Below are 546,656 nucleotides of genomic sequence, written 5' to 3' on the forward strand. Positions count from 1 at the left end.
GGCAGACATGGGCGGGCAGGGCAAGGCTGGGCAGCAGAGGCTCAGCCTGCACTGGGTGAGCAGTCCTGAGGTCTCCCAGCTGGCGGTGGTGCATTACTGCCAGGATGTTTACTGAGAATCTATGTGATGCTCTCTCAAATGTGTCCCTCTTTTTACTGTTTACAGAAACAACCAGCTCCTCAGTCTCATTTGAGCCTTAGACAGTTCTGCCTCTAACGGTCATTTCTGATACCTGCTTTGGGCACAAGAGCCCTGGTGGTGCAACGGCTAAGTACTTGGCTGCTATAGGAAAGGGTGGCCGTTGGAACCCACCCAGCTGCTCCGCAGGAGAAAGACCTGGGATCTGCTCCCTTCCCCCGTAGATTATAGCCTAGAAAACTCTACGTGGCAGTTCTAGTGTCATATGGGGCGGCTGTGAGTTAAGATCAACTTGGCAGCATCTAACAACCCTGGGTACACAGGGCCATCGCAGAGATCCCAGGTGACCAAGACAGACACAGGTTCAAGTTACAAAACCCTGGGATCCATGCTCTGCCTCATTCACCCCTCCCCCCAACAGACACACACACACACACACACACACACACACACACAGCATGAGCACCTACTGTGTGCCACTAAAGGGGTTAGGCAGGGGTGTAGGCAGAGGAGAAGGCAATGTACTGGCAGGTTTCTGGCAGCAAGGAGCTGGCCCTGAAGTCAGCAAGCTCCGGAAACGTCTGTTGCATGAGCAAAGGGTTACATATAGCACGTAGGGTAACCTGGGAGTCTCCTCGCATCACAGTAATAAAGGGTGGCTGAGCCCCTCGCTCATGTGGAAAACCAGTGATGCTGGCTTCTTTGAGGAGTATGGTGTTCTCTGTAAGTGAATAAAACAAAAATGTGTGTGTAATTTTTGAGAAAAGAGTTTGCCCTTAAAGCATCAAAACTTCTTTTAACCATTTTGTAACACACTTCCTTAAAACATTTTATGCATTTTTTTAAATCAAACTACAATTATTTCTTTTTCTGATGACTGAAAATTCAGCTGAATGTGTTCAGTTGGCTGTTTTATGAATTTTTGATATGTATTTGCTATATACTGTAGAAACCCTTGTGCCAGGATTTTGAGGAGATGGCAGGGTGGGAGCCGTTCTGCTACATACGAAACCCTCACCAGAATCAGGCTACCCTTAAACGGCTCGGCCTCAAGTTCCTCACAAACAGGCAGAGAGTGACAGGTGAGGGTCTCCTTTCCTGCCATGCTCTGAACCCCAAAGCAGACAGGTTTTGAAAAATGAATACAGTTTGCTACTAGGACAAAAGGAGACTCTGTCCGAGCCCAATGGAACACCTGAGCAGGGCTGACTTCACCGTACAGAGGAGCACGGGGGCTCAGAGGAAGTCAGGGCATTGCCAGGGCCCACACCACTGGGGTCTCAACACCCCTGACTTGCTGCATTGCCCTGTGGTGTGCTCCTTGCTGAAGATCCCTGACTGCTTCCTGCCTGAGTTCTTCTGTCTGCTTCTAAGAGTCATGCTCTCGTTGTTTCTGCCGACCCCCACCCTCCATCCCATTCTAATGTGCAGCTTCTAATTTAATAGGGACTGAGAGAAGCTCGTTAGAACTGTGTTTTGTACACAACGGCCAAACAGATCTGAGCCTGCCACTCTCCCCTTGGCAGTTTTGTGCCTGGGCTTGGCCACGGCTATTTCACCAAGTGGTTGCCTTTTTCGTTTATATCTAGATTTGTGATCACTCTTTTTCTGCATTGCTGACATTGGCCTCTCATAAGCGTGGAATTATTTTATAGACATGCATTTTTTTAATTCATTTAAAATCCACAGGTCTGAGTCGTCTACTTACAAAACTGTAATTAGATGTGTTGGGGCGGGGGCGGCGGGGGGGGGGGGGAGCGGAGAAAGCCTCTAGCTACTCTGAGCAAAATCAAGAGTTCTGGGCACCAATTCAGCATTCGGTGAGGAGCCAGAAGCTGGGTTAGGGCATATTTACAGATGAGGTAGGCCTAAATAAGCTCGTCAGGTGGGTGCTAAAAAACATGAAAATCAAGCTAATTAGGCTTATAGGCCGTTTCTCAGCACCATGTTCAGGCCACCCACCACCAAGACACCTAGAAGCAGCTCACGTTTGTTTAGAGTTTATTTTTCCAAAAGACCTGTTTCAGCTCTGGTACACATTCTCAATACGTACTGAATGAATATTTGCGTTTCAGTGATCCCACCAAAGCCTGATACACACCACTTGAGAAATCCTCGTTGAAGGACTAGCTCCTCCTGACGTGCATGGTGCTTCATAAAGATCATTAAGGGCTTTAACTAAAGTGTTTATCTCTTCTAACCCTCTCTTCAACCCTGGAGTTTGTACAACCCTGGGAGGTGGGGGGGCGGGGGGATTATCCCTACTTTGCAGATTAGAAGCCAGATTCAGAGAGGTTAAGTGGCTTTGCCTGAGTGAAAGCACAGGAAGCCTGATAACAAGTCTCAGGCAGCTTTCCCACAACCACGCAGCGGCCTCCCACAGGAAGAAAGGGGGCCAACGCTGACCGAGCACCAGCCACATTACAGGCCCCATACAAACATATCTGGCAGGGCAGCATCCTCTCCAATTCTTTACAGATTAAGAAATGGAGGTTCTTAAAGAGTCAATTATTTGACCAGGGTCATAGCTCCAAAGTGGCCACGTGTAGAGAGGTGGACGGTTGCCACAGGCATTCAGAACCAGGCTTCTGAAGAATGGGTGCCAGCTGCACCCTGGCACTGTGTACTGCCCGGTAAAAATCCAGTTTGCTATTCAGTATTTATATGGAAAACAGATTAAACAGACTCAAGCAAGTATCATTAGAGGCTGCGGTCATATTCAGATCTAACCTGCTTTAAAACCTCGAAAGAGTGTTTATCAGTTGCTCACTGCATGACCCCAAATCCCTTTACCTGGCACCTAAAGTCTTTCCCCATCAGCCTGCAACTAATTCCTCCTTTCACTTTTCTTCATATCCACTCAGGCTCTAAGCACAACAAACTCCTTGCTGATTTCTAAACACACAGTAGGCTCTGCGTTGCTTCCGGGGCCTTTGCCCATGCTGCTCCCTCCCTCTATAATGCGAAACCTTATACCCTTACCAGGTGTATTATCTTCATGAACCTTCCCCATCTCTCAGTCAGAATTACTATTTTCTTTGCTCCCTAGCATGGCTGTACATCTCTCATCACAGAATTTATCACACCAAACTATAATTAATTGTTAATATAGCTGTATGTTCACTAGATAATGTGGCAGAGGTCATGGCTTATTAATCTTTGTATTAACCTTGTTCACCCCAGTTACTGGCACACAGAGAGAGCTCAATAAGTGCTGAATGGTTGGCTGATTGTTTAAGGATGAGGTTTTCATAGTGAACTGGGCTTCAATATGAAATTCAAAACAATGAAGGCAGGACTCAAACATAGCAGGGAAATAACATACACTTTTAACTCTCAAAATAAATACTAATCAATTTTATTTTATAAATACAGATGCTGAGTTTTTTTCCAATTACCAACAGATCAGTTTCACATGCCATTTATTATTGGTGGTGGTTTAAAAAATTATTTAAATAACCGGTTAGGTCAGGATAAATGGGCATCATCAGGACTGCTATAAAAATATAGCTGGATACAATCTTCCAAAACTAATATTCTGAGGGAAAAAAAAAAAAATCTCTGGAATTTCTAAGGCGGGTAAGGGGAAATGGAAAGAGAAAACACAATCAAATACTCATTTGATAATATCTGCCGGCTGGTAAGTATCTCAGCTACGCGAAAACTGAAAGGGCTCTTAGCAGTTCAGGAATGGATAGTAGTGTGGGCTCCCATTTCAATTTATATCTTCAAAGCAAAAAATAAAATAAAATAACCTTTTTTTGGTGACTTACAAGATTAAAAAGATGAGTAGGAGATAATAACTCATCCCACATTTTCCACTTTAAGCAGAGGCAAAACTAGTGCCACAGCTTTGGAAAATGAACGGTTATTCCTGGAGACACGTAATACTGTAGGTTCTAGATAGATGGTGGCAGAAACTGCAGGAATCAAACAAACTGGGATGAAAAGCCAAAACCCAAACTAAACAAACCCAAACCTAAGCAGTGTTTTGAGGCACACATTGCTGGCCACAGTGTGAATCAAGCAAACGTGGAAGTGACTATTAATCAGTTCAGGGCAATCTGATCACATCCAATGGCAGAGCTCCAAGCTGTGGAGGTGAAAAGCTGTGAACCCCAAAATCAGGGAGTCCACCAAGGGGAGACTGATGGATGGAAGCCCAGAGCTCCAGGCTCCATCTGGTTGTGCAGAACCTGAGATCAACACTGTAACCACAAGGACCCTGGACATGTTCCTCCCGCTTGGCAGTGGGGAGCCAGGCTGGAGGGCCTGCAATTGAATGAACCCTGTCTTTGAGTTTCACACGAAGTTTAAAAGTCCACTCTTGTGCCTGGGGAAATCACAAACCACATGCAATTCACCTTCCACTTTTCGATACTAACACAGTCCTTCAGAATTCCCCATTTTGTAGATGTCGCTTCACTGGAGGACCCCTGCAGCCCAGTCTGACTGATGTCTATCCAAGACTGTGTTCACCCTCTTTGACTTGAAAATGAACGATGGTACACTGCAAAGAGGCCATAACCTTACAGATGGCTTCGCTCTAGATGTGGAGTAACACCAGCTCTTTATCTGGAACGAGATGGACTTCATCAGATGAAGTTAAAGCTTTCAGTTGCCGGAGGGTGGGGTCTATCTGCTATGCAGTAATTCTGAGTTCTCCTTGCATAGACAATAACAATATGAACTACTGCATTCAACAATGTAGCTATAAATTAAAGTGGAGCCTAAGAATGCTTGGGCAGAATATGAAAATGATGATGAGACTTGTACGTTAAGTTGTTTGCTAGGAGAAGTGCAGCTGTTGGAGAGCACGCCTGTGGAGGTGTCTGTGTTGCTATGCGTAGTATGTAAGCTCCGATGAAGCTAACAACGTTAGCTTAGATACAGCCATGGCCGTTGTTCAGGCTAGTCCTGACATGATGCGGCATGTGGAGATGCAGGTTCAAGAGGAAGTACAAAGCTGGAAAAAAATCAGGTCGGGTGAAGTAAACTCAAATTTTATTCTTCTATATAATACATGGATATATGGGTAAATTTTCCTTAAAGAGCTTGCAACCCTGAGGCGATGTCCTTTATGTCCTTGGGTACATAAAATATAAAGCAACAGCAAATGAAATCTGAGCTCCAGGAATGACAAGCAGACTTCAAAAACATAATTTAATATTTACGCAATTGCACACATACCAATAGTATTCTATGCCTCATTTAGTCTCTTATTCCAACTATCTCAACTGCCTTGCAGTTTGTACAGTGGACGACATGACTCTCTACATATATTTCATCATATACAATGCCTTCCTTCAGACTGAAATTTAATAAATTAATGTGGGATTTACAAATAGGGATTTTGTCTGGTGAATGCACTGTCAGAAAGCATGCTGAGTTTTTGACCACAGCGTCTGCCCACATAAAAACATTAGGCCCCAAAGTGAATTGGATGCTATCTAACTATAGTAACCCTGGGGTCCTGAAGATTCCCTAGAATCCATCAGAGATGAGGTTTTTTATCCAATTTTTGAGGGCTACATCAAGGGTATGGCTATTTAGAGGTGGCAGAAGGTCATGGCTACTGGGATACAAAAAAAGAAAAAAGAAAAAACAAAAACAAATGGTGAATCTCATATCCTGTTTTCAAGATGTATAACCCACCCATTGTGAAGGTGATGGCAATAGTGGGGCCTACAGCTTGACTGTGGTGCTGGGTGGGGGGGGGGGAAACGGCAGTGGAAGACAGGACTGGGTATCAGGAGGGCCACTGTGCTTACTCATCAACCTGATGGATGGCCACAGACCCTTCAGTAAATGGTGGAGACCTATTTCTGAATATTCAATGTTCCAGTTTCATAAACTCTGGGGCAAATGCTTACGAGAAACTAAAGGTGAGTTCATTATATTATTTATATATATTATCATCTTCCCTCTGAGGATAACATAGAAGTGTAAATAAACAGCAGACAAGTACGAGAAGGTGATGAGCTACAAGCTCTTCAAACTAGAGAGTGACTTCTGCCTTAAAACAACTGTCAAGCCTGAAAAGCAAATATTGAAAGCAAAATCTAACTTTGTCTGGCCCACTGATACACAATGATCCTGAGTCTTTCCTCAATTCCCAAAATTTGTTTTTTCGAGGAATATCCTCCATTAATATTCATTTTGTTCCATAATTATTACAAAGGGTAAGTGCAGCTTTATTCTCATTTTAAGCAGCGACTCTGTCCTGGTCCTATTGAGTACCTCTGTCTGCTCACTTATCAGAACTCCTCCGTGGCCGGCGGAAGGTGGATACATTTTCATTCAGTGCATAGATCCTTCGGGAGAACTCTTCAAATTCTCCCAGAACTTGTTCGTCACACTCCACTGCCACGGCACTGTCCACTGGGATGCAGTTGAATGCTTCCAGTTGATTGCCTGAGGTGAAACCTGTGGCCTCCAGCCCGATGATTTCTTCTGCTTGCTCCACAGTACAGCAGAGTTGAGCTTCTGAAACTGGGTGAAACTCGCCTGGGAGCTGGACGTTTGTGGTGCCAGCCTGCTCACTGGGTAGGAGAGTGCCATTTACCGTGGCAGGATGCCCAGAGGGGGCTTCCTCTCCTGGTTCCTGGCTAGTATTCATACTTACATGGCCTCTATTTAAGCTGTTATCCAAATCTACTCCTTTTTTGTTTTCTTTGGAGAAGTCTAAGGAAGTATCCAAGGAGGAGGACAGAGAGGTTGTCTTTCTCTTGGACTCTTCCATGGAAGGGATGGTGGTCACAGGCTGGGCTAATGCTGAGTTGTAACTGGGAGGAGGCGTTTTGTACTGGAGTCTTTCATTCTCTGAGTTGGCCCGTTTTCGGTGTCCTTTGTCTGGTGAAGGAATCCCCCCAGAGAAGCCTAGATCTGCACCCCCAAATATGGAGCTTTGTCTCTTTGGAACAGGGATTGCACTGGAGGTGTGATGTCTGTCACTAGAAGACAAAAATGAGACATTATTTTTACTTCAGAACTCAGTTTAAGCCTTCTGCATTCGAGACATAAAACTGCATATTTAGGTTTGCTACAATAAAAATAGATAATTATCAATCTTAGACATTAATTGCAGTGTTCAGATGCAAGAAACAACACGAGGCATGCTGTGTTCAATTTTGGGAACTTCATTCAAGAAGGATACAAGCGTAATGAAATGTGTTCAGAGGAGAAGTTCCAGGGTAGGGATGGGGGATAGAAACCAAATAACATGGAAAAGAGTTGAAGAAACTGGAGGAGCTGGGTCTGCAAGAAAAGTGCATGAAGGATATAATCTATTTCCTATGTCTGAAGGACTATGTTTTTATTCTTGCTATTAATATTCAATTCTTATTTTATCTTCATAAAGCAGTCACCCCCATGTGGCAGAGAAATTAAATGACTGGCCCCTGATAATTCAGTGAAGCAGTGGCAGGGCTAGGACTAGAACCCGTGACACATGTCGCGATGATCAACAGCCTTTCCAACATTCAATGCTAATCATCTTGCATTAGAGAACCGGCAGAGAAAGGACCAAATGCACTTTAAAAACAAAAAATTAACTAGGGGAATGATGTCTCTTTTATAAGGCTAGTCACACACCTTTTTACAACACTTGGTCTTCAATGCCTTCTTTTGGGCCTGAGTTACTTTTCAGGAAGATACATTTGGGCCAGCAATAATAATCGCTGTTCAACTATACAAAAGTTTACAGTTTCTAAAGTAATTTCATATCCATCATTTCACTTGGTCCTCACAAAAACTCTGTCAAGAAAGCAGGGTATTAAGTCTGAAATAATAAATACTAATCCGTTAATCCCCCACGTGTCTGTCAGTTTGTCATACTGTGGGATTTGTGTGTTGCTGTGATGCTTGAAGCTATGCCACCGGTATTCAGATACCAGTAGGGTCACCCGTGGAGGAAAGGTTTCAGCTGAGCTTCCAGACTAAGACAGACTAGGAAGAAGGACCTAGCAGTCTACTTCTGAAAAGCATTAGCCAGTGAAAACCTTATGAATAGCAGCGGAACATAGTCTGATATAGTGCTGGAAGATGATCCCCCCTAGGTTGGAAGGCACTCAAAAGATGACTGGGGAAGAGCTGCCTCCTCAAAGTAGAGTCGACCTTAATGACGTGGATGGAGTAAAGCTTTGGGGACCTTCATTTGCTGATGTAGCATGGCTCAAAATGAGAAGAAACAGCTGCAAACATCCATTAATAATCGGAACCTGGAATGTACGAAGTATGAACCTAGGAAAATTGGAAATTGTCAAAAGTGAAATGGAATGCATAAACATTGATATTCTAGGCATTAGTGAGCTGAAATGGACTGGTATTGGCCATTTTGAATTGGACAATCATATAGTCTACTATGCTGGGAACGACAAGTCGAAGAGGAATGGTGTTGCATTCATCGTCAAAAAGAACGTTTCAAGATCTATCCTGAAGTACAACACTGTCAGTGATAGGATAACATCCATATGCCTACACGGAAGACCAGTTAATACGACTATTATTCAAATTTGCACACCAACCACTAGGGCCAAAGATGAAGAAACAGAAGATTTTTATCAGCTGCTGCAGTCTGAAATTGATCGAACATGCAATCAAGATGCGTTGATAACTACTGGTGATTGGAATGCAAAAGTTGGAAACAAAGAAGGATCAGTAGTTGGAAAATATGGCCTTGGTGACAGAAACAATGCTGGAGATCGAATGATAGAATTTTGCAAGACCAACGACTTCTTCATTGCAGATACCTTCTTTCACCAACATAAACGGCGACTATTTTTTATACACATGGACCTCGCCAGATGGAACACGCAGAAATCAAATTGACTACATCTGTGGAAAGAGACGATAGAAAAGCTCAATATCATCAGTCAGAACAAGGCCAGGGGCCGACTGTGGAAGAGACCATCAATTGCTCATATGCAAGTTCAAGCTGAAACTAAAGAAAATCAGAGTAAGTCCACGAGAGCCAAAATATGACCTTGAGTATATCCCACCTGAATTTAGAGACCATCTGAAGAATAGATTTGATGCATTGAACACTAGTGACCGAAGACCAGACGAGTTGTGGAATGACATCAAGGACATCATTCATGAAGAAAGCAAGAGGTCACTGAAAAGTCAGGAAAGAAAGAAAAGACCAAGATGGGTGTCAGAGGAGACTCTGAAACTTGCTCTTGAGCATCAAGCAGCTAAAGGAAAAGGAAGAATTGATGAAGTAAAAGAACTGAACAGAAGATTTCAAAGGGCCTCTCGAGAAGACAAAGTAAAGTATTATAATGACATGTGCAAAGAGCTGGAGATAGAAAACCAAAAGGGAAGAACACGCTTGGCGTTTCTCAAGCTGAAAGAACTGAAGAAAAAAATTCAAGCCCCGAGTTGCAATAGTGAAGGATTCTATGGGGAAAATATTAAACGACATGGGAAGCATCAAAAGAAGATGGAAGGAGTACACAGAGTCATTATACCAAAAAGAATTAGTCGATATCCAACCATTTCAAGAGGTGGCATATGATCAGGAACCAATGGTACTGAAGGAAGACATCCAAGCTGCTCTGAAGGCACTGGCAAAAAACAAAGCTCCAGGAATTGATGGAATATCAACTGAGATGTTTCAACAAACAGATGCAGCACTGGAGGTGCTCACTCATCTATGCCAAGAAATATGGAAGACATCTTCCTGGCCAACTGACTGGAAAAGATCCATATTTATGCCCATTTCCAAGAAAGGTGATCCAACTGAATGTGGAAATTATAGAACAGTATCATTACTATCACACGCAAGCAAAATTTTGCTGAAGATCATTCAAAAATGGCTGCAGCAGTAAATCGACAGGGAACTGCCAGAAATTCAGGCCGGTGTCAGAAGAGGACGTGGAACCAGGGATATCATTGCTGATGTCAGATGGATCCTGGCTGAAAGCAGAGAATACCAGAAGGGATGTTTACCTGTGTTTTATTGACTATTCAAAGGCATCTGACTGCGTGGATCATAACAAACTATGGATAACACTGCGAAGAATGGGAATTCCAGAACACTTAATTGTGCTCATGAGGAGCCTTTACATAGATCAAGAGGCAGTTGTTCGGACAGAACAAGGGAATACTGATTGGTTTAAAGTCAGGAAAGGTGTGCGTCAGGGTTGTATTCTTTTACCATACCTATTTAATCTGTATGCTGAACAAATAATATGAGAAGCTGGACTATATGAAGAAGAACGGGGCATCAGGATTGGAGGAAGACTCATTAACAACCTGCATTATGCAGATGACACAACCTTGCTTGCTGAAAGTGAAGAGGACTTGAAGCACTTACTAATGAAGATCAAAGATCACAGCCTTCAATATGGATTACACCTCAACATAAACAAAAATCCTCAGAACTGGACCAATGAGCAACATCATGATAAATGGAGAAAAGATTGAAGTTGTCCAGGATTTCATTTTACTTGGATCCACAATCAACAGCCATGGAAGCAGCAGTCAAGAAACGAAAAGACGCATTGCAATGGGGAAATCTGCTGCAAAGGACCTCTTCAAAGTGTTGAAGAGCAAAGATGTCACCCTGAAGACTAAGGTGTGCCTGACCCAAGCCATAGTATTTTCAATCACATCTATGCATGTGAAAGCTGGACAATGAATAAGGAAGACTGAAGAAGAGCTGACGTCTTTGAATTGTGGTGTTGGCGAAGGATATTGAATATACCATGGACTGCCAAAAGAATGAACAGATCTGTCTTGGAAGAAGTGCAGCCTGATTGCTCCTTAGAAGCAAGGATGGCGAGACTGCATCTTACATACTTTGGACATGGTGTCAGGAGGGATCAGTCCCTGGAGAAGGACATCATGCTTGGCAGAGTACAGGGTCAGCGGAAAAGAGGAAGACCCTCAACAAGGTGGATTGACACAGTGGCTGCAACAATGGGCTCAAGCATAACAACGATTGTAAGGACGGCGCAGGACTGGGCAGTGTTTAGTTCTGTTGTGCACAGGGTCGCTATGAGTCGGAACCGACGTGACGGCATCTAACAACAACAATCCGTTAATGGAAAGAGAGTATCCAGACTCTGGAAATGATAGCCACGTTATACACTGTGGTAGTCAAGCCACTCCTGGAGCACTGAGCATAGTTCTAGGTATTATACTTGGATGAAGCCAGTCAGCTTCAATGTAACCACATGAACAGAATGGGTCCAGAGACAGAGAGGCACAAACACAAGATCCACCTGACTTCAGTTCTTCAGATGAGGAACACACACGGTGAAGTTAAGTGGCATGTAAAAGGGTAACTACTAGGCAGGAGTTGAGGCAAGACCTGAACCTATACACTTACTCAACAAATGACTACTATATATGCCAGGCCTCGGGGAGAGGATGCAAGAAAGACAAGGCCCTGCCTCTGAGGAGCTTCCAATTGTGTAGAAGAAAGACATACATAATTATTCAAATAATATATTTTCAAATTACAATTGTGGTAAAAAAAAAAAAAAACCCTGAAAAAGAAGGGATCTAGGCCCCTTCTGCCTGTGTCCACAGCCACGGGTCCTGGACCCAGCACCCTCCTCTCTCTTTTCCCATTCTTGGGATTTCTCTTAGATTTTTTCTGATGCTGGATTATGCCTATGGTCTCAGACACCTAAACAAGGGTTATTCTCCTTTATAAAAGGCATCCAAAAGGCCTCTAATCCATAAGCCTGTCACACTCCCTTGTCTGGCTGTAAGTGTTCGTGCCAGGAGAATTCATAATTAGGGGTGGCCACTGGGGCGTATGCAGAACCAGGCAAACACACCAGTAAATTACTGTTTTTACTGCTCAAGAAAAACAAAACAAAACACAGAAAAACCTGCTGGTCTTAATCTGGGTTTTCAGGTAATATGTTGGCAAAGCTCACAGTCATTTGGTAAGATAGACATTTTTGCCAACCTTGTTGTTTTTACTCTACCACTTGCTGACAGTGTCCCCCTCTGAATGATTTTCCAGGGCAGCTAGGTAATCAAACCAAAACAGTGTGTCAGCACCACCCACAGCTCTGTGCAGGCAAGCCAAGCTTTCAGTTACCACCCCAACCTAGGAGACCTCCATTTAAGCTGTTATCCAAATCTGCACTGAAGGCCGTGTCTGGAACACTGAGGTGATGTTGTTGGCTGTACGACTACAGGCCAGGTGCTTCACCACCCATAGCTGTGATGGGTGAACAGCCTGACGCAGAGCTGGCCTGATAAAAGGCAGAGCTGAAGAACAGGCCTGGTTACACCAAGCACTGCTATGACACAAAAGGAAGGGGGATTTTGTAGCTCTCCTTCATTTTGAGACTCCCTAAAAGCTTTCTTCAACTTTGCAAAACAGAAGAGGAATGAAGCATGACTCTCCTCCCTCCCACCTACAAGGGGAAGAGAACTACCATTTTCCTGAGCATCTATAATGTTCCAAACTCTGTGCAAGGTACTTTGCACACTCAGGACCCTAACATCTACCTAGTGTGAAAGACAGGCAGAGGGGTGGGTAATGTGGTTCGTTTGAGGCTGCAGAGACGGCACCTGAACTAGATTTGGTCTGCCCCAGAGCCCATGCTGTCTGTTGCATCCTACATTCAGACTCAGCTAACATCTACCCAGTGTCAATGACAAGCTAAATGTCATTATACAGGCCTTCTCATTTCACCCACCCTATCAGAATCGACTTGGTGTTTTGGGTTTATCTTATCTATCTAAGCTATGGGATGTTATACTTATTTAAATGGATGGATACTAAGACTTTGGAAGGTGGAGACTTTGGTATTTTCTGACAACCTGATTTTGTGATAATGACTCTTTGGTTCCCTTGGATTCTTCTGAGAACTTAGGTAACGGCAGTATCAGACGCAATTTGGAAAACTCAAGTAACAATACAATGTTCCCTCTCAGGAACTGTAAGAATATTAGTTATTCTGGATAGACAAGAAATACATATCTAAGGTCTAGCCTTTGATCACATATTTTGGCTTTTTTTTTTTTTTTGCTTTTCTTTCATTTTTATGGCCATGTGAGATGAAAGCTTTCAAAATTTTTTATTAAGGCCTTTCTTACAATCTCAAACAAAATGAATTGAACAAAAAAGGCATTTTCTTGATAACTTTGGGTCATCAGTGTGAGCATGTATTAGTGAGCTGTGAAACAGTAAAGAGAGGACAGAATTTTCACTGACATCTGTTTCTGAGGGCGTGAGTCGGACAGTCCCTAAGGCTGTACTTGGCGATTTTCTGCGTCCCTGCTAGCTGCCAGGGTGTCAGTGCAGCTGTGTCACTGCTCCTGCCTGCAGTGGCTTCTCTTCTGCTCTCTTTTTAATGTTTTGTTTCTAATTTGCTGTGTTTTCATAAAGCAGATGTCCAAAACATTGTGTGCAAAGTAAGAGTAAACAGGATTTGAGCGATGGGCCAGGATGTCCTGGGCATAACATGCTCTATTATATGAGTTTTGTAGTAGTTTTGGCTGTTCAGAATTAATTTTTTTATTACTTCCAAGATCTGAGCTATGTTCCATATTTTTAAAACAGCTGAGGTCCAAACAGCTTATATGTTAAATGATTACATTAAAAATATATACAAACACACACATGCATTTTTAATTACTGTCATAATTTATACTCACTGGAAAATTAAAAAAAATAAATAAAAATAAAAGTCAGGATTCTGTCACCCATCAAATAACCACTATTAATTTGGGATACTTTCCTTTGAAGACTCTGATTTTACATATGCATGCTTAAATAAAACAAACCTAAAGTTGTGTTTGTGGTATACATATACAATTCTGTCTCCTGCTTTTGGATGGTATTAAAACCTCCTGGTAAATATAATTTTAAATGGCTGCTTTATTGAGTAGAATACCATAATTTATTTAATTGTTCCCTTATTTTTGTAGATTTAAGATGTTTCTGAAATTTTAGTACTAAAAAATAAACTGCTGTGAGCAGTTTTTTTTGTCTGATTATAGTCTGAATTCATGACTTTGAGAGGAAGATATAATCTTACAGATTCACTAATCATATCATCCAGTTTTAAAGGCTGTTGACAATTTACTCACCAAATGAAATCAATACATTCTTTAAGCTGTGAAAAATAACTTATATGGAGTGTCTACTCTTAAAAAACAATCAAAAGAGTAAATGTGGGTGTTCTGGGGTGGAGTGGCTACAGCAGGAAATATGGCCGTTTTTCTTTATTCTCCACCCCACCGAGGGTCCCTGTGTGTTGTAAGGCCCTAGACACGGAGGCGTAGAGCCCGAGATCCAAGCCACTGACTGAGGCCGCCAGCTCACTACACACATCATGAACTTCGTCAGCCTTGACTACGTGTCTCTTTCAGCTCGGCTCAGGTCCAGGCTGGAAACCTGCAAGCATGACATCTGGGCTGGGGTTTAGTGCTGCAATTAAAAGGAATTTGTTAAAAAACAACAACCCAAAGATAGAGTCATTGCAAATTTACTAGGCTGTGGTTTTGTGAAACATGGCATAGATGTTGAATAACTGAGCCATAATGGGGACTGGTAAGTTATTTAATAATAAACCTTTTGCTATGAGCAAGAAAGGGTTTTCCTAGGGTCACAGGCTATAGCACAATGAGGAAAAAGCCAAGTGCCCTGGAGTTTAGAGGTCAAGGAGGATAGTTTGGTTTAAATTTGGCTTTTTTTAAGTTTAAGTCTTCTCTGATCTCACTAAATTGAGATTAACTTCTTTTTCATTCTGTGAGTCCTTATTTATTGCAGTCAGTTACCTTTTCTTGTCTCTTCAGTTGTATCTGAAGGTGGTGGTGGTACTGAGAAAGGACGTTCAAAGACTTGGATTCTACTCCTAAGTCTGCCATTGTGATCCTGTCTATTTGGAGCTACAACTTAAGGTTGAGTTCACCACTTGTTGGTTATATCACTTTTGGCAGTGACTTATCCTCTCTGTGCTTACAAAGTTTTAGACTATGGTGAGGATTAAATGAAACAATGGATTAAAAACCCTTGACATGTACACTGATGGCAACAGTAGCTATAATTGTGGTTGCTGTCATTACTATTAACTTCTGTGGGCTTCGAATTCCAAAAGTATTATCCCCATTTTACAGAAGGAACAACTGAGGCTCAAAGACATGAATGTCTTACACAGGGATACAGGGTAACAGGTATCAGAGGAAGGACCAGAATCCAGATCCTTCCTTTTACTGTTTCCTCCTACATACAGAATACTCTCAAAGGCAGCAGCAGAGCTCTTCCCACCCACCCCATCTCCACTCTGCACATCGGGGAGCGAGCTGCAAGAAGCAGATAAAGAATTAAAGTAAGCACAAACGAGTTTTAGAGAAAAGGTACTAAATCAAACCAAAGGTTTATTCTGCCCAAAGTGAAACAACATTCCACTTAAAAAAAAAAAATTTTTTTTGGCGGGGGGGGTGGAGTAGGGGGCTGGGGTGGGGAAGGCTTTGAATAAAATACAAATGCATAAACTCCCTCTATTTACATGATCTGCCAAGTGCTTAGGGACTACAAGAACTTCTCCAAATCCTCTGAGGTACATTCCGATTGTCCCCAAACCCCTGATGTATCATTTTTCTATACGAATTTAGCCCCAGAGAGGGAGAATTTTTGTAACAGGGAGAACTTCTCTATTTCCCCAGCCTAAACGAGGAGGACCATACTCAGCACTTTTATAACTGTCATATGAACACCTTGTGGTGGCGCCCAGTTCACTCCACTCCACCATCCTTTGTCCCCACCATTCCCCCTCTTCCTCTTTCTGTTGGTTCTGCTGCTTTTAAGGAAAAGGGACCAGGAGAGAGAAAACAAGGTGAGAAAGCACCGGTTGACAATGTGATTCCCGTTTCTAGCTCCCATATGTAATATTCTAGACCGCCACATCGAGCTCCACCGTTATAAAATGTGCAACATCGGTGAAGCACTTTACTACCCTGAACCTATGTTTTCTCTTCTGTAAAATGGGTAGATCCACCTAACAGTTACTGTATTAAGGATTAAATAAGAAACACAAGTAAAATTCATAGTGTAATGAGTAGGGACTCAATAAATTATTATTAATAATAAAATAGCAACTAACATTTATGAAGTGCTAGGGGCTTTTTTTTTTTTTTATTTAGGGGCTAAGCACCCTGTTAACAAATTTAACATTGTCTCATTTAATCCTCACAACATCTCTGTAAAGTATTATGAATGTCATCTTCATGAAGCACAGAAGGTAAGTAACTTGGCCAAGGTCACAAAGCCACTAGGTAGAAAAATGAGAATTAACCAGGCAGTCTGACTAAATGAATGCTAGTTCTGTTCTTTCTCCCATTCCCCAGGAGCTTAAAGTTTTTTGTTGCCACCAAAATGCCTATATTTGATCTGTACTTCTATCTGAGGGAGGGGTGAGAGCCAGAAGAGTAAGTTTTAGGTGAAGTGGATTGGTACCTTCTCCTCTTCCTACCTTCTATAAATTTGTGATTTTTTTGGGGGGGGGGGCTTCCTAGGACTTGTTATTCTAGTAGGCATCCTAAGAATCAATTATGAACAGAAATGAATTCTGCCACAAAATGACATAAATGTGAAAACTTAAGGAAAAATGAAATACAGAAAAAATGTAGAGATTTACCACATCAAGAGTGTTCTTGGAGCGGGGATGTTTTCATCTATTTGAATGTAATTTTTCCTTCCCCCTACTGTCTTTCAGATTCACTTCTGCTTGTTTTATCTGTCTACAACCAGGTCTGGCAGTAGAAAGCAAAGGGTACAATTCAGTCTCAAAGATGTGTCTTTTCCTCCCTATAAAATGCTTCCTCTGAGGCGTACCACTAGATCACAGCTGGTCAAAATACCAAATCTTGATTGTCTGGGTCTTGGCCCAAAACTACAGCTACAACTCGGTAGAATAAGAATACTTAAAAGGAAAGAAAGAAAAAACAAAAAACAAAATTGAAATAGTATTGATCTTCTTCTTTCTCCCCCCTTGTAGCAAGCTATGACCTCATGGCAGTAAGACCTCTCCATGGAGGTGTTTGAGTTGGTTTACGGCCACTAGGAATGTTTGAAGCTCTAGGTGCTGCTCTGCGCCAGTATCATGTCAACTGTGCTAAAATGCAATAATAGTTTCTCACCTTCTCTTAAAGATTACTGCTCAAATAATGCAGGGCAATGACACGGCTGCACAGAGTGCCAAAAACGGGTTGCCAAGGCGAAGCTGAGGTAGAATTACGTCTTTTGGCAGCTAAGAAATTATGACATAAACTTAGTTTCTTTTTTTTTTTTTTTAAACAACCTCCATAAATTGGGCTACTATCCTTTTTTCAAAATTCAGCAAAGTTTGGGATTTATCTTCCTCCTTTCCCTCTCTCAGATCAAGCAGGAGCACAGAACCTCCTTTTGGAAAAGCCAAATTTAACAGTTAGATCTTATCTCCCAGGAGGTAACTGGAGTTAATAGTTTTAAGTATGCAGTCTGCTGGCCACAGGCAAGCAATCTAAAGGCCTCTTGCCATTACCAGATAAGTTTAAGTGCTTACTCTTTGCCCTGGATGTTAACAAAAACATGAAACAAAATATAAATGGAAACAATCTTGGGCCAAAAGGATAGGCTAAAATCTGTACCAGTGGTCACTCTTCCCCTGGGCTCAGTTTGGAAAGTTTCCTGCCAAAGTCTGACTAAATCAAAACAGAGTGTAAAAAGGTATAACCGAACGAGGGAACCTTTAGATTTTATTTAAACTGAGTGTGATGGAAAGATGAATACGTGAAAGAAAAAGTTCCGCAGGCAAAGGACAAAATAAGCCGGCTGAGAAAATCCAGTTCTCCAGGCTGTGAGATGTGGGGGCTGGGCCACCAGTGCTCCATAGCCCTGGGCAACTGGGTCCAGCTGGGAAAGTGGGGGGGGGAGGGGGGTGCCCAGGAAAGGCCAGTGGATAGAGGGTGCAGGTGAGCCAACAGCCTAGAGCCCAACTGGAAGGCAGCCTGGGCTCAAGGGTGAGCAACCTGGGTTTGGGGAATACAGAATGGTCCTTCAGAGAGGTCCTGGAAGGGGTCAAGTCAACCACTTCACCCATCAACTTGCACCTTAAGAAATCATTATACAAATTAATGTACTGAAAACCACAGTCAGGCAGCAAACATTACGAGGACTGTAAAATGGTCTGTAGAAACAGACATAGCTCATCTTGATGTCATTTATATACAGTAAAAGTAACATTCTACACAGGAACATGCAAAGAACAGGAAAGAGATGCCAGGGAGGATACCTAGGGACCCCTTGGAGTGTCTGAACAGCACTTGAGACTTGGGACTAATAACATGCTTATGCCAAAAACTAGAAAAAAAATACTGATGCATCAACTGTACCTTTGCTGGGGGAACCAGAGGAATGGCAATCTCACAGAGCCCAGCCTCCAGAGAGAACTCAATAAGGAAATTAAAACCCTGGTCAGAGAACGCTTTCAGGATTTTTAAACTAGGCTTGTAAGGGAGTCAAAGGAAGCTTTGGACCCCTGAGGCCAATGACAGAACCTGTGAAATTAAGTCTTTGAAATATACTGCTAAAGCTGAACTACCAGCAAATTTCTATTTAACTCTCAGAGGAACCGAACCATGGGCTTTGGTTGTTATTTCAAAAGAAAAACAGAAAGCTCCACTACCATTTTCAGACATGGTAGAGACTTTTGGCAGAAGTACTTAAGTTACAGTGAGCCGCAACTGAATCACTGCTTAGAAAGTGACTATGGTATGCCAAGAATAACCACCCAGGAAACTTACCTTTTGTAGTTCTCTGAACTACTAAAATAGGTGTACTACAAAACTATATGGATATTAACAGATTATATGAATAAATTGATTTGCTCACCTATTCAAATATATATTGTGTCTACTATGTACTAAGGAGCCCTGGTGGCACAATGGTTAAGCGCTCAGTTGCAAACTGAAAGGTCGTGGTTCAAACCCACCAGCCTTTCCTCGAGAGAAAAGACCTGGAGGTCTGCTCCTATAAAGATTACAGCCTATGAAACCCTGTGAGGCAGTTCTGCTCTCCATCCGACAGGGTTGCTATGAGTAGGAATCGACTCGACAGCACAAACAACAACTATGTACTGGGCATGTAGTACTGTTTTTTTACGCAAGTAACATGCACCTTCTACATTTGCTTGCTGACCGCTCCCTCCTTCCTGGAGAGGTATTTTCATAAGCATTGCTTTGATAATTTTTTTTTACATGTTGCTGTAAAAAAGAATTAGCACAGTGTGCTTACGAAAATACCTTGCCAGGGGAGGCAGTGGTTGGCAAACAAAGTGGGCAAACATAGAATGTGTGTGTTATCTGCGTAAAAATACGGTATTATCTAGGGAATACAGTGATGATAGGAAGAAAGCTACGGTCCTTGTTTTTGTGGAGTTTACAGTCTAGTGAGGGGGGTGATGGCAGATATTTATCAAAGAATCACAGACATAAATGTAAAATGACAACCTTTGACATGTGCTACCCAGAAGAGAGGAAACCCTGCTGGTGCAGTGGTTAAGAGCTACGGCTGCTAACTAAAATGTCAGCAGTTCGAATCCACCAGGCGCTCCTTGGAAACTCTATGGGCAGGTCTGCTCTGTTCTATAGGTTCGTTATGAGTCAGAATTGACTCGGTGGCAATGGATTTTTTTTTTGTTTGTTTGTTTTATGCAGGGGAAAACATGGGCTAAGAGAGCTTGTAACAGAGAACTGACCCAGAAAAAGCCAAGATTCAAAGGGCTAGTAAAGTCAACCAGATGAAAAATGGGTTGGTAGGCCAGTGGGTGAGAGTATCTTGCAGGCAGAAGCAGTAGCATGTACCATGGCCTTATGTCAAGAGGGAGGACAACCAACAGGTCAGTGAGTGAAGACAGAGCTAGCAGGAAAGGTCTAGACCACACGGAAGCCCATAGACCATATTTAGAATTTTCGTCTTTGTCTTTAAGTCATTAAAGTGTTTTAGTCAAGTGTGTGTGTGTTACAGTGAGATCTGTATTTTGGAAAGTGTACTCTGGCTGCAGTTGAACAAAAGACTGGAAGGGGGCTGAAGCGATGCTGGGGGATCATAGCAGTAGCACAGGTGAGGGATGATGGAGGTTTGGACCTGAAGAGAACTATACAGATAGAGATAAACAGATTAGGGAAAATTGGCAAGAGCAGTGTAGGTGGGATATGGGGATAACAGGGAACAGGAGGAATAAGGATTATGCTTGGCTTCCTGGCTTGTGTAAAAGGATGAACAGAGATTCCATTTGCTGAAAACAAAGCACCGAAAGACCATGAGGCTTACGGTGGTTGGGGTAGAAGACAGAAAAAGACATGGGCACACACACACTGTGCTGTGAAGATGTCTAGGAGGCAATATGAATACAGGTCTGATATCAGAAAAGAAATCTGGAAGGAAGATTTCCATTTGTGCTTCATTTCAATGTGGGTGATAATCAAAATGATGGTTGTAGATAAGAGTCTCAGGATGAAGACTAAAGTGAGAGAAAAGGGGAGCTAGAACTGAGCCTTGAGGAGCTCCGGCATTTTACATGAGGTGGAGGAAAAGGAGTCAAGGAGCAGTCAGAGAGGAATGAAGAAAACCAGGAATGGGCTTAATAATAGGATTCTTTTTCTGGAACCACCAGAGGCTAAATGATCTTATGTGTAAAACACTGTATTTTTAAACTGTGTAGTGGTTAAAGCAATGGGCCTGGGTTCAAATCCTAGTTCGTCCACATGCTGGCTGTGTCACTGTTAAGTAATTTTAATCTCTCAGTGCCTCAGTTTCCTCATTTGTAAAATGGGAGAGGACAATGAGTCTTAATTTGCAGTACTGTTATAAGAATTATATGAATTAACTAAACAATATATTCAAACTGCTTGGAAGAGTGCCTCGGTCACAATAACAGCCATTTAATTCTAGCTTTTTATAATGATACCGGAGGCCTGGTGGTGCAGTGGTTAAGAGTTCAGCTGCTAATCAAAAGGTCAGCAGTTCAAATTCACCAGCTGCTCCTTGGAAACCCTATGGCGCAGCTTTACCCTGTTCTGTAGGGTTGCTATGAGTCAGAATTGAAGCAACAACAACAGGTATAATGACATTAAAAAACCCATTGCCATCGAGTCGAATCCGATTCACAGTGGCCCTATAGGACAGAGTAGGACTGCCCCATAGGGTTTCCAAGGCTGTAAATCTTTACGGAAGCAGAGTGCTACATCTTTTTCCAACGGAGCAGCTGGTGGGTTAGAACCGCCGACCTTTCAGTTAGCAGCTGAGCATTTAATCACTTTGCAATCAGGGCTCCTTATAATGGTATTACTTACTATTACACACCTTCTCCTCACTTATCAACTGCCTCATTATCTGACATTTTGCATTTATGACAATAAAAAAAAAATCCACCATCCGACTATTTTGCTCATTAACAACATACGTCTGGCAGAAACAAACTCTGAGGTGTGAGACGAACATAACACTGGCTGTGATGGTTAAGGTTATGAGTGAACTTGGCTGGGTCATGATTCTCAGTGGTTTGGCAGTTATGTAGTAATGTAATTCGGCAGTTACGTAATGATGTAGTCACCCTCCACTCTGTGATCTGATGTGATCCATTTTTGCATAATAACCTGGTCTTTGGAACCTAACCGTATTGATAAGTGAGGAGAGGGTGTACATTTTTATCTATTAGCAGAAGAATCACTGAACAAGCATCATGTAAAATGATCTTTAACAACTCCAAAACTGAAACACAAGCAATTATATCCGAATTGAGGTTAAATTCAAAGCTTATACTGAAGCAGCCAGTGATCATTTCTAACGTTGCAAACACTTGTCAACTTTTGATGGGCAAGAACCATCTCTCTACAGCCTTCTTGAAACTTAGTACAGTGCTTCAGATCTAGAAGGACGGTTTATCTGCTGATACTTATTAGCACATGCTAAAGAATTCCTCCTGAAAAAAATTAACTTCTTAGGACAGAATATATAAGTAGCTTTTATGCTAACTCCCCCCGCCCCCGCCCCATTCAAGTACACACATCTTCCAAGGCCCAATTCAAGTCCTACCTTCTTCATTAAGCTTTCTTCAACCATGCTAACCTAAAGTGATCTCTTTGAATTCTGAACATCTACAGTACTTATTTTACCAACCACCCGACACTTAATATGATCACTTGGTATTTCAACACATATTTCAGTAGATATTACTGAAATCAACACTCACTGCCTGGCAGTCTGCTAGGGCCTGGGAATAAAGAGATGTATAAAATAAAGTTTCTATCATTAAGGAGAAGCCCTGATGGCTTAGTGGTTAAGATCTGGCTGCTAACCAAAAGGCTGGCAGTTCGAATCTACCAGCTACTCCTTGGAAACCCTACGGGGCAGTCCTGCTCTGTCCTACAAGGTCGCTATGTGTTGGAATCGACTCAATGGCAACGTGTGTGTGTGTGTGTGTGTGTGTATATCATCAAGGAGTTACCACTGTAGCAGAGGGGATAGAGAGTAAGCCAATACCCAGAATAACACGGATGCTTTGCATATAATATACAATTTGTATGTTGCAATGAAGGAGGGAGCCAGTAATTAGCTGGAGGGCTCACCAAAGAAGGATATATTTGATTGGTGCACTGAAGGAAAAGTAGGCACTAACCAGGCAGTGTTGTATAAGACAGAGAGAGAGAGAGAGACAGAATGTGCAGCAGGGGGTGAAGAGGAGGGAGGATGGGTAGAGAAGAAGTGAAGGGAAGGGCATTTAAGGCAGGATAAAATACAAGATATGTGCCATTTCACTGTGGAGGCAAGTCTTGTCAACACTGTATGGGAGGGACCTTGCCTTCTATTTCTTGAAGTCCACTCCTCCACTTCTCTAATATAAGTTAAAAAGTTAGTACACCCAAAACCAAAAAACCAAACCCACTGCTGTCGAGTCGATTCCGACTCATAGCGACCCTATAGGACAGAGTAGAACTGCTCCGTAGAGTTTCCAAGGAGTGCCTGGCGGATTTGAACTGCCGGTCTCTTGGTTAACAGCCATAGCACTTACCCACTACGCCACCAGGGTTTCTAAGTTAGTACACAGTAGATACTAAATGAGTATTTGTCTTATGAATGAATGGATTTAATTAGCTACACATTCAAAAGGAATAATTTTTGTTTTCTATTGGCAATGTGTTGGGAAACAGTCAGTTAATATAAAAAAAAAAAAAAGAACACTACAGGATTACTTACAACAGGAAAAACACAAAATCGTCTATATATACATTTATGATAAATCTGAATGATGAAATACTATGTAGTCAGTAGTCAAGATTTTAAAATGTTTAAAAAGTTCTTAATGGTACTGGTAAAACGCTTAAGATGAGATATTATTTTAAAAAAAGGCATACAATCGTAAGGGCTATGCTATCTAATACTGTACCCACGAGTCACTGGTTACTGGACACTTCAACGTGGCTAGTCCTATTTCAGATGTGCTGTGAGTATAAAACATACACTGGATTTAGAAGACCTGGAAACCCTGGTGGCGTAGTGGTTAAGAGCTATGGCTGCAAACCAAGAGGTCAGCAGTTCGAATTCACCAGTTGTTCCTTGGAAACCGTAACAGGCAGTTCTACTCTGTCCTATAGGGTCGCTATGAGTCAGAATTGACTTGACGTCAGCGGGTTTGGTTTTGGCTTGGTTTTAGAAGACTTAGTATGAAAAAGGAATGTAAAATATTTTATCAATAACTTTAAAATACTGATTACATGTTGAAAATATTCTAGATTTATCTTTTTTAGATTTTATTTGGGTTAAATAAAATATATTATTAAAGTTAATTTACCTGTTTCTTTTTACCTTCTTTAAATGTAGTGACCAGAAAATGTAAATTTATACATGTGGCTCATGCTATATTTCTACTGGACATAGCTAGTATAAAAAACCCAAAAAACCAAACCCAGTGCCGTTGAGTCGATGCCAACTCATAGCAACCCTATAGGACAGAGCACAACTGCCCATAGAGTTTCCAAGGAGCGCCTGGTGGATTCAAACTGCTGACGTTTTGGTTAGCAGCGTAGCACTTAACCACTACACCAGCAGGGTTTCCTCTCTTCTGGACAGCACATGTCAAAGGTTGTCATTTTACATTTATGTCTGTGATTCTTTGATAGTATAGATGATATCATCTCAACTGTGTAAGAAATAAGGAGCCCTGGTGGTACAATGGTCAAATACTGGGATTTTGCTGAAAGGTTGGCAGTCTGAATCCACCAGCGGTTCCGTGGGAAAATAGAACCGGTGATTGCTCCTGTAAGGATTACAGCCTAGGAAACTTTATGGGGCAGTTTTACTCTGACACATAGGGTCGCTCTGAGTTGGAGCAAACTCAACAGTGTACAACAACATAAGAAACACATAGAAACCCGACTAAGTTAACAGTGGTTTTTGTCCCTAGGTTGTGGGGTTATTATTACCCTCTGCTTCTGTATATTTTTATATTTTCCAAATTTTAATCAAAAGGCATAAATAAAAAAAAATGACACACAAACAAAAACAAAGAGAAAAAGATCTCCATTTGGTTCACAGAATCGCCTGCTGGAGTTAGAGAAGGAAGCCTTGGGGATACCCAAATGACTTTCTGTCACTGGTGAAGGGTTTGTGCACAAAGGATGTTGGCCAGCTGTTCTCTATCCTGACTGGAGACAGAAAAAAGCGGAAATGGGTGTTAACCGCAGGAGGGGGTCTGTAAGTTAAATATAGGGAAGAATTTCCTGAAGCCAGGGTGTTTAAATGCTGCAATGAGTTATGGAAGAAGCCTGGTCCCCCAAGGTCTTTTAAAATACTACAGATACCCATATGCCTTGTGTGTTCCTGTCTAGAGGCAAGGGGATGACTTGTCAAGGCTCCTTCTAAAACAGCCATCTTAGAGTAAATAACTCCAATAAAGCTTTCTTTTTCATTTATTTTTGACTAGGCTTCACTTTTCATATTAGGTATGCCAGTCTTCAAGAAATACTCCAAAAGGCAAACCCATCTGATTCAGCTACCTTAAGTAGACCTCTTGAGACTTCAAAGACAATGTCATTTGATCTAAGATTAAAAACCAACATCAGCTAGACAACATGTTTCTTAAGTCCAACTGGGGTTACCTGCCAGAATTCAGTTCTGAATTTAGCATAAGCATGATGAAGAGAGGAGAAGAGGGCAGATTTGTTTTTTAAAAGTCAGAGTTTTTCAAGATTTTAAAACTGAATAAAGTTTCTTTTTCAAAAGTAAATGGTTTGGCTTAAAAGTAGAACTATTATTACCCTCTGATTTCAAAGTAGAATGGCTCACTTGTTCTAGATTTTCATTACTATCAGTTTATTAAGAAAATTTTTTCCTAAAATGTGCCAAAATTCTTGCTTACTTACTTAAAAAAACAAAAACAAACTGTTGAACTTCATTCTCTATATTTACAAAAAGGAATGAACACTAGGTCAGAAATGGGTCAGCAGAAGCACTACCGAGAAATTTTACCACTGAAGTGAGACGCTCTCATATAAAGCCACCATTTGCTTCTTGTTATGGATTGAATTGTATCCCTCAAAAATATGTGTTGAACTCCTGACACTTACACCTGTAGATGTGATCCTGTCTGAAAACAGGGTTTTTCTTTTGTTATATTAATACCAGCATAGGGTGTATACTAAACCTAATCACTTCTGAGTTACATAAAGACCAGAACAGACACAGAGACATACACATGGAAGGAGACAGACGCCATGTGAGGTTCATCTACAAGCCAAAGAACACCAAGGAACCAAAAAATGACGGAAGCTACCAATATGGAGGAAATCAACAAGGCCAAGATCCTGATTTGGATTTGTAGCCTGCAGAACTGTGAGAAAATAAATTTCTGTTCTTTTAAGCCACCCATTTGTGGTATTTCTATTATATCAGCACTAGTAACTAAAACATTTCTGTTAAGGTCACATCATTAAACACTAGAAGGAATCTGGTGAAATATTCTAGCATATTGCAAATATCTAAGGATACTTCTCCTTAGTGTACTCTCTTTACTAAGGTCACTCAGGTTAATGCAGTTTCTTTAAAAATGGCCCACCTGGATCCTAAAACATAAGTTCAAGGTTAACCATCATCATTGCAGCAGGCCGCCCACCAAAGTTTGGTCTTAGGCTCTAAGCACCATATGACAGTGAGAGTGAACAATGCATAGAATATTTTTGCAAGTCATTTCTAAAATATTTCATTTGTCTCATCTACTCATTTAGGTTATAAACTAAACAACTGTCAACTACGTAAAGACAAGGGCAAATCTTACACTTCTGAATCTTTGTTGGTCTCTTGAATAGGGCTATATATAAAGAAGACACTTAATGAGTTGTCAAATGCATAAATAATACTTCGCATAGTGCTTTTTGGTTTATACAACACTTAGACAGACATTATCTCATTTGCTCCACACAACTATGCTTGGGGAAAAGGGTTAGTACTATTCACTCCATTTAAAACACTGATAAGTCAAAAACAATTTATGAAAATTAAGTGACAGAGCTAAAATTGGGACCCACTTTCCCAAATCCAATGCTCCTTCCGTTGTATCATACTGCCTTGCATGAAGCTGCCAGACAGTTTAAGCTTTATAACTGGGAAAAATTAAGCTTAGAATGAAAAATTCCCTGAATAGAACAGGACAGATGGTTTAAAATTCTACTTCTACCATGAAAATCCCCATGTGTCTGTCAGTTTGTCCTACCGTGAGGTCTTGTGTGTTGCTGTGATGCTGGAAGCTATGCCACCAGTATTCAAATATCAGCAGGGTCACCCATGGTGGACACGTTTCAGCTGAGCTTCCAGGCTAGGGCAGACTAGGAAGAAGGACCCGGCTGTCTACTTCTGAAATAAATGTGCCAGTGGAAACCTTATGAATAGCAGTGGAACACTGCGATACAGTGCTGGAAGATAAGCCCCTCAGGTTGGAAGGCACTCAAAAGATGACTGGGGAAGGGCTGCCTCCTCAAAGTAGAGTCGACCTTACTGATGTGGATGGGGTCAAGCTTTCAGGACCTTCATTTACTGATGTGGCACGGCTCCAAATGAGAAGAAATAACTGCAAACATCCATTAATAATCGAAACATGGAATGTACGAAGTATGAATCTAAGAAAACTGGAAATCGTCAAAAATGAAATAGAATGTATAAACATCGATATCCTAGACATTAGTGAACTAAAATGGACTGGTATTGGCCATTCTGAATTGTATGATCATATGGTCTACTATGCGGAGAATGACAAATTGAAGAGGAATGGCATTGCATTCATTGTCAAAAAGAACATTTCAAGATCTATCCTGATGCACAAGGCTGCCAGTGATAGGATAATACCCATATGCCTACAAAGAAGATCAGTTAATACAACTATTATTCAAATTTATGCATTAACCAGTAAGGCCAAAGATGAAGAAACTGAAGATTTTTACCAACTTCTGCAGTATGAAATTGATCGGCCATACAATCAGGATGCATTGCTAATTACTGGTGATTGAAATTCAATAGTTGGAAACAAAGAAGAAGGATCAATAGTCAGAAAATACAGCCCTGGTGATAAAAACAATGCCGAAGATTAACTGCAAATACCTTTTCTCAACATGAATGGTGACTATACACATGGATCTTGCCAGATGGAATACACAGGAGTCAAATCTACTACAACTGTGGAAAGAGACAATGGAAAAGTTCAACATCTTCAGTTAGAACAAGGCCAGAGGCCAACTGTAGAACAGACCATCAATTGTTCATCTACAAGTTCAAGATGAAGCTGAAGAAAATTGGAACAAATCCACAAGAGCCAAAGTATGACCTTGAGTACATCCCACTTGAATTCAGAGACCAAATGAAGACTAGATCTGATGCACTAAACACTAATGACTGACGACCATGAGTTGTGGAAGGACATCATACGTGAAGAGAGCAAGAGGTCACTGAAAGGTCAAGAAAGAAAGAAAAGACCAAAATGGATGCCAGAAGAGACTCTGAAACTTGCTCATGAACGTCAAGCAGCTACAGTGAATGGAAGAAATGGTGAAGTCAAAGAGCTGAACAGATTTCAAAAGGTGTCTCGAGAAGACAAAGTAAAGTATTAAAGCGACACATGCAAAGTCCTGGAGCTAGAAAACCAAAAGGGAAAAACATGCTCAGCATTTCTCAAGCTGAAAGAACTGAAGAAAAAATTCAAGCCTGAAGTTGCAATAATGAAGGATTCCATGGGCCAAATACTGAATGACACAGGGAGCATCAAAAGAAGATGGAAGGAATACATACTCAATTTACCAAAAAGAGTTGGTAGATGTTCAACCATTTCAGGAGGTAGCATATGATTAAGAACTGATGGTAGTGAAGGAAGAAGTCTAAGCTACCTTGAAAACACTGGTGAAAAACAAGGCTCCAGGAATTGACGGAATATCAATTGACATGTTTCAACAAACAGATGCAGAGCTAGAAGTGCTCACTCATCGATGCCAGGAAATTTGGAAGACAGCTACCTGGCTAACTAACTGGAAGAGATCCATATTTATGCCTAGTCCCAAGAAAAGTGATCCAACTGAATGTGGAAATTATCAAACAATATCATTAATATAACACGCAAACGAAATTTTGAAGACTATTCAAAACCAGTTGCTGCAGTACATCGACAGGAAACTGCAATAAATTCAGGCTGGATTCAAAAGAGGATATGGAATGAGGGATATCATTGCTGATGTCAGATGGACCCTGGCTGAAAGTAGAGAATACCAGTGTTTTATTGACTATGCAAAGGCATTCGACTGTGTGGATCGTAAGAAATTATGCTTAACATTGAGAAGAATGGGAATTCCAGAACACTTAATTGTGCTCATGAGGAACCTGTACATAGATCAAGAGGCAGTCGTCTGAACAGAACAGAGGGATACTGCATGGTTTAAACTCAGGAAAGGCATGTGTTAGGGTTGTATCCTTTCACCATACTTATTCAATCTGTGTGCTGAGCAACTAATCCAAGAAGCTGGACTATATGAACAACAACGGGGCATCATGATTGGAAGGAGACTCATCAACAACCTGCAATATGCAGATGACACAATCTTCCTTGCTGAAAGCAGACAGGACTTGAAGCATTTATTGATGAAGATCAAAGATTACAGCTTTCAGTATTGACTGCACCTCAACATAGAGAAAACAAAAATTCTCACAACTGGACCAATAAGCAACATTATTATAAACGGAGAAAAGATTGAAGCTGTCAAGGATTTCATTTTATTTGCATTCGCAATCAACATCTACGGAAGCAGCAGTCAAGAAATCAAACAATGCATTACATTGGGCAAATCTGCTGCAAAATACGTCTTTGAAGTGTTCAAAAACAAAGACGTCACTTTGAGGACTAAGGTGAGCCTGACCCAAGCCATGGTGTTTTCAATCTCCTCATATGCATGCAAAAGCTGGAAAACAAATAAGTAAGACCAAAGAAGAACTGAGGTGATTGAGTTGTGGTATCGGCAAAGGATAATGAATATACCACGTACTGCTAAAAAAAGGAACAAATCTGTCTTGGAAGATGTAGAGCCAGAATGCTCTGTAGAAGTGAGGATGGGGAGACTTTTTCTCACCTACTTTGGACATGTTATCAGAAGGAACCAGTCCCTGGGGAAGGACATCATGCTTGGTAAAGTGGAGGCTCAGTGAAAAAGAGGAAGACCGTCAACAAGATGGACTGACACAGTGGCTGCAATGATGGGCTCAAGGATAATAACGATCTTGAGGACGGTGCAGGACTAGGCGGTGTTTCGTTCTGTCGTACACAGGGTCACTGTGGGTCAGAATGGACTCAATGGCATCTAACAACAACAACAACCATTAAAAAGAACATACAATTCAAGGAAGACAAACACGGGGGCAAATCAATGTTCCTTGTTTAATTGTATGCCACTCGTCCATCCCATGTTCTTTCTTCAGTTTTCTTGTTCCTTAACCAATTTGACTGAAATATATACACATTTGTTTCTTCTGATGCTAAAATTCTTCAATTTTTCACAATAACAGCCACCATTACTAGTATTAATATGTGCCAAGCAGTATGCTAAATACATTACATATTTAATTCTCATGGCAAGTCTACTAGGCAGACATGATTATCCTCATTTTATACATAAAGTGATTGAGGTCGAGAGCTTAAATTTGTTGAGATTACAGAGGCAGTAAGTGGTGGAGCGTGTATTCAAACCCACAGTCTATGTTCTTTCTACTCAACTATGCTGTTTCCTTATCTCTGGGCAACTGTTTCCTTAATCTTTTCTGTCCTATCTCCAATCTTCACATGCTCAAATCCTTAAGATCCAGGTTCACTCAAATGCTATCTCCTTAGTGAATCAAGGCTTGTCCAATTCTCACCCATACCCCACTCCAAGAAGCAAAGGCCTTCCTCTGAATTTTCCAAGTAATTTATTTTTCTTACAGCACTTTGTACTTTCTATTTTATATTACATATTGTTTGCTTCTATTTCATCACCTTGATTAGACTTTAAGCTCCATGAATACAAGTTCAGGTAGCAGGTTTTATGAATAGAACAGGACAGATGGCTTATTCATTCACTCACATGCTCACCACTTACCAAGCGCTGTCAGGCTGGGACCACAGGGAAGCGTAAGAAGTGGCCCCCAGCCCCAAGCTGCTCAATAGCCTAATGGGTAAGACTTGGTAGGAGATGTGAGCCTAAGGTACTGAGGGGACATATATTTCTCTCCGCATCCACTATTGTTCCTGCTGAGTGAGGGAGTGAATGAATGAGGTAGGATATGAGCTGGATCTTGAAGTGAAAGCAAAATTTGGCTAGGCGCAGAGGCAGGGACAGGCTATTCCAGGTAGTGGGAACTTGTCTGAGAAAAGAACTGAGGTCATAAATGAGTGTGGTATGTCTGGGGATCAGCTGAGAAGGGTGGGAGAGTGGTGGAGGGACATAATTGAGGCCCTGCTCCAGGACTTGGTTGCTGGGGCCTCATCACACAGCTCGTTCACAACAACCACAGCACGTAATCTCTTCAATTCGGTCCTAAACTTATCATCTTACTGGCAGCCATCAACCAGCAGCTTGCCTGCACATTCTTCCCTGACCATAACTCAGCAACTAGCATCAGCTGTGCATGTGCACGTCAATTTAAGTCTTGGAAGTCAGTAGTAAAAGAAAGAAAAACGGACTGTTTAAGTGGCATTCTGGTGGCTTTTAACCAAAGTATTCATGAGTACAGCCTCTGAACTGAAATTTTGCTTTTCAAGATTGTGTTGCTTGGCAGTTACAACTGGGTTAGTGGTCCTACGAAGAGAAAATGGGACTTCCTTTGGAAAGAGCTGGCATAAAACACTGAGGACTGGGCCCCATGCAACTGTGTCCATGAGGAAAAGGGATTAGTTTTAGGATTAGTCAGGTAGATGCATCTGATATTAGCTAAAATTTTATAATGTGCAAGCACATATCACCTCATTAAAATAATTTCTATTACAGTGTCTTTTGTTAAAACACAAAACAAAACAAGACAGACTGTCACAACTTCGAAGCTTGCCATAGGAGGAATTCAGTGAATGCACTGATCCTCAGCCAGTTTGAAATCTTTGACACCAAAAGAACATACAGCAATCTGCGTCCGCTGGGACCGATCTGTGAATGGTAACAACCACACAGGAAATGGAAATGTTTTCTTCTACAAAAGATATAAGAGCTTCCCTTAGGAACATGAGTTTTTTTACCCTTTGCCCTAAGGGGCACAAGCTTGGGAGTAACTCCTCAATCCATAGTTGCTCTCGGAAATTCTTAGATTTCCTCTGAGGTTACAAGTGCTGGTTCCAGCTTGTTTAGATTAGTAACTTCTAGCCTGGCTTCTTGCAGTAGTGGGCTTGGAACCACTAAGTAGCATTCATTTTGCAATACTCTGTATCTACTTTAGTTGCCTATTTTTCATTAGAGCACCACAGAGTGGTATTTCACTGTTCATTCAGTGTTAATGAACTTGACACAGAGGGGCACTATATAAATGTGTAAGTTTGGGGTTTAATGGACTTAGTATATCAGTGCCAACAGACCTAGATTCTAAGTTTTTTTTTGTACAGGTTCATGGTTCAATCGTGCTTGGAAAATCATTTAATTTTGTTGTACCTCAGAACTGCAGAACTGAGAGCTGGTAGAAATTGAAGTATTCTATAGGGTTGCTATGAGTAGGAATCGACTCGGCGGCAGTGGGTTTGGTTTTCTGGTTTTGAGGAGGGGAAGGGCAGTAGGCTGTGATGAGGAAACATTTCTATGTAAGCATTTTGGGTAAATTGCCTAAAGAGATCTCAGAAGAAAGGGACTTAATCTCTAAGATTCTAGTAATTTGTTGTGATTTTGTTTCTTACTCTAAATATTTACTTTTATATCTAATTTTGCATTTGTAACTCCGTGTTCTTTTTCTTAAAAAGAGCTCCTAAAATATATAAGCTCTAGGCACCACGAAACCTGGATTCTCCCTACTTTAGCCAAGGGGGTCTGTTTGGCAATAAAGCTGCTGTGCTCTTCCTTAAACTGTTTCCTCTGTCTGAGGGGATAGAGTGAGGATGGTGGTGGGAGAAAAGGAACAGAGAGAGCACATTCTAGACAGAGGGAACAGTGAGTGCTGATGAGTCCGAGGCAGCAAAGAGCTTTTCACACAACTAGAATGAGGCCAGTATAGCGACTTTATATGAGAGTTGTGAAACGTGGTATCAGATGAGGGAGGGGGAGAGGCAAGGGCCAAGTAACCAAACAAAACCAAACCCATTGCTGTCGAGTCAATTCCGACTCATAGCGACCCCCTATAGGACAGAGTAGAACTGCCCTATAGGGTTTCCAAGGAGTGCACCTGGTGGATTTGAACTGCTGACCTTTTTGGTTAGCAGCCATAGCTCTTAACCACTATGCCACCAGGGTTTTCAGGGTCAGGTAAGACCATGGTAAAGAGCCTGGATTTTGATATAATTACATGATTAAGATATAGTTAAATTTTAAAAAGACTACTCCGGCTACTGTGGAAAATGAAATGTGGTGGAGCAAGAGTGAAATCAGAGAGACAATTAACTACTGCAGTTGGGTGGCAGCTTAGACTGGGGTGGTAGTAGTAGAGATGGTGGGAAGTGGTAAGATTTGATATATATATTTTGTAGGTAGACATGACAGAATTGGCTAATCAATTAGATTGAATGTGGTAGAAGTGAAGAAAAGAAGGGAGTCAAAGATGAGTCCCTGGTAGATAGGGTACTACTTGCTGACTTAAACAACTGTGTAGACAGGGTACTACTTGCTGAATGTAAAACTGGTGGAGGACAGTTTTAGATATGTTGAGGATGAGATGCCTATGACACTATAAGGGGAGGTGTCAAGTAGGTCTGTGGCTAATCAGTTCGCAGGAGAAGTTTATGTTGAAAATATAACTTTGGGAGTCATAAACATATAGTTACTTTTCAAAACAACAGGATAGATGAGATCACATAAGAAGACAGTAGAGACAGAAAATGAGAGGTTGGCCTAAGATTGGTCCATGGAGAACGCCATCCAACACTGAAAGGTCAAGTAGAGGAGGAGAGGAAATATGCAAAACAGAGAGAAAGCAGCCAGAAGGAGGAAAACCAGGAGAGGGCTGTGCCTTGAAAGCCAAGAAAGAAGACTGCTTCAAGAAGGTAGTAATGGTCAGCAAAGCCAAATGCCACTGAGACACTGAACAGGATAAAGGCAGAAAAGTGACCTGTGGGTTTGGCAACATACTTCAGTAGGTACCTAGATAGATAAAAGGAATTTTAGTTGACTGATGGAAATGGAAACAAGACTGGAGTGAATTAATGAGGGACTGGAAAAATGAACATAAACAGACCTATAATCATTACAGAAATAAACCAGCAGTTAAAAATCTATACTCTCCACATCAACAGCAACAACAAAACAAAAAACACATGGGTTCTGGAAAGGTCTATCAGATCTTCAAGATATAACAATTTCTGTCTTGTACAAACTGTTCCAGAGAATACCCAAAAAACCCACCCCACTGATGTCAAGTCAGTTCCGACTCACAGTGACCCTACAGATCAGAGCAGAGTGGCCCCATAGGGCTTCCAAGGCTGTGATCTCTATGGGAGCAGACTGTCACGTCTTTCTCCTGCGGAGCAGCTGGTGGATTCAAACTACTGACGTTTCAATTAGCAGCCGAGTACTTAATCCCTGAGCCACCAGGGCCCCTTATTCCAGAGAACAGAAAGGAAAAAGCCTCAATTTATTTATGACCAAAATCAAGGATATAGAATGAAAAAAAAAAACTGTAGGCCAGTCTCATCTCAGTTCTTAGATGAAAACATTCTTTAAAAAAATAGCAAATAAAATCTAATAATGTACAAAAATAATACATTATGACTATGCAGAGTTTATCCCAGGAGGCAAAGGTGGCTTAACATTAGAGAATTTATTAACACACTAACACATTAAAGAAAAAAAAAAAGTAGTATTATTTCAGTAGATCCAGGATAAGCATTTGATAAAATTCAAAATATCCACATTCTTAGTAAGCTGGGAATAGAAAGAAACTTCCTTTTGCTGACAATGGATATCTACCAAAATCTGCAATAAGTATAATATTTAATGGTGAAGGCATTCTCTTTAATGTCAGAACCAAGGGAAGGATACCTATTATCATTGCTTCTGTTCCATAATAACGGTAGACAACAAAATGTGATAAAAGTTGTAAAAATAGAAAGGCAGAAACGCCATTATTCACTAAAAATACGATTGTATATGCAGAAAATCCAAGAGAATCTAAGACAAATTATTGTAACTAACATGTCTAACAAGGCTGTTGGATACAATCTCAAAACACAAAAATCAGTGGTATTCCTATATCCCATCCATAAAAAAAAAAGGATATTGTAACAAAAATTTACAACAACAACCGAAACTGTAAATTACCTAGGTCTAATTTTTTTTTTTTAAGTATCTAATAAAAGATGTGTAAGACTTTTATGAGGAAATTTATAAAACTTAACTGGGTTATGTTAAAAAAAAAAAAACAAAAAAACAAAGAGATACCATAGTCCACGAACAGGAAGATTCAACATCATAAAGCTGTGAAATCACTCAGATAAGATTCCTAAGTCATGAAAACCCAAACTGGTTTTTAAGAAGACCTTAAGTGTGGCGGAATCTCATTCTACCAGATATCAAGAAAGTTGGGGGCATCTTCTTCTTCCCTTTCTGTGAAGGAACATGACTTGGGAATAACACTTCTGACCTCTCTCCATCCTCTCACTCACTTTCCCTCAGAGGAGGAGGGACTGTTCTGATTGGTGAATTTAGACAGAAAAACAAAAACCGACTCTTCTTGCCTTAGTTTTATCTGGGTTCCTGCAGAAGAGTCATTTGATTGCTCTCAACCATGCAGTCAAGGTCAGAAAAAGAGCTGGGGTCAGAATCCAGTGTTCCTTACAAGAGACCATGCTACTCCCAGTTGTCTAACTCTAGAGCCCTGGTTTCCATCCACATGATGTTGCAAATCATTGCCCAAGGATTCAAGCTTTAAGAATCACTTGGTGGTTAGAATCAGTAGCTTTCCATTTATTTCAGTCAAGCAAATCAATCTAATGCCTTCTTTGTATCAGGCTCCCTGCCCACTCCCTCCTTGGCCTCCCCCTTTATAAAGGGTCATGTCTATCCTAACAAAGTATTTTTAAGTAGCAGCTTGCTCTCTTCTTTGTACAACAGGCATTGATACCAAATATAAGGAACATTCTAGTATGTGCCTCCTGGTATCAGACTAGGTCCTGATCATCTGTCTACCTGACCCTCTCCCTGTCTCCTTTCTTTCCTTAACTTCCATAGCCACCGACCCTGATGCTTATTCCACAGTTGTGTACTTCTCTTCTTCTTTGGAAAAGTCCAGGGGCTCCTTTTACGAATGAAGTGCTGTCGTCCAGTCTCTGCCTCAGCAACGCAATCAAGGATTCCTTGCCCAGCCAACAACCAAATGTTCAAATGACATCCCCCCACCTCCAAGGGTGTTTCACCCTCCTAAGCCAGACTGGAACTTAGACCTACATAAGTGTGACACTGCCTTTTCTTTTCTCCAGGTATCTCATTACAGAAGAAACCCTGGAAGGCAAGTGTGGAGCAACGTGGGAGTCAGGAAAACTGTCTCAGGGTCACTATCCACATTACAGCTTCTGTTATCAAAGGTAAAGGTACTCACCACCTGACCATTAGTCCATGCTCCATGAAGTTTTTCAGGTTAGGAAGGGTTTGTCTCAAGTCTGGAGTTCCCAGTCCATGTTGATATCTTAGCTGTAAAGGTAGAAAACATAGAATTAAAAGAAATTCTGGAACATACTAGGCAATGCTTCAGAAAAATGGTCCACTCAGCAAGTTATTTTTTTCAACTCTGAAAGAGGAAAAGTGAATGTGTGATCTTGATGTCATCAACCACAATGTTGAAATGATATTCATAAGTAAAGTAGCCTCTTCATCTACTGGAGTCCCTGGGGGGTACAAATGGTTAATGCACTTGGCTACTGATCAAAAGGCTGGGGGTTCAAGTCCACCCAGAAGTGCCTCAGAAGAAAGGGCTGGTGAGCTACTTCTGAAAAAAAAAATCAGCTATTGAAAACCCTATGGAGCGCAGTTCTACTCTGACACACACGGGGTTGCCATAAGTCAAAACCGACTCGATGGTAGCTGGAACTGGCACTCGTTTTTCATCTACTGTTCTACTGTCCCCTAAACTTGGGGAAGACTAAGAGGGACCAATTGTAGTATCAGGATATTTAAAAGAGCTTTTTATCTAGCCTTCTCTTTGACTCCCTGACCCCTCCCTTTGCATATCAAGGGTAAGGACCTTGTTATATTAATCTCTGAATTTCCAATAGCATCTGACAGTACGGTGCTCAGTCAGTGCTTAGCAAACAAATAAATAGCGAGTCACTTTTGACAAACCAAACCAAACCAAAACCCAACCCCTTGCTGTTGAGTTGATTCCGACTCATAGCAACCCTATAGGAGAGAGAAGAACTGCCCCATAGGGTTTCCAAGGAGTGGCTGGTGGATTTGAATTGCTGACCTTTCGGTTAGCAGCCGAGCTCTTTAATCATTGTGCCACCTTGGCCCCAATTTTGACAAAGGCTGTGCTTTATACTTTTCTTATACCTTAAACTGTCCTCTTTGTCCAAAACCAGAGCCCATGGCTGAGGAATTAGTATGGTTGTGCCCTTAGTATAACTCATTTCTACCAGAGATGAGTTTTCTAAAATAAAGACTTCTTATGTACGTTGGATAACTTGCTAAGTGTTTGTTTGTCATCTCTCTGTTCCTTGCCTCCTCTCACTCTGTCTCTGGATACCATTTGCTTCCTTAACTGCCTATAACAATATAAAAGTGAGGTAAGTATATGTGTATATGCATACATATGCTCACACACATAACATCAAACATATAGTAGGGGTTCAACACAGTCTTCTATAAAAGTATTTTTCAAATGAGATAAAGTGTTTTTTAAATGTATAAAACAAACAAAAAAAAACCCAAACCTTTGCCACTGAGTCAATTCTGACTCATAAACACCCTGTGGGACAGAGGAGAACTGCTGCACAGAGTTTCCAAGGCTGTAATCTTTATGAGAGCAGACTGCCACATCTTTCTCCCTTGGAGTGGCTGGTGGGTTCGAATCGCCGACTTTCTGGTTAGCAGCCAAGTGCTTAACCCCTATGCTACCAGGGCTCCTTTTTAAATGTATACTGGTTTATAAATGTGAAGGGCCATCAGTCTTAAGGTTTTACTTTTCCAGCACTTAAATATCAAAGTGGCTAAGTCAAACTTAAATGATCAAACAAAAAAAACATTTTCCTCTCTTTTAAAAATAAAACCAACAACAAAAAAAATCAAAGTAAGTTTTCTTTGTGAGTAGTGCTCTATTGATTTTTCCCTATGGGTGAGGGACACATAACAGAGAAAAGAGCTCACTCTCACAGACACTGAGCTTTTTAAGAAAAACTCCAAACCCACTGGACCTCTTGAATAGTCTGAGCACATACATGAAGTAAGGACACAGAAATATAGAATGTTAAAGCTAAAAAGTATCCTGAATATTATTTAAGCCAATCTTTCCCTTTGCAGATGGGGAAACTGAAGGCCAGAAAGAAGCACTAAATTCTACGGGATGACATGGTTTGGCGGCAAAGATATTATTAGCCAGGGTCTCCTTTTCACAAACCATGCTATTCCACCATCTACCTCAAAGTCTGAGAAAAAATTGGTAAGAATGCTCAAGAAAACAGAGGGAAAACATTCTTTTCCTTTTCCAAAGCTAGCTAGGGTGACCTAAATCACCTCCTGAAATTTACTGACCTTGAATTATAAGATCTACCCCATATTAAATGACATCATTTCTTGTATTAATATAAAAGCATTTTTTTCATACATTGATAAAAGCAAAATGGCTGCTATCCCAATATGACATTCCTGAATTCATTGTTTCAATAAAAAAGTAAAATTGTTTACACATGGGCATGGAAATTTCACCTGTGATTCATACTGAAAAATATTAACTATCAAAAAAATCATACTGAAATAACACCAAGCTATGTGTCTCTGAGCCAGTACATAGCCAACTGTCTGCCCTGGGATCCAAAATGGAAGGTGGGTGTTGAATTCTTTTCAGAGACCACGACAAAAATCTCTCTCCAAGTCTCATTTCAACCAAAAGAGGAAAATGTGGGAATTTCAAGCCTCCACTCAGGTCTTAATTCTTCGTTTGCTGCATAGCACCGTTATTTTTACCACAGAATCTTAAGCTATTATAGCTTAAAGAGACCCTCAAGAGCATCTTTTCCAATCTCCTCCCATTCACAAATGGAGAAACTAAGCCTCAGTACGGCACAAATGTCCTGCTCAAGGTCACACAGCTGATAAGGGACAAAATCTAGGCTAGAACCTCTTGATAACACCTCTAAGTTCTCTCATATCACTATTTTAATTTTCAACACAGAATTTAAAAAATCACATATCAATAAAGAACAGTGATGAATCCATGAAACATTTCATCACATGGAGAAATCTGGAAGATATTATGCTGAGTGAAATTAGTCAGCTGCAAAAGGACAAATACTGTATAAGACCACTATTATAAGAACTGGAGAAAGTTTAAACGGAGAAGAAAATATTCTTTGATGGTTACAGGAGGGGGGAGGGAGGAAAAGAAGGAGAGGGGTTTTCACTAATTAGATAGTAGATAAGTTTTATTTTAGGTGAAGGGAAAGACACAATACAGGAGAGGTCAACACAACTGGACTAAACCAAAAGCAGAGAAGTTTCCTGAATAAACTGAATGCTTCGAAGGCCATTGAAGCAGGGGCAGGGGTTTGGGGACCACGGCTTCAGGGGACATCTAAGTCAATTGGCATAATAAAATGTATTAAGAAAACATCCTGCATCCCACTTTGGAGAGTGGCGTCTGGGTCTTAAACGCTAGCAAGCGGCCATCTAAGATGCATCAACTGGTCTCAACCCACCTGGAGCAGGGAAGAATAAAGAACAACAAAGACACAAGGTAACTATGAGCCTAAGAGACAGAAAGGACCACATAAACCAGAGACTACATCAGCCTGAGACGAGAGTAAGATCGTGCCCGGCCACAACTAATGGCTGCCCTGACAGGGAACACAACAGAGAACCCTGGAGAGAGCAGGAAAGCAGTGGGATGCAGACCTCAAATTCTCATAAAAAGACCAGAATTAATGGTCAGACTGGGACTAGAAGGATCTCAGAGGTCATGGTCCCCAGACCTTCTGTTAGCCCAAGACAGGAACCATTCCTGGGGTCAACTCTTCAGACAGGGATTGGACTGGAATATGGGATGGAAAATGATACTGGTGAAGAATGGGCTTCTTGGATCAAGTAGACACATGAGACTGTGTTGGCATCTCCTGTCTGGCAGGGAGATGAGGGAGCAGAGGGGCCAGAAGCTGCCTGAATGGACATGAGGAGAGAGAGAGTGGGGGTAAGGAGTGTGCTGTCTCATTAGGGGGAGAGCAATTAGGAGTGTATAGCAAGGTGTGTATAAATTTTTATATGAGAGACTGACTTGATTTGTAAGCTTTCACTTAAAGCACAATAAAAATTAATTTAAAAAATCACATATAATACACATACATACTAATTTAATTTTTATTAATAAAGTACATGTAAAAAAAAAAGAGTCCAAAAAGCTTATAATAATAAACAGCAGTTCTTTGCTATTTAGTGGCAACCACTTTTAGCTGTTTCTTGTTTATCTTCATATTTCCAAATAATAAAAACCAAAACCAAACCTGTAGCTGTCGAGTTGATTCTGACTCATCATGACTCTATAGGACAGAGTAGAACTGCCCCATAGAGTTTCCAAGGAGCACCTGGTGGATTAAAACTGGGGACTTCTTTTTTCAAAAATTTTTATCATGTTCCTACTATGTGTGGGAACACAATAATATTAAATTTTTATAGTGTTCCTACTATGAAAGATGAGAATTTAGCTCTCTTGTATCTCTCTCACATATTTTCTCTTCTCCCGTACGTTACATATTGACTTTTTATTAAAGAATATGAAGACTTAACTCTCTGCCCTCCCACACATACTTCCCCTCCTCATCCTCTCAATATATTCAACATCACATTTGTTATTATACCTACATAAACAATGTTCACTGCTGAGCCATGTAGTGTACTATTCTTTTCTTCTACTTTTTTCCTGAAGTGATAACTGCCATTTTTTTTTTGCATTTGCTTAGATTTTTAATGTACCTATTGCTAGATCCTTCCCAAATTCTCTGACAAAACATTAAAACTCTGTCAATATGATTAAATACACCATGTAACCTATCAAGTCCATTTTCCCCTTGGAAATACATATCCTGAAGCCCCCCACCCACGCTCCAATCTCAACTGGCTGATTTCTAGGCCTGGGACATTGCTATCTTCCTAGAACTTTCCTTCAGCATCATCTTGGAATTTTGTTTATTTCTCTCCAACAACAGTTGGAGCTGCTGTTCCCTGGATCTTGTGTCTTCTTCCCTGATTTACTGCCTGATATTGGTGGAGCATATCCTACAACAGCTTTCTGGGAAAGAGTAGCATGGAAGGTATCTTTCTTGATACCTCGGATATATGAAAATACCTTTGTTCCATTCTTACACTTGAATGATAGCTTGCTTGGGTATAGAATTATGGGTTGAAAATAATTTTTCTTTGGAATTTCCAAAACACTACTTCACTGTCTTTTAACTTTGCATATGGCAATTAAGAAACCTAATAACATTCTGAATCCTGGACCTTTGTTATGTGAGTTGATTCTTCCCTCTGGAAGTTTTAGAATTTTCCTATTTAGTCCCGGTATCTGAAATTTCACACTGAAAAGCTTTCACTGGGGTCTTTTTTTCATTCATTGTGTTGGGCACTTAGAGAGTCCTTTCAATATAAAAACTCTTACCCCCTAATTCTGGTCATTTTCTTGTCGTATTATTTTTTTCCTTTCTTCCTTCTCCTTCTTGTCCACCACCAGCACTAGCACCACCACCCTACTTCTCCTTCCTCTTCATTTTCTGTTACCTGTGGGTTTCTTTTGTTCTGTTTGGCTTAGGACTCCCTCAACCCCTCCTACCCCTCCCATACTAGAGGCTTTTCTTTAATTCTAGTAATCTTGGTTGTCAGCTAACCTTTACAAATGAGATTCTAAAAAGTTGATTATGAAGTCTATGTGCTGGCCATGCTTGTTGACTGGGGGATCTTCCTGTTTCACTGTAGAATGAGTAGATGGAGAACCAGCCCTTCCTGTGAGGGACATGTCAGCCCCAGTAGCTCTCATTGCCAGAACTATTTTTTTTTTCCCAGAAGAAGTCCTCCAATCTTCTGTTTGGGGTATAATCTGGATCCCATTTTGGGAGTTAAGTAGGAAAAGGGTGTTGGGGAACTCATTGTTGGTATATCGGACTTCCATTTAATCTTGTTTTTAGTAAGGTACCTTGCTTCCTGCCCCAGTGCACCAGGCACAGTACCTTTGAATTTAGAGCTTCTCGGGTTCCATTTTTTCAGAAAGTAAAGCTCCATTCTCCCACTGGGGTGTGTGAGGGTAGGTGCTTGGTTATGCAGGGTAGGGAAAAAAATCTATGGATTCTTTCTTCTCTTTTTATAGATTTTCAATTAATCCTCCTCCTTTTAGCAGTATTTTCCTCACCTCTATACTCCAGGAGATACTCAACCGTTGCCCAAACCCACTGCTGTCAAGTTGATTCCGACTCATAGCAACCCTATGAGACAGAGTAGAACTGCCCCACAGGGTTTCAAAGAAGTGGCTGGTAGATTCAAGCTGCCTACCTTTTGGTTAGCAGCCAAGCTCTTAACCACCGTGCCACCAGGGCCCCCTATGAGATACCTGTTGTTGTGACTGGTAGGTGCCACTGAGTTGGTTCTGACTCACAGCAACCCTATATACAACAGAACGAAACACTGCCGGGTCCTGCACCATCCCCATGATCACCGCTACGCTTGAGCCCATTGTTGCAGCCACTGTGTTAAACCATCTCCTTCAGGGTTTTCCTCTTTTTTGCTGACCCTCCACTTTACCAAACATGATGTCCTTCTCCAGGGACTGAGCCCTCCTGACAACATGTCCAAAGTGTGTGAAATGAAGTCTCGTCATCCTTGCCTCCAAGGAGCATTCTGGCTGTACTTCTTCCAAGACAAATTTGTTCATTCTTTTGGCAGTCAATGGTATATTCAATATTCTTCGCCAACACAACTCAAGGTGTCAATTCTTCTTCAGTCTTCCTTATTCACTGTCCAACTTTTGTACGCGTATGAGGCGATTGAGAACACCATGGCTTGGCTCAGGCGCACCTCAGTCCTCAAAGTGACATCTTTGCTTTTTAACACTTTAAAGATGTCTTTTGCAGCAGATCTGCCCGATGCAATTTGTCTTTTGACTTCTTGACTGCTGCTTCCATGGATGTCGATTGTGGATACAAGTAAAATGAAATCCTTGACAACTTCAATCTTTTCTCCATTTATCATGATGTTATTTACTGGTCCAGGTGTGAGGATTTTTGTTCTCTTTTTGTTGAAGTTTAATCCATACTGAAGGCTATAGTCTTTAATCTTCATCAGTAAGTGCTTCAAGTCCTCTTCACTTTCAGCAAGTAAGGTTGTGTCATCTACATGCGCAGGCTGTTAATGAGTCTTCCTCCATTCCTGATGCTCCATTCTTCTTCATATAGTCCAGCTTCTCCGATTATTTGCTCAGCATACAGATTGAATAATTATGGTGAAAGGATACAACCCTGATGCACACCTTTCCTGACTTTAAACCATGCAGTATCCCCTTGTTCTGTTCCAGTGAATGCCTCCTGATCTATGTACAGGTTCCTCATGAGCACAATTAAGTGTTCTGGAATTCCCATTCTTTGCAATGTTATCCATAATTTGTTATGATCCATGTAGTTGAATGCCTTTGCATAGTCAATAAAACACAGATAAACACCTTTCTGGTATTCTTTGCTTTCAGCCAGGGTCCATCTGACTTCAGTACTGATATCCCTCATTCTACATCCTTTTCTGAATCTGGCTTGAATTTATGGTGGTTCCTGCAGATGTACTGCTACAGCCTCTTTTGAATGATCTTCAGCAAAATTTTACTTGCAGGTGATATTAATGATATTGTTCGTTAATTTCCACATTCGGTTGGATCACCTTTCTTGGGAATAGGCATAAATATGTATCTCTTCCAGTCAGTTGGCCAGGTAGCTGTCTTCCAAATTTCTTGGCTTAGATGAGCGAGCACTTCCAGCACTGTATCTGTTTGTTGAAACATCTCAACTGGTATTCCGTCAATTCCTGGAGACTTGTTTTTCACCAAAAGCCTTCAGTACAGCTTGGACTTCTTCCTGCAGTGCCATAGGTTCCTGATCATATGTTACCTCCTGAAATGGCTGAACATCAGCCAATTCTTTTTGGTACAGTAACTCAGTGTATTCCTTCCATTTTCTTTTGATGCTTCCTGCTTTGTTCAGAATTTTGCCCACAGAACCCTTCACTATTGCAACTCAAGGCTTGAATTTCTTCTTCAGTTCTTTTAGCTTGAGAAATGTGGAGCATGTTCTTCCCTTTTGGTTTTCTACCTCCAGGTCTCTGCACATGTCATTATAATATTTTACTTTGTCTTCTTGAAATGCCCTTTGATATCTTCTTTTCATTTCTGTGACTTCATCATTTCTTCCATTCGCTTTAGTTACTAGACATTCAAGAGCAAGTTTCAGAGTCTCTTCTGACATCTACTGTGATCTTTCTTTCTTTCCTGTCCTTTTAATGTGCTCTTGCTTTCTTCATGTATGATATCCTTGATGTCATTTCACAACTCGTCTGGTCTTCGGTCATTAGTGTACAATGCGTCAAATCTATTCTTGAGATGGCCTCTAAATTCAGGTGGGATGTACTCAAGGTCATACTTCGGCTCTCGTGGACTTGTTCTAATTTTCTTCAGTTTCAACTTGAACTTGCATAGGAACAATTGATGGTCTGTTCCGCAATCAGCCTGGCCTTGTTGTCACTGATGATATTGAGCTTTTCCATTGTCTCTTTCCACAGATGTAGTCTATTTGATTCCTGTATATTCCATCTGGTGAGGTCCACCTGTATAGTCGCTGTTAATGTTGTTGAAAAAACATATTTGCAATTAAGAAGTCGTTGGTCTTGCAAAATTCTATCATGCATTCTCCGGCATGATTTCTAAATCCTAAGCCCTTCTGGAGTTTTATGGTTTGAATCATTGCTTCTTGAAGCCTTTAGGTTTCAGTTTTCTCCATACTGCCAAGCTAGTTTATCACTGCCAAGCTAGTTTATCACTCATTTACTTACCTGCAATTTTCTCAAAAGTTGTCAGCTCTATCACTCGACAGTATCTCTTACAATCTTTTTATCCTTGTGAGTTTACACTTTTTACATTACATTATTAGTAGCATTTCAGTAGAGAACTGATATACATAAGTATATGCAATTTGTTTATCATGAAGATAGATACACACATACCCAGCTTCTGAATACTGGTTAATCACCCTCCCTACAGCCTTTTACATACTTCTCACCGCTCCAGCAGAGAGCTCTCTTTCCTGTCTCCAAGTGGCTTTCTACATCTGGTTACATTCTATTCATTCTTAAAGAGCCAACCATGTTCCATTTCCTAAGGGAAGCTCCCTCTGATTGCTCCAGGATAAAGTGGTATTTTACTCCTTTCCCCAAATCCCTTCCTACACTGCCTTTCCATTTGCTCTCTTTGGAAAGTCTTAACTATTCGAATAAGTACTTGATGAATAGTTGTTAAATTAATAAGTAGATGAACGCAGTGTGGTAGGGAATGAGGAGCATCATGTTGCAGTGGAACGAGAATGTGCTGAGATGCAGAATGAAAGAACACAGGAAGCGTCAGGCAGGAAACGTCTCAACTTCTCATCTTAGTTTGCTCTCCCACTTCTCTTTCTATACACACATGCCTCCTAAAAATCTATCTGGATCCTTATTCGTCCAAGGCCAATCCTACTACCTGTATTCTGGATTTTATGCCTTCCAGCCTCAACAGGGCCTTGTGCCATCAATTATTACGATCTATTTTTTTTTTTTTCCCTTAAGTTTCACCCTTTCTATTAGCTCTTCTTCCTCAACTCTCCTTTATCTTTAAGAAAAAACAAACAAACCCAAACTTTCTTCCTCAGTTTTACATATATAGCCTTTCTAACTTCTGTCCAATCTTTACTTCTTCACTTGAGGGGTAGGTTTGACGGAAGGGTTTACAGAAGCTACTTCTCTGGCCACCTCTGGGGAAGTGAATAGGAATGGAGGGAGCGCGCCAGGATTTAGTCTTATGCAATACCCTGTCAGACAGAGCTGACCCACTATTAAAATGTAAATTCTTCAAGAAAGGAACAAATCACATTTTTAAAGTAATTTTTAAACAAGTTAACTTTCTGGTAAGGTATTAGTAACACTAGGAAGGAAAAAAAGGAACCAAACCAAGGAAGAAAGGACAAGAATAGGCAAAGAGAAAGAACTACATTTACGAAGTTCCTACATGTCCTACACAAGGAGCCTTTGTGGTGCAGTGGGTAAAGTGATCAAGTGCTAACCGAAAGGTCGGCAGTTTGAAATCACCAGTGGCTCCGCAGGAGAAAGATGCAGCAGTCTTCTTCCATAGAGATTTATAGCCTTGGAAACCCTATGGGGTTGCTATGAGTCGGAATTGACTTGATAGCAGTGGGTATATGTCCTATTCACTCAAGCAACAAATGCTTATTGAATGTTCACTAGGCTAACCAAAACTCATTGCCGCCGAGTCGATTTCGACTCATAGCAACCCAATATGAGTTCACTAGGCTAGGCACTGTGAATCAGCTCTCTGTCTTTGGAATGACAGGCCTATTCTCACCATATACTTACTGTATGTAACCTTGAGCAAGTTACATAACCAGTTTGTGCTTGTCTATAAAACAGGACCAATAATATTGTTTCTTAAGATTTTTGTAAGAGTTCAGTTAGAATTTTTATAGAGAATGAAAGTTCCTGAGGCCTGACCTTTAGAGGGTATTCATTAAAACTGTTGAGGGTCTCAAGTGCTAGAGTTCCAACTTTCTCTTGTCAGCAGTAAGAATCTACTGCATGACCTTCAGAAGGAGAGTGAATGCGGAAAACAACTTCAGAGACAGCTGTGAAGGGTAGGTTAAAAGATGGAAGTACTTTTTTTCTATGAAATTTCACTTCGCATTCCATCAAATCTGCCCTCACCAACTACTATCCATATCACACTTCCCTAAACCACACAGCTCCTTCTGCTCGCACTTCTGATTGAGGATGGTAGATGCCAAGAAACCCAGGCAAATAAAATATTGCTTAGGGTCTAACTCTCTCAGTTTAGTCCCTGAAATAAACACCTTTGTAACAACTTCCCACAGCACCACCACCCAAAGAGTTTAAGCAGTTTTTAAGTGGAATTTTGGTTTCAATTAACTTGAATTTCAGCTTTACTGATTGGTTTAGGACTCCATGGGAGCAATTAAATTTTCATTCAACTCTATGACTAATAGGTAACTAAATGGAAAACTATACATTGATGAGAAATTAGACAGGAAGTGGGAAGAAGCATGTTCAGTGGTTTCCTTGGAAAATTTTTTTTTTATTGTCTACAAACAAAAAACAAAAACCTATATTAAAATAACCAAGGAGACCTGGCTAGAATAAGCAAAAAGAAAGAAAACCAGAACAAAGAATGCATTTAGACTGTAATTCAGACAACGATAGCTGTTCCATTAACTACCTCTTCCCTCTGTTTTCCTCTCCCATACCCCCTTTTTGAATAAAAATATAATATTTTTCCAAAACCACATGTTGGTTTCACCCCAAAGTACTGCACATTCACTGTGAGCCCAATGAGATCAACTATGATTTTAAAGCCCTTGCAGTTGGAATAAACTAGTTCATATAGCTTGATAAATCCTGCTCCCCATTGACTAGGTAAGACCATTTGCAGCTCTGGAGATCATATTTTAAAATAAAGTATGATTGTGCTGATGAGAAGCAAATGCTGAGCTCTTGTACTCAGTGAACATCCTCCTACTGAGCAAAGAGGTCTAATTTAATATCAAAGTGCTACATTTTATTTTTATTTTTTAAACACAATTTTTCCAGAGGGTTTAGGAATCATTTTGTCATTTAGGTTTTTGGCAGAGAAGAAATTCAGTTCAGACAACACACACACGCGTATGCGCGCACACACACGCATCCTTCCAAACTACATTCATCTATACAAGGCCACTTATTGCGTGGCTTATTAGTTCCATATGGGGCTTGAGCTAAGCTGCATGCTATGTTTGATACAAACCGTCTGTTGCTGTGAGGGAATGTGGATTAATACAATGCTTCAATAAAAGTTACTAAAAGATCAACACTTTCGTGATGGGATTACAATGAATTTGAGTACAAAGAGAACTGGTCTAGAGGAGCTGAAAAATAACAAATTAAAAATGCACATATGCATCAAAGACTTTAGAGTTTTGGTTTGTGTAGTCAAAAATCTCTGTAGGATTAGTTATCAATATTTCAATTCATTTTTAAATGCTAACATTTCACTGACATGAAAAGAGCTAGATTAAGAACTTTTTTTTTTAAAAAAAGAGCAACACCATGTCAAAAATAATAACTCTTTCCTAGAAGAAAATGCAACTCTTTCAAATACATGGAAAAGCTACTTAGAAAATATTTAATATGAGCAATAATATTGTTTCTTACAGTGAGTCATTGCAATACATACCTCTAAGGGAAAGTATAAAAACTCGATTATGGGCCTCTGGTTGTAAGAACAACCTAAGTACTTTTCCATCCCCATCTACAAACGATGCCAGTCTTTTCCAAAATAGATATGTTATAATGTAAACACTGGACACAGCTGAGGTCTACAGCCTAAATCAAGTCTAAAAGCTTTGAAGTCTAAGAAATGAAAAAGCTTCCTCCATTCTTCCTCTCAATCATAGGATCAGCTTCTCTCAGAATCGTGGAATTAATATTAGAGTCGAGTGGCAACTATGGGAGCATCCAGCCCACTTCCTTCACTTAACCCGCAAGAAAAGTGAGAGAGGTTAAACGTCCTACCTAAGGTTGAACAGGTTAAGTTCAGGGACTAGAATCTAAGTTTGCTGAGTTCTAACCACAGGCTATTTTCTTTGTTGCTTTGTTGTATTTATGAGGCATAGGTGATATGTGAGCCGAACTGATCATTACAAAATCTGTCATATTAAAAACACTTCAATTAAAATGGTCCTTTGCTTCAGACTCTTATGTTGGCCTGAAAACAACTAAAAGCCCTATTAAACTGAGGCAACTCTGGAGCCAACCCCATCTTTAAGTGTGGTCCCTTATCACTGCCAATCCTGAGTTGCTGAAGAGAGTAAAACATACTGCAAATGGAGAAGCAAACTAGAGCTGGAAATTTGTCAAAGGCGAATCATCTCCTTGCCAGCAACTGCAATCGGCTTTAATTAATGATCATCAAAGAGCACTTACGTCCTCTGGAAGCTAAAGACTACATGGATAGATAGTCTCATGGAACATCTCCAGTAGAGCAGATATTCATGCTGTCAGGTCCAGCAGGCTGACCCTGGCCGTCTGCCCTCCTGATAGTCCTATGCTCCCTCACCTACCTCAAACTACCTTGTATTGACCCATTCTGGATTTCTTGTGGAGCTAGACTTTACCCCCTAAATTACTTAAACTCAGTACTTTTGCTTCTAGTTGCATCTTAGCTTTGTCTGTACCCTAGGTTTATTGCAATCTCAGTGTCAAAAACTGTACACTTTGATCAAGACAACAGTCTAATAGGATAGAGACCGTTTTTGCAAATGTTGTATAAATAAGATCATACATGTATAGACACTTGTGTCTGGTTTCTTTCACTTATGTTTTTGAGATTTATCCATGTTGTTGCATATATAAATAGGTTGTTCTTTTTTATGGCTGAGTAGTATTCCATTGTATGAATGCACCACAAATTCTTTATGTAATATACCAGTTAGTGAACATTTGTGTTGTTTCCAGTTTGGGCTACTATGAATTACGGTGCTCTAAACATTTTGGCACAGATTTTTTTTTTGAAATTGTGTTTTTTACTTCTCTTGGACAAACACCTAGGAGTGGAATTGCTGGGCTGAATAGGAAACACATGTTTAACTTTATAAAAAAAGTCAAACTGTTTTCCAAAGTGGTTATACAATTTAGCATTCCCACCAAGCATGTATGAATGTTTCTCCTGCTCTGCAACATTGTCAGTACTTGATACTGTCAGTCTCAAAAATTTTAGCCATTTTAGTAGGTGTATAGTAGTATCACCCTGTGGTTTTAATTTATATTTCCCTAATGACTAACGGGAAACCCTGGTGGCATAGTGGTTAAGTGCTACGGCTGCTAACCAAAGGGTCGGCAGTTTGAATCCACCAGGCGTTCCTTGGAAAATCTATGGGGCACTTCTGCTCTGTCCTATGGGGTCGCTATGAGTCAGAATCAATTCGGTGGCACTGTTTTTTTTTAATGACTAACGATATTGAGAATCTTTTCACATGCTTATTTGCCATCTGTAGCTTTTTTTCTGGCCCTCCTGGAGTTTCTGTGAGCCACCTAATGTTTCCTTATGAATACCTACTCCCTGTGACTAATCCTAATACTTTCTAATTAATAACCCTCTAATTACTGCCATTTCTGTTTGATCTAGTTAGAGTAGATTTTGTTTACTGCAACAATACAACACTATATGCAATTAGGAGCCACAGAGAATTCCTAAGTGTGGAAAAAAAAAAAATGAAAGTGCTATTAGTAAGCGCAAGGATTCTTTCATAGAAATTCAGGCAAATCTAAGTATTGGAATTTTATTAAAATGGCAATGTACTTAAATCTGTTGCCACAAATATGACTATATAAGGAACACAGAAACCCATCCTGGCATCTCCCCAGGAATGTGTAGTGTCCAGAAATACCTGACCTGACATGACCATTGGTACAAATTACTTAGCTCAACAATTATTGAACAGTTCTTCTGTGTGTGTGTGATAGCAATGGTGGAAATGGAGATATGTGTATAGCCTTATAATGGGGAAACTGGGAAATTATTTGAATATACAAGGGTAAGTCAAAAAGTATTGCAACAAAATCATAATAAGCTTTATTGAACAAAAATACCAAAACGTGAAGCTATTGTTTCTCGACATATCCTTCATCTAGGTCTATATACTTCTGAAGGTGGTGTTTCCACCCCTCTAACCCTTCCCCTGAAGAATTCTGTGCTCTTCGATTTATACCATGTTGAAACGGCAGTTTTGGCATCCTCAAGGGACTCAAGTCGTGTTCCTTGTAAATGTTCTTTGAGTTTTGGGGAAAAAAGAAGTGTGAAGGGGCAAGATCAGGGCTGTAGGGCGGATGGGGTAAGGCTTCCCAATGAAATTCTCGTAGAACAGCCCTTGCTACCCCCAAAGTATGAACAGGTGCAATGTTGTGATGGAAAAAATCCCTTGGTGCAACTTTCCTGGCCTTTTCCTCGTCAATGGAGTTTTCAATTTTCTTGAAGTTTTCTCATAATAAGACCCTGTGATTGTCCTGTGTCCTTTAAAAAAATCTATCAAGATGACTCCTTTGGAATCCCAAAAAAGCAGTCACCATAACCTTCGGAGCAGTTTTCCCTCTCTTGGCTCATCTTTGAGGTCTTCTCAATCGTTCTTAAAATGCCTGATCCATCTAAAAACTGTAGTTTTATGTGGAGTGGCATTCCTATTGTTGCACAGCTTCAGTGATTTGGGAAGATGCCTACCTCGGTTTTGTTAAAAATTTGATATGAGCCCTGACCTCAAAATCATTTTTTTCCACGGCACAAACTTTTTTTTGAAGGTGCCCTAACAAGACTAAGACAAGCATATAACTGAGAGAACTTGTCTGCAGCCATCCACTGATCACAGAGACATGTTTAAACGTGTTTTGTTTGGAATAAACCCATGTATGTGCGAACTGGAACCCCAGTAGCAATATTTTTTGACTTACCCTCATATACTATGTTTTTGGCCAGGCTCTATGGCAAAATGACAATGGTGTTAATGATAATACTGATAATAAAAATAATGCTATAGTTGCGAATGTATTTACGGGGTTATTAATTATGTGCCAGGAATTATGCTAAACATTTTTTATTGTATTATTTCATTCATTATAACCCTCTTAGGGTTGAAAAACTAAGAAAAAGATATATAGAGTGAATTACACACGGTGACAAAGTTAATCAACGGTCGAGTTAGAATCTGCACACTAAGTTTATCTGGCCCTACGACTGTGAACTCTTAGCCACCTAAGGACGATGATGATAATGGTAATATCAATAAAAAATAGCAGCTACTATATTTTTCAACCTGCAATCTGTGCCAGGCACAGAACCGGACTGTCTACATATGTCATCTCACTTAATCTTCTATACATGACAAAACTCAAAAAGGTTAAAGGAGTTGACTGAAATTTCACAGCAAGTAGAGGAGCTGGGATTTGGATTCAAGTTTGACCCCTTACATTACAATATAAAAACTACTTACGAGGTTGTTAGCAAAGATCGTGTTTTCTCATTCTTCACTTAATTGCAATATTCAGAAAGTGATCCTCAATTCTTTTCATCAGAGAAACACACTCCTCTCTTGATACAAGGCATTTGCCAATACTGCTGTTCCGTCTCTACTCAGCTGTTGTTCAGCCATGCTGCACATATTTAGTCTTTTAATATCTTTGCTTGTAAATTAATCTCTACAGCCTCTTCATCATTCTTTAAGTCTCTGAACTCCCTCCAGTTTCCTTTAAATTATCTGGTAACGAGATGCCCTAAATGGAACACAGTTTCTCAGAATGTACTTTTCTCTCATTAATGATTATATTTTTCCTTCAAATATTATTTTTACTACAATATCGACTTCATGCCTTTTAAGCTTTTTGTGGAATTCCTGTGACCTCACTTGAAGTGCAACAAAGTCCAAGCCCATGTGTCCATTGTTTAGTCTCTCTGGTTGACCAAAAATAAATGTAGCTTCAAAAAGAAAAGACCCAGCAGTGAGCTATGCAGTCAGTGCACATTGCTCCTCCAACTGCACACACGCTCTTACAATTTGCTTTGGGAGATTTTTAATCATCTTTTGACCTCATAAAACCGAAAACCAAACCCTTGCTGTCAAGTTGATTCTGACTCATATAGCAACCCTATAGGAGACAATAGAACTGCCCCATAGAGTTTCCAAGGAGCGTGTAGTGGATTCGAACTGTCAACCCTTTGGTTAGCAGCCGTAGCTCTTAACCTCTAAACCACCAGGGTTTCCTTTGACCTCATAATTCATTTAAATAAAAGCAATTCGTTCCTTAGATACGTACTGAATACCTAGTATTTGCAAGGTGAGAAAGGTTATCACAAAATGACTCAGTCATGGATGCTGCCCTGAGGGAGGTTACCTCTTAGAGTGATGTCTAAGAGAATCTATAAGAAAAGCATAACCTTCTACAATACCCTTCTTTGAATCGTGGCGTAACAGGCAGATTTTAAGATGGTCCCCATGACCTTCACCCCCTGGTGTTACTCCCTTAATTACGTTACATTCTATGGCACAGGGAGATTATCTGGGCAAGCCTAATCTAATCACACCAGCCCTTAAAAAGCAGAGTTTTCTCTACCTGGTTGTAGAAGAGAAAATTAGAGAGATATGAAGTGTGAGAAGACTCAATGGAACATGGCTGGTCTGAAGATGGAGGGGCCATGTAAGAAGGAACACAGGTGACCTCTAGGAGCAGAGAGTGTCCGTTAGCTGACAGTCAGCAAGTAAGCAAGCACCTCAGACCTAGAGCTTCAAGGAACTGGATTCTACCAACAATCTGAATGAGCCTGGAAGAGGACTCTTCCTCGGATCCTCCAGATGACAGCCCTGCATGGCTGGCACCTTGATTTCAGCCTTATAAGACCCTGAGTAGAGAAATTGGGGGAGCCACCCAGACCTCTCACCTACAGAACACTGAGATAATAAACCGGTGTTGTTTTAAGTTGCTAAGTTTGTGGAAATTTGTTATGAAGCAATAGAAAACTAATACAGGAGGAAAGATTACTTTTACCTTTTACCTGAAGATATAAGGGATGATTCAAGGGGAGCTGTTCCTTGATGGATAGATAGTAGTTAGATGTAGGAAGGCTAGGGTGAGAGCATTCCTGGGAACTTAATTCAGTACTTCCAGTACCTATTTTTGTGTATTTACTATGTATGAGGCACAAAAGGGGATAGCTCGTAGCATAAGGCAAGTGAGGCTGGGAAGGATTTTGACATAGTCACCGCAGCTAAAATAAAGCTGACGTTCTCAGATATTGCAGCATTCAGGGAGACAGAGACAAAACAAAGGTTCAGTGAGGAATCAAGAGTCCCGTCTCTGTTGAAGCTTACTTAATATGGCTTTTTGTCAACATAAGCTGAGATAAAAATGCAATGAAAGTTACTGATAAACCTGAAAAATGTATGTTAAATGTGTAATTCTTCAGACAATTTAAAAACATATGTAAAGAATATGTCCCAGGGAACGAGATAGCCATCTTCATACTTGCAAGGTTGTCAGGGGGAAGGAGGAGTAAAATTACTTGCCGAGCTAATGGGCTAAGTTAATACAAATAGGCAGAAGTCAGAAAGGGGAAATTTCTAGCTTGCATGAGAAATAAAAATTTTTAAACACACAGAAGTGTCCAAAAACAGAATGGAAAGTCTGGGGATGAAGTAAACGTCTTATCATCATGGATGATACAGAATCTTTTTCTCTCTTCTTCAGATAGAATAATTTCTATTGCTCTATAGGTTTATTGTCATCTCTATTCTGGTGCTAATGTATCCAGAGATTTTGCTTTTTATTTAGATGTGCTTTTCATTTCTAGTATTTCTACGTTGTTCTTTTTTTTTTTTTCTTAGTTTCTCTTTCTCTGCAGAGATTTCCTACCTTTGCATTCATGAAAGTGAATCATCAATGAAATAATTCAAAGCTATTTCTCAGAACTTAATGAATTAAGTTTTAGATTAAAAGGATGCACTGAGTGTCCAGGACAATGGATAGAAATAAACCCACACCACGGGCCATCAGTCTGAAATTTTAGAACACTGGGAATAAAATCAGTTCCCACAAATTTCCAAGACGAAAAAAATGCAAAACAAAATATGTAAACCCACAGGTCACATAAAAAAAAAAAAAAGAATCAAATGCCTTTACATTTCCTAAAAGTAACTCTGGAAGCTAAACTACAATAAAGCAATGACCTCGAAATTCTTAAGGAAAAATTATTTCCAGCCTAAAATTCCATATCCTGCCAAAGGAGAATAAAGATATTTTCAGATTTACAAAATTTACCTCCAAGTTCTCTTTTTTTTTTTTTTATAATAACTTTTATTAAGCTTCAAGTGAACGTTTACAAATCCAATCAGTCTGTCACATATAAGTTTACATACATCTCACTCCCTACTCCCACTTACTCTCCCCGTCTTGAGTCAGCCCTTTCAGTCTCTCCTTTCTTGACAATTTTGCCGGCTTCCCTCTCTCTCTATCCTCCCATCCCCCCTCCAGACAAGAGTTGCCAACACAATCTCAAGTGTACACCTGATATAATTAGCTCACTCTTCATCAGCGTCTCTCTCCCACCCGCTGACCAGTCCCTTTCATGTCTGATGAGTTGTCTTCAGGGATGGTTCCTGTCCTGTGTCAACAGAAGGTCTGGAGAGCATGACCGCCGGGATTCCTCCAGTCTCAGTCAGACCATTAAGTTTGGTCTTCTTATGAGAATTTGGGGTCTGCATCCCACTGCTCTCCTGCTCCCTCAGGGGTCCTCTGCTGAGCTCCCTGTCAGGGCAGTCATCGATTGTGGCCGGGCACCAACTAGTTCTTCTGGTCTCAGGATGATGTAGGTCTCTGGTTCATGTGGCCCTTTCTGTCTCTTGGGCTCTTAGTTGTCATGTGGGCTTGGTGTTCTTCATTTTCCTTTGCTCCAGGTGGGTTGAGACCAATTGCTGCATCTTAGATGGCTGCTTGTTAGCCTCAAGTTCTCTTTTTTAAGGAAGCTATTTATAGGAGGATAGCTGGAGCCCTCGTGGTGCAATGGTAAGCCCTCAGCTTCTAACCGAAAGGTCGGTGGTTTGAACCCACCAGCCTCTCTGCGGGAGAAAGATGTGGCAGTCTGCTTCCGTAAAGATTACAGGCTTGGATACCCTATGGGGCAGTTCTACTCTCCTACAGAGTCTCCACGAGTTGGAACTGACTTGACAGCAACGCATTTGATTTTTTGGGTATAGGAGGATATGCTCCAATAAATCAAGGGTGTATGATGGCTCTGACAGGAATCACTATAGAAGGTCCTAGACAGAGTGGGAGAAAATGTAGAACAAAATTCAAAATTCACAAAAACATACAGACTTACTGGTCTGACAGAGACTGGGGAACCCCTGAGACTACGGCCCCTGGATACCCTGCTAACTCAGAACTGAAGCCACTCCCAAAGTCCACCTTTCAGCCAGAGATTAGACCAAAAAAACAAAAAAAACAAAAAAAACTAGACAGGCCTATAAAATAAACAATAACACACGTGAGGAACGCGCTTCTTAGTTCAATCAACTACATGAGACCAAATGGACAACACCTGCCCAAAGGCAAAGATGAGAAGGCAGGAAGGGACAGGAAAACTGGAAAAATGGACACAGAGAACCCAGGTATAAAGGGAAAGAGGGAGAGTGCTAACATATTTTGGGGATTGCAACCAATGTCAAAATAATTTGCGTATAAATTTTTGAATAAGAAACTAATTTGCACTGTAAACTTTCACCTAAATCACAACAAAATTAAAATCAGACAAACATACAAACAAAGGGTATAAGCTGAGAAAGATGAACAAATGGGGTCCATCCAGGACATAGGAATTTCAAAACCAGAGAGGTGATGGGAATCCATAGGATTATGGTAAAGGCATAGACAACAGACAGATTGGAGCAGGTCAGAAGGGTCCAGGAGAAATTTATTTCGCAGATGAAACTGACTGAATACCAACATGTAACTGACTGCATACCTGATATACCCGAACATCTTGAGAGGAGATTTACATAACTGATGGAGACTTTGAACTTGCATTAGTTATAAGCACATTGAAAATGAATCAAAGGAAAAACAAATCATAAACTCCAAGGAAAACAAAAAACATTAGGAAAGAAAGTCATCAAAACATTATGGCTTATCTGTGAGCGGGATTTACATAGATACAGTAATTTAAATACTAACCTATATTGGTAGAATAGGGGAACAGAAAAGGGGTGTAAATACAGTAAAGAGGTGGTGAAGGAACCACTGATAACCCGAAAACAAAACCCAAGAAATAGCAATGTTATCAGATTATTTAGTGATTTGGAGGCAAATACTAAAATAATCTGCTGAAATTGTTGAAAGTGGTTGCCTTTTGGGAATGAGCTTTAAGGAAATATTTGCCTCTTTAAGAACATGCATAATTTTTATAAAACTAAAAATAAAGTGTTAATGGGTCAGAACTCGAGTTATCTAAAGACGATTCTTCAAATGGCATTGTGTCACGCATCTTTGTGAGTTGGTGACCATCTGTCTCATATTGCCTTTATAAATACACTAGTTGAATTACTTATAGAGCACTAATTCAGTTAGCTCTAAAGTCATTATTGTATCTGAAATAATTTATTTCAGATTGTCAGTGAAAGGAAAACTAATAGAAAATGCCGATAACACTGAAAACATCTGTCAGCTCTCTGATTAGAAGAGAAAAAGGCACTTGATAACATGACAACTTATTCCCAAAGGCGCCATGTTTTGGAGAAAATGCTCACTTAAAGTCTATAATTTTTTCTTGATCTCACCCCACTGCTCAAAGCCCTGCATTATCCTTCTAGACACATGTAAAACCAAGCACATTTGTAAGTAGAGACAGTATATAATTTCATCTGGCCCAAACCTGTACTTCCATCACCTCTCAAATGGCAAGCTGTATCTTTCAGAGTTTCATACTCAGTCCTAGCAGGAGGGCCACTGATTCACTTTATCTTCTATGCACAAACCTTTCCTGAGTCCATTTTATATGCTAGGCACTGCGTTATGTACTGAGGGTAAAGAAATCAGTAAACTTTGGTTAAGCAGCTTATTAGTCTGGTAGGAAAGACAAACACAATAGTCCACAGAAGCGTTAGAACATTGCTGCACGTGACTGTGTTTTTAAAAAGGTCAGTGGGGAGTACAGAAGATTAGGGAAGCCCTCACGGAAGAGAAGATGGCTGAGTTGGAGACTGGAGAATGACTACTCACTTACCACGTGCATGAATGGGGAAGGATATTTCAAGCAAAGACAGTATAAAAGCAAAAGCAGAAGATAGTTCAATTTTCCTGGCAAAAAGGGCCAATGGTGGGGTGAAGGGGCTAAAGGGAAGATGCAGCAGGCAGTGAGGCTGAAAAGGGAGGAAGAAGATAGATTATGTCAAACGTTTTGCCGTGCTAAAGAGTTTTGTTTCACGCTTTTGCTTTTTTTGAGGGAGAAGGGAGTGAACCCAGAGGAGCCTCAGAAGAAAGCCCTGGCAATCTGCATCTGAAGAGTCAGAGCTGTGAAAATCCTACAGAGTGCAGTTATACTCCGCAGCACATGGGGTCACCATGAACTGGAATCGACTCAGCGGCAACTGATGAGAAGGAAGGTAGCCTATGGGAAACTATTAAAGGGTTTTAAGCAGGAGGTTGCCATGGACAAATTCGCGAGGCTTTTTTTTTTTTTTTCCTGCTGCTTTTTCTCCTTATGAAAGTGTTTACTTGAATGCCAAGTATTCAAGCAGGGACTCTACCTTGGAAGCAATGAAGAATCTCTTAGTAACAAAATCAGTCGATAGAAAGCACAGGGGTGCTACAATGATGTGACTGATGCCGTTACCAGCCTAGGAGCTTTCACAGATGCCAAATAATATCAGGGGTCAGGCTCTGGTCCGGGACAGAAGCAGGCTCATGGTAGTGACCATGCATAAGTTACTAACCCTCTTTACTTAGCTCTACAGAAACATTCTTGATAAAGTCTCCTAGTCCTTCGTTTACAAACTATATGACTTTGGGCAAGTTGTTTTATTTCTCGGAGCCTCAAAGTCCTCCTTTTTTCTTTCCTTAAGATAGCGATAATTCCGTGTATCTTAGAGGGTGCCCTGAGGACCGAGTGAGACAGCATATATAAAGTGCCTTGTCTGACACACGGTGTTACCGCTACCTGTAGCAGGACCCTAGCCATTCATACTGGCATACAGGATATCAACTAGTCAGTTATGCAGTTAGTAAATATTCACTGAGGACATGAAGTGTGCTGATTCCTGATTAGTCAGAATCCCCAGGAAAAAATAAACAAAACAGGGTCAAAATCTGTAAAAACTATCATATTGCTCACAATCAGGTCAATCTTAAAACACAGCAACCAGTTTAAAGATTTCTCCAGAATCTCATGCAGGAATTAACGAAGGATATGTTTTGACTTTCTCACTGGCATTCCTATGTACCCACACACATTCACATACACGAGTGTGTGTGCGTGTGCAGAAACATTAAGGCTCACTAAGGAAAAATAAATCTCTCACACTTGAAAATTAAGGAACTGCAGAGGTAGCAAATCTCTGAGTGAAGTTGATGCAGTGGGTTATATAAGCCAATAATTTATGTTAGGGCTTCACAATATGTTAGACACTAGGAAAGGAACCAAAATAAGTCAAATTACATCAATAAAAAGGTATGGCTAGCTTGGGCTGGGATGCTATTTCTTGCTATCGACAGTGATGGCTAGAATTCAGATGACTAACTCAGCACTGCAATAATGAAAACAAAGCATGTTATAATAGCTGTTGCTAGATCCACAACCTTGGGGATCAATGAAATAATGCCTGTTGCCACATATACACAATCTCGCGGGTTTTTGTTTTATTGGAAAAAATAAGTTCAGATCATTTCTAAACTAGCAATTCGTCTGCTGAGGTTTTGTTGAATCTGTTATGGTTATGATAAAATATGATCTTCCATATTAAATCACTTATGACCTTGGTAAAATATTACTTTATATTAACTGACTCTTGGGACACTTTAATTTTATGAAACTTACACTTTAGTTTTAGAAAGTATGAAAGTAAACTAAATATTCCTAGTCCACTACATCAGGCTAATGAGCCATCAAAGATCTAGGAATACCTAGGAAGAAAGTATACCAAATCTCCATCTAATTAGTTTCAAACCTAAAAGGATACATTGCAATTAAAAACAAAATACAGCCAATACTTCAAGTCCTTAAACATACAGGGAATAGGTCTGATTGGTTTCCTGGATTCATGTCTCCCTGCCCAAAGTTAATCCATGGAAGAATGCTACCAAACAAAGTAAAAATTGTGGGAAAATCCAACACCCAGTTTAGGACAGCGGTCAGCAGCTTTACAGATGGACCATGACAAGTATTTCTGGAATACACGGTGAAAAGAACTAAAAAAAGATTCGAGCTCGTGGATTAAGCTAGGGCATCCACAGGTGAAAAATAAGTCTCATACAGTTTCATCAATAGGCCTAAATTTTAAATAACAAATATGCAACTAGGAAGTAAGTTACTTTGTATCACTTAAGCCAAATTATTTTCCTCTTACTGAGGCACTTATCTGCTTAGTGAGGGAACAGGACTTCGGATACTCTGACACTGTGAGGAAAAGTGGACTTTGGTAGGGTATCACAACTTGGGGTCTCAAGGTCGTAAAAGAGCAGCGTCAGAGCTCTGAGCATCAGCAGGCACATAGTATCTGGCATTTGGCAAGAAGAGCTCAATAAACACATGATGAGAAATGAGTTAGGAAGAGGACACACAGAAAAGGACACATAAATACGACAACAAACCTACATATTTTTATATTTGATTACAGGCCCTGATCCTGACAAATGCTCAAGGTGCCATTGGCTGCCACTGACAGAGGTACCATGAATTGCCAATGTCTGGCTTAGAGTGGTTTTTCTTGTAGTAGACAAACAAGAGTAGGTATGAGAAAGTCCTATACACAGTGAATAAGAAAGTTTTAAAAGGATGCTATATTCTGCTTTTTATATTTGCCTAAACCCTAATGCTACTCAAAGTGCTAGTTTGTAACAAATAAGTTGTGCCAGAACATAAATAAATGTACTGCTTCCTTCAATGGGTGGCTATGAGTCGGAATCGACTCGACGGCAGCGGGTTTGGTTTTGGGTTTTCCTTCAATGAGAACGTCTCAATACAAAAAAAAAAAAGCATCTGAACCAAATGGTATGTTTGTTTGGTGACACAGTTGACTAACGTTTGGTGCAAGTTTCTTATGCCGCTGCAGATCGGGAACAAGCAGCTCTGTGGACTGCAGGCTGTTTGCCGGTCTGTGGCCCACACTTTGAGCAGCACTGGTAAGTACCCTGAGGATGTTTTTCTAAAGAAAATAAACTAGCTTTCCTAAAAATCATCACAAGCTAGGAGAAGGGGAGCATTATGTTCCAAGATTTTTACACGCTTTATTTAACTGATAAATAAATCCCTGGTGGCACAGTGGTTAAGTGCTAGAGCTGCTAACCAAAAGGTCGGCAGTTTGAATCCACCAGGCACTCCTTGGAAACTCTATGGGGCAGTTCCACTCTGTCCCGTAGGGTCGCTATGAGTCGGAATCAACTCGACGGCCAACGGGTTTGGTTTTGTTTTTTTCCACTTAACTGCACAATAACCCTCTATTGACAGTATTACCAGTCTGAACTGAGGTTCAGAAGGGTGCTATGCTTATCTGAAGTCATACAACTAGTATGCAAGCCATGAAATGTGCCCCTTAGCTCTCCTGCTGTGGGGAGAAGAGTGACTGATGGCCCCAACTGCTGCCCCTCTGGATCCCTACTGTATTCATGCGAACTTCCTGATGGCTGTGCCCAGCCAATGACTGAGCACAGCAGTGGTGCTAAGGTAGGCCCATTCTGGTGAGACAGAATACTCCTCCAATTGGCAGCTTTGGCTTGAGGACTTCTTATCAACCTGGATGAACCTTTCTTGGAACTGAGTTATAGTCCAAGGTTCTTCCTACTCAATCTTCCTTCTTTCTCTTTCTCCTACACATGTCATATTTGTATTGCAGTCTGAAGGTTCTATCCATCCTCTCTCTCTTCTTCCCCCAATAAATCTCTTGTCATCTAATCCTATCTTTGAATTTCTCGGTGAACCCAAACTAACGCAGCTAGTAAATATGGATGCTGGTATCGAACCATGTGGTTATTTGGGGGTAGAGAAGACTAGTACATAAATTAACCACAGCGAGTCAGAGACATTGTGTTTTACTCACAATAGGGAAGTCTGACACAGAGAGAAAACTAAAAAGGCCGCCACTGTCTAACTTCCTCTTTCTACGCCTGGATAACACAGTGGGAGTAGGGGTCAAAGATCGTGGTAGAGGGGTCAATGATGGTGGTAGAGAAACTAATAGAAGTGTGTGTGCTAGATTTGCAAAATTGCTGTTTTCTGGTATTATTAACTTTATATTGCTAGTTCTGAAAAAGCAGAAACAATGGTAAAACCCCAAAGCAAAACAAAAAGGCACCACACTACCATGTTGCTGCCCAAGTCCCTGAAGGCAGTAATTTATGGATTCCTCAAATGGTAAATCAGATTAGCGATCTTGCCTAAGGTCTCAAATGAATATGATAATGGATGAAATTGAAAAGATATTTACTGAACATCTCTTCTGGCTAAACCAATGTTTTGTGGAATGATTCATCAGTATAATTACTTCCATACACCCGCGGACAATTTAAGTTCATAAATAAGTTCAGATGCAACTTCTTTTGTACTCTCCCAGGGCTTAAAATAGTACATTTGGTTAATACTTTTTGGCTGCTATATCCAAAAGGTACACAAAGCTCTGTATATATTCTTAGTTTCAGATTAAAATTAGAAAACCATGGTAACTTATCAAGTACAGGAAAACTAGGATAATACATTTTGCTGAGACAAAGAAATTACATAAAAGATTTTAATTTTTAAATAAATGAGATTAAGTATATTTTAATGTCTATGTTTAAGGAGGAAAGAGAATAAAAATGACAACGTAATAATGGATGTCTATGTTTTTTACATCTTCTACACCTTACCAGAATAAAAGATCTTAGACCATTACTAAAAGCTCTACATTCTCTTAGACTCTTAAATTCAGATATTAATACTGCCTTTACAGAAATAAATAAAAAAGCACTGATGGAAGATGTAAAGTGCATTAGTGTTCATGTTATCTCTCTTGGTATGAATTTAATGGGTATCTTAATAAGGAGATATAAACCCATGTCACTGATTAGGAAATATATCCACTCACATCATTTAGTGGCCTCCAATGGGGCTTGACGGTGATGTCTGAGTGGAATTACTATAAAGCAAATGATGAATTAGCATCAGGGGCAAAGGGACACATAAATGTGCCTCAGAGATGAAGCAATTACATTCTACACCACAAGCTAAAGGTCAACTCAAAAGACAGTGCCGTCAGTCCTAAAGCAGCGGTAACCAACTTGGCTAAGGCCACTGCTTAGAATTTGCTGAAGCTAAGCTGTTTTGATAGCAGGGCCACAGGCTTCCTCGGTTATAATAACCTGAAAGTAACATTTACGTGCTTTAAGTCTCTTTTAATCTCTTAAATACCACGAAGTGATGTTTATCAGATTTTAAGACATGGGCACATTCCACTCAGATGATTTCATCCTCAGGGGACCTTGTCATTATGAAGGCTTATTAAAAGAAAGGGAAGGTTCACAAGCCTTTAAAAAGAATTCTAAGTGACAGTACAATCTAAATTAAAAAAAAAAAAAAAAAAAATTTTTTTTTTTTTGGCTTGGTGATACAAAGTAATTTCCTTTCTGTGGTTATTTTAGCAGTCATAATTCAGCTAACTTTGGATAGAGTGACCATGACAATTAGTTCATCAAAAATGTAGACATTGTTTCTCTTACTTTCTCCTTTTATTAGGTTTGATTTCAATGCTCAGTGCAAGGCTTGACCTACAAGTGGTAAACCCAGATACCCTCAAATTCACTTACTACTAGGCATTTGGAAAATCTTACACACTTTTAAGCACATTTTTAACAGAAAAAGACATCTATACAAAACTCAGCCTATTCACTGGATTTGTTTAAAAGCTTATTTATATATTACATATTCTTCAAATGGTCACACATGTTGTTTCCAAATTATCTTTCCATAATAGAAAGGAGAAAAAAAAAATCTCCAGGCAGATTTCAGTGATTTCTTTAAAATCCCTCCTCCTCCATGGAGCTAATTAATTGCTCTAAGCCTCAGTTTCCTTATTTGTAAAAATGCGAATAATAATAACCTGAAAGGGTACTATGAATATTAGGGATAAGAAATGTAAAGTGCTATGCATACAGGTAATCAAAAGCAGGTATCCTTACTTGTGAAGCAAAGACAAATAAACGTCTAAGTGTTCTAGTTCAAAATTCTTTTTCTTCTGGTATTTGACAGAGACTATAAGAATTCAATGAAATAGGGTCACCATGCTTTTTAAAACTGTTGTTAGTCCATAGCTTTTTAAATTGCAAGATACAATATATATATAGAAAAGTGCATAAAACACTTATACTGTTTAAAAGATCATTACAAAGCAAATCCATCACCCATCTGTCAGTCTGCTGTGTTGGCTTACGTGTTGCCATGATGCTAGAAGCTATGCCACCAATATTTTAAATACCAGCAGGGTCACTCGTGGTAGACAGGTTTCAACAGAGCTTCCAGACTAAGACAGACTAGAAGGAAAGACTTGATGATGTACTTTTGAAAACTAGCCAATGAAAACCTTATGGATAACAACAGAACATTGTTTGACTTGCTTGCTTTGGACACATCATCAGGAGAAGTCAACCGCTGGAGGAAGGCATGATGTTTGATAAAGCAGATCACCAGTGAGGGCAAGGAGGCCCTTGGTGAGAAGGACTGGCACAAAAGCCCCAAGGATGGACTCTGACATGCTGGTGATCTTGAGGATGACACAGGATTAGCAATGTTTCATTCTGTTGCACATGTGGTCACCACGAGGCAACTCGAAGGCATCTCTCTCTAACTAACAAATACCTATCTAACCACTCAGTCAAGAAAAAGAATGGTGCCGGTGTCCCAAAAGCTCCCCATGAGCCTCTTTCTCATTATAATCCCTTCCCTCTCCCAGATGTAATCACTATCTGTCTTAGTTACCTAGCGCTGCTGTAACAGAAATACCACAAGTAGAATGCCTTTAACAAACAGAAATTTATTCTCTCACAGTTTAGGAGGCCAGGAGACTTAATTCAGGCCCCCACATTCAGGGTACGGCTTTCTCTCTCTGTCAGGTCTGGGGCAACGTCCTGTCATCAGTCTTCCCTTGGTCTAGGAGCTTCTAAGCACAGGCACCCTGGGTCCAAAGGGCACGCTTCACTCCTGGTTCTTCTTGCTTGGTGGTAATGAGGTCCCTTCTCCTCTCTGCTCGATTCTCTCTTTTGTATCTCAAAAGAGACTGACTCAAAATACAACCTAATCCTGTAGACTGAGTCCTACCTCATTAACATAACTGCCTCTAATCCTGCCACATTAACATCATAAAACCAAACCAAACCCAGTGCCCTTGAGTCAATTCCAACTCAGCCACCCTATGACAGAGTAGTAGGACAGAGTAGAGCTGCCCCGCAGAGTTTTCAAAGAGTGCCTGGTAGATTTGAACTGCCGACCCTAAGGGTAAGCAGCCATAGTACTTAACCACTATGCCACCAGGGTTTCCCATTAACATCATACAGGTTAGGATTTACAACACATAGGATAATCACATCAGGTCACAAAATGGTGGACAGCCACACAATACTGGGAATCACACCCTAGCCAATTCGACATACATCTGGGGGGATACAATCCATAACACTATCCTTATTTTACTTTTTTCCTTCTTTTGTATAGTTTTCATCCTAAACAACACAGTTTAATCTTGCCTGTTTTTGAACTATACATAAATAGAACATTATGGAAATTCTGTTTTGCTTATTTTACTCAACATCATGTTTGTGAAATTCATCTCTATCATTGACTATAGCTATGGTTTCATTGCAGCATAGAATTTCAGTGTCGTCGTTGTTGTTAGGAAACCCTGATGGCACAGTGGTTAAGAGCTATGGCTGCTAACCAACACGTCGACTGTTGAAATTCCCCAGGTGCTCCTTGGAGACCCTATGGGGCGGTTCTACTCTGTCCTATGGGACGGCTATGAGTCTGAACCGACTCGATGGCGACGGATTTGGTTTTGCTTTTTGTTGTGCCATAGAGTTGATTTCGACTCACACCAACCCCATATAACAGAGTAGAACTGCCCACAGGCTTTCCGAGGCTATAATCTTTACGGGAGCAGATCAAGAGGTCTTTCTGCCTTGGAGCTGCTGGATGGGTTCGAACCACCAATCTTTTGGTTAGCAGCTAAGTGCTTAACTGTTGTGCCACCATGGCTCCTAGAATTCCAGTACAATGAGATAATACATGTAATTTCCCCAGAACACTGTCTGATACATGTATACACTCAGTAAATGTCGGCTATTTTTTTTTTTTTTGAAAGAAGCCCTGGTGGCTTTTAGCTCAAAGGTTGGTGGTCTTTCTCCACAGGAGAAAAGACCTAGGGATCTGCTCCTATAAAGATTACAGCCTAGGAAACCCTATGGGGCAGTTCTACTCTATCAGCCAGGGTGGCTATGAGTTGAAAATTGATTCAGCGGCAAACAACAACTCTTTTTGGGGGAGAACTTTACTACATGCTAGGTACTCTAAGCATTTGAATTTTTCTTTTTCATTTATTCCTCACAAAAAACCCATGATGTAAGCATTACTGCTCCATTTTATAAATAAGGAAATTGAGGCACAGAGATAAATTTCTTACATAATGCCATGGTTATCAAGGGCAACATCGAACCAGGAACTGAATCCATGTCCATCTGTGCCTGTGTCCCTAATCATATTATACTACCCTAAAACCTACTCAGCCAGGGGAATATCCCCATATTTTAGAAAGTATGAAAAAATAATGCTTTAAATTTTTTTTTTTTTTTTATTAAACCAGGAACTAAAGAATCTCAAAGAGGAGTACACACAATTAAGAAGAAGAAGAAAAAAAAAAATGTAACAAAGCCCTAGATAACCCCTTTAAAGCTGGAATCTGCCTCAGCTGACAAATCCTAGAATTTGATATTAGAGGTCACGAACAGACAGACTAAGAGAAGAAACCTGGTTTCTAGTTCCAGCTTCACAACCAAGCATTTGTACCATCTTGAAGAATGTTAAGAAAACTTACTGGGCCTTAATATTCATCTGAAAAAATTATAAAGGACAACTGTGTGTTTAATAAGAAAATCCCAAGTAAAAAGATAAGTAGAGGAGTATCCAAAGACCTCCTTGCCCCCCCCCCCCCACAAAAAACCCGACATCCTGGTAGTATTTTCACCCTAGGCATAGGGTAATAGCTTGCTTGGTGCTTTTTAAATTTTTATTTTTAATAACTGCAATCATTAAAGTACAATAAAATAAACTCGTTGTCCATGCAATTCTGACTCATAGCAACCCTACAGGACAGAGTAGAACTGCCCCATAGGGTTTCCAAGGAACTCCTAGTGGATTCAAACTACCGACCTTTTGGTTAACCACTACGCCACCAGGGTTTCCACTGTAATCATAAAACCAAAACCAAACCCACTGCTGTCAAGTCGATTAGAACTCATAGTGACCCTATGAGTCAGAGCAGAACTGCCCCACAGAGTTTCCAAGGAGCGCCTGGTGGATTCGAACTGCCGACCTCTTGGTTGGCAGCTGCAGCTCTTAGCCACTGTACCACCAGGGTTTCCACTGTAATCACAGTAGGTGTTTAATCTCATACTCTCCTCCTCCACTAATAACAAATGTATTTCTATGTTATTACCTAATTTTCACAAAAGTTTTAATGGCTGCGGATGTTCCTCAGTTTACTTAACCTATCCCTAAACAGTTATTTTAAGTTATGATAAACATCTTTTAACTGTTTTCATTAAGTCAGAATTATTTCCTTAAGACAGAGTTACTAAGAGGAATTACTGAGTCAAAGGTGAAAATTTTCATTAAATCTTCAGAGAAGGAAGTGTGAAGATCAGTGTATGAACTTACTATTAAAGTCCACATTATATTGGACTTACATTGATCTGTTATTTACCTAGGATGATTCTCCATAAATCTCTGCATATTTTCTATAAACAAAACCACCAACACATAGCATACTACTTGTAAATTCTATCTTAGAGAATCTTTTTGATCACGTTGTAGTGAGTCAAAAAACCTGAAGGTGATTTAAAAAAAAAAAAGGCAATGAACAAAATATGAGTGGTAAAGTTAACAAACACAGACTCAAAGAATTTAAGTGTTGACATGGACCTCAGAGTACATAAAGTTCACTCCTTCTTTAGATGAGGAGACTGATGCCCAGTGGAAAGAAACCCAAGGTATCAGCAAGTTAGCAGAGCTAGAATAAAAAAACCAACCAAACAAAAAACCAAACCCAGTGCCGTCGAGTCGATTCCGACCCATAGCGACCCTATAGGACAGAGTAGAACTGCCCCACAGAGTTTCCAAGGAGCACCTGGTGGATTTGAACTGCCGATCCTTTGGTTAGCAGCTGTAGCACTTAACCACTATGCCACCAGGGTTTCCAGAGATAGAATAAAATAGAACCCCCTAATTTCTAATTACTGGTGCTATGTTCGTTCCATTAAACCATTTTATCCACATTTTTAGTGTCCCTAGATGGCAAAATTTCATTCCTTTCATTGTATCTGTTCAAGCTGTTTAAATGCAAGATGCTAGTCTAAGTTTATAATGTATACATCTTTTAGCTGGCAACATACACAAGTACATACAAAGCTATTGTTCCAAATACAGGACTATGATTTGGGTCTATCCACTGATAACTGTGATTTTGAGTGAGCCTGTTGTTTTCTCTCTGTCTCTGTTTTTAAAAATAAATGCACAAGATATAGTGTCATTAAAGCAATTCCAAAATCTGGACTTTCAAATCTATTGTGCTATCCTCCCCTGAAAGCTAGATTCTGGGTTTTGAACCAGACGATGTAGATTCAGTGTTGGCTTTACCACTTAATGGGTCTCAGTGACCTTGGGAAAGTACACTTCTTCAAAGCTTAGTTTCCCTATTAGCAAAAGGCGACAAGAAGAATTCTGTACCTCATAGGGCTATGGAGAAGCATAGGGAGAAGTGCCCTGTGATTTGTACAATGCTAGGCTATAAGCATATTACCATTACTCATGTAACTAGTATACTAAGCAGTGGGGAAGAGATAAAATTTTAATAAGCAAAGGCCAATGAACCAAGCTTAATTCAGACGAATCAATGCCTGACTCAGGCATAGTTTTCACAGGGATAAACAGAACAAGAGGAGATTTGTTTTTAAAATTTTAATTCCTTGATAAAAAGGCACCAAATTTTTTATACAGTTCTGAAATGGCCACACTTTATTCTATTTTGAGTTTATCATATAAGTATAGCATATCAGCTTATTAATAGCAAAATAGAAAGAATACTGTTAAATTTTTAGGGAAGTGCTAGAATGCAATATTCCATCTGATTCAAAATTGCTCTGTCCACGAAAAGATTATTATGTCCTAGCCTATAAATGCAGATGAGGAGGTAAGGAGAAGGGGACTTTCCTGCCCAGGAACACAGAGTAAGTCACGTTACCAAGAGGCCTCGAGGAGAGACACTGACCAGTCTCAGTGTGTACGCCACCTCCCACCTTTGCTCACACTAGTCCCTCTGCCTGGGAGTCCTTACTTTCCACTCCTGGCTCCATCATCCCCCTCCCAACTTTCTCTCATAGTAAGCCTTGACTTAGCCTTAAAGGCCCAGCTTGAATTTTTCCTCTACAAATACTTGCCACAGAAGTTTCCATGCATCTCTATTTTTAGCACACACTATACTGTAATGTCGCCCTGGCTAGAAGGTGAGTGCCAGGTTTAAGAACCAACTCCTATTCATGCGTGCCTTCCCAGTGGCTAGCCCAGCACCTAAGCGATCAGTGAGTCCTACCTGGAGCCACAGAAACACCAAGAAGTAAACAGAAATTGTCACACTAGTCATAGGACTCAGAGATGAAAGAAAAGAAAGGTTACACAGCAGAGGAAAAGACTAAAGAAACGAGCCAGGCAGTGGGATTTAGGAGTTCAGATACTTCTTCCAAAAGCTGTCTTCAGTCTAGCTTTCTTCCTACTTCCATAGATTGTTTTTATTTTTAATCTTATTTTTTTGTTATTATTGAGAACATACACAGCAAAACGTACACCAATTCAACAGTTGCCACATGCACAATTCAGTGACACTCATAACATTCTTTGAGTTGTGCAACCATTCTCACCCTCCTTTTCTGAGTTGTTCCTCCTCCATTCACATAAACTCGCTGCCCCTTAAGTTTCCTATCTAAGCTTTTGAGTTGCTGTTGTCAATTTGATCCCATATAGATAGAACCTGAAATAGCACAATGTTCAAGGCAGACATTCTTTACCAGTTAAGCTAAACTACTGTTTGGTTTTAAGAAGACTTCAGGGGATATTTTTGGCTTAAGGTTTAAAGATTATATCAGGGCACTATTTTCAGTGGTTTCTATCTAGCTTCCATGGCTCTAGAAAGTCTGGAGTCCATGATAATTTGAAATTGTGCTCTGCATTTCCCCCTTTTGATCAGGATTCTTCTATAGAATCTTTGACCAAAATTTTCAGAACTGGCACCATCCAGTTCTTCTGGACTCATGGCAAAGGAGGCAGTTGGTTCCAGGAGGCAATTAGCTACACGTTAGATTTCCTCCTATTCCTGACTCTCCTTCCTTTGTTGCTCCAGGCAAATAGAGACCAACTGTTGTGCCCTGGATGGCTGCTTGTAAGCTTTTAAGAGCCCAGGCACTATGCAACAAACTAGGAGGTAGAATAGAAGCACTAAACACATTATTAGGCCAATTAACTGGGATGTCCCATGAAACCACAACCCTAAACCTCTAAACCAAGGAACCAAATCCCGTAAGGTATTTGGCTGTACACAAGCAGCCTCGGTAGCTACTCTTTTTTTTGGTCATTTGCTGTATCACACAATTTTTGCCATTTCAACTTTTCACATGTGTATAACTTATTGACAGTAATTGCAATAATCAGCTGTGCAACCCTACCCTGAATCAATGAGATTTTTCTATCACTGTTAATCTCCCTTTCCCCCTCTCTCCTGTCCCTGGTAACCACTAATACTTGCCTTTTCTTGTCTTTTTGTGTAAGTGAGATCATATAATATTTGCCCTTTTGTGATTGACTTATTTCACTCAGCATAATGTCTTCAAGCTCCGTCCATACTGTAGTATGTATCAAGGCTTCATTTCTCCTACTGGCTGAGTAGCATCCCATTGCATGTATTACCACATTTCATTTATGCATCCATCCAGTGACGGGTATTTAAGTTGCTTCCACCTTTTGGCTACTGTGAATAGCACCACAATGAACACTGGTGTATAAGTGTCTGAGTCTCTGCTTTCAAGTCTTCTGGATATATACCTAGGAGTGGAATTGCTGGGTCATATGGTAGTTCTATTTTTAGTTTTCTGAGGAACCACCACACTGTTTTCCACAGCAGCTGTGCTATTTTGCATTTCTACCAGCAATAGATAAGGGTTCCGATTTCCCTACATCCTTGCCAACGCTTGTTATTTTCTGCCCTTTTTTTTTTTTTAATCTTAGCCGTCTTAGTGGGAGCATAGACTGCTTTTATATAACATAGGGACTAACAATGCTAGAGAACACTGGGGGAAAAAAGGAAGTAAAGAGAGAGAAGAAAAGGCTGGCACAAATCTGTAACTTAGCAAATTCTTCACACTTAATCTCAAGGTTAATCCATAGGCCTACGCTTTATTTCCTGAGACTGGGGGTCATTTTGGGGGCTCAAAAGTCTACCTATAATTTTTTAGAAGCCATATTTATCAAAAGTGTATTGCTTATTCACAAAAGAAATTAAAACAGCAAACATATAAAATATATGAACTTAAGCTTCACTAATAATCGAAAAGCTACAAATAAAAACACAGATATTATGTTTCTTTCATATGAAAAATGTTAGTAACACACTGGCAAGAAGGTAAGGAAATAAGTATGTCAAACTGAAAAATGTGCACATTCTTTGACTGAGCAATGTGGTGTTTATATAAAAGAAATAACCAAACACATGTGCAAATATCCAAAGAGAAGGATGTCTATTCATTGCAATGCTGCTCATAATAGGAAAATCTTGGAAACAATCTAAACGTCCATCAACAAGGAAACTGTTAAATATACTACAGTATGTCCACACAACAGAGTATATTCAGTTGCCGTACAGTCAGTTCTGATTCGTGGCCACCCCCCCTGTGTCAGAGTACAACTGCGCTCCACAGGGTTTTCAGTGGCTGATTTTTTCAGAAGTAGACTGCCAGGCCTTTCTTTCGAGGCACCTCTGGGTGGACTCAACTACCAACCTTTCAGTTAGCAGCTGACTGTGTTAACTGTTTGCATGACCCAGGGACTATCTTTCTGTCTACATCTATATCTATATATACTAAAAGCTTCACAGTTATTATTTAATCATCATAACAGCTCTAACAGATAGGTATTATTACTATCTCCATTTTACAAACGAGGAAACTGATGCATAGGAAGGTCGAGTAACTTATCTAAAATCATATAGCTAAAGTGATAGAACTAAGAATTAGAATCCATGCAGTCTGGATCTAGAGTACTTGTTGTTAACTATGTGGCTACGTTGCATTAATTTGATTCATTTTATTCTAGGATTTTAGCCTTTTGCTTGATGAATTTACATTAATTAGGATACTAATTTTATCCTCACTGGAAACCCAAGTCCACAAATTTAAAATGCTCTTCTCTAATTAGTACCACATATAATAATTTTTTTGTGTTCATTTTTCAAATAGCTTATACTGACGCAGTAGTTAAGAGCTCAGCTGCTTACCAAAACGTCAGCAGTTCAAATCTACCAGCTCGTCCTTGGAAACCCTATGGAGTAGCTCTACTCTGTCCTACAGGATCACTATGAGCTGGAATCGGCTTGACGGCAATGGGTTTTAAGCTATGCTGGTCACTTAAAAACCAACTGCAATCAGATCAAATTCATTTTTTATAGAACTCATAATTCATTTCATAAAGTTTGCTCACAAAAAACACAGAGTGTATATCCCACCCTCTCTGAAATAAACACTGTATATTTCATTTCAGTTGAGGTGCATTCTTTAAATATTTGTTTCCCTGCAAAAGATGTCACTCATAGTGGTGCTCTGGAAAACACTAACCTCATTCCTGAATAAGTAATTTATTTCTCTAATTGAAGAAAAGAATCTGACAGCTTAAAATATGAAAATTAAAAGGCTAAGGTAAGCCTTTCAAAATAACTAGGCAAAAGGAAGAGGCAGATGCTACCAAAGATAGAAGCCAAATAAGTTGCTAGATTTATACACAGTTCTTAGGTAGCCATCAAAAAGAAAGAAAAGAAACCTGTTATATAATGCTTATTTCTGTTTGACAAAAAGGAAACTAGTAAGTACGGTCTCCAGAAGTTTCCTTCAGATGATTAGGGTCTGAATTACTTTGGTCATCTAACAGCCATGTGACCATGAGCAAAGAACTTACCCTTCAGAGGCCTAGTTTATCTAAATGTAAAATGGGGAGAAAAATACCAATACCTTTAGGGCTTTTGCAAAGGCAAAAAGAGATAATATATGTGAAAGGGCTCTGGGCCCTAAAAGGAGCTGTATAAAAGTATGTTATAATTGTTATATTTTTCATTTGGAAAAATATTTTGGACATTGGGTTTCTATCTCAGTTTAAAGTGGGAAAAAAAATGTCCAAGTGAGATAAAAAGTTCTCTTATCAATTTTTGACTCTCAGGATTTGAAAAGAACAGTGATCACAACCAATCTAACATTAAAAATGTCTAGTAAATTGGTTAATAGTTGATGATTCTTAAAAAAATGAATATATGAACACATAACCAGTCACACGCAATTACAAAAAGGCAGCATATTATCCCTTTAAATACAGAATGGGATTTTGAAAACAAATATCTATGTCTATATAGTTTTTCTGCCTGAATTAAAGTTTATTTAAATAGACTTAAGATACACTGAAATAGAAATAAGTTAATTAACTCTCAACCATTAGGAGGTAACAACAATCTTCTCATTAACTCATTCATCATTTATTCATTTAATAAATATTTATTGAACACAAGCAACATGCCCTGGGAGCTCACAGAGACCACAGTTAAGTTCAGGAGTAACAAATGGTAAATGTATGGTTCCAGGGTATGGTGGTGGCAGGCCAAAAACATCTTCCTTATTCCCACTATTAAGGTAATTTTCTGCTCCAGTTGGGCTAGTCTAGATATACATTATGCAGTTCTTCCTTTGCAACTTGGCTTCCCACCTCCCACCCCCTCACTAGTCAGACACTTTTCATCCTTGAACTTCCAGTTCAGATGCCATATCCCTATGCTGAAGCATTCCCTCTCCATATCAGCCTCATGGGAATGGTTACAAAAACAATGAAAAATGTCACCTACCATTTATTAAGTACCCTTTCTGTGGCCAAACCCTGTGCCACAAACTGAACATACATTGCTTCTAGTCCCTATAACAATGATATGAGGATTTTCCAATTATTAAGAGATAAGGAAATGGAGGGACAGTGAGATTACAGTACATGCCCACGTTCATCCAGATAGTGGTAGTCAGTGGCTGACTGGACGCTCAACTGCCCACTGGGCTCTCCTTGCTGTTAGTCTTACCTGCATTTTGAATAGAACCTCTCCTTCTACAGTGATCACCATGTGCCGTACACTATAGGTTAACTATGGATGCGCACATTTTTTATCCCCCTCCATGACCAAATATAGCACCAAGAGGGTAAAGTCAGCTTTTCACAGGCCTCGCACAGCTCAAACATACAGGTATTTGTGGAATGATGTATATACTAAAGAAAATAACGTGACTTTTCTACTTTTGTAAGAGAAAAAGTTACATATGGGAATAATTTATCATTTTTCAAAGGGAGGATTTAATAAAAAGTCTGCTTCATCTACTCAAAAAACCCACTGCTGTCGAGTTGATTCCTACTCGTAGTGACCCTATAGTTTCCAAAGAGCACCTGGCAGATCTGAACTGCTGCCCTCTTGGTTAGCAGCTGTAGCACTTAACCACTACGCCACCAGGGTTTCCAACAGCATAAAATTTAAATCTGAATTGATTCAGTGGAAAGTCCATAGGACCCACAGAAAAGGGAAGGTAGAAAAAACACATGGGAGATTATAAAGAGAGCAGCTTTCCCACAGCATAAGAGATAGGGTCCCTGTCATTATGAAGTGCTTTAATATTTATCTTACTATATCTTTTATATCTGTAAAATGCCACTCTATAAAAGCCGAACATTAGTATAATGTGTTTATACACGTACTAATATATACATGTAAATATATATTATTGATCATTAATATGGTCACTTTAGCTTTATTTTTAAGAAACACCTGAAGAACAAATATCCAACGTTAGAGGAATGGTTATAATATACGCACAACAATGAAATATTATGAAAATTATAATGAAATATTGACTAAGAGTTTTTAATGAGTTGGGGAAATGCTTGTGTTCAAGTAAAAACAAAAAGGATATAGAACAGTATATATAATATTATATTTGAAAAAGAGAAAGAAGTTTGAAATATCCAGAAGGTACTTGTAAAAGGTAGGGTTGTGGACAATTAAAAAAATTCGATTTTTTATTGTCTACATCTGTGAAAAGAGACGAAGGAAAAGCTCAAGATCATCAGTCAGAATAAGGCCAGGGGTTAACTGTGGAATAGACCATTAAGTGCTCACATGCAAGTTCAAGGTGAAACTGAAGATAGCCAGAACAAGACCACGAGAGCCAAAGTATGACCTTGAGTATATCCCACCTGAATTTAGAGACCATCTCAAAAATAGATTTGATGTGTTGAACACTAATGGCCGAAGACCAGATGAACTGTGGAATGACATCGAGGACATCAGACATGAAGAAAGCAAGAGGTTATTAAAGAGACAGGGAAGAAAGAGAAGACCAAAATGGATGTCTCTGAAAGTTGCTCTTGAACACTGAGTAGCTAAAGCAAAAGGAAGAAATGATGAAGTCAAAGAGCTGACAGAAAATTTCAAAAGGGTGGCTTAGGAAGACAAAGTATTATAATGACATGTGCAAAGACCTAGAGGTAGAAAACCAAAAGTAAAGAACGCGTTTGGCATTTCCCAAGCTGAAAGAACTGAAGAAAAAATTCAAGCCTCGAGTTGCAATACTGAAGGATTCTATGGGAAAAATATTAAACTACGCGGGAAGCATCAATAGAAGATGGAAGGAGTACACAGAGTCACTATACCAAGAAGAATTGGCTGATGTTCAACCATTTCAGGAGGCAGCATATGATCAGGAACCAATGGTACTGAAGGAAGAAGTCCAAGGTACACGGAAGGAACTGGTGAACAACAAGGCTCCAGGAACTGACGGAATATCAGTTGAGATGTTTCAACAAACTGATGCAGCACTAGAAGTGCTCACCCATCTATGCCAAGAAATTTGGAAGACAGCTATCTGGCTGACTGAATAGAAGAGATCCATATTTATGCCCATTCCCAAGAAAAGTGATCCAACCAAATGCAGAAATTACTGAACAATATCATTAATATCACACACAAGTAAAATTTTGCTGAAGATCATTCAAAAGTGGCTGTAGCAGTATATTGACAGGGAACTGCCAGAAATTCAAGCTGGATTCAGAAGGGGACAGGAAATCAGGGATATCATTGCTGATATCAGATGGATCCCGGCCAAAAGCAGAGAATACCACACAGATGTTTACCTGTGTTTTATTGACTATGCAAAGGCATTTGACTATGTGGATCATAACAAATTATGGATAACATTGTGAACAACGGGAATTCCAGAACACTTTAATTGTGCTCATGAGGAACCTGTACATAAATCAAGAGGCAGTCATTCGAACACAAGGGTATACTCTGTGTTTTAATGTCAAGGAAGGTGTGTGTCAGGGTTGTATCCCTTCACCATACCTATTCAATCTGTATTGCTGAGCAAATAATCCAAGAAGCTGGACTATATGAAGAAGAACAGGGCATCAGGATTGGAGGAAGACTCATTAACAACCTGTGTTATGTAGATGACACAGCCTTGTTTGCTGAGAGTGAAGAGGACTTGAAGCATTTACTGATGAATATCAAAGACGATAGCCTTCAGTAGGGATTTCACCTCAACATAAAACAAAAATCCTCACAACTGGATCAATAAGCAACACCATTACAAATGGAGAAAAGACTGAAGTTATCAAGGATTTCATTTTACTTGGATCCACAATCAACAGCCATGGAAGCAGCAGTCAAGAAATCAAAAGACGCACTGCATTGGGCAAATCAGCTGCAAAAGACCTCTTTAAAGTGTTGAAAAGCAAGGATGTCACCTTGAAGACTAAGGTGCATCTCAGCCAAGCCATGGTGTTTTCAATCGCCTCCTATGCATGCGAAAGCTGGATGATGAATAAGGAAAACCGAAGAAGAATTGATGCCTTTGAATTGTGGTGCTGGAGAAGAATACCGTGGACTGCCAAAATAATGAACAAATCTGTCTTGGAAGAAGTACAAACAGAATGCTCCTTGGAAGCAAGGGTGGCGAGATTACGTCTCACATACTTGGGACATGTTATCAGGAGGGATCAGTCCCTGGAGAAGGACACCATACTCGGTAAAAGTGGAGGCCAGAGAAAAAGAGGAAGACCCTTAACAGATGCACTGACATAGTGGCTGCGACAATAGGCTCAAGCATGACAACAATTGTGGGGATGGCACAGGACCAGGCTTATGAGTTGGAGCTAACTTGACGGCACCTAACAGCAGCAATCTTCTTACAAACTTCAAAATTTCACTGGTATGTATTATTTCATACATTTAGGGTGATAGAGGCATAAGATAGACATAAATTTTATATTGAATATAATTTAGAGTCCAGAAATAAACTCTCACATTTATGGTTAATTAGTTTTTGACAAGGATATCAAACAAATGGTGCTGGGACAAATGAATATTCACACGCAAAAGTATGACTTTGGACCCCTTCCTTACACCATACACGAAAATTAATTCAAAATTGATCTCAGACCTAAATGTAAGAGCTAAACCCATAAAACTCCTAGAAGAAAATCTAAAAGTAAATCCCTGTGACCTTGGGTTAGAATAGACTTTCTTAGATACAACACTAAAAGTACATGCAACAGATGAGAAAATAAATAATTTGAACTTCATCAAAATTTAAAACTTTTGGGCTTCAAAGGCACCATCAAGAAAGTGAAAACACAATCTGCAGTATGGAACAAAATGCTTGCAAATCACATATCTGAGAAGGGACTTGTACCCAGAATATATAAGGAACTCTTACAACTCAATAATAAAGATAAATAATACAATTTAAAATTGGGCAAAGGATCTGAATAAACATTTCTCCAAAAAAGATATACAAATGGCCAAGAAATTAGCCATTACCAAACCAATCCCGTTGCCAGTTCCAACTCACAGCAACCCTATCGGACAGAGTAGAACTGCCCCATAGGGTTTCCAAGGAGCAGCTGGTAAATTTGAACTGCTGACCTTTCAATTAGCAGCCAAGCTCTTACCACAACGAGATACCACTTTACGCCCATTAGGACAGCTGTGATAAAAAAGAGAAAATAGTAACCGTTGAGGAGGACATAGAGAAATGGAAACCCTAATACTTTGCTGGTGGGAATATAAAATAGTATCGCCACTTTAGAAAACAGTCTGGTAGTTTCTCAAAATGTTAAACATAGTTACCATGTTACTGTTGTTAAGTACAGTTGAGGCAATTTTAATTAATAGCGATCCCATATAACAGACAAGAACTGCCTCACAGGGTTTTTTAGGCTATAGTCTTTATGGGAGCAGATCGTCAAGTCTTTTTCCTCCTGCAGAGCCACCGGATGGGTCTGAGCCATCAACCTCCTGGTTATGAAGCTGAGCACTTAACCACTGCACCACCAGGGGTCCTTAGAGTTACCATATGGCCCAACGATTCCACTCCTAGGCATAATATCCAAGAGTAATGAAAACATACGTTCCCACAAAAAGTTATATACAAATGCTCATAGTAGCATTGTTCTTAACTGCTAAAAAGTGGAAACAACCCCAGTGTCCATCAACTGATGAATGGTTAAATAAAATGTGGTATACCCATACAATGGAAAATTATTTGGTAATAAAAAGGAATGAAGTGCTGATACATGCTCCACCACGGATGAACCCTGAAAACATTATATTAACACCAAAAAGCAAGTCATAAAAGACCACATTTTGTACGATTTCATTTGTATGAAATGTGCAGAATAGGAAAATGTATAGAGGCAGAAAGTAGACTGGTGTCTGCCTAGGGTTGCCAGATTGAGGGGAAACGTGAGTGGTTGCTAATAGGAGGTTTCTTCTGGGGGGAGGTGGGCAATGAAAAAGACCTAAAATTAACTGTGGTGATGGTTATACAATTCTGTAAACATACTAGAAAACACTGAACTGTATACTTTAAATGGGTGAATTGTGTAGTATGTAAATTATATCTCAATAATTTTTTTTTTTTTAAAGATACAGGACTCTTTCTAAAGAACTTCCACTCCATTACTGGCAAATTTTGTAGGCAAAGGGGAAAAAGGCATTTTGACTATTAAAACATCCTTGGAATTTGCATTTCCAATTCCAAGAATTAAGAAAATAAAATTACATTTTCTCCCAATGTGTCATATACATGGGACTGTACGGTGAAGAAATAGACATGAATTTAAGTGGCTGGGTGTAAGCTGGCAGTGGTCCCTTCCAAATAGCTGTGCACTGCAGGCCCCAGGAGTAGTCGAGTTTTAGAGAAAGACCATGTACTTGGCAGAAAAGGGGTTCCAACTGTTCTGGAGGGAGAGGCTACTTTTACTTTCCATGAAGTCTTAAAATAACCTGGGAAAGAGAGGTAGTAGGGTAGAAGGGAGGGAGTTCATGAAGTCGCTACATTCTAACCACAGCTGTGCTACTTAACTCATGTTCTCAAGGGTCTCATCTGTAAAATGTGAATAACTTTCTGTGCCCTATCAACCTCACAGGATTGTAAGAAGGCACAAATTAAGAAAAAAAAAAAAAAAAAAGTGAAATACAGCAGGATTTGACCTTCAAAAGATTTGGTCTTGAATTCTGATTTCCATTGAATTGTTTTGTCACTCTCGGTAAGTTAGCATAGCAGAAATGCTATTTCTTATCTCTAAGATAGACCTGGAGCTCTAGTGGCAGAGTGTTCAAGAGCTCAGCTGCCAATAGAAAAGGCTGGCAGTTCGAATCCATTAGCTGTTCCTTGGAAACCCTATGGGGAAGTTTTACTCCATCCTGTAGGGTTGCTATGAGTCAGAATTGACTCGATAGCAACGAGTTAAGACAGACCTGGGTCAATATCCTTCACAGAGTATGAAATGAGATACCAAGGCAAAAGTATACCAAAAGCCATTACATTCAATACAAATGTAAATCATCATTATTATTTGTAAAGTCTATTCTCAAGGTATTTCTATTAACTACCTGAGCTTTGAGGAAAGGAGAGAAAAGCCAAAAGCCAAAGCAAAGAATCCACTAATAGCTGCTGGCCTTGTGACTTGCACTGCACAGCAATTACTAGAATTCAGATTGGTAACTCTATTATATTTCCACACCTGGGGAGCTGATGTATGTATGCGTCTTGGTTCATCAGACTACACGCAACTGAGGGGTTTCATAGGCAATCAGGATGGCCACATTCTCAAGGACAGCAGTTTTCAAACTTTTTGGTCTCAAGATCCCTTTACATTCCTAAGATTACTGAGAATCCCAAAGAGCTTTAGTTTATTTGGATCATATCTATCAACGTCTACCATATTAGAAATTAAAAGTGAGAAAAATTTTAAATATTTATTAATTCATTTAAAAATAACTATGAAAAAAAGCCGTTACTTCTTAAGATAAATAATATTTTTAATGAAAAACAAGTATATTTTCCAAAAAGAAAAATTTAGTGAGATGAGTGCTATTGTTTTACATTTTTGTAAGTCTCTTTAATGTCAGGCTTAACAGAAGACAGCTGGATCCTCATACTTGCTTCTGCATTCAATTTGTTACCAAATGTTATTTTGTAAGAAAATCCAGGCTCACACAGATATGCAGTTGGAAAAGGGAGGAGTATTTTAATAGCCTTTTCAGATAATTGTGGATATTCTTCTTTGATACTACTCTCCAAATGAACAATTAGTAGTTTCTTAAAGGTTATAGCAAGGTAGAATCTGAAACCATATCAATAAGCTTTTCATACTCCGTTACATTAAAATCCACTGGCCTTTTTCACACTTTGAAGGGATCTTTACCCGTGCATCATATGGAAAATATTGGTTCACTGAGTTATACAGATTTTCCAGTGTTAACACATTCCATTATATAATATTCTAAAAATCACATTTGTTAATATCACTACTGACCTCATCAAAATAAGTCTCTAAGGATTGAGAAGTTGTCAATCTCATGGTGGCAAACACAAATTTCCCAAAATTCTAATTTTCTTTCAAAATCTTGGATGTTATCATTAGTTGATTTCCTTTAAGTGACAGCCACACTTTGGTCACTTTTGAGAAAATGTATGCCAAATACCAACACATGAATAACCACAGACTGTCATTTTCCCTTGAACCTAACTCAGAGTATAGCATAGAGTAGATGCTCACCAAATACCCGTTGAATAATCAATTTTAAGCATGTCATTTAACGTTTCTGGATCTCAGTTTCTTATGCTGTGTGATGAGGCTATTATCACTATTAACTCCTTTATTAAACATCTCCAGAGAACATACAATGGCTCAGGCATTGTGCTTGCCAACAGAAATATCACAACGCACAAAACAGTTATCCTCTATGTACTCAAGGAACTTTCAATCTAAAGATTCTTTTCTATCTGGGAATATTGTGTTCTTTGATTCTGTGCACTTTTAGGAAGGAGATACATAGAATGACGAAGTATATGGAAGTAAGGGAAATCTCTGCCAACCTGGTAGATTATGTGATACCACACTGCGATGACAGATGTCAAAAGCCATACTGTCTTCGAATTCATTTAACATTATATGCCTTTTCTCCTTTGCAGGGTGATGGTGAGGATCTAATGGACGTATATGTAAGCACTTCACAAACTATAAATCTCTCCACAAATGTAAGGCCATTTTTATTTTACTACTATTTATGCTCAAGAAACTAGAAGCAAACAACCGTGCTCTACACAAATTCTTATATAATGTACTTATAAACTTCCTGACAATTATGGCAGGACCTGGCTTTTTATTTTTAAATCAATGTTTATTATACTCTACCTGAATTTTGACAGGCTCATTTGTACAGTGTTATATGCTGACCAATGAGGAAGACTATTTCTAGCCAAGGGGGCTGGCACTTGACAAACATTAGTAAATGGTGCTGAAAACAAGGCATTTTGCTTTATTCACTTTCTGTACCCAGAGCGGCACACACACACACACACCTTTAGACAGGAAGAGGGCAAGCAGACCTTACCAATCCTCTCAGCTCTTCAACAACACTTAAGGATTTCTACTTGAAGGCCTGTGTTTCTAAGCTTATACTTTTCAAAACTTGGGCTGGACTGATCCCAAATACTGAAGTAACAAATATTACTAAATTCTGTCATTTCCTCCACCAAAAAAGTGATTTTACTACTACTTCTGGTTGTGATGAAAGGTTCTATTGACTATTCAAATCCTCGAGCACGTTATGGATGTAGTATTAAATGACTTCACTCCTTTTTCTTTGGCACTTTAACACATGCCAGTGCTTTCATCCACCTCCACTAACGTGGCTTATAAATTATTGAGGTGGGGCGATTTTAATAGTATGATTTTTTTCACATCTCTAGAGATGGGGTACAAATGAGACTGGCTGAGAAGACAAGCTCCCCTTTGACAACATATATGCATATAAAAATAAACCTTCAAAAGCTAGAAATACCTTATTGATATAATGCCTGGTTAGGATCCGTAATAATTAATGGTTACAAATCAAATGTGAAAAAGTGATGTTAGTGAGGTCAAAGATAAAACACTTCCCACGAAATACCAAGACATAGAACAGACAGCTTAAGTGAAGAAAATTAATGGTCACACATTTGCTAGAAGCTTCTGTCTAAATATTCAAAGGAAATTTCCTGAATGAACTTTGAAACCTAAGAAAATCTGTGTATAAGTTTATTGCCCTCTCCGTTTAAAATCACCACCTGTAAACCCATTGCTGTCAAGTCCATTCAGGTTCATAGTAGCCCTATAGGACAGAGGCTAGGGTTTTCAAGGCTGTGATCTTCACCGAAGCAGACAGCCACATCTTTCTCCTGTGGAGTGGCTGACCGGTTCAAACCACTGACCTCTCGGTTAGCAGCTGAGCACTTAACTACTGCGCCACCAGGTTGCCTTAAAATCACCACAATAGTAATAAAAGAACACTAGACGGCAAGACAGTTGCTCCCTATGGATTTATAGCAGTTAGTTTATCCAACACACTCACACACAATCTCTAAATTTTCCCAAAAAAGTGCACAAAGTTGGAGAGGTACAAAATTACAAGAAGTAATGCATTTCTTAAACAGATGAATAACAGCAGCTCAGCATACTTGGGGCCTTGGATCAGTTAAGAAATACAGGGTGAACAAAGTCAGTGGCTGCTTTCCTTTCAGGCCACTTGGAAAGTACTCCAAAGTTGGAAGCAAACAGGTGCTAGTGCTAAGAGTCTGGCGTGCAGTGGCTGACCTTCCTAAATTTTCCACTCCGCACAGTCAGCTACCAGCTTGGTTTTGTTCTCAAAGCAGGCTAGGCTTTCTTAGCATCCCTTTAGACCAACCTTTGATATTGTTATTGGGCCTGGAGAAGAAATGGGTGTGTGTGTACATAGGCATGTGAGTGTGTGTGTTTGAAATGGGGATTTATGAGGAAATCCAGGCATTTTGGCCCCAGCCTTAATCAGGAGCAGGTTTCATCTGAAAGCTTCCAACAGACTCCTGAACTTAGATCCTACGTACCCATAGGAAGACACAGAAAATAGGCCAGAAGAGAAGAATCTCTGAACTCAGATGAGAACTTTGGTTTACTCAGTGATGCTAATCTTAATGACATTCTGGTTCCCAGACTATGGACCACTAGTATTTGTGAGCTCTGTCCCACTATGGCTGGCTTCACAGGTGGCACTCTCTAATTTACTTAGACTTCTTTCTTCCTTACTGGACTCTTAGTCTGGGCACTCCTTGACCAGTTCTATGACAGCACTGCCTTTTCCATGGTATGACAAAGCTGCGATCAGTAGAGCATGAGCTAGGTAGCCTCAAAATTAAGAGTCCTGTCTCTTAGGCTGAAATACCTGTCTGCATAAGATAGAGGAAGGGAAAGCATTGTTGTGGAAGAACTGTACATGGAGAGGTAAGTGGGTCAGAGACTGTTAGCAAAGCTACTTGCCTGGAGTGAAGAAAATGAAATGCAACAGAAATAACAATAAAAAGCAGTATGATTGAGAGGACCATGAGTGTGAGGTTGTGAAGCAAATAACTGAGGACTGAAAACTAGAAAACGGTCTATCAGAAAACTATATGAATCTTAATAAAAGTCATATTAAAAAATTTTAAACTGAGGTTTACTGAGGGGAAGAGAGGCAATGATGACACCATATGGAAGAATAATTCTAGATCTATTGGGCATGAATAAGGTAATTGTTCAGCAAGTCTTTAGACTGACATGGATAAAAGGCAATACATGCTCATAAAAAACAAAAGCATCACAAATCTTATTGCTTCTATAAAACTGAAAGGTCTAAGGATATAGCTGATAATGTATTTAAATGACAGCCAAACCTTGGGACCTCATCCATGTGATGTTCCAATTGGAAGGATGTCTAAATAAAAACAAAGCACTAGAGCTAGTCTGCCTTTACAACTAGGAAATTTATGGAATGTCTACTTCCTTGAAGTAGAGCCAAGTGTGCTAAAGAAATGCTGCATATTTCTTTCAGAAAAATGCAAACTCAGGCATCTGATATTCTTTCTATGACATGTGGAAAGGCATTACTTAAGTGGGATACTAACTGGTGTGATGTTGAGAGCGCCACAAAAAAATCCAAGGAGAGTTGGAAGGACCATGTGCTTGGTCTTTCCTTTTTCGCCCAGGATAAAGGCAAGGAGACCATTAAGGACTTGCCAAAGGCACTGAATTTTCACTCCATAAACAACTTCCAATGCAAAATAAGTTCCTAGGACTACTTAGATGTGTGAGAAGAAAGCTGTTACCAGTCAAGCAGCAGGGGCAAGATGTAATAAACCCACACATTCAAGTACTGTCTGCCAGCAAGTAACAACACAGAAACGGGCTTCTGAGGTTGGCAGGAGGATCCTAGTTTGTACCCATTGCTTCTTTGTAGTCATTATAATGGCATGGAATAAGACTGTTACCAAAAAACAACTTTGCACTATCAATCCAACTACTTAAATAAAAGGGTTGACTGCAGTATTTATTTATACAGGAAAGGGTTATTCTTAGCAATCCAAGGAAGCAGATTGGATGTGGGAAGTAGGAGTGAACACGGGCTACTTACCTGTGCTATATTTTTGTTCAGAAGATAGACACCGTAATCAAACTGCAGCTTCTCTCCTCCTTTTGGATATAGTGGAAACCTGAGAAAAGTAAAGAAAGATCAGAAGTTTTTCTAAACTAAGTAAAAATAATCTCCAAGTTGTTGGCAAAGGCTGAAGTTTTTCTAGATAGAGAATAAACATCTGAAGAATTGGACTAAATTATTTCATTATAGTTAGTCACTGTAACCTACTATCTTAACATCTTTATAATATTAGTCATATCAGAACAATGGCTACCCTCTTTCAACGGAACAATAGGTCATGCAACAAGGGACTAATGTAAGAAAGTAAACCACCAACCCTAGGGAGTTGAGGCTACTCTTCTTGTTTACATTTCATAAGGTTGCCACTCTAAGATTAAGATGTAGAAAATGTTTCGTGTAATACCTTAGATCTAACACCTCAACTTCTACTAAATGGGAAAGGAAGATTAAGGAAAACAAATCAAACTTGAGAACGGTACTAAGATTTCTGTTGCTGTTTAAGTGGCTAGTCAAATCAACAGGACCCAGTAAGAGCCAAAATCCATTCATATTGGATGAGGTTGGCTATTTGGATGTTACCTCCCCAAGGCAACATGCCCATGGATAGAGCTCTCAGTCGACTTTCCATTTTAACCTGACTCATTGCAGCAAGAAAGGCATGAGCTCTGTGGATCTTCATAAAGGTGATGAGCTATCTTAGGGAGTAAGTTTCTCTCACTATTTCTCTTTCCCTACCCCTGCAAATTAAGAAGAAAAGGTTAGAATACACCTTATATTCTAATCATTTTTTTTTTTCTGATCTGAAGACCAAGCATAAGTTTGATCCTCTGAAACTAACTGACTTCTGTACAAACAGATCAATCATAGCTCTCAAGAATGAACTAATCTTACTGAAGTAAATGGTAGCTGACAATTATTGGATATTCTTCATTTCCATTGTTTTTAATTGCCTGGAGGAAAGTTATAGTCTGTAAAATTTGGAGGATATTGTTTTCTAGGAAAAGTGAAAGCAAGGAAACAATTTAATAGCTTTATATAAAATTCTCAAGGGGGGCTGTTACACAGTATGAAAAAGGTAAACTGGTTGTGTTGTAAAATTATAGGCATTAGGGAGCAAGCAAGGTCGTGAACTGTATTCTCTACTAAAGGAACACCAAATACTTCACACACTCGTCAAGATACCTCTCTGTATTTAATTGAAGCAGTGAAAAATAAACTAGGACATGTGGTTTGGCCAAAATTGAGATGCATAAAAATGGCAGCAAAGCAAATTCCAATAAGCAAAGTACAACACCAGGTTTTTGCAGGGTGTCTTGGAATCATTCAAATTCACATTGGCTAGCTTGCAAAAGAAACTACCTAATTGCAAAGACATAACAATAGGGACTTTGGAGCAAGCTACCAGAGTATTAAAGCTCTGTACTGTGTAGCTGTTGTTCCATAAAAGCATCACATGTATACCATCTACAGAGCTCTCCAAACCCACAGCTACCTCCATCTTCAAGCTTTAAATACAGAAACTGTTTTGTATGTTGGAAGAGTAACTTGAGGTTAGTATACACTGAAAATCAAGCTTCTACATTCCTGAAAAATGGATCTCACAAAATCAACCTCGTTACTACTTCACCGGGACTTCTTAACACAAAGAGCCTCAAGGTGTGTCTATAATATTAAAATAGAAATCTAATGAGCAATTACAGCCGAAGGCTCAAATAGGGCAATGTTAAGACGGGGCAAATATTAAAAGAGCTCACATTTTATAGTGCTTTCAAATTCTCAGTGGGTCACTTCAAGTTGAACAGTACGAAAGCTTATAACTATTACACATTTATCTTACTTAACAACAGTATGTGGATTCATAGATATATTAAACAATCTAGAAAAATGGAGCCCCTTTTATAGGATAAAACCTATTACCATCAAGACATAAGATACAAATCAAAGGCATTTTATTTCAATATAGATGGAGAATCACATCAGCAAACTGTAAAAGTCAGATAAGAATGCGGCCGTACAAGCACAACCAGGAAAATGTCCTTAACGTCATGAAATAGGACTTACTAAAGGGGAGTATTACAACAAATACCTGGAGGAAGAACTATACATTTCCTATTATTACACTCTTAGATAAAAGGCAATTAGAATGGCCAATATTAAATTAATTTCCAAATATGCATCTGTTTGAAAAATTTACTGGCTCTACCTGATGAGATAGATATTAATGATATTGTTTGATAATTTCCATTCGGTTGGATCACCTTTCTTAGGAACAGGCATAAATATGGATCTCTCCCCGTCAGTTGGTTAGGAAGCTGTCTTCCAAATTTCTTGGCATAGACAAGTGAGCATTTCCAGCACTGCATCCATTTGTTGAAACATCTCAATTGGTATTCCATCAATCCCTGAAGCCTTGTTTTTTGAAAATGCCTTCAAGTGCAGTTTGGATTTCTTTCTTCAGTACCATCGGTTCCCGATCATATGCTACCCTCCTGAAATGGTTGAATGTCGACCAATTCTTTTTGGTAAAGTGACTCTGTCTATTCCTTCCATCTTCTTTTGATGCTCCCTGTGTCTTTCAGTATTTGGCCCATAGAATCCTTCACTATTGCAACTTGAGGCTTGAATTTTTTCTTCAGTTCTTTCAGCTTGAGAAATGCCGAGCATGTTTTTCCCTTTTGGTTTTCTAGCTCCAGGTCTTTGCACATGTCATTGTAATGCTTTACTTTATCTTCTCAAGACACCTTTTGAAATCTGTTCAGCTCTTTGACTTCATCATTTCTTCCATTCACTTTAGCTGCTTAAGGTTCACGAGCAAGTTTCAGAGTCTCTTCTGGTATCCATATTGGTCTTTTCTTTCTTTCCTGCCTTCTCAATGACCTCTTGCTTTCTTCATGTATGATGTCCTTGATGTCATTCCACAACTCGTATGGTCTTCGGTCACTAGTGTTCAATGCATCAAATCTATTCTTGAGATGGTCTCTAAATTCAGGTGGGATATACTCAAGGTTGTATTTTGGCTCTCGTGGACTTGTTCTAATTTTCTTCAGTTTCAACTTGAACTTGCATATGAACAACTGATGGTCTGTTCCACAGTTGGTCCCTGGCCTTGTTCTAACTGATGATATTGAGCTTTTGCACCATCTCTTTCCACAGATATAGTCAATTTGATTCCTGTGTATTCCATCTGGCAAGGTCCACATGTATAGTCGCCATTTATGTTGGTGAAAAAAGGTTATTTGCAATGAAGAAGTCGTTGGTCTTGCAAAATTCTATCACGTGATCTCCAGCATCATTTCTATCACCAAGGCCATATTTTCCAACTACCAATCCTTCTTCTTTGTTTCTAATTTTCACATTCCAATCACCAATAATTATCAATACCAGTAATTAACAACAATACCTGGTGAAAATCAATGAATTAGGAAGCAATACACAAATTATATGTGAAAAAGATTTAGAACTCTTTATTGTTCTTGTGAGGTGCTGTTGAGTTGGTTCTGACTCATAGCAACCCCATGTACAACAGAATGAAAAACTGCACGGTCCTATGCCATTCTCATAATCATTGTTATACTTGGGCCCATCGCTGTAGCCACTGTGTCAATCCATCTTGTTGAGAGTCTTCCTCCTTTTTGCTGACCTTCTAATTTACAAAGCATGATGTTCTTCCAGGGACTGGTCCCTCCTGATAACATATCCAAAGTACCTGAGACAAAGTCCTGCCATCCTCACTTCCGAGGAGCGTTCTGTCTGCACTTCTTCCAAAAGAGATTCATTCATTCTTCTGGCAATCCATGCTGCCTGTATTCAATATTCTTTGCCAATACCATAATTCAAAGGTGTCAGTTATTCTTCGGTCTTCCAGCTTTCACATGCATATGAGGCAAGTGAACATACCATGGCTTGGGTCAGGCGCACCTTAGGCCTCAAAGTGACATCTTTCCTTTTGAACTCTTTAAAGATGTCTTTTGTAGCAGATTTGCCCAGTGCAATACATTGTTTGATTTCCTGATTGCTGCTTCCCTGGGCGTTGATTGTGGGTCCAAGTAAAATGAAGTCCCTGACAACTTCAATATTTTGTTTATCATGATTTTGCTTATTGGCCCAATTGTGAGGACTTCTGTTTTCTTTAAGTTGAGGTGCAATCCATACTGAAGGCTGTTGTCTTTGATCTTAATCAGTAAGTGCTTCAAGTCCTCTTCACTTGCAGCAAGCAAGCGCGTTGTAGGTTGTTAATGAATCTTCCAATCCTGATGCTGCATTCCTCTTCATGTAGTCCAGCTTCTCGGATTATTTGCTCAGCATACAAGTTAAAGCTCCGCTGAAACCCGTCAACCAAGGGTAACCCTGCTGGTATTTGAAATACTGGCGACAAGGCTTCCAGTATCACAGCAACACATAAGCTAAAACAGTACGACAAACTAACAGACATGTTGGAACTCTTTAGAACACAGCAACTTCAATGAGTAAAGAATTATGACATGACTACCAAAAAAGCTAATGTGATTCCAGGTTGTATTAACAGAAGCAGAGCGGCTAAATCGGGAAACATGCTCATGCCAATTACTTTGTACTGGGTCAGGCTATACCTAGAGAACTGCATTCAGTTCTGGGAATCAATATTTCTTGTAAGTACACAGATAAATAATTAGAATCTTATGTATAGGTTATGTTTATAGAGAACTTTTATAATAATCTCATTTGACTATAAAAGCACACACTGAAGTAGAGTGGACCAACATTATTGTTATTTAGAAGAAAATGACTTGCTTTGGTTACCTACTCAGTAAGTGGAAGAAACTTGACTTCAGTACTAGGTCTCCTGATTATAAATTCAATATTCTTTTTCTTGCCACCAAGTCCTTTAGAGGAGCACAACCAGGATAATTGGGGGAATGGAATCCACAGTTTTGAGAGAAATGGTTGAAGGAACTGGAGGTGGTTAGCCTGAAGGATAGAAGTCTCAGAGAGAACAAATGAAGGGCCTTCAGAGGGAAAGGGGATTCAGTTTGTTCTGCATGGTTTTAAGCAGAGAGAACCAAGTTAATGGGTAGAAGTTACAGGAAGATAGATCTCAGCACAGTTATTCAAAATCTAAAATATCTTGGGAAGAAGTGAAATACCCACCACTACAGGCTGCAAAGCAGAGGCTAGGCAACAAATAAATAATGGACATACACTCAGGAGGTGGAGTGGGTTGAAAGGTGGTCCTCAAAAAAATATGCCCACAGCCTAATCCTTGGAACCTGTAAATGGTGACATTATTGGAAAACGGACCTTTGTAGATATAATTAAGGATCTTAAGATGAGATCATCCTGGATTACGGGAGGGCCCTAAATCCAGTAACAAGTGTCCTTATAAGAGACACAGAGAGAAGAAGAAAAGGCTGGTGAAGATGGAGGTAGAGATTGGAGTTATGCAGTCACAAACCAAGGAATGCCTGGAGCCGCTAGAAGCTGGAGGGGACAAGGAAGGATTGTCCCCTAGAGCCTCTGGAGGGAGTGTAGCCCTCCTGCCAACACCTTGATTTTAGACTTGCCTCTAGAACCTTTTTTTTTTTTCCTAGAACCGTGAGATAAAAAATTTCTCCTGTTTTAAGCCACCAAGTTTGCAATGATTTGTTATACCAGGCCTAGAAACTAGTACAAGAGGGTCAAACACTGGATGGGCTAGATGAGCTCTAATATCTCCTCCCACGCTAAGATTCTATAATTCTGAATACAGAAAACTAAACATACTGAAGATAACTTCAGTTTTCATTCAGGAGCCAAGACATCATTCCAAGACCATGATGCCAAAAGGTCATTATGATAAACATCAGCTAAGGCTGTGAGGTAGACCTAACTGAAGTGCTGGCAAATGGAGTGTCAGAAAAACAGCATACACTGAGAGTCATCCATGAATGTGTCACACTCAATCTGGGGAAAAAATAAAATAAAATAAACTGATACTGAGCCCTTCTTATTTAAAAAAGATATAATTATTATCTCACGAACCCAGACAGTTTTACAAAGGGCCCCAAGTTGGTCATAGTTTTTGCCTTCACCTTCAGAGCCCCATATTCAGGTTTGGTCTTTGATAGCAACTGGGGAGGAAGATATGACTTCAGTTAATTAAAAAAAAAAATTATTATGCATATTAACATTACTTTTGTTTCTTGTATTTGTAGAAAATGCAGTAACACATATTCAATATGTTCTGAGGCCATGACTTTGTATCAAACTCAATATACTTTCTCCAGCCCGGAGTAGTTTTCTATGACAGGCTTACAGGGACATTCAATTTTTACCTTGCTTTGTCTTTTATATAAGCAGTCATTCACCAAGTTGCCAAGTCATTTTCTTTCCCAGTCTTATCTCTCCACTCCCACTGCCATTCTCTTAGTCTAAGTCAGGGCTTCTTAACCTTGGCACTATTGACGTGTTGGGCTGGGTAATTCTTCGTTACAGGAGGCTACAGGATGTTTGTCAGTATCTCCGTCCTCTGCCCATAAGGAGCTGGTAGCATCTCACTCCCAGCTGTGACAACAAAAAATGTCTCCAGATATTGCCCAATGTCCCCTTGCTTCCAGTTGAGAAACACTGGTCTAAGTCCATATCTATATGATTATTACAACAGCCAGTGTTGTTAATGCCAATTCATTCTCCATATCATTGACAGATTGACTGGAGGCAGACTGGATTTTTAAAAATTGAATTATGACAGAAAAGACTAAGTTTTCAGTCTCAGCTCCACTGTTTACCAGTTATATGAACTCGGGTAAAACATAGCTTCTCTAACACTCAGTTCTGAAGCTGTAAAATGGAAAAACTTATCTTTCCTGCCTCCTTCACATGTATCCTGTGAGGTTTAAAAAAAAAAAAAAAGATTGGGAAAATACATTGAAAACTGCAAAGCATGATATAAATGTAAGTCATATTTCCTCTCTTAAGACTTTATCATGCTACTTTTCTGGCCTGCTCCCTTACCTACTATTGTTTTAAATTTCAACTTCTCTACCTAACTTTCAAGGTCTAAGCGATCTTACCTGTCTGCCCTATTTATCTGCAACCTTATACAAGTGGTTTCTTCACAGTCGCAGAAACACACCATACTCACTTGTCTTTTTCTGCCTTTGCTCACTTCTCTCTTCTTCCTATCTAAGCACCATTCCATCCTTTACAAGATATAGTTCAAGTCCCCACATTCCTTTTAAAATCCTCGTTGACCACTCCAGGCCTCATTGACTCTCTCTTATCCTTTGTACAACGTATTTAACCCCTGGATATTGGTTGCTAGTTGTTTCCATGCTTGTTATTTCACACCCTAGGGGAGGGGCATTAATTTTTTTATACTTTATAATTCATATGTGTACAATTCTTATTCTTGCTACTTCATGTTTTCTTTGAGAATTACATCAACATTTAAAGCTGTAACCAAAATAAAATTATCTGCCGAAGAATGCAAAATTCAATTTAAAAGACATTTTTCAACAATTATTTTCCCAAAAAGTCATCCTAAAGGTACCACAGTAAATTGTAGGTCAACTCTAGTACATCGGGGTTCAGAATAGGTTATCACATCAATAACTACTGGCTGCCTCCTGTCAGGAAATTTAGAAGACCAGTCTTCACAACTGGTAGGATGGCCTTCTATTAGGAGCAACCAGCTCTTAGTTGCCTTTGCTAAATCTCAAAGCTACATGGACTCCAAAGAAGCAGTAAAAAAAAAAAAAAAAAATCTCACTCAAACCCTCCAAGGGAAAAAAAAATGAAAAATTTTAGAAATGTAAAATGCCACCAGCATGCTATAGTCCTCTAATCTTTTTCCATGATCAAGGAAAAGAATTGACTAGAGTATAGATTCAGACTAACTTAATTAATTTACTTGAAGAAATGGACGAAGTAAAGCACCTGGCACAGTAAAAAGGGCTATACTTTACTTTTTCAAGACTCAAGAATGTAAGAAATAAACTCTCACATTTTTCTGCTAAATTGTGTAATCCTACTGAAGCTTTATATATAACTCGTTGCAAGCTGACTACATGCAGCAAAATCTTATGGCTGGTCACAGCATACTAGATGGGAAATGGCTGCTATGTAACCACTTCACTGTGAAAATATATGAGCACCTGTTTCTATGTTAAAAGGTCACATTTATTAACCAGTCCCTAATGTACTCTTTAAAAAACAAGTCATTTTAAAGAAAATTTCTATTTTTGCTTACTGTTTACCATCCTGGAGCCCTGGTGGTACAGAGGTTAAGAGCTAGGCTGCTAGCCAAAAGGTCAGCAGTTTGAATCCACCAGCCACTCCATGCAAACCCTATGAGGCAGTTCTACTCTGTCCTATAGGTTCGCTATGAGTCGGAATCGACTTGACAGCCATGGGGTTTTTTTTCTTTGGGTATTTACTATATAACTGTATTCACATTTATTTTATTATTATTTTTTTTAAATAATTTTTATTGTGCTTTAAGTGAAAGTTTACAAATCAAGTCAGTCTCTCACACAAAAACCCATATACACCTTGCTACACACTCCCAATTGCTCTCCCCCTAATGAGACAGCCTGCTCTCTCCCTCCACTCTCTCTTCTCGTGTCCTTTTTGCCAGCTTCTAACCCCCTCCACACTCTCATCTCCCCTCCAGGCAGGAGATGCCAACACACTCTCAAGTGTCCACCTGATCCAAGAAGCTCACTCCTCACCAGCATCCCTCTCCAACCCATTGTCCAGTCCAATCCATTCACACTTATTTTTAAGTTTCAGTTCTTCTTTGGTTTAAAAACTTGACTCTATGGGCCATTAAACATCCCCTCCTAAATGATCTTTCATTTTAAGCACCACACTCAATTTAAAGTAACACAGAGAAAGTAATAGATTTCAATTAGTCTGTGCTAAAGTTGTAATCTATGTCCATTAACAAAGAACTTTTTTTTTTCCATTTCCTATAGCAAAGTGATCTTTAAAAACCCAAATCATGGTCCCCATTCCCCTACTTAAAACCATCCAAAGATTTTCTACTGCACTTATAATAAAATTTAAACTCCTTAGAGTGGCCTTTAGGGCTTCACACGATCTAATCCATTGCTATTTCTTTGATGATACCTCATATCATTTTCCCTCTCAGTCACTATGCTCAAGTCATGCTGTCCTTCTTTCTGTTCTTTGGACACACCCAGTTTGATATTGCCCCATCTTTGGGGCTTTGAACTTGCTGCTCCCTGTTTTTTAATGTCCTCTCTGCAAATCTTCACAGAGCTGACTCTTTCTTGCCATTCTGATCTCCTCAGATCATGCTTAGAGACTACTCCAATGCTACTCAATCTAAAATTTCTCCTCAGAAACAATACAATGGATGGATCAGGCCAGGACCTGAACCCACTAATCAATCTCAGCATTAAACAAAAAAAGAAATAGACAGGCATGATATTCTTTCAGATGTGGTACAATAGGAAGCACCAATACTACCTATAAAGTACTCTTGCCAAAAATACACAACCTGAATTTAGTCATCTAAATCTTTATCTCAAGCTAACAGGAAACACAGAGGTAAGAGAAACATGTTAAATGATCACACAGGAAGGCAATCAGCAAAATGTGGGAAACTACCGAGAAACTGTAGAGTAAACCTGATTTATTCAACAAGGAAAAAATAAAAAAGAACGGGAACTTCAGATTAAAGGAGAGTCAAGATGTGATGCCATTATAACTCTCCTACATGGTTGGTGGGGATGTAAAATGCTACAGACACTTTGGAAAAGGTCTGGTGGTTACTCACAAAACTAAACAGACACCCATCCTATAACGTAGCAATTCTATTCCTAGGTATTTATCAAAGAGAAATTACACACAAAAATGTTCACAACAGCTTGACTCATACTAGCAAAAAACTGAAAGCAGCAGGAGAATAGATAAGTAAACTGTGGTGTATTCACAGAATGGCACACTACTCAACAAAAAGAAATGAGCTACTGATACACACAACAACATGGATGAAATCTCCAAACATGCCAAGGACAAGAATTCTAACACAAAAAAGTTCAGACTGAATGCTTCATTTATATGAAGTTCAACAACAGGTAAAACTAATCTATAGTTGACTAATGGCTGCCTGGAGGGCTGAGGGGAGACAGGGATTGGCTGGAAAGGAGATAGAGGAAACTTTCTGGGGAGATTTAATGTGCATCTTGATGGGGGTTTGGATTGTGCTTTCCATTATATATAAATTTTACCTCAAAATAAAAAAAAGAACCATAAATAAATATTGAGCTCTAGTTAATCGTATGCATGATGAAGTATTTTGAGGGAAATATACTGATGTCGGCAACTTACTTTAAGGTGTGCATCAAAATAAACAGACTCATTGATGAACATGTAATAAAGATACATACAATGTTAAGTGCAGAACCCAGGTGGCAGGGATATAGGTGTTCACAAAAAATTCTAAACTTTTCTGTATGTTTGAAAATATAATAAAATCTTGGGGAAAAAACAAATAAAAAGTTTAGTAGTAAATGATAAGAGAAAAATAAAACAGGATATTAAAGAGAAGGGTAGTCTCCAAACTGTTTGATTTCACACCTCTGTCAGTCAAAAATTATGAACACATGCCCTAAAATATATTTAAGTAATAAATATTATATTTTAATAAATTACATACAGGTACTGTTGTACAAATATAAAAGATATACAAAGTATATCTTCTTAAAATGATATAATAAATAGAAATGGAAATGCTTTAAAAAGAACTTAAGAGACATGGTAAGCCAAAGAAATGTGAGAATTTGTTTGGATTCTGATTTGAAGAAACCAGCCGTAAAATAAGTTATGAAACAACTGGAAAAATCTGAATACTGACAAATATTTGATGACATTAAGGAGTTCTTGTTACATTTTAGGTGTATAATGGTACTGTCATTATGTTATAAAAAAAAAAAAAGCTTACCATCTAGAGATACGTACTGAAGTATTTAAGAACAAAATGTTATGGTATCTAGGATTTACTTTAAAACAATCAAGCGATGAAGAGGGTGGAAGGGACACAGATAAAATAAGATTAACAACTGTTCATAATTATTGATGCTGGGTTGGTAGCGTTTGTTACAACATTTTCCCTACTTTTGAATATGCTTAAAATTTTCCATAGTAAAAATCAGAAAAATAATAGCCTCTCAGTCTCTACCATATTATCTGTTCTTCATTTCTTTTGAGACTGTTTCCTTCAACTAGAATGTTAACTCAAAGAGGGCACAGATTTTTATATGTGCTGTTCACTTGTATTTCCAGCATTTAGAACACTGCCTGCCACATTACAGGGACTCAGTAAATGTTGCTGAAGATATGAAAGCCTCAACAGCTATCTGGACCACAATTACCTCCTCTATTACATCACAGCCTTACCTAGCCTTCTCTTAAACATCAAAATTACATTTCTAACCACATGCTGAGTATCTTTTCCCAGGTGTCCCATAGGTATTTCAAATTCTACATGTTCAAAATTAAAAGCATTATCTTATCCTTCAAATCTGCTTTTTTAATGTACCATGGAAATGGTGACCAAAAGATAGCTGGAGAGGCTATTGTATCAACTGTGTTTTTTCTCACTTCATCCACTTATACGCTCAAACTAGAAATCTACGGTTCCTTTTGTCAAGAATGCCCTTTTCTCTACTCTCACTTGGCTAATTCTTTCTCATCCTTAAAAAAAATCACTCCAGTATAACCTATTCCAGGAAGCCTTCTGTGACATTCCCCTATTCTCTGTGAGACTTGAGTTTACTACGCCTATTTAAATTTTGCTACACTGAATGGAGCCACCTTAGATGATTCTTTCTCCTCCCACATCTAATTGGTCAGCAAATCCTGGTTACAAATTTACAAATTAAAAACAATGGCCAGAAACTGAAAAGTAGAGAGAGGGGGTAAGAGGGACCAGCGACAGGTAAGAGTAATCACAGGCAGCTTCCTAGAGGTGGAATATTTAAAACTAGTTTTGAAGAAAGTGAAGATCAGAAATTTGAAAAAGAGAAGACGAAAGATCATTTAAAACTATAATAATTGAGTCAATCAACAACTAATTTACCTACTTTGTACCAGAGACTCTGCTGAGGAGTGAGCAAGTAAGGCAAATATCTTCCTTTCTCATTCACTCAGTTACCAAACAGTGACTGGGTACCTACCATGTAGGAGTCCCTGGGTGGTGCAAATGGTTAAGCACTCGGCTACTAACTGAAAGGTTGGTGGTTGGAGTCCACCCAGAGGCACCTCAGAAGAAAGGCCAGGCGATCTGTTTCCAAAGATCACAGCCATTGAAAATCCTATGGAGCACAGTTTCATAAGGACTTGGTTATGGGTTGAAAACAAAAGGTAATGGAGAGGGAGGGACCATGGACAACTCTTAATATTTTCTTTTGTCCAAGTGAATGCAGAGTTGATCAAACGGTAGAACAACTTGAACAAATACATGTAATAAGATTGCTGAGCACTATAGAGTGGTTATCAATCATAAATTCATAATGATACTATTGTGTGACTTCCAGACATCTGCTTGGGTGCAGGAGGTACAGAGAAAATGGACAGCAGGGTTGTAGAATGATCTAAAGCCTTAAAATAGTTCCTTGAAGACCTGTGTATGAAAATTGTGGAGAAGGCCATTAGCAACAAAATGGAAGGAAATGAACATTTACATTGAAAAAAAGAATAAAATATCAATGAAAAATGCCATGAAAATGACAAAAGATAATCTTACATTGCCAAAATAAACCAAAAGGACAATATTTTTAATGCTTCAATGGTTTTCACCAGGAACTGGATATGTTCTAAAGCAGTAAATAAAAGAATAGTAATGTTCACTATCACTTAGCCAGGGTTCCTGGGGGGGCAAATGGTTTGTGCTTGACTGCTAACCTAAAGGTTGGTGGTTCGAACCCACTTGGGTACCGCACTGGGTTTTGTGGGTTGGGTACTGCCAAAGATAGGCCTGGCGATCTGCTTGCATTAAGATGACAGCCAAGAAAATCCTGTGGAGCACAGTTCTACTCTGACATGGAATCAACTCTATGGCAACTGGTAAACAGGTTCTTCGATCAACTGTGAGTGTATAGAAATCTCCCTATACTGTCTGTTACATAAATAGGAATACATGAAGATCAATTTTGACAAAGTTATTAACAAATCTGCAGAAGTTAAGGCATGAAAACAGAAACTGTAATGTTATTTATGACTGTGCTAGACCAATAGGAATTAAAAAAAAACAAAACATTAAGGTTGTTAAATTTTATCAATCTCTTGCTTTTCCCTTTTGTACTGTAATATGGAGCCCCGGTGACACAGTGGTCAAAGTGTTCAGCTGTTAAATGAAAGGTCATCGGTTCAAACCCAGCAGCCACTCCACAGGAGAAAGATGTGGCCGTCTGCTTCTGTAAAGATTACAGCCTTGGAAACCCTACGGGCAGTTCTACTCTGTTCTACAGGGTCACTAGGAGTCAAAATCAACTAGCCAGTAGTGGATGGGCTTCGTGCTATAATATTCATTTTATTTTTTAAAATTTTTACTGGCATGTACAAAGTTCAATAAAAGAAAATCTCTTCTTTTCTAACAATTATTACTATTTATTTAATTTCATGATCATTAGTCAAAATAATTTTTTCACATAGAGAAGGAGGTGTTAAAAAATGATCTACTCTGGGTATTAACAACATTAGGTACGTGCCGCTGAAACATGGCTTGGAATTGGTATTGGGACGTAATGAGGATTCACCTCCTTTGCACCCAGAGATATAGGCGTTGTAAAACAAGAGCAGTCTCTCCTTGAGAAGGCTCCAGGGCGAGTGGCATTTTCAGGAGAGAGCCAGTTACTTTACTCACATCTAGAAGTCGTATACTACAGTTGTATGCCACAGCTGTATCTACAGTTGTAAAGAGGTTGAGGACTTGGTGTGCATTATAATCATTGAAGAGGGGTTTCAGAATGCACAGAGAAAGATCTAGTTGGGAAGGGAGAAGAGAGACAGCAGATCAGAGGGAAAGCAGCAAATAAAAAACACTATATAATAATTCATAGGCAGAGGGTGACAAAAGTCCTTATAGGAGAAAAAGAAGAACAATTTTTTTCTCCTTTTGGGGGGGAAGAAAGAAGAGAGAGAATATATTAATGGGAGATCATATATTCCCGTCAAAATAGATTAAATTCAACATGGCAGGTAATGAGATGCCACCTCAAGTTCGTAATGGCGAAACCATGTAATGAAAAGATTCACATCAGATTATTCTCTTTCTCTACATCAAATATAGTTCTGTAGACAGAGCTGTACTAAAAGGAGAATGGAATTTCAGAGAAATAGAATTCCAGATAATTTCAGCAAGAAGGTTAAAAATAATCCCCGTCTTTTTTACTTGTTTTTTTTTTTTTTTTTTTTTAAGTTGCAGGGTTGTGGAAATTGTTAAAGAACTCAAGGTCAATTTCCTTGTAGGAACCTTTCAGTTTTTCCACACCTTTTTTTTTTTTTGTAACTGTTGAAAAATTATCTAGAGGCAAATTTTAGTGAGCAGAGCAAAATTAAAGGATGGAAACCATGTCTTTTTTTAATAGGCAATTTGTTAAAAAAAAAAAAAACCTGCCAAATCAAAATCATATTCTATAACATTAACAGCCATCCTATCCTGCACTTGCCAGAGTTTCGTAGCACCTGTTTCCCACAAAATTTCTATAAATGTTAAAAAACTACAGTTAAGCATGCAAGGTGTGTAAACCTACCATACTTAGTGATGCAAGAAGATACTGCCACCTGGAACATGAATTTGAAGGAAAAACCATACACCATTTGAAATTTCTAAAGACAGCCCTTCACAATGTATGCATATAATTGAAAAAAAAAAAGAGGTTTGTTTAAATACCTCAGTACATTTAATGGTATGTTCTCTATAGCCACTTCCTTATATAGCGATGGAAAGATAATAGGTCCTTAATCCTTTATAGCAAAATTATTTAATTGTAAAACCTTGGAATACAGGCCTAGTGATCTGCTTCTGAAAGGTCACAGTCTTGAAAATACTATGGAGCAGTTCTACTCTGCACACACGGGGTCACCACGAGTTGAACCGACTCAACCCAGACCCATAAAAAAAAAAAAAATAGCAACTAACAATTATAAGACCTATTTTGGAGGGGAGAGAGGAAGAGAAGAGCAGAAGGGCGATCTAAGTATAATAAGTCAAGGCTTTAAAATCAGAGAGGCATAGGTGCAGATTCCAGCTTTGCTGATTATTGTAGTATGAACTTTGGCATACTCCTCTAAACCTGTTTCCAAATCTCTAAAACAGGTTTAATAAAACCAACCTTTCAGAATTGCTTTGAGAATTAAACAAGAATATCTAAGACCCAGCACAACTACTGGGATACAGCAGGCATTTGATTATTATTATTATCCTTTCACAAGGGCATGTCCACACCCTATCTATAAGTGCCTCAAGGTGAGATACCATATTTTATTCATTTTTCTTCTTCCCTGAAATCACAAAGCATTCTTATGCACCAGTCACTTTCTACTCTATAGTTTATAAAAATGTCTTACTTCCCCTATCAGAATGTAAGCTCCTTTAGGACATGGACCTTAAACCAGAGACTTACTCAGTGGGTATTCAAATGAATGAGTAAATAAATGAGTGACTAGCATATAGCCCTGTGAATTAAAGAGACAATACTGTTAGAATCATTAAGAAAGGTTTTAAGGTTCAGAAACACTTTTTATCATTCATTCTTTCTTAGCTTTAATACATCTAGACCACTGTGGGGTATGCAACTAATATCTAGACAATTTGGTGTGTGTCATTGCTTCATGGGAGGTAATTTCTAAACCCTTGGAATTCTCCCAGTGGCTAGACTATTTGCTATTCATGGGGGGACTCCAGACCACACCTACCTAACAGGTTATGCCAATGACTCTTGAGTGAGGGCCGACCTTGCCAGAAAGACCCATCACGTGATATTAGCCCAACATCAGGGGAACCAACCCCACCCCAGTGCCGTTGAGTCAATTCTGACTCATAGCGACCCTACACGACAGAGTATAACTGCCCCAAAGAGTTTCCAAGGAGCACCTGGAGGATTTGAACTGCTGACCCTTTGGTTAGCAGCCATAGCACTTAAACCACTATGCCACCAGGGCTTCCACATCAGGGGAGGGGGACTGGATGTTGAGTTCATCCATCTGCACAATAATTCACTCAATCATGCCTACTACATAATGGAGCCCTAATAAAAACTCTGGACTCCGGAGCTTTGAGAGCCTAGTGGTTGGGGAAAGACTTCAGAGCTCGCGTTGAGGACCCTCCCAAATCTCACCTTATGCATCTCTTCATTTGTATCCTTTTTGCTATGATAAAAATGTAGTCCTAAGTATAGCACTTTCCTGAGTTCTATGAGTCATTCAGGGAACTATCAAACACAAGAGGTTAATGGGAATCCCCGAATCTGTAGCCACGGCAGAAATGAGAATGTCTTGGAGATCCTCAAGCTTGTGGCTGGTATCAGAAGTCCTGGGTGGACTTGTAGTCTGGAGAACTGTGCCCTTACCTTGTGAGATTTGACCTAGCTCTGGTGGTTAGGGTCAAAGGGAAAAGTACTTACTGTATTTGCATTTGGTTCCAGAGAGGATATGGAGATTTAAGAAGGTATTTAGGGTTGGCTTTTTCAAAGTAGGCAGAGACACAGACAACCTTTTATAACAACCAACTCTTATTTTCAGAAAATGCTCCGAGTTCTGCATCACAAGCAAAATTCTTTGGTAGGGAGAAAATCCCAAATTATAGAATGGTGTTTGCTGTGGATTAATAGGTGCTGCCACTAGAGTGGGACAGCCTGTGAGCACTGTCAGAATAACAGTAGCAACAATGGTGTTGACGCTGGAATTCATTTACTGATTATCTACTATCTACCAGGCACTGAGCTGGGCCCTTTGAGTACATTATCTATACATTTCTAGCAATTGCCTTATAGGTACCACTATCTCTAACTGACAGAAAAGGAGAAATTAAAGTGCCTTTTATGGTCACACAGTCTTTTCTAACACCCAACCTCAGCCATCAATCCCACTCCACTCTACTATACCCCTGTCCTCAGTTTGGATTAAGAATTTCTCTACTATGTATTCTCACTGAACCTTGTCTGTCCCCCAACACAGTACATTTTACACTGTACAGGCAGTCCCTGACTTAAGACATATTCAAGTTATGGCGAACTGCACTTAAGACAGTTTTAAAAAAAATTTTTATTGCGCTTTAAGTGAAAGTTTACAAATCAAGTCAGTCTCTCATACAAAAGTTTATATACACCTTGCTATATGCTCCTAATTGCTCTCCCTCTAATGAGACAGCACAGTCCTTTCCTCTACTCTCTGTTTTCATGTCCATGTGGCCAGCTTCTGACCCCCTCTGCCGTCTCATATTCTCTCCAGACAGGAGCTGCCCACACAGTCTCATGTGTCTACTTGAGCCAAGAAGCTCACTCTTCACCAGTATCATTTTCTATCCTGTAACCAAAACCAAACCAAACCCAGTGCTGTCAAGTCGATTCCAACTCATAGTGACCCTATAGGACAGAGTAGAACTGCACCATAGAGTTTCCAAGGAGCGCCTGGCAGATTACAACTGCCGACCCTTTGGTTAGCAGCCGTAGCACTTAACCACTACGCCACCAAGGTTTCCTTCTATCCTATAGTTCGGTCCAATCCCTGTCTGAAAAGTTGGCTTTGGTAATGGTTCCTGTCTTGGGCTAACAAGGTCTGGGGACCATGATCTCCGGGGTCCTTCTAGTCTCAGTCAGACCATTAAGTCTGGTCTTTTTACAAGAATTTGAGGTCTGCATCCCGCTGCTCTCCTGCTCCCTCAGGGGTTCTCTGTTGTGCTCCCGGTCAGGGCTGTCATCAGTTGTAGCTGGGCATTTTTTTTTTTTTTTTTGTACATCTTATCATTAGTAATATGTTGAGGTATTTGACTTATATCAGGATCAACTTATGACGGAATCGATGGAACAGAACCCCATCATAAATCAGGGGCTGCCTGTATTGTAATTGCTTGTTTATTCTGTTAAATCTTTCATAAGAATGTAAACTGTCTTTTTTTTTTCCCTCTAATATTTTATTATGCTTTTGGTGAAAGTTTACACAGGAAATTAGGTTGTCATTTAACAATTTCTATGTCAGCAGTTTGAATCCACAATTGCTCCTTGAAAACCCTATGGGGCAGTTCTACTCTGTCGTAGGAACTGTATAGGGTCAGTATAAGTTGGAATTGATTCGATGGCACACCACAAATACATATTGTTCAGGAGCTTTGGTGGCACAGTGGTTGAGAGCTCCACTGCTAACCAAAAGGTCAGCAATTCAAATCCAGCAGCCACTCCTTGGAAACCCAATGGGGCAGTTCTACTCTGTCCTATAGGGTTGCTATAAGTCGGAATTGACATGACAGCAATGGGTTTGGTTTCTTATACATATTGTTCAGTGACACTGGTTACGTTCTTCACAATAAATCAGCATTATTTCCATTTCAGTTGTTTTGGTTCCAACAATCTAGCTTCCCTGTCCCCCTAGTCTTCTCATCTCTGGTCTAGGGTAAATGTTAATCATTTGGTTTCATCTAGACAATTATTTTGAGGTGTAAAATACTCAAGGATGACATTATTTATATTATGGGCCAATCTGTCATTTGGCTGAATGGTGACCCTGGGATTGATTTGAGTTTCAAGTTTAAAAGAGTACCTCAGTCTTGGAGGTTCATTTAGTCTCTACTGGTCCAGTTAAGTCTGGCTTTTTTTTTTAAAAAACAATTTGAGTTTTGTTTTACATTTTTCTCCCATTCTGTCTGGGACCATCTATTGGGTACCCCCCGATCAGAAAGCTTGGTAGTGGCATCTGGGCACCACCTAGTTCTTCTGTTCTCAAGGTAGGTGATGTCGTTTAAACTAAGTTTTATTAATATTGTAGCCCAGTTCCTGGAGCACAGCATCTGGAACACATTTACCTGTGGGATGGAGGGAGGAGTAAATATATGATGGTACAGAGCTGCTAGACCTCCACCCCATACCTGTCTGACTCTTAGGCTTATGCTTCTATTCTATAATAAACTCCCACTCTAGTAATAACCTCATATATTTGTATTATTTTGTGAATTTCATTTTACTCAAGATTTACATAAAAATTTGTGGGATTTCTTCTCCCCACAAATCAGATGTTAATGAACCAAACTATTACCAGATTTATCAACTGATTTGATAAGCTAGCACCTTGAAAACCACCAAATATAGCTTTTGTAACAACTTTTTGGGTTTAGAGCTAAATCGAAAAGACAGAGATTGTCATCACCAATAACTAAAGGCCTCGTTAAAATCCAAAATGTAACTTCTAAAGTCCTAGTAACAATATTACATGTATTATTAATTACAGGACTAATATAAATAAGAGTAAAAGATTTAGAAATAAATCCCCAAGTTTTTGAAAAACCCACTTAATTCTACTCAATCAATGTTTCAATAACTGCATGCATAAATCTGTTAACTAAAGTTTTAAAGGTTAATTTCAGATCATCTATCATGAAGCATAAAAACTTCTAGTCACTTTCTGGATGTCAAAGCTCAAAATTACACACATAAATTAGCTGAAGTCAGTTTTCTAGAACTAATATGCTGCCTAAGAATTCCATATATTCAGAATGCATTTGAGAAAGACATATTTCCACTAAGAAATTAGAAAAGGAATCATGTCAACTTGCTCATCTTACCCAATTTCAAAGCACAAAGACAATTTAGAGGCCCCTAAGTCATTCTGTTTAAGTATGGCCTTCACAGGAGGAGGAAACTCCAAGGATCACCCATCTGACAGCAACCAATGTAAACATCTAGGTTGTCATAATCAATCTGCTTTAATTATCAACAAGTTTTTTCCATTTCTGACCAGGCATTTGGGGCTGACCTCTGACAAGTACTTACAAGTCATCGAAATCTCATTTTATTTTATAGCCTCATATTTGTTATTGGGCTAATCTTTACCTGTTCTACATCACACAACAGCTTAAATATTTGAATGGCCCAGCAATAAATTTCCACGGTCCCTCTGGGTCAGTCAGATGTTAGCTCTTAAGTAAAGCTAAAAGGATCTATGCTTCATAAATTTCCTTCAGGGTCTACGTTTGCTCTTACAGGCTAGGCTTTCAAGCCCAAACATCTTTATAGCTATGTGCAGTGATTTATTAACTCCTCCTTGTTTTTATCCAAAAAGATCAATCACATATGTATCAATAAGCCCGTGTGCTGGCGACTGCTTTTTATTGTACATATAACCACCTGCCTTTAATGCAAACTTGAGTCTGAAGTTTTGTAAGCGCTTGCTGGATTTTAACAACCTTCACCTGTTTCTAATTTGGTATAAAACATATGGTTTAGCTCTGCTATTTAGTTCTAAGCCAGCCTTTCCTCTTATGGACCCAACAATATAAAAGAAAACAAATCCAGAACACAAAAATCTAAATTTAGAGGATGTGACACACACAAACACACACACCACTTACTTGCCCAATTACTTCTGAAAAGCGTTTTAGACAAATAACAGAAGAGTAAATATGTTACAGTTATGAAACTATTAAATTTCTATGCAAAAAAATTATAAGTGATTCTTAAAACTCTCAAGGGTTCTAAGAATTATGTTCAAACTGAGGAAATGACTGTTCAATTTCATGAGCTCAAAAAAGATAATAGTCACATCTAGCTGCCTGTGAGGTCAGGGAAGAGAGTTCCTATCTTTATATTCAGGAATCCACATTTGCCCAGGTAAAACCAAGATTTTTTCCTCCTCCCCTTACCCCTCTCTAAATTAGACCAAAAGTTTAAGAAAGAGGCAGGATGCCAGCAGAGAGAGGAACAGCATCTAACCCAGCATGGTAAAGTCAATAGTAAAATTAAAAGAGTGTCTAGGTGATAGGGCAGGGAGGAGTAAATCCTCAGGAAAAAGTGACTAATAGAAATGTCTAGGAGAGGCGGAGAAGTCAACACAGCCTCCCACAGCTCTACCAGACTTCTTTCCTACACACATCTACTTTTCCAGACATGGTGCAACCTGACGACACTTGCTGTAGCTGGCATTTAATCTACTATTCAAATTCCTCTCATCATTTGAGACCCAACGCAAGCGTTCTATCCTCTCTGAAGCCTTCTCCCCAAAGTCCCAAATCAGAATTGATGGTGCTTCCATCAGGCTTATCGGTATCTACTCATCATCTGGGGGCAGATAATCATATTAGGCTTTGTTTTACAACCATATACTTATGTCTTTTATACAATGTTCTAATATAGCAGGCATTCAATAAATGTTCACACAATTGTATTAAATTGGTTTATAAATTAAAAGGTCTATTAAAAGAAACCACAAAGAGCACACTTAGAAATTAATGTTCATTTTTATCAAAGTAATACATGTTCATGGCTTAAAAAGTCAAATTGTTCCATGAACCTGGTAGTAAACACATTAGTTTACAGGGCAATTAGCTTAAAATCTTTACTTCAATTCCCAGACATCAGGGCCAATCATTCTCAACACTTTAACCTGCTCTTTTTTTTTTCTTCTGATTTTTACCCTACATATTTCCCATGCTTCTGTTTTTTTTTTTTAATTTTAATTTTTTGGTTTTAAACATGATCTATGACAACCTCTTTTTTTAGTTTTTTTTATGACAACCTAGTGGGGAAGATGAGGATTTGGTTCTCTTACACTCTCCCATTTCTTCCCAAAACACCAACAGGTCTCCTTCCTTCCATCCTGTCAACAGAGTCAACACCACAATTTTTAGATAAATTAATATGCAGTGTTACAGTATTAAAAAGTATTATAACTGTGTAATTATTATTTTGAGCTAAACCATATAATAAATAATGTTTATATTCCTTTTCTTTTAAATTTTTGATTTTCCTGGAGTTGTTAACCACCTAGTTTCTTCATTTGCTAAATTTATTTATGTGCCTATTATTAATTCATTCCCAGGCTCCCTAAAAGCAATGCAAATTCCCCCCCCCCCCCAAATAGTCAAATGCATCAGGTAATCTATCAGTTTCACTAAGTTTTTGGAGCCTTTCGTCTTCTTGCTGTTGAGGCTGATCTCCTGGAATTTCCTTTTGCCATCATCCCTGAGATCCTTTTGATCCTCTACTGTGTTGGATTCCTTGTTTCCCTTCAATATTTACCTCTTTCTGGGTGTATTACCTTGTATTAACAGAGTGGGGGCCCTGGGCGGCACAAATGGTTAAGCACTGGATTGTTAACCAAAAGGCTAGTGGTTCTAACCCACCAGAGGCACCTTGGAAGTAAGGCCTAGCGATCTGTGTAGGCTTTCACTTAATTCCACTTTTTTACCACGGTAGTTCTGCCCTCAGTTTTGCCAGGTATCCCTGAGTCCCGGGTTAGACTGGTTTGACCCCTCAGGCATAAATTTCCAGTTTTCTTCTGGTGCAGGGGAGAAGTAATTGCATGAGAGAGGGATTATCAGGGTATACTGACTTCTTACACAGACTTCTAGCCATATCCGCCTCACCTTCAAAGATACCTGGCTTCCAACGCTGAGCTTTTCTTGATTTTTGCAGCATTAAGTCAGCTTGCTTCTTAGCTTTCCCCCTTGCAGGCTCTTAGGTTTTTAGTTTTTCTAGTCTGCTCAGTCAGTTGCTATTCTTCTATGTATTTTCCAGTTTAAACCATTTTCTTGGTACCTCTTTCCTATTGAGGTTGCCTCTCTTGTTCTTTTGTCACTACGGGTTTATGCTTTTTAAATTTTAATCCTTGTACTGTTATTTCAGTGGCATTTAGGAAAGCAAAGATAAACACATTTGTTCAGTACGAAATCTGAAGTTCATCACTAGTGATTAAAATATCAGCTTCCTTTGCCTCTCTCCACGTCAGGCTCTGTGCTCTACCTACATCATCTAATTGTTAAAATAACCTTGTGGTAGATTGCTAAGTGCTCCTCAGCATCCATTCTCCTCTTCTTCTGAAGTTAACGAAACCCCTGAATTTTAGCAGGCCACTGAGAAAAAACCCATTGTAAGTCCTTACAGGAGGGAGGCATACCCATTTTCCTGCTGGGTGCACAATGACTGATACTCCAACAACCATCCTGAACTATGAAGGCTACATCCTAGGGACGGCAGGGCAGAGGGCTTGAAGAAGCCTGGAATCTCCTATGCATTTATGGGACTGTCATCACAGCCTTAGATGACTAATCTCTGGATTTTTATGTGTGACAGCAAAACTTTATCTGTTTAAATAAGTCATGGTTAATTTGATGTTCCCATTACATGCAGACAAACCACAAACAGACACTATTTTGCTGAAACTGAAGCTTGGGGAAGTGACTTGTCCAAGGTTAGGGTGAGAAGGAGGAGAGCTGGGATTCTAACTCAGGTCTTATACCAAGGACCATACTTTTAACCACAAGCTTTATCCAAATTATATATCCTGGAGCTAGATACGCATCCATGTCATAATTTGAGGGCTGAGTATGATTAATATCCCAAGAAAGAATAATAAAAATTTGGAAATCAGAGTTCTCCTCAGTCTTCTAACCAGAGGTAATAATTATTTGTTTCATAAATTTTATTTGACTAAATGATCAGTATAAACATTTTTCTGTGTCATGCAAAAACGGTTAGGTAAGTTTTTTGTTCTTCTTAACCAAATTTATATATAATGCTGTAGATGCTCTAATTTAAATTGTATGTTTTATGATGCATTTAAGACTTACCTTGGGGGTCAGATCAGAAATGTAGCGAACTATCCTCTAGAACCCCCACGTGTCTGTCAGTTTGTTGTACTGTGGGGGCTTGTGTGTCGCTGTGATGCTGTAAGCTATGCCACTGGTGTTCAGATACCAGCAAGGTCACCCATGGAGGACAGGTTTTAGCTGAGCTTCCAGACTGAGACAGATTAGGAAGAAGGACCTGGCAGTCTACTTCTGAAAAGCATTAGCCAGTGAAAACCTTATGAATAGCAGCGGAACATTGTCTGATATAGTGCTGGAAGATGAGCCCCCCAGGTTGGAAGGCACTCAAAAGATGACTGGGGAAGAGCTGCCTCCTCAAAGTAGAGTCGACCTTAATGACGTGGATGGAGTAAAGCTTTCGGGACCTTCATTTGCTGATGTGGCATGGCTCAAAATGAGAAGAAACAGCTGCAAACATCCATTAATAATCGGAACCTGGAATGTACGAAGTATGAATCTAGGAAAATTGGAAATTGTCAAAAATGAAATGGAATGCATAAACATCGATATCCTAGGCATTAGTGAGCTCAAATGGACTGGAATTGGCCATTTTGAATCGCACAATCATATAGTCTACTATGCTGGGAATGACAACTTGAAGAGGAATGGTGTTGCATTCATCGTCAAAAAGAACGTTTCAAGATCTATCCTGAAGTACAACGCTGTCAGTGATAGGATAATATCCATACGCCTACATGGAAGACCAGTTTATACAGCTATTATTCAAATTTACACACCAACACTAGGGCCAAAGATGAAGAAATAGAAGATTTTTATCAGCTGCTGCAGTCTGAAATTGATCGAACATGCAATCAAGATGCATTCATAATTACTGGCAAATGGAATGTGAAAGTTGGAAACAAAGAAGAAGGATCAGTAGCTGGAAAATATGGCCTTGGTGATAGAAACAATGCTGGAGATCGAATGATAGAATTTTGCAAGACCAGCGACTTCTTCATTGCAAATACCTTCTTTCACCAACATAAACGGCGACTATACACATGGACCTCACCAGATGGAACACATAGAAATCAAATTGACTACATCTGCGGAAAGAGACGATGGAAAAGCTCAATATCATCAGTCAGAACAAGGCCAGGGGCCAACTGTGAAACAGACCATCAATTGCTCATATGCAAGTTCAAGTTGAAACTAAAGAAAATCAGAGGAAGTCCACGAGAGCCAAAATATGACCTTGAGTATATCCCACCTGAATTTAGAGACCATCTCAAGAATAGATTTGACACATTGAACACTAGTGACCGAAGACCAGACGAGTTGTGGAATGACATCAAGGACATCATCCATGAAGAAAGCAAGAGGTCACTGAAAAGACAGGAAAGAAAGAAAAGACCAAGATGGATGTCAGAGGAGACTCTGAAACTTGCTCTTGAGCGTCGAGCAGCTAAAGCAAAAGGAAGAATTGATGAAGTAAAAGAACTGAACAGAAGATTTCAAAGGGGTCTCCCAAGAAGACAAAGTAAAGTATTATAATGACATGTGCAAAGAGCTGGAGATGGAAAACCAAAAGGAAAGAACACGTTTGGCGTTTCTCAAGCTGAAAGAACTGAAGAAAAAATTCAAGCCTCGAGTTGCAATAGTGAAGGATTCCATGGGGAAAATATTAAACGACACAGGAAGCATCAAAAGAAGATGGAAGGAATACACAGAGTCATTATACCAAAAAGAATTAGTCGATATTCAACCACTTCAAGAGGTGACATATGATCAGGAACCGGTGGTACTAAAGGAAGAAGTCCAAGCTGCTCTGAAGGCATTGGCAAAAAACAAGGCTCCAGGAATTGATGGAATATCAATTGAGATGTTTCAACAGACAGATGCAGCGCTGGAGGTGCTCACTCGTCTATGCCAAGAAGTATGGAAGACAGCTTCCTGGCCAACTGACTGCAAGAGATCCATATTTATGCCTATTCCCAAGAAAGGTGATCCAACCGAATGTGGAAATTATAGAACAATATCATTAATATCACACACAAGCAAAATTTTGCTGAAGATCATTCAAAAATGGCTGCAGCAGTATATCGACAGGGAACTGCCAGAAATTCAGGCTGGTGTCAGAAGAGGACGTGGAACCAGGGATATCATTGCTGATGTCAGATGGATCCTGGCTGAAAACAGAGAATACCAGAAGGATGTTTACCTGTGTTTTATTGACTATGCAAAGGCATTCGACTGTGTGGATCATAATAAACTATGGATAACACTGCGAAGAACGGGAATTCCAGAACACTTAATTGTGCTCATGAGGAACCTTTACACAGATCAAGAGGCAGTTGTTCGGACAGAACAAGGGAATACTGATTGGTTTAAAGTCAGGAAAGGTGTGCATCAGGGTTGTATTCTTTCACCATACCTATTTAATCTGTATGCTGAACAATAATCCGAGAAGCTGGACTATATGAAGAACGGGACATCAGGACTGGAGGAAGACTCATTAACAACCTGCGTTAGGCAGATGACACAACCTTGCTTGCTGAAAGTGAAGAGGACCTGAAGCACTTACTAATGAAAATCAAAGTCCACAGCCTTCAGTATGGATTACACCTCAACATAAAGAAAACAAAAATCCTCACAATTGGACCAATGAGCAACATCATGATAAACGGAGAAAAGACTGAAGTTGTGGAAGGTTTCATTTTACTTGGATCCACAATCAACAGCCATGGAAGCAGCAGCCAAGAAATCAAAAGACACATTGCAACGGGCAAATCGGCTGCAAAGGACCTCTTCAAAGTGTTGAAGAGCAAAGATGTCACCCTGAAGACTAAGGTGAGCCTGACCCAAGCCATAGTATTTTCAATCACATCATATGCATGTGAAAGCTGGACAATGAATAAGGAAGACCGAAGAAGAGTTGACACCTTTGAATTGTGGTGTTGGCGAAGAATATTGAATACACCATGGACTGCCAAAAGAACGAACAAATCTGTATTGGAAAAAGTGAGGCCAGAATGCTCCTTAGAGGCAAGGATGGTGAGACTGCGTCTTACATACTTTGGACATGTTGTCAGGAGGGATCAGTCCCTGGAGAAGGACATCATGCTTGGCAGAGTACAGGGTCAGCAGAAAAGAGGAAGACCCTCAACAAGGTGGATTGGCACAGTGGCTGCAACAATGAGCTCATGCATAACAAGGATTGTAAGGATGGCACATTCTCAGGAGTACCCAATAGAACTGGCCAGAACTGGGATAGAATTTATGCCTAAACTAATCATTTGATGAGTGGAATGGGATTACCATGATTGGTAAAAAGGCAGTCATGGTTTATTCCCTGGGGCTAGGACTAGAGCCCACCTTCCATAGAGCACATGAGAAGAGTGAATAACTAAAAAAATGGGGTTAGGCTGAGAAAGAGAAAACACGGAATGGTTCTGGGTAGGCAACCAACAGCATCTGCTACTAGTTTTATAAATTTAGGGAATATCTGTGTATATCACTTTTTACGCTTTTAAATACAAGTGTTTCTATGAATAACAATATTGTTTTTTGAGAGCTATTTTTGTTGATATACATACCTAATGCATTCCTTTGAACTCCTAATTAGCATTCTATCTTAGGAATGTTCCACACTTTATTTCTCTACACTCTTGCTGAAGGAGATTTAGGCTGTTTCTATTTTTTTTTTTTCTTTTCACTAATACAAATGAGGTTGCTATGAGGCAGATCGACTTGACAGCAACCAATAAAACCAACGATATAAATAATGATACATTCAACATCTTCATATGCCCCTTTGATCAAGTTTCTCTAGGGGACATGCTTAGAAGCAGTATTTTCAATTTTACTAGATTCTGGCAAATTGTTGCTGCTGCTCACCTTGGAAGTAAAGGTCTTGACTTCTGTGCGACTCAGTTTACACACCAATACAATGAGGATGTAACAATGCTAATCTCATACTGCCTTTGTGACAATTACTGAGTTAATATATATAAAGCACTGAGAAAAGTACCCTAAGCACAGCAAAAGCAACTATAGTTTACTGAGTGATTACTATTGTTGTCATTGATATTTCTATTTTTAAAATATAGTACAAGATCTCTTCATATCTGTTGTGGGTTATGACTGTGTCAACTTGACTAAAGGAACTATTTCCCAGAATTCTATTGCCTGCATGGTTCCAAGTCAGAGGAAAACAAAAGGTAAGTTTGCACGAGGTTTAAAAGACATAAGTGAAGGTCATGGTGATTGGACACAATATGAGACAGACACAAGGCTGCTTGCAGATTCCAACTGATCTTTACACTCCTGGTCCGCATCTAGCTCCTGTTCCTAACTGCTCGCTCTGCTGACAAATAGCAACCTCAGGCCGACCATCAGATGCAGAGGCAACAGCCTTCCAGAGATGTCTACACCTGCTCTCCTTTGGGGTTCCATTCCACAGCTGGATGAACTTGGCTTCCCACTTCCTAGTCTGAGTTGTCCCTGCACACAGTGCTCCAGAATGGCTGGTTAGTATCTTTTCTGTGACCGTCCAACTCCCTCATTTGGACTCTTCATTCTCCAGCTTCTCTCGCAATTGTGAAAGATATTATTCCTATAATAAATCCCTTATCGTATAATAGTCATGGTGATTCTGCTTTTCTGATATAATACCTTTGACAATTTTTCTATTGGGCTGTTTGTTTTTTAATTACTTACCCAAAGGGGTTCTTTATATTTTCTGGATTTTTTTTTTTTTTTTTTGCTATTGTTGTTGTTACTTATGTGCTAAAGCTTTCGCTCACTAACTTATAAAAAGAAACTTTTTATTGAATCCTAGATGGACGAAGGGGTTCTCCCACAATTTTCTGGACAAAAAAAAAATTTCAAAAAAAAAAAAACCCTAGGGATCCTATTACTTTTAAACAAATTCATTCCTGATAAACCTTCATATAATTGTTGGCCAATTTTCCTACAGCTGCAGTAATGCTCATGACATCCTTTTAAATGTCAAATGATTTCCACCAAAAAGACAATGCCGAACATAGTGATGGGCTGAGTTCTGGGAACCCTCTGTTCTTCTAATAATAATGCGTGAAACTCATGACAATGGACTCTAGTATCTCAAATTCAATATTTATAATCTATTATTCCATCTGTTAGTTTTGAGTGATAAACACAACTTATTTACTATATCTCTGCTTCAGTCTTGCCAAACAAATAGGCTCTGATGTTAGCATATTTTTGCAGTGAGTGAGCACCGGGTTATTCAAGCGTACTATTTTCACTTGAAAAACTAAAAAACTAAGATAGATGTTCTGAACAAAGCAATTTTTATGTTGGTCTTAAAACTTTTTAAAGTCCTTCTAGTCAAATACTGAATCTTTATTCTTGCTTTGTCTTTTTTTTTTTCTTAGTAACTTCATTTTTTTTAAATTGTGGTGAAAACACATGTAGCAAAACATTTGCCATTTCAACATTTCTTACATTTTCACATGTACAATTCAGTGACTCAATTACATTCTTTATGTTGTGCAACCACCTCCATTATCCACTTGCAAATTTTTTCATCACCATTAACAGAAACTGTTTCTCCTAGGCCATGACTCCCTCTTTCTCCCTCCCTCCTATCCCTGGTAACCACTAGTAAACTCTGGTCTCTCTACATTTGCCAATTCTAGATATTTCATGTAAGTGGGATCATACAGCACTTATCCTTTTGTGTTGACTGATTTCACTCGACATAATGTTTTCAAGATTCATTCATATTGTAGCGTGTATCAGGACTTCATTTCTATTTATGGCTGAGTAATATTTCACTGCATGTATATACCACATTCCGTTTATCCATTCATCTGTCGATGGACATTTAAGTTGTTTCCTTCTACCTTTTGGCTGCTGTGGCTAGTGGTCCAGGAACATCAGTGTATAAGTATCTGTTTGTGTTCCAGCTTTCAACTCTTTTGGGTATATATCTAAGTGTGAAATTGCTGGGTCATACTGTAACTCAAGGTTTTAACTTTGAGGACCTGCCAAAATGCCAGGTGAAGGAAGCAGTGTTACTGAATAAACATAGGCGTGAAACAAGGTGATTTCTTTACCTCTCAAATTAGATAATGAACTCAAATTACAAAATATGCTCACTTTCTTAGTCTGTATCTGTTTTATAAAAACATCTTGCATTCAGTCTATTCCTATGATAGACACTCAGTAAACAGTATTTACAGAACTGATTTTAAACTGATCATTCTTTTGAAAAGAGAAAACCTTTTCTGTTGTTGTTGTTCATTACTATATTCCCAAGACCTAGAACAATGGTTTTGACACAGCAGGCTAACTAAACATTTGATTAATAAATCAATAGGTGAGCAGGCTCATTTGTGCATTTGTAATTCTAATACCATGAACTATAATTTGAATTAGCATTTAAAAATACAAACTTGAGTTAAAAGTCTATTCCAAGTTGCATACTAGGAAGACGGGGTAGGTTCTGATAAAAATGATACAAAATGGGGAAGGAAATTTCTTTCAGTGAAGTGTGACCAACCTATATTTTCTTAGAAAGGAGCTCAACCTATTATTTTCCCCTAGAAATCTCTGAGGGAAAAAAACACGCTATTTACCAAATTCCTTTTTAACTTACTTATGAACTTCCAATTTCGTAATTTATGCAGAAACCACAAAAAATACAGAAACCAGAAGGTAATAAAAGAAATTCTTCCAACTCTCTCACAGAACCCTATTTAGCAAATTCAGTATTAGAAGGTGACTTCTAAAAAAGCTTTTCCTCTAACAACAAACTTTCTGAAAGCCAGAAATGACAAAATTATGCTATGCACAGTCAAAAATAAATATTCCCTCTACGGAATATCTTACAACAGAAGTTTTCTCCATAAATTCATTCATCTTTACATATTTAAGAGAGTTTAAGAACAGGTGTCAATCAAACTCCAAGAGACCTGCCATTTCTCATTAGCTTACCAGCTTTATATTTATACATATTAAAATAATAAAATACTCCAGTTGCTTATTGGTGTGTTTAATTAACTTGCAGCAGTAAATTCCTATAACCAACTACAGGTAACACTTCTGCTATTTCATTACTAGACTTTCTACATCATGAACCTGGGAGCCGTCATTTATATTAATGGAAATTACTAACAAGCAACGTGGGAAGAATTAATTCTTTTGTAAGCCTTTTAAAAAAGGTTTCCAATAATACAAACGAGTAGCACTCAAAATTCTGGGCATTATTAACGACAACCTTTGCTGAAAAGGAAATATGGAGAATGCTACTATATTTTTAAAACCAATCAAGAAGCAAAAATTGGTATAAGAAAATACACCGATTATGAGACAAGGTAACCACTCACATCAACACTGTGTTAACAATGAGAAAGGAAGGAGAAGCCACATACAGTGAGACATGTATTCTAGTCTTAAAGAGAGGAGGCTTCAAAAAAATTAAAAGTGCTGCGCAGTGATGGAAACTACGGAAGGGCCAATACAAAAGGACAGAACGCTTAAAAAAAAATTAAATACTAGCAATATAACTGTGAATAATTCCAATAAAGGAAAACTGAGGTAACCAAGAGGTAATTTATTTAACTATGTATATACACACAATAAATATTCGTAAAAAGCTTCACTAGTATATAACCAGGAGTGGGGTTATGTCGAGCAGGGTTTGTGTGGATTTAACTGTGTTGTCAAATTGCCCGCTGATACAAATGAATGGTTGAAATTCTCACAAGCAGAGGATGAGAGTTCCTTTTCCTCTACATATTCACCAAATTTGGTTTTAAAAATTCTAATTTTTGCCAGTTTGATGGATATAAAATTGTATCTCCTTCTGGTTTTAATTCACATTTTCCTAACTACTAGTGAGGCTGAGTATCTCATCGGACTTTCAGGGTTTTTTCTTCTTAATGGCTTCTTTATATATTATGTCTTTATTTCTACTGGATTGATTGCTCTTTTCTTATTGATAAGTAAAGGTTATTTGTATATTCTGAATATTAATCCTTGGTTAATGTCTGTGATACAAATCATTTCTCTGGATCTGTAGCTTGCCTTTTTCATTTGCTTTATGTTTTCTTTTGTTATGCAAGTGTTTGTTTTAATGAAGTCAAATTTATGGATTGTTTCTCTTAGGTCAGTAGTTTTTGGTGACTTATTTTAGAAATCCTTCACTAAGCTAAGGACCTTTAGAATTCTAGAAGCCCGGGAGTCTTAATTCTACTGGCATGAAATAAAATCAGTTTAGATAAAAAAAAAAAAAAAAAAAAAATCCTTCACTAAGCTAGAAAAAAAAAGCTAAGGACCTTTAGAATTCTAGAAGCCCATGAGTCTTATTTCTAGGGCATGAAATAAAATCAGTCAAGTTTAGATAGAACTGGAAAAATATTATGTAGTGACTACTAGGAAACCCTGGTGGTATAGTGGTTAAGTGCTACGGCTGCTAACCAAAGGATCAGCAGTTCGAATCCACCAGGCGCTCCTTGGAAACTCTCTGGGGCAGTTCTACTCTGTCCTATAGGGTCCGACTATGAGTCGGAATCGACTTGACGGCACTGGGTTTGGTTTTTTTGGTTAGTGACTACTATGTTCATTTATTCAGTGTACAAATATCTACTGAGTATTATCATTTACATGAATTCTCTCTTTTATTCTTCACATTTCTGTAAAGCTATTATCTTCATTTTTCAGATTAGTGCATTGCGGCTACAGAGATGAAGTAAACTGGTTCAAAGTACGTCTAATGCCAAAGTTCTTTCAGAAGAGTAAATGGGAAAGGGGTTTTCTCCCTTTCTAAGTTAGAATATGCAATTTTCACTACCTAAAAGCCAATCCATTTTATCTGTTAGAAATTATATGTGAAAACAACTACATGTTTATGACAAATTAATCTTTTATTTATTATAACTAATCTGTGATCCAAAACTATTACTATGTGCCGAATAAAGGAATAAATATTAATTACTTGAAGTTAATAATCTTTGAGAGTGATTTTAATTTTTACATAGACTAAAGATTAATATAGAAGCTTACATTATCTTTCTTTTATCTATGCCTAAAAGCGAGCAGCTGAGCAACTTGTAGTGAATTCACTTATCAGGCAGGGTGAGGAACAAGAAGCTCTGGTCAATGGAGAGATGTCATTTCTATTTTGTGCATATGTATAAGAGCTCAGCTACTAACTGAAAGACTGGTAGTTCGAATCTACCCAGAAACACCATGGAAGAAAGGCCTGGAGATCTACTTCCAAAAGATTACAGCCATTAAAAATGCTATGGAGCACAGCTCTGCTATGAAACACTTGGATCGCCATGAGTCGGAATCGACATGAAGGCATAAAAGGCTTTTTTTTTTTTTTTTTAAACATGCCATCGGGTAGATTAGAGCTGGCCCATAGGGTTTCCAAGGCTGTAACCTTTATGGAAGCAGACTGCCACACCTTTCTCCCGTGGAGTGGCTGATGGGTTCAAACTGCCAGCCTCTTGGTTAGCAGTCAAGCACTTAACCACGGTACCACCAGAGCTTCTTTTCCATAGAGACTATCACCAAGAAAACCCTATGGAGCAGTTCTACTCTAACATATGGGGTTGGAATCAACTTGACGACAACGGATTTGGGGTTTTTTTTTTGTTTTGCTTTCTGTTACATCTAGTCTTTGTCTGGATAGCTCCTAATCCTCTTCCATACTCAGGAGCTCAGATGTTTAGGGGCCATCTCCGCAACCATCCCTTTGTTAGCTACCCCCAACCCAATCCTGTGCTGATCTCTAACACAGCCTTATCATGGTAAGTTAAGATTGTCTGCTGACATGCTGTCCATCTTCAATGCCAGCTTAGCAGCTGAGTAATTTTACTTGTGTGGTGCCTAGTATGTACTAGTCCTTAACACATGGCTTGACTTTCTTGTGATATACATAACCTGCTCTGTTGACTCAGGTTATAATTTAACTCTCTTGTAATTTATCTAAGCCCTGATGGTGCAGTGGTTAAGTGCTAGGCTGCTAACTGAAAGTTCAGCAGTTCAAACCTACTAGCTGCTCCATGGGAGAAAGATGTGGCAGCCTGCTTCCATAAAGATTACAGCCTTGGAAACCCTATGGGGCAGCTCTACTCTGTCCTATAGAGTCACTAGGAGTCAAAATTGACTCGATGGCAATGGGTTAGGTTTTTGTTTTGTGACCTAACTATATATGAATTATCCTATCAGTTTTTCATTTTCAAGAAATTAAAGAAGAAAAACACCATTAAAATTACTTTGGTAATTTAATCTGATTCAGGAGTTACTTTTGGTGATCATCCTTATTAACTGTAAATTATCATAGTTGAGAGGTATAAAAATACGGCAGTCAACAGAACTTTCTGGTTAAAAGAGTAACAAATTTATTTTACAATGATACTGTTATCTAAGACATCTATGTTATCCTCAGAAAACTGTCTAGAGAATAATTATAATAAGATGCTTTGGGGAAGTTAATTTCACTTCTACCTAAAAATAGCTTTCTTCCTCATTCACAGTTGTATAAAACCAAAAAAAAAAAAAAAAAACAAAAAACCCATGGCTGTCGAGTCAATTCCAACTCATAGCAACCCTATAAAAAACCCTATAGGGCAGAGTAAACCACCCCACAGGGCTTCCAAGGAGTGGCTGGTGGATTTGAACTGCCAACCTTTTGGTTAGGAGTCGAGCTCTTAACCACTGTGCCAACAGAGCTCCCACAGATATAGCTAGTATTTATTTCTTCATAAAATCAAAACATCCCGTAAACATCTATTCTAAACCCTCTGGCTTGACATAATTATCCTCCTCTCCTCCATTCTTTACCTATGAAAAAATCAAACAATGGAAAATTAAGGGAAAGAATTGTGCTACATTCAATGCAATACCAAAAAAAAGTCATATTTAGTAAAGTAAATGATTAATTTTTATTAGAATCCAAAGCTTCTATGCAGTCGTATGATAAATATTAACAGGTACTACAAAAGGCCAGTTCATGGACTATATGGAAAAGTCACTAATGCTCTGGGGATCTGCAAAGAAACACTGGTCTCACATATTCTAATAATGTAACAATCTTTAACCCATGACAAACCTCCCCACAAAGCATTTCATTGAACTTCTATCCTGATTTGAGTACACTGCAAACCAGAAAAGCAGTAAGTTCAGGTTGGGGTCACATGTCAGAGTCATCTGGTTTTCTTTCTTATCCCACTGTCCCATTACATTACCGTATTTTAATTTAGTTGGTTGCAGAAAGCTGAGATGACAATAATGCTAGAGAAGACTTCCCAGTCCAGATAATAACATCAGCACTATAAAAGCACACTTCATTAAAACAACACACACAACAATGTACTTCCAAGGGTCGGTGATGAAATAGTTGAATTACTCTTGACTCATTTTCCACATTTCCTTTCTCTCAGTGGAATGCCTAATCTTCACAAGGTGTTCATTTCCTGTCTCACCCAGGCATCACCTTCTACATTTTTATTTTAGTGATCTCTCCTGCCTGAATTTCCATGGGAATTCCTCATTTTAAAACATGCTCTTTGCTCTCACCCCTGAACACAACCCCATCAGCACTGCTGCCTGTGCCTGGGATTACAGCACACACGGAAGGTAATAGCTTGCCATGGTCCTTTGGGGCTCTCTGAAATAACTGTCCTGGCCAGAGCATCTAGACTTAAAACTGTGGGCTATGCTATGGAGTGTCAGATTACCTAATAGCATTTGCAAAAACTGAACATCCTTTTTGCTCTGTTCTCTCAATTTATTGAGTGTCTACATAATACATGGCTCTCTGCAAGGCATGGAAGAAAGTTTAAACATGACTAAGATGCAGTTTCTATACTGAAAATATTTCAGACAAGAATAACACAAATAACTAATACACCACCTGTATTGCTGGGCTGTTGTTAAAATTCAATGAATATATATGAAAGCACTTCATTTTTAAGATGCTATGTGTACAGAGTTGTTACTAGGGTTACAAAGGGCTATGAGAATACACTAAACTATCAGGAATCAAGCAAGAGTTTATGAGGAAGTTCTAGATAATAAGGCAAAGGCTTATGTACAACCACAACTATGACTTTAGAAATGAAAAGGGAGAACATTGCAGGTAAACAGAATAGCATGGACAGTGAGTACAGAGGTGGGAAATAACGTGATGTGTTTGGAAGATAGCCAATTGTTGTCTGACTGAAGCACAGGATATGAACAGGGAGGGAACTGGAGATAAGATGGAGAAGGTAAGGAGGAGGCCAGGCTGGGAACTATTTAGTTTAAACATGCTCTATACCTCCTTTTAAGAATAGAGGCTTAAGCATTCACTTACCAACAGTTTCCCAGGATACAGATACTTGTTTGAATCATTAGTGAATATTAGGCAGTAAACTCTTCTGCAGAGTTAAAGTAAAAACTTGCCCCTGCACTCTGGGACACCTCACTAGTCCTAAGCATTTACACCACAAGATGATGTACCTTTTGGTATTATTACAAAAGGAAATACAGCACTATGCCACTGGGTTGGATTGTTAATTTTTACTCATCTTTTATTAGGCCCATCCTTCCTTCTAGCACCTAGAATCAGTAAACCATTTACACAGCTGCCGGGAATTCACGCTGCAAAGCTCAACGTGTGCGTAATAGTAGTTGTAAAGTTTTGTTAAGCATCTTCTGCGTGCCAGGCATGGTGCTTCATTTAATACTCACAATACCCTCGCGGTATTGGGATTATACCTGGAGAATCAAGATTAGGAGAGAACGGCATTTCCACAGACAGACACTCAGCAAGGAGAGGTGAAGCCAACATGACTCCAAAGCCTCAAGTATTTGGAAATAAAAAACAAAAACAAATTCCACTAAGTTTAAACTGAAGCAAGAGAGGAGAAAAGACATTTTACATTGTACTTTTTAGAGAAAAAACAAATGTCAGGTGAACTAACTGATCATTGAGATTCAAATAATTAATATTTTCAATGGAAAAGATCCTGTTTATCATACAGGGTTCACATCATAGTATTTTTCAACTTCCTTAGATCAGAAAAAAGGGTACTTCAACCTCAAAAACAGAGCTATTTTGATAAGCACACTTCTTCCATCTCCTATGAGTTTGTTTATAATTGGCATACCACCTTCTGGGCTTGCCTTTCCTCAGTGGGCCTTATCAAAGTGAAAACTAAGCCAAACCAAACCCGTGGCCTTCGAGTCAATTCCAACTCATAGCAAAGCTGTAGGACAGGGTAGAACTGCTCCTTAGGGTTTTTGAGGCTGTAATCTTTATGGAATCAAACTGCTGCATCTTTCCCCCAAGGAGCGGCTGCTGGGTTTGAACCACTAATCTTTCAGTTAGCTGCCAAGTGCTTCACCACTGCGCCACCAGGTCTCCATTATCAAAGTGAATGCTTAGTTAACTTGTTGTATGACCTTATTTCATCTTTCAAACTGTTTTTCCATTTCTGGAATGACAGATTGAATCAAATGATCTAATACTCTGGCACTATATGGCTGGAAAAAGCCATATAATTCTGCATGGAGACATACTTTCAAAAATCTTTATTTCTGTTCCATAAGGTACCCCCTTACCCAAAAACCAAACCCACTGCCGTTCAGTCGATTTCGAGTCATAGTGACCCTATAGGACAGAGTAGAACTGCCCCATAGAGTTTCCAAGGAGTGCCTGGCAGATTTGTACCACCGACCCTTTGGTTAGCAGTTGTAGCACTTAACAACTACGCCACCAGGGTTCCTCGATGTACCCTTAGGTAATTAAAACGGAGTTGAACTACAGATATATGGGAAAGTTTTCGGATAAATGAAGATTTCTTAACGTAGGTCAAATTCCTATAATCAAGTGGAAAAAAATAGTACTTCATTCAATTTAGTAATAACGTTGTTGTTGTATGCCATCGAGTCGATTCTGACTCATAGCTACCGTACATGACAGAGTAGAACTGCCCCACAGTTTCCCAGGCTGAAATCTTTACAGAAACAGATAACCAGGGCTTTTCTCCCACAGAGCCGCTGGTAGTTTTGAACCACCGACCTTTTGGTTAGCAGCAGAGCGCTTAACCATTGTGCCGCCAGGGCTCCTTTCAATAATATTAGTCACCCTGAGATATATTTGTTTGATTATACCTTTAAGTTGCACAGCAAGGAAAAATAGAAAAGTAAAGCATTTCCTCTACTCTTTCCTACTGCCTCAAGTCATCATGTTCTTTTTCCAATTTAAAGGTTTGAGGTCTGGGTCTACTAAATACTTCAAATGCCAGCATCTGAGCAATAAACTATAACAAGATGAAAAGTTATAAGAAATGTTCTAATTTATAGGATACACAGTAGAAACGTTAAAATAAAAGCCATAGCACTTAAGCCTATAACCACTGAATTTAATTGGACGCCATGAAAGGTAAACAGATGCTAATTTAGTGAAAACAGCAATCATTTCTGAACTTTCTGCCTTAAAACAGCTTGATTAACAAACAGAAGCTGAAATTTTTTTATAGGAAGGGATCTATAATTCTTAATATAAGTTGTTGTCAACAAGTGTATAAGTATGCCTAAAGCAGGTAATAACAGAAATAAGGAGTCAGAACTACAGCAGTCAGAAAACTAGAGCTCTGGAATTTTCATTTATGTTTTTAATATAAGCTTTATACCAAAATCTCAAGTGCCAGTCCCTATTTCTACAGAACATTTACTATTTATTCAAATAATCTTCAAAGTATTCTAATTGTTCAAGGACAGAATTAGAAAAAATTCTCGTTCATTTATTTATTCAACAAGTTAGCGCAGCTAGGCCAAAAAGTAGGCCTCAGGGATACAGAGATAAGGACTCGGTTTGTTCATGACTACTCTGTAAACTCCTTTGTCTCTTCTTGCAGAATGCAACCTACTTACACTGAGGGGAAGCTCAAAAATTCTCTAGATTTGTCTTATGTGGCTGCAAGGAAAAAAAAGACAAGTCACGAGGCTTAGAAGCCTGTCTGGCCAGCCCTTTATACGTAAGAATGCATGACCGCCTTTTGCACCTGGTCACAAAAAAGGTGGTAGATCATTAAAACAGACTGTTTCCATCTCCTGAAAATCAGATGCACATGCAATGACTATGATCTGGGTCCAATATTATCTGATTTTGGACATATCACAATGGTTTTGTACTCTAGAATTTCAGTCTCTAAAACAAATCGGAATCAATCAGATAAAAAAAGGCAATTCCTGGGGTTTTAGTCAGGATCTTCCACAGAAATGCACTTAAGTACACAAAAATCAGGAAAACAGGAAAAGCAGCATTAAGTATTCTAGGTTCCAAAAATTCCATTACAGAAAAATATCTGACCATTTTTTAGAGAATTATAAAAAGCCTTGTCCTGGATAGGCCAAGAAGTTTCAACAGTGCCTGCCAATGACACCATCCCCTATTTCTCCTTCTGAGGAAAAAAAGAAAAAGAAAAACCTCAGACTGCTTTTATGGCTGGAAAAAGCCATATTCTCTGACAAGCTAGGTCCTAGCTCAATGACTGTTTCACTAATCTATTCTGAATGTATTATCTACTAGACAAGTAGCACAGTAACTAACAAACTTCATTTCAAAAATCACTTTAAAACCTACTTTTCAGTCCTCAGTGAAAGCAGCAGCGAGGAGGAAAAGAACATTGCAGCTGAACTCTGGTTACATTCCTTTGTGTTTTGTGGGCTGAGCCTCAAAGTGAAAAGCAAAAAGATTTCAGAGTTTCCCTTTACAGTGTGCAGGTGCACAAGGAATGGCTTAGTCCAGGCATCAGTCCAGACTAGTGTTTCAAACAGAGCAGACAAAGGAAAAAAACAGGGATTTTTTTTTTTTTTTTCCAGCAAAACTGGCCAAATAGGGCTTTGAACTCTAATATCTCACATGCCAGATGAGGCAGGTAATCAGAGAGGGCAGGGGTGGAGGATTCTTAGGGTTATTACACTAAGTATAATTTGTCCAATGAGTCATTCAATTCCCATTTTCCATCTCCCATGAAGAACTGATCCCATCTAATACCCTGAAAAAGTTTACAACAAAACTGACAAGCTCAGGAGAAAAGAAAGCCATGTCTAATCTGCTCTTTCAGTGAACTGAGTGGCTGATTCAAACAACTAGAAAATTAATATATGTGTTTTTATTTATATATTTATTGATGTATCTATGCTGTTCCAAAAAGGATTTGAAGTCCTTTACAAAAACGCAGTCAGATAAGATATTTAATAGTTCATTAAATCTAAGACACCATTTGTTGTGAAATCCATCAATAACTTATGAGTGACTAAGAAAGGATGAATGCGACTGATCGTCATATGACATGCCATTAACTGTAAGCTGCATCTCATTTTTAGCAATATTTAAACGTCAAAAGTGTGCATATCGGAATCAATAAAATACATGTTTCAACAAAAGGGGGTTAGACAGAGATAGAATATAAGGTTAATTCGCAAGAATGCAATTCCCATGGTTCTCCTGGTTGCCAAAGGAAAAAGGGTAACAGACCCACCTAAACCTAGCTGGCCTTCCCAGCTTGCTTGGGGGAATCAATCAACAGGTCACTGACTGCACTCACACTGGGGCATACTACGCAAAGTTGCCCATGTTATACTACTCCTTTACAAATTAAAACTCCCAACTGATTTGGAGAAAGAGTGTTGTTTTGATGGACACTCCCCCTTCAAGTTCCCAAAGCGATTTTCCTACATAGCTAACATTTCACATCAAATCATCACGCAGAGATTTGATAAAAATGCAGACAGACACTAAATTTCATTAATACAGCAGCTAAGACAGGTCAGGGACCATTTTCCAAATCACTACAAGGTGATCTTTCTCAAGTACACATCTAGTCATGGTAATCTCTTTATCCTATATAAGTAAAGCTTTCCATTGCTGAAAAACAAAATAAACTAACTTTAGTGACATCACTGAAAGCTGAGGAGTAGGCAGCACCATAAATCTATCCCTCTACAGAAATATTGAAAAATCAACCAAAAGCTGTGAGAATCAACTTTTCATAACTCTGAAAAAAAAATAGTTAAAATTTTACAGCAACCAAGTGAATGCTGAATCAAGAAAAAGGCAACTTAGAAACATGAGGAAAGCTTTGAAGCTTTTTACTTGCCCTTGACCACCCTGCTTTCCCCGCTTGGTGGAGGTCTTGAAGACTGCGGCCTGAAGTCTCAGTGTGGCAGCGTGATCCTGGTTCTAGAGCAGACCTTGTCCACAAAGGATTATAGTTGTCTGTTCTAACCGGTCTTGGGGGATACCTGAAGAACTGACACAGGTGCTTGCCTTTGTTTCACTTAACTCAGGGAAGAAAAGCAGACACTCAGAGAGCATTTCTTGAAAACACAGTAAGGCAAATGAAGGACCCACTGCTGCCTGGAGCAAAAGGTTACAATTGAGGCAAACAACACAATGCCAAAAGTCTGGAAATAAAGCTAGGGAGAATTTCTTTGGGAAACGAGGGCATTCAAAAGTGTTTGTACATACTGGGGAATTTTAAAAGTCACAAACCAAAACCAAACCCATGGCCGTCGAGTCGATTCCGATTCATAGCGGCCCTATAGGACAGAGTAGAACTGCTCCATAAAGTTTCCAAGGAGCACCTGGCGGATTTGAACTGCCACCTCTTGGTTAGCAGCTATAGCACTTAACCACTACGCCACCAGGGTTTCCAAGCCACACACAAGCTAAGAAAATACCTGAAAAGATCATAAGTGTTCACCTTTGGTGGCTGATCCCTAGACTCTGCACAACCAGAGGTAAAGACTAATGTAGAGCTCTGAACTTCCTGGCTAAGTAGAACTGCAAGAACCCCAAACAGTCAAAACAATTTTGAAAGAGAAAAACAAAGTTGGAAGATGACACAAACTTCCTGATTTCAAAACTTACTACAAAGTTACAGTAGTCAAAACAGTCAAAACTGGCATAAGGACAGACATATAGACCAGTAGAACAGAGAGTCCAAAAATAAGTCCATACATCTATGGTCATTTGATTTTCAACAAGTGTGACATGACCAGTAATGGGGAAAGAAGCCTCTTCAACAGGTAGTGCTGGGGTAACTAGATCTCCATATGCAGCAGAATGAAGTTGGACCCCTATTTCACACTTATCTGACAAAGGTCTAGTATCTATTACTATATAAAGAAATCTTATAACTCAACAACAAAAAGAAGAACCACCCAAACAGCCCAATTAAAACATGGGCAGAGGCCGGCTACCATCAATGACTACCCTGACAGGGAAGACCAACAGAGCCCCTGATGGTGCAGGAGAAAAGCGGAGTGCAGAACTCAAATTCTAGTAAAAAGACCAGACTTAGTGGTCTGGTTGAGTCTGGAGGAACCCCAGAAAACATGGGCCCTGGACACTCTGTTAACCAAGAACTAAAACCATCCCCAAAGCCAACTCTTCAGACAAAGGATAGACTGAACTATAAGACATAAAATGACACTCATGGAGAGTATGCTTCTTAGTTCTAGCAGATACATAAGATTGGGCAGCTCCTGTCTGAAGGCTAGAAGAGAAGGCGGAAAGAGATAAGAGCTGGTTGAATGGACACAGGAAATGCAGAGCGGAAAGGAGGAATGTGAGGTCACATTATAGAGATAGCAACTAGGGTCACGTAACAATGTGTGTATAAATTTTTGTATGAGAAACTAACTAGACCTGTAAACTTCAACCTAAAGCACAGAAAGAAAAAAAAAAAAAAGGGCAAAGGGCTTTCATACACAAGCACATGAAAAGATGCTCAACATCATTAGTCAATAAACCAAAAAATCAAACCTGATGCAGTTGAGTTGATTCAGACTCATAGCAACCCTACAGAACAGAGTAGAATTGCCCTGTAGGGTTTCCAAGGAGTGGCTGGTGGGTTTGAACTTCCGACCTTTGGGTTAGCAGCCAAGCTCTTAACCACTGTGCCACCAGGGCTCCCATTAGTCATTAACCAAACCTGTTGCTGTCAAGGAGATCTCAACTTATCGTGACCCTAGAGGACAGAGCAGAACTGCCCCACAGAGTTTCCAAGGAGCTCCTGGTGGATTCCAACTGCCAACCTTTTGGTTAGTTCCATTAGTCATCAGGGAATTGCAAATCAAAAGAACAATTAGATACCACTTCACCCCTACTGGAGGCCTGCCAAAAGATCAGTGCTGGGCTGGAAAGGGAAACCCTGGTGGCATAATGGTTAAGAGCTACAGCTGCTAACCATAAGGTAAAACCCACCCAGTGCCGTCGAGAAAGGTAGGCAGTTTGAATTTACCAGGGGCTCCTCGGAAACTCTATGGGGTAGTTCTACCCTGTCCTATAGGGTCGCTGTGAGTTGGAAACGACTCCACAGAGACGGGTTTGGTTTTTTGGGGGGCTGGAAGGAAGCAGGGGACTGTGGAAGCTCAGAGAAGGCACCTAACAGCCTGAAGGAAAGTGAGATCAAGGAAGAATTATCTGAGGACCTGAAATAACTCTTTAAAAGACAGAGAGGAATCAGGCTCTGGTGGTAGGGAGTAGGTAAAAGGCATTTCAGGTTGAGAGAACAGTTTGTGCAAAACGCTGGAGGCAAGGGGAAGTAAGGTGCCTTGGGGAGCTGGAGGAAGTTCAGCATGGCTGGAGGGCAGGGTGAAACTGGGAGGGAAGGCAGGAGCCAGACTGCCAAGGGCTATAAGCCAGCCCAGAAACAGGATGGATTTGGAAGCAAGAGAAGCCACTGGCAGGTTTTAATCAGAATGACATGGTCAGGCCTACCTTTGGGAAGACTTTTCTGGCTGCAAACTGGAGGTGGTTTGGGGGATGGCTTAAGACAGACTTGGGATGGAATATGTGGAACCTCACTTCACATGCATGCAAAAGCTGGACGATGAATAAAGAATACCAAAGAAGAATTGATACCTTTGAATTATGGCATTGGTGAAGAATACTGAATATATACCATGGACTGCCAGAAGAATGAACAAATCTGTCTTGGAAGAAGTGCAGCCTGATTGCTCCTTAGATGCAAAGATGGCGAGACTGTATCTCACATACTTTGGACATGTTATCAGGATGGATCAGTCCCTGGAGAAGGACATCACACTTAGTAGAGGGTCAGCGAAAAAGAGGCAGACCCTCAATGACATGGACTGACACATTGGCTGCAACAATGGGCTCAAGTATAACAATGATTTTGAGGATGGCACAGGACTGGGCAGTGTTTTGTTCAGTTGTACATAGTTGTCCCTATGAGTCAGAACTGATCCAATGGCACCTAGCAACAACAACACCCCCACTAGGATGGCTATGATCAGAAAAACAAAAAACAGCCAGTGTTGATGAGGATGTGAAGAAACTGGAAACCTCATCCATTGCTCGGGGGAACGTAAAACGGTGCAGACTCTGTAGAAAACAGTTTGGTGGTTCCTCAAAAAGTTAAACAGAGAATTACCATATAACCCAGCAATTCTACTCCTAAGTATATACCCAAATAACTGAAAACAGGTACTCCAACAAATACTCGTACAAGGATGTTCATGGCAGCACTAGTCATAATAGCGAAGAGGTGGAAACAATTCAAATATCCATCAACAGGTGAATGGATAAACAGGATATGGTATATACATACAATAGAATATTACATAGCCATAAAAAGGAATGAAGTACTGATACATGCTACCATGTAGATGCACCTCAAAAACATACTAAATGTAAGAAACCAGACACAAAGGCTACATATTTATGATTCTATTTATATGAAATAGCCACAAGAGGTAAATCCAGAGACAAAAAGCAGATTGGTGGTTGCCAGAGCCTGGGGTGACTGGAGAGTAGGAAGTGACTTCTTAACAGGTATAAGGTTTTCTTTGGGGGGGGGGTGATGAAACTCTTTTGTGACTTGATAGAGGGGGTGGTTGCCCAACATTGTGATTGTACTAAATGCCACTGACTTGTAACTTTAAAATTATTAAGTTTATGTTATGTGAATTTCATCTCAAAATATAAAATCTATATTCCCTGTTGTCAAACATAAATTTCAGGCTCTGTTTAAATTCCTTTGAATTTGAAAAAAAAAAAAAAACTTGGATTATACATTAATCAATGCTTTTGGAAAAGGCACTGATTTATTTAAACTGTACATGTGCTAGCTGCCTTCACCCCTAAGCTGAGAATAACGGTTCTACCAGATACAATGCTACATTCGTCCACTGCTGCCTACCTCTCCTGCCCTTTCTCTTTCTACACTCCACTTTGCCTCCTGAACTACAGTGATACTGAATTGCTTGCAATTTCCTGAATATGTTGGGGGGTAGTTCATTTATTTACAACCATGAACACAACACTCTCATGACCTAGAACAGTGGTTCACAAACCTGACCGTGTATTAGAATTGCTTGATGAGCTTTTAAGAAAAAACCAATTACTTACCCCTATTTATTTTTCTTTTACTAATGGAATCAGAATCTCTGGAGGAGAGACTAGAAATCTGGGGGCCAGAAACTTATTTTTAAAGGCTCCCATGTTGACTCTAATGTACAGCCATAAAACCTGAAACTTGTTGCTGCCGAGACCATTTCCACTCATAGCGACTGTCATGAATTGAATTGTGCCCCCTTCAAAATATCTGTCAACTTGGTTAGGTCATGATTCCCAGTATTGTATGATTGTCTACCATTTTGTCATCTGATGTGATTTCCCTATGTGTTGTAAATCCTATCACTATGATGTAATGAGATGGATTAGTAGCAGTTATATTGATGAGATATCTACAAGATTAGATAGAGTCTTAAGCCAATCTCTTTTGAAATATAGAAGAGGGAAGTAGGTAGAGACATGAGGACCTCATACCACCAAGAAAGCAGTGCCAGAAGCACAGCCCGTCCTTTGGACCCGGGGTTCCTGTGTGAAGAAGCTCCTAGTCCAGGGGAAGATTGATGAGAAGGACCTTCCTCCAGAGCCAACAGAGAGAGAAAGTCTTCCCCTGAAGCTGATGCCCTGAATTTGTACTTCTACCTTACTAGACTGTGAGAAAATAAATTTCTCTTTGTTTAAGCCATCCATTTGCAGTATTTCTGTTATAGCAGCACTAGATGACTTAGATAGCTACCCTGCAGGACAGAGTAAAACTGCCCCACAGGGTTTCCAAAGCTAATAATCTTTATGGAAGCAGACTGTCACATCTTCCTCCTGCAGAGAGGCTGGTAGGTTCCAACCAGCGACCTTCTGGTTAGCAGCCACACACTTTAACCACTGCACCACCAGTCAGGGTCGAGAATAACTTAACATAGAATACTCTACATCCACTTCCCTTTAGCAAAATGCAGTATTTTGTAAACTCCAATCACTCATGGATCAGTTTTGGAAAGTTTTATTTTCTAGAAGTCTAGCCTGTTCATTTGAATTTTCAAATTTATTAGCATATCTTTTTATAAGTATATATCTGTAGTGAAGGAAGCCCTGGTGGTACAGTGGTTAAAACACTCAGCTGTAAACCAAAAGGTTGGTGGTTTGAACTCACCAGCCCCTCTGTGGCAGAAAGAAAGACCGTTCTGTGGCAGTCTGCTTCTGTAAAGATTTACAGACATGGAAACTCTATGGGGCAGTTCTACTCTGTACTGTAGGGTCGCTGTGAGTCAAAATCAGCTCGACAGTAGTGGGTAGTAGTTTTTTTTATATGTGTAGTGAAGTCTTTTTTTTTTTTCATTCCTCATACTGGTAATTTCTTCTTCTCTCTTCTGTTTCTAAATTAGTCCTCCTACGGGCTTTTTCTAGTTGTTTCAATGACTATGACTTCTACTTTTATTATTTTTTCCATTGTACAGCTCTCCATTTAATGTTTGCTATTATGTTTACTGGAAACCCTGGTGGCATAGTGGTTAAGTGCTGCAGCTGCTAACCAAAATGTCGGCAGTTCAAATCCATCAGTTGCCCCTTGGAAGCTCTATGGGGTAGTTCTACTCTGTTCTATAGAGTCACTATGAGTCAGAATCGACTCAACAGCAACGGGTTTGGTTTGGTTTTGGTATTTTCTTTATTATTTCCTTCCTTCTACTTGCCTAGGGCTTAGCTTACTGTTCTTTTTCTGGTTTCTTCAGATGGACACTTAATTGATTAATTTTTAAATCTTCCTATTATTCCAATATGTGCACTTAAGAAAAACCTGCTGCCGTCGAGTCGATTCTGACTCATAGTGGCCCTATAGGACAGAGTAGAACTGCCACATAGGGTTTCTAAGGAACACCTGGTGGGCTTGAACTGCCGACTTTTTGGTTAGCAGCCACAGCTCTTAACCACTACGCCACCAGCATTTCCAAATATATGCACTTAAGGGTATACACTTCCCTCTGACCACAGATTTAGCTGCACCTCACAAGTTTTGATAACTATATTCTCATTATCATTCAATTAAAAATAATTTTAAATTTACATTATGGTTTCTTCCTTGACCTATAGGTTATAAGTATATTGTTTAATATACACATAGTTGGGGATTTTATTATTGATTTCTAGTAAATTCCACTTCAAGATTGGATTGTGTCTTGAGGCAATCTCTTCAGATATAAAAGAAAGAAGCATGCAGAGACACTGGGGACCTCATACCACCAAGAAAGCAGCACCAGGAGCAGACCAAATCCTTTGGACCTGGGGTCCCTGAGCCTGAGAAGCTCCCCTCGACCAGGGGAAGATTGAGGACAAGGACCTTCCTCCAGAGCTGACAGAGAGAGAAAGCCTTCCCCTGGAGTGGATGCCCTGAATTTGGACTTTTAGCCTACTTTACTGTGAGCAAATAAATTTCTCTTTGTTAATGTCATCCACTTGTAGTATTTCTGTTACGGCAGCACTAGATATCCAAGACAAACCTTTTTCCCATTTCCTGGTTTGTTCACTTGTGGACTAGCAGGTAGCAAGTACTACATGAATATTTGTAGAGTATATGTGTTCCAAAAAGGTGAAAAGAAAGCAAATTAGACTTAAATGAGTCAATTTTGCTATCATGAGTAATTTTTGGAAGCAACGAAGATGAACAACTAAAATCTAAATGAATGACTACATTCTATTTAAAAGAATGTAGCACAAAGGTTAAATAAAATTGCTACAACTTAGGCCATATTTTATATTTTTAATATCTCACGTTTCATATTGGCTTGATGTTAAAAGCATGAAAAAAGATACTTACTCTCTTTCCTTTTCAGTCAGCTTGTCATTAATATTATCTTTGATTGTTGATCTAGATCCCTTATGAACTATAGGATATCTGAGGGGCACTTGTAGGAAAAAGGAAATCATGGAGACCAAATGTGCAGTGTAACCAAGGGCAACAGCAATGCTTCCATCATCTTTTGCTGTAAATTACAAGCAGAGAAGAAAACAATTATTTAACTTATACATGTAACTATGAGATAATAAATTTTAAAAAGAGGTTTTATAAGAAATAAATGGTAAATAAAATATTAATCACTTATCGAATTATATATGAATTTTATACAAATCTAAGCACATTAACAAGCCTTGGAATTGCACCTACTAGATTTCAAAATTATTTCCCAGTAACTAATGTGATGTGATGAACATTTGATATATATCTTAAGAAAAAGTTTCTAGAACGTTTAAATATCTATTTCTTTCTCCTCAGCATTTTTAAAGGGACAAATAATGAGTCTATCACATGATGTGAAAACCAGTTTTGGGGGTTTAAACATAATGCACTATATACGCATTATACATTTTATTCATTAACAGCTTTCTAGGCAATACGGTACAACACTATCAATTCTGAAGTGAAGCGAAATAGCATAACACCTCTTTATGGGGTATGCTCTTGATATTGGTAAAGACAATTTGCATAACTAAGTTTATGAAGTTTGAGAAAGGATAAGAGGAAAAATGTTTCCTATTCATGCAATTTAGGTGGAGGCAACTCTCGGGAAGAATGTATGTACCCTAACAGACAGAACATGCAGCTTCTAAGAAGCCACAGATAATTACACTTCAAAATCCCCATTCAGATTTCTGCCACCACCTACCGGGTGACAAGTGATCATTCAGGTACTCACAATTGTGAGTAATGAGACAAAAAGTTTTCAGCTTTCCCTGGGAGAAAGGAAAAATTAACTGCTTGGTATATACAGTACTCCCAAAATATTCTACAGTGTACGTGCACTTGCGCGCACACACTCACCCACCCACCCCGCCCCCCAACACACACTTTCTCTTTCCTCTCTTGCTCAAAAAAATTTAACATGTGATCTGTAATACCCTAGCTGGACAGAGAAGGGCTGAAATGATCAAGATGACCTTGGCTGGACTATTTCCCGCTTCTGAGGGTAGTATTTTTTAAATTCCTCTTATATATTTGTACCTGCTTGTCTAAGCCCTAACTTTTTATGGCAGGAATATCACTACAGCCATCCCTTCCTCAGTGAATTCTCCATCCTTGACTACTATAGAACACCCTTGATTTCTCTTTGATCATTCTATAAAAGCTGGTAACCTTTAAAACTTTTATTCTGCCAGGAATTGTCCACAGTACTTTATATGTGACAGTTACTAATTCACCAACAGTTACTAAACTGGGCACCTTATATATGCTATTTCATTCATTTTACAGATGAAGAAACTAAGGCTCAAAGAGGTTAAGGAACTTGTCCAAAACAATACAACTAGTAAATAGGTTGGCCCGACGCCAAAGACTCTGTCCTTAACCATTCTACCATACTGTCTCAGAACTTGACTGTGGAATACATAATGTTATAACTTGGGAAACTAGAATGTCTCAAGCATATAACACATGTGTAATACCTTAGTTTCTTTATACTGTTTTAGTAAGGGCAAAGAACATATGACAAAGTCGGTGAGTCCTCTGTGATTTGTAACATGCTTGACAGAGAATAGGCTCTCAACTAATGTCTCCTGTTGGTAAACAGACTACAAACTCATGAAAAATCAAACAGCATTCACTTCAAATAACTGCCGAGTCAGGCCCTAAATGACTAGAGTCCTAATTATCTTTAGAGAACATGTACTCTTGCCCCAAGTTCCACCCAAGTACCTTAAGTACTGCTACAACATTTTATTTCTATTGAAACCTGTAAATTATACTACCTTTGGGACTAAAAGTACTTTACATTAAGATCTCTTATAAATTCATCATCATATAATGTTAAAGCTAAGAGAAACCTTAGAAGTCACTGAATCTGACCCTATAAATTTAGAGATGAGGCAAATGAGATTTAAGGGGGTATAAATGGCTTGGTCAAAGCCACATAAATAGAAATCATGAGTGACAAAACAAGCGGGAGAATTATGTCTACAACCCAGCTCCCTATCTATCCCTGGAGTCACAGCTGGGACTGTTACTTCCTTCAGAGGTTGCTGAATCCTGCCTCCTGCTTTCTGTAAAGAATAGGGCTTATCAAATTCAAAATATTCCTAACAGTAAAAGGACTTAGTCTTCAAGAACTTTCGTTTGAGGGGAGAGGGAAGATGGAGAGGTGCTTACAGTTTGTACCTCCTGTATGTGCTTTATACTAAGCTTCTCCTTTCCTATATGACCTGACAGAAAAGGATTTGAAAACTTCCAGAAAGCAGCAACAGGCCTCATAATTAGCATTCCAAACGGGTCAAATGCGAGCTATATTTTTAAAAATCTTTCTAATGCTAAGCACTCACACATCTACCTTTTTCTCCATATTACTAAAGAAGTGATACTATAAAACTATATTTGCTTATTTTGATGATACATCCACATCTCTATTTCAAAGAGCAAAAATTGGTCTTCTAACATCACCTCCCCCAATGATCAAAACAATTTTATTTTGATTTAAAGATAAAAATGCATCTCTGAAAGAAGCCTGCACATGGAAATCAGAAACCAAAAAGAAATAGCAAAAAACTGAAAATTGGATAATATTGGAGTTCAGCTTTGATTCAGGTTATTCACAGTCAACATAAGACTCCCTGCTCCACCAATTAAAAATCCTAGATAGTTTCCCACTCTAGGCCACAGTGCTCAGTCATAGCCTCACTATTAAACACGGTGGTGTTGGATTTCCAATATTGAGGCTTTATATTAAAAAGCATTTTAAAAGGACCACGGGTGAAACATTACAGGGCCCAAGGGTATTCCAACACCCTCAAAAGGAAAACCACCTCCTGGTAGGGAAGTCACTTTCATCACCCCAAGACCACTGAACCTCCAGTGGGAAAATGTGAGCTCATGTGGTTAATTATGGCTATTGCTGGCCATGCAACCTCACATGTCACATTCTGTTGCCAATCACTTTAGCTAAAAAGCCAAAAGGTTTAAGGTTTCCAGCATTCTGAGATCTGAAAGACTTTTTACCTGCCAAAGCCAAAACCTGGCTCTCTGGGGTGTGCTTTTCCAGTAAGCATTGATGACGTTCCTAACACCTAATTTTTTTTTTTTTTTTTTTTTTTTTTTTTAATGCAGAGCAGGGGTTTGTGTTCCTTATGCTACTCTGGGGGTTAAAAGGTCACAGATAATTTTGTTGGCGAGAAGAAGTTGGGGGGGGTGGGAAGGGGCAGGGAAAAACACGAATGAACTATAAGACTCAGGTAAGTGAAAAAGATCCTACTTCTAACAATGTTTTAAGAAGTTTAAAGACAAAACAAAAACCCAAAGTTTCCTCATAATAAATATTTTTTTAATTTATGTTTTGAATATAGGTTGCCACTCAGGGCTGCAGCTTTTGTGTAATTTTTATGACAATAAATCCCACAAACACACAATGGCCATTTAAAACACCATAAATTAATTCAAATGTCCCTTTGATTTGTATGTTGGAAAACTATTAATATTCAAATGCATCCAAGTACAATAAGTGATCTAAAAGCTCTTACCATCCTGCCTTCCCAATCACTGAGGCAGCTGATTTGATAAGGAACCAAGCACCCACTGATCCAGACAGGACAAAATATTTAAGATTCTAATCACTGCCACAGCATCTATGGATTGAATCATTCCTTGTTCTCAATGAGACACTGTTTGACATATGGGCTCTCCTTTCCAAGAAATCATGCCTGCATAAAGGGATACAGACACAGAAGGAAATCTGGGTCTCATTACCACAAAAGGCTCTCATGTTATGGATTACTTAAAAATACACACGCATACACTTTTTTTTTTTTAAGCCAAATGTGTCGGTCAATGAACTTGGAAGAATATTCTTCACTGGACAACTTTCTCTGGTTGCGTCCAGGTATCCTTGGCATACTCTAACAATAACTTACCCATTTAGAAAAGGACAAGAAAAGTTGGACCACTATGGTGAAGTTTGCCAAACATGGAATATAAAGACTATGCCAGCAAAGTATCGTGAATATTATAGAATAACCAGAATGCAGCTGCTACAGAACACTAAAAAGTTGTCAGAAGTTTGGTAGAGGGCATTCAAAACAAGGAAAAAAACTGGGATATGACAGTCATAATATGGATCTCAGAATCAAACAGACAAAGGATGATTTTAGCTCTGCCGCGACTGATATGCCTCTGGAAAACTTAACTAATCTGAGTCTCAGTTTCCTTGTTTTTTAAAAAAAATAAAGTAATAAATGTGACAGGATTGTGCATGATAGTTCATGTTTCTTTATTTCTGATCACCCAACCTAAAATGTCCTCTTGCCCTTCTTTAGTCAGGGGAAAACTATTTCATCTTGAAAGACCGTTCAGGTACCATCTTCTCTATAAAGTCTTCTGATTCTATCCAAATAGAACTGATGATCCCCACTTCTTTGAGTTAAACTTCTAAGTCCTTAACACATAGCATGAATTCAATAAATATTTCTTGATCGACTTGATTACGAGTCTGATGCCCTCAAATGGACTGTAATCTCATTGAGGTAGGATCAATGTCTTAATCATCTTTGTATATCCTCAGCACCTGGCACAGTAGAGGACATATGGAGAGCAGGCAATACATTTAGTAAATGGAAGTGCCTTGCAGAATGCTAACGTAAGATTTTAAAGTCTAATACTACCATACGTGCTTTCAAAAATTTCTGATTCCTAGGAGCCGTGGGGAGTGAACAGGGCCTGTTATGGACTGAATTGTGCCCCCTACCCCCGAAAAGATATGTTGAAGTCCTAACCCCAAGTACCTGTGAATGTGACCTTATTTGGAAATTTGCTGATGTAATCAAGTTAGTATGAAGTCATTAGGGTGGACCCTAATCCAATATGACTGGTGTCCTTACAAGAAGAGAAGAGACACAGACACACAGGGAGAATGTCATGTGAAGACGAAGCCAGAGGCTGGAATGATATATTTATAACCAAGGATTGCCCGCAACCACCAGAAACTAGGAAGAGTCAAGGGAGGATACTTCCCTAGAGCCTTTAAAGAGAGCAGGGACTGCTGGTATCTTGATTTTGGACTGCCAGCTCCCAGTATTGTGAGAGAGTAAAATTCTGCGGTTTTTAAACCACTCAATTTGTGGTGACTTGTTTTAGCAGCCTGGAAACTAACACATGGCCCTGAAGTAAAGTTAAACATTTATTTCATTTTATCTCCAATTTTAATTTTCAGCAACTGCATTAAAAAGCTACAGTAACTTAATAAATGGTAGGGTGAATGTATTCAGCTTGTTGGGAATGCCAAGTGCAGAGAGCTATGAAAGCTATGACAACTAGGAAACACGCACTCCAAAGAAACCATAAATAGAATCAAGAAACACCACAGACCAGCACTCACTGATATTCCTACTTCCCTAATGCCTCCCTTCAAATCAATAAATCACCTCCTGTCACACCTCCCCCCCCCCTTCCTGAAGCCCTTTGGGGGTTTCTCACTCCACTTAGAATAAAATATAAGCTTCCTTCTATAGCCTCAAGGTCCTGGCTGACCTCTCCCACCTCCTCTGATACAGCTCTTCCCCTTGCTCGCTATGCTCCAGCCACACAGGTCTGGTTTTTTTTTTTTTTTTTTGCTTCCTTCCTTCCATCTTTTCTTCCTTCTTCCCTCCTTCTCTTGCAACTGATTTCAATTACAGGGAAACCTGTGAGACCCACAAATAGGACTGCCTTCTTTGTTTTTCCAGGTCTCACAAGTTTTCCGCTTCAACAGCGTACAGTTTTACCACTTTTCTATCACTCGTTTTAGTAAAAAATATTTGCATTCTCCTTCTCTGACAGGTTTCAGCCTCACACACGTTCTGGCTTTCATGAGTTTTACGGGTATATTTATCAAGCTTACTACATGAAAAGTTCTTTCAAATATTATCTCATTCAATTATCAAATGAATTGGAGATGTAGATATAATCTCATTTTACATGTGAAGAAATTGAGCTCTGAGAGATTCAATGATTTACTCAAAAAATGCAGGTCTTTTCTCCCATATCCCCACCCTCAGTTTCTTTAGATCCGCCAAACTCATTCTTCCATCGTGGCCTTTGTACTTGCTGCTCCCTTTTCTAGGAATGTTCCTCCCCCAACTGTAGCAAGGCTGGCTCCTTTACAGCCTTCAAATCTAATGTTAAGTGTTTCTCAGAGAGGTCTCCTTTGATTGCTTTATCTAGGGCGTTGTTAGCTGCCATGGAGTCAATCCCAAGTAGGTTACCACTATTCTCTATGACAGCATATTCCTTTATTAAATACGTGTTTTCCTGTTTATTGACTGTCTTCCTCAATCAGCTATAAGCTCCATGAAGGGAGAGAACATGTTTGCTTTGTTCGTTGTAATATCCTCAAAACCCAGCACGGGCATACAGATGTTCAATAAATATTTTTTGAATGAATAAATGTTCTGTATCTCCAAAACCTGGCACAGGGCTCAAGGTATATAATTTGTGTTTGTTAAATGAATGAATGAGGAAAAAGATGAGTCATGAGCTTCAAGATACCACAATTTTGCCTAAAATTGGCATCAACACACGTTTTAAACCTTACAAAGTTGGATGAAGCATTGTGCAATGAAAACCAGACAAATCCCAGCTAGATCATTATCTAGCTTTGTAACCTCAAATAAGTCACTGAATAGCTTTATCTCTCAATTTACACATTAAAAAATGAAGATTGTACCACCTTCCTTATTGGTTTCCTTTGTTTTTGTGAGGATTAGGGATAAGGCATATAATGTACTCTCAGGGTCCAGTAAAAAGCACGAGCCTAATAAATGGTAAAAAAAAAAAAAAAAATTTTTTTTTTTTTTTTTTTTACTGGGTCTACATTACAGCTCTGGTGGAGCAGTGGTTAAGAGCTTGGGCTGCTAATCAAAAGGTCAGCAGTTCGAATCCACTGGCTGCTCCTTGGAAGCCCTATGGGGCAATTCTACTCTGTCCTACAGGGTTGCTATGAGTCAGAACTGACTCGGCAGCAATGGGTTTAGTTTGGTTTGGTATTGGTTCTACAAAGCAAATGGAAGACAGGATATGATGGTACAACGTGGAGTGGAGGTAAGGTAACGTCAGTTCTAAGGCTCTACTACCTACAACCACCACTCGTGTCTGTCAGTGTGTCATACTGTGGTGGTTTCCATGTTGCTGTGATGCTGGAAGATACGCCACCGGTATTTCAAATACCAGCAAGGTGGGTTTCAGTGGAGCCTTCAGACTAAGACAGGTAGGAAGAAGGACCTGATGATCTACTTCTTAAAAAAAAATTGGCCAGTGAAAACCTTATGAATAGCAGCAGAACACTGATACAGTGGCAGAAGATAAGCTCCTCAGGTTGGAAGGCGCTCAAAATACAACTGGGGAAGAGCTGCCTCCTCAAAGTAGAGTCGACTTTAATGACACAGATGGAGTAAAGCTTTTGGGACCTTCATCTGCTGATGCAGAATGACTCAAAATGAGAAGAAACAGCTGCAAACATCCACTAATAATCAGAATATGGAATGTACAAAATACGAATCTAGGAAAACTGGAAGTCATCAAAAATGAAATGGAACACATCAAGATTGATATCCTAGGCATTAGTGAACTGAACTGGACTGGTAGTGGTCATTCTGAATCGGACAATTATATGGTCGACTACGCCAGCACCGACAAACTAAAGGGCAATGGCAACGCATTTATCATCAAAAAGAACATCCCGAAATCTATACTAAAGTACAACACTGTCAGTGAAAGTGACAGGGAAGTATCCACATGCCTGCAAGGAAGACCAGTTAATCTGACTATCATTCGAATTTACACAAGGACCACTAAGGCCAAGGATGAAGACACTGAAGATTTTTACCAACTTCTGCACTCTGAAATTGATTAAACATGCAATCAAGATGCATGGATAATTACTGGTAATTGGAAGGTGAAAGTTGGAAACAAAGAAGGCTTGGTAGTTGGAAAATATGGCCTTGGCGATAGAAACGACGCCAGAGATGTGACAGAATCTTGCAAGATCAATGACCAATTCATTGAAAACACCTTTTTTCAACAACATAAACAGTGACAATATACGTGGACCTCACCAGATGAAATACACAGGAATCAAGTCAACTACATCTGTGGAAAGAGACAATGGAGAAGCTCAATATGGAGAAGGTCAATATCGTCAATCAGGACAAGACCAGGGGCAAATGTGGACCAGACCATCGGTTGCTCGTAAGCAAGTTTAAGCTGAAGAAAATTAAAACAAGTCCTTGAGAGCCAAAGTATGACCTTGAGTATATTCCCCCTGAATTTAGAGACCATTTCAAGATTAGATTCGACACAGTGAACACTAGTGACTGAAAACCAGATAGCTGTGGGGTGACATCATACATGAAGAAAGCAAAAGGTCATTAGAAAGACAAGGAAGAAAGAAAAGACCAAAATGGATGCCAAAAGAGACTGAAACTTGCTCTTGAACGTAGAGTAGCTAAAGCGAAGGGAAGAAATGAAAGGTGAAAGAGCTGCAGAGAAGATTTCAAAGGGGAGCTCGAGAAGACAAAGTATTGTTATGAAACGTGCAAAGACCTAGAGTTAGAAAACTAAAAGGGAAGAACACGCTCAGCATTTTTTAAGCTGAAGGAAAAAATTCAAGTCTCAAGTTGTAATATGGAAGGATTCTATGGGCAAAATATAGAACAATGCAGGAAACGTCAAAAGATGGAAAGAACACAGAATATAAAAGAGCCGGTTAATGTTTAGCCACTTCAGGATGTAGCATATGATCGAGAAATGACGGTACTGAACTCCAAGCTGCACTGAAGGCATTGGCAAAAAAAAAAAAAGGCTCCAGGAATTGACAGAATATCAATTGAGATATTTCAACAAGTGGATGCAACAGTGGAAGCATTCACTTGTCTATGCCAAGAAATTTGGAAGACAGCTACCTGGCCAACTGACTGGAAGAGATCCATATTTGTGCCCATTCCAAAGAAAGGGAATCTAACAGAATCATCAAACAATATCATTAATATCACACACAAGTAAAATTTTGCCAAAAATCTTTCGAAAGCGGCTGCAGTAGTACACAGCTGCAGGTAACTGCCAGAAATTCAAGCCAGATTCAGAAGAGGACCTGAAATGAGAGGTATCCCTGATGATGTCAGATAGATCCTGTCTGAAAGCAGAGAACACCAGAAAGATATTTACCTGTGTTTTATTGACTATGAAAAGGCATTTGACTGCGTGGATCATAACCAATTATGGATAACAGTGCAAAGAATGGGAATTCCAGAACATTGCATTGTGTTCATGAGGAACCCATACATAGACCAAAGATAGTCGTTCAGACAGAACAAGGGGATATTGCGTAGTTTAAAATCAGGAAAAGGTGTGCAAAAGGGTTGTATCCTTTCACTATACTTATTCAACCTGCATGCTGAGCAAATAACCCAAGAAGCTGGACCATATGAAGAAGAACAGGGCATCAGGATTGGAGGAAGACTCATTAACAACCTGCGATATGCAGATGATACAATTTTCTTGCTCACAGTGTAGAGGACTTAAGCCACCTGATGAAGACCAAAGACTACAGCTGTCAGTATGGATTACACCTCCACATAAAACAAATATCCTCACATTTGGCCCCATAAGCAACATCACGGTAAGTGGAGAAAAGACTGAAGTTGTTGAAGATTTCATTTTACTTGAATCCACAATCAATGCCCAAGGAAACCTCAGTCAAGAAATTAAATGACACATTGCACTGGGAAAATCTGCTGCAGAAACCTCTTGGAAGAATTCAAAAGCAAAGATGTCACTTTGAGGATTAAGCTGCGCCTGACCCAAGCCATGGCATTTTCAATCGCTTCACATACGAAAGCTGGACAATGAATAAGGAAGGCTGAAGAAGAACTGACGTACTTGAATTATGGTGCTGACAAAGAACACTGAATATACCATGGACTGCCAGAAGAATGAACAAATTTGTCTCGGAAGAAGTACAGCCAGAATGCTCCTTAGAAGCGAGGATGGTGAGGCTTTGTTTCATGTATGTTGGGCACATTATCAAGAGGGACCAGTCCCTGGAGAAGGAAATCATGCTTGGTAAAGCAGAGGGTCAGCAAAAAAGAGGAAGACTTTCAATGAGATGGACTGACACAGTGGCTGCAATGATGAGCTCAAACAGAGCAATGATTGTGACGATGGTGCAGAACCGGGCAGTGTTTCATTCTGTTGTACACAGAGTCCCTGTGAGTCGGAACCTAACAAAAACAACAACAACTGGCTATGATGTGGACCTCGGAGGTGTCACTTACATTCTCTGCAGTTTGTATAACCATCAAGGCAGTCTGCTTTTCCAGATAATGTTATATCTCAATTAATCTTCATAACAAACAGGTGAGGCAGGTAGGAAACAAACGTTCGTACTACAGATTAAGGAATCAACTCAAAGCTTACATGGCTTGCTCCAAATTATATAGTTTATAGCAGGGTAAACAGGACTTGAACATCAGTTTTCCCTCTCCTGGCTCGTCACTCTCCCCCTGTGTCATGCTGCCTCAGTTCCCTCACAAACACGTGGAACACCAGAATGTCCCAACTACTTGTTACGAGGATTGTTGTAAGGACCAAAGTGGATAATAAAGTAAAATAGCCTTAAATGTTGGTGGTGGTGCTGTTAGTTGCTGTCGAGTTGATTCCGACTCATGGTACCACTATGCGTTAAAGGACCACAAACATAAAAAAAAAGTTTCTTCATAGGAAAATAGAAGAAAGTTCTGATTAAAATTAGTAATGCTTTCTTCTGGCATTTCTTCTCAAATACATAATATGCTAGCTTTGGGAATAATCTATAAAGACATCTAGTAGACCTCAAACAATGTTTAGGCTAGGAGAAACTCAAAAGAATTTACTTTGCTAAGAAAAACAATCTTTTTATAAATATGCTAAACAAAGTATTTACTTGTAAAGATTTGTAAAGAGATTAGGAAAAAGAAAATATTTTGAAACACAGGAATTACTATGAATCATATTTTATAATATCTTTAATGAAAAATTAAAACAGGAGAGAGCCGACAGCACAAGTTTAACCTGCAGTAGTGGGAATGTCATCAAATTAAATTTCCAACACTTTTCAAGTCAAAAGGAACATGACCTTCCAAATAACAACAGAGCAGTTTAATGTTTGTTGCTCTTTTGTCTCCAACCACACATAAATTTTTCATGAAAATCAAACCAAAAAAGAGATTATTAGCATTCTTAAGAGCCCTACTGTCTGATTTTCTTAAAGCTCATTGAAAAACTATTTTCTTTACACTTTGAAATATAAGATTCAATATTTTTGTACCATGATTAGATCAAATAGTTTGTAGTCTTCCATAAGGGTTTCTGACTCTACATAATTAAAATTGGGAAAGGACAGACGTCTGGACATTGTGCTGGGCAACTAGCACTTCAAGATACTACATTCTCCCCTATAACAACATATCCACATACTGTATACAACAAATGTTTAGAAAGAAAAAAGAAATAAAGTACCTTGGAAGTCCTCAGAATTGGGCAATTTGACGCCACATATAAAGTAATCCTTATGTTCATTCTGTGGATTTAACCAAAGAATGAAGTTAATGCATACATACATACATAAACCCATTGCTGTCAAGTTGATTACAACTCATAGTGACCATAAAAGACAGAGAAGAACTGTCGCCCCGGGTTTCCAAGGGTGTAATCTTTATGGAAGCAGACTGCCACATCTTTCTCCTGTACAGCGGCTGGTTGGTTCAAACCACCGACCTTTTGGTTAGCAGCCAATTGCACTGCATCACCAGGGCTCTTTCATATACATTCATAAACACACACACACATTTCTCAAAGAAATTCTAAGTCAAATCTCAAAAAATTCAGTAGTTCAGTGTTGACTCAGATATTACTTTTCTGGACTCAAAATATGATCATAATTGTTGAAGCTGGGTGATACAGTTGATTCATTATACTACCTTCTCTATGCTTGTATGTACTTGAAATTTTCTATAACATAAACATTTAAAAGTCATGTTAAAGAAAAAACCATGTAAAAATTTTATCATAAGAATGTCTTCTGACCAATTAATATCTATAAATGAAAAATTCAAAGTGTATTTAATAAGATTCTCTGAGTAACTTCAAATCATGTTAGCTTTCTTCTCTGAAAATCAGTCTTTTAAGTCTATTTTTATTAAAGAGAAAGTAAGGATAACAATCAAAAAGTAGATTTGGCTCTCTTAAAAAAAAGAATCCTAATTAGTTTTATTGAAGTTCTACTTTTTGCATTTTCTAAGAATCTAGGTTTGAAAACAACATCCTGACAGTGACCCCAGTAATAGCTTAAGGAGCACTAATTAATATAATAAATTAGCTTATATTTTAAAAGCAGTGCACATGTAACTGCACGTGTCTGTCCGTAAGTACTAGAAATCATGGTAGTGGATAATTTGGTTGACTGAAAAGAGCCTAAGGAAACCATAAAGAATCTGGCATTTTTTTAGATTAAGATGAGCGCATACCACCACCAAACTGGTATTTTAAAACAAAGAAGACGACGCTGTGGAAACTAAGGCCAACTAAATCTAATTATTAAATAGATATTAGCTTCTGAATGAATTGTGACAGAGCATCTGATTAAGACTAAAGCAATGGGTTTGTTCATTGGGAGGAAATTTCGAACTGAAATCATCTTTTGAAACTGAAAATGTCTTTTCAGAAAATTTAAAACTTACCAAATCAATAGGGTAAATGTAGGAAAGCTCAGATAGTAATTGCTTGCATCGAATTGTCATCTGAGCATTAGTCTTCAAAAAAAGTTCTCTAACAAGGAAAGAGAAAAGCACATTTATTAAAAAAAAAGTTTACATGCTTGCTAATATTAATTTTCTAACATTTATGTCCACATAACAATACAGAAGAAGAATAAATGGTCTACAATAGGCTACAGAAACTCAAAAGTAGAGACAAGAATGACAGCTACCATGAGTCCTGACTTATTTCCAAATGCTATCAATCAAACTAATTATACGCTGAGGGCCACTGTATATGCTCAGGGCCATACTAAGAGATATAAAACCAATATATATCTTATATAGATATATAAGAGATATAGAAGGTGCAAATAATCATTGACTAAGTGCCAACTACATTCCAGGTACTTTACAAATGGTTTTATTTAATTGTTAAAGTAATTCTATTAAGTTGGTGTTAATTTTGGCCATTTTTACAAACAAGGAATCGAGATTTAGAGAGGCTGACTAAGCTGACCAAGGCCACATAGCCACTATTTAATCTGAGGCCAATTTGATTTCAGGAAAGATCTATCTGGTATCTCCTCAAAACAGTATTCTATCTTTCACTCACAACTATCTCTGAAAAATACCCTGCAGTCATGTGAAAAAAAAAAAAAAACAGTAGAGTAAAAAAGAACAAAAAAAATTGAGGAATGAGATGACCCAGCTCTGTTCTTGAACTATTTAAGAAACATGACTAACAGATAAAATACCCATAAAACAAATTACCTTCTCAACTGGGTTAACAATTTAAGAAAAAAAAAAAAAAAAAAGATTTTAGGAGAAGCTGTAAGTCAATGCAGAGTGGGAAGGTTGTAGTATAAAGAAAAGAGCAATGAGAACTTAAATGTAATCTACTCCTGGTTTTGCTAACGAACTGTACAAGTAGTAACCTCCCAGAACCTTGTTTTCCTATCTGCAAAACGAGAGTATTAGATGAGATGATCTCTATAATTCCTTGCAGGTCTAACATTCTTGAATACTCAGTTGTTAAGGTTTCTTAAGGAAAAATCCAGAATGAGAGGACTTTCCAGGAAAAATAACTAAAGATGAGCAAAAGCCAGAAGTGACAACAAATCGAGCATGTGCTATAATGAATAAGGAGAAAAATTATTAGCATTTGTTAAATGGATGGTAGGGAGAGAATGAAATGAAGCTATAGTTATACAGTGCCAATTTATTAAAGAATATTTGAAAGTTAAGCAAAAGAATCATGATTTAAGGAGACAGATGATATCATAAAAACAGTATTTTAAGTGGAGAGGTCCAATACCAATACGGAAGATGAAGCAGAAAAAAGGAGAAACAGCTGTTAGAGAATTAATCCAGGAAGCTGTTGAAGTAATCCAAATGAACTAATGAGGAGATATAAATCTGAAAAGCTATAAAAAACCAAAACCAAACCCAGTGCCGTCGAGTCGATTCCGACTCATAGTGACCCTATAGGACATAGTAGAACTGCCCCATAGAGTTTCCAAGGAGCGCCTGGCGGATTCAAACTGCCTACCCTTTGGTTAGCAGCCATAGCACTTAACCACTATGCCACCAGGGTTTCCAGAGAAGCTATAAGCTAATCTATATGAAGAAGACAAAAGGAAGAGAAGATTAAGCCATGGTTCTAGGCCTAGGAAACTGGAAGAACAGGTTCATGTTTCTGACTATGACCATGTACAGGGAGCTCACATTAACTGGCTTCTACCACAGTGCACAGTACATAGTAACTAGTTGCTATCTAGTCAATTCCAACTCATGAAGACCCCAGGTACGTCAGAGTAGAACTGTACTGGATCCACTGGATTTTCGATGGCTGATTTTTCAGTAGATCACTTGGCCTTTCTTCTGAGGAGCCTCTGGGTAGCTTGAACCTCCAACTTACTGGGTAGCAGCCTCATATTTTAATCATTTGCACCACCCAGGGACTCTGCACAGTACATAGTAGGTACTTAATAAATATTTGTTGAATAAATAAATGTGACACTGAGGTGTGTGGAATACAAATTAATACCAGTAGCTTTGAAAGAATGCTACGTTTCAAAATCTTATCCCCACAGTAAACTCAATACCCATAGTAATTATTCTCAGTGTTGTTCTTACCTTTGTGCAGTGCACTCTTTCCTCAACTCATTTAGGGATTCCTTTTGGAGTTGAAGCTTGAGGTGTTCAGTTGAAAATGTGCTTCCTAGAGAGAGATTGAAGGATACAATTCCAGATTTAGTATTGCAGATATGACTGAATGCTCAATCACAACCAAACAGGCAGGCCCAATCTCCTGACTGTGAGAGGGAAACAAGTAGAGTTAGAGGCAAAGTAGGCTGGGTACAGAGGTCTTCTAAGGAGATGAACTAGAACAAATCTCCCTACAGGTTCAATATTCACAGAGGTTCAGCCTCTTGTGGTTGTTATTGTTAACTGCTGTCAAGTTGGTCCTCAACTCATGGCAACTCATGTGTTGCAGAGGAGAACTTCTCCATAGGGTTTTCTTGGCTGTAACCTTTACATAAGCAGTTTGCCAGGCCTTTGCTTCTAACAGGAGCCAAAGAACATGAATATCTATGCCTCTCTGCCTATAGATTTCTGGATGCCAATCAAAGAATTATGATGAAATTTCATAATTCAAACAACTCCATTTAAAGGAAAAGTAATTATTTTCCTTTTGACCACAAAGGCTAAATAACAACATTACTGAAAGCCTGAGTAGAGTAGGAAAAATTACCTGCATGTTTAACCTCTATAATACAACTATTAAACCAGATGCCATTGAGTCATTCTAACTCACGATGACCCCATGTGTGCCAGAGTAGAACTGTGCTCCATAGGGTTTTCAACGGATGATTTTTAGAAGTAGGCCTTTCTTCTAAGATGTCTCTGGGTGGACTCGAACTTCCAAACTTTCTGTTAGCAACAGAGTGCATTAACCATCTTATTCATAAGTAGTTTTAGTAACAAAGTATAAAAACAACCAAACCAAATCTGTTGCCGTTGAGCTGATTCTGACTCATAGTGACCTTACGGGGCAGAGTAGAACTGCCCCACAGGGTTAACAAGGAGTGCCTGGTAGATTTGAACTGCTGACCTCTGGTTAGCAGCCATAGTTCTTAACCACTATGCCACTAGGGTTTCCATCATAGTGTATAGAAAATGTATATTCCAATTCTTCCATATTATGTCACAAGCCTTTTTACATGGTTCTAGATAGTCTTAGTTATAATACTTAAAAAAAAAAATAATACTTACTATGTAATAATTCAACTCCATGGATGTGAATTATGTGAATATTCCACACAAACTAACTGATCTTCCCAAACTTCAATCTCATTATAGAATATTTAATTTCCTTTTGGTGTTTGCTTTAGCATTACAATAATTAGTATTCGTGTTCACATGACTGATTTTTGTGTTTATATCAATTTTGGGGAATTTCCATTTCTGCAGTTATAAAATCCTTTTACATTTTCTGACTCTAAGAAAATGAGAGTTTTTCATGTCCTTGACAATCCAGCCTTGATTACAACTTCAGAAGTCTTTAAGCACCAAAAACTGTTTAGATCCTGACATACTAAGTTCCAGATCTTAACAAAGGAATTCAGTCTCATGAATTGTAAGCCAGTAGGAAAAAGTGCCCTAAACTCTTCTTTTATATACCTCCCTGTAGGATGAACAGGAGGTAGACTAATTGACCAAACTACCGAGTTTGGACCTCAGCACTAAATCCACCAACTGAGATAATTTAATCAACATACTTCTAAGCACCCTACCCTTCTCTCTCAACTGTACCTGTATGCTCTGTAAGTTGGGAGCTCTGCCCCATAAGTGGAACTTAATCAGGAAGACTACTTATCTTGTTTAGTTTCAATATAATTTCTTCCCACAACTTCACCTCAATGATTTTGTAATACACTTAGGTTGACAGTCCCACCCCCCACACATACTTTCACCAGAAAGCACATGAATTCTTCCACCACTACAGAAATTTGCAATATTATTCTTTGTCCCAGATAAATTAGGCTATCTCAACTCTAACAGTTCTAACAAAACTACAAATAGGGCCCAAGATAGGTCTGGGCTTCAAAATACAAATGTGTGTGCCCTCCCCAGTTTTAAAGACTCTTTAGAACATATTATTGTATGACCAAAAGGAAAAAAAAAAAACAAACTCCATTCAACACAGGATAAAGGAAAACTAAATTTAAAAAATATCACAACCAGCTAATAGGGCAAAATGTTAACAGTAAGTAAATCTGGGTGAAGCATATAGATGATCTTTGTATTCTTATTCTTACAACTTGTGATGGTTAAGATTGTGTGTCAAATTGTCTGGGCCATGATTCTGTGTGTTTTGGCAGTTGTATAATGTTGTGATCACTTCCCTGTTGAACTCTGATATATAATCACCCCCATGATGGAAACTGGTAAGCCGTACTGGCCAGGGCAGGGCTTGTGGCAGCTCACCCCATCCTCAGCCTTCATCTCTCCGCCCTCCAGTACCTGCTTCCTTCCTGTTCATCTTGCCAAGGTTTTTCACTTGTTCTGGATCCAGAAGCTGTCTCTTGTCTGACCTCCAGTTCTTAGGAGTTGAACTAGCAGCTTACCTGCGGATCTTGGGATTCATCCATCTTCACAGCCTGGGATTAAGAGTCCTACTCTCCAACCTGCCCATCTTGGGTTCACCAGCCCCTGCGGTTATGTGAATCAGGAGAAACCTTCCAGTCTTGCCTGCTGATCTTGGGATCTGTCGACCTTCACAGCCTGTGAGTGGAAGCCCTGTTCTCCAACCTGCCAGTTTGGGGTCTGCCTGCTTCTGCAGCTGTGTGAATTGGGAGAGGCCTCTATCCTGATTCACGGACTTGGGATGTTCCAGCCCCTCAATCACATGAGCTGTTTCCTTGATAGAAATCTCTCTCTATATACATATTTATGTGTTTTATTAGTTTTGCTTCTCTAGAGAACCCAGCCTAAGACACACTTTTCTCTAAGTGTGAAATGATTTTCAAATAAAAAGTAAAAGAGTAAATCCAAACCCAGAAAAAAGTTACTTGAGAGGTTTTTCCACAGGCTTTATCAGAATCAAGGCTTTAGATGGCACATCAGCATCATCTCCCCAAAACATTTAAGTCCTTTTTTCTTTTTAACCGAAAGGTAATATATAGCGCAGTGGTTACAGAGGGGGCTTCTGGAATAAAACGGATTTTTAGTTAGTTAGGCTCAGCTAGAGAAGAACTAAATATTTGAAGATACCTCAGAAAACTGAACCTAAATTATTTAAGCCACTAATAAAGGCATACATTGAGGCAACAGTGTCCTTAATCTCTTTAGAAGTTGTTTCGGTTATGTATTACTAGTCTGAATACTAGGTGCTGGTGTTGTGTCCTTCTGAGGTTATCTACCACATCTGGAAGCAATGATATCCATCTTTAAGACCAAGTATATATCCTGCTTTCTCATCTACATTTCTCTCTAGATTTAGCCTTGATTGGTGACTTCTGCTTCAATCAATCTTTACTACACCAGTTGAAAAATAATAATTTTCCAAGTCCGGTACTCTCTACACATTTATCAATCAGCACTCACCATTTTACTACAAGCAACAGCCCTCCTTTCGCCAGTAACTGCCTATTTATAATCAGAATGGAATCACAGATCCATTTTTACTTTTCAATGATTCATAATTTATTAATGTACTTGATTCTCCTGGTGCTCAAATGGTCCCAGATTTGGCCAGTGGAAGTCTTCAGCCTGGCTCCTATGTCCTTGTGACACGCTACCATTGTGTTATTCGAAGTATTCCCTTACTATCATTTTAGTTTCTATAGCATCTGTAGTGATGTATCTTTTTTTTTTTTAATGCTGGTTATTTGTGTTTTATTTTTTTTCTTGGTTAGTCTAGCTTAGGCTTATCAAGTTTATTAGTTTTTCAAAGAACAACCTTTTGGTTTCCTATTCTCCATCATTTTTCTATTTTCAATTTTCCTGATTTCTGCTCATTATTATTTACTTCCTCCCATTCAATTTGGGTTTAATTTGCTCTTCTTTCTCTTGTTTCTCAGTATAAACTTAGATCGTGGATTGGAGACCTTTCTTCTTTCCTAACATAAGCATTTAACACTATAAATTTCCCTCCAAGCACTCACTGTTTTACTTGCATTGCTTAAAATGTTGATATGTTTATTTTCATTTTAATTCAGTTAAAAATATTTTCTAATTTTTGTTATTTCTTAATTTATTTACATGTTTGCATATTTCCAAATCTTTAGGAAATTTTCCAGTTATCTTTCTGTTAGTGACTTCTAGTTTATTTCTGTTTTGGTGAGAGACCATGTTATACAATTTTAATTCTTTCGTGTTTATATGTTTTATGATCCTGAATATGGTCTATATAACCGAAAGTTCTATGTATAACCAACTTCAGTTTTCTTTTGATTAGTGTTTACATGATATATCTTTTTCCACCCTTTTACTTTCTAATCTATCTACATCTTTATATTCAAAGTGAGTTTCTTATAGACAGTGTTTAGTTGGGTCTTGCTTATTTTAAAATCAAATATAAAGTCTTTGTTTTTTAATGGGACTGTTTAGACCATTTACATTTAATTTAATCATGGATAACATCTTGCTAGCTGTTTTCTATATGTTCTATTTGTTCTTTGTCTCTTTTTCCTCCTTTTCTTGAATTGAGGGCTTTTCTTTTTTTTTTTAAGAACTTGATTTTTTTATTCACTACTGACTTATTTATACCTCTAGAATTTTTAGTGGTTGCCCCGGAGTTTACAGACTACCTTCAAATAATATTACACCATTTTATGTGTAATGTAAAAACCTTAAAATAGTACACTCCCAATTATTCTCTGCTATTGCTTTCGTATATTTTACTTTTATGCATGCTATAAATCCACAAACATTGCTATTTTTGGTTTAGAGATTCAATTATCTTTCAGGGCTATTCAAGATAAGAAAAATGCCTCCATATTTACCTTGTTTTAACTGTTTCTGGAGATCTCTATTTGTACAAGATCCAAGTTTCTGTCTGTGTCTTAGTTACTCAGTGATGCTGTAACACAAATACCACAAGTGGGTTGCTTTAAAGAACAGAAATTAATTTTCTCAGAGTTCTGGAGGCTAAAAGTCCAAATTAGGGTCTTGACCATGTCGACTGCTTCTTTGCCAGTAGCACGTTGGTTCCTTGGCTTGCAGATGATCCTCACATGACACCTGTCTTTCCCATTGTGTGTATTTATTCTGGTTTTTTAATAACTAAGAAGTGGTTAAGTTTAGGGTCTACTCTGCACTGGTATGACCTCAACTAAATAACTAATTAAATGATGCTGGATTACATTATGGAAAGTGATTACATTACATTAGAGTACATTATGGAAGGGAATCTGGTCTGCCCAAGGCCAACTGATTTAATCACATTAAGTACTCCATGACAGCAATCAGTGTTTGGCTAAACAGCTGGGAACCACAGCCTAGCCACGCTGACACGTAAAATTAACTGTCACAGTCTAGCATCATGTTCCTTCTTCCTGAAAAACTTTAACATTTCTTGTAATGCAGATCTGGTGATAATGAATCCTCTTACTTTTTGATGCCTGCAAAAGTACTTCACCTTCATTTTTGGAAGATATTTTTGTTGGGTTGGAACTTTTTCTTCCATTGTTTTAAAAATGTCACTTCATTGTCTTTTGGTTTGCATGGTTTCTGTTGAGAAGTATGCTGCAAATCTCATCTTTGTTTTTCTGTATGTAATATGTCTTTTTTTCCTATGGCTGTCTTTAAGATTTTCTCTTCATTTCTTCTTTTAAGCAGTTTGATATGATGACTAGGGCTTGGTCTCTCTCTCTCTCTCTGTGTTGTAAATTTATCCTGCTGAGGTTCTCTAAGTTTCTCAGATTTGTGGTTAAATGTCTCTCATTATTTTTGGAAAATTCTAGGCCTATATCTCTTCATATATTTCCTCTGCCTCATTCTCATTCTCTTATCCTTCTAGGATTTCAATTACATGTGTTAGACCATTTAATATTGTCCCATACCTCGCAGATACTCTGTCCACCCTCCCCTCTCCCCCCGAAAAAAACCTCTTTTTTTCTCTTTGTGCTTCAGTTTGAGTAATTTCTATTGACCTATCTTCAAGTTCACTGATTTTTTCTTTGGCCAGGTCAAATTTACTGATGAATCTGTCAAAGGCATTCTTCATCTCTGTTACTGTTTTTTTTATTTATAGTATGTCCATATTTTTTCTTAGTTTCCTCCTCTCTACTGAAATTCTCCTTCTGTCCATCCACTTACCCACCTTCCCACAAGAGCCATTTTAGCATATTAATCATTAACCAAAAACCAAACCAAACTCATTGCCGCCAAGTCAATTCCGACCCATAGCGACCCTATAGGACAGAGTAGAACTGCCCCATAGGGTTTCCAAGGAGCAGCTGGTGGATTCGAACTGCCGACCTTTTGGTTAGCAGCCAAGCTCTTAACCACTGCACCACCAGGGCTCCATATTATATTAATCATAGTTATTTTATATTACATCTCTGACAGTTCCAACATCTGGATCATCTGAGTCTTTCTGTTCGTGTGTTCGCTTGACAGTGTTTTCTTCTTGTTGGTGGTAGTGGTGGTGCTGCTGGTGATGGGTGTTTTGTATGTTTGTCTCAAAAATTTTGATCGAATGCTGTCTTGGTTATCTTGCACTCCTAAAACAGAAATACCACAAGTGGATGGGTTCAACAAACAGGAGTTTATTCTCTCACAGTCTGGCAGGCAAGGAGTCTAAATTCAGGGCCTCAGGTCCAGGGGAAGGCTTTCTTTCTCCGTTTATTCTGAAGGAAGGTCTTTGTCATCAATTTTCCCCTGGACTAGGAGCTTCTCAGTACAGAGACCCCAGGTCCAAAGGACATGCCCTTCTCCTGGCACTGCTTTCTTGATAATATGAGGTCCCCATGTCTCTCTGCTTGCCTCTCTCTTTTATATCTCAAAAGAGATTAGTTTAAGACACAACCTAATCTTGTAGATTAAGTCCTGCCTCATTAACTTAACTGCCTGTAATTCCTCCTCATTAACATCATAGAGGTAGGATTTACAACACATAGGAAAACTGCATCTGATAACAAAATGACAGACAATCACACAATACTGGGAATCATGGCCTAGCCAAGTTGACCCATATTTTTTGGGGACACAATTCAATCCATGACAAATGCCAAACATCTTGTGCAGCACAGTAGAAAGTGAGGTGAATAGTGTTTATGCCCAGAAAGGGCATACCCTTCTTCTACTAGGCTGTTGTTCCGGAGGTTGAGTCAATCCAATCAGGAATTGAGCTGGGTTTGGATTTTGAGGCAGCCATTGTTATGTTCAGTACACTAACCCAAAAAAACCCAGTACACTAGAGTCTTCAAATTCCTCTAACTTTTCCTTGTGTTTGAAGTGAGGATGGTTTGCCAGAGGCTTTTTCTCAATGTTCCTGTTCTATCCTCAGATTCAGATATTGCCTGTGAATCTGTAAGGATCTCACCATGCTCTCCCCAAGTGGTAAATTACTGTGGCTTGTTACTCTGCGCTTGGTAGCCTGGTGGTGGGGGCAGGGAGTTCCCCTTTTGTTCTCATCAGCCTTAGACTTAGGCATGCTTGGTTTGGATCGGGGGAAAGGTTATCAGGGTAAGGCTTTCTCAGTGGTCCTGCCTCTTCCCCACAGATCTCTAATAGTCCACGTCCAACATAGTTTCCTGCCTCATCCCCAAGAGTAATGTTTGGTCTGGTTTTCCTTTTCTCCTCCTCCAGACACAATGGGTCTTCACCTGTGCCCTGAGGATGGCAGAATTTGCAGCTCTTTCTCCAGAGGATTAGGCTTTTGTTCTTAGGGAAGAAGGATTATTTTATGGTTATGCCTCTTTTGATGCAGCAGCCACTTCCCTCCTCTAGAGTTATACCACCAACATAGGCTTTCTATGATTTCCTGCCCTACTCCAGTCTTTCTTGGAATACTCAACGGCGGTCCATGCAGAAGAAACTGCAAGCCAAGTGTGAACTCCCCTTATAGCTGTTGTACCTTCACGCTAGCCCACACTTGGCCATTAGCAATTTATTAAAATTTTTAGCTGAATTATTTTACCTTCGTATATGGAAGCCTCAACTCCTTCCCAGGCTCTGCCACTGGTGATTCAGTCCTCACATCCTGTCTTTCCCTGGAGATGCTTGTCCTACCTTAGGTATCAGGCTACTTAGATGCCCTGCAATTTTAGCTGTCTGATGAATTCCAGAAAAGTTATGATTTTGTAGATTATCCAGCTTCTTCTTGTTAATAGGGTGGAAGTGAAGCTTTTTCCAGCTTTCTACACCCTAGGCAGAGAACATTTAAGTTAAGTCTGAGGATATTAATTTTACTCTTTTTAAAACTTGTCTCTACTCTTTGTATTTTGTGTTTCTTTTGCATCTGCTTTTCTGCGTGTGTAAATCAGTCTCTTTTATGCTGTTTTCTTCAAACATCTGATGACCCTTGGCTCTCCCTTCAAATTCATGAATAAGTGATTAGATTGATTAGTATAAGCAACTGGTGCAGTTTTCCTTTGAAGTTATAAAGATTTATTTACATAAAAGTCCTCATCCAGAATGGGAAGCTGGTGTCAGCTCAGTGTAAGTGGGCAGGTCCTAATAACAATTAAGCTTTCTATCAGGGTATATACGTTGGGAGAAATCAGTACCTTTAATTTAAACCACCACAACTATAAAATAAGGAGAACTTTACTTTGATATTGTGTTATTTTAGGGCATTTCACCTCTAAATAGAGCTGCCTTTCATGTTTTCCCTCAGGGTCAGTTGTGGAAGTCCACATTTACTTCAGATTCTGCTCCACCTTTCTACCATGCCAAACACTCATACAATGAGACCTAACCAGGTCAGAAACCATTATGTCTAGAGACCAGCTGGAGCATATATCAAAGGAGTTACTTATGATACGGACAGGGAAGAGAATGGGCCACTAGGTCCAGCTACCCTGATTACTGCTCCACAATAAGTTCCTGATCTCTATGTATTGCAATTTCAAGCAATTTTTCTATATCCTAGTTTATTCATTGATACAAACCAAAACCAAACCTGTTGCCGTCTGGTTGATTCCAACTCATAGCGACCCTACAGGATAGAGTAGAACTGCCCTATAGAGTTTCCAAGGAACGGCTGGTGGATTCGAACTGCTGACCTTTTGGTTAGCAGCCAAACGCTTAGCCGCTGGGCCACAAGGGCCCATTCATCAATATACCCACCCCACCCAGTGCCGTTGAGTCAATACAGTACTATCTAATTTCTGTCTTTGAGAACTGTGTCAAAATCTTTGCTATTTCAGTGACACCCTCTTTTGCTTTCAGTATAGACAAGGATTTATTCTGTATACATGCGTCTTTACTGTTATATCAATAGACTCTTGGGGAAGAGGGAAAGCTAAATGTGGTTGGTATACCATTTTCCAAAATTCCTTTCTGAGAAATTTGGCCCTGTCCACGCATATACCAACATTCCACTCAGTTAAGTAAGATAGCTGCTCTGTTCAGCAAGAATGCAAGTCAGGTACTTTAATTTTTATAACCAAATATCAATGTTGGTTCCTGTAAATCTAATAGCTTAAGAATATGGACCATGTTTCTATCAACAAAACAAAACACAGGCTCTTTAAGGACTCTCTCACCAGAGAGTTTGGTCTCAGATTGGCCAATGGCCAACTCCTGTCAAAATTTCACTTAAAACCAATAAATTGTCACTCTTCCGGGTTTTCTACATCAAGACAGATGACCAAAAAGCAATATACTTGGACTACTTTAGCGTCCCTCCCTGCAGAAAAGCCTTTTCTGTATTATGATTTATGATGCTGCCCTGCTCAAGGGTTAATAGATATTTCTTGATGCAACTTTTACAAAATTACAATTGACTAGATTTAGTTACGATATTTAATATCTTGCACATAAGAAACTGCATGCTAAATTCCTCTCAGAATTTTGTGCCAAGAGAAGATTTCTTTTCTTTTTTTTTTTCCCTCTCCTTCCCTAAAAAAGCTGATAGGCTTCTATAACAAGCAATGGAAAGCAATTGATACCTTTCATACCTCTACATGACTGGCTTAACTGCTAAGGTCAGACCTAATTTTAGTGCTTAAATACAACAAGCAGATCCTATCAAAGGCAGTACACTACACTGGAAAGCCCATGGGCTTAGGAATCAGTAAGATTTGGGTTCAAATCCTACCTATGCTACTTTCAAAACTCTAGCATGTTATAGGGCTTCAACAAAAGGTATCTGCTTCATAGGATTTATGCAGGTTTCAAATGAAATAATTCATTAGAGTGTACTTCACAAGGTTTTAGGTAGTGTGGAATAGTGAGAAAAGTATGCAACGTGGAGTCAAAAGGTCTGGGTCCATATGTCAACTTGCTCGTAACAGTCTGTGTGTTCCCAGCCAAGACATTTACCTCCCCAGTACCTCATATATAAAATGAAGATGACAATATCTACCCTATTTAGCTTTCAGGGATGCTTTAAGGATCAAATATGATCATCTTTGTACAAGTATTTTCTAATAGTAAAATACTACATACTATTGAGAAATGCACAGCATTAAAAAGTACCTCCTCCCTATAAAGACTACGGCACTCTGCTTTTATAAAGTTAATACCACTCTCCAGGTTCCACTGAAAAGTTCTTTTTAGGTTTTATTAGCATCTGCTTATAAGAAACCCAAAGTCTATTAAACACATTTCCCTAAGACCAATGTTTCATACCATTTCCTAAATCAAATTTCCGGCAAACTAATTTTGATAGAGTATTGCTTCTCAAATATTAGGGGTTGAGTTAGGGCAAAAGACTCTGTAAAAGGACATATAATTAAATGTTAATAGGTTACTCAGCATGTGACACTAATGAGGGGAAATCTGTTTTTTATTAAATGTCGTAAGAAGTTAAACTACTAATACCTTCCAGAAATGTAAACATATACATTAATAAACATTAATACGGAGAAGATCATCTTATGACCCAGCTGGAAGTTGCTGCAGACCACAAGTTCAGAACCACTGCCTTTGAGGTACAGGAAAGAAAGACTTAGGAGTATGGGGTAATTAGACTCCTTGGAGTTATGTGGCCACTCAGCAAGTCAGCAGCAAGGGTAGAAGTTATCTTTTTGCCTCTTTCCAATAAATTATTCTGCCACAATGAATTTTTATAAACTAAAATATAAAATAAGCACTTGGTTTCTTCCAAACATTTACACACATTAATCCCTGTGGCACTATTGTGAGCAGCTATCCTAAACGCAGATGTGTAAAAAGATGCAGAAGCTAAGTAATTCCTTTATGGTCATTTAGAAGAATCAGTAACAAAGTCAAGATTACATACCATGTAGTAAAAAAAAAAAACAAACCCAGTGCCGTTGAGTCGATTCCCACTCATAGCGACCTGATAAGACAGAGTAGTACTGACTTTATATCCTAACTGAGCACTTGGACTTAGAATCAAGTGCCTAAAAAGGCACTAAGTGCCAAAGAGAAGTCATAATATGTAAGAATCCTCTAGGAAATCACCTTAGGAAATCACTTTACTACTGGCTAGCAAACAGACTGAATCACAGCTGCAAATGGAAGTGAAAAATACATTTTCCCCTTCATTTTAGCAATATCAGTGACTCAAGTGCTGAAATACCTTAACGTGGCTCCAGGTTCGTTAAACAGTACATCTACGTAAATGTACAAGAACGATGTTCAACACAAAATGTTACTTTGAATAGATAAGAATAAGTATGATTTTGGTTACCTAGAACAATCACTACAGAGAATGGGAATCCCCAACAAGCAGACCAGGATTTACTAGTAAATAAAATCAGCAATCTGTCTCCATACACTCTTTCCCACCCCCCAGTGCTGATCACCACAGTCCACGGAGAGTCCCAATGGGCAGAAGAACACAGCCAACAACAGCACTCTCCTGCTTAGTTCAGAGACTGCAGTGTCAGCATTAGCTCCTAACCTTCTGATTCCAAGTGAAATGTAAATAATTCTCACCTCAAAAACAAATAAAAGTGAGAGGAGGGTTCCTGAATTACAAAGTCAGCGTTAGAAATCACTATTCTGACCCATCCTGGTAAATGCACTTTCAACTTAAGTATCTTTTCTCTAAGTGTGATAAAATGGAGACAAAAGAATGCCCAACTTACTTGACTAAAAGAATTAAAATAGTGGAACAAATGCCAACAAATCTTATAATCTTTACAGCACAGTTAGGCAGTAGTATGCGTGAATCCAGATTCTGCCATAACTTGCCATGGCTTTGGGAAAGTCACTTAACCTCTCTGAGACTTAGTTCCCTCATCTGTGAATTGGGGGACAATAATAGTATCTTTAATTCATAGGGGTATTAATAAGAAAAGAAGAATAGATAATTAAGATAAAGAATAGGATGCACGTGACATTGCCTGACACTAGCAAGCATTTTATAAGTATTAGCAATTATTATTCACCTCAGTCTCTTAAATGGGATAGAAATCCCCTGCTTATAGGCTAGTGACAGACTAGATGACATCTCGGGGCTTTGCAACATTTGCTCGACTAATATATATTTCATAGGCTTCATACCTCATACTACTTGTGAAAAGATAGTCTAATGCAATAATTAAGAGTTTTGGGATCAATGAAAAGATTTTACGTTCCAGCTTCACTTCTCATTAGCTGTGTCAACTTAAGTAAGCTAGCTAACCTCTCTGACCCTGACCCAGAGTTTCCTCAACAGTAAAATGTAAATAATAATGTTACTGTAACAATTAAATAATATCACTTATATACAGTGATATGGAGCCCTGGTGGTGCAATGGTTAAGGATGCTAACCAAAAGGACAGCAGTTCAAATCCACCAGCCGCTCCCTGAAAACTCTATGGGGCAGTCTACTCTGTCCTACAGAGTTGCTATAAGTCAGAATCAACTCAACGGCAATGGGTTTATATATAGTGACAAGCAGCATACTTGAAACATTGTAGTTATTATTGGTCCTCTTATTAGAAAAAGGCAGAAGCTAACAAAACTCATGATCTGCATCCTAGTGAAGTGAGTGGTGCCTGGGGTCTTAAAAGCTTACAGGCAGCCACCTAAGACATAACTACTGTCTCTACTCACCAGGGGGAAAACAGTAAGAAGGTAACCGAGAGCTCAGAGAAGAAATAAGTCTACGTGAACCACAATCTCATCAACCCTGAGACCAGAAAAACTAGATGGTGCCTGGCTACCACCACGGACCGTTCTGACAGGGTTCACAATACACGGTCCTGAGTAGAATGGGAGAAAAACATAGAGCAGAACTCAAATCCTTAAAAAAAAAAAAGCCAAACTGGAACAGTGAAGAGTAGAAGACTTCCTGAGATTATCGCCCTTAGACACTCTTTAAACCTAGAACTGAGCCTGTCCCCTGAGATCACCTTTAAGGGAAACAGCAGAGTAGCACACAAAATAAAGGATATTACCTTAAAAACCATCAGTATCAGACCAAAAGGTTAACAATTCCTCAAAAGCAAAGACGAAGAGATAAGGGGGCAGGGAAACTAGAGTACTGGAAATGGAACAAACAGAACACAATTAAAGAGAATGCTGACACACTGTGATAAATGTTACTGATGTCACTGAACGATTTGTACAGAAACTGTCAAACGGGAACTCAACTTGCTGTGTAAATTTTCACCAAAAACTCAATAAAATATAACTTTTAAAAAACGACAGAAGAAAAAGGCAAAAGCCCCTAACGTCCTATAGTGATTTCGGTTGAAAATTGGTGATCTTGAAAAAAGGTAAGATATACAGAAATACATGCTACAGTTAGTAGGCAATTTGAACATGTATAGCAAAAGTTGCTGGTACTGCAAAGACACCATAAAAAATGCTTCTTTTCACAGAAAATGAAGCCTCTTGAAGCAAGTCTTGGGTGTATGTACACAACAACAATTTATTTGGAACTATTCTGACAAAGACTAAAAACGGACTTTATTCACAATGTCTCATGATTTTAAATGACATTATTCAATCAGATCCTCATTTATAACTGTCAAATAGGCAAGTTGTAATGGAATGCAGAGAGCTTTTAACAATCACTGCCAAACAATACAGTGACACCTGCGAAAGCCAGAACCTGTGTAAGGAGGAAACCGGACAGAGAAGGAAAACTCAAGTATTTTCCACTAAAATGAGCAATAGAAAAGTGATAAGACTGTGCCCTGTCAAAGGTGGAAAACTTCTATGACCTGGAAAAAGAAGGCAGTTCGGTGGTGTTCCAGCTATTGCAGGTATCACCGTATTTTCTTCTGCGGTATTTCCAAATGAATGCTGAACTAGAAGCTGGAGAAGTCTTCTTTCTTTAGCAATGAGTCCCATGACATTAGATTGATAACCATGAGTATTATCATTCACTTATTGGGTGTTTATTGGGTGTTTACTACGTTCCAGGCACAATACCAAGCACAAAGCATATGAGTATTTCATGCAGTACTTGGGCAGTCCCGATCCTCAATGACATTACAGTCTAGAGGAAGAGCCAAAGTAAGGATGACAATGCTATAATGGAAAAAACACAAGGGTGCTATGGAAACACAGCAGGACACCTAACCTGGGAGTTAGGGGTGAAAGGAGAAGGGGAAGGGAGTCAATGACAGTTTTCTGGAGAAAGCAACAGAGGCCTGAATTTAGGTGTTATAGATTGAACTGCATCCCCCCAAAACGTGCTGTAAATCCTAACCCTTTATACTTGTGGTGATAATCCCATTTGGGAATGGGTTTTCATTGTTATGTTGATGTGGCAGTATTAGTGTAGGGTATGTTTTAAGTCAATCTCTTTTGATATACAAAAGGACAGATTAAGCAAGCAAGCAAGCACACGAGGGGAAGACACATGCCACATGATCACCAAGGACCTTCCCCCAGCGTGGACAGAGAAAGCCTTCCTCCAGAGCTGGCACCCTGAATTCAGACTTCTAGCCTCTTAAACTGTGCGAAAATAAACTTCTGTTTGTTAAAGCCACCCACTTGTGGTATTTTGTTATAGCAGCACTAGATAACTAAGACAGTAGGTGACATACAGCAAAGCTTTTTTAATGAACTGAAGGAAGTTCTGTATGGCTGAAGTATTCAGTTTGAGGTGGGCCTCTGTAAGTCATCTTGAGTCAGGGCTTTATCTTAAGTGATAGAGAACCCACCAAAGTGTGATACAGGAAAAAAAACAACTCATCTGATCATCATACAGATCCATGCTACACAAAGTGTGGTTCACAGACCAGCAGCATTAGCAGAACTTGGGAGCTATTAAAACTCAATCAAGTGTGGGCATAAGTATTTTGAGCTTCCGTTTAGAGATGAAACTAAGTAATTGGGTGGGGTCACATAGCTGGTAAACAAAAAAGCAAACTCAACAATAAAATAGGCAAAAGTTTTAAACAGATATTTCACCAAAGAAGAGATACAGATAACAGATAAGTATGAAAAAGATTCTTAACCTCATTAGTTATCAGAGAAATAAATATAAATTAAAACCACATTGTGAAACCACTACACACCCACTAGAAAGACTAAAATTAAAAATGTCTGAATGTAAATGGAACTGTCATGTATTGCTGGTGGGAATGTAAAACTGCTTGGCAGTTTCTTATAAACATATACTATAAATCCAGCAATTCTATCCCTAGTGATTTACCCAAGAGAGTATGTTCACACAGAGGGTTACGCTGAGATGTTTACAGTAGCTTTATCTATAATAATCCCAAACTGGAAAGAGCCCGAATGTCCATCAACAGGTAAATGGATAAACAAATCGTGGTACACACGTACAGTGGAATATGACACAGCAATAAAAAGGAAAGAATTCCTGACACACACAAAAACATGGATGAATCTCAAAGGCATTATGTTAAGTAAAAAAGAGCTAGGCATAAAAGTGTACACATCCTATGATTCCATTTACAGGAAATTCCGAAAAAGTCAAAATGAGGTCAAAATGCAGATGAGTAACAGCCAGAGGTTAAAGGTTAGGGAAAGGGATTGACCACAAAAAAGCAAAAAAGAATTTTTAGGGGATGAAAATGCTCTGTATCACTGAGCGTGGCAGTGGCTACATGAATGATTATATTTATTAAATTCATCAAACTGTGTATTTAAACTTGATTAATTTGATTATATGTGAAGTACAACTCAATAAAACTGATGTTTGAAAAGAAAAACCCACACATAGAGCTCCTACAAATTTATTTTAAAAACAGTCATACAAAATGACAAAATGGGTAAAGGACCTGAAAAAAGGTAAATTACAAAATAAGAACCACAAAAGAGTTTACGGTAAATGTCATACTTAATGGCGAAATACAGACTGGAAGTGAGACAAATATATCCAGTCACCACATCTATTCAATATTGTACTGGTTGTCTACACGGTATAATATGGCAATAAATAAATAAAAAAATAAAAGACATAAGAAATTAAAATATTATCATTTGCAGGTAAACAGATTATGTACACTGAAAAGTCAAAATAACATAACAATTATTAGAATTAATAAGGTCCCTAGATATAAAACTAACATACAAAGATCAACTGTAACAAGCACATGAAAAGATGTTCAAGATAACTGGTTATTCGAAAAACACAATTCAAAACCACAATGTGGCCCCACTTCATACCCACTAGGATGGCTACAGACAGTACTGTGAGACTTTCACACACATAGTCATCTGGCTTTTGACAAAACTGACAATGCAGTGCAATGGAGAAAAAAAAAAGATATCTTCAATAAAAGGTGCTGGGTCAACTGACTATGTTAACAAAAAATTACTTTACTCTTATCTTGCACCATACACAAAAATGAATTCTAGATATAAATGCAAAACAGTAGAAGTTTAAAAGAAAGCACCCAATAGCATCTTTCAGTTAAGTTTAAGACAAAGACTTCTTAAACTGGATACAAAAAGCATTACCTATAAAGGAAAAGACTAATCAAATAGAATTTCTGTTAATTAAAAGATATCATTAAAGAGTGAATAAGCAGGCAACAGAGCGGCAGAATGTAATTGTAATGCATGTTTCAAACAAAAAATCCATATATGTATTATATGAAGAGCTCCTGATGTTGTTTTTAGGTGCCATTGAGTCGATTCCAACTCACAGTGACCCTACAGGACAGAGGAGAACTGCCCCATTTTGTTTCCAAGGCTGTAAATCTTTAAGGAAGCAGACTGCCATCTCTCTCCAATGGAGGAGCTGGTAGGTTTGAACTGCTGACCTTTTGGTTAGCTGCTGAACGCTTAATCGTTGCACCACCAGGGCTCCTTAATTGTGCTATCAGTGCTCCTTAAAGAGCTCCCACACCCCCTAAAAACTCAAACCAACTAAAAAAAAAATGGGCAAAAGACTTGAACAGGTACTTCACAAAAGAGTGTATCTCTACTGCAAATAAACATATAAAGAATGAAGTGGTACTGAACTTCATTAGTCTTCGAAGAAATAGAAATTAAAACCATAACACAATACTAACACATACCCACTAGAAAGGATAAAATAAAAAAGGCAGGAAGTATCAAATGCTGGCAAAGAGGTAGAACAAGAGCTCTGATACACTGCTGGTTGAAAGGTAGGTAAATGGTCAATACCATTTTGGAAAGCTTTTTCATACGATCTACTAAAGGTGAACATATGCATGCTCTATGACAATGCAGTTCTACTCTTAGATTTATATCCAACAGAAATGCATAAAAATCCTCATTAAGAAACATGTACTAGGATGTTCATGAGAGCCCCAAAATGGAAATTACTTAAATGCCGTCAATAGTAAGAGTGAATAAATTCCTATTCATACAATGGAGTTCCATTCAGCAATTAGAATGAATAAACTGACTACATGCAGGTTAAGGCTGAAACTTACAAAAATGTTGAACAAAAGTCAGACACACAAAGAGTATATAATATATAATTCTATTTCTAAAAAGTGCAAAATTAGGCAAAACCAATCTGTGGTCTTATAGTCAGGGTAATGATTAGCCTCACTGGAGATACAGAAGGCAGCATGAGGAGGCTTCTGGGTGCTGGGGTCCTGGCAATTCTGGTTACGTGGGTATGTTCACATTGTGCAAAGTCATCAAGCTGTACACCTATGGATTTATGCACCTTCCTGTATGTATGTAACACTTTAAAAACTGAAAGAAAATTCTATCATATTTGCACACCCACCGCCCACTACCCACTGCCCTTGAGTCAATTCCGACTCATAGTGACCCTATAGGACAGAGTAGAACTCACAGAAGACTGTTGGAGCCTATGGAAAAGAACAAAGAAAAACTACTAAATGTTTCTACTCACCTTTGTCCTGTAATGCATCTTGCTGCTTATGCAGTAATGCCACCTCCTGTCCCAAAGCTTTCTTCTGCCTTTCCAGTTCATTTCGAAGCACCAAAATTTTTAATTGCAGGCATTCACTTTCTTTTTTCTAAGTAAATAAAATCACAGGTAAATTTGTGACTAGGAAAGTAATGACTATGAATAAATAAAACTCATAATTTTTCAAAATATATCATGGTTTAGCCTGTGGCTCTTCTCAAGTGATTTAAGTATCAGTAGCTATCAGGGTAATAAAAAGAATACAGAAATAGCCAAAGAATAAGAGTAGAAGTAAGTCTTCAGTCTGGGTTGTTTTATTTTTTTAAGGACCCCAAAGATACTACAGTATGTCTCAGGTCCCTTCCCTAATGTAACAATAAAATAAGACAAATAATTAATAACAAAAATGAAATGGAGTCCTCAAAAAGTTAAACACAGAATCACCATATGACCCAGCAATGCCACATGAACATGTAGGCACCAAGGTTAAAAATACAATGCCATTTACAATTACCCCCTACCCCCCCCAAAGAGAGAAAAGAAATAGGTATAATACTGGAAAAATAAAAATGTACAGGACTTGTGTTGTATAAAATATACAACACTGATGTATAGAAATCAAAGACATCCTATGTTCATGGACTCAAAGACTCAACATACTCAAGATATAAATTTTCTCCAAATTTATCCGTATATTGCAATTTCAATGAAAATCCCCAGCAAGATTTCCTGTAGATATAAACAAGCTGATTCTACAATTTACATGGAAAGGAAAAGGAACTAGAAATGACCAAAACAATTTCGAGAAACAAAAATAAAGTTGGAGGAATCAAACTACTCAATAGCGTGGCTATAAAAGGGCACTGTGAGGGAATCTTGTGGTAATGGAAATGTGGTGTATCCTCATTGTATCAGTGAATATCCTGGTTGTGATACTGTACTGTAGTTCTGCAAGATGTTACCACTGCAGGAAACTGTGTAAAGAGCACTAAATTATTTCTTAAAACTGCATGTGCATTTACAATGATCTCAAGATAAAAAGTTTACTTAAAAAAAAAAAACTGATAATTTTAAGTGCTGACATGAGGACACAGTGCAACTAAACTCTCATGCCTTCAATGAATCTCAAAATCTCATTATGCTGAGTGGAAGAAGCCAGACTCAGAAAGTTATGTCTTGGATGATTCCATTTGTATGACACTCTCCCAAAGACAAAAATATAGTAGTGATGAAAAACAGATTGGTACCTGCCAAAGGTTTGGAGTGGGGGAAAAGGCTGTGACTACCAACAGAGAAGATGAGGGTGTTTTGGGGGGACTGATGAAACCGTTCTGTATGCTGATTGTGATGATACAACAAAACAGGTCAATCTTACTAATGTTCATTTAAAGATAATTTTTTATCCAACTGTTCTGCCCACTGACAACATACATCTGACAGTAACAAATACCGATGTGCAAGGTAAGAGTAAGGCTGGCTGTAATGGTTAAGGTTAAGTGTCAACTTGGCTGGGCCATGATTCTCAGTGGTTTGGCAGTTATGTAATGATTTAATTTGGCAGTTATGTAACGATGTAATTTGGCAGTTGTGTAATGATACAGGCATCCTCGATTTTGTGATCTGATGTGGTCATTCTACATTTTCACACAATATTGATTTTTGCACAACAACCTGATCTTTGGAACCTAACCGTGACAATAAGTGTGGAGAGGGTGTATATGTGCTTACACACAAGTGCATATACACACAATTATTGCACTATGAATCTATATGCTCTTCTCTCCTGGTCTTTATTAATACTTTTCATGATTTCCTATGATGTAAATCTTAACCAAACTTCAGTTTGGCTGTATCTAGTATAAAGGAGCCTAGGTGGCACAACTGATTTGCTATCAGCTGCTGACCTAAAGATTGGAGGTTCGAACCTTCCCAGCAGCTCCATGGAAGAACAGGGCTGGTGATCTAATTCCATAAAGATTATAGCCAATAAAGCCCTATGGAGCAGTTCTAATCTGTAACACACGAGGTTGTCATTAGTCTGGGGCCAACTCAATGGCAGCTAACAACAACCACCTAAGGTAACCAAAACCAAACCAAACCCAGTGCTGTCGAGTCGATTCCAACTCATAGTGACCCTATAGGACGCAGTACAACTGCCCCATAGAGTTTCCGAGAGGCGCCTGGCAGATTTGAACTGCCGACCCTTTGGTTAGCAGCCGTAGCACTTAACCACTACATCACCAGGGTTTCCCCACCTAAGGTATGTAATAGCAAATTAAACCTGCAATGGAAAATCTGTTAATTAAATAAATTAGATAGGTTAGCAAGCCCTGGGATAAGCTGCTGGAAAGTTTTAAAAGGAAAAAGCCAGCATCTCTACTTGATTCACAGACAATGAGGAAGCACGGGAAATCAGTGAGATGAGTAATGCTATGGCTTTCGAAGCAATAGGCATGGAAAATGGTTTTTGGCAATTGTGTAGAATGTACTTTACAGCAATGATGTCTCACCCAAATTGCTTTCTTCCTCATCCCTGAAATTCTGATTGTAAACAGATGGCATGATCATTCACTAAAGGCATTCAAGCCAAGAAAAGAAGCAGAAAAGTCTATGAAATGTGCCTTTTCAAAAAAATGTTCCTAAGCAATTTTTTTTCAATAACGCAAACACCTATGGAGGGCCTACTATACACTTACAGTCCCTGCTTTCTCTAAGCTTGGGCCGACTGAAGGCAAAAGCCATTTTGTCCTGTCAACCAACTACAAAAACAAAGGACAAAAATGAGATTGCTTATCACGAAAGAAAGAGGAACCAAGAAACACTTTGGATTTATTTAACAATCCTATTGTGTGAGCAGGAAGCCTAGGTTCTAACGTCATTGAAGGGGAAAAAAAATATGTAAATTCTTAGGAAGCAATCTTTTGCCTCAAAGTACCTGGTGTTGGATTTCCTTAACTTGAATTTTTTCACGAAAAAGTAAACTGAATTCTACCTGGGCAGAGAAAAAAGGAAAGCAACGCTTCAGGAAACACAGGACTATGCCTGGCTATCGGGTCACTATGAGTCAGAACTGATTCAACGGTATACAACAACAGCAGGGTTAACCTGCTCCGTGTCTGGCTAGGTGATAATCTGCTCTATTCCGTGGTATACTCTCAAACTGGAGTATGTTTTCTAGATTCAAAGAAGTAAGGTTACAAGTTGATCTAAATACTAAGCTAATACAGGAAGGCATGTGTATAGTGTGTTTGTGTTATGGTCCATATGCGGAAACTGGCCCATGTACAGAAACATATCAAGTCACTGAAAACCAGGATTGTTGGCTCTAATTTCTCATGAGTACAGTAAACAAACTCTGCAAGTAGGATCTGGTTCTGCTTCTTTTCTAATACATCAAAGACAAGTGATCTAAGATCTTAATTTTCCATAAGTATATCCTAATGGGTTTCTGTACTCTATCTGCCTACTCCAAGTGTAGTTAATGTCACATATGTACCACCAATGGATGGCTTTTGATTAGATTTTAGTGTTTATATACAAAACTGTATCTGATCTAATTATCATAGATACAGTCATCTATTTGCAAGCATACATTTCCATTTATGGGTCTTTATAAAGAAAGTCTTGGGCATTGTTAAAGATTTTTTCAGAATGACAGGCTAATTTGTAATTGGCATATTAAAGGAAATAATTTTCTTCTCATAGATCACACCAGAGCTAAAAAGTTCTCAAAGCATAGTCCTGACATTTTTTTCAGAGCCTGTGAGATCGAAACTATTTTCATAATGATATTAAGCTGTTATTTTACTTTTTCATTCTAGTTTTCTCTCAAGTGCACAGTAGAGTTTTCCAGAACATATAAGATTTGTGACTGTTATAGACTGAATTGTGTTCCCTCAAAATATATGCTGTAAATCCTAACCTCTATAGGGTCGCTATGAGTCGGAATCAACTCAATGGCACTGGGTTTGGTTTTTGGTTTTTTTGGCCTGTGGTTATAAACCCATTTGTGAATGGGTTGTTTGTTATGTTAATAAGGCAGGATTGTTGATGTTGTTGTTTCCGACTCATAGTGATCCTATGTACAACAGAACGAAACACTGCCCAGTCCTACGCCGTCCTCACAATCATTGCTACACTTGAGCCCATCACTGCGGCCACTGTGTCAATCCACCTCCTCTTGAGGGTTTTCCTCTTTTTCGCTGACCCTCCACTTTACCAAGCATGTTGTCCTTTTCCAGATACTGGTCCTTCCTGGTAACAAGTCCACAGTATGTGAGACAAAGTCTCGCCATTCTGGATTCTGAGGAGCATTCTGGCTGTGCTTATTTCAATGTAGGGTAGGTTATGACAATGAGGAGTAGGTTATTTTTATTATGTTAACGAGGCAGGATTAGGGTGTATCTTGAGCCAATCTCTTTTTAGAAATAAAAGAGATTAAACAATCAAGGGAGAGAAACAGAGATAGGGGAAGACAGATGCCAAGCCACATGAAGATCTTCCAGGAGCAGAGGCTCAAAGAGACAAAGACCTTCCTCCAGAGCTGAGAGAGAGAAACTGTCTTCCCCAGGAGCCGGTGCTCTGAATTCAGACTTCTAGCCTCCTAAACTGTGAGAAAATAAATTTCTGTTTGTTAAAGCCATCCACTTATAGTATTTTTATTACAGCAGCATTAGATAACTAAAAAAAAAAAAAAAATTTTTTTTTTTGGGGGGATAACTAAGACGGTGAAATTGCAATAGACTACAGAAATAGATGTGAGAATCTAGCTGCCTTTTATTAAGCTAGGTATTAGCTTAAAAGAAGCTGAATTCACACAGACACACAAAAATTAAAACTCCGCAATAAAAACACTAACCAACCAATTAAAAAATGGGCAAAGACTTGAACAGTTATTTCGCCAGTTGATACACAATGGCCAGTAAGCACATGAAAAGATGTTCAACACCATTAGCCATTAGAGAAATAAAAATCAAAACCACAAAGAGATACCATTTCATACCCACTAGGACAGCTGTTATTAACAAAAAAAAAAAAAAGAAAGAAAATAACCAAGAGTTGCCAAGGATGCAGAAAAATTAGAACATTTGTACGTTGCTTGTGGAAATGTAAAATGGTGCAGCTGCTGTGGAAAACAGTTTGGCAGTCCCTAAAATAGTTAAACATATAATTACCATATGACCCGGCAATTTAACTCCTAGGTATATATCCACAAAAATTGAGAGCAGCGACTCAAACACACACATGTACACCATCAACGCTCACTGCAGCAAAATTCACAATAGCCAAAATGTAAAGACAATCCAAGTGCCCAGGAACAGACGAATGGCTAAACAAAATGTGGTATATACACACAATGGAGTATTGAGCTATAAGGAGAAATGAAAATCTGATACATGCAACAACACAGATGAACATTAAAACATATGCTAAGTGAAATAAGCCAAAACAAAACGTCAAATATTGCATGATTCCACCTTTATGCGATATCTAGAATAGACAAATTCACCAAGACAAAAGATGATTCGTGGTTACCAGGGGCTGGGGCGAGGTAAAAAGGAAGTTAAAAACAAATAATAATAAGGACAAGTAGAATTATTATATTGAGCCAATGAGTAAGACTGTAAAATTATTGTTGATTGTTCCATTCAATTTGTACTTGATTTTTTTTTTTTTAATAGGTTCTTTTTCTCTGGAAAAAATAGTGCCTTTGGAAGATACTGAGCAAAGAACTTGGGCTATTGCATCACATGGAATATTTTCAACTGCAAATAACAAATCTGTTAGAAGAAAATGGCTCAAAGAATAAAGATATTTATTATCTCACAAACGTGGAAGTCCTGAGGTAAAATGTTCCAAGACTGGAAACTCAGTAGCTCAATAATGTCACCAAGAATCCATATTATTCCACCTTTTTGTTCTGTCTTCCTCAGTGTGTTGACACTTGTTGTCAGTCTTGACACTCATTGTTTTAAATGGCTGCAGTACCTTCTAGCATCAGTACAAACTCCAAAGACAGAAAGATAAACTGTTTTTCTCCAGGACATCTCGTTTTAAAAGTGAGGAAACTCTTTCCCAGAAGTCCCCAAGAAACTCCCTTCATGTCACTTTTGCTAGAATTGTATCATATGACTGTTACAGAATCATTCACTAGCAAGAATGGAATTATCGTGATTCATTTAGATGAATTAGGCTTTATTCCCCTATCACCTCCCATGGCTCTCCTAAGGCACATGGCTATCAGAAAACCAGGAAGTGTACTGGGGATAGGGGTGCATATGACTCTTGGATAGCAACAACAACAAAAAAAACAGGTAACACTTAAAATCATTCCTCTCAGTAGGATGAAATCAAGTTAAAAAAAAAAAAAAGGTAAACACAGAATTACCGTACCCGTTACCTGATGCTGTTGCCGTTGAGTCAATTCCAACTCATAGCCACCTTATAGGACAGAGTAGAACTGCCCCATAGGGTTGCCAAGGAGTGGCTGGTGGATTCAAAATGCTGACCTTTTGGTTAACAACTGAGCTCTTAACCACCATGCCCCCAGAATTACCCTATGACCCAGCAATTCCACTCCTAGGTATATATCCAAAAGAACCGTAAAGGTCTCAAACAAGTATATATACGTAAACGCTCACAGCAGCACTACTCACAATAGCTAAAAGGGAGAAATAACTCCAATGTCCGTCAATGGATGAGTGGATAAACAGAATGTGGTATATACACACAGTGGAATGCTACTCAGCCATAAACAGGATAAAGTACTAATACATTCCACAATGAGGGTGAACCTCCAAAGTATCATACTAAGGGAAAGAAGCCAGACACAAAAGAATACATATTACATGAGTCATTTATATGAAACATCCAGACTAGATAAAACCACAGAGACAGGAACCAGATTGGTGGTTGCCAGAGAAGGGGAGAAGGGGAGAAGGGGAGAAACTGCTTAATGCGTGAGGTAAGGGGTTTCGCTCTGGAGTGATGGAAACATTCCAAAACCAGAGAGAAGTGGTGGTTGCATCACATTGTGAATGTACTAAAAAAAAATTGTTTACTTTAAAATCGTTCATTTTATGTTGTATGAATTTCATTTAAATAAGTAATTTATTAAAAAAAAAAAAAAAGATCCAGGAGACTTCTGCTGCTGGTCAAGATGGAGTAGAAAAAAGAACACTAACCAACTAATTTTACCAGACTACTATAAACAAGATGGACTGCCACAATGGCTGCAACAATGGGCTCAAGCAAAGCAACAAATGAGGATGGTGCAGGACTGGGCAGTGCTCCGTTCTGTTGTACACTGAGTCTCTAAGACTCAGAAGCATACTGACAGCACCTGACAGCAATGTAAGATGTTAATAATGGGGAAAACTGGATGTCGAGCTTACACATGGGAATTCTGTATTATCTCTGCAATAATTCTATAAATATAATACTGTTCTAAAATAAAAGGTTCATTTAAAGAAAAACTGGCGAAATCTGAATAAAACGTGTAGTTAACTATAGGGCATCAATGGTAATTTCTTAGCTTGGACAAATTGTACTAGTTATGAAAAATGTTAACATTAGAGGAAGCTGAATGAAAAAAAAAACACATGGGAGCTATCTTTGCAAGTTTTCTGTAAATCTAAAATTAAAAATTTATATATAACCAAACAGGCAAAAAGATCTGAACTGACACTTCTTGAGAGTTACATGAACAGCCAATTAAGATAGAAAAAATGCTCAACAGCATCAGTCATCAGAGAAACACAACTTAGATGCAAAGGAGATGCCACTATACACCCATGTGAAAAAAACAAACTCAAACCTGTCGCCCTCAAATCAATTTCGACTCATAGTAACCTTATAGTGGCCTTATAACCACTGGAACAGCTAAAACTAAAGACCGACCACTTAAATGAGATGCACAGATTCCTTGAAAGACACGTGCTACCAAGGCTCACTTAAGAAGTAGGTAACTTGAATAACTCTATAACTATTAAAGAAACTGAATTCCTAGTTCAAATCTTTCCCACAAAGAACACTCCAGGCCCAGATGATTTCACTGGTGAATTCTACCAAACATTAAAAAAAAAAAAAAAAAAAAATTCTACAAATTCTCACAGAAGATAGGAGGAAACACTTTCAAACTCACTAGCTGGGTCCAGGTTACCCAGACAGCAAAACCAGACAAAGAGATTACAAGAAAACTACAGACCAATATTCCTCATGAATGTAGATGCAAAAATCCTTTAAAATTTTTTAAAAGCAAATTGAATCCAGCAATACACATAAGAATAATTCATCATAACCAAGTGAGGTTTTCCCCAGAGTGCAAGGTTGGATTAACTTTCAAAAATCAATCAGTGTATTTCACCATAATGACAGAAGAAAAAATACACCATTATCTCCATAGATAGATCAAAAGCATTTGACAAACTCCAAAATGTACAGGTAAAAATTCAAGATGACAATGGCAGAAATTCTGTAAGAAATATAATTAAATGTCAAAAAAATAATACTGGCCATTGATACTACGTGAGATGCCAAATCTTTGAAAGTCATCGAGTATGAACCAAATTTCTTTTAACAGAGTTAATTACTACATGTAATCTGATTTCTTTCAGTATCAAATATACCTTCTGACTGTATTTTTACTTAGGCTAAAATTAAAATTAATTCTTTTACATTGAAAACACTTGGGTTGGGGGATGAAGGCCTTGGGACAATTTGGAAAGGAACTGAAGAAAAAGAGGTAATAGTAAAAGTTTCTAATTTGCAACAAAAACATCTTAATGTTATTCCTTGTAAGGAGACAAACCAAAACTTCTGTTTCTGTCAAATGATCTAGGCAAGCTGCTTCACTTCCTCAGGCCTCATTTTCCTGTCCTATTTTAAGAGGAGATTAACCAAACCGAAACCTGTTGCCATCAAGTTGATTCCAACCCGTACAGAATCTATAAAATAGGGGAGAACTGCCCTATAGGGTTTCCAAGGCTGTGATCTTTATGGAAACAGGTGGGTTCGAACCGCCAACCTTTCAGTTAGCAGCCAAGTGCTTAACCACTGCGCCACCAGACTATTCGAGATTAATTCTTAAAGTCAACAGATATTTATTGAGCACCGACTATGTGTCAAACACTTTTCTAGGTGGGGTGGGGGAAATATATATATGTTAAATGGTAATAAATACCACGGAGAAAAATAAAGCAGAGAAGGGGACAAGATGTACTAAAGAAGGGGATGATTTTAAATGGGGTGATTAGAGAACTAGAAATTTTCTAGGTTCATTTTCAGTTCAAAAATCTGATCCTTTCCTTCTATGTTGACTAAGCAGCATAAAAAAACACAGTGAACATCTGAACCTGACCTCCTTAAACTCGTACATTCTATCACCTTGCTCTGTGTGTCACCACTTATATTAAAAAAAAAAAAAAAAAAAGGATTAAACATACATTTTTTCATACTGAGACAAAGCATATGCTGTCATTTAATGAAATAAGTAATTTCCCAGTCTTGCCTTGGGAGAGGAAAACAAGAAAAATAAAACCTAGCAATTTCTCCCCAGACAAAGGTTGTTCAAATGTGGCACTTTTGTACAGTACTGAAAAGAATTAAAATTAGCTGTTTTTTCTCCCCCTCAAATACATTTACGGTCTGGAGCTTGGTACTTTATTAGGCCTACGTCAAAACAAAAGGTAGTTTAGAAGCTTCTTCAAGATGGAAGATTTTCCAAAGCAAGGAAAGTTTTACTAAGTATTCCTACTGTAGTCAGCATAGCTGTCATATGTTGTGTGTCTGCCATGTGTCAGGTACAGTACTAGTGACTTTATATATTAGACTGAACAATATGAAATTGCCATTTGTAGGTCAAAATCAACAATTTTATATAATTCAAACTAATACACTATCATACATTAATTTCAAAGTCCATGATAGAGAAACGTGTGCGTTAATTGGATTGGGCTTTTCCATAGTTCTTCTGTTCTATCATCTCGGGCAAATTTTCGAAGTAACAAGGAGCCTTTGTTTTCGGTTTAAAAGGCCCTCTGCCAAGTTGATAGCACTGTGAACGACAACTGGAAGATACTGCCTACCTGTGATAATGACTCTGCACAACAAATACTTTAAAAAAACTTACCTAGTATTTGAATTTTATTTTACGTAACATAATCCACAGCAGAAATTTCATCAAAAGCTATCCATAGCTGTGTGGCTTCATTCTGAGCAAAGCTCATTTTATTGGTTATACTCATTCTGTTTTCAAAGGCATAATCTTCACTCTAAAATTAATATTTTTTTGCTACTAGGAAGTATATAAACCAATCCAAAATTTTATCTGTATCTTAAATCTGTCCATTTGAATTAGGATTTCTAGTTCCCTGGAAATGCCTCATTAAAGAGTTTTTCCCAAAAGAGAACACTGTTCATAAACCAGTTTATTATGCTCAATCCAAACAACTTTTAAATTCATCTTTTAAAAGTAGATTAGTCCCTGTAGTTTATTTTTTCTTCTTTTGGCAGCTATTTTTCATTCACTACACAGCTCATGTTTAGAGTTCATATTTATAAGACATTAATATAACAGCCTGTTAATTATCTTCTAAGCAATTCTATGTAGTCCAAAGTTTCATAAGGCAAGTACTTTGTATGCTACATTTTCAGCAGATGCGGAAGTTTATTTCCAACATTTAAATGCCAACAGAAGTCTCAGTGAAATAATATTAAGAAAAAAAAAATTAATCCGAGAAGAATATGATGATCCCCTTTAGAAATCATAAAGTTTAAACAGGTAAATATATACATTTTAAAAAAAGAAAAAAAAAAAACCTACCAGCTCATTGCTTGTAGATGTGAGCCTTAGCTTTTCTTCAATTTCCTTCCCAATTTTCTGAACAGTTACCTGAGTCTGTTTAATTGCACATTGGGCTCTATGAAGCCTAGAAATAAAAGTTGTAGAAAAATTTAAGTGAACTAAACTCCTAATACAAGGTCACAAAATTAGGACAAACCTAAACATTAAAGCTAAATTCACAAAACTTCTAGAAGAAAACATGAAAGAATATCTCACAATCTTGGGGTAGCCAAGGATTTCTTAGAGAAGACACAAAAAACTCCAAACCAAACCAAACCCATTGCCGTCGAGTTGATTCTGACTCATAGTGACCCTATAGGACAGAGTAGAACTGCCCGATAGAGTTTCTAAGGAGCGCCCAGCGGATTTACAAAAAACGCAGGGAACAAAATTAGGACAAACTTTTCAGAATAAACAGAATTAATAATGACCTCAAACTGATTGTTTTTCAATTCCCTAGCATATTTATAATGAAATAACAGGAATTGCAATATATTCTAAAAACAACCTTCTTACACCTGCCTGCCTACCTCCAATATGCTGAGTGCTGTGTTGGTTACCTAGTGCTGCTATAATAGAAATAACACAAGTGGATGGCTTTAACAAAGAGAAGTTTATTCTCACACAGTCTACAAGTCCAAATTCAGGGCATCAGCTCCAGGGGAAGACTTTCTCTCTGTGTCAGCTCTGGAGAAAGGTCCTTGTTATCAATCTTCCCCTGGACTAGTAGCTTCTCAGCACAGGGACCCCAGGTCCAAAGGATGCACTCTTCTCCTGGTACTACTTTCTTGATTATATTAGGTCCCCATGTCTCTCTACTCACTTCTCTCTTATATATTTCAAAAGAGGTTGACTTAAGACACAATCTAACCTTGTAGATTGAGTCCTGTCTCATTAACATAACTGCTGCTAATCCCATCTCATCAATATCATAGAGATAGGATTTACAACACATAAAATCACACCAGATGACAAAATGGCGAACAATCACACAATATGGGGAATCATAGCCTAGCCAAGTTGACAGATATTTTCGGGGGACACAATTCAATCCATGACAAGAACAAAAATAAAGAACTCAGAGGAGTCTGGAAGACACCTCAGAAATAATCTGGTTGAATTCTATCATTTTAGAGATATGGAAATAGACCCAGAAAAATCAAGTGGGTTGCTAATATCATCAAGAGAGCATCACTGCTGTTAAGGCTGAATACTACTTCTGGGTATCCATAAAGAACAAAGAATTCACAATAATCCCAGTTTGGGAGATAGAATTAAAGCAGATGGCACTCTGCAATATGTAAGAAAAAACAAAAGATGACACAAAAGACAAAGTAGAGAAGCACTTAAGTTCTGGACCAGGGTCTATATAACAACTGAATTCTCGGTGAGGAAACTTTAAGGAACACTGAAAAAAATTAGAGCTATTTTTCTTTTTTGCTTTAGTTATTGATTTTTTGGTCTTTCTGTATTTAAACGTGACTCATATTTTTCTTATACATTTACATATCAAAAAATGGCAAAGCTGTCTTTATTTGTAGATGACATGATTTTCACGTAGGAAATCACAATTATCTATAAAACAACTACCAGAACTAATCAGTAAATTTCAATAGCAGTGGGTTTGGTTTTTTTGGTTTTATAGGATCCATAATCAACATACAAAAATCAATTATATTTCTATATACTAGCCACAAACACCTGAAATACAAAATTTAAAAAATATTTTTTATATGGCAGCCATCAAAAATAAAGTACTCAGGAATAAATCGAGCAAAAGATGCAAGACCTGATGCTGAAACTATAAAACACTGCTGATAAAAAAGGAAGAGCTAAATAAACAGAAAAAAACATCATGTACAGTGACTTGAACATTAAATACCATTAAGATGTCAACGTTTCCAGGGACAATGCTAGGAACCCTAATAAAAAGCAAAAACCAAACCCAGTGCCACTGAGTTGATTCCGACTCATAGCAACCCTATGCAACAGGGTAGAACTGGACCATAGAGTTTCCAAGGAGAGCCTGGCAGATTCAAACTTCTGTCTCTTTGGTTAGCAGCTGTAGCACTTAACTACTACGCCACCAGGTTTTCTGGAACCCTATACATGGCATAAATAGCATGTAAGTCATAATTAACAGGGTATAATCTCTAAAATCTACAAGATACTGCAACACCTCAACAACAAAAAGACAAATGACCCAATTCAAAAATAGGCAAAAGATACGAACAGACACTTCACCAAAGAAGACATTTGGTGGCTAACAGACACATGAGGAAATGCTCATGATCGTTAGCCATTAGAGAAATGCAAATCAAAACTACACGAGATACCATCTCACCCCAACAAGGCTGGCACTAATTCAAAAAACACAAAATAATAAATGTTGGAGAGGTTGTGGAGAGACTGGAACACTTATGCACTGCTGGTGGGAATGTAAAATGGTACAACCACTTTGGAAAATGATTTGGCGCTTCCTTAAAAAGCTAAAAAAAAAAAAAAAAAGCTAGAAATAGAAGTACCATATGATTCTGCAATCCCAGTCCTAGGAATATATCCTAGGAAATAAAAGCCTTCACACTAATAGATACATGCATACCCATGTTCACTGCAGCATTGTTCACAATAGCAAAAAGATGGAAACAACCTAGGTGCCCAACAACAGAAGAATGGAGAAACAAATCATGGTACATACATACAACGGAATACTATGCAAAGAACAATGATGAATCTGTGAAACATCTCTGAACATGGATGAATCTGGAGGGCATTATGCTGAGTGAAATTAGTCAGTCATAAAGGGCAAATATTGTATAAGACCACTATTATAAAAACTCACAAAAAGTTTTAAACACAGAAGAAAACATTCTTTGATGGTTAAAAGGGTAGAAAGGAAGAGGAGGGAAATTCACTAGACAGTAGACAAGAATCAACTTCAGTGAAGGGAAGGACAACACACAATATAGGGGAAGTCAGCACAACTGGACCAAAGCAAAAGCTAACAAGTTTCCTGGACACATCCAAACACTTTGAGGGACAGAGTAGCTGGAGCTGGGGCCTGGGGACCATAGTTTCGGGGGCCATCTAGGTGAATTGGCATAATGAAGCTTATTAAGAAAATGCTCTACTTCCCACTTTGGTGAGTAGTGTCTGGGGTCTTAAAAGCTTGCGAGTGACCATCTAAGATGCATCAATTGATCCCATCCCATTTGGAGCAAAGGAGAATGAAAAAAAACCAAAGACACAAGGAAAATATTATTCCAAGAGACTAAAGGACCACATAAACCAGAGACTCCACAAGCCTGAGACCAGATGAGCTAGATGGTGCACAGCTACCAATGACCACCCTGACGGGGAACACAACAGAGAGTTCTGGGTGGAGTGGGAGAAAAGTGCAGAGCAAAACTCAAATTCACATAAAAAGACTAGACTTAATGGTCTGACAAGACTGGAGGAACTCCCGAAACTATGGCTCCTGGACACTCTGTTAACCCAGAACTGAAGCCATTCCCGAAGACCACTACTCAGACAAAGATTAGACAGGACTATAAAACAAAAAATAATACACATGAGGAGTGTGCTTCTTAGTTCAATCAGACATATGAAATCAAATGGGCGGCTCCAGTCTGGACACAGAATGAGACGGCAGGAATGGGCAGGAACCGGCTGAATGGACACAAGGAACCCAGGGTGGAAAGGCGGAGTGTGCTGTCACATTGTGGGGACTGCAACTAATGTAACAAAACAATAAGTGTATAAATTTTTGTATGTAAATCTAACTTGAGCTGTAAACTTTCACCTAAAGCACAAAAAGTAAAAAAAAAAAAAAAAGATGTCAATGTTTCCCAAATTGATCAATACAGTAGTCCCCCTTATCCATGGGGAATATGTTCCAAGACTCCCAGTGGATGCCTGAAACTGCAGACAGTACCAAACCCTATATATACTATGTTTTTTCCTACACATACATACCTATGATAAAGTTTAATTTCTAAAGCAAAGATGTCACTTTAAGGACTAATTTGTGCCTGACCCAAATTATGATTTCAGTCATCTCATACGTATGTGAAAACTGGACAATGAATAAGGAAGACCTAAGATGAACTGATGCCTTTGAATTATGGTGCTGGCAAAGAATACTGAATATACCATTGACTGCCAAAAGAACAAATATGTTTTGGAAGAAGAATAGCCAAAATGCTCCTTAGAAGCAAGGATGGTGAGACTTTGTCTCAGGTACTTTGGACACGTTATCAGAAGGGATTGGTAAAGCGGAGGGTCAGTGAAAAAGAGAAAGACGCTCAACAAGATGGACTGACACAGTGGCTGCAATGATGGGCTCAAGCATAACAATGATCATGAGGATGGCACAGGACCAGGCAGTGTTTAGTTCTGTTGTACATGGGGTCACTCAGTAGGAACCAACTGTATGGCACCTAACAACAACAGGAGATTATTCTACTATACTCAGGCTGCTGCTTCTTATGATGATGTGAAATGATAAAATGCCTATGTGATGAGATGAAGTGAGGTGAATGATGTACGCACCATGATGTTGTGTTAGGCTACTACTGACCTTCTGATGATACATCAGAAGAAGGATTACTGCGCCATGTGATGTCAATGGCTGAGGATCCTCAATAGCTGAAGGTTTTTTTTTGCAGAACCTTTTGGAAGAACATTGCAATCAGAAGTTTTCAGACCAAGGCTGACCATGGGTAACTGACACCACGGAAATTGAAACCGCTGGTAAGGGGGGACTACTGCAGTTTTGAAATCCCAAAGTCCCAACAGGCATTTTTTTTTTTTTAGAAATTAATGAGCTGATACTATAATCTGTACAGAAAAGAAGATAATCTAGAAGAGACAAAACAATCTTGAAATCTGCCAGATTTCAAGATTTTCTATAAAGCTATGCTATCAAAGCCATGAGGTACTGGCATAAGAATTGACAAATAGATCAATGAAACAGAATAAAGAGTACAGAATTAGACCTACACATATATGGTCCATTGATTTTGACAAAGGAACCAAAGCAAATCAATTAGGCAAAGAAAGTGTTTTAAACAGTGCTGGAATAACTAATAAACACAGGGGAAAAGGAAGCCCTGGTGGCATAGCGGTTAAGTGCTACGGCTGCTAACCAAAGGGTCGGCAGTTCAAATCCGCCAGGCGCTCCTTGGAAGCTCTATGGGGCAGTTCTACTCTGTTCTATAGGGTCGCTATGAGTCGGAATTGACTCCACGGCACTGGGGGAAAAATGAATCTCATCTTTTACCACACCAAACCAAACACGTTGCCATCAAGTCGATTCCAACTCAAGGGGACCCTATAGGACAGAGTAGAGCTATAAGGTTTCCAAAGAACAGCTAGTGGATTCGAAACTGTTGACCTTTTGGTTGGCAGCCAAGCTCTTAACCACTGCGCCACCACGCATAGAATATCAATTCAAGAAGGATCACAGACCTAAGTATGAAAGCTAAGGTCATAAAACTTCTAGAAGAAAACATAAGAGAATATCTCACAATCTTGGGGTAGGCAAAGATTTCTTAAAGAAGACCAAAAAACACTATTCATAAAATTTTAAATGTTAAATCGGACTTTGTCAAAATTTAAGACATCTGTTCATCTAAAGATGTCATTAAGAAAATGAAAACCAGTCCACTGACTGGGAGAAAATATTTGCAACACATGTACCTGACAAAGGAGTTGTGTCTAGAATATACAAAAAACTCTTACAAATCGGTAACAAATAAAAACAATAACCTAATTAAGAAATGGGCAAAAGAGTGAAACAAACATTTCACAAAAGAAGATATAAGAATGGCCAATAAGCATATGAAAAGGTGCTCAACACCTCAGTCATTAGGAAAATACAAATTAAAATCACAATGATACCACATTTCACACCTGTTGTTGTTGTGTGCAGTCAAGGGATTCGGACTCATAGGGACCCTCCCACCCACTGCCATCCAGTTGATTCCGACTTATAGTGACCCTATAGGACAGAGCAGAATTGCCCCATAGAGTTTCCAAGAAGCGCCTGATGGATTTGAACTGCCGACCTCTATGGTTAGTAGCTGTAGCACTTAACTACTACACCACCGGGGTTTCCATAGCGACCCTAGCATAGTTAAAATTCAAGTGACAACACCAAATGCTGGCAAGAATGTGGAGCAACTAGAACTTGCAATCATTGCTGATAAAATTGTAAAATACTACTACCATTCTAGAAAACTGTTTCTCATAAAGTTAAACATACATCTAGCCTGTGACTCAGCAAGTCTACTCTTAGGTATTTACCCAAGAAAAATTAAAACATACGTCCACAAAAAGATTTGTACAAGAACATTCATAAAAAACAACCTAAATGTCCATTAAACAGGAAAATTAATAAACAAATTGTGGTATGCCCATAGAAGGAAACTCTACTCAAATAAAAAAGGAATGCACTACTGATACATTCAATAATATGGATAAATACCAAAAAAATTACATTGGGAGAAAAAAGCCAGAAACAAAAAAGTACATACTGTATGATTCTATTTATATATGATCAAGATCAGGTAAAAAACAGCATATGGTAATGGAAATCAAGAGTGGCTGGTTGCCTATGTGAGGTGGGCGTAGACTGGTAGGGAGCAAGAGGAATGAGGAAATTTTCTCAGGTGATGGGGATGTTTCCTATCATGATTGGGGTGAGGGATACATGGGTGTAAACACTTGCCAAAACTCATAGAATTCACACTTAATACCTTTGCATTTCACCATATGTAAATTTTTAAACTCTGTTTTTAAACATCAGTTATCACTTCTAACCTGATATATCAATCCTTCCCCTATATATTGAAAGATTAAATTTTATTAGGGATTTGATGGAGTCAAGACCTCTGCCAACAAATTTGTTATTATGACACTAAACCAAAAAGCCAGACTCATTGCCATCAAGTCGATTCTGACTCATAGTGACCTTATAGGGCAGAGTAGAACTGTCCCATAGCCTGTAAATCTTTATGGAAGCAGACTGCCACATCTTTCTCCTGCAGAGCAGCTGGTGGGTTCAAACTGTCAACCTTCTGGTTAGCAGCCAAGCACTCAACCACTACACCAACAGGGCTACACACTGAAAATATTCACGCCATGTCCTATACTTCAGGAGGCTGTCTCACAGTTACTGTGGATTTCTTAGATCATCTCTAAAAGGGAGCAACTCTCATAGCCAGTTTGCTTATGAGATCAGATACTCAACAACTTTCTCTGGGCTCCTAAGGAATTCAACAGTGGAGATTACACTCTATCCTACTCCTCTTGCTCTGTGTGTGTGCGTGTGCATACGTGCACACACGCTACATCTACACTGACAGTAATACTCTCTTACCCAAAGAAGACCCTAAAGAAATTTTAAAACAAGGGAAGGTCCTTTGTGATCTGGTCCCTGCCTACATATCCAGCCTCATTTTCTAAGACTTTACCTTGCATCTTCAACTCCGGCAAAACTGAACTATTGGTGATTCTCCAAGCATATCATGCTACGACTTGCTTCCGTAATTTTGTACAAACCGTTCCATCTGCCTACAAGTTCTCGCTGCCCCTTAACAGATCAGTAAACTCCTACTCCCATTAACAGGTGGTTCAACCATAAGCTCTTCTTCAAAGGCCTTCCCAACTACCTCAGACAGGTAGAGGCACTCCCTTCTCCAGAAATCTGCTCTATCTTGTATACAACACCATAATAAATATTACAGAACCATATTTTATAGCGAATGTTTATTTACTTGTCCACTTCCTCATGACATTTTCCTGAGGAAAAAATATATTTCATACATACTGCCATTGTTTACCACAGAATCTGACACAAAAGGGGCACTCAACAGATATTTGCTGACTGTATGTCTACTAATGACTGAGTATAAAAGCATAGAACCCAAGATTTAATATTTTTCAGTGTTATCAATAGAAGAGTAATTGAAATATCAACATGTTAATTTTCTATATTTGTAACTTTAAAATACTATATTCAAAACAAAAATCACATAAGACCTCTCATTCAGGTAGAAAACAAGCATGTTTTCTTAAAAATGTTACCAGAATTCTAATGATGATAGGTATTATCAACTCACAGGAGAAATCAACAAAATAGCCTGTTGCTTTAAAAGGGGGAAAATGCTGCCTAAAACTCACTGGTACTATGCAAACAACCTTGTCAAATGGTAAAGACTTTAAAAATAAAAATGATTCATGACCATAATTAATGTATGACTTCAACTATTTGGCTCTCACTGCCCCAGACGCTTTCTGATCTTACCTTAGGGGCTTAAAACACACAGACAGAGTCACATTTCCTCCAATCTTCAGTGTTACCCAAATAGACTTTCAGAGCCTTTGCTACATCAAGACAGAGCTAATAACATTCCCCTTTCAAACCCAACAGGAGAATAAAAGTTTGAAGTTTTTAGGCTTTTAAAGAGAACGTGGGACATCCTGATTCCCCGGGGGGTGAGAAGATGAAGGACCAACAAGAAAAGAAACAACTGCTTTGTCTCCAAACTGGCTGACCAGTTTCAGAGGAAGATTTCTTAATTTTGCAAACTAGGAAAGGATTCTACAAAGAAAGAAATATACACCATCTAATCATCTGGGTGGTTGGTCAACACCAACAGTGACACTTCCAAGCTGAAATAAACCTCCATCATCACTGGGGTTGGAGAGGAAGAGTAAAGTAGCTCTATTTGATAAACATTCAGGTTATGGTAAATGGATGCATCCCTATGACTTAATATGATTTGAATTAAGAGTAAAATTGAAACTGGGCTAAAAGAAAATGCTTCGAGGTTACATACTGCTGTGACTAAAAAGTATTATTACGCTGCATTCAAGTTTTAAGACCCAACCCAATCTGTGGAGTCTATTCCGATTCATAGCGACCATATAGGACAGAGCAGAATTGCCCCATAGTTTCCAAGGAGTTGCTGGTGGATTCGAACTGCCCACCTTTTGGTTAGCAGCTGGGCTCTTAACTACTGCACTACCAGGGCTCCAAGTTTAAGACAGAGAATAAAAAATCAGAACACCTAAAGAGGAAGTGAAGTAAAGTTGTCTACGGCTTGAGGGGAGAAATAAAAAAGAAGAAAATAAAGGAAAAGGCAAGAATATATTGAGAGAAACAAGCATCTTACATTAATGGCTTTCTATTCGAAACGAACCCCCACCTGTCTGTCAGTTTTTTGTACTGTGGGGGCTCACGTGTTGCTGTGATGCTGGAAGCTATGCCACTGGTATTCAAACACCAGCAGGGTCACCCATGAAGACAGATTTCCAAACTAAGACGGACTGGGAAGAAGGATCCGGTGGTCTGCTTCTGAAAAGAATTAGCCAGTGAAAACTTTATGAATGGCAACAGAACATTGTCTGATATGGTGCCAGAAGATGAGCCTCTCAGGTTGGAAGACACTCAAAAGATAACTGGGGAAGAGCTGCCTCCTCAAAGTAGAGTCCACTTTAATGACATAGACCGAGTCAAGTTTTCGGGACCTTCATTTGCTGAGGTGGCACAACTCAAAATGAGAAGAAACAGCTGCAAACATCCATTAATAATTGGAACATGGAATGTATGAAGTATGAATCTAGGAAAATTGGAAATCATCAAAAAATGAAATGGAATGCATAAACATCAATATCCTAGGCATTAGTGAGCTGAAATGGGCTGGTACTGGCCACTTTGAATCAGACAATCATAGGGTCTACTATGCTGGGAATGACAACTTGAAGAGCAATGGCATTGCATTTATCCTCAAAAAGAACATTTCGAGATCTGTCCTGAAGTACAATGCTGTCAGTGATAGGGTAATATCCATACACCTACAAGGAAGACCAGTAAATACGACTACTATTCAAATTTACACACCAACCACCAAGGCCAATGAGGAAGAAACTGAAGATTTTATCAACTTCTGCAGTCTGAAATTGATCGAACATGCAATCAGGATGCATTGATAATTACTGGTGATTGGAATTCAAAAGTTGGAAACAAAGAAGAAGGATAGGTAGTTGGGATCCCTGGTGATAGAAATGATACCGGAGATTGCATGATAGAATTTTGCAAGACTTCTTCATTGCAAATACCTTTTCTCACCAACACGGACGCGCGTCACCCATGGGCACGGCCCGCGCGCACACGCGCACGCGGGCCCGGACGCACGGCAACTCGCACGGAAGGCGCGGCCGAAACACGGGAAGATACGCCTCAGGGGCACACGCCCGCGGACCCCCGCCCCCAACAAAAGCCCGCCCGCGGCCAACCCCCGCCGCCCCCCGCCGAAGCGGGACGCGCACCCGGACGGACGGACGGAGGGGCGCGACGGGGCGGACGGCCGCGCAGCAGCGCTTCGGAATACACGTGGACCTCACCAGATGGAATGCACAGGAATCAAATAGACTACATTTCTGGAAAGAGATGATGGAAGAGCGCAGTATCATCAGTAAGAACAAGGCCAGGGGCCAACTGTGGAACAGACCATCAATTCCTCATATGCAAGTTCAAGCTGAAACTGAAGAAAATTAGAACAAGTCCACAAGAGCCAAAGTACGACCTTGAGTATATCCCACCTGAATTTAGAGGCCATCTCAAGAATAGATTTAACACGTTGAACACAAATGACCAAAGACCAGGTAAGTTGTGGAATGGAATCGAGGACATCATACATGAAGAAAGCAAGGGGTCATTAAAAAGACAAGAAACAAAGAAAAAAACAAAATGGATGCCAGAAGAGACTTTGAAGCTTGTTGAACATCGAGTGGCTAAAGCAAAAAAGAAAGGAAGAAACGATGACGTCAAAGAGCTGACCAGAAGATTTCAAAGGGTGGCTTGAGAAGACCAAGTAGAGTATTATAATGACATGTGCAAAGACTTGGAGTTAGAAAACCAAAAGGGAAGAACATATTCGGCATTTTTCAAGCTGAAAGAAATGAAGAAAAAATTCAAGCTTCGAGCTGCAATACTGAAGAATTCTACAGGGAAAAAAACGACACAAGAAGCATCAAAAGAAGATGGAAGGAATACACAGAGTCACTATACCAAAAAGAATTGGTCGACGTTCAACCATTTCAGGAGGTAACATATGATCAGGAACTGATGGTACTGAAGGACGAAGTTCAAGCTGCACTGAAGGCACTGGTGAAAAGCAAAGCTCCAGGAAACGACAGAATACCAACTGAGATGTTTCAACAAACAGATGCAGCGCTGCAAGTGCTCGCTCCTCTATGTCAAGAAATCTGGAAGATAGCTACCTGGCCAACCAACTGGAGGAGATCCATATTTATGCCTATTCCCAAACGTGGAAATTATCAAACAATATCATTAATATCACACTCAAATAAAATTTTGCTGACGATCATTGAAAAGCAGCTGCAACAGTATAATGACAGGGTACTCCCAGAAATTCAAGCTGGATTCAGAAGAGCACATGAAACCAGAAATATCATTGCTGATGTCAGATGGATCCTGGCCGAAAGCAGAGAATACGAAAAAACGCTTACCTGTGTTTTATTGACTATGCAAAGGCATTCGACTGTGTGGATCATAACAAATTATGGATAACACTGCAAAGAATGGGAATTACAGAGAACACGTAATTGTGCTCATGAGGAATCTGTACATAGATCAAGAGGCAGTTGTTCAGACAGATCAAGGGGATATTGCATGGTTTAAAGTCAGGAAAGGTCTGCCTCAGGGTTGTGTCCTCTTATCATACTTACTCAATCTGTATGCTAAGCAAATAATTCAAGAAGCTGGACTATATGAAGAAAAACGGGGCATCAGGATTGGAGGAACACTCATTAACAACCTGCATTATGCAGATGACACAATTTTTGCTTGCTGAAAGTGAAGAGGACTTGAAGCACTTACTGGTGAAGATCAAAGACCACAGCCTTCAGTATGGATTACACCTCAACATAAAGAAAACAAAAATCCTCACAACTGGACCAATAAGCGACATCATGATAAACGGAGAAAAGATTGAAGTTGTCAAGGATTTCATTTTAGTTGGATCCACAATCAACATTCACGGAAGCAGCGGTCAGGAAATCAAAAGACACATTGCACTGGGCAGATCCGCTGCAGAGGATCTCTTTAAAGTGTTAAAAAGCAAAGATGTCACCTTGAAGACTAAGGCGCACCTGACCCAAACCATGGTGTTTTCAGTCATCTCATATGCATGTGAAAGCAGGACAATGAATAAAGAAAAACCAAAGAAGAATTGATGCCTTTGAGTTATGGTGTTGGTGAAGAACACTGCCAAAAGAACGAACAAATTTGTCTTGGAAGAAGGGCAACCAGAATGCTCCTTGGAAGCAAGGATGGCAAGATTACATCTCACATACTTTGGACATGTTGTCAGGAGGATCAGTCCCTGCAGAAGGACATGATGCTTGGTAAAGTAGAGGGTCAACGAAAAAGAGAAGAGGCAAAGCCTCGAGCAGATGGATTGACAAAGTGGCTGCAACAATGGGCTTACGCACAGCAACGATTGTGAGGATGGTGCAGGACTGAGTGGTGTTTTGTTCTTTTGTACATACAGTCGCTATGAGTCAGAATCTGCTCGATGCCACCTAACAGCAACAACATTCCATATGAAAGAATTTAGATTTCTATCCTGTAGGTATTACAAAACCATTTAAAAGTTTTAAGGTGTGAATGATTTAATTACATTTACATTTTTAAAAAGATCTTTCTTCCTGTAGTAAGGTGACGGAAACTAGATTGCAAAGAGAAAGACTAGTGTGAAGTTACTGCTGCAGTCAAAGCAAAAGGTGGTATTGTCCTAAATTAAAATAGTGACAGGCAGGATGATGTAGATGTGGAAAGTGAGGGAGAAGAATAGATAACAAATGACACCTGGAAACAAATTACCAATATGAAGGATGAACGAGGAGACACTATTATAGACCCCATAGACAGTTAAAGTAAATTAAGGGGAAATTATGAACAGCTTTATATCAATAAACCCAATGTAGATGAAACAGTAAAATTGCTTTAAAATGACAAGTTTCCAAAACTAACAACAAAAGAAATAGAAAACTGAATAGCTATTATCTGTTAAAGAAATTAAATTTGTAATGAAAAATCTTCTCACATAGAAATCCATCCTACGCTCAGGTGGCTTCATGGGCAAATGCTAACAACATTTAAGGGAGAAATGATATTAGTCTTAAAAAATCTATCGGAGAAGACGAAACACTTTTTAATTCATTTTATGAGGTTAGCATAACCCTGACACCAAAATGACAAGAACATTACAACAGAAAATTACAGACCAGGTCCTGGGTGGCGCAAACAATCAAGTGCTAGGCTACTAACGGAAAGGCTGATGGTCCCCAACCCACCCAGAGGTAACTCAGAAGAAGGGCCTGGTGATCTGCTTCAGAAAGGTCACAGCCAAGGAAATGTTATGGAGGACAGTTCTACTCTGAAGCACATGAGGTCACCATGAGTTGGAATCAATTCCATGGCAACTGGTTTGAGCATAAATGCAAAAATTGTTAACAAATTTCATCAAAAAAAATCTAGCAAAATATGAAAAAATAATACATCCTGATCAAGCTGGGTTCTTTCTGAGAAATGCAAGGTTGACTTAACATTTGAAAATCAATCAATGACAAACAAAGAGGGGGAAACCATATTATTATTTAAAAAAAAAAATTTGATAAAATTCAATGTTTAAGGCAAAGATAACCACTTTCACCACTTCTATTCAACATTGTATTTGAGGGCCTAACCATTACAACAAGTGATAAAAAGAAACAAAAGTTATAAATATAGGAAAGAAGTAAAAATGTCTATTTACAGATATGACTATATACGTACAAAAATCAAAAGATATCTAACATCAACTAAGAGAATTAATAAATTTAGCAAGATCGTAAGATACCAGGTTAATATAAAAAAAATCAATTGGCATTTCTACATCATATCAGCAAATAACTAGGAATAAGTCTAACGGAAGACATGCAAGACTTGTATACTGAAAACTATAAAACACTGCTGAGAGGGATTAAAGAATGCCTAAATAAGTGGAGACATATATAATTCATAAACTGGAAAACTCCATATTGTTAAGAGATCAAGTCTCCCCAAATTGATCCACAGACAAAGCAAACCCAATCAAAACCCTGGCAAGTTTTTTTGCAGAAACTGACAAGATGATTCTAAAATTGATATGGAAATACAAAAGACCTAGCCAAGGAAAATGTTGAAAAAGGGCAAAGTTGGAAGGGTTACTAGACCAGATTTTATTACTTATCCTAAAGTTATAGTAAGACAGTTGCATCAGGTTAAAGAAATAGATAAATGAGATAGAATTCAGAGTACAGAAAAGACTCATTCATATACAGTCAATTCATTTTTTTTATTAGGAAAAGAAAAGCTTTAGTCTTTTACAAATGGCACTGGAATAACCAAATATCCAAACGGGAAAAAAATGAACCTTAACCTTTACCTCACATCATACACAAAAGCTAATGTGAGCTAGATCAGAGCCCTAAATGTAAAAGCTAAAGCTATAAAACTTCTAGAATAACATGTAGGAAAGTATTAATGACTTTGGATTAGGCAAAGATTTCTTAAACAGTATACAAAAAGCATTACATATCCAGGAAAAATCTCATGCAGTGTACTTAATCAAAATTTAAAACTTCCACACATCAAAAAGGCATCACTGAGAAAATGAAAAAGGCAAAGCACAGACCAGGAGAAAATATTTGTAATCCATATATCTGAGAGAAGATTTGTATCCAGAGTATATAAAGAACTCCTACAAATCAATAATAAAAATAGAAACAACCCAACATAGTAAAATGGGCAAAGCCCTTGAACACTTCACAAAAGAAGATATAAGAGCAGACAATATGCACATGAAATGGAAATCAACATCATTAGCGCTAGAGAATTAAAAATTAAAACCGAAACAAGATACCATCATAAGCCAACTATGATTTACAAAACTGATTTAATACCAAATGTTGGCAAGGAATGAAACAGGAACTTTCAAACACTGCTGGTGGGGCTGTAAAATTGTATAATTTTCGGAAAACTGTCTGGTAGTTTCTAATAAAGTTAAATATGCACCTCTTGTATGAACCAGAAGCTCCACACTTGTTGGTAGTTGTCACTGAGTAGATTCATACTCATGGTGACCCCATGTGAGTAAAGCAGAACCATTCCATAGGGTTTTCAAGGATGTGACCTTTCAGAAGGAGACTGCCAAGCCTATCTCCTGAGACATCTCTGGGTAGGTTTGACCTGCCAACCTCCTGGCTAGTAGTCAAGCAGCTAACCATGTGTGCCACCCAGTGACCTCTAGCTCCACTCTTGAATGTAATTTTTTAAAAATGAAAGCATGTGACCAAAAAAGACTTATGTAATTTTTTAATGATGCTTCTAGCAGCTATGTTAATTAACAGCCAGAAAGTGGAAACAACCCAAATATCCATCAATAGGATAACGGACAAATTATGGTATACCCTACAAGGAAATACCACTCAGCAATAGAAAGGAATAAACCACTGGCACAACATGCAAAAATTTCAAAATTTTTATGTTGAATAGAGAAGCCCAAAACCAAAAGAAATGTACTATATAATTCCATTTACAAGAAGTTCAAGAACAGGAAAAGCTAATAAATGATGTAGCAATCAGGAGAGTTTGGCTCAGCTAGGGGTAGGAATGAGGGTGTAAGAATGACTAGCAAAGGGGAATGACAAAACTTTCTGGATAATAAAAATATTCTGTAACTTGATTTGAATGATGATAACGAGAGTGCATATATCTGTTAAAACTCACCAAACTGTACACTTAAGTTTTTTAATTTTTACTGTATTTAAATTATATCGCAAAAGAAAAAGAAAGAACGGTGACTGGTTTATAGCATGGGGAACCAGAAAATGGCGAAGCCACATACTGAGATGAGGAACACATGATGAGCAGTTTCAGAAGAAAGTCCAACTTTCAGTTTGAGGTGCCTGTGCAACATCCAAGAGATGCTGAGCATGAGTTGAATATAAGGATTTGATGCTCAGGAGATACACCTTGCCTGGAGGTAAAAATGTGGCAATCATTAGCATACAGATGATTATTAGCGTAACAGAAGTGTATGAGATCACCCTGAAAGATTGAGAATGAGAGTGAACAAGGTCTATCTAGGACAGAATAATGAGGAATACCAATATTTAAGGGATAGAAAAAAAAAAAAAAAACTAAAATCTGTAAAAAAAAAAAATAGAGCTAGAATGTCCAGAGAAGTAGGACAGCTGGGATTGTTGGCATTAGAACAGGCAAAGGAAGAGAATGTCTCAAGGAAGGAATGATCACTGTCATAAAATCGGGTAACCTAAGGCCTAGAGGAAGGAGCCGTGGTGGCACATTGATTAAAGCTCTTGGCTACTAACCAAAAGGTCAGTGGTTTGAACCTACCAGTTGCTCCGCAGGAGAAAGATTTGGCAATCTTCTTTCGTACAGATTACCGATTGCCATAGAGTCGATTTCAACTCATAGCAACTCTATAGGATATAGCAGAACCACCGCTTAGGGTTTCCAAGGCTGTAAATCTTTATGGAAGCAGATTGCCACATCTTTCTCCTGAGGAGTAGCTGGTAGGTTCGAACTCTTGACTTTTTGATTAGCAACTGAGCGTTTAACCACTGTACCACCAGGGCTCCTCTGAACCTTAGAAATCCTTTGGGGCAGTTCAGCTCTCTCCTATAGGGTCACTATGAGTCAAAATTGACTCGATAGCAATGGGTCTTCAGGGCCTACAGAGGATATAAGATTCAGTAACAAGGACTTGATTAAAGCCATTTCAAATGTGTCCACCTCTCTCCATGCCATTGTTACCATCCTATTCCAAGTTACTGTTAACTTTCATCTACCCAACAGCCTCCTAACTGGTCTCTCAACTTCTACTCTTGCTCTTCTCAATTTCATTCTCTACTTAATACCAAAACCAAACCCAGTGCCACTGAGTCGATTCCGACTCATAGCGACCCTATAGGACAGAGTAGAACTGCCAAACAGAGTTTCTAAGGAGCACCTGGCAGATTTGAACTGCTGACCCTTTGGTTAGCAGCCATAGCAGTTAACCACTACACCACCAGGGTTTCCAACTTAATACCAAAGGTACCCCTTAAAAGGAATTGGGCCTACCTAAAAGAAGAAACTTGAAGCATGAGAGGGCCTACAGAGTGGGCCACATGCGAAGGAACCACAAGCGGCTTCTATAAAACTGAGAACAACACCCAGACGACAACCAGCAAGAGAGCCGAGGCCTCAATCCTACAACCATAAGGAATTAAACTCTGCCAACAACCACATGAGCTTGAATAAGGACCCTGAACTCCAGGAAGGAACGGAACACAGCAGACATCATGATTTCAGCCATGTGATACCCAGAGCTGAGAACCCAAGTCAGCTGTGCCCGAATTTCTGACTTAAAGAAACCATGAGCTAATAAACGAGTGCTGTTTTAGGCCACTCAATTTGTGCTAAACTATTGCGCAGCAATAGAAAACTAATACACTCTTTCAATTCGAACCTTAACTATCTTCATTTGAGGCCAGTTCAAATACCGTCTCCTCATGATTTCATTTACTGAACATACTACCACATTAGTCAAGATCAACCTGCACTTTATGAACCTTTAGCTTAATCCCTCTGATAACAGTCAACATATTTAATTTATTCATTCATTCTGCCTTCACATTGAACACTTTCCATGTTTAACATTAAGTCTGGTGTTGAGAGAAAAAAATCACTGGAGACAGTCCCAGCTCTCCAGAAGCATACAATTTATTTACATATTCATGCAATGAACATTTACTGAATGCCTAAATGTAAGCCATGCCTTGTGGTACAGGTGATGGGAATACAGAGATGAGAGATATACTTATCTTCCTAATGCTCAAAGTTTGTGGAGAGATGGGTATATAAACAATTACAATAGTGTGATATATGCTATGATAGAGGTATACAAAGGAGAACAGGTGAGCATAAAGGAGGAGCATCTATTTTAGGTGTGGGGCTGAGTGGAAGCAAAGGTATTCTGTTCTTGTAGTTCTTGGGTGCCACTGAGTCGATTCCGACTCACAGTGACCCCATGTGACAGAGCAGAACTGCCCCATGGGGTTTTCTTGGCTGTAATCTTTATGGAAGCAGGTCACCAGGTCTTTCTCCTGCACAGCTGCTGGGTGGGTTCAAACCACCAACCTTTCAGTTAATACCAGAGTAGTTAACTGTTACACCACCAGGGCTCCTAAAGGTAAAGGTATTCTAGGAGGAGGCAAAGGCTGAGTTGATATTAGAAGGAAGAGTAGGAATTAGCTAGGTGAAAAGGAAGATGTTCCTGACAAAAGGAAAAACAAACACCAAACAGAAAAGGTACATTTTCAAGAACTGCAAGTAGCTCAGCAAGACTGTAGCACAGGGTTGCAAGGGAAGGGTTGGCAAAAGAGAGTCTAAAGAGGTAGGCAGAGGTACAAATAGAAAGACCTGGTATATCAGGCTAAGGAATTTATTCCAATGGCAATGGAGTAAATTTTAAACAGGGACACCTAACCAAACGTTTTTTTTTTAATTTAAGATTACCTGGGCTATGGTGTTGAAAAGACCAGGGTACTTCCAAGTATAAAAGAGATACAGAAATTTGTTTTAAAAGAGGTGGAACTCAAGTAGAAGCCCAGCAGTAGTTAAGATGTAGTAAAGTTACCACCTTATCTGAGTTGTGTTCTCCTCAATAACATTGAAAGCATGGCTCCATCTAGAACCCATATATAATGCTATAATCATCTACTTACTGGCTTTCTTTGGCACTGGATTCCATACTTCTTGAAAACCTAAGCTTGTATCTTATTAGTGTTTATGCTCCGGAGCTTCCCTGAACTACCTGGTACATACTGAAAAAAAAACAAACCCGTTGCTGTCGAGTTGATTCCAACTCATAGCGACCCTACCGGACAGAGTAGAACTCTCCCATAGGATTTCCAAGGAGCAGCTGGTGGATTTGAACTGCTGACCTTTTTGACAGCAGCCAAACTCTTAACCATTGTGCCACCAGGGTTAGCAATCTACTTCCAAAAATATCAGCCATTGAAAACCCTAGGGATATCAGTTCTACTCTGACACACAAGAGGTCGCCAGGAGCTGGAATTAACTCGAAGATAACTGGTCTTACTGTGCTATGAAGGTCTAAGAGAAGGGTGAGGCAGTCCCCTTCATATTCCTGAGAATGGGAAGGTCAGTAATATTTATTGAACGACTATTAGTGAAATAGGTGGCAACCTGCTTCTGTAAAGATTACCCATTTCCCGTTGCTGTCAAGTTGATTCTGACTCATAGTAACTCTATAGGACAGAGTAGAACTGCCCCATCGGATTTCCAGGGAGCAGCTGGTGGATTCAAACTGTCAACCTTTTGGTTAGCAGCCAAGCTCTTACCCACTGTGCCACGAGGGCTCCTCTGTAAAGATTACAGCCTTGGAAATCCTATAGGGCAGTTATACTCTGCCCTTTGGGACCACTATGAATCGATTAGATGGCAACAGGTTTGGCTTAACAGGTATCAACGTGGTCACTCTCTGAACACATCTCTGATTATCAAAATCCCTCTTACAGAGAGAATTTAAAAACATGACAATTTTGATACGTCTGCCTAGAACAAAGCAGAGAATATCATCTCATTCTAGTCACTACATGTCATTAACATAGCCTAATTTTTCTGTCAGTCATATCCCACTGATTATTAATATCAACTTGACTACTGACTAAAAGTTCTACATCTTTTTTTTTTTTAACTCAGGCTATGCCCATATGTCACGCCTCCCTCTTCTCATACAGTTGGTTTTGGGATTCAAGTATAAGGCTATATATATCTTTGGTGTGTGTGTGTGCTTTAGGTGAAAATTTACAAATCAAGTCAGTCTCTCATATAAAAATTTATCTACACCGTGCCATGTACTCCTAGTTGCTCTCCCCCTAATGCGACAGCACACTCCTTCTCTCCACCCTGTATTCCTGTGTCCATTCAGCCAGCTTGTATCCCCGTCTGCCTTCTCATCTTGCCTCCACACAGGAGCTTCCCACATAGTTTCATGTGTCTACTTGAGCCAAGAAGCTCACTCCTCACGACTATCATTTTCTATTATAAAGCTGTATCTTTATTTTTTAATTGCACTTTAAGCGAAAGTTTACAAATCAAGTCAGTCTCTCACACAAAAATTTATATACACCTTGCTATATATACTCCTAGTTGCTCTCCCCCTAATGAGACAGCACGTCTTCTCTCCACCCTGTATTCCTGTGTCCATTCAGCCAGCTTCTGTCCCCCTCTGCCATCTTGCCTCTAGACAGACACTGCCTACACAGTCTCATGTGTCTACTTGAGCCAAAAAGCTCACTCCTCACCAGTATTATTTTCTGTCTTATAGTGCCATCCTATAAGGCTATATCTTTATCCAAATTAAGTTGCATCTTGAAATTTAACATGGGCTGAATACACATTTCACCTTTCCAGTCCCTGGAGATCTTCTTAAATACTGACTCTATTATCCAAAGTCATTGGCGTCTCTAAAAGTTCCATATTACCATTGTATTAGTTTAGCAAGTTTTCTATATCTTTGTTCAAATGCTTAGATTGTAATATCCTCCAGAGGAAGAACCAAGTCTCCCTTGTTCACGTACATCCCCAGCATATTGTGCAGTTTCCAACTTGTACCACTTAAAAAATATTTGGCAAGTGAGTAATTGAATGAATGAGCATGCCAGACAAGGCTAGGTCAAAAACAAAGTCCTATGCCATGCCGTTAGGAATTTCACTCTCAGTTGGTAACAAGTCATTAAGCAGCCCAGTTGCTGTGGACTTTAAATGCAAATCTACCTATCTTTACTATTATTACTTGATTATCATTTAATATCATTACTCATTACCCAGCTTTTAATTCTTAATCTTGCTCCCAAAGCTATCAAGACAAACCTTGTCAAATGCTTTGTTGGTGTTACTATCTAGCTCAACAAATCTAATTACCCTTTCAAAATGGATTCATTAGTCTAACACAACTTGTTCTTGTGAGAGGGGATGGGATTTAAGCTTCAGCTTGAAGGAAGAGTAGGTAGGACCCTAACAGCTGTATATAAGGAAATGGCCATTTAGGACATAGGGAATAGCTTTTCAAAGTCATTAAAGCAGCAGAGTGCAGTGCCTGGTCAGAACAGGAAGTAGGTGGTGTGCTAAAGCAAAGAGAGCATGGGAGCAATGTCATGAGAGGCGGACTGGGAAGGCTGATCAGGCCCAAACCGCAGTGGACTTTAAATGCGTTCTAAATCTTCTGCATCTCCACAGCACCTACGGCAGTCTTGGACACGTGGGAATCACTCAAAGACTTGACGATGGGTTTACTAAATATGACAGTTTCCCCAAAAGACTAAAAGTCTACCCTAAAGCCTGCTTCTACATTCCTCTGTCTAGACCATGCACATGTCTGAGAAGAACACATAGTCTCATTGTAATGGCATCGAATAAGACAAAACACTATTGCCACTTAGGAAATTTACACACTCTCGTGGAAAAGTAATTGGTAGCATCGTGGGTGGGAAAGTTCTATTAAAGAGATGGTAGGTGTTGTGAAAGCATGTGATAACGAGCGTGTCAGGTCTAACAAAGATATGCCCTCAAAAACTAACAAGACTGAAGAAGCAACAGTTATAGAACAATAGCCAACTCTTCACATTTCCAACTTACATCTCAAATAACTCATTTCAGGCAAGAAGGACCACATTTGGCAGAAGAGCAGACTAAATCACTCCCAGATTTTTTCATAATACCATCCATGTGAATTTTAGCAAGTTTAATTTAAAATTTATTCACTGCACAATAAACACACTTTAGGAACTACGTAAAAGGGTACTGTAGCATTAGAAACAAGAAAGGGGACAAATTACAAATAAGGACAAGATTCTAAAAGTTGAAAGGAATAATACAACTTTATGCCAATAAATTTGAAAACCTAGTAAAAGACTACCTAGCAAACTATAAATTACCAAATTGTCTCAAGAAGAGGTTGAAAATCTGAAGAGATCAATAACCACAAGAATGTTGAAAATACAACCAAAGGTAATACCTTGGAGGGAAAAAATACCTTGGAGGGGTGTGGGAGTGACCCTGATGGCTGTATGGGTGAGACCTCCCAAATATTCAAGGACTACATGATCTCTAAATTATATGAACTCTTTTAGAAAAAAGTCATAGAAAAATATAGAGTTTTTCAATTCATTTTAGGATAGTGTAAGCTTAAGCCTTACCAGTTTTAATCTGGACAGGAATAGCACACAAAAAAATATAACTATAAGCCAGTCTCACTTATAAAAACAATCAAAAAATTCCTAAATAAAATATCAGCAAATCTAATTCAGGACTACCTTACAAAAAAAAAAAAAAACCTTTATAAGCAAGCAAAATTTATCCCAGGAATATAAGGAAAGTTTAACATTATTAACCAGTTGCCACTGAGTAGATTCTAACTCATGGCAATCTCATGTGTTAAATTCATGTAACTTAACTACATTAACATAACAAAGGAGAAAACTTAAAAGATGAATCTCACAGCATAAATCACCAAATTAACATTTCTCAATCTGAATTTCACTCTAGCCTGTACTGTTTAATTTCAAGATGATCTTTCTACTCCAGTAGAATCTTATCACTATACTTACCTTCTTCTCTATCCTTAGTTTATGCTCTTATCCCTCTCTACACACAACTCAAAACTTTCCTCCTCATCGCACAGCTTTCTTCTTTCCTTCCCTGCAGACTTCATGGAAATCACGTTGCCTTCTCCTTTCTCTAAATCTGCTTTCATGCTCACAGAACTAAGGATATTAAGTGCCTTATATGTTATTTTATTCAATAGCATATGTACCACAAAATTTAGCAGTTGATTATATTTTATCTTGCCAGCAATTTTTCCACATACTCAATCTTAGGTATTCAATTACATAAAGTGAGATTTCTGTCTTCTTCTCTTGTACCTCCTCCTTCCCTGTGTCTAGCAAAAGGTTGTACATTTGGTAAGTGTTTAATATGTATTTAATAATTTTTTAATCAACTTTACCATTGTAATTTAAGTAGTATTTTTCCACTAATCAGATTTCAGAAGAGCAGCATTTGAAAAAGAAATTACTCAATTTGGTTAAATCTTAACAGAAAGCAGTGGTGTTGAGCTAGTGAGGAAAAGACATGGATTTGTAAACCTCAGAGTGAGATTCTCCCTACCCGCAGTCGCTGTTGTGTGGAGACCCCCGAGGAGAAGCCACCATCACCATGTCTGACCAAGAGGCAAAAGCTTCCACCAAGAACTTGGGGGACAAGAAAGAAGGAGAATACATTTAACAAGGAGTCATTGGACAGGACAGCAGTGAGATTCACTTCAAGGTGAAAATGAAAACACTTCTCAAGCAATTTAAAAAACCATACTATCAAATACACAGAATTCCAACTAATTCATTCGGGTTTCTCTTCAAAGGTCAGAGAATTGCTAAGAATCACACTCCAAAAGAACTGGGAATGAAGCAAATGATGTGACTGAAATTTGTCAGGAACAAACGGGGAGAGTTATTCAACAATTTAGATATTCTGTTAATTATTTTTCTTCTCACTTAATCCTTTATTTTTAAAAAAGCATTCTTTTACAGTGTGGTACTGAAAACTGAATTGCAACTAGTACCCCATCTCTTTAAGATACCTTGTATTTTAAATTCTACCACTCATTATTCATGTGTCATTTGTTTTTTGTGTTGATCTTTTATGATAAAGCCTCATTTCCCTTCATATCACCATTTCCTTTTTAAAAATTACAAGGTTCAGACAGAGACCACTTTTCCCAGGATTCTATATTTTCAGGCTTGTGATCATCAGACCAATGTAAGGGTTCACAATGACTTTCCACTTGGTCCTGAAGCTCTGGCATGTGACTTATCCTGGACTATGGCTTTCAACAGAAAATGGAAGTTTTTCAGAGAAAGCAATGTGGAAACTGGTATTTTCTTAATTTGACTCTGATGGTCTGGACCAAAAGAAACAATATCATGTTGGAGGAAGAGATAGCAGATATGGTAATGATGTTGTTGTTACTTGCCCTCAAGTGGATTCCAACTCATGGAGACAATGATTAATTCTGAGTCTCTACTAAAGAGACAAAACATTTTAAGATTTTTAAAAATCTTATCCAAAGATTCCAGAAAATCTCTTAATAAAGAGATGGAAAAGTATATACAACAACGACAAAACCTGAACAAAAAGAATTGGTTTCAGCCATGTTCTTGGGTATACACAGACTTTGGGTAGTTTACAAAAGCCAAGTTGGAAGGGCATTTTCATTGTGTTTCCTCCAGAATATAAATCAATGCACTCCATTAAGAAAATTGCTACTAAAAAATATCAGCTGAAGAATACAATGTGCTTGATGACATAGCTGAAAACAATTTGGCATTTTGTTGCAGACTGGTAACAAATAGTTGACAGACTGACAGCCATTCCAACGGTTGCCATTAACCAATATAAAAACTACTAATTCATTACCAGACTGAGCATCAGAATTACCTGAGCAGCTTTTTTTTTTTTTTTTACAATACAGTTAATATCACTAGCAATGAGACAAATGAAAATTGTAGGCAGAATGCTAATCTCAACTCTCCTCATAGAAACACCAAGAAAAGGAACCAGAAGTCTGTACTCAGCCCTTTGAGAACTCTAAAATGGTGTGCAAAAGATTGAAGCAAGAAGCTGCAATGTGAATTAAGACAAGGACAAATGTCACACTGTATAAAAAGTGCTTCTTCCACTGTCCATGCCCCTCCCCCTCATGGTGTGGCAGACTGATAACTGCATCAGAGTCACACCTGCACTCCTAGGCTACGCACAGCTCTCCTGGGCACTGGGAAGGGCCCTGATCTCTGGTTCCAGAAAAAATAGGAAAGGTCTTGCAAGCTGACTCTTCAGGTGTATATTCTGGCAGGTCTGCAGGTGGTCTGAAAAACTGAAACCTCAGTCTGGCCAGAACTACAGCCCTCACAGAGTGAGGGAGGGAGTGGTAACCAAAGACTGAAGGCTGCATCCCTCTGAGGGTAGATTAATTATGCTTTATGATCTGTCTGGGAGGCATTGAAGAAGCTGTCGAGACACCATACTTTCAGGGGAAGTGAGAAAGCTAATACTTTGTAAAATTCTCATGTCCTGGTTGCAACAAAAAACAAATCACAAGGCACGCAAAGAAACTGGAAATGATGGCCCATTCAAGAGAATAAGATGAAGAGAGAAAAACTGTGTTCATGGAGTCTTGAATAATGAACAGATTATAAGAATATAATACAACAATATTAAACAAGCTCAAAGAATTAAAGGAAAACACAAAGTACCAAAGGAGATCAGGGAAAAGATGAAGAAAATGAGAATAAAGATGTAAAACCAAACCAATTGCCATCAAGTCAGTTCCAATTCATGACAATCCATGTGTACAGAGTAGAACTGTGCTCCATAGGCTTTTCAAGGCTGTGACCTATCAGAAGCAGATCACCAGGCCTTTCTTCTGAGATGTCTCTGGGTGGGTTCGAACCGCCAACCTTTCAGTCCTTCTCCAGGGACTGGTCCCTCCTGATAATATGTTCAAAGCATGTAAGAAAAAGTCTTGCCATCCTCCCTTCTAAGAAAGATTATGGCTGTACTTCTTCTAAGACAAATTTGTTTGTTCTTCTGGCAGTCCGTGGTATATTCAATATTCTTCAGCAACACTACTAGTTAAATGCATCAATTCTTCAGTCTTCCTTAATTACTGTCCAGCTTTTGCAGGCATATGAAGTGATAGAAAATCTTTATTTATAGACATTATAAAAAGAAACTAAATGGAAAATACTGGAACTAAAAGAAACTGATATAAAAATGAAATAAAATAAAACTCAAATAAACTCATTGGGAGGATTTAACAACAGATTTGAGCTGGCAGGAGAAAGAATCATTGATCCAGAGGATAAAACAATTCAAATTATAGAGGCTGAGGAGTAACAAAAGAGAAGGCTCAAAACTGTTGAGCAAAGCCTAATGTAAATATGGGATACCATCAAGCAAACTAACATTTGCATCATGGGAATCCCCGAAGGAGACGAGAGAGAAAAAGCAACAGAAAGTATATTTGATAAAATAATGGCAGAAAACTTTCCGAATCTAATGAAGGATATGATTCTACACATTTAAGAAGCTAAACGAACTCCAATAGGATAAACCCAAAGAGATTCACACTGAAATACATTTAATCAAACTCCCAGAAACTAAAAAAGAGAATTTGGAAAGCAACAAGAAGAGAAGCAACTAGTCACATACAAAGGATCTCCAGTAAGTGCAGACTTCTCAGAAATCTGGCAGCCAGAGGGCAATGGGATGATACATTTAAAGTGCTGAAAGAAAACAACTATCATCCAAGAGTATGATATCTGGCAAAACTTACTTCAAGAATGAGGATGAGGTGAGATCCTAAGACGGCAGCCTAGTCAGATGTACCATGTCATTCCTCTCACAGCAAAGACCCAAGAGACAAAGTGAAACCAATACAAATAACAGTCCTGGAATCCTAAGAATCAACTGAAAAGATACAAAATCAGAACAAGCATCGATTGGAAGAAGAAAATAAATGAGAACAGCTAACAAAGAGAGAAACAAGGAGGACGTGCCCTGCCACCCAGCCCAGCACATCATGGACATCTTGAGACAGCTAGCAGTGATGCTGGCTGAGGAGCACAGGAAGGAAACATCACAGAGCGTCCAAGAAGAGATTGAGAAACTGTGTAGATGCACCCAGAGTGAAGCCAGATACCAGTTCCTGGCTGAGCCCGGCAGAAAGCGCACAGGCATGCACAGGCACCCTTGTCCAGCAAACATAGGAATGGGAAACTAATTTGCTCTGCAAATTTTCCTCTAATGCATTAAAAGAAAAAAAAAAAAAAAAAGACCACAAACTCTACCAGACTAAGCCCAGAACAACTAGATGGTGCCCAGTTATCACTACTGACTGTTCTATCAGAGAGCACAATAGAAGGTCCTGGACAGAGGTGGAGAAAAATGTAGAAAAAAATGCAAATTCACCAAAAAAAAAAAAAAAAAAAGGCCAGGCTTGTTGGTCTGACAAGAGACTGGAGAAACCCTGAGAGTATGGCCGCCAGAAACCCTTTTAACTCTGTACGGAAGTCACCCCTGAGGTTCACTCTTCAGCCAAGGATTAGACAGGTTTATAGGGCCAACAATAATATACATGAGGGACATGCCTCATAGTTCAACCATGTATACAAAACTAATGGACACACCAACGCAAAAACAAGAACGCAGGAAGGGACAGGAAAACTGGACAAATGGAAACAGAAAACTTGGGGTGGAGAAGGGGAGAGTGCTGACACATTGCAGGGCTGGCAATAAACGTCACAAAACATTTTGTTTATTAACTGTTTAATGAGAAACTAATTTGCTCTGTACACTTTCACCTAAACCACAATTAAAAATATAATAACAGGCAGGCGGAGCCAAGATGGCAGAATAGACAGACGCTTCCAGCGAGCCCTCTTTATAACAAGACCTGAAAAAACAAGTGAAATGAGGATTTTTATGATGAGCTAGGAGCCCTGAGCATCAAAGGCAAGCTTAGAAAATGAACTGAGGGGCAGGGGGAAGAAAGATGGTTCAGAAGCAGAGAGGAGTTACCAGATCTGAATCACAGGGAGCCCTCAGGCACCATTCCTGGAGTGACAGCGGCGGGCTCGTATCAGCGTTCGGCCGCAGTTTCCTCAGGGAGAAGCAGCCAGCCACACAGCCTATTCACACCTCTGGAACCAGAGAAGAACGGGCTCTCGGCAAAAGCTAAGTACCTGAGTATATTTTAACACGCCTCCCCACCTCCAAGCCAGCTTCAGCAGCTGAATTCCCTGGGCCTGAGACAGGCCCTGTCGAGCCTAGAGCCATCCTCCTGGGCTTGGAGAAGAAAAAATTTGCAATTGGGGGAAAAGATAATTTGCTAGCTCCACTGACCAGGGGAGCTGAGGACAGAAGCACCTCCTGTCCAGGCATAAACAGTCTGTGGACTTTGAATACCTTTCCCCTCTGCATGGACCTGTGCGGGCCTATTTCAAGAGAATAGGCCCTTGTTGGCAGACTCCAACCATTTCAGCTGTGCGGCAGAGAGGTGGGTGTTTGATGTTTGACATTGCTTTGCCTATTAAACAGGGTCCTCACCTACCCACATCAGAGGCCTAAGGACTGGTAGCTCCACTCAGGTCACTCAGCCACCCACGACAGGGTCCAAGGATAACTGGTACCTCCCAGTCCTTACAACCAAAAACATTGGGTGCCCATGGTCTGTCTGCAGAACCCACCCACCTATACACTCTAGGGATCAGGGACATGCTTTCCTAGAGACGCGTGGGGGATGATTCTCAGACCCCTGCCTTGTTCAGAGTGTGACCCCCTGCTGCAACCAGGTACCGGTACCTACACCAATCACCTCTGCCCCTCTAAGACTGTAGGACAGAACCTGTACCACACACTTGATGATCAGCTACCTGGACATCTGAGCTGAATTCATACAAGAAAAGCGAATGAACTCCTAGACTGATATACCTGATAGCAGCTGTAGCCATGTGGCGAAAGGAGGTCAGAGGTCCAAAGGTGAAAATAATCAAGCTAGCTCAATCAAGCAACCCATTTGGGCATATCAAAACAAAACAAAGCAAAAAGCTATGACACAGTAAGCAAACATAAAATAAACTAATACAATAACTTATAGATGGCTTGGAGACAACAGTCAATATCAAGTCACATAAAGAAACAGACCATGATTGCCTCAACAAGCTCTCAAAACAAAGAATAAAGGGATCTTCTAGATGAAAGTGCATTCCTGGAATTACCAGAGGCAGAATACAAAAGATTAATAAACAGAACCCTTCAAGACATCAGGAAGGAAATGAGGCAATACGCAGAACAAGCCAAGGAACACAGATAAAGCAACTGAAGAAATTAAAAAGATTATTCAGGAACATAATGGAAAATTTAATAAACTAGAAAAAACCCATAGACAGCAATCAGAAATTCAGAAGATTAACAATAAAATTACAAAAGTAGACAACTCAATAGAAAGTCAGAGGAGCAGAACCGAGCAAGTGGAAGGCAGAATTTCTGAACTTGAAGATAAATCTCTTGGCACTAATATATTTGAAGAAAAATCAGATAAAAGAATTAAAAAAAATGAAGAAACCTTAAGAATCATGTGGGACTTTATCAAGAAAAATAACCTATGAGTGATTGGAGTACCAGAACAGGGAGGGATAACAAAAAAGACAGAGAGAATTGTTGAAGATTTGTTGGCAGAAACCTTCCCTGATATCATGAAAGATGAGAAGATACCTATCCAAGATGCTCATCGAACTCCACATAAGGTAGATTTTAAAATAAAGTCGCCAAGACATATTATAATCAAACTTGCCAAAAACAAAGAGAGAATTTTAAGAGCAGCTAGGGCTAAACAAAAAGTCACCTACAAAAGAGAGCCAATAAGAATAAACTTGGACTACTTGGCAGAAACCATGCAGGTAAGAAGGCAATGGGATGACTTATTTAAAAAACTGGAGGAAAAAAATTGTCCGCCGAGAATCATATATCCAGCAAAACTGTCTCTTAAATATGAAGGTCAAATTAGGACGTTTTCAGATAAACAGAAGTTTAGGGAATTCAAAAAAACCAAACCAAAACTACAAGAAATACTAAAGGGAGTTTTTCGGTTAGAAAATCAGTAATATCAGGTATCAACCCAAGACTAGAATACTGGGCAGAGCAATTAGAAGTCAACCCAGACAGGGAAATCAAAAAAACAACCCACCTGGAGCAAAGGAGAATGAAGAACACCAAGGTCACACAACAACTAAGAGCCCAAGAGACAGAAAGGGCCACATGAACCAGAGACCTACATCATCCTGAGACCAGAAGAACTAGTTGGTGCCCGGCCACAATCGATGACTGCCCTGACAGGGAGCGCAACAGAGAACCCCTGAGGGAGCAGGAGATCAGTGGGATGCAGACCCCAAATTCGCATAAAAAGACCAGACTTAATGGTCTGACTGAGACTAGAGGAATCCCGGCGGTCATGGTCCCCAAACCTTCTGTTGGCCCAGGACAGGAACCATCCCCGAAGACAACTCAACAGACATGAAAGGGACTGGACAGTGGGTAGGAGAGAGATGCTGATGAAGAGTGAGCTAATTATATCAGGTGGACACTTGAGACTGTGTTGGCATCTCCTGTCTGGAGGCGGGATGGGAGGGTAGAGAGAGTTGGAAGCTAGCAAAATTCTCACGAAAGGAGAGACTGGAAGGGCTGACTCATTAGGGGGAGAGCAAGTGGGAGTACGGAGTAAGATGTATATAAACTTATATGTGACAGTCTGATTTGATTTGTAAACGTTCACTTGAAGCTCAATAAAAGTTAATAAAAAAAAAGACACTCAAAACAGGGTAACAGCGATATTATTATGTAAAAGAAGACAACATTAAAACAATAAAGAGGGACTAAGAAACATAGATCTTCCACATGGAGAGGAAGACATGTCGACACAAAGAAATAAAAGTTAGGTTTAAATTTAGAAAAGTAGGGGTAAATAATAAGGTAACTACAAAGGAGACAAACTATCCTACACATCAAAATAAATTATAAGAAATAATAATAATGAGGGTGAAATTAAGACTTCTCCACATAAACAAAAGTGGACAGAGTTCATAACCACTAGACATGACAAATAAGAAATGTTAAACGAAGTCCTTTAGATAGAGAATTGTCTTAGTTATCTAGTGCTACTATAACAGAAATATCGCAAGTGGATGGCTTTAACAAACAGAAATTTATTCTCACAGTCTAGGCAGGTAGAAGTCCAAATTCAGGGTAACAACTCCAGGGGAAGGCTTTCTTTCTTTGTTGACTGTGGGGGAAGGTCCTTGTCAGTCCTTGTCATCAACATTTCCCTGGTCTAGGAGCATCTCAGGGCAGGGACCCTAGATCCAAAGGACTTGCTCCCCTCCTGGTTCTTCATTCTTGGTGGTAGGAGGTCCCTCTCCTCTCTGCTGGAATGTAGATTGAGTCTTCCCTCATTAACATAACTGCCTCTAATCCTGCCTAATTAGCATCACAGAGGTAGGATTTACAACACAAAGGAAAATCATATCAGATCACAAAATGGTGAACAACCACACAACACTGGGAATCATGGTCTAGCAACGTTGACCCATATTTTTGGGAGACACAATTCAATCCATAAAAGGAATAAAGAACACAAGACAGTTAACTCAAAGCCATACACAGAAAAAAGGATCTCCGTTAAAGGTAATGGCACAGGCAAGTATAAGGGCAAGTTTTAAATATTTCTGCTTGGTAATTCTAGTTGTTATGCTTTATAATGACAAATGCATTAAAATTAAGTATAAATGTACGTTATAGGGCACATGATGTATAAAGATGTAATAGGTGACAATAACACAAACAGGGTGAGAGAAGGCACAGTACGGGGACAGAGTTTTTGTATGTTGCTGAAGTTGGAATCAATTTAAACCAGATTTTCATAAATGTAAGGTGTTAAATGTAATCATCACGGTGACCACAAAGAAAATACCTAAAAAAGTACACACAAAAGAAAAGGGGAGGGTAATAAAAATGGTTCACTACAAAAAAATCAACACAAAAGTTGGCAGTGTTGAAGGAAATGAAGAACAAAGAAGGTATTCCCAACCAAACCCACCGCCATCAAGTTGATTCTGACTCATAGTGACCCTACAGGACAGAGGAGAATTGCCCTATGGGGTTTCCAAGGCTATAAGTATTTACAGAAGCAGACAGCCACATCTTTCTCTCACAGAGTGGCTGGTAGGTTGAAACTGCTCACCCCTCAGTTAGCAGCCAGGCACTTCAACCACTGTGCCACCAGGGCTCCTTAAGGAAAGTGTAAAACACACATAATACAACTTAAAAAACGGCAGAAGTCCTTCCTTATCAGTTGGTAATTACTGTGAATGTAAATGGACTAAACACTCCAATCAAAAGGCAGAGAGTGACAGAATGGATTTAAAAAAAAAATGTATGATCCAACTACATGCTGTCTACAAAAGACTTCAAATAGATTAAAAGTAAAAGGATAGAAAAAATATTCCATGCAAACGGTAAACAAAAGAGGGCTGGGTGGCACTTTTAACATCAGAAAAAATAAACTTAAAGTCAAATTATGAGATAAAAAGAAGGACATTGTATAACGATAAGAGGGTCAATCCACCAAGAACATATAACAATCGTAAATACATATGCACCTAGCATCAGAGCCCCAAAATATATAAAGCAAAACTAGTAGCCACCAAGTCAATTCCGACTCATAGCAATCTCATGTGCGTCAGAGTTGAAATGTGTTCCACGGTGTTTTCAATGACTGACTGTTCAGAAGTAGCTCACCAGGCCTTCCTTCTGAGGTACCTCTGGGCAGACTTGAACCTCCAACCTTTGTGGTTAGCAGCTGAGCACATTATAGCGACTCCATATAAAGCAAACACTGACAGAATTGAAGGGACATGTAGATAAATTCTACAATAGTTGACTTAAAAATACCACTTTCAATAATGGACATAACATCTGGAAAGATTAACACTAAGGAAACAGAGGACCTGAAGGACACTATAAACTAACTCATCCTAACAGACATATATAGAAAACTCCACCCAACAACAGCAAATTACAGAGTCTTCGACAGTGCACACAGATCATTCTCTAGGATAGAACACATTAGGTCAAAATAGCAAATCGCAATCTTAAAAAGACTGAAGTTACACAAACTATTTTCTCCAACCACATTGAAGTGAAATTAAAAATTAATGACAGAAAGAAAACTGAAAAATTCATAAACATGGAAGTTAAATAATACACTATTACATGATGGGTCAAGGAAGAAATCAGAAAATATTTAGAGTAGAAGAAAATGAAAGCACAACGTAACAGAACTTATAAGATGCAGCAAAGGTAGTGCTCAGAGGGAAATTTATAGTGTTCAATGCTTACATTAAAAAAAGAAAGATCTCAAATCAACCTAACTTTACAACTTGAGGAACTAAAGAAAGAACAAACCAAGCCCAAAGCTACTAAAAGGAAGGACATACCACTGAGCAGCGCAGAGGTAAATGAAATAGAGAACAGAAAAACAATAGAGAGAATCAGTGAAGCCATAAGTTGGTTTTTTGAAAGGATTAATAAATCAATAAACCATAAAGTAAACTGGCAAAGGAAAAAAAAGAAGTTGCAAATATCTAAAATCAGAAAATGAAAGTGAGGAAATTACAAGAGATCCTACAGAAATAAAAAGAATCATAAGAAAATACTACGGCCAATGTTACACTAACAAATTAGGTAACTAGATGAAACGGACAAATTCCTAGAAATACATAAACTTCCTACATTGACTCAAGAAGAAATACAAGTTCTCAACAAACTCGTAACAAGAGCCTGAATCAGTAATCAAAAACCTCCCAAAAAAGAAAAGTCCTGGACCAAATGGCCTCAATGGAAAATCTACCAAACATTTACAGAAGTAACCCCCAACGCTTCGTAAACATTTCCAAAAAGTTGAAGAGAGAACAGTTCCTAACACATTCTGAGGCTAGCAATACTCTGACGCAAAAGCCAGAAAAGGGCACCACAGGAAAACTACAGACCAATATCACTTATGAATATAGATGCAAAAATCCTCAACAGCATACTAGCAAACTAAGTCCAAAAGTATATTAAAAGAGTTATACACCATGTTCAAATGGACTTTATCTCAGAAATGCAAGGGTGGTTCAACATTAGAGAAAACTAATCAATACATTTCACCACATTAACGGATCAAAGGAAAAAAACCACACCATCCTCTCAGTTGATGCAGAGAAGGTTTGACAAAATTCAAAATCCTTTTACAATAAAAACATTCAATGAGCAGGAATAGAAAGGAAATTCCTCTAGTTAATAAAGGGTATTTATGAAACTCAATGGAGAAAGACTAAGAGCTTTCCTATTAAAATCGGTAATAATATAAGGATGCCCATTCTCATCATACTATTCAGTATTGTACTGGAAGTCCCAGCCAGAGCAGTTAGACAAGAAAAAGAAATAAAAGTATTCAAATTAGGAAGGAAGAAATAAAACTCTCTCTTTTCACAGGTGACATGATCCAATTATACAGAACACCCAAAAGAATCCACAAGAAAGCTACTACCCATTGCCATCGAGTCGATTCCGACTCATAGCGACCCTATAGGACCGAGTAGAACTGCCCCATAGAGTTTCCAAGGAGCACCTGGTGGATTTGAACTGCCGACCTTTAGGTTAGCAGCTGTAGAACTTAACCACTACGCCACCAGGGTTTCCTACTAGAGCTAATAAATGCATTCAGTAAAGTGGTAGGGTACAAGACAAATACACAAAAATCAGTTGTGTTTCTATATACCAAAAATAAACAATCTGATAAGGAACTCAAGAATATCTCATTTATTACAAACAATGGGCTCAAGTATAGCAACAATTGTGAGGACCGGACAGAGTTTCATTCTGTTGTGCATAGGGTCGCTATGAGTCAGAACTGACTCCATGGCACCTAACAACAACAACAAAGTGCTAAAAAAAAAAAAAACAAAGATGTCACTTTGAGGACTAAGGTGTGCCTGACTCAAGCCATGGTGTTTTCAATCACCTCATACGCATGTGAAAGCTGGATGATGACTTGATGCCTTTGAATTATGGTGTTGGCAAAGAACAATGCATATACCATGGGCTGCCAGAAGAATGAACAAATCTGTCAAGAAGTACAGCCAGAATGTTTATTAGAAGCAAGGATGGTACAACTTCATTTCAAATACTTCGGACATGTTATCAGGAGGGATCAGTCCCTGGAGAAGGACATCATGCTTGGTAAAATGAAGGGTCAGCGAAACAGCGGAAGACCCTCAACGAGATGGATTGACACAGTGGCTGCAACAATGGGTTCAGGCATAAAAATGATTGTGAGGATGGTACAGGACTGGGCAGCGTTCCGTTCTGTTCTACATGTGGTCACTATGAGTTGGTACCTAACAACAAAGCTAGGCTTACAAAAAATGTATTTGTTGTTATAACTAACTATAGGTTTTCTTTTTTTTCCTTTAGATGAAGGTTTACAGAACAAACTAGCTTCTCATTAAACAGTTAGGACACACACAAAAAAGAATATTCCATTTCCAATACCTCTAATAGAATATAATACGAAGGAATAAATTTAACCAGGGAGGTGAAAGACTTGTACACTGAAAACTATAAAGTACTGATGAAAGAAATTAAAGAAGGCTTTAAATAAATGGAAAGAGATCCCACGTTCATGGATTGAAAGACAATATGTTAAAATGTCAGTACTATCCAAAGTGATCTACAAATTCAGTGCAATCCTTATCAAAGTTCCAAAAGCCCTTTTGCAGAAATGGAAAAGCTGATACTCAAATGCATATAAATTACAAGAACAAAACAAAACCCATTGCTGTTGAGTCAATTCCAACTCATCGCAACCCTACAGGACAGTACAGAACTGCCCCATAAGGTTTTGAAGGAACAGCTGGTAGCATCGAACTGCCACCATTTGTTTAGCAGCCAATCTCTTAAGCACTATGCCACCAGGACTCCATATGGATTAAAGAGGCCCCCAAGAGCCAAAACAATCTTGAAAGAAAAGAACAAAGTAGGAGGACTCACAATTTCCAGTTTTAAAACACATTATAAAGCTACAGTAATCAGTGTGGTACTGGTATAAGGATAGACATATAGACCAATGGAAGAGAATTAACAGTTAAGAAATAAATCCATACATCTATAGTCAATTTTCAACAACAATGCCAAGTCCATTCAATGGAGAAAAATAGTATCTTCAATAGATGGTGGTGGCACAACTGGATCTCCACAAGCAAAATAATGTTGTTGAGTCAATACTTCACATTATGTGTAAAATTTAACTCAAGAGTAAATCAATGACCTAAATGTAAGAACTAAAACCATAAAAATCTTAGAAGAAAGCATAGGGGTAAATCTTTGAAACTTTGTTATTGACAATGGATTCTTAGATATGACACCAAAGGGAAGAGCGACAAAAGAAAAAATAGATAAAATGGACTTCATCAAAGTGGAAGGTATCTGTGCATCAAAGTACTTTATGAAGTAAGTGAAAAGACAACCAGCAGAATGGGAGAAAATATTTGGGAACCATATATCTGATAAGGGTTTAATATCTAGAACCTATAAAGAACTCCTACAATTCAATAACAAAAAGGCAAACAACCCAATTTAAAAATGGGCAAAGGAGGACTCGAATAGACATTTCTCCAAAGAAGATATACAAATGGCCGATAAGCACATGAAAACATGCTCAAAGTCAATAGGAAAATGCAAATCAAAATGATAATGAGGTATAATCTCATACCAATTAGGATGGCTGTTATCAGAAAACCAGAAGCTAACAACTGTTGGAAACCCTGATGGCGTAGTGGTTAAGAACTATGGCTGCGAACCAAAAGGCGAGCAGTTGGAATCCACCAGGTGCTCCTTGGTAACTATGGGACAGTTCTACTCTGTCTTTTAGAGTCACTAAGAGTCAGACTTGACAGCAACAGGTTTGGCTTGGTTTGGTTTTTTTTTTAACTGTTGGTGAGGATGTGGAGAAATGTTAACTCTCCTGCACTGCTGGTACAGCCACTATGGAAAACAGTTTGCTAACTGCTCAAAATGTTAAACAAATAATTACCATATGACCCAGAAACTCTACTCCTAGGTATACACCCAAAAGAACTGAAAGCAGAGATTCAAACAGACATGCGTACAATATTCATTGCAGCATTATTGAAGACAGCCAAAAGCTGGAAACAAACCATGTCCATCAACTGATGAACAGATAAACAAAATGTGGTATATACATACAATGGAGTATTATTCAGTCATAAAGAGAGAAAAAATTCTGATACATGCTACCACATGAATCAACCTTGAAAACATTACGCTGAGCAAAATAAATTAGACACAAAAGGACAGATACTGTATAAGAAAAAAAAGGTTTTTTTTTTCTTATATTATAACCCTACTTAAATGAAATATGTAGAATATGCAAACATATAGAGATAAAAGTTTATTAATGGCTACCAGGGGCCAGGGGAAGAAGGGATGGGAGTTACTGTTGAAGGGATACTGAGTTGCTGTGTGGAGTGATTTAAAACTTGTGGAAATGGATAGTGGTGATGATATACACTTTAAAATGATTAAAATGGCAATCTTTTTGTTACAAATATTTTACCACCATAAATTTTTTCAAAATGGAAAAACAAACAAAAAACCCTAAAATGAACATCAACATCTATAATCGTGTCACACTATCTCATAAAAAAAAAAAAAAATCATTTTTGGAAAAGAAACCTTTGATAAATTCCCAGGAAAGGTCAAACAAAAGGCAAATAATCCACCCAACACCTAGCTTTTCCCATTTGTTTTCTATCAGAGGCCCTTTCGCCACCTCCTAGGAGCAGTCTAAACTCAGTCCTCAACGCGGGCTGACTTGCACATGCCAGCACATACTGTGCCTGATTTTCGGAGTGGTGAATTTATTTATATATAAACAATGTTTCAAGTCTATTCAAGTGGCTCGGCAGAGTAATTCCACATGACAACTTCTTTCTACCATCAAAATCTACTCATATTAAAAAGGAAACTGTAGTTTCAAAACAAGCACTGAGAACTTATGGTTTCCAAGGCTACAGGGGACAGCTAAGTGTTGAAGCATCAAAATTGGAATGCTTAACACACTTTGAATAAATATATTTTCTCAGAGCAATTAAAAAAGTTTCTTTTCTGTCTGCTCTATATAAAAACAATTCAATCATAATGGTTTATCCTATGAGGGATCAATAAGCTAGGCATTCATTTTTAGTCTTAAAAATACATTTGAAGTTAGGTATTTTACCAGTTTTGCTGTTCAGCTCTCAAGTTAGAAAAAGTGTTAGGGTTACATAGCCCTTTGATCAAATAATCAACAAAACCAGAACGGAATTGTGGTGAGGTCTAAGGAGTACAAAAGACCTTCAGTAAGCACATAAATCCTACTGAAGCAATATATGCTGTTCAAGACAGCATGGAGCAGCAGAAGGGGCCTCATGCTCTTGGAGGGTGCCAAGTAGGTGTTGTACAACCTTGGGCAAGTTATTAAACCTTCTTGAGCCTCAATTTACTCACTTGCCTATTGTGCTGGGTTGTTCAAAGGATTAAATAGGATAATGAACTATGTAGAACACCTAGTACAATATTTATACTGAACGGGCACTCAAAAAATAATAATAATAAATGGTAGCTAGTATTGAGAATAAAGAAACGCATTTAAATAAAAAGATAAGAATGTGAGGTTAATAAAGCTAAGTGCCCAGGGGCAGAATGCTTGCTAAGTGCAATAAGGGTACAAAGGATGAAGTGAGGAGATCCAAGAAGGATTGCCAAAGCAGAAGAATGTGATCTACATCTGGAAGAACTTATCTAACGTGTCAAGCAAGCTTTTCCTACCTTTACACATGTTGCTACCTGGATGTAATTTTCTGTTCCTTGTAGTGCCAACAAATTCCCGTTTATTCTTTATTAACACGTACTACCTAACACTTAGCCAGGGAACAGGCTAATCACTAGAGGCTATATAACACTGCCCAAGATAACCCAGAGCTCTGTCCTCACAAAACTTACAATCTGTTGGAGGATATGGAATAACTAAACAGGCAATTCCACCACCACATAAAGTTTTATAATAAAAAGCAATAAGGTGCAACCTTCTCTCTGGCACCAATGCCCCCCCCCCCAGCCCAAAGTGAAGATATGACTCCAAATGCTAAAGCCAAGATTTAGATTTGCGGTAAGGTAGGAGGCTCCCTTAGGCCTAAATCTACCTGCCTGAACCAAGCCTTTTCCCCTATCTCTTTTCCTTTGGGCAGCTACTCATAAAGCAGTTGGGTGTGGGGTATGTGGGACCTCTACTATTTTCAAAATGTTTCTGTAAATCTATAACTGTTCTAAAAGTTGTCTTTTTGTTGTTGTTGTTGTTGTTTTTAATGGTAGAAAATGCATTTGGCACAACAGCTTTAGTTTGCTGAAATCCCAAACTAGTTTTATAAAATAAGCACAGATATTTTCAAGATTAAAAACAAAATACTGAAATCTGATTTTTCATATAACAATAGACTCAGGATGCTTTTAACACCATTGTGAAAAATCAATACCTAAAACACTAACAGAAATGAAACAACAAAACCTGAAACAACAATCCTTTTTATCTAAACGAGGAATATATTTTCAGAAAACAAAACTGCCAGATTGTAATCAAGCCTAACAAAAACACAAAGATCCTCTGCAAGACCAACAATCCTGTAGTTCTGCCACTGAGTGCTTTCCCAGGGCACTGAGCTGACAAAATGCACTTTTAAAATATCAACCTAATCCTCCTCCACAGATTTCTGAACTGATGTCACAGTTCAAGCTTGAAGATCTTGAAAACAAAGAGATTTTGTGCCAAGTACATTCAAATAAGAAATAGGTAGCAGAAGCCAAGTGAGTTCTTCCTCTTCAGAAGCTCAACATCAATTATTCCATATCATTCTCTTGGCCCTTAAGATTTAACTGCCTCATGTGATCAGTTGTCTCTTTATACAAACGCATATATATACACACACACCTAAACTCTAGGTTCCATGAAGGTAAGAACTTCCTTTCTACTTCTTTGTACCCAAAGTGCCTCACATGTGAAATTCTGTAAAAAAAAAAAACCCACAGCCATTGAGTCGATTCCCGACTCACAGTGACCCTATGGGGCAGAGTAGAACTGCCCCACAGAGTTCCCAAGCAGTGCGTAGCGGATTCAAACTGCTGACCTTTTGGCTAGCAGCCGTAGCACTTAACCACTACGCCACCAGGGTTTCCAAATTCTGTAGAATGATGAATTACAGCAAAATGAGACAGAAACAACCAGCTTAATCATAGGCTCTTAAACCTGGAAAGGCCTTTAGAGACTATTGATTTCAACTAGCTTTCTCCCTCCCCCTTTCTCCAATATCAAATGAATATTAATTCCCTTTCTCCTTCACTATATACTGGTTTTCTCCTCATAGAAAGGAAACCCTGGTGGCATAGTGGTTAAGTGTTATGACTGCTAACCTAAAGGTCAGCAGTTCAAATCCCCTAGGCGCTCCTTGGAAACTCTATGGGGCACTTCTACTGTCCTATAGGGTCGCTATGAGTCAGAATCGACTCGACGGCAATGGGTTTGGTTTTTGTTTTTATATACTGGTTTTCTCCTCATAGAAAATAGAAAAGCTATAATATGTGTATATGTGTGTACACACATACATACATTTATACATGATCCTGTGACTACATTAGTTCACAGGGGTGTCTAGGGCAGGTAGACATCCACTTCAGTAATTGGGAGCTCACCCTCTTCTTCCAAAGGAACAGTTCCATTGGTGCACAGCTTTAATTGCTAAAAAAGTGTCTTCTTACACTGAGTCAACATCTGCTTTCCTTTGGCTTCCACTGAACTCGTATGATGCCACCTCCAGTATTCACAAGCTATGACTGGCAGACCAGTTATTTTAAGCCTCAGTTTCCTTATATCTGTAAAAATGGGGATAATGATACCTACTGTTACAGAGCAGTTATGAGAACTAAATAAGATCATGCATGACTCAAGCAGGGCTGTGCTTTCTCCCACATCCTGTATAATACTGAGCTGGGGATGGCGTGGATGTCTCCCTTGCAGCTTGATGCTGATTTCCGGACTACTGCTCCTCTCCACTCCCTAAAAGCCCTCAGTCCCTTTAACATACATACTATCTGTTTATGTCACTTATCCTTTTTACTGCTGTTGTCTACAGTCTTCCCAGTGACCATTCCAGCTCAGTAATTAAAGATTTTAGCATCTAACTCACCATCTCTCTCTACCACTACTCTTGCTGTTGCTAGCAATGACTTCTACATCCACGTAGACCTTTCCAATACCTGAACCTCTCAGATTCTTGACCTCCACACAGCTCAGCTATCTCTTCTCATAACCATGCTTTAAATCATAATCAATAACGTTAACAGCCTTAAGCTCAATCGCCAGCATCCCAACCTCTGACCACCATTCCTGCCTTACCAGATCCTTTCCAGCGCTCCATTCCAATAATTTGCCTTCACCATCAGAACTCCCAGGCCACTGATCCTACCACTTTTTCACTCTCCATCACTTCCTTCATATGTTCACTTCTGTCCTTATCTAGCTTAGATTCCAGGGTCCACCGTTATGAATCACTCCCTTAACTCTCTCCTTCCCCTTGAACTCACTGGCAAAATTCCAATTCTGTTTAAATTAAACTCACTGCCATTTCCACCTCTGCACCCAAGTAGGTTAATAAAAAACCCATTGCCATTGAGTCAATTTCATCTCACAGCAACCCTATAGGACAGAGCCATAGGGTTTCCAAGGCTGTAATCTTTACGGAAGCAGACTGTCACATCTTTTTCCCATACAGTGGCTGGTGGGTTGGAACCTCCAACCTTTTGGTTAGCAGCCGAGCACTTAACTACTGCACTACCAGGGCTCCGAATAGCTAAATACATCTGGAAAAATATACTCAACATGCTGAATGGTTTTCTTTTAAATTTACAATTAAAGTATGGTCCCTGGTCCAGCAGGATTGCCTGAGACAGAGTTAGAAATGCAAATTCTCAGGCCCCACCTCAGAAGCCCTCTGCTGATTCTGATGGAGACTAAAGTTTGAAAGCTACTGGCCTAGTTAATTCACTCTCTCACTCTCTAAGATGACTATTTTATACCTCCTCTTTTCTTTTCAAACTTAATACATCCCCTTCACCTTCCTGACACCTGGCTGATAACCCTACTGAAAAGCAGAAGCAATCAGAGGGCAACTTTCTCATTTTCCCATCACTTAATTTAAATTTAGCAAGTGATTCTGTATCTGTACCCATATACTCTGGCTTCTCTTGTGATAACACATTACAGCCCTTCTTCCTAAGGCAAAACCATCCACTTGTACACTGGACTCCACTGCATCTCACTTAGTAAAGATCTTGGTGCCTGCTATTATCTTCTCTCTTTCTCTTTCTCTCATGCACGAATTTTCCTTCTTAACTGGATCGTTGCCATCAGCACATGAGCACACTAAAATACCTCCCATCTCAAAACAAACAAGAAAAAATACTTCCCTTGACCCCTCATTTCCCTCCAGCATTAGTACTACTTTCCTGCTCCTTTTTAGAGCAAAAAATTCTCAAGTGTGGTCTATACTTCTTGACTTCATTTCCTTATTCCCATTCTCTCTTTACCCCACTGCCCTCCATACCAACGAAACTACTCTGGTAAATGTCGCCAGTCCCTAACTTCAGTATTCAATTCTCAGCTCCCATCTTTTGATTCAGCCGTATTTGATTCAAGTGATCACCCCCTTCAAAACACTTTACTCTGGCTTCTGGGGCACCACAATATCCTAGATTTCCCCCAACCTCATTAGCTACCCCCTTTCCTCTACTCTATCCTCCTCTTCTTAAATGCTGGAGTGCCTTGGGCAAAATCTGGAAGGTGGAAAGTGTGGAGGCCATTCTTCCTACAACAGTGACAGGCTCTCTCAGGTGTGAGTTTTTGCAGCCAGATTCCTTATCCAGCTGTCTGGTGCGCATAGGATGGCCATTTCATCAGCTGCAGTTTTCTGATCTCTGGATCACAGTGTGGTGTAGCGTCCCTGAAGCCTAGTAGCAGTCTTTCAATGTCTAGTCCATCAGCTCTCTAATGACTTTATAAATACCCAATTCCCTGTATTAAATCTATTTCTGATTAAAATATCTAGAACAGCTTATGTTTTCTACATGGAACTTTGACTGATACAATTCCCAAACTCACATCTCTGAATGAGATCAAAATCGTATATCCAACTGCCTTCTCAGTACCTCCACCTTGAATAACTAATAACTTCATTTCGATTACTAATACATATATCAAATCTAGCATTTCCCAAATATACTGCTGATGCCCTATTACTTGTTCCTCCCTCCCCTAGTAATCTTGCACTATTTATTTTATTTTCATAAATACACCATAACTCACCTAGGTACTCAGGCTAAATACATGTGAACCAAAACCAAAACCGTTGCCATTGAGTCGATTCCGACTCATAGTGACCCTATAGGACAGAGTAGAACTATCCCCTTAGGGTTTCTAAGGAGTGGCTGGTGGGTTCACGCTGCCAACCTTTTGGTTAGCAGCCTGAGCTCTTAACCATTGTGCCCCCAGGGCTCCAAATATCTGGGATTCCTCCTGTAAGTTCGATTTCTCTCACATACCCATATCTAATCCATTAAGTAGGTCCAGTTAGTTCTAGCTTCAAAATATGTCAGAAATCCACTCCCTTCTCTTCATTCACCTCAACTGCTACCAGACCAGCCTAAGCTGCTCTTATCTCTTGCCTGGACCACCAAGGTAGTCTCTTAACTGATCTCCCTGTTGGCACTTCCCCTCCTGCCAGTCTATTCTCCATGCCAGAGTCATTTTCTTCAAAAAAAAAAAACAAACAGATCACATCACTCCCTTGCTCAAACCCCTCTAACAGCTTTCCATCACACTTGGAAAAAAATCTTAAAACTCTATACGATCTGGACTCTGCCATCTTTGCTCAACATGTTCAACACAGACTAACCTCCTAGCTGTTCTTGTAACACATCAAGCTCACTCCCACCTCAGGACCTTCATATTTGCTCTGGAATGTTCTTCCTCCAGATAGTCATACAGTTTCCTGCCTTATCTTTTTCAGGTCTTTGTTCAATATTTTCTTCTCAGTGGGGTCTTCCCTGACCACCCTATTTAAAATAACTCATCCTACCATCTCAGTACTTTCTACTTCCCTTTCCCTTGCTTTATTTTTCTTCATTGCACTTACCGCTCACCAAAGTGTATTTTTTAATTTCAAATTAATTTCTGAATTTTTCACCAGAATGTAAGCTCCAAAAAGACAGAAACTTTTTATTTCTTCTTCAGGCTATACTCCCATCTATTAACATTCAGTAAATGTAGCTTTCATTATTATTATATCCTCAATATACCTACATACTCTCTCGCTTCTAAATTACTTCCCTTCAGAAACAGCCAAAATTCTATAGAATGTAGATGGCAGCATGGGAGACAGGAAAGAAAATGGAACCAGAAAATTCTTGCTCTGTTACAATGCAACCTTAGGCAAGTCAGTTCCCCTCCCCTTTCTGGATTTCAGTTTCTTCACTAGTAAAATAGAAATAACAGAATAGTAACAACCGCGTAATTTTGCTTTGAGGATTAAATAAGGTAAAGCATGTAAAAGACTTAATATAGCAGGTAATAGGGAATCGACAGTATATTTAGGACATATAGTCAATAAACGTGTATATTTTACTATTATTACCCAATAACAGCTTGCCATACTAATTATTTAAAGACAGCAACTGCATCCCCAAAGCCCTCTCTTCTCCCGGCTGCTGCTGTTGGGTGCCATCAAGTCGATTCTGGGGCACAGCAACCCCACGTGACAGACCAGAACTGCCCACAGGACCTTGTTGGCTGTAATCTCTACAGAAGCAGACCACCAGGTCTTTCTCTTGTGCAGCCACCGGACAGGCTTGAACCACTAATCTTTCGGCCACTAACCTTTCCGTTAAGAGCCGAGGACTTCACCACACCGCTAGGACTCCAGGCTAATTAGCCTCTATTCCCAACTAGTCTTCATATGACTGTTTTAAAATCACTTATCATCCTGGCCATCTCCCCTGGACCTTCTCATCAAAGTAAACTACGATTCAAATTAGACTGAATGTTCCAAATATGACATAATAAACACAAAGTTTATTAACACAATAGGTGGACAATTACCTCCCTTGAGCTGAACTATATTTTAATTAATGCGACATAAGATAAGCTTAGCTCCTTTTTTTAAAGCCACTGAGTCACTTTCTTGGGTCACAATGAATTTTTCATTAATTTAAATCTCTACAAATAAATTTCATTAGTTTAAATGTTTTTCCCATAAGCTGTTTGAAGCCAGTTTTCCTCCAGGATTCCTATCTGACTCTGTCAGGAGAATTAAAGAATCTCAGGGGTAGAAAAACCTGGGCTACTGTGGAAAACTTACTTTGCCTCTCTGGCCTTAGCGTCTGTCTTGCAGAGTCAGAATTTAATGAAGGAAGCCTAAGAACAGTGAGGAACGCAGCTAAAGAAACATCATTGTGTCCAATCACTTCACACTTACCATATTGAGGGAAAAGAAATAAAGGAACCATGTGGTCACAGAAACACTCCTCTACAGCAAACAGAGGTTTTAGTTAACAACAACACCTTGGGCGGGGGCGGGGGGGACAGAGATGAGGCATATGTTAACCACATTTGGGAGGGCTCTATGAAAGCCTATTATAGAAGCCCCCATTGTGCAAGTGCCACAAGACTCTTTGAGAAATGCCCGACCCGTTTTACGCTCAGGTAAACCACCAGAGAAATTTTAATTGGAAGGGGTGGATGCTGCTAGGCAGTCTCAAGGGAAAAAAAAGAGTATGACAGGGCATTCTGCCACATGAGATGGAGAAGTATAACGGAAAGGCCTCTGCCACCTGACAGGCCTAGGCTCTGCCTGACATACTAGCTGAATACCTTGGAACCAAGTGCTCAACTCTTCCAAGCCTCAGTTTGCTTACCAGTAAAATAGAAACATAGTAGCACAGTTATTGTGAATCTTACAAAATATTAGTTTTTAGCTTTTAAGTGCATTTTGTATTTTAGATATTCAAAAATCATTTTCCTTCTCTTATAGGCCCCTTAAAGAGAATAAAAAAAGAAGGAATTTTGACTTATTCCAAGAACACCAACAAAATATTTAGAAATTATTATTAACTTCTCAATGAATGTAAGAACTCTCACTTGCTGAATCTTTTAAACTGTCCTTCTAGAATATAAGCTCCTAAAATAAGAATCTGACTTCTCATGTTAATAGAGTACTTTCAATCCTAAGGAATCAGAGGTAGGAGTGAGGTTATTAAACAGTCCACTCTTCTCAAAAGACAGGCACATTGAGTCTTGAATTCTCTTCAAAGGTGGAACGTCCCACTTTTAGAATAAAAATTATTCCTGATAAGCATAATGTATTAATTCTCCTATAAGCTCTGATAAATTCTCTTAATAAAACAGCATGTAAAAATCAACTTATAGGTGGGGTAGGTGTTTAATGGTAACTTGTTGTTTTTATTGGCAGAGACATCAGGGTGAAATCACTAAGCCTCAGAAAGCTGCCTTGGAACATGCCTGGCACCAGTGGGAATGCAGAAGTTACAAGGCAGCTATGAGGGGTGTGATGGTAAAGTCTTAATTTGCAGTGACATCTTAAACAAAGCAGTCTTAGCAAAGTAACACTGCAAATTCAAGCCAGAACTGAATGACAGAGACAGGGACAGAGAACACCTCTTGGGCAAAAGACTTAACTGCTCTCAAAAGTTGCTCTTTATCCATTTAAGCTGTTTTTATAGTCTTCTTTCACCACTTCAAGAACAGTTGAAAACTGACTATTGCTCTAAGCCAGGAGTTCTAAACACTGTTTTCAGGAGGGGTCATTTAACTGACCCACTATGTTCCTATTCCCTGTTGAACATTCAGGAAACTAGAGAAAACAATGTTAGCAGTATGAAGAGGCCTCAAGAGGTCCTAGTTAAAGACTATGAGAGATCTATCAGTAAATCTTTACTACTGGTTCATTATTTAATAAACTGGAGTTAGTTTACCATGCAATGCTTTCGCATGACTCTTCCATTAGCAAGAATTTTATCCAAAATTAAGTATTCAGGTATTTTATATTAAAAATACACTGTAAGTTTTGGCAGAACACATCCAACATTAGTACTAATTATCTTTGGAAAGGTGATTAAAGATACACCATTTAAAAATGCCTTGCAAAACCTACCTTTTATGCAGCTATTATCTAACTAGCTTGTATTTCACCCATTTATTCATTCATCCATTTAACAAACATTTACTGAGCATCTACCAATATTTACCGAGCCAGGATGGTGCTTTATGCTGGTGACAAAACTGTGAACTAGAGATATAGATTCCATAAACTTACCTAGTTTATGTCCTCAATTCTCATTCCAGAGAAACATTTTAAAAGCAAAAAGTATCTCAAATGCTTTGTTTTAGCTCACACCAAAAAAGGTACTATAACTTTAAAATCAGAAAGCATCCTGTCCAAAAAGAGTCCATATATACCCATATGCCTACCTGAAATACTAGAGTGGTTTCTGGCTTAATTTTTAAAAACACAGTTAAATATTTAAACAATTAAGAGAATTATAAAATAAAACTATATGCAATGTTTCACCAATAAATTTGAAAATTTATAGAGGAAATAGACGATTTCTTAGCCAAAATAAAAAAGCCAACAATAAACTAAGGAGAAGTAGGAAAAAATAGGGCAAATAGCACTAAACATATTTAAATGATAAAATCTACCGTTAATATGATAAGCTCTACCATTGTAAAAGGCACCTAAATTAAATGATTTCATAGCTAAATTATCCACCAAGCCTTTAAACCAAAAAAACCAAAACCAGTGCCATCGAGTCGATTCCGACTCATAGCGACCCTATAGGACAGAGTAGAACTGCCCCATAGAGTTTCCAAGGAGCGCCTGGCAGATTCGAACTGCTGACCCTTTGGTTAGCAACTGTAGCACTTAACCATTATGCCACCAGGGTTTCCAACTTTAAAGAACTGAGAATTCCCAAAATTATTTAACTATTTCAGATGATAATGATGGTAATAGCTAACACATAATAGTGCTATGTCCAGGCACCGTGCTAAAAGTACTTTACATTAATTCATTTGATCCTCACATCAATCCAAGGGGTAGATGCTAAGAACCTGTAACAAATCAGTAATACAAAATCAGAAAGTCAACATACCTTATTACAACTATGAATTGAAAACAAAAGATATTAATAAATGTGAAGAGGCATCTCAAAAAATTCAGCATATATTCCTAATAAAAATATTAAATGCATAGGAAGAGTTATTTAAAATATTCTCTAAAAATTAACAGGAAATATTCTGAACTGCAAAATATCAAAACACTGTCAACTGAAGTAAGAAACTGGACTAGGATGCTCAGTATGCCTGGTACTGTTCAGCATTATTTTGAAAGTTCTAGAAGGTTCAGCAAATGCAATAAAACTAGAAAATTGGCATAAAAATTAGAAAATGAAAGATAAACCTCCCTTTTATTGATGATAATATGTATGCAAAGAAAACCAAAGAGATCAAAAACAATAACTAGAAAAACAAAATAATTGGGTATGGTCATTAAACGTGAGATTTTCTTAAAATTATAGCTTTTCCCTCTAACAGTAATAAGAACCAGGAATGGAAATGAAAAATATACTTTATACAAAATAGCATAAAAACTCTAAACATAAAGACAAATTTAATAAAGGCACATGATCATATGAAGAAAACTATAAAATATTATTGAAGGAATAAAACAAAATATGAACAAATGTAAAGACATACCATATTCTTGGATGAGAAAACTAATACCAAAAAGTGATAGCTGACCTAATATTAATATAAAAATTCAATTAATACAAAATTTCCATTAGAATCCCAATAAAGATTTACTTTTTAGAATAAAATAACCTTAAAGTTCATATGGAAGAATAAAGTTCTGAGTATAGCCAAAAATAGTATTAAATAGAAGAGTTGTGAGAGGGGACTTGCCTTACTTGATATTAGAACATACCAAAAAACCACTGTACTTAAATCAATCTGAAATTGGCAAAGGAATAGACAAAAAGATCAGAAGAACAAAAAAGAGAATCCAGAAATAGATCCCAGTAAATATGAGCTTTTAATATATGACAAACCGTACCCACCCTTCAAAAAAAACCTAAACCCATTGCCGTCCATTCCAACTCACAGCAACCCTATCAGACAGAGTAGAACTGCCGAGCAGGGTTTCCAGGGCTGTAAATCTCCACGGAAGCAAACTGCCAGATCTTTCTCCTGCATATATAACCAAAAAAAAAAAAAACCAAACACATTGCCGTCGAGTTGATTTCAACTCATACTGACCCTATAAATATGGTATTTAAATTCAGTGTGGAAAGGGAGGTGCTGCCACAACTGGGTATTGATCTGTGAAGAAAATTAATCTCCATCTCACAATATATGAAATATTTACACAATATATGCAAAAATAAATTCCAAATTATACTAAAGATTTAATTTTAAAAGTAAAAATATATAAATCTCAAAAGAAAACTTAGAAAATACCTATACAACCAAGGCATAGTGGAGGCCTCATAAACCAAGACAGAAAATTCATGAGATATAAAAAGAAAAACTAGGATTATGTAACAAAAATTTTTTTTTGTACAATAAGAGGTATCATAAACAAAGCCAAAATGTAACTGATATATTTGGGGAAAATACCAATGACTCCTAAAAATTTATAAGAAAAAGGTAAGCAACTCAATTAAAAAAATAAATATAATAAAGTTGTTGTTAGGTGCCATTAAATTGGCTCCAACTCGTAATGACTCTGCACAACGGAACAAAACATTGCAAGGGCCTACACCATCCTCAAAACTGTTGCTATGTTTGAGCCCGTTGTTGCAGCCGCTGTGTCACGCCATCTCACTGAGGGTCTTCCTCTTTTTCACTGACCCTCTACTTTACCTAGCATGATGTCCTACTCCTGGAAATGGTTCCTTCTGATAGCATGTCCAAACTACATAAGACAATGTCTTGCCATCCTTGCTTCTAAGGAGCATTCTGGCTATACTTTTCCAAGACAGATTTGTTCATTCTTCTGGCAGTCCACAATATATTCAATATTCTTCGCCAACACCATAATTCAATGCATCAATTCTTCAGCCTTCTTTATTCATTGTGCTCCTTAGGCAACGAATATGATAAAGCATACGAATGGGCAAACTCACAGAATACAATTTAAATAGTCAATGAACTCAGGAAAAGACATTCACTTTCACTTGTAGCTCAAATTCAGTACTCAGTACTTAGACAAATAAAAATTAAAATAACACTAAGGTCAATCCCTGTCTCAGTTATCTACTGCTGCTGTAACAGAAATATCACAAGTGGGCAGCTTTAACAAACAGAAATTAATTTTCTTACAGTTTAGGAGACTAGAAGTCCAAATTCAGGACGCCAGCTCTAGGGGAAGGCTTTCTCTCTCTGGGGGAGGGTGCTTGTCTCTTCATCTTGTTTCCTGATTCCTTGGAGATTTTCCTCATGGCTTGGCATCACTCTTCCCCCATCTCTGCTTGCTAGCTTGCTTATTTAATCTCTTTTATATCTCAAAAGAAACTGACTCAAGATACCCCCTACACTAACCCTGCCTCACCAGCACAACAAAGACAACACATTTCCAAATAGGATTACAACCACAGGCATAAGGGTTAGGATTGACAACACATATTTTAGGGGTACACAATTCAATCCATAACATTATACCTTTTGACCCCCAAAAATTCAGGTCTGCCCACACACAAAACACATTCACCCCATTGCATCATCCCAGAAGTCCTAAATCAACTCCAAGTTCAAACTTCATCTTTAGAATCATCTAAATCAAATATGGGTGAGATGTTAGGCATATTTCACCCTGAAGCAAATTTCTTCATCTGAGAACCTGTGAAATCTAGAATATCTGCTTCCAAAACACAATGGTGGAATGGGCAGAGGGTATACATTTCTATTACAAATGGGATAAACTGAAGAGAACGAATAGATAACAGGTACCAACCAAGTCCAAAACCCACCAAAACAACTTATATTAGCTCTCAAGGCTTGAAAATAATCCTCTGTTCTTTGGAGCCATCTGGGCAACGGCCCCGCCCTACAGACTCTGGGTGTCGGCCATGCCCTCAGGATTTTGGGTAGTGGCCCCTCAGCCCTGGGCTTCAGCTTTGCCTTCCAGAACCAATGGGACAGCAACTATGCTCCCTCGGCTTCGGGTGATCCCATTCTCCAAGTCCATCTGAGCGGCAAACCCACCTCCTTGGCCCCAGCAGGCCTCCTTCTTCTGCCCCATAGGCATGGCAATCCAACACCTGGCATACCTTAATGGTAGGCCCACACTCTGGAACCGAGTTGGTGCAGATCCCACTCTTTGAAACCTAGGAGGCTGTCTTAGTTATCTAGTGCTGCTGTAACGGAAATACCATGAGTGGCTTTAACAAATAGAAATTTATTTTTTCACAGTAGAAGGACAGAAGTCCAAATTCAGGGCCCTGGTTCTAGGCAGGGGCTTTCTCTCTGTCAGCTCTGGGGGAAGGTCCTTGTCACCTCAGCTTGTTCCCTGGTTCCTTGGAGATCTTCATGTGGCTTGGTATCAGTCTTCCTCCATTCCTGCTTCTCTGGCTTGTTCCTTTAATCTCTTTTATATCTCAAAAAACTGACTCAAGACACACCCTACACCTACCCTGCCTCATTAACATAACAAAGACAACTCATTCCCGAATAGGATTATAACCACAGGCATATAGACTAGGATTAACAACATATATTCAGGGGGGTGAGGGGGGGAACACAACACAATTTAATCCATAACAGCTCCCGAATACCAAAACAGTCTTGAAAAAGAATAAGAAAGTAGGAGGACTCACAGTTCCAATTCAAAAGGTACTATAAACCCACTGCCCTGAATCAATTCTGGCCATGGTAATCCCATGTGTTACAGAGCACAACTGCTCCATAGGGTTTTCTTGGCTGTAATCTTTACAGAAGCAGATCTCTAGGCCCTCCTTCTCTGGTGCCACTGGGTAGGTTAAAACTGCCAATCTTTAGGTTTGTTGTTGAGCACAAACCATGTGTGCCTTAGTGTTCTTCCCTTACTAAAAAGCTGTTGCTGTTGTTGTTAGGTGTCACTGAGTTGTTTCAACTCATGGTGACCCTATAAAGCTACAGTAATTAAAACACTGTGATACTGGTACAAGGGCAGACATATAAACCAGTGTAATAGAATTGAGAGTTCACAAGTAAACCTACATCTATGGCCAATTGGTTTTCAACCAGGGTGTCAAATTCACTAAATTCATTAAACGAAGAAAGAACAAACGTTGTGTTCCCTGACAGGGAACACAACAGAGAGTCCCAGAGGGAGCAGGAGAAAAGTGCAGGCAGAACTCAGATTTATATAAAAAGACCAGACTTAGGTCTGACAGAGACTGGAGGAACCCCCAAAACTATAGCCCCCCAACACTGTTAACTAAGAACTAAAACCATTCCCAAAGCTCATTTCAAAGATTTCACAGGACAATATAAAAAAAAATAATACACATGAGAGTGTGCCTCTTAGTTCAATCAGATACACGAGACCAAATGGGTGTCTCCTGTCTGGGGGAAGGGTGAGAAGACAGGAAGGGTCAGGAACTGGCTGAATGGACACAGGAACCTGGGATGGAAAAGGCGGAGTGTGCTGTCACGTTGTGCGGATTGCAACTAATGTCACAAAACAATGTATGCACATATTTTTGCATGAGACATTAACTTGAGTTGTAGACTTTCACCTAAAGCATAATTGAAAAAAAAAATGTAGAAAGAATAGTTTCTTTACTAAACAGTGCTGGGATAACTGAATCTTCACATGCAAAAGGAAGAAGTTGGACCCATAACTTAAATCACATATGAAAATTAACTCAAAGTGGATCAGTGACCTAAATATAAGAACTAAAACTATAAATTGTTAGAAGGAAACACAGGGTAAAACTTCAAGACCATGTTTTTGACAATGAATTCTTAGGTATGATATCAAAAGCACAAGCAACAAAAGAAAAAATAGGTAAGTTGAACGTAATCAAAATGAAAAATGTGCATCAAAAGACATGATCAAGAAAGTGAAAAGGATGGGGGAAGATATTTGCAAATCATACATCTGATAAGGGTCTAGTATCCATAATATATAAAAAACTCTTACAACTCAATAATAAAAAGACAAACAACCTAAGTAAGAAATGGACAAAAGACTTGAATAGACATTTCTCCAAAGAAGATACACAAATGGCCAGTAAGCACATGAAAACATGCTAAACATCAAAAATTACTAAGATGACTAGTTTGGATAACTGGGATGATGATGATGATATCAGTAGCTAAACTGGAGGGTGGGAGAGAGGGGTGCAATTAAGCCAATGAGTGTAGCTCTGGACACAGTGGGGTTGAGGTTCCTATAGGACATGAACATATTGATGTCCAGTGGTCATTAGAAAATACAGATCTGAAATCCAAAAGAGAGGTAGGATTTGAGAGTTATTAACATGTAGACATGTTGGTTGCAGCTTTGGTAACAGAAGAGAATACTCAGTGAGAAAGAGGAATGCAGAAGAGTTCTAAGACAGAACCCAAGAACTGTTGCTAACACAGACAGGAGAAACTACAACCATATGAGATAATCTTTCGATGTCATCAAGGAAAAGAGACATACACATGTTTAACATCATTTATTATGACCATTAGGATTAAAGGTAACTCTGAAAGTAGGAGTGGTAGACGTCGGAATGGGAAGAATGGGAAATTATGCTAAAACTTAGAAATATTTAGCTAATTAGAAAATTTGCTAGTGGTAACATGAAAAACAGAAACTGACACAGAAGAGAAAGCCAATTCCAAGATGGAAAAGTAAAGGGGAAGAAGAAAACTAACATTTACTAAATGTCTACTATATACCAGTGGAGGCCTGGTTGCACACTGGTTAAGCACTGCAGCTGCTAACCAAAAGGTCAGCAATTTGAATCCACCAGCTGCTCCCTGGAAACCCTATAGGGCAGTTCTACTTTGTCCACTAGGATTAGAATCAACTTGATACCAAAGGGTTTTTTTTTTTTTTTTTTTTGGTTTACATACTAGTAGCTGTCCTAGGACCTTTCAAGTATTTCATCTTACTTGATTCTCACGATATTCCTATAATACAAATATTAACCCCATTTTACAAAAGTAAGTTGAAGCATACAAGAGTTAAGTAATTTTCCCAAAGTCCTGTACCCAGTCCACTTGCATATAGCAAGTGTTAGGATTGGAAACCAGGTGGAGGTCCAAGGCCCTTAACTTTTCCTCCACATTTCCACTTACTTAACTGGCAAAAGCAGGAGATGTCAAAGGGGTGAAAAAACAATAAAAGAAGAAAACCAGAATTATTTTCACTTATCTCGTTACTATACAGCTATCTCTTTGTGGAAGAATGAAAGGAAAAATACACGAGTTTTCCAACCCCCAAAATAATCTTTCAATCTCCAAAAACAGGTGGTATTAGAGATATAGCCTTGCTTCCAGTCTCATTCCCTCAAGTCCATTCCACACTATCTCCATGGCTAGAGTTCTAAAAGGGAAGCCTGACCATGTCACTCCTCCTCTTTGTATATTTCAATAACTCCCTATCACCAACAGGGTAAAAATCCAAAATTCAACAGAACACAAAGGTGAAAGCTATCTAGTAAGTGTAAAAAACTCCTCAGGAGTAAGAATAAGAAAAAAAAGTTAACCTCTAAAAACAAATACTCTACACACACATACCCGTTGCCGTTGAGTTGACTCTGACTCACAGTGACTTTATAGGACAGAGCAGAACTGCTGCATAGGATTCCCAAGATCCTAAGTCTTTCTGGGAGCAGACTGCTGTATCTTTCTCCTGCAGAGTGGCTGGTGGGTTTGAACCACCAGCCTTCAGTCAGCAGTCAAACATTTCAACCACTGTGACACCAGGGCTCCTTAAAAATAAACGCTTACTTATAATTTATAACACTGCATTATACTCCACTATTTTTTTTTTAATGTCCCCCAGTTTTCTCACCTCAACTTATAAAATGAATGAAATTTTAAATGTCAGTTAAAGAGCAACATTGACACCTTGTGGTGAACATCCTAAATTAAAGTATCCACTGTAAAACGAATAATGTGGCTTCTAACAAAATGTCTGTTTGCATGAAAACTAACCCTTAACCCAAGGTACAGCAAAAATTTGATTACCATCGCACACGCTAAATATAAATGTGGAAAGAGCTGCTAATACTTACTCGGTCAACACTGAAATGAGCCTAAAATTTTAACTGTGGCCAAAGTATATGAATAAAAACGCAGGTCACTGTTTTCCTACAAAATGTTACAATACATCCATACGAAAGAGGTTCGTGCCCTGGTCTCCAGTGCTCCAAAGTCCTTGCCTTAGTCAAGATTTCCTGTTTTTGTAACTAAAATGTACAAATAGCAGAACTAGATAACTGCAACCTCCTAAAAATTAAATACATAAGACTTCATCTAAAGACTTCACCAAAAGAGTGAAAAGAGAACCTACAGACTGGGGAAAAAAACTGGCAATGACTTATCTGACAGGGGTTTAACCTCTAAAATTACAGAAAACTTCAACACCTCAATATCAAAAAGACAATCCAATTAAAAAATGGGCAAGGGACATGAACAGGAACTTCACCAAAGGAGATATTCAGGCAGCTAACAAATGCATAAAGGGATGCTCATGATCATTAGTCATTAAAAAAAACCAAACCTGCTGCAGTCGAGTCAATACTGACTCATGGCGACATTAGCCATTTGAGAGATGCAAATCAAAACTACAATGAGATACCATCTCACTCTGGCCATCATGGCACTGATCAAAAAAACAGAACAAGAAATGCTGGCAAGGCTGTGGGGACAGTGGAGCTCTTATACACTGCTGGTGGGAATGCAAAACGTTACCACTACTATGGAAAACGGTATGGCACTTCCTTAAAAAATTAGAATAGAAATACTACCGAACCCAGGAATCCCACTCCTAGGTATATATCCTAGAGAAATAAGGGCCGTAATATGAACAGACATATGCACACCCATGCTCACTGCAGCATTATTCACAGCAGCAAAAAGATGGAAACCAGAGAAGTGTTCATCAATGGAAAAATGGATCAATGTTGTACATACACACAGCGTTAATACTACGCTACCATAAAGAATAACGATGAATCCCTGAAACATCTCACAACAGGGATGAATCTGGAGGACGTTATGCTGAGTGAAATAAGTCAGTCAGTCACAAAAGGACAAACATCCTACGAGACCACACTATTATAAAAAGTCAAGAATAGGTTTACACACAGAAGGAAACATTCTTTGATGGTTACCAGGGATGGGAGGGGTAGGAAGGGAGAATTAGTAACTAAAGAGACATGTGTGAATTCTGGTGAAGGGAAAAAGTAACATACAATATGGGGGAAGTCAGTACAACATGATCAAGGCAAACGGAGACATTGAGAGGTACACAAGAATAAAGGGCAACTATAGTAAATACCACCAGGAAACCCTGGTGGCATTGTGGTTAAGTACTATGGCTGCCAAGCAAAAGGTCGGCAGTTCAAATCTACCAGGCGCTCCTTGGAAACTCTATGGGACAGTTTTACCCTGTCCTATAGGGTCACTATGAGTCGAGATCAACTTGACAGCGATGGGTTTGGTTTTTTTTATTTAAATACTGTAACATATACAATCCTGCAACAACAGTAATAACAAACAATAACTTGTGAGTGAATACACAGATAGATATGTACGTTAAATAGGTGTGGGAGGGCGTGTAGGAGTACACTCACGTGCATACACAGGTATGGGTGTGGATATTTCTACATATATATTTGTAGGTACTGCACACATATTCATATATATAGTAGAGCACATAAGGGGCACAGTTATGGAAATTTCTTAGACATAACCGAACACCTCGTGCAACCAAGCTATGGGACTTAAAGGCTAAGCACCACAGTCTTGGGGGACATCTAGGTCAACTGGCATAATATAGTTCATAAAGATACTGTTCTACATCCAAGTTTGGTGAGTAGCATTTGGGGTCTTAAAAAGCTTGCCAGCAGCCATCTAACATAAAACTATTAGTATCTTCGTGCCTGAAGCAAAGGAGAGCAAAGAAAACCAATGATTCAAGGAAGCAATCAGTCCAAAGGACTAATGGTTCACACTAACCCAGCCTCCTCTAGCCTAAGACCAGAACAACTAGATGATGCCCAGCTACCACTACTGACTGCTCTGACCAGGAACAGAATAGAAGGTCCAGGTTAGAAAGTATAAAAAATGTAGAACAAAATTGAAATTCACAAAAAGACCAGACTTACTGGCCTGATAGAGACTGGAGGAACCCCTGAGACTACTGCCCTAAGACACCCTTCTAACTTGGAACTGAAGCCAATCCCGGAGCCCACCTTTCAGCCAAATAATGACTGGCCTATAAAACAGACAATAGCACATGTGAGGAATGTGCTCCTTAGAACAATCAGCTAAATGGGAACAAAAGGGCAATATTTGCCCAAAAGCAAAGATGAGAAGGCAGGGAAGCCTGGTGAAGAGAAACAGGAAAAAAGGGTGGAAATGGGGAGAGTGCTGACACACTGCAGGGATTGCAACCAACGTCACAATTGTACAAATTTGTAACATCACCACTTCTACCTTTAAGAAGAATCAGAGAGGTGAAATGAATGGGCATAATCAGGGATAACTAAAGTCAAAAAAAAAAAAAAAAAGTCAGGGCCAGGTTAATTAAAGCATTCTCTATGACACCATGTTTCTTCCAAGATCTAACAGTCTTTCCTCAGCTCCTGCTTTCCTGTAACATCACAGAGCTTTTGATACCCCTAGAATCTCTCTCCTCTTTTAGGTTCTGTGATGCTATTCTATCCGAAATCCTCCTCTTCTCCCTGACTTAGCATTCTTTTTTCTTTTAATTCTATCCATTTCTCTAATAAAGTCAAACAATCTCAGACCTGAAAAAAACCTTTAAAATAATTATATTTATACCTTTGTTTCACTGAGGGAAAGAGAGGTCAAGAAATATTAGTGGCTTGCTCACATTTCAAACTATTTCTGGACATTACCCTTTCAAACACTTAAAATCCAATGTGTCCCCAGAAGAAAATATTCTTTGATGGCTACAAGGGTGGGGAGGAAGGGAGGGAGAGGGGTATTCACTAATTAGATAGTAGACAAGAACTATTTTAGGTGAAGGGAAAGACAATACACAATACAGGAGAGGTCAGCACAACTGGACTAAACCAAAGCAAAGAAGTTTCCTGAATAAACCGAATGATTCGAAGGCCAGAGTAGCAGGGGCTGGGGTCTGGGGACATGGTTTCAGGGGACCAAAGACACAAGGTAATTATGAGCCCAAGAGTCAGAAAGGGCCACATAAATCAGAGACTGCATCAGCCTGAGACCAGCACCAGATGGTGCCCGGCTACAACCGATGACTGCCCCGACAGGGAGCATAACAGAGAATCTCTGATGGAGCAGGAGAACAGTGGGATGCTGACCTCTCATTCTTGTAAAAAGACCAGACTTAATGGTATGACTGAGACTGGAAGGACCCAGGAGGTCACGGTCCCCAGACCTGCTGTTAGCCCAAAACTGGAACTATTCCCAAAGCCAACTCTTCAGACAGGGATTGGACTGGACTGTAAGACACAAAATGATACTGGTGAGGAGTGAGCTCCTTGGCTCAAGTAGACACATAAGACTGTGGGCAGCTCCTATCCAGTGGGGAGATGAGAAGGCAGAGGGGGACAGGAGCTGGCTGAATGGACATGGGAATACAGGGTGGAGAGAAGGAGTGTGCTGTCTCGCTAGGGGGAGAGCAACTAGGAGTACATAACAAGGTATATATAAATTTTTGTATGAGAGACTGACTTGATTTGTAAACTTTCACTTAAAGCACAATAAAAATAAATAAAATAATGTATCAAAAAAACCAATGTGCCCCAAAGTGAACAGGATCAGAAATGTAAGTTATATACTTTGGGTAGGCTCAAAAATATGAGCTACAAATGACACCTCCCACTCTCTATCTCCACTGTCTAATTACAAAATCCTGTCCATTCTGTTACATATTCAGAGTAGTCAGGGTGAAAGCACCTCTCAGATAAGAATCAAAAGTCAGCAAATGTATGCGGTTACTTTAGTCAAAATCATTGTCTCTTAAAAGCAATTTACACAGTCCATGTAACCAAACCCTCTGCCATCATGTGTAATGAGATACAAGTTTCCCAAAGGAAAAGGCCATTATATAATATTTATAAAGTAACCAATTCTCCCATCATCCTTCTAGGCTCTTCTTCTAGTAGATGTATAGATGCTGCCTAATGGTCTAAAATTTATGATGTGTTACGTAAACATTAGAAAAATTCTTCCAAAATCAAATTTCAATGAATAATCTGTCTGCCACAGGATGAGCGTCACTGTTAACTTTATTCTGAATTGCATTTATTTTGGGAGCTTGCCTCCTGGGAAAATGTCCTTGATGATGTACCATATTTAAAATTAAAACTAATTTTTAAAATCTTTCCAAATTAAGTCCAGACATTATGAAAATATAGAGCAGAGGCTTTTAAGCCACTGAGCATGAGGTTCATACAAGGTTCCTTTGGCTTGCCAAGCATGATTCTTTTAAGATGAACAGCAGGTCAAAGCTATAAGCCATGTTGGGGGCTGTTGGAGGGCTTTTTTAGTGAGGCTGTAGTTGTTCAGGCTTTGGGAAGCCTAAATTTTGCACCACTGGTTGCTGCTCTTTGTATTGCAGAAGACTTGAAAACAGCTCACGTCTATTTTAAGGTCACTGGCTTCCAACCACTCTCTCCCACTGTCCAGAGAAAGGAAATGGCTTTCCAAAAGCTTTGTGGAAGAGATAACTTAAACCACTGTAGTTACAAAATTTATGAAGCTCTCACTAAAAAATGCTAAGCCTGCATAACAGCTTCTAAAGCTCCCATACATTTCCTCACACTAAAATGTCACAAACTCAGATGAGGACGATTTTTTAGAAAAACTCAGGGAGTATGCTTACCGTAGCAAAGAGAAGACATCATAAGAATTGCGAACACAGTTGTGATCCACCTGAAGAATATTCTTCTGAACATGTGAATAACCCTGAAAGACATTAATCAACAAATTAACCAAAGCTAAACAAAAGGAAATCTATCTATGCACAAATTAATCATAATTTTTTGTCTTTTTTTATTATGGTTTATAAACAGTTCAGTAAATTCAAATGGTTAGAGTTTCAATAAAAGTTTAGTACGATTCCCATATAACTGAAGTCTAACCTTGAGCTTCATTTAAAATAAATTTCTTCTACCATTTTCCCACAGAAACAACGTTTCACATTATAAATTGTGGCAAATTCCCAGAGAAGCCCCAGAAGTCTTTTAACGTATTATGTATGTGGCTGAAAAGAGTATTAACACTAATATTTCAACTATGCATAGCCATTATATGTAATGCCTTTATGGAAAAAAAAAAAAAAGGCATTCCAAGTTCTAATTAGGAATACCAGAAACAAGTATTCCACAGTGGTACAAAAGTGATGAGATCAACAATGGATGGCTTCTAGAGAGAACAAAGCACAACTGCATTAAAAGAACGGAAGGGTATCTGTGTCATTTGAGAAAGGAAAATAAATAGTGGTTAAGAACAAAGATTCTCGACCCAGACCAGCTGGGTTCAAACTCAACCTCTCAGTACAACAGCTATGTAATCGTGAGCAAGGCACCCAAGCTTTCTTAGTTTAACCTTGGTTTCTTCACTTATAATAAGGGATGAAAATAGTATCTACCTCAAAAGTTGTTGTGGGAATTAAGGGAGTCAATATTTGTAGAGTGAAAGGTATACAGTAAGCACTCTATAAGCATTTTTTAAAAGTTATATGTAAAGACATTAAAAGGGTATTAAGAGGATATTACGAACAACTTTTTGCTAACATTTGCTAACAAATGACAACTCAGATGAATGAGAAAAAGAAATTTTTTAAATACACCTTGCCAAAACTGGAACCAGGTGAAACAAAAATACCTGAACAGCCCTATATCTAATTTTTTAATGAATAACTAACTGAAAATCTCCCACAAAGATAAATAAGTAAATAAAGTCCAGATCCAGACGGTTTCACTGATGAATTCTATCAAACACTTAAGGAAGAAATAACACCAATTTTACACAAACTCCTTCATAAAACACAGGAGGGACAACAACTCCCCACTCATCTTATTAGATCAGTATTATTTCAATACCAAAACCTGACAAAGACATCACCAAAAAAAGGAAGAAAAGTATAGACTAACATCCCTCATGAATATAAACACAAAATTTCTTAACAAAATGTTAGCTAACTGAATCAAGAAAATACATTATAAGAATAACACATCATTGTTTACTGAATTTACCTAAGTGCAAGGTTGGTTTAACAATATAGATCAATCAATTAGACAAGGATATGAAACAATAATTATAAACCTATGTTGAGGGGTGCACAATGTATAAAGATGCAATCTGTGACATTAACAATATAAAGGTGAAAGGATGAAGCTTTATAGAAGCAAAGCATTTGTATATTTTTCAAACTAAGCTGGTATTAATTCTAACTAACGTGCTATACCCTTTCATGGACCATGGAATATATACACATTTTCCACCCCTGAAGATTTACTGGCAGGCATTTAAGCCACTTCTGTACGTTCCGGCATCATGGTGGACATTGATGCAACTGCCTAAAAATAAGGAAGTTGTTCTGCGCCACATTTGAGTGTTGAGAGCCATTCGTACGAGGGGATGCTTCCCAGAGGAGTGATTGTGTGAACGTTTTGTGTCTTTTGGCTTCTGTTCAGCGAGATAAGGCTTGCAAGTATGTTTACTATTTCCTTTATGTTACTGGGAAGATACAGTCACCAGCATTCAGAAACATTCAAGTACATGAGTTATTTTTGGAGTCAAAACAGTTTGGGAAGCACTTCCTGGGCCATGGGACTGATGTGTCCTGAGTGTGCAGTATGTTTCATGGAACTTGGTACCAATGTGGCCCACTCTAAATCAAACTGGTAACAATTACATGCACTTGCTACTGCAATGTTTATTTAGTATTTTATGTGTATTTTTGGAAAGTTGAGTAAGATATTTTATGACTAAAATGAACCAGAAGTGGGATGCACCATGGGACTGATCTGTCCCACATGTGTGATGTGCTTCATGGAACATGGGACTGGTATGTCCAGCTTGCAACCAGCACTCCATTTTTTCAAATAATAAAAAACTACCAACAAACGATTCAGCATCCATCCCATTAGTGAAAAAACACGGCATCCCTAAAACATCCTCCCTAAAACAATAATTCATCCATAAAAAGGATAAATTAAGATGTTAATTGCAAGCCCCATAACAACCACTAAGAAAATAATTAACAAATATATAGTAAAGGTAATGAGAAGGGAGTAAAAACGGTACACTAGAAACTAAAACAATAGAAGACAGTTACGGAGAAAATGAGAAACAAATGCAACATTGCACATACATAAAACAAAGAACAAAACGACAGATCTATATCCTTCATTATCAATAATTACCTCAAATGTAAAGGGAATAAACCCTCCCATTAAAAAATTGTTTACAAAAAATGGATAAAAAACTATGTCCCTATTATACGCTGTCTACAAGAGACATTAGAGCCAAAAACACAAATAGGTTGAAAGTGAAAGGACACAAAAAGATACTACATGCAAACAATAACCAAAAGAGAGCTGGAAGCTATACTAATATCAGACAAAACAAACTTTAAGTCAAAAGTTAAGAGACAAAGGACATTATATAATGATAAAAAAGTCAATCCATCAAAAAGATATAACAATTATAAATATACATTGCACCTAATAGCAAAGTCCCAGAATATATAAAGAAAAATTGATACAACGGAAAGGAGAAATAGACAGCTCAACAACAAATTGCTAGAGACGTCAACAAACAAGTAGGCAAAATATAAACAATGAAATAGAAAACCTGAGCAACACCATAAGCCAACTAAACCTAAGAGACATATACAGAACACTCCTGCCAAGAACAGCAAAACACGCATTCTTCTCAAGTGCACATGGAACATCCTCCAGGATAGACCATGTGTTAGGCAATAAAGCAAGTCTGAAATAAATTTTAAAAGATGAGAACCACATAAAATATCTTCTCTGGCCGCAACGTAATGAAACTAGAAATTAAGGACAGAAAGAAATTTGGAAAACTCACAAATATGTTGAAAGTAAACACGCACATTTAAACACGTCATGGCTAAGGAAATCACAAGTGAAATTTAAAAGTACTTTGCTGTGAGTGGAAACAAAAAACACAATGTGGTATATCCGTACAATGGAATATTATCCAGCCATAAAAAGGAATGAAGTACTGATAGATGCTACAACATGGCTGAACCTTGAAAACATTACACTAAGTAAAAGAAGCCAGACACAAAAGGTCACATATTGTATGATTCCACTTACATGAAGTATCCAGAATAGGTAAATTCCGCAGACACAGAAAGAAGACTGGTGGTTGCCAAGGACTTGGGGAAGGATGGAATGGGTTAAAAAAAAAAAAAACTCGCTGCCATGGATCCACTAGACTCCAACTCATAGTGACCCTATGGGGCAGAGAAGAATTGCCCCATAGAGTTTCCAAGAAGCAGCTGGTGGATTCGAACAGCTGACCTTTTGGTTAGCAGCCAAGATCTTAACCACTGCACCACCAGGGCTCCAAGGAATGGGCAGTGACTGCTTAATGAGCATGAGGTGTCATTCCGGGGTGATGAATACATTTTAGCACCAGATAGAGATGGTGTTTGCATACACTGTGAATGTACTAACTACCACTGAATTATACATTTTAAAGTGGTTAATTTTATCTTACACGAATTTCACATAAATTAAAAATATATATACATGGCTATGAAAATAATCTACATATCAGGGAAGATGGAGAAGAGAGGACAGGCTCTGGAGATGGTTCTATAAATTAGCTACAAAATCCAAATAATAAAAGACAGCAGAAGTAGATTTAAGATTCTCAGGAGAACATGATTAATGACGTTCCACTTAGCTTTTCTTATTTTATGCAAAAACGCTGCCAAACATTTTTTCTGACTATTAAAAAATCATCCACACCCACTAACATACAAGTAAAAGCAACACATTACAGCAGGGAAATAGAGCATTGAACTGAAACCCAGGATCCTTGGTTTTAATCCACTTGGCCTGTTACGGCAGTGGGGAAAATATTTAATTCCTTTTTTAGGTATCAGCTTCTTTAACCATAAAATGGGAATACTACTAATAAAAACGATAACAGAAAAATGACAGAAATACAAACCAAAGTAACACTGATGAGCATTTACAGTATGCCAGTTACGTTTTACATGTCTTAATATATTTAATACTCACACAATCCTGTGAAATAGGTGCTATTATTATCCCCACTTTTTAAGGTGAGGAAACTGAGACACAGAGAGGATTAAGTAGAAGAGCCACGCAGTCTGGCTCCACAGCCCAGGTTCTTAACAACCGTGCTATACTTGATGATCTCTAAGACCTTTTCCAGTTCTAAAATTCTGGGTCCATGTACATTTAAGGCAACTTAAGGACATTATTAAACCCTTCTGCTTCAGCTGCCACTTAGCAATTAACATTCTTGAAATATGCTAAAAGCCTTGTTCTGAACGACATCTAACTTCACCAGATGTGCGATCCCGACAGGCCTCTGATGAAGGATCATAATGGAAAGAAACGGCTCATTTGTATCTGGTTATCTGTGTGAGATACTGCCAAGTGCCAAAGAGCCCAGAGGAGATTTATACGTCACTCAAAATTCTTCTGAAGCCTGGCCTAACAATTCTTTCTCAAGGAAGGGAACAAGTCAGTCACCGGTCTGGGTGAGTGCCTATTAAACGGTTCAAGAAAACAGAGAATTTCACATGTCCAACGAGCAGGAGTGACTCCAGGCAGGTGATCAGGTGTAGTTCTAGATCAGTGGCCGGCAAACATTTCCTGAAAAGGGCCGAACAGTAAATATTTCAGGCTTTGCAGGCCACATGTGATCTCTGTCACATATTCTTTTTTGTTTTTCTTTTGAAAAGTAAAAGCCATGATTAGCTTGCAGGCTGTACAAAAGCACATGCTGGACTGTAGTCTGCTCACTCTTGTAGGAGATCATCGGCTGAGTCACCTTTTAAGACATGTCACTGTACATTTTCAGAGTTTTTAACTGTTAGCAGCAGTCACAAGATTGCCCTTAACTTTATTAAAACAATAAAAGCTGTACTGAAATAATCCAGCTGATAGGATAACTGATGATGAACCAAACAGCACTGTCGTTGTTAGCTGCCACTGAGTCAATTCTGACTCGTGGTGACTTTATGTACAACAGAACGAAACACTGCCTGGTCCTGCATCATCCTCACAGTCACAAGTCCGAGTCCGTTGTTGCAGCCACTGTGCCAATCCATCTCATCAAGGGTCTCCTACACCCTCACTGGCCCTCTGCTTCACCATACATGATGTCCTCCTCTAATGATTGATCCTTCCTGATGACATGTCAAAAACAAGCAAGTTGGATAATGTTTTATTGTGACCCATAAGGTTTCCATTGCCTGTCAGAAGCGGATCACCAGGTCTTTCTTCCTAGTTTGTTTTAGTCTGGAAGCTCCACTGAAACCTGTCCACCCTGGGCGGCCCTTCTGATATTCAAAATACTGGCGGCATAGCTCCCAGCATCACAGTAGCAAGCAAGCCACCACAGTACAACAAACTGACAGACAAGTACATATACTTATTCATTTCAGGATTTACTGAACACCTAATACATAAAGGGTGTTCGGCAATTACTCCCAGCCTCAAAAAGTACACAACCCAGTTAAGGTTCCAAGATAAATAAACAATGTAAAAGTGCCATTAGAGAGGATTAAAAAAAAAAAAAAAAAAATACAGGAGCTCTAATGTGGTAAAGATTTCATCTGGTGGAAGCAGAACATCAAAAGCAGTATTTGGGACTGGATTAGCAGTAGTAAAAAGCTAAATGGCAGTAATGGATAGTCCCATGCAGCATGACAGTAAGAAAGCACGAGGTCCATTCAGAGAAAATGAAACAGTGGTTCAAAACGCTCAGCTTCACTGCTGTGGAAATTCTTGGGAACCCTAGAAAGACAAGCAGCAGGAGATACAGCCGAATAAGTAGGCTGGGAGGGCTAGAGCACAGAATATCTCGAACGCCATACAAAGAAGGGAAGACAACTTACGGGCACTGATGACTTATGAAAGGTTTCTCACAGTGTAGGGTCATGATCAGAGCTGCTTTTTAGAAAGGTTCCTCTGGCAATGCCGCATATGATGAACTGGAGGAAGCAGGACATCAGGATACCAGCTAGGAGGCTACTATAAAAATCCACACACACCAGAGCTAATGAAGGCTCAAAGTGTATAAATAGCAATGGTAATGGAAAGAGTGACACAGAAGAAGTAAAGATAAAAGCAGAAATAGAACCAAAAGTACTACACAACTGACTGAATTTGGGCTGATGGAGAGAAGGAAATCAGGTCAGGAGTTTGGACACACCCAGCAGACAAAGAAAAGTTTCCTTACACACTCTTTAAGCAAAGGAATAAAATGAAAGTATGCTCCAGGAAGATTCATCAGGTAGTGTCAGTGGACACATAGATTAGAGTCCCTAGGCCTACTGGGAAACTCCTGCAGTAATCTAGCCCTATGCGGATGCCAGTCTGAGCTTGGATTATGGCAATAAGGATGGAAAAGTAGCCATGGATACCAGAGTTATTTCAAAGACAGACTCAAAAGAGTCAAGTGACTAACTGGGTAGAGCGGATAAAGGAAAGAAATCAGTCAAAACTGACTCCAGGATTGAGGCTTGGATAAATGAAAAATGGTTAATAAAGGCAAGGAAAACTGGGAGGGAAAGTAAGCTGGGGGGAGTGGGGGAGAAGACCAAGAACAGTTTCATTTAATGCATAATAATGTGAAAATGACACGTGTTTAAGCAGAAATGGTCAGAAACCACTAAGACATAGAGAATTAGAATTTTAAGTAGCTTGAATTAGAATTATAAGCAGCTACTTAGCTGGGATACAACCAAATAGTGTATCCCAACAGAACATTTAATGATCCGCTGCTACAGACATTTGTTTCATTCATTCATTCAACAAATACTTATTGAATTATGACCACATGCCAGGCACAGTGCTAGGCACTAGAGATAAATCAGTGAGGAAGACAGACACTGTCCCTGCCCTCACACAGCTTAGTCTAGTAGAACAGAGAAATGAGCAAAGAATCAGAATATAGCAAGGTATGGGTCAGTGACAAAGGAAATGAAAAGCAAGGTGCCATAGGTGCATAAAAGATGGTTTCCAAACAGGACCTAAGGGGTATGTCACAGAAAATTTTCCTACGGAAATGAGATCTAAGCTAAAACTGAGAGCAAAAAAAAAAAAAAATTAACACAGCTTTATAGGAAAGCGTTAAAGTGGATATTTAGAAATAAGGAAGCAAATCAGAGCAACACCTTGTAAGCCGTTAATTACTCTGAAGGCAAAGGAAAGCTACTGAAATGACTTGAATAAGGAAGGAATTCATCAGCACTTTAAAAAGATAAATCTGGCTACAATGTCAAGAACCAAGAAAGAAGTAGATACTTAGTAGCTATTTTCAGTAGCAATTCAAAAAAAAAAAAAAAAAGGAAGGCTCCAAAGTGACTTCCCTGTTCTGACTTGAGTAAGCGGACAGAACTAAGGAAAACAATAGGAGCAGACTTTTTGAGAGGGGGAACTCAGTTTGGGACATGTAGAGTGTGTGTGTCTCTGAAACATCCCAGCAATCTGACCCAAGTCTAGATGTATGGAAATCTACACCAGAGAGGTAAATTTGGAGGGATCTGAATCAGCCAGATACAATGTACTGATGAGAAGTAGAAGCCTGAGGACAATAGCTTAAAAGGCTCCACTGAGCGCTTTCCCCAGCAAACCCAGCACTGTTCTATATGTTATTTTTAAAACTGTAAGCGAGCTTCGCAAATAGTCCCTCTTCTACTTACTCAAGTAGAATAAGAAATCATGCTGGGCAGTGACAGACCAAATGACTCATTCTGCTACTTGAGCACATTTTCAGATGCAATGAAAATTACTTTTTAAAATTACAAGATTTATTTGTACAACTACTCCCGAAATAGCTACTTGATGCATCAATAGCCTGTCTTTCTATGTGTATATGTTCATTTGGACATTAATACACTTTTAAGTATCGGCCAAGTTTAAACTGAAAAAAATCAAGTATCTCTGTTAAGCATCTTCAAGCCTTAGACACCCTCCGCCTCTGAGCTCTGATGAAGGCCAGATGCTGAGCTGTTAAGGAGGGAAGGTGAGACCTCCTCTTAGACCCTGAACCTGAGCTGAATGCGTGTATTACCCCAGATTTGGCCCCAGGTTTCAGACAACAGAGGATGTTTTTCCTCTCCCTCAAAACAGTGAGAAGCAGTGAGAAACTGGAATAGTGTTATTAAGCAATTGCGTACAGACCAAGCCAACAGGAGTGAAGAGATTCTTGATCATGCTTCAGTGTTTTAAACTATGCTCAGAAAAGAGTGAGAGTCACACACTACAAGTATAAAGTGGACTAGTATGTCTTCAATTCTACTCCTGACGATGAAGGCTCAAATTGACCCTGTTGGAGTAGTTATTGCTTAAGTTAAAAGCATGTTTTAGAATACAGCGAGACAGGACAATGCGATCCTAATAGGCTTCAACCATTCACTCATGGAAAAATATTTACAAAGCTATGCTAAATCCTGGGACTATAAAAGTGAATGAGACACCATCTCAGCCCTAAAGGAATTTACGCCGTAATAGGTGGAAAAGATATGACGTGAGTGAGAGTGATGTGAGAGAAGGAAGAGAAGGCAACAATGATGGCACGTTAACCAGCATTAGTGAAGAGATTAAAAAAATAAATAAAAAGGATTTCCAACATTGTAGAACAGTTTAAAATGAAATTGACTTATCTGGGGGGAGGGAGGGGTCAAGAATGCCCTTGTTACAAATCTAAAAGAGAACAGTAAAAAGTAGTTTTCAAAATTATAAACAAAACAAAATTTTAAACTCTCTGAATCCCTTGGTGAAGACAAGTCTAGAGCTCTGTTTCTTTTCAAGAATCTAAAACATCTATATGAATAACCACGCTTGGCTTTCAATTTACCAGTATTAAAATTTTGAAAAGCTCAAAAATTGTGCTAAGAAGACAAGATCCTCCAAATTCATAACAGGAAATGTGGCATTTTCCCAGATTATTCTCTGGCTTCAGCGAAGAGAGAGAATGGGACCACACTGCAACAGCAGGATTTATAAATACGAATTATAGGATAAGATGATTTTCCAAACATCTGTCAGAAGTTAAGTTGATCAAGAGAAAAGAAAAGGAAAAAAAAAAAAAGACTCAGAGTGAAGCCAAACATAGAGTGACTAATGTGTGGAACTTGAGCGGGCTTTGGTGGGTTGACGGCCTCTGTAATAATAAATACCCACGGTCTGTAGAATAAAGCACTTTATACCTTTCAAAGCACCTTCATGTATATTCCACTGTACGATCCTCACAATGCATACCTACTGGATATCTCTGATCAAATGTAAAGATAAACGCAAAGTACAGATGCCTGTACTTTAACACGCTATATGAAATAGGAAGAAATGTAGAGACGCCATGTAGCACAGTGGTTAAGAGAACAAGCTTTTGAGTAAGTCAGACATGGGTTTGAATCACGGCTCTATCACTACTTGGCTGTGTGATCTAGGGTCAGTAGTTCAATGCTTTCTTCTAGAGTCCATCACCTATAAACGAGGATAATAGCTACCTCATGAGGTTGTTTCACAGATTAAATTAAAAAAAAAAAAAAAAGTAAAGTATCTGGTACAGTGTCTGATTCATCTTAGGCACTCAGTAACTGAAAACTAGCAATGGTAGTTTTCAAAAGCTTTGCACCCACCTATAGTGTATGTTTACTAGCATATCACACCAGCTCCAACAGTTCAGACACAAACTTTTACCCAGGATTTAAGCTGAGCTCAGATACCTAGATGTTTTCTAACAAAGCAGGCAGCTATTATGAACAGCCCCTGAGGATTTGTCTAGTCTTTGTTTCTTCTACTTTGTAATGAAGGGTGTGGGGGGCAGGGCTGCACAGAATACATATATGCTATTTTTATGATTTGTCAACATTTCCTCAATGATGTACTAAGAGACAAGGACATAAGTTACACCATATACCTCTCTCTGTTGTTAAAACATAGGCTACTTAGGACAGTTAATCCATATTTCTTCCGAAATGTTCTGCCTGTGTACTATGTGGGACGTGCCTAGGAAACACGTTAGTATCCATTAATATGACTAGCAAGAGGAAATAGCCAACTTTTTAGTTTCTCAGTTCTATAAAGTTAACTAAATGGAAATCTCTTAACTTTTTTGAGTTTCTGCATCTTCACCCTAAAAATGAAAACACTAATACTTGATGACCTCAGTTGCTATAAGTTAAAGAAGGTATCCCTAACAGCATTTAGTCACGATTAAAGAAAGTAAATGATGGAAGAAATCACCAAAAGAAATTAAATGATGAAAATCATCTAGCCATCACCTTTTCACAGGTGACATGGTATAATGAAGGAAGTACTTAACTAGAAAGAGAGAGGTCTGTGTTCTGATCTTGGTTCTACCACAAACTAACTCACCCTGATACCTTGGCCATTCATTTATTCCACAAGTACTTACTTTATACATAGTAGATGCCTGGTACTGACCCTGGTATTAAAGATACAAAGATACAGTTTTTGTCCTCCAGGAAGGAATACAGATATACCCTTCCAAAAATTATAACACATTGCACAACTGCTAACAGAAGTATGCTCAAAGGGCTTCAGGAACAATTCATTGTAGAGAAATGACTAAGTTACGAAGTTAAAGGAAGTCACTTTAACCTCTTTGTGACTCAATTTCCCTATAAAGCAAACAATGGTAATAATAGTTGCCCTATCTTTTTCATCCTACCTCTGAAACTTGTCATTGAGTGCAGAGCAGCTGAACAGAAGAAATGATGAAGTAAAATAGCAGAAGAGATGATTTCAAAGGACAGCTCAAGAAGATAAGGTAAAGTATCATAATGAAATAAAAGAGAAAAACACAATTGGCCTTTATCGAGCTGAAAGAACTGAAGAGAAAATTCAAGCCTCGAGTCGCAATACTGATGGATTCCATGGGAAAAAAATTCAATGACACAGAAAGTATCAAAAGAAGATAGAAGGAATACACAGAGTCACTGTATTAAAAAAAAAATGGTCAATGTTCAACCATCTCAGGAAGTAACATATGATTAAGAATCACTGGTACTGGTACAAGCTAAGCTAAAGACATCAGTGAAAAACAAGGTTCCAGGAATTGATAGAATACCAACAGGGATACTTTAACAAATGGATGCAACGCTGGAAGTACTTACTCATCTACGTCAAGAAGTTTGGAAGACAGCTACTTGGCCGACCACCTGGAAGAGATCCATATTTGTGCCCATTCCAAAGAAAGGCAATCAAATGCAAAGTGCAAATTATCAAAGAATATCATTAATATCACATGCTAGCAAAATTCTGCTGAAGATAATTAAAAAACGGCTACAGCCGTACATCGATAGGGAACTGCCAGAAGTTCAAGCCAGATTCAGAAGAAGACATGGAACAAGGGATATCATTGCTGATGTCAAATGGATCTTGGCCGAAAGCAGAGGATACCAAAAAGATGTTTGCCTATGTTTTATCAACTACACAAAGGCATTCAATTGTATCCACACATAACAGTTTATGTTTAGCATTACAAAGAAAGAGAATTCCAGAACACTTAACTGTGCTCATGCAGAACCAAGAGGCAGTCACTCCAACAGAATAAGGGGAAACTGGATATTCGGATGTGGTTTAAAGTTGTGCAGCAGGGCTGTACACTTTTACCTTATGCAATTTTATGCTAAGCAAATAATCCAAGAAGCTGGACTATATGAAGAAGAATACGGCATCAGGGTTGGAGGAGGGCTCATTAATAACCTATAATATGCAGATGGAAACCCTGGTGGCGTAGTGGTTAAGTGCTACGGCTGCTAACCAAAGGGTCGACAGTTCAAATCCACCAGGTGCTCCTTGGAAACTCTGTGGGGCAGTTCTACTCTGTCCTATAGGGTCACTATAAGTCAGAATCGACTCGACGGCACTAGGTTTGGTTTTTGGTTAATATGCAGATGATACAACCTTGCTTGCCGAAAGTGAAGATGACTTGAAGCACTTACTAATGCAGGTAAAAGACTACAGCCTTCAGTGTGAATTACACTTGAACATGAAGAAACGAAAATCCTCACAACTGGGTCCATAAACAACATAACGGTAAACAGTGAAGAAACTGGAGTTGTTAAGGATTTCATTTTATTTGGACCAATAATCAATGCCCATAGAAGCAGGAGTCAAGAAATCAAACGATGTATTGCACTGGGCAAATCTGCTGCAAAAGGCATCTTCGAAATCTTAAAAAACGAAGATGTCACTTTGATAATAGGGTGCACCTGACCCAGGCCTTGGTATTTTCAATGGCTTCATATGCATGCAAAAGCTAGACAATGAAACAGAAAGACCAAAGAAGGACTGACACATTCAAATTGTGGTGTTGGCAAAGAATATCAATATACCATGAAATGCCAGAAGAACAAACAAATCTTAGAGGAAGTATCGCTAGAAAGCTCCTTAAAAGTGAGGATGGGGAGTCTTTGTCTCACTTATTTTGGACACGTCATCAGGAGGGTCCAATCCCTGTGGAAGGACAACATGTTTGGTAAAGTATAGGGTCAGTGAAAAAGAGGGAGACCTTCAGTGAAATGAACTGACATAGTTGCTGCAACAATGGACTCAAACATAGCAATGGCTGTGACGATGGCCTAGAAACGGGCAACATTTTGTTATAATATATAAGGTCACTATGAGTCAGAGCCGACTTGACAGCACCTAACAACAACAACAACCTTTTTTACAAGGCCATTGTTAAGGACGGAGTGAAATTGTTTATAGACGAATCCTTAAGGATAAAAGAGGTACAAAAGTAAATAAATAAGTAGCGATATTGCTATTATTATGTCTAAGTTACCACCTATAGCATGGAATTAACTTGCTATGTCAAGTTCAAGAACTTATTTGACCACTCCCTCCTCTTTAAAAAAAAAAAAAAAAAAAAAACTCTTTCTTTGGCTTCTGAGACTCTATAGGAGATTAAACTTTGTTTTCTTTATGTTATCTCTCACCACTCCTTCTCAGTCACCTTTCCCAATGCATCCTCCTCGATTTGGCCTTTAAAAGTTGGAGGTCCTCAAAGCTTGGTTATTAAGACCCCTTTTTTTCTCACTTTACACCCTTATCTTATCCAGACTCATGAATTTAATGACTATTTGCCATCGCTTCCCATATTTATACCTCTAGCCCAGTTCTCTCGCCTCTGAACTACATTCTCATATATCCAACTGCCTTTTTAAGAGCTACACATGGAGGTCTCAAAGACATTTCAAATTCAGCACGACCATTCAGCCTCAGTTTCTTCATTTACAAAATAAAGGTGTTGGGCTAGATAACTCTAACACTCCCTCCAGTGCTAACCACATAAGTAAGATTTTCTTATTTTAGAGATGCAGAACCTAAAACTAATAGAGGTTAAGTGATCTGCTCAAGGAACACAGTGCCAGAACAAATCTGAGATTAGAATTCTGGTTTTCTACTTCCAAAAGTATCGAACCATAAAAAATATAAAATAAGGAGTTCTCATTTGTACAGGCTCTCAAAATAGATCCAGAAACTTGGTGCTGTCCTTAAATCTTCAGTCTCAGTTTGACTATGTACTTGAGATGATCAAGTTATGTAGTTCCTTTTGTGAACTTAGTCACTAAACTGCTATTTCAATCTCCTGAGAGTCTTATACCAAAGATTTGATCCTTGTTACTTGGCTTCTACCACGTTCCAAGAAACCCTGGTGGCATAGTGGTTAAGTGCTACGGCTGCTAACCAAAGGGTCGGCAGTTCAAATCTGCCAGGCGCTCCTTGGAAACTCTATAGGGCAGTTCTACTCTGTCCTATAGGGTCACTATGAGTCAGAATCGACTCAACGGCACTGGGTTTGGTTTTGGGACCACGTTCCGATTTTTTTCCATTAAAATGAGAAAACATTGCCATCTACTGGACTTTAAAGACATTGCTGCTACAGCTTTTATTCCAAGCAAAGAATTTCTCTTGGAAGACGTAAAGTCAGAATGCTCCTGAGAAGCAAAGACGGTCTCACGCACTTTGGACATGTTATCAGGGAGGGACCAGTCCCTGGAGGAAGACGTCATGCTTGGTAAAGTGGACGGTCAGACAAAAAGAAAAAGACCCTCAATGAGATAGATCGGCATAGTGGCTGCAACAGTGGAATCAAACATAGCAACAATTGTGAGGATGGCGCAGGACCAGGCAGAGTTCTGTTCTGTTGCAGTGTCACTATGAGTCGGAACTGACTCAATGGCCCCTAATGACAACAGCAGCAAACATTACAGCCATTAGAAACCCTATGGAGTGCAGTTCTACTCTGAAACACATGGGGTGGCCATGAGTCAGAATCAACTTAAAGGCTATGAGTTTATTTTTTTGGTTCTTAGGGGGTGTAAATATGATAATAGATATAAAGTTCTTAGAACAGTGCTTGATACACAGTAATGCTCAACAGCTATTAACTTTTAATATTATTATTATTACTATGTGGTAGACATTGTGCTAGATGGTGGCTAATTACCAGTTGCAGGAGGAACTTATTCCCTCAACAGTGACAGGATGGCAAGCTAACCCTATAAATCGGACATTACAAACAGCAGCCTCACAGTTCTCATTAAATCACAAACATTTTTTCTAAGGAAATATCACGTCCCAAGATCTGTGGTAGGCACTGGTAATTCAAAATTGCAATGGAAATTTGTCCTTAAGAAGTTTACAGACTAGAAGGGAAGAAAGACAAGCCTAATTACAAAGTGGTATATCTTATTTCAAAGGTATACACAGGTGTTGATATACAGTAGGTTCTCAGAAGATAAGGCTTTAAAAAACAAAGGAAAAAAAGCCTGTTGGAGCATGAACTGAGTTTTGAGTAAGTTAGTTAGTACAGCTTTCATGTTGCCAAATCCAACAGGCAATTTTCGGTCCTCATCTTAGGAGTCCCTAAGGTGGCACAAACAGTTAAGTGCTTAGCTGCTAACAGAAAGGTTGGACGTGTGAGTCCACTGAGAGGTGCCTCAGAAGAAAGGCCTGGAGATTTACTTCTGAACAATCAGCACCAAAAACAATTCTACTTGAACACAATTCTACTCTGACACACACTGGGCTGCCATGAGTCAGAGTCAATTCCATGGCAACTGGTAAAATATCTACAAAAATACAGAAAATTTAAAATGATAATACTTGACAAAATCACTTAAACCTACTGACATAATATTGGAGGAATCCAGTCCTCATCTTATTTGACCACTCCCTCCCCTTTAAAAAAAAAAAAACTCTTTCTTTGGCTTCTGAGACTCTGTAAGAGATTAAAACTTTGTTTTCTTTATGTTATCTCTCACCACTCCTTCTTAGTCACCTTTCCCAATGCATTCTCCTTGATTTGGCCTTTAAAAGTTGGAGGTCCTCAAAGCTTGGTTATTAAGACCCCTTTTTTTCTCACCTTACACCCTTATCTTATCCAGGCTCATGAATTTAATGACTATTTGCCATCGCCTCCCATATTTATATCTCTAGCCCAGTTCTCTCGCCTCTGAACTACAGACTCATATATTCAACTGCCTATTTAAGAGCTACACATGGAGGTCTCGAAGACATTTCAAATTCAGCATGACCAAACTCATGATTTGCTTCCACCAAACCTGGTCTTCTCCCAGTGTTTCTCAGTTCTCTCAGTGCCTGGCACCTTTATTCATCCAGTTACGTCATCCAAGCCAGAAATCCAGAAGTCATCCTTCATGCCTCCTTTTTCCTTATACCCCAAATTCAAATCATCACCAATTCCGAATAATTTTACCTCCTAAAACTTTTTACTACATCTCTCTACTTCCACCACTTCCTTGGCCCAAAATATTGGCATCTCTTACTGATATACTGCACAATCCTCCTCACTAGTCTTCCCACATATAATCCTGCCTCTTCCCCAACCAGTCCTTACTGCTGCTAGAGTGAAATTATTACAACACAATCTAATTATATCATTGCATGCTAAAAACCTTCAACATCAGTCTAGTGCTCTTAGGATAAAATCCCTAACAAGGTTCTGTATCATATGGTCTCTGCCTACCTCTCTAGCCTCATCTAATGTCATTCTCCCCCATCACTCTGATAACCTCTTCCAGTTCCTGAAACTTACCATGCTGCCTTACTTCATGGTCTTCCAACACGTGGCCCTCTTCTACCCGGAATGCTCTCTCTATTCTTCACACAGTTCACTTCTACTCCTCCTCTGGATGTCACGTTATAAGTCAAGTCCTCAAGAAGGCTTTTCTTGAGCCCCTTAGTAGCTAAGGTCCTTATTACGTGATTTTATAGTATTTACCACTGTTCATTTAACAAATTTTAAAAATACCTGTTAGATGACTTAATCAGTGTTGGTCTCTTCCATATGCTACATGAGAGCAAGAAAGTATCCATTTGCTTATTGCATCCTTAGCCCATAGAATACATGGGTGGCATATAGCAGGTGGTCAACAAATAGATGTTGCATGAATGGGGTATTCTAAGCAATAACATTTGACACAACTAGGAAGTAACACGATCACTAAAGGTAAATAATGTATCGGCTTCAGAGTTTTTCAGGCAAAACACCATAAAAGAACAGAAAGCACACAGATTTTAGAAGTAGGCAGTCCTGAAATCTCGGCTCAGCTACTTTCTAGGTGTATGATCCAGTGAAGCTCCAGCTTCTCAACCTGTCTTCTTATCCATAAAATGGAGTGGACAAAACCCACCTCTCACTGGTTTGTTGACAGCTGGTATTAAATGTGATAAAGAATATGAATCACCTGGTACGGACCATACGTAGTAGGTACTTGGTAAATATGGATTCTCTTCCCTCTCCTTTCTCTAATCACCTTTAGATATAGAGACTCTGCTGATAATAATGTACCTTGCTTGATTCATGGTTTCTGAAATTTATTCAAAGTCGCAAAAGATATCTGAAACATTTAACTAAACTGCATTGCATTTAATCAAAATTTACCATTCTGTCTTCACCCCCAAAGAACTACACAGAATAAAAGAGAATAGCTAGTTTATATTTTCCTTTAGGAAAGCTAATATAATCTAGACTTAGAAAAGATGAATTTGGGTGCTTACGTGCCTTACAAACCAAATTTTCACTTTAAAAAGCATTCACCCTAAGCTGCACTAAACAACAAACTTACAATGGTGCTTAAAACATGATACCAATTACACAGAGCTTTTCAGGATTATACCTGCTGTGTATGTCAAGGCACACCTGCACTAAATAAAACTCACAGCATTATGAGAATCCTCTTACCTTATGTTCGAATGGAGCACCATAGTAGCCATCATTCAGCCCAAAAATTATTTCATTTTGGTTGCGGGCATGAATCTAAGAGAAGGGAGAAGCATGCTATTAGTTCTTCTCATTCCAATCAAGTTTTAACATGGTCAGAACACGACAGTTAAAACAGGACCTACTTCAGTGCTGAGAGACAGGCCGGCTACATCCAAACAACAGAAAACAAGTCACTTGGCATAAGACCAGCTGACCAATTGAGGTTTTCCGCTTTAGTCAGAGTCCTCACAAAGCTACCAAATGAGCTCACAAGCACTATCATTCACACACTTTTCCACAAACACTTCTTGAGCTTAGTATGGAAAGAAAGGCTACTCCTCAGTCGAAGCTGCCTTTCTGGTGGATTCCTGAAGAAGAAGAGATTCAGACATATGCTATGTATCCCCTGATCTCAAAGGAAACAAAATCCAGTTAGTCTGTAAGAGTGCTTTAAAAAGTACAAAGCCCTAGAAAAATAAATAAAAACAAAAGATAATAAATAAAATAATAATATTATTTTTTTATTTTCAAAAAGACAGTTTAAAGATAATAATATTCAATTCCTGAAGTCTCAAACGCGGACGGGATTATTGTCCGCATACCACTCTCTTTCAGATGCAGCTGACAAGCCTCAGTCAGTGCTATCTCAAATTAAACTTCACCTAAAATGCGGGCAGGGTTCAAGTGGGGGGAGGCCTTTCCAGCTGAAGTCAGCAGCACTAAATTCCTATGAACATTTATTTAGCTCACTTTCTTATCTCCTGCATCTATCACTAAAGCAAAATTAACTGCATGGTCCCCACTTACCTACATCATTTACTGAATTTAATACAACAATACCAAAAGATAAATGTATAATAAATTTATAATAATGAAAACTATCAAGCAATCTCAAGATTTTTTTTTATAAGAGAAAAGAGAAAGTATTATAAAATCAGTTTCAAGATTAGAAGGGACCTGAAATTTTATAAACATATTTTATACATATATATTCCTAGGAGAAAAAAGGACAAAAATGGTATGCATCAAAATGTTAACAATGGTTGAAGATGAGCAGTGGGATTATACATAATTTTTATTCTCTCCTCTGTGTTTTTCAAATTTTTCCAGATTGTCCACAAAGAACATGTATTACTTTTAAAATCGGAAGAACACATAGAATAAAGGACGGGTAGGAACGAATGGATAGAAACAAGTTCTAGCATGAAAGTAAAATTCTCAAAGTATAAGGTCCATGAAGATTGGCATTGGTTTGTTGAAAAATAAGAGACAACATGGTTCTGTTGTTGTTGTGTGCCACTGTGTAGATTCCTACTCAGGGAAACCCTATAAGACAGAGTAGAACTGCCCTATACAGTTTCCAAGGAGTGGCTGGTGGATTCGAACTGCTGACCTTTTGGTTAGCAGCCTGAGCTCTTAACCACTTCACCACCAGGGCTCCAACATGGTCCTAGTACTTGAAAAGATACTAGGCTAAAAATCAAGTGAGCTGGATTCTTACTCCAACTATTTCATAATGAGCTTTTAAACGAAAGGAACCCTGAATTCTTTATCTTTATAGCCCTAGCGCCTAGCACTGTACACAACACTTAGTAGTTAATCCTGTAAATGGCCCCATGTTTTAATTCCCTCATCAATCAAAACAGAAAACACTCCCTGCTGTATATTACATTAGTGTTATAAAGATGAAATGAGATTATTGGATGTGAAAGTACTTTTGGAAGATAGACATGAAAAACTACTGAAGAAAAAGCTAATAATGTATCAGAAACCAGACCACCATGCAGCTGGGAAACATCCCTCTGCTCCTTACGAATAAAGAAAAACACGCTAAACAAAACAGGCTGCGTCATATTCCACACTGCTATATGCACTTCAGAACTGTTAAATCAAGCTAGTAAGAAGTGTGGATGTGAAATATCCTTCGCTTATTAATTGTAAGATTACTGACCCAGCAATAATTGTGTTGTAATCCTAATATGGCGACTACTCTATTAATCTAACCACAACCTTGTATTTTGATCCCTTCGTGAAAAATTCCAATTTTTTTTTTTAAAAAGAAACAGCTGATTAGAGTCAGTGAAATGAATAATAAATACAGTCTGAGCCATGGAACAATTAAGAGCCTGAATCCACCAGAACAATTAATAGCCTGAATCCACCAATCACTGTGTGACCTTTCACAAATCAATCTCTCCATGCTTCAGTCTTCTTCCCTAAATATTGAGGAAATTAACAATACTTGCTCACACGATCCTCGAAAAGCCCCAGGTCACTGTGTACATGTAAAAGATTCTGTGAACGTACAAAGATACCCCAACATTGAAGCCGTCTACAACTGCTGTTGTTATCAGTGCAGAGTTCTCACCACTCACGCTGGGCATGAGAATATCTCCTGCCATTGGACAGGAGTTAGGGTGCTACAGAGCCCTGGGAAGCAGCACCTCCCAGCCATCAGAGAACTTGTAGCTGAAGATACCTACATTTGTGGGATAAATAATACCAATTCGACACAAATTCCTCCAAAAGAGAGGAGGGGTAAACACAACCCATTGTATGAGACCAGCAGGTTAGAATTTTGTTAAGGAACATATCTGTTACACACATTGTACTGGTCACTATAAAAGGACACAAAATAAATTAAATCTTCTACGCAAAATGAGAGCAGAGTTGTTGTTGTTGTTGTTGTTGTTTATCTGAAAAAATGTGGAATAAAATTATTTCTTTAAAAAGAAGCATATCACAAAAGGACAAATATTGTATAAGACCACTATTATAAGATCTTGAGAAACAGTTTAAACTGAGAAGAACACATTCTTTTGTGGTTACGAGAGGGGGGAGAGAGGGAGAGTGGGAGAGGGCTATTTACTGATAAGATAGTAGATAAGAACTACTTTAGGTGAAGGGAAGGACAACACTCAATACAGGGAAGGTCAGCTCAACTGGACTGGACCAAAAGCAAAGAAGTTTCTGGGATAAACAGAATGCTTCGAAGGTCAGCAGAGCAAGGGCGGGGGCTTGGGGACTATGGCTTCAGGGGACATCTAAGTCAATTGGCAAAATAAATTCTATTATGAAAACATTCTGCATCCCACTTTGAAGTGTGGTGTCTGGGGTCTTAAAGGCTAACAAGTGGCCATCTAAGATGCATCGATGAATCTCAACCCACCTGGATCAAAGCAGAATAAAGAACACCAAAGTCACAAGGTAATTATGAGCCCAAGAGACAGAAAGGGCCACATGAACCAGAGACTTACTCATCCTGAACCCAGAAGAACTAGATGGTGCCCAGCCACAACCAATGACTGCCCTGACAGGGAACACAACAGAGAACCCCTGAGGGAGCAGGAGATCAGTGGGATGCAGACCCCAAAATCTCATAAAAAGACCAGGCTTAATGGTCTGACTAAGACTAGAAGAATCCCAGCGGTCATGGTCCCCAAACCTTCTGTTGGCCCAGGACAGGAACCATTCCCGAAGACAACTCATCAGACATGGAAGGGACTGGACAACGGGTTGGAGAGAGATGCTGATGAGGAGTGAGCTACTTGTATCAGGTGGACACTTGAGACTATGTTGGCATCTCCTGTCTAGAGGGGAGATGGGAGGGTAGAGGGGGTTAGAAACTGGCAAAACAGTCACAAAAGGAGAGACTCGAAGGAGGGAGTGGGCTGACTCATTAGGGGGAGAGTAAGTGGGAGTATGTAGTAAGGTGTATATGAGTTAATATGTGAGAGACTGACTTGATTCCTAAACTTTTACTTAAAGCACAATAAAAAATTTTTTTAAAAAAAAAAGAAGCATGTCAGAAAGTACATGCTAAACCCAACATGCTGAACAGATACCCAGAAAACATCAAGGATGTTTGTAGACAATCTATGATTAACATTTTAGGGTTCGCTTTAACAGTAGCACCATAGGTATCACAATAGAAATGGCATTCAATCCAAGCACAGGGTGAAGGCTCACCAAGGACAAATGTACATACCAGTGTGGCACAGCACAAACAGAATGAATTTTTAAGTCAGCCAGGCCTGGATTTAAATCCTAGCTCCACCTAGCTGTGTGACATGAAGCAGTTTCTTAAAGCTCTCTGAGGTTAAATTTTCCCATCTAGAAAATGAATGCAGTAATTTATCAGCCTTCACAAGGTTGCTATAAACATTAATCTTAATAACCTCAATTCATATGGATATCTGATAAACTGATAGTTGCTTTCTAGAACACTGTGTTAGGAAGGATTATGGAGCTATTTCAGAGCTCAGCTAGAAGTCTGGTGATCAATTGGTTACATCTGTTAGAGGTACAGGGTCCCCGAGTGGTGCAAATGGTTTCTGCTTGACCACTAACCTAAAGGTTGGTGGTTCGAGCCCACCTAGCAGCACTGCAGAAGACCTGGCAATCTGCTTCAGTAAAGATCATAGCCAAGAAAACCCTATGAAGCAGTTCTACTCTGTAACATATGGGGTTTGTCATGAGTCAGAATCAACTTGACAGCAATAAGTTTGGGGTTTTTTTTGGGCGGGGGGTGGATTTTTTTGTTGTTATTGCCTTGGGTCACATGTACAGGAAAGGTGGGGAATGGGTGGCAGCATATATGACCCGGGCATTTGTTACTGCTATGCTCAGTAAACAGTAATTCTTCTTATTCCTAGAATAATTCAACTCTCCTGGTCAAAAGAGAGGCGTTTAATAGTGTATTCCTTATTTTCTTTTTTTTTTATTGTGCTTTAGATGAAGGTTTACAGAGCAAATTAGTTTCTCATTAAACAACTAATATACACATTGTTTTGGGACACTGGCTGCCAACTCTCCAACGTGTCAACACTCTCCTTCTCAACCTTGGGTTCCCCATTTCCATTAGTCCAGCTTTCCTGGCCCCTCCTGCCTTCTCGTCCTTGCCTCCCGGGCTGGTGTGCCCATTTAGTCTCATATACATGGTTGAGCTACATGTATTACTGTTTGTTTTATGGGCTTATCTAATCTTTGGCTGAAAGGTGAACCTCAGGAATGATTTCAGTATTGAGTTAAAAGGGCGTCCAGGGGCCATACTCTCAGGGCTTTTTCAGTCTCTGTCAGATCAGTAAGTCTGGTAATTTTTCTTGAGTTTGAATTTTGTTCTACATTTTTCTCCAGCTCTGTCTGGGACCCTCTATTGTGATCCCTATTGTTCCTTATTTCAACTTAATTTTCAGATACTAGAGTGAAAAATACAGGAAGACAAAGAAGAAGTAAAAGCTATGAGAAAGCATATCCTTTTCTACAGGGGAAAAAAAAGATTCTTAAATTATTAGCAACTTAGGGTACGTCTTCCTAAGTTTCTTCGATTAAAGGTATTTTTTAAACTTGGTGATGATTCCAATTTTCACAACTAAGCAAACAATCAAAAAGGTTCTCTCTTTATGATAGGAAATATAGTCAGAAGAATCAACAGAAAGGTTAGATAAGTTAATTTGGACATGACAACTACCTGCAAGCCCCAGTCTAAAAATTACCTGCTGACCCAAGTATTTCAGTCCATCCAAACAGACTTTCCATTCAATCAACAGGTGGTAGACGTCCTCCTTTCCACCCCATATCCTCACCACGAAACAAGACACAGACGTATCAAGACGATCTGGCATTATTCCAAAATCCAGACTCCGCCACGTTGGATTCTGTTGATGGAATTGAAAATGTGATTTAGAAAGACTCTAACTCTTGTTTATGGCTATTTCAGTTAGACTGTAAATCACTTGTTTATAAAAACCCAAAGACTATATATATAATTGTAAACTTAAATGAACCAAGAAGATATTCTAATTAACACAAAGGGAATAATAATGGCACTTTTGAACTTCTCTGCTTTTGAACTTCTAACGCTTTAGTTGTTAGAAAGAGTACATACTCCGATCTTTATAGTTTGAAACTCTGATATAGTTTCATATGGTAAGCCATTCCTATTCAACAGATACTACGTGATTATCCACAGCTAACAGGTAGAGGCTGCCTCAAAGAGCCTCCAACTTATTACCGAATTTAAACCTCTATTCAAATTACTACATTGTTTCATGAAAAGTTAAATAACAGAATTATGCAAAAGGTTACACAATAGCACAGGAACGGGGAAGATATCACAGGGGCTGTGACAAGTAGGGTTTCATCAGGTTAAAACAAGGAATTCCAGGCAAAGGAAACTGTATACAAAGCTGGAGAGAAAGAGAGAGGACTAAACTTAATCTTAAATGCCTTGCCAAGGAGCCAGTACTTTGTACAAGATGTGAGGCTATGGAAGGATTTTAAGAATCACAAGGTCAGTTTTATGCTTTGAAAGAACATTATTTTTCATTAAGAGAATCACCTAGATAGTTCAAACACTCTCTGAAAAGTCAAGATGCTATGGGGTTTTAATAACATCAATAAAAATGAACTATAGTGAGTCAATTACTTATATTTACTTATTTTGCCTATATGAAAAGTTAGTGTTTTCATTGCTAAATATAAGCAGAGAATCAATCTTATTAAATTAGCAATTTCCGTATTACATAAATCAGTAGATCAAAGGAACCTCATATAAGGTAGCTGTTCTTGGCTTTTGGCAGTTCTTTTCCTGACTAAAGAAGGACAGGGTAGGGCTTTTTTATTTTAGCAGACATTGAAGCCTGTTATCTGTATGCGTTTCTATGGATTTGGTTGTTGGAGTTTTGAGGGGAGGAGACCTAGGTGACTTCCAGGGTCACAGCACTTACTACTGATTTATCTTTTTCATTTACGCATTAATACTCATAATGTCTGATTTCATTCCACTAAAACAAAAGCTCTGAGAGAGCAAGAACATGGCCTGAATTATTTATCGCTAGGTTCCCAAAGCTTGAAAAGTATCTGGTATGCGCTTAATAAGGATTTGCTGAGTGACTGAAAGAATGTTCAGTTAACTGACATGGATGTCTGAGGACACCGGAAGATCAACAAACAGCACAATGATAACAGTAAGCACATTTATGCAATCAGTTTTATACTAGATCCTAGGAAAACTAAATTCCTACCATCCAAGACTTCCAATCAAAGATCAACAGAATTCCATTTTATGTGACGTACAGTCTCTATCTCACCATAATTTCCTAGCGGCCCTGTTATGTAGGGGCAGAGTTCCCTATAAGCATGAAGATGAACACCGAGGTCTAAGAATAACCATGCATGTGCAGATCAGCACTATAAGGAAGTTCTTCAGGCTGAAAGGAAATGACACCAGGCAGAAACTGGGATCTACAAGAAGGAATACAGAGCCCTGGCAATGGTAAATATGTGAGAAAATATAAAACACTATATGTTTTTTTCTTCTTGTACTTTCTTTATGTGACATAGGGCTATTTAAAGGAAAAATTTTAACTGTATAGAGGGTTCTATAACGTATATAGAGGTAACATATATGAAAGCAATAGCACAAATGACAAGAGGTGGGTAACTGGAACTGTACTGTTTACATGAAGTAGTACAATATTAATTTTAAGCAGACTGCAATGAGCTAAGAGTGTATATTATAATCTCTGGAAACCCTGGTGGCATAGTGATTAAGAGTGTGGCTGCTAACCAAAAGGTAAGCAGTTCAGATCCACCAGGTGCTCCTTGGAAACCCTATGCAGCAGTTCTATTCTGTCCTATAGGGTCGCTATGATGCAGAATTGACTCGACGGCAACAGGTTTCGTTTGTTTTTTATTATAATCTCTAGAGCAATGACTAAAAATTTAATGCAAAGAGGTACAGCTAAAAAGCCAAGGAGAGAATTTAAAGTGGAATTAAAAAAAATATATATATATATATATATATATAATGTGATGATTCCATTTAAATAAACTTCTAGAAGAAAGAAAACTAAAGTAAAACAAAATTTGGAAACTATTTTTTTCTTTGGGGTAGAGAAAATGACTGTAAAAGAGCACAAGGGAACTTCCTAGAATGATGGAAAATGTATCTTAATAGTGATCAAGACAATCAGACAGTAAGTGAAGTATGCATTTGTCAAAACCTGGGAAATTTTACACTTAAGATTTATGCATTTCAGTGTACATAACTTTTACTTTAAAAAATCTGTAGATAAATATTTAACTCTAGTGTGTAGGTTTGCTTTTCGCAATGGTACGGGTTAGAAGCTCTAAAACTACTTTCCATGTATTCTAAGCATGAGTAAATGAGAAAATAATTTGAGAACAGTGGGAGCCAGGTTTTTCATTACTGGAGAAGGGAGTTACAAATGGACTGAAAGTTCAGTTGGACTGAAACTGGAGATACTGGTATGAACGTGTGGTTCTAGATAGATCAAGATTGAAAGAACAGAAATAGATATATAGACAAACATAGGTGTGTATATGTATTTGTACATATGTGTACTTCCTAGTTCAGTCCACTAAGGAAGTCTAGAAGTAACGAGCACACCGATAACAATGGACACAACTATCACCAGATCTTGGTTTCTAGTTAGCACTCTCACTAAATGGAACCAGGGTTCCTTGAGGAAAAGCGTGATTCCAAGGCCAGGGCAGGGAAAATACAAGATGAGTCTGGAATACCTTGTGCCGGAAAGTAAACAAGCACTCAAATATAATGGTTTTGTATCAAAAGGACAGAAGAAGCAACTCACAGGGCTCTCACTAGCCAAATGTGGGATAATTTAAACATTGAAATAAGTAATAGTAATGGATTATAACCCACTCAGTAAAATAAGAATCGGCGTCTATAATGATATAATTAATAATTGATTAAATGTTTCTTAATTCTTAATTATTAAATGAGGAATAAAGGAAGATTAGAGTGCCAACTAATAAATATAAAAGGAATGATGAGAGTTAGGACATCATCAATAGATACTCAACAGGTGAGTGAGCATTTGATGCTGCACAGGATATAAACAAAGTCTTAAAGTATCTCCCCACAAATTACTTATTAATTATAAAGGGAAAAATAGTAGCTTTACAGCAGAGAAACCTGACAGACACCACCTTAATCAAGCAACAAAAGTTAACACCACCAATATTGAGACAAACCAACATCATGTGCCTCATAACACAAAGCACTGAAAAGGACACACCACCACTTTGATAGCTCTCCTGCCAAAAATGCATAATCTGAATCCAATCATAAGGAAACATCAGACAACCAAATAGAGGGACATTGTACAAAATAACTGGGCTGTAGTGTTTAACAATGCCAAAGTCAAGACATACACACACAGGCTAAAGAACTGTTTCAGACTGAAGGCAATTAAAGAGACGTGACAGCTGAACACGAAGAGTGATTGTGGGTTGGGTTCCGGAGAGTTGACATAATTGAATAAGGACTGTAGATTATATAGATAATAATACTGTATTAGTGTTACACTTCCTAATTTTGGTCATTTTCATGTGGTTACATAAAATACCAGGGCAGCGGCAGTTCCGGGGTGGAATTCCATACGGAGGACCTGGTTCGATTCCCAGCCAGTGCACCTCAAGCAGGCCACCATCAATCTGTTTTGATGTTGCATGTTGCACTGATACTGAACAGTACCACCCCAGACTTAGACAGACCAGGAAGAAAGGCCTGGCAATCTACTGCCAAAAATTAGCCAATGAAAGCCCTATGGATCACAACAGAATACTGGAATATATATATAAATAATGCTGGAAGATGAGCCCCCTCCAGGTTGGAGAGCAACAATGGACCCAAGCATGCCAGCAATCATGGAAATGGCACAGAACCAGGCAGAGTTCCGCTCTGTTGCACATGGGGCCGCCATGAGTCGGAGCCACTCGACAGCAACTAACAACATTTAAGAAAGGGGAGGGGAGACAGACCAAAACATGTGATAAAGATATGAGAAACTCATACAACAATATTTCACTTAACTGGAATTCAACAGACCAGCTGCTTTTTTTTCCTGGTCTTCAAACTACATGACATGAAAAGCTACCCATTTACTCTTCTGTATGTAACATCACTGTTCAACAAAAGTTCATGTGCTCTAGAATATGAAGCAGCATAATCTCGAATTCTCATCATCAGAGTAGCAAAGCACCAGAAAAAGTATGAAATAATCACCCTTTTCCAAAAGGAAAAAAGGCAAGGCTTAGTGAATGTATCTGAAGGGCAACACTGCATGGCAGTAGGGGAGGCGGGGGATGTTTTTTGCTGTTGTATTAAACATTTTTAAATGTTTCACTCTAACAAATCAAAAGCCTTTGGAGAGAAGGGTAGACTTCTGAAGTTATTTCATGTGATTTGAACAGGTGACCAGGGCTTCCCTCCTAAATCAATACAACATTAATACAGTAGAGCTATTGTCGGTCTTCTCATTACAAAGACTTCTCTTTATATTTTACAAAATTCTACTAAAGGTTGCCAGACAGTAAGCAAAAATTCCTGAGTTGGTACTGCCTGCCACATATCCAAAGTCTTTATTGCCCAAGAATTTTACTGTAAAGTCCTAAATGGTTTTTATTTATATTTAATTTATACGTGCCAGCCCAATTTCTAGATGCATCAAATTATTCAAGTACTAACATCATCCAGGGACCTATACCATATTCACTAAAAGTACAGTGGCAGAATATCAGGATACGTACAACTTTGGAAAGTTCGCTGCCAACTAACTATAAAAAAAAAAACAAACTATAAAGAGGGCCTAAAATCATTATTTGTTACCAGAACAATTTTTCCATAACACTGCTTGGTAACAAAAGTATGGTCACAAGAATCACAGCTAAGAATTCCTAAAAGCTGCTCCAACTTTCTCAAAATGAACAAGATAATGTTGAGGAATTACATACTGTTTTTATAAGTAGTAGTTATTCTTCAGCCCAATAAACTCTCTTTACCCTGTCTCATTCACCTCTATTCAACTTTCAAGTCTCAACTTGGCAGCTGCTTGTTACTAGAAACCTTTCCTAGCCCCACCCCCTCAGGTAAATACACTTCTATATGTTTTCATCGCACCCTATCCTTCCTTGGTACTATAATTACACACGTACTTAATCTCAGTCTCTCTCCAAATCACGTAGTTGACCAGACAGATACTGGAAAATTCTGAAGATGATGACGTTTAACCCTGGATAACATCATCTGCCATACGCTAGAGAAACTAACACCCACATACACACCCACAGAGATTAAATCATTCATTCGGTCACAATTCAACTGAAACATAAACTTGATTTGAGAAATCACTCAGGTCAGTAACTCAGAAGGTATTTGTACCGTTTACTCAGTTTTCTCCCAAAGATTTGAAAACAGCTCAGCCAGTCACAATTCCAATAGATGCTTATGGTTCTGATCAATTATATCACATGCTTTCCCTAAAAATACATGCTTTAGAACTTCGTTTATTCAATTATAAGGCCCCTCACTGGTCTTCACCAGACCTCTGTCGTGATTAATTCCTGTAGCATTGTTTCCGAGTCATGGCGACCCCATGCGTGCAGAGTAGAACCTGCTCCATAGGGCTTTCAAGGCTATAACCTTTTGGAAGTAGACTGCCAGGCCTGTCTTCCCAAGCTCCTCTGGGTGGGTTTGAACCACGAACCTTTCAACTTTTCAGTCAAGGGCTTAACTGTTTGCACAAGCCAGGGACTCGTAATAGTCCACCCCTGCCATATACTCCTTTATTTTGCTTTTACTCCATTACACATACCAGCTAACATATTCTCACTTATCATCAATTCTAACATGCCCTTTTCTTCACATTGTAAGATGAATTCTGATTTTAGAAATGTTAGAATCAATGAAACCCTACAATTTTTAACCACCAGGTGGCAGTCATTAGGTGCCACAGTCTGCATACGCAACCTTAAAAACAGCTGTTATTTTTAAGACACTGCTGGTGGAAGGGTAAATGAAACAATAATTTTGGAAACCTGTTTGGCAGTATATGCTAAGGCTGATCATATGCATATTTTAGTAATTCCACTTCTAGGTATATAACCAAAAAACCAAACCCATTGCCATCAAGTCAATTCCGACTCATAGCGACCCTATAGGACAGAGTAGAACTGCCCTGCCCCATAGAGTTTCCAAGGAGCGCCTAGCGGATTTGAACTGCCCACCCCTTGGTTAGCAGCTGTAGCATTTAACCACTACGCCACCAGGGTTTCCCCCTAGGTATATACTTAACTAAAACACATACATACATTCACCAAAAGACATGTATAAGAATGTTCATGGCAGTGCTAGTCATAACAGACCAGAACTAGAAACTAACCGAGTCCCCAACAACAGGAGAATGGATAAACTCTGGCATATTCACTTCATTACAGGACTTAAGATAAAGATGTATCTAAAAATTGAGGAAGCCGATTTATATTTTACTGCTGATATATGTACAAAAGGATCACCTATCGTAAGTCAAGCAATGAACCTGAAGGCAGGAAAGACTGTTAATATCTTAGAATGGATGAAAGAAATTTCAAATAAGAGACTTGTAAGATTCAATCACAACTCACACAGGACTAGTGCTAAGGCCCTGTGTTTCAGTTTAATTGGAAGTGTTTATTTTCTCTTGGTGAATATAAATAATAGTGAGTCTTATAACCGACATCTTAAGAGTCAATGAAATACTGGTATGTGTATATATATGTGTGTGTGTGTGTTTGTTTGCCAAGTGCAAGCAAGGCACAATACAACACATATAGAGATGATAAAGAGGAAGCACTTAAGGGCCCTGCTGTATAAGTTTTATATTTATATATACAAAAAAAAAAAAACTCATTGCCGTCAAGTCAATTCCAACTCATAGCAACTCTACAGGACAGGACAGAACCGCCCCATAGGGTTTCCAAAGAGCTGCTAGTGGATTCGAACTACCAACCTTTTGGTTAGCCGCAAAACACTTAACCACTGCACCATCAGAGCTCCATATATATATATATCTCAACAGAGAGAAAGAGGGGAGCTAAAACATTCATTTAAACAACTATTATAATGACTTAGCATCATACTAGTGGTATAAGAAAAGTACAAAGTATAAAAAACAAAAACAGGAAAAAAGGAGAAATTTATTCCTGCTAATTATTGTATTAATGTTGTCCAATATATTTTTTTTTAATATGATACCCACCAGTCACATGTAACTATTTAAATTTAAATGAATTATGGTAATATGTGCCGTCTCTGAGGGTTCTTGATCCTGTCCTACCCAATGACCATTCATCTGAACGAGTCGCAATGATTTAGCAAAAGAAGTTTCCTCAAAAAGAATTAATGAATTGAAGTTTACAGAACCTATATTGAGACATAAAAGAAAAACAATCCTTGCCAAAAATACCATAATTTCAAAAAACACCCTTAAAAGGAAACATCAACGTTTATCAAACAAGTACCCAAAAGAAGCAGTAGGTTGGGAGCTAGGGGGACACAAAGATATTTAGGCAGTCTCTGACTTCCAGGAGCCTTCCTCTACTTGGGGAAATAAGATGCTCGTGAACAATTACAATGCAAGCAAATGCTGTAGGTAGTATACTCAGGAAACAATTACAGTATGAACTCTGAGTTGAAAGGACTATGGAGGTCTCCTAGCCCAATCTTCTCCCTTGTCAGGAATCCACTATGACGTCCTTACGAAACATTACTCAGTCTAAGTGCACCAAGGATAGTGATGCCACAAACAATTCAGAAGCAACTGCAGATGCGAGCCAAAAGAAGCTAAAGATAGGAGCTAACATTTAGAGCAAAGACAATCAGGAATATGGGAGTCAAGTGAATATCAAGTAAATATTAATAATACAGAGCCATACACTAAAGAACTATTCTGGTATTAAAAAAACCCAAACCAAACCCAGTGCCATCGAGTTGATTCCGACTCATAGAGACCCTATAGGACAGAGTAGAACTGCCCCATAGAGTTTCCAAGAAGCACCTGGCAGATTCAAACTGCCAACCCTTTGGTTAGCAGCCGTAGCACTTAACCACTACGCCACCAGGGTAGAACCCATCATAACACAAAGCCAGGGAAAAAAGCAATGGAGTATCATAAAGCCAACCCCCAACTAGAGGTCTGTCTATGGAAAAGGGAATGGAATAAATCAAGGCAAAATTTTACTCCATCTGACCACTAACCATTCCTAGCTCTCACCTGTCTGTTGGTGACTTCTATTTCCACCTGAGCCAGCAGAGGAGAAACTAACATTTACTCAGTAGCTACTATGTGTCAGCACGGTACTAGGCATTTGTCATGAATCATTTCACATATACAGAACCAGGGCTTTACTGATGATTAGACCTCCCCAGACCAACCCATCATATTTATTATGATATTTTAGAAACATTTAGAAGACAGCTTGACATGGAGGAAAATGTGCTAGAAACTTAAAGGCAGAAGGTCTAGTCTGGGGTTCTGGTCCTGCAGTTGTGTGACTCTGGGAAAGCCTCTGGACTTCTCTGGATATCAGTTTCTTAAGGATCTGCCCCAACTACCTCACAGGTTGTTGTAAGGATCAAAATGGGATAACATATATAAAAGGAGTCTGTAAACATAAAACATGATTAATATCCAGTCGTTCACTTAATAGTATTTACTAAGCATCTACACTACTCTAGGTCCTAGGGTTACAGTGGTAAACAAGACTGGCAGGTGCCTGCTCTCATGGAACTTACATTCTAGAAGGTGGGAGGCAGAAAATAAACACAATTAAGTCAGCCAGAGTTTCCAATAGTGATGAACGCCCAAAAGAAAGCAAAACAGAATGATGTGAAAAGGCGTGAGCAGGGGAAAGAAAGCTACTTTAGATGGAATAGTCATAAAAGACCTTGCTGAAGTGACATAGTTGAGACCTCAAATACCTCTCCAGCCAAGAGAAGAGATAAGAAAAAGGTGCTCTAGGCATAAGGAACAAGACAAGCTTGGTGTGTTTGAAGCACAGAAAGAAGAAAGTATGCCTGGAACACAATCAATGAGCAAAAGTGTATTAGGAGATAAGGTTGAAAAAGTGGACTGAGGACAAATACAGTATGATCTTAGACCATGAAGAGGATATTATTACCATAAAACCCTTCTTTTCTTCAACATGGCCTAAGAAATTGACTCATTTATGCAAAGATCTAGTGTACACACTATCAAAAGTAGGACACTTCCAGCTTTCTAATTGAGCGATGCCATCACCAAGAAATGAGGGGAAAGACTCTAGACATGAAATTCTTAAAAACTAATCTAAACAAAGACATCATTTGTTATGTCTGGCAAGTCAAATAGTCAAAAACTTCTTTATAGTGAATAGAAGTGACAGAATTATAGAATTTGAGTTGAAAATACAAGTTCTTAACAACAACAACAAAAAAATCAGTTCATTCAACAAATATTTATCAAGCACCTACTATGTGGAAGTCGTGTTCTAAGCACTAGAGATACAGCAATGAACAAACCAATAATTATTTAAGAAAAATTCAAAAATTTAACTATAGAAGTATCATAATACCAAAACTGAACTTCAACTTATTTTACGTCTCAGCATTTTCTGCAACACATGTACCTGTCAAAAAGCAAACTTACCAAGGAATTCTTAATCACTTCACTTCTATAAAATTCTGGAAAAGAAGAAAAAAAAAATAAGTGATATGGAAAAAAATAAGCTCGTTAACTAACGTCTTTCCTGTAAAATTTTTAACATATGATCCACTAAAACATTTAAAACATTTTCAAGGAATCTATTCTCTATTTTTATCAGCGAACTAGAAATAAAAATTAAGAATTAAATAAGAGCATTTTAAAGAGAAAAAGCATCAGTAAAGAAAGGTCAAAACTTTTTTAAGACAATTTAGTGGTTATTACCCCACTGGCTCCTTTACCCCAGATTCTAATCTGAGCCCTTAAAAGCTCAGATTTTCTTCTTCCCTCCCCACCCCTGGTCTCTACAAGTGATTCCATATGCTCTGTTTTTCTCGCATGTCCCCAATGCTTATCCATGGCAATACTATGGAATGAATACTAATCTAGCAGCCAGGCCACCTAAATTCTAAACTCTGTCGTTAACGTTCTGTCTCTAATTTCCTTGGGCCCATTTCTTCATTAGACAACTTAGAGAATCAGGCTAATAACTGAAGGTCATCTGTAAGTATTAAAGTTTTGTGATCCTACAAACCTCCACGGATATTAGCAAATGTTACAAAACCCAAAGACCCAATCGAAAGAGGGAAATGTGTGAGAGGTTCAGACAGACACTCTCACCATTATCCAACCTTCCAGCATGCCATCCACTGACTCTGCCCAAGTCACCGCCATGCTGCTTTGTCACGGCAGTCTACAAGGACCCCTGTACCCTCGTGTTCCTATAAGGCAGTATTTCCCAAGCGTGATGTACATACCACTGGTACTTGAGATGATTTTAGGTCATAACGTGGACAATCTTTACTTTTTTCTAATATACTGAAATGAATGTCTCACATATCTAACCCGTAATTTTAAGTTCCCTAAGGGCAGTGGCACTTGTTTTGTACAACTGCTGCTTCCTCAGAGCCTAAAACCATTCCTGGCACAGGGCAGACATACGAGATATATATATATTTTTTTTTTAACTGAACGAATAATTTCAAAGATTATGCTTAGGCCAATAAATTTTTTAAGTAATCAACTCAAAGGAAAATATAAAGTATGTAACAGTATAGATGGGACTCAAATATGGTGAAACTTGTCAAAGTGCTCCACTAATGACTGAAGCTGGGGAATCTTCATAAAAGTCATATGGGCAAAGTCTTTTGATTAAAGCACTTCTTGACAAGCGTATCATCTACACTGCTTACTCTCAGCTTCCTCAAAAAATGATATAATCATTCTATTTTGTGAAGAGACATTCACAATACATTAAGTGAAGAAAGTAGGTTCTAAGAGAGGATTTACAAAACAGGATCCCAATTTTTGTAAGAAAATTAACAATGTTTATTCAGGTGGTAGGATTAGGCTGCTTACTTCTATTTTTTTGCTGGGTGGTTTTTAAATTTTCTATTATAAAAAGGTATTTTAAATTAAGAAAAAGGATAAATCTAATTTTTAAAAGGAGTCTCCTACTGATGAACATTTAGGAATTCGAAGACATTATTTGGGGTATTTCAAATAATGTCTTAGGATATATATGTATGTGTGTATTCTAAGACATTTGAATCTACAGGCTACAGAAAAATTGCAAGATCAAGGGACATACACTTTGATTTTGATAGATATTATCAAATTGTTCTGTAAAAATAGTGTATTTACAATCCTACTTATGAAAATGCCTGTTTTCTAACACTAGGCAACCCTATTATTATTTTCATTTTTCCCTCAAATGGTTAACCAGTTATACCAGCCAGTAATTGACTATATAAAAGTGTATGTGTTATGTATATGTGTGTATATATATTCTAACATATATGTATCATATATATTTTTTCAGAAATGGCAAAGGGGCGGGCTGCATTGCATTCCTTTGTGCATAGGGTCAGCATGAGTCAGGGGCCAATGCGACAGCAGCTAACGACAACAAAAAGGCTTAAAAACTGATTGTTTTATTACAAGACACTTTCACTATACATTTAATACATTTTTGTATTGTTTGAATTTATTATGATAAGTATGCATTACTTTTAAAATCAGGGGGAAAAAACAGTAAAGATATTCTTTTTTTCTTTTGAAAGAGAATTCCTTAGCTTAATCTGCCAAGTGTCAAAGTTAAACAGTTCCCAAAACACACATCTCCAGCTGGAAGAACAGTATCAATATGTCTTCTAAAACTGTTAACTATGTGAATAAATAAAATTAACAATTCACCTTTTCCATTAGCCCCACAAAATGGCCTTGCTAATTAAAATGAAGGGAGGTCAACAAAGGAGCCACACAATTTGGAAAGAGATCACCAAATATGAGGTAATTCCTAACATACTAAAGTTGGGCCTACATTGTCTATCATTCTGTTACAAAAATATCATTAATGAAATTAGCAGAATGGTGCAAACAGAAGAATACCAAACTTAGAATCAAAAGCCAGTTCCAGTCACCAATGCACAGTATATAAACTTGGAGACCCTGAACAAGTCAGTTAAGCCTTTGGGGCCAGTTTCTTTACCTTTTTAAGGAGAATGACATCTGGAAAACAGGGTTGTGGTGAGACTCAAATGAAATACAGTAAATTAAGAACACTTTATAAATCATAGTTTTTAGTAATTCACTTTTATTAATCCAATTTGAGCAAAGCCATTTGACAAGTAAATTTTCAAAGATATCCTCAGAAAACCTACTTCTACATGAAACGGTCCATTAGATACAAATGCTTCTCCATCAATCCATGCTAAGATCTAAAGAAACAAAGCAATCAGATTGCAGAACATGGTTCCACCAACATGTTTTGGCTGGTACACAGCATTCCATTCATTCAACAAATGTTTTTCTTTAGTATACCAACTTTACTCATAATAGGAGAAATTCAAATTTAAACTTTACTGCAAAACTATTTTTCACCTATCAGACCAGTGAGAATTCAAACTTTTAATAGCACAATCTGTTAGTGAAGCTGTAGGAGGAAAAGGCACTAATATATAACAAGCAGGAATATAAATTCAAACAAGCCCAATATTTATCAAAATTAAAAGTATCCACACTCTGACTCAGTAATTCCACTTCTTGGAATTTACCTTATAGCTGATTAGCATTCATATAAAGTAACATATTTACTTATAAAGTTACTCAATGTAGTATTGTGTGTAATAACAAAAGAGTGGAACCATCTAAGTGCCCACCAATAAAAAAAAAAAAAAAGAGCTAGCTAAATAAATTATGGTACATCTATTCAACAGAAATCTATGCTGGAAAAAAGTAGTAAGAAAGAAGCTCTCTATGAGCCAAAATGGAAAAATCTTCAAGGTATATTAATTGAGCAATGCAGGGTACATAAATGGGTAGGTAGGTAGGCAGGTGGGTGGGTGGGAAGACAGATAGACAGCAGATAGGCAGGTATAGTATGGTATTTTCTCTGTAAAAAGTAGAAGGGGGAAGGAATAAAAATCATAAGAATATTCCTATTTTTACTTGTATTTGCATAAAGTATCTCAGGAAGATAAATAAGTGAACAACAGTGGTCATCAGGGTGGGACAGAAACCTAGGGAGATGCAGGACAGGTAAAAGGAAGGCTTTGATATAAACCTTTATACACATGCACATTTTAACTACACACCACATTATCTATTCAAAAAGTTAAAAAGAAAAATAAATATTTGAGGGCCTAGTATGTGCCAAGCATTGTTCCAGGTTACTGGGGATAGAGCAGTGAACAAAACTGACTTAAAAATTTCTACCTTCCAAAGACTGGAGTACGGCCCCTGGAAACCCTTTTAGCTCCGTAATAAAGTCACTTCTGAGGTTCACCCTTCATCTAAAGATTAGACAGGCCCATAAAACAAAACAAGACTAAAAGGGCACACGCCCAGGGGCAAGGATGAGAAGTCAGGAGGGATCAGGAAAGCTGGTAATAGGCAGCCCAAGGTCAAGAAGGGAAAGTGTTAACATGTCGTGGGGTTGTTAACCAATGTCATAAAACAATATGTGTACTAACTGTTTAATGAGAAGCTAGTTTGTTCTGTTAGTTTGTTCATCTCAAGTACAATAAAAAAAAATGTTTTTTTTTCTGTCCTCATGGAACTTACATTTTTGTGGACAAAGACACATAATAACCAAATAATTAAACATATGGTATACCAGATGATGTTAAGTCCGCCAGAGGAAAAAAAAACACAGAAGATGGGGGTGAGAATAGTCACAATTTTTAAAAGGATCAGTCAGTGATCAAGGAAAGTTTCTCTAAGAAAACATTTAGAGCAAAGACCTGAAGACGGTGGTGGGGCTAGTCATGTCCGTATCTAAAGGAGAGAGTGTTCCAGGCCAAAAAAACAGCGTGTGCAGAGGCCTTTTAGTAGAAGTAAGGTTGATATACTCACTGAACAGCAAAAACGCTTGTGTGGCCCAAACAGAGCCAGCCAGAAAAGAGGACAGGAGTTCCGAAGCGTAACAGAGGGTCAAATCATGAAAAGCATTCTAAGAAACAGGGATTTCAGCTTTTACTCTGAGTGAGACGGGAAGTCCCTAGAGGGTTTTGAGGCAAGGAATAACATGATTTGACTTTCACTTTAACAGGATCTTGTTTGGGAAAAGACTGAGGGGGTCCAAGGGCAGGCAAACTTATTAGAAGTCAACTTCAACAATTCAAGCAAGAAGTGATAATAAAAAGCAATCAGATTATGGATATATATACTAATGATAGAACCAACAGTATTTGCTGAAAGACTGGACGTGTGATATAAGAGAAAAAGGACAATTCCGGGTGTGTCCAAGGTTTTTGGTCAAGCAAATGGAAGGATGGAGTTGCCATTTTCTGAGAGAAGGAAAAATACAGGAGGTGAGTCAGAGATGGAATATCAGAAACTCGGTTTTGAACATATCAAGTTTAAGTTACCTACTAGACTCCAAGTGGAGGTGTAGAACAGGCAACTAGATATAGAAGTCTGATCTCAGAGGAGAGGTGTAGGCTAAAGATATAAATTTGGAGGCTGTTAGAAAATAGATGATACTTAAAACTATGAGACTTCAATGAGATCACCAAATTAGATTATACAGAGGTTTGTCTTCTGATGTATCCAAAATAACTGGTTGGTAATTCAGGAGATAACAGGCACTCACTTTTCATGAGTGATAAAATAACTAGTGCTGAAGAGCAAACACAGTATTATCAAAATTCCAAGTTTAAAAGGGAACCAGGATTAGAACCTAGCTCCCCATCCATTAACACAAAGTTCTATTCTCTGAGATGTGGTAACTGATGTTTTATTTGAACTACCTAAAAAGTAGACAATACCCTAAGGTCTCTAAAAGGATGTTCAAAGTCAAAAAAAAAAAAAAAAAAATCACACATAACTTCTTTGGATCTGCTATAAATTCAGCTGAAATAAAACAAAAAAATAACGTAGAAACCAACACTTCACATATTTTCCCAATAAAAAATTTTCTTGTAAAACTAAGAAATGTTACCACTAAACAGGTGGTTTAATGAGAAGGGTCAACTGGTTTTCTATCATAGTCATTCTACACTAAGGGCCACATAATTATCATGAAATGATTATTCATGTTTGTCATTACAAGTCTAACAAGATGATATTAACTAGACTTACTAAGGCAAGTGCTTTCAAGCTCCTCCTATGGTAGTTAAAAGTTATATAGCCCAATGTGTGGTCCCAACAAGAAGCCTGTGAATAGATTTTACTTAATCACGACATTTTGGGGCAGGAGGAAGTCTCAGAAAGCATCAATCCTCTCATTTTAGAGATAAATTAACTAAAGCTCTTGCGCTCTTAACCACTATGTCATCAGGACTCTGCTAAAGCTCACAAGAGGAACTAAATGTCCTACCCAAGAGACTTGCCAGTTAGTGACAGATACAGCACAGCTACCACATACCAGCCTTCCCTGCAGTCTGTTACCAGCTATTCCCCAACTGTGCCAATAAACACTTTACTCAGAAAACTTTAAGAAGTAGTCTATGATAATGTCTAAGTTCAAGATGTAATGTGAGCTAGACGGAGAAAAACAAAAATAAAGTCACTCAACTTTCATCTCATCTGTAGTTTCTACATCATGTCAACAACCAGCTCCCCACGACTATTGCCTTTTTAGAAGAAACTAGTATGATTGTTAACATTACAATTCTACTCATATTGCTATCATTTACCAAATACCTAAAATGTGTTAAGTACTATGTGAATTACTATTATTAGAGGTAATACTGGAGCAAGGCCACAGGACTTTTCTTAAGATAATCAAGGATTAGTCATATACAAATACATCAAAAACTTAAAATATCCTGGTATTTTTATATATGGCTAGTGGTATTTTGGTTTTTTTTTTTTTTAGCAGCAGACCAGATGTGGAGTCCCTAGGTGGCACTAACCAAGAGGTTGGCGGTTTGAACCTACCCGGAGGCACCTCGGAAGATAGGCCTGACTATCTGCTTTTGAAAGGTTACAGTTTTGATTGAAAACCCTACAGAGCACAGTTCTACTCTAACAAACATGGGGTTGCCATGAGTCAGAATCAACTCAATGGCAACTAACAGTAACAGACCAGGTGTATTAAGAGCTGCAAAAATATTTATAACCTTACAACCAAATAGTGACCAAACTTTTTCATTTTCCTCCTGAGCACACTGAAGACTATATCCCAGCCCCCTTTTAATCTAAAAAGGACAATGCAGTTGATTTATGGCCAAGAAACTGTGGTGACATTGATGTGGGCTACATGCATGAAAAAACCTCCCACAAGCAAACCTCTCTTGCCATGCCAGAGGCCATGTGTGCCTGAGTTACCACCTAAAGAAGAGCTGCCAAGACGTGTACCTGTTAAAGAACACCTGCATTGGACTGAGTGTAAGAAATTTATTCTGTTAAGCCACTGAGATTTGGAGTATTTGTTATTGTAACTAACATTAATCATTCAAATTAATACAATTAATTTCTGCCTACGTAGAACGGCAGAATTTGGAGTCCTCTTTTTCACCCTGAAAAATTATTTTAATGTTATTTACTATGAGGGAGTTTATCTACTTTATATACTTTCTACTTTATACACTTCTGCACTGACTGAATTTTTTAATGAGCATATACTGGCATTATAATTTTTTTAAAAGTTATTAAACAACTGCTGCTTTAATAATGGTTTTTTTAAATAATTAAAACTAAAAAGATAAAATGCGATTTGAATTTTTCGTGTTTGTCACAGGACAAAATTCAAATAAGTCCTCAGTCCCTTTTATTAAAAATAATACCACTTTTTGTTAATATAAATAGATCTTTAATCACATTTTACAAAGATTTAACCATATCTTATCTCAATTGATCCTTATAAAAATCTGTCTTGCCTATTTCATAAGACACCATTACCTCCACTTTACAAACGGGAAAACTGAAGTTCAAAAAGCCACAGTCTTTGTCCAAAGTCACACAGCTAGAAAGCAGCTGAGCCTAAACTAGTACCAATGTATTTTTAAACCTAATCCAATGTTCCTATCATTACACCATGCATCCTCTCTTGTTCCAGCCCACATAAGCCAACTGGTTGTATCAGAGTGCCTTTCATACAATAGGTATTCAAAGGATGTTTTTAATTTTGAAATGAATATTCGGTCTACTCTCAGAAATGTCACTTACAGTAGCATCTGCAGCAAAATACCATATGAAAGTGAATTAGACGAAATCACACCATTGTTCTACAAATGACTCCATATAAAAAGAATTACAGACATGAGAAGATATAAACTATAGCCCTAAGAGAAACCAGTTACATCTGAACGAAAAGTAAAATCAATACAGGGCACCGGACTCATAGAAACGATTTGAAATGCTAGGCACTGTTAGGAAGGTATCTGCAGCTAACATATATAAAGAACAGAAAGCTTGTCAATGTATAAGGCTCAGTTATCCAAAGAAGTATCCATACATGACAACTGCTCAAACAACATGACAACTGAGCTTTCCAATAAGCCACTACAAGAGGCACAATCAATCACTTGTGTTACAAAAGAATAAACATGAGATGTAACAATCTCTGGGCTCTGAGTCCACAGATGCCCTTACCTTTATAGGTCTTTTCTGTATTACACAAGTGAAGTGTGAAGTAGGTATCAAGGAGCTGATGGCCATCTCTATTAACAATGTTCCGGGCAGCAATGTTTCGAAGATGTCGAAGACGCCGCTAAAAAATAACAAAAAAAAGAAAGAGGTATTCAGCTTTTCCTCCTATAAAATTTTCTGAAAGTCACGATTCAAAAATAAAATACAGTAATTTGTGCCAGCCATTCATTTGTTGAGCCAGCAATCTTAACCTAGTTTCTTCTTTATGCCTCATCATCCCCTCTATCAAACAGGAATTATGCCTGCCCTATCTCATGTACAAGGTTGTTCTGATCAAATAAAATATTTTTTGAAAGCATAAATGGTATGTAAGTGCTATATAGATGTAGGACAGCATTAGTAATTGCTAACATAAACTAAAGAGTAATTTGCTTTTTTCTCCGAAAGGATGCTCGTAGAAATGCAAAGTCCATCTCGTATCAACAGAAAATCAGCAGTTATTACATACAACCATCCCTGTTGCCAGCTCCATCTGGATGCCAGAACATCTGTACAACCAGGAAGAGTCCAAAGCCAAAAAATAAAGGCAGTAACTCATTGGTCATACCATTCAGCCAATAACCCAGGTGTTGTGAGCTTAAATCAAACTTTCACTTCAATGGCAGCCAACCAATCTCTATTTCCTAATCAGGTCCCTTTCCCAACATTTCTCCTGCTAGGAATCTTGACTTATTTAGAATTACAAGTGTTGGAAACACAAAGCTGCATAGAAACACAAAACAGTGGAAATCAACAAAAATACAAGATAAGCTTAAGGGATAACTAAATCACCTCACATCAAAAAGAGAAAATAAAGACAATGCAGAAGTCTGGGCACATCAGCTTCATCTCCAAAAGTTAGCTCCTGGTGTCAGATAATTATTTTCAGAGATTTAAAAATAAAAGCCAAGTGCCCAGTTTTAAAATATGCTTAGAGCTCTCCAGGCTGACAGCCCCTTCTACCAAGGTAAGACCATCTTGAGTCACGAGTGCAGTCAACCAAAAGAGTGCAGTTTTTTTTTTTTCCACCCACATACAAACCCAAACCTTTCTTACAATCTAGAGATTAAGATTATTTGAGAGAGAAGGCCACTGTCTAATAAATTTGCTTAATCCCCTAAGGCGGCAAAGCCTCAAAGGATCAACTGGAACTCTGTGTTATCTTTACAACTTATTTTAACATGAGAAAGGAAACCCCAGTGTAGTGGTTAAGAGTTACATCTGCTAATCAAAAGGTCAGCACTCTGAATCCACCAGGTGGTCCTTGGAAATTCTATGGGGCATCCTATTCTGTCCTATAGGGTTTCTATGAGTCAGAATTGACTCGATGGCAATGGGTTTTTTTTTTTAACATGGGAAAATAGACGGCTCCAGATATTGTCTATCTTCCCCCAACTAGAATACAAGTCCTATGAGAAAAGAGACTTAATTTTATTTATAGCTGCATTCCTAGCATTTAGAGGAGAACCTAGCAAATAGGTACTGAACATTTTTTGATTGAATGAATAAATCTCTAGTGAATTAACCCAGTCAAGAAGGTCTTAGTGTGACCTAGGTCTTGCAATGGCTCTCTGAGTGGCCTGGAACCCTTACTGGATTCTGAAGTCCACCTACCAGGTGGTGGGAGCAAACAGAGCACTTCAAATCCAAGAACTGAACTAAGAACTGAAACTAGGATAAAGTCTTAGCGGTGCTTCTGAACTACGGTAAATCCTTTAGACTCACATATCTTAGACTGTTTTAGGGTATATGCTCTAGACAGGATAAAAACAGGAAGTCATAGATAGCTCAGTCAGTGGTCCAAGTGTTAAGAATAATATCTTTTCTGGTGGCGAAGCCCAAATAGGCAGTCATATAGATAAAACAAGATCCGCCATGAGGGGACAGTTATCAAAGCTGGGTAAGAGGTACCTGGGAGTTCATTACATTTCTCTCTAGACATAGGATAGATAGACAGACAGACAGATAGATAGATAGAGATACTATGTTTTTCTACATAAATAAATATAATATAAATACATACATATAATTTCTATATTTATATTTATTATAAATCATATAAGATTATGACAAGAGAGAAGGCCACTGCCTAATAAACTTGCTTAATCCTCTAAGTACATACATATACATATATATATATAAAGGAGACCTGGTGGTACAGTGGTTAAGACCTTGGCAGCTAACCAAAACGTCAGCAGTTCGAATCCACTAACTGCTCCTTGTAAAGCCTATAGGGTAGTTCTACTCTGTCTTCATAGGGTCACTATGAGTCAGAAACAACTTGATGGCAGTGGGTTTTTTGTTACATTTTATATATATATATAATCTCCATGTTTAAAAAATGCTTTAAAGTGATAACAATAGGAACAGAAAGAAAGACTAAGACAACACAGGAGCCTAAAGAAAGAATGGGCTTAACAGGGTAACTGATCAGATAATGGATGTGTTTGAGGATAAAGAGAAGAGGGAGTCAAAGGTGACGCCTAGGGGAATAAGGTCTAATCGATAAAGGTGTCAAGGCAATAGGGTAACCACAAAAAAATATATATATACATAATACACACACGTATATATAAATACATATATGTAGGAAACATAGCCTATACTGCATATCAAATTTCAGACAGCTTACACATTAAATGTAAATATGTTTGAACCATAAAAGTACCAAAAGAAACCATGAAGAATTATTTTATAACCTCAAATGTCTAAGAATGGCACAAAGCTCAGAAGCTATAAAAAATTTGCTACATAAAATGTAGTAAAATTACAAATGGCAAAAACTACCACATGCAAAGTCAAAGTTAAAAACAACCTAAAGAAAAAAGTTTAATTCATATAACAAGGACAACGTCACTAAAACATAAAGCATTCCTAAAAATCAATAAGAAAAAGTCCAATAACCCAATAGAAAAGCAGCAAAAAATATTAAACATGAAAAGATCCCCAACCTCAGTCATAAGAGAAATGCAAATTAAAACTATCCTAAAATAGGCAAAGACCAAAATGTCTAATAACATATTCCAAGACAAGGCAATAGTAAAACAGGCACTTGGCTGACAGGAGCATAACTGGTACAGCCACTACAGATGGCGATCTGGTAATACCTATGAAAATAACAAATGCATATATTGTTTGACCCAGCAATTTCACTTCTGCGTGTGTGCTAAAAACATACTTGCAGAAATGTAGTATAACGTAGGTAATACCCAAACCCACTGCCGTCGAGTCGATTCCGACTCAGTATTGTTTATATTAGCAAAAAACTGGAAATAACTTAAATGTCCACAAATAGGGGACTAGCTAAGTTATGAACTATCCCACAGTGGAATATTATCTGGCCATAAAGAATAACATGGCAGCTCTCTGAGCAATGACGTGGAACAATCCCTACTGTATACGATCACGTGTCACTTAACATCCACGATACGTTCTATGAAATAGAATATTACGTGATTTGGATGTTGTACGAGCACACAGGCAGTCCCCGCATTACAAACACGTTACGTTCCTATATCTGTCTTCATGTCAATTTTGTATTAAGTCGGAAAGTTAGGTATGGTTTGTATCTAACATCAGTTAGGCAAATGTTTGTCTTAGTATATAGTATATAGTGTACCTTTATATGCACAAAAAACACTTAAGAAACACTTCCAGATACACTAAAACATCTTTAACATAATAGAAATGTTATGACGCATGTCACGAAGTAGTACCCATTTTTTAATTACAAACCATTGTGTGTACCTCGGATTTTTAATATAATAGGCTTTACAGGGGTTGGACCACAGAGGTATACGCAGTCAGACATTGCCCCAATGGAAGAAATGTGGAGCATAACTATACTTTTTTGTTTTAAGTACAAATCAGTTTATACAGTCAGTGTGTTTCGCATGTTATCACTTCTGTTTCGTAGGAAAAAAAGAATATAAGTACATAATTATTGGAAATGCATAAAATATAACCGATAACATTGGCTGCCCTCAGGGGAGGGAATACATAGCAGCATGAAGACTTTTCAGTGTATCCTTTTATAAACCCCTTGAATTGTGAACTATATGAATATATTATCTATTTTTTCTATAAAATTAAATTTACGTTAAAAAAAAAAGTGACAGATGGCAACTAACCTTTAAGCACAGGTATCTGGGGAAGCCATTACCATATGCAGTGTGACATCATGGTGAGAACTCAAACTAGAGTTGATAATCCTGAGTTGCAGGGTAGTTCTACCCTAGAGCCCTACTCTTTCTGAGCCTGTTTCCCATTCCATAATATGGAGATATTTCCTGACTGTCTACCTCAGGCAAGGATCAAATGAAATAATAGATTTAAAAAAAAGCTCTCTAAAAAATTGCAATTTATAAATATAGGGCATTAACAGAGGTAGGGATGTCAAGAGAGGGATATGGTCATTGGTGGAAGATGATGAATTGATTTAGGCATTTCTAATTTGAAGTGAAGGGACAGATTTAGAATACAGATGTGATAAATTCACAAGAATAGCTCTCCGAAAGAGAAACAATCGATAAATAGAATTATAAAACTGGAAAGGACCCTGAAGGTCATCTAAGTCTTTGCTAGCAGCAGCACACGGGAACTTGGGGGAAATGCAGAATCTCAGATACTACCACAGACCTACTCAATCAGAATCAGCAGTTTAACAAGATCCTCAGGTGATTCCTATATAAATTTAAGTTAAAAAAAAAAAAAACACTGATCTAATCCATCTTACTCATTTTCCAGATAATAAAATTGAGACCCTAAGTAAAAGCACTTACCCATATTCACACTGTTAATAAAGAGCAGAATTCAGATTTGACCCAGACCCGGCCTCCTGAGTTGTGTATGTATATCCGTATACATCATGTATTTGCTTCCTGATACCTTGTTTCAAAACCTTTGAGACATCTTTGCCTTTCAGATGCCCGTGATTCTACTCTCATTTCTAATCAGCTATCCAGACCATCCATTTTTCTTCACAATATCTCCACCATGTTTCTTCTTTTCCACACCCTTCATTCAATGCCCTCGAGTAGACTACTGCTGCTCGTACTACAAAAAATCAGCTTCCTTTTCTTTCCTTGTATCAACTTCCTCTTATGCAAACAAGAGTTCACTTCCCATTAGCAAACTATATAATTTTTTTAAGAAACCGTAAGCCATTAAAAACCATTAAAAGTTACCATACTGATGTCAGGCAAAATCTACATATGATACCTACCAAGACTAGCAAATTACAACTTGGCAATTCTGACCTAGAGCCTTCATTTCTTGACTTCCGTTATTTCTCTCCCATTATTTCCTTCTCTTTGCCCCAGAACAAATGCAGGCTGTCTTTATCTAACATGTCCTCCCACTATAAGCTTTGCTAAATAAATCCAAAGACCCTAAACCTACCTTTCCAGTACCATCTCCTGTCCCAATAAGCCCTCGCCATCCACAGAACATTTTCATATCTTTATAATTCTCTCTTATACACTATACAAGAAACCCTGGTGGTGCAGTGGTTAAGAGCTATGGCTGCTAACCAAAAGGTTGGCAGTTCAAATCCACCAGGCACTCCTTGGAAACCCTATGGGGCAGTTCTACTCTGTCCTATAGGGTCGCTATGAGTCAGAATTGACTCAATGGCAACAGGTTTAGGGTTTTTTTTTATACACTGTACCAGGGTACCATAACAAACCAAAGTATTTCAACACTTCTTGAGTATCCCTCAGGGCAGATACTACCAATAAAACAGAAGTCTCAATACTTCTGAATACCTGTCCTACATAAATATAAGAGAAGTAGAAGCCCTGGTCCCTGCTCCATTTCCATTTTCATTTATGCACCAAGAGGTTTTGACACTTTTCCAAGCAAATAATACAGGAAGGTTTTTACAGATGCTCAGCCCCGGGAGGAATAACTGAACAGAGACCGAATGAGCCACCCACAGCAGGGAGCCTGTGCGCTACAGCATCAGGGAACATGCTGGAGGTTTGCAAATACAAATTGAGAAGTTCAGTCAAACCGACCTGAAAAAATCAAAGACAGAAACCAAGTTTCGTTCCACAGTTGCCAGCACCGTGTTCTAAGCACTTTGCAAGCAGTTACTTCATTTACTCCTCATTACAACTCTGTGAGGTAGAAACTATTAGCTGCATTTTACAGCTGAGATATCTGCAGTTTAGAGAAGTTAAACACATTCCTAAAGGAAATAGTAGAGCTGGGACTCAAACACATCCGTGCTAAATTTAAATCACACTACAAAAACAGTGTTTGGCATAATCAGAATTTGTAGCTCACACTCCGTTCTTTAACTGAAATGCCCTCCTCTTTAAGTGCTACGGCTGCTAACCAAAGGGTCGGCAGTTCGAATCCGCCAGGCGCTCCTTAGAAACTCAATGGGGCAGTTCTACTCCGTCCTATAGGGTCGCTATGAGTCGGAATCGGCTCGAGGGCACTGGGCTTTACTGGGTTATACCTACAGCACTTAGCACAAGTCTGGCACAAAATTAGGTGCTTAACAAACGGTTGCTGGATGAATCAATGAATAAACCATAGATAAATTAGATATTTCCCTGTGCCACATAGCTCAGTATAGTCAGATACATGTTAACATTTAAAACTGTATTTTATTCATAGTTCTATAAAAAAGGCTTATATTTTATCACATTTCTTTGCCCGTCTGTCTCCTCACTATGAGCTCCTTAAGAACCAAAACTATGTGTTTTTATACTTAGTGGCTATTGTGCTGCTCACAGAGATATTCAGTAAGTCTTCGTTGACAGAATGACTGAGTAATAAATGAATAAATACACAAAAACCACTGCTTCACAGTTTCGAGCTCCATCTTCGCTTACTCGGAAACTTCTTCAGAAGCCTCTTAATCATTCTCCTCTCCACCAGTCTCTTCTCAAGACTGTCCTCTCACTCTTGCTTACAGTCAAATGCCAAGGGTAAATGTGGAGAGGGTGTTCAGAGCTGGAAAGTCATCCTTTTACAGCCATCATAGCCAAGACTGGATCAGGCACGAATCAATGAATGATAAATCTATGGGGGTAGGAACAAGATATGTGCATAGTCTTAAAGTCTCCCTACAGACTGTTTATTAGTTGTAAGGGGAAAACAAGCAAGAGCTGATTGGGTGATCAAAACTAGCATCACCAGTAAGAGGCAGATGGACATCATGTACCTCCAGATAGATACCCGTGAAGCAAACATCATGACCCACACAATATTCCAACTGCAAATGCATAATCTGAACCTAATCATGAGGAAACATCAAACACAAAATGAAGCTTTGTTTTTAAAGCGGGGGAAGAAAAATGTGCAACAGAATTTCAAATTCTCATGAAATCCACACTTTCTGGAGCCACTGAGGTTGGCTGAACCCCCAAAACTACTGCCCTAAGAGATAATCTCTAAACCTTAAATCAAAATATTCCCTGAAGTCTCCTTTAAACCAAACAATAGGCTAGCGTAATTAGTAAAGAGGACACCCTGGCGGTACAGCGGTTAAGCGCTATGGCTGCTAACCAAAAAGATGGGCAGTTTCTTTGGGAACTCTGTGGTGCAGTTCTACTCTGTCCTACAGAGTCGCCACGAGTCGAAATAGACTCCACAGCAATGGGTTTTTGGTTTAATTAGTAAAGAATGTCTGCCTTGAGCGCTGTGCTCTTTTAAAGAAATATCTATATGGGATCAAACTGACAACATCACCTGGAAAGATCAACTGTAAGCTTAGGGGTCAGTGAGTTTATGTTAAGGGGGGAGGAACAATTACGAAAAGAAGGGTAATAATGGTTGCCCAACTTGGAGAATGTATCGTAATCAATGTACTGAATTGTATGGGTAGAAATCTTTGAATTGGTGTATGGTCTGCTGTGTATATTTTCAATAACAATTAAAAAAAGATGGGGGAATCTGTATTAGAACATTGACATGGCATAAAAATAAAATAAAATATGAAGAAAACCTGTGGAAAATGTTCTACATTAAAGAAAAGACAACTAAATGCAATACCTGACCAGCTTGGATCCTGAACTAGAAGGAAAAAAATCTCTATAAAGGACGTTATGGGATCAACTGACAAAACTGGAATATGAACCACAGATTAAAGTTTTATATCAGTGTTAAATTTACTTGATAGCTATACTATTGTTATAACAGAGGATATCCCTATACTAGGAAAAACACTGTTAAGTCTTTAGGGATAAAAGGTAATGATGTATATAACTTAACTCCAAAGGGTCAGCACACAAAAAAATATGTATCTGTAAATTTATACACACAGAAAGAGCATGCAAAACGGTAAAGCAAATGGAATAAAATGTAAACAACAGACAAATCTGGGCAAAGGGTATATATGTGTTCTTATGCTATTTTTATTTTACAGTTTTCCCATAAGCTTAAAATCATTTCCAAACAAAAAGTTAAAATACACACACACACAAAGACTGTCCTCCCCTCTCCATGCAAGATAATGTTCAAATCCATGGCATACAAGGCCCTTTATAACCTAATTCCAAACTACTACCTCTCCAACTCATTTGTTTCCACCACACCACTCCAAACTCCTTAAGCTCTGGCCACGCTTAACAGCCTGCCATTCCCTTTTATGCCTCCTTACCTTTTTGCTCAAGCTAGTCCCTCTGTTAGAATCCCTTTTCACCTTTTCCCTACCTCAGTATTTCGTTCAAGACAACTCTTACCTTAACACTAAAATGGTTTGCTGATATATTTGCCCTAACCATTAGATTGTGAATTCCTCCAGGGCAAGGATTGTGCCTTATTTATCCTGTATCTTCAGTGTCTGGAAGATAGTAACAACAGTAGGAACAGTGGCAGTAGTAGTAGTAGTAACAGAACCAACAGCTAACATCTCTTGAGCATTTACTATGTGCCAAGCACCTTCGTAAGCAATTTATGACTCATCTACTCCTCTCAACAACCCTACAAGGTCGCTACCATTATTATAGCTATTTTACCTGAGTTTCCCTTAGGCATAGGGAGGTTAAGTTACTTCCTGATAGCGCAGCTAAGAAATGGTGGGGGCCAGGGTTTGAAGCTAAGCAGTCAGGCTCTAGAATCCATATCCTGTGGTATACGTGGTAGAGAAAAATAAATTGTTGAATGAATAAGACTATACAATAGGCTGGAGCACAGTACTTGTAGAATGAAAAAATTGGGGACAAAAGTAAGGCATCTGACAGCTGAGGAAAGGCAGGCACAAAGAGGTTAAAATGTACACAGAGACACAATCTTCTCGCAGTACAAGAACCTGAAGAAAATCAAAAAGTGATCTTCCCAAAGTTACCTTAGCTACCAGAACCAACCTGACAACAAATCTTTCTACCACACCATATTCAAGAAATAACTATTTGCTTTTAAGAAACTGTAAAACTGTACTCAAAGATATTTTGGTATTCCAACAATAATAGAAGTTGAAGCAAGAAGTACACCAGAGTGTGTGTAGTGCAGTATCTGGGACACAGCAGGAGTTTAATACCAACTCATTAAATTTTCAGTTTTTTAAGGGATCTTAAGTGTATTTCTAAGTATCATTTTATCTTTATTTTTGACATAACTTTTCTAAAATTTGCCATATATTTTGCTACCTCATCAAACAGGATAGTGATAATTTAACCTTTTCTTGACATTTCAAAGTAATAATGGCGAACAATAACGAGTAGCTGCACTATATCACATGATGATGCCCTCAGGAACTACTGAGTTAAAAAAGCTTAGTTGCCCCTCTGTAAGAAACTCTAGCTGCTTTTGAAAATGCTTCTGCCTCTTACTACTTAGTTATCAGAAGTGTCAGCATGTCTGCCTGTAGACCTCTTTCCTGTCTCCTTCTAGTTATTTGCTTCTCATCTGCTGGGACTTGAAAAACCTGATAACTAAATTTGTTGGAATAATTTCCAAAATTAAGGAATAAGAAGGCTCTGAGTAAAAGCCTGGGAGACATCTTGTGAGTTAAGTACATATATTTTACAGGATTTCCTGGCATTTTCAAAGCACACAAGCCTTTTTGCTTGCTTTATGGTTGGTTGGTTATGGCTGCTTCCTGCTTCCCAAAGAGGGACCTATGAAAAGCTACTCCTATGAGGTGCTCCATGGAAAAAAGAATTCTAGACTAATATATGTGGGAAATACTTCATATTAACACCCAGTCCTAATCCCAATCCTTATCCCCACCCCAGCAATGCATGTAAAAGGCTGGGCTGGCCTGCAGAAATACAGAAAATTTGTTCCATTTTATCTAACCTGGGATTTTCCCAACTTTTTCAAGAGGTCTCTGCAGCCAAATAATACCTATTAACCAGCCTCAGAAATCAGAATTTCTTGGAACAACATCTGATCTATATAACTGAACTTTTTTTTTCACAGCACTCATCACTACTTGATTTATATTATTTGTTTCTTGTTTACAGTCTACTAGAGGTCACCAAACTACAGCCTGTGGGCCAAAGATAGCCCCACTGCCTATTTTCATACAGCCTGCAAGCAAAAAATGGTTTTGCATGTTTAAATGGTTGATAAAAAAGAAAAATAATATTTCACAGCACGTGAAAATTGTATGAAATTCAAATTTCAGTGTCCATAAATAAAATATTATTGGAATACTGCCACACTCATCATTTACATATCGTCTAGGGCTGCTTTTGCACAGCAATGGCAGAGCTGAGTCGTGGCGACAGACCATAGGGCCTACAGAACCGGAAACATTTACCATCCGGCCCTTTACAGAGGAGCGCTCATGGCACAGTCGTTAAAGCGCTCAACTGCTAACCAAAAGTCAGTGGCTGGAATCCATCAGCGCTCTGAGGGAGAAAGATGTGGCAGCCTGCTTCTGTAAAGACTGACAGCTTGGAAACCCTGTGGGGCAGTTCTACTCTGTCCTACAGGGTTGCAACGAGTCTGAATCGACTCAACAGCAATGGGTTTGGTTTTGACCCTTTATGGAAAAAGTTTGCTAACCCCTGGTCTATCTCACCCACTAGAAAGTAAAGTCCATGAGGTCAGGGGCTGTACCTTAATTGCTGTTTTGTCTCCAGTACCGAGACAATCCCTGGCATTCACAAGCACTCATATTTGTGGAATGTTGAACAAATGAGGAGTTACTGAAATGAACTTTATGAAACCAAACAAAATAGGTCACAGTTGAGAAAGTCAGTTACACTGGTCCTTATAGTATTAAAATAGTTGAGTTGGAATAAGTATAATACAAAAAAAAAATGCAGCTAATCTGCAATTAAGAAATTCTACAATTCTACAGTGTTTCTCGCCTAATAATCAGACTTATGTCTTTTGATAAAAATGCACGAATTATCAACGGTCAACCACTCACTCCAGAACACCTAGACAGCTGCTCTTTATTCTGATGTTAACATTAAACACTTCCACGTAGAATAAAGCCCATTAAGTCAAATCATGAAACCACGCCTGAGCAACTCTATCCTGTAATAAGCACAGGCCAGTAAAATACCCTACACCTGTAATGAGCGCCCCATAGTCTACAGGCTGCCTTGCTTTGTGATCTATTTTCAGAAAATTAGAAAGCTTCCTTCATGTTGGTGCCTCTTATAAACACCTAGATATTAACATTTTACTGCATAAAAGCTGTGCCAACTTTCTCTACGACATTCTTCTAGTCATTAAGATAGAGAAGGTTGAAGAACATGGTTTTTTCATAATTCTAAATAAGGCTATTTTCATTTTGTATCGACGGCACTGGGTATGAAAAAAAGTTTAGTTTTCTTAGATTAGCTCTCATGAAAAGCATGACTGGAATTGTGTAAGGAAGTAATTCATATCCTCTGAAAGGCGTAAGTAGGTTAGCAGAAACAAGACTATAGTTTCAATTCCTGTGCCTAACAGGTCAGAGAAGAAGGTACTTTATAAATATCTGCTGAATAAATACATGGCTGACTCAGTTTCTTCTTACTTCTGGACTTAAAATTAACTTTTAACATAGGCTAACATGGACGCATTCACACACAGAAATTACTTACAGTTCAAGGTTAAAGCCTCAGTCACACATAGTATGGCCATATTGAAGATCACCAAGTTTTTCCTGGGAACACAGAATCAGTAAAAGTCTGATTTCCACTTTTACTTCTATATCATTCTAAAAACCATGGTGGGGGAAAAAAAATGACAGATATTTCAGTGGACTAACAAACAAATTGAGACTCCTCAATGCAGGGCCCTGATGGTCAACTTGAGCACTATCTGTCTCAGCCTCTAACCAATAAACAGGCTTTACAACAGTGTTTGCAAAGAATAAGTAAGTGAAATACCTCATGACATTACTGCTGAATAGTGTCTATAGCAATTAGCACCAAATACAACACGGAATAAAATTCCCACCATCAAAAAACCCACATCACCAGATGGATACTGTTTCAGAAAATCAAAGAGAGAGAAAATCTTGCAGTTCTTAAGTACAATATTCAAAAAATGATAGGCATGGTAAGTACCCAGGAAGAAAACAGGAAGACTAATCACTTAAACTCCAGAGGGACATTCCAAAATTTCCCTCTAATTCACACCATAAAAAAGCGGGGGCAGGGGGGGGAGCAGCACCAAGGAGGACAGTATGAGTGCTCGGCCGGTAAAGAGAAGTTTAAAATTCCGCCTTTCCCCCAATTTTAATTCTAGCCTGAAATTCCCCAGTGCTGTAGGGATAAAGATGAAAGCACAGAGATAAGTTTAAGCAACAAGCTCTCAACACACCCACTCAGTACATTAAAAATGACAAATATTTCTTTTTTCTCTCCAGTTGCAATATATCCGACAAGTAAAAATGCACAGATTATCAAAAATACGCGTTTGGAAATTATGAAAATCTAATTTTTTCACTTTCCACACACTTCAGGCCCAACTTATCAGTTTCAATTCTGCTCTTGCTCTATTTCCAGTCTGTTTCACTTCCGAATTTTCTGCCGCGACGTTGAGAATGGTGACTGTGTACAGAAAGTTTCAAGTAAACACTAAATAAGAACACAGCTTTTCCTTTCAAAGGAAAAACTAAACATTTTCACAGGAAAAAAAGAAACGACAGAAAAGGTCTTATCGATAGCATTTTGTCCCATAAAAACGCTGATTTGGGGATGCTGGTGCTTCCTTTGAGTTTGCAAAGCTTTCTCATATAGTTGTGTTCACAAGAGCTGAAACAGCTCAAGAATTGCCATCATTTTCTTTTATAGATACACAAGTATTTATTTTTTCTTTGAGTCACAATGAAAGGGTTCAGTAAATATTTGCTGAATGAATAAATGTACATGACAGGGTACTGGGCTACACGACACATATGTTCCCAATAAAATAGAGCTTTCTCTCTGCCTTCAGTGGTCTTACCAGCAAAACATATTTTAAAAACAATGGAAATATGATTAGATTATATAAAGTACCTAAATAAACACAAATGTGTGTGTATATATATATTTTATATACACACACATGCACATATATATGTGTTCCCATATATACATATATATATATCATATGTATGGCTTAATATCATTAAGCTTTATATCTACTTTTGAGCTTCAATCATTTTTTTTCTTGTATGTGTTTCAATCCCACTTCCTCCTTTAAGTTGTATATTCTTCAAAGAAAAGCCCCATATGCAAATAAAATCAAAAAATAAAAAATATACAGAGCTTCTACTATATAATCTGTACAGGGCTAGATGCAGGCACTGTGGGAAATAAAAAAGTACAAAGAGTGGGTGCCTACGGCAACTGGGAATCAAAGGCCCTTGCAGTCCCTGTGTTGATACTGTGTGAGTGACCCTGAGAACGTTACCTAGGCCTTAGATTTCTCATCTGTAAAAGGAAGTGTTACTAATATAAATCTCCCATGCAGAAGAATTCCAAATAATTTATGGAGACAATCCACTCTCCAGGAGGGGGAGCATAAATCCCTACCACTTAAGTGTGGGCTGCACACAGTGACTTCCTTCCAAAGAGTAAGAGTTGGGCAGGTGTGAGAGGGAAGAATAACTTTACACCGGAGAAACCTGACAAACGCTACCTCAGCAGGTGATAGAGGTTAACATCAATAGTGCTAAATCGTGTTAATATAGTATGTACACTTGATGTGACGAAAATGACACTTTACCTCTGTGGTCTTCCTCCCCAAAAACCCATGACCCCAATCTATGAATGAGGTAAAACATCAAATTTCAATAGAGGGGCATCCTACAAAATATCTGACCAGTACTCAAAACTGTCAAGGTCATAAAAAAACAAAGTTTGAGAAACTGTCACAGCTCAGAGGAGCCTAAGGAGACATAACAACTAAATGTAATGTGGTATCCTGGGTGGAATCCTGAAACAGAAAAAGGACATTAGGTAACAACTAAAGAAATCTGTATAAATTTTTGTACAAGAAGCTGATTTGTACTGTAAACTTTCACCTAAAGGACAATTTAAAAAAAAAAAAAAAACTCAAGAAATCTAAATAAACTACGGACTTCAGTGAATAAAAATGTATCAGTATTGGTTCATTAATTACAACAAGTGTCCCATACTAATGGAGTATGCTAAAAAGAAGGGAAACTGAGTATGTGGTAGATGGGAACATTCTGTACTTTGTCAATTTTCCTGCAAATCTGAAACTATTCCAAAAAATCTATAAAAAGAAAAAAATCAAAGAAAACAAAGGCTAGTAGCCCTAATATAGCCCACCTCCCTCCAAAAAAAAGGACAAGAAAGAATGCTCTTAAATCAATGAAAAACATGAGCAAACAATCAGAAAGTTAATACCAAGGACACAAACAAGCAATTCACACTACAAGAAATAAAAATATTAAATAAACCTATGTGAAAATATTCAAACTTGTAGGGTTGTGTAAGGATAAATGAGATCATGTACTTCGAATAGTGTCTGGTATACACTAAACGAAGCTACTAAAATATAAGTAATATTTAAACAAATGCAAATTTAAAAAAACCTTGAAAAAGAATATAACAGACCCTGTTATAATTTGCGGTAGGAGTGTAAATAGGCACGTCCTTTTTGGGAAACACTTTGGCAATATCTTTTAAATTTAAAAAAAAAAGGATCCTTTGAATGATCCGCTGTTCAAAATTTATCCTACAGAAATATTAACACAAGGGTACAAAGATACTTGTATACGGGTTTTATTGCAACAATGTAATAGGGGAAAACTGGAAATAGTCCAAAAAGTCCATCAATATGGGACTAGTTAAATAAACATAAGTGAGCATTATCATGTAAAATGTGGTACCTGTATATATACCTGCTGTCCAAGAAATTTTTTTAAAAATTGCAAACGTTATTTTTTAAGGGAGGGACTAAACCAGGTTAGGAGTCCCTGAGAGCAGCAACTGTTAAGCGCTAGACTACTAGCCAAAAGGTGGGTGGTTGAAACCCACCCCGAGGCACCTCAGGAGACAGGTCTGGCAATCTGTTTCCAAAAGGTCACAGCCTTGACAACCTTATGGAGCAGCTGTACTCTGCAAACATGGGATCGCCATGAGTCGGAATCGACTTGATGGCAACTAAATAAAACAAAAGGAAACTATTAACCTGGGGTTTTCCATTTATATTTCAGGAGAACGAAATCTGCATGAAAAATTGTGTACATATACGCATTTAAGTGCATTTTCTAAGGAAAAAGTCCAGAGCTTTTACTGAATTCCTGTAGGAATCTGTGACCCCCCAAAAGGGTAACTGAACAATCACCGAAAAGCCTCCCAAAGCTCTGAGCATTTGAGAAATGTAGTTAGGTTATACCCAATTGAGAAGCTTTTGAGGAGGAAAGAAATGCTCTCAATTAAGCTTTTAAGGACATATTAAATGCCTCTACCACAAAAAACAAATTTTTTTTCAAGACTACCTAATCTCTGAGTGTGAAGGAAATTATTCTTCAGATGAGCTTATATTCCTAGTTAGTTACAAACTTCGACCAAAAATTAAGAAGCAAAAATAGTTTTCAAAATGTGTTAGTAATTAGCTCATGCTTAAAGTACAGTTAAATTAAGATCATACAGAAAAAAAAAGAAGGCAAAAATTAAGCAGTAGTCCCATCTGACACAGTCCAATAGCTGAAATGGACTACAGTTAGTACTCACACACGTAACCCCTTGCCGTCGAGTCGATTCTCACTCATAGGGACCCTACAGGACACAACAGAACTGCTCCATAGGGTTTCCAAGGAGTGACTGGTGGATTCGAACTGCCAACCTTTTGGTTAGAAGCCAAGCTTTTAACTACTGTGCCAGCAGGGCTCCCACACATGTAAAAGGTTCAGCAATTATGCAATCTTAACTTTTTTTTTCTTTTTTAAATGAGCTGACTAAAATAAGACAAAAACTAGTTAGGTCTTATACATAATTTTGTGAGCTTTTTTTGAACACAAAATAAGTTTGTTTTGTATGAACATAAACAAAAATAAGGCTTTTTTCTGAAGACAGCTGGGGGGACCCCAATACTTTTGGAATTAATATGCTATATGTTTTTATGTTAAACTAGTATCTTAAACACTGCAGCCACTTTTAGAATCAATAGGACCACTCATTTGGAATAAATGAGTGGATAATAGCAGGGATGCTCTCTATCCTAAAATGAAAATGTATCTTAGAACAGGGATTCTAAACCAAGGCAATTTTGCTCCCTCAGGGACATTTGACAAAGTCTAGACACATCTCTCGCTGTCAGGACTGGAGAGGGTAGAGCTGCTGCTGGAATCTAGTGGGTAGAAGGCAAGGATTCAGCTTAACATCTTGCAATACTCAGCACAGGGCCTCCTCTCCCAAAGTATTATCCAGTTTAAAATGTCAATAGTGCTGAGGTTGAGAAAGCCTCGGTAAAAGCAGGCTGAGGGACCACCGAGTCTCTGCCTTAGATGATCAGCTTTATCCTAGAAATCCTGAATCAACAGGGTTGGTTTGTTTAGAAATATTGACATCTTGCCAACTAACTACTGAAATGACACACTTTCAAAGTGTTATTTAAAAGAAAGTTAACTCATTGGTTTTCCAATCTAACTAAACCTTTGAAATCTAACAAAAGCCATAGGCAGAAAAGGACAATGAATTGGTGCTAAAAGAAAAAAACTTTATACACACACACACAAACTATGACTCTCAGAATGTTAAGCAAAAGAAATCAGACACAAAAATATACACCTGGCATGATTCCACATATATAAATTTCAAGAACAGGCAAAAACTGATCTCTTGTGTTAGAAATGTGGTTACCTTTGGAGAGAAAGGAGAGGTAGAGCTGGAAGGGGACATAATGGGGACTTCTGGGATGCTAAGAATTCTGTATTTCTTAATCTGGGTACTAGTTCCATAAGTATGTTCTCTTTGTGACAATTATTCAAGCTGTACACTAATGATCTGTGCGCTTTACTATATACAGAAAACACTTCTACAAAAAAGTTAACTTTTTTAAATGTTATATATTTATATGCTAAAAACTTGAGCATTTTGACCCAGAAAGTTAAATTAATGTCAACTGCAAAAGTAAAAGTGTTTTGTTACATGGGCTGCCTTCCAAGAATTCAAGGATGACACCCCCAGAAAGCTATAAATACCACACTCAGCACTGATACAGCATTCAGCCGTACACTTAAACCACTATATATCCCTCGGCAATAATCCAAAAATTTGACAAACACTAACAAATGCAGTGGAATTTATTCCATGGACAGTTTATTTGGATTATATCCCCCAATGTTAAAGTGTAAATTGTTTTCAGAGAACAAGCTCTATGAAATAAATGATGCTTTCCCTTTTCAAATTCCACATTTTCTAAAAGCCCCTCCAAACTAAACTCTTTGGCCCTCAACTCCTTAAGATTTCTCCCAGTGCCTCCCCGAGGATCCACACGCACAACCCACCTCCCCACATATAGGGAAATTCACATTAATGCCCATTCTGGAGATGAGTTTCACCAGCCACACTTTTACCTTCTCCCAGCACCTCACGATACAATCTAAACCTCACTATCCTCAAGCTCCTAATATTCTCCACGAAGTTCCTTCCCAGAGACACCACAAAGCCAGGACACCTGCTATTCCAGTCTTTTACATCCTCTTCTGCCACCCAAATAACACAAAAAGCCTTGCTTCTGCAAACAATTCAGTCACCCTACTCAATGGTCAAGAGACCTGGTGGCACAGTGGTTAAGCACTCGGCTGCTAACCAAAGGTTGACAGTTCAAACTTACCCAGTGGCACCAAGAGAAAGACCTGGGGATCTGCTCCCAAAAAGATTACAGCCAAGAAAACCCTACGGGGCAGTTCTACTCTGTCGTATGAGATCAACTATGAGTTGAAAATGGACTCTACAGCACGTGACAACAGCAACTCAACAGTCACTACTGGGGCTGTTATCTCCACCTCTTCTCTTCCTCTCCCCCCCCCCCCCCCCGCCACTTTCCTGTATTCAAATCCATCCTACTTCTCACCCATCCCCTTCCCCCATCACTGTTTTCCTCTTTATGAACCCTTCCCTAAGTTCCAGAGGCCAGGATTTAAAGGAGGAAGGCAGGTTTGAAGGAACGTTCTTCGTCCTGTGTGAAGGTAGTAAAGGTTGCTCAAGTCTCAGGCAGAACAACCACGTGCATGGGCTGAAGAGTCAGATTCTGAAACCCAGCTCCAACACTTAACTAAGGCTTGGGACAAGTGATTTTACATCTGTGAGCCTGTTTTCTCAACTACAAAATGGGGATAATACAAGTAGCTATCTCATAGAGTTGTATGGATTGAAAGGGCTAATGCCTGTTGAACACTTTGCATAAATCAGACAAGGGAACTCTCAATAAGTAACAACTTTTCTTAGGTCTTCTTGGAAAAAAGAAGCAGAGGGTGAAAGGTACTTTCTTTAAGCCTCTGTAATACTAATATTCCTGCAAAGTCTCCTCCTGGGGATGGATGGAGGGCACTCTTCATATATGTGTGAGAGATACAGAGGATTTTATCAGATTCCCAAACTCCGTGCTCGCTCTTTATTACCCGCCTATGATGTGGCCCCAAGAAGCCCTTAAAGTCCTGTGCTAAAAGACAGGGGGGAAGACATGAATACATACATCAAATCCTCTTTCCACAGATTTTCATTTGGGGACGTGAAGTAGAAAAGATTTCCCGAAATTGTTAAGATGTGTTCCTTGGGGGTCTGGGAATTAAGAAGAAAACCTCAAAGTCCCAAATACATTTCTCTTAGTGGCTGAGGAGAGTACTGCATAGTAAGGGAAAATTAAGAGTAAATGTAAAAACCTACAGTCTCCTCACTACTCTCCCGTAGTCAAGTGTGCCAGCTACTTTCTCCCTAAGGGCGGGGGCGACGGTATGAGCGACGGCGACAGAAAGGAAAAGCTCTTTCCCCATCTCCCAGGGGACAGAAGGGCTTCCCCGGGTCCCTTTCCAGGAGCAATAAGGGGTCTGCGCAAGGGAATCCCCAGCTCTCCAAAGCGACAGGCTGACCCAGGCTGGGGCCCCCAGGGAGTTTCACAGGGTCTCTCCCGGTTCTCTTTACCAAGCCCGTCTCCTGTAACGGGCTTTTTTTTCACGGGGATCTCCCAGAGGACAGATCTCCCATCACTGAATCCCCTCCCCTCACAGGACCTCCTGTCAGGCTTTCTCAGTCCTCTGAGTTCTCGGTCCCTTCTCAGGCTCTCCCGGGTTGCACAGGATCAGACCGGTGCCAACAGGGTCTCCTCCCGGTCCCTCCCGAGAGCCGCGAGCCCGCGGGGTTACCTGCTGGGACGGCAGCTCCACATGCAAAGCCCGCGCGGCAGAGCCGGGAGGCAGCGCGGCTGCCGGGCCCAGGGGTGCCGGGGGAGCCGGGCCCCCGACCGACGCCGAGCCGCTCATCTCGACCCAGGAGCCGCCAAGCGGCGGAGCCGGCGCCCCTCCGGCATCCGCCGCCACCTCCTCAGCACGACCCGCCGAGCTTCTGCAGCCTAGAGACCCGCCAGCCAAAGGGCAGGACCGCTCTACCCCACCACCGGCCAGCCCCGCCGCCGCCGCTGGCTAAGGAAGAGCCATGTTACCGCAGTGCAACCCCCACCAGCCCGGCCGAGACCCGGCTTACTCATTGGTTCGGCTCTTGCGGAGGCGGGCCCCAACGACACCAAGGGGACGTGCTATTGGGCAGAAGGCCTGTCCATCGCCGGCCGACGGGGCTGGGGGCGGAGGGAGCAGAGGACGGCCTAAACTGCGTCTGTCAAACCGGGGGTGAAACCTGGGGCGTTGCTTCTCCTGCTCCCAGTCTAATTGGTTCTCTCATTGCTGAGGGGCGGGGTCTCCCGCTGGAGCCGTAAGGGCCATTGCTCTAGGTCGCCGTCAATTGTCGGTAAAGGGAAGAGGGGCAGGGTCTGATTAGGTAGAAAGCGAGCCTGGGCCCCGGTGTCACGTGCAGGAGGCAGGCGAGTCACCTGATTAGTGAGAGTCAGTCTTCTGAGCCGCTTCCGCCCTAACCTAGTTGCCATGGTCACAGGCCTCCGATGGAGGGCGGAGACCTGACTGGCGCCTGAGCAGGCTGTTCCCGAGGTGTTCCCGAGGTTTTTCCGTCACCGTTCGGGAATTGAGACCGAATGCTTTGTGGTTCAGCCGAGAGCCGCCAGGCCGGAAACAATGAGACCTGAGACCTGTCGGGCAGTCCCATAAGCTTTTGCACGAAAACCCCACCCACAACTCCACGCCCCCTCCTCGCCCTCAACTAACTAGGACGCTGAGCTGCAATGTGTGCATAGATACTGTTTCACCTCTACGGATTTGTTGTTTTTGTTGTCCCAAGCCTTTGCTACTCGTCTCTTTCTGGCTAATGCTTATTCACGCATCAGATCTCAACTCTGTAGGATCCCTTCCTCCGAAAGCCTTTTCTTGTCCTCTCTGAGACCTTCAGTCAGAAATCCTTCCTTTAAGCTTTCTCAACCCTTGTGCTTGATTGCATTGCATTGCTTTGTTTTTTTTCATAGGCACACACACAAATATATACTGTGAGTTCCTGGAGCAAAACAACCGAGTCTGATTTCTGGAACAGAAAATAATCATGAAATGTCTTGTCGAAGTGAAGGCCCAGCTTAAACGCCACCTGTTCACTGAAGACCTCCTTGATCGTCATGATAGCTCCTATAGCAATTGCTTCCATAATAAAACATAGTGAGTCATTCTGCAGGGTATTGATCTGCATTTTTTTTCCCCCAACTGAATTTTCAACCACCTGGACCAATGTGGCAGAATCAGGTGCTTTTGGAATCTTGGCTACCACCTCCCAGTTTCTGTAAGGATGAAGTAAGTCAACATATAGTGGTGCAGTGAATTACTTAATATGGCCCTTCTAGCCATAGTCTTTGTGACTCCCACACAATGATTGGGTGGGACCAGTCAAAGTGTACGGAACCTGCGATGGTTACGATCTGCCTAGGCCATGATTCCCAGGATTGTGTAATCATCCTCCATTTTGTAATCTGCATGTAATTATCCTCAATTTTGTGGCATAGTATGTGTCGTAAATCCTAAACCTGAGGATTAGGGTGGAGTGTATCTTGAGTTGCACCTTTACTAAAGGGCATGACTCAAGTCACCGCCTTACTCAAATTGCATCCTTGTACCACCTTGCTCAAGTAAGGGGAGTTTCTCAAAAAAGTTTTCTTACTCTGGATGCTGCATCTGGTGCATCATCATCAGACCTCTGGTTCTTGGAGCTTGAGGCAGCAGCCTGCCGTCTGACCCATTGATTCTAGGATCTGCCAGCTTCCAGAGCCTTGTGAGCCAGCGGCCTGTCATCTGGCCTGCCGATTTGGGTTCATTGGCCCCTGCAGCCGCATGAGACAGGAGAAGCCTACGCCTGACCCACAGATTTGGGACTTAGCAGCCTCAACAACCACATGAGCCATTTCCTTGATACAGTTTGTGAGTTCTGTAAGATGTTGCAGTGAATTGAGGAACCGAAAGACATGAAGGAGAGGACTGAGGGAGATGGAGTAGTTGATGTTAGAGATTATGGAGTGGTACAGCAATTCGGAAGAGTTGGACATTTGGGACAACTTCAACCTCCACCTCATAGGAACCAGCTTTGTACTGATCCTTATGAAATAAATTATCCATTTAATATGTAAAGTGCCTAGCACAGTACCTGACATATAATGGTTGCACTCAAAAATATTTTTAATGAAAGGTAAGCATATACTATCGTATATTAAAACCGGGCAAATCTTCTGCAAAAAAACCTCTGTAAAGTTTTAAAAAGCAAAGATGTCACTCTGATGACTACGGTGCGCCTGACCCCAGCCATGGGCTTTTCAGTCACTTCATATGAATGCAAAAGCTGGATAGTAAAAAAGGAAGACAGAAAAAGAATTGATGTGTTCAGACTGTAGTACAGAGGAAGAAGATTGAATATACTGTGGAGTGCCAAAAGAACCAGCAAATCAGCCTTAGAAGAAGTACAATCAGAATGTTCCTTAGAAGCAAGGATGGCAGGACTTCAACTAGCTTACTTTGGACACATCAGCAGGAAAGACCAATGACTAGAAAAAGAGATCATGTTTGGTGAAGTAGAAGGTCAGTGAAAACAAGGGAAACCCTCAAAGAGGCAGATCGACACGATAGCCACAACAGGAACTCAGACCTATCAGTGATCTTGAAGTTGGTACAGGACCCTGCTTTCCCCTTTCCGTGTTTCTTCTCCTCTTCTATGTCTTATAAGGACTCCTGTTATTGGATTTAGGACCCATCCAGAATGATCTCATGTCAAGATCCTTAACTTCATTACATCTGCAAAGACCATTTTTCCAAGCAAAGTCACATTCACAGGCTCTAGGCATTAGAACATAGACGTATCTTTTGGGGGGCCACCATTCAGCTGCTACACAGGCTAAGAAAATGAGCCTAGGGAGAGAACACAGAATCACTTCTTCCTCCTTTGGGGATCAGCTCTGAATATGAGCTAATGTTATTACTTCATTCATTTAGCAAATATTCACGGAGATCTTCTCTGTGTGAAGCCCTTTGCTAGATGTGAGGAACATGATGAGGAATCAGACCCAGATCCATCCCTAGAGGAGATCTCAATTCTTTGTAAGGGAGATCAGTAAGTAAAGAGTGATTATCGAGGTGCTCACTGATGGGTCTGAAGGAAACCCAGGGCTGTGTGAGCCAGAGTACATAGCTAGGAGTCACATTTCACAGTCAAGGTGATGTAAAAGCCAAAAAAGAATTGATGCATTTGAATTATGGTGTTGGCAAAGAACATTCAGTATACCATGGACTGCCAGAACGATCAAATCTGTCTTGGAAGAAGTACAGCCAGAATGCTCCTTAGAAGTGAGGAGGCGAGACTTCATCTCACATACTTTGGACATGTTATCAGGAGGGACCAGTCCCTGGAGAAGGACGTCATGCTTGGTAAAGCAGAGAGTCAGCCCAAAAGAGGAAGACTGTAAAAATGGCATAGTGGGGGCATCTGATCTCCTCCAACTTCATGAGGAGAAGGGAGGAACACCATCAGCATCAGTCCAAAGCTGATTCCTATGAAGGAGAGGGCAGACAAACCTCCCTTCCCTTTCCAACCTTTTTACCAATTCTGACACCAGTCATCCTTCCACGGCACTCTGTACTTCTCTGTTGGGTTCAATAATTTGTTGCAATGGCCGCACAGAACTCAGAGACCATACTTACAACTATGGGGTTTATTAGGTAAGTAACTGATTACAATTCAGGATCAGGAATGACTCAAGATACAGTTCTTCAGTCAGGACAGCTTCTTGGCTGTGCCCACAGGCAGGCCTCTCTCTGGCCCTTGGCCTCTTGGCCCTTGGCCCCTCAGCCCTCTTGGGCTGGCCTGACCTATGCCTTGCTCGGGCAAGTGTTACAAAGTTCTTTAGCTTCACCAGTATGTGCCTAGAGGCACCCTACTCCACCAGTAAGCCTCATGCCTGAAGGCACTCAGCTCTCTCACTTCATGGGTCAGTGAGCCAAGCTTGCCAAGTGTCCGGAGGCAGCCCACTCTGCCAGCATGGTTTCTGCCCGAAGGCATCCAGCTTTCTCATTCTGTGGACCAGGAAGCCCACCGCAGCATCTCCTGCTGATCTCCTGGTTCTGCTGCTGCTAAGTCTCTGCTGTGCCTGCTGCTGCTTCTGGCCATCTTGCACTGTCTTCTGGGTCTAGAAGCTTCACAGCACAGGCACCCTGGGTCCAAAGGATGCACTCCGCTCCCATCTCTTCTTCTTGGATGTAGTGAGGTCACCCCTGGCCACCTCTGGGATGGCTCATTTTAAGCCTTAGAGGGATGGCAAACCTGACCAATCCCCTTGTTAGGGGGTTCCATACACCTTATTTGCATGGTCCCACCCCCAGAAAGGTGCCATGAACCTTATTTGCATTATTAGCTAGCTATTCTGTCCCCTTGGTGAGCCGCAAGCACCTCATTTGCATAGTCTCACCCAGTCATTTGGTGGGAGTTACAAGACCATGGTAAGAAAGGCCACATAAAAGTGATCCATCACACCACAAAGACCCTTGATGCGATGGGTTGACACAGTGGCTGCAACACTGGGCTTAAACATAGCAATGATTGTGAGGTTGGCACAGGACTAGGCAGTGTTTCTTTCTGTTGTACATGGGGTCGCTTTGAGCTGGAACCGACTCAACAGCACCCACTCACAACAACAAAAGCTGAGTATTACAGGATCAATAAGAGTTCACCTGGCAGGGAAGGAGGAAAGAACATTCTAGCAGAGAAAGCAGGATTCATTCTTTCCACAAGTCTATACTAAGGTTCAATGGTGCACCAAGCTGAAAATTCAGACCTGGGATAAACATCCTTTCTCAGACTTCTCCACCCACTTGCCACAAGCACTAGGAGAGAGGCAACTCCCAGCCCCAGGGGCCTGGGGGAAAACTGAAATATATTCAAGATAAAGCATGTAAAGTATTTGGCACAGTGCCTTTGGCATAGTAAATATTCAATAAGTGTTACTATTGTATGTCCTATTTAGTCCAAAGGAGCTCTGGTTGCTCGGGGGTTACAGTGCTTGGCTGCTAACTGAAAGGTCAACGGTTCGAACTCACCAGCCATTTCATGAGGGAAAGATGTACAATCCGCTTCTGTAAAGATTACAGCCTTGGAAACCCTGTGGCACATTCTCCCCTGTCCTATAAGGCCACTATGAGTCAGAATCAACTTGATGGCAGTGGGTTTTGGTTTGGGATGTATCCCCCAGAGAAATACGTACCCAAGTTTGGGGAGCATGAATTATAAAGTAGCTAAATGCAATACACGGTTACATGCAATGATAGAATGAGGTTCAAAGTCAAGTAGTAGCACAGAGAGTGACCAATTGCCAGCTTGGGTTGACGGGCAAGGTCAGAGCTGGTTTCACAAAACCTTAAAGGATGATTAAGAGTTTGATATGTAAATGGCAGGGGGTTGGTTCCCTGATGGATGGTGTTTTAACAGCTAACTAGTACTACGCTGGAGCCCTGATGGAGCCCTGGTGGTACGGTGGTTAAGAGCTTGGCTGCTAACCAAAAGATCGGCAGTTTAAATTCACCAGCCGCTCCTTGGAAACCCTATGGGACAGTTCTACTCTGTCATAACTTCCTTTCTAGCGATTGGTCTCTCCTGATGACATGACCAAAGTAGGTGAGTCAAAGTCTAGCCATCCTGGCTTTGAAGAAGCATTCTGGTTGTATTTCTCCCAAGACTGATTTGTTTGCTCTTTTGGCAGTCCACAGACCGTTCTACTCTGTCCTGTAGGGTTGCTATGAGTCGGAATCAACTCGACTGCAATGGGTGGTAGTACTATGTTGGGTATTGAAATCATTCCTTTTGTAAGGCCAAAAAGCCAGACCTATCCCAATCCATTTTTCCCCCTCCTCCTCCTCCCATCCGTCTCATTCTCCACATTGGAGGGGGAGGATGGGGCAATGCATTGGAGAAATGAGAGCAAGATAGTGCAGATTAGTCTTTTGGTATATCAAACTGAATTGAATTAAATCTGTCCCTTTCCTTTCAACAGAACCCTTTTCTGTTTACTTACTTGTTTATTCAAACGCCCATCAGACTTACCAAGCGTCTAGCCTGGTCACTAGGCTTACAGAAATGGTGCAGATAGAATCCCTGATTGCAAGGAGTTCACAGAGCACTTCAGTACAAAGTGGTAAGTGCAGTAATTGAGGTGATGAAAGGGTGCTCTCGGCAGAGGGAACAATATGAGTAAAGGCACAGAGGCAGATAACATGGCAAGAGTGTGGACCATTGGCTAATTTAACATGGCTGACATAAAAGTTACACAGAAGAGCAATAGGCAAAGCGGCTGGAAGCAGAAGACAGGGCCTGGCTGAGAAGAACCTGACTACCAGGCTGAAGAACTTAGGCTTGATCTTGGGCAACAGGAAGTCACTTAGAAAAATCAGTCAGGCAGCCATGGCTAGGTGGCTTTGAAGGGGCCAGACTGAAAGAGGAAGAGTATTCCAGAAGGCCAGGGAGAATTATAAAACAAAAAAGAGTAGTTCCCCAAAGAGCCTGCACATACCGAACAGACCTGAAAGGCAGGTCCCTCGGCAGCGTTTCTTCACCTCTTTCCCAGCCCTTCAAGGCACTTCCTCAAAAAAGCCTTCCCAGATCCGAACTAATTGCTACCTCTAATTTTTTTTATGGGCTCACACAGAAACCCTGGTGGTGTAGTGGTTAAGTGCTATGGCTGTTAACCAAAGGGCCAACAGTTTGAATCCACCATGCGCTCCTTGGAAACTCTGTGGGGCAGTTCTACTCTGTCCTATAGGGTCGCTCTGAGTCGGAATCGACTTGACTGCACAGGGTTTGGTTTGGTTTTATGGGCTCACACAGTAGCTACCTGGCCTCTCTTTAGCACATGTATCTATCTGCCTAGTGATATACTGAGTGGTTTATGTGTTTGCCTCCCCAAATGACTGAGTAATGAACAAAGTCAGTGAATGAATGGATAAATGTTTGGGTAGGTGAATGTTTGGGTGCCATGGGGCCTCCATACCTCCCTCAGTGGGCACAACCCCAGAGAGAGGAAGATTGCTCAGGTCACGCAAAGTTTATAACAAAATGAGACAGAGACGCAGGGCTTCGTACCTCCAAGACTAGTGCTTCTTCCCCAATTCCATTGGTTTTCACACTATGTCGTTGACTATAAATGTGAAGATTGTAGCTTAGCGCTGTTGTTGTTGTCATTGTTAATTTGCTTGTGACTCATGGCGACCTTATGTATAACAGAACAAAATGCTACCCAGTCCTGCACTATCTTTGTGGCCGTTGATATGTTTGAGTCCATTGTAACAGGTATTGTTTGTCAATCCATCTCACTGAGGATTGCCCTTATTTTCACTGACCTTCTACTTTACCAAACATAATGTCCTTTTCTAGCGATTGGTCTCTCCTGATGACATGACCGAAGTAGGTGAGTCAAAGCCTAGCCATCCTGGCTTCGAAGAAGCATTTTGGTTGTATTTCTCCTAAGACTGATTTGTTTGCTCTTTTGGCAGTCCACAGTATATTCAATATTCTTTGCCAGCACCACAGTTTGAACTTATCAATTCTTCATCTGTCTTCCTTTTTCACTATCCAACTTTTGCAGGCATATGAGGCAATTGAAAATCCTTTTATAAGACTCAGGCTGCATATGGCTGTTGATATAAAATTGTACAAAAAATATAGCACCCAGGACACTGAGATCAACTAATGGCCAGGCAAGGCATTGGTTCTGCTGCATGTCCTCCTCCTAGCGTAACAGTATAATGAGTATTGGATGAGTAAGTCCCAATAATGTTGTATGATGGGTGGTTGAAGCACTTATGGTAAGTTTGGGTGTGTGTTAACTGCCTTTTATATTTGTAGTAAAGGATCCAACCAGTTATATTTTTAATGAGCTCACTTTTAAAACAAATTTCTCACTATTCATCAGCCAAGTTTCTAAATTTCAAACTAAACGGTTAAAAAAGGTCCAATCTACAACCTGTCATGGAGATGGCAGAGGACCGGGTACCTTTAGTTCTGTTGGCATAGGGTGGACACGAGTTGGGGGCTGACTCAATGGCAGCTAACAATAACAATCGCAATTCAAGGTTATATAAAAATTTTAGGGTATAACAAATGAAGTACGAGACTTATACATTGAAAACTACAAAATATTGTTGAAAGAATTAAACAAGACCTAAATCAATGGAAAGACATTTATGTTCATGGGTGTAGTAGACTGAATCATGGCCCCCAAAAACATCAGGTCCTGATCCCTGGAAACTGTGTTTCCTTCTTTTGGAAAAGGGTCTTTGCAGGTGTGATTAAGTTAGGATCTTGAGATGGGGAGATTATCCTGGGTAGGCCCTAAATGCCATCACAAGTGTCCTTATGAGGGAGAGGCAAGAGATTTGACTACAGACATAAGAGAAGGTGATGCGAAGATGGAGGCAGAGATTGGAGTACTGTGACCACAAGTCAAAAGAAAAAAGACCACTTTGGCTGCTGCATGGAGAGAACTGGAGAGGTGCCTGAAAACAGGGAGCCCAATGCATTAGGTCAGCGAAACGCGGTAAGGGTGTGACGATGATGATTACAAAGATCACAGCTACCATTTCCTGGTGAGGGACTATGGGCCGATCCCTGGGTTGAACACTTCTCACTTATATATATATATATAAACACACTTGCACGGACACAAAAACCAAACCTGTTGTTGTCAAGTCGATTCCAACTCATAGCGACCCTATAGGACAGAACAGAACTGCCCCATAGGGTTTCCAAAGAGCAGCTGGTGGATTCGAACTTCTGAGCCTTTGGTTAGCAGCAGAGCTCTTAACCACTGTACCACCAGGGCTCCATATACACGTGTATTTATGTATATATGTTGTTGCTAGGTGCCATAGAGTCAATTTTGACATAGTAACCCTACGTGAGAGTAGAACTGCCCCGTAGGGCTTTCTAGGCTGTAATCTTTACAGTAGCAGATTGCCAGGACTTTTTCCTGAGGAGCCACTGGGTGGGTTCGAACTGCTAACCTTTTAGTTAGCATCTGAGCATTTAACCACTTTGCCACCAGGGCTCCCTAACCCTATAGTCATCGAGTCGATTCCAACTCGTAGTGACCCTGTAGGACGGAGTAGGATTGCCCCATAGGATTTCCAAGGCTGTAAATCTTTACAGAAGCAGATTGCTACATCTTTATCCTGTGGAGCAGCTTGTGGGTTCAAACTGCCAATCTTTCAGTTAGCAGATGAGCGCTTTAACCACTGCACCACCAGGGTTCCCTATATGTATGTATGTATATATACACATGCATGTGTATATGCATATGCACACACACATATATATATAACATTACGTTACTTGATGACAAAGATTATTTGATTTTATTTGATCAAGAAGAGAGATTTCAGTGGCATCAGCAGGCAGGTAGTGAAGTGGGAAGGGAAGGAGGGAGGAATCCATGATGAAGGGATGGCTGGTTGTTGACTGGGTGAGAATATAAGAGGAGGCAAAGGTTTTTTTGTTTTTTTTTTTAAGATGAGAGCTTTACCCCATAATTAATGTAGTTAATATCACTAAAACTTTCACCTGGATAATCTTGAATTGGCAAATGTGGTGTTTTATATATATATATTCACAAAAGTAACAATTTTAAAAAGATGAGTGATTTACATTTCTGCCTCCCTTACTACACTACAAACACCTAAAAATAAGGGACATTGAGTTTGGGAGCCCCTCATTGCATGCCCTGTCAAGGGAAGTTGTGCTGTTAAGTCTTTGTGGATTTGCTGTGTGATAAGAGGCAAACCCCGTGGCTTCTCTGTGCCAGTTTCCCAGATTAGAAGTTGTTCTAGATGATTTTGAAATTCCTGTCTACCTCTGAGCTTCTCTGGATATGTGATATTACTTGTCCCTAGGAGTCCCTGGGTGGCAAAAGCGGCTAAGCGCTCGCTCAACTGCTGGCCAAAAGTTTGGCTATTTGAAGCCACCTAGAGGCACCTCGGCAGAAGGGCCTGGCAATCTGCTTCCAAAAGGTCACAGCCTTGAAAATTCTATGGAGCAGTTCTGCTCTGCACACATGGGGTCACCATGAGTCAGAAATGACTGCGCAGCAACCAATAACAAGTTTCTAACCAAGGCCTGGTGAACTGCTTTTGTGAAGATTGCTGTTGTTAGGTGCCATCGAGTCAGTTCCGACTCATAGTGACCCTGTGCACAACAGAAGGAAACACTGCCCAGTCCTGCGCCACCCTTACAATCGTTGCTATGCTTGAGCTCATTGTTGCAGCCACTGTGTCAGTCCACCTCGTTGAGGGTCTTCCTCTTTTCCGCTAACCCTGTTCTCTGCCAAGCATGATGTCCTTCTCCAGGGACTGACCCCTCCTGACAACATGCCCAAAGTATGTAAGACGCAGTCTTGCCATCCTTGCCTCTAAGGAGCATTCTGGCCGCACTTCTTCCAAGACAGATTTGTTCGTTCTTTTGGCAGTCCATGGTATATTCAATATTCTTCGCCAACACCACAATTCAAAGGCATCAACTCTTCTTCGGTCTTATTCATTGTCCAGCTTTCACATGCATATGATGTGATTGAATATACCATGGCTTGGGTCAGGCTCACCTTAGTCTTCAGGGTGAGATTAGAGCCAAGAAAACCCCATGAAGCAATTCTATTCTGTAACACACGGGGTTGCCACAAGTCCGGTGGCAACTAATAACAAAACAGTTTCTAGCCCCAGGGTAGGAACTGAGTTAATGTTGTCAAAATGGAAAAGAAAGCTTTGGAAGCTGGCTGGCTGTGTGGAGTTCGCCTCAAATTCACCTTTAGTGCCCCCTAGTGGCCATATCAGGGATCACAGTTTTTGTTAGGTGCCTTCGAGTTGGTTAGGACTCCTAGCGACCCTCTGTACAACAGAATGAAACACTGCCCAGTCCTGTGCCATCTACCACAAGCAGGACCATGGAATTGAGAATCTTCGGGCTGGGACTGCAGCCACACCCCCACTGCTCAAAGGTGGAGAGCCTTTTGGAAAAGGAGGTTCCAGTTCCCTCTACTATGGTAACAACTCCTAACTCAATGTCCAAAACGTCTGCCTGGAGTTCCTCACACACAGCTTAGGAGGGGGGCTTGCCTCTGCTCTGGACAGGCCGCTGCTAGACATACATTGCCCTGGGCAAGGGGGTCCTTCTGGGATTTGGTTATGGTCACTGTTCTCCTTAGGCAGAGATGGCTGAGTTCCTTGGGCATATAGTACCAAAAACCAAACCCATTGCTGTTGAGTCAATTCTGACTCATAGTGACCCTATAGGACAGAGTGGAACTACCCCACAGGGTTTATAAGGAGTGGCTGCTGGATTCGAACTGCTGACCTTTTGATTAGTGGCCAAGCTCTTAACCACTGCACCACCAGGGGACATAGTAGGTGTTCAATATTCACAAAATTAATGAATCTTGAGAATAACGGCCAGCGTTTGTGGAGTGGCCTAGGTTAGGGTAGGGGCTTGGCCTGAAGCCAGGGGCTGAAGTTACAACCAGTTTAGGTGAGGTCTATGCTAAGGCTGGGGCTAACGTGTGGGCTGAGGCTCTAATCAGAAAAGGAGTCTTTTCTCTATCCTAAAGGAAATGCCTGTCCTCTGACATGAGCCTCCACCCTGAGGACTATTGCCTGGGTCTTCTCCTTTCCTGCCTACCTGGGGCTGCCTGGGGCCAGCCTCTGTTGGCCATTCTGACCCCACCCCAAAGCACTTCCCCTCACTGCTGTCCTAAAAACTCACTAAAGAAGCTGAACTCTGCAGACTCTTCTACTGCCACCTCTCATTGTTTCAAATCAGCAGTGCTTTCTCCCCCATCTTTGCCTTGCTGCTGTGTCTTTCACCTCCTTCCCTTCCTGGCAAACTTCCAGTTACCCTTTGAGGCACTTGTCATCGATTGAATTGTGTCCCCCCAAAATATCTGTCAACTTGGCTGGGCCACGATTCCCAGTATTGTGTGATTGTGATTTTCCCGTGTTCTAAATCCTATCTCCATGATGTTAATGAGATGGGATTGGGGCAGTTGCATGAGGCAGGACTCAAATCTACAAGATTAGGCTGTGTCTTAAATCTCTTTTGAGACAGAAAAGAGAGACACCACCAGAGAGACAGGGAGACCACATACCACCAAGAAAGAAGCACCAAGAGCGTAGCACGTTCCTTGGATCCGAGATCCCTGCACTGAGAAGCTCCTCGGCCAGGGAAGATTGATGATATGGACCTTTCCCCAGAGTCAACAGAGAGAGAAAGCCTTCCCCTGGAGCTGGGGCCCTGAATTTGGACTTCTAGACTCCTAGACTGTGAGAGAATAAATTTCTCTTTGTTAAAGCCATCCACTTGTGGTATTTCTGTTATAGCAGCACTAGATGACTAAGACAGCCCCTCTTAGGTGTTACCTCCTCAAAGAGGCACCCCAGGTTGGGTTAGAGGCTTCTCTGTTACAGCTCTGACCACCCTAATTTCCAATGTTTGTCTCTGCTCTCATCATGGATTTCATCGATCTAACTCATGTCTATGTTCCAAGAAGCCCACTCACAGCTTCTGGCACAGAGGGGTCCCTGGTTCCGGGGGTCGATGAAAAGCAAAGGTAGGCATTTAGGAAATGAGAAAATGGGATGAGATCTTTTGGTCCTAGCTGGGAAGGATGCCCAGGTTTTACTACTCACTGAGATGTTGGTGTGGGATGAAATCACAAGGGTGACAGCAGGCCGGGCCTCTTTTTTGGTATAATTGAGGCCAGAAGGAGGGAACACAATTTGAATGAGCCACAAGGGCCCTTCCAGCTCAGCCATTCCAGGACCCTACAGTTAGACAGGTGCCCTTTACCACATGTGGTAGACAGCTTCTGAAGTGGCTTCCAATGACAGCCCCCTCCTCTCCACCCTTTTCCTGGCATTCATTCCCTTGTGTAATCCTCTTGAGTGTGGCCTAGACATAGTGACCTATATATAATGAATAGAATATGACAAAAGTGACAGGTTATCACCTCCAAGATTAAGTTATCAAAGACTATGACTTCCATCTTGCTTCCACTCTCTCTTTGGTTCTTCTTGCTTACTCTCTCTGATGAAGCCAGCTGCCATGTTGTAAGCTTTCGTATGGTGAGGCCCACGTGGCAAAGAACTAAGGTTGGCCTCTGGGCAGTAGCCATTGAGGAACGGCATCCTGCCAACAACCATATGAATGAGCTTGGAAGTGGATCCTTCCCCAGTCAAGCTTTGAGATAACTGCAACCTTGTGAGAGGCCCTGAAGCAGAGGACTCAGCTAAATCATACCTAGACTTCTGACCCGCAGAAACTGTGAAAAACAAAAGTGCTTTTAAGCTACTACGTTTTGGGATAATTTGTTACATAGCAAGAGATAACTAACATACCACAACAGGGCCATAAGGGCTAAGGAGCAAGAAGGTGGAGGGCTCAGAAGCCACTCCAGCTGGGGCCGGGGTCTTCTCCAACTCTCAGCGTCATGATGCAGATGGTGCCTCAACAATAACCCGTACAAAACTCTCGTTTTCATTTATTTGTCTAGGAATATACAAAAGTCTCACAGGGTACAATGATCTCATCAAGAGAAAACAACACAGAGCAGGGGCTGCGTTTCTTCCCTCACAAAGGCACAAAGATGTGGAGCTTGGGTTCAGGGGCCTCCTGTCTTGGAACCAGTCTGCTGCTCAGGGGGGCAGGCCCCATCTGTGAATAGGAAGAGGGATCCTCTTCCTCACACCCAGACTTGGGGGTGTGGGTGACGCATAACTGAGGCCACTGGGAAACATGATTCAGGCCAAGGCTGAGCCTGTGCTGGGTCTATGTCATCAGTCTCCTGAGGAAAACCGGTTGCTCCAACCAGAACATGGTGACCTAATAATCTAAGAGATGGTGAATCCGGGTCAGTCTTGTTCTCCAGTGTGGCACCATTGCCACCCCCATCCTCGCCCTGGAGACCAATGCAGGCAGAGATTTGAGAGACTGAAGTGGACTGTGGGGAGGAGCTGGAGATGTTCACGGGGGAAGGAGGGGGTGAGAGAGGTGAATCAAACTGGAGCGTGCCAGAGGCATACCACTGCCCTCTGCCAAACAGGGACAACTGTGCCCCCTGAGTCTTCTGCTTGACAAGAGGGACTGCCCTGTAGTCAAGTGTGGGGTGGCTGGGAATAGAGGTATTTGTATTAGAAATGGCTTCTGCCTCTCATCCCCCAGGGCAAAGACCAAACAATCTAACTGGCCTGAGTCACTAATGGCTGTCCCTCTTGTCCCAACTAGCCAGGACTAAATTTTCTCTGTCATTTTGAGAAGAGAAGAAGGGGAGTTGATGGAGAAACCAGAAAGGCCCAGATATGTTAGCCACCACCTAGAACAGGACAAACCAGAAGCGAAAGAGCTTGACGCAGTCACTTTTTCCTCCTTAAAAAAAACCTAACATTGTAATGGTTTAACAAAATTATTATAATTTCTTTTAAATAATCCACAGACACCCATGACGCTTCCAAATTTACAGAAAAGAAAAGCACTCGAGAACTCGGCAGAAAACGGTTTGCAGCTGGTTCCTCCCAGGGTTCCTGAGGGCTGAGTCAGTTCACCTCCAGGACCTCGGTCTCCGGGAGGCCGAACTTGGTCTTGTAGTTGTCAAAGAGCTTCACCAGGGCCTCCATGTACATGCTGTGGTACAGGTCAATGTCCTTCTGGGTCGGCTGCTCCACCTTGGGAATGGTGATGGGCTCACCCACTGCAGAGATGGGGCAGAGGTTAGTCAACACTGTTCAGTCCCCTTACCCCTACCTCCACTGTGATGCTGATGGCAGCACCCCTGTGCTATGTGCTTACACTATGTGTCAGGAACAGCACTGAGTGCTTTATGTGTCTCATCTCAGGCTGTCCTTCCTACAGATGAGAAGACTAAGGCCCAGGAGCAAGGGCCTGCCCAAGGTCACACAGCCACTAAGCAGCAGGTGGGCATGCAGACCAGCTGAACTAGTGCCCTCACCTAATGCACTCTGCTGGGGGTTCCTGTAAGAGCTGTGGGATCAAGTAACAGCTCTGCTTTTTGCCCTGCTTTGGGCAAGTGACTTCACCTCTCTGAGTTTCAGTTTCCTCATCTGTCACAGGGGGACCGTTCCTCATAGGGCTCTTTCTGGGGAGTAACTTGACATGCTTTGAAAAGTGCGGAAAGGGTGAGAGAGGGAGATGGAGATGGACATTTGTATATCTGTGCACTGTTTCATTTTCTTATCCTGCTCCATCTTTGTATCTAATCTATCCCCAAAAGTTCTGTCAATACTATTTCCCAAATTTCTCTCAAATCCATCCACTTCTCTCCCATCTCCACTGCTGTCCCCTCGATCCAAGCCACTGTCTATCACAAAAACCTCCTAACTGGTTTCCTGGCTTCCATTCTTGCCCCTTCTAAGCCATTTTCTACACAGCAGCTCCCAGCTCTACCACAAACTTTTAAAATGCAAATCTGAACCCTTCCCCCCAAAACACCCTCAAGTAGCTTTCTATTTTTAAGGTGAACTGCTCACAGGTCCCCGTCTCCTCTCGGGCGCACACTTGTGTCATGTTCCTGGCTGCCTTGTGGAGATCAGACCTGGCATTAAACAAACAAACAAACGATTGCCATGGAGTCAAGATTTGTGTATAACGAGTCAAGGGTGTGTGTGTGGCGGGGGGGGGGGGGGGGGGGTGGTCATGTGACCTAAAATGCAGGTAATCTGTCTCTATCTAAAAGTACAAAGCAAAACACCTGGCACTGATAACAGAAACTATCTGTGAGCTTTGGCCCCAAGAGTCCACTGCTTGTGACCCACACCTTCCTGACAGTGATCTCTAGTTTGTAAATTGTTAATACACACACATACACACACTTCTACAGCAGGTAATTCTCTGGACTCTTCTCAAGGGCATTCCCCAACTGTCCCAAATAAACCAACACAGCACAGCTAAGGGGCAACTGCAGCCACTTTTTGCTACAGTTCTCACAGGTTTATGCTCCAATCATGTTTTTTTTTTCTCTCTGCTCCTAAAAATTTATCCAGTCTTACTGCCAGAACTTCACTTAGCCTACTGTTTCTGACAGAAACTCTCTGCCTCCTCTCCTCTGCCAGATAATTTCTATTTAGCGTGTAAGAGTCACCGCCTCCCTGGGGTCCGCTCTGACCTTCAAAGCAACCCACGCCCCACACCCTCATCACCGTTGGTCTTTGCTGTAATATACAGTCTTTTCTGATAGACTGTGGACTCTGTAAACCCAGAGATGGCTGGGTCTTGTATTCTCACCTATCATAGGGCTTGGCTCATAGTAATGGAACTACAGTCCCCACCCCCACCCCACCTTTCCTCTCCTGGTCGTTCCCGTTGGGACCCGAATGTGTTGAAATACTCAGGGTTAAAAACATGGACAACAGAGCCAGGCGGCCCAAGATTTGAATCTCAACTTTACTGCAAACTAGCTGTGTGACCTCGGGCAAGTTAATTTCTCTGTGACTTGATTTCCTGATTTGTGAATGAGAAATATAATAGTAGCTACCTTTTAGACCTGAGTATTAAGTAAGTTAATATAGAAAGAGAACTAGAGCAGTGCCTGGCACACAGTAAATGCATGTGAGCTATCATCATCTTAAAAACAGAGAAAAATGCCTGGGCCCCACAACTCCCTCCAGCTATTGCCCCTATTTCTCTGCTGCTTAAAATAGCAAAAACTCAAGAGTGGTTCCTTCCCACTGTCTCTACTTCTCCCCTCCCATTCTCTCCTTGCCCTACTCATACTAGCTGGAGTATCCCCACCAGTCACTGAAACAGCCCTCGATAAGATCACCACGGGCTCCAAGTTGCCAAATCCAATGGTGGATGTTCAGCCGTCATCATCCTCCCCATCTCTGCAGCGATGGCACTGAAGATCACTTTCTCCTCTTGAAATACTTTCCCCTCTTGGTTTCTGGATGCACCTCACTCTCTTGGCGCTCCTCTTCCCTCTGGCTGCTCCTTCTCAGCCTTCTTTGTTGGCTCTACCTCATTTCCCCAACCTCTACTGCTGTCATGCCCCAGATTCCATCCTCCACCCTCTTCTTTATCTGCACTGTCTCCCCAGGTGGTCTCACCCCGTCTATAGCTTAAAATACTGCCGATGTGCTGCTGACCAACACTACATTCCAGGCTCGTCCTCTCATCCAGCCCTAGACTGGTATATCCAACACCATCTTGACACATCCACTAACAGGTACCAAAATGTAAGCCATCTAAAACAAAATTCTTGATTCTCTAACCCAAACCTGCTCCTCCTTGCCTTTTCCATCTCATTAAATGGTACCACTCTTTCCTGCCTTGTGCAGTCCAAAAACCTTGGAGTCATCCTTGACTCCCTTCTTTCGCTCACTAATATCCAGCATCGAGTTCATCAGCAAGGCCTGCCAAGTCTACCTTCAATTTGTATCTTGACTCTAACCTCCTCCCACCACCTCATCTGTCGTCATCATCCTCTGAGCCTACATCCTGTCTGAGACTGCCATCCTGTCATGCCTACACTGCTACAGCTCTTGCCTCTCCACCTACCTCAAGGACAAACATAAACTGGATCATACCATTCCTCTGCTCAAACCCTCCAGAGGCCTCTCATTACACACAATTCAATCCCGACTCTTACATGTGGGGATCTGAGTCTTGCCCAATTCATTGCCGGCATCTCCAATGTCTCCCCCTCTAGCACTTGTTCTTTTTTCTGTTCCACCCTTGACTTTTTTCTGTTCCCTGGATACACTAAGCTCATTCCTGCCTCAGGGTCTTACCACATGCTGTTCATACTGGCAGGAATGGTCTTCTGTTCTATCCTCACATGGCTGGATCCCTCCCTTAATCCTTTGCTGAGGCCTTCTTGGATCGCTATCCTCTCACCTGGCTTTATCGTTCTTCACAGCACTCCTTCAGATGAAATTATCCTGTCTGCTTCCTCCACTAGAATACAAGCTCCAGGAAGGTAAAGACACAGCCTCAGTGCACCACTGTTGCCTAGAGCAGCACCCGAAGTATTGTAGGCCATCAATAACCCGTTACCATAGAGTCGATTCCAACTCATAGCGGCCCTATTGGACTGAGAAAAACTGCCCCGTAGGGCTTCCAAGGCTGTAATCTTTACAGAAGCAGACCACCACATCTTTCTCCTGTGGAGCAGCTGGTGAGTTCGAACTGCTGACCTTTCGGTTAGCAGCCAAGTGCTTAACCACGGTACCACCAGGGCTCCTTAGGCAACTGATAAATAATTTTAAAAGTTAAACTATTCTCCAATCTGTGCCAAATATTTTGCTGGCCCTGCCACATGGGCCAACTCCCTTTCCAATATGTCCTTCACACAACAGCCAGAACAACTCTAACGCAGATCTGACAGGGGTGACACCCTACGCTCAGGACAACTCTCAGCCCACAGGCTAGGGGACTCACCGACAGTGGTGATGGGCTTGGAGTAGGGCACCAGCCCCCAGGTATCAGAGGAGAAGAGGCCTCGGCCATGGAAGATGCACGGGGCAAAGCCAATGTACTTCTGGAACTTCTTCTGGACCCATCGGCCCCAGGAGCCCTCCTCAAAGATCACCTGCTTGAACACGTCATTCTCCCCAAAGGAGTAGGTAGGAACCAGGTCGGCTCTGGAAGGGAGACGACAGGGCCTGTCACACCCTAATGGCTGGCTTTAGTTCCCACTTTCAGCCCAAGAGGCCGCTGATACCAGCGAGGCTCACCCCTGCCCCCAGGGGTATACCAGAATCACTTGGAGGGATCCCACACTCACATGTCCCGCACTACCAGACATGGACAGGCCTGGGCTCTATTGGTGACCAGGGATCATGTCAGAGCTTTGGGACCACCAGGCAAGAAGGAAGGTTGAAAGCTCTGCTCTGGAATGCCTGTTCTTCTCCGTCATCCTTCAGGGCCTGCCTCCCCTGGGAAATCCTCCCTGTCACACCCACCATCATCACCAGGTGGAGTCAGGATTCCTCGGCCCCGGCCCCATATTCGCCCCAGTGTCACAGCTCTTGGCACACTGTCTGTCCTTGCCCTCTCCCCCTGCTCCCTGAAGCCAAAGACTGGGTCTGGTTTGACTGTATCCCCAGGGCCCAACACAGGGTCTGGCACTGAAGAGCAAGGTCTTCTCGCTGAAGCCTGAGCTAAGTTCCTGAGGAGAGAGAGAAGGGCTGCTGTCACCCCTGCCATGCTCCAGGCTGGATGGGTCCTAGATGGAGTGGCTTAGTGCCACCCCTAATGAGTGTGTGACTGCAGGTCACACCCTCTCCCACTCTGGCTATGTCGCTGCTGGAAGTACTTCATCCCAGGGCCCATGCCTCCTCCTGGGGTCATCTGGAACCCAGACATGAGAAGAAAAGAGCGGGCTTGGAGCCCAAAGAGCTCAGCTCCCTGACCAGGTCACTTAGCCTCACTCAGTTTTCTTAAGTGGAAAATGCGGATGTCATCATCTGCATGACTGCCCGGGAATCAGAAGAGACAAGTGAAAACGTTTTATCAAATGAAATGTGCTAAATAGGTGACTACATAGAATGTATCTTTGCTTTTCTAGAAAGGGTGACAGAACTCCAATTTGTCCAGCTCCTCTCAGCTGTCCTCAGGGTCACTGCCTCCAAGAAGCCTTCCCTGATGTTTCCAGCCATACATCCTCCTTCCTAACCTCTTGCTCTCCTAGCATCATGATACATTTTGGTCGCAGATGGTGAGTCTTTTCATAGTCCCATTCTGATGCTTATGCACACATAAGCTTGGCTTCGTAGCTGACTTTCAAGAGCCCAGGAGACACAGGCTGAATCTCTGCCCCACCCAGATACCCAGCATATACTTGGCAAACTTGGCCCGAATGTCCCTGTCTGGGCTCCAACCTGCCCTCTCCCGCAAGATGGTGAACTCTCTCCTGTGACTTCCAGGAATCCAGGCCCTGCCTCCAGGGGCTAAGAAGGCTGCTGCCCTGAGCCCAGAATAGCTGCAGGATTGTGTGTGTGCATAGAGGAGGCACTTACCCATGGCGCAGGGCCAGTTTCACAAAGCCCTTGCGGTTGCGCAGGGTGACGGCATTCTTGCCGGGCATGGAGCTCAGAGACTCGGCTGCACCTCCCACTACGATGATGACAGCATTGCCACTCCCATTCTTTGAAAGCAGGTACTCTATGGTGTCCCGGTTGACAGGGCAGATGCCTGGGAGGGAGCGGGGGGATGCACAATCAGGGCTGCCCACTGATGCACTTTCCGCCCCCTGCACACGGTCATGTGTAAGAGGAAGCATCCTGGGACTTGGGCCCCAGATCTAACCCGACCACTTCTAAGTTGTATAGGTAAGCTATTCGTTTTTCAAAGCCTCAGCTTAAAAACTTACTTATTTATAAAATGGGGACATGATAAAAGGTTATTTTGGGGATTCATTCATTTGGCAAACATCTCCTCTGAGGTCCTGTCAGGCTGGTACCTGGTGCTGAGGACCCAGATGAATCAGGCTGGTGAGGGTGATGAGCAAGTGCACAATGACAGTGCCACGGGCAATGACTAGGTTGTGCAGTGGGCAGCACAGGGGCTAAGGGTGCCCAGAGAAGGTCTCCTAGCGGAGAGGTCTCCTAGGGGAGATGCTCCGCACACTTCTCCTCTCTCATTTATTTCTCTCGAGCAGGACCCTGAGATGGAAGGTCTGCAGCCCTGTTCTTAAGCTCCCCCTCCTCTTTCCCGTCGCCCAGATCCTTCTCTGCTCCTTCTCCCTCGTCCAGAGAGAAGGTCACAAGCCAAGGGAGGTGTCAACCCTAGGCCTGAAGAGACCCACAAGCTGGTGTCATGGCCAGGTACCTGGCTCCTGGCATCTCAAGCAACCACATGCCTGAATCCAAGGTGGGTCAGGGGTGGTAATATGGCAGGGCCTGGTGAGACGCCAGGGACTGGGTCTGTTTGACTGAAAGCTGCCTGGAGGGTGGAGGGAAGGATGGGCCAAGCAGAACTGACCAGAAAGTCTTAAGGAGAGAGGTGGTACCAACTGGGACTCAGAAGGGACCTTATGTGTCAGATATTTTTACAGGTGAGAAAATAACTCAGAGAAGTTAAGTGACATGCCCAAAGTCACACAGCTAGGAAATAGTACAGCTGGCCATTCTCTGCCTCCTAGTACACAGGCAGAGCCCAGGAATAGGGCCCAAGGCAGAGAAAAGCAAAGTTAGGCTGAACCCAGGCCCAGCTCTGGTGCAGCAAGATTGCTGAGTCCTGCAGCCAGGGGTCAGCCCAGCAGCCAGTAGGGCCTATGGAGATGGCAGAGGTAGAAGCCACCAGTTTTAACACCAGCTTCATCCTCTCTGCCTAGACTCTTGCCTTCAGGCCAAATCAGTGCTCCAATTTCCTCCTGAGAAAGGAGTCCAACTTCTCCAGACCCCTGGAGCAACCCAACATCTAAGGCAGTGTCTCTCAACTTCTTATCACAGGGTGAGGCCCAGTCACCCTTCCCTTCCACTTATCAAAAGCCTATCAAAACCCAAGCCGAATGTCACCTCCTATGTGAAAAGTCTTCCGTACAAGATGGAATGAGTCCTTCTGTGCTCTGGGACCCAGAGAACACTGCCCACATCTCTGTGTGAACACCTCCCCAGCTCAGCCTTGATGCACCTGTGTCTGTGGCACCTTGTAACTCCCAGCATGGGACCAGCTGCAGGTGACAGCATGTTGGCTCCCAGGCCTATTGTTCTGTTAAGTGGAGAGGGCAGGGAGAGGGGGATTCTCACCTCCGGACATCAGGTATTCTCTCAGCACTGGCATCCGGAAGTTGCCGGCCAATGTGGCCAGGTAGGGTCTTATACCAGCGAACTTCTTGCTCACTTCTGTGGCCTCTGTGCCAAAGTTGCAGAAGATGCCTAGGCCCATGATGCCGTGGGGGTGGCTTCCTAAGATATAGTTCCTGGTGGTCAGCAGGTTGTGTGTCTTCACCAGCTGTGAGAGAAGCCCGGAGTCAGAGGAGAATGGCAAGGAAAGGGGTACTGCAGTGGGGGGACCAGGCATGCCAATCCCCACCTGGGACTCTGAGGGCCTGAGGGATTGGAGTGACTCTCCACACCTGACCTCAGATCTTCACTACTGGGGCCACAGTGCCAGGTGTCTGGCAGTTCCCTTGCGGATTGTGAGTCCCTGGGAAATGTTCTCCATCACTCCCCCGAATCCCCAGGTCGTCTTATTCATCCTCTGTCAGCCTTCTGCCTTCCCTCCTTTGGGGCCCATCCTCCTCACCACAGCCAAAGTGATTATTCTAAAACCCAAAGCCAACCACCTGTCACTCCCAGACTAAAAAGAGGTGTCTAACTTCCATGAGGATAAAGTCCAAGTCTCTAAGTTTGGCAATCAGAGCCTTGGCTGCAAGCCCAGCCTCCACTGTCAGTCTCCTGAAACTCTGGGCTCCTTGGAGGCGGGGTCTATCTGACCCCCGTGCTCATGGGATGGATGACCCAGCCCACCAGAGAAGGGCCAGTGCAGCTGGTCTGAATGGAAACTTCCTGCCAGGCAGCCAGGCTCAGCTCAGGCTCTTGGGCAGGAAGGACAGGACAGGTTAAGCAACAGCGTTCGTGCCAGCCACGAGGGCACGAGGGGAGGGGCTGCAGCAGCTTCTGACCTGCGGTGGCACTATCGGCACTATCCTATCGACAAAGCTGACCTGGGATGCTCCAAAGAATGATTGGCTTCCGTGGGGCCCACCCCCTGCCCTGGGGCTAGTGGCTTGGAGGATGGGGTGATGCAAGGTTTCCAGAAACCCTCAGCCAAGAGAGGCGTGGAGCCAGAGACCTCTACCCAGCTTACAAGGAACATGATAGGGGCGGGGGGTGCTAAGCATCACTTTTTTCCTGGTTAGAAACATAAATACTCAGAATTTCAAAAATATAGAAAAGTTAAAAAAAAAATCAAAAGCACCTACAATATCTCCATCCAGACGAACCACTCTGATACGTTGATGGCTTTCCTTTTTCCACTCACACACACACGTATTTTTTTTTTTAACCACAAAATTGAGATCACATGGTTCGAAATTACCTTTATGTCATTTTCTACCAAATATGTGATAGCTATTTTTCCTCATCAAAATTCCTCAGTAATGTGCTTTCTCATGGCTGCGTATTATTTTACCACACAGCTCGGCCACATGGAATAGAGCTCCAGGTGACGGACCTGTAAAGAACTTCCAATATTTCCCTCTAGGAAATAATGCATCAGTAAATATCTTTGTCCACATATCTGATTGTTTTCTTGGGACATACTTCTGGCAATATAATTCCTGGGCCACAGAACATAAACATTTTGGCCCTTTTGGCTGCCCTGCCTGCAGGGAGGCGGTTCCACTAACATTCCCACCTGCAGCGCACCAGAGGCCCACCTCCCTGCACAGCAGCAGCTGCTGCAAGGCACGTCACTGGCCCTCGGATGAATCGGAGAGCCCGGGTTTTTCATGACTCCTTCGGGAACCTCTGGGCTGAAGGGAGGAACCTGTGCCCAGTTTGCGGGGAGACAGTGCTGGTGGCCAGTCTCAGAAAACTGAAATCCAAACTTTTACCTCTTAACAGGTGACAGATGCCTGAGAGGGGATGGGACACAGGGTGACTGGTACCATTCTAAACTCTGTGACTGCCAGTATGTGTAAGTGTTAGAAAGACTCCTTTAGTTTTACCACCTATTCCTTAGGACAGTCATACTCTTTCTCCCACTTCACCTTCGGTAAGTGGGAAACCCAGTTGACTCCCAGCTGCCCACCAAATAAATGGGGGAACAGCAGCAGCCTAATCCATGGCTAGTGGGGTGTGGGGGCAGTGAGGGGATCAAAGGAGCCCAGTTTTACATGAGCTTTGCAAGGTTGTTGTTGTGATGTTTTACCTCCTAAAGAGCAGGTCTGCCCAGCAATTAACCTCTCAGTAAAGCTAGAATTAAAAAGCCCCTGTGCCAGTTTCCATTGAAAAGAAAGGCACTGAGTTAACAGCTTAGGCAGCCAGTATAGGATTGGAAACTTGCTTTTGAGCTAATGTCCAGGCCTGTCCTGATAACCAGGAGCCCAAAGCACAGAATTGGCTGGGAAAGCCCTGAAGATTTGGGCCAGTCCTTTGATTACAAGATGGAGACTGATGCCTAGAGAAGGGAGTTGCCACTTCCCCTGAGACGGTCATAGCAAATCGCCATCCATGTCTAGACCAGGCCACCAGCTGCACTTTTCCCTGGTGGTTGGGATGTAGATGTGTCCCCTGAGGGAAACTCTACCTAGCCACTCAACACCCTATCTGGTTAAATGAGGCACCTCAGGGCACAAGGCAGGATAATGGCCCTTGGTGCTATACCCAGAAGAACACCTTTGATCTGTCCTCATGCCATACTCCCGTCCCCCAGGGCTGGACAGAGTATCCATTCAGGAAGGAGGAAGAAGGGCACTGCTGCTGAAGGTTCTGCTGACATGCCCTCTCTTGTATTATCCCCTGACTTCCACAGCAAAGCCCCAGCCTATGGTAGAGCCCAGGCCAGGCTGGCTGGCTAACGAGAGCCTGGGACACGTTCCTAGCAAACCAATCCTCACACTCTGCCTCCCAAACCACACAAGGTCAGACTGTTGGAGCAGGAAAGGTACTCAGGTAGGCTGGTCCCACCCCATACAGAGGAAGACACTCAGGCTCAGACAAGAGCAGGGACTTTCTAAGCTTACACAGCAGAGCAAGGTAGTGCCAGGACTAGAACTTGGGGATTGGTGCTCCCAGCTCAGAGCTTACTCCAGGCTGATTCTATCACCTGGTCAGCAAGCTGGCTGATGCCCGTGATGGGAGGATTCAGTGTGAAAGCTGACAGGCTTCTATTTGCACATCCCTGCTGAGCTGAGCCAAGCTGCCACCCCTAAATGTTACAGAGGCCTCACGAAGGTAGAGGAATGTATGGGGAAGAGAATGGCCCATGAAGCAGAGTCCTGGTTCCTACACCAGCTTGCCAGTAACTTGCTTTGTGACCTTAGGACAGTCCCTCCTTGCTGGGCCTCAGTCTCCCCATCTGTGAAATGAGGCAGATGGACAGACAGATGATTCTTAGCTTAGAAAGCCTTTCCTGGTTTCCTCCCTAAAGAGCCTGTCTATATTTCAGGGAGAGGTGACCCAGGGCAGTACCCACTCATCTTCCAGGTAGTGGACAGTGCTGTTGGCTGCTGCTAACACACAAGCCCCACTTCTGCTGGGGGAAGGGATGTTCTCTGGGCCAGCTGAGTTGCTCTGGTGGCAAAGAGAAGGGAGTGGGGAGGGATGGGTAGGTGAAGCTGGAGATCATTATACAACCACTAGCAAGAGGCTGGGTAAAGGGGGTGGGACAGGAGGGCCACCCATAACCTCACAGAACATTAGAGCTGCCCTGACGTCAGGTCACCAAGGCCAAACCCTCCCTGTACGGAAGGGGAGACTGAGGCCCAAGGGGGAGGGGCCTGGCCAAGGTAACCAGCAGGCCAGGGCAGAGCCTGGGCTAGGCCTCAGGTTGAGGCTCAGTGCCTCAGCTTGGCTTTGGTTTTGGTGCCCTGGAGCCCTCACACGGCCAGCCCACATGCACCCTGTGGCTCTGAACTTCCAGGTGACTTCTTGGAACAAAGGTATGATAAGAACAAAGAATTTTGTTTCCATTCTTTTGGAAGGGCAGAGATCAGGTGGGGAAGGGACACTCGGTTTTGTTTTGGTTCTTCCTAAGGGTGAGGATCAGGTGGGGAGGGGGACCCACCTGTCCCAGGTCTGACCAACAATCATCATCAGGAGGGGGCTATCAGCTTCAAGGAAGCTTTCTGAGGACTAGGCCACAGTGGGCCCTGGGCAGGCCATGCTGAGCACTGTCTGGGGCTAGGCCCCTGAGGAAATGGCCCAGGAGAGAGAGGTGGAGTCCATAATCCCTCAGGCAAAATCAAAATTTACCACTTTTATCATGTAAACAACTCTATTTTGCAGATAAGGTAAAGGAGGTTCCAGGAGCTTGAGAAAGTGGACAATGGTCCCCAGGGGCAGAAAGTGACAAAGTCTAGTAAAAAAAAAAAATTTTTTTTTTTTTTTTTTTAGTAGGATTCATTAAATAGTGAACCTCCCAGGCAGGTCCCAGGTCTGACCCTGTGTCCCTATGCCTAGCACAGAGCCAGCACTGGACAGGGAGCGACAATGGCAGGTCAGTGAATACGGTGACAGAGCAGGAGACAACCCTAGTCTCCAGGCCCAACCAGGAAGTGGGTATCAATCCAATGTGGAAGTCCTGGCACTGAATCTATCCCAGAGAAGCAGGCAGTAGGAAATCAGTGGGAAAAAAACCTGGAGCCGGGATTCAGGAAGTCTGGGTTCTAGCATTAACGCTGCTGCAGACTTGCTCTGCAAACCTAGATAAGTCCTTGTCCCTCTTAGGGACTCGGTTTTCTCACCTCCAGAATGAGAGGGCTGGGTCCCATGATGTAACATCACCCCAGCAACAACAGCTTCAAATTCTTAGCTGACAAGAGATGGGGTCAGGGAAAGGAGGGGTGGCAACCTTGACCCCGAGGAGTAGGAAGGTCCTGGGAAAACTGGGTTTTGGCTGAGGTGGGCAGAGGGAGCCCGTCCTGGAGCACCCCCACAATACTGAGTGCAGAGGAGAAATGCGGGACTACTCAGTCACCTCCTCCAGGTAGCTCGCTGGGGTGTCTCTGTTGCTGACTCGCAAGAGTAAATGTACACCACCCTACACCATGCACTTTCACACTCACACGCTGCATCCAATCTTTGGGACCAACCACTTTCTGCTGGGTTACCTCAGCAGCTAAGGCGTGCCAGGGCTGGGGCACTGAGTGAGCTGGCCAGACAGGTCTTTCCTCTGACGGGAAAACCTTCAAGATTATGCCAGAGTTATCCACAATCCACCAGGACTGCCCACATGCACCAGGGCCCCAGATGCCTCTGCCTGCCAGCCCTGCTTGCCTACCACACACACAGCCGGGCAGACACAGATGAGACTGAAAGCCAGATGGAGCCATCATTTACCCTGCCAGGACCTCAGGGTTGGCCCCAGAGAAGACTAGTGCTTGGGCCCCAGAGCAGCTAGTGGTGGAAAGGGAAGGAAACCAAGAGACCAGCTTGCCTGAACTTGCTTCATATGAGAAGACTGTGCCTTGGAAGGGATAGAACCTCACCCAGGGTCATAATGGGCTTTCCTGCCTCTTTCTTTTAAGCCTGCGAGAAGTCTGCGTACGTACCCCAACTCATTTCCCACAGCTGTGGAGCACGGAGAGGCAGCATGCTGTGGTGGGAAGAGCCTTCAAAAGATCTTACAGGAATGCTTCTCTCAGCCTGTCCCTGCATGGGTTACTGGGGGTCATGGCTGTGGGGATAAGGGCCTAGGAAGTTTGATGTGCAGTGAAAGAAGGAGAGACCTGGGAGCTGAAGTGGTTGGGGAAAGCTTCTGGAGGAGGTGCTCCTAGAATTCCACCTAAAGGAGAGGTAGCACTGAGGAAGCAGGGCAACAGCCAGAGCACAGGCAGCTGAGTTTGAGAATAAGCCTGGGGTGTGGGAGATGGTGAGGCGGCAGAGTGAAGAGAGAGGATCTCCATTTATTGACAGCCTGCTAGGAGCCAGCGCCTTTCCATAAGGAGTCTCCTTTAACTCTCATAGCAGCCTGTAAGGCATTGAGTCAATTCCCTTTTTACAGAAGGGGAAACTGAGGGTCAGGGAGTGGCAAAGCTACATGAGGATAGTGAAAAGTTGAGGTGAGATTCCAACTGCTGTCCTGCCCCAAATCCCATGGCCATGACCTCCAGTTACCTACCTAATGACTGGCTGAGAGAAGTGTTTCTATAGAGAAGTATTTCTATAAGATCTTCAGAAGGCAGGGAAGGAAGTCTGCCCCTCTTCATTACTCTGAGTTCTCTTCCTGGCCAGATGAACCTGAACCTCCTTAGTATTGCCCTTGTTAAGCCACCTCTATATTAAGTTAAAGGATTCTGGTGGTACAGGGGTTAAGCACTTGGCTGTTAAACAAAAGGTTGGCGATTCGAACCCACCAGCCCCTCCAAGGGAGAAGACGTGGCAGCCTGCTTCTGTAAAGATTTCCCCAGTGCCGTCGAGTCGATTCTAACTCATAGTCAGACCTATAGGACAGAGTAGAACTGCCCCATAGAGTTCCCAAGGAGCGCCTGGTGGATTTGAACTGCTGACCCTTTGGTTAGCAGCCATAGTGCTTAACCACTACACCACCAGGGTTTCCATCTGTAAAGATTACAGCCTTGGACACCCTACAGGGCAGTTCTGCTCTGTCCTATAAGGTCGCTATGAGTCAGAATCAACTCAAAGGTAACAGGTTTGGTTTCTTTGGTATAGTATATTAAGTTATGCCCTTAATATTCACTGAAGGGTGGAACAAGGAATGGCCGTAATATCTACTATTATAAATACCTGCTCCTTATTATCACTCAGGATATAACATATATGTGTAAAATATATATACTGATCATGTTTCCCTTTTTGCCTTGGCTGCCAGGAATTTCAGACCTGAATGTGAAGTTCAATAACAACTTTGTTGACCCTTATGGCTGAAACACTAGTTAGGGTTTTTTTTCCCCCTCAAGCCTTGATTTTCTCGTTACACTGTACAGTATTATATGTATCCTAAAACTAGTTGCTGTCGAGTTGATTCTGACTCATGGTAACCCCGTGTGTGTCAGAGCAGAACTGTGCTCGACAGGGTTTTCAATGGCTGATGTTTCTTCCAAGGTGCCTCTGGGTGAACTCTAACCACCAACCTTTAGGTTATCAGCTGAGAAGTTAACTGTTTGCACCACCCAGGGACTCCACATGTATCCTAAATTGCCTCAGAATCTGCACAACACAGATAGAGTATGAACAGATGTTTACAGTGGGAGACGTCACAGGGTTCAACTTGGCACATGTTGAACCACTTAACCCACTGGGTGGGTACGTTAAGGTCTGAGTTCAGATTTTTATCCGCTCCCACCTACCCAAGATAACACCCAGGAGGCTTTACCTGGACGGGAAAGTAGTCTCGAAAGTAGCGCCACACAGCCCAGTTTCGGACCCACTCTGACCTCCTGCCACCTTCCAGAAAATAAAACACAATGTTGGGAAGGAGTGGGGATCGGGGGGTGGTGGCGGGGAGACTTGGGCAAGGCAGACAAGACAGGAGAGTTGAAAAATGCTACAAGGCCCCAAGGAAACCAGGAATACAGGCCTGCCAGTTAAAAACTCACAGGTAGAGGACTATCTCCCTATGCAGAACCTGCCCCCCCTCCCCCTAGTGCCCCCTTCTACATTCACTCTCTTGTGTTATGTAAACTTTGATTGAGACTGAGCACCTATGGGGACCAAAATGGCGCCCTTTGAGGAGCTTTCACCCACTCCTCCAAACCACACTCTGGCCTAGCCCAGTGCTTTTCACATAGCAGGTGCAGGAGGTGGGCAGTCCAAAGGGTGAGGGGGTAAGCCGAGGGAGGCCGTCGGTGCTCCTACCTTTCTTGGGCGTGTTCCAGTCAAACACCAGCCAGGTGAAGTAGAGCACGGAGATGAGCCAGCAGTCAGTGCAGAACGTGTACATGAAGATGATGCTGCCGGCCATTCCTGCGGGGGGCAGGCAGATGGCCACAGGTCAGGCCCTGCTCCCCCATGGATAGGCCTCAGTCTCCTCTCTGGGCAATGGAGATCTGGGGTCCTGAACCAAGACTCACCAAGTGACTAAGTGAGCATTTATCATGGTACTAAGCTAGGCACAGCTGGGGCCACAGGCAAAGTGGGTCTGTGACCATGTCATGTGAGAAATGGCTAAGGGAATGCTCAGCTTGGGGAGGAGTAGGCTCACAGGGACACGAGTCTCATAGCCCTAGACTCTGATGGAATGTTCTGGCATCAAGGGGCACAGGGGCTCCCTGCTGCCTGGGCAGTAATACCGGAGGAGGTAGGCTTTAGCTTCCTGTAAGTCTCTTCTGGAGCTGTTCTTGCTGTCCGCTCCTTGCACGTTCCCCCACCCAGTGTCCAGCACAGAATTGCTGTGGAGGAGGAGAGGGAAAACCTTCCAAGAGCCACTGCATCTCGGGATTTGGGCTGAGCCGCTTCTTTGTGAGACAGGGTAAATTTTACCCCATTTTGGAGGTAACAACACTAAGGTTCAAGGGGGAAGTAACTTGCCCATGGTCACCTGGCAGGATAGTGGCAGAGCCAGAATGCAAACCCAGGTCTGACTATAAAGGACATACTCTGTGTACCAGACTTTAGAAGTTCGCCAAAAATTACATGCCCCAGACTGTCACTGGAGGAACCTGAGTGAGGGGATTTCTGTTGCCCCCCGACCCCAGGCCAAAGGAGCTTCCACCTGGGGGGGTGGGGTGGACAGAACCCATCAACTTTTCTCTCCCCAAGAACCCTAACAGGGCACTCAGAAGGCTCCCCTGCGGCCAGCTTCCATCTGGTCACTCTGTTCTGGGCCAGCTGGCCACAAGATTGAATAACCTGGCACAGAAGGGAAGGAAAGTCAGCGCCAAGCCTGGTTTATCTCATGACTCACCCCCAGATGCCCTCACAGGGGTTCTCTCTTTCCAATTCCCGTCCAGCCTTCAAGGCCTGGCTCAGACCTCATCTCTTCAAGAAACAACCCTCAATATCATACTATCCCACATCATGCATCGCTCACCTCTGAGAGACTAAAAAGAAGAAAAAAAAAAAAACACCTATTGCTGTCAAGTCAATTCTGACTCATAGGAACTCTATAGGTCAGAGTAGAACTGCCTCATAGGGTTTCCAAGGCTGTAATATTTATGGACGCATACTACCACATATTTCTTCTGTGGTGTGGCTGGTGGGTTCAAACAGCTGCTCTTTTAATTAACAGCTAAGCACTTAACCACTGAGCCACCTCTTTGGCCCCTAGTGTCCAGTACAGGGCTGGGGGGCAGCAGGCACTCCCAGTTCGTAGAAGAAGCATGGTGTCCTTCTAGCACCCTCTCCATTGCTCCCAGGGAGAACCCAACTCATTCTGCGTGCCCATCTTGTGCTGGGCACTGAGCTTGTCAGGGGTGCTCCAGGGCTGCCTGGCTCTGGAGCTCATCCTGTCTTCTTCCCAGCACGCTGGGCTTCCTTTGGTTTCCTGAGGGAGAGGGTAGGGCCAGCCACAGATTCTCCAGGAGCCTAAGAGTTCCTGGAGGGCAGGGGAATGGTGGCCCTCTGTCCTCCCCAATCCAGTCCTGTTCTAGACTCCTGAGCCAGCGTCTCCCCAGGGTAGCTCAAGATAGAACACAACTACCTTGGGAGGGGCAGTGAACATAGAGCGGCCAGGCATCCAGTTTTTCAGGACCAGCTTAGGAGTGTGACATACAGATGCGGAAGATTAACCTCTAGGGAAGCATGTGCAGTCTAGAAGACCCTGTTAAAGGCAAACTGTGAAGGACTTGAGACAACTTGGTGAATGGCTATATCTAAGTTAAGGCCACTTACAAAGTCATTCACATTGTCCTGTAGTTTGCCTCTGGTCCCCTTTCTTAGGTCTGGAAAAAGGGCCACTCTAGCTCTATAGGCTCCACAGGTACCCAAGCTCCTTTACAGGCTTGGTGGATGCTCCAGTGTCCATGGGGTTCAGGCTAGGGTCTGGACAGCTGAAGAAGTAGCTGTCAGCAAAACCCTAACTCTTCTGAGGGGTAGAGGACTAGAGGGCGCTGAGCTCCAGGTCCTGCTGCCTAGAGCTCTGGTCTCTCTGGGAAGGAGGATATTCCTGCCTACTTGTCCTTACTCTGGTGCTAAGGCAGCCTGGAAGGAGGAGAAGAGAACCAACTAAGGGTCCACTGACTGTGTTCCTGTCCGAGGCTTTCTCGGTTGGGGGCCCACTCCCCCCAGCCCCTGGGTGTCCACAGGCCCACTCCCCCCCAGCCCCTGGGTGTCCACAGGCCCACTCCCCCCAGCCCCTGGGTGTCCACAGGCCCACTCCCCCCAGCCCCTGGGTGTCCACAGGCCCACTCCCCCCAGGCCCTGAGTGCCCATAGGCCCACTCCCCGCAGCCCCTGGGTGTCCGCAGCACCTATTTCACAGCACTTATTACATGTCTCATTGCTATCTGCCTTTCCCATTACCCTCCCTCTGGCAGACAGCCCATGAGCTCCTTGGGAAGTAGAACCAGGCCAGACTGATCTCTCCAGCCTGTGCAACCAACACAGGAAAGGCTTATTGAGCAAGAGAATGAACTAAGCCCACCAAATGACCTCCCTTTATCAGACTTAACCATCACCCTCTGAACAACGGACTAGCTAACCCTGCTCCACCTCTAAGGTTGTGGGGCTGCAGGACAAAGCAATGCCACTGGTCAATGAGACAGAAACCATGTACCTGAAATACCCTTCCTGGTCCACATATGGGAGGCACAGGATCACCTTCACATTCCAGCCCCCTGCCCCACGTATCAGTGGCCCACAAAAAAGCTCCTGACACAAAGCTCTGGACCCCCGAGGTACAGAGTACAAGGCAGCCTGTGGGTACTTGGTGGCAGGGGAGGCAGCAGCATGGCCTGGGAGAGTATAGACTCTGGGGCCACACAGAGAAAGGGCCCTGCCACTAACTTGCCATGTTTGTCCCTGAGCCTCAACTTCCTTTCAGGGTTTTGGGAGGATTAACTGAGAGTGTTTGAAGGGGGCTTAATACAGAACCTGGCACACAATACAGAGATGTAGCAAGGGGGAGCTTAGAGTGGGGCATGTGCCCTGGGCACAAGTCTGGGGGAGGGCACCAGGTGAGGCATGGAATGACATCCCAAGGTGTCACTAATATGAAACACATCTGACTGAGGCAGCCAGAAAAGAGGGGGGAGGGCATTTCTGCTGACTGGTCACCACTATTAACATCTATTCATCTTGGAGGCGGGGGGGCGGGGGGGGAGGGTGGGGAGGTAGACAGCGCAACTTAGAGATTGACCCTGGGTGCTCATTACCCTTGCTATGCCCCTGACACAGTAAGTGTCCAATATGGAGGTTCGTGGACTTGGATGGGATAAAAAAGGACATCTTTATTTCTCTCTTAAGGAAATTTAGTATTTCCTTCGCTTGCAAATGTGGGTCACACACCAGAGTGGTATTAGCAGTACCTGTTGATAGCGACACCAACAGAAAACAAAGGTATTTTCACATTACATTACAGCAACTGCAGGTGCCTTGAAATATCATTTATTCATCACTAAAAGCATTATATTAATTATTACACCTGCTGCTAGAAATTTTTATTTAATCTTTTAATTAAAAAGAACATATACTATTACCTATTAAGTTTGGTTTTTTAATGTGGGTATTTATATTTCAGTATCATTGGTTTCCTTTGAGATAATCTTTGAAATCTCTACATCATACATTTTAAAACATTGAGAAAGGCTCCATGGCACAAAAATGGTAAGAAACCTCTGGTCCAGACGGAGGCCGATAGGGTTCTGGCAGTCTCTGCATCACCAGGCGAGCCCTGGCCAGTGCGTTTGGGTGGTAGCAGCAGGCAGGGGCTGGGGCTGCTCAGGCAGTAGTTAGCAGGGCTCAGCAGACCTGCTCATCTACCCAGGCCTAGCTCCCGCCTACACAAAGGCGTTGGGAAGATGCTGGGCTGGTTTCTGGGCTGCGGTTGGGCCTGATCGATTGTTAACCTACAGTCTGAAGCCAACACCTGTTGCGTAGGCTGGGGTTCTACCAGCTGCTCAGTCCCCTACCAGCCAAGCACCGGCCCACTAAGATAGGGATGGTGATGTCTTTTGGGGTGTAACTGGAGACTAAGGATGTTGGTGCAGCAGACTAGACAGGGATCTGGGGTGCTGGAGTCCCTGGGTTCTTGTCCTGGTCCTACTACCTCCTCTCATGTGACCCTGGGCCAGGCTCTGCCCCCAGGGGACCCCCTGCTCCCTATCTGAACACTGTGCTCTCCAGCCCAGGATTCTAATAACTGGTCGCATACAGGCAAAGTTGGGGCTTTCAGCCCTGAGGGAGCTAGTTTAATTTGTTCCCCAGACCAGTGTTTATCTTTTTCAGACCATAAGTCTCTGTAAGAATCCGAGACAGCAATGGCCCTTCTCCCCAGAAAAATGTACATACACTCTCGCATATGTCTTTGCATTTAATTTTAGGGGCCCGTGAAGCCCACTCTTGGGCCTAAGGGTGAAGACTGGCTGTTTTAGTCCAGGTTCACTAATCCTGGACTCCCAGGCAAGGCCCGTGCACAGGCTTCTGCTTATATCCCAACTCTGCCACTTAGTGAGTCTCAGTCTCAGGTTGTCATGGAAACTCTGTGAGTTTCCATTTCCTCACCTATGAAGTGGGGATTTGGGGAAAGACATGTGAAGTGCCTGGCACATTGTAGGGAGTTGACATATAGCACCCCCGTCCCACCCTCTGCCCTGCAGCTGCCCTGGATGCATGGTATTAGAGCCCCCATTCCTTCTGGAAGGATGGTTGCCCTACACTGACATGGTAACTGCTGATAATCTCCAATCAGCCTGGACAATCCTGAAGAGTTGTTAGCCCACAAGGACTCTCTCACTGGCTCTGGAATGTACTCTATGGTGCTTTGCAGCAGGTTTGTCTGACCTGATGTGCTGGGGAAGCTACTTCTTATGCTAAGGACACGGGGGCCTGTGGGAGGGAGAAGAGGCTTCTAGGAGAACAGGGGGTGGCCTTCCACCCTCCCTCTGGACAATCCACAATGCCCTGAACCTGGCCTGGATGGCTACCCACCCAGCCTTGCAAAAGGAGCAATCAAAGCACTGACATGGGAAGTGTTGACAGACAGAAAGAAGCAAGCACTAAACTGGCCGAGGCAAGCAGTTGGGAAATACGGCTAGCAAGGGGTGGATGATGGCCGGGGCTGAGGCTAGAGGGTACTGCCCAACAATAGCTCCCATATAATAGGCACCCACCTCGACTAGGCCCTGTGCTAAGTGCTTTCATCCTTACCTCTAATCTCCACAAGAGCCATGTGAGGTAGGCAGCTTTTCCTCACATTCGAAATGCAGAAACTAACAGAGCTCAACGACCTGTGTAAGGTCACAGAACTTATTTGTGGTAGTCAGGACTCAAGCCCAGCACCACATCTCTCTAAGGCAAAGCATCATGACTGCTGGAAAATACTTGCTGGGAGACAGAGTGGCACTGTGGGAAAAGCACAGGCTTTAGGGGACCTACAGACCTGGATCCAAATAGGCATGACTTTGGGCAAGTTACCTACCATCTCTGGGACTTGAGTTTCCCATCTATAAAATGGGAACCACATCACCACCTCCCACTGAATCTCATTTAGTGCTCATGCATGTCTAGGTGGACAGCACTTGATCCAGGATCCAAAAGGTGGTGAGTGAGTGGGAAGACGTTCTTCAGTGGCTGCCCGTGGCCCTCACCACTTAGCCCTGTAGAGCAGAGCTTCTGCTCTAACCTCTGTTGGGGAGGTGGCCCTGGCCTGTCTGCCTAACTGACCTCTAAGCCCCAGCTTACCCAGCATAAGGAAGGTCAGGACCCATTGCAGCACCGAGAAGATCTGTAGCTGCTTTTCCACCTTGGACCTATTGAGCCAGGTGATGGAGAGGAGGTCCTGGAGGGCGGAGAGGATGCTGGAGCCAGTGCCTGCAGCAGAAGGGAGATGTCAGCCTGATGCCACCCTTCCCTTGAGCTTCAGAGTCCCCACCCCAACGCACCTCCCACAAACACCTTCCTAGATGTGAGAGGAGCAGGGGCCACAGATTCGGCCAGAGGGAGGTTCAAACCCTAGCCCTGTCACCCAATAGTTTTGTTAACTCTGGGCTGTTCACATGCTTCCTTGTGGCCCAGTTTCTGTATGCACGTAATGATAATGGTGTCCACCTCATAGAGTTGTTTTGCAGACCAAATGCAATATCTAAAGAGGCTAGCCCTGGCTGGACCTTGGAGAGGCTCTCTGTAATTGTCCGTTCTTTTCCCTCCCCCAGCTCCAACAAAACTCCTGTCCTTATTCATTATCTGGATCTAGTACAAATATTTGATCTTTGCTATCTGTGTCTGTGAGGCCAAGGACACAGGTGCAACATCCAATTTGCAATTTTTTTTTTCCCTCCAAGTGTACTTTGAGCATCCATAATCCCTTCCCTGCCCGCCCCCCACCTTATCTCCAGGGCTAACAGCAGCTGAGGCCCTTTACCCCCATCCACAATAACGCCAATACCACCACTACCACCAGACACGAACACTGGTCCCCAGGCCTTCAGAGAGATGTACACTGTCAATTTCATCTCTGTGCCCCAAGCTTGGGACCTGGAGAGGAGGCAGGTAGAAGCCTTTGCTTCCCCAAAGGGTCCAGTGGCCAGTGAGCTACAGGCTGCCTGGAGGATACCAGTGGCTAGAATTATGTTTGCTACCAAGGAAATGCCAAGCCTGGGAGTTAGGACAAGGTTTTTTTTTTATGCCCATTTAATTGGCTCTGTGGCTGTGCCCCCAGGAAGATGCCCTGAAATCCAACAGCTGCTGCCTCCTGCTGGGCATGAACAAAGGGCAATGGAGAAAAGGTAGCCTGATGGTCACTTTGACATCTCATGACTGTTTCCTACAGCAGATGGGATCCCAAGGCCATGGCTCAAGGAGTGCTGAAGGAAAGCGCTCCTTGGAGTCATCTTGTCCAGCCCCCTACCTTTGGATCAGGGCCAACCAACTGTGGCTTTATGGCAGCCCTCTTGCTTGGGGGCAGGGGTAGAAATTCCACATTGGTGACATATCCCCAATCAACATCTCTCCACATCTCCAATGACCAGGAAGACCTAAAAATCCTTCCTTGTGCCGAATCCAGATCCTTCTGCTAAACTTATCAGTCTTTTATAATCAGATAAGGTCAGAGTGCAGGAACTGTAGACCATCTTGTGCAACTCTCACCCATTATACCATCCAGAAGCTGAGGCCCTGAGGGACTCTCCCAAATCCCACAGCAAGTCCAGCCAAAGCCCAGGCATTTCCCACACTGCCCATTCTGTTCTCATCCTGCCTTGTCTAGCCCCAACTCGTACCCACAGCCCTGCTATGCTAACAAAGCGGGACATGTTCACAAAGTCTACTGAGGAATAAAGATTGGTGCTTCTGGAGAGGGAGGGCAGAGGGAGGTCTGGAACTCTGCATTCCTCAGGCCTAGGCCCTCTCAGCTGCCTCCTGGCCAGATAATTCTAACCTGGCTGACCAGAACCCTGCCCCAGGAGCTGGCCTGTCCATGGAGGCTGAACCCCAGGCACCAGTGGAAGCTCCCTATGAACCTATGAAATATCAAGTTACTGCTCCTTCTGTCTAGAAGGCCTCTCCCTACCTTGCCCATCTGATGATCCTCTAACTCTCCTTCGAAACCCAAAGAGGGCATCACATCCTCCAGGAAACCTTTCCGGGGGCCCTCCCTCTGGGCTCCCACTGCCTTCACCTTGTACTAACTGCTGATTACAAGTCCATTCTTCCATCAGACTGGGAGATTCCTGAGGGCTGGCCTGAGTCAATCCATGTCTGGGTCCCCAGAGCCCTGCCAAGGCCTGGTTGAGAGCAGATACTCAGAAAGGTTTGCTGAATGACAGGAAGAGCAAGCTTCTGCTCTGGCCATTCGGTGGGCCCCTTGGCTCCCTCCCTGTAGGGCTAGGTGGCAGGTATGATGCCAAGAAGCCCACGAAGCTTTGGAGCCTCCAAAGTACTTCCATAGGCACTCTGACTCAAGAGCCCAGTGAGTTTGGGATCATCACCCCCATTTTGATGGTGGTGGAGAAAGGCTCAGAGAAGTGACATGACCAAGGTCACTCAGTCAGAAGATGGCAGAGCTGGACTCAGTTCAGGCCCAGTCTCCAGGCCTGTGCTCTGGCCCTATGCTGCAGGTTTTCCCAAGTGCCTTCTCTCTTCTCCACACAACAAAGCCGGGGGCAGGGAGGATGCAGGGAGGGGACAGGGGAAAATGAATGCCCTGTTCTTCAGAGGGTAGGCTAGGACCAGGCACCCTAATTATGTGGCAGGTAAAGTGGCAGCAGACGTTGAGGTTCCAGTGCCAGCTCTACCACTGACTGCCATTAACTTGCCCAAATCACCTCACCTCTCTGGGCTTCAGTTTCCCATCTATAAAACGGGGGCAAGAGGGAAAAATGAACTGCATGGTCACTTCAACTGCACTCACTCTGAAGTCCACCCTCCTGAGGACTCCTGGCCAGGTATTTGGGACCTAGATACTTTCTACCTTGCAGCAGGCCTAGGGCAGTTGCTCAGACAGACGGGAAGTAAGGATTCAGTTGGGAACCCCCAGGTCGCTACCAGTCCTTGCCACCAAGCTGTCAGCACTTCCTCTGCCCTAGACATGGCTGGGAGGGGTTCAGTAGAAGCTGGTGTGGATGCCCATGCTGCCATCAGATGCCACCAATGCCACCACCTTCACCCAGCCTGAGTATTCCCAACTCCTGGATAGGGCTAGCAGGGAGCCTCAGCCTCTAGCTACGTCCCTGTAAAATCTGCTCCTCACCACCCTCCAGCCTCTCTCGGCACACCCACACTCCCTTACACTCTCACAGCACCAGTCCCACCATAGTTAGGGCCTGTTCACTTGGCTCCTTTGCTAGCGACTCCTGGCTGTCAGGGCTGGTACCTGATTCATCTGTGTGCCCAGAGTTCTGCAAAGGGCCCGATGAAAGAAGGAATAGGTAGAGGTTTGTGAATGGGTGACTGAATTCATAAGCCCCAGAGGCAGTTGGAGGCCTGGACCACAAGTTAGACTGAGCTGCCAGGCAGCTCCACCACTGAAGACCCTGGAGACAGTGAGTAAACCTCTCTCAGTGTCCCTAAGCCCCAGTTTCCCAACTGTGAGAACAGAAGCCCCTACCTACAGACTTCTTTTTTTCATGGGAGGAGAAGGTGAGGCTACAGTACAATAAATTGACTAGTCCTATGACAAAAGATTCTCAATACGGGCAGTTCCTGGGTTATGAACAAGTTCCGTTTCTAAGTCTGTCTTTGAGTCAAATCTGTACATAATCTGGAAGAGTTAGGGACGGTTAATATCTAACACCAGTCAAGCGTTTGTCTTAGTATTTAGTATACAGTGTACCTTTCTATGCGTAACGAACATTAAAGGAACACTTCCATATACACTAAAATATCTTTAACATAATAATACAGAAATAATAATGTTTTAATGGACATTGCAAAGTAGCAATCATTTGTTATTATGAACCATTATTGCATGTACCTTGGATTTTTAATATAATGGGCTTTACGGGGGGGGGGTTGGTTTGTAAGTATGGGTTGTAACTATGGCTTGTACATTAGGTGGGAAGTTCAACACTGGTGACTGTCTATTGTCTATTCAAATAGCTGCTCCCCTCATCCCCACCCCAGGGCACATTTCACCATTTATTCACACAGCTCATTTGCTCCTAGATTTGGGTAAGGCAGAGGAAGAAGAGCTGCCAGGGAAGTCTGAAGGAGCTTTCTTACCACCCAGAAATGTACCACCTTCCCTCCGACTACAGGGTGCTTCACTGTCCCACAGCACTCCCTGGAAGATAGGCTAGGCAGGGACTGACAACCTCATTTCACAAGAAGGAAACTGAGGTGAAGAGAACCCAAGAGAGGTCAAATCACCTGTTCAAGGTCAGGATATAGCGGAGCCAAGACTCAAGGCAGGTATTTAGGCTCCGAGTCCCTCATCATTTCCACAATGCCACGCTATTGCAAGCTGGCCCCCACAAACCAGTCCACACCCAGAATTCAGGAACACACCTCTGGCTAGGGGATGGCTGCCTACTCTGCCCCATACCAGGCCCCAAGTCTAGTGGGGCCTTCTCCTACAGGCTGGCTGTGCCAGGAATGTGAACCACCCCACCCATCCCCATACGCGCCCACAAGTCCCACAAGTCGAGCTCCTGCTGCAAGAGCTAAACCAGAGCTGCCACTGAGCCAAACACCCCTCAGTCCCAGGGGCCCAGCCCAGGGTGGGGGTGGCAATGGGTGTGTCTGAAAGCTCTTTGCCCAACATCTGATAGCAGAGTGACCAGGGAGGCTGTACCCCTTGGCTGAGGAAACCAGGGTTTGCTGGGCTTCTTCTCACACACTCCAGAGGGCAGCAGAGTCTGAGCCCCAGCCCGCATGACCACAGAAGGGTTCTGGGTCAGTCCTGCCCCTGCTTTGCTCTGTGACCTCAGGCAAGTCACTTAACCTCTCTTGACTTCAGTTTTCTCATTTGTAAAATGAGGATAAAGACCCCCACCTCACAGCGTTGGTAGGAAGATTCAATGAAAAAAAACTGCATATAAGATGCAGCTGGCATTTATCAGGTGATTCATTGTTCATCATCTACCGGAGTGAGAAGGGGTAGAAATAATGAGCAAACGCAAAGTTTTCCAAGAGGTGCGTGGTCATGAGGTTGTGTGATAGAAGGTGGGTAGTGGCAGGAGAGGCTCCAAGGAAGTGGTGCAGCCTCAGCGGGGCCCTGAAGACAAAATCTGGGGAGGCAGAGAGGAGGAAAGTGGCCACTGTGGTTGGGGAGAAGTGCCAAAACAAGGACTCGGAGTGGGTGATAATGAGGCAGGTCCCAACACAATGCACAGCATCCTAGAAGTGGGGGCTCACACTTACCCAAAACAGAAGTTGAGAGTAGAGAAGTCAGAAAGAGGTCAAGTAGTCAACGGTGGCTTCCTGGAGGAGGTGGGTGGGGATAAGACCTGAAACATGGAGCACCTCCGAGGTGTCAAGCACTGTCCTAGCACTAGGGAAACAGCAGTGAACACAGGAGATAATGTCTCAGCTAATCAGCAGGTTAAACTCTGCTGAGGGAGAGTTAAAACACCTACATGTAAATGTATGATGTAACATCAGACAGTGATGAGAGCTATGAAGAAAAAGAATTTGGGGTAATGAGGTAGAGAGAGGGCCAAGAGGATCTGTGGCGTGTGGGGCAGGAGGCACTGGGCAGGGCCGGCTTCCCTGGGGACGCAAGAGCACACGTGGGGAAACACCGTCTGCAGAAGAGATGGGCAGGTCAAGCCCCTGGACAGCCTGCACTGCTTCCTCCCCAACTTCCGCTACTGGTATCTGAGGTGGGGGCGTGCCAGCCTGGAGAAGGTGCAGAGACAGGAGGCTGGGAGGCAGGAGAACCTGGCCCCTAACGCACAGGAAGTGTGGCCTTGCTGAGTCACATCCTGGACAAGCTACAGTTTCCTCATTTGTACAGTGGCACTGGTATCTACCTCACCAGATTGTTGCAAGAATTAAATGAGGTAATACATAGGCAAGAGCTTCGTAAAAACTAAAGAGCTGTGTGAATGCAGGTTAATTATCAAGTGAGCCTTGGTGTCCTCTCTTGGTGAATGGGTATAATGAACCCTGCCGTGTCCTGGAGTACAGGCTTTGGCATCAGACTGACTTGGGATTCAATTTTTGGCTCTGACTCTTGCCTGCTATGTGACCTTGAAAGTCACTTCCTCTCTGTCCTCTCCTGTTGAATGGGTGTAATGACCCCTGCCATGTCCTGGAGTATAGGCTTTGGCATCAAACCAACTTGGGATTCAATTTTCGGCTCTGACTCTTACCTCAGTATACTCTTTAATTATGACCCAGGGCAGCTGTGAAGAGTGTAAATAACTTATGGAAAAGGGCCAGAGTGTCTGGCACATCTGTTGGAACACTAGAAAGATGCCAGGAATGTGACAGAGGTGCCAACGGCCAGAAGGGCTCCTCAAGTGGGCAGTCATCATGCTCACATCCCCAGCCCAAAGAACACCACACCTGGCTCTACCTGGGCCTAAGGTGACTGCCTACTGTCAGACCCAGAGCTTTTCCCTCGACCCCCAGGTGCCAAGTGGACGTGAGGAAGTCACCACCAAACTACTACAAAGGACTGGGTATGAGCCTTCATGGAGGCAGAGGGATGGACATACAAACCCCTGGCAGATCCTTCTGGCCCCAGTGAGGTCCAAGAAGCAAAGCCAAGTGCCAAATAGATGCCACTTCTTCAAGGTCAGAAGTGAGCTTTCTTCTAGGCTCCCCCAGGCACCTTTTAGTAGAAGCCCACAAGTGTGATGATGACAGGACCAGTCATACAAAAATGCCAGCTCTGGAGGGCCAGGCACGATGGTTTAAAGGGTCCCAGGCCAGGGCTAGGTTCCCGAGCCGCACACACAAAGCTGCCTCCACCCGGTGCCACACAACATGCTCAGCCAGAGGCTCCTGCCCTCCAGGACATCTCACACTCTTGGCCCTGCTTACAATCCCTCAGGTAGAGTCCCGTCACCTCCAAGTCTGGCTGGGTCGGTTGTTCACCACCTACTTCCCAGGCACCTAGGAGGCAGTGAGCGCTGACTCTTTGGAGACCAACCTGCCAACCTGTCCTCTGGGAAGCCTTCCTTGGCCTCCCAGGTTGGCATGACCACATCCCATGCCCCAACCTCACTGCTGGACTCAGCCTTTCTCATTATGGGATACAGTGTGTGTTTATTTGCAGGGACCACATCTGATTCATTTGGGTCCCCATGCACAGAGCAGGTGCGCCTGGTCAACGTTTGCTAAATGACTAAATGCTCAAATGGGACTGCAATGACTAAATAGGGCCTGGACAAGATAAACCCAGTCCATGGCTGACTGACCTGTGCCATGAGAGGCAAACAGGGCTTTCTAGGGAATCAGGAAGGAAAGGTTTCCTTAGGCTGGAGGGTTGGGGTTAAAGGTAAAGGCAACAATGGAAGGCTCAGGAGGAAGGGAGATGAGGGGAACGCAAATGTTAACATCTAACCAATAAGCACTTTCTAAGTACCCTTTAAGGCCATGCTCTGTACTAGACCAGGAGCTTCAAGGCCCTGACTCTCCTCTGCTTGTTGGACACCAGCTAGAGGCTGAGCTCTGTTCCTGGGCCCTACACCCTGGATACAGCCGGGGAAAGAGAGCTGTGAACAATTATACACAGAAGGTAAGTCAGGGAGAGAGAATCCAGGGGAGGCCCCTACTCAGCCTAGGGTGTGTCCTCAAGGATGCCTTCCTGGAGGAAGTAACAGCTCGGGTAGACAGAAAGGATGATTAAGAGTTGCCAGGCTAACAGCAGGGAGGTAAAAGGTCAGGACTCCAGGTAGCAGGAACTGCATTTGCAAAGGCCCAGAGGAGGGAGAGACAGCATAGAGACCATGGAGTGTGTGAGCCTAGTTGCTTAAGTGGAGGGGGAGGGATGAAGGACTGGAATGTCAGACCAAGGAGTCTTGATCACCCTGGAGGCCAGGAAGAGCCACCCAATCTCCCATCCCCTCCACCCCATGTTCAGGTGGCGCCTAAGGGCCCTGAGACAACCAGCCAGCCATTTACCTGGTTCTAGGCACTGTTTAGGCACTGGGGGTTGGAGCACACTCGTGAGTTCTTTTCTGGAAGGACAAATAATCCCTTGTAAGAAAATCAGGTGTCCTTAAAGCAGAGCCCATCAGGACATCTGGTCCAAAGGGGAAGCCAAACCATTGGAAAACCAACATGTCATTGTGCTTCTGTGTGCTGGAAGGGATGCACTGACCAGGCAGTCAGGACCCTTGTACTCCTCAGGGCCTGGTGTACAGGGTCCTGGCCAGAAGCAGGCTTCCTGGGCACCCACAGAGTCACTAGGACCCCTGCCTCTTCCTCCCCTCTCTAGGTCTCAGTTTCCCCACTGGCACTGAATTAGGGGAGACACTAGGGTAGACTAACTGAAGTCTGGGGTCTTGCCAACTTGGCCTTTGGTGCTCTGCTAGAAATCACTAGTAAATGTTTATCCACAAAGGATTTCCCTATAGGAAATATAAAGCCCTCCTCAGGCTACTCTAGAAGCCTGAGTTTTCACATATTAGGTTTTCATGAAGTAAGATAGAGTCCTGGGAAGTGAGGATGAAGTAGGATCTCTCAGGACACCATGTCCCCGATACTCTGAGGCTGCAACAAAGACCCTGGACGTAATCGCTGAGAACCCTGAAGGCCTTTTCCCACACCCACCCTCAGACCTAGCACATGAAAAAAATACCTACTGAAGTGGGAGGGGTTGCCATGGCAACACAACCAGCTTGCAGGAGCATCATCAAGGAGTCTCCCAAATAGGCCCCTATCACAATGCATGGGTATCATGGGGAGATGGGTTCTGCTAAGGCACTTACCTGGGCCCCAGCAGATGTGAGCCCCATCTTCACAAGGTGGAGCTGAAGATAAAAATAAGGAGGAGGTTGACCCCAAGGGGCCCACAGAAGTCAGAGGCAAGGCTGGAATCTATTTCTCCAGCAGAACTGGAAGGAACTCAAAAGGATCATCTCATTCAGCCCACTTCACTATACAGAGGAGGAAGCTGAGGGCCCAAGAAGAAAGGTCTTCCCCAAGATCACACAGGAAGCAGATGCAAAGTTAGGCTTCTGGCCCTTTGGTCAGGACTGCTAAATCTGCTATAATAATAAAAGGAGTTCACAGTTCCTGCTTCTGTTGACTTGCCCAGAGGGTTCACATGTCCAGCCTCCTTGGGTCTTTACTATAAGCTGGACAGATACTCTTATCATGCTTCTGCCCATTCTATAGTTAAGGAGGCTAAGGAGCAGGGAGGAGTAGTGTTTTGCAGAGACTACGCAGTAGTTCAGTGGCAGAACAAGGGCTGGACAGACCCCAGGCCTGACACCTAGGCCAGGGCTCTGCCTGTGGACCCTCAAATCTAGCAGCAGCTCCATACCCAGAAGGCCCCAGAGGCCAAGAAATGCTGACTGTACCAGGCTCCTTTCTCAAGAACTCAAACCTTCCTCCCCGATGGGCCTGGGTGAGCCTCCCCAGGCCTGGAGACAACATCCTCTCTGTCTCCTTTGTCTCTGCTTCTCAGTGCACCAGGACCCCAGCACAGGAGGGCTGCTCAGGGGTCTTAAAATTGGGATGCCCCATCCATTCAAATCTGGTGCCTCTATTTATGCTGTTCCCTCTGCCTGAATGTTCTTGTCTACCTTGCTAACATCTATTCATCTTTGAAGAACCAGACCGAATGTCACCTCTTCCAGGAAGCCTTCCCTGATCCCAGGATAACTTAGTTGCCCCACCCTCACCTGCAGACCTTCACAATCCCCCTGTGCTTCCTTCCCCATCATGGCGCAGTCATCTTGTAAACATCCCCACCGGTCTTGTTTCCTCAAAGGCAGGAACCGCAGCTGATCCATCTGCGCGTGCAGTACAGGGTCTGACACACAGGCAGCGCTCCATCAGTAAACAGAAGAACTCACACCCAGAGTCCCCACCTCGGTGAAGCTTTCTTGGATGCCCCAGAGCAGAGTCTGCCGCTCTCCATAGTGTTGGGGGCCTGACACACATGTCACACAGGACAAATGATAAGGACTAACATAAGCATCACTGGCAGCTGTGTGGCACAAATGGTTAACCTCTTGACTACTAGCCAAAAAGTTGGTGGTTTGAACCCACCCAGAGGTGCCTCGCAAGACAGACCTGGCAATCTGCTTCTGAAAGGTCACAGTCTTTTTTCCTTTTTATTGTGCCTTAGGTGAAAATTTACAGCTCAAGTTAGTTTCTCATACAAAAATTTATACACACACTGTTATGTGACCCTAGTTGCTATCCCTATAATGTGACTGTACATTCCTCCTGTCCACCCTGGATTTCCTGTATCCATTCAACCAGCTCCTATCCCTTTCTGTCTTCTCATCTCACCTCTGGACGGACAGGAGCTGCGAAAGGTCAGTCTTGAAAACCCTAGGGAGCAGTTCTTCTCTGCACACACGGGGTTGTCATGGGTCAGAATCAACTCAACAGCAAACCAAATCCACCACCAACAACAGTAGCATCACAGTTGGTTTACAAAGCACTTCCTACTCCTGTTAACTAAAACCCTCACATTCACCCCGAAAGTTTCTAACCCTTTTTTCTTTTACTGAAGAGAATTCAAAAATGGTTGCAGCAGTGCATTGACAGAAAACTGTCAGAAATTCGGGCCAGACTCAAGAGAGGACATGGAACAAGGGATATCACCGCTGACGTTAGATGGATCTTGAGTGAAAGCAGAGAATACCAGAAAGATGTCTACCTGTGTTTTACTGATTATGCAAAGGCATTCGACTGTGTGGATCATAACAAACTAAAGATAACATTGCGAAGAATGGGAATTTCAGAAGACTTAATTGTGCTCATGAGGAACCTGTATATAGACCAAGGGGCAGTCGTTCGAACAGAACAAGGGGATACAGCATAGTTTAAAATCAGGAAAGGTGTGCATCATGGTTGTATCCTTTCACCATATTTATTCATTCTGTATGCTGAGCAAATAATCTAAGAAGCTGGACTATAAGAGGAAGAACATGACATTAGGATTGGAGGAGGACTCATTAACAACCTGTGATATCCAGATGACACAACCTTGCTTGCCGAAAGTGAAGAGGACTTGAAGCGCTTACTGATGAAGATCAAAGGCTACAGCTTTCAGTATGGATTACACCTCAACATAAAGAAAACAAAAACCTCCACAATTCGACCAATAAGCAACATCATGATAAACAGAGAAAACACTGAAGTTGTCAAGGTTTTTATTTTACTTGGCTCCACAATCAACAACCATGGAAGCAGCAGTCAAGAAATCAAACGATGTATTGCACTGGACAAATCTGCTGCAACAGGCCTCTTTAAAGTGTTAAAAAGCAAAGATGTCACCTTGAGAACCAAGGTGCACCTGACCCAAGTCATGGTATTTTCAATCACCTCATACACATGCTAAAGCTGGACAATGAATACGGAAGACATAAGAACAATTGATGCATCTAAATTATGGTGTTGGCGAAGAATACTGAATACAGCAATACAACCAGAATGTCCCTGATTAGTGAGGAAGGTGAGGCTTCATCTCACATGTTTTGGACGTATTATCAAAGGGACCAGACCCTGGAGAAGGACATCATGCTTGGTAAGGTAGGGGTCAGTGAAAAAAAATGAAGACCCTCAACAAGATGGAATGACATAGTGGCTGCAACAATGGGCTCAAACATAGCAACGACTGTGAAGATGGCGCAGGACAGGGCAGCATTTCATTCTGTTGTACATGGAGTGGCTATGAGTCAGAACCAACACCATGGCACCTAACAACAATCTTATTTTTCAGATAGGGAGAGTGAGATCCCCAGGGGAAGGTGAGCAGCCAGGCCATGTTCCAGAAGGAAGCCTGGGCTGGAACTCTGGTCCTTTGGCTTCTAAGCCCAGGATGCAATGAGGAGGATCATGGTGAGCCTGGCCCCATCCACTTGGGGCTCAGTCCCAGAGCCAGCTCCTCACCAGACTGAGGGTGTCTCCGAAGCAGGGAACAGCTGTAGCCCCAGCACTCAGCACAGAGAAGGCCCAAGCAAGGCTTGGATAAACACACTGAAACAAAGGGCAAGTCTTCCTGCCAGGAGGGATGGGCAGCTCTCAGGAGGGCTTGTCCCATTAGTTATTCATTCATTCAACAAATATTTAATGAGTACCGGCTACCTGCCAGGAGCGCTGGTGGTGCAGTGGTTAAGCATTTGGCTGCTAACCAAAAGGTGGGCAGTTCAAATCTACCAGCCTCTCCTTGGAAACACTATGGGGCAGTTCTACTCCGTCCTATAGGGTTGCTATGAATTGGAATCAACTCAAGGGCAACAGGTCTGGTTTGGTTTGTTTACTACCTACCAGGCACTGTGCTAGATGCTGGGAACACAACACTGAGCCAAGTCCCTGCTCCCAAGGGGCTGATATTCTTGTGGTAGAGACAATTACCTAAACAGACAAATACACATGATACCTGGGTAGTGATAAGGGTTATAAAAAATAAAACAAGATACAATGATTGGGGGCAGAGGAGTTGGTGACTGAGAGAAGACTGGATGATAACCCAACCTTGCAAAGATCTGGCCAGAAGGGCAGCAAACACCAAGGTCCTGAGGTAGGACTGAACTGGTGGGAATGCTGGAGGAACAGGAAGACCACCAGTGTGCTTGGCGTGTGGCTGGCGACATGGTAGATGAGGTTGTTGACATGGGGCTTCATAGGTCACGAGGAGTTTGGGAGGTTTGAAGTAGGATGGAGGCAACTGGTAGTTCACTTGGCAGTTGAAGCCCTGGGGGGTCCTGGTGTCTCCATCCACTAGGGCAAGCTGCGGGAGCTTCTCAAAAAGCTTGGGAAGAGGTGATCTGCCACCCCCACCATGGAGACTAGGAGATTACTCTTCACTCTGTCAGCAAACGGGTGATCACCTGTGATGTGGCGCTCTATGCTCAGCCCTTCACAGCCTCGCCACACTTTTCTCCCAGATCTTGGATAAAGAAGGCAAGACTGGATCTCCCATAGACTGGGAGATGGATCTGGGCTCCAGCCCTGGCTTTGATTACCCTTGATGGGTCCCTTCTCTCTGGGGGCCTCAGTGCTCCCATTTATAACATGAGGCTTGGGCCACATTCAGAGCTAACAGGCATCTATGATTTATGACTGAAGTACTTGCTGTGGAATACAGGGGCAGGAGGAGGGTGGGACAGGATTCCCATATTGGCCACTGAGTAATAAAATATTGGCCATGTTGGCCAGCCTCTAAAAAAATATTTCTCTTAGCCCTCTTTTCCCAGCTCAGATGAGTCCTTGGCAGCACAGATAACCCCTGTTATGGTCTCTTTACAGTTGAGGGAGTGGTAGAGGGGAGGAAGAAAGCCACACAGAATTGGGGACAGGGGGATATGAGTGATATTCTTATCCTATTTTATGACTTAGGATGGGGTTAAGTAACTGTCAATCCTCAGTTCCAGAGTCACCCCAACAATCTAGCTACTTAGTCTCACCTCCTACCAAGCCCCTGCTTACGTACCCCCAGTGATGGGGAACTCCATCCCCACCCACCCCAGTGAGTTGCAGTCCTCAACAGCTTTTAGAAATGATTCCTCCAATACATCAAAACCTTCTCCCCACTCCCCCACCACCTCACTCTCCTATAAACCCCATCCTTGTTCTCAGTCTCGGTCTTTAGAGCCACAGAGAATAATCAGCTCAGAACTTTACTGGGGCTGTCACCATCTCGTGCTGGGTCCTGTGCTGAACACTAGGGATATGGTCAGGCATCAGAGAGCTCTGACATGAGGAGTCCCCTGTCCAGGGTCAAAAGCAGGGATGCACGAGCTGCTAAGTCTGCAGCTTCACACTCTGCAGCCTCCATGCTTAGCAATACTTTGGAGATTAGAAAACAGCAACTCAGATTCCCGCCCCCACCAAATACCTACCCACCCTACCATGCTCCCCCCACAGCTAGGCTTCTTCTTTTGGCCAAGGAACCAGACACCGAGGTATCTATTTTAATCTCTCACCCAGCACAGGACTGCCCTTCACAGAATCCATGGTTTCTCCTTGAATACCGCCACTGACTCGAAGTTCACCACCTCACGACTGTGGGACTTTATCCGTAGAGGCAAACTAGGCCACTGGGGAGTGTCTTCAAGGACCAAGGATGTGGAAAGCAGATCTAATGAAGATGCCCACACAACACAAAATGTGTCTCATAACATCCCCTACCCCACCCAGTCTTTCACCAGAGCACCCCAGCGAGCTAAACTGACCGGTTTGCATTTCATACCAGCTCTTGCTACATCCCATGATGGAATTCCTTGCAGCCAGTAAAAAATCATCTTTTCCAGATCTGACAACAACATGAGGAAATGATCCTGATATGGTATTAACTGACTTGCCCAAAACCATTTGCTAGAAGTCCTTCTGAGAACAAACTCTAAATCAAAAACTTGAGAGAGAGGGTCCCTGGCTCCTGGAAGATACAGCTCACAGCTTGTGGAGAACAAAGCCAAAGGAAGGGAATCTCCAGGAACGACTGTCACAGGAGGAATTCCATACCCCATTATGTGGAGAAGAAGACTTGGTCAAGTCTCTTTTTTCCCCTGATATAGACATCAAAGGGCATGGGGGATAAAAAAGCACTCTTAAGTGTGAGGAGGGGTTGTCAGAGGCTATCAGGCAGGATGCACAGGGCAGCACAAGCTGCTCGCCACTCAGAATCTCTCCAGGGCAACAAGCAGCACCCAGACCTAGAGGGCCAGACAAGGATCTAGCACCACAGTGATAATCCCAAGAGGAACAATACCAATGTCCAGGACACAGTTCAGCTGTGACACAACTTCAGGATGGGTTACCTTGCCACCACTAGAATGTTATACATGATTTTAAGTAACATAAAAAAAAAAAAATTTTTTTTTTTAAGGAAATACTTGTGATTTAATATTAAGAGGGAGAAGACATGATTCAGAACCATTATCTACAGCATGCCCTCAACTTTATCTATATGTTATTTTTGTTGTTTGGAGTGCTGTCGAGTTGATTCCAACTCATAGCGACCCTGTAGGAGAGCAGAACTGCCCCATAGGGTTTCCAAGGTGCGGCTGGTGGCTTCAAACTGCTGACCTTTCGGTTGGCAGGAGAGCTCTTAATCACTGTGCCACCAGAGCTTATCTATATAATACATATAAATAAAACTACAAAGAAATACAGTAATATGTTAATAGGAAGTTATCTTTGGATAGTTGATTTACCAGCAATTTTTATTTTCTCTTTGTCTATATTTTTTGAAATTTCTATAATTAACATGCATTTTTTTTTCTTATTTTTATAATGAAGGTGAGGGAAGGAGTAAGCAATTATTAGTTAGTAAAGAAAAATCTTAAGTAGGAGAAGCTCGGCAAGCTGAATAAATACTTAGGAGGAGAGGGGAAGGTTTTGAGAGAGACAGGCACATAGACCAGGACAGCTGTGATGACCCCCAGAATCTTCCATGTTTGTATTTAATCCCCCAACCAAGGCATCTTGTAAGGAAACTCTGGGTAGGTCATGCCTTCTCCCACCTCAGTTCTTCCAACTGTAAGATGGGAGGGGATACCTGGGTGTGGAGGGGGCGGGGAATGAAAGAAAGCCCTTCCTTGAGTGATAAAAGCTCTGGGATCTAAACTTCTCTCTGATTCACTGAGGGCCTTAGCTCCATGCTGGTAGCCCAGAAGTGTGGGTCACACTGGAGGATACCCAGGGCCTGCTGTACCTTCTAAGTATGCCAGGCTCAGAGTTGCTATTGAATGGGACAGGCCCAGGTGAAAGAGGATGGGCCCTGAGCTAGCGCAGTGGCAGGGAGAACAGAGGGAAAGCCTGGTTAGTGAAAAGACAAAGGATGGGTGTGGGACATGTTCCCCATCTGGTGGCTGTTTCAGTCGATTGCAAAACCCATGCCACCCTGCCCCATTTAGTCTCACACTGCCAAAGCTTGCTCCACCTGGCCAGGTGAAGGGGGAGGGAACTGCCAGAGACCACCAATGGTGCTGGGGGCTGGACAGGAATTATCCCTAATAACCGAGAAGGGCGGTGGTCTCTTTCCCACCTCACAAATGATGAAAACAAGCTCAGGAGAAAGGAAGCGATACAGCAGAGGTCACAAGAGCTGATAAGCGCGAGAGTGGAGAACGGTACCCAGGCTTGACCACCATGCCTGGAGGCCTGGAGCAGAGTTGGTAACCATTCTTTTCCCCCTCATCGCAGATCCTGATGATCTGAGGGTAGGGGGTGCAAGCTTCCCCAAAATAAAAGGAAAGGGATGGGACTTCAACCCGCACTGTGGCCAGTCCTACAGCGACGTGCCCTCATCATAAGACCACACGGCAGCCTGCCGTAGTGCCCCCTTCGTTACATCCTTTTCTGAAAAGCCATCCAGTTTCAAAACCCCAGCATCAAAGTCCTCAAGGCCCTGCAGACCCTTCCATTGTGACAGCCCGTCCCCCAGACCGTTCAGGGGACAGCACAGATCCTCCATTAGAGCTCTCACTCCTGCCTGATGCTCACCTCGCAGGACCCCTGAGTAGGCGGCTATGAGGGCCTTCATGCTGATGCCGGCGCAGGTCACAGCCCCGCGGAAAGCCGCCCTATCCCGAGCCCCTGGCCCATGCCCCGGCCTCCGGGGCCAGGGCTCTGCGCAGCGCACGGGAGCCGGGGGACGGCGCCGAAGCTGGCGGCTACGGGCACAGAGGGCACACGGAGCGCGAGCAGCCCCAGCCGCGGGCGAGAGCCAAGCCCAGGCAGCTGCCGCTGCGCCTGCCGAGAGCCGCACTTTATAACCTCACAGACGGGGCGGGTCACGGCGCGGCCGGGGCGGGGCGGGGCGGGGCGGGGCGGGGCGGGGCGTTCCACTTCGCGGCCCGCACCATTCGGCGCGGGGGGAGGGAGGGAAGGCCGCCTCGGTCTTGGCTCCACGCCGGCCCGGCCGAAGATAGCGCTGGGGACCCTGTGGTGCGCGGAATACACGGAGTCCTGGCGAGACATGGCGCACGAATCCTCATTCCAACAGGTCAGTCTGGTTATACCAGCTGCTCTCTCTGTCTGCCCCCATCCCTCCCCAATAGAAATTGGTATGGTCCAGCAGCTGGAACGTGGGCTGGGGCAGCGGAGCACGTGCTAAGCATTCCGAGGGCGTGCAGGCAGCTGTTTTCCTTCTTTTGACATGGCCTTGGGTTTTGCCTTGGCTGCAGAGGCAAAGGTCTTGCTTCTGGTCGGTGGTCTGGGATTAGTTAGGTTAGGACTGAGCTCCCAAACCACCCACACTACCTTACCTATCCAACTGTTTATCAAGAAACCCCTAAAGAGTCTTTTTTAAAACCAAATCATAGTTTAGCTCAACTAGTAAAAAAAAAACTGCCTAGAGCATTATGCTCTTTTCGAAACTGTCTCTATGGGGTCAAAGTGACAACAGCAATTGGAAAGTTTAGATAGGAACCCTAGGGGGCAGTGAATTTATGCTGATGGGAGGAATAACTCAGAAAAGGAGCGTGAGGATGGTTGCATAACTTGAAGAATGTAATCAATGTCACTGAATTGTACATGTAGAAAACAGTTGATTGGTGTACATTTTGCTGTGTATAGTCTGAACAACAAAATAAAATTTAAAAAAAGTAAAGAAAAAAATTTTACAATCTTTACATATGAATGTTTTTAAAATATTAACCTTCACAATAAGAGACCCTTCAGGACCTCTGTACATTACTGAGTGCTGGGGACCCAAGCCCATCAGCTCAGGCCCTGCCCTTGAGAAGCTCACACTGGTGGGGGCTGGCAGCCACAGCCTCACAAAGATGCTGGCAAAAGGGAAGCCAGAGAGCAGAGGAACCACAGAGGAGAGAAGGCCCTGCCACTATCTATTCCAGAGACCTCTGTCCTAGAGAGAGCAGTGCACAGCAGCTCTGGAACCAGATAGACCGGAAGGTCAGTTCTGGCCTTGCTTTATTTGAATCTCAGTTTCCATATCTGTAACCCAGGAAAAACAGTTAGTTTGTGTGGTGCTATGGGAACTAAATGAGGTAAGATATGAAAAAAAAAAAAAAAAGCCTAGCATAGTGCCTGGTGCATAGAAAGTGCTCCAAAATTATTTTCATTGGCCATAAGTCAGTAGGAGTTTTGCAGATGGATATATTTGTGTTTGGGGGGGGGAAGGGGGAGGCGTGGGGCAGAAGGACAGGCATAAAATCTTTAAAAAGGGGAGGAGCCAGGATGTTTGAGGTTGGCCTAGGGGGGCTAAAGTGGCTAAGAGCCCAGGCAAATGGGAAATGAGGCTAAAACAAGGGAGCCTGGGCCTGATCTTAGGAAGGTCCTTCAGTGCCACTCTTGAGACACTGGGGTGAGGGTTAGGGTTTTTCGGAGAGCTTTAGGTAGGGAAATAACAGTGGTTAGATTCGTTTTTAAGCAAGATTCAAGCAGCTTGGTCCAGGCTGGCTTTGGATGGTGGCATGGATTGAATTATATCCCCCCCAAAATGTATGTATCAACTTGGTTAGGCCATGATTCCCAGTATTGTGCGGTTGTCCTCCATTTTGTGATTATAATTTTATTGTGAGAGGATTAGGGTGCGATTGTAACACCACCCTTACTCAGGTCACCTTCCTGATCCAATGTAAAGGGAATTTCCCTTGGGTGCGGCCTGTGCCACCTTTTATCTCTTAGGAGATAAAAGGAAAGAGAAGAAAGGAGAGAGTTGGGGACCTCATACCACCAAGAAAGCAGTGTCAGGAGCAGAGCACGTCCTTTGGTCCTGGGGTCCTTGTGCCTATGAATCTCCTCGACCAAGGGAAGATTGAAGACAAGGACTTTCCTCCAGAGCTGCCGGAGAGAGAAAGCCTTCCCCCTGGAGGTGACATCCTGAATTTGGACTTGCAGCCTACTGCACTGTGAGAGAATAAACTTCTCTTTGTTAAAGCCATCCCCTTGTGGTATTTCTGTTATAGCAGCACTAGATGAATAAGATAGATGGAAACTAGACCCAGAGTTAGAGTGGCCAAGAGGAGAAGTTTCTTGAAGGCTTTCAGTGCCCTAGAACTGTTCTCTCCTGTGCGAGGCAGGGGTGGGAGGTTTGCACCAGTTGCAATTGGCTGAACTGATGGAAGAGGCAGTGAGGAGGCTGTGGAAGGGACCCAGGTGAGAGAGGATGACCCTCTAGCTAGTGCAGTGGCAGAGAGAATGGAGGAAAGGACTGGTCTAGAGAAAAGCATAGGAGGAGGTGAGGTCTACCAGAATGTGGTGGAGTGACTGACTTATTGTCAGTGAAGAAACAAATTTCTTGGGTACAGCTCGAGCAAACTAGATGTGAGGTCACACATAAGAGGAGGGGAAGTCTCTGTTGTTGAGGTCTTTACCATCTCTTCAGGAGGAAATGACAGAAGTCATAGTGCCAGGGCAGCGTGTGACAAATGCAGTTGGTAGGACCTAGAAATACTTCCATTTGTTCAACCCTTTCGAGGCCATAGGAGTCTTGTGTGTGTGTCAATCCGTTCAGCCTTCACAGCAAGCCCATGATGTCAGCTTCTATGGGTGAAGAAACCACGGTTCAGAGAGGTTGAATAAATCTCAGGAGGGAAGTGGTCAGGGATCAACCTCATTAAGAAAATGTCATTGAGTGCTGATGCATGAGTTGGCAAAGGGTAGAAGGAAGGGCATTCCAAGCAGAGGGACCAGCACGTGGTGAGCCTTAGGCTGGAAAGAGCTGGGTGCCTTTAAGAAACTGAGGGAAGGCTAGTGGCATACCAGGTGATTAGGGGACATCAGAGACTCGTATATACAAATGCTGGGAGACAGGAACAGGTACGGTATTTTTCTGGACAAAGAGGGTGCAGCCAGGTAGATGCTGAGAGTGTCAGTGGATTCTTGCATCCCGCCACAGGTGGTTTTGAGTTTTCTTAAGGGTAAAAACTGCTGCTGGCCTGGAAGAATCTCAGGTCAGTTTGTGGCTTGTGTCTGCTCCAAAAGGGTCTCCTGTGGAGGAGGCTTTGGGCTGGAACACACGGCCCACCCCCTTACCTCACAGTATGATGCAAAAGGCAGGGAGGCAGGAGGCCTGGGTTCAGGTGTCACCTCTGCCACTGACTTGCCAGGTGTCCTTGAGCAAGTCACTGTCCCTCTCTAAGTTTCAATTTCTGCTTCATGAAATGGAGGTGACAACTTCTATCTTGCTGACTTCACTTAAGTATTTGAGGATCAAATGAAATCACAACATGTAAAAGCTGTTAGCACTCTGCTATGAAAAATAAGATATCAATATCTAAAATGGCAAGACTTCAGGACACCAAGGCTTCTTTGAAACATTCATATACCACATTCATCTAATTCATTACTTTTTCTTGAGCACCCTCTCTGGGCCAGGCCCTGAATGGGACACAGAGGGGAATCAGACCCAGTCCCTGCCCTTGAGGAGACCCAATCAAGAGATGGTATCCCAAAGCCAGTGATTGACAGACAGCCATGCTGAGATGCAGGCAACCGTGAGAGAGAAAATTTAGCCTTCCCCTCCTGTGCTGTCACTGTCTGCCTGCAGCGTCTGCCTCTCCACTGAGTCAGGAGCTCCCCCAGGGCAGGAACCTCTTCACTCTGTGCCCCGGTGTAGGGCCTGGGTCAGCACAGCAGCTCAGTCCACAGTGGACTGACTGACGAATGCATACAGTAGAGTCGTGGACAAAGTGCTATGGGAGTATCGAGAAGGCAACAGTAAACTGGCAAAGTCAAGAGGAGATGACATTGCTGCTGGGCCTGGGATGATTAGTCTGAGAAGAAGGGCGTTTAGGCAGAGGCTACAGTGTGGGCAAAGGCCAGGAGGTAAAAACCATGAGCACCTGGTGTGGCTGGAAGATGGGAAAGGAGTAGGAAATGAGATCAGAGAGCTTGACAGGTGCCAGATCTGAAGGGCCGTGAAATCCTGCCAAAAAATATGTCCATCCTGTGGGTGATGAACAGCCAAGGGACGGGTGTGAGCAGCAGAGGCACCTGGATCAGATTGGTGGGATAGAAAGTTCATCCTGGTGGGTGGTGTAGAGGTGGGGGTATGGGAAATGGGGCAACACAATCTGGCCCCTAATTTGAATCCTGCATTCGTGGGAACATCAAAGGATACAGAGGCAGGTCCAAGGGCTGAAAGGGGCAGTAGATTGCTTCAGGGCCACCTCACTGAGCTAGCAGCCACTGGCATCCCAACTCCCAGAGCACTGCTTCCCCTTGGTCTCCAGCTGCCACACCCATGGCTACTGCTTAAGAAGCTAGGTCCAGGCTGGCTTTGAATGAAAACTAGACCCAGAGTTAGAGTAGCCCAGAGGGGAAGTTTCTTGGAGGCTTTCAGTCCCCTGGAACGGTCCTCTCCTGTGCGAGGTTGGGTTGGGAGTCTTGCACCAAGCACTGACTCCTCCTGGCTCCTTCCCCACGTCTCGATGTCCTTCCATCCCTGTCTGTAGAGGCCTGTCCCTGCTTCTCCACTGGGCATGTGAGCAGGGTAGCTATGAGAACGTGCTCCAGGGATCCAGGTCATCTTTCCCTTACCAGCCCATTGGTTCTTTGGCCTAACCAGAGGCAGAGAGGTCAAGCCAAGCCTCTGTGGAAGGCTTGACCAGGGTGGGCTTTGCCAAAGGCAGCACCTCCCAGTACCCGCTACAGTCCCCAGTGTGGTGCCGCCATTAGGATTTGTGTTTGCTGCCTTGCAGCTTGTGAGTGGTTTCCCGCCTGTACCCCTATGACATGTAACAATGACAGCAGCTTTAGTCCCTCCATTGCTCAGATGAGGAGGGTAAGGAGCCAGCCTATAAGGCAGAGAGGCTGCCTGCCCTAAGAGAGGCACAGGGAGAAAGTCAGAAACAAACATTTATCGAGCACCTTACCCTAAGCTAGGCCCTGGCCTACCTGAGCTCACCAAATCCTCACAGCCGCCCTGCAAGGAGCAACTATCACCCTGCTTTGCAGGTGAGGTTCAGAGAGGTGAAGTGTCTTGTCCAAGATTACACAGTAAGTAGTAAAATGGGATTCAAATTTGTCTTCCTGAGCCCCCAAGTCCATTTGTTTTCTCTCCTCAGAAGGCTGGGGACAAGGACCACCCCTAACGCTGGAACTGTATGGCAAAAGCAAATTCCCATCCATTGCCTCCTTTAAGCTTCCCCCCATAGCCCTGTGAGGTTATCCCCACTTTGCAGTTGGGAAAAACTGAGACTCAGGGAATCGGAGAGCTTGCCAAATTGTCAGTGATGGGGCTAGGATTTGACCCCATTTCTCCTACCCCAAGGCCAGGTCTTATCTGGGTTAACTTTGTTCCCCAATGTTCAGCTTACCTGGAGGGTGGGAGGGCAGAGGTTCTGGTGGGGGGAAAGGAGCCTAGCATGACCCCCGGTCTAGAAACTCTCACCAATCTTTCATTCTTCCTTGTCTAGGAGTTTGCCAACCAGCACTGCTCTGTGGCATGGCTGCAACCCTCCTGGGACTCCTCCCCTTCCCTTTCAAGCCCTCTATTATCCCTTTATATAGGGTTGCTAGCGGTGCAGTAGTTAAGTGGTTGGCAGCTAACTGAAAGGTCAGAGATTTGAACCAGGGCTTTGAACTGGCTCTTCCCAGTTTAATCATGTCCTAGGAAGCGACACCAGTTCAGATCTGAATTTTTAAGATTTGGGTGAACCAGAACCATAACCAAAACAGGAAAAATTACAGGTACAGGCCCTGCTACTTAATCTCATTCTTAGAAAACAAGGGCAGAGTATTAGTTGCATAACAACCAAATCTCTTGCCTGTAGAATATTGCACAGAGTTGGAAACAGAGGTGCCCTGAGAAAGATGGCAGCCTACTGCACGGCTTCGAATGTGTGTCTCTCCTCAGTCCTGGCAATAATCCAGTCTCACGCATCAGGTTCCTGAAAGGACTCACTACTCGTCTTCCAAGTTGCCCACTCCAGGGCTTTGACCGATAATTTTTCCCATTGTGTTTATGGTTCCGCATCACCCAAATTTTAAAAAATTCGACTTCATTCTGGTTTTGCTTCATTGGCCATGACTGACTAGTTGCTCCACAGGAGAAAGATGTGGCAGTCTGCTTCCATAAAGATATACGGCCTTGGAGACCTATGGGGCAGTTCTACTCTGTGCTGCAGGGTCACTATGAGTCAGAATTGACTTGATGGCAGTGGATGCTATCCCCCTAAGGAGCTCTGGTGGCACAGTGGTTAAGCACTCAGCTGCTAACTGAAAGGTTGGTGATTGAAAGCCACCAGCTACCCTGTGGGCAAAAGATGTAGTAGTCTGCTTCTGTAAAGATTACAGCCTTGGAAACCCTATGGGGCAGGTCTACTCTGTCCTACAGTATCACTACGAGTCGAAATTGACTTGATGACAATGGGCACTATCCCCCTTCTGGGTGACTTCCCTACCTGCTGCTTGGTCAGTAGGGGTCAGATGGTGTACAGTCTTGGATGCTAGGCTAAGGAGTCTGGACTTCAATCTGAGAGCAATGGGGAGCCACAGACAGGTTTAGCAGGAGTGCAGTATGGTCAGTTTTATGCTCAAGAGAGATCATTGTCCAGGCAAGAACACCTTCAGTTGTCATCTCCATGAAACCCTTCCTGATTACCTCTCCCCTATATTAGTCAGAGTCCCTGCAGGAAAGAGATGGCCCACTCAAACTGAGTTATTTGAGGAATATTTAATATAAAGACTATTTGCAAAGATATGGGCAGGGTAAAGGGAAAGTTCAAGGGATAGCGCAGTGCCCTGAGACCAGTAACTCTGAGGGGGGATGTGGCCTGAAGGGCCAAGGGGGAGAAGTTAGATGGAGCGAGAGCTGTGTGCAGAGGGTGCCTGACAGAAGCTGTGGACCTTGTTGAAGGGCCACAGCCGAGCCACAGTGACCTAGCAGGGCCACACTCTCTCCTTTTCTTCCACCAATCTTCTGGCAGGCTTCCCATCGGCTAGAGGGAGCATCCATATGGAGCATCCAGGGCAGAGCACAGGGTGGAGAAAGGTGGAGAGTGGACTTGGGGGGGAGGGGGTATAAACACGAGGTGCACAGCACATAGCCCTAGGGGACCACTCCCACCTCTGTGCTCCCATTGGACCTCTAACACCTCTCTCTCAGGGCACTGTTACTCTTAATGTTCACACACGCACCTCCCCCAGGGGGCAAGGATGGAATCAGAGTTCTCTCTGTATCCCTGTGCCCAACTCTGGGCCTGGCCACAGGAGGGATTCAGGTAATGATGGAAGGAAGGAAATTAGGGAGGGAGGGAGGGAAAAAGAAAAAAATGACTTAGAACCTCTAGGACTTGGTGACATGGATGTAGGGCAGCAGGTAAGGAAGTGGGTGGTTGAAGATGACTCTGGGTTTCAAGTGAGAACCCAAGAGCACTGACCTCTCAGATCTAAGACCAGGCCTAAGCAGGGCTCAGTAGTGGCCTTTGGCCCTATCTTGTGTGACAGGTTTGGCTGGCAAGAGGGGAGTAGGACACAGCTGAGACCCTTGGGAACCAGCCCTGAGAGCAACCCTGGCCTCCATTTAGAATGCCCTGTTGCAATATGTACAGAAATCACCCCTTGCATCATCCTGTCTGTAAGTTTCTTACCCAACTCTCCCGAGGCCTTTCCCCTGCAGGGGCAGCGTGACGGGCAGGGGATAAACCTTACATTGCACAGTGTCGGGCATTCATGCTTCATGTGGCCCATCTTTCCTGAAATCCTGCTTGCCCTGTGCTAGGTGCTGGCGGTGCAGTCCTTGCTCTCCAGGAGCCCACATTCTGAGGGAAGAAACAGACACATAAAAAGACAATTACCATTCAGCAGTAGTTTTGCCAGCTTTCTTTAGCAGCAAAACACTTTCTTTCAATGCAGCAGCCCAGCAGCCGTGTAGGGTAGCCCAAGAGGCAACGCAGATGATAGAGGCTGTGCTGGTTGCAGTGTGGGTGGTCCCAGAGTGTTACATGGTCAGCCCAGCCACTGCACTCTCCAGGGCTCTGGGGAGCACAATCAGAAACTCCTGCAGTACAGAACAGTAAGCGCTGTGAAGCACTGAAAGTACACAGCGAGGCAAATACTTTCTATATAACAGCCTGGGACCCGGTCAGATCCATCAGACTGAGTAGGAGCTCTGGACAGGTTTGTCCAAGGATAACTTTTATAATAAGTATGCCTAGACATGGCACTTCTCATCCACGTGCACCCAGATCCTGACCTGGGGCCCAGACTCAATAAGCCCTAACCTTGCCACAAGTTAATGTTGCTTATTGTGTTTAAGCCTCAGTTTCCCTATCCCCCAAATGGGAATAAATAAAGTACTTCTCTCCGAAGGTTGTTCCCTCCTAGGGTTGTAAGGACTAAATTAAACTATGAATGTCAAGTGACCAACACAGGACCTGGCACATAGTCAAGTACTCCATGAATGTTGTTATCTGAAGAAGTGTTATGCTTGGAAATAAGAATTGGGGAGGATAGATTTGCCTAGAGTTGGGGCAACCAGTCCAAAGAGCTTTGAACAGACATAAAGGGGAAGGGAAGAGGGAAATGCCCAGAGAATCCTGTGAAATGGGAGGACACTGAAAGTGACAAAGGGACAAGTATCCCAGCACGAGAGATGACCACAACTTACCAAGGGAAATGCAACGTGGGGACGGGTCCTGGGAGGAGGGAGGCCAGTAGTGGTTGTTGTCAGAGGCGACAGGAAATGTCAGTCCGTGTCTCAGCAAATCTTTCCTAAGCAGGCGTAGAGGTGGGTAAGACTCAAACCTGCAAGTTCTCGGGGAACTTGCAATCCAGGGAGGCCCTTCTGGGCACCAATCACTGTAATACAGGGAGGAAGTTAGAGATGTCAGTAAAAGGGGTCCCTGAGGAAACAGGAAACACGTCATGGATGCGTGTGGAGGAGAGGGCAATTGACCTGGGCTGTTTATCTACCTAATTAAACCACTCTGCTGTTCTATACTGCAGTGGTTCTCAAACTTTAGCCTGCGTCAGAATCACCTGGAAGGCTTAAAAGTCACAGATTGCGGGGCCCCCCACCGAGTTTCAGATTCTTGTAGGTCTGGGGTGAGGCCCAAGAATTTTAGTCTCTAACAAGTTCTCAGGACTTACTGATGCTGCTGGTCTGAAGCCCACGCCTGGAGAGCTACTGCTTGACTATAAAAAATAGTGGAGCATAAGTCATGTTCTGGCTGCATCTCAGAGAACCTGCAGGAGAAATCTGTTCTCTCTGGTGGGCGCTGTCAGCTGGAGAAGTGTTGGGAGACTAGAGATGGGCTAATATAATCTTGGTTTTTTCCAAAAGAAAAGGCAGGTTTCAAGTTTCATGAACTACAGCAGGCAATAGCAATTGCTAAACTTGAGTATTTACTACTGCCAGTCACTACTCTAGGTACTTTGCACATATGGATTTATTTAAGCCTCATGACAACCCTATGAAGTAAATACTATCATTAGTCCCATTTTACAGATGAGGAAATTAACGCACAGAGAGATTAAATAGCTTGCCCAAGGTCCCAAAGCTAGGAAGTAGCAGAGCCAAGATTTCAACCCAAGTGGCCTGGCTCTAGAGCTCAGGCTTTATAACAGTTGCAAAATTCTGGCCTGATTCTGAGGTCAGTGGTATAAACTGCGTACTATGAAGGATGTTCTGTGGCCCTGGAGAGAAGGAAGCATAGATTATCAACAGCTGGGTATGAGTCACCAAGAAGAAGTGGTTTCAGTTTCCTCTCTGTTGGCATCACTAGATTCCCAAGCTGGCTGAGGCCTAGGCCCGTGAGTCTCTGCACATGAGCATGGAGGATGACCAGTAGGCTCCAGGCTCCGCCTTCAGCCTGGCCCTATGTGTGTGTGTGTCAAATCAGTGACCTGTGCAAGGATATGGACACAGAGCATGCAGGAGACACAAAGCAGTGCAGGAAAGCAAATATTTTAGAGGAGATAACCAGGGTCAGAAGACCCTGACAACCTATATCAGAGTGTTAAACCCGTCAGGATCATGTTGAAGTGCAAGAAATATGAAGTCAGGCTTTGTCTGAATGTCTCTCAACCCTTCTTTGATAGCCTTGGCCTGCCCAGGCTTTTGGGTATGGTGGGTGGTGAAATGGTAGAGTTGTCATGTCAGATTAGGTTGACCCTCTGTGGAGGGATGCACGCAGTTATGAGCACACACACACACACCAACACCTACAATGGCAACAACCAGAAAACAGTTCTCTCTACCTCGACTACTCTGGGCCATGCCACCTTCTGTTGCACAGACAACTACACTAACCTCTCTGTTGGCCCTGTCTCCAGGCCTGTGCTCCACACCGACTCCAGAATAATCCTTGGAACACACAACACAGCCATGTCTTTCCTTTGGCTCTCCATAGCTCTTCGGATGAGGCCCAAGCTCCTTAATTTAGCATTCAAGGTCTTGCATGATCCTCCCCCTGCTACCCTCTCCAATTGCCCTCTACTCTCCCCACTGCCTATCTCTGATATGAATCCAGTTCTCTGGTCACACCAGGTGATTTGCTGTGTCCCTGAATGCGCTTTGCCACCTCTGGGTCTTTGCTCATGTACTGTGCTCTTCACCTAAAGTGCTTTTCCCTCAGTTTCCCTTCTTCCACACCCTGTCTGTCCTTCCTAGCTCGATGCAGCCTTCTCCAGGAAGCCCTCTATACGACCTCGTCAGCTCTTTTTTTGTTGTTTTTAAACATTAACACTGAAACCTGGGCTGGGAATTTGTAGGTAGATAGGACAGGAAGTGCCTACTAGAGGCTCACAGCTTAAAGATGCAAACCGTTTAGAGAAACAAACAGTTTGCACAATTTAGCTGTCTGCATTCTTCTCTTTCCCACCTGACTGTGGTCAGAACAAGGCAGACTCGTCTCACAGATCCCAGAGCGCAGCACAAGACCTGGCAAAGGGAAGACATTAAAAAAAAAAAAAAAAGCTTACTGAATTTCTCAAGGGTAAGGACTGGATCTTACCTATCTCATTGTCCCGTCCCCACCCCCTGCAGTCATGTGCACTCTGGAGACTTGGAAAATACAGTGTGGAGTCCAGTATTAAATATAATGGTACCTAGAATAACTTGTCATTCATTCATCCATTTATTTAACAGATTTTTCGTGTATACACTCGTTGCCAATACCTGTGTGGGTGCTGGGGGATACAATGGTGAGGAGAAAACAGACCCAGTCCTTGCCCACCTGGAGCTCTGACATTTGAGGTCAAATTGAGAAAAGGGAGGACAGCCACCACTGGAGTTTTCAGGGCAGGTGTTCTTTAGAGAAGAGACCAGAGACTGACATGAATTTAGCCCTGACCTGTGCAAAACACTGTATATGCATCCTGCTATTTAATCTTCAATCCTGGAGGTTGAAGTTAACTCTCTTTTAGAAATGAAGAAACTGAGGCTTAAAACTAAAAAAACCAAACCTGTTGCCATTGAGTCAATTACGACTCGTAGTGACCCTAAAGGACAGAGTAGAATTGCCCCATAGTTTCCAAGGCTATAATCTTTACAGATGAGGAGCTCTGGTGGCTCAGTGGTTAAGCATTTGGCACCTAACTGAAAGGCCTGTGGTTCGAATCCACTAGCCACTTCCTGGCAGAAAGATGTAGCAGTTTGCTTCTGTAAAGATTTACAGTCTTAGAAACCCTGTGGGGCAGTTCTGCTCTGTCCTATAAGGTCACTATGAGTTGCAATTGATTCAGCGGCAGTGGGGTTTGGTCTGGAATCTTTATGGAAGCAGACTACTACGTTTTTCTCCCAACCTTTAACCACTGCACCACCAGGGCTCCTAAACTGAGGCCTAGAGAGGGGATAGAGGAAAAGCTGAGATTTAAATCCTGATGGGTGTGATGCCAAAACTCTTGCTTGTTCTAATTCATCTGGGCCTGGATGGAAGGGTGGGCTTTGGCTAAGAAAAGAGAGAGGGAGGGAGGGAGGAGGAGAGAAAAAGAATAAGAGGAGGAGGAGGAAAGGAAGGAAAAGGAGCGGAGGGGAGGGAAGGGCAGGGAAGGGGGAGGGGAAGGAAAGGGAGTGAGCCTAATCCCAGGTTTAGTCCTATGATGGCATGAAGCTGAGCAGGTGGCTTGAACAGGAAGGACAGCCTAAATCTGGAGATTTTCCAACATTGCCATTGGGCAATTCCCGGAGTTAACTTCCTGTGTACCTGGTGTTGAGAAACAGTCTCAGATCTGAGATAAACTTAGGGGAATTTGAACCCAGGCAGCTAGCCCAGATAGCCTCTGCCATCCAACTACATCCCCGTTGGGGCTAGAGGCTTGTTCTCTGCAGCCATCTGGACACTCTGCAGCCCACACTTTCCCTCTCATCTGCCCCCAGCCTCAGCATTAGACCAGGTTCAGATGGGAAAGAAATGGTTAGGCCACTTCTGAGGGTCCTGCATTAGGACATTTCAACTAAGATATCAAATATATTGGCATAAAGTTGTTCATAATATTCACTAATTATCATTTATTGCCTGTAGAATCTGTAATATTATCTGATTTTCATTCCTGATATTGATAATTTGTATCTTCACTCTTTTTTTTTTATTAACTTTTATTGAGCTTCAAGTGAACGTTTACAAATCAAGTCAGACTGTCACATATAAGTTTATATACATCTTACTCCATACTCCCACTTGCTCTCCCCCTAATGAGTCAGCCCTTCCAGTCTCTCCTTTCGTGACAATTTTGCCAGCTTCCCTCTCTCTCTATCCTCCCATCCCCACTCCAGACAGGAGATGCCAACACAGTCTCAAGTGACCACTTGATATAATTAGCTCACTCTTCATCAGCATCTCTCACCTACCCACTGTCCAGTCCCTTTCATGTCTGATGAGTTGTCTTCGGGGATGGTTCCTGTCCCGTGCGAACAGAAGGTTTGGGGACCATGACCACTGGGATTCCTCTAGTCTCAGTCAGACCATTAAGTCTGGTCTTTTTATGAGAATTTGGGGTCTGCATCCCACTGATCTCCTGCTCCCTCAGGGGTTCTCTGTTGTGCTCCCTGTCCGGGCAGTCGTCGATTGTGGCCGGGCACCAACTAGTTCTTCTGGTCTCAGGGTGATGTAGGTCTCTGGTTCATGTGGCCCTTTCTGTCTCTTGGGCTCTTAGTTGTCGTGTGACCTTGGTGTTCTTCATTCTCCTTTGCTCCAGGTGGGTTGAGACCCACTCTTTTTTTTATAATTGTGGTAAAATACATCTAACAATGTTCTGCTGCTATTGATAAGGTTTTCACTGGCCAAAAATGTCTTAGGCTGGGTTCCCTAAAGAAGCAAAACTGGTGAAGTGTGTGTGTGTGTGTATAGAAAGAGAGAGAGAGATTTATCCCAAGGAAATGGCTCATGCAGTCACAGAGGCTGGAAAGTCCCAAGTCCAAATGGGTCAGATGTCAGGCTGTAGGCTTCTCCTGACTCACTGGCTGCAGAGGCTCATGAATCCAAGATCATCAGGTAAGACAGCAGGCTGCTGGCTCACAGGCTGCAGAGGCTGATAACCACTTCCTGGAGAAGGGCATCATGCTTGACAAAGCAGAGACTCAGGGAAAAAGAGGAAGACTCTCAATGAGATGGATTGACACAGTGGCTGCAACAATGGGCTCAAAATAGCAACGATTGTGAGGTTGGTGCAGGACTGGACAGTTTTTCATTCTGTTGTATGTAGGGTGCTATGAGTCAGAACCAACTCAATGGCACCTGACAGCAACAACACGTGTAACAAAACATCTGCCAATTCAACATTTTTACGTGAACAATTCTGTGGCATTAATTATGCTCACCACGTTGTGTAACCAGTACCACTATCCATTTCCAATTATTTTCATCACCCTTAGCAGAAACTCAGTGCTCCTTAAACAATAACTCCCCATTTCCCCACCTGCCCTTGGAAATCACTAATTAACTTTAGTCTCCATGCATTTGCCTATTCTAGATATTTCATATAAGTGGGCTTACTCAGTATTTGTCCTTTTGCATCTAACTGATTTTACTCAGTATAGTGTTTTCAAGGCTCATCGTATGTGTTGTAGCATATATCAGAACTTCATTTCTCTTATGATTGAATAGTAGCCCATTGCATGGGTATATCACTTTATGTTTATCCACTCATTAGTTGATAGAAAATTGGATTGTTTCTATCTTTTGGCTATTAGGAATAATGCTGCTATAACCATTTGGGTATAAGTTTTTGTGTAAACACATGTTTTATTCCTCTTGGGTATATACCTAGGAGTGGTATTGCTGGGTTAAATGGTAATTCTATATAAACATTTTGGGGAACTACCAGCTATTTTCCAGAGTGGCTGTATGGTTGTACATCCCCACCAGCAATTGATAAGTGTTCCAGTTTCTCCACATCTTTGTCAACACTTGTTATTATCTGACTTTTTATTATAGCCAGTCAAGTGGATGTGGTTTTGATTTTCCTTTTCTCAATGACAAATGACGTTGAGCATCTTTTCATGTACTTATTGGCCATTTGTATATCTTCTTTGGAGAAATGTCTGCTCAAGTCCTTTGTCCATTTTTAATCGGGTTATTTATCTTTACTATTGAATTAAAAAAATAAGATTTCTTATTATTCTAGATACCAGTCCCTCCCACAGAGGGACTGGGTAGGTTTAAGCGGCCAACATTTCAGTTAGTAGCTGAGCACTTAACTATTACGCCACCAGGGCTCCTTAGTGTGACTCTAGGCAAGCTATTCTTTGTGCCTTAGTTCCTCATCTGTCTAATGAGGGAAATTCTAAAACCTGCCTCGCAGGGATGATGTGAAGATTAAATGAGACTATATAAATGTCTCGCCATGATGCCTGGCATATAACATTAGCTCATATCACCATTGGAGCCCTGGTGGTACAGTGGTTACAGAGCTCAGCTGCTAACCAAAAGGTCTGCAATTCGAATCTATCAACCGCTCCTTGAAAATCCTATGGGGCAGTTCTACTCTGTCCTATAGGGCTGCTATGAGTTGGCATCAACTCAATGGCAACAGATTTTTTCATGTCATCATTAGCAGTAGTAATAGTAGTAGTAGTGTAGTGGTAATAGTAGTAGGAGGAGTACCTTTACTCTTACTATTGATGGTCTCCAAGATTCCTCCTGGTACTATTTGGGATACTCTGAAGTTTTTATTTATTTATTTATCTTGCTAAGAGGATCCATGTAGGACAGATAATAAAGTGACTCACCTGGGTAGGGGAGGCCAGACTTCTGTTTTGCTGTGTGACCTTTGGCCAAGTCCCTGGCCAACTCTAGACCTTAGTGTCCCTCTGAAGAGTGAGGGTTGAGGTGACAGGCTGGGGCTGTTTGAACCTGAGTCAAGAAGCAGGGTGGGGAGGGAATCGGGGAGCAGCTTTGGAGCCATGAGCCCCCAGAGGTAGTCTCTTATCTAAATGAAAAATCAGCGAATGTGAGTAATGTGAGGTGTCACAGTCACAGAACACGTGAATGATCAAAGTTCTGTCATATTCGTGATTTCGTTTAGCCGTGACAAGGGCCTTTTGGAGTATACTTGTGGGACTTGTTTATTCCAATATGACATTTAGCAGAATGAGACCCAAGGAGGGGAGTGAATTAGCCCAGGTCGCCCTGTGAGATCGGAGTAGAGCTGTGCTAGAACCCAGGGTCCAGACTCCTTGTGCAGTGGGTTGTTTGTTCACCTGCATTTCCACAGCAGCTTGTGCCTCCGTCTGAGGGAGAGTGGGTAGGATTTGGCTAAGCAGGAAGGCCTGGGGTGGGGAAGCCTAGATGGCTGGTTGTCAGACTTGCTCCTTTACTCCTCCACCAGAAGTGAGCACCTCTAGGCCCAGAGCAGGGTATCCTCCAACACTGCTTCCAGCCCCATGGGCCTGATAGGCTCAGGAAATTTTGTTGATTAAATGAAAGAAAATTTTTCCTTTTCATTTTTATTTGTATTTACTGAATCCTAAACCATCAGAGCTCATGATAAGCCTTGAGATCCCCAGCGTTCCAGGCCTAGCACAGTGCCAGGCACATAGGAAACCATTAGTAAGTATTTATGACAGGGTTCACACCAAGCCCAATTCTTGCGCAGAGTAGAAAACAAAACAAAGCCAAACACCTCTCTGAATGAAGGTTGCCTTATTTCTATCCATGTCACTAAATGGAAAGGGAACAAGATTTGACTGTGTTCTTCAGTGGACCCTGTCACACACACATGTCCCCGGATTAGCCCACTTACCCTGAGAACACCCTGGACACCTAGCCATGTGCCTGGAGCCTCTGGGGAATCTGAAGCCAGTGGGGGTGTTAGAGGGGGAACGGGTGGATAGGGAGAAGAGAAGTCACTTAAACTCTCCCTCCAGACAGATGACGTCTCCTCTGTGCAATGTCCTTTGACTTTTCCAAACCATGGGAGTTATGTCAAGTCAGTGAGGCCACAGGACCAACCTAGTTGTACAACACCACAGAGCTGGTACATAACAAGAGCAAGAATAGCCAACCACTCACCAAAGCTCACTGTGTGCCAGGCACCTGCCACGTGCTGTACATGCATCATCCCATTCAAGTCTCACAACAACCCATGAGATAAGTCCTGGGTTCATCTCCATTTGACAAATGAGGAACCTAAGGTGCAGTGGTCTAAGTCACTGCCTCATTCATTCCAAGAGAGTTCCATGCCCGATGAAGTGGATTTAAGACAAATCTTGTGCTCAGAACTGCTGTGCTTCACTGTGCTCCATAGCTGGCACTCCACAGACAGGGGCTTTGAGTCCCCCAGAGCATCAGTTATTCAGTCAGGTGATGGCAGAGTTGCAGTGGGATCCAGGTCTCCCGCTTCCCAGAGCGGTGCTGTTTCTACTACACGAGGCCGCATGTGAGGATGAAGAGGGGGAGATTTTGTCAGCCTCCTGGAAGGCTTGTGGTGAGGGGTATTGCCAGAGGAATTCTTGATATGACGACCCTCATCTTGAAAGAATTCTCTTTCCCCACTTTCTGACCCTGAGGGCTTCATTTCCATAGGAGAGATGAGGGTTTGAAAGGACACCCACGGGGATAGGGAACCCACACAGGCTCAAGAAGCCTTCCTAGCCCAGGGCTGTTGGGATGTTCCAGAGGGCCTCAGGCCTGCAGTGGTGGGTGGTGAGGTAGAGTCAGGGGAGCCCCAAAGAAACAGATGTCACAGTGTGGCAGAGCTTGACTCTCCTCCGCCCTCTCAACAACTCCTGCCACTACACACGCACAGACCATACACACAATCATGCACACTCAGACACAAGGGCCATGAGAACACACTGGTGTGAATATGCACGTGGGAGCACACACACTGGCACACATAGGCATGCACACACAGACTCATGTACAGGCGTGTGCACGCTGTCACACAGCCCATACACACACTCAGATACTCTTGCAGTGACATGCACACATGCTTACACATGCATATTTCTGAGTTCATGCCAGAAATATGACCAGCCAAGGTCCTTTTTATTCCTGAAGAAGTCCCTGGGTAGTGCAAATGCTTAAAGCGCTCTGCTACTAACCAAAAGGTTGGAGGTTCAAGTCTACCCAGAGGTGCCTCAGAAGAAAGGCTTGACCATCTCCTTCTGAAAAAAACCAGCCATTGAAAACCCTGCAGAGCACAGTTCTGTTCTGACATACATGGGGTCACCCTAAGCCGGAGCCCTCAAACTCAATGGCACTTTTTTTTTTTTTTTTAAGGGGAGGGAAAGGTAAGGGGGTGGATAGGCAGGATGGCCCAGATCATGTCAGTTCCAGAGCCCAGGCTGTGTCTGTCTGGGGTTGCCTGTGGAGGACTGATAAAGATGTCTAGAAGCTCAGTTGTGACACCTTCCCCTGGACCCAAGGTTCCACTCCCACCTTTGACCCAGGCCTTAAACTGCCAGGAGGCTGGGGGTCCCCTACCCCCACTGTACGTGGTAAAAAAGAGTCAAGCCTAAAACTTGGGGCTCCTGTAATTCCAGCCTCAGCTTTGCCCTGCTTTTCTCCCAAACAGCAGGAACCAACAGGACCCTTGCCATTGGGACTCAAGGGACATGGGGGCAAAATCTGACTGGCCCCTGCTCTTGAGGAGCTCTGAGACTGGTAGAGGTCACAAGCATTTAAAAGGGGTGATCGGTGCCGGCCTGGAAGGAAGGAGGAGACGGTGGAAGCCCGGAGGAGGTACCTAACAGCCTGGAGGGAAATGATATCAGGGAAGAATTATCCGAGGATCTGAAATTACTCTTAAAAGACAAAGACAAATTAGGCTTGGATGGTAGGGAGTAGGTAAAGGGCATTTCAGGTTGAGGGAACAGTTTGTGCAAACCCCTGGAGGCAAGGGGAAGTAAGATGCCTTGGGGAGCTGGAAGAAGTTCAGCATGGCTGGAGGCCAGGGTAAGGCTGGGAGGGAAGACAGGAGCCAAGGGGTATAAGCCAGCCCAGAAACAGGATGGATCTGGAGGCCTCAGAAGCCACTGAGAAGTTTTAACCAGGGAAATGACATGGTCAGGCCTACCTTTGGGAAGACTCCTCTGGCTGCAAACTCTAGGTGGTTTGGGGATGGCTTAAGACAGATTTGGGATGGAATATGTGGAACCTCGTTTCACATGCATGCGAAAACTGGACAATGAGTAAAGAAGACTGAAGAAAATTGATGCCTTTAAATTATGGTGGTGAAGAATACTGAATATATCATGGAGTGCCGGAAGAATGAGCAAATCTGTCTTGGAAGAAGTACAGCCAGAATGCTCCTTGGAAGCACGGATGGCAAGACTTCATCTCACGTATTTTGGACATGTTATCAGGAGGGACCGTTCTCTGGAGAAGGACATCATGCTTCGTAAAGTGGAAAGTCAGCGAAGAAGAGGAAGAACTTCAACAAGATGGATTGACACAGTGACTGCAACAATGGGCTCAAGCATAACAACAATTGTAAGGATGGCACAGGACTGGGCAGTGTTTCATTCTGTCGTCCATAGGGTCGCTCTGAGTCAGAACCAATTTGACAGCACACCACCACCACCAGAGGCTTTGCAGGCAAAGAGGCAAAACTGAAGATATTATGTAGGTACTTATATAACAAAAGAGGAAAAAAAATTACACAAAATTTTAATGGACATTTCAAAATAATAATTGAGTATAATCTTTTTAATACAGAAATACTAATGAGAAGAATGGAATTCTTTTGGGGGGGTGACATTCACTTAATCGGGGGTCAAGTTAGCGTTTCCTGTCATCAAGGCGATTGCAAATGTTTATCTGTAAAAACCTCTCTTAGCTCATGGGCTGTACAAACACCAGCTGGAGTTCATTGACTCTGGTCTAGACTCATGGGGCCCTGGTGGAAGCTAGTGCGAGACAAAGGAGCCCCCCACTTCCACATGCACATACCAGCCATAGTTCCTGACCCTCCATTGTTGCTATCTTTCTTTTGGCAGAGGCCACTGCCTTCAGAGGCTGCTACTAAAGTGCTCCCTTGTTGCTGGGAAGGACTGCGATCCTTTACCTAACAGGAATATGAACATAATCTTTCAGGACAAGGGGGACTTCAGAAGTCCCTCTCCAGCCCTCTCCATTACAGGACTAACGTGTGCTTCTTAGAATCACGCTGCAGCTCAGACAAGGACCATGACTTGCTTGTTGCCACACTGCAAGTTGCTGACAGAACTGAGATTTGAACCCAGGTCTCTGGATTCCCAGCCCTGTGTTCCTTTGCCTGTAACACCATGTCTTCACCATGATCCTCAGCAAATTTGGAGGGGCGGAGTGTATGTGGAAGGAGTGGTGTCTCTTCACGATATCTCATTACATTTAGCCATCACGTCTCCTTAGCTTCCCCTGGTCTATGACAGTTTCTCAGGCTTTTCTTGCTTTTGATGACCTTTGGTTTTGAGGAGTACTGGTTAGGTATTTTGTAGAATATATTTCAATTCAGATTTATCTGACATTTTTCTCCTTACAAGAGAAATGCTGTTCTCATCACGTCATATGAAAGGTACATACTATCAACAGGACTTATCACTGATGATATTAACCTTGACCACCTGGCCAAAGTAGTGTTTTCCAGATTTCTCTACTGTAAAGTTACTACCCTTCCCCCCAAATCTTTCCGTATTCTACTCTTTAGAAGCAAGCCACTAAGCACATCCCAAATTCAAGGGGGGGTGGGAGCTAGGGAGTATCTGTATAAATAATTTGGGATTCTTCTGTGTGGGAGATTTGTCTTTTCTCCCACATTTATTTATTATTCAATTATGTGTTTATATCCATGTGTACTTGTGGATATTTATTTTATACTTTGGATTATAAACCAATACTACATTATTAATTTTGTTTTTCAAATTCTTCCAGCCATGGTCAATGGGAGCTCTTTAAGGTTGGCTTCTGTACACTTTGATATGCTCTATCTTTTTTTTTTTTTACTTAAAAAAAATTATTGTGGTAAAATACCACTTTTGGTAAAGGACAGAACATCTAGAAAGAAACTCAGTAAAGGTACAGGAGATCTAAATGCTACAATCAATCAACTTGACCTTGTAGACAGATACAGAACACTCTACCCAACAGCAGCTAAGTCTCCCTCATGAACATAGATGCAAAAATCCTCAACAAAATTCTAGCCAATAGAATTCAATAGCACATCAAAAAAATAATTCATCATGACCAAGTGGGATTCATACCAGGTATGCAGGGATGGTTCAACATTAGAAAAACAATCAGTGTAATCCATCATATAAATAAAACAAAAGATAAGAACTGCATGAACTTATCAACTGATACAGAAAAGGCATTTGACAAAGTTCAACACCATTCCTGATATAAACTCTCAGCAAAATAGGAACAGACGGGAAATTCCTCGAGGTAATAAAGGACATTTATACAAGGCCAACAGCCTACATCATTCTAAACGGAGAGAGACTGAAAGCATTCCTCTCGAGAATGGGAACCAGACAAGGATGCCCTTTATCACCACTCTTATTCAACACTCTGCTGGAGGTCCTAGCCAGAACAATAAGGCAAGAAAAAGAAATAAAGCGCATTCAAAATGGTAAGGAAGAAATAAAAGTATTCCTATTTGCAGATGATATGATCTCATACACAGAAAACCTCAAAGAATCCACAAAAAATAACTATTGGAACTAATAGAAGATTTCAGCAAAGTATCAGGATACAAGATAAACATACAAAAATCAGTTGGATTCCTCTACACCAACAAAGAGAACTTTGAAGAGGAAATCACCAAATCAATACCATTTACAATAGTCCCCAAGAAGGTAAATCTAACCAGAAATGTAAAAGACCTATACAAAAGGGAAAACCACAAAACACTACTGTAAGAAAACAAAAGAGACCTATATAAGTGGAAAAACATACCATGCTCATGAATAGGAAGACTCAACATTGTGAAAATGTCAATTCTATCCAAAGTGATCTACAGATACAATGCAATCCTGATCCAAATTCCAACGGCATTTTTTAACGAGATGGAAAAACAAATCATCAACTTCATATAGAAAGGGAAGAGGACCCGGATAAGTAAGCATTAGTGAAGAAGAAGAACAAAGTGGGATGCCTCACGCTACCTGATTTTAGAACCTGTTTTACCTCCATAGTAGTCAAAGCAGCCCGGTACTGGTACAACAAGAGATGTATAGATGAATGGAACAGAATTGAGAACCCAGAGGTTTGACAAAGGCCCAAAGTCCATTAAATGGGGAAGACAGTCTCTTTAACAAATGGTGATGACACAACTGGATATCCATCTGCAAAAAAATGAAACAGGACCAGTACTTTACACCATACACAAAAACTAACTCAAAATGGATCAAAGGCCTGACTATGAAATTTAAAGCCATAAAGGTCATGGAAGAAAAAATAGGAACAACACTCGGAGCCCTGACACGTGTCATAAATAATATGCAAACCATAACTAACAGTGCACAAACACCAGAAGAGAAACTAGATAACTGGGAGCTCCTAAAAATGAAACACGCTCATCAAAAGACTTTGCTGAGAGAATAAAAAGGCAACCTACAGACTGGGAAAAAAATTTGGCTATGACATATCTGATAAGGGTCTAATCTCTAAAATCTCTGTAAGATACTGCAATACCTCAACAACAAAAAGACAAATAACCCAGTTAAAAAATGGACAAACGATATGAACTTCACCAAAGAAGACATTTAGACGGCTAACAGACACATGAGAAAATGCTCATGATCATTAGCCATTAGAGAAATGCAAATCAAAGCTACAATGAGATACCATCTTATTCCAACAAGGCTGGCACTAATCCAAAAAACACAAAATAATAAATGTTGGAGAAGTTGTGGAGAGATTGGAACGCTTATGCACTGCTGGTAGGAATGTAAAATGGTTCAACCACTTTGGAAATCGATTTGGTGATTCCTTAAAGAGCTAGAAATAGAAATACCACATGATCCAGCAATCCCACTCCTAGGAATATATCCTAGGAAATAAGAGTCATCACACGAATAGATATATGCACACCCATGTTCACTGCAGCATTGTTCACAATAGCAAGAAGATGGAAACAACCTAGGTGCCCATCAACAGACGAATGGATGAACAAATTGTGGTGCATACACACAATGGAATACTATGCAACGATAAAGAACAATGATGAATCCCTGAAACATCTCACAATATGGATGAATCTGGAAGACATTATGCTGAGTGAAATTAGTCAGTCACAAAAGGTCAAATATTGTATGAGACCACTATTGTCAAGAACTCATGAAAAGGTTTAAACACAGAAAACAGGGTTCTTTGTTGGATATGAGAGTGGGGAGGGAGGGAGAGGGGAATTCATTAGATAGTAGACAAGCGTCATGGATTGAAATATGTCCCCCCAAAAAATGTGTGTATCAATTTGGCAGGGCTATTGTTCCCAGCATTGCATGGTTGTCCTTCATTTTGTGATTGTAATTTTATGTTAAAGATGATTAGGGTGGGATTGTAATACCTTTACTAAGGTCACATCCCTGATCCAGTGTAAAGGCAGTTTCCCTGAAGTGTGGCCCGCACCAACTTTTATCTCACGAGAGATGAAAGGAAAGCAAGCAGAGAGGGGGGACCTCATACCACCAAGAAAGCAGTGCCGGGAGCAGAGCTTTGGACCTGGGATCCCTGCTTGGAGAACCTCCCAGTCCAGGGGAAGATTGACAAGAAGGCCAACAGGGAGAAAAAGTTCCCCTAGAACTGATGCCCTGAATTTGGACTTTTAGCCTACTTTATTGTGAGGAAATAAACTTCTCTTTGTTAAAGAGAAGTTTGTGGTATTTCCATTATAGCAGCAGTAGATGACTAAGACAACAAGGATCAAGGACAATACACAATACAGGGGTAGTCAGTACAACTGGACCAAAGTAAAAGCTAAGAAGTTTCCTGGGCACATCCAAACACTTTCAGGGACAGGGTAACTGGGGCTGGGGCCTGAGGATCATAGTTTCAGGGGACATCTAGGTCAATTGGCATAAAAAAGTTTGTTAAGAAAATGTTCTGCATCCCACTTTTGTGACTGGTGTCTGGGGTGTTAAAAACTTGTGAGTGGCCATCTAAGATGTGTCAATGGATCCCATCCTGCTTGGAGCAAAGAAGAATGAAGAAAACCAAAGACACAAGGAAAATATTAGCTCAAGAGACTAAAGGATCACATGAACCAGAGGCTCCATCAGCCCGAGACCAGAAGAACTGGATGGTGCCTGGCTACCACCAATGACAGTCCTGACAGGGAACACAGCAGAGAGTCCCGGACAGAGCGGAAGAAAAGTGTGGAACAGAACTCAAATTCATGTAAAAAGACAAGGCTTAGTGGTCTAACAGAGACTGATTGAACCCTTGAAACTATGGCCCCTGGACGTTCTCTTAACCCAGAACTGAAACCATTCCTGAAGCCCACTATTCAGACAAATATTAGACAGGCCTTAACAAGAAATAATACACGTGAACAGTGTGCTTCTTAGCTCAATCAAAACAATCAGATACATGACACCAAATAGGCGGCTCCAGTCTGGACGCAGGATGAGAAGGCAGGAAGGGACAGGAACTGGTCGAATGGATACAGAGAACCTGGAGTGGAAAAGAGGAGTGTGCTGTCACATTGTGGGGATTGCAATTAATGTCACGGAACAATATGTGTATTAATTTTTAAATGAGAAATTAACTTGAGCTGTAAACTTTCATCTAAATCACAATAAAAAAAATTATTGTGGTGAAATATATATAACAAAAGAACTAGCCATTTTAACAATTTTTAAGTGTATAATTCAGTGACATTAATTACATGCACCCCCATCCTTTTGTTTTTTGAGCACTTCTTACTCTCTGGCAGTACAAGATGCCTCAGACTCATCTTGTACTTTCTTTGCCCCAGCCCTAGAATCAGCCATTTCTTCTGGGATCCCTGATTCCCTTTAGTAGAGAATGGTATTAGAAACCACGATCTGAGCTCTAGATGTGTTCATTGCTACTAGAGTACCATTGCTTCTAGGGGTACTCAATGGAAAGAGCTAGGAAATACTAACTCATGCATACATGCTGTCTTAGTTATCTAGTGCCGCTATAACAGAAATACCACAAGTGGATGGCTTTAACAAACAGATTTTTATTTCTCACAATTTAAAACCAAACCAAACTCAGTGCCATCGAGTCAATTCCGACTCATAGCGACCCTATAGGATAGGGTAGAACTGCCCTATAGAGTTTCCAAGGAGCGCCTGGCGGGTTCAAACTGCCAGCCCTTTGGTTAGCAGCCATAGCGCTTAACCACTACGCCACCAGGGTTTCCTCTCACAATTTAGGAAGCTAGAAGTCCAAATTCAGGGCGCTGGCTCTAGGGGAAGACTTTCTCTTCTTGGGGGAAGGTCCTTGTCTCTTCAGCTTCTGTGTTCTGGTTCCTTGGAGATCTCCATGTGGCTTTGAATCAATCTTCCCCCATCTCTGCTTCTCTCTTTTGCTTGTTTAATCTCTTTTTATATCTTAGAAGAGGTTGATTTAAGACACACCCTACACTAATCCTTTCTCATTAACATAACAAAGACAAGCCATTCCCAAATGGGATTATAACAGCAGGCATAGAGGTTAGGATTTACAACACATATTTTTGGGGGACACAATTCAATCCATAATACATATATACCCATAATGATTTCTGTATCTATGCATCTATGGGAACCCTGATGGCGTAGTGGTTAAGTGCTACGACTGCTAACCGAACTGTCGGCAGTTCGAATCCACCAGGCGCTCCTTGAAAACCCTATGGGGCAGTTCTACTCTGTCCTATAGGGTTGCTATGAATCGGAATCAACTCCCCACAGCAATGGGTTTGGTTTTTTTTTTTTTTTTGGTTATGCATCTATATCCAGTAATATCAATACTATATTAAGCTAAACATGAACTTGTAATGTCTCCCACTTTCCCCCTTTACTTATCTGTAACCTCCTCGTCAACAGTCAGAAACCTGGTATTCACTATCCAGCACCACTATCATTTATTTGTTTACTCTCAGTATACATACATAGCAGTTTTAGAGGTGTTAACCTTACCCCCATGAGAGGAGCCCTGGTGACGCAGTAGTTAAAAGCTCAGCTGCTAACCAAAAGGTTGGCAGTTTGAATCCACCAGCCGCTCCTTGGAAAACCTATGGGGCAGTTCTACTCTGTCCTATAGGGTCTCTATGAGCCGGCATCAACGCGATGGCAACAGGTTTGGTTTTGGTTTACTTCCATGAAAAATAACTTTACCAACTAGAGTGCAATATTTAAGTACAGCCTGCTTGGTCATTAGTCTTTACAGTTTCCAGTCAAAACACTGTTTTCCAAAGTTCCTTAAGTTAACACCTTTTGCCCCCACTCACTTCAATGAGGTTTTCTCATACAATTAAAACACAGATTTTTTTTTTTTTCCTATCACAATCTGCATCCCATCTGGGGATTCTCCCTGACCCCACCTACTGGTTGATTTTTAAAATTTAATTTATATGTATTAAAGTTCATAGTTTGTACTACAAAGTTCTATGGGTTTTGACAAATGCATAGTGTCGTGTATCCACCACAATACCATACAGAAAAATCCCACCACCGTAAAAAAATTCCCTGTGCTTCCCCTAGTCAAACACTCCCCCCCACAAACCTCTAGTACCACTGATCTATTTTCCATCCCTATATTTTCGCCTTTTCCAGAACGATAACATCCTGTAATAAAATCATGGAGCGTGTAGCCTTTTGGTCTTAGTAAAATGCATTTAATATCCATCCATGTTGTATGAACTAATAGCTCATTTCTTTTTTATTTCTGAAAAACAGTCCATTGTATGGATGTAGCACAGTTTGTTTATCCATTCACCTATTCAAGGACATCTTGGCTACTTCTAGTTTTTGGTGATTATGAATATAAAGCTGCTATGAACATTTCTGTACAGGTTTTTATGTGGACATTAGTTTTCAGATCAGTTGAGTAAATACCTAGAAGTATGATTGCTGGATTATATGATAAGTCTATGTTTAACTTACAAAGTTTCTTATAAATTGCCAAACTGTCTTCAAAGTAGCTGTGCCATTTTGGATGAATGAGAGTTATTTTAAGTTTCAGAGCTTAAACCCAACTTTTCTGATTTTTTCTTTTGTTTCCCAATCTGGTAGTAGGAGATCACACCTCGCAAGACAAAGAACACAGGCTTTGCAAGTTAGTTCATTAGCTCAAATTCCAGCTCCACCACTTAAAAACTATGTGATTTTGGACAAGTTAGTTAATGATCCTAGCCTTCCTATAAGGAGCCCTGGTGGCTCAACAGTTAAGCATTCCGCTGCTAACTAAAATGTTGGCAGTTCAACCCACCTAGCAGCTCTGTGGGAGAAAGACCTGGCAATCTGCTTCTGTAAAGATTACAGCCTAGAAAACCCTATGGACAGTTCTACTGTGTAATATGGGGTTGCTATGAGTGGTAATCAACTCAACGGCACCTAACAACAACAACCTTCGTATACAGGCAATCCCCGGATTACAAATATCTGGCTTATGTACAACGTATAGTTACAAACCAACTCCTGTAAAACCTATCAGGAAAAAATTGCCTCAGTGTTTGTGCCCCCAGATTCCTGTGATGGGCTGTTCTCCCTTGTGTGCAGGTGCTGCAGCAGGTCCTTGGTTGGCCACTGGCAGCAGGTGGGCCCCTTCAACATGGTGCACCCAGCAGTCACCCAGTGCAGTAACTCATGCTGTCAGCCCCTATGGACCTCCTCTCTACCAGACCATACAGAACCCTTAGTAATGTTTATTATCAATTTTAATCATAGAATAATATGTGAGAAATACAACTGTAAATTGCTTAAATGTAGCATTTCCTGGATTACAGTCATATGCAGCATAGCAACCATTCAGGCAATGTCTGATGGCATATGCACCATGGTCCAGCATGCACTCTTCAGGGGATGCCCACAGCCTGACTCAGTAGCAAGCGTGACCCACCGCCCCCCACGTGTGGGAACAGACACTCCTGCCATTGAGCGGAATGAGTGCTCGATCCTGTTCCCAAGCACCCAAGGTTGGCAGCTATCGCAGGGCCTGACCACGGCAAGGCTCCTAGGTTGCTGAGGCTGCTCTACTGCTGCCCAGGCCTCGCCAGGGGCCTCCTTGCTGTGACCATCACAGGGCTGCGGGCCCGCCCCAAGCTGTACCTGGCCGAGGACTCGCCTGAGGAGTTTGCAGCGGGAGCTGCCAGATCTCCAGGCTGCGCAGCACCCCACAGCCCGGGTGCCTGGGAGCCCCGTGCCTCAGACCCAGGTGTCTACACAGTGTCCAAATCACACAGCGTCCTATTTCACAGAACGTATCATGGACGTTAAGCAACACGTGACTGTATATGAAAACTAACAACAAAATCGTTTTGTCAGTCTTTGTACATTGAATCACAACATTATTAGTAACCGAGTGGAAGCCTGTTTTGATTCTTCTCCTTCTTTTCCTTTAAGTACTACTTCATTCTCAAAAAAGTTACTGACGTAGGTTCACAAATACTAATTGCCACAAGATTGTAAACTATAAATACACCGGCAGCAATGATAAAACAGAGCATGTCTGTAGCGTGTTGAGAAGAAACCATGCAATTCGAAGCGTCATTGTAATTGGGTAATAATGACATCTCTGACTGGAGTGCATTAGAAAGTTCAAAAAATAAGTTAGCATAAAGTTTTTAGCCTTGTAGGTATATTAATTCGTGTAAGCTGGGCTTGCAAAAATGTTTTTGTTGTTATAACTAACTACGGGAATATTTTTTATGAAAAATAATAAATTTCTGCTGAAACACTGCAAGAAAAATTTATAGACAGTCATTTTGGTGTCACCCCATCTGACAGTGTCACTTGGTGCTGTCCGCATAAGCCCAGCACCCCGCCTCCCCCGAGCGATGCCACTGGCACCCAGCCTCGGCTGCATCAGTGAGTGGAGAGCACCGATGCCCTGCTCCGCACGGTGGGTTTGCAGGTGGTGGTGGCAGGTGACCGAGTGGCAGGTGCTGAGCTCTACCTGTTCTTCAAGTACAGTGAGTCAATGCGCCGTGCTGGGCAGACCACCAGGCCTTCCTGGCATCCTCTTACCCATCTTCACCCTACACTATCCCACCAGGCCCTCCAGGCTGTACAGCCCCAGCCATCGCAGCACCTCTCTGGGCTTCTGTTTCCCCTACCTTACACATGTGGAATTTCCCTATTGCAGTGGTTTTTGGCCCTTTGGTAGCTCGAAGAGGTACGGCAGTCTTAGATTCCTGACCTCTGTACGTCTATATGGTGTCCGGGAGTCATGGAGAATTTTGGACTTTGGTTTCCCTAAGTGACCTCTTCCCAACCCTTGAACCCCAGGATCCCTCTTAGCACGCCCGAGTGGTTCTTTCTCCTTTGCCCCTGGATGCAGGGGCGTCATAGTTGGTGAGTGGGGCTGACAGGTCTGGTGAGGAGGTGATGGGGGAACGATCTCTCTGGCCCGGCACTATCCTGCCCATGCTCCCAACCCTCTCTGTCTCTGCTGAGGTGGGTTCAAAACCCAGCAGAAATGCTGCCTGTTGGTATGATATGGATTATTTAGTTCAGAATCTACAATAAAGTGTCTAATTGGTCTCAAAGATTTTACAGAACAGAATCTTCTGAGTATTTTGGGTAACATTTGCCTTGTAGGTACCTCTTCAGCTGTGGAGAAGGTACATACAATGGTTTGTAATAATAAACAGGCACTGCTTTACGATGCCTGTCAAAACATTATTGTTATCACTGTATATTATGTTAAAGATGTTTTCGTGTATCTGGAAGTGTTTCTTTAATGTTTTTTATTCACAGAAAGCTACACTATATACTATATATTAAGAAAAACGTTTGACTAACTGATATTAAACATGAGCCGTACCTAACTGTTAGGTACAAATTTGACTTACAGACAGATTTGGGAACAGAACTCAATCATAATCCAGGGACTGCCTGTATGCATGAGGTTACAGGTTGGGTTCTCCAGGAGGCATATTCTGAGATGCGGTTTAGCCCACAGAAGTTTGTTAGGGAAAGTCCTTAGGGACACACCTGTGAAAGGAAGGGGAAGACAGCAGGATTGGGCAGAGGGAGAAGTCCAACTGAAATGGCCCATCAGAGTTGCCGTGATTTGGGCCAAAATGGCTGGGACTTTATACCTCACCTGGATCAGTCATTGGGTGTTGGCTGCCTTGGAACAGGCATGTCCTTACAAAGGAGGCTCTCTGCAGCCACCTGAGGCGATTTAGAAAGGTGCAGACAGCGCTTCCCGTAGCTGCGGCAACAAGCCATTCATTAAAGGGGTATCTGGGTGGTGTATCCCAGTGTCCACTGTACAAGGCAGAGTGGAAAGAGCACAGGGTGGAGCCAGCTGACAGTCCCATTCCTGCCACTTACCACCGTGCAACTTCAGGCAAGTCCTTCCCTTCCCAGAGCCTCTGCAGCTTACTCAGGTGTAAATGGGTAAAACAACAGCCCCAACCAGTCCTCGGCAGTTTGCCCTGTAGTTTTGTATGCATTAACTCTCCACAACCTTGTGATGACAACAACTAATAAGGACCAGTTCCAGAGCAGTGCTCCTCAGGGTCTGAGGACTGATGTGGGTCCGCTAATTGCTTGTTGCTGGTTTCTGACAAAATAAGTTCAAAAGTTGAAAGTAACCATGTTTTGAATACGAGTCCCCGGATGGCGCAAATGGTTAAGTGTTTGACTATTATCCAAAAGTTTGGTGGTCTGAACCCACCCTGGAGTACTCTGAAGAAAAGCCTGGCAAACATCAACCGGTTTGTTTGTTTTGTTGGTGTTATGGATTGAATTGTGTTCCCCTCAAAAGACATGTTGAATGGATTGAATTGTGTTCCCCTCAAAAGATATGTTGAAGTCCCAACTGGTACATGTGAAAGTGACCTTGTTTGGAAATAGGGAATTTGAAGATGTTTTCAGTTAACATGAGGTAACACTGCATTTGAATTATGGTGTTGGCGAAGAATATTGACTACACCATGGACTACCAGAAGAATGAACAAATCTGTCTTGGAAGAAGTACAGCCAGAATGTTCCTTAGAAGCGAGGATGGCGAGACTTCATCTCACACACTTTGGACATGTTATCAGGAGGGACCAGTCCCTGCAGAAGGACGGCATGCTTGGTAAAGCCGAGGGTCAGTTGAAAAGAGGAAGACCCTCAGTGAGATGGATTGACATGGTGGCTGTAACGATGGGCTCAAACATACCAATGATTGTGTGGCTGGTGTGGGACCAGGCAGAGTTTTGTTCTGTTGTACATACGGTCACAGTGAACGGGAACCGATTCGACAGCATCTAACAGCAACAATACTGGAGTAAGTTGTGTCCTAATCCCATCGGAGTTGTGTTTTATTAAAAAAAAAAAAAAAATTCTGTTGCTGTCCAGACTCATAGCAACCCTAAAAGACAGAGTAGAGCTGTCCCATAGGGTTTCCAAGGAAAGCCTGGTGAATTCAATCTGCCAACCTTTTGGTTAGCAGCTGAGCTCTTAACCCCTTTGTCACCAGGACGCCGGTGTGTTTATAAGCGGGGAGAAAGAGATAGAGAGTGAGAGAGAGAGAAGATGGCGACATGGCCAGGGAGTCACGCTGCAGCTGCAAGCCAAGGAATGCCGGGGGCTACGAGAAAGGATCTTCTCTTGGAGCCTTTCAGGGCTTCTATCCCCCAGAGCTTGAGACAATACAAATTTCTGTTGTTTAAAGGCACCCAGTTTGTGGTATTTTGTTATGCCGGTCCTAGAAAATGAACACAGACTGTTTAGAAATGTACAGCAATGTGACAGGGTAATTTTAGGTCTGTCGAATCTAACAATGAAAAAAATTGGGACTTGTATTATGTTTGTCTTTGTGTTCTTATTTCATTTTCTAGTAATTCATTTATATTGTATTTTACAAATTTATAGGTTCATGATGGATTAGCAAAATAGAAAACCTGGTCCTTTCCTCCTGACATTTTTCTTATATAAATCCCATTTCCTGCTGATTATGTGATTTAAGAAATTCTCCAATTTTATTTACCTCCCTCTTCTTAGTTTTGCTACTACTACGTGCCTCGTGCTGTGCATGTGTTGATGGATAAGACAGACCCAGCCTCTGCCCCCCACGCTGTCTCATCACAGCCCCAGGCGGGTAGGGATCCCTAACCTCTGCTTACAGGTGAGCTAGCCAAGGCCCAGAGTGGTGAGGTTACTTGCTCAAGGCTGCACAGAACAGGGTCCCAGAAATTTTGGGAAGCACTGATCTAGGGTATCCCAAAATGCAGGCTTTTGACAATTTTTAGTTTTGCTTACATTTGTTTTTTTTTTTCAGGGAAGAGGTCCCTTTTGATCCTGAATCATTGAAATTTTATTGTTAAGGTCGGGGTTTGTTGTATGTTTTTGTTCTTTTAAGGGCCCCTTTGTAAGGGACTGCCTGCTTATCTATTTCTATTCATTATCTCATGAGAGATGTCACTGTGTGTATGAGGCACAAGTTCAACTGGTTGAAAGGGAAATGCACAGGTCACTTTTTTGGCAGGGACTGAGGGGAAGATACAGAATCTAAGAATGACCCAAATCTAGTTTGTAATAGGTGTAAACTTTCACAGTTCTTTTAACAACCACTTCCTAGAATTTATAAAGGGAAGCGGGGAGGAAGAGCTAGCATTTATTGGACACCTATTTATGAACGAGTCATAAAAAGAAACTGAGGAGGAGGCGGGGCCGAGATGGCGGATTAGGTAGACGCTACCTCGGATCCCTCTTGCAACAAAGACTCGGAAAAACAAGTGAATCGATCACATGCATAACAATCTACGAACCCTGAACAACAAACACAGATTTAGAGATGGAAAACAAACAAATACGGAGAAGCAGGGACTGTTTTCATTAGCCTGGAGCCAGGGTCCCAGTCAGTGGATTTTCTGGAAAAACAAGTTTCCCAGTGATGGCTCGGAGACAGCACTCGATATCAAACCACATAAAGAAGCAACCATGACAGCTTCTACAACCCCCCAAACAAAAGAATCAAAATCTTTCCCAAATGAAGATACAATCCTGGAATTATCAGATACAGCATATAAAAAACTAATTTACAGAATGCTTCAAGACATCAGAAATGAAATAAGGGAAACTGCAGAAAAAGCAAAGGAACACACTGATAAAACAGTTGAAGAACTCAAAAAGATTATTCAAGAACATAGTAGAAAAATTAATAAGTTGCAAGAATCCATAGAGAGAAAGCATGTAGAAGTCCAAAAGATTAACAATAAAATTACAGAATTAGACAACGCAATAGGAAGTCAGAGGAGCAGACTCGAGCAATTAGAATGCAGACTGGGAAATCTGGAGGACCAGGGAATTAACACCAACATAGCTGAAAAAAAATCAGATAAAAGAATTAAAAAAAATGAAGAAACCCTAAGAATCATGTGGGACTCTATCAAGAAGGATAACGTGCGTGTGATTGGAGTCCCAGAACAGGGAGGGAGGACAGAAAACACAGAGAAAATAGTTGAAGATCTGCTGACAGAAAACTTCCCTGACATCATGAAAGACGAAAGGATATCTATCCAAGATGCTCCTCGAACCCCATTTAAGATTGATCTAAAAGGAAAAACACCAAGACATATTATCATCAAACTTGCCAAAACCAAAGATAAAGAGAAGATTTTAAAAGCAGCCAGGGAGAAAAGAAAGGTCTCCTTCAAGGGAGAATCAATAAGTTCAGACTACTCCGCAGAAACCATGCAGGCAAGAAGGCAATGGGACGACATATACAGAGCACTGAAGGAGAAAAACTGCCAGCCAAGGATCATATATCCAGCAAAACTCTCTCTGAAATATGAAGGCGAAATTAAGATATTTACAGATAAACACAAGTTTAGAGAATTTGCAAAAACCAAACCAAAACTACAAGAAATACTAAAGGATATTGTTTGGTCAGAAAACCAATAATATCAGATACCAGCACAACACGAGGTCACAAAACAGAACATCCTGATACCAACTCAAATAGGGAAATCACAAAAACAAATTAAGGTTAATTAAAAAAAAAATGCTCATAACAGGGAATCATTGAAGTCATTATGTAAAAGATCATAATAATCAAAAAGAGGGACTAAATACGGGTGGCATAGAACTGCCATATGGAGAGTGATACAAGGCGATATAGAACAATACAAGTTAGGTTTTTACTTAGAAAAATAGGGGTAAATATTAAGGTAACCACAAAGAGGTATAACAACTCCATAACTCAAGATAAAAGCCAAGAAAAACGTAACGACTCAACAAACATAAAGTCAAACACTACGAAAATGAGGATCTCACAATTTACTAAGAAAAACGTCTTAGCACAAAAAAGTATGTGGAAAAATGAAATTGTCAACAACACACATAAAAAGGCATCAAAATGACAACACTAAACACTTATTTATCTATAATTACGCTGAATGTAAATGGACTAAATGCACCAATAAAGAGACAGAGAGTCTCGGACTGGATAAAGAAACACGATCCGTCTATATGCTGCCTACAAGAGACACACCTTAGACTTAGAGACACAAACAAACTAAAACTCAAAGGATGGAAAAAAATATATCAAGCAAACAATAAGCAAAAAAGAAGAGGAGTAGCAATATTAATTTCCGACAAAATAGACTTTAGACTTAAATCCACCACAGAGGATAAAGAAGGACACTACATAATGATAAAAGGGACAATTGATCAGGAAGACATAACCATATTAAATATTTATGCACCCAATGACAGGGCTGCAAGATACATAAATCAAATTTTAACAGAACTGAAAAGTGAGATAGACACCTCCACAATTATAGTAGGAGACTTCAACACACCACTTTCGGAGAAGGACAGGACATCCAGTAAGAAGCTCAATAGAGACACGGAAGACCTAATTACAACAATCAACCAACTTGACCTCATTGACTTATACGGAACTCTCCACCCAACTGCTGCAAAGTATACTTTTTTTTCTAGTGCACATGGAACATTCTCTAGAATAGACCACATATTAGGTCATAAAACAAACCTTTGCAGAATCCAAAACATCGAAATATTACAAAGCATCTTCTCAGACCACAAGGCAATAAAGGTAGAAATCAATAACAGAAAAACTAGGGAAAAGAAATCAAATACTTGGAAACTGAACAATACCCTCCTGAAAAAAGACTGGGTTATAGAAGACATCAAGGAGGGAATAAGGAAATTCATAGAATGCAACGAGAATGAAAATACTTCCTATCAAAACCTCTGGGACACAGCAAAAGCAGTGCTCAGAGGCCAATTTATATCGATAAATGCACACATACAAAAAGAAGAAAGAGCCAAAATCAGAGAACTGTCCCTACAACTTGAACAAATAGAAAGTGAGCAACAAAAGAATCCATCAGGCACCAGAAGAAAACAAATAATAAAAATTAGAGCTGAACTAAATGAATTAGAGAACAGAAAAACAATTGAAAGAATTACCAAAGCCAAAAGCTGGTTCTTTGAAAAAATTAACAAAATTGATAAACCATTGGCTAGACTGACTAAAGAAATACAGGAAAGGAAACAAATAACCCGAATAAGAAACGAGAAGGGCCACATCACAACAGACCCAACTGAAATTAAAAGAATCATATCAGATTATTACGAAAAATTGTACTCTAACAAATTTGAAAACCTAGAAGAAATGGATGAATTCCTGGAAAAACACTACCTACTAAACTAACACAATCAGAAGTAGAACAACTAAATAGACCCATAACAAAAAAAGAGATTGAAGCGGTAATCAAAAAACTCCCAACAAAAAAAAGCCCTGGCCCGGACGGCTTCACTGCAGAGTTCTACCAAACTTTCAGAGAAGAGTTAACACCACTACTACTAAAGGTATTTCAAAGCATAGAAAATGACGGAATACTACCCAACTCGTTCTATGAAGCCACCATCTCCCTGATACCAAAACCAGGTAAAGACATTACAAAAAAAGAAAATTACAGACCTATATCCCTCATGAACATAGATGCAAAAATCCTCAACAAAATTCTAGCCAATAGAATTCAACAACATATCAAAAAAATAGTTCACCACGACCAAGTGGGATTTATACCAGGTATGCAAGGCTGGTTTAATATCAGAAGAACCATTAATGTAATCCACCACATAAATAAAACAACAGACAAAAACCACATGATCTTATCAATTGATGCAGAAAAGGCATTTGACAAAGTCCAACACCCATTTATGATAAAAACTCTCACCAAAATAGGAATTGAAGGAAAATTCCTCAACATAATAAAGGGTATCTATGCAAACCCAACAGCCAACATCACTCTAAATGGAGAGAACCTGAAAGCATTTCCCTTGAGAACGAGAACCAGACAAGGATGCCCTTTATTACCGCTCTTATTCAACATTGTGCTAGAAGTCCTAGCCAGGGCAATTGGGCTAGACAAAGAAATAAAGGGCATCCGGATTGGCAAGGAGGAAGTAAGACTATCTCTATTTGCAGATGACATGATCTTATACACAGAAAACCCTAAGGAATCCTCCAGAAAACTACTGAAACTAATAGAAGAGTTTGGCAGAGTCTCAGGTTATAAGGTAAACATACAAAAATCACTTGGATTCCTCTACATCAACAAAAAGAACATCGAAGAGGAAATAACCAAATCAATACCATTCACAGTAGCCCCCAAGAAGATAAAATACTTAGGAATAAATCTTACCAGGGATGTAAAAGAACTATACAAAGAAAACTACAAAGCTCTACTACAAGAAATTAAAAAGGACATACTTAAGTGGAAAAACATACCTTGCTCATGGATAGGAAGACTTAACATAGTAAAAATGTCTGTTCTACCAAAAGCCATCTATACATACAATGCACTTCCGATCCAAATTCCAATGTCATTTTTTAAGGTGATAGAGAAACAAATCACCAACTTCATATGGAAAGGAAAGAAGCCTCGGATAAGCAAAGCATTACTGAAAAAGAAGAAGAAAGTGGGAGGCCTCACTCTACCTGATTTCAGAACCTATTATATAGCCACAGTAGTCAAAACAGCCTAGTATTGGTACAACAACAGGCACATAGACCAGTGGAACAGAATTGAGAACCCAGATATAAATCCATCCACATATGAGCAGCTGATATTTGACAAAGGCCCAGTGTCAGTTAATCGTCAGTCTTTTTAACAAATGGTGCTGGCATAACTGGATATCCATTTGCAAAACAATGAAACAGGACCCATACCTCACACCAACGACAAAAACTAACTCCAAGTAGATCAAAGACCTAAACATAAAGACTAAAACGATAAAGATCATGGAAAAAAAATAGGGACAACCTTAGGAGCCCTAATACAAGGCATAAACAGAATACAAAACATTACCAAAAATGACGAAGAGAAACCAGATAACTGGGAGCTCCCAAAAATCAAACACCTATGCTCATCTAAATTCTTCACCAAAAGAGTAAAAAGACCACCTACAGACTGGGAAAGAATTTTCAGCTATGACATCTCCGACCAGCGCCTGATCTCTAAAATCTATATGATTCTGTCAAAACTCAACCACAAAAAGACAAACAACCCAATCAAGAAGTGGGCAAAGGATATGAACACACACTTCACTAAAGAAGATATTCAGGCAGCTAACAGATACATGAGAAAATGCTCTCGATCATTAGCCATTAGAGAAATGCAAATTAAAACTACGATGAGATTCCATCTCACTCCAACAAGGCTGGCATTAATCCAAAAAACACAAAATAATAAATGTTGGAGAGGCTGCGGAGAGATTGGAACTCTTATACACTGCTGGTGGGAATGTAAAATGGTACAACCACTTTGGAAATCTATCTGGCGTTATCTTAAACAGTTAGAAATAGAACTACCATACAACCCAGAAATCCCACTCCTCGGAATATACCCTAGAGAAACAAGAGCCTTCACACAAACAGATATATGCACACCCATGTTTATTGCAGCTCTGTTTACAATAGCAAAAAGCTGGAAGCAACCAAGGTGTCCATCAACGGATGAATGCGTAAATAAATTGTGGTATATTCACACAATGGAATACTACGCATCGATAAAGAACAGTGACGAATCTGTGAAACATTTCATAACATGGAGGAACCTGGAAGGCATTATGCTGAGCGAAATGAGTCAGAGGCAAAAGGACAAATATTGTATAAGACCACTATTATAAGATCTTGAGAAACAGTATAAACTGAGAAGAACACATACTTTTGTGGTTACGAGGAGGGGAGGGAGGGAGGGAGGGAGGGAGAGGGTTTTTTACTGATTAATTAGTAGCTAAGAACTGCTTTAGGTGAAGGGAAGGACAACACTCAATACATGGAAGGTCGGCTCAATTGGACTGGACCAAAAGCAAAGAAGTTTCCGGGATAAAATGAATGCTTCAAAGGTCAGCGGAGCAAGGGCGGGGGTTTGGGAACCATGGTTTAAAGGGACTTCTAAGTCAATTGGCAAAATAATTCTATTATGAAAACATTCTGCATCCCACTTTGAAATGTGGAGTCTGGGGTCTTAAATGCTAACAAGCGGCCATCTAAGATGCATCAGTTGGTCTCAACCCACCTGGAGCAAAGGAGAATGAAGAACACCAAGGTCACACGACAACTAAGAGCCCAAGAGACAGAAAGGGCCACATGAACCAGAGACCTACATCATCCTGAGACCAGAAGAACTAGTTGGTGCCCGGCCACAATCGATGACTGCCCGGACAGGGAGCACAACAGAGAACCCCTGAGGGAGCAGGAGATCAGTGGGATGCAGACCCCAAATTCTCATAAAAAGACCAGACTTAGTGGTCTGACTGAGTCTAGAGGAATCCCGGCGGTCATGGTCCCCAAACCTTCTGTTCGCACAGGACGGGAACCATCCCCGAAGACAACTCATCAGACATGAAAGGGACTGGACAGTGGGTAGGAGAGAGATGCTGATGAAGAGTGAGCTAATCATATCAGGTGGACACTTGAGACTGTGTTGGCATCTCCTGTCTGGAGGGGGGATGGGAGGATAGAGAGAGTTGGAAGCTGGCAAAATTGTCACGAAAGGAGAGACTGGAAGGGCTGCCTCATTAGGGGGAGAGCAAGTGGGAGTACGGAATAAGATGTATATAAACTTATACGTGACAGGCTGACTTGTTTTGTAAACATTCACTTGAAGCTCAATAAAAGTTAATAAAAAAAAAAAAGAGTAATACAGATATGAATGCCTAGAACTGAACATATTGAATAAATACCAGCATTAAAAAAAAAAAAAGAAAGAAACTGAGGGAGCCCGTATGGCACAGTGGTTAAGAGCCAGACTGCTAACCAAAAGGTCTGCAGTTCGAACCCAGCAGCCACTCCTCGGGAGAAAGATGTGGCAATCTGCTTTTGTAAAGATTTGCAGCCTAGGAAACCTTATAGGGCAGTTCTACTCTGTCCTATAGAGTCGCTATGAGTCGGAATTGACTTGACAGCACACGTCGACAACATGAAGAAACTGAGACTAAGAGAGGAGACGTGACTTGCACAGGGTCGGATGCCAAGCAGGGGCCAGGTTGGTTTGAGAACAGAATGTCTGGCTGGCCCTTGGGTCTCTGCCATTTCCAGTGTGCCTTCTGCCCTGAGGGAGCAGATGATGCCTGTCTGGGCCGGTGGCCTTCATGTTGGAGGCTAGTATTCTATAAAATCCATTAATCTCTCTGGCAAATGATAAAGGAGTCACTGTGGGTAACATTCAGAGTCCCTGGGTGGCACCGGGAGCCTCCTTGCTGTGACTGCACCAAGCGGTACCTGGCCGAGGACTCACCTGAGGAGTTTGCAGCGGGAGCTGCCAGATCTCCAGGCTGAGCAGCACCCCACAGCCCGTGTGCCTGGGAGCCCCGTGCCTCAGACCCAGGTGTCTACACAGTGTCCAAATCACACAGCGTCCTATTTCACAGAACGTATCATGGACGTTAAGCAACACGTGACTGTATATGAAAACTAACAACAAAATCGTTTTGTCAGTCTTTGTACATTGAATCACAACATTATTAGTAACCGAGTGGAAGCCTGTTTTGATTCTTCTCCTTCTTTTCCTTTAAGTACTACTTCATTCTCAAAAAAGTTACTGACGTAGGTTCACAAATACTAATTGCCACAAGATTGTAAACTATAAATACACCGGCAGCAATGATAAAACAGAGCATGTCTGTAGCGTGTTGAGAAGAAACCATGCAATTCGAAGCGTCATTGTAATTGGGTAATAATGACATCTCTGACTGGAGTGCATTAGAAAGTTCAAAAAATAAGTTAGCATAAAGTTTTTAGCCTTGTAGGTATATTAATTCGTGTAAGCTGGGCTTGCAAAAATGTTTTTGTTGTTATAACTAACTACGGGAATATTTTTTATGAAAAATAATAAATTTCTGCTGAAACACTGCAAGAAAAATTTATAGACAGTCATTTTGGTGTCACCCCATCTGACAGTGTCACTTGGTGCTGTCCGCATAAGCCCAGCACCCCGCCTCCCCCGAGCGATGCCACTGGCACCCAGCCTCGGCTGCATCAGTGAGTGGAGAGCACCGATGCCCTGCTCCGCACGGTGGGTTTGCAGGTGGTGGTGGCAGGTGACCGAGTGGCAGGTGCTGAGCTCTACCTGTTCTTCAAGTACAGTGAGTCAATGCGCCGTGCTGGGCAGACCACCAGGCCTTCCTGGCATCCTCTTACCCATCTTCACCCTACACTATCCCACCAGGCCCTCCAGGCTGTACAGCCCCAGCCATCGCAGCACCTCTCTGGGCTTCTGTTTCCCCTACCTTACACATGTGGAATTTCCCTATTGCAGTGGTTTTTGGCCCTTTGGTAGCTCGAAGAGGTACGGCAGTCTTAGATTCCTGACCTCTGTACGTCTATATGGTGTCCGGGAGTCATGGAGAATTTTGGACTTTGGTTTCCCTAAGTGACCTCTTCCCAACCCTTGAACCCCAGGATCCCTCTTAGCACGCCCGAGTGGTTCTTTCTCCTTTGCCCCTGGATGCAGGGGCGTCATAGTTGGTGAGTGGGGCTGACAGGTCTGGTGAGGAGGTGATGGGGGAACGATCTCTCTGGCCCGGCACTATCCTGCCCATGCTCCCAACCCTCTCTGTCTCTGCTGAGGTGGGTTCAAAACCCAGCAGAAATGCTGCCTGTTGGTATGATATGGATTATTTAGTTCAGAATCTACAATAAAGTGTCTAATTGGTCTCAAAGATTTTACAGAACAGAATCTTCTGAGTATTTTGGGTAACATTTGCCTTGTAGGTACCTCTTCAGCTGTGGAGAAGGTACATACAATGGTTTGTAATAATAAACAGGCACTGCTTTACGATGCCTGTCAAAACATTATTGTTATCACTGTATATTATGTTAAAGATGTTTTCGTGTATCTGGAAGTGTTTCTTTAATGTTTTTTATTCACAGAAAGCTACACTATATACTATATATTAAGAAAAACGTTTGACTAACTGATATTAAACATGAGCCGTACCTAACTGTTAGGTACAAATTTGACTTACAGACAGATTTGGGAACAGAACTCAATCATAATCCAGGGACTGCCTGTATGCATGAGGTTACAGGTTGGGTTCTCCAGGAGGCATATTCTGAGATGCGGTTTAGCCCACAGAAGTTTGTTAGGGAAAGTCCTTAGGGACACACCTGTGAAAGGAAGGGGAAGACAGCAGGATTGGGCAGAGGGAGAAGTCCAACTGAAATGGCCCATCAGAGTTGCCGTGATTTGGGCCAAAATGGCTGGGACTTTATACCTCACCTGGATCAGTCATTGGGTGTTGGCTGCCTTGGAACAGGCATGTCCTTACAAAGGAGGCTCTCTGCAGCCACCTGAGGCGATTTAGAAAGGTGCAGACAGCGCTTCCCGTAGCTGCGGCAACAAGCCATTCATTAAAGGGGTATCTGGGTGGTGTATCCCAGTGTCCACTGTACAAGGCAGAGTGGAAAGAGCACAGGGTGGAGCCAGCTGACAGTCCCATTCCTGCCACTTACCACCGTGCAACTTCAGGCAAGTCCTTCCCTTCCCAGAGCCTCTGCAGCTTACTCAGGTGTAAATGGGTAAAACAACAGCCCCAACCAGTCCTCGGCAGTTTGCCCTGTAGTTTTGTATGCATTAACTCTCCACAACCTTGTGATGACAACAACTAATAAGGACCAGTTCCAGAGCAGTGCTCCTCAGGGTCTGAGGACTGATGTGGGTCCGCTAATTGCTTGTTGCTGGTTTCTGACAAAATAAGTTCAAAAGTTGAAAGTAACCATGTTTTGAATACGAGTCCCCGGATGGCGCAAATGGTTAAGTGTTTGACTATTATCCAAAAGTTTGGTGGTCTGAACCCACCCTGGAGTACTCTGAAGAAAAGCCTGGCAAACATCAACCGGTTTGTTTGTTTTGTTGGTGTTATGGATTGAATTGTGTTCCCCTCAAAAGACATGTTGAATGGATTGAATTGTGTTCCCCTCAAAAGATATGTTGAAGTCCCAACTGGTACATGTGAAAGTGACCTTGTTTGGAAATAGGGAATTTGAAGATGTTTTCAGTTAACATGAGGTAACACTGCATTTGAATTATGGTGTTGGCGAAGAATATTGACTACACCATGGACTACCAGAAGAATGAACAAATCTGTCTTGGAAGAAGTACAGCCAGAATGTTCCTTAGAAGCGAGGATGGCGAGACTTCATCTCACACACTTTGGACATGTTATCAGGAGGGACCAGTCCCTGCAGAAGGACGGCATGCTTGGTAAAGCCGAGGGTCAGTTGAAAAGAGGAAGACCCTCAGTGAGATGGATTGACATGGTGGCTGTAACGATGGGCTCAAACATACCAATGATTGTGTGGCTGGTGTGGGACCAGGCAGAGTTTTGTTCTGTTGTACATACGGTCACAGTGAACGGGAACCGATTCGACAGCATCTAATAGCAACAATACTGGAGTAAGTTGTGTCCTAATCCCATCGGAGTGGTGTTTTATTAAAAAAAAAATTCTGTTGCTGTCCAGACTCATAGCAACCCTAAAAGACAGAGTAGAGCTGTCCCATAGGGTTTCCAAGGAAAGCCTGGTGAATTCAATCTGCCAACCTTTTGGTTAGCAGCTGAGCTCTTAACCCCTTTGTCACCAGGACGCCGGTGTGTTTATAAGGGGGGAGAAAGAGATAGAGAGTGAGAGAGAGAGAAGATGGCGACATGGCCAGGGAGTCACGCTGCAGCTGCAAGCCAAGGAATGCCGGGGGCTACGAGAAAGGATCTTCTCTTGGAGCCTTTCAGGGCTTCTATCCCCCAGAGCTTGAGACAATACAAATTTCTGTTGTTTAAAGGCACCCAGTTTGTGGTATTTTGTTATGTCGGTCCTAGAAAATGAACACAGACTGTTTAGAAATGTACAGCAATGTGACAGGGTAATTTAGGTCTGTCGAATCTAACAATGAAAAAAATTGGGACTTGTATTATGTTTGTCTTTGTGTTCTTATTTCATTTTCTAGTAATTCATTTATATTGTATTTTACAAATTTATAGGTTCATGATGGATTAGCAAAATAGAAAACCTGGTCCTTTCCTCCTGACATTTTTCTTATATAAATCCCATTTCCTGCTGATTATGTGATTTAAGAAATTCTCCAATTTTATTTACCTCCCTCTTCTTAGTTTTGCTACTACTACGTGCCTCGTGCTGTGCATGTGTTGATGGATAAGACAGACCCAGCCTCTGCCCCCCACGCTGTCTCATCACAGCCCCAGGCGGGTAGGGATCCCTAACCTCTGCTTACAGGTGAGCTAGCCAAGGCCCAGAGTGGTGAGGTTACTTGCTCAAGGCTGCACAGAGCAGGGTCCCAGAAATTTTGGGAAGCACTGATCTAGGGTATCCCAAAATGCAGGCTTTTAACAATTTTTAGTTTTGCTTACATTTGTTTTTTTTTTTCAGGGAAGAGGTCCCTTTTGATCCTGAATCATTGAAATTTTATTGTTAAGGTCGGGGTTTGTTGTATGTTTTTGTTCTTTTAAGGGCCCCTTTGTAAGGGACTGCCTGCTTATCTATTTCTATTCATTATCTCATGAGAGATGTCACTGTGTGTATGAGGCACAAGTTCAACTGGTTGAAAGGGAAATGCACAGGTCACTTTTTTGGCAGGGACTGAGGGGAAGATACAGAATCTAAGAATGACCCAAATCCAGTTTGTAATAGGTGTAAACTTTCACAGTTCTTTTAACAACCACTTCCCAGCATTTATAAAGGGAAGCGGGGAGGAAGCGCTAGCATTTATTGGACACCTATTTATGAACGAGTCATAAAAAGAAACTGAGGGAGCCCTTGTGGCACAGTGGTTAAGAGCCAGACTGCTAACCAAAAGGTCTGCAGTTCGAACCCAGCAGCCACTCCTCGGGAGAAAGATGTGGCAATCTGCTTTTGTAAAGATTTGCAGCCTAGGAAACCTTATAGGGCAGTTCTACTCTGTCCTATAGGGTCGCTATGAGTCGGAATTGACTTGACAGCACACGTCAACAACATGAAGAAACTGAGACTAAGAGAGGAGACGTGACTTGCACAGGGTCGGATGCCAAGCAGGGGCCAGGTTGGTTTGAGAACAGTATGTCTGGCTGGCCCTTGGGTCTCTGCCATTTCCAGTGTGCCTTCTGCCCTGAGGGAGCAGATGATGCCTGTCTGGGCCGGTGGCCTTCATGTTGGAGGCTAGTATTCTATAAAATCCATTAATCTCTCTGGCAAATGATAAAGGAGTCACTGTGGGTAACATTCAGAGTCCCTGGGTGGCACCGGGAGCCTCCTTGCTGTGACTGCACCAAGCGGTACCCGGCCGAGGACTCACCTGAGGAGTTTGCAGCGGGAGCTGCCAGATCTCCAGGCTGAGCAGCACCCCACAGCCCGTGTGCCTGGGAGCCCCGTGCCTCAGACCCAGGTGTCTACACAGTGTCCAAATCACACAGCGTCCTATTTCACAGAACGTATCATGGACGTTAAGCAACACGTGACTGTATATGAAAACTAACAACAAAATCGTTTTGTCAATCTTTGTACATTGAATCACAACATAATTAGTAACCGAGTGGAAGCCTGTTTTGATTCTTCTCCTTCTTTTTCTTTAAGTACTACCTCATTCTCGAAAAAGTTACTGATGTAGGTTCACAAATACTAATTACCACAGTATTGTAGGTAAAACACCAGAAAATTTGAGAAAATCAGCAACTGTAGACATACTGGCAGCAATGAAATTATAGAGCATGCCTGTAGCACATTCAGTAGAAACCACGCGGTGCTGTGACCGAGGCTGGGTGCCAGTGGCATCGCTGGGTGTGGGGGTGCTGGGGGGATGTGACCACAGCAGGTGACACTGTCAGATGGGCTGACACCAAAATGACTGTCTATAAAATTTTTGTGCAGTGTTTCAGCAGAGATTTATTATTTTTTATAAAAAATATTCCTGGAGGGATTGGGTTGGACAGTGGGTTGGAGAGAGATGCTGGTGAGGAGTGAGCTTCTTGGATCGGGTGGACACTTGAGACTATGTTGGCATCTCCTGCCCGGAGGGTAGATGAGGGGGTAGAGGGGGTTAGAAGCTGGTGAAATGGACACGAAAAGAGAAAGTGGAGGGAGGGAGCGGGCTGTCTCATTAGGGGGAGGGCAATTGGGAGTGTGTAGCAAGGTGTATATAAGTTTTTGTGTGAGAGACTGACTTGATTTATAAACTTTCACTTAAAGCACGATAAAAATTTTTAAAAAAGCTTACATTATCGCTAATAAATTTGTTGATGTGAAATACAATTAATATATATATTTTTTAATTCCTGTAGTTAGTTACAACAACAAAAATCTTTTTTGTAAGCCCAGCCTTACATCTATCAATATGGGCATCAATATACCTACAAGGCTAAAGCTCTATGCTAATTCACTTTTTGAACCTTCTAATGCGCTCCGGTCAGAGATGTCATTATTACCCAGTAACGATGATGAAGTTAAGCGGTTGGCTACTAACTGAAAGGTTGGCTGTTTGAAACCACCCAGAGGTGCCTCTGAAGAAAATTACGGCAATCTACTTCTGAAAGGTCGCAGCCAGGAACACCCTATGGAGCAAAGTCCTACTCTGCAACAGCTGGGGTTGCCATGAGTTGGAACGGACTCTGTAGCAACTGGTTTGGTTTTTGGTTTTGGTGGGTGTCATTGAGCTAAAAGTATGTAACCCATCCTGCCCAGGGCTTAGGGTACTGACTCTGCACTTCCACGGGGTCGTTAAGTCAAACAATGCCCAGTTCAGCCCATGAACTGGCCCATGACTCTTTCCAGTTCAAAGATCTTCCAGGGTGCCTCCATACACTCCCACATATGTTGCCGTTAGGTGCCATTAAGTCGATTTTGACTTATAGCAACCCAATGTGACAAAGTAGAACTGCCCCATAGGGTTTCCTAGACTATAATCTTTACAAAAGCAGATCACTAGACATTTGAACTCCACCAGACAGTAAACAAGGCAAATTCAGAGCCCCTGCTACCTTGTTCACCACTCTATCTCCAGCACCTTGGCACATAGCAAGGGTTCACTACATGTTTGCTGAACAAAGGCCTGAGCCTCCAGCTTCCTTTTCCCTAGACCTCACCCTTGCACCCTGAATCGTGTCAGCAACTATCACCAACATGCTCCCTGCACTTTTCCTCCTTTCTGCCTTTGCTCATTCAGCAACTCCCGTCTGGATGCCCTCCCCACCTCTTTCTCTCCTCCTGAACCCTAGCAGAGCACTGTCCTCTATGTGAGACTGAGCCTTGTCCCCTGCCACGTGGCTGCTGGCAGTGCTGTGCTGGCTGACCCCTGTCCTACTCTGTCACTCATGGCCCAGTCAGCCATAAAGTAATGTTAGACAGGAGGGGCCCCAGCGGGCCCTTTGTCCCCTGGGGGTGATGATATCTGAGAACTTCTCCCCAGACCAAAGGGCAGCCTGATTTCCAGAGGAGCCTGCAGTGCTCCCCATCACTTGAGGACCTCTAATCCTCCTTACCACATTTGACATACCCTCCCATCCTCTAGTTGTCTGTATCTCTGCGTGTGTTGGGGTGGCAGGGAGACTGTCTTCTCCACCCAACAGTGAGGCTGCCTGAGTCAGGCTTCATGGGCCAAGAGGTATCAGTTAAAAAAAGAGGTGCTAAACTAATAAGTGAACCCTTTTATCTGCATCTCCGGGCACATTGTATTAGTTGGGGAGGCCAACTGCTGTAACAAATACTCCCCAAAGTGGACTAACACAGTAAAAGGACATTTTTTTTGCTCACACAAATTCAGCATGGTTGTTCCTCACTGGGTAGCTCTCTTGGGCAGCCCTCTTCCGAGATCAGGGCTGTCTTGGTTATCTAGCGCTGCTTTAACAGAAATGCCACAAGTGGATGGCTTTAACAAAGAGAAATTTATTCTCTCATAGTCTAGGAGGCTAGAAGTCTGAATTCAGGATGTCAGCTCCAGGGGAAGTCTCTCCCTCTGTCGGCTCTGAAGGAAGGTCCTTGTGATGCATCAGTCTTGCCTCTGTCTGGGAGCATCTCAAGGCAGGAACCTCAGGTCCAAAGGACAGTGCTCTGCTCCCGGTGCTGCTCTCTTGGTGGTATGAGGTACCCAACTCCCTGCTTGCTTCCCTTTCCTTTTATTTCTTAAGAGATAAAAGGTGGTGCAGGCCACACCCCAGGAAAACTCACTTTACATTGGATCAGGGATGTGACCTTGTAAGGGTGTTACAGTCCCACTCTAATCCTCTTTAACATAAAATTACAATCACAAAATGAAGGACAACCACTGAATACTGGGAATCATGGCCTAGCCAAGTTGATACAGACATTTTTGGGGGAGATGTAATTCAATCCATGACAAGTGCTCTGTGCCCCTTCAATATCTTTTGCTGTTGATAGCTTCAACATGAGGCCTCTAAGTTTGCTGCAAAAGAGAGAGCATTCTCTCTCCTCTGGCCCCTCAAGTCTCCCTCTATCCACTATCCTCCCATCTCCCATCCTGGCACCCTCAAGTCAAATGATCACTGTTATGGATTGACTGGGGTCCCTCAAAAAGATATGTTGAAGTCCTAACCCTTAGTACCTCTAAATGCAACCTTGTTTGGAAACGGGGTCCTCAAAGATGTTATCAGCTAACACGAGGCCATACCAGAGTAGGGTGGATTCCAATCCATTGAGTGGTGTCCTTATAAAAGAGCTGAGGAGACACAGATGCAGACGGCCATATGAAGATGAAGGTAAGGATTGGAGTGATGCGTCTATCCACAAGTCAAGGAACACCAAGGATCTTCAGTCACTACCAAAAGCTAGGAAAGAGGCATGGAACAGATTCTTCCTCAGAGCCCTCACAAGGGATCAACATGGCCGACACCCTAATTTCAACCTTCTAGCCTCTAGAACTATGAGAGAATAAATTTCTGCTGTTCTAAGCCACACAGTCTGTGATACTTTGTTAAAGCACCCCTAGAAAACAAATACAGCCACCTTGTACTACATCCTGGTCAAGCCAGGGAGCAGCTCATCATTCTCACCTCCAACCCTTTGCTTGATTGTTGTCCCCACCCATCTGGGTACCCTTTCTATGCCAACTTAGCCTCTGTCCTATAAGCAAGCCACCTCTTTCAGTAGTACATAGCATTGGTGTGGCCCAGCCTCGTCTCTCAGAGTTCACCCTCTGTCACTGTGGTAGCCAGCTTCTAGGATAGCCCCAGTGATCCCCACCTCTGTCATTCCCACCCTTGTATAGCTTGTGAGCTGGACTTAGTGACTCACATCTAACCAATAGAATAAGGCCAGAATTGATGGTGTGTGACTCACAGACTAGGTTATAAAAGACCTCTCTCTCTTTTTCTATCTTCTCTATCCCACTCTATCCATGTCTCAGATCACTCATTCTGGGAGAAGCTATGTCATGAGCAGCGCTATGGAGAGGCCTAAGTGATGAGAAACAGAAGCCTCCTACTAACAGCCACATTATGAACTTGAAAGGAGATCCTCCAGCCCCAATCAAGTTTTCTGAGACTTCAGCCCCAGACAACAGCTTGGCTGCTACCTTTGAGAAACCCTGACTAGAACCACCTGACTAAGTCACTCCCAGATTCCTGATCCTTAGAAACCGTGAGATAATAAATATTTATTGTTTAAAGCTGCCTAGTTTTAGTTTTAGAGTAATTTATTATATGGCAGTAGATAACTAATTCAATCACTTCCAAAAGCAAAGCTTGGGTCTTCTCCTTCACCCCTGCCTCAGGCCTAGGGTGTGCTGGACTCAAAGAAGCAGGTCCTGTGCTGTGTGCTGGGGTGGGAGCTGAAGGCAACAAAGATACAGTGTTGGCCCTCGGGGATTCCTAGTCCATGGGGAGACAGAGGAGCCTCTGCTCACTCATTAATGACCATGGCCCCTTTACCCCTAAAGTTAGCCCAAAAGAGGGGTAACCAACTCTGACTTAGAAAAGGGTGTGGAAGGGCAGGATTTGAGGGTGGATGGGGTGTGCTGGGTTTGACCAAGGAGGTGATCTTTGGGGGCAAGTGATGTTTACCAGGTCAAGGAGGAGATAGAGTATTCTAGGGAAAGGGAACAGCTTGCCCTAAGACACAGCAAGTGCTAGGGCAGCCGGCCTTCGGAGAACAGTGAAGGGTGACAGGGGCAAGGAGAAGAAGGTCCAGGAGGTGAGGCTAGTGAAGCCTATGGGACAGATGATGAAAGGCCTTGAACACCAGGATGAGGAGGCATTTAGACCTTCTCCTGAAGCAGAGGAGACTGTTTCAGGGAGTTTGGTTTTGTTTTAGTGAGATGACTCAGGTGGTGTATGTGAGTAGGCTGGGGGAGGGCACGGGAAGCAGGGGCATCAGTGCATGTTGTTACTCAAACAGGGACCACCCAGGGTGCCGAATGCTATGGCAGATGAAGAAGAAGTCTTGACAGCCCAGAGGAAACCCCAATCTCAACCACGGGGATCAGGGAAGCCTTCCCTGAATAGGTGAAACCTGTACTGAAGGACGCAGGAATTACCCAGACGGTGAGGTGGGGTAGGAGAGATGACATTCCGAGCAGAGGGAACAGCATGGGTAAAGGCACAGAGGTGAGAGAGAACTGCAGAGTGAACTGCAAATGGTTCCGGATGACCAGTACATACGGATAAAGGAAGAAGATACAGGGGGCTGGACAGAACTGGGGCCTGATGGTGGAGAGTGATGAACCAGGTTAAGAAGCTTGGGCTTAGAGGTGGACGTCTTCAGATTCACTCACCACCCATCTCCACCCTTCTCTCTGCCCTGGGAGACCTATCTGCATGGACTGCAGCCACAGGCCCTCACGGTGCCCTCTAGCTTCCAAGTGGGTTCAGATAATGGGAGCCTTGGTAGGGGATTGAACAGAGGGAGGACAGTGTAGTAGGAATGTTCATTCCAGCTCCTTCCCTGCAGGATCACCTGGACCAACAATGCACCCCTTGACCGATGATGTCCCCCCTGCATGTGACTCTTTCCTGGGTTCAGGTACCTGCTGCCTCTCCTTGTCCTCCCAGGCCTTAGGGTGGTAGCAGTGCCTCGCCCCACTGCCACAGCCCTGGGTTACTGCTCCATCCTTTGTGGTTTCCTGCACTCTACACTCACTTCAGACAATTGTTGCTTTATTAATCCCATCTCAAATTACCCTAATCGGAATATGCCATCTGGTTCCTGCTGGGACCCAGACGGATACAAATTCTCTCCTAGGAGCACTACAGATCCATAGAGGGATTTTGAGTAGGGGAGTGGCGAGGTCAGCTTTGTGCTTTAGACAGGTCACTCTGGCTGCCCCATGAAGGATGAATCGTGGAGAGCAAGACAGAGACAGGGGCAGAGATGTGGAGGCTGAGCTGGGACCCTTTGGATAAACTATGGCTTTTATTATGGCCACATGGGTAATTCCGGGGTATGTGCGTGTGTCAGAGGATAGAAGGGGAGAAAGTTCTGCTATAGGTTTTCATTTTATAAACTTTTGGTGGATTATTTGCAGAAATGACCACGAGAGTCCCATGTGTCCACGTCCTTTTGTGACAGGACTTTGCTGCTATTCCCATCCAGAGGCGGAGTCTATTCCTCCCACTTGACTCTGGGCTGGCTGGTGTCTTGCACTGGCCACTAGAATAATGCTGTGCACTTTGTACAGCCCAGGACTTAAGAGGCCTCGCCAACTTGGCTCTCGTTCTTTTGGAACCCAACCATCACCGAATGTCAAAAGCCCAGTCAGCACAAATAGGGGCCTGATGCCCACGTGGAAAGAAGAGCCCAGCAGTTCCAGCCACCCCAAATGCCCCAGCGCCAGCTGTCTAGTCAGCTGAACGCGGCTGCATGAGGGCCCAGGGAAGACCCAAGAAGAACCATCTAACCAACCCACGGAATTGTGAGAAATAATAAATCGTTGCTGGTTCCGCCATTAAATTCCAGGGTGGTCTGTTACACAGCGCTAGATAAGTAATACGGGGAATTGTGGATCTTCTTGGCAAATCTTGCCATTCCTCCAAGCCTTCCCCTCAGCTGAAAACCACTGCTCCCTCCTCTAACCCCTTCTTCATTCCTGCTTCTCTTGTGACCTTTCTACTCTTCGGTCTGACAGGCTAATAGTAGGCACCTTCAAGATACCCTGTGCTTTTATCATCTGATGATTCATTTACACGTACATCATTCTGTAAAGATGTGAAGTGACTTCTCATCTGGGGAAATGCACACAACCAGGGGTGAATGTTGCAATCCCTAGTTCTCAGATTACAAAACTGATGTTTGGAGGTGAAGCGGCCGCTAACAAGAGGTGGACCAGGATTTGAACCCAAATTTACACTTCTCAAAATGCCCCCCATGTTGTAGTTTTGTGTGACTGGCTCCTGGAGGGAAAACACTCTGCTTCACTGCTGGAAGGTTAGGGTGATTCACAAGTTCTGGTCCTGCCCCATCGCCCCCTGTCCCCTCACTGCCAACTCCTGAAGAGAAGGGTCTGGAAGGTAGAGAGGAGAACAAGGGCTACAGGGATCCACGACCCAAACCTAGGAATCCACGACGCTTCTAGTCAGGGCATTTGGCCCTGCCTCACCCCCTCTGCAGATACATATTAGCACACACTTCATATGCAGTCTTCGTTCTCTGTGCTGGCCTGCTCTGCCTTTTAACATATCCTTTCCCCTTTTTCTCCCAACAGAAGAGGGCCAGAGGTGGTTCACTTGAGGTTGATGGATCAGGAAGGGGTCAATGGGATATCCTTGGGCCCAATCTGATCCAGCTTCCAGGAAGATTGAGACAAGGCTCAGAGCCAGGCCAGGGGTCAAAGATGAGACTTTGACCATTCCCGTGGTTGAGGAGTATTGTTGTTGTTGATGTGTGCTCTTGAGTCAACGTTGACTCACAGCAATCCTATAGGACAGAGTAGAACTGCCCCATAGGGTTTTCCGGGATGTAATCTTTATGGGAGCAGATCACTGGGTATTTTCTCCCATGGAGCTGCTAGTGGGTTCAAACCGCTGACCTTTCCATTAACAGCTGAGTGCTTAACCATTTCACCATGAGGGCTCCTTGGTTGGGGTGTAGGGAGGGAGAAAGGAGGACTAAAATAGAATCTCTTCATCTATTGAGCTGACGTTTATTGAGCCCCCCTTTTGTATCAAGGTCAGGGGCTGAAGTTACATAGGATGACTAAGAGGTCCCCATGGAGCTCTCAGCTATACAGTGTTAGAGCTGAGACTCAGAGGTCGCCTCAGCCAGTCAGGGAAACTGACGCTCATAGGAAGGGCTCAGGTCTCCTTAGCCCCATTCTAGACCCCTCTGGTTGTCACTTCGTAGCTCAGAGGAGTCAGAAACTCCAAAGGGAGTGCAGGGCTTAATGGCTGTCCCCTCCTGTCCAGTTTGGGGAGGGAGGAGCTGGGACAGGTTGCAGGATGAGGGGGTTTGTAGAAGAGGCTAGAGCTCGTGGCTTCTTTGGTGCTATGACTCAAGCAGTTGTTGTTATTATTAGTTGCTATCCAGTCCATTCTGACTTATGGCGACCCCAAGTGTGCAGAGTAGAACTGGGCTCCATAAGGTTTTCAAGGCTGTGAACTTCAGAAGCATATTGCTGGACCTGTTTCTGAGGTGCCCCTGGGTGGGTTCGAATTGCCAACTTTTAAGCTAGCTTAACCGTTGGTGCCATCCAGGAACTTTTCACTCAAGGTTAGAGGAAGAAAACTCCAGTGATCATTCGCTGCTCTCTTTTCTCTGCCCATTGAGTGACATCGCAACTAAGGACCTCAGAAATCATTCTCTTCCAGTCTCCTTTCCCACTTCACAGATGAGCAGATGGAGTCCAAGGAAAGGGAGAGACTTGGAGAGTTTTCATATCAGGAGGGCAAATCATGGGTGCCAGAGTCGTCTCCTCTCCCACGTTGCCAGCTCCGATTTAGAGCCTGGCATGGGTTGAATTTGCAGGGGTGTGGGAAGGCTCTGGAGATATGTTCAACCAACACCTCTAAGAAGCCTTCTCAGATCACGGCACCTCTAGCTGGGAGCCCCAGTGCCCTCCATGGCTGTGGCCTGCCCTTTGATGCTCAGCAGAACTCCAAGTGCTGGTCAATGGGGATGTCGAACTTGAGCTTATGGGCCTCAAAGAGGTTGCACAGCTCCTTGATGTAGCGCTGGTGCAGGTGGTCCACCTCTTCCTGGGAGGGTTGCAGTGTCTTCTGCACCTCTATGGGCTTCCCCACTGTAAGGGACAAAGGTGGCTGCTCATCCAGACCGGGACTACTGGGGGTCCTAGGGCCCCTTCGGGCAGGTGCCCACCCCCACAGTTATCCCTGCAGGAAGTGCTCTCACTGCCATCCCTTTCAACCTTAATTTCAGGTGATCGATTTTTTTTTTCATTTACTTTTATATATTTTTAAGGGAAAATTTTAGCTTTGTTGAAATGCTGTACATTTTTTTTAATTAAAAAAACTTTAAGATTTATTGTGCTTAAATATGCATAACAAAACATTTGCCATTTCAACCACTTTTATGTGTATTGGATGATCGATTCTGCTACAACACAACAGCTGGCATGGCAACATGCCAGGCAATGTGTTAGGTGCTTTACATGCATTATCTCCTTTCAGCCTCATAACAATTCTATGGGGATAGAAGCAGTATTGTTCCTACTTGACAAGTGAGGCAATGAGGATCAGAGAGGTTAAGTAACTTGCTCAAGGTCACACAGCCAGGAAGATCCAATGCCAAGTTTCAAATCCTGGGGATGTGCTCTTAATTAACCTCTAAGGCCATATGGTGCTGCAATTGCAAATGTCTGTATTTCTTACAATGAGGCAGGACCACAGCCCAGCAGCTCTTCTTCCCCTGCCTCCTCTCCCCACGGTGACCTGCAGTGCCTCCTCGTCTTTGGCAGGGATCAAGAAGGCTCTAACTAACCTCCTTCCTTTGGCTCTACCTTGCTGGGAAGGCAGCTCCCCTGACCTCTCTTGGGAACAGCTCTGGAGGCAGCTGCACTATTATAATTCATGAAACTATTGTCATACAACAGAGGGCAGGAAATGGCATAGAGGCTCACCAAGTCTGTGCTCAACTAATATATAAATGGGTGAATGAAGATGAATGCCCCCCCCCCCACAGATTCAGCAGAGGAACCTAGTAGGACAGTAGCAATCCAAAAAGGAAACAAAAGAGGTGTCCATCAGCTGAAAAAGATGGCGCTAAGCTCACGCCCATTACTCACAGGAAAATCCCTCAAGTTCTAATTTAAAACCTACTGATTGCTACTTTTACACACAATTTTAACAGACTTGGAATGCCCTTCCCTTAGTGTACAATCCCCTTTCTCCAATAAGCCTGATTCCATTCTCTGGGTGATTAAAAGCAATGGTGAGCTACAGCTGCTAACCAAAAGGTCAGCAGTTCGAATCCACCAGCCACTCCTTGGAAACCCAATGGGGCAGTTCTACTCCATCCTATAGAGTCGCTATGAGTTGGAATTGACTTGATGGCAACGGGTTTCTCCAGCATGATAAACAATCAGGTAGAGGCTGATTAAACTCTCAGCTTAGTTACACAAAGGCAGTGTGATCTGGAAATCACTTAAACTTCTCTGAGCTTCAGTTTGCCATCAACGAAATGGGCGATAATAATCCCAGCCTCGCAGGTTGTTGGGATAAACGAAGGTGCTGCGGGTAAGGGAGCTAGAGCAGTGTATGGCACGTAGCAGGTGCTCCGTAATCAGTAGTGACTATCATTCTTTGTGTTTGGTCACAGATCATCTCAAGCTGCCTTATGTTAGGGTTCTCTGCTTGTGTTTCTGTTCCCAGTTTAGAATGTAAGCTCTGTGAAGGCAGGGATGTGGCCAGCCCATCTCCATGTCCCCTTGCAGCTCCCAGCCCAAGATCGTTTTCCTACAGCCTACCCCTCCCAGCCTGGGTCTTGGCTCACCCACGGTGGTGATGGGCCGGCGGTAGGGTAGGAGGCCAAAGCTGTACTGGAAGACACCACGGCCGTGGAAAAGTGGGAGGGCAAAGCCCATGATCTTCTGCAGACGGTTCTGGACACAACGCAACCAGGAGCCAGGAGGGTTATTAACCTGGTCAAACAGTTCATTCTCCCCAAAGGAGAAAATGGGCACCAGAGCTGCCCTGGAGGGAGACAAGGGGTGAGGGCGTGTGAGAGGCCCCAGAGAAGGCACAAGCTGAAAGTTCTCCTAGCTTTCTGCAGAGACCCAGTGCCCAGGAATTGAAGCAGAGAACAAAGCCCTGGGCGGGAAGGAGGAGGCCTTGGTTTTCTCCCAAACCTGCCATGGCGTCGCTTGCTGACCTTGGGAAAGTCCCTGCCCCTCCCATTGCCACAGCGTCCCAGTTGCACCATGCCAGGTAGACCAGAATGCCTCAGAGAGTCCTCCCACATATAAAACATCTGCAAACTTTCTAGAAAAATCTCCCCCACCTCAGCTGGCTCCTATGCCTCTAAAATGCTTTACCCCAAGGTGGGAGAAGTGCTCTGGGACACACCTTAGGCCCCATTCTCCCAGATCCCATAAGTCTCAGGTCTAGTGTCAGCTTTGGGCCACATACCCTTTCCCACCTTTGATCACTGAGTCTCCCCTTGTCGAAATTCTGTGGGTATTTGAGACACTACATCTCTCACCAAAATACACACTTCATTGTGAATGGACTGAGAGTCTAATCTGCACTAGTCCCTGTCTTCCCACCAAAGTATAATCCTTGCCAATTGCCAACAGAGCCCAGGGCGCTCATCCCAAAGGCTTGATACCCATGCATCAGAGCAAGCTTGATGAAGCCCTTGCGGTTCCGCAGCAGCAGCCTGTAGGCTCCAGGTCTGGCATCCAATGACTCCTTAGAGCCCCCTACAATGATGGCCAGCAGGTTCCCGCCTTCCTTCCTGCTCAGCAAATGATCAACACTCTCCTTGTCTGATGCAACCAGCCCTGGGGAGAGAGGAAATAAGGTCAGGTGTGGGGTGAGGGGGCAGGGACTGTAATGGTGGATAGGCCCAGGAAAGAGATAGCCAGCAGTGCCCACAAAGCCTGGGGTCTCCCTACCTTCCCCCCTGGCTGGGAGTTCCCTCAGGACTGGGAGTGAGTTCCCTCTCTTCCCAATTCTCCCAAGCTCATGGCCCTGCACAGTGCTGTGGGAAGTGCAGGGCCATGAGCTTGGGAGAATTGGGAAGAGAGGGAACTCCTCCTTCTCCCACTGCACATGCTTTTGGCAGAAATGCAGAACTTCCAAATTCCCTCCTCCCATGTCTCCTGTATCATCTTCTGGGCAACTCAGGGGTGGAAAGACTCACCCCCGGCCATGATGTAATCCCTGAAGAAGGGGGCCCGGAACCACAAGCTCAGCATCATCAGATGGGGGCGGATACCGGGGAAGAGGGTATGGAAGCCCGTACTCTCGGTGCACAGGTTGGTAAAGGCCCCGGCGGCCAGGACCCCATGGGGGTGGAAGCCAGCAAGATAGTTCCGGGAGGGGTCCAGCTCAGCAGTCTTGACCAGCTGCAGGGACAGGAACCTGGTGAGCCAGATCTGGTCCTGTGTGCCAGTCCCGACTCTGCCACTCACCAGCTGTGGGACCTTGGGCAAGTAGCTCCCCCTCTCTAAGCCTTAAGTTTTTCATACGTATGTCTGACCACCCTGGGTTCTTGTGAAGATCAAGATATTGTGTATGAAAATACCAGGTGATACCATAGTGCCAGCTGTGTCACAGACTCACCAATGATTTGGGAAAAATTGTTTCCCCCCCAGGCTTCTCATCTGTAAAATGCAGATACTTGACTTTGTTCTGCCCCCCACCCAGGGCTGCTGAAAAGCTCAGATAAGAAGGTGCCCTGGATTTACAACATGGCAAGAAATAATTTGAAGGCATCCAATGGCCACAAGGGGCGCTACCATGCTGGACAAGCTCTGTTTTAAGAAAATTCATTACAGGTAATCCTTGACTTATGACGTATTCCAGTTACGACTATCGCACTTAGCACCGTCCTTTTTCTTTTTCTTTCTTTTTTTTTAACATCTTATCTTAGTGATATGTAGTACATACATTGTAGCAGAGTATAATTTGCTGATGTTATCATTCTCAGGTCAACACTCAAAGACAAATAAAGATCAAATTTATAAAGATACTGATAATAAAAGGCAATAATAATGAAAACAAACAAACAAAAAAAGAAGTATTTAACTTACATTGAAGCCCTGGGGGCGCAGTGGTTAAGTGATATGGCTGTTAACCAAAAGGTCAGTAGTTCAAATCCACCAGCCACTCCTTGGAAACCCCTATAGGGCAGTTCTATTCTGTCCTCTAGGGTAGCTATGGGTTGGGATTGACTCGATGGTGCAGGTTTTTTCTTTTCTTTTTTTTTTTACTTATGATAGAGTCGTCAGAACAGAACCCCATCTTAAGTCGGGGATTACCTGTACAGTATAAGAAAAATTGGTACCTAAGACCTGGGAGTGAGCATTCACTGTGTATAGCAGGGACGGATTCTCGTGAGGTTGAACGAGCATGCAGAACAGGAGGCTGGCTCTAGTCCTGGTTACTCCTCTGCGCAATGCATGCCTCCAGCCCTGTGGCCCTCTGCTCCCACCCACACCACCCCTACTTTCCCTTGGTCCACTCTGTTCCACCCGCCAGGGGAGCTCTGTGGCACAGCGACATGCCCGGGTCTGGTCAGGTCTGCAGCATGGAGGGTGTGACAGAATCCACACAGATGTTGTGCACTGAGTCAGGGGGGACAGCTGCTTGCTTGTTATTAGCAGTTTCCAGTTGAAGTGGAAGGAGGGGGCCCTGAGCCTTTTGAACAATGCTGCTCCAGGCAGGGTTTGGAATAGGCTGCAAAGTAGTTGAGTCTGCAAAGATTATAATGTGAGTGGTGACTTCTTGGGGGTCCATCCCTTCCCCAGCCTGCCAGGAACTGCAGGGCTCACCCGTTTCAGTGCCCTGTGTTCTGGCAGCCACAGCCATCAGAGTTGGAAGGGTTCCCAGAACCCCTGGCTTAACCCACAGCCCTGGGCAGCTAGCTCCTTGATAGGGCTGCCCAGGCCCTATGGTTTGCACTTGCTCAGGACAAGGCAGCCCTTTTCACTCTGGCTCAGCTTTGCGAGGGTTGAAAGTTCATCCTGTCATCAGTTGGAACTTTCAGCAAGTGACTCCCTGAGGATTCACGTTGCTGCCTCTGGGGCCACAGAGCCTGGCTACCGACCCTTGGAGCAGCCTGGAGGGACCTGGATACAACAAGGGGGGCCTGAGCTTGTCTGCTCCATCCAGGCTGAACAGCCCTAGATTCTCCTGTCCTTGACCTAGACTTGGCCTCCGCAGCGCACCCTCCCACCCCCCACCACTGATATGCCCCCTGGGTTACCCACGCTTTGCGGAAGGGCTGCATGGACCACAGGCAGAGGGACCATCACTTCCCCAGATGAGGACAAGCCTCTTTTCCTCAAGCAGTGGGGGATTTGTTAGAAGTGAAAATATAGATAGAGCAGAGAAGTCTCTGGTCATTCTCATGCGAGAGGAGCTTCCTTAGGAACCCACCTGATGCTGTGTCTTTAAAACCATACCTCACTGAATGCATGGAAGCACTTACTTACAGCTTCTCCTTCTCTGTTAGTGGGAGGGTAGTTCTGTAAGCAATTTAGCAACATCCGTTAAAAAAAAAAAATCAACTAACCTTTTATCCCAGCAACTCCACTTGTGAGGAGTTTAGCCTACAAAATTTCTCACACTTGTATAAAATGACATCTGAACAAGATTAAGGTTATCAACTGACTCGGCATCCACTCCAGTGTCCATCAGCAGGGCCTGTTTGGACAGTTTATGCAACGTTCACTCAACGGACTCCTGTGCAACACAGAGAAGTGTGAAGCTGGCTTCCTGTCCTGATAAGGGAAGTGAGCATGATTGTTCAGGTGAAGAAGCAAGGGGCAGGACTACGTGTGTACAATGCCACCAACCATGCAGAGAAGGGGAAAATATACCTGCTTGTGTATGGATATACCGAACACAGGTAGGAACAGTTGCCTCTGAGGAAGGAAACCAGGTAGATGGAGCATGAAGTTGGAGGGAGACTATTTCAAATAAGTAAATGAACAAATGAATGAATGAGTAAACATTCCCTTAATAAAGAGGCATTTGTGTGTACATGAGGAAGCCTGGTGGCGCAGTAGTTAAGCACTTGGTTGCTAACCGAAAGGTTGGTGGTTTTAACCCACCCACTGCTCTGTGGGAGAAAGATGTGGCAGTTGGCTTCTGTAGAGATTACAGCCTTGGAAACCCTATGGGGCAGTTCTACTCTGTCCTATAGGGTCGCTATGAGTTGGAATAGACTTGATGGCAGCAGATTTTGGTTTTGTGTGTGTATAGAGAAATATCCTGGTGAGTGTGAGGGCCTGTGTCGAGACATCTATGTGCATGTATCCAAGTGTGTGCACTGAGCCGGCCATGACTGTCCCACTGAGGTCCTATCCACACCTCCCAGATGCAGCGTCTCCTGGTATCTTTCTGTGCTACTCTCTTCTATCTGTCCCAGTTCCCAAGTCTATCACCCCATCACTATGAGGGCCACAAGATTAGAGGCCACATGTCTGATACATCTCTGTGTCCCAGCACAGCCTGAGACAGAGGACATGCTCTGGAAAGACTATGGAATGAATGAATGAATGAACCCATGAACAGAAGAGGCCAATACAACCTGCTTTGGAAGGAAGGCCCCCTGGCCCTGATCTTGTCCCAACATGTCACCTGGCTTCCACTAGCAGGGGAAAGAAAGTACTGGGGCCCTTCCCTGTCTCCTGTGCCATGGCCTGATGGAAGGAAGGCTTGGGTTCTCCCCTGGCCCTAGCAGTAACTCACTATCTGGCTCTGGATCAGGCTTCCACCTCCTGAGACTTCTAGGTTAAGTTCTCAGCCCTGCCCTCTCCCCTTTCCATAGTCATGCACTCACCTAACAGACACTCATCCACACCTACATACATATCTCATCAATTCTAAGGTGCACCTTTTTCATATTTGAACACTTCTAAATTAATTTTAATTGCAAGAATTTTTTTTTTTTAGTGATACATAAAATACCAGTATGTCTTACCATTGAGGGTATCTCAGAGTTGAAGAAATAGATTATGTGCCAGGCACTGAGACCCAGAAAGAGTGACAAAAGGGCAAACATTCCCAGCACCTATTACATTCTAGGCACCTTATCTACATCAACTTCCTTCATGCTCCATCAGGCCTCTGAGGGAAGTACTGGTATGACTTACCCCATTTTACAGGTGAGCAAACTGTGACACAAGATTATCTTGCTCAAGATCACACAGCTAGTAAAATGGCAGAACCAGGATTTGAACCCGCGTGGGCTCCATGTGCTTAACCAGCAGGCTCTGCCCTTGTAGGAGTCCCCAAGTGAGAGGTGGTGGGGATAATGGGGGAGTGGGAAGAGTGTGCACTTCAAGTAAGGGAACCAGCGCAAGTGACGTGGCTTGTGCCTGGAGAACCCGGGTGGCAAAGAGGGAAGGAGAGGCAGGTGAGGAGTGGGTGGGCAGGGACCCAGAGTGCAGGGACCCGCAGCCTGTGACAGAGATTAGATTTTATTCTAAGTGGGACGGAAATCTCTGTTGTGTTTTAACATTTTATATGGATCATTCTGGCTGCTGTGTGGAGAACGGACTGTAGGGGGCGTTGGCAAAAGAGGAGCCAGTTAAACAGATGACTACGGTCAGGCTTTAGGGTAGTAGAGGAGGGAAGAAGGGTCAGATCTGGAGGAGTTTAGAGACAGACCCCTAGGCTCTAGAGCATTCGTTCTTAACCAGGGGTGATTCCCCTCCCACTCAGGGAACATTTGGCAATGTCTACAGGCATTTTTGATTGTCACAAATTGGTAGCCGTGGCGGTGGGGGAGGGGTGCTACTGGCATCTACAGGGTAGAAGCCAGGGGTGAGGATGGACCTCCACGACCAAGAAATACCTGGCCCAAAATGTCAGTAGTGCTAAGGCTGAGAAACCCTCCTTGAGAGCTACCTGACTGGGTGAGGGGCAGGAAGGGTAGTGGAGTGGACAGGATGGGGAACCCCCCAAGCTGGTGCAGGACAGTCTCACAGACAAGGGGGAGCTGCACTGTGTGCCAGCACCCCTGTCCAGGGCAGAGGTAGGACTCTTGGGGAGGTCACAGGAGACAGGCCTCAGCTTCCTGTGAAGAAAAACCTTCTCACAGGTACAGTCCTCCAATACCGAGAGGGACCCTTCTCAGGAGGAAGTGAGCACCCCAGTCCAGAGAGCTGTGTAAGCTGGAGCTCCTGTCCTGGGTGAGCAGCTGGCCATCTGAGCCCCACTGACTCAGGTTAACAGACGCCAGTGAGCTGAGAGGAGGCTGGGCGGGAGTTCTGGACACTATGTCCCTAATGATGCCTGCCAGGCTGTGGAAGACCTGAAGGTTCGTCCCAGGTGTGTCTGGAGGGGGAGGGGGGGGCTGTGAGGGGCTCAGGGAGGTGTCTCGCGCTGCCCTAAGCCTGGATTTGACAATGACCAGAAATGTGTGGACAGCAGTTTCTGACAACCAGGGTCACAGCCCTGGCCACAGCACTTCGTCCTCCCAAGGCCTTGGAACGTGAAGACAGTGTTTGCTCTGAGATGACGAAACCTTGATAGTGGGAGAGCCCAGCTCCTGGGCAGGTCTGAAGCATGAGGTGCTGATAGCTCTTCCTACACTAAACATTGCCTGATTCTCCATCAGTGCTCTTTGGAATCCCCACAGGGTGACTTTAGAAAGTTCCCAGGCCCAGAAACAGTTTCCTAATTTTGCTTGAAATTACCCCATTAGGCGCTAGTTCATAAATTCACAATAAGAACTGGTAGAACCTCAGAAATTATCAGAGAGGGGAGAGTGTTGACATGTTGTGGGGTTGGTAACCAATGTCACAAAACAATATGTGTACTAATTGTTAAATGAGAAGCTAGTTTATTCAGTGAACCTTCATCTCAAGTACAATAATAAAGATTCAGCTCAAAAAAAAGAAATCATCAGAGGACTGCTCTCGTTGGAAGAGTGCAAAGAGGCTCGTGAATGCCAGGGGAAGCTTGCAACAGAGCTGGGATTCCCTATCTCCTGCTCACCTCGAGATCCCTGCAGGACTCGTGCTGTAGAGGTGTGTGGAAGGGCCCCCGCCCTGCTCCTGCAGGCTCCAGCCGAGGGCAGGCAAAGTCAAAGTGCATGGCATCTCGCCCTCTGCTGGCCACCCCATAGTACTGCCCACTCTCAGCCAGTGGTGATGCAAGAGGCCTGCAGTAGCAGCAATTCTGCAAAACTGCTCACGTGGAATTTCTGCAAATCGAGTCCGGTGTCCCGCTGTGATAGGATAGGCATAGAGCCTGATTTCTTCTGCTCAGAGCATAATTTCTGCCCAACCTGTAACTTGCAGCGACTCCAGGTGCAAAGAGGCCCAGATGCTCTCTCCTTTGGAGGTCCTCGGGCTGACTGGGGGACAGCCCTCGGAGAACTCTCAGTTGAGGAGCCCAGTTCTGTGGAATGGCCTTCAATGGCCTCCATTACCTTGTCCCTGGAAACCCCTCCAGCCTCATCACTGGGAGCACCTTCTGCTTAGTCACAGTGAACATCGGGCTATTGCTCAGGAAACAACGCTTGGCCGGCTTCCGGGCCTTTGCTTGTGCTGCCCGCTTTGCAGGACCCCTGGCCTTTCCCCCCTTTCCCTGGTGAACTCAGGAACTGACTCACAATGGGAGGTCACACCAGAGCCAGAAACATTGGTGTCACTAAGGCTGGTGTCACCCAGTGCGATAATTCAGGGAGTCAACCCCCCATGCTAATCACCATAATATTGTAGCGAAAATACCAGAAATGTTCACAAAATCAGTGACTATAAAAACACTGGCAGCAACAAAAACGGTAGCCTGTGCTCGTAGCACTTGGAAACGAAACCATGTGATTCCAAGTCATTGTAATTGGGTAATAATGACAGCTCTGACGGAAGTGCATTTTTGAAAAAAGACCCATTGCTGTAGAGTTGATTCGGTCTCACAGTGACCGTAAGTAGTAGAGACTCATACCCAGAACCCAGTGCCATCGAGTCGATTCCGACTCATACTCATATCTACCCTAAATAGATACAGGACAGAGTAGAACTGCCCCATAAGGTTTCCAAGGAGTGGCCGGTGGATTTGAACTGCCAACCTTTTGTTTAGCAACCACCAGGACTCCTGACCGGAGCACATTAGAAGGATCAAAAACTAAATATAGCATAGAGTTTTAGCCTTGTAGGTATATTAATACATGTAAGCTGTGGTTATGAAAAATATTTTTTGTTGTTATACCTAACTACAGGGATATTTTACAAAAAAAAAAAAAGTAATCAATTTCTGCTGAAGCGCTGCACAAAAATTTTATAGACAGTCATTTTGGTGCCACCTCCTTTGACGGTGTCACCTCCTTTGACAGTATCACCCATTGTGGTCTGCACCCGCTGCACCCCCCCTAGTTATGCCACTGGCCGGAATCCAGAAAGCTCTGCTACAGATCAGACCTGTTTAAGGTTCTCTTTAGCTCTTGATTTGAGGTCTTTTGCAAGAACCCTTCACCCTGGAGACTCTGACCTCCCTGGCACAGAAGAGGGAGGGAAGGGAGAAGTTCAGAATCTCAAAGCTCAGCGATCCTGGGATGGAGCAGTCTGGCCATGACACACCCGTGGCTTCTCTCAGGAGCCAGCAAGCCATGCTTTGTCACTGCCAATAAAACCCAGGGAGGAGGCCCTGACGAGGAAGTTGATATGGTGGGCTGGAGAACTGCTCCACCTGGGCCCCCCAGGCCAGCTCAGCCCCTGACCATTCGCCCTTCAAGATCTACAACTGCTCAAAAAAAAAAAAAAACTAAACCCAGTGCCATCGAGTCAATTCTGACTCATAGTGACCCTATAGTACAGAGTAAAACTGCCCCATAGAGTTCCAAGGAGTGCCTGGTGGATTCGAACTTCCAACCCTTTGGTTTACAGTCGTAACACTTAAACACTACGCCCCCAGGGTTTCCCTACCACTGCTCAGGAATGTGCAAATCTCTGCCCAGACCCTTCCCCTGCCCTGCCATGCCCCACCTTTGCCCTATGTCCTGAAGGCCCTGATCACTGGAAGTGTTAGGGGCCCCTGCATCCCAGTTGTTGCTCAGCCTTTGCTTGTATTTTTTGGGCCCCAGAACTCAAAAAGGAGCAAGGCGGGAACCCTGACCCTGTTGCTGACTCCCCAAGACTCAGGCAGTGGTTTAACCTCTGTGAGCCCGTTTCCTCCACTCCCTCCCCCATTGGCAGCCCCAGCTTTACCAGCCAGGGCCCAATTCCTGGAGGGGCAGAAAGAGGTGGTGCTCCTGGATGGGACGGGAGAGGTGACTAGGTGTGAAGGTCAGGGCAGCAAGGCTCCAACCTATCACCTATACTTCCCAGGCCCGTAGCCACACCCATGCCTCCTCAGAGTCCCCAGTGCTCAGTAAAATAATAATACAGGTAGTTGCCGGGGGACTACACTTACGACTGACTGTTTTTTGACGTCTTAGTGTTTTTTTGTAGTGTTAGTAACATGTACTGCATATAACACAAAATTTGCTGATGTTATCATTCACAGATGTTCACTTGCAAATGTTCGATACTATCTATGATTTAGTGTTCAAAACACTGCTGTTTATCAGGTTATGGTCTGGTCGACAATGAAGTCGGTGTCGATGTCAGGAGTTGTAATGGATAGAAAGTTGGGCAATGTTCAACTCTAACAACATAGGACCTTGCAAGCGCCGACAGCCGTTATTACTTCATTGTTACCACACTGATGCCGACTTCATTGTAGACCAGGCCTGATCTTATTCAGCATTTCACACCATCAGAAGCATCAGTTAATTTCATTGTCAGAGCAAACTTTGTGATTTGTGTATTTTTTTATGTATGTATATATTAAAATACATCTGTAAGTTTATATGTAATATTTCCAACCCTGATGACAAAGTTTGGATTTATAGATACTGATAATAAAAGGCAATAACAATGAAAACTAAAAAAAAAAGAAAATGAGACACAGTTGTCCCTTGGTATCCACGGGGGAACTGGTTCCAGGAACCCCATTGAAACCAAAATGCTTGATTGCTTAAGTCCCTTATATAAAATGGTATATGCATATAACCTACACATCTCCTCTAGTGTACTTTAAATCATCTCTATTTACAATACCTAATACAATGTAAATGCACTGTAAATAGTTTTTATATGGTACTGTACTGTCCAGGGAACAAAAACAAGACTGGAGGCAAACAATGCTCAAACACCGAGTGCTGGACAGAGACTGAGGATCTGTGAAATGGCGGGAGGCTACAGCAGGGTATGCCTGCACATCGTTTCATTCACAGGGATTTAGTGTAGTACTCAGTATGCGGCAAATTCAAGTTTTGCTTTTTGGAACTTTCTTTTTTTTTTTAATTCAAATATTTTCAATTTGCATTTGGTTGAACGCACGTATGCAGAACCCGCAGATATGGAGGGCCAACTAACTGTACTTGACTTATGTCAGAACTGACTTACAACTGTCGTCGGCATGGAACCCTATCATAAGTCGGGGACTACCTGTACCGGCTACTTGTTCACTGAGAACCTACCAGTTGCTTTGCCTGCTTTGTCTCAGTGGATCCACACAATCCTGTGAGGTATGTGGTATCATCCCCGTTTTATATATGGGAAATCATAGTCTCAGAGAGACTATGTAACTCACCCAAGGTTACACAGCTAGTATGTGGCAGACCTGGGGTTGGAACCCAGTCTGTCTAGCTCCAGAGGCCACAACCTAGCTAGACCTTTCTCCTTTCCTGTTTCCAGAAAGGGGCAATTGGCCCTGCCAGGCACTTCTCTGTGCCCCCACTGCTTTCCCCATTCTATTCCATCTGGTCCATTAATCATCCTTGCCCAGCTACTTAGATCCAAGGGCTTAGTCTGTCTGGGATTCAGTAAAGGAGCTGAAGGGTCTGCTCACTCAAATCCAGAGATGGACCTTTGAGTCTAGGACTAAGTGTTCACCAATGGCCAAAAGGTGCCCTGAACCAGAGTCAGAGATTTAAAGGCACTCAGAGTAGGAGGGACCAGTGTGCTTACCGGATATGGGGGAAACTGAGACTCAGAATGGGGTAAGGCCTTGTCCAAGAATACACAGTGTACCACAGTTTGGGGCAGAATAGAACCTGAAAACCAGTTCAAGCTCTCTCCCCTCTACCTTTATCCATTGCCAAGGCACAAACCTTATAACCAGTAAGGGAACTTGCTATGTAACCTTGGGCATACTGTTTTCCCTCTGAATGTCAGTCTCTTCATCTAATGAATGTAAGTGTGGGCCTAGATAGTCTCATAGGGCCTGCGAGTTTATTACCTTCACTCCCCAAACCTGCGCCACTGGGGAGTTTACACCTGTAAGATATATATGTGTGCCACACTATATGCCCCACAGAGCACCTTCAAATCGTGTACATTTGTCAGTCCCCATATTGGCCCCAATGTCTACTGTATAGACGGAGAAAGCAATACCAGAGAGGATCTGGGACTCTCCCCCAACTCACCGAAATGGGGAAATAATCCTTCATGTACTTCCACATGACCGAGCGTCTTATGAACTTGATGGGCCTGCCCCCTCGCTGTGGCGTGTCCCAGTCCAGGTACCACCAGGTTGCATATAAGACAGCGAGGAACCAGAATTTTGTGAACAGGAGGCCTATGAAGACCACGGTGCAGATCTGGCCTGGGAAGGGAAGCAGGTGCTGTCAGTGGTCAGAGGTCTGAGAGGGAGGCAGGTGAGACCCCCCCAGACCAAGCTCTCCCCTTATGTCCAGCACTGGCAGCACCGTCCTGTCCAGCCCTCAACCCCAAAAGGAAGAGATCAGCTTCCCATCCCTTCAAGGAGGGAATGCAGCCAGCCCAATGTCACACCAGAAGCATGGGTTTGAACCTAGGTTTGTCTAACTCCTGAAAAAACAGTCATTGAAAATCCTAGGGAGCACAGTTTTACTCTGACTCGCATGGGGTCACCATGAGTCAAGATTGACTCAATGACAACTGGTACCGTTAGGCCTAACCCCCAAACTCACTTTTTCCCCGCTGTACTTCCAGTTCCGGTTGCCACTGAGTCAACTCCAGCTTATAGCAACCCCATGTGTGCAAGACTAGAACTGTGAGTTTTCAGCGGCTGATTTTTGGGGAGTAGATCAGGCCTTCCTTCCAAGGCACCTCTGCATAGACTTGAACCTCCAATCTTTCAATAAACAGCTGAGTGGGTTAACTGCTTTGTTTGTACCACCCAGGGAATCCCCCACTGCACTAGGCCACCTCCTTCATTCAAGGCTCCCCCTTTCCCAACCTCCCCCAGTAAGTATTCTGCATTCACCAACCCCCAAAACCCCCATTGCTGTCGAATCAATTCCGACTCATAGTGATCCTATAGGACAGAGTTGAACTGCCCCATAGGGTTTCCAAGGAGTAACTGGTGGATTTGAAACTGCTGATCTTTTGGTTAGCAGCCAAACGCTTAACCACCGTGCCAACCACTGCACCACCAGGGCCCCATCAGGTGTCAATAAATGCTCACTAATACAGTAGATGCTCAGTAAGTGCCTGGTAGAAAACCGATTGGATTAACTGTTCTGCTTTCCATCTTTTGGGATCTCAGTGATAAACAAGACCCTCTTTCTGCCCACCCTCTGTCTCATCTTTCCAAAGACAAGTCTGGCCAGGCCCCTCCTCTAATTAAAGTCCTTCCGTGGCTTTCCCATAACTTCAAGACATAGTGCAATCATCTTAGCCTGGCATTCATACTCTCCATTCTGGCTTCATCTCAGAGTTGGATGGTCTGTGGGGCAGCCCCTATTCTGATGCTGATGGAGCATCATCCCCAGAGAACATCCCTCTCTCCCCCTGCAGTCATATTCAGCAATGCTCTCATAATCTTAAAGAGGGCTAGCTTCCAGTGGTGTAGTCTACTTGAAAGCAGGATGGACTGGGACTGCCAATCCTGGCTGGCTTTCTGGAGGAGAAGACTTTTGACTCTGTTTGAACAGTAGGAAAGGTTCATCAGCCAGAAGATGCAGATTGGGGCCCCCAGATGTTCACTTGACATGGAGCATCTCTGATGCACCAAGTGCTGCTGGTACAGCAGTGAACCACGGAGAAATTCCTGCCCTCACAGAGCTGACTTTCCAGTGCTGTGTTTGGTGCTGTTAGGTTTTAAACACTATTGAATTAGTTGTAACTATGTGGGAGGCTTTACATACAAACCCAGACACTGATGTGTCCTGAAAAACTGGAAGAAATGGCAGACCTGAATAGGCATTCTCAGAGCAGCTCCTTCCTCCCGGCAACCTCCTCACCTCCCCATTCCCAGACTGGCTGCCAGTCACCACCATAACATAACCTCCGCTTTACCTTCCCAGCCAACCTGTGATCCCCAGAAGGGGTGGGAAAGGACCATCGGCTGCTTGTGGATTGGTCAGCCTTTTTCTTTTTTTTTTCCTGTCTTTAATATTTTATATTAAAATCCTTAAGAAAGTTTATGGGAATGGAAAACTTGGCAAAGGGTATTGGTGATGGCAGCACAGCATGATGGATGTAATTGATCTCACTGTATTGTATACCTGAAAAATGTTGACTTGCAAATCTGTGTTCTATATTTTTACACTTATAAAAAGGAAAAAAAATTAAAACAGGAAGTTGTAGAACAGTGGGAATAAAATGAATCATTTGTGTGGAAAAGAACCTCTGTACGTATGTGATTGTACATGCAGAAACAATGGAAGGATGTCCATAAATCTGGGGGAAGGAGGCAGGATGCCAGGGGACAAGGATGGAAAGGAGAGTGACTTCATCTTTTTTTTTTTTACATTAGTTTTTTTTTAATGTTAAAAAAAAAAACTAAAAATAATAAAGAACCCCAGCTAGGATCCTCTCAGGCAAAATCGACTGTGCGTGTGGCTCCCACTTTAAGAAAACCAGCTCTAAAGAATAAAGCAAACTGTTAAGGGTGGTTGCCTGGAGGCCAACATTTTGTTTTGAATGTTTTACAATAAATATGTATTCCTTTTACAGTCAGAAAAGACAAAAAAAAAAAAAGAGGGAAAACACAGGACATTTGTACTTGACCAGAGAGACCTCCACTATACCACCCTATCCCCGGCTCACCCTTCAACTCCTTTTAGCAGCAAAACCCACACTGTGAGTCTTTACAGTGATTTAGGAAGGGAGACACTTCTTTTCATTCAATCCTCACAACCCTGAGAGGGAAAAGCTTAAAACCTCACTTTACAGAGGCCCAGAGAGGGTACATAAATTGGCTAAAGTCACACAGCAAACTAGTTAGGTGGGACTTGGGATTCAATCCTACTCCTTTGGCTATATAATGCTGCCAACATTCATTCATTCATTCAACAAATACTTATCTTCAAACTCTTGTAAGAGCTAGAGATGCAGTCAGGTCAGGCAAACTCTGTCCGAATGGAGCTGAACTTCTTGTGTGAGAGTGAGTTGTGGAGGAGTGGAAGCAGGTAGTAAACAAGTTACCAGTTTGGAAGGTATTTGTTCTAGACCCTAGGCCCTCGGTGGCTGGTCTTATTGGATTTCTCTAGCAACTTCTTGCCAATTCCCAAAATGCACTCAATAACTCCAGAGTATACCAGTTGTTCAATAACTGTGTATAGTCTTACACACTTCCTTGGCTCCCCTGCCTGGAAGGCCCTTATTCTCCTGCCAGCCTTTAAATCCTTTAAAGTATTCTTTAAAACTCCTCTTAAATACCACCTCCGTGAAGCATTTCTTGCTGTGTTCCTTTTCTTCCTGCCCCTCAACCCATCCTCATGCTGCCTCTTTGTTCACCTGTTACGGCAACACTGCCCACACAGAATGGCAACTAGCTAGTGGCTTCTCCCCCTGCAGGTCCCACAAGCCCCTCAAAACCAACCGCGCTCAATCTCGTTCCCCCTGATACCCCAAGCCTTCCTCTCCCTAGCGTCTGAGTTCAGTGAGGACAGCCAGCCATGCCGTGGACAAGCCCTGGCTTCACCCTGGCTTCCTCCCTTCCGTCTATGCACACTTGCAGCCACCTGCCCTGTAGATCACATCTCCAAAACTCCCCTTAAACCAGGGCACATCTCTCCACCAGCCTCACCCATCTAGAACAGGGATCAGCAAACATTTTCTTAAAGACCAAATCAGAAAATCTTAGGCTTTGCAGCCCAAGAGACAAATTAAAGGACATTATGTAGGTATGGGGCCCTCGTGGCACAGTGGTTAAGAGCTCGGCTGCTAACCCAAAGGTTGGCCGTTCGAATCCACCAGCCGCTCCTTGGAAACCCTATGGGGCAGTTCTATTCTGTCCTACAGGGTCACTATGAGTTGGAATGGACTCAATGGCAACGGGTTTTGTTTTGGGTTTTTGGTATGTAGGTTTGGATATAACTATTTAAAATGTACCACTGGGTTTTATTTGGCGGGGGGGTGGGGGGGGTGTTTATCTTAAAACGTTAAAACTACGTTTAGCTTTTAGGCTGAACACAGTTAGTAAGCTGGCCTTAGCCTCTGGGCCATAATTTAGTGTCCCCTGATCGAGACTGCGACTGCTTCCCTCCATCATTCTCCTTCCCCACACCCTGAATACAGTGGAAGCTTCCACTGCCGGCACATGGACCTTCAACACACAGATTGGACCTTGTCACTCCCCTACATAAAGCTCCCCTTCCCCTGAGGATAAGGTATCTCTCCTAGGTACAACCTCCTAGTCTGGCATGAATGGGCCCAGGCCCCCTATCTCAGCTGTCCTCCCTCTGGTCCTCCAGGCCCCAGGCTGCTTTGACGGCTCAGTAGTACTCTTGAGGTTGCCAGGCCCCTGTGATAGCCAGGCCTGCAGGTGGGGGTAGGCATGACCAAGCAGACATACTCCTGCTCCCAAAGGTCACACAAGCCAAGCTGGGCCTGAGGTCCTCATCCGCTGTAATCTGTGCAGAGCCACCGGCCCTAGGGCACAGATCACCGGGCTCTTGGCTCCCAGTGCCCTTCGTTTCTTGTTGTATTGTTGTTAGTTGCCATCAAATGGATTTCAACTCATGGTGACCTCATGTGTGCAGAGTAGAAATGTGCTCCACTGGGTTTTCATGGCTGTGAACTTTCAGAAGGAAATTACTAGGCCTGTTTTCCAAGGCACCTTGGGGTAGATTCGACCTGCCAACCTTTAAGCTAGTAGTCAAGTGCTTAACCATTTGAGCCACCTAGGGACTCCTTCCCAGTGCCCTTTGTCCTAGATAGGGAGGAGCCAGCAGACCTCACCGCTGCTCTGGGCTGGATCTCCCTGTGCTCTCTCCTCCCACTGTCACCCATACCTCCCCACAGCCCCCTCTGCCCCTCTCACTTCCCTCTGCCTCCTTTGCCTTTCTCTCTTCGGCTGCTGCCCAGGTGTCTGGCAGCCCTGGGCATTTAAGACACTTAATTTACTTATCTGTGTAATGGGGATAAGCCAGGGAATAAAAAATGTGTAACAACCCTTAGGATGGAGACACTGACCAATGAGGAGGGATGTTAACTACAGCTAGAGCAGGGTCCTGGAAGGCTGCTTCACCTGGAGCTAATCCTTTAGCTGTAAAATTGTGGGGAGATTTTCAGAGAGCACCATGGAGGGGAAGGGGATCAGGAAAATGGCTGCTAACCAACTGTACTGACTAGGTCAGTGTTTTAACAGCCAGGATGGTGGTATCTGTGTACAGGCTGAACACCAACCCCAGGTGCCAGCAGAGGGAATAAAAAATCCCACAAATACCCAGTCACTCTCCCTTCCCGATCTACAGTCCCAGCACCTTCCAAAAACATCCCCTTTAACATAGCTGGAGTTTGGGTAGGTATGGCCCTCTTCGGCCACCATCAATGTATTTGCAGCGGAGGGAGGGTACAAAGGACTGCGCCCACACCCTCTTGTGCAGTCACGGCCCAGGGTCCAGCCAGGTGTGGGCCAGGTAGACGTAAGCACATTTCTTCATTTCTTTCCCACAACAGCCCTGTAAGGTCAAGATTGTTGTTGCCATTCTGCAGATAACAAAGTAGAGGCCTGGAGCAGTCAGGTAAGGGCTAGCCAAGGCCACACAGCTGGTAAGTTGCCCAGCCAGAATCTGACCCCAAGTTTTCCTGACGCTCATTCACACCTCTGTCCACCCTGCTCAGCCTGCACCTTCTCTCCCTCCTCCTGTTCTTTCCCTCAGTTTCATCCTCTCTGAAAGCAAGGAAGGAAATCCATCTTCTTTTCCCGCCTGGCTTCTTCCCTGTGGCTGGAGGCAAAATGTCGGTCCAAATACCAAGGGGGAACCTGCAGCCCAGGAAAGGGAAGTAATCTGCCCAAAGCAATGGGTAATGGCCTCTGCCTACCCCCGCTCAACACGCACACCCTCCTGCACCCCGCAAAGGACACTGGGCAGGCCCAAGAGGTCTCTCTGGGCAGGGTCTGTAAGTGCAGCAAAGCCCCCTTTTGATCAAAAGTCTTTTCTCCCTCAATGAGGTTTATGCACCCGGAGTGGCTGCTCAGCAGGCCCCAGGTGCCCCACCTTACCCATGGCCAGGAAGGAGAAGACCCACTGCAGGACTGCCAATGTCTGCAGCCTGCGCTCCCACGGCACAGACAGGGGCGCGAATTCCACCATGCCGGCCCCTCTGCCTGGCTCCAGCTGTGTCCCCGAGCACTGCTTTAACCCCAGGAACCCACAAGCTTTTGTGGCAGCCCAAGGTTGTGCAAGCGTGGAGGTGCCACACCCAGCCCAGTCTCAGGGCCTCCCTGCCCTACCCTGGGAGGAACAAGCTTCATAGAAGAAACCTTTGAATCCCAGAGAAGGAGGAGAAGACTGTCAAAGCCCTTATCAACTGCAGCTCCTTCATTATCTGCCCTATTGCTAGGCCACCTTTTTCTGATTGCTCAAATCCTGCCCTTCCTACCTCTTGGCAGGTAAAGCCCTGAACATAACACTTGGCTCTGGATGTCACCTTTCAATGACCTGGCTTCAATTAGTGTCTCCTCTCTTTCCTGTCACACCCGCAGCTCCTCTCCACTGGATCCTTGTCAGTGGTTCACAAGTATGCTGTAATAGCTCCCACCTAAAAATCTCTTGGAGTCCCTGGGTGGTGCAGACCTTGAATGTACTCTGCTGCTAACCAAGTGCATCCCATCTCAGAAAGGTTGAAGGTTTGAGTTCACTCAGAAGCACCGTGAAAGAAAAGTCTGGCTATCCACTTCTGAAAACTCAGCCATTGAAAATCCTATGGAGTACAGTTCTACTTTGACACAAGTGGGGTCACCATGAGTAGGAATCCTCTCGATGGCAACTGGTAGACGTTTCTTGCCCCCACTGCCCCCTCCACCTTCTGCTCCTTTTCTCTGCTTCCCCACACAGCAAAACTCTTGGAAGAGCAATCTGTAGTCCACATCGTCCTGTCCTTACCTCCCATTCTGTCCTTTCCTGCTTCATACTTTAGACTCCATCATTCCACAAAACTGTCTTTCACAAATTCACCAATGACCTCCATGTTGCTAAATCCAGTGGTCAGTTCTCAGATCTCATTTTGACCTATGAACAACTTTAGACAGGCTGATCACTCTGTCCTGGAAACCACTTGGCTTATAGATGCCACACGCTCCTGATTTTCTCTCTATCTCTCTCTGGCTGCTCCTTCTTGGTCTCCTTGCTGGCTCTTACCCTTTGCCAGACTGAACATCCAAGCCTCCTCCCTCTTCCTCAGTCCTTGTACCTCCTCTCTTGTCTCCACGCTCACTCTCTCATAAATTTCAACCAGTCTCATGGTCTTGTATTCAGTTTGCACAGCGAGGACTCTCAGCTCTGACTTCCTCCTGGGGTTCCTGACTTGAATATCTAAGTGGCTACTTGTCATCTTCACTTAAATGCCCAATAGATACCTCCATCATAGCATGTCTAAAACTGAACTTGATTTCCCACCATGTGCCCACAATGGCTCTTCCTCTCTTCTTTCCCATTTCAGTAAAGAGGAACTCCATTTGCCAGTTGCTCAGGTTAAAACTGCATAGTCATACTAGATCCTTTCCGTTCCTCTCCATTCACATCTAATCAGCTTCACCACATTCTATTGGTTCTTCGTCCTAATCTCTCCTTTTAAATGTAAACTTTGAATTAAGGTATATTATACATGCAGAAGGAAACCCTGGTGGCATAATGGTTAAGAGCTACGGCTGCTAACCGAAAGGTCAGCAGTTCAAATCTACCAGGCACTCCTCGGAAACCCTATGGAGCAGTTCTACTCTGCTTTATAGGGTCGCTATGAGTCAGAATCAACTCTATGGCAATGGGTTTGGTTTAGTTTATGCATGCAGAAAGGTGGTATCTCAAATCACTGGGGTTCTAGTCTCATCTTTTATGTTTTCTGCCCCAGACCTAGAAACAGCCATTTCCACAAGGTGGCCTGGTTCCTTTTATTGGAGAGTGGTATTAGAAACAAAGATCTGGGCAGTAGGAATACTTGTTGCTTCTGAGGTGTTATTGCTCCTAGCCCCTCTCAGCCAACAGAGGAAGAAAATATATGTGTGTACACTAACAAGTGTATATACATATATCTATAAATGCTTCTTTATGTGTCCATCTGTGTCTATATTGAGCTAAGCATGGGTTCATAACTTCAACTTGCAAACGTTCATTGTTGGTATATAGGAAATCAATTGACTTTTGTATATTGACTTTGTATCCTAGGACCTTGTTATTCTTGCTTACTACTTTCAGCAGATTTATGTATTTATTTTTTAAGATTCCTTGGGGTTTTCTACATAGGCAATCTCATGTCACCTGCAAATAAAGACAAGTTTTTTTTTCCTTCTCAATCTGGTAATCGAGTGCTGCTATAATCAAGTGCTGTTAAAACCAAAATACATTTTAAGACCAAAATACACGCTGTATAAACCCAAAATACCACAAGCGGATGGTTTTAAAAAACAAACCTATTCTCTCACAATTTAGGAGGCTAGACGTCCAAATTCAGGGAGCCAACTCCAGGGGAAGACTTTCTCTCTCTGTCAGCTCTGGGGAAGATCCTTGTCGTCAATCATCCCCTGAGTCTAGGAGTTTCTCAACATAGGGACCTCAGGCCCAAAGAATGCACTGTGCTCCCAGCTCTTCTTTCATGGTGGCGGGGGCGGGGGGGGGGTGGCAGGGCCTACCTCTCTGCTGTTTCTCTCTTCTTTTATCTCTTGTAAGATAAAAAGTGATGTAGGCCACGCCCCAGGGAAACTGTCCTTACATCAAATCAGGTCTGTGATCTGAGTATGGTTGTTGTATCCTACCCTAATCCTCTTTAACATAATCTAATCTTGCCTCATTAACCACAGGCAGAGATTAGGATTTATAACACATAAGAAAATTACATCAGATCACAAAATGGAGGACAACCACATAACACTGGGAATCATGGCCTAGACAAGTTGACAGATGTTTTGGGGGGGACACAATTCAATCCATGACGTTCCACTCTTTGGCCCCTCAAAATTCACACCTTTGCCACATGTAAAACACATTCACCCCATCATATCATCCCAAAAGTCTCAAATCAACTCCAAGTCCAAATTCTATCCTGAGGCAAAATTCCTATTCATCTGTGAAATCTGGAATAAAAGTTATCTGCCTCCAAAGTACAATAGTAGAACAGACACAAAGTAGACACTTCCATTACAAATGGAAAAAATTGGAGGGAAAAAAGGAATAATGGGCACCAGGCAAGTCAAAAACTCAGCAGAACAATTTACACTAGCTCTCAAGGCTTGAAAATAATCCTCTGTTCTCTGAGACCACCTAGGCAATGGCCCTGCCCTCCAGACTCTGGGTATTTGCCATGCTATCTGGATTCTGGGTAGAGGGCCCCTGGCCCTGGGCTTCAGTTCTGCCTTCCAGGCCCAATGGGATGGCAACTCTGCTCCCTTGGCTTTGAGCGACCCCATGCTTCTAACCCATCCAAGTGGCAACCCCACCTCCTCAGCCCAGCCAGCCCCTTTCTTCTACTCCTTGTGCTTGGGAGCCCTGTCCCCTTAGCTTTGGCCGGTGGATTCGGCCCCATCTCCCTGGCACTCATGAACGGCAGCCCCACTCTCCCCAACCGAGTTGGTGAAGATCTGATTCTTTGACACCTAGAAGGCCGTGGCCCCACCCTTTGAGATCCCAAAGGTTGTGACCCTGATGTTAGAGAGTGAGGCTGCTCTGCTTCCTATGCTCCTTGTCTTTAGCCTCTGTTTCCTGGTTCCTTGGCCTCTCGGCCCCTCAGGTCTCTTGAGCCAGCCGAGCCTCTACCCTACTCAGGCAAGTGTTACAAAGCTCTTTGGCTCTACCAACAAATGCCCAGAGGCAACCCACTCTGCCAATAAAGGTCAGCTTGAAGACACTCAGGTCTCTGGCTCTGTGATTTGGCAAGCCTAGCTCCACCCGGAGGCACCGTATTCTGTCAGGAAGCCTTCTCCCCAAAGGCATTCAGCTCTCTTGCTCTGTGGGTTGGCTCCTGTGCTGTCTCACACCCATCTCCTGGTTCTGCTGCTGCCCTTTCTCTGCTACTGCTTCTCGCCTTCTGCATGGTCTCTGATATTACAGCTCTCCTCCCTTCCTTCTGAGCCCTCACCAGGATTGCCTTTGACATCCATAATTCCACCAAAAGTCTCTTCAAGGCAATCCAGGCTTTTACTATTACATACCTTAAAACTCTTCCAGCCTCTACCCATTCACAGTTTCAAAATTGCTTCCACGTTTTGGGTATTTGTTAGAGCAACACCCCACTCTCCTGGTACCAAATTTCTGTCTTAGTTATCTAGTGCTCCTTTAACAAAAATACCACATCCACCCAAAAAGAGGAAGACCCTCAATGAGATGGATTGACACAGTGGCTGCAACAATGGGCTGAAACATAGCAATGACTATGAAGATGATGCAGGACTGAGCAACGTTTCCTTCTGTTATAAAAAGGGTTGCTGTAAGTCAGAACCACCTTGACGACACCTAACCATAACAACATGGGTGATTGTAAGGATCAGATATGAGGCAAATAGTATAATGCTTGGCAGTCAGTTGGCACTTGATAAAGAGTGGTTTCCTTCCCACTAGCATTTCTGGCCTCACACTTTCATCAGTTGCTGAGTTTCACCAACCCTATCCTGGCTTCATTTTTTTTTTTGAAATCCTTGCCCTTACGGCTCCATGCATCATGCCAGTCCTATGTGAGAAAGGGGATGGGAGGTCTATTTGCCTCATAGCTAATGTGTGCCAAGCACAGTGCTGAGTGCTTTAAGCAGGTGATGCTGTCACTCTATAAGTCCTGCCTGACAGAAATGTTCATCTTTTCCCCACAGGTTCTGCTCTCCCTTCCTCACCCTTAGTATTCCCAGTGCCTTGCCACTCTGTGGAGGCACAGAAGAGAGAAAGTGGATCCTCTTGGCCAAATTCCAAGCCACAGTCCCCCATATTCATCAAGAGGAAATTGATTCTAACTAAAACTACATCCCCTAACCATTGCACTTGACCTTTCAACTTTAGCTCAGCAGGCAGGCATATCTTTTAAAATAGGAAAAAAAAAAAAGTAGTCACTTAATTTCAGCACTTGTCATGAAAGAGTCTGAGTCAGCAAACCAGTATGATGGATTGCAGCTAATGCACTTTCCTTGCAGAAAGTAGACGGCTGGTGTCCAGCTTCCATCCAAACTACAGTTATCCTGCAAGAGATGGCAGCACAAACTTGGCCAGCTCTCCTTCTGTTCACCAAAACCTCATGTGGCAATGTCTCAGGAAATCCCAGAGTTGAACCCTGCTCAATGAGCAGGAAACGGGGTCTCTAAAGAGCCTTCTGGCCACCTTCATCGTCATTACCACAACCACCACCATCATCATCGTCACCATCTGACCACCATCTACAAACATCTACTCTTTATCAGGCAGGACTCTGATATGCAACATTGCTATGAGGTTATCTCTATTTTTTAGAGGAGAAAACTGGGGCTTGGAGAGGATAAATCATTTCTCCGAAGTCACCCAGTTGGTGAGAAGCAGGGCTGGGATTCACAGCATGGTTGCTGTAATTCTAAAGCCCAGATTTTTTACACTGTGATACAACTTCTCTCCATTTCTCCTTCAATTGCTCTGTTCACTTCTTACTTGGCTTGTTAGCTCTGCCTCTCCAGTGCTCCCTAATTTCTGGCATGCCCATAAGACCAAATCCTGTATTTTCACCCATGATAAGCACAATGTACATGTAGCTCCCTCATTGAAGTACTAATCGTAGTCTACTGTAACTTTATGTCAACTCCTCTCCCATCCACTCCAGATTTATACCCCTTGAGGACAGATACCGTCTACTGGTCAGTGTATCCCTAGTGCCCAGCACAAGGTTTGGCTCTTCACTCAAAAGTTTGTGGGATGAAAGGCACAACAATTGGTCTCTATTTGCCAGAAGTAAGAGATGAAGAAGGAAAGAATAGAATAGAATGTGTGGCTAATTGCCTTCATGAACAGCTAACTCCTTTGCCATGAGACCAGAAGAACTGGATGGTGCCTGTCTACCATAATTGAAAGTTTTCATCGAAGATTCTATAGAAGAATTCTGATCAAAAGGGGGATAAATGGCAGAACAGAATTTCAAATTCTCATGGAATCCATACTGCTGGAGCCGTTGAGGTTAGATGAACCCCCAAAACAATTACCCTGAGATAATCTTTAAACTTTAAACCAGAAATATCCCCTGAAGTCTCCCTCAAACCAAACAATAAAAAAAAAAAAATACTTTAGCTTAATTAGTAAAGAATACCTGCCTTGAGCATTGTGCTCTTTTAAAAAACTATCTTTATGGGATCAAATTGTCAACAGTAACTAAAAAGGTTAGATAGGAAGCTTAGGGGGCAGTGAGTTTATGTTAATGGGGGAGGAACAATTCCAAAAAGGAGAGTGAGAATGATTGCACCACTTGAAGAATGTAATCAATGCCACCGAGTTGTACATGTAGAAATTGTTGAACTGGTATATATTCCGCTATTTATATTTGCAAAAACAACCAAAAAAAAAAAAAAAAAACCCAAAACATGTTATTTAAAATATGTCATTTCAAAGAAGCACATGAAAAGATGTTCAATATCACTAGCCATTATTTTTTTTTTTTAATTAGCCATTAGAAAAATGCAAATTAAAGCCATGATGAGGTGCCATGGTACACCATTCAGAATGGTGAGCATAAAAAAGAATGACAGTGCCAAATGCTGGCAAGGATGTAGAGAAACTGGCTTTCTCACCACTGCTGATGGGAATGTAAAATGGTACAGCCACTCTGGAAATCAGTTTGGCAGTTCCTTAAAAAGTTAAACATACACTTATCATATGACCTAGCAGTCACACTCCTGAGCTTTTATCCTAGAGAAACAAAAACATGTTAACACAACAACTTGTATACAGATATTCAAAGATGCTTTATTATAATAGTCCAAAACTAGAAACAACCCAAATGGCCTTCAGTGAGTGACTGGGTAAACACAGTGTGGTACATCCACACACTGGAATACCATTCAGCAATAAAAAGGTACAAATTATTGACACATGCCACAACTTGGATGAATCTTAAGGGCATTGTTCTGAGTGAAAAAGTCCAACTCAAAAGGTTACATACTTTGATTCCATTTATATAGCATTATCAAATGTCAACATTGTAGAGATGGAAAACAGATCAGTGGTTACCAAAGGCTAGCGGAATCAGAGGAGGGTGTGACTATGAAGGGGTAGCACAGGGGAGTATCTTAATTGTGGGGTTGTTACACAAATCTACACATGTGAGAAAACATCATAGAACTGTATGAAAAGATGTACCCAAAGAATGAATGTGTGCAAAAACTTGCAAAATCCAATTAAGGTCTGTACAGCCAGTACCAAGGGGCTCCCACTGGCAAAATCTGGAACAATTTGAGTATCAAAATAAAAAGTGATAGTAATAAATCACAACCCATTGAATAAATAAGAATTCAAAAATTCAGACAGTTATAAACAACTAATAAATGTAGAAGGAATGATGGAGTTAGAAAATCACCATTTGCAAATACCATAGCAAGGGTTTCAGGCAAGAGCCATCAATAGTTACTAAACCTAGTGGATGAAAGTTTAATGAATAATACATCTCCTACACCAAAAAGAATTGGTTGCTGTTCAACCGTTCAGGAGGTAACATATGATCAAGAATTGATGGTACTGAAGGAAGAAGTCCAAGCTGCCCTGAAGGCGTTGGCGAAAAACAAGGCTCCAGGAATTGACAGAATATCAATTGAGATGTTCCAGCAAGCAAATGCAAGTGCTGGAAGCACTCACTCGTCCATGTGAAGAAATTTGGAAGACAGCTACCTGGCCAACCGACAGAGAGAGATTAGATAGAAAGGTGATCCAACAGAATGTGGAAATTATCGAACAATATCATCAATATTACACACAACTAAAATTTTGCTCAAGATTATTCAAAATCAGTTACAGCAGCACATCAACAGGGAACTGCCAGAAATTCAAGGCAGAATCAGAAGAGGATGTGGAACAAGAGATATCATTGCTGATGTCAAATGGATCTTGGCTGAAAGCAGAAAATAACAGAAAGAAGTTTACCTGTGTTTTATTGACTATGTAAAGATAAGCCAATAATTTATAAGGATCAGCACAAAGTTGGTTCCTAAGAGGTGGTGGTTAAAATGTCCCAAATATCCAACTTTTCCATACTGCTGTTACCTCTCCATCATCTCTAACATCAGCTACTCCTCCTCCCCTCAGTACTCTCCCTCCTGTCTTTGGGTTCCATAATTCACTCCACTGTATCACAGAACTCAAGAATCATACCAAGAAAATTGCTCATGCGGTTGTGGAGGCCGACAGGTCCCATATTTATGGTTTGGGCATAAGCTTCTCCCAACCCACATGGCTGCAAAGGCTGACAAACTCAAACCGGCAGTTCAGACCACAGGCTGCTGGCTCACAAGTCTGTGGAAGCTGTTGAATCAGGTCAGACTATAGGCCACCACCCCACAGGGTTGTGGAGGCTGGCGAACCCTGGAATCGGCAAGTGAGATGGCAGGTCTCTGGCTCAAATCCCAAGAACCAGAGGTTAGATAATCATGAATCGGACACGGAATTCAGATGCAGAGAGACAGAGCCCACCTGGACAACTGCATATATACCTCAGATGCAGGCCACACCCTAAGGAAGGGTGCAACCTGTGCAAGGGTGGGACTTGAGTCATGCCCTCCTGCAAGGCTGCAACCCAAGATATACTAGACATCAATCCTGCCTTACTAACATGGAACACAACCACACAATACTGGGAATCATGGCCTAGCCAAGTTGACACATAACCCCAATTCTCACACATTCCATATACCTTATTTGCATAGTCCCACCCCATCATTGTGTGTGAATCATGAAGACCATGGCTAGAAGGGCCACATTAAGTAATTCATTGTACCACAGTTCACCCCCTGACTCTTCTAGCCACTGACTCTTTCATACTTGAAGGATAACTTCCCCCTCCCAATCATTTTACCAGTCCCAAACAATCATTAACAATTAATCCTTCAGTAGGGCAAAAGAATCCTAAAGGTGAGGTTACTCAGGGGCTAGCCATTCAGGTATGCTGCAGATGTCCATCTGATTTGGTCAGGTTCTCCAATAGTTTGTCTTGTCATCACTCTTTCTGGCCTCTGATAACATTTAACTGAGAGAAGATTATTCCCTTGCTCTGAGTCTCTCTCGAGATATCAGCATAATGTTAGATTTTCCTCACTGCATAACCCATGTATTCATTCCTTTACCTTCAGCTATTATTTCTCCTTCCTTCCATTTGTCATTTATTTTTTACCCGAACTTTTCCATCTTGGGAAGGAACATCAGGTTCAGCTGCTGTGGTAATCCAGATTGCTGGTAGCAAGACCAGTCTAGCAAGTGCTTCTCCCTCAGTCCACTCCCATTCATGCTGGGTAGGGCTACATAGGTACAACTAGTGGGCTATCTCGCCCACGAGGCAATACAACAATATTCACTGCCAACCCCAATTTTGCCAGATGGGGGGAAGTTACAATCCATCCCATCAGGCCTTTGGGAATTCTGACATACATGTTCAGGGGTATAGTTAAAGCCTCTTGCTTAGGGATCATCCCTGCTTCTGGCTGCATCTACGTCCCTGCTCCTCAGACCACAGCATCCAGCAGGCAAAAAACAATTTTAGGTGATGTGGGGAAGAACTGTACAGTGGCACCAGCATCGTCCCCCAACGCCTCTTCCCCAAATCCCCCAGAGAAGCATAGGACCCTATCCTGTGGTGATCCTCCCTTTGCCTACTCATGCTGAGTGCAATCACACGCTCACGAAGGTGTGTGAGCCAGCCCTTCATGCCTTTATCTCCCGTTTTGGATAACAAATGTTTCAATTGCCCATTCCAATTCTCTATCAAACCATTACTGTGAGAGTGGTATGAGACATAACAAATGTTTCAATTGCCCATTCCAATTCTCTATCAAACCATTACTGTGAGAGTGGTATGAGACATGGTATATCCATTTAATATGATGTTTCTTGGCCCATTGCTCCACCCTGTGGACTGTAATGTGTTTTCCTTGGTCTGAAGAAATATAACTCAGTGGCCCAAATTGGTACAGTATTTTTCATTCCAATCCCTTAATGGTGTTTTTGGCATTTGCATCTGTCACCAGATATCCAAAGCCCAGTCCAGAGTATGTATCTACTCCTGTGAGGACTCATTTGTAGCCACCTGGTGCTGCTGGCATCATTGGTCTAATATAATCAACTTGCCAGCTGTGTGCAGGGCCTTTTCCCCGAGGAATCTGCCCCATAGCCATTTGCAACCTCTGTCTTTCTTATTTGCAGGCACAGCAGTCCTTACTGTCATTTTATGCCTCAAAGGGTGCAAGAGAGATATGCCCAGATTCAGCCCATCTCTGCATTGCTGCAGCACCCCCATGTTCACTCATTTCATGGACCCAATTGGCCTTCTCAAGTGAGCATACCAACAGGTCCATTTGCTGATTCCAATCACCTTCCGATCCAGGAAGGGGGCTTTTTCTGATAGGCAATGACATGTCCTGCTCTAACGTGCCCTCTGATTTCACAGCGTGTTTCCCATAGGTCCATGCCCTGCAAGGGTGTCCCCTTATTAGTCCAAGTTTCCATTGCTCATTTGCCTGACCATATAGCCAGGCCATTGGCCACTGCTCATGAATTGGTAAAAACCCAAACATATGGGCTCTCACCATTGCACAGTTCTTCTATCACGGCTAGGAAGACAACATGCAGTTAAGCCCATTGAGCTGATCTGTTCTCACCTTCTTCAGTCAGAGTCTTTCCATCTGCTGGTCTTAATGCAACAGTTTTCCACATTACATGTTGTCCATGTACCCTGGAACTGTCATCTGTGAATCAATCAGCAGACAGTTATTCATAGGGCACTGTCCATATAATAACGGGCTCTAGCATCTTTGCAGGTGGTTCCAGGGTAGGATCTATGGGAAAAGAGGCTACCTGCTCAAAGATACTGTGGTGCCTCCCTGCATTCCCCCAGTAGCTTGTTCTGTATGAGCCATCTCCATTTTATTATGGAATTATTTTGGGCACCACCTTCCTTATTAGAGTGTTTCTCTGACATCACCCCAAACATTATGGGTATTTCAGGTCTCATGATGATTTTATGTCCTTCTGTCATTGAGGCAGTCTCAATCAATGCCCTAAGTAGGCAAGTAACTGCCTTTCAAATGGCGTGTATTGTGCTGCAGCACCTGGAAACTTTCCAGTCCAGTGGTCGCTGTAGGGTGCCATTCTCAGGTTTTTGCCATAAGCTCTAGTCTGCATAAGCACGTGTGGCAGACACCTCCAAGATCATATCTGAATGTTGATCATAAGGGCCTAAAGGCAGGGTGAGTGAGACCATTTTCTGTACTTCAGACATAGCCTGCTGTTGCTCTGGCCCCCACTCGGATGCAGCTTTCTTCTGAGTGATTTTATGGATGGGGTTCAGCAATATTCCCAGATGTGGAATATATGTTCTCCAAAATCCAAATAAACCAACCAAATGTTGGGCCTCTTGCTTAGTCTTGGGGGTAGGTAGCGACAATTTATTCTTAGTTGCCTACAGAATGTCACAGGTGACTCCTGCCCAAGTTATTGCCAAGAATTTCACCATCAGGACAGGGCCCTGGATTTTTGTCGGATTTATTAACCAGCCTCTGTTGGTCATGTGGCCCACCACTGTATTCAAATCAGCCCTAGCCTGTTCTCTGGTGTTTAATATTAATGTGATGCATCACTATAATTGAGATCAGCACCAAGTCCAAGTCTCTTCTAACCAAACTATGACAGTTAGTTGGTGAATTCAGGTAACGCTGAGCCCTGGTGGTGTAGTGGTTAAGAGCTACAGCTGCCAACCAAAAGGTCACCAGTTTGAATCCACCAGCCACTCCTTAGAAACCCTGTGGGGCAGTTCTACTCTATCCTATAGGGTCACTATGAGTCTGAATCTATCGACTGGATGGCAACAGGTTTGGTTTGGTTTTGGTTTTGTGGCAATGTGATAAAAGTAAGTTGGGATCATCCCACGTGAAAGCAAACTGTGGCTGACTTTTTTCTGAGATTGGGATGGAGAAAAGGGCATTTGTAAGATCAGTCACCGAGCATCAGTCCTTTAGCCTGCTGTATGTTCTGTACCATTGATACCATGAACAGCTGAAGCCACTGGTGGCACTACTTTACTTAGGCCTCAATAGTCTACTGTCAGCCTGCGTGAGCCATCTGCCTTTTTCACAGGCCATACAGGGCTGGTACACAGAGAATTTTTTTTTTTTTTTAGCATGTCTTTAATCAAAGCAGTAATCTCCTTTTGTCCACAGGTATCCTATATTGTTTCAAATTAACAACCTTAGTGGATTTGGGCAATTCTAATCATTACTGTTTAGCATGTCCAATCAGTACTGGCCTAAGGGCAGACTTACATGTCTTCAGTTTTACAATATCAGGTAGAGGGAGTGTTACCCAATTAGACATAATACCCATACCAATAATACATTCAGGTAAGGGAGGTGCAACTACTTCATACAAGATCTGCTTAACTCTTCCAATTCTCATCCAAATTTTCACCTTAGTCCCATCAACCACTGCATCCCCATAACCCTCCAGTCTAACCTTAGGCCTCTTCAAGATTTTATTGACAAGTTTTGGATTATAGCACATTGGGTTTCTGTGTCCAGGAATCCCAAGAAGGTCTCTTCTCCACCACTGGGCCATTTCACCCACAAATGTGCACATGGCCTCTGGCCCCCTGCTGGGGGCTGGACCAGAAGACCCTGGCCCCCTCATCTATCCTTATCTTGATCGACTAGCTGAGCCTCTGCTTCAAAAGGTCCCAGGTGGGAATTCCTATTATTAAATACCTCCTGATTGGACTTGTTTAGGCCTCTTAAACATTGGGGGAACTGCAGGACTTTCCGTTGCTCCACCCATCTTCCTGTAGTGCTGCCTTAGAACCTTTTTTTCAACTCCATCAATGTCTGCTATATTCATATCATTATTTAGTAACCACCTAAAAATCTCTGTCCTACTGGGGGTAAGTTCTTTCCCCACTGCCTCTTCCTATTCTCCTGTGAATCACCCTTATGTTTTTTTGCATCCGTGAGACCCATGCGGGGAAGCTGTGCCAATAGATGCAACAAGTCTTCTCGGATTGTTGCTTTGTTTCAAAGTAGCAAGGTTACATGGGGTGACCACGTAGAAAGAGCTCCCTTGGTCACCATATCTGCCATGCCCTGTGTAAGGGGCGTACTCCTTGGATGAATATCCTGATCAACATAAAGCCATTCCAGCATGGCTTACGTAAGCAGCACATCGCCTGCTTCTTCTGGAGTATTCCATTGAGTATTTAGAGGGGGAGGGGGCAGTTACCCTTCTCAGAGTAAACAAATCTCACTGAAAATTTTATTCAGTCCACCAGGCTGTCCAACCCCTCTAGGTTAACCTGCTGTGTAACTGGATCTTGTATCATCATTCATGACTGTTCCATAGTGAGTTGTGGGTCTTGCATGAACTCAAATATACTCTTCCGTTCTGCAGTATTCAAAACTAAGACACTGCCCCTAAATTAATCTCTCTCACAACCCATTTTAGCAACCATTCCTCAGGAAGCTGACGATACCGATCTACAAACCAAAGCAACTCCTTCACACTATACCCCCGGGTTTCCATAGTTTCTCAGTTTTGCATTTTCCTCCCGGACTACCTTCTTGGTGACCAACGGTGGTAGAGGAACTTCCTGTTGTTCAGACACAATTTTTCCTTTCAGGGTCGGCCCTGAAGCTAGTGGTTGAAGCTCTGACTGGATGGATCTGGGCTTGGTTCAGTGCTAAAAATCGACCCCTACGTTCTTTTTCCCTGCCATTGCAGCTATTACTGATAACAGAAACCAGGATTTGTATGTCTGGCCCTTTCCTTATCACTCTGTATTTCTACATGCATCCAACTAGCCAATTCCTTAGGAGTTAGATCTACCACTCCTAAATCCCATGAACAGCTTTTGCCTTGGCCAACTGATTGCAACATTACAGCTGCTTCAATCCATGAGTGTTGTTTAACCCATCCAGAAACCAAAGGTTTCTTATTCTTCCATTTATCCCCTTTTTTTCCCCAAAACCACGTATTCCAGTGAGTCTGGGCTGTTGCAGCAAAACCCACCATTCTGACACCAGCTTAATGAATAATTTCTTTCACAAGAATCAGCACAAAGCTGGTTCCTATGAGGCAGAGGTTAAAGACGTTCCAAATGTCCAACATTTCCAAACTGTTGGTACCGCTCTATCAACTCTAACATCAACTACTCCTCCCCCCACCCCACCCCCGTACTCTCCCTCCTGTCTTTGGGTTCTGTAATTCACTCCAACATGTCACAGAACTCACGAATCATATCAAGGAAATGGCTCATGTGGTTGTGGAGGTGAACAGGTCCCATATCCGTGGGTCAGGTGTAAGCTTCTCCTGACCCACGTGGCTGCAGGGGCTGACAAACCCAATCCGGCTGTTCAGACGACAGGCTGCTGGCTCACAAGGCAGCGGAAGCTGGTGAATCCGGTCAGATGATAGGCCACCAGCCCGTGAGGCTGTGGAGGCTGGCAAATCCCAGAATCAGCAGGTCAGACGGCAGACCCCTGGCTCAAGTCCCAAGAACTGGAGGTTAGATGATCATGAACTGGATGTGGGATTCAGATGCAGAGAGACAGAGTCCACCTGGGCATCCACACATATACCTGAAATGCAAGCCACACCCCAGGGAAGGGTGCAACCTGTGCAAGAGTGGGACTTGAGTCACACCCTCCAGCAAAACTGCGACCCAAGATATACCTCTCATTAATCCTGCCTCATCTACATGTGGAGGTCAGGGTCCACAACACATAAAATAGAAGACAATCATACAGTACTTGAAATCATGGCCTAGTCAAGTTAACACCAACCCTCACAAACCTCACAATCTTATTTACATTGTCCCACTCAATCATTGTGTGTGAGTCACAAAGACTATGGCTAGAAGGGTCACATTAAGTAGTTGATTGCACCGTGAAAGGCATTCGACTGTGTGGATAATTATGGATGACTTTGCAAAGAATGGGAAGTCTGGAACACTTAGTTGTGCTCATGCAGTACCTGTACATAGACCAAGAGGTGGTTGTTTGAACAGAACAAGGGGATAGTGGTGTGGTTTAAAATCAGGAAAGATGTGGATCAGGGTTGTATCCTTTAACCATACTTATTCAACCTGTATGGTGAGTAAATAATCTGAGAAACTGGATTATATGAAGAAGAACATGGCATCAGGATTGGAGGAAGATTCATTAACAACATGCAGTATGCAGATGACAAAACCTTGCTTGCTGGAAATGAGGAGGACTTGAAGCACTTGGTGATGAAGATCAAAGACCACAGCCTTCAGTATGGATAACACTTCAACATAAAACAAAAATCCTCACAACTGGACCAATAAGCAACATCATGATAAATGGAGAAAATATTGAAGCTGTCAAGGGTTTCATTTTACTTAGATCCATAATCAATGCCCAGGGAAGCAGTAGTCAAGAAATCAAAGGACAAATCTGGGCAAATCTGCTGCAAAAGAGCCCTTTAAAGTGTTAAAAAGCAAAGATGTCACCTTGAGGACAAAGGTGCACGTGGCCCAAACCGTGGTATTTTCAATCACCTCATACGCATGTGAAGCCTGGAAAATGAGTAAGGAAGGCTGAAGAATTGATGCATTTGAATTATCGTGTTGGTGAAGAATACTGAGTATACCACAGACTGCCAGAAGGATGAACTAATCTGTCTTGGAAGAAGTACAGCCGCAATGCTCCTTAGAAGAGAGGATGGTAAGACTTCATCTCATACTTCGGTTATGTTATTAGGAGGGGCCAGTCCCTGAAGGAGGACGTCATGCTAGGTAACGTAGAAGATGATCAAAAAAGACCTTCGACGAGATGAATTGACACAGTGTTTGGAACAATGTGCTCAAACACTAATGACTGTGAAGATGGCGCAGGACCAAGCAGTATTTTGTTCTGTTGTACTATGAGTTGGAATCGACTCGACAGCACTTAACAACAACAAGGTATCAAAGTATCTGGCTTCAGTATGCTCTTTGGATATTAAACTAAATGCAGGAATTGAGAGTATTTAGCCTGGGAAGAGGAGTTTGGAGGATATAATCGGTTTTTTTTTCAAATATTTTAAATGCTGTCAGATGGTCTCAAGGAAAGATAGAAATTGCAAGAATACCTATCTGTCCTTAATAAAAGGAAGATGTTCTCTTGAATAATTTATATAACATAGAGATAGATCATCTGTTCCTTGAAAATTTTGTGAGACTCACCTGTAAAGTCAAATTGTTTTGTTTTCCTTTGTGGGTAGATTTCTAATTCCTGATTCAGTTTATAGAACTATGAAAGTTTTCTATTTCTTCTTAAATGACTTTTAGTAAGATATATTTTTCCCTAGGAAATTTGTCTGTTTTTCCTAGGTGTAGTAATTATCTATTTGTGCATAAAAAACTACCCAAAAACTTACCAGCTTTAAACAACAGTAAACATTTATTATCTCAAATGTGAATATGACCTATGGGTCAGGAGTTCCAAATATCTTAGCTGGGTGGTTCTGGTTCAAGATCTCACATGAAGCTGCAATCAAAATTCCAGCCAGGGCTGCAGGCATCTAAATGTTTGGCTGAGGCTGGAGGATCCACTTCTAATTTGGTTCACTCACGGCTGATGATAGGAGGCTCCAGTTCCTCACCACATGGACCTCTCTGTGGGGCTGCTTGAATGTCCTCACAAGATGGTGACCGGAGTGAGTGATCCAAGAGAGGACAAGGTGGAAGCCACAATGTCTTTTATGATCTACCTTTGAAAATCCCACACCATCATTTTCATAATATCCTATTCATTATACAGGTCAGCTCTAGTCACTGTGGGAGAGGACCATGCAAGAGTGTAAACACCAGGAAGTGAGAATCACTGGGGGCCATCCTGGAGACTGGCTACCAACAAGGTTTTCAAATTTATTAATGGAAAGTAATTCTTAATATTTGACTATGATTCTTTAAATCTCTACTATATTTATAATCATTCTTTAAAACCCTAAAATTGTTGATGTCCGATTTTTATTTTCTTTTTTTGTTCCTGGATGAACTTGGCAGAGATTTGTATATTTCGAAGAAGAAGCTTTTGAATTTTTTGACATTCTCTATTGTATGGTTGTTTTGTATTTAGTTAATCCTTGTTTGTAATTTTTTTCTCTCTTCTGCCGTTTGGGTTTGCTCTGTACTTTTTTTTCTAAACTTTTTTTTGAGTCTAATCATTAGAGTATTTTTAATCTTTCTTTGTTTCTACGTATGTATTTAGGCTAAAATTTCCCTGTGAATACTGCTTTCAGCTGCATTCCACATGCTTTGATATGTAGTGTTTTTATTTTCTAATATCCATTATAATTTCTTTTCAAACCCATGAATTAATTTAGACATACGTTTTTTGTTTAACTTTTAAATATGTGGAGGTTTGTGGCTATCTTTTATTATTAATTTCTAATTTTATTGTACTATTATCAATAAACACGATTTGTATGCATCTTTGGTACGTGTTTATTCGTAGCCTAGTATATGGTTTTATATATTCCATGTAGGTTTGAAAAGAATATGTATTATCTAATTGTTGGATGCAGGGTCCATTAGATCCACCTTGTTAATTCTTCAAATCTACATCTGTAACAACATTTTCTGTCTGATTTTTCAGCTACTTAGATGTGTCAAAAAATCTTTCTCTCTCTCTGATGATGATGGATTAGTATATTTCTCCTTAAATTCTACCAAGCTTTGCTCTATATATTTCAAAGCTATATTGTTAGATGCAAACTACTTTATACATTTCTGGTGAAGTGTTTCTTCAATATTTATATGATGAACCTCTTTATCTCTAATAATGCTTTTGGTTTTAAGACCAATTTTGTCTGATATTAATATCGTCTTATCAGCTTTCTTTCAGTTCGTATTTACCTACTACATCTTTCTCTATCACTTTCTTTTAATGTGTGTCATTATGTTTTAAATATGTCTCTTATAAATGAGGTGGAGCTGTGCCCATTAGACCTGTCTGTCCTATTGGGCCATTGATGGCCCAGAGAAGTGGTACAATTGAATGTACTTTGAACATCCAAATCAGCAAATGTGAAAGGTGGCGTAGATGACGAAGTTGCCTTGGGTGCTCTCACTTAAATCTCTCCTACTGGAGAACTTCTACTCATCTATCAAGGCCACCTTTAAAGTCCCCTTTCCAAGAAGCCTGTTCTCACTTTTCCAGGCAATTTAGCATTGATTCAGCACCTCAAGTTAGCCTCTGTTATGCTGACCATATTGTTTGGTAACTATTTGCTCACGTGTCTATCTCCCAGTTTCCCCATACCATCCTCCTCCAGTTGAGGGCTCTTCAAGAGCTAGAATCCATCTGGGTCCTACAGTGCCAAAGAAAGAGTTGGGGACAGAGCAGAGTGGGTATCAGAAGACTAGACTTGCTAAATGAAAGAAGAGTAAATTCTCAGTGACTCTCAGTATAGACACTGTTCCTCCGATTTCTAGTCCCTCTTTTTACCTTTGGAAATCATTATTGAAAAGACTTCAGCCAAATCTCAGAGGCTTCTGCAGGGCTGGGGGAGGAGGGGTCAGATCAGATTATGTCGTTTATAGAAATTTATCTCCTAACGACTGGAAAACAGGGCCAGGCATTATTTTATTTATGAAACTCAAATCAAATCACCAAGACGCAAAGACCCAAGTAGGAGGAAGTTCAGCAGATAATTGACTAGTCAGAGCTGTCTTCTCATCCTGTTTGATCCTAAAGTTTAAAAAAAAAAGAAGGCTGTGTTTGGCAATCAATCGCCAACTAAACACATAAATGACTTTCTTCCCCAGAAATGCCAACACCCTCAGCATAAATGATGCTGAAAAATCTGCTGGTACTGGAAGGAAACAAAGCTGAAGGCCAATGGATATAGTTGGGGGTAGGAGTGGAGGACAGTGCAGGAGATACAGAGGGAAATCAAGGCGAGACCAGGAGACACTTGGAAAAACAGGAGGACTTCTTAGAGAAATGTCCAAGTGGTCTGTTTGGGAAATGCCACCTATGGGTTCCCCGGGTGGGTCCTTGGAATAATAATGCTGTGTTAACTGCCATCGAGTAGGTCCCCAACTTGAGGCAATCCCACGTAAAATGAAATAAAACATAGCCCAGTCCTGTGCCATCCCCATGATTGGTTGGGGATCAGACCGTTGTGATCCATAGAGTTTTCACTGGCTGATTTTTTCAGAAGTATATCGCCAGGCCTTTCTTCCTAGTTTGTCTTAGTCTGAAAACTGCACTGAAACCTGCTCAGCATAAAAGCAGTACGCAAGCCACCGCTGACAGACAGGTGATGGCTGTGCATGGGGTACATCGGCCAGGAATCGAACCTGAGTCTCCTGCATGGAAGGCGAGAATTCTACGATTGTACCACTGAATCAACAACAGAGTAATAATAGCTACTATTTGTTGAGCCATTGCTATATGCCAGATATTGTGGTAAGCACTTTTCAGGCATTATATTATTTTTGATTCTCAGAACAATCTTGTGAGCTGAGAATTGGTACCCACGTTTACAGGCAAGGAATTAAAGGTCAGAAAATTGCAGCAGTTTGTCCATGGCCATACACCTAAGGAGACCAAAAGCCAGGATTTGAATCCCTGTGGATTTGGTTTAAGGAGCCCTGGTGGTGCAGTGGTTAAGCACTAAGCTGCTAACCAAAAGGTCGGCAGTTCGAACCCACCAACTGTTCCACAGGAGAAAAATGTGGCAGTCTGCTTCCATAAAGACTTAAACCTGGGAAAACTTATGGGGCAGTTCTAGTCTATCCTATAGGGTCGCTATGAGTTGGAATGGACTCAACAGCAGTGGGTGGGTTGGATTTTATTTGACTCAAAGCTTCTACTCTGAGTCTTTAACTATTCTCACAAAACCACTTGGAAGTAGCTATTTTTTCTTCCATTTTTCAGAAAGACCCTGGGATGACTCACCTTGCCCAAGTGGCATACATAGTATGTGGCAAGCCAGAGAAGACACCGGCTCTATCTGACTCCAAAATCAATTCTCCCGCCCAGGAAAAGAAAGCCCAAAGCCAGGAGGCAGAAACGTGCTAGGAAGACCTTGTAGGGCAGGCCCTACCCAGTCCTAGGGCACTTTACCCGTTTCCCATTCCCAACCTTCCTACTTATGGACCCTTTCAAGAATCTTTTCACTGCCTCACCCCCAATCTGGCCTCTGTGCTGAACAAGGACTGGATGGGTCTTGGGAGGTTCTCAGATGCCCCAGGGGTCCCCTAGAAAAGGAGCAGGGCCTGTGTGTAAGACTGGCAAGCTCTTGGATCAGGAATCAGTCGAAGTGGTTCAAATTCAGCCTGATGACTCTGGCCAATATTAGCAGCTCCCTTTTTTAAACATCAGTTATGGGATAGGCATTTCACTAGTGTTTTCCCCCATATTTTTTAATTTAATTCTCCCAATGATTGGGCCTATTTTACAAAAAAGGAGTCTGAGGCTCCAGGAGGTGAAGCGATGAGCCCAAGAACAGCAAGTCATCGTGAGTCTGGGACTTGAACTCACCAAGGCCCCAGATCTGCTGTTGCCTGGAAGCGAGGAGGGCGGAGCTGCTGGGGCGGAGGAAGGAGGGGAAAGAGAGAGGGCGAACACCCAGTCGTGCGCGCTGACGACAGCAGGTGATTTTTTCTGCAGCGCGCTTTCTCTCAGCATCTTTCCTAGATTTTTTTTTTTTTTTCCTGCTGAGGGGCAGAAAAGGGTGGGGCCGCTTCCCTGCAGCAGAGGCGGCGGCGGCGGCGGCAGCAGCAGCAGCAGCTTCACTGAGGGCAGCGGCGGCGGCAGCAATGCTCAGTCTCCGCTGGAGGTGACCGCCTCCGAGCCCTGCTAGGTGGCTGGCTGCGCCCGGACGCCGGCGAGGAGAAAAACCGAGCCTCGTCCTCCTACCCTGCGACCACACAGCCCGACCCTTTCTCTGCGCCATGGCTTAAGCCGGCACTCACCTCTCCTCGCGTCGCCTCGCTCGGCCGGGGTCGGCGCGCCGCCGCAGCCTCAGGGAGGGGCGCATCCCAGACGCCCTCGCTGGGGACTCGGGGAAGCGGTGCTTCTCGCCCTTCGGCGCCCGCAGCCGACTGCTCTCCCGAGACCTTTGCAGGAGGCTCCCAGAGGCGTTCGCAGCCGGTAATCGAGGGACTTCCCAGACTATCTCAGCAATAGCTTTGCTGGCCCGACCTTGGAAATCGGGCTTTCTCCCCTGTTGCTTTCTACGGGAGGAGCTCCAGGTAGCTCAGGCTGAGCAGGAGAAAAACGGTGGCAACCAGACTGGCTGGTTGGGGGCCAGAGGGCTGAAGGAAGAGTAGAGACTTGTTTTAGAACCGCAGAAAGAAAGGAGAGCCAGCTTTTGCAGGCGGCATCATGGCGTGGCCGTGCATCACCCGGGCCTGCTGCATCGCCCGCTTCTGGAACCAGTTGGACAAGGCGGACATCGCCGTGCCGCTGGTTTTCACCAAGTACTCGGAGGCCACCGAGCACCCAGGCGCCCCGCCGCAGCCACCGCCGCCTCAACAACAGCAGGCGCCGCCGACACTCGCGCCCCCCTCGGCGCGCGCGGTCGCCATAGAGACTCAGCCGGCCCAGGGCGAGTTGGATGCAGTTGCCCGGGCAACAGGGCAGGCCCCGGGGCCCGGCGGTGACCGCGAGGCGGCGGCGGCCCCGGGCCGCAGCGGCCAGGGCCCGGGCTCCTCCTCCAGTGCAGGCCCGGCGGACTCGGTGATGCGCCAGGACTACCGCGCCTGGAAGGTGCAGCGGCCCGAGCCGAGCTGCCGACCGCGCAGCGAGTACCAGCCGTCCGACGCGCCCTTCGAGCGCGAGACCCAGTACCAGAAGGACTTCCGCGCCTGGCCGCTGCCGCGCCGCGGTGACCACCCGTGGATCCCCAAGCCGGTGCAGATCTCTACGTATCCCCAGGCCCCAGAGCCCATCCTCGGGGCGCCCAAGCGCCGGCCGAAGAGCCAGGAGCGCTGGCCGGTGCAGGCCACCGATGAGGCTCCAGAGCAGGAGACGGCTCCTGGCGGAGCGGGCGTCCTTGCGGCCGGAAAGGCATCTGGTGGGGACGAGCGCGACGCACGAAGGAAGGTCGGGCCCTCCTGGATGCTGCGTCGGGCCGAGGGGCTGGGGCTTGAGCAGACACCGCTGCCAACGGCCCAGGTCCAGGTGGCGGGCCCCGAGGGTGGCAAGGGGCGTGCGGCGGCGGACGCCCTCAACAGGCAAATCCGCGAGGAGGTGGCGAGTGCGGTGAGCAGCTCCTACAGGTGAGGCGCGGGCCACAGCTCACGTGACTGACCTAGTCACCGTTGCACTTTCCCGCGGACTGCACAGGACTCATTCTCCCCATCGCAGGCCTCACATTCAGCCTCCTCTCCCATCCTGGACCACGCCCTTCCCCAGCCCCACCCCAGACATGCTCCTGTCGCAGACTTCTCTTCTGCCCATTCCTTTGTGGAAGCTGTTAGCATTATCCATCCCAGCCCGCCCAGGTCTTTAGCCACCTTTTCCCTATCCAGCCTCACCTCAGATCCCTGCTGCCCAAGAGATACCCTTTGCATTCTCCACCCTGTCCCACTCAACTCACCGGATGCATCAGCCTGGATGCGCCGCCTTGCAGCCTCGGCTGTCTCCCAAGGCCCTGGCACCTTCCCGCAGGGGCCGCATTCTCCCTATTCCAATTCCCTTGGCTCTTCATACTTCCGTCCCGTCTCAGTCCCTGGGCGACACCCAAGCACCACACCGTTTTCTAATCTCCAATAGTCACGCTTCTCCTTCTACCACTGGTTCTGAAGTCAGATTGCTTCTGCCTCTTACTGCCTGTGGCACATTGGGCAAGTTTCTTAACCTTTCTGGGCTTCAGGTTCTTATCCGTAAGGTATAATTAATACATATCTCTTAGGATTGTTCACCCATTTATTGATTTAATGTTAAATATTCAACATATTTTTGATCACCTACTATATATGCTAACGAGCCCTGTGGCACAATGGTTAAGCCTCGACTGCTAACCGAATCCACCAGCGGCTTCATGGGAGAAAAGACATGGAGATCTGTTCCAGTAAAGATTAAAAAATATATATATACAACCTAGGAAACCCTATGGGGCAGTTCTACTCTGTCATATAGGGTCCTACGAGTTGGAATCGACTCAAAGGTACACCGCAACAACACTGTACACGTTGGGCACTGTGCTAGACATTGTTAGGATTAAATGTGATGCTTCAGGAGGAGAGCTCCCGCCTAGTGCTTAGTAGGTTGGATTTCAGTCCTGCCTTCTACCTAATGCCTCGTTATTCTAATTTCCACTTCCTACATATCTCCAGCCTTTTACCATATTAATGCATCGCTTTTCTCTTTTCCCTTCATGTTCTCTAGATGTGTTTCTCTCTCATCACCAAAAACCCTTTCTTTAACACATTCAGTTTCTATGCCTTCAAGCATAGAAACATGTTCTTTGTCTCTCTCTCTCTCTGTGTCAACATCCTTCTAGAATTTTCTCTCTGCGGCAGCCTCAGTCCTTCCATCCTGCTTTCTCTCCCTTCATCCATCCAGTATGTGTTTCTGAATGCTTGGCTTTCAGTCCTGCTCTTATGTTTCAACCCAAATCAATTAGCTGACAGATTACAGTTGATTCTGAACATGTAACACGGGGCTTGGGGTCTCTGGGGAGGCAGATGTTCATGATGTTCTAAATGTGGCTTATGGGATTCTTTATCAATGCCAGAGTCAGTTGCCTTCTTCCTGCAGGAGGGCATGGTGGGGAAGACTGCAGTTAGTGTCCTTTGCCAAGACCCTCTGTGTAGCCTCATGTTTGGATTGATGCCCTTCTCCAGTGAACATGACAAACACGACCTCATATGCTGATGGAAAAGACTAGCATACATGGACTTCCTCTCTCGTTAAGACAAAATCCACTCGAACCCCAGGTTTTAACCCCGGAAAGCATTTCTCAGTTAGAAGAGGCAGCTAATCAGTTGGCCCCTACTCCATCTACCTGGATTCCACCTCCCGCTTGGCATCTCTTTCTTGGTGTATCGCTACCATGACCACATTGGTCCTCTAGGAGTACACTGCTTCCATTTAAAGCTCTGAATCAAGCAAGAGCACACATCCTTTTCCTTGATTCACAGCCATGAGGAGGTGAACTTTCACAATATCTTTATACTGCTACCAAAACCACAAAAAAACCAAACCCATTGCCGTTGAGTCAATTCTGACTCACGGTGACATGAAAGGACAGAGTAGAACTGCCCCATAAGGTTTCCAGGGAGCACCTGGTGGATTCAAACTGCCGACCTGTTGGTTAGCAGCTGTAGCTCTTAACGACTACGCCATCAGGTTTCCATCTGCTACCAAGGGAAGATCAAAAAGAAAAGAAAGGAAGCAAACAAGCAAGGGGCATTTGAAAAAAAAAAAAAAAAAAAGGCAAGATATAGTTTTCTGATTCTCCACTGGCTTTCTTGTTTACGGGCCCTGCTTCATTCCCTGAGATCCCTAACTATGGCCCAACTTCAGAGATTCCTGACCTGGCCTCTTCCTCTTCCTACTCCCATCCTATCTCCCTGTGGCAGGTGGTACCTTTCCTCCCACCAGACCGGAGCTATCACTCCTAACCTCCATAAGGTCGATGCCGGTCAAAAGAGATTCCAGACTCTCAAACCCCTACTCAGTCCTACTCAGTTTTTGTTTCCAAGTTGGCAAGACTTCTTTTGTCCATGGGTGATTATCCAAGTGGTCAGAGAGTGATTAAACCTTTCAGATACAACCCACTCCAAATATTTTAGGTTGTATCTTTGTTCCATATAGTCTCTTCCCCCAAAACAACATCCTAACTCTTCAATAAGCATGTCATAGCTTCACAGCTAGTCACATACGTAGTAGAAGTGCTTGGATCAGGTGGGCAAAAGCTACACTCCCCCAGTTGGTGCAAATGATTATTATTTTTATTGGCCATCAAAATTCCATCAACATATCGAGAAAAATCTCTGAGCACCTCAAACAAATATATATATTTTTAAATTTAGATCTTCTGTAAAATTTAACTACGCACATGACTTTGTGGCCAGCAGTACCATTTTGCTTATGATCAAGAGGGTTTTGAAACATGAACAGAATGAATGTTGCTAATAGACATCACTATCTTTAATGGACAATTTAAAGTGCATGATAAGTTTGATGTGAAATTTAACATTGTTTTTGTTACAGAAGAAAAATTAACCAATAATAGGGAAATGTACTTTGGATGAAAGTAGATATAAAGAGATCAGGTATTTTATAAATTAAATATACTATATATTTTTTTTTTATAAAGGAAAAAAAGTAGGTTTATCTGAAGCATTGATTTTCCTTCTTTGTTGTCTCACGTTCTTTCTCTTGCTGTAATTCTGGATATTTCCTGAGTTTGAGTAGGACCTATGTCTGCTGTAGATGAGTCTTACATCACCTTAGAGCCACGTTGGGCTCATTTGAATGATAATTTGGTTTGCAAACCCTTCTGTTTTTCTACCCTACATAAATCATGGTGCATTTACACCTCAGTGACTGGTTTATCTCTTGGGCTATACACATGACATCTGTCACATGACATCAGTGTGAGCTGTTTCCTTAAATCGAGAAAGGAAAAACAATCTATCTGTTTAATATGTTGGTATATAAGGTAAAATATACATTCAGCATCCAGAGTCATATACATGCTAATTCATTCTCTCCTGCAGTACACAGTCAGTAGATAACACTGAATGTCTGTTGACAGTATGGTTTTGAGAAACGTCTCCTATTTAATAGTTCATTTAATTCGTAACCCATCTACATTAGCCTTGGATTTTTCGGTCAAGTGGTATCTAAGGCATACTTTGGAATTATTCACAATCATAAGGCTGATTAATTTTTACTATATCAATTTTTCATAAATGATATAAAATTGAGAAGCGTACCTTTTTTTTTTTTTTTTTTTTTTTACCATTTTTAATGTTAAGGATGGTCACTGGACAGCCATTTGTGACTTTTGCCCTAGCATTCTCAATTAGAAAACAGATGAGGCATAAGGAGGGGATTAAAATTCCCCTCCCAGTCAGCCAGCCCCATTGCCCTGGCCATCAGTTAATAGGGATAGATGGGGTAGCAGGTGCTCCCCATAGAAATGCTAATGAAAACTCTTCCTGGAAGAAATCAGCTGAGGCACCAGGAGGTAGAATTAATAAACCAGAGGCAAAATACTTGAAAAATGAGAGTCATGACAAAGAAACCAGAAAGAAAAGGAGCCTTTAATACCTGCCCTCTGACTTTGCATGAAGGTTAGAGAAAAGTTCAGCTGATTTGGCTTATGCTGTGCAGAACTTCCTCCTGCCCTAACTGCCCATTCCCTAAATTTCTTCCCGGGTAAGTCCCAACCATACTTCAAGGCCAGTCTCAGATATTGAATCATTAGGGACGACTTCCTAAGTCCTGCCATTTAGAATTAAGTTTCCTTTTATTCCCCTTACCATTGTCAGCTTGATTATAATACTTTTGTCCGTATCTGCCTCCCCCATCAGATCATGAACGCCTGAAGAGAGGGGCCTGTATCTTGTTCATCTCTGTACCTTACACAGCCTAACACTGTATCTGGGTGTCATATCAATTTGTTGAATTGAATTAAATTTTTAAGATAAAATTTAGTGAAAGTTTTAGTCACCTACGTATTGATTCATTTCATTCAGTTAAGTTTATTTCAGAAAATGACCACTAAGCCTCTGCTCTGTACCAGACAGGGTGCTGAGGATACCAAATGAAAGTTATAACTCCTATGTAAGGAAATTGTACCTTCTTTAATCAAAATGAAGTCCAAATCCTACAAGGTTAGCACTAGCAGTAAATGAGGAAATGGGGACGGGCAACCAGAACCTTACAGAAATGATTCTAGATGCACCTTTACTAAGGGCAGTGGTCCTCAAACTTGCCTGCACGTGGGACTCACTGGAGAGCTTTAAAAATACTGATGCATAGATGTCTTGCCCAGAAAATATGATTTAACTGGTCTGAGGTATGGCCTGGGTGTGTACAAACATGGCATAGCTTGTTTTATCATTTTTTATCATTTTCTACATAAAAGCTTTCTGTATCTCTAATAGTCTAAGTTTTGATTTCTGTATTTAAGTTTTTAATAATCTAACAAGATTTTATATTTATGTATAGAATGAGGTAAAGGTCTAATTTTTTTTTCATATGAAAATCCATTTATCCCGATACCCTTTTTTAAAAGTTAAGCTTTTCCCCACTAATTTATGATCAATATTTTTTTATATCCTCTATCATATAAAACCAAAAAACCAAACCCATTGCCAGCCAGTCAATTCTGACTTGTAGTGATCCTACAGGACAGAGTAGAACTGCCCAGGGTTTCCAAGGAGCTGCTGGTGGATTTGAACTGCCAACCTTTTGATTGCAGCCAGAAGTCTTAACAACCGCACCGCCAGGACTCCCCTATCATATAGGGATCCTGTAGAAATGCTTGGGTATATGTCTAGGCTCTGTGTCCTATTCTACTGGTTTGAGCTAATGCCATACTTCCTTTTTTCTTTTTTCCTAAGGTATCTTTTAATTATTGTTCATATTGTCACGGGCATATTTTATTACATTTTCTAATTCATGCTTGCTGATATACGTTAATTTTCGTATGATAATCTTGTATTCAGCAACTTTACCATACTCTAATTAGTTTTGTCTATGGACTCTCTAGATCTGTTTATGGAAATAATGTATGTTTTTTACAAATAGCAATTTATTGTCTTCCTTTTCAGTATTTCTATATCTTGTTTTTCTTGTGTTGCTGCATTGGTTAGGACCTCTGGAATAGTTTTGAATGGCAGGGATGGTAATGGGCATCTGTGTCTTGGGACTTGGGAATGCTTCTGAAGTTTTATCATTAAGTATGAAGTTTGCTCTATGTTTTTAAGAGATAACTTTATATCCGATTAAGAAACTTCTCTTTATCTTAGTTCGCTATGAGGAGTTTCTAAAAATGTGGATGGGTATCCAATTTTATTGAATGCTTTTTCTGCATCGATTAAAATGTTTACATGGTTTTTCTTTTTTTAATCTGTTGATAGATTTTTCTGATATTGAATCATCTTTGCATTCCTGGGATAAATCTTGCTTGGATAAAAATATATTTAATGATACTGAATTTGGTTTGCTATATTTTATTCAAAATATTTGCATATGTTTTTATGTTTGAAATTGGAGTACACTTTTTTCCTTTTTTATTGGTCTTATGCAATACTTGGAAACCCTGGTGGCATAGTGGTTAAGTGCTATGGCTGCTAACAAAGAGGTCAGTGGTTCGAATCCGCCAGGCGCTCCTTGGAAATTCTATGGGGCAGTTCTACTCTGCCCTATAGGGTCACTATGAGTCAGAATCGACTCAGTGGCAGTGTGTTTGGTTTGGTTTATGCAATATTGGTATCAAGGTTATACCTATAAAATTAGATGAGTAGATTTCCTCTCTTTTCAGTTGATTATAACAATTTATGTAAGAAGTACTGCTTCTTAATTATCTGATAATATTCGCCTGTAAAACTTTCTGGACCTGGTATCTTTTTTGTGGATTTTTTTTTTTAACTGCCAATTTGATGTCTTTAATATTGATTAATTTATTCTGGTTTTATATTTCTTCTTGAGATAACTTTGGTAAATGATATTCTTCTGAACCATTTTTAATTTCTTCTCATTTTAAAATTTATTGACATAAACTTGATTGTAATATTACCTTGTGGACTTAAAAATAATCTCTACATGTTTGTAGTTATGTTACCTTTTTATCTTTAATACTTATTTATGCCTTCTCTGTATTTTTTCTTGATTAGTTCTGTTGAGGTTTGTTTAGTTTTTTAGTCCTTTCAAAAAATCAAATTTTGGTTTTGTTGATCATCCCTTTTTTCAGTAAATTTTGCTCTCATTTTTCCTATTCTTTTTTTTTTTTTTTTTTTTTGGTGCTCTGAGAGGTGGACATACACCAGGTTATGAACTTCTTATAGCCAAGGAGTTTAGATTTTCTTCTAGAGGTTATTATGAGTCACTGAAGGAATCTACATAGGGGACAATAAAATTTGATTTAAATTTTGCAAAGCTCCCACTGGCTGGCTATCATAGGGATGTTAGAGAGAGAGAGGCCAATCAGGAGGCTATTGAAATAATCTAGAAAGGATAAGGAAGCCTGAACTATGGCAGGGGCTATGGGATTGGAGATTCATGACATAGGACAGATATAAAACAACAGATCTGATGACCAACTGAGATGCAAGGAAGAGGATATAACTCAGGATGACTCTCACGTTTGTTTGGATAATTGTAGCAGTGCTAGTCTCTGGAAAAGAGGATATACAGAGAAAAAAAAAAGGTTAGGGGTACTAATTGAGCTTATTTCTTAATATCTAGAATTTGAGTTGTCTATGGAATATCTGGAAACCCTGCTGGCGTAGTGGTTAAGAGCTACGGCTGCTAACCAAAGATCAGCAGTTCAAATCTACCAGGTGCTCCTTGGAAGCCCTATAGGGCAGTTCTACTCTGTCCTATAGGGTCACTATGAGTGAGAATTGACTCGGTGGCAACAGGTTATGGAATTTCCAACTAAAAGTGTTCAAGAGTATGTTGAGTAAATGGACCTGAAACTTAAGAAGGAAGTCTGGGTCAGAATTATTGATTTGAAAACCATTAGCTTGTGGATGTTATTAAAACCATGGGAGGAGGTAAAATCATCCCTGGAGAGATAGCAGAGAAAATTGGCCATCAGAGAATGGAGCCCTGGTGAATAAGAGCATTTGGGGTACTGGCATCAGAAGGAATGTCCATGAAAAAGATGAAGAAGGAGTGACCAGAGAGGAGGAAAGTAAACCTGAGAGACTTGTCATGGAATACCTAACTCAGCAATGCTTTATGCCTACTTGGAAATTTTGCTGAAAGCCTACTCCGTGCAAGGCATTTTGCTAGATCATTGTTCTTCCCTGTACAGTTAACTCTCAGAGACATAATGGTGAATGAGACTAACCCACAAAGAGGAGAGAAGATACACGTTGTTAATTCTTGCTTGCTCTCCTAGGAAAAAATGGCATCTAATGCATATATGACCTTAAAAACAAAAAAAAAGTCAAACCAGCGATAATTCTAAATCAACAATCACTAAAAATCACTCAATAGATACAAATCTAAAATAATACAAGCAATGTGCGTTAGGATTAAGAACCAGCTCTACCATCACTGCAGCTTTGGATTTAGAAATTGTGTCAGTTGCATAAATGTGAACAGGTGAGCTTCTAATTCTCTGCTGAATGAAGATAACTGCAAAATGGGTCTCAGCCAGCAAACTAAAAACTCTCTTGATGTTCCCTGAAAATGCTAGTTTCCACCATTAGAAATAATAATAACCAACTGAGTGCCTACTATGTGCCTGCCCATCTGCTAGAAGCCTTAGATGCATTTTGTATTGAAACCTTCACAGTAGCCCTTGAGAATGGTACCATTACTTCTCCATTAGAGCTTAGAACCCACGAGGCCTCTTGTCTGCCTTTGGGTTTTAAGACAGACAAAGGCACAGACTTGGCCCAACACTAGTCTTCCTCTATACTTGGCATTTCTTCCATGTCTTTCCACTCCTTAACATGTGCTATCTCAACTCCCTGGTTCCACGTCCTCTTCTGAAAATGGCCTGAATTTTTGGCAGCTCCCTCAACGAGGTGGATTGACACACTGGCTGCAACAATGAGCTCAAGCATAAGAACAATGTAAGGATGCCACAGGACCGGGCAGTGTTTTGTAATCTTGTGCATAGGGTTGGTATGAGTAGGAACTGACTCGATGGCACCTAACAACAACAACAACAAATCTAAACTCAGTTTCAATTCAATAAACACCTATTAGTGTCTACTGTATGTCAAGGAGACCCTGGGTGGTGCAAACAGTTACACGCTCAGCTATTAACCAAGAGGTTGGCAGTTCAAATCCACCCAGATGCTCCTTGAAAAAAAAGCCTGGTGATCTACTTCTGAAAGATCACAGCCATTGAAAAACCCTGTGGAGCGCAGTTCTACTCTGACACACATGGGGTTACCATGAGTCAGAATCAATTTTCAAAGGTTTGGTTTTTTGTTGTCTTTTTTTTTTTTTTAACTATATGTTAGGCCCTGAACTAAATCCTGGGATTACAAAGTGATCCTTACTCTTGAAAGGCTTATGTTTATTAGGCAGAGAAAATTGGGTAAATAAACAGGAGTGCTGGAAAGTTCTAGGTGCCCTGATGAAAAGTCTGTGCAGGGTATGGTGAGGCATGGAAGAGAGAAAAGTCAAGTCTACTTGATCTGAGGATTATCAGGAAAGGGTTCAGTAAAGAAGGTGACTGGTACCTCAGTCTGGAAAGATGTGTAGGCATTAAATGCAGAAGGGATCAATTCGAGAACATGGACAGGAAGAGAAATTGTAAGCAGTTCTGTGCAGGTAGAACTTACAGGTGTCACTGGATGAGGGTAGAATGGTGAAAGGTAGATTGGCTTGGTAGCCTGGAGCCAGCTTCTTTATTCTACAGGAAAAAGGAAGAAGTAAGATTTGGTTTTAGGACTTAGAAATGGTGACTTTGGCAGCAATGAGAAGGGAGAATTGGAGAGGATTAGGCTGGGAGTACTGAGTTCAGGGAAGAAACTATAATCTAGGTAATGATGACGAAGACTTCTAGCAAGGGAAGAATGGAAACAAGCACTGATGGTATAAAATATTGTAGTCAGTGATTAAAAGTAGGCAGAAAGGGAGAGGGAAGAGTCTAGGCTGCTTCTCAGATTTCATGCTTTGGATTTCTGGGAGAACAACGGTGTCATTCACTGAGCTAGAAAGCATAGTTTTGGACAAGTTGAGTTTGAGGTGCATGGAGATATAGACTTGATGCTTCAGAGAAGGGCAAAGCAGAAAAAGAAATCTGGACATCAGCCTGTCAGTGAGAATCAAGCCCATAGACATCAGGGTAGGTGGGGAATAAAAAGGGTGAGAAGAAAAGAATGCTGAGGTCAGAGCCCAGGTAGCAACAATATTCCAGGGACTGGTGGAAGACGAATCAGTCATGGATGGGCTCTTTGTGTCTGTGCTTGTCTCCCCCAAGTGAGGGTGAGAGCGAAAGCCCCACAATTGTCAACATCCCACCTCCCCTGCCTCTGGCCTTGTGCAGCACACAAAGGAGCTCCCCACGAGTGTGTTAAATACAGTAAGTAACACTCCCCTCTCTCCCTTATCCCAATAGTCCACTGTCAATATGTATTTGTTTTCAAACTGAATGAAGAGACCTTTGTAGGACCAAACTCGATGCAACCTTTTCGGTAGGGTAGTTGTGCCTAGGCCTCAAGCCTCAAAACCCACCACAAATGCCTCCCTGGGACAGACTCCTTCACTGTGCTATTCCCTGTGGTCACTGTCTATTTCATGCATGACTTCAAAAAGTTAGCCCACATTTTGGCATGTCCTAGATCACATTTTTGCAGTCCTCTTAGTCCCTAAGGATTGTTCAATGTTAAACTATAAAAAAAAAAAAAAATTTTTTTTTAACTGTAATACTTTGACAAAAGGTAGACAATTGCCAAATGCAAAAATGCAGAGTATTAGAGAGAAGAGAGACATAATTGAGTTACAACCTCATTTACTGTGTGCTTACTCTGGCCCAATTGCTTTCCAATGTCTTTTCTCTTTTTAAGCACTTAGAATATTTTTATTAAATTTAGAGAAAGTACAACTGCAAACAAATGCATGACTTTTTCCAAAAGGCCACTTACACATGTCTTTTTATTTAGACTTGGTAATGACCATTTAGAAACCCTAGTGGCGTAGTAGTTAAGAGTTTGGCTGCTAATCAAAAGGTTGGCAGTTTGAATCCACCAGCCATTCCTTGGAAACCCTATAGGGTACTTCTACTCTGTCCTGTAGGGTCGCTATGAGTCAGAATTGACTGGACGGCAGTGGGTTTGGTTTTGGTTTGGAATGACCATTGGAGATGAACATCTCTATCTTTAAAGATGAAGAATGGGGTAAAGGAAGTCTGAGGACTGAGGTCACACAACCAGTAAATGGCCGAGCTGCTTCAGGAACCTGGTTCTTCTCATTCCAGCACACCTGTGTCTTACTTGTGCAGCTAGCTCAAGCAGACCTCTGTCACATCCCCTCAGTTCAACATGCCTGTCTCTGGGATGGCTGCTGACCCCCTCCTTTGTGCTGCCTTTCTGGCCCCCACTCTCCTAAAACCAGCTACCCTCCTCCACCAGGACAAGGCCCAGATACCTCGGCCACACTCAGGGCCTTTGGCTCCAACCTCTCTTGTGCTTCCAGCCTTTTTGCCTACTGCTCCCTGCACATGCCTGATGCTTTTCCTGGGGGTTCTCAGCCCTGGCTGCACATTGAAATCACAGGGCTCCCAGTAGGGGCCTGGCCAACAGAATATTGTAAAAACACTTTTAAGTGCTTTGGCCAAATCACACCCTGAGCTGGACCCTGACAAGTCCCACAGTTAACTACTGAACTTGCCTCACGATTTTCCCTCCTGCCTCCTCCCATCTTCTTTCTAAATCCTTCCTGTCCTTCAGGGCTTTTAGTCCATTGTTAAAGGGGCTTATACTATAGAAGCAGGGAATTAGGTTGGATTTATTTGATCATAATGCTATAATTATAATGCAGCAAGTTTAATATTATTTTTATTCCAAATTCAATACAGCATTTTAAGATTATGCAAAGGCTGGTGATATGGACTATGAGAGAAGGCCCTGGGCAGTGGGGAGGGGGGAGGTTCTACTCTGATCCCACGTGTGGGTTTTCAGGGGCTGATTTTTTGGAAGTAGATCAACATGCCTTTCCTCTGAGGCTCCTCTGGGTGGACTTGAACCTTTTGGTTAGCAGCTGAGCATGTTAACCACTTGTAATACCCAGGGACAATACCTACCTTACAAGGTCATTGGCTTAACATTAATTCCATGAAGCCAGGGACTCCCTTAACTGTCTCATTTACCTTTGCACTCCCAGCACCTAGCTTAAACCCACTGCCATCAAGTCGATTCCGACTCATAGCGACCCTGTAGGACAGAGTAGAACTGCTCCATAGAGTTTCCAAGGAGCGCCTGGCGGATTCGAACTGCCAACCTCTTGGTTAGCAGCCATAGCACTTAACCACTACGCCACCAGAGTTTCCAGCACTTAGCTTAGTACATGGTATTTAGTAGATTCTTAATAGATATTAAACAAATGAATGAATGATGTACGGACAATACTTATATTAGTGTCTAGCCCGATAAGTGATAGTCACCTTCATCATCATTATCCCCAGTGAATTAAGTACTACTTGGCTAATATAATGAGGTCCTTTTGGCCTTCTTTGTGCACACATTCTGAACATCTGGGAAAGGGAACCATGAGCTGCTCAGATAAATGATTTTCTATGGAAATTTTTTAGACCAGCAAGCATCTCTGAGTCACTATGTTATAATCTCTCTGTGCAAATGTAAATTGGGTGGAGAGATCAGGTTCCTACCACTATGTATATACAAAAACATTGCATGTATTAAATGGAAACATAAAATTAGAATTTTAATGAAGCAATTAGGAAAGAATGACTGTTAATGTGTAAATTTGCTCTGAAAATGAATTTGGAGATGTTTCTGTGCTTAGGAGTATGGCGTTACCTAATGTTGTCCAGAGTCTGGATTTTTAATTATCTAGATGCCTCCAGTCAGAGTGAGTTGATTGTGTACAAACTCTGGATAGAATTTTCCCCTTGGACCGATATGACTTCCCATTTGAGTATCTTGCCTCAGTGTCAGCATTATGTTGACCTCCCTTTGAAAGGCTGAGAGACCCAAGGACTCCTTCCAAGGATTTGGTATATTTCCTGTGACTTTGAAGGGCTGTCCCCTTACTGGGAAGTCCTCTTAGCCTGAGTTTCTTGGAGGCAGAGCCTGGGCCTTGTCCTTTTGTTCCTTTCTCTGGACCCAGCACAGAGGGAAGCTTAATCAGAGTTTATAGAATGACTCTTTCAGTGAGTGAAAAGGTCAATTGCTATTCTTCCCAGCTTTCTGATAACTTTCTTCTCCCTTGTAGGTTTAGGGAACCGTTGGGTTCCATATGCACTTCAGATGCTGAGATTCTGTTTAGAAGCCACAGAGAAGGGAAAAGGGGAGTCATGGGTGTAACACCAGGGAGTCATGGATGTAACATCAAAACATTGGCAGTTTAAATTTCACCAGCTACCCTTTGGAAACCATATGGGGCAGTTCTACTCTGTCCTACAGGGTTGCTATGAGTCTGAATTGACTCAACAGCAACGGGTACTGTAGTATGTGCTTTAATATACAATTCTCCATCCTTTTAGCTTACCACAGCCTTGCTGTATAGACTCCATTCCTTCTTGTGGGCAGGCAAATGCATAAGCCACTGGCAGGGATAAAAGTCCAACAATCAGCTTAAGAGTTTAGATCACCCTTCCAACAGGGATCAGGTTAGCTTGTCATTACTTATTCCTTCATTTCCTGTCAGTGCCCAACCCAGTGCCATTGAGTCGATTCCAACTCATAGCAACCCTATAGGACATCAGTCAGGTATTCACCCATTAAGCAAACATTTGTCACCCTCCTACTGTATAGATGCAGCTTCCTGCCCCTAGGACCCTTGGAGTCTAGGAGGGAAGTCAGCATGGATGTGAACTAGCTATAGCAAAGTGAATTAAGAGGAACAATAACAATCGTGACTTGAAGGATCCAGAAGACTTCAGAAAGGAGGTAGCATCTGAGTGAACCTTGAAGGAGCAGTCTGATTTCAGTAGCAAAACGATCAGGCAGAAAGGAAAGCAGCACATTCTAGGCAGAAGGGACGGCCAGAGCATGGCGAGTTAAATGGGAATTTGGGGTCACAGGTATTCAGACATGACAGGTTTCAAATATGAGGAGTAATATCGGTGGACACAAGTCTGGAAAGGCAGCTTCTGGCTAGACCAGTGGCCACAAACTCTTTCTGTAAAGGGACAGATGGTAAATATTTTAGGCTTTGCAGGCCAAGAGGCAAAATTGAGGGTACTCTGTACTTACTTATATGTAACAAGAGAAAAACTCATTTCCATAAAATATTTTTTGCTATAATTCAAAATATAATAATAATAATTGAATACAATGTTTTGTAATATAGGCCTACTAATGAGAAGAATGGAATTTTTGTAGGGGAATGACATTTTAGTGAAATGGGGTTCAAAGCTAATGTTCCCTTTCATCAAATTGATTGCAAATATTCATCTGTATAAACCATTCTTTCCTCACGACTGAACAAAACAGGTAAAGGGCCAGATTTGACTCACAAACTGTAGTCTGCAAACCCTAATCTAGGGTATTGAGGACAGAATAGCATGCTACCAAGTTTCAGACTCTGTATTCCAGTAGCAAATAACCGCCTGAACAGAGTGCCTGAGAATACTTGGTTTAACTGTGCCTTATTAAGCATATCACTTATTCTTTCCAAGTGACATAGTCACTCCCTTGTTTCCTTACAACTGAAAAGCAACAGGAAGCTGATGTACATATGAGAGTCTCTTTGTCTTCATATATAATGGGTAACCCACCCATCTCTCATAGAAACCAAGAACACAAGGTACAGGAGTCACCATTGTGAAATAATATTAGGCTCTGGCTGCCACCACCATTTTGTGTAGAGTTCCACTGGGAGCTGAAACGGGCTTTTCTTTTAAAAAAAAAAAAAAAAAAAGAGAGAGATGAAGAATAAATGATATTAAAAGGTGCACAGGGGAGATAATCAACGTGCCTAGGATCCAGCACCCAAGAATAGTACGGAAGAGAGATCTGCCACAAGAGGATTGTTAAGACTCCTCAAAGAAACTCTGATACAGAATTTCTCCGGAATCTGCCAAAGGTGGGCTGTGAATTGGAGAGAGACTTGGTGATTCTAGCTGCTAAAAGTCTAATCTAACACCTTTCTCTGAAGAGCCTTTTAGCACACCATAACAGTCCTAATCCAAATCGCATTTGTGGAAAATGTAATACTTTATAAACACTACCACAATCTCTATCTAGATGGAATTTGGTAAAGAAGATTGCTTTATTCATTCATTCATTCATTCAACTTAATTCATATTTAGTGGGTACTTCTTCAAACAATGGAAACCCTGGTGGCATAGTAGTTAAGAGCTACGGCTGCTAACCAAAAGGCTGGCAGTTCAAATCAACCAGGCACTCCTTAGAAACCCCACAGGGCAGTCCTACCCTGTCCTTTAGGGTCACTATGAGTCACAATCAACTCATGGCAATGGTTTTTGTTTTTTTTTTTTCTTTGAACAAGACACTGAGGAAGGCCCTGGGGATATGACTGTGAGGTCAAGGGGCTAGGACATCCTGATTTACTGTGTCAGCCCCTACTTCAATAATAGTGGGAATATGATGATGATGATGATGGTGACAATGGAGGAGAAGGAGGAGGAGGAGGAAAAGGAGAAGGAAAAGATACAGCAGTAGACACACAGATGCTTTTAAGTAGGAAAAGCCTAAAGGATGGAGGAGGGAAGAGCCCTAAAGAAAAAGTGAGAAACACAAGGGAAATTAGTAATCACAGCTAGTGATCCTGTAGTCATGGTGAGTTGGATCAACTAAATGTTTTGGCATCAGAAAATCTCAGTTCAAATCCCAGCCTTGTCATTTACTATTTGTGTGACCTTGGTGAAGTTATTTCAACTCTCTAAGCATCAATTTCCTCATCCAGAAAATGGGGGCAGTATCATACATGTCAGAAGTTGTTGGTGCAATAATAAATGTGAATATGTTTTTTAAACTGTTATGTCCTTGCAGTTATAATTTCTAAATATTAATAAACAGAGATGAGCATGGGCTCAGAATTGCACACTAGTCTAGAAGCCCAGAGAACAGTCACTGAACTAAGTGCTGGGATTACAGCTGTGAACAAGACAAAGCCCTTCCTGGAATGAGCAATAGAAGGGCAGACATGGCATTAAGCATGCAATCCAAGAGATAATTGTTAAATAGAACTGTGATAAATTTTAGGAAGGCAAAGTACAGGGTGTTAACAGCATTTATTGGGAGCTGACAGGTCTAACCTAGACCAAGAGTTGGCGTGGTCATCTGACAAAGTGGCGTTTGAGCCGAGCCCTGAAAGTTGAGGATGAGCCTTGATGCCAGCTCTGCCTCCTGGGTGACCTTGGACAAAGGTCTCCTCCTTTCTGCTTCATTTTCCTCATATGTCACTAAGGGACGCATCCTCCCTGAAGCCCTTCCCATGCTACGGTACTTCACAGAGATATCCCCTTCAAGACCCCAGAGACTGATGTAGAGAACAGGGTGGTGGAGGGAGCATGACTGTGATCTGAAAATCCGGCGACATTGAAGAGGGAGGACATGGCCAAGGATTTGGTTTCATCCGTCTGACACTGTTCTCATTCCCTTCTAAATATCTGATGGCACTTTGTCCAAGAAATCTTCAAACCATTATTTTCCCCCCACTGCCCCAGAGCTTCAAAAAGTCCACTACAATCAATAGTGTAATATACACCCACATTCCCACCATCCGGAAAATGAAAAATAACATGTATGTTTCCAGTCTTTCTTGTATTAAAAATTTTTTTTTCAGATAGTGTAAAGTTCCACCAGCCCAGACTCATTCTGTTCTTCAGCCCCCCACCCCTACCCCGGAAGCCACCACTGTCATGACTTAGGCATATATACCGCTTTACCCATAAACTATGTAAGGTATTGCTGTATGCGTGTGTGTGTTCATTTACGTGACATCCTGTGCTATGCATCATTCTGCAACTTTGTTTCTAATTCAACATTATGTATTTTGAAAACGTACAAACATACACACATGAATACCTACTCATACACAGTTTGTTCTTTTTAATGACTTGGTGATCTTCTATGATATGAATATATTGCATATTATTTACCTATTTATTTGTATTTAGGTTTTCCTAATTTTTTACTATCATAAATGCTGCCATAATGAATATCCTGGTACATGTCTCCCTGTGAGTATATGTAAGAGTTTTAGAAGTGAAGTTGTTGGATCTTGGGTTACGTAAATTTTACATTTTACTAAGTGTTAGAATATTGCTCTTTTTACGACTGTGCCCACTTATACTTGAACTAACAGTGTATAAAAGTACCCCTTTTTCAGATTTTAAAAATTTTCCCAATCTCATAGGGTGGAAATGGTGTATCATTTGATTTATATCTCCCTGATTTTCAGTGAAATTAAGAATCTTTTCATGTGTTTATAGACAATTTGCATTTCTCCTTCCATGAATTGTGTGTTTATACCCTACGACCATTCTTCTATTAGGGTGTTATCTTTTTCTTATTGCTCTACTTTTACTCTGATTACTCATTTTTTTTCCTTTAGTCGACAGGATCTTTTGTCATGTGGACATTTTCAATTTAATGTATTCAGTGTGTTTAGCCCTTGCCTTTATAGTTTGTTTTTTTTATGCCCAATTTAAGTAATACTTTTCTATCCAGAAGTGATAAATGTATTCTTCTATATTTTCTTTTGATAGTTTTAAGGTTTGTTTTTTACATTTAGGTTTTTAATACATGTGGAATTTATTTTTTGTGTATGGCGTGAGGTAGGGATACAATTTCATATTGTTTTGTATGTAAAGCCAATCATCTCATATCCATTTGTTTAACAGGCCATTCCCCGCCCCGCCCCCCCCCCCCCCCCCCCCCGCCGATTTAAAAAGCTCCCTCTATCATGTAGCAAGTTTCCTCACTTTTAGGGGTCTGCTTCTGGGCTTTCTATTTTATTGCACTGACCTTCCTTCTCATCCATTCCTAAGAACATACCACACTTCTTACAGCCTTGTAATATGGTTTGACTTCTAACAAAGCAGGTCTCCCTCTTGCTTGTTCTTTTTCGGAACTATCTTGAGCATTTACCCTTCCGCATTTATTTTGGAATCAGCTCTCAAGTACTATGAAAAATACTATTGATAATTTTGATTGTACTTGGGTTAAATTTATATATTAATTTGAGAATTGACGTTATAATATTGAGTCTTTCTATGCATGCATAAGATATATCAGTTTACCCAGGTCTTCTTTTATGCCCTTTCAAAATGTTTATATTGTTAAGTTAGTTTTTTTCTAAATGTTTTCTAGAGTTTGTTGCTATTGCGGATGAGATTTTTTTTCTATTTCCTAATTGGTTGTTGGTGGAATATAGAAATGGTGTTGGCTGCTGTATATTGATCTTGTGCCAGTAAACTTGCTGATATTATTATATCTTATTAATTCTAATACTTTCTCCTCTGATCTCTTGGGTATTCTATTTTCCAGGATTTTCCTTTGTTCTTTTTTTTTTTTAATCTATTCCTGTCTTTTATTGAATTGATTAAAAATTTTTTTATTCCCTTCTGTGTAGGAGTTATATGTTCTATTTCTGTGTTTTGCTGGTGGCTTGATTTTTAGTGGCTATCCATATTTTTTAATTTGTATATGTGATTTAACAAAGTTTCAAGTTAACCAAGCTTAACTCTGATCATCCCTCCCAACTTTCATGTTTTCACCCTCTTATATTTTAGCTCATCTTTGCTTTTTAAATTCTCCAAATTAGGTATAATTAGTGGGAAAATACTTGTTGAGATTTGCTCCCGTAGTGAGCAAATTTTTTTGCTCACTGTTGCATTCTTGAATCCTACTCTTCTGGAAGTGCCTCCTTTGTCTAAAAATCTCTTTCTCGTACCCTCACTCTTTAGTGATAGTTTATCTGAGTAAAAAATTCTAGGTAGACAGTAGTTTTCTCTTAGTGCTTGGAGAATATCATTCCATTTTATCCTGGCCTCTGTCGTTGCCTGTCAGAAGTCTACTAATAGTTACTCCTTTCTGTATAAACTTTCCTCTGTGTTTCATTTTAGGTTTCTCTTTGTCTTTGGTGTTCTGCAACTCACATGCCTCTAGGCATGGATTTATTTTATTTATGTGTCATGCTTGAGACTCATTGTCTTCTTGAATTTGAAGATTCATTACTTTTGCAACTCCAGAAATTTCTCTGCCAGTATCTCTGAATAATGTCTCTCTCTATATTCTCTAGTCTGACCCCTGGGATTTATATTAGACATATGCTATTTCTTCTTACTATATTCTTCCTGTCTTTTAACTATCCTTCGTATTTTTCATATCTCTGTTCTCTTTGGGCTCTTCCTGAGTACTCTTATCAGCCTATCACTAATTTTCTCAAGTATGCTATTTATCTCCACTGTGTGTTTAATTTCTGTGATGTTTCATTTCTAGAAGTTCCATTTGATTTTTTTTTCAAATATGCCTATTCTTTTTTTCAGTGTCCCATTCTTTTATTCTTATTTCTTTTTCTTTATTTATGTCTTTAAACATTTTAAACAAATTTATGTTGTAGTCTCTTTCCAGTCATTGTTTATCTCAAGTTCTTAGGATGCTCGTCCTCATGGCAGATCATATCCTCATGTAGATTGAATTTTTTCTTGTGGATTGTGAAAGTGTCCTCTGGAGCAGCTGTGCTTTAGCTCCTAAGAGATGTTTCAGGGTCTCAGTGGTCTGGAGTCAATTTTTACCTTAATTTCTCAGCTCGGAAACTCTTCACTATGTGGGTATTGCAAATAGGGACTCCAGACTCAGATGTGGCTCATGCAGATTTCACCATTCCTGCTCAGCCTCTCACCCAGAGCCCTGAACAAGCTTCTTTGTCACTTCCCTGGGCCAGCGATTCCCTTACACAGGGGAGCAGCCTTCTGGGGGGCCTTGCTTCATGCAGGAGTCTCAGTTCCCACTCCCCAACCTGCAGAGCCCCAGGCCTGGTCTCATTCCCATGCCTGGCTGCTGGAGCTGGTGCTGCAGTCTGACCTTCCCTGTCAGACACAATGGACTCATTTCTCAGGCTTGCTTGCCTGACTCAGAGGTGCCTTTGTTTCTGGCACCTGAGGGTTCCCTTTTCTTTCTTTTAAGCTCATCTCTGAATGTAAAAGATATTTGTATTACATTTTACTATATTTTATCCAGCATTTCTATGTGTTTTTTGGTGGGGGGAGGGAAGCTTAGCTCAGTTAACCATATTTCCTTTCTCGGATTTTCTATGTAAATGATCATATTGTCTGCAAATGAAAAAGTTGCACCTGCTTTTCCATCTTTCTCTTATTCCTTTAATTTTATCTTATTTCACTGTCTAGGAATGCCAGTACAACACTGTGAGCTTTTTCCATAGACTGTCTATGCAAAGCAAACCAGGGTGGTAGAGGAAGAGGGAGTGGGTATGTATCTTTGGTGTCAGGTTTGTCTAGATTGAATCCAGGCTCTGTGACTTAACGCTTCTAGGTTTTTGCAGGTTGCTACCTTTTTTTTTTCAGTTGAGGTGAAATCCATTTTTACGTGCATAATTCAGTGACATTAATTATTTCATCGTACTGTGCAGCCATCACCACTGCTTCTAATTTTTTCATCAATACCCCTCAAATGATACCTCCCTATTACCTCCTGCCCACCCTGGTGATCGCCAAGAAACTCGGATCTCTATGCATTTACCTATCCTGGATATTTCATATAAATGGTATCATATTTATCCTTTTTGTCTGAATTATGTCACTCCATGTCATAGCATGCCTCAGAATTTCATCCCTCTTTATGGCTGAATAATATTCCGCTGTATGTATATGTATATACTGCATTTTCTTTACCCATTCACCTGTTGATGGGCTCTTAGGTTACGTTTTCCTCTCTGCTAGATTGCTAGCTTTTTAAAACCTAGTCTTCTCATTTATAAAATGGAAATAATGATAGTATTTACCTTGAAGAAATATTTTTAAAATTAAATGATTTACTACATATAAAGTGCTTGGATTAGCACTGGATACGTGATAAAAAACCAAAACCGGTTGCCATTGAGTCGATTCCGATTCATAGTGACCTTATAGGGCCAAGTAGAACTGCCCCATAGAGGTTTCATGGAGCAACTGGTGTGTTTGAACTGCCGACCTTTTGGTTAGCAGGCAAGCTCTTAACCGCTATGCAACCAAGGCTCCTCACATAATAAAAATACCATAAATATTAACTATTAGCAGTTAGTAGTAGTTACTGTGGTGGAGGTAGTAATGATAACAGCTTTATGTATGTTATATCTGGTCTTCACAACTCTGTCAGGTAGGTATTGTTATCTGAGGCTCAGAGAAGTTGAATATCTTGCCCAGTGTCACACAGTTAATAACTGAAGGCATGATTTACACCCAGTACGTGTACTCTGAGCTAGAATCCCTGGTGGCGCAGTGGTTAAGCACTTGGCTGCTAACTGAAAGACTGGAGGTTCCAGCCACCAGCTGCTCTGCAGATAAAGATGTGACACTCCGGTTCCACAAAGATAACAGCCTTGGAACATGAAAAGAGAGTGTGGAGGGAGAGAGCAAGCTCTCTCATTAGGGGGAGAGTAATTGGGAGTGTGTAGCAAGGTGCATAAGGGTTTTTGTGTGAGAGACTGACTTGATTTGTAAACTTTCACTTAAAGCACAATAAAAATTATTAAAAAAAAAAAAGATAACAGCCTTGGAAACCATATGGGGCAGTTCTGCTCTGTCCTATGGGGCCGCTATGAGTCGGAATCAGTTTTTATTTTGACATGTCCTCTGAAGCCTGTGTATCTTCCCCTCTCTGCATCACGCTGTACCTGTTAATAGTGGTTTTTACACTGTTGGAAACCAGACCCTTGGAGGAACTTTTGCCAAGGCCATCAGTCGGAAACTGTAGGACCGAGGTCCTGGTACAGATGCACAGCACTTCCAGAGCAGACTGGGAGAAAAGCTCCGGGTAAGACAACATTCTGGCGTGTCTCAAGACTTCAGAGGGACTTCTAAGGAAGAGAAAATAATTTTATAGCCATGAACGTCTAAGAGTAAGAATGTATTGTTTTCCAGGGTGTCGAAAAGGTAAACTAGCATGTATAGCAACAGGAGCTCCCAGGAGAGGGGCTGCTTTTCACATTATTCATTCATTCATTGAAGCCTGGAGCCCTATCTGGGTTTGAATCCTGGCTCTGCTCCTTAACCTTGGGCAAGCTTCTTAACTTCTCCGTGGCTCATGTTCTTCAGCTGTAAAATGAGAATAATCTTGCTAGCACCTACTTCAGAGGGGTGTTGAGGGTATTACAAGAGATAATGCATGTAAAGCACTTAGAACGGTGCCTGGCACATAACATGCCCTCAGTAAATGTTAGCTATCATTATTGTTATTATTTCATTCAATATACAGTCAAGGGCCTACTCTGAGCCCCACTTCTGGGACTGCCAGGATGGACTTGTTGAGATGTGTGGAAATTGCTGCAGGTGCCCAGAAGTGGCTGGTTCTGTCAATTGTGCATATCGGGAAGGATGTCATAGATGAAACAAGGCTTGTCTTCAGCAATTACCAAGGTCCACCTCTGTGCCAAGCACTGTACTAATCATTGGGGGCATGAAGATAGAAAGTCCAGGGTTCCTGCTGTCAAGGAGCCTGTATTTTAGATTATAGTATGGCTCATAACTATGGAAGAAAGGCAAGATTGAGCTGCTGTAAGGAGATAAAGGAGGGGCATATGCCTTGGTGTGCTGGTAAGCATTTAACAACTAGTGCTCCAGGCAGGGGTGGGGTATACATATATATAAATAAAAATCCAGCCCATTGCCATGGAGCCAATTCCGACTCATAGCAACCGCATAGGGCAGAGTAGAACTGCCCATAGGGTTTCCAAGAAGCAGCTGGTGGATTTGAACTGCTGACCTCTTGGTTAACACCCAAACACTTAACCACTGTGCCACCAGGGCTCCATTTATATACACACACACATAGACGTACATACATATACCTATTAGCTGGGCTGCTAACCAAAATGTTGGCAGTTCAAATCCACCAGCTGCTCCTTGGAAACCTTATGGGACAGCTCTACTCTGCCCTATAAAGTTGCTATGAGTTGGAATCAACTGGACGGCAATGGGGTTTTTCTTTTTTTTTTAATGACTTCCTACTTCTTGCAAAATCCACCATCAGTTTTTATAGTTCTCTTGCCAACAATAGTGTTTACAAACTACAAATAAATGCTTGATTAGTATCCTATTCAGCAAAGAAGTTACTCATGTCACTGACACATGAGTGTCATTCTGACATGAATGCTGGCTGATATTTTTGTTTCTATAAGGAATAAGATGAAAGTGGGGCAACAAAGATGTATGATGACATATGTCAGAGCTTCACACATATGTCAGTATTGTAGTCTCCTTTGTTCAATCAGATAACAGTTTTCAAATACTGGAAGAATATATTTTCTCAATTTTGGGGGGCGATTCACAACGGAACACAAGGGAACAGCTACAGACACAGCACACGTTTAAGTTTAATCTGCCTTATGAACGTTCACTCCATCAGTTCGTAAATCCAGACAGTCAACAAACTGATAAACCAAGTCTTGATTTGCAGTATTTGCTGATTTTTGTGGTATCAATACTCCCACCGAGGCCAATTTCAAGCTGCCAACATGACATCACTGAGCACAGAGTTGGAAAGAGCCATGCGGTATCCCACCATTATATAGCATTTCCGTCCTACAGTTATAATAGATACAAATAGCCTCAAGACCATAGATAATAGTAAAATGTGGTAAAATAATTAGGAAATGATGAGTTTTGAGCATCTATTTCCTGTATTTTTAATATAATGCATTTAATTATAGGTTTATGTAATTTAGGTTCTAACAATGACTGTGTTTAACAACTGACTCAAAAAATTCTAGAAAATTTAACAGTCTACTCTCTCAAGCTGGTATGAGCCAGCTCTAGCACACCTGTTATCTGAAATAGACATGGAGACCAGAGAAAGCTTCCTGAAGGACTCATGTTTGAGTGAGGTTCTGAGGGATGAATATAAGCCTGCTGGGTAAAAGGGAGGGAGGCACCTCAAGCAGAGGAAATGGCATGAGGGAAGGTACACCCCTGGGCCTCCAAGAAACATGGCTGAAAAGTAGGGGAGGAGGCCAAAGAAGTAGGCCAGGGCTAAATCACAGAGGATCTATGAACCCCCTTACCCTGATGCTCTTTGGAACTATGGAAGGATATTAAACAAGAGAGTGACTGGTAGGATTTGTGTTCTAGAAAGACCTGCCTGAGAGCTGTGTGGTGAGAGGATTGGAGAGGGCCATGGTCAAAGGCAGGGCATTCGGTGATGCTATGGTGCAGTCGTCCAAGTGCCAGGTAATGGAGGTCAAGAGGAGAGAGATGTGCATTCCAGACACCTGCACAGCTGTGCCAAGGCTTGGAGGGGTGAGAGACTAAGCACAGGAAACAGTGATAGACATCCTGCTGGAGAATGGCAGGGATGTCCCTGGAAAGCTGGGTGCTGTTGGTACAGTGTTGAGCATCTCCTGTGCCAGCATATGTGTTGGAGACAGTTCTGCTCATGGCACACGCTGACAGGAAGTGGGGTCCATGTTCTGTACTCTTTCTGAACCACTCCTGACCTGGTTCTGGGAGGCTGACCATCTAGGCTCTTGCTCTCAAAGTGTGGGCCATGAATCTGCAGCATCAATCTCACCTGGGAGCTTATCAGAAATGCAGACTTTCAGGTCCTGTCCTTGGCGTACTTAATCAACATCTGCCTTTAACAAGATCCCCAGGTGCCTTGTATGCACACCAATGTCAGGGAATCCCTGAGGTGTAGAGCAGGCTTTTTCTAAGTGGTCCTGGACCACCTGTGTTGGACTCGCATGAAGTGCTTGTTTATGACACAGATTCCTGGGCCCCACCCCAAACCTTCCGAATCAGAATTTAAGATGGGGCCCAGGAGCCTGAAGTTGTAATATGCTCCTGATATTATTTTTATGCATATCAACTGTCCACGCTGATCCCAAAGAGACTTGATCCAGTCATGTTTGAGTTGAGTCAGAAAAGCTGAACTCCTTAAATTGTCCTGGTCAATTATATCTTTCCCTCTGTAAGCAAAGATCCTGTGTAATTGTCTGGCGGATAGTCAAAACCAAACCAAACCCGTTGCTGTCAACTCGATTCCAACTCAAAGTGACCCCATAGGACAGAGTAGAACTGCCCCACAGGGTTTCCAAGGAGCGGCCGGTGGATTTTAACTGCCAACCTTTTGATTAGCAACCATAGTTACCAGGTAATTGTCTGACAGATAGTAGGGGTCCGGTAAATGTTAGCAAGTGTCGTTGTAGTATTTGTAATACGTGAAACACCATGAGTTCTTTGTCAAAGCCAGGACCAAGCAGAAACGGGAATAAAGTGTGTGTGTGTGTGTGTGTGTGTGTGTGTGTGTGTGTGTGTCCCCTCAGCCTGTTCCCCGGCAAGGCCAGCAACCATCTGCTCTGAGCAGCCGCCTGTCTGGGAGTCGGGGGTATCCATGGAAACCAGTGTGGAGGTTGCCAAGAGGACTCTGGCTGCCAGCCAGAGAGGAGAATGGAAATCAAGTGGAACCGAAAGTGGCAGTCCCGTGTGGGTTCAGTGGAGTGGGAGACAGTCAGCTGTGTAAGTGAGGTGGGTGGGAGCACCACCAGCCTGGCCCCCAGGCACCCAGAGGAAACTGCCAGACAAACACCAGTGACTCACACGGTCATTCCCAGGCAGAGCTGGGTGCTCCCCTGCAGTTCAGGCTGTCTTATGTAAGGACTACTTTGGACAATTCAAACAGTAATATTTCTCTCTCTCTCTTTCACATTCCCTTCCTCCCTCACTCCTGTAGTAGAAAATGTAGTGAATACAGACAAGTAAAAAAAAAAGAAAAACTTTAATCTCCTCAAATCCCCACTGCTCAGAAGCAGATACTTTAATTCTGGCATTAAACATCTGTTGTTTTTTTAAAATTCATATTTTTATAAGGTTGAAATCAAATCAAAATTCCGATTCCGTATCCTGCTTTCTAAATATTCTTTTGAGTCTGGCACTTAGCATTGAGGAAAAAGCCTGGGACTTGGAGTGTGACTGCCCTCCATTAACATGCCAGATCTCTTGGTCCAAAATTAATGGTTGAAGCCAAAATGACAAATTGGTCCAAAATGGGTATTCCTAAGTGAATGCTATTGCGCCACCTTAGCCAACGGTGCCCACCGTAGTCATGCTTCACCAGTTTTTGAATTGTGTGTTTCTTATATACTTGAGCAGCTTTGATAAAGCCTTATGCATCAAGAACTGAGCTTCCAAAAGGGAGAAAGGGATGAATTGTTCTGCTTAGGTATTTCAGAAAAGAGCATTAAGATTTAAAAATGTTACAGTGACCTTGGAATGTGAAATAATGGAATGAGAAATGTATATTTGGATCATTTCTTCCTCATGTAGTGGCCCAACAACCAGAGGTCTATGGCTCCTGTTACCCCAAGAACACTCAACACCGCAATGGCAAGTGCTGTGCCCTTCCAGTGACTGTCACACTGGAGGAAACGTGCAAACCTGCTGGAGAGACCAAGATGCCCTTTCAGTCAAAGTGCTTTTCAGATCGGTGCATTGTTTAGACCAGTTCATCTTCTGATTGGTTCATGCAGTTGTGTATGATTGTGAGCAGGACACCCCATGAGATAGTACAGCCACAGGAGAGCTGTGTAAGGGCTGGAGGTGACGTGTGAGGGGCGCTTAGCAGAGCACTGGGCAAATAGGACTCAGGAAGGGCTGCCTTGGCATTCTTGAGTTTTTCAAGGCATTCCAGACTCTTTATTTACATCATTTCAATGACTGGATACTATTCTTTCACGTGGAAGTAGCACATTTTATTTAACTATTCCCCTGTACCTGAACATTTCACTTGCTTTCAATTTTTCAGCACTGTTAATTCCAAACATCGTGATAAATGACATTTTTCCTTCTTTTTTTTTTTTTAAGAAACAGCTTAATTTCAAAGCCATGTTTTTGATCTACTGGAAGTTAGGTAAACAGTAGGAGTTGTAGAAGTAATGTCCTGGCCTCCCATTTTACGGATGTAACAGCTGAGACTGACAGCTGGGTTTGTGATTTGCTCAGTGACACACAGATGTGGGTTTCAGGGTAGGGAACTAAATCTTTGTCTTTTTGAACTCCTGGTCCGGGCTTCTCTTCTGTCCAAGGACCTCCAGCTTCATATTTTTGTTTTGCCTGCTCACACGTTTTGTATCTGATTACCCAGAAATACTGCCTCCAAAGTCAACCATTCAAGACACTATAGTTGGGTATATTTTACTGGATGTGTTTCTGCCCTTTTAAATATTTCTGTCCTTTTAAATGTTTACTTATGAGTCAATGCTGCCTGCTTTCATGGCTAACTGGGAAGCAGGAACTGTGTCTTTTTCAACTTAGTGTCGGTAAATCCGTTTCCTGCATGATTGAAAGGAGCCTGTGACAACTCGATCATCCCATATGCTCTGCCCTTCACGTCTGCACTTTGCTTGAGAAAAACAACATAAGTTTGGGAGCAGCTTAAAAATGGATTTAAAATTCTACCCCAAAAGTGAACAAAATCCCTGATAAAAGGCTTCATTTAAGCTTCTTGACTAGCTTTTAAAATTAATCCAACACATATTTTTTTGAACACCTACCACAAACAATCTAAAAACTCAAAGGACAGAATTTTGTCCTCAAGTTGCTTGTAGTTCAATATGGGAGCCAAGGCAAGTGCTTGACTCTAACATAGCATAAGGCGGAAAGCTGTAAGTAGTAACAGAGAAGCAGAGTCTGGGTATTAAGAGGAAGAGACTTAAGAACACTTGTGCTGTCAAAGGCTTAATGAAATGGCTTTTCAGCAGGGCAGGCAGGGAGAGGGAGTCTCAGCTCCCGTGACTCACAGACAAGTTGTCTACCTTCAGCAAATCCCTTAAACCCTCTAAATACGGTTTATTCTGTTTATATCCCAAGGTTGTTGTGCAGACCAAGTAAAATACTTCTGTGCTTCTCTCAATATGTACAATCCACAGAATTGCCTGGAAGGCTTGCTTAAAATGCAACATTCTGGGACCCTGAATCAGAATATCAAGGTGGGCCTGGGAGTCTTCATTTTAACAAGCCTCTTTTCACTTCCATCCTAGGTGATTCTTAACCAAACTGACATTGGACACTAGCCCAGAGAAAACAATGCTTGGCACGTTCTAGAATCTAAAGGGTAGAACACTACATACATAAAGGGATTAGTGTGTACTTATTACAACCACGGAAACCCTGGTGGTGTAGTGGTTAAGTGCTACGGCTGCTAACCAAGAGGTCAGCAGTTCAAATCCACCAGGTGCTCCTTGGAAACTCTATCGGGCAGTTCTATTCTATCCTATAGGGTCGCTATGAGTCGGAATCGACTCGACGGCAATGGGTTTTGTTTTTTTGGTTTGGTTATTACAACCATAGCCTTTACCGTGCCTCAGCTCCTTAAACGAGGATTGTTTGGGTTGCCTGCCCCACGTAACATCTGGACAACAATGAAGATACTGGCCCCAAAGCCCTGCCTCCTGCAGCTCTGGCTGTCTTATGCAAGCTACTCGGGGAGGCTAACATTACAGATGTCCTGATATCTCTCAGGAAGGAATGAAGCCAAGAAACCAAGTCCTCAGATTGTGAGGAAGCTCAAATCTCAGCTTGGCCTCTGATGCAGCTATGATTCCAAATTCCATGTTTATCCCCATGGATTTCTATTTTTGCCTCAAATGTAAATATATATATATATATATACTGATAGGCTAACCAAAAGTGACTTTGACACTTTCAAGGGAAGATATGTGGGAAAAAATTATTTACAAAGTCCTTTGGCCTTACCTAACTGGGCTTTCAGCAGGTAGGTACTATATGAACCCGTGGTGATTAAATGGGGGTTAAGGAGACTAACATTTAGTAAGCACTAAATGCTGCTTGTTTTACCTTGGTGCAATGTTTTTAATCCTTACAGGGTTGCTATGAGTCAGAATTGACTCGACAACAATGGGTTTGGGTTTTGGTATAGCAGATCTATGAGGTACATTTTTCTCATTTTACTTTAATGAAGTGAGGCTCAGATACGTTAAGTCATTTGCACACAGTTTCATGGGTAGTAATGTATGGACAAGGAGCCTTGGTGGTGCAGTGGTTAAAGTGCTCAGCTGCTAACCAAAAGTTCAGCAGTTCAAACCCACCAGCAGCTCTGTGCAAGAATGATGTGGCAGTCCGCTTCCGCAAAGATTACAGCCTTGGGAACCCCATGGGGCAGTTCTAGTCTGTCTAGGGTAGCTATGAGTCTGAATCGACTCAACGGCAATGGGTTTGGTTAGGTTTCACATATGGACAAGGATTCCAGCCTGGTCCTGGTCCTGTTAGATTATAGAGGCTCTCACATCCAGACTGCCTCCAAGAAGATGTTGAATCCCTGGGGGGGGGGGGGGGAGTTAAAAAGCATACTTCTTTACCTCTAATTACTTTTACAATACCCTGGTGCTATTTCTCCCATTTTATAGGATGATAAACTTTCCATTTATTAACTTTCACAGAGATAATTCTCCTCAGATCTCTGACAGAACAACACAAATCCCGACTTCCTAGTTGGCTCCGTGTTTTCTTTCCCACTCCTCTAGTAATTATACAGTAATTATTCTGTTGATAATTATCTCATTAGTAGTTTGGTGTGAGAAAGCTCAATGAAAGAAAAAGAAATGGGTGTCTCTTTATAGCGTCAAGATTGCGGATGACAAACACAGTTTTAATAGCCCTTAAACACTCATTAAAAGGCAAGGGGGAAATTCTTCTGCACAGTATTTTGAAGGTGTCAGCATATCTCTTAATCAATACTTGGCTCTCTAAAGATGCCAAGGTTTTCTTGCTGTCTGAACAGCCTATTTCTAAGGAAGTGAAGGCATTCTGAAAATTCTAGTAAAGAAGGGCAGCAGCCACAATCCCACCCCTTCCTCACCACCTCCTGTGGTCCCAGAGGAGAGGGGAGGAGATGTAGGGGAGGGTGTCATAACAACTGGAAAAGACGCAGGTCAACCGGTGTCTGCCCTCTCACCTCTGCTCTCATCTCCTACTCCCTCACGCCCTTGTTAGCTCCCACCCAGCCTCCTGGGCCTCCTGGGATTCCTCAAACAGGCCTCCTGCCTCATGGTCTTTGCACTCTTTGTCTGGAGCACTCTTCCCCCAGTTGCTCACAGGGGTCTCTTTCTTCTGGTCTCTGCTCATATGTCACCTTATCAGAGGCCATCCTGGAACCCCGGTAGCACAGCACACCCATGCACGAGCACACACACACACACAAGCACATGTGACCCTGTCATCTTTATTATTCTTATTTAGAACTTACCACCACCTACATACCGTTTAACTGCTTATTTGGTGTCCACCTCCTACACTGGAATGTTAGTCACCGCTCTCCAAGATGGCAGGGACCTTGTCTATTTTGTTCTCTACTGTATTTCAATCTCCTATCCAGTGCACCCAGGTAAAATGAGTGAATTATTGGGCATCAGTCAGTTATGCTTTCAGCTGTCACTCAATACTTACTGATAGACTTCCTGATGGAAAAGTATTAAGTTTGCTCAGGATATCTGCCAGGGGAGGGAGACTTAATTTCAAGTTATTTGAGGATTAGCCTAAAGAACAAAAGGTAGGTGGACCTTTTGGAGAGATCTTTTGCCTTCACAAGTCCCCTGGAATGGGAATTTATGAGCCAACACCAAGGAACTTGTTGAACACAGTGGAATAATTTCTAATGCCATGTAAATTGTTACTCAAATGAAATAGTTACATAAACATATATTGCAAACTGTTAAGTTTCGTGCAGATATTATCTTTTGTTTTTTTTTAATACCAATAGTAAAACACAAAAAAACAGCACATTGCCGTCGAGTCGATTCCAACTCATAGTGACCCTATAGGACAGAGCAGAACTGCCCCACAGGGTTTCCAAGGAGCACCTGGTAGGTTCGAACTGCCAACCTTTTGGCTAGCAGCTGTAGCTCTTAACCACTATGCCACCAGGGCTTCCAAATAACAAGAGTAGTAGTTTTAAAATAATCAGTCTATTCTGGTGCAAGAAAACCAAAAAAAAAAAGGGGGGGGAGGACTAGGAAATGAGAAGCCTGAGTGCTGGTGCAGGGGCTGCTGCTAGTTTGCTGTGTGAATTCAATGGAGCCACTTCCCTTCTCTGCACCTCTCTTCCCCATTTTGCAAAATTGACATATTTGATTAAATTATCTCTGGGCTGTCTACCAGCTCTAAGATTCTAGGGCTCTAGGACAGATGGCTGGCTGGCTTTAATTTCTACAACATTTCCCCAGTCTTAACTCTCTTGGTTGGTTCTAATCTCTTCTTGCAACTGTCATCTGTCAAATAGAACACCCAGAGCTCCACCCTTCATCTGAAAAATTTGTTTGTACACCCTTTCGGTGCTTGCCTCTTCTCTGAGTAGTAGACACTTAGAAACGAATAGGTAAAAAATCATAAAAAAGTAAAAGTAATGGCAGCTCAAGGATATTTATTCTGTAGGGTAAGGGAGGGGGAAGACTTACATTGGGGACAATGCAAAGATATTCACATGGTCTGCTTCACCCATGATTCTGTCTTTGGAGCCATTTCTTTACACATTTTTGCACAACAATTACAGAGACATTGAATCTTCCCTTTGGCGGGTATAATCTCAGATGGCTGGACCTGGATGTACCCAGAAAAACATACAAAAAGAGCTCTTGCCGTGTAACTTGTCCTTGAGCAAGTCCCCAGAGTTGTAATGGATGAGAATACAGAGGAAGCCTGATCTGGGTTTAAGTATACCACTTACTAGTCAGGTGAGCTTGGGTAAGGCCTCCTCTATACTTCATTTTCCAGGGAACAGGATAAAGTTAATAGGGTTGAAGGAGCCCTAGTGGTACAGTAGTTAAGCTCTCAGCTGCTAACCAAAAGATCTGCAATTCAAACCCGCCAGCCACCCCTTAAGAGAAAGATATAGCAATCTGCTTCCATAAAGATTACCCATTGCCTTTGAGTCGATTCTGACTCTGCAACCCTATAGGACAGAGTAGAATGGCCCCGTAGGGTTTCCAAGGAGTGGCTGGTAGATTCAAACTGCTGACCTTTTGATTAGCAGCCGAGCTCTTAATACTGTGCCACCAGGTCTCCGCATAAAGATTATAGCCTTGGAAACCCTATGGGGCCGTTCTACTCTGTCCTGTAGGGTCACTCTGAGTCGGAATCAACCCAATGGCAAACCGGAATAGGGTTGAGGTGAGATTAATAAGAAGCCTCAGTGAGGTAAAGCAACTTGCTCCCAAGGTCACAAAGCTAATGATTCAAACTCCATTGCCCTAGTAGGAACATGTAAAAAAGTAATAAAAAAAGACTTATAATTTTAGACTCTCTGTTACATAAAATAATACACTTACAGGAAGAAATGTCTATATGGTAATTTCCCACTTGCTCAGGATTCACTCACTCCTACAGTTGGTGTTCATTACATCAAAATAAACTAGAAATGCCTACGCAGGTGGTATTTGCTAGCTGGAATTGGATCACTCCATCTAAGTAACGTAATTGAACACTCAGTACCTATCTCCTAGGACAGCAGAAATGATCACTTTTCAGTGATCTCCTTTTAGGCTTGACCTTGATATTCCCTCCTGCCTCCCCCTAAATATATCAAAGCACCCAAGATTTCAGCACGTTCTCCTTCAATTGAATTTCACTGGTCTCATGTTGAGGTTTGTGTTCAGAAACTTTTGATCACCATCCTTTGAATCTGCCTCGTTTTTTCCCTTTTCCTGTTTGAGTTTTGTTGAATTTTGTTAACTAAAAAAATCATCTGACAGCCATCTGTCACTGTAGCTGTGAAAGTGCATTTGTGCTGTGTCTTGCTGGCCCTATATTAAATGATCCCATGTGTAGGAGACGCATGGGAAGGAGTTGGGCAAAGGACAAAGGTTAGTTAAGAAAAATACTTCTGTGTTTCATTAAATCCCCACAACACCTTGGCAAGGTAGATGATGTTACCCTTATTTAACAGATGAGGAAGGAAAGGTCAGGTGACTTACACAGCTGGTAAATGGCTTGATTGGCATCCCAAACCCAAGCTCTTTCTGAGAGGCCATGCTTTGTCCAGAATGAATGGAGATTGTGGAAGAGCAACCAAAGAACACTTTTATATGGCCTAAAATCCCACCAACAATTAACTTTTTACCCAGCTGTAACACTCTTCAAGGTAATTCAAATGAGTCTTAAAATGTTATATTTCTTAAAATGGTCACACTAGTACCCACTGCATGCCTCCTTTAGCTAAGTGCTGTGCCAGACTCCTGACACATACTATTTCCCTTATTGGTCACCTTTTATCTATACGGAAACCCTGGTGGCGTAGTGGTTAAGTGCTATGGCTGCTAACCAAAAGGTCGACAGTTCGAATCCACCAGGCGTTCTTTGGAAACCCTATGGGGCAATTCTACTCTGTCCTATAGGGTCGCTATGAGTCAGAATCGACTCGATGTCACTGGGTTTGGTTTGGTTTGGTTTTTATCCATATGGTCCTGAAAACTTTAAATCTTGTTTCGAAAAATGTGTTCTTCTGGCCATCTACATTAGAATCACCCAAGGAACTATTTAAAATGTGGATTCCAGGGCTTTCCCCCAGGGGTAGAACCTGAGGAATTTGCATTGTCAACAAATTCTCAGGTAATGTCTGGCACTCAAGTTTGAGAACAGATTGGAAAAAAAAAAGTGAAACTATATTTGCAAACGACGTGAACTTGTATATAGAAAGTTCTAAAGAATCTGAAAACTAGAACTAATGAATTCAACAAGGTTGCAAGATACAAAATCAATACAGTATACAAAAATCAATTGATTTCCATACACTAGCAATGCATATTGCTAAAATGAAATTCAGAAAACAATTCCATGTACATTAGCAACAAAAAGAATAAACTACTTAGGTATACATTTAACAAAAGAGGTGTGAGACTCATACACTGAAAACCACAAAATGTTGTTGAAAGAAATTAAAGATCTAAATAAAAAGATATTGCATGCTTTTGGGCCAGAAGGCAATATTATTAAGATGACAATACTCTCCAAATTGTTCTGCAGATTCGACACAATCCTTATCAAAATCTCAGCTGACTTCTTTGCAGAAACTGACAAGCTGATCTTAAAATTCGTATGGAAATCCAAGGGACCCAAAATAGCTGAAACAATCCTGAAAAAGAAGAATAAAGTTGGAGGACTCAAGCTTCCCAGTTTTAAAACTCACTACAAAGCTACAGTAATCAAGACAATGTGGTAGTAGCGTAAGAACAGAAATATAGATCAATGGAGTAGAGCTGAAAGTACAGAAATAAACCATTACATTTACGGCTAATTGATTTTCTGCAAGGATGCCAAGGCAATTCAGTGGGGAAAGAATAGTCTTTTCAACAAATAGTGCTGGGAAACTGAATGTCCACATGCGTGCAAAAGAATGCAGTTGGATGACTACCTCACACCATACACAAAAATTAACTCTAAATGGACCAAAGACCTGAATGTAAGAGTTAAAACTATAAAACCCTTAAAAGAAGTCAAGAGAAAATCTTCATGACTCTGGGTTAGGCAATGGTTTCTTAGATACGACACCAAGCAAGAGTTCAGTGGAATAATTACTTTTGTGTGTGGCCTTTCTTGCCATAGGCTTGTGACTCCCACCCAGGTGATTGTGTGATAGGGTAATTGTGGCCTACCAATGGAACTGGTCAGTTTTGCCTTGAAAGAGAGCCAATTGCAGAGCAGAGAGGAGGAACCCACCACCAACAAGGAAAGGGAGACCAGCAGCAGAGACTCATCAACAGGTGATGGTGTGGTGGGCTTCATCGGCCCACGGAGAAAGAAAGCTGAGTGCCTTTGGGCAGAGACTGAGGGCCAGGGAGAGGCATGCCTGCAAGCAGAGCTGGGGAGAGGATATCCTGATGGAAGAACTGTATCCTGAGAGTTCTTGAGCCTGAATTGTAATTGTTACTTCCCTAATAAACCCCGTAATTGTCAGTATGGTCTGTGAGTTCTGTGTGGCCATTTGCAATGAATTATCAAACCTAGATTTTTTAGTAGAGAGTGCTGTGGGAGGGTCAGTTGGTGTCAGAGTTAGTAAAGATGGCAGAGAGAGGAGGCATGTCTGACCTCTGCCTCATGGGAATCAGCCTTGGGCTGTTGATCTTGATTCCCCTTTCCCCTTATAAAGTAAGAGGAAGTCAAAATTAAAAATATTTTGTGTTGCTTGTGCTTGGTGCGTTAGAAAATAGTTTAATTCCTCAAAAAGCTAAACATAGGGTTACTGTGTGATCCAGCAATTCCACTCCTAGGTATCTACCCAAGAAAAATGAAAACCTATGTCTACATGAAAGCTTGCACGTGAATGTTCATAGTAGCATTATTCATAATGGCCAAAAAGTGGCAACAATCCAAATGTCCATCAACAGATGGATAAATAAAATGTGATATATTGATACAATGGACTATTATTGAACCATAAAAAGAAATGAAGTCCTGATACATGCTACAACATAGATGAACCTTGAAAACATGCTAAGTGAAAAGAAGCCAGTCACAAAAGGCCACATATTATATGACTCTGTTTAATTAAGATGTCTAGAATAGGCAAATCTATTAGAGACGGAAAGTAGGTTAGTGGTTGCTTAGGGCTGGGGAACAGGGGAGAGGGAAAAGGTAGTGAATAAGGAACGACAGCTGATCCGATGGATACCGAGCTTCTTTTAGGAGGAATAAAAATGTTCTAAAATTAGATTTGGTGATGGTTGCACAACCCTGTGACTATACTAAAAAAATTAGTTCATTAGTTTGTATATTTTAAATCATTGAATTTTGTAGTATGTGAATTATATCTTAATAAGCCTGTTAAAAAATAAATATATCTGAAAAAAAATAAATAAACCAGTGTCCCCCAATTCTTCCACCTCCTGCCCCACAGTCTAGTGGGGAAACATAGCGTAAGTACTATAGCAGATATTTTTATGACATGCTATGATTCCCTCATTTGTAAATAAATACAACTCAGCTACCCTTTTTGACAGGATCAAGGAATGGTACAGAAAGGAGATGATTGAGGTGGGTTAGGGGGGATCATGGCTTACCTGGCAGACAAAGTTAGGAAGGGCATTCTGTGCAGAGGCGAGGAAGCAGAAAGCACAAGGCACATTGAGGGCGAGGACCTAGATGGGGTTTCTGAAGAGAAGGGGTTTGAAAAGGTGTTCAGGTGACAAGGTGCCCAGCACAGTGCCTGGCACATAGCAGGATCTCAGAAGATATCTGTTAAATAAATGAAAGAGAGAGATTGAGAGAGAGATCAGTGTGTAAAGGACCTGTGTGCCATGCTAATTGTTGTTGCCTTATCCCGCAGGCAGTGGGACCATGGGAGGTGTTTAAGCCCAGGTGCCACACACTGGCTCTCTGACTCTGGCGGGGGGATTTCAGGAAGAGGGTGGAGACAGAGAGGTCAGCTCGAAGACCATGCTGAAGATGATGGTGATGATGATGATGGTGGTGGTGATTATATTGACAGCAGCACATAGGCACAGATTTGAAATCCAATAGTGTGTTTTTGTCAAGAGTTCTTCTCTAAGGTAGGCTCTGGTCTTTTCCTTGCCCTGGATATCTCATCACTGTGGATATTTACGATGTATTAACAGAAGATATTAAAATTAAATATGTAGCTCATGAACAAGAATAAGGAATTTTGCTCCCTTGTCAACAAGATTTACTCTCACTACCTCTTTATCCCCTCCTCTCCCTTCCTTCTCCTTCTTAAGCTGACACTCCCCTCCCTATGATCCCCTTAAGTCCTTCTCCTCGAGATAACACCACCACCGCACCAGTGTATCTCTGGCCTTGTTTTACAAACTGCAACTCAGATCCAGATCTAGCCTCCCTCCTTGCTTCACTTGTTTATGATGACTGCAGTCGGTATTACCATATTTTTATGCAAATAACATGTGCCTTCTCCATTTGTTTGCCAACCATGCCCTCCCCCTGGAGGTATTTTCATAAGCGTGCTATGCTATTTTTTGTTTTTTTACAGCAACATGTAAAACAAAAATTGGCATAGCAGTGATTTTAAAAATATCTTGCTGGAGGAGGGGGCAGGAAAGCTGGTAATAGGGAACCCAAGGTTAAGAAGGGAGAGTGTTGACATGTCATGGGGTTGTTAACCAGTGTCATAAAACAATATGTGGTACTATTTAATGAGAAACTAGTTTGTTCTGTAAACCTTCATCTAAAGTACCATAAAAAAAAGAAGATACTTTGCCAGGGGAGGGCCAAGTTGGCAAACCAATGTAGAAGGAGTATTATTTGCATAAAAATATGATCATCCTTTGATAAACAGTTAAGCGATAGCAGCTATGGAGTAAACTTTCTTTTCAAGCCCCTTGGTCTTAAAAGAATACATCTTGTGTCACTTAATATTTAGAAGAAAGCCTTTTATTCTTTGCAGTGAAATCTTTACTGAGTGCATGAGAGCAAATCTCATTCAGAAGAAATGTGCTCTGACGCAGGATGCCAAAAGAGCTTCCACCTTGGGAACCGCCATCTTTGGCACAGGTTGGTCTCCCAGAGTCCCAGGCAAAGATACAATAGAGAGAGCCAGGCTTGGAGTCCTTGTGCCTTTGAATCCCTGTACTACCACTTCTCAGTTCTTTGACTTTAGGCAGCCTACTTTACCCTTCTGAACCTTTATGTTCTAATCTGAGAAAAAGGGATAATAACGTCTATCTTGAAGGGTTGGTTTGAGATTAAATTAAATCAAGGTGTAAAGCGATTATCAAAGTTTCTGGCACATAGTGAGCTTTCAGTAACTGTAAACGTAACTTTTACGTTGAACAAGCACAACTCATAGGACATAACTATAAAGTGACTCTATTTTTGCCTCTCAGTGTCCCTTTAAATCTACTCCGTGAGGCAAGTTCTGACCTAACTTTTCAGGAGATTTTGGGCAAGTCCCGTAACTTATTTGGCAATTTTCAATAATGTAAAAATGGCATGGGGGTGGCATCTGACCTCCTTTAACTTCACAAGGGGGGAGGAGAATCAAGATCAACAGCCCAAGGCTGATTCCTGTGAGGCAGAGGTCAGGCATGCCTCCTCTTTCCGCCATCTTTACCAATTCTGGCACCAACCATTCCTTCCACGGCACTCTCTACTACTCTGCTGGGTTTGATAATTCATTGCAATGGAGAACTCACAGGCAATACTCACAATTATGAGTTTATTAGGGAAGTAACAGGTTACAATTCAGGTTCAGGAACCCTCAGAATACAGTTCTTCCATCAGGACAACCTCTTCTCAGCCATGCTCACAGGAACACCTCTCTCTGGCCCCTTGGCCTCTGCCCTACTCAGGCGAGTGTTACAAGCTCTTTTAGCTCTGCCAATAAGTACCCTGAGGCACCTCACTCTGCCAGTAAGCCTCGGCCCAAAGGCACTCAGCCGTAGCTCCATGGGTCAGCAAACCTAGCTCCACCAAGTGCCCAGAGGCACCCTACTCCACCAGCATGCCTCCTGCCCAAAGGTACTCAGCTTTGTCCCTCCGTGGGCCAGGAAGCCCACCACACCATCTCCTGCCAGTCTTTCCTGCCTCTGTTTCTCTGCCACCACCTCTCGCCATCTTCAGTGTTACAGCTCTCTCTCTCTTTTGGCCTCCTGGTTCCAGGAGCTTCCCAGTGCAGGGATGCCAAGCCCAAAGTACATGCTCCGATCTTGGCTCTTCTTCCTTGGTGCTGGTAAAATTCTCTCTTTCCCCGCCTCTGGGATGGCTCATTTTAAGCCTAGCAGGATGACAAAACTGACCAATTCCTTCTTTAGGGTTCTGTAGACCCTATTTGAATGGTTCCATCGCCACACATGTGCCATGAACTTTATTTGCATTAGTAACAAGCTATCCAATCCCCTTGGTGGGCCACAGTTACCTTATTTGTATAGTCCCACCCAGTCACTTGGGTGGGAGTTATAAGACCATGGCAAGAAAGACCATATAAACACGATCCACAGCACTGCAAGTAAATCATTGTCCTCCAGTCAGTCACTAAAATATCTAGTCGCATGTATTTGTCAAAATGTCAGTCTATTTAAAGTTAATACTTTGCACCCTTCTGCAGCTCAGGCTTGCTCTAGGGGAGAAGCCTGCAGTGGGGGAAGAAGTTGAATTCAACTTCTCTCCCAGCCCGTGTGTCCTACTCTCCCTCCCTCTAACCCCCAGTTTCGAACCTTTCCAGGGTTGGTATACAGGGAGGAAGAAGGCCAAGGCAAGGGAAGCAAGGGAGTTCTTGCTTGCACTGGTGTGGTGATTGGTGTTTTCTTGACCAGCAGATGTTAAGGTGGGCCCTTGCTCTTGTGGGTGCTTTGCTGGGCTCTTTGGAGGCTCTCACCCCATTGCTGCAGATTGCACCCCTCACATCCCTTGACAAATGTGAATCCCTTGGGCTAGTCCTAGACCCCTTCCTCATTCCTGAGAATCATATAGTCCCTCCAGCTTTTTTCTGCTGAGATCTGTTTGTCTCTTGAGGTGGCTGTCATGGTTTCATCTGGTCTAGGGGAAACTGCATCAGGTGTTCTTGGCTCTAACAAACTCGGAGAGTACAAGTCACCACCAATGCAGCCATTTCCCTTTCCTTCTGCTTTGGGACCGGATATCTAGCCACTTTGGCCCTTTTAGATTTCTCAGGTATGAGTCAGCTATTGGTCCATGGTATCCCTCCAGGATTCAGGTGTCCTTGGTTGAAATCTCTTGATTTCAAGTGAAGGGGGGAGTGGTCCTTTCACAATACACAGAGATCTCGCCGGTACCCTCTCCTCTACTATAATCTCCAATTCCTGACCTTTTATGCCCTCCACGTGGTAAAGGGTTTAAGAGCCAAAAAACTGGTTGTCTGCCTTCCCCTTGAAAATCCTGCCTCACTTTGGAATACAGTCTTGTCTCAGTGCCTCAGCTGAATCTCCCATTTCAGCCATGGGACACCGGCTATTAACTGTGGTATTGTTTAATCCCAACATCACCGCTTACTGCCATCCAAGGTCAAATCACTCAACCACTCTCGGCTCCTGTTTCCTCCTCTGTAAAAAGGGAACAATAGTAATGGTACCTACTTCATAGGGTTGCTGTGAGGATTAAACGAGATAACGGGTAAAATGTACTTCATACAGTTCCTAGCACCAAGAAGGTTCTCTGTAATGTAAGCTCCTTTCACTATCATCACCATTACCATGAACAATCTCAAAGCAAGTCAACTTCTAAATGGGAAATTTTCATGTCCTTCTTTTACTACCCTCTCCTGTTAATGTTTTGGCGACAGCATACAGTCACAGAGATGCATTCACACACACACAAACACACACACACGGACATACAAACAGCTTTGCATGCAGAGTAGTGGCTGTTTGGGGTGCCTTCATCCCTGAGCCCCCTTGTTGTTGGCTTTCCCACAGCCAGTACCATTGGTGCCCTGTCCCCCATCACCATTAATTCGTTTATCTCTTTACCTTGTCCCTTACAGCAACCTAATTACATGGTGGGCCTGTGTAGGGCCATCTGCTGCTGGATTGTCAGCCATCAGTCTCCCAGGATCCCCCCGGGGCTTCCCTAATGACCACAGAGTTTTCTGAGGCAGGAGGATGGGGCCGATCCATTGTTTCAAGATCACATGTGAGGGCGTCTTTGTTAAATGATTATAAGCATGAAGATGAATTTTGAATCTTATGTAGTGATGCTCTGCCCATTTTTCCTTCTGCCTTCAGTCATTTCTTTTTAGGTTTAGCACAGTCTGGCTTTGCTCCAAAAAAGAAAAGATAGGTAATGGAATGATGGGGCTATTTTCAAGTTGTGATACATTTTTTTCTGTTACCTATCACAGTAAGAGTTCATCCATGGCCCCCTAAAAGGGGTTAGAGGTCCTGCCTGGGGTCTTTTCGGCCCCCTGTGTTTGTCTCTGTTATTAGGACTTCTCTCTCACATGACTCAGGTGTTTATTTGTATCCCTGCCCTTCACTAGACTGTGAGTTCCTTATCTTTTATCATCCCCAGATGCAAGTATAGTACCTGGCTCACAGTCTCTCTGAGGCCTTAGACAAGTAACCTTCAATTCTCTGAGCTCAGTTTACTCATCCACAAAATGGAAAGAAATAACATCCACCTCGAAAGGCAATTTTGGGGGTTAAATTAAATAATGACTGTAAAGCCCCTGGCATGCAATAGGGCCTCGGTGAATGGTAACCATCTCATGATTAGTGTTGTTAGGTGCTGTCGAGTCAGCTCCAACTCATAGTGCTTTATGTATAACAACAAAACACTGTCCAGTTGTTATGGATTGAATTATGTCCCCCCAAAATATATCTTGTAAATCCTAACCTCTATGCCTGTGGTTACAATCCCATTTGGAAATGGGTTTGGTGTAGGGTATATCTTGAGTCAATCTCTTTTGAGATATGAGATTAAACAAGTGAGCAGAGCAGAAATGCGGGAAGAGAGATCCCAAACCACATGAAGATCACCCAGGAGCAGAAGCTGAAGAGACAATGACCTTCCTCCAGAGCCAACTGGGAGAGAAAGACTTCCCCTAGAGCTAGCACCCTGAATTCAGACATCTAGCCCCCTAAACTGGGAGAAAATTAATTTGTTTGTTAAAGCCATCCACTTGTGGTATTTCTGTTATAGCAGCACTAGATAACTAAGACACCAGTCCTGCGCCATCCTCACAATCATTGCTATGTTTCAGCCCCTTGTTGCAGCCACTGTGTCAATCTAGCTCATTGAGGGTATCCCTCTTTTTCACTGACCCCCTAATTTACCAAGACTAATATCCTTCTCCAGGGTCTGGTCTTGCCTGATGACATGTCCAAAGTAAAAGAGACGAAGTCTCACCATCCTTGCTTCTAAGAAATATTCTGGCTGTACTTCCTCTAAGATAGATTTGTTTGTTCTTCTGGCAGTCTACGGTATAGTCAATTCTCTTCACCAATATCACAATTGGAATGAATCAGTTCTTCTTTTGAGTTCCTTTTACATTTTCCAGTTTTTGCATGCATTTGAGGCAATTGAAAATACCATGGCTTGGGTCAGGAGCAGTTTAGTCATCAAAGTAACATCTTTGTCTTTTAACACTTTTTTATTATCGTGCATTTGGTGAAAGCTTACAGAGCAAATTAGATCCTCATTCGACAGTTTGTGTATAAAGTGCTCCGTGACATTGGTTTCACTCCCCGCAATGAGTCAGCGCTCTCCCCATTTCCATTCTAGGTTCTAGGAGCGCAGTCCTCTCAGGTGTTATTATTTTATGGACCTGTCTATGATTTGGCTAAAAGATGGCCTCCAGGAATGATTTCCGTTCCAGTTCAGAAAGGTGTCTTAGGGCCATAGTTTCAGAGGTTCCTCCAGTCTCTGTCAGACCAGTAAGTCTGATCTTTTTTGTGAGTTTGATTTTTTTGTTCCACAATTTTTCTCCTGCTCTAAGACCCTCTTTTATGATACCAAGCAAAGTGGCTGTAATGGTAGCCGGTCACCATCTAGTTCTTCTGTTCTCAGGGCCATGTAGGCTGTGATTCATGTGGTCCATTAGTCCTTTGGACTAATTGCTTCCTTGAATCTTTGGTTTTCTTCACTCTCCTTTGCTCTGGACGGTAAGAGACCAATAGTTATGTCTTAGATGGCTGCTTGCAAGATACAGATCTTTGTCTTTATGAACTACATTGTGCCAATTCAAGTAGATGTCTTCTGAGTCTATGGTCCTTTGTCTTCGAGCCTAGGAACTTCTTCCTGTGAGGTGTTTGGTTATGTCTAAGAAGTTACCCTGACCGTGGCTCTTGTGTGCTCTATTGTCTATATTAATATATAAACAGCACCTAAAGTTATGTATGTAGAAATATCCATCACCAAACCTATATCCGCGGGTAGTCACATTCCCTTACACCCTCCCACACCTCTTGGCATATCTGTCTACCTATGTATCCATTCATAAATTGGTGTTTGTTAATACTATTGTTACAAGATTGTCTATATTACAGTAATTATCATTGTTCCCCTTTGTTCTTGCATTCTTCTCAGTATCCTCTCTTGCCTTGGTCATGTTTTGCTGACTTCCCCCATTTTGTGTATTACCTTTCCCTTCACCAACATGAACACGTGCCTTCTATTTGACAATTTTCCCTCCGTACCCCTCCCATCCCTGGTAACCATCAAGGAGTTTTTCCCACTGTGTGTAAACCTTTTCTTGTTTCTTTGTAATAGTGGTCTTATACAATATTTTTCCTTTTAACACTTTTTATTATCATCTTTTTTATTGACTTACGATTGACTTAGTTCAGTCAACATAATACCTTCCAAGTTTATCCATGACTTTTTTAAAATCGTGCTTTAGATGAAAGTTTACAGAACAAATTAGTTTCTCATTAAGCAATTAATACACATATTGTTTTGTGACATTGGATGCTAACCCTGCGACACGTCAACACTCTCCCATTCTCTTCCTTGAGTTCCCTGTTTCCATCTGCCCACCTTTCCCGTCCCCTCTTGCCTTCTCATCTTTGCCCCTGGGCTGCTGTGCTCATTCAGTTTCATATACATGGTTGAGCTACATGTATTATTGTTTGTTTTATGGGCCTGCCTAATCCTTGGCTGAAGAGTGAACCTCAGGAGTGACCTCAGTACTGAGTTAAAAGGGTGGCCAGGGGCCACACTCCCAGGGTTTCTCCAGCCTCTGTCAGACCAGCAAGTCTGGACTTTTATTGTGAGTTTGAATTTTGTTCTACATCTTTCTCCAATTCTGTCCAGGACCCTCTACTGAAATCCCTGTCAGAGCAGTCTATGGTAGTAGCTGGGCACCATCTAGTTGTGCTGGACTTAGTCTGATAGAGGCTGTGGTAGTTGTGGTCCATGAGTCCTTTGGACTAATCTTTCCCTTTTGTCTTTGGCTTTCTTCATTCTCCCTTGCTCCAGATGTGGTGAGAGCGTCTTAGATGGGTGTTCACAAGCTTTTAAGACCCCAGTTCATCCATGACTTTTTAACACTTTAAAGAGGTCTTTTGTAGCGGATTTGCCCAATGCAAAACATCATTTGATTTCTTGACTGCTGCTTCCATGGGCACTGATGGTTGATGCAAGAGGAACGAAACCCTTGACAACTTCAATTTCTTCTTCATTGTTCATGATATTGTATATTGGTCTAGTTGTAAGGATTTTCAGTTGTGGGGATAATTGGTGTAGGCACTCATTAAATAATTAAATGGTTTATTAGCAGAAAGTTGAACCTAAGTTTGTAATTTCTCCTCAAGAGAAGGAATTTTGATAAGATTTAGTAAATTTATACAGTTGTACAACTCAAGGACGCTTCGTAAATATCCATTGAACATAATGGCTGGCAGAGGCCCAGAGGCATGAAACAATGTATAAAATATCGACTGAGCACCTGCTGTGTTCAAGGCATTGCCTTCTGTAAGTTTTGCTGATCGATGGGACATGAGCTGGGAGCGCTGGGCGGGGATCTGACACAGAGGATGATATATGTCTTTCTAAGGACCTCCTCCTGATGGCGCCATAAATTATGCTGGCTTATGTCTTTAACCTCTTTCTCTCTACTGGCTTCTTTGACTATATTTGAGTTCTGTCTTGAAGTAAGTAGCAGTTTCCCCAGTAGAAAGAGGAAAGAAAAAAAATTTAAGGCCAGAACCCGCTGTGTAAAGTCACAGACCAATGAAAGTGCTTCAGCTCTGACAGAGTGGCTTATGGAGCCTGAAATGTGTAGCTGACCTGACCTGGGTTCAAATCCAACGCTGCCACTGATTGACCAAGACACCCCAAGTAAGTTCTTGCTCCTCTCTGAGCCTCAGAGGACCTCTGGTTTTGTAGGGCCTGCGCTGAAGGTTAAAGTGCAAGGGTGCATAAGTGTCTTCCACCCTCCTTGTGTAGAGAGGAAATAAGGAAATGATGCAATGATGGCCTTTATGTTGCCCCTTAGCAACAGGCTCCAAAGGCGTCAGCTACACCAAATCACTGTCACCCTGGTTGCTGGCCCAGGCAAGTGACTAACAAGACTGAGTTTTGTGCTGCAGCTTCATGAAGAGATTCTAAATCCCCCCTTTTAAGGAAACCCCTCTGGGTTTCATGAAATTAAAAAGTCTCACATTTTTTCAGACTTAGACACCTTTAAGGATGCCTAATACTTCTCTTAGAGCTATTAAGATGCTGAAAGACTTGCTGGAGGTAAAATTACAAGAAAGGACAATAATGAAGCCATGAAAGGTTAGTTGAACCTGAGTAAATGAGATCCATAACTCACTCCCGACTGCTCACCCGTTACAGCTAGGCTGCACTTTCCCTGACGTTCCCTAGAGCTGCCATTACCTCAGATGAGATAGAGCTTGGGCAGCAGGGGCAGAGCTTAATGGGCATCACGTCCAATGAATCATTAGCAACAAGGAACAAAACTGACATTAAATACAACAAAAGTGGCATCATGGGAATCACTTACTTAATATCTTTAAACTCAATATTATTTAATAATTTCTGGGCTTTAGTCATGCCCCGAACGGTCAGCCTTTGAATTCATTCATATTTGCAGACAAAGGAATGATTTGCAGCCTTCACTAATGATGTCTCTCAAGAGTTTGTTAATAACATGAGAAAATGCTTTCTTGTCCGGTTAATGCTTTATGGTAAGTTTCTAGAAGTGGAATTGCTAGATCAAAGGATAGCAATTTTGAAGGCTTCGTTCATTAATTCGTGTATTCAACAAATACTTGCTGAGTAGTATCTTAGTCATCTAGTGCTGCTGTAACAGAAATACCACAAGTGGATGGCTTTAACAAAGAGAAATTTATTTTAAATCTAGTAAAGTACGCTAAAATCCAAATTCAGGGTGTCAGCTCGAGAGGAAGCCTTTCTTTTTCTGTCAGCCTTCCCATCAATCTTCCCCCAGACTAGGAGCTTCTCCACACATGAACCCCAGGTCCAAAGGATGCGCTTTGTTCCTGGCCCTGCTTTCTTGGTGGTCTGAGGTCCCCCTGTCTCTCTGCTGAGTTCTCTCTTTTATATCTCGAGAGATTGCCTTGAGACACAATCCAATCTTGCAGATTGAGTCCTACCTCAGTGACACAACTGCTGCCCATCCTCCCTCATTAACATCTTAGAGGAAGGATTTACAATTTGTAGGAAAGTCATACAATACCGGGAATCATGGCCCAGCCAAATTGATACATGTATTTTTGGAGGGACATAATTCAATCCATGACAAGTACCTATTATACGCCAACACCGCTGGGCCCTGGAGTCACAGTGGTACCTTGGTGTGTTGGACCAGGCTACGTTTTCCTCACACCCTTACTAATAGCAGATCCTGTTATGCTTCTTTCACTTTGCCAGTGTATGTAAAAAGAGTCATACATTCCCAATGATTAAAATATTTAAATGTAAAAATGAATAAATAAATGTGAAAGAAAATATAGATGAATATTTATATGATTGTGGAGTAAGGGAAGGACTTTTAAAGCATAGCCTCAAGAGCAAATGCAATAAAGGAAAAGATTGGTAAATTAGGCCACATACAAATTTAAAGCTTATATATGGCAATGGATTGCAATGGGATATGGCAAAAAAATATATATATAAATATATATAGTATAGGTATGTATATGATACCTATGCTATATAAAAATGTATATAAAATACAGATATATAAGGCAAAAGGCAAACTGGGAAATATGCAAGAAGTTATTTTTCATTTTTAGCTCTAATACTTACAGAGAATCCTTACAAATTAATAAGAAAAAGAAAAATGGTCAACCAACAACCAACTGTAATTGTTATGTGTTACTTTTACTACTAAAAAAGTAAAGATAAAACACGGATACTTATGTTTTAATTAAAATAGAATTACATGCATTAGGAACAAAAGGGTAAAGACAAAGACTGTTTTTCTTCATTTTTTAAGCAACACTAATTGAGTACATGCTAAAATGTGCCAACATCCGAACCAGGCATCAGAGTCACAGAGATGCATCAGGTGCCATCTCTGCCCTCCTGACCTCACAGATGGCCTTGGAGACAAATAACTAATAACAGTGTGAGAAATCCGACAAAGAAGCAAGTAAAGGAAGGCCCAGGGTTTTAAAGGAGGCAGGAACCGCCTACCTGAAAGGGGAGGGGTGTCAGGGAAGGGGATATACCAACTGAGTTTTTCAACAGCTTTTTTGTGGTTTAATTTACATGACATAAAATTTCACCCCTTTTAAGTGTACAATTTGATAACATTTAGTAAATCCATACAATTGTATCCCCACCACCTCAATACAGCTTTAGAGTACTTCTTTCCCTCATGCCCATTTTCAATCAGTCCTCCCTCCTACTCCAGGCCTGGAAGGGCACTCATCTTAATGTCTTTATAGCTTGCCTTTTCTAGAAATTTCATATAAATGGTGTTATGGATTGAATTGTGTACCCCCAAAAATCTGTATCAATTTGGCTAGGCCATGATTCCCAGTATTGTGTGATTGTCAACCATTTTGTGATCTGATGTGATTTTCCGATGTGTTGTAAATCTTACCTCTTACGATGTCAATGAGGCAGGATTATCGACAATTATGTTAATGAGGTAGGACTCAATCTACAAGATTAGGTTGTATCTTAAGCCAATCTCTATTGAGATATAAAAGAGAAAAACAAGCAGAGAGACATGGGGATCTCATACCACCAGGAAAGAAAGCACCAGGAGCATAGTACATCCTTTGGACCTGGGTCCCTGTGTTGAGAAGCTCCTTGACCAGAGGAAGATTGATGATAAGGACCTTCCCCCAGAGCTGACAGAGACAGAAAGCCTTACCCTGGAGCTGGGGCCCTGAGTTAGGACTTCTAATCTCCTTGACTGTGAAAAAATAAACTTCTATTTGTTAAAACCATCCACTTGTGGTATTTCTGTTACAGCAGCACTAGATGACTAAGACAAATGGAATCACATAATATTTTCTGTCTGGCTTCTTTGATTTAGCATGGTGCTTTTGAGATTTATACATATTGGTTCTTTCCTTTTTATTGTTGAGTGGTATGCCATTATAAATTATAGATATATCCATTTCGTTTATTCAGTCACCAGTTGATAGACATTTGAGTTGTTTCCAGCTTTTTGGCTACTATGAATAATGCTGTTATTAACATTCATGTACAAGTTGTAGAGATAAGCTTTCATTTCTCTTTGATACCTAGGAATGGAATTGTTGGGTCATATTGTTTTTTTTTATGGTAAGTTTTTTTTTTATATGTATAACTTCAAAACAGATTATTTTCCAAAGTGGCTGTACCACTTTACATTCCCATCAGCAATATATGAGAGATCTAGTTGCTCCACATCCGTTCAAATATTTTGTATTGTCAGTATTCTGTATTTTAGCCATTTTAGTGGGGAATCAGCTCGAAGGCAACAATTTGGTTTTGGTTTAGTGGGTGTAGAGTGGTATCTCACTGTGGTTTTAATTTGCATTTCCGCTATGACTAAGAAAGGAGCCCTGGTAGCACAGTGGCTAAATGCTTGGGTGCGAACTGAAGGGTCGACAGTTTGAACCCAGCAGCTGCTCTGTGGAAGAAGCGCGTGGCAGTCTGCTTCTGTAAAGATTGCAGCTTGAAAACCCTATGGGGCAGTACTACTCTGTCCTATAGGGTTGCTATGAGTCGGAATCTACTTGATGGCAATGGGTTGTTTGTTTTGTTTTGTTTTTGTTTTTTAAATGACTAAGGATGTTGAGTATCTTCTCATGTGCTTGTTTGCCATTTGAGTGTCTTCTTTGGTGAGATGTCTATTCAAATATTTTTCCATTTTTAGATTGGGTTGTCTTCTTATTACTGAGTTTTAAGAGATCTTCGTATATTCTGGGTACAAATGCTTTATCAAATATGTGTTTTGCAAATATTTTCTCTTAAGCTGTGGCTTGTGTTTTCATTGTCTTAAAGGTATATTTTGAAGAGTAAAAATGTTTAATTTTGATAAAGTTGAATTTATCATTTTTTCTCTTCCTGTTTTTGCTTTTTGTATCATATTTAAGAAATATTTGCATACCCCAAGGTCATGAAGATTTTTCCCTACGTGTTCTTTCAGAAATTTTATGGTTGTAGGGTTTACATTTAGGTTTATGACCTATTTCTAGTTAATTTTTTGTGTGGTGTAAGGTAATCTGAGTTTTAAGGTAATGGTTGGGATTCATTTTCTTTTTATATGAATATCTAGTTTTCCCAGCACTATTTGTTGAAAAGACTATTCTTTCCTCCACATTGAATTATCTTAGAACCTTTGTCAAAAATAAGTTGACCATATATGTAAGCAGTAGTATGATGGTAAATGTCTACACCTAGCTCTCTGGAAGAAAGGAAGGGCCTGATTTGTAGTGTCTGCCAATTTCTATGATGTGAATACTCCCACATGGTCAATTTCAGGCTACCAATACTGTAACAGCCGGCCCACTAAATTCCTGAAAATTTAACAACCGGCTCTGTGAGCCAGTATGAGTCAGCTTCAGCTGAACCCTGTTCCGTTCTTAGGTCTATGTATCCCTCCTTATACCACTAACATATTTCATAACTGTAGCTTTATGATAAGCTTTTTTATTGTTGTTGAAAATATACACAGCTAAACATACGAAAATTCAACAATTTCTATGTGTACGATTCAGTGACATTGATTACATTCTTCAAGTTGTACAACCACTGTCATCTCCCTTTTCTGAATTGTTCCTCCCACATTAACATAAACTCACAGCCCCCTACGTTTCCTATCTAATCTTTCAAATTATTGTTGTCAATTTGATCCCTATAGATAGTTCTTTAAAAGAGCACAATGCTCAACAGACATTATTAATTAAGCTAAACTATTGTTTGGCTTAAAGAAAACCCCAGCAGGTATTTTTGGTTTAAGATTTAAAGGTTATCTCAGAGCAATAGTTTCAGGGGTTCATCAAACCTCAATGGTTCCAAAAAGTCGGGAGTCCATGAGAAGTTGAAATTTTGTTCTACATTTTTACCCCTTTCGATCAGGATTCTGTTTATAATAAGTTTTGAAATCAGCTAAAGCAAATCCTCAGACTTTGGTCTTCTTTCTTAAAATCGTTTCGGCAATTCTAGGTCTTTCTGCATTTCCATATAAATTTTTGGATCAACTTGTCAATTTCAACAAAAAGTCCTGCTGGGATTTTAAGAATCGCTTTGAGCATATAGATCAATTTCTAGACAATTTTCATTTTAACAATATTGAATCTTCAATCCATAAGCATAGTATGTGGGTAAAATGAGTTCCTTTATTTCACAGAACCAAGACTTTTTGCCTTGGTTCTGGGGCGGCGGGGGGCAGGGGGAAATAGCTTAGGAGATTTTCCCCCTAAGCCCTTTGGAGTTGTTACAGGTGCCCTAGCTATAGTTGCCTTAGTTCTTTGGAGAATCTTATTTTTTGCCTAGGGAAGAAGCCAGTCTCCGCCAGCAGAAAATGTCAGTTATTACACAAGTAGATGGAGCCACTTGCTGTCCAGTGACAGGTTTGGTCAGTTTAGTCCAGCAAGGAGATTGGTCAGTTATTATGCAAATAGGACTTGAAAATCTGCCCAGTAGGATTAAGCCACTTGCCTATATAAGAAGCCAAGGCCACAGAGATGGTCAGAGCAAAGGAGAGAAGAAAGAAGAATCAGAGACAGAGAGCTGAGTGTCTTTGAGCAGAAGGCTTGCCAGTGGAGCTAAGAGTGCTGTAATATGGTCAAGGGCCTGTAACGGTGGAGACAGCGGGAGGCAAGAGAGAGACAGACAGACAGAGACAAAGAGAGAGAGCCAGCCCAGCAGCTGCACAGTCAAAAAGGGGGGTGTGTGGCCAAGAAGAGGCCTGTCCTGATGGGGCATGCATGACCCAGAGAGAGCTGTCCTACACTGAAGAAGGGCAGGATGTGCTCTTCACTTTGAGCGAGTCTTCCAGACCTTTCCTGTGTGCTTCCTGACACTGATCCTGAGTTGTAGCCTGCTACTTTCAAGTTGACCCTGTTCCTGTTGCTTCCAAGTTGATCCTGATCCCAAGTTGTAGCCTATTACTTCCCTAACAGATCATATAACTCTAAGTACAGTTGCTGAGTTCTGTGAGATGTTGCAGCAAATTACTGAACCCAGCAGAGAAGAGAACTGAGGGGAGGGAGAATGGTGGATGTCAAAGATCATAGAGTGGTACAGCAGCCTGGAGAAGCTGGAAATCTGAACATGTTTAACCTCTACCTCATAGACACCAGCTTTGTGCTGATCCTTATTGATGAAGTAATACATTTAGTGTATCGCTTTATTTGTTTTAGTTTTCTTTAATTTTTCTCAGCAATGTTATGCAGATTTCAGTGCACAGGTATTGCGCTTAGGTTGTTAAATTTATTCCTAAGTATTTTATTCTTTTTGATGGTATTGTGGATGGTTTTTATTTTATTTTCCCATTGTCCAAAAGTTTTCTAAATGCAAGATCCTATCATATGAAATTAATGACAAATACACCCTTCTTTTCCACTTTGTATGCCTTTAATTTCTTTTTCTTGCTTTATTATACTGGCTATGACCTCAAGTATAATGGTGACTGAAAGTGATGAGAGTGGAAATCCTTGCCTTGTTTGTGATCTTAGAGGCAAACCATTCAATCTTTCACCATTGAATATGATGTTAGTTATAGGGTTTTTGTTATTGTTATTAGGTGCTGTAGAGTAAGTTCCGGCTCATAGCAACCCTACGTACAGGAGAACGAAACACTGCCCAGTCCTGCGCCATCCTCACAATCGTTGCTGTGTTTAAGCCCATTGTTGCAGTCACTGTGTCAATCCATTTTGTTGAGGGTCCTCCTCTTTTTCAATGACCCTCTACTTTACCAAGCATGATGTCCTTCTCCAGGGACTGGTCCCTTCTTGTAACATATCCAAAGTATATGAGATGAAGTCTTGCCATCCTCATTTCTAAGGAGTATTCTGGCTGTACTTCTTCCAAGACAGATTTGTTTGTTCTTCTGGCAGTCCCCCATGGTATATTCAATATTCTTCACCAACACCATAATTCAAAGGCATCAATTCATCTTTGGTCTTCCTTATTCATTGTCCAGCTTTCACATGCATATGAAGCAATTGAAAATACCATGGCTTGGGTCAGAGGTACCTTAGTCCTCAAAGTGACATCTTTCCTTTTTAATACTTTAAAGAGGTCTTTTGCAGCAGATTTGCCCAATGCAATATGTCACTTGACTTCTTGACTGCTGCTTCCATGGGCATTGATGTGGATCCAAGTAAAATTAACTCTTTTACAACTTCAATCTTTTCTCCATTTATCATGATGTTGCTTATTGGTCCAGTTGTGAGTATTTTTGTTAGTTTTCTTTTGTGACATGTAATCCATACTGAAGGCTGTGGTCTTTGATCTCCATCAGTAAGTGCTTCAAGTCTTCATCACTTTCCGCAGCAAGGTTGTACCATTTGCATATCACATGTTGTTAATGAGTCTTCCTCCAATCCTGATGCCACATTCTTCTTCGTATGGTCCAGCTTCTCGGATTATTTGCTCAGCATACAGATTAAATAGGTATGGTGAAGGATATAACACTGACACATACTTTTCCTGATTATAAACCATATAGTATCCCCTTGTTCTGTTTGAACGACTGCCTCTTGGTCTATGTACAGGTTCCTCACGAGCACAATTAAGTGAGAATTCCCATTCTTTGGGATGTTATCCATAATTTGTTATGATCCACACAGTCAAATGCCTTTGCATAGTCAATAAAACACAGGTAAATATCTTTCTGGTATTCTCTGCTTTCAGCCAAGATCCACCTGAGATCAGTAATGGTATCCCTCATTCCACATCTGCTTCTCAACCTGGCTTGACTCTCTGGCAGTTCTCTGTTGATGTACTGCTGCAAACACTTTTGAATGATCTTCAGCAAAGTTTTACTTGTGTGTGATATTAATGATATTGTTTGATAATTTCCACATTCCATTAGATCACCTTTCTTTAGAATAGGCATGTATATGGGTCTATTCCAGTTGTTGACAACATAGCTGCCTTCCAAATTTCTTGCATAGTTGAGTGTTTCCAGTGTTACATCCATTTTTTGAAATATCTTAATTGGTATTCCATAAATTCCTGGAGTCTTGTTTTTAGTCAATGCCTTCAGTGCAGCTTGGACTTCTTCCTTCAACACCACCAGTTATTGACCATATGTTACCTCCTGAAATGGTTGAACGTCAACCAATTCTTTTTTGGTACAGTGACTCTGTATTTCTTCCATCTTCTTTTGATGCTTCTGTGTCGTTCAATGTCTTGCCCATAGAATTCTTCAATATTGCAAGTCGAGGCTTGAATTTTTTCTTCAGTTCTTCCAGCTTAAGAAATGCCATGTGTGTTCTTCCCTTTTGGTTTTCTAACTCCAGGTCTTTTGCACATTTCATAATAATACGTTGTCTTCTCGAGCCACCCTTTGAAATCTTCTGTTCAGCTCTTTTACATCATCATTTCTTTTTTTCACTTTAGCTATTATACATTCAACAGCAAGTTTCAGAGTATTTTCTAACATCTATTTTGGTCTTTTCTTTCTTTTCATGACCTTTGTTTTCTTCATGTATGATGTCCTTGATGTCATTGCATAGCTCTTCTGGTCTTGGTCATTAAAGTTCAGTGTGTTAAATCTATTCTTGAGATGGTCTCTAAATTCAGGTGGGATATACTCAAGGTTGAGCTTTGGCTCTTGTGAACTTTTTTTAATTTTCTTCAGCTTCAACTTGAACTTGCATATAAACAATTGATGATCTGTTCAGCAGTCAGCCCCAGCCTTGTTCTGACTGATGATACTGAGCTTCTCCATCATCTCTTTCCACAGATGTAGCTGATTTGATTCCTGTGTATTCCATCTGGTGAGGTCCATGTGCATAGTTACTCTTTATGTTGTCAAAAAAGGGTATTTCCAATGAATAATTCATTGGTCTTGTAAAATTCTATCATGTAATCTACAGTGTTGTTTCTATCAGCATGGCCATATTTTCTAACTGCCGATCCTTCTTCTTTGTTTCCAACTTTCAAATTCCAATCAGCAGTAATTATTAATGCATCCCTGATTGCATGTTCAATTTCAGACTGCAGAAGTTGGAAAAAATCTTCAATTTCTTCATTTTTGCCATTAGTGGTTGGTGCATAAATTTGAATAATAGTCATATTAACTAGTCTTCCTTGTAGGCGTATGGATATTATCCTATCACTGAAGCGTACTTCAGTATAGATCTTGAAATGTTCTTTTTGATAATGAATGAGATGCCATTCCTCTTCAATTTGTCATTCACAACATAGTAGACCATATGATTGATTCAAAATGGCCAATACCAGTCCATTTCAGCTCACTGATGCTAGGATATTGATCTTCAAGTGTTCCATTTCGTTTTTGACAACTACCAATTTTCCTAGATTCATACTTCATACATTTCATGTTCCAATTATTAATAGATGTCTGCAGCTGTTTCTTCTCATTTTGAGTCGTGCCACGTTCAGCAAACAAAGGTCCTGAAAGCTTTACTGCACCCACATCGTTAAGGTCGACTCTACTTTGAGGAGGCAGCTCCTCCCCTGTCATATTTTGAGTGCCTTCTAACCTGAGGGGCTCATCTTCTGGCACTGTATCAGACAGTGTTCCACTATTACTCATAAGGTTTTTGCTGGCCAATTTTTTCAGAACTAGATGGCCAAGTCCTTCTTCGCAGTCTGTCTTAGTCTGGAAGCTCTGCTGAAACCTGTCCACCATGGGTGACCCTGCTGGCATTTGAAATACCAGTGGTATAGCTTCCAGCATCACAGCAATATGCAAGACACCACACTAGGACAAACTGACAGACAAGTGGTAGGAGAGGGTATTAGATTTTACTAAATGCTTTTTCTGCATCTATTAAGATGATCATATGGTTTGTATTCCTTATTCTATTCATATGGTATATTACATTAATTGATTTTTGTATGTTAAACCAACCTCACTTGGTCATGATGTTTAAACCCTTTTATGTTGCTGGATTTGATTTGCTAATATTTTATTAAGGATCTTCACATCTATATTAATGAGAAATGTTGAACTGTAGTTTTCTTGTGATGTCTTTGACTAACTTTGGTAGCAGGGTAATAATACTGGCCTCATAAAATGAGTTGGGAAGTGCTCAGTCCTCCTCTATTTTTTTAAAGAGTTTGTTAGGATTGGTTTGTTTTTTTTCCTTAGTATTGGATAGAATTCACCAGTGATGCCTTCTGGGGCTGGACTTCCTATATGGGGAGATTTTTAATTACTACTTCAATTTCTTTACTCGATATAGGCCTAGTCAGATTTTTTATTTCTTCTTGAGTCAGTTTTTGTAATTTGTGTCTTCCTAAGAATTTGTCCATTTCATCTATTTTGTCAAATTTATTGACATAAACTCAGTCCTAATATTCCTTTATAATTGAGCTACATTTTAAAGAGTAAAGAAGCATAGGTCTCAAGAAGTCATAAAATTATATAATTTTTTAGCACAAACTTTATTTGTCTAACAAATATTTGTTAAGTACTCTCTGTGTACAGAACAAGAAATGAAGAAACTTAGATTTATCAAGCACATCAGTAGATGTACCATACAGTGTCCTTGGCACTTTGTATAAATCATGTCATGGGAGTGTACTTCCAGAATTCTAGGTGTACCCCTACAGGGAGGTTGTACTGTCCTCCAACTTTCAGGGCACCCCCTCAGGGCTCCTATTTCCTGTCTAAGGAGCCATCTTTCTCCAGGTTATGGACACAGATTCTGGGGAACCCAACTAACCAGGAAAGTACAGCCTTGCCTCATCAACCTCAACTGGGTATGTCTGTGGTCAAGCAGCACAACCACCCCAGCATCCCTACAGCTGATAAAACTAAACACTGATGGAGAAAGATGAGGGTGGAGTAATTTTTTTATAACCTCTTACCTAGCTCTTATCTTTTTCTTCATTCAGTATATTTATACGTGTACTTGTCTTAACCATCACACTCCCCTACTCTTATCCCCCACTTCTACCAACTGTGAGTTTCTTATGTTCTACCCTTTTCTTCTCTACAGTTCCTAGCATGGTGCCTAGTAAATACTGCAATCTAAATTAATTCGTGTAAAATAAAATTGACTCCTAGTTTGAGCAGTTTTCATTTTTTAATTATCTGTCCTCACGATTCTATACGTATTGCACACATGGGCTTTCATCGTGTAAGGCCCTGGATCCCAGGTACACAGGGGCCTGTGAGCCACATGTAGCCCATGACTAGACTTAGACAGCAATTGCGTACCAATTAGCCATTTACAGTGAGGGGAGCTGAGCTCTAAAATGCTCAACACTGCCGACAGTTACCCACAGTACACTTTCCATAGAAGAGGAAGAGGGAATCCTTTTCCACTCATTCTGTATTCACATTAAATTTAGCTTCAAACTTTTCTTTACATACTGACAGTTTTGCCCAAGTGTGTGCTTTCCTCATGTTGGAAAACTATCATACGTGGTATGCATGTAGCTATCAGATAATAATGGATAAGAAGAATGATCATAAATGATTAGAAAGTTGGCATTCCCTGCAAGCATCCCTTTTCTTCCTTTCACCCAGAGGAAGCTGAGAAATGCATGCAGACATACTCACATGCACAGGTCATAAAGTTCCTCTCCTGACCCAGTCATTTCTGATCAGAAGGAAGCAAGCTTCCACTCCACTCTAAAGAAGAGACATGCCTATGTAAGCCACCTGCAGTCCTCTAGGCTCAGGAATTTTCTTCTTAATCTACAGATAATACTTCCCTTATCTACCTCCTGACAATAGCTTGGCAACCATCAGAGTTCACTGACTGCCTCCGTCAGAATTCATAAAGGAGCCTGCTTCCCTTCATCGAGAATATTTTAATATAACAACTGTAGGCACGACTTTTGAACAGAGAATATGTTTCCATGACAGCAGAAATTACCTATGAAAACCTGAAGGGAGATTTTAGACTGTTAAGACTTAGAAGCACTGTCTTCCTTCATAAAGCAGTCTAGGAATGTTGCTGAAAATTTTGCTGCCAAGGGGATGGGGAAAGAATTTTATTTTCCATTTTATTTTTATGTATTAGGTGCCTAATAAATAAATCTGAGGTTTATGGGCAGAGAAATAGAATTTGTTTATGATTATAGTTGGCAGTAACCCATTATTGTAAGTCTCCACTTTTATCAAGAAGTGATTTATGCCAATTAACACATGTGGATATTCTTCACGGCAGTAAAAATTGTTCCTTGAATAGTTATATTTCATTGTTACTTATAAATGTCAAGCTTTTCAAATTAGAAATGAAAGGACAGCTTCCATTCTGTTCTTTTACAACTCTTTCTTTCCAAGGCCAGATCCTCTTACTCACGAGCCTGGTGCCTTCCATCCTCACCCCTGGGACCTGGTTTCATCAATCACCCTGCTCTTGCCTGTCTTCAGTCTCTACCTCTGTAATCGCTCTTTCAGTATCTCCCCTTGAATCGCTGCAAGGAAATGTGCTTAAATGGGACAATGCCTTAAAAAGCTAACATCTGTTTATAGTGGATACCCAGTACTGGAGATTTAATTAATCAGGCATTCATTGACTGCTACTTTGTTCAAGTCTAACATGAAATACACTCAGAAATAAGCTAGCGTCAGAAGCTGCCGGCTGGATTTTGCCCACTCTGGGCACTAGAATGTTGACTAAAGTGGTCAGGTGGTGTCTTCCCAATTCAGAAATATAACAATAGCTAGACAGGCATTTGACTGTCTGTTTAATTGTTTTATATTCCCCCACCTGACTACAAAGTCTGTGGAGGCAGGGGCTGTGTCTGCCTATTCACCACCGTATTTCTAACTCTATTCCTGGAACATAGAAAATACTCAATATTCTCTCTTGAATAAGCGACTTTGTAATGAAAACCAAATACATTTATTATACAGTTATACAATATGGGCTTTGTAATTCTTTTTGGGGGGGCTTTAGATGAAGATTTACAGAGCAAATTAGTTTCTCATTAAACAATTTAATACATGTATTATTTTGTGACATTGGTTGCCAACCCTGTGACATGTCAACACTCTCCCCTTCTTGACCTCGGGTTTCCCATTTCCATTAGTCCAACTTTCCTGTCCCCCTCTGCCTTCTTGTCCTTACCCCTGGGCTGGTTGGGCTTTGAAATTCTGATACGACCGTCCAAGTCCTCTTCAACTTAGGAACTGCTTTACGTACATTCCTGTTTAACCCTCATATCGATCCTGTGATGAGAGCCTTGTCTGAATCCATTAAAAATGAGTTCACTGAGAATTTCAAATTTTTATGAAATCCAGGCTTTCTGAAGCCATTGAGGCTGGATAAACCTCTAAAGCTATTGCCCTGAAATAATCTTTATTTATTTATTTATATTGTACTTTAGATGAAGGTTTACAGAGCAAATTAGTTTCTCATTAAACAATCAATACACATATTGTTTTGTGACCTTAGTTGCCAACCCCACGGCATGTCACCACTCTCCCCTTCTCAACCTTGGGTTTCCCATTACCAGCTTTCTGGTCCCCTGCTGCCGTCTCGTCCTTGCCCCTGGGCTGCTGTGCCCATTTAGTCTCATTTTGTTTTAAGGGCCTGTCTAATCTTTGGCTGAAGGGTGAACCTCAGGAGCAACTTTAGTACTGAGTTAAAAGGGTATCTGGAGGCCATACTCTTGGGTTTTTTCCCCCATCTCTGTCAGACCAGTAATTCTGGTCCTTTTTTTTGTGAGTTAGAATTTCGTTCTACATCTCAGCTCTGTTCGGGACCCTCTATTGTGATCCCTGTCAGAGCAGTTGGTGCTGGTAGCTGGGCACCATCTTGTTGTGCTGGACTCTTCTGGTGGAGGCTGAAATAATCTTTAAACTTTAAACCAAAAACATCCCTTGAAGTCTTCTCTGAACCAAACAATAGTTGAGCTTAATTAGTAAAGAATGTCTGCCTTAAGCATCGTGCTCTTTTAAAGAAGTATCTATCTGGAATCAAAGGGACAACAGCAACTCAAAAGGTTAGATAGGAAGCTTAGGGAGCAGTGAGTTTATGCTAACTGGAGAGGAAAAATTCAAAAAAAAGGAGGGTGACAATGATTGTACCATTTGAAGAATGCAATCAATGTCACAGACTTATACATGTAGAAATTGTTGAAATGGTGTATGTTCTGCTGTATATATTTTCAACAACAATTTAAAAAACAAGTAAAACCAAACCAAGACACAACAAAGAAATAAGTCCACTGAAACTGAGGTCAGGTGAGGTGCTGGCTTGAAGATTTGAGTTGCAATAGAACCCAGGTTTATCTCATTCCAGAGCCCTTGCTCTTTTCACTGAAGCACAGTCTCTGCTCTGGCCCAGGCCCCATGCTTTTTCCCTGCCTTGTTAACCTCTGTTAGCCTCTTCCCTGTGCCTCACATGTGCTGTGTGCTCTGAGACATCACTGTCTTGTATGAGGGCCTATATTTCTTCCTTGCTGCTTATGACCCCGCCTTAAGTCAGGGGCATCTTTATCAGCTTTGCTGCATAGAAGGCTTTGCTACCTCCTAACGAAAGCTGCAAATATTCACTCTCAGTGTCTTATGGCCTCTCTGTTTACTTGATGCAGCAGCTCTGCTGTGAACTTGAACTTCCTGTGCTCTGCTCAAACCCGTATCTTCTGTCTTGCTGAAATGAAAGGAGAATATTTCAAAGCTATTTCCTTAATTGGGAAAAATAATTTCTGATCAGGGTTTGATTAGTATCTATTGCTGTGTAACAAATTACCCCAAACTTAGATGTTTAAAACAACAGTCATTACCTCATGCAGCTTCTCAGGGTCAGGAATCCAGGGATAGCTTAGCTGGGTGGCTCTGGCTCAGGGTTTCTCATGAGGTCATCTAAAGGCTTGTCTGGAGCTGAGGATCCACTTCTAAGATGGCTCACTCACATGGGTTTTGGTAGGAGGCCTCAGTTCCTTGCCACATGGACCATTCCATAGAGGCTTCTTGAGTGTGTTATCCTTTAGAACTTGCCACTCTTGGAGGAAGTGATCCAAGAGAGAGAGCAAGGAGGAAGCTGCAATGCCTTTTGTGATCCAGGCTCAGAAGTTATGCACCATCATTTCCATCATATTCTGTTTGTTAGAAGCAAGTCAGTAAGTTTACCACATTCAAGGGCGTAGAAGATTAAGCTCCACCTCCTGAAAGAAAAGATTTCAAATAATTTGTGGACATATTGTGGGAAATGATATGGATGCCATGAGATGCCTGTGTCACAACTGTATGGTCCATCCTTGACTGGGGCAGCCCAGGGTCTTCCGCTTAGCCTTTCATCTGGGTAAGGTAGAGGCTGCAGTCTGCACTCCTGTTTTAGGCATGGTAAGGGTTACACAGATGCAAAAGGACATTCCTTACCCTCAGCAATTGCACAGTCTGGCAGGAAAGAAACTTATCTACAAAGGTAGCCCTACTATAAGCTAGAGCTGTGAGTGCTACAAAGAGATGAAGGTCAGAAAAGGACAAACTTAATTCGGCTGTGTGGCTGGGGAAGGCTCCCTAGAGGGAGGAGCACTGGAACCTGGCACGGAAGGTCGTGTAGGATTTCAGTAGTTGGAGGTGTAGGGGAAAGAGTGTGCCAGGTCCAGGAACAGCATGAACAAAAACCCAGCCGAAGGAAAGTGAGCACCGTATTTTTACACAAATAATGAACACCTTCTGTGTTTGTCTGCCAACCATGCCCTCCCTACGCAACCCACAAGGTATTTTTATAAGTACACTATGCTAATTTTTTTACAGCAACATGTGAAAATACCTTGTGGGGGAACACAGTTGGCAAACAAACACAGAAGGTACATATTATTTGCGTAAAAAGACGATAGGTATTCGAAGAGGGAAGCATGCTACAGGGTATTATTCTGCAGAGTGGGTGATAGTACCTATTGCAAAAGGTTGCTGTCAGGATTAAATAAGACAATACGTTTAAGGAGCTTAGCACATTATGCCTGGCGCACAAGAATGCTCACAAAATGACTAACACTAGTGAGTGATGAAGATGAAGAAACAAGGCTGGGGCCAAATAAGAAAGAAGGCTTGGGGCCAAATCACAGGGCCATACATGTATGTCATGCCAAGGAATCATAACACAGGGGAACTAGAAGGCGCCTTAGTTAGAACTTCATCCTATAAGGTAGGATTTGTTGGCTTGTTTTAGTAGGGAGACAGCAGGCTCACAGCTGAGCTGGAGGATTTATCCTGCAACATGTGCTAGTGAATCAGAAGTAAGGAGATGGGGACCAGGATTCTGATGCTGTGATCCTAATGTCACGGTCCAGGGAGAGATATTGAAAACCTCTCCTGGTATTGAGGCCCACGCGAGGCCAGGGGCAGAGGGAGTGGACAGGAGGAGATGAAGGTAGAGTACTTGTTGACTCCTTTGAAAACTTTGCCTAGCCAGCAAGATACAAAAGTCCTGCTTTAGCAACTGCTCTGAACATGACAACACAGGTATTCAAAGGTTCTGGGAGAGAGCAGCCCAGGAAAATCTTGCTCACCAAGTCTTCAAGAGATGGCTGAGGCTGGACCTGGCTCTGTGGTTTCCTGGTAGGAGCTGGGTGGCTCGTCTAGACTTCTCTCCATAGATTTTCCCAGCACAAATGAGCCATCAGATGAGTCATTTAAACCCAGATCTAAACATATTGATTGGGTTCACTTTGTGCAGTTTACCCTCCCACTGGTGAACATGGTAGTCCCAGGCCCTGTATCTTATTCTGGGCTCTCTAGAGGAGCAAAACCAGTGAGATGTGTATTTAGATATATGTAGAGATGTACTTCAAGAGAATTGATTCTTGCAATCGTGTGGACTGTTAAGCCCCAAATCTGTAGATTAGGTGGCAGGCTGGAGACCTCTGCTGGCTCACAGGATTGTGGGGGCTGGTGAATCCAAACTATGCGGGTCAGGCGGCAGGCTGGAGGCTTCTGCAGGCTTATGTCCCAGGAGCCAGCAGTCAGGCAACAAGAAGAATGCAGGGTTGAGAGAGACCAAGCTTTGTCAAAACATCCATTTATATACTGGAGGCAGGCCACACCACCAACGAAACTCCCTTTTCAACTGATTGACTGATTACATCATGGAAAGTGATTATTTTATATTACATTATGGAAGGCCAACAAGTCCAGTATCTGCCAAACTACCGAGAATCATGGCCTAGCCAAGCTGACACATAACATTAACCATCACACCCTCCTCTGCCCTTGCAGGTATTACGCAAGAGATAAATCATGCAGCAAGCTCTGCGTGTCAGTTCCACCTGTGGATCTGCAGTGGAGGATCCAGTGAGCCCTTAGCAATGCAGCTGGAGAGCATCCTGTCCCCATGACTTCCCCACATGGTGATACAAGAGAAGCTAGGGCATGAGGAACCCTTTGGGAGTGACTGGGCAGCAGCCTGCAGATGTGGGGTCCACAGTATACACAGAGCCTCACTATGCTATGTACTCAGATGAGCTGAAGAAAATGCTTTCTTGTGGTGACTACTGCCGGGAGCCAAATTTGCCATGAACTTGAAGGATGCCAAGGCAAACTTGGGTTTCACAGCCACCCCCAAGCATGTGACGGTGGAAAGAGCAAGGGCTTTGGAGTCAGACAGGTTCATCACTTATTAGCTTGACAAGTCTCTTCACCTCTAAGTGCTTCAGATTCCTCATGTATAACATGAGGATAGTATCAGTGACCTCACAGGGATGTTAAAAGGATGAAATAAGGTTATGCTCATAAGGGCTTGGCCTAAAGGTGTTCAGCAAGTGTTAGTTAAGTTTTCCTCTCCTTACCTGTCTCCTGATTCTCAAATGTTCCTTTCTGCCTTCAGACTCTTCAACACCTTGGGCAGCTTAACTCAGCAGGGGCATTGGACTGCCTCCTGTCAATCTGTTGTGTGCCGTCGAGTCGATTCCAACTCATAGCTACCCTGTAGGACAGAGTAGAACTCCCCCATAGGGTTTTCAAGGCTGTAGTCTTCTTGGGGAGCCCTGGTGGTACAGTGGTTAAGAGTCCAGCTGCTAACCAAAAATGTCAGCAGTTTGAATCCACAAGCCACTCCTTGGAAACCCTATGGGACAGGGCAGTTCTACTCTGTCCTCTAGGGTACTTTGAGTTGGAATCAACTCAATAGCAAAGGGTTTGATCTTCTGGTCTTGGAATCTTTATGGGGGCAGATCACCAGGTCTTTCTCCTACAGAGCAGGAGCTCGGTTAGCAGCTGAGCACTTAAGCACTGTACCACCAGGGCTCCTTCCTGTCAATCTAGGGAGGATGAATTTTATAAAAACTTGGAGGACTTCAAATCTTTGCTTTAGTATGGGAAACTCTTCCCCTGTAAAGGAGTTATAGACTTGTGGTTCATGGATTTTAGGCAGTGATCTTTAGCGATAATAGAAGCTCCAAATATGAATAATCTTCCTAAATATCTGAAGTAGAACAGAATGCTTGATTTTCTTTAATTCTCTAACGTTTCTTAAGGGTATTGCTCTGTGCTGTGCCAGGCACAGGGAAACACAGATAAACAGAACACAGCTCCTATTGAAGAAGGTCTACTCCGTCTAGGGTAGGAGAAAAGCATGTAGGCACATAATCATTTCGATGTGATCAGCACTAAAATAGAAGTACATATGGACCATTCTATTCCACCAAGGAGGAAGCACCCGGCCCATCTTGGGTAGGTCAGGAAGGCTTAGGAGAAGATGACGTGAGCTGATCAGAAATGACACTGAATAATAAATAGGTCCTTCCATTAAATGTCCACTCAATGTCAATCCCTGTGCCAGGTCCTGTGAAGGATTCAAGAAAGATACAGAGGGTGGCCCTGAGTGGTGGCCTCGGGCACGGGAAGGGGCCCTAGCCCAGTTCTGCCCTGACCTGTAGTCTGACATAGGATAAGTTACTTTAGCCCCCTGTAGCAATGCAAATGAGATTGGACCAGAAAGTAGGGTTCTATCATGAATTTTCTATTAAGTATCTTATCCCTCAAGAGAGACAAAATGGACTCGTGAAAGAATTAAAGAACCACATGAAACAGTATAGTTAACGACAAAGTTGGACAGCACATTGAATGGTCCAGGAGCCAAGAGATGGGGAACTTTGGGCTAAGTAATCCAAGGAGGCTTCCCATAAGAGGAGAGCCCTGAGCTGGACCTTAAAGAACAATAAAAATTGGGGTAGTCTGAGAGGAGGAGGATACCATCGATAGAGGAATAGTGGCACCTCACTCAGAAACTTTCAGTGGCTCCTAGGCTGACCACACATATATCTGAACATGCATTCCAGGCTCTGTACCGCCTGGCCCCAGCTCCTTCCCAGCCTTGCACATCCTTCCAGGAACCCAGCCCTCCTGCACCCTGATCAGTTCACCTGCTCTCTGAATCTGCCACAAAGACTCAGACTGGTAGCTTTGCTCATGCTGTTCCCTCAGCCTGAATTTCCTTCATTCATTTCTCTCTCTATGCACGTTCTTCAATGCTCCTTCCCTGGTACCCCCACACCCCATTAGAATTAAGTATTCTTTTCCTCTTAACTCTGTCCCATTTGCTTCATCCTGCCTTTTCTTAGGGTCATACATGGACAGGTCTTGACCCACTAAATTATGTCGTTGTTGTTGTCAGGTGCCATCGGGTCAGTTCTAACTCATAGTGACCCTATGTACAACAGAAGGAAATGCTGCCCAGTCCTGCACCATCCTCACAATCATTGCTATGCTTGAGCCCATCATTACAGATGCTGTGTCAATATATCTCAATGAGGGGCTTCCTCTCTTTTGCTGGCCCTCTACTTTACCAAGCATGATGTCCTTCACCAGGGACTGGTCTCTCCTGATAAAATGTCCAAAATATGTGAGACAAAGTCTCACCATCCTCACTTTTAAAGAGCACTCTGGCTGTACTTCTTCCAACACAGATTTGTTTGTTCTTCTAGCAGTCCATGGTATATTCAGTATCTTTCACCAACATTGTAATTTGAATGCATCAATTTTGTCTCCATCTTCCTTATTCATTGTCCAGCTTTCACATGCTTATGAGGCAATTGAAAACACCGTGACCTGGGTCAGGGGCACCTTAGTCCTTAAAATGACATCTTTGGTTTTCAACACTTCAAAGAAATCTTTTGCAGCAGATTTGCCCAATGCAATACGTCGTTTAATTTCTTGACTGCTGCTTCCATGGGCATTGATTGTGGATCTAAGTAAAATAAAATCCTTGACAACTTCAAATCTTTTCTCTGTTTATCATGATGTTGCTTATTGGTCCAGTTGTAAGGATTTTTGTTTTCTTTGTGTTGAGATGTAATCCATACTCAATTACGTGGTCTTTGATCTTCATCAGTAAGTGTTTCAAGTCCTCTTTATCTTCAGCTACCAAGGCTGTGTCATCTGCATATCACAGGTTGTTAGACAACTCAAATGTGGCTTACTCATCCTTGTGGGCACATGGTGACACACCCTTGGCTGGGGTTTGATAAATGCCAAATCAATAAATGAATGAACAAATGAATGAATGATCAATCAGAAATCTGGCTGCACATGAAGGGGAGACTGTGTTGCAAAGGACTCTGAACACCTAGCAAGAGGCCCTGGGCATAACTGACCAGAGAATATGGTCCCTCCTGGACTCTGAGTTGAGTATCTGGGGGCTGGAGGATGTCAGATGTCATCTACTCCAGGCTGTGCCATATAAAACCCTCTACTGCACAGCAGACAGCAGGCCAGAATCCTTGTGCAAGCACCTCCAGTGAGTGCAGGCAAAGCACGCTGTGGCTGCAGCATGTTCCCAGAGTGCAATGGAAAGGAGGTGGGCTGCAGAGATTGACTGACCCGGGTTCAGATCCCAGTTCTGCTGTTTGCCAGCTGTGTGGCCTTCTTCTGCAAGCCACCTAACTTCTCTGAGCCTTGATTACTTCCTTTGTAAAAGAAGTATAATCCTCCTCCCTCTCAAAGTTGTTCTAAGGATTATAGGGAATATAGATAGATAGACACATCGCTCCAGCTTATGAAAGGCAACCAATGAATGGTAGCTAATTATAGTTTTATGACGTATGATTAGTTGTTGGGGGAGGTTTCATGGAGAGTTCAAAGAAAGTTCTAAGTCATGGAATTTGAGTTTATACCTAACAGTTTGTCACAATTACAGTGAGCTAATTATGGGACTCATTAACAAGGAGTCACATGAAGACTATGTACCAAAGTTATTCAAGATCAGGGGCTACTAATCTTTTCTCACAACGACGTATCCTATGGATGATGCCTGCAAGTGAGATCCTCACCAGCTCACAGAGCCCACTGAAGAGATGCGGAAGGCTGACCTGGAGAGATGACGTAGAAACAATGCTTAGGGGCAGTGTACACTCCTCTCAGTCCTAATTCTGGAAGTAGGCAGGGGTAGGAAAATCCAGGTTTCTACCATGATATATTTGGAGCTGGGTTGTTCTTGGTTGGACTACTGAATGATCTAGGCCCAAGTGTTAGGAGCCCATCTAACAGGTGGGGCTTTGGGTCTGAAGGGCGGGAGGGAAGGAAGGAGGGCCTGAAGTCTCAGGCAGAGAATGGTGGTCAGAGCCCCAAATGTAACCCTGGCCAGCCCCAGGCTTGCGTGAAGAGCCAACATGTTTCAGAAAGTCAGATCATGGTAACTGACTGAAACTAAAGAAGGTGAGGAAGGAAGGAGGAGAGGAAAGAATCAAAAGCAGCCTAGATGCTGGGGTGGGTAGGGTGCCGTTAAAAGAAACAGGAGAATCTCAAACCTCCTCCAGAAAATCTCTTCTTCTCATTCCTCCATCTCCGTGGGTGGCACTGCCAACCACAAGCCAAAATCCTGGAGTCTCCCCAGATGCCTCATTGACCCTCACCTCCCACAGCTTATTGATTTCAAGTCCTGCCCATTCTCTCTATCCCTTCTGATCTAGTGCCTTCTCTGTCCACACTGCCATTATCCTGGTTCAGGCCTCTGCTTGCCTGCCCTGGCTCACTGCACAGTCTCTTGACTGGCCTTCCACCTCCACTATCCCCCTCTGTCCTCCATTCACACTGCTGCCAAAATTCCGTTCCAGGAAACTAACCTGGTTATTCCTACCCTTGGCTTGAAATCATTAGGCAGCTCCTTGCTGCAATTGGGATCAACTCTTCAGCATGGCTAGCAAGACCTCAGAAACCCTGGTGGCGTAGTGCTTAAGTGCTACGGCTGCTAACCAAAGGGTCAGCAGTTCAAATCCACCAGGCGCTCCTTAGAAACTCTATGGGGCAGTTCTACTCTGTCCTATAGGGTCGCTATGAGTCGGAATCGACTCGACAGCACTGGGTTAGCAAGACCTCATGATCTGTCTTGTGCCCTTCCCCACCAAACTTGAACCCAGCCACACCGAACTGCCCACAAATCCTCCCAGGGGCCGGGCCTCTCATGAGCTCCTGCATGTACTACTCACTCTCCTGGGACCCGCTCCCCTCTCCTGGCCAACGCTCAATCAGCCTCTTTGACTTCACTCCAGAAACCCCTCCTTAACTCCCAGGCTGGGATATGAGTTCCTCCCCCTTACTCCCCACTCCCTCCTCCATCACAGTTCTTAAACCACATTGTCCTAGAGAAACTTCAAATCTCTCAGCCTACCTCACCTTGAGCTCAGGGCCTGTTCTTCCTCAATTTGGGCTCCATAGAGCTCTGCATCCTGCCACACAGATCATAAGCATTCAGTAAATATTTTGTAAATTAATGAACGGGCGAAACCAAACAATGAGGAAATCCAGGAGAAGACAATTCGGTAGAAAAGACTATTTAGTTCTAGATATGCCAAGTCTAAGTTATTGGTGGGAAATCTAGGTGGAAGTCCAGGCTGCACTAGGAAAGAGAGATTGAAGCTTGGGGGAAGGTCTTTTAGGAGATTGTGGTCTCTCCTCTCATATAAGCCAATTCCCCACAAATCCAGAGACTGGGAGGTCCAATAACCAGCACCAAGAGGCTCAGTGTTACCAAGCCAGCTTCATCAACTCAGGAAGCCCCAGAGCTAGAGGGACATTCAAAGTTGTCTAGTCTAATTCTTTTATTTTACAAGTGTGGAAACTAAGGCTCAGAGAGGGGGGTAGTCAGCTCAACAGCTACTCAGAGGTAGTGCTACGACTAGAACTGGAGTGTCTCCATTACCATCCTCTGTGGCCGCTTGCTCACAGCACTCACCCCCTCCCTATACCACAGAGTGAGTTATTGGGGGAAGAAGGGGTGAGTGCCATTGGAAAAACTTGACTCCACAGATATTCATACACTAACTCCTCCTTTCCCACAACACAGCTTCTTACAGTCCCAGTGCAAACAGAACCAGTAGAGACCTCAGGAACCTCAGCTCACGCATCTCATACACTTAACAAACAGGATGGACCCTCATGGCCTCCATCAGAAGCTACATTTATTTTACCCTATTTTGAACATTGTCTGCCATCTACTCTCCAGCCCTAGGACAGAACAGAAACAGATGATCAGAAACCATGAGAGGGATTGCCGTGGACAAGAAAACTGATGGCAGAAAATGATCACCGACAGCTCAGGGGAGTTAACACACTGACTGAAAAAGAGCAACGGGCTGGGGCCATGGAGTGCAAAGACCAATAGCCATTCCCAAGAAAGCACATGAAGACTCTCCTCCACATACCTATCCCAACACAAGTCCTAGTGGCGATATCTAAATTATGTTCAGTAAATTTTGTTTATTGAAGATCTGCAAGCATTTAGACATTTCGTAAGGGTTTTCATTTAAAGTGACTAAACCAAAAAAACCAAACCCAGTGCCGTCGAGTCGATTCCGACTTATAGCGACCCTATAGGACAGAGTAGACCTGCCCCATAGAGTTTCCAAGGAGCGCCTAGCGGATTCAAACTGCTGACCCTTTGGTTAGCAGCTGTAGCACTCCACCACTTTAAAGTGATTAAAAAAAAACCAAACCCAGTACCGTGGAGTCGATTCTCATAGCGACCCTATAGGATAGAGTAGAACTGCCCCATACAGTTTCCAAGGAGTGCCTGGTAGATTTGAACCACTGATATTTTGGTTAGCAGCCGTAGCTCTTAACCACTATGCTACCAGGGTTTCCTTAAAGTGATTTAAAAAAAAAAAAAATAGTGCCATCATATGGTTTCCAAGGATTTAAAATTTTAAAGTGATTGTGATTAGCACAGTTAAAGTTCTGGCACTATAAGAGGCAAGCCCTCGGGTGTTCAAAAGGAGGAATTACCCTAAAGGATTTTGGATAACACAGGTTCTTCATTATGAAAGAGGGGAAGAGAACTGGCATTTGTTGATTGCCACAATGTACTCCACAATATACTAGGGAGTATGTGTGTTACAGTCCCTGGCTGGTGCGCATGTTAATGCTTGGCTGCTAACTGAAAGGTTGGAGGTTCAACTCCACCCAGACATGCCTCAGAAGAAAGGCTTGGTGACCTACTTCTCAAAAAATCAGCCACTGAAAACCCTATGGAGCATACTTCTGCTCTGACACACATGGGGTCACCACGAATTGGAATCAACTCGATGGCAACTGGAAAGTGCTTAATGTTGTCTCATTTAATTCTCACAGTCTTTAACCTTGCACTTAGAAGGCATTCAACAATATTTGTCAAACTCATCAGTGACCTAATGGTTGAGTTTTTTCAGTGTCGTTTTACAGGTTGGGAAAATGAGGTTCAAATACTAGCAATACCTGTCCATGGTCACTCAGTATAGAGCTGGGAACCTGAGCTCTTCCTCCAAGGTACAGTTGCTATTGCTACAACCTCAGTTAGCTTTGCAGGAAGGAAAACTTGCACATATCCAAAACAAAAGTGTGAAGCTAACTCTGCAGCCACGTTTCACTTGATGTCATAAGCACTGATTGAGGGCTTGCTGTGTTTGGGGCCCTGTGTCAGGAGCCCTGCTTCCAGCCATATGATATCTCATTTCACTTATGCTTTCTTTGATTCACAGGAATGAATTCAGAGCATGGACAGATATCAAGCCCGTGAAACCAATAAAAGCCAAGCCCCAGTACAAGCCCCCAGACGATAAGATGGTTCATGAGACCAGCTACAGTGCCCAGTTCAAAGGGGAGGCCAATAAGCCCACACCGGCCGATATTAAGGTCATTGATCGCAGAAGAATACGCAGCCTCTACAGCGAACCTTTTAAGGAATCCCCAAAGGTGAGACAGACCTTGTGGGGAGCCCATCAGAACAGCCTGGGACAGAAGGGTTAACTGCAGCAGAGCATGAGGGTGGGGCTACCTCCAACTCTGTCCCAGTCTCCAAGACCAAAAAAAAACCAAACTCACTGCTGTGGAGTCAATTCCGACTTATAGTCCCCGAGGGCACCTTTAAAATCCCTCCTTTCCTCTAGCACCCTGAGACATAGGGGCATCTTCAAATGGAACTTTTGTTAAATTTAAAAGGAATAATAAAAAGGAACATTACCTAAAATAAAAACAGCTTAATGACTAGCAGATTTCCAGAGAACCAGCTTCTGATTTTAAGAACTCAAAAAAAAAAGTGTCAGAAAATCTCACCTAAGCCCTAAGTCTCTTTGCCTTAAAATAACTGTGCTTTCGCCCCTACAGGGCTGACCCAGTATTCCAGGCCCCCTCACCTAGCTTCCTTTCCTGTCTCATCCTCAGCTTCCATCAATGGACCCTTCCTTACCACCCGTTGTTGTTGTTGTTGGGTGCTGTCAAGTTGGTTCTGACTCATAGCAACCCTATGTACCACAGAACAAAACACTGCCCGGTCCTGGGCCATGCTCACAATTGTTGAAATGCTTGAGCCCACTGTTGCAGCCACTGTGTCAATCCATCTCATTGAGGGTCTTCCTCTCTGTCTCTGACCCTCTGCTTTACCAAGTGTGATGTCCTTCTCCAGGGACCGATCCTTCCTGACAACATGTCCAAAGTATGTAAGATGCAGTCTCGCCATCCTTGCTTCTAAGGAGCATTCTGGTTGTACTTATTCCAAGACAGATTTGTTCATCCTTTTGGCAGTCCCCTTACCTCCCCAGAGTCTTGGAGACTGCCTGCCCTTTCTTGTCCTTTCCCTTGATAAACGCCATTCACCAGCAGTTCTCGGCCTGTCACAACACCCCTGTCACACCAGCAGCAAGATGTGTGCCGAGTAACGTGTTACTATAATAAACACAGTTTGTGAATGGTTTACATTTCTAAGTAAATTATAGTGGATTTGGGATTTAATGACACTACTCTGCCTTATTTGCATTTCAGTATGCTTTCATGAAAGGGAGAGAAATGTTGGAGATACAACTGGTGAAGCAGGAATCACACACGCCATGCAGCCTAACATGTCCATGGTGTCAGGGCACATGGAATTGTGTAACTATCTCCTATTTCTAACAGCAGATAAAGGTCTGAGTACCACTGCTCTAGAACTAAATAGGTTCCTGCTTTTGCCCTAAGGTCTTACACGCAAGCGAAATTTCCTATCCGTCTCAGGACTAGTTAACAGGTAAAATAACCAACCAACCCAGTTTGCCTGCAACTCTTGCAGTTTTAGCACTAAAACTCCAATGCCCCCAGCAACCCCTTGGTCCTTGGCAAACCAGGATGATTGATTACCTTATTTAGAAGTCAAGGATGACTGAAAACCACTAGACCTCAGTGAATGAGTGACCTAAGAAGTCAGTCCCAAAGAAGATTCAAGGAGAGGAAGGTGGGAAGACCGGGGAGAGCAAACGTAGAGGTGGGTCTAGGGAGGTCATGCCTAGTGTCTGCAGGGTTCTCTGGGGAAGAGAAGGCCAGGCCATCTTCTAAGAATGAGGAAAACTGAGCTACAGGAGGGAGCTTGGGGAGAGTGGAGTGGGCTTGGAATGCCTGGTCTGCCAGAAGCAGTCAAGGAAGGCAGCCAGAGGTGAGGATAGGACGTCTCGGCAGTGTTGAAGGCCTGAGACTGGAGATCTCCTGGCCCAAAGTATCTCAGTGAGGACATTTCTCCATGAGTGTCCATCCTAGAGACACAAACAGAGGGAAGAGTGGCTTATGCTACAGTCATAAAACACCCCCGAGTCTTCATGTGTGACATCAACAAAGGTTTATTTCTGATTTATACATGTCCATTGTGGGTTGGCTGCCACTCTAGTCATATTGGTTGCATCTTCAGTCTGGGACTCAGAGCGATGGAGTGCCTCTCTCTGTGGCAGAAGGAAAAAGGCATTAGAAGCACATGCTGACTCTTGAATCTTCTGCATGTAGGTGACCCAGGTGGCCTCTGCTCACATTTCTCCACCAATGCAAGTCACGTGCCTAGGCCTCGTTGAATAGCGTGATGAGGTGTAACCTTCCCACAGGGAGAGGCAGCAAATATTGAACAACAGTGATAAGGTACATGCCTGGGCTGGCCCGGGGTTAAGAACTGGCAGGGTCGGCAAGCCAGAGTGGCCAGTGAGAATGTCGCCACAGTGACTGACAAGGAGTTCAGACGGGAGAAGCCAAGTGATATAATGCCTATGAAAATACTTCATACACTGTGTTCCATCAGTGTCAAAGTTCATCACCAGTGTTATTCTTTAATTAATAATGTCTTCTTTCTAAACTCTCTCTCCTGCCCCTCCCCCTTTGTGTTTCTGTATTTGCGGTCTGTTTGTCTCTCCATGCAGGTAGAGAAACCTAGTGTTCAGAGTTCCAAACCAAAAAAGACCTCAGCGAGCCATAAGCCCCCGAGGAAGGCCAAAGACAAGCAGGTGGTATCGGGCCGGTCCGCCAAGAAAAAGAGCGCGGAAGGTCCCAGTGCCGCCAAACCGGAAGACAAGGAGCAAAGTAAAGAGATGAACAATAAACTGGCTGAGGCTAAAGAGTAAATTTCACTGCACTTTCCTTTTTATTCTTCTCTCCTTTCTTTTCTTTTTCTTTTTTTTTTTTAAACCAACAAACAAAAAAAGGCCACAAAATTAATTAGAGGCTTCTCATCTGCTTTGGTCCTGAGTGTTCCAGGAGCTCTTTGGCTTGGTTTCTTTTCGTGGAGGAATCCTATTTCCAAGGTTGTGTGGCTTGCCTCCTCTCTAAATCTAGAACAGAGGACCTGAGCAGGGCTTACTTCTGGGCTACTGGGCCCCAGGAACACCAGGCTGCGTGCATGCACCTGGGCTGTGCCTTCCCCTGTCAGTGAGATGCAGGCCGATGAGGAAGGCAGGCAGGTCTTGGTGCACAGCTGCAGTTCCCAGGTAGCTGCGAGGAAGTCTCCTGGTAGTGCTTGGAAGCCTCTGTAGGGTGTCCCCCTGAGATTCTTCCCCACGGCCTGTTTCAGTGGTCAATTTTGGACTTTAGATGAATATATTCTTTTCCCAAATTCAGAAAATTATCCTGTGTTATAGAAGCCCAACTCGGGCTTCAACAATTAACAAATTTTTGTGGGTATAGTAAAAAACAAAAAGAAAAACCTTGGCCTTAATGTCAATAAAACAAAGTGAGTTGTGTCTGCGAAGTTGAAGTTATTTTTTCATAGGATATTCTGTTAGAAATGTATGGGTGTATTTAGTTTTCAATCAGTGGGCTTTAAATTGTATATCCAGTCATAAACAGGCCACCGATGACTAAAACTAGGCCAGGGTGGTGAAAAGGTTAGGTGTTTAGGTACAATCTAGAAGTCATAGGAAGGTCACAAAAAAGAGATTATTTTCCTCTGTTTACCTTCAATAGACTACCTGTCTGGTGCTGCTGATTTTGCAAAGCGACTGATTAAAGGTGACCAAGGAAGAAAGTTCAAGGTGTAGGAATAGGGTATTTAGAATGTGACTTTCTTGCTTCTGAGAAACACAAGGTGGGAAGTAGACATAGTGGTAAGTGTGGCGATTTTTAGCTCTTCCCTTTCTGAACTATTCTTGCTGTATTCCTCAGAGGACAGAGGATGCCTAAGCTTCAGGTTATGGGGAAATGTCTATGACTTAGGTAAAGACTAGGAGAGTTCCCTGCTAAGTGATTAGCAAGCATTTTTGGCCTCATTAATGGAGAAAAGCAGCTTTCAAAGTATTGTGTGTTGTGTGTCCGTGTGGCCAAAGCCCCCATCTTAGCTGTGCTACTGTTGTAGGAGTTAGGGAGTAGGTGTGAAAAGATCCCCAGTGCTCACTCACAAAGGAACCAAAAATACCTAGCAGAAAAATTATATTTGCAAACATAAAGCATTGTGATGTGTATATTGATTTGCATACTTCATTTCTCGTGCCCTTAAAGGTCGTTACGATCCCCAGCATTCTGAAATTGCTTGACTGTTATATGACATCAAGCTTCTGCTCAGGCCTTCTTTTCTTTTGTAGTGAAAGTGATGAAGAGCGAAGGTCTCAGTTCCTTACATGAAAAGTCCTCTAGGTCCTTCCTGTTTCGAGGAAGCAGGGCTTCCACCAGCTCTCTATTATTGGGACCATTCAGGCAGGAAAGTCTCCGTTTACACCATTTTGTTGGGCACATTGGGGCTGATTGAGAAGTCTTAGAATTAGTTAATTTAGAAGCGGAAATTAATTCAGCATGTGCTATGCGAGCCGTACTTCTTAAGAGAACGGGGATACTAGAAATGAAGTGCTCTGTCAGTCCCCCTGCGATTTTCCTTCTATCTCAGGAGACAGAGCTGTGAGGAAGAAGTATTGAAGAAGGTAGAAAATGTTAGTGAGTCTCAATGTTTATGAATCACAAGTTTTGAATGACTGTCTGGAAATGACTAGAGTAGACCTTTAGTGTTGATTCCAGCTATTTGCTAGCTCATCTTAACATTAACCAGAGATCTCCATCATCATGATCTTAACTTTATCCAGAGAATTCACCAATTTATGTTTGTTCTCTCAAGATCTGGCATTAGTCAGACATGTTGATGTTAGCCACAATTTGAATTTTTCCATAGAAGAATCATAATCAAAAATTTTTTTTTGGAGATCAAGCACGTCTAAGTTTACAGGGCAACAGGAACATTCATTCAACATACATTTATTGAGTGCCTGTGTGCCAGGCACTGTGCTAGACATGGTGAGTAATATAAATCAATCTGTCTCCCTGGCAACACAACCAGAAGGATGCATGCGACTTGATCCCAAATTGTAGAGTTTACCGCAGGGCCCCATGGGTTTCTCCACCCACCTGGCAGCCCCCAGGGATTAAGTTTCCTACCTTGCCCCACCTGAGGTTTTAGATGACCTGTATGTCTTCCCCTACCCTTTAGTATCCCTATCTTTTTAACACACCCCACACACAAGAAAACCCTGTTCATGGTTCACTTTGACTCTGGAATATTGGCAAGAAACTTCCCATTGATTTCTTTTGTTTACAAATAAAACTCAACTAGTCTCATTCTTGGAAACCCTGGTGGCATAGTGGTTAAGTGCTATGGCTGCTAACCAAAGGGTTGGCAGTTCGAATCCTCCAGGTGCTCCTTGAAAGCTCTACAGGGCAGTTCTCCTCTGTCCTATAGGGTCGCTATGAGTCGGAATTGACTCAACAGCACTGGGGTTGGTTTTTTGTTGTTGTTTAGTCTCGTTCTGTTTGTTTTTTTTTTGTTGTTTAGTCTCGTTCTGTTTGGGTTTTTTTTGTTGTTTAGTCTCGTTCTGTTTGTTTTTTTTGTTGTTGTTTGGTCTCGTTCTGTTTAGTCTCGTTCTGTATCCCAAGCATGTTGATTCAAACTGATTTTAGTTTCACCAGCTGTGTTTCGGTTTCACCTTTCGGAAGGTGACCAAGCTTCCAACGCCTATTCCACCCTTTTTATTTGTGTCTCTACCGTCTCCCTGTGCCCCTGGCAGGAGAACAAGGCTGAAGCTTTCCCACTGTCTGCTTCGCCTGCCTGCAAAAATGATACGTAGAAGCGCACGTTGGCTCCCTGCAGCTTTCTGACACCTGCCCTGTGCTCCCGTCCAGTCCTATGCCTTTGCCTCTCAGAGGCAGACAGGAAGTGTCTAATTACGATTTTGTGGCCTGGGTTTTGTTGCATACCACAGATTGTCTATGTAACGTGTAGGACACACCTCTCTTGGTGCTATTTCATTCCTGCTGTTAGTAAGAGAATGACAAAAAAGATTCATGTATAGCCAATTGATCGTGACGTGCTTGTGGTTCTGTGCTTGCTCAGAAAAAAAAAAAAAAAAAACTAACAAACAGTTTTTCCAATTATAAATAAATGCTAAAGACGAACACCACTTTCTTGATCTTATTTCCTTGGCGAGGCCCAGCTGAGTAGGTGAAGGAGCCAGCCTTTGCCATTTGAGCCATTCTGCACGAGCTGAGCTGTGCCCTGCAGTTTTCCTGGGGTTCTCCATAATGCAGCTTGACTCTTAGATTGCCTCTCAGATACTAATTGCAAGGAGTCAAAGCTAAGTGTGGGAAAAGCGAAGATGGACCAGGAGACCCACTGACCAACAAGGTAGTGTAACGTTTTCATCCCATGTTGCCGGGGACCAGTGACCGCCTGTGCCTAGCACCACCTCACCAAGCTGGGAGCCTGGGCTCTGACTCTCTACTCCCTCCCTGTCACCTGGCAGAGATGCCTTCACTTACTCGTTTAATCTGTAGCCACTTTGGAGGTTCCACCCTCTGGGGGCTGGCTCACTGTGTGCGTTATGGGGCGCCAAATGGTTGTATGCCTAACATGGGGCTGCAATATAGCCATAAGAGAGGCCCAAGTAAGGCAACAATGGGTTAGGTAGCTGGGAGCTCAGATGAAGAACAGGTTTCTTCCTGCTGGGGTTGGGAAGCACAGAAAGCTCCATGGCAGAGGGGGTCTTGGAGAATGGTGGGATTTGGATATGCAGGGCATGCAGGAGCAGGCCTACAGGCAGGTGAACAGGTATAGGGATGGGAAAGTGTGGGGGCCCGGGTGGGAACCTCAAAGCTAAGGCCAAGTTTGCCTACTTTGATACCCCTGCTGCTGAAGCCTGAGACAAAAGATTTTATACCGTGCATGGTTCTCCTTTCATTTATCTAGCATGCGTTCACTGAGTACCTATTATGTGCCAGACATTGTGCTGGGCACTAGGGAAACCAAGAAGACCAGAACTCAGTCTCTCTGATCACAGTGGTGCATGAAGGGAGAATGCATTCTGGCTGGTTCTGTGAATCAGGGAGGACTTCAGCAGAAGGGTAGTTGTTGATCAGGTGAACTGGGCTGAGGTGGGCCAAGGCATGCCAGACAAAGGGAGCTGCATGAGCAAAGGTGTGGAAGGCACAAACACCGGGTGAGCCCAGGCCCCGGGGGGTAGTTCACTTGGGCAAGGTCAAGGCACAGGCAGAGCTCGGTCATGGAAAGTCCTGGTATCTGCATTCCATATGTCTAGATTGCACCCCATACCCTTGCATGCTCCTCGCCATCATGCTTCTCTCCCTCACCCCACGTCAGGCAACAACCACTGGTCCTCTTTTGCTCTAGGCTAGGAGCTTGAGGGTGGGACGGTTATTCTACTGCTGGTCCCCGATTTCTGGGTTGTGGGGGCAGTGGTAGGAATCGAGGGTCACGTAATGAAAAAACCACTATGTGTTTGTTTTCCAGATGAATAGAAAACATTCTGCCCACCTGCCTGCTTTTGTATGAGGCAGGAAACACAAAATACTGTTCAGTAAATGAAACAAATACATGGAAGTATGTATTATTCGGAGCCCTGGTGGCACAGTGGTTAAAAGCTACGACTGCTAAAGGTTGGCAGTTTGAATCCACCAGCCGCTCCTTGGAAACCCTGTGGGGCAGTTCTACTCTGTCCTATGGGGTCACTATAAGTTGGAAGCGACTCAATGGCAACCGGTTTGGATTTTTGGTTTTATGTATTATTCAGCGTTCTTGATCAATTCAGGGAGAGAGACAAAACAGGGATTGAGAGAGATGGAAAGAAAGGAAGGAAACAGAGATAGACATAGAGACACAGAGAGAAAAAGACACTCAGAAAAACATATATGTGAAGACACTGAGAATGATGTGAGAGATACATTCAAATCATCAGGGAGAGGACAGAAAGGTGAAGAGGCCTTATTAGTGCCGTAGACGCTGCCACGTAATCAGGGTGCGCTCAGAGCCTCATACACCTGCTGTTTCTACCATGCACCCCTGCTGCTGGCAAAGCCCAAGGAGGCAAATATATAACTCATTGCTAATACTGCTTCCCTAAAACAGCAAACCAACAAGCTGAAAACCAGCCCTCTGGTTTTCAAATAGTTATAAATGCATTTTAATTCTTCTTTAGAGTTTGTGAGTTCTTTGTGAAACTCCTCATTTTTTTTTTTTTTAATTAGGGTTTGAAAATTTGTACCTGCTTGTCATAGATTTGAGAAGTATCAAGTTCTATTTCACAAAGGCTATTGAATTTCCTTAGTGGGTCATGGTTTCAAAGTCCTTTCACTGCTAAAAATTCTTAACACAGGTTAGATTTTCAGGACCACAAGTATAAAAGGCTTCTTTGAGGCTGTATCCTGGGGACCATCTCCAGTTAGGGCAAGTCTCCACCCGTGCCCCCCTTGAGGCCAGTAGGTTGGGAGAGCAGCAGCTGTGCACGCAGACAGGCGAGGCAGCTGTTTCAAATTAATGGCACCAACCCTCGCTTAGAACTGTCCTCCCCCCGCTGCCATCTGGTGCATAACACCAAGACCACACTGGAATACCTATAATAAATAACAAGGCAATAGAATTGACACCATTTATGTATTTTACTACTTATTGTGTGAATACTGGTTAGCACTGGCTGTACACTTTAGCGTTTACAAGGTTCATGGATGGCTATCAGTGCTGGCTGTGCGACCCTGTGTCATTCATTTAACTTTGAGCCTTGGTGTCCTGCTCTGAAGATGCACACAGTGATACCCACCTCAGAGGACCAGACTGAGAATGAAATGGCATCGTGACTGTAGGGAACCCGTAGTGGACACTAAATACATGATCGTTTCAGGCCCCTGTCCCTTCCCTTTATAGTATTGAAATGTGTGTTTTCACTCTCTTTCTGGCAACTAGTTACCTCTTAATGATCTCTGACAATACATGAAGTTAATTGAGGTAAATGCTCTGATTAAGAAGATCCCATATAAAGAATTCCAGTTATTAATTACTTGGAGTCCACAGACCTAAATAATATTATTCTAACAATTTATACTGATTGTTGTACAAAGCTGTTGGGTGTCATTCCATTGAACTCACCTAATGTTGTGAAGCAGGTGTTGGCCCCAGGTAACAGGTGAGGAAAGGGATGCTGAAAGGGAACAGGGCACCTGGCCAGCTTAGTCCAGCTTAGAAAGATGAAGGATGGACTGGAGTCCAGGTCTTCTGGCTCCACAGCCTGGGCTGTTTCTCCCACCTCACCTGAAGGAGGCTGGGGCTAGTTAGAAATAAATCAGGTTTCAGACAAGCTGGACTCTTAACTACAAAATGGAGCCTACACCCCTCAGTGCCCTACTCTGGTTGGGCCATCACAGGCCCTCCAGCAGTCTTACCTAATATCCTCTGTAAATTGTGGGATGCAGATACAAACTGGGGTAAAATAAGAATTGGATCATGTCTTCATGCACAACTGGCTCAAATATTTTGACTGAATTGACCAATCATCTCAGCCAAATATGAGTTTTTCTCGTTTGGGTACTAAATTAACTGATTCGTCGGCTGAAGCTTGTGGCTGTTTAATATAATATGATCCAACAGATTTTTCATTTGTAAGAAATATACATGACGCTGGAGACCCCAGGATAAAACTGGCATTCATTACCTGGGGCTTTAGACCAGAGACCACCATTTCGTGCATTTTATTTCAAACCGTGAAACTGAGCTTAAATTTCTGTCCCTTGACCTCATATAGGTGGCCCTCAATTGCTTGTTAATTTGGTATTGCATGTAACTACCTCAACCGTGACATATTACCTGGGGCCAAGGTAGCTTCAGGTGCTGAGATAAGTAAACTAATGCCACTGTTGCTGGGTTAAGGAGCCATAGAGATCTTTAGAACATGCAAATCTGATCTGATCTGGTCATGTCATACCCTGCTAAAAACCATCCCTGGGCTCCTCTCAACTCGCAGAAGCTTATTGTTCCCTCAGTGCACCATGCTGCTTCTCACCTCCATGCCTCTCCCCACGCTGTCCCACCTGCCCAGAATGCCCTTCTGCTTCTCCACCTGGCTAACTCCTACTCATCCTTCAAGACTCCGCTCAGGAGACAGCTCCCGGAAGCCTTTCCCGCACCTCCCAGGCTGGGTAAGATGCTCCCTGTATGTGTCTTCATCATGGAACTTATAACATGTAATGTGTCATCTGCTCTTGTCTGTGTCCCCTCACTATCCTGTATTTTCCCAGGGCAAGAGCCAAGTCCTTCCTGCCCCAACACTTGCTACAGAGGAACGTCTTGTAAAGTGTTTGTTGAATGAATAAATGAATGAGTGAATGAATGACCATGTTCACTAGGTCCACCCAGCTTGTTCCCACAGATGGTGCCTCCACAAGACTTTATCTGCCAGATAGCTGTCCCTGTTCACATGGAAAGAGGCGGTTTTGAGAGAGGTCAAATGGCAACAGGAGAACACAGAGCAATCAATGGCTGGTTTTATGATGGCTGGCCTCTGGAAGGCCAGCAAACCCTTGTGCTTGTAGTAGCTACTTTTTTATGCAGTCCCAACTTCATAAAATCAGGGACTCTTATTAGATTTTGGCTAATCCCACCCTATACCCAGTGCAGAACTCCTGACTTGAGGGTGACAGAGAGATATCATAGGAAGAAAGGCTCAGAATTAGAGCCAACTGGCCTTATTTTAAGGAGACTTGGTGGTGCGATGGTTAAGCGCTTAGCTGCTAACTGAAAGGTCAGCGGTTCAAACCCACCAGCCACTCTGCAGGAGAAAGATGTGGCAGTCTGCTTCTGTAAACCATGTACAGCCTTAGAAACCCTATGGGCAGTTCTAGTCTGTCCTATAAGGTCACTGTCAGTCGGAATCGACTCAAGGCAAGGGGTTTAGTTTTGGTTTGGGCCTTCTTTTAAATGCAAGCTTTACTGTTTACTAGCTGTGTGACTTTGGCTGAGTTTAATTTCTGTGAGCTTCAAAGAAATAATAACGCCATTATCTATCACTGTCCAAATCTATTTGGTTCCCAAATTCAGGAAGTAAGAGTTTGGCCAGCAAAGGGCCCCAGTGTTATCTGAATCTGTTTGATCCAGCTTTTGGGATAGCAGGCGGCAAGATCTCTGATGGGAACGGATACCTGTTTCTGATTCACAGGGGTGTTGCGTGTGCCTCGTTAGGATGCATGCGAACGTCCTCTGTAACCCACCAAGTGGCTTTTCCATGTGAATCCTTGTTGTGAGCACCATTGTCAATAATAGTTTAGTTTTGCTGACCACCACTTACTTCCCTGTTGTTTACCACCCTTGGCCCTGAAGTGGTAGCTGGAGCTAGGGAGGTATGTTCGCTCCCTCTGCCCCACAACCGAAACCCCGGTGGCGTAGTGGTTAAGAGCTACGGCTACTAACCAAAAGGTTGGTATTTCCAATCTACCAGGCACTCCTTGGAAACTCTATGGGGCAGTTCTACTCTGTCCTATAGGGTCGCTGTGCCCCACAACAGCCTGAGATAAAGCCCACCTAGTGCTGGTCCTCCCTTCCCCCAGCCCATCGCCTGGTCCTGCTTCTCTGAGCAATGCTATAAATCACCTGGGGCACTTCCATTTCTGCAATTACACGTTCATTTTTATTGATCCCCTCTGGACACATGAGACCAATTGTGATTAATTGCTCAGGATCCCATCCTTTGCTTTAGCAGGGGAGGGGACAAAAATTGATTTGCAAGTTCCCGGGAGCATGGAGCTAGACAAGAACTGAGCCTTTACTGTCTGGTTATGTTCTTACAGCAGCTTACATTTTAAAAAGGGCCATTAGCAGGATTATCAGATTTCTGGCAGCCCATTGAGACAAGCAGCTGTACCCTTGCCTGTGCCTTCCTGGCATTAAAGCAACCACGGATGCTTTTTAAAAATATTTACTATATAATTGGGAATTTATTTAGTTCTTCTTAGCCACTCAGAAGGAACCCTAGTGGTATAGTGGTTAAACGCTCAGCTGCTAACCAAAAGGTCGGCAGCTCAAACCTACCAGCCACTCTGCAGGAGAAAGACGGTGGCAATCTGCTCCCATAAAGATTTACAGCCTCGGAAACCCTATGAGGCAGTTCTACTCTGTCTGTAGGGTTGCTATGAGTCAGAATTGACTGGACAGCAATGGGTTTGGCTTTAGCAGGTTAAATCTAGAAAAGGTATTTAAGAGTAGGAAAAAAGTCACAAGGTAGAAATCATAACCAACTAGTCCAACCATTTCCCTATTCTTGAAAATAATGTATCTGCTTGGAGGTAACCTGGAGTAGTGAGAAAAGGCCTTGAACTATGAATCTGCCCCAGATCTCTGGTTCCACTGCTGTAAAATACAGAATTGGCACACCCTAGGGGAAGGGAACGAACACTTATTTGACTTTTACACACTTGATCTCACTTATTCTCACAATGGAGCCCTGGAGGCACAGTGGTTAAGAGCTCAGCTGCTAACCAAAAAGTTAGCAGTTCGAATCCACCAGCCACTCCTTGGAAACCCAATGGGGCAGTTCTACTCTGCCCTGTAGGGTCACTATGAGTCGGAATCGACTTGACAATTGCAACAGGTAGCCTCACAATAGGGCTATAGTGCCTGTAGGGATTTTCCCCGTTTGTGGCTGAAGAAATCAAAACCCGGTGATTAAGTAACAAAGTCACACAACTGTATGTGGTGAGGCAGGATCTCAACCCAGGTTTGTGTGACCCTAAAACCCATTCTCTGTCCAGTACTTGAGACCATCTATCTCTAGGGCTCCTCTTGTGAAGAAGATGTTGGTCCTTCTGAAACAGTTGTCTCTTCATCCTGCCCCTCCCTTGCTCTGAAACTGTCAATGCATCAGATGAAGGTCACAGATGCTGAGTTTGATCAGGACAGTTCACTACCCCCGACCCCCACCCAGAATTAAGCCTCATGGTGGCAGCATTCCCCCCCCACCCCCCGCCTTGGTCCTAGTTGCTTTTCCTGTGGCTATGAGAGTCTCACCTGAGTGGACTCTGTATAGCCCAGGCTGGCAGGCTGAGTCAGCAGCTGCACAGGTGGGGACTGCTGGTATGGGTGTGGATGGGCCCTCTTGGGCTAAGATGCCACTGCTTCCTGGGGCCATCTTCTTTCTCAGGGTCTGCTGCATGCCAGGAGGCAAACCTGCAGGGCCCACATGGAATGCAGGCAGGAAGGGCTGAGGCAAAGCGGGGCTGGCCAGGCTGGCTGTTGGGGGCCAGAGGGGAACTCTCTCAGAAGATGCAGTTGGGAGCTCTGTGCTGGGGACCTGCAGAGGTCATTGGCCCCAGCTTCTCGCACCAGGCAGAGCCAAGTCTGGAGCATCTCAAGCCAAACCCAGTTCAGACATCTACAGACAAGTCTGGAATCTCTGTATTTGAAGTCATGCCCTTGAAGGGTATTGTTGTAGAGTAGAAAGAGCTCAAGTTAAGTCTGTCATCCTCAGTTAAGGTCCTGACATTGCCTCATGCTCGCTATGTGACCTTAGGCAATTTTCTTCACCTTTCTGAGCCCAGTTTCCACAGCTAGAAAATGGAGGCAGGGATGATCCCTATCTGCCTGGCTGACCGGGTTGTTGTGAATGTGAAATGTCAAGTTTTTATAAAGTCCTCCTAGAACACCATAAAGAGATGTTACAATTTGGGAGGACAAAAAGGTGCTAAGGCAGCTAAAAATAGGGAAACATCTATAGGGCATGTGAATGTAGTTGTTAGAATGTGATCTTGGGTGTAGGCCTCCTACTATGTACCATGGCCCTACGCTAGAGCTCTCAGTTCTCCGCTGTATTCAAGGGCCTAGCACATAATAGGCGTTGATGAAATGTTTGTAGGAGGAAGGAGCGAGAAAGAGAGGGAGGGATGGAGGGAGGGAGGGAGGGAGGGAGAGAGGAAAGAAAGATGAAGCAAAACATGGTATCTGCCCTCAAAGAGCCCCAATCTGACCAGGCAGCTAGGATGCAGTTGGCAATTGATCTGATGAGGCTGGGGGGTAGGTGGGGTGTGTGGCTAGGAACCACAGAATAAGGAGGACTCAACCCATAGAGATGGTGGGTTGGAGATGCTTCCATTGAGGAAGTAACCCTGGAACTGAATACTCACTCACTGAGAAGAGGTTTCCTAGGTAGACGGGAAGAAAGAAGTGTTCTGGCAGCCAACATTGTTGTGCCTGAGAGAAAGCTAAAGAAGCTGAGGGCTACATTAATGGAGATGTAGACTCCAGGGCTGAGGTGGGTGGTCCCACTTGGAGACCACAACTGCAATATTGCTTTCAGTTCTGGGGGTCACACTTTCCCAGGGATGGGAACTACCTGAAATGTATTATAAGGAGAACGGTCCGGATAGTGAGGGCCCCAGACACCAGGTGTCTGAGCTGTTCTGGGGTATGTCTTACTCAGAGAAGTCATGAAGAGGGTTGCAATCACTGCCCCCCTTCAAGTATCTGAAAGGCTATCCTGGGGCAGATGGCTCAGTGTTACCTGAAAGGGTGACCCCGGGCCACAAAACTGGCAACAGTGCAGGGATGGGAGGGAAGTAGGCTGACTGAAACACAGGTTTCTTCTCAGGGTCTAAACACTCAGGCCCACTGTGGAGCAGGCTGCCTCACACGGGCCTGTGGTACCCCAACTGGGGTGGTCTGAACAGTGGCCAGGCAGCCAGATGGCAGGAATCTTGCAGCACAGGTTCTGGAGACCTGGTGACCCTTCAGGCCTGTCGTTCCAGCCTGGGGGCCTCTGATCTGCCTCTATGGAGTTATGCTTTCATGGAACAGAGAGAGAAGACTTCCAGGAAAGTGTTATCTTTGCCCCTGAAGGGATCTTTGAACCTCTCTGTGAAGAGACACAGGCTGATAAGGAGCTGTTGGAGCCAGGGCTGGTGGTGGCAGTGCCTCTACACTGAGGGTGTTCACCATGCATGTTTGCAGGTCACCTCCTGACACACTGGGAACTCCTCAACCCGGGGGCCGCGTCTCATTCAGTGCTGGGCCCCAGCACAGGGCCTAACACCCAGCTGGTGCTCAGTAGATTTTATCCAATGAATGAATAAAAGAGAATGAAGAGAAAAAGCCACACACCAGCCATCCATTAATCCCACAAATATCTGCCAGGTACTACTACGTGCCAGACACTGGGCTAGATACTCGTGATGCAAAGATGAACAAAACACAGCCCACAGTCTAGAGGGAGAGGCAGATAATTATCAGACAACAGGATAATTGCTAAAATGGAGGCTACCACGGAGTCCTGGGGTGAGGGAGGGGGGGTTGGATGAGAGAAGCGAGAGCGAGAGCAAGAGTTCTTGTTTGGAGGACTTCTTGTCTGAAGGACTTCTTATCTCCCGCAGTGTCTTCATAAGAATAATGAGCCTTTCAAAGATGATTTCCCTGGCAATCCCATTTGGGTGGCTGCACTTCCAGTCCCCGTGTTGGGAAGCTTTGTCAGTGTCTGGGAAATGTGGGTGCTTGTCATAGACTCATGGAGGCAGGCAAGAGGGGAGCAAAGCATGAAATCATGCTGTACATTGTCCCTCCCACCTCCTGCCAAGGACCCCATGGCGCATTGGCCTGGGCTGCACTCAGCCCCTTCTGCCCATCTTGGGCCTGAGTGTGTTTACTGCATCCCTCCCACCCACCCTCAGAGATGTTGAGGCCTGTGTTTTAGTCCTCGGCCTGGTGTCCATTAGCTGTGTGGCTGTGGGAGAGTCGCTTGTCCACTATGGGCAAGACAAGGTCCAACCCCTGGAGCAAGGCCCCACCTCTGGGCTGCCTTGATGGTATATCTGGAAACAGTCTGGGAAGAAAAGACACATGGGTGGATTATGGGATGAGAATTGTATGCAAGGGCAGGAAAGGGTAGGGAATAAAGCCGTTTCTCCAGGTAATCAAGGGCAGGGCTCCATAATCATGCTTCCAGACTCTAGTGAAGCATGGATCTAGTGTCAGTGTGTGCCCAGGAGGCACTGCCTGTCACCATGGAAACAGGACAAGGGTAGAAAATGTGTGTGAGACTTAGGATGTCTTGTGTAGTGTTGGAACATTAAACGTCACAAACAGAACAAAGTATGGCATAGAAAAGGCTCTCTTTCATTCATTCAGCATGTATTTATTCAAGTCCTTCCCTGGGTCACGTACTATTGTAGGTACCAGGGATACAATAATGTACAAAACTGATATGATCCCTCCCATCTGAACACTTCAGTCTAGTGTAGGAAACCTTAATTCACAAGAATGTGAATAACTAGCTGTGATAAAGACTAGGAAAGAAAGTCCCAGGGACTGGGAGAACTTGTAACAGGAGCCCTGGCCTGGTCTAGGGGTCAGGGTAGATGTCCCTGGGGAAGTGCTCCAGTGAGCTGAAAGCTAGAGGATGAACAGGTGTTAACCAGGTGAAGAGGGTGCAAGAGGATGTCCCAGGAGGAGGCAAGAGCACATACAAAGCATGAAGTGGGAAGCAGTAGGGGGTGCTGAAGAACAGAACAAAGTCCTCAGAGGCTCAGGCACTTAGAGCCACAGAGGGCAACAGAAGCAGGCTGGTCGGCTAGGTGGGGTCTTGTGACAGACTTTTCTCTGTATTCTTAGTGCAAGGAGAAGCCATCGGAAGATTGTAAGCAAAGAAGAGACGTGATTGAGTTTGCTTTCTTTGAAAGATCATTTAGATGTCTGTATGAACAATGGATTGGGGGAGAGCAAGAATAGACGGGGCAGGGAATACCAATTAGGAGGCTGTTACGGTGGTCCAGAGAGATGATGGCTTGTGAGTTGGGGGTGGCAAGGGAAATTGGAACAATTCAAGAGATAAATGTTAGGAGCTGGAACAGATGGGACTTGGGTTGGGTGAGGGTTTTGAGGGAGATGAAGGTATCAAGGATGACTCCAGTTTCTGGCTAGGGTGATGGGATAGAATATGAACCAGGTTTCAGCAATAATAATTCAACAAATCTTTGTGTTTGGCCATCTTTGTGCCTGCCTTCAGGGAGTACATATGATGGGAGAAACTGACGTGTTGCTGGGATAACCGTGAATGTGGAGAAAGAGACTGTCAAATGGTGCTACAAGGAGATACAGACCAAAGCTATTTGGAGAGAGGAATACAGGAAAACCTTATAAGAAGGTGGGGTCTGAGCTGAGCCTTCAAGGATCAGCAAGGCTTCAACAGGGAACAGTGGGTTGGAGAAGGCAGTCCAGGAAGCAGAAAAAAAGATGTGGCATTGGGAGCACGTAAGACAGCATGTGGGACAGCCGAGGAAAGTACAAGGAGGGTGACATCACAGGGCTGGCCACCAACTTCCCTTCCTTCCCCAGGGCTGCCTTGAAAGTCTGGTGAGATGATGTGACAAGTGTGTGAGCATTTTGTAAACTGCTATTATAGTTATTGTAGTAATGGACTAATTTGTGAGGTATTTTAATGCTTCTAAACATTCTACAAATATCAGTATTATTTCAGATCCCTGCCTAACAGGGTCTTCCAATTCTCTGTTATGGTAATAGTCCCTGATATTTGTATTGTTATCGCATTTTACAGGTGAGGAAACTGAGGTCTGTTGTGGTTGTCCTTATGGTTGTCATTATCCAAGATCTCACAGGCAAGAAGCAGCACAGAAGCCAAGATAAGCCCAGCAGGTTATTCTAGATTCTGAGAGGGCAGCGCATTCAGGGCACACAGGCTAGAAGGTAGAAGAGGCTGTGTCATATGCCATCTTGAGAAGATTTGCAGCTGGCTCACAGCACCAGATTTGGTTGTGCAGGTTGGGCCACGCCCAAGAACAGCCAGCCTGTGGTCTGATGGGGCTGGATCCAGCCTGGCTGTGCTCTCCCAGCCATGGGCCAGCCTCAACCCTAAGGAGGGGGCATTGTCTCATTCACACAGAGAGTACTGGGAGTGCTGCTGTGGCCTTCTGCTGCCTGCTGCAAGTGGTGGGGCACTTTACAGGTGGGGAAGCTGGGCAGAGAACTGTAGAACCAAGTGATGATTGTTGTTGTCATTCATTAGGTGTCGTCATCAAGTCAATTCCGACTCGTAGTGACCCTATAGGACAAGGTAGAACTGCCCCATATGGTTTCCTAGGCTGTAATCTTTATGTATAGAAAAAGCAGATCGCCAGGTCTTTTCTCTCGGGGGAGCGCTGATGGGTTCAAACAGCTGACTTTTGGGTTAGCAGCCAAGCTCTTAACCCTTGCACCACCAGGGCTCCTTATGTGATGATTAGTAAGTGTCAATGAGAGTTTTTGGTGCCCTTAAGGGCAGTTTTGTGCACAGAGAAACCTGAGGCTGTTTTCATTTTAAAATGAGCGCTTAATTTATAAAAGCAACTAATCCAAAAAGCTAGTAAAATTTAACAAGCCCTTTTAAGGGGAGGTTTGCAAACTAATTCAATTCCCCAAAGTCATTTAAATTAAATTATAAATAATTTAAACTAAATTAGTTTTAAAACCTGGTAACTATTGGGTTGTTGTAAAAGTCCCAGCACTGTTTACAAAAACTTATAAAATTGGCTTACATCTTTCAACTTCAAATAATAAGTCTAAATTATTCTGTTACATTGTTTATGTCAAAATCACAACACTAAGCTGTTATATATTCTAATATGCCAAATTACCTTAAACATTACAAATACTTAGGGCAATATCAACACGTATTTTTTCTAAATTTAATACCAAAAAAAGATTAATATTTGGGGTTTGGTTTAATTCATCATCTTAATTCTAAACCTTTCCATGATTAAAGACGCTTAACCCACTAGTGAAACAAGTTTACCAAGCAAAGCAGCCTAGGGTTACGTACCCAAGCAAAGCTGGGATTACCTCAGAGCTGGCTTAGGAGTGTCCATCAGACAAAAATTCAGGGCGCAACTTTGGAGCCAATCGTGCATCCAGGAAAATGTATTTTGTGACTCGGGCTTCCAGGCTGACCCTCTTTATAACCTCCATGCCAGCAGGGGTCTCTGAGTCCATGTTCTGCCAATGGGGTTGGCTTTGCAACCCAAGCACCCTGAGATCAAGTTAAGCCTTGGTCAACTTCTTTTGTCCCCTCTCTCAGCTTCATCACCCCCTTCAGGATGACACCACTGAGGTTGTGTCACTATCTGATAGGATTCATCTAATCACTTTCCTGCTAGAGTCTATTCTGAATTAAGTATTTTTCCTCTCCTGCCAAGCACCAGCTATTGGAGGTAATTTAATGCCATCCTTGAATTCGGCACGTTTCTCATGGGCTTGCCTGGCTCTCTCCACACACACTAAGGTCATGCTGAAGGCAGCCAGCTGGGTCCGTCTGTCCAGAGCAGCTGTGCTCTGTGTCATGCTGAGCCAGGAAGCTGGCCTGGCCCCCTTCCTCCACTGTGGTATTTAGAGACATCAAGAGGGACTGGGCGGGTAGGCTGCCCATTCCACTGTGTACTCTGCTGACAGCTGTCAGCCCTCTAGCAGCAAAAAATGCTGAAGACATTGAGAAGCTTTCTGGATCCGGAAGACATATCGGAATAAAAATAGTCCCAATATGTGTGACTTTTTTCTAAGTAAATAGGAAAATAATCATAATACTACCTAATAATACCAGGGCAGAAAGTACTCTACTTACATGTTCTCTAGTTCATAAATATCATTATACCCAATGAATGGATGATATACCTGAGACCCACAGAGATGAAACTATAACAAGCTAAGAAAGTATAAGCAAGTAAAGGTTTTATTGGACCAGCTTTAATAAATAAGACATCATCCTAAAATCCATTAGGAATTGTTAAAATGCTAGTGGTTTTAAGCTTAAAGACTTGGTTGGCCACAAAGTGTAAACGAGTTATAGCAATCGTGTATTGAGCATGTACTATGTGCCAGGCACTCCAAGGGAAGGAGCACAGGCTCCAGGATTGGAAGCACCCAGACTCTAGTCCAGGCAGGCCCCCCTCACTTTCCACATCACTTGCCCTCTTCAGACCTCAGTTTCTTCATCAGACACATAGAGATCATAAAATCCTCCCTGGGTGTTTCACAGGGTGCTCATAGTCCCGGGGCCTCGGAAAGGTCAAGGTCCTGTGATCCCAGAGCCTATGAAAGATCAAGGTTCCATGGACCCAGGGCCTCCAAAGGATCAAGGTCCTATGGTCCCAGAGCTTCTGAAGGATCAAGGTCCTGTGGTCCCTAAACAAGTCAAGGAGATGTGGAAAGAAGCTATTTGGAATGTAGAGTGCACTGAAGGTGTGCAGGGCTTGTGATACTGAGCAACGCCGCTTTTCAATGGCGACTCTCAGCACAGAAGGAGCACGCATTCTAAACAGACAGCTCCAGACTGCCCCAGCTGAGCACGGCAATGTTCGCCTTTGCGTGTCAATGATGCCACGTGCCACCCATGATATGGATGGACCAGAGGCCAAGCAAAGCAACGTAGGGTAGGGTAGCAGCCCATGAGGATTCTGTTGAGAGGCTTGGACTCTTGGCTGTAACGAAATAAGCCCAGCAGCCTTGCAGTAAGCAACGGGAAGAGCCTGAGAAGAGTAAAGTGAGGGGAGGAGAGGAGAAAGCTGGAAGTGGGCTGGATTGAGGGAATCAGGGCCTTTTCACTGCCTGGGAGTCCCAGCCAGTGGCCTACCAAAGTCAAGTGGAGGTGATGGGAGCGGTCCACCCTGGGTGCAGGCAATAATGGGGTGCATTTCTATAGAGAATTTAAAAGCAATAATAAAACCAATTAAAAGCTGGTCTGCTTTTTTTTTTTTTTTTATGTGCTGGCAATTCTAAACAATGTCAGATAAAATACACCTCCCCCTGCAGGTGAGGTAGATGGGAGCACATTTCCACTGCCCCAATTGTTGGTACGCCATGGGCCCTTTGCTCCTCCCTCCCTACACTCAGCCCTTAAGGGGGTCAGGGGAAGGGAAGGAACCTTGGAAGGACCTGAGAACAAGGAAGGAACACCCTGGCCGGTAGGGTTATCTGATTGGACAGCTAAAATAGGACTCCTAGGATGGACCCAACTATCCTGAAGGAAGGAAGGGCCTGGGTTGGGTGGAATGTTGGGATGCCTACTGGAGGACTCTGAGTCCAGCTATAGTACTGCTATCACTACCAGGGTACCACCCTCTGTGCCACGTGCAGGTTATAATCAATTGGCAAGCACAATGAATGATTCCTGAGCCTACCCCTCCCCACAGCCATGGTCTATACTAAGGTCATGGAAATCAGATTCTCCTCCTGGCTCTCCAGCAAGAGCTGCCCTGCCCAGGCTCCACTAGGCCAAGACTTATCAGGCAATCTGTGCTCTGCCCCATCCCTGGTCTGAGCACTGGCTCTCACAGTGACCACCTCTCTCTCCTTTGCAGGAGTCTGGATCAACCTGCCGGTGATTCACAGGAGAATCGAGGTCCTATAGCCCCAGAGCCAGACAAGGATCAAGGACTCATAGTTCCAGGGCCTCTGAAAGGTCAAGGTCCTGTGATCCCAGAGCCTACGAAAGATCAAGGTTCCACAGACCCAGGACCTCCAAAGGATCAAGGTCCTATGGTCCCAGAGCCTCTGAAGGATCAAGGTCCCGTGGTCCCAGAGCCTCTGAAAGATCAAGGTCCCGTGGTCCCAGAGCCTCTGAAGGATCAAGGTCCCGTGGTCCCAGAGCCTCTGAAGGATCAAGGTCCCGTGGTCCCAGAGCCTCTGAAAGATCAAGGTCCTGTGGTCCCAGAGCTGCTAAAGGATCAAGGTCCTGTGGTCCCAACACAAGTCAAGGATCAAGATTGTGTGGTGCCTGAGCCTTTAAAGAATGAAGGTCCCATGATCTCAGCGCCAGTCAAGGACCACAGTCCCATGGTCCCCATTTCTCTAAAGAATCAAAGTCCAATGATCCCAGAAAGAGTCCAGAAGCAAGGTTCTATGGCACCTGAGCCCCTGAAGGACCAAAGCCCAGTGGTCCCTGAGTGTGAGAAGACTCAAGGTCCCTTGGCCCCAGCACCGGTCAAGGATCAAGGCCCCATGGTCCCAGAGTATCTGAAGGATCAAAGTCCCATGCTCATAGCACCTATAGAGAATCAAGGTCCTGTGGTCTCTGACCCTATAAAGAATCAAGGTTTAGTGGCTCCAGAGCAGCTGAAGGACCACGATTCTGTGGTTGTGGCACCTGTAAAGATTCAAGGTCCTGTGGGCCCTGACACTGTGAAGAATCAAGGTCCCATGATCCCAGCCCTAGTCAAGGATCAAGATCCCACGGTTCCAGAGCCTCCAAAGAATCAAGGCCCTGTGATACCTGAGCCTGTGAAGGATCAAGTTCCTATAATCCCGGGGCCTCTGAAAGAACAAGATCCTCTAGTGCCAGCACCAGCAAAGGACCAAGGTCCTATGGTCCCTGAACGTCTGAAGACTCAAGGTCCCAGGGGCCTAGAGCTACCCACTGTCTCACCTCCACCCCCAGTCGTGATCCCAACTGTCCCCCATTCGGAATATATTGAGGATTCCCCTTGACACTCACCCCGCTGACATGCCAATGAAGGAACTAGCAGTGAATGTGCTCCCCTCCCAGGGCAGTAAAGACATATATTTAATCTGCATGAAACACGTACCATATAGTCTTGCTGGAATCTAATAAAACTGGTCACCCTGGCTCAGCACTGTCTCTCACTGGTTCTTTGTGTGTGTGTGTGTGTGTGTGTGCGCGCGCGTGCGTGCGTATGTGTATGTGTGCGTAGGGCTCTGCATTCACCCAACTAGACCAGAGGAATCTGAGAAATCCCCAGCTCCTCTGAGTTGTCAGCATGAGATAGGAGTGGCAGGAGATGCTAGGATACTGAAGACAGGACCCCATCATCCAGTTGTGGGGCAGGACAAGGCAGGGTCAGATCCCATGAAAGCCTAGCAAGAGGTGCCAAATCCCAGCAGGTTGAGCCCTGTGTGAGTCAGAGTCGAAGTCTGCAGAGGAAACAGGAATAGGGACACAGTTGGCCCAGGGTAATTATGGGTGACAGTTGTTTTCCAAAGGTTCAGTCTTAAAGTTCATTCAGAGGCCAAACTTGAGAAAACCAGACCTTTAGTCTTAAGTCCCTGTACACTTACGAGGGCAGAACCTAACCGGGGCAGCTCACCCAGGAGCTTCTAAAAAATACCTGAAGTCCCCCATTCATTCATTCATGCAGCAGACTTTTCTTTAGCACTTACTTTGTGCCAGGCTCAGTACCAAGCGTTGGGGTCACCATAGTAAAGAAGTCGCAGCTTTATGACACAATATTATGTGTGGAATGAGGGCCTAGGACTAGGAAAGGCCTGGCTTTTCGAGTACAGTGAAGTGGGAACACCTAGTTAAAGGCAATCAGGAAGTCTTCCTGAAGAAAGTGAAGTTCAGACAGGGTGATGGACCGCCCAGGCATGGATGGAAAGGGGCAACATGGGTGTGGCTGCAGGGCCAGGGTAAACTCCTCTCCCTCTGAAAGTCACTGAATGAAAGGAACCTAGTTTGCCTAAGGGCTTGACCCAGGATATAGCAGGTCTCTATGGCAGAAAATTGGGACCAGGTAGGGATGACCAGTTTTCTGAATCCCAGGACCTTGGGGAGGGAGGAGGCTGGAACCAGGGGACCCACTGTGTGGCCTGTGTGGAGCTGACAGGCTTAGGGAGAATCACAGCTAGGCCATGGGAAGAGGACTGAAAAGCTGCCAGCAAGCCTGAAGCTCAGCATTGGTTAGGGATGGTCATGCAAGGATACCACTGGTGTGGGCCACAAGACTGTGTGGCAGCTTCCCTTTTAAAACCATGCCCAGAGCTGCAGGTGGGGGAGGTTCCATTGTTGCCCCACCAAAGCTGGGTCCCAAGGAACACTCCCACCCCTTTATAAAAGCTGGGTCCCACTGTAGACACTAATTTCTTTTCGAGGTCCGTTTTAAAGAACTCCAGTTTTCTGAGCAAGCCTTCCCCATCCAACTGTCCCCACGCCTGCCTCCTCACCCTACTCCCAACAGCACCAGGGTTTTCTGCCCCCAAGTCACCTCTATAACCCCTTTCCTCTGCACGTGAGGTCTCTTCCTGGCACAACACAGAAGAAGCCCCTCATGTGAGTTCTAATAGGCCAGGGACCTGCAGACAAGGAAAGGCCTCCTTAAGGCTAAAGGAGTATGTGGATGCTTCTCTCCTGCCTTCAGTTTGCCCTCTGACCCACACACTTGGTCCCTTGACACACACCTCCCCAGGGTCTTGGAGACATCCAGAGAAGTCCAGGAGGCCATTGGTTACCACCAGGGCTCTTAAAGTCAGCTGCCTTTGTCGGGGGGGGGGGGCGGGGGGGTTGAGATGAGGGGAGGGGCTTGAGGGAGGATGGTCACTGAAGCCCCACTCAGGGGAGGTTGAGCTCCCCCAGGGACAAGTGTACAGAATAGATAGAAGTAGGCTCAATTCAAAACTCTGGAGACATTTAACAGGTGGGAAGAGACGTGCTCAAAGTAAGCTGAGGACTCGCCCAGACCTGTAAGGAGAACCCAGGGGCCTGGGCTGCCGGGAGTGATTCAGTAAGGAGTGATGCGCAGTGTCTAAAGCTGAGATAGTGGAAAGGAGGACAGAGGAACTGGCTGTTACACGTGGCAGCTTCCACTTGGGAGCCAGGCAGGCCTGAGCTACAGCCCGGCAACAGCCACTTCAATTCCCTCACTTGTAAAACGGTCTAGACGGATTAGAGAGCCTGAGGCGGAAAACCTCCAAATCCAGGGTGGAGCCGCAAGGCTCAGAGCCTAGGAGCGCAGGCCACCCCTGCCCACCGCGCCCAGTCCAGTCCTCCTCTGCGTAGAAAGAATACCCAGTGAGGGAAGGCGATCAGCTCAGGGCCTCCCCATGGCCTGGAGCCGGGAAAGGCGGAAAATGAACTAGTCTTTCTTTGGAGTTCTCAGACACAGCCTACATTCATGGCCTCTAGCAGCTATTTGCCAGCCCCACCTCCATCATCCATCATCTCCACTCCTGGGCGAGGGCTGGCCGGCGGGCGACAGCGTAGCGGATCATGATAAACGACAACGGCCGCTCCGGGTCCTCCACCGTCACAGATGCCGCTGGCCTGGGGGAGGGGGGCAGACGGCCCCTGGGGTCGGGGTGGAAGCGGCGCCCCTTGCCGGGCCCGAGCCGGGTAGCCTCGGGAAGTCCCCAGGACGCGCTGAGGCTGCCGGGACCGGGTGGGGAAGGCGGGGTCTCCGGAAGGGGAGACAGCGCCCGCCCAGGGCAAATCCGACCTGCTGGGACCCCAGGCCCCTACTTCGACTCAGATCAATCAGCATCGGAGCCCGCCAGCTGGAATCCTTCCCGAAGAGGCCCAGACAGAGGATGGCGGACTCTAGACGTCTAAGCCCACGGAGCCCGCGAACCTGGCTCTCGGCTCAGAATCTTAGAGCGCAGGACCCCGAGCCGGAATCCTCTAGCCTCACGGCCCCAGCCCACAGCGTCTGCGCACTTGCACACCTCCGCGCCCGGGGGCTCATTCACTGTCCGGGTTCCCGGGCAGCGGTTCCAGGGGTAGTTTCCCTGGACCTGGGCTTCGGGCTCCAGCCGGTGGAGCCAGGCTCCCGCAGACCTTGGGGTACCAGTCGTGCCCGTCGGAAGGGCAACGACTGGGGAGCCGGCGGGACCGGGGAGGGACCCTGCACGGGCCACGCCCGCCCGCCGAGGCGAGGAGCTGGCGCCACCTGAAGGAGGACTTGGGGACTGCTCTCGGAGTTGGGCCGAGGCCTCGCTGGAACCTCTAGTGGCTGGTCCGGGAAAGGCCAGAATTTATTCTCTCACACGGTGGTTCCCGCCCTTAACACTTGCTGCGTGCTCCGCCTGCCTGGGTACCAGTTGACATCTTGAGGGAGTGGAGGGAAGGTCCTTGCGGATAGTCAGTTGGGAGCAGAAGTCGGGTCAGACTGGAGAGATTCCTTCAGGAGTCTTTGTCATGGCGTGGACGGATCGCCTCAAAGAGGAGGGTGGGGAGTGCACTGCGGTTGACAGAGTTCTCAGTCAGAAACCTGAAAACCATTTTTTGCACCAGTCTCCCACCCTTCACTTCCAGTCATTCAGACCTTTTCACTCTGCCTGCTAAATAAGTAAATATTGAATCTGCCCATTCTTTGCATCTCCATGGCCACTTCCTCTTATCGCACACATATCACAGTTTATAATTCTTTATATGAATTACATCATGGCATTTCTTGTTGTTAGCGGCCATGGAACCACCTCCAACTCTTGGTGACCTTATGCATAACAGAACAAAATGCTGTGCCGTCCCTATGACTGGTTGCAGATAGGACCATTGTGATCCACAGGGTTTTTTCACTGGCTGGTTTTCAGATGTAGATCACCAGGCCTTTCTTCCTTGTTAATTTTAGTCTAGGAGCTTGGCTGAAACCTGTTCAGCATCATAGCAACATGCTGCAAGCCTCCAGTGACACACAGGTGATAGCTATGCATGAGGTGCACTGGCCAGGAGTAGAACATGGGTCTCCTCCTACATAAAAAAAAAAAAAAGAAGGGGAGAATTCTACCCCTGAATCACCACAGCAGAGAAGGGTCTAAGAAATGCCACATTACTGTATCTTGATAAATGAAATCTAGTTGGAGCCCCTTCTCCTCACTGTCAGGATGGGTGGGAACTCTAGTATTAGTCATTTTAAGGGAGCTTCATCCTGTCCCTGGGACTGGTCACAATTCCAGGAGGCTTACTGTATCTTGATAAATGAAATCTAGTTGGAGCCCCCTCTCCTCACTGCCAGGATGGGTGGGAACTCTAGTATTAGTCATTTTAAGGGAGCTTCATCCTGTCCCTGGGACTGGTCACAATTCCAGGAGGCTTAGGCCATACTGAGATGAAAATGCACAGAAGTTGTCACTATGGCTGCCCTCATCCCAAGCCAGTGATGCATTGGTGGCCCCACTCTCTCTATACCATGCTTGGTCAGGGAGCTCCCAAAGCCTCCACAGGTCATGGTGTTACACTCAGGTTCCCCAAACACCTCTGTAGCCATCCACATCTGAGTCCATCCCTCAGAAGCACTGCAATCCAAGTCCCTGCCTTTTTTCAACATCCCCATTCCCCAAGTCAGGCCACTCTACTCCTCGTCCATCAAAGCACCTACACTTTAAACCCCTCTCCACCTCAGGCCATCCAGTTTAACATCCCCCATGGCCCAAACCTGGTTCTGGTTGGTCCAGGGCTGTGCCATTTTACATTCCCACCAGCAATGTATGAGGGTTCCAATTTCTCTACAACCTCACCCACACTTGTTATTGCCCATTCTTTTGTATTATCACTGTAATTTCTATTGCTTATTCCAAAATCTTGAATTTTTCCTTACCCAATGGGCATTTAATAAATATATGTTGAATAGATGAATGGAGAATACAGGACACAAGGTTTTGGCAGGAGAATGAGCTCAGTTTGGTACATGATGGAGTGGGAGGTGCCTGTGGGACAGCCAAGGAGAGGTGTCCAGGAGACAACTGGATATGGGGCTCTGAGCCTGGGAGAGAAGTCTGGGCTGGAAGCAGAGATGGGGACATTATGAGATGTGGCCCAGGGGCCTTTGGGAGGCCACGAGAGAAAGAGCGAGCTTAGCCAGGGAAACTAGAAAATGAGAGGATGAGCGTTCAAGACAGAACCCTGGGGAATACCAGCCTTGAAAGGACAGGCAGAGGAAGGAGGGCCTGAATGGAGCTTGCCATGGGACGGGAACCAGAAAAGAGTGCCACCTTGAGGAAAGCATTAACAGGAAGTGGTCAACAGGGTCAGAGACCACGAGAGTTCCCTAAGATAAGGATTAAAAGTGTCCACTGATTTAAAAAATACTTTTTTAAATCAACTATGCTAGAAGACTGAATTACCTATCATCTATGCTTTATATTTAAAAATTATGAAACTATTGTCATATGAAGTGGTAAATAGTATATAGCCAAAAACTATAGGGAAAGTTAATAAAAAGGTGTGCCAGCTAATTAATAAATAATGTTATTTTTCTGGACGCGGGGTGTGAAGTATCCATTGAACAAAATGGGGAAAATGTTGACACCAACTGAAGTTTTGTGATAGGTACGTGGAAATTCATTATAGTATTCTCTCAACTTTCATATGTGTTTGAAATTTTCCACATTTCCAGAATAAGTAAGTTTTTCTTAAATGTCCATTGCACTAGCAATAAAGAGATCCCTGGTGATCTTGGCAATTGCAGACTCTCTGGAGTAGAGGGAGCGGAAGCCCAATTCCTGGGGATGGGGGATTAGAAAAGGGAGAAATAGGATGTGTTTTCATACCAGATGCACAATTCACCAACATTCCATTTAACAATCAATGAGCCACCTATACCCCAAGAATCCCTGAGAAAAGAGAAGTTTGTTTCAGTCACTAATTACTTTCAGTCACCTGGTGTCTCCTACACAGGGACCATTCTCAGCTAGGGCCCAGCAGCAAGTAGACAGTTCTTCCTCAAAAGGAGGAAAATTGCTTGCTAAAGGATGCCCGAGTTTGCTCCTACATCCTAGAATACTGCATTGTGATCCTTCTGTCAGGATTTGCCATGGGTTCAAAGATCACCCTCATCTGCTGTAGATACTTGAATCACTTTTGGATCTGCTGGGTCATCAGGACCATGTGGCAGAGCTGCTTGCCCTTCAGCCTGGACCACCTGAAAGCCTTCTCTTGCTCGGGGCCCCACTCAAAGGTGGCACCCTTACAGATCAGTCAATAGATTAGAGCATTGTACCAAACATAATACATGTTGCCTCCAAAATACACATAAGCCCAACAAGTGCTGTGTCTCTTATTGCCAGTGAGGGGCATACCCATTGCTGTCGAGTCAATTCTAACTCATAGCAACCTTATAGGACAGAGTAAAACTGCCCTATAGTGTTTCCAAGGAGTGGCTGGTAGATTCAAACTGCTGACCTTTTGGTTAGCAGCAGAGCTCTTAACCACTGGATCACCAGGTCTTGCTTTCTACCACAGTAGCCCTTATTCCACAGGTCTAGAGGCTCATGCATGAATTTTATCTGTTGCTGAGGATGACTATTTCAATTATACACCTTGAAATTAAAAAAAAAAATTGCAGGATTAGTCCAGGGTTCCACTGGATACATTGGTCTTGAGTTAAAACTCCCAGTTATCACCTGACCCACCTCATCCCCTACACTGTGGCTTTCTGGGCCCTCAGGAATTAGCACTAGATAGACTCAATGCCCACTAATCCCTGAAAAGCCTGTGTATTTTCCTTTCCACAGTGTACAGTTCTCTGACAAATGGCCCAGTACCCTTTGAGGAGGCTAAAAGGAAGATTTGCCATGTGTATTTGTGTTGCTACTGAAGGGTCCTTCCTGAAGGCTACTGGTCTTTCGCTCGAGGGACTTTGGGTCAGGCTTTTTCACAGGTGCTCAAGTCAGGCTTCTTCTGCTTAACAGGCCTGGAGGTTTTTGTTCGTCTGTTGTTGTGTTTTACTGTTCATATTATATAAAGGAGGACCTTAGAGGGCTACCCATCTATTTTGGTCTATTTGGCACTTGGTCAATCAGCCTTTGCTAAAGTCACCTGTGAGTCAGACCATTCTGATTACCACTTGAGGTCTGATGTTCCTGGTGGTCAAGTGCTTCTGCTTATCCTCTGTTCCCCTGGGATCCCATCATTTCCACTGAAGTCATGGAGCCCTTACTGTGGCAGCATCGTCCACCGATATGCCCAGCCTCCAGAAAACAAGTACTACAACGTGTTTCAAAGATGTTCCCCTCATGAACGTATTTCTTCATGCCTTGGTGAAGGGAGTGTCTTCTAGGCTCTGTAAAAGTTAGGAGTGTGGAAGACATTCCCGGGTGGTACAAAAGGTTAAAGCACTTGGCTGCTAACTGAAAATTTCACAGTTTGAGTCTACCCAGAGGTGCTCAGGAAATTGAAAAATCAGCCATTGAAAACCCTACAGAGCACAGCTCTACTCTGACACACATGGCGTTGCCGTGAGTCAGAATCAGTTTGAAGGCAACTGCTTTTGGTGTGGGGGTTTTGTTTTTGACTTTTGTTTTTTTGGAGTATAGAACTTGGCCAGGGCGTATGAGTGAGTCACATAGGGTAAATCTACCTAAACATTCCTGCCTTTGTCTTTGGATCCTTTACTCCATATTAAAGCATTTCAATTTCGATTAGCATAGGCCTCCGTTGAATCCAGGTTTTAGTCAACCAGCTAAGCAAATAATGAAAACCACTCCGAATTGCTCGAATTGGCATGTTGATTCTCAGGTGAATATTACCTATATCAATAATACATCCCATACATCCCCTTTCTAATTCTCACCTTGAGATCGCTGTCCTGGATATCACCCAAAACCTAGCAGTGTTGTGAATTCAACTGACAATGTAATTTGGCAACTGCAGCACAAAACTCTTACCTTGATAAACTACGTAACGAGCTCAGCACTCCCCTCTTCTGTTGAGTTTATCATCTCTGGCTTCTACCAACAGTGAGTAAATGAAGGAAAGACAGGAAGAAAAAACACAAAAGCTAACCACTCCTCAGTATGTGTATTTTAATGCAATGAAAATTATGCTCCTTTCTCCCTGGTTTAGCACCTACAGAAAACACTCCCACATACACTACCTAGATTTCTGCTGATATAAATTAGCAAAA

The 546,656-nt window shown here is 42.0% G+C and overlaps 4 protein-coding genes and 1 pseudogene across 7 annotated transcripts; 2 read left to right on the forward strand and 3 right to left on the reverse strand.

The window, feature by feature from the left end:
• Nucleotides 1-3,520: 3,520 nt before the first annotated feature.
• UVRAG (UV radiation resistance associated) lies at nt 3,521-299,080 on the reverse strand. 4 transcript variants are annotated; one of them, XM_049889784.1, is made up of 15 exons: nt 298,756-299,080; nt 278,994-279,111; nt 270,900-270,934; nt 260,904-261,065; nt 255,388-255,462; nt 237,779-237,861; nt 177,689-177,794; nt 166,849-166,975; nt 148,589-148,673; nt 146,435-146,522; nt 145,215-145,275; nt 133,530-133,695; nt 85,611-85,689; nt 36,374-36,465; nt 3,521-7,091 (listed from the first exon to the last, which is right to left on the reverse strand). In XM_049889784.1, exons 1-15 carry the CDS (start codon nt 298,870-298,872, stop codon nt 6,389-6,391), a joined length of 2,097 nt encoding a protein of 698 aa, XP_049745741.1. In that variant the 5' UTR covers nt 298,873-299,080; the 3' UTR covers nt 3,521-6,388. The 4 variants fall into 4 exon arrangements, with proteins under 4 accessions (XP_049745741.1, XP_049745743.1, XP_049745744.1 ...); XM_049889786.1 differs by lacking the exon at nt 298,756-299,080 and adding an exon at nt 297,228-297,388; XM_049889787.1 differs by lacking the exon at nt 298,756-299,080 and adding an exon at nt 295,124-296,454.
• LOC126078849 (small ubiquitin-related modifier 1-like) lies at nt 201,072-202,543 on the forward strand (annotated as a pseudogene).
• Nucleotides 299,081-312,527: 13,447 nt separating the features above from the next.
• On the reverse strand, nt 312,528-351,048 carry DGAT2 (diacylglycerol O-acyltransferase 2). The gene is made up of 8 exons (XM_049889789.1): nt 350,820-351,048; nt 334,485-334,613; nt 328,504-328,611; nt 328,022-328,092; nt 320,767-320,971; nt 319,036-319,210; nt 317,456-317,658; nt 312,528-313,751 (listed from the first exon to the last, which is right to left on the reverse strand). Exons 1-8 carry the CDS (start codon nt 350,857-350,859, stop codon nt 313,597-313,599), a joined length of 1,086 nt encoding a protein of 361 aa, XP_049745746.1. The 5' UTR covers nt 350,860-351,048; the 3' UTR covers nt 312,528-313,596.
• Nucleotides 351,049-403,120: 52,072 nt separating this feature from the next.
• Nucleotides 403,121-424,019, reverse strand: MOGAT2 (monoacylglycerol O-acyltransferase 2). Its single transcript, XM_049889790.1, has 6 exons — nt 423,898-424,019; nt 417,887-418,065; nt 407,603-407,807; nt 407,066-407,240; nt 406,232-406,431; nt 403,121-404,522 (listed from the first exon to the last, which is right to left on the reverse strand). Exons 1-6 carry the CDS (start codon nt 423,986-423,988, stop codon nt 404,368-404,370), a joined length of 1,005 nt encoding a protein of 334 aa, XP_049745747.1. The 5' UTR covers nt 423,989-424,019; the 3' UTR covers nt 403,121-404,367.
• Nucleotides 424,020-444,819: 20,800 nt separating this feature from the next.
• Nucleotides 444,820-538,652, forward strand: MAP6 (microtubule associated protein 6). Its single transcript, XM_049890679.1, has 4 exons — nt 444,820-446,303; nt 516,005-516,218; nt 518,672-518,868; nt 537,387-538,652. Exons 1-4 carry the CDS (start codon nt 445,408-445,410, stop codon nt 538,510-538,512), a joined length of 2,433 nt encoding a protein of 810 aa, XP_049746636.1. The 5' UTR covers nt 444,820-445,407; the 3' UTR covers nt 538,513-538,652.
• Nucleotides 538,653-546,656: the final 8,004 nt, after the last annotated feature.

This window comes from Elephas maximus, chromosome 7, assembly GCF_024166365.1.
Source record: "Elephas maximus indicus isolate mEleMax1 chromosome 7, mEleMax1 primary haplotype, whole genome shotgun sequence".
NCBI classification, from domain to species: domain Eukaryota; kingdom Metazoa; phylum Chordata; class Mammalia; order Proboscidea; family Elephantidae; genus Elephas; species Elephas maximus.

Excerpts from the sequence above, each read along its gene's own strand:
- MOGAT2 (XM_049889790.1), bottom strand. The coding sequence starts at position 423,988 with ATGGTGGAATTCGCGCCCCTGTCTGTGCCGTGGGAGCGCAGGCTGCAG. Across the intron at positions 407,241-407,602 it reads GGATTACATCATGGCCGGGG|GGCTGGTTGCATCAGACAAG; the intron begins GTGAGTCTTTCC and ends CTCTCTCCCCAG. Across the intron at positions 406,432-407,065 it reads AAGCTTGCTCTGATGCATGG|GGCAGCTCTGGTGCCCATTT; the intron begins GTATCAAGCCTT and ends GTCTCCCTCCAG.
- UVRAG (XM_049889784.1), bottom strand. The coding sequence starts at position 298,872 with ATGAGCGGCTCGGCGTCGGTCGGGGGCCCGGCTCCCCCGGCACCCCTG. Across the intron at positions 146,523-148,588 it reads AAAGAGTGCACTGCACAAAG|AGAACTTTTTTTGAAGACTA; the intron begins GTAAGAACAACA and ends TTTCCTTGTTAG. Across the intron at positions 133,696-145,214 it reads CAATTCTGAGGACTTCCAAG|CAAAAGATGATGGAAGCATT; the intron begins GTACTTTATTTC and ends TGTAATTTACAG.
- MAP6 (XM_049890679.1), top strand. The coding sequence starts at position 445,408 with ATGGCGTGGCCGTGCATCACCCGGGCCTGCTGCATCGCCCGCTTCTGG. Across the intron at positions 446,304-516,004 it reads GCGGTGAGCAGCTCCTACAG|GAATGAATTCAGAGCATGGA; the intron begins GTGAGGCGCGGG and ends TTTGATTCACAG. Across the intron at positions 518,869-537,386 it reads AAACTGGCTGAGGCTAAAGA|GAGTCTGGATCAACCTGCCG; the intron begins GTAAATTTCACT and ends TCTCCTTTGCAG.
- DGAT2 (XM_049889789.1), bottom strand. The coding sequence starts at position 350,859 with ATGAAGGCCCTCATAGCCGCCTACTCAGGGGTCCTGCGAG. Across the intron at positions 328,093-328,503 it reads CTGGAACACGCCCAAGAAAG|GTGGCAGGAGGTCAGAGTGG; the intron begins GTAGGAGCACCG and ends ATTTTCTGGAAG. Across the intron at positions 313,752-317,455 it reads CAAGCCCATCACCACTGTCG|TGGGTGAGCCCATCACCATT; the intron begins GTGAGTCCCCTA and ends CCATCTCTGCAG.